The 576,716-nt window shown below is 42.3% G+C and overlaps 16 protein-coding genes across 29 annotated transcripts; 10 read left to right on the top strand and 6 right to left on the bottom strand.

The window, feature by feature from the left end:
* The first annotated feature begins 35,300 nt into the window (after positions 1 to 35,300).
* CTNNA1 (catenin alpha 1) lies at positions 35,301 to 117,552 on the top strand. 2 transcript variants are annotated; one of them, XM_063125257.1, is made up of 18 exons: positions 35,301 to 35,486; positions 50,475 to 50,581; positions 53,405 to 53,600; positions 54,426 to 54,592; positions 55,754 to 55,873; positions 56,950 to 57,216; positions 60,642 to 60,845; positions 81,794 to 81,874; positions 83,303 to 83,455; positions 93,591 to 93,683; positions 94,292 to 94,448; positions 97,218 to 97,418; positions 99,161 to 99,312; positions 105,949 to 106,059; positions 108,008 to 108,189; positions 110,466 to 110,571; positions 113,444 to 113,578; positions 116,140 to 117,552. In XM_063125257.1, exons 2-18 carry the CDS (start codon positions 50,477 to 50,479, stop codon positions 116,425 to 116,427), a joined length of 2,718 nt encoding a protein of 905 aa, XP_062981327.1. In that variant the 5' UTR covers positions 35,301 to 35,486; positions 50,475 to 50,476; the 3' UTR covers positions 116,428 to 117,552. The 2 variants fall into 2 exon arrangements, with proteins under 2 accessions (XP_062981327.1, XP_062981328.1); XM_063125258.1 differs by having other exon boundaries at positions 50,472 to 50,581.
* LRRTM2 (leucine rich repeat transmembrane neuronal 2) lies at positions 74,615 to 76,936 on the bottom strand. Of its 2 annotated transcripts, none has more exons than XM_063125855.1 (2): positions 76,482 to 76,936; positions 74,615 to 76,188 (listed from the first exon to the last, which is right to left on the bottom strand). In XM_063125855.1, exons 1-2 carry the CDS (start codon positions 76,483 to 76,485, stop codon positions 74,642 to 74,644), a joined length of 1,551 nt encoding a protein of 516 aa, XP_062981925.1. In that variant the 5' UTR covers positions 76,486 to 76,936; the 3' UTR covers positions 74,615 to 74,641. The 2 variants fall into 2 exon arrangements, 1 of the variants encoding a protein (XP_062981925.1); XR_010025417.1 differs by having other exon boundaries at positions 74,823 to 74,871.
* A 32,976-nt stretch (positions 117,553 to 150,528) lies between the features above and the next one.
* Positions 150,529 to 215,632, bottom strand: SIL1 (SIL1 nucleotide exchange factor). 3 transcript variants are annotated; one of them, XM_063125266.1, is made up of 12 exons: positions 215,489 to 215,632; positions 212,570 to 212,691; positions 209,981 to 210,147; positions 208,619 to 208,729; positions 208,192 to 208,330; positions 204,476 to 204,596; positions 198,939 to 199,047; positions 188,148 to 188,339; positions 185,952 to 186,073; positions 170,563 to 170,659; positions 159,392 to 159,556; positions 150,529 to 150,957 (listed from the first exon to the last, which is right to left on the bottom strand). In XM_063125266.1, the coding sequence occupies exons 4-12, from the start codon at positions 208,721 to 208,723 to the stop codon at positions 150,610 to 150,612; spliced, it is 1,398 nt and encodes a 465-aa protein (XP_062981336.1). In that variant the 5' UTR covers positions 208,724 to 208,729; positions 209,981 to 210,147; positions 212,570 to 212,691; positions 215,489 to 215,632; the 3' UTR covers positions 150,529 to 150,609. The 3 variants fall into 3 exon arrangements, with proteins under 3 accessions (XP_062981336.1, XP_062981339.1, XP_062981338.1); XM_063125269.1 differs by having other exon boundaries at positions 212,570 to 212,688; XM_063125268.1 differs by lacking the exon at positions 212,570 to 212,691.
* ZC3H13 (zinc finger CCCH-type containing 13) lies at positions 167,625 to 392,657 on the bottom strand. Of its 5 annotated transcripts, none has more exons than XR_010025398.1 (21): positions 392,448 to 392,657; positions 379,843 to 379,968; positions 378,679 to 378,788; positions 371,668 to 371,779; positions 369,579 to 369,687; positions 367,213 to 367,352; positions 365,279 to 365,439; positions 364,339 to 364,539; positions 362,186 to 362,356; positions 360,338 to 360,648; positions 358,621 to 359,079; positions 356,152 to 356,331; positions 353,664 to 354,126; positions 353,272 to 353,375; positions 350,716 to 351,717; positions 348,387 to 348,887; positions 347,337 to 347,486; positions 346,294 to 346,494; positions 342,280 to 342,443; positions 340,664 to 341,345; positions 167,625 to 167,640 (listed from the first exon to the last, which is right to left on the bottom strand). XR_010025398.1 is itself a non-coding variant. In XM_063125254.1 (20 exons), exons 2-20 carry the CDS (start codon positions 379,957 to 379,959, stop codon positions 341,178 to 341,180), a joined length of 4,824 nt encoding a protein of 1,607 aa, XP_062981324.1. In that variant the 5' UTR covers positions 379,960 to 379,968; positions 392,448 to 392,657; the 3' UTR covers positions 340,462 to 341,177. The 5 variants fall into 5 exon arrangements, 3 of the variants coding, with proteins under 3 accessions (XP_062981324.1, XP_062981325.1, XP_062981326.1); XR_010025399.1 differs by lacking the exon at positions 167,625 to 167,640 and adding an exon at positions 311,784 to 311,798 and having other exon boundaries at positions 340,674 to 341,345; XM_063125254.1 differs by lacking the exon at positions 167,625 to 167,640 and having other exon boundaries at positions 340,462 to 341,345.
* On the top strand, positions 216,042 to 247,278 carry MATR3 (matrin 3). 5 transcript variants are annotated; one of them, XM_063125248.1, is made up of 16 exons: positions 216,042 to 216,211; positions 224,263 to 224,362; positions 227,438 to 228,499; positions 234,355 to 234,416; positions 235,310 to 235,351; positions 237,662 to 237,762; positions 238,229 to 238,281; positions 238,900 to 239,025; positions 239,636 to 239,761; positions 239,893 to 240,063; positions 241,499 to 241,630; positions 242,854 to 242,897; positions 242,978 to 243,356; positions 244,468 to 244,834; positions 245,746 to 245,867; positions 246,216 to 247,278. In XM_063125248.1, exons 3-16 carry the CDS (start codon positions 227,600 to 227,602, stop codon positions 246,264 to 246,266), a joined length of 2,676 nt encoding a protein of 891 aa, XP_062981318.1. In that variant the 5' UTR covers positions 216,042 to 216,211; positions 224,263 to 224,362; positions 227,438 to 227,599; the 3' UTR covers positions 246,267 to 247,278. The 5 variants fall into 5 exon arrangements, with proteins under 5 accessions (XP_062981318.1, XP_062981319.1, XP_062981322.1 ...); XM_063125249.1 differs by lacking the exon at positions 224,263 to 224,362; XM_063125252.1 differs by lacking the exon at positions 227,438 to 228,499 and having other exon boundaries at positions 216,045 to 216,211.
* PAIP2 (poly(A) binding protein interacting protein 2) lies at positions 250,210 to 264,784 on the top strand. 2 transcript variants are annotated; one of them, XM_063125277.1, is made up of 4 exons: positions 250,210 to 250,301; positions 257,934 to 258,093; positions 260,594 to 260,773; positions 263,712 to 264,784. In XM_063125277.1, the coding sequence occupies exons 2-4, from the start codon at positions 257,956 to 257,958 to the stop codon at positions 263,766 to 263,768; spliced, it is 375 nt and encodes a 124-aa protein (XP_062981347.1). In that variant the 5' UTR covers positions 250,210 to 250,301; positions 257,934 to 257,955; the 3' UTR covers positions 263,769 to 264,784. The 2 variants fall into 2 exon arrangements, with proteins under 2 accessions (XP_062981347.1, XP_062981346.1); XM_063125276.1 differs by having other exon boundaries at positions 250,241 to 250,355.
* Positions 265,731 to 301,856, bottom strand: SLC23A1 (solute carrier family 23 member 1). Its single transcript, XM_063125263.1, has 14 exons — positions 301,741 to 301,856; positions 293,112 to 293,234; positions 291,763 to 291,920; positions 291,576 to 291,664; positions 288,276 to 288,343; positions 284,874 to 285,055; positions 281,978 to 282,098; positions 279,703 to 279,859; positions 277,997 to 278,144; positions 276,362 to 276,467; positions 274,280 to 274,409; positions 271,448 to 271,591; positions 268,235 to 268,330; positions 265,731 to 266,835 (listed from the first exon to the last, which is right to left on the bottom strand). Exons 1-14 carry the CDS (start codon positions 301,774 to 301,776, stop codon positions 266,588 to 266,590), a joined length of 1,806 nt encoding a protein of 601 aa, XP_062981333.1. The 5' UTR covers positions 301,777 to 301,856; the 3' UTR covers positions 265,731 to 266,587.
* On the top strand, positions 312,536 to 339,730 carry CPB2 (carboxypeptidase B2). Its single transcript, XM_063125247.1, has 11 exons — positions 312,536 to 312,634; positions 315,729 to 315,804; positions 317,377 to 317,501; positions 317,600 to 317,708; positions 323,253 to 323,354; positions 325,730 to 325,834; positions 328,347 to 328,463; positions 330,363 to 330,453; positions 336,542 to 336,744; positions 339,253 to 339,337; positions 339,436 to 339,730. The coding sequence occupies exons 1-11, from the start codon at positions 312,555 to 312,557 to the stop codon at positions 339,618 to 339,620; spliced, it is 1,278 nt and encodes a 425-aa protein (XP_062981317.1). The 5' UTR covers positions 312,536 to 312,554; the 3' UTR covers positions 339,621 to 339,730.
* An 892-nt stretch (positions 392,658 to 393,549) lies between the features above and the next one.
* Positions 393,550 to 415,121, top strand: DNAJC18 (DnaJ heat shock protein family (Hsp40) member C18). Its single transcript, XM_063125246.1, has 8 exons — positions 393,550 to 393,737; positions 395,867 to 396,053; positions 399,916 to 400,061; positions 401,846 to 402,031; positions 403,299 to 403,411; positions 406,597 to 406,703; positions 410,163 to 410,335; positions 412,899 to 415,121. Exons 1-8 carry the CDS (start codon positions 393,701 to 393,703, stop codon positions 413,021 to 413,023), a joined length of 1,074 nt encoding a protein of 357 aa, XP_062981316.1. The 5' UTR covers positions 393,550 to 393,700; the 3' UTR covers positions 413,024 to 415,121.
* Positions 415,122 to 416,447: 1,326 nt separating this feature from the next.
* On the top strand, positions 416,448 to 423,959 carry SPATA24 (spermatogenesis associated 24). Its single transcript, XM_063125245.1, has 6 exons — positions 416,448 to 416,642; positions 419,064 to 419,129; positions 419,493 to 419,623; positions 421,180 to 421,250; positions 422,030 to 422,132; positions 422,602 to 423,959. Exons 1-6 carry the CDS (start codon positions 416,562 to 416,564, stop codon positions 422,687 to 422,689), a joined length of 540 nt encoding a protein of 179 aa, XP_062981315.1. The 5' UTR covers positions 416,448 to 416,561; the 3' UTR covers positions 422,690 to 423,959.
* A 10,656-nt stretch (positions 423,960 to 434,615) lies between these two features.
* Positions 434,616 to 453,905, top strand: PROB1 (proline rich basic protein 1). Its single transcript, XM_063125244.1, has 2 exons — positions 434,616 to 439,559; positions 453,838 to 453,905. The coding sequence occupies exon 1, from the start codon at positions 434,714 to 434,716 to the stop codon at positions 439,193 to 439,195; it is 4,482 nt and encodes a 1,493-aa protein (XP_062981314.1). The 5' UTR covers positions 434,616 to 434,713; the 3' UTR covers positions 439,196 to 439,559; positions 453,838 to 453,905.
* A 5,347-nt stretch (positions 453,906 to 459,252) lies between these two features.
* On the top strand, positions 459,253 to 472,064 carry LRRC63 (leucine rich repeat containing 63). Its single transcript, XM_063125491.1, has 7 exons — positions 459,253 to 459,322; positions 462,975 to 463,132; positions 465,131 to 465,229; positions 466,997 to 467,133; positions 470,205 to 470,288; positions 471,297 to 471,536; positions 471,858 to 472,064. Exons 1-7 carry the CDS (start codon positions 459,253 to 459,255, stop codon positions 472,015 to 472,017), a joined length of 948 nt encoding a protein of 315 aa, XP_062981561.1. The 3' UTR covers positions 472,018 to 472,064.
* Positions 472,065 to 474,026: 1,962 nt separating this feature from the next.
* Positions 474,027 to 489,465, bottom strand: ESD (esterase D). The gene is made up of 9 exons (XM_063125275.1): positions 489,355 to 489,465; positions 485,342 to 485,414; positions 483,699 to 483,787; positions 482,310 to 482,408; positions 481,135 to 481,259; positions 479,659 to 479,778; positions 477,511 to 477,609; positions 474,867 to 475,034; positions 474,027 to 474,250 (listed from the first exon to the last, which is right to left on the bottom strand). Exons 2-9 carry the CDS (start codon positions 485,407 to 485,409, stop codon positions 474,170 to 474,172), a joined length of 849 nt encoding a protein of 282 aa, XP_062981345.1. The 5' UTR covers positions 485,410 to 485,414; positions 489,355 to 489,465; the 3' UTR covers positions 474,027 to 474,169.
* A 189-nt stretch (positions 489,466 to 489,654) lies between these two features.
* On the top strand, positions 489,655 to 503,764 carry NHLRC3 (NHL repeat containing 3). Its single transcript, XM_063125243.1, has 7 exons — positions 489,655 to 489,758; positions 492,399 to 492,551; positions 494,669 to 494,822; positions 497,262 to 497,462; positions 499,836 to 499,927; positions 500,755 to 500,867; positions 502,863 to 503,764. The coding sequence occupies exons 1-7, from the start codon at positions 489,672 to 489,674 to the stop codon at positions 503,089 to 503,091; spliced, it is 1,029 nt and encodes a 342-aa protein (XP_062981313.1). The 5' UTR covers positions 489,655 to 489,671; the 3' UTR covers positions 503,092 to 503,764.
* Positions 503,765 to 507,734: 3,970 nt separating this feature from the next.
* On the bottom strand, positions 507,735 to 534,043 carry LHFPL6 (LHFPL tetraspan subfamily member 6). The gene is made up of 4 exons (XM_063125242.1): positions 533,966 to 534,043; positions 531,794 to 532,409; positions 512,497 to 512,595; positions 507,735 to 510,530 (listed from the first exon to the last, which is right to left on the bottom strand). The coding sequence occupies exons 2-4, from the start codon at positions 532,188 to 532,190 to the stop codon at positions 510,412 to 510,414; spliced, it is 615 nt and encodes a 204-aa protein (XP_062981312.1). The 5' UTR covers positions 532,191 to 532,409; positions 533,966 to 534,043; the 3' UTR covers positions 507,735 to 510,411.
* Positions 534,044 to 541,929: 7,886 nt separating this feature from the next.
* On the top strand, positions 541,930 to 576,469 carry COG6 (component of oligomeric golgi complex 6). The gene is made up of 20 exons (XM_063125241.1): positions 541,930 to 542,078; positions 547,151 to 547,294; positions 549,681 to 549,752; positions 551,114 to 551,172; positions 552,043 to 552,154; positions 554,136 to 554,218; positions 554,432 to 554,502; positions 555,652 to 555,745; positions 557,828 to 557,956; positions 558,051 to 558,142; positions 559,707 to 559,771; positions 560,188 to 560,279; positions 561,604 to 561,721; positions 564,247 to 564,378; positions 565,992 to 566,159; positions 569,024 to 569,131; positions 571,146 to 571,199; positions 572,268 to 572,347; positions 573,628 to 574,547; positions 575,291 to 576,469. The coding sequence occupies exons 2-19, from the start codon at positions 547,154 to 547,156 to the stop codon at positions 573,773 to 573,775; spliced, it is 1,818 nt and encodes a 605-aa protein (XP_062981311.1). The 5' UTR covers positions 541,930 to 542,078; positions 547,151 to 547,153; the 3' UTR covers positions 573,776 to 574,547; positions 575,291 to 576,469.
* Positions 576,470 to 576,716: the final 247 nt, after the last annotated feature.

Here is a 576,716-nt window from a genome sequence, read left to right as displayed (position 1 = left end):
GTTCCACAGGGCTCTATCTTATCCCCTATGCTGTTTAACATATACATGAAGGCGCTGGGGGAGGTTATCTGGAGATGTGGACTGAGGTGTCATCAATATGCTGGATGATACCCAGCTCTACCTTTCCTTTTCATCAAATCCAGGTGAGGCAGTGACTGTTCTGAACCAGTGCCTAGGCACGGTAATGGACTGGATGAGGGCTAACAAACTGAGACTCAGTCCAGACAAGATGGAGGTACTGTTAGCGGGTGGTTCATCTGTCCGGTGAGGTGATGTTTGCCCTGTCCTGGACTGGGTTGCACTCTCCCTAAAGGATAGGGTCCGTAGTTTGGCGGTGCTCTTGGATCCAGAACTGTCACTTGAGGCACAGGTGAACTCAGTGGCAAAGAGCACCTTTTATCAGCTTAGGTTGATATACCAACTACGCCCTTATCTGGACAGAGATAGCCTAGCTACAGTTATCCATGCTCTGATAACCTCTCGTTTGGATTATTGCAACGCGTTATACGTGGGGCTGCCTTTGAAAATGGTCCGGAAGCTTCAGCTGGTACAAAACAGGGCAGCCCGTTTACTAACAGGGACTGGCTGGCGAGATCACATTACGCCAGTCCTTTTACAACTTCATTGGCTGCCAGTCCAGGTCCGGGCCCGATTCAAAGTGTTGGTATTGACATTTAAAGCCCTAAACGGATTGGGGCCAGGTTATTTGAAGGAACGCCTCCTCCCATATGTACCTACCCGGACCTTAAGATCATCTTCAGGTGCCCTTCTCCGTGAGCCCCTGCCAAAGGAAGTGAGGCAGGTGACTACTAGGAGGAGGGCTTTCTCCACTGTGGAACCCCGGTTGTGGAATGAGCTCCCCAGAGAGGTCCGCCTGGCACCTACACTGTACTCCTTTCATTGCCAGCTGAAGACCTTTTTATTCTCCCAGTATTTTAACACTTAATTTTAACTTAAATTTAAATTTTACTGTTTTAACTCTGTATTTTATTTTCATATCAATTTTGCTGCGTGGTTTTTATTCTGGTTGTGGTTTTTATATTGTATTGTGTATTTGTGCTTTTAACCTGTTGATTGTTTTACTATGATTTTAATTTTTGTGAACCGCCCAGAGAGCTTCAGCTATTGGGCGGTATAGAAATGTAATAAATAAATAAAAATAAATAAATAAATAAATAAATAAATAAATTCCCTCTTCATCACAACAGTTAAAGCTGCAGGAGCTATATTAGAGTGACCAGATTTAAAAGAGGGCAGGGCACCTGCAACTTTAACTGTTGTGATGAAGAGGGAATTTCACCAGGTTCCCCATGTATACAAATGACACCTGCTGAAATTTCCTTTTCAATCCAACTGTTAAAGATACAGGAGCCCTGTCCTCCTTTCCATAGGGTCACCCTAAATGACCTACCTCGTTCTACTACATGTGTAGATCCCAGCTAACTCTATGGGTTTCATGGCCTGGCTCCCCAGCAGCATGAGGAAAATGGCAAGATCCTTGACTTTTCCATTTGAAAGGTGGCGGGGAATAGCTGCAGGATATGAACTTTTTAAAGTTGTATATGAAATTGAGAATCTTGCTTTTCTATCTTTATTTCAATATAAGGCTTATCTATAAACACAGTTTAGCTCATTCTGGCAGCATAGTGGTGCTGCATTGTTTATACGATGCAGCTTCCAACTCACAGCCACCACAGGCTTTCCCTCAGAAACTGCGCATTTAAAAAGTGCTGACATACCAGGACTTTTTCCTTTGCTCTGAGGACACCACCTTCTTTCCTCCATCTGTCGGTGGTGTCCTCGCTTTGGGTTGAGGCTGGTGGCATTCCCAGGCTGAGGCAAGTGCGGGAAGGTAGGGCAGGCTCAAGGAGCCGAAGGACTGCTGGCGCTGCAGCTTTTTCATCTGGATAGCCCGCTCTCCCTCCTCCTGCCATCAAGATTTACCATTCCCGCCCTGCAGCTGCGATGCTGCAAGGTTTTGAGGGAACAAGCAGCCAAAGCAGCTTCATAAAGACACCCGCATAAACACATGCAAGTAGGTATGTGGAAAGTGTAGACCTTACAGATCAGATGTACGCAAAAATGAAACCCAAAATGGCGCTGATCTGAATGGCACTAAAGTGTTTTTCATTTTATTTTATCTTGTATACCGCTCTGAAATTTTGAATGGGGAGCGGTATATAAATATTGTAAATAAATAAATAAATAAGAAGGAAGTCCTTTGCTCAGAGACTGCTCTACCCACCTTCGAGCATTTAAAAAAATCAGATACAAATACAAGCTCCATGTGCAACTATAGCCATTCCAGTGCCAAACAGAAAATGCATCTTCTCCCCCACCCATCCACCCACCCATCATCTCCACTCCCTGCTTCACACACACATATTACTCCCCTTCCTTCCTTCCCCCAAAACCGTGGACGTTCTTTGCAATAATAATAGGCGCAACATTTTCGGGGAAATACGTAAAAGGTTTGTGCATGCCTTAAGTTTCCTATTCTCCTTTTAAAAATGGTTTCAATACAGAAAACGATGACTCACAAATAATGCAGCAGGAGGTTGACAGGAAATACATTTCTTATGCTGAGGCTGAATAGAGCTCCCACCACCTTGTAAAAGGAATAAAAAAAAGCTCTAAAGCAAATTACCAGCAAGCTACCTGAAACGGCCAACCCCTTGGAGCAACTTATGCCCAGTTGGTTCCCAGAACGGCTGCGGTCTTTCTATTTTCTAGTCAGCAATAGCTGCCCCGTCGGACTGATGTCTACACTGATATTCATGCCTATGATGCCAAAGGCACTTCGTTCCGTCCCGCTTTGCTGCTGCAGCTGTGGCATTTCCATTCCTCGCTGCGGATGGGCTTGATGTGAAATGGCTGCCTGATCCCACTTTTCTAGCCACAGTGAGGCATTTATAGGAGCGCAAGTTAACATTATTCATTTTGTTTAAGCAGCCCTTCAACAAAGCTATCAAGGTGGGATTCAATCAGGTGGCCACTGACAGAGGACAAAAGAGGATACAGATTTGCATCAAATGTGCATGTGCCCATTTATGTAGAGGCGCACAGTTAGAAATGATTATACTTGAACTAGAAATACAACGCATCTCAACAGGCGACCTACTTAGCATATGCCCAGGTGCCAACGGCTGATGGGCTGTTTCTAGGCCCTGCTTGTTCTCCTTAGCACGTGCTCAGAGGACATTTCATAAGTGGGAGGCCACAATTGGCACGTCTCTCCCTCTCTCCAGTTGCCATCCATCCAACTTCAGATGGCAAAGTGATCTGGAGGACGAAGGTGACAAAGGCTCAGGCAGGCTCCTGTGGTAGAAAGAAAGCAGCCCTTTAATCTTTCAAATAGAGGACTGACCTCTGTAAAGTAGGACATCTAGCCTTTCATACTAGTAGATGACTGTTCCTCTCAAGGAGCCCCTTTCAGTGCTGTCTGAAGGGCCTCTTTCTCAGGGCCAAACTAGATGTGTGTGAGGTAATTGTGGATGGATGGATGGATGGATGGATGGATGGATGGATGGATGGATGGAAAGAGAGACAGACAGACAGACAGACAGACAGACAGACAGACAGACAGACAGACAGAAGATTACCACTACCAATCACTTTGTATGTGAATGGGGCAAGTACATGTTTAAGATACACACAATTGCCCTACACGTCTAATATGGGCATCAGCTTGCTCTCTCTCTCTCTCTCTCTCTCTCTCTCTCTCTGGGCTTCTTCCACATACTCTGTCAGAATTCCCCTCATGTAAATTCTGTGTGATGTCAATTGTGTGAATGTGCATTTTGTTGGGTAGGAAAATAGTAGCCATGCAGAAACCTGAGCAGCCTTGGGACAGGGGCGGCGGCGGCAGGAGTGTTTATTTCCCCGCCATAGAACCAACAAAAATCTCCTCTCTGTTTGCACTTTGAGGGAACTTCTCATTGGTACAAAAAATGTGCTGCTGGCATAGTTAAAACTGCATTTCCGTCTTTCACTCATACAGCACACCAGTAGCAGGAGAGTGGCTTAAAAGCACTAAGTGGCACATATAAAACTGGTCTTAAGATATGTGGTTGCCATTTTTGGTGGCAGCTGTGTGTATTGGTGCAGCATCCAAGTTTGGCCCTAAGAAACTCACACAGACGGGAGTGGTGCATGAGAATAAGGCCTCTTCATCAAGCTTCCTATCATCTCACTAGAGAGATAAGGAACATGAAGGGTGAGGGGAGCAAAGCAGGTAACAGGAGTCTCCCAAGGGTGGCTGCTTCTCCCTCCCACCCAGCCCACCATATGCTAATGTATCTCGGAGACAGGGACAAGATGAATTTATCATGATGTTGTGGCAGCTGCACAGAACAAAACCTTAGAATTCGCTGAAAGAGGTAAAATAAGTGGTGGTAAAATAAGGAAGAGGGAAGTTTAGAATTGGGATTCTTCTGTCTAAGTTATCACCAGGACTAAAGGCAGCCCTGACTCTTGTAAAAATGTCTTTGGAGGGTTCCATTTTTCATTATGTTTCATGGCACTCCATTCACTCGAGTACGGTTTTTGTAGTATCCTGTCTATTTAAAGAGAGAACAATGGTCAATTCAAAGACACTATCTCTTGCCAGTGAACATTTGGGAGGAGACCAGGGAGTATTGGTGTCCTTTTACCATTCCTGGGCTCTCAGGATTTCCAAATGTATTACTGGAGTCTCCAGTGTGGTGTCCATGTACACCAAATGTGCCCACAGACACATCTATTGGCAACCACCAGATTCCCTGACCATCATGATTTTTATTTTAAGATTTTAAAAAAAATTAAACAGAGAGGGTAGCAAAGTAAAGTTCTGCGTTCTGCATTCCAGCAGCATCTTTATTTGAGTTAAAAGAGCAGATTTGTGTTTTAGAGTGACTTTTCATTTCATCTCACCATCTTCTGAGAAATTAGTATTTTGTGACCAGCCATGCACACCATGGTGGCCCTTTTATGAATAAGCACCGCCCCCATGGAAGCCATTTTGTAAGATCATCCATAACACACCCTCAAAATTCCAATGTGCCCATTGATCCCAAAAGTTTGGAAACCCCTGATATTTTTGCATCATTTTCCATTTCCCCCCCACATGTGCTCTCTTTGTTATTTTTCAGTTACTTAATCTGTTAGGTAGGGTGACCATATGAAAAGGAGGACAGGGCTCCTGTATCTTTAGTTGTATTGAAAAGGGAATTTCAGCAGGCGTCATTTGTATATATGGAGAACCTGGTGAAATTTTCTCTTCATCACAACAGTTAAAGCTTCGGGTGAACTGTCCTCAATCTGGTCACTCTAGTATAGCTCCTGCACTTTAACCATTGTGATGAAGAGGGAATTTCACCAGGTTCCCCATATATACAAATGACACCTGCTGAAATTCCCTTTTCTATGGAACCATTAAAGATGCAGGAGCCCTGTCCTCCTTTCATATGGTCACCCTATGTTAGGCTTGCAGCTAACTTAAAAATATGTAACAGTTTCACCCAGGTTCTGCAACCAGGGGCAGAATCTATAATAAATGGACAGTTTTCACAGGCCACTGAAATGGACAGACTTCCAGTTCAGATAGCACACTCTGATTGAAGACCCATGGCAATAAGCTAGTTTGAGAGACAGCACGCTGCTTCTAGGGGTTTGAGAACGGACAGCAGCCGTGATTGCTAACACTGGGAAGGACTGTTGCAGGGAGAGGATCAAGCCCAGTGGCAGATCACCCACTTTGCATGGGTCCCAGGTTCAATCCACAGGATCTCAAGGTAGGGATGGAAAAATCCCTGCCTGAAAACCTGGGAAGCCACTGCCAATCAAAATAAACAGTGCTGGGCTAGATGGACCAATGGTCTGACTCAGGATAAAGCAGCTTCCTATCTTTCTATGCTCTGCTGAATCATCACGGCAGACAATGCAACCTAGTAAAAGTCATTCTGCATGACCTTTTCTAACACATGCACACACACACAACTTACGCACTAACCAGGTGCCCTCCAGATGTGTTGGACTAAGGCTGCTTTATTCTATGGCCCTTTCTACACCTTAGATTTTTCCTGGGGTCATCCCTGGATCGTCCCTGTGTGTCCAAATGGCACACAGGGGGTCCTGGGAGCAGGCAGGGACGACCCCTCCATTTTCCCAGGATCAGCGAGACCTCGGTTATCCCAGTTTTACCCATGGTCCCGGGATGATTCCGAGGACCACGGGTGGTGTGGGCACCCATCCCAGCTTCTTCCCTCCTCCCCATGAGTAGCAGGGGTCAGCTGAGGGAAGGAGCCAGGCCAGGGGGAGTCCAGGGACATTTATTTTCATTTATTTATTTATTTATTTATTTATTTATTTAATTCATTTCTATACCGCCCAATAGCCGAAACTCTCTGGGCGGTTCACAAAAATTAAAACCATAAAGAGCATAATAAAACAACCAACAACTTAAAAACACAAAAACCTCTCCAAATACAAAAATACAGTATAAAAAGCACATTGGGGGTGGGGGTGAGCGGTTTGAGGGCTTTTTTGTTTGGTTGGTTTTTTGACTTACTTTTCGCTGGAGCACAAGTACACTCCAGCTCCTGTTTGGTTGGTTTTTTAAAAATGGCGGGTGCGATGGGCACAATGTCCTGCTTCCCTTCCATTTAGATGCACACGGACAATCCCAGAAGCAGGTAAGTCTGGGATCATCCCCCCTCCCTCCCCGAAGGCCCTTAGAAGTAGAAAGGGCCTATGTGTGAAGGCTGACAAGGCCAAGAACATGGAAGTACTGTGGCTGTGAAAGTTAGGGCTTTCTCTAGGGTCTTGGCTTGGCAAAGAAAAATCACTTTCCGCAGTCACTGCTGTGTCTCATCCCGTGATTCTCGATTCATACAGTTCTGCCTGCGCTCCGGGATTTCTCCTGATAGAAAGCACACTTGAAATGCAAAGCCTTATTCATTAATAAAAGCTGAAGTCGTTCCAGTGTTTGGGGTCAGTGACTCATAGCCGGGAAGGCTTCTACTTCTGCTATACGTTCGCTTGGGGGCATTTTTGTTTTTTATAAAAAAAAATGTTTTCTCCCTAAGGCTATGGTGATTTATTATATAAGAACTGTGCGAACTAGAGGTGAAAGTTAACAGCGTCTATGGTGGCAGAAGTGTTTGTGATTCTCCCCTGGGCCCTTTTAGGATGGCTTTAAAGTTTCTCCTCATTCCTCTTTGTTATACAGTTTATTTCAGGATTAATTGCATGTCAAACTAATGCAGACACCTCATTTGCAGATCACTGCTAAATATTTGGAGAACGGTCTCTTCTTTCAGAAGTCCAGAACAATGGTGATTTTAATTGAAGATGTGCTTAGATCAGAACGTAATCCATAGAATAATAGAGTTGGAAGGGGCCTATAAAGCCATCGAGTCCAACCCCCTGCTCAATGCAGGAATCTACCTTAAAGCATTCCTGACAAGTGGTTGTCCAGCTGCCTCTTGAAGGCTCTAGTGTGGGAGAGCCCATGACTTCCCTAGGTAACTGATTCCATTGTCATGCTGCTCTAACAGTCAGGAAGTTTTTTCTGATGTCCAGCTGGAATCTGGCTTCCTTTAACTTGGGTCCATTATTCTGTGTCCTGCACTCTGGGAGGATCGAGAAGAGATCCTGGCCCTCCTCTGTGTGATAACCTTTCAAGTATTTGAAGAGTGCTATCATGTTTCCCCTCAATCTTCTCTTCCAAGATAATGATTTTGTGATTCTTCACACTATATGAGAGCTAGTGTGTGGCACAGTGGTTAGCAGGGCCGGCGCCAGACTATATTGCGCCCTAGGCAGGCGCGTTCTGAAGCCGCCGCCCCCCCCCGCTCGTTCACTCACTTACCACCCCCCTCACTCGCCTGCCCATCCGCTCGCTCACTCACTCACTGCTCCCCCCGCCCGCTCGCCCGCCCACTCCCTCCCGCTCCCGGCTTTGAAGCCAGGACGCTGGGGTTGGGGAGCGGGGCAGAGGCTTTGAAGCGGCGTGCCTGGGTCGCAGAGCCGGAGTGCGTCGCGGGCGAGAGCCGGGCTGGGACGAGGCGAGGCGTGGCGGTGGCGACGACAACGCAGGGTGGGGATGCCGCCGCCGCAGGCCGGCCCACCGACCCCCTCACAACCACCGCCGCCGCCTCCGGGATGTGTGGAGCCGCCGCCACTGCTGAGGGGCCGCCGAGGCCTCCCCCCGCCCGGCTGCCCCTGCTGCTGCTGCTCCCCCCACCCCTGCGGGCCGGTCAGCTGGTTAAAAAAAGAAAAAAAATGAAGCGGTGCCCCTGGAAGTACTGAAGCCTCTGCCTCCAACCCGAGCATCCTGGCTTTGAAGGAGCCAGGATGCTGGGGTTGGGCGGCGGCTGGGGCGGTGGCTTTGGAACAGCACACCCGGAAGCCACTCTAGGAGAGCAGCTTCCGGGTATGCTGTTCGACGCCCTCTTTTGCTTGGCGCTTTAGGCGGCCGCCTGAGTTGCCTCTATGGCAGCACCGGGCCTGGTGGTTAGAGTGTTAAGCTAGGACTGGGAAGACCTGCATTCAAATCCCCACTCTGTCTTGAATCTCACAGGGTGATGTTAGGCCGGTCACTACCTCTCAGTCTGCCCTACCTCATACAGCCGTTGTGAGGACAAGGGTGGACAGGGAGGCCAGAGCTCCTTGGTAGAAAATGGATCTTAGTGAAAACCACATGTTATGTAACATCCCTATTTGAGATAGAGCCTGGAGGTATTTACTCTGCAGGGCATTTCTCTGAATGGGACCAACTTTGATTTGGGTTTTGTGGGTTGATCTCCTGTAGCCTAGTGGACAGGGAGGCATTGGGCCCGTTCAGAAGACACCTTAAACCATAGCTTTAAACTATGGTGGTTAAGCCAGGCCGTGTTCAGTAGACATCTTAAATCATGGCTTTAACCACGGTGAATAAAGATTTTTGCTTTATTCACCATGGTTAAAGCCGTGGTTTAAGGTCTCTTCTGAACACAGCCCAGCTTTCTGGCTTAACCGCTGTGGTTAAAGCCATGGTGCAAGGTGTCTTCTGAACAGGGCCATTGTCTTCTGACAGGGGGCTTGTCAGATGGCCTTTTGGTCTCTTCTACTAATTCCTTGAATGGGATGGGACATGATGCCTTCAGGCAACACACTAACTCATCCCATCTGAGTTGTTGTTGAACTGTGGGTTATCATGTTGTCTGAATGCAGCGCGTTTTCCATGAAGTTGCTAGTTAACCATGCTGTGTGGCTTGGTAACCGCCCTGAACAACCCAACAACAAGCCATGTATTCTCAAGGTGGCTTGTTTGAGAAAAATAAACCATACTGCATGGTTAACAAGCCACTCTGCGGAAAACACACTGCATTCAGACAACAGATTAACCGATGATGGTTTAGCATGTTTTGTGAACCCAGCCAGTGACTGCTGCCTCGTTTAGGGACACTTCACCCACATTGCATCTTCCCAGAAGCTAAGACATCCTCAGCCAGGGACACTTCACCTCTGCCATGTCCTCCCCAACGGAAGAAACCACAGCCTTGCCTCCAGCTTCACAGATTGTGCATCATCCCCATGGGGGTGGCACACAACTTGTCAACAGACTTGGCTGACACTAGGACCTTCCCAGAGCTGGCTGAGCCCACTGCTGCCTACATCTCTGCTGCTATCTCTGACCCCAGATTGGAGATAACAGGAGGGATTCCTCCAGTGGCAGGGCATGGAGGCTAAGACCAGTCCCTTGAGGAATCCAAGGACGCTCTGCAAGCCAAATGGGGAACCTCTATGGGTTTCCCATCCCTGACTGAGAGGAACAAAAATATCAAATACAAATGAGCTGCACAAACCAACATTGCAGCAGGTAACGGCAAGATAGCCTACAGCAGCCTTCTCCAACTTGGTGCCCTCGAGATGTGTTGGATTGCATCATGTTTTGGAAGGCTGATCTATAGTGTCCATGTGTTTAGGAAGGATCTATAAATCTTGGCTTGGCTTAGTAGCCAACCATTATTTTTGGTTGCCACCAACCTGCCATCTCCGACGTGTTCTCCTACATATGCAGAAAGGAGTAGGATCTTTTCTGTCACTTCATACTAGGCTATGGAGAAGATAAGACACCATCCCCAGCTCCCAGTGTAACCAAAGTGACCATGTTAGGACTCCCTTTGCCACAGACCTATTGGAGCATCACCCAAGGGCATTTGCACTATGACAAAAAGCAGCAGCAAAACTAAACCCTCTTCTATGTCTTGATCTCCTTCTCCCACTTGCTCTTGTATTTGTTCCCAGGCTCAGGACCGCAATACCTGATGAAGCTCCTCTCCCAGCCTGAAACTACCTGGACACTGCGACCAACATCTGAGGTCTTCCTCCAAGGGAGGCTTGGAGGGTAGTAACAAGGGAGAGGACCTTCTCAGTGGTGGTCTCCCCCACTGAGGTCTGCCTAGCACCAGCATTGTCATCTTTTCAGCACCAGATTAAAATCTCTATTACCAGACATTTGATAGCGTGTGATGGAGCATTTATGTCAGTTGTTATATAAGGTCCTGGTATGTTCTTGTAATTGTTTTTAGCTGTTTTAAATTGTTTTTAAATTTTGTATGTTAACAGTTTTATATATTATATTGTCTTTTATTTGTGGGATGTGATTTTTGTGGACTGCCCCCCAAAGCTTTGGCTATTGGATGGTATAGAAATGAAATTAATGAAATTAATTGTGACCCCGTTCAGACAACACGCTAAACCATGCTGCTTAACCACAAAATAGTTAACGGAATGCATTAGTTCCATTAGCCATTTTGTGGTTAAGCAGCATGGTTTAGCGTGTTGTCTGAATGGAGCCATTGTCTAATCAGGATCAGCGGACACCCTCAAAAGAGCTCCACAAACCTTACCTACCGCCAAGCTCCTCCAGTCTGGCGTGCCCTGGTTCTACCTACTCTTCCCTTTGTATGAATGCATTTTTTGAATAACAAAATGATTGTTTCTCTAACTCTACATTTCTGCAACTTTTGACAGGAACATCTCTACACTTGAGTGAATCCAAAGAGGAGGAAACATACCGAATAGCCAAACTGTAAGCCTCACTTCAGTCAGACTTTTCTTTCTTCCTTTCTTTCTTTCTTTCTTTCTTTTGTAAATTGAGCTTTTTATAATCTTGGATTTGTAGTAAAATCCCAGTATGTGACTGAAATTTTAGACAGATCATTGGACGTATTTTCCATCCTAGGTTGCGGGATACAGCAGGTAAAACCTTTCTGCAGATCTCCTTTGGGCATTTTTGATGAGCCCTGTCCTCCAAATGAAAAAACCCAAACAATACTGGAAGCTTAAAATAGTCAAGACCTGCAGAAGGACTCTGCTAGAGGCAAACCCGTACAATCCGCCCCGCACACACAGGTCCTCTGGGAAGAATTTACTCCAGTCAACAAAAACAAGGCTGACAACTATTACCCTCTGCCGCTCCCAGATTTTGGAATGGCCTGCCGGGAGAGATTCGTCAACTTCACAGCCTTCCGGAATTTAAGAAAACCATAAAGACTGATCTCTTCTGGCAGGCCTACCCAGTTGAATTTTAAGATGCCTTTTAATAATGTGCTGCTTTTAATAATGTATTTGTTTTAAACATTTTAATCAATTATATGTATTTTATGGTGTCTGCATTTGTGTTGTACCCCGCCTCGATCCAGAGGGAGAGGTGGGTAATAAATAAATTATTGTTGTTGTTGTTGTTGTTGTTGTTCCGTTACCTGCTGCATGCCACCAGCAATGCACTGGAGTGACCTATATGGGCCTGAGCCAACATCTTGATGGGATGCCTACTGATCAGATAATGTAACCATTGAAATGTTTTGTGGTGGCAAAGAAAAAAGGCAAAAGAAAGACCAAATAGTGTCCCCCCCCCCCCCATCTAACAAAACCTAATGTGCATAATGGAAGTGAAATGTACTGTAAACAGATGAATAATAAAACAAATGTAATTTTAGGGAATAATGAAACCAAGGAGGGTTGGTTGGTTTTAATAATGGAAGGAAACGGAATCGTGGGATGTGTGGCATGAGCCAATAGCTCAGCTCCGGCATGGGCCAGGGTTGCCCAGTCCTTCCATCTGGCAACACACATGATCAGTTCCCCCCCCCCCCCGCACTCAGTTTCCTCGCCCCTCACCTCTACCCCCTGCCCCAGACTCCCAGCTGACTGCCTCAAGCACCATGGCTGCTGAACCCACTCCAAAAGTGTGCCCTCGCCCACTCGCCATACAAGGCATTGGAGTCAGAAGACAGAAGAGGGTCCACTGGCCATAAGCCCTGATAGCATCATGCTTCCTCCCTCCTCCCACGGAGTCCCATCTCGAGGCCAGCTGACGCCAGATCATACGCAAGGGAGGGAAAGAGATTCCTACCTACCACTCTCAAGCAACACAGAATCGACAAGCAATGCTTTAATTGTATAGCATCTGTAGGGTGACCATATGAAAAGGAGGACAGGGCTCCTGTATCTTTCATAGTTGCATAGAAAAGGGGATTTCAGCAGGTGTCATTTGTATATATGGAGAACCTGGTGAAATTCCCTCTTCATCACAGCAGTTAAAGCTGCAGGAGCTATACTAGAGTGACCAGATTTGAAAGAGGGCAGGGCACCTGCAGCTTTAACTGTGGTGATGAAGAGGAAATTTCACCAGGTTCTCCATATGTACAAATGACACCTGAAATTCCCTTTTCAATACAACTGTTAAAGATGCAGGAGCCCTGTCCTCCTTTTCATATGGTCACCCTAAGCATCTGGGATGGAGTAGATCCTGAACGGGAAAGACACACATCCACCCTAGCAGGGCTCCGGTGCCTTGGACAGTGGCTTGACAGACAGCAGGTGCAGTATCCCTAGTGGCTCCACCTCCATAATAAGGTAGGGTGACCAAAAGGAAAGGAGGACAGGGCTCCTCTATTTTTAACAGTTGCATAGAAAAGGGAATTTCAGCAGGTGCCATTTGTATGCATGCAGCACCTGGTGAAATTCCTACTTCATCACAACAGTTAAAGCCCTCTTTTGTATTGGTCAAGAGGGCAGGGCCCCTGCAGCTTTAACTGTTGTGATGAAGAGGGAATTTCACGAGATGAAATAGCGCAAGAACGTACGCACATGAAAGTGACCAGTGCTTACGGTGCTAATGAAACAGATGTAAAAATCATGGGTGCCTATCAGGAAAAAAAGTAGGTGTAATGGAGTTCTGTATCTTTGCTCTTGGCTAGGGTGGGATGTTATGGATCACCAAAAAAGAGGAGATGCATACCAAAAAAAGAAGAAGAAGAAGAAGACGACACAGACTTGCATAAAAATTTGCAGGTGCTAATTCATATGTATAAATGGAAATTTAGAAATAATTATCATCTAAATAGAAATATAGTACATCTCATCATAATGTGGAAGGCTATGTCCAGGCCACCTATGCCTTGCTCAAACTGCTGCCCAGGTGCAGTTGATGGGCAACTTCAAGGCCCCTAAGCTCACTCTCCCTTCTTATGGTTCTTAATCTTTAACCTGGACTTGGCCTTGATAGCCCTTCAAGTAAAAGACACTTTCAAATCGAGGATTGACCTCTGTCAGGACTTCAGATATAAGATTGTCCTCTGGAAAAGAACACAGGGCCACCCTAATTTATATTTTCTCTTTGGTCCTGACCTGGTTTGCTCCTTGAGCCTGCTACCTGGTTTGCCCTGTGGCTTCTGGTTCTTTGCTCACCTCAGACCGCTGCATATCGCCCAGGCCTGACAACCCTAAAGCTCTCGTATCAGTTACGGAAGAATGTTCTAGTCTTTTGAAGACCTTCGTGCTCCAGAGTCAGACCTGGAGAAGTCAGGTCTCAACTGTTTCTTCTCCAGCTTCCCTTCAGCCACCCACAAGTGTGTGTGTGTGTGTGTGTGTGTGTGTGTGTGAGTGAGAGAGAGAGAGAGAGAGAGAGAGAGAGAGAGAGAATCTCCTTTGTACTGCAACTCCACTACTCTGTTTATCCTGACTATGGTAGATCATAGCATGAGAGACGAGATGATTAACAAAACTCTAGAAAACAAAACAGAGTGAAGTTTGGAGCCCTGGGAACAACAGATGCATCAACAACGGATCACGCTAGGCAACACAACGAAGCATGCTGGGCGACTATACATCTATATTTATAGATTACTGGCACATGCTTCAACTCATAACATTGCAGAATTATAGCGTTGGGGAGAGCTTAGTAGTAGGGGTGTGCATGGACCCCCTGATCCTCTTTGCGCCCGATCCACAAATTGCAGATCGGGCCCGCTCCGCCCCACCTCGATCCGCCTAGGGGCCGCTCCGCTCCGCTCCGCTGCGGAGCTCCGGCTCTGAATCGGAGCTCCGCAGTGGCGGGGAGTGGCGCCAGGTAAGGCCCCCTCCCTCCTCCCCCTTACCTGTGTCCGTCCCGGCCCATCCCAGCTTCACTAGAGCCCACGGCTCAACCAGGAACTATAGGCCCCGACTGCGGCCTACACTTCCTGGTTGAGCCACAGACTCTAATGAAGCTGGGATGGGCCAGGACAGACGCAGGTAAGACCCCCCTCCCTCCTCTCCCTTACCTGCATCCATCCACGGTCCCACGGCTGCTTCATCTGAGCCCGAGGACTCCACCAGGAAGACCAGGTCACAGTTGCGGCCTAGTCTTCCTGTTTGAGTCCTCGGGCTCAGTTGAAGCAGCCGCGGGACTGCGGACGGATGCAGGTAAGACCCCCCTCCCCCTTGCCCCCTTACCTGGCTCTGCCACCGTCGCCGCACGGGCGGCAGCGGCAGGGCCAGGTAACCCCCCCCCTCCTCTCCCTTACCTGCATCCATCCGCGGTCCCATGGCTGCTTCAACTTAGCCCAAGGACTCAACCAGGAAGACCAGGCTGCAGTCTTCTTGTTTGAGTCCTCAGGCTCAGTTGAAGCACCCGCAGGACCGGGGACAGATGCAGGTAGGACCCCCCCTCCCCCTTACCTGGCTCTGCCACCGTCGCCGCTTGGGTGGCAGCGACAGCAGCAAGGCCAAGTAAACCCCCCATACCTTTTTTGTGGAGCTCCAGATCGAGGCGAAGGATCCGCCTTCACCTCGATCCGCTCCGCAACGCTCCGCAGCTCCCCCGATCCTCTTCGCCTCTGCCTTAAGGGGAGGCGAAGCCCCCCGATCCGCTCCTGCTTCTCCGGTCCGAGGAGAAGCGGAGCACATCCCTACTTAGTAGGCCATCTAAGCCCAAGCTTCTGCTCCGTGCATGATGGCCCTCTGGATCCCTACTCAATGGTCCTCTCAATTCGGTGCTTATTGCTTGAGACTTTAGGGTGTGCCTAGGCACACCCGGCACATCCCTTACGCATGCCTATGACCATCACACACTCACCGATTGCACACAAACTGCAATATGCTGCCGTATTGGGACAACTGACAGCTGACATTCCTCACTCCCCACAATTAAAAATGGAGACTCTGGTTCCTAGTTTTCCATGTTTTCCACAGTGCTCATTAGGTTTGCAAAGTACACAGGCCATTTAAATGCCTCTCTGCACATGTGCAAACCTTTCTAAAGGGGAGAGGGCACCAGCAAGCTTTGTCCACGTATAGATCTATTCTTTTTTGTGTGATGCAGGTTGACTCCTCAAACTGACTGGGGAAGTCGGGAGAAATGGCTGAAGGGTGTATAAAGTGCTCCTGCAAACACAGGCCTGTGTGTATCATTCTTTCCCCTCCTCCTTTCCTTTGGCAGTGAAGTAATAATTTTATACTGTTTTCTTAATACATATTTATGAACCAATAAGACAGTAAGGTACAGTGCTGCAATATGAAATAAAATAGCAATGGATAAAATCATAATGGGAAAAGAGCACACAGCAGGAATCCTAAGAAGGCATTAATCCAAAGGTGGCATCAAGGCTGTAATTGGAGATGATCCTTCACAATTGTGGCAGCACCAAAAGAACGGCAGAAACACACCATAAAGTCACCTTACCGGTACAGTACTATTGTGACCAAACATATGACCAGAATGTCAAGGAGAACCTGTCCGATGTTACAAGAGGAACCTGCAACAAAATGCTGCAGTGTATCCTCACCTGCTAGCAGGAATGTTCCTCCTTCGGGTTACTATAAGCCATAAGACAGGAGTCCCCAACGTGGTGGCCGCTGGGGCCTCCGGCAGTGCCCTTGAAGTTCCCCACTCCCTGCCCCCTTCAACATTTATTTTTTAATAAAAGCCCGTGCCTGTGTCCCAGCTCCTCACGGTTACTCACGAGGAGCTGGGACAAAACCGCGACAGCAGGCCACACCTCCCGTGGTCTCGGGATCATCCCAAAACTGCGGGAGGAACCGCAATTAAAGGGTAGGGCAATATCCCGGGGAAAGGGAGGGATCATCCCTCCCTGCCCCCAGGATCCCCTGTGCGTCAGGGATGATCCCGGGGCAATCCCCAGGATATCGCCCCATCTAGACATGCCCTGAGTGACCTGGGGAAGGAAGGGACAAGGACAGTATGTATGCATCTTCCCTTCCACATCTGCACCAAGGTAAGAGTCACTCACCTTCCACCCTTATCTCCTCTGTGCAGCTCTGCTCAGACTGGACTTTTGCCCTTGGGAGAGAGCTCTGTAAGTCACTTTGCACGCATCTACCCCCTCACTAGATACAAAGGACTTCAGTTCCTGCTCCATTTCATCTGGTTCCTGTCTTGCTGCACCAGATTAGATGGTCTTTGGCCCCTTCCCAGTTGTGTTTCTATGAATGAGCAACACCAAAGACATTAAAAGTAAGGGTGGCTCATAACTCCAGGGGGATATCTTCACAACGCCAGGTTGGTGCTGCCTCCCTCCCCCACTCCGTGCTTTCCCTCTCCCAGGGCAGTGTCAGGTAATCCCAATGCCAAGCAAGGAGCACAGGATTTCTGGGCAGCCATCCAGGTCCCAGAGCCACCCCTGTCCACTTCCTGGTGGAAGGCGACAATTGACTAGTTGCCTTCCACCAGGCTCTGCCCCTGGGTTGACCCTGGACTGACATTACACGTCGGAAGCGCCACGTTGACATCGCTTCATTTGAAAAAGTCAGGGGAAATCCCTGACTTTTTCAAAACGCAGCATCGCAGGGATGCCCCGCCCCGTGGTAGCTGCGCCTGTGTCGTCTAACTGACACGGCACAGATCCACAGCCACAATGGGGCCTTCCCAGTGTATAGACAGTCCCAGGTCTCCCTAAAAGTCACAAGTTGGAGAACCATGAAGTCTGCAGGAGCAGAGTGTGGGTGTTGCATATGCAGGATGAGGCAATTTCTGGTGTGAAACTAGAACTAGCCACTCTTGGGACATTTCTTAAATACTCATCAGTTTAGGACAGCTTATACTGTCATATGAATGATGACATCTTATACTGACTAAGATACGGCCTTTTTCACAGCCAATTCATTCCTGATTCTGGGGGCTACTTTTCCTTTTTCACTTTTTCTTCCATGGAAGGGAGAGTGGATGAACTCATGTTCCCCATACAGAGGCTCAGCGTTGTACATAGAGGGAGCTGTGGGTTGAGTGTCTATATGTGAACAGCTGGAGAGTACCTACCCCCATGTCAAATCCAAGCAGGGAGCAGTGTGGTGTCCTAGTCAATTCTGAAGGGTAGGCACTCATCATGACAGTCCCCATAATCACACCCCCAAGAGAGTCTGAAAATTGCAGGTAGCTGCATTGATCCGTATCAACAAACCAGTCCCACAGTTTTAGCCCCCACCAGGAGCACCACTTTTGTAAAGTGAATGGATCTTAATTGCCTCTTCAAGACCAAGCCACTGCAAAATAGTTTGCATCACAACAGGGAACAATATATTTTTCTTGGGGAAATCCATCATCCCCACCACCATCACCACCACAACCCAGCCACTGTGAGAAATGAAGATAAGAGGAAGTTTGGAGGGAGGGGGTGACAGTTGATGCCTGCTAATAAAAGAAGTACCAGTGTTGCATCCCCACCAGCCCTGATGCCACTAGACCACTGGGAGGGAGATTGAAGCGGACCTTCAGACTCAGGCAGGGGGCTCTGGACTGGTGGTGGCAGGAACAGCAGTATGATGTGGCGACCTGCTTTTCCTTTTCTTCCTTCTCAAATCCTCATAATAGTGGTTCCTAGGGTTTGGGGAATGTCATTCTGTAGGAACTCATGGCAATTCAGATGATAGAAAGCCTTCACAAGGGCTTTCTTCCATGGTGGAGCACTTGCTTCAGATTCAACCTCAACATCTCCAGGCAGGACTAGGAAAGAATCCTGCTTGAAACTCTGGACTCAGTATAAGGCAGCTTCCTATGTTCTTATATACTGAATATGTAGCCCTCCAATCCTCCGCCCCTTCCATTCAGTCATTGCCTGTGCCTCCCTTGCTTTTCTTCACTCAGTCATACAGGGACAGACTACACATTACACACAAATCTGCGTATTGTCGCCGGGGAAAGTGGGGGGGGGGGCTGTAAATAGATTAAGGATGAGGTGCTTAATGTTTTCACCACCAGCCATTTTTCTGATCAAGATCAACCCCTCCCCAACTTCTTCTCCACCTCTTAGAGAGAAAGACAAGGCTGGTCTTCCAAGTGCAAATGTCTTTTTTTATATATAGTCTCGAGCTCTATGTATGTCAAATTTCAGCTTGCTGTGGGGATTGGAAATACCTTAGCTATTTGACACTCAAGCGAGAAATTCTGATTTTCAGATCGTTGCTGGGATCTGGGTTGCTTCTATCATTGAGAAGTGCTCTTGATGCCCCCATGCGAGTGAGTCAATGAGGCCCAAGCATCAAATAATTACACACACATTCTGGAATTCCAAGTATGCTCACATACAGAAATGAAAACACAGCTGTAATGGTAAATACCTTTTGTGAACGCATGCAAACAGAATTCAGGAGTTTGAGATTTCCTTTATTGGAAAACATTTGTAGACAGACCCACAGGCCTTTAGACCTTTCTTTTCATGGCAATCCACACTCCGCCCATGATTCCAACCCCATATTAATCATTCCAGCGCTGTATCTGAGGTGTTCTGCCAGCATATCTGTCATGGTGATAGTTTACCTGGCATTCTAACCCTGAAGCAAGGTCCTTCCCTAAATCTTAGAGTCCCTCAGATGGCGTAACTAAAGTATAGGATTGCACCCTAAATAATTTAATGAAAACTGTTGAAGTTAAAACTGAGATTTATTGAGAATATGTTACCGATCAAAAATAAGAGTGACTGGATCCCCAAATGCAGCTGACACTGAAGATATTAATGATCGGATGCAAGCTGAATACCCAGAGCCATTAAGATCTGTCATCTCTACACTCCTTTTAAAAATTCTGCTTGCGAACAGACAAATGAACAGTCAATGTAGTCTTAATAACTTGTGTCTTAGCCAAGCATATACATAATGACTTCATTGCTTTTTCTACTCTTGAGTGAAACCAGAGCTAAAACTCCCATTGAGTTGGATGCAATAGGTTCATTTGCAAAGAGAAGTGAGTTTCTAGATAAAGGGAGAGATAAGGAAGAAACATTTGAAGACAGTATGCGAAAGATCTCTCTCTCGATCTCTCTCTCTCTCTTCAGTGCCCCATTTGGTAGGTACACCAGCAGCAGGAAAGACGGGAGGTGGAACTTATGTCTGTGAAATTCCCTATTCTTCTGTCATTCACCAGATATGGCTGTAAACTCCTCAAACTGGATGATAATATATTTGGCCAGAAAATGTTACCTGGAACAAAAATTAAGCTAACTCTAGAAATAACTAGTTTGACTTTAAAGAACAGGCATTTGGAACATACTGGATCTGACCAAGGTCCATCTAGTCCAGCATTCTGTTCACATAGAGGCCAACCAGCTGCCCACAGGAAACCCACAATCAGCACCTTCCTGCCCATGTTCCTCAGCAACTCGTGTACATAGGCGTACTGCTTCTGATAATGGAGGTAGCATATAACCATCAGGACTAGTAGCCATTGCTAGCCTTATCCTCCATGAATTTGTCCAATCCCATTTTAAAGCCATCCAAATTCATGGCCTTCACTACATCTTGTGGAAGTGAATTCCATAGTTTAACTATGGGCTGTTTGAAGAAGCAGTTCCTGCTATCTGTCCAGAATCTCCCACCAGTCAGCTTCATGGGATGACCCTGGGTTTTAGTATCATGGGAGTGGGATAAAAATGTTTCCTTATCCACTTTGATTACACCATTCATAAGTTTGTAGATCTCTGTCATGTTTTCTCTTACTTGCATTTTTCTAAGCTAAACAATTCCAGATGTTGTAGCCTTTCCTCTTACAGGAGTTGCTTCAACCCCTTGATCATGTTAGTTGCCCTTTTCTGCACTTTTTCTAACTCTACAATTTATTTATTTATTTATTTATTTATTTATTTATTACATTTTTATACCGCCCAATAGCCGAAGCTCTCTGGGCGGTTCACAAAAATTAAAACCATAATAAAACAACCAACAGGTTAAAAGCACAAATACAAAATACAGTATAAAAAGCACAACCAGGATAAAAACCACGCAGTAAAATTGATATAAAATTAAAATACAGAGTTAAAACAGTAAATTTAAATTTAAGTTAAAATTAAGTGTTAAAATACTGAGAGAATAAAAAGGTCTTCAGCTGGCGACGAAAGGAGTACAGTGTAGGCGCCAGGCGGACCTCTCTGGGGAGCTCATTCCACAACCGGGGTGCCACAGCGGAGAAAGCCCTCCTCCTAGTAGCCACCTGCCTCACTTCCTTTTTTTAGGTGCCATTACCAGAATTGTACACTGTATTCCCCCTTGGGAATTCCTTGACACTGTTCATTAACCATTCCGGTGGCCTCTTCAACTTGATGCTACCTTTCTTAATCAGTGGTACACATTCTAGCTGAGCTTCTATTATTGAGGTTTTGAGTATCTTCCAACCATTTTGAAGTGATTTAACCTTCTTGACTCCCCTTTTTAATTTCCTTTTTACCAGTTCCCTCATTTTAGAGAAGTTTCCTGTTTTTAAGTCAAATGTGACCGTGTTGAACTTCCTTGGCAATTTCAATTAGTTTAACAACACTCACATCATGGGTGACACTATTTAGGATCAAATCCAGAGTCACCTCCCCTCTGGTTGGTTCCATGATCAACTGTTCTAGGACACAGTCCTTTAGACCATCAAGAAATTTAACCTCTTTGTCATGACTGGAGCATGCGTTTATCCAGTCAATGGGGGGGGGGGTAATTGAAGTCACCCATTATTCACTTCCTCATTTCAAGGCCTCCCTGATTTCATTTTCCATCTCAAGATCACCCTGAGTATTCTGGTGTAGGAGATGATAGCATTTTCCTAGTACTAAATTAGTTTTAGAGCCCAGTATTGCCACCCACAGTGCTTCTCTGGATGGGTCTGCCTTTTTTACGTTTTCTGGTCTGCTTAACACAATGTACTCTTTGCCTCAATCTACACAGATGATTTAGTGTGAAGCGAGAACACATCAGGATCGTTCGTGATGCATGACATTGTTGCCACTCTGGAGAAACCTCGCAGCTTCCCTTTCAAAAAGGCACTTTTTCGCAAAGTCCTTTTAGTGCATCTTCTTTCCTTAAATACAGCTACTGTGTAGTTCCACTGCAGTGTGCCCAACCCCCGAATTAAATCCTGTATACTGAGTGTGCTGAGGGGTGTGGTTGTGACCTGGCTGTGACCTGGTCAAGAGGTGGGGGTCATCCCTTCCCCCCCACATTCTTTTTTTTCCACCATTGGCAGCAGCCTTTTTGGACACAGACTTCTTTCCCCACCTAGCGCTATTACGCAGTAGCATTATTACGCAGTAGCGGTATTTCACTGTTCACCGTTTTAGTTTATTTTTACTTTGCACTATCTCTCGCTTGCACTGTTTCATTTCTATGTAGAAAGGAGGCTTCAACATTGCTGCTTCACTGGGATAGTAACTCATACAGGGAGCAGGGCTTTAACATTGCTGATTCACAGTCTTGTAATCGCCCAATGTTGCATTACCACAATTGTCATACGTGAGTTGTACTGGGGTAATAACTCATTCTCTCCTCTTACAGTGGCCAAGATTGTGGGGAGCGGGTCTTCAAAATTGCTAATTCACAGTCCTGGTGGATGCGATGGGAGAGGCATTGGATAAACTACGGGACGTAATTCACCTCTCCCATTAAAGTTCCCTGAGCAAGGGAGCATTGAAAGGGGTGAGGAGCAAGCCTCTCTTATTTGCTGAGCAGCACCTATGCAGTTGAAGGTGTTCAGCTCTACTTGTTAGACTCTGCTGACACAACCCCAAAGTATGGTGGTTCCATGAGCCATTTGGACCAAAGCAATTTCATAAAAATCCATATATAATTAGGAAATGCTTCTGAAATGGTTTCCATGAAGATTGGGCCTCTGACGTACATCCCAACATCTTCAGTGTGCCCTTCCCTGTCCTTTCTATAGAGTTTATATGCAGAGTTGACCGTATCTCACTGGTTCTCTCCATTTCACCAAGTTTCTGTAATGCCCACTATATGTTCATGGCCTATTTCCTTCCCAGCTCTGTTTGGGCAATCAGAAACATTTTCATCTTCATCCCTTAGGGATGATTCAGTCTGAACCGGATGCTTCCCAGCTCCTGTTGGCTTTCTGCTAGGGTTCAGTTTAAAAGCTCCTCTGCCTCCTTTTTTTTATGTTTAGCGTCAGCCGTCTTTTTCCATTTTGGTTCAAATGGAGCCTGTCCCTCTTGTGCAGGCCCAGCTTGTACAGGATTTGACATCAAGCACTAAACTTTAAGGCACTGGAGTCCAGACCAAGTGTGTGAATGTCTGTGTGTGCATATATACATACATACATACATACACACACTCAATCAGTGGGTTGAGGGATTACTTTTCTAATTAAGATATGGAGTCAATTTTGACTTCTCTTTATTGTACCACATCTCTGCCTCATTAAGACTGATCATGCCCTTGAGAGGTCTTTCCACAATTTAATCTCCACATTGCTGCCTAATGCTTGTTTATTTGTTTGTTTTGCATTGAGATTCCAAATTATGCCGTCTCAATTTCTTGAGGAGCAATACCAGAAAATTCCATTATAACAATCTTTATGTGTCTGCGAAGCTCGGGAAACTGAGAATATATTTGCCATTACAACCTCCATTGTGTAATATTCATAAAACTTTGGGGAGAAATTGAGAAATTGTTATAGGGCCTAGCCAGTTCAGATGATTTAGCAAACGTAAGTTTTATTATCTGTCTAATCAAGAGAAATTTGCCATGTACAGAGAGCTGCAAGATGGGCTATAGTTTCACTGAAATTGCAAATTAAATTCATTGAAATAAAGACATAGCTGACTGTAAAAATGTGCAGATGAATTAATGCTTTGCTTTCTTTTACATTTGGAATAACTTTTTAATGTTCAGATTTTATTTTGGTGGTTGTAACAACTGCTAAAGCTTTATAATGATCATATTAATTAAACAATAAATACGGATGTATATAACAGTGTTTTCTGATTGTCATAACATTAATGAGGTCTTTACTATTTTTCAAGATATTCTCCAACTGCGTGGCCTGAAATGGATTGGGATTTTGGACAAGCCTGTCATTCAGTAAATCTTCTGTGCACCTCTTCATACACCTTCTTTGCCTCAGGTTTTCATGCCATTCCTCTCTTATGAGGCTTGGAATACATTACAAGACTGTTCCCTGATCAGGGGTGGGGAGAGAAAAGTCCCATTATCTTTCTGTTGGCTATGCTAACTAGAGCTCATTGCAATCCAACAATGACTCGTGGGACACACATTTCCCACCAGCATCTTTGATCATCCTCTGTTCAGCACACTACTGGACACCTGATGAAACATATCAAAGGACCTTGGGGCCCCACTGGGAATCCACTAACATCATCTTCCTGAGACACAGTGCTGTCACAAAAAATGGTAGCTCCTTTCCCTAAAATGTTTGTTTCATTTATTTAATTTATATCCCGTCTTTTTTCCTCCAAGGAACCAAGTACATAATCCTCCTCCCGCTCTCCATTTTATCCTCACAACAACAACCCTGCGAGGTAGGATGGGCTGAGAGTCTGTGACCTGCCCAAAGTCACCCAGTGAGTTTCCATGGCCGAGCAGAGACTAGAATTTGGATCTCCTGACCCTCAGTCCAACATTCTAACCACAACACCACACTTACCCATGCCATTAAGAAGTAAATTTCCTTGCCCCCTGGCTTATCCACATGATTATCTGCTGCTGACAGGCAGTAGTGCAGTTAGGGATAGGTTGTCTGAGCTGGGAGTGGGAGGTACTGCGTTGCAGTGGTTCCGCTCCTACTTGGATGGCCGATTCCAGAAGGTGGTGCTGGGGGATTATTGCTCTGTGCCGTGGCTCCTAAGCCATGAGGTTCCACAGGGCTTTATCTTATCCCCTATGCTGTTTAACATATACATGAAGCCGCTGGGGGAGGTTATCCGGAGATGTGGACTGAGGTGTCATCAATATGCAGATGATACCCAGCTCTACCTTTCCTTTTCATCAAACCCAGGTGAGGCAGTGACTGTTCTGAACCAGTGCCTGGACACGGTAATGGACTGGATGAGGGCTAACAAACTGAGACTCAATCCTGACAAGACGGAGGTACTGTTAGCAGGTGGTTCATCTGTCCGGCGAGGTGATGTTTGCCCTGTCCTGGACTGGGTTGCACTCTCCCTAAAGGATCGGGTCCAGAGTTTGAGGGTGCTCTTGGATCCAGAACTGTCACTTGAGGCACAGGTGAACTCAGTGGCAAAGAGCACCTTTAATCAGCTTAGGTTGATATACCAACAACGCCCTTACCTGGACAGAGATAGCCTAGCTACAGTTATCCATGCTCTGATAACCTCTCGTTTGGATTACTGCAATGCGTTATACGTGGGGCTGCCTTTGAAAATGGTCCGGAAGCTTCAGCTGGTACAAAACAGGGCAGCCCGTTTACCAACAGGGACTGGCCGGTGCGTTCACATTAGGCCGGTCCTTTTACAACTTCATTGGCTGCCAGTCCAGGTCCGGGCCCAATTCAAAGTGCTGGTATTGACATTTAAAGCCCTAAACGATTTGGGGACAGGTTATTTGAAGGAACGCCTCCTCCCATATGTACCTGCCCGGACCTTAAGATCATCTACAGGGGCCCTTCTCTGTGAGCCCCTGCCAAAGGAAGTGAGGCAGGTGGCTACTAGGAGGAGGGCTTTCTCCGCTGTGGCACCCCGGTTGTGGAATGAGTTCCCCAGAGAGGTCCGCCTGGCGCCTACACTGTACTCCTTTCATCGCCAACTGAAGACCTTTCTATTCTCTCAGTATTTTAACACTTAATTTTAACTTAAATTTAAATTTTACTGTTCTAACTCTATATTTTAATCTTATATGAATTTTGCTGCGTGGTTTTATCCTGGTTGTGCTTTTTATACTGAATTTTGAAATTGTGCTTTTAACCTGTTGGTTGTTTTATTATGGTTTTAATTTTTGTGAACCGCCCAGAGAGCTTCGGCTATTGGGCGGTATAAAAATGTAATAAAATAAATAAATAAATAAATAAATAGGGAATTTTACACTTTAGATATAATCCCCCCCCCCCTTTAGATGGTAATATGTCTGCCTTCACTTTCTTCGAAATATATTAAGCCAGCCCTGTTGCATTTGGAGGTCCTCATTCTGCAGAGTGGGGCCCTAGACTTCTGCCCCAAGTCCTGCCCTGATGGCACCATTGCTGGCTGGAGTTGAAATGCACATTTTGATGACATCACAACACAGGTAAATACAGTGGAGGCTGGTGGCTCCAAAGCCAGTGGGGTGGTAAATCCACTCCAGGTTTCAGGGAGAACCAGTCAGAACATGAAAGGAGCTACCCAAAGTGCTTCTGCACCTTGGTTCCAATTGAGACCCAGAGTGGATTCACTGCCCCACTTTACCCATTTATCCAGTGGAGCCACCAGCCTCCACTGGGTAAATATAACTATACACCTAATTCTTACAAGGGGGAGGGGGGAGGAACTTGATCCAGGACCAGCATTTTTGGTGGCAGCCCTGTATCAATTCTAATATGTAGTTCCAAGCAAAGCCTCCTTCATGAGAACCTTTATCAACAATAATCCATTTCAGGATAGGGAAATGTTCTGCATTTCTGACAAGGGAATAGACAGAGGTTCAACTAACTAGAAACATATCTAGGTGCTGTTGGGTTTTTTGCATCTTATCACCTATGTATACATATCTACATAATCTACCCCAGAAAATCAGCTCCTGTATTCCTTGCTCGAAAATGACAATGGGCTCCAAGGAGCATTTTGTAACCACACAAAATAGCAACCAGCAGAGGGCAGCTTAGGGCACTGAGACTATTTTCCTCCCTAAAAATTAAAATTAATTGAGGCCCGACGCTAAGACGACTTCTACTAATGTGTGGACTGTTGTGACTGCCACCACTGCCTTTATGGTTGCTCAGATATCATCCTAGGATCATTTTATAAACTTTTGCTCATGTGGTTTCACTGTGTGGCATGTTTATATAATGAATAACTGATTAAATGATGCCCCCCTCCTAGACATGTGACTCACTTGCACACCTTGCAGTCATGTTGTGGAAACAAAATCACATAGACAGAGCTTTTGTGTGTGTGTTTGTTTGCTTTTTAATGTGCTTGGAGTGATGTTGAGTAAAAGATTGCTATTTGATGTGAAGGAGTCCTGTAGGTGCCGAGCAAACATTACTCCTGCCAAGTGAGTACATCCTCTTCACTATATTTATAGAAAAGGGGTTTTGGGAGCAAGCTCTATAGATCAAAGTGATGCCAATCCCATCTGTTGGAAGCTGGAGCTTGTTTTAAGGATAGGAAGTAGCAGCCTGTCCCAATATGTCTTAGGAGAGGAGTGGACAGAAGATCAACCACAGCCAAGTAGTGAACCACTGGCCAATTTCCAGTGGTCCACAGAGTACTTGCAGCTTGCTGAAATTCTTGCTAAAAATACTGGAGTAGATTAACCTCAGACACTCATGCTATTTAAGCAGGAGTGTATACTCAGGACCTCTTAAGAGTTAAGACATAATTAATTATTATTTTACTATTTCAGTTCCTAAGTCATGCTTTTGTACATTTAAAACAGGTTAGTACACTACAAGGGTCCTAGTAAAATAATACATTAAATCACACACGGCTGAAGTAAGCTCACCCTGCCTTAAAGCACTAGTTGCCCAAACGTACAGTCAGCCAGCCCTCAATCAGACAGATGGTGAAATGAAACATAGCATTGCAGCATTATGTGAGTTGCAGCTCTCTTGAAATACATGCACCCACCTCTTCACCGTCTGGAATGACTGTTTATGATACTGGCTGCCTCTTCTGCTTGAGGGAAAGAGAGAGTGGATGTGAATGGAAGTTTGCTTGCTTTTGCATGTTCCGGCTACGTTACACAGGACAACTCACCTGCACCCTTCATTCTGGATTTCCTCAATGGACTGATCCTATCAGACAAACAAAGGACTAAGTATTGGATTTGGGTGATGTGTCTGCAAGTGTTTCAGAATTACGAAACCAAATATTTTTGCTATTTTATTATTTATTATAATTTATATACCATCTTATCTGAATAAAAAAGCCATCAAAGTGGTGTGAATTCATTCAGCCCACTTGCTATTGCAAAGCATTGGTTTTCCTATAAAAATGATTCTATTAAAGGCCATCTTAAAAGCACTGCACACACACACAAGAAATTTGTGTCTACTGAATAAGGGAAGGTCAGTTTCCTACTCAAAGAGCCAGTCTTCCTTCACAAAAAGCATTGCAGAGGGTGATTTCTCTGTTCAAAGATTTCTCAACTCAAGCCTGCTTTGACTGCATTAACTATACATCCTTTTCCCCAAAAAAATGAAATAAAAAAGCAGCATTTCCTTTCTGACTCAGGTTCTCATGCTGTGTTAGTCAATGAGACATTTCCAAGAGCACGCATCATTTTCTGAAGTCTTCCTCATTCGCATTCCCACAGGGTGACAGCTATTTTATATTTTAGAAGACTTCCCCCCCCCCTTCCTCATCGTGTTATTGTCTCCTGCAATTTTATTAAGAAAATCTGTTTGAAGTCAAGACTCTTTCTTTTGTCTTTTAAAAAGAAGAACCTGTCAAAAATGTTAAGGTACAAAACTTACATTCCAAAGAGAGACTCTGAACAGGTGTTTTTGTGACACCTGTTTTAAGAATATGTATCTTAAAATGTTGTGTTTTTTAACCTCAAAAACATTTCTGTCTCTCTCATGCTACATTGGTAGCTTTGTTACTGGTAGGGTATGGGGAGGGTCCACATACCAATCGCTCTTTTAGCATCTCTGGACTATGGCTGGTGTCATGATCCACAACCCACTTGCCAACAGTAGTCCCATTTGCTTCGGTGGAAATACTTCAGTTAGGGTGACCATAAGAAAAGGACAGGGCTCCTGTATCTTTAACAGTTGCATAGAAAAGGGAATTTCAGCAGGTGTCATTTGTATATATGGAGAACCTGGTGAAATTCCCTCTTCGTGGCAACAGTTAAAGCTGCAGGAGCTATACTAGAGTGACCAAATTTAAAAGAGAGCTGGGCACCTGCAGCTTTAACTGTTGTGATGAAGAGGGAATTTCACCAGGTTCCCCATATATAAAAATGACACCTGCTGAAATTTCCTTTTCACTTCAACTGTTAAAGATACAGGAGCCCTGTCCTCCTTTTCATATGGTCACCCTAACTTCAGTATTATTCCACATGTGACCTACAGCAAAATGTTGCAGCATATCTTCACCTCCTAACCAAGGTTCTCCTGTTTAGGATTCCAGCCAGCCATGCCTTCTTCTGGGATACTCCATTCCATTCTCCCCAGTTTTCCATTTTTCTTTTCCAACCAGCACTCAGCGTTTATTTATTTATTTATTTCATTTATATACCCACAGCCGAAGCTCTCTGGGTGGTTTACATGAGTAATGAGTATGCTTGGTTCTCATTGAGCTGTTAGGGTTTTGTTTGATTTTGTTTTAATCTTGTGCAATTCTGCAAACCTCAGGATTCCCCCAAGCATGCTGATACCCCCTTCTTCTTTCGCAATAGCCTCATTTGTGCTGCAATCCTGTTGGCACTCACCACTTCAATCTGCTATTAAAGGGAGCAGTGAACTACAGCTTGAAGCCCAACTCCCTGAAAAAGCCTTGTTCCCAAACCCACATACTTATTAATATTTTGTACTCCAATCCTTCATAAGGCAATACAGGACCAGGACAACATGATGCATCTTTGCTGGTCGCTGGCACTCCATCCACCACATCTGGATTTGGGACTGAAAGACCAAGGAAAAGTGTGGGTGCATGGAGGGTAAGTTATAAGCAAGCACAATTTGACATTGCACAACATCATCACCGATTACAGAGCACATCTGTTAAGGCATCAACCTTAGCTTCTCATTACTGTTTTTTGTTGTTGTTTTTTAATTTGAGCCAATTTGAAGTAGCCTTAACTCTGGTCTTTTAAATTGGCAGTGGTTTTGATAACTAAATTAAGTTTGAAGTACTTTGATTCTAACGGAAGCCATTGTGCTGACATGTTGTGACTTTTTACTGACCTCTAAGCTTGCTGACATGAGAAAAGCAAGGTAGAATATTTTCCCAGCTAAACTCAGGACTACACAGGAGGTCCTACACGACAGGACCTGCACAAGAGAAGCAGGTGACATCCTGTTTGGGGAATTTAAGGAAATGTGCTCAGAAAAGCTGACAAGATATGGAATAATCATAGCTGAGGATTTTTAGGGGGGGGGAATAATACCTTATTGTTATCAGCTAAATCACATAAGCAGGTAAATATTAGAGCCAGAGCACAGGAACTCCAAAACCAAACATCAGTTCTCACAGGATGCAACATCTGTTCTGAGGAAGACAATGGCACTGGTCCTCAGTGACTTCTCTGCTCCGTTTTGCTCCCAGCTCAGAAATATCATTGGGTAAGATGCTTTAAACTTTGTTATTTATTTATTTTTAAAAGAAAAGGCAATGATCCCAGAATGCTTTTGAAATGTGTTATGGCTCTAACAATGATGCATTTTGTATTTATACAATGCTCTTACATCAAATGTGAATCATGTAAAAACAGTTTAAGATTGAAGTTAAAAATGAAAACACAAAAGCGATCTCAGAGTCCTCTATCTAAAAACATTGTGTGTTAATACCAGGAATTTTGTAAACTTACAAATTCCATAGTGACACTTTGTTCCTGGAATATGTTATCAGCTGATCCATGATCAAGCTAAATACAAAAATCCCATCTCATAATATCCTTAGGCAAGGACAAATCTGTCACAGAATACTTTAAACTTATAGATTCTCTTTCTAAAATGAATGCAGAGCCGTGCATGGATGTGTATGGATTCAATCTGAAAAATGAAATGCTCCTTTAAAGCAAATTGACATGGTGTGCAAGCTTTTGACTTGCACAGCTTTTGACTTGCACAGAATCTTGATCAGGCTGGCCATGTCTACAGATTGTTTAAGTCTTAAGATGGGAATGTGGGGAGGGGAGATTTTGCAGGTGTGCAGCCTACTTCTGTGCATATTTACTCAGAAGTAAGTCTCCCTAAAGTCAATTGTACTGAAAAGTGCATAGGAGCGCAGCCTTAATTAGATTATATTAGAGTTTTCCAACGCACTAAAAGTCTCAAGTTACACCAAGACAATCTGCAAAGAAGCAATAGAGGAACTTTCTTTAAAAAAAAAAGTCATAGCAGAAATCTCTATTCTCCATCTTTTATGCTGTTCAACAAACAGCTTCATTACTAGAGGAAGAGTTCTGTGCAACTCAAAAACTTGCACATTGTATTATGAACATTCATTTGTTCCAAACAACAGTATTATTTTACATTATTTTATTGGCCCTCTGAATATTTTTCTAATGGACTAAACTTACTATTCAATATTGTTCCTTGTGGCTTGCCATGATTTGCTATAATGTGCGCCAGGCACATGTCACAGCCTTTTTGAATATTTAACCCCAGATCAGGCTGATTAGGGGTTGCTACATGTCTGAACCTTGACAATCTGGTTAACCTCATCATGCAAGCCAATTGGACTATGCTCATAACCAATTGCATTCCGCAAACATATATGTCTGCTGCTTGCAGGCCATTGCAGGCCTGTAGCTTGGCAGTCCCTAACAATTTTGATACACCTGTATATTAGTGACAGAAGCCATCGATCACCAAGACTGAAGCATCTTTATAATATAATGAATATCTGATCAGTATCAAGTTGTGATCTTAGATAAACATGCATAGTGATCTTAAACATGCGTAGGATTTCACTATCAGGCCACAATCCTGTGCACATTTACCTGGAAGTAAGCCCCATTGTGAACACAATGGGACTTACTTCTGAATAAACATGCACAGGATTTCATTATGAAGTCGAAATCTTAAACACACTTAGCAAAGCATAAGTCTGACTGAAGACAATGGGACATATTTCCAAGTAAACATGTCCCAATAACCTTTTAGAGTTCTTTGAGAGTGCCAGTAAACATGTAGACAGGGGTGAACTGGTGGACATTGTTTACTTGGACTTCCAAAAGGCTTTTGACAAAGTCCCATCATCAAAGATTCCTGAGCAAACTTAGCAGTCATGGAATAAGAGGAGAGGTCCACTTATGGATCAGCAACTGGTTAAAAAACAGAAAGTAGAGAGTAGGAATGGTAAATTCTCCTGAAGGAAGGAAGTAAATAGTAGGTCCCACAGGGATTGGTATTGGGACCAATTCTTTTCAACTTGTTCATAAATATTCTGGAATTAGGAGTGAGCAGGGAAGTGAGCAGTAAATATAGGTATAAACAGTAAAAGACAGATTAAAAAAGCAAACGAAAATTGTTCAATTCAAAAACAAAGGAACCAGAAAAACAGTGGCTAGTCAGTTGAGGAAGGCTTCTTGAAACAATTGTTTTCAGGAGACGCCGGAAGCAGCCTAGCATTGGCACCCTCCGGGGGCAAAGTGTTCCACAGAGAAGGGAACACTACACTAAAGGCTCTTCTCGTAGGTGGATTCCAATCGGGCCATAGCTCCATGTGGAACCACCAGGAGCATGCCCTCCGATGACCTCAGTGATTGGGCAGGTTGGTAAGGGAGAAGGCTCTCTATCAGGTATCCTGGTCCCAAGTTATTTAGGGCCTTGTACACTAGTACCAAAACCTTAAACCTGGCCTGGTAGCCAATAGGTGCCAGGTGAACCGCCAAGAGAGCTTGTGAACCGCCCAGAGCTTTGGCTATTGGGTGGTACAGAAATGTAATAAATAAATAAATGGTATCCAGTGAAATTCCCTTAGCAAAGGAGTTACAGTATATGCTGAAAAGGGGCAGCTCCTGACAACAGCTGAGCTGCTGCGTTCTGCACTCGCTCCAACTTCTGGAGCAGTCTTAAGCGCATTTCAGTAATCCAGTCTTGAGGTTACTAATGCCTGTACCACTGTGGCCAAGCTACCCCTGTCCAGAAGAGGCCATAGCTGGTGAGCCAGCTGAAACTGGTAAAAAGCACTTTGAGCCTCAGTGGCCACTTGGGCCTCCAACAACAATGATGGATCTAGGAATACCCCAAACTATGAACCTGATCTTTCAGAGGGAATACAACCCCATCCAAAACGGGCAATGAACCTATTTCCCAGACTTGGGAACCACTCACCCATGAGGCTTCCATCTTGCCAGGACTCAGCTTCAGTTTATTGGCCCTCATCCAGCCCGTTACTGAGTTTAGGCACTGATCTAGGACTTGCACAGCCTCTCTTGATTCAGATGTCACAGGGAGATAGAGCTGTGTGTCATCAGTTAAACAAAATTGGGGACAAGATGGTACACTGCAGTACCTCATAGCTTGACTGCCAAGGGGCAGAGAAAGGGTGGACACTGGGAAACAGTAGCAGCAGCAACCCTCTCCTGAACCTCCCTTGGCCATTTCCTTCCTAAGCCAGTGACCCGGATGCAATGCTAGCCCGTTACTGCTCTGTCCTAGCTAGCTCTATTGCCTAACGGCCATCTCCCAATGTATCACAGACCACAGACTACTGAGAAAGGCCCCTGTCTGAGTGAGCAGGCACAGAGGCAACCAGGCTATACATGACTCCACTCGGCATCACACTTGCATTACTCAGTTCAAGTGATGCACACAGGTGCAAGTGCAACATTTCTTTAACTGGGCAGCAAGCAGGCACCAGGTGGTGCAGTGAGTGCATGGTGATGAGGTACTGGAGTAAACAGCTCTGTGTGTCATGCAGGCTGCCCTACAACCTTAAGGTATCCTGCTGCCCACCGATGTGGAAGACGATACTGCTGCATCTCCAGTGTTAAAAGAAAGATTCAACTGGCAGTCTGGTCAGCTTTTCTATGTGGAATCGAGGGGGGACACCACCTTACCTTTCACCCCCAACAGCAAAATGTTTTGGGCTGGCCCTCACTGCTGCTATGGTCTTTTTGGATGCAGTGCCTGCTGCTTCTACTTTGTTTCTGAGGTAGTGTGGCACTCAAGAGAGTACCTAACCTGCCCCAACTCAAGCTGACAGGATGGGACTGCCCAACTCCAGTGCCATTTTCACTGATGGAATTGAAGTTAAAAGAATGGTTTCCTCCCATACGACTCCACCCCCACCCCACCCCCAAGAGACAGGCCTGTCATTAGACAAAGTGAGGTAATTGTCTTAGGCAGCAAATGCTGGGGGCAACAGTAGGTGCATCCTAACTGTTCCTCTTGGACCTCCCAGCTGTTCCTTTCTGTTCGAGGACAGAGCTGGATATGCTACACAATCTGACCTGGGCCCTGTAAACTATCAGTCCCAGCCAGCATAGCCAATGGTCAGGGATTATGGGAGTTGTAGTCCAAACATCTCTAAGGCACTGAGTTACCTACTACTGGATTATTATCAGAAGCACTTACCTGTTTCCACCCATTGTCTGGGGCATAGGGGGTGGGCATGAAAGATAAGATTTTTGGGGTTGTCGAGCCACAGTTATGGAATACTCTCCCAAGTGTGGACCACCAAGCCTCATCCTTGCTGGCTTTACACCGAGCACCAAAAAATATGGTTCTTCCATAGAGCATTGGGAGGAGGAGTGTTTATCAGGGAATGTGTTAAAGGGCAAAGTATATATGCCTGAGATCCTAGTGATATAGAAAATAAATAAAGCAGATCAAAATTTATCAGATAGCAATTGAGCTGAGATATTGAATTTTGCTGCTGTGGTGCTGGTTTGCTGATCTGTCTGCTATTATGCTTAGCCTGTGTGCTCAGTTTTATTTTACTGTTGATTCTTGGCCGGATTACATGTGGCTTTGAGGTCATGAGGTGTAAGTACGTTCAATAAATAAATAAATCATTAAAGGATTTCCTCATCTATTGCAGAACCCGTCGCTCACGTCAGTCTTGTCAAGGAGGGCCACGGCAGTCTTCCCCAAGGTGCCTCCTGCCATAATTAGATCATGCCAACGACAGGAAATGAATACACTTTCAACGAACAGAAGACAGCATCCAACCTTATATGGAAAAATGGGGAAGGGCAGGTGAGCAGTAGTTAAAGCACGCACACACCCTTTTTTTTAACCCTTTCGAAAAGAAACCGAATTGCTCATTTCACTTTGGACGTGTAAACGCAATCTCAGTAAACTCTCACCTGAAACTCTCTGCCTGATTCACTCACTTCCCTTCCCTCCGCCCGCCCCGTCACACCCTGCGGCTGTTGCAGCGGCTACTTCTCCTCCCTCGGTTTTCCTTTCCCCACTTCGCCGCCGCCCCGGTGCCGTAGACAGAAGTGAAAATCCACCACAGGCGGGCGGAGGGCGGTGCTGGGAAGAGCCGTCGGTGATCAGAGGGCGGTGCTGGAAAGAACCGTCGGTGAGCCGCGGAAGAGCCTGGGCAAGCGGGCAGAGGGCGGTGCTGGGAAGAGCCGTCGGTGATCAGAGGGTGGTGCTAGGAAGAGCCGTCGGTGATCAGAGGGCGGTGCTACGAAGAGCCGCGGAAGAGCCTGGGCAAGCGGGCGGAGGGCGGTGCTGGGAAGAGCCGTCGGTGATCAGAGGGCGGTGCTGGGAAGAACCGTCGGTGAGCCGCGGAAGAGCCTGGGCAAGCGGGCAGAGGGCGGTGCTGGGAAGAGCCGTCGGTGATCAGAGGGTGGTGCTAGGAAGAGCCGTCGGTGATCAGAGGGCGGTGCTACGAAGAGCCGCGGAAGAGCCTGGGCAAGCGGGCGGAGGGCGGTGCCGGGAAGAGCTGGCAGGGAGCAGGGGGCGGTGCCGGGAAGAGCAAGGCAGGGCCGCAGGGGGAGGTGCCCGGAAGAGCCTGTTTCCTCGTCTTGTTCTCAGACTCTCTGGCTCGGGATAGGGCGCGGCGGCGGCGAGGAGCAAAAAGTGACCGGCCACCGGCAGACAAAGCGGCGGAAACAGCAGGAGCCTGGGTTACTCTGTGGTAATAACCGCCACCACAGCGGAAGAGCAGCAGCAGGTAACTTTCCGCTGGGGAGGTGTGACTTCTGCCCGGCTTGGCCTCCTCAAGCCGATTTACAAACTTTGGAAAGTGGCCACGGGCCGCCTAAGAGTAGTCAGCTGCGTGACGGGAACGGCGGCGGCCTTCGCACTCGTTTGCCCCCCACGCACCCACCCCCGGGACCCCGTCTTTCCCTTCTCCCCCACCCCCCTCTTCCTCCTCCTCCTCCTCCTCCTCCCCCCAGCCCGCTAAGTGGGTCCCGGAACCGCCCTGTGGAGATTATCCTCCTCCTCCTCCTCCTCCTCCTGCTGCTGTTTCCACTCCGCCTCCAGCGCTCGAGGCCTCCATCGCCTCCCCCCCCTCCTCCTCCCCCCCTTTTCCTGCTCTGGGCGGTGTCCTCATTCCAGGGATTTGTGAGTTCCTATCTATGGGAGGGTAGAGCAGAGAAAGAGGATCTGTTTCCCCTTCTCTCCCCAGGAGTTGCTTGGGCCGGTGATTAAAAAAAAAGGCAGGGCTCCTCTTACTCCCCTTCACTCAGTCTCCTTTCTTTACTCCTGTTTTGTTCCCAACCGCTCGAGGTTTTGAAACTGTGACAAGGGGTGTGTGTGTGTGTAGTTTTGTGCGTTTGGGGTGTGGGTTTCATGGCAGAATGCGTAAATGGTCTGCGAGAGAGAGAGAGAGAGAGGAGTAGGTCAGCGCCGCACCTTTTCCCAACAGTCACAAGAAAGCAAACTTTAAATGGCGGGGGAGGGACTTCTGGCGTACTCCGGCCCACAGAGTTAGTATGAACTTCTATAGAAAGTCTTTTTGAGAGCTTGCTCTATCTGGGGGAAGAAAAGTTTGGCGTGACTTCTGAAGGAGACTCACTCGTAAAGCAGCAAAAGCTATTTCCATAACTTACGGTTTTCTAACTCTATGTTTTATTTTTAAAATATAGCCAACAACAACAGCAAACTCCTTCTCAATTTACCACTAGACATTTTTCTAGATAAATCTAATATTGACATGGATTTGCATATCAGGTGGCTATTATAAACTACTAATTGTACATTTTGTGGTATATATGGGGGTAAATGATCAGTATATCATTCTTCATATAATATATTTGCCATCAATCTACCATAAAATTATTTTTATCATCTTGTTTTTAATTCATATTTGTTGTGTTAATTTATCTGTTATCAAAACATCCTATAATTTTATAAATCCAATCTGTCTCTTTTTAATAGCCAGTATGATTTCCATTGTTGAGCTGTAAGCATCTGTGCTGAAAGTAGCATATGTTGTATTAGTTTTCTGTAGGAAGGAACAAATGGCATGTTAACTTATTTACAGGCTAATCGATGTACATTTGCTTGGAGTAAGTCTCACTGCCCATGTCCTGAGAACAAGATGGGAATCATATTTTCTTATCTATAACAATGATTTGAGGTAGGTTAGGTACAAAACCACCTTGCTAAACTTTGTGGTGACTTGAAGCATTCAAAATTTAGGTAGTAGTCATCTTCACCTTTGTTCTGATTCAGATACTAAAAATATTTCCATAACTAATTTAGTTATACTTCATACAGATTAATGTCTAAAAGTGTTAATAGAACTACTACTAAATATGTACAGTTCTGATATTTGTATTGAAAAAATTATCACTTTTCTAAGTGTGTCAGTTGGAATCTAAAGTACTATGCAAAGAGCTTCCATGCATGCCCTGTTGCATCACAGCTCCTCCTGTCACCTGAATGCCAAGGGGGCTGTGATGCAGCAAGACATGCTTGTAGCCAGGAGCGGGGAGTTGTGGAAGGAGGCTTCCACAGTTTTGCTCACTATGCTAAGAAAACCACTTGCTGTCTGGCAGGAATGATGAGGTAAGCCTTCTGCTCTGCCTTGAGCTGCAGAGAGGACCAGCTTCCCAACAGTTGCAAGGAAATTCTCTGCCCCCTTCCACTGAATTGTTGGGAGGATTCTGAAGGCTGGGAGTGGGTTGGGTACTGCATTGCTGAAGTGATCAGAATGCCTTGGTGCCATAGGACCAAACTAGGGAAGAAGAAATCAAAACTTTGCCACCTTTTCTGTGCTGGAGTAAGAAAGGATAATTGAGAGGGTAGGTATCCAGAGCTCCTTCACTGAGTGGCCAAATGGGCAACATCCATGACCCTATTTTGCATGGGAAAGGAAGACTGCTTTCCTTGGGTCCCTTGGCTGCTGTCCTACAAAGACACAACAACTGGCAATGGGTGGGAACTACAATTTTGGGCTTGGCAACTAAGGCCAGGTGAAAGTTGTGGACTTCTGTATAAAAGTCACGTAGAACTGATTCAGTATATAGCTTGGGATACCAGCTGCTATTTGTGCACATTTAATATTTCATCTTCCAAAAGTCTGTCAGATAACTAATGTGGTGGCATTGGAGTACAATTTTATATTATTATTATTATTATTATTATTATTATTAATTACATTTACATTACCAGGTCAAGATTCACAGTTGAATTCCAAGGATGCCTTTTAGTTATGCTTGCAATTAAATTACAAAAAATATTAATTAAAACATATTTTAAGAGCCTCTTATTTTTGTATCTTACTGATGTATTTTTCCTGTGAATCAATATTTTTCCTAGAATGCTAATACATTTTTTAAAAAAGATGTTACTAAACAAGATTTCTTACATACATTTGGTGTGCTGATAGTGAAGAGTATCGTTTATGAATTAACTGTTCGTCATTTGTCATACTTTTGTGGATACAAATACATCCTTGAAGAAGAGTATATCTCAATGTGTACCTGCTTTAAAAGTTTAATTATTTCTTGTATCTGTGGATTGTGTTTCCCATGTTTTGCACCTCTTGATGGACTTGGTCTTGTTTCATTTTGATGCAGTTTGCATGCCACGTTGGCAAATTGTGGGTTATTTAATCCAGGATTTGCCGGGATGCACACTGTGCATGAGACACTTTTGCTTTCAGTAAACAACCTCTGATCATCCCATTCAGAAGTTGTGAGCTTAATGTGCAGTTAATGCATGGTTTGTTGTTGGCTTAACTGTTCTGTTCTTTAGTCCCTAAACAGCCCATCGGTCCAGGTTCTCTTGAAACACTTACAACCTCCAATTGGCCCAATCAGAGGTTATTTACTGAAAGTAGAGGCAGTGTGTGTGGCATGCATCCCAGCAAATTATGGGTTAATTTGCCCATGGTTTGCCACCGTGACACATGAAGTGGATATGTGTTTTGAATCCATGAGTTGGTCAGTGATAGAGGTTTTCTGAGAAATGAACGGGTCTAGTCTAAAACACTAGACAGGGAAGCACTCTCAACATGACAACTAATTTTAGTACTATAATGTTCTGTCCTGGCTTGCATAGCAGGAACAGTAAATGTAATTCTAGATAGTTGGTATAATTGAAATGTAATTATTTTCCTTTTCTGATAGTGAAGAATATTTCTGTGAAGAGTATTATTGTTCCATCAATGTTCATGGCATTTGACAGAGTACAAGGGCCAGGTCTCTCCCCAGAGAATTTATAATCTATAATTCAACACAGGAGAGACAAGAGGTGAAGGGGAAGGAAAGTGGAGGCGGTTGTGAAATGGGGAAATACACAATTTTGTGCAAATTCACTTTTATTGAGCTTCATGGTGTCAATGAAGGGACTACCATGTAACTTTAAGTCTATCTCCGGAGTACCCTGAGTTAGATTCATATAGTACTTGGGGGAATTAATAGAGATCAGTTTTGTGGTGTGGCTGGATCTCTCACTGGTTCAATGAATCCTAAGAGGAGATGCAATGCTTCATCAAGATAATATAGCTAATTTCCATGGTATCATCACTCACACCACGAGAGACTACAAACTTACATGGGAACAAACCGTATTGTGTCTCAACTATAGGGTGCATCATATAGTGTCATAGGATTTCAAAGTACAAGGAAGTAGTGTTAATAATCACATTTTTAAAAAAACCCAAATAATGCTAAATGACCCCTTTTGGGGTCTGTGATACACTTGTAACTTAGACAAAGTGCTGTGGGTACCACCACAAAAATGACTGCTGCGGGGGTATGCCCAGTCACAAAATAAAAAATAGATAATCATGAATGTGTATGATTTCTACATGGGATTCCCCCTCCCCAACACCCATCCAATTAAATCTTAAGCTGGTGCCTATAGAGTGCACAGGAGGGAAAAACACAGACCTAGCACTTGCCAACACAACTATGGCACAACATGGATCGATGGCATAGATCCTCATGAAGGGATTCCCCACCCCCAGCTAGATGTAAAATTTCTGGAAATTTTGAAGCCATGGGGGGGAAATGGTTTTGTTTTGTTTTCAGGAAAAAAATTGGGGTTTTTTTTGGAAAAAATTGAAATAATGCAATATTACCACTTTTTACAGATTGAAAGTCACTTTGTTACTTTAGGAACATAAAATGTAATTATGTCCAAGTTGGTTTGGCCTAAAATTATTACATTTGGTATATTAAAAGTATAGTGTATTTATTTATATTTATTTATTTATTGCATTTATATACCGCCCCATAGCCGAAGCTCTCTGGGCGGTTTACAAAAGTTGTTTGTATTCAAACAATTATTACAAATTGAACTTGCTTTTTTAAATTTTTTACTTTTTTTGATAACAAATGGAGCTACAAACTCCTGAACTGTTAGGAACACCTGAACTGTAAGGAACCTCTTTGGTTTTGCCATTATATGAGGAGCAGGCAAAAAACAATTTTAAAAAACAACCAAAGAAACCATCAACATTAGTAACAAAGAAAATAATTTATTTCTCCACTAGTACTCCACACTGTCAAGCACACATAAAGCACCCATTCCCATAAAAAGAACTGAGAAAAAGTGGGGACCAAGATTCAATGATTATGCATGAAATTTAATCAGGCTCATTTTCTGAACTATAGCTATCACTATCAGTTTCAGTCTCTGCTTCAATGGCAGTGGTGTCCCCTAGAGGCAGAAATGCATCTTGCTCTTGCATTTGAGAATTGTAGTCTCAGTTTGCAACCTAGGACTTGCTTGTCCTTGGTGCACAGAAATTGTAATAATCTGATATTGTACATAGTTTTTAGAAAACATTTGGAGAAGTAAATCTCTGAACACCTTGTCTTAAACATTTTATTCGTTATGCTAAAATAAAACATCCCATAATATTTCCCCCCCAATTTTTCCAAAAAAGGCTTTGGTAAAAAATGGAGGGGGGGGGGAAACACCACAGTTTTTCCCTCCTGATTTTTTTCTGGCTTTTTCCAGGCCTTCACATCTCTACACCCAGCCACCTTCAGATCATAGGTTGCCTTTGTGCCCACAGATGTGTTACGTATTCCATGGTGGTTTTGTTGGTATCCCATGTTAAATTTTATGATCCATACCTTGGATCTATATTTTTGTGCTATGGTGGTGCTGGCTAGTGTGAGATCAGTGGTTTTGTATTTTTATTTTTTTGCTCTGTTGTCTATAAGCTTTAATAGGATGGTGGTCAGCTGGATTTGGAGGTTCCCATGTTGTTCATGTTTGAAATTCTACTGGTTCTGACTTTTACCTAGACCAAAAGGAAAGTAAGTGTGTGTGGTTGCTTCTCTTTGTCTCTGCTTTCTCCCTCATTTCCCCTCCGGATGTTCTTACCAAAGTACGTGGTAATGGTGCTTCTGTGTGGAAGTTGCTCAGCTCCCATTCAAAGTAGGCAGCAGTATCCGTTTTAGACCCCAAAAATGTATTACCAGACATCCTATTAACAGATACTTACTTTTATCTGTTCTGAAACTCCCGTCATTCTACTTCATTGGGTGACTGTGGTTTCTAGTATTATGAGACAAGGAGAAAACATCTCCCTATAGACTTTTTCAACACTATGCAACATTTTATACACTTTCATTTCTTGTTCAAGAAGTCTCTGTCTCTCGCTAATCATTGAAAGTAGAGACACCATTCTTAGTACCTGAGCATAGAATCACTTCCATTTCCTTGTTCTGAATGCTTGTTCCCAGGCTTTGTTCCTGCTGTACCTGGTAAATGAGTTTTTGGAAGCAAAACACCATCAATTCCATCCTACTTAATTTACAGGATACATTGTTCTAAGCCAGGGTGGAATTCTATGGTTCAATTATATTTAGGCAGTAATGAACTCTGCCAAGTATAGGATCCAAATATGAATGTATCAAGATTCTCGTATATGAATGTTACATTTGAGTGTTGGGGAGGCCAGGTAACAGTTTCTAATTATTAAAACATGACGGCACATACTTTCTGTCCCCAACTTCTAAAGCGAGCAGTAAAAATTACTCAGCACAAAGTTAATTGAAATGTTTTAAGTGGTAAGATATTCTATGCCAAGTATAGTAGTACATGGACCATCAATTGAATGTTAGGACTGAAAATATTTCAGATTCCAATGTGCCATTCTCAGATGTGTTGTGTTTTTTAAAAAAATATTGAGGCTTGTGTACCATGTAACCTGCAAACCACCTGTGTTAAACTTTTAGAAACTTGGGATATTTCCAACCCAGGTGATGCCTCATCCTGAGCCTTCTGGATTATGATTCCACATCTCAACTTTATAATGGATTCTGTGCAAGGTTGGCTTATATTTCACAGCCTCTTAAGCTCTCAGTCTTGTGCAGATGCTTCTGGAGGTTTGGTTAAGGATGATAGTAGAAGCCTCACTTTCTCTTTTAATCCCCCCCCCCTTCTTAGGCTTGAAACAGGAGTAACTTTCCAAATTCTGTGAAGTGCCCGTAAGGTTGTGATTCTTGGATGTGAGTTGGGTTTGTACTTTGTCAACCTTTTCTCTAGCCTTCTTTCTATTCTTTCTCTGTCTTAATTCTTCTCTCTAGGGTTTGAAAAACATTTTAAATTACTTGACTCTTGGTCAGCCAGGTGCTCTGGATTTTTCCAATTCTGTCTTTATCCATCCTGTCTTGCTCTCTTTCTTTTGGATATCTAATCCATCAGCTGCTTTCTTGATCTTGCAAAGAGGACTTTTCTTGCATCTATACGTATCCTGTATCATATGAAGGAGTGTGGTATCTTTCCTTTAGGTACAGCCTGATAGATTTGAGAACACCTGCTTTAGAGTCAATGGAAGACTTTCTGGAAGGGCATGGACACAAAAATTAGGATTGTCAGAACGCCCCCTTAGATTAGTCTTTCCAATACTGGTGCTGTTCAGATGTTTAGGACTACAATTCCCAGATTTCCTTATCATTGGCCATGCTTGCTGGAGGACATCAGGGTTGGGAAGCCTGCCTTAGATTACAGCAGCCTTCCCAAGCCTGGTGCCATTCAGATATGTTGTACTAGAACTCCCAGCATTCCACAGTCAGCATGGCTAATAGGGAGGGGAGCTGGAAATTGTAGTCTACACATCTAAAGGGAACCAGTTTGGGGAAGGCTGGATTATAGAGTTGCTTGGTGCAATCGTTCCAGCAGAAAGGTGCTAATGCAAATGGACTCTCTTTTTAACAGCTGCTACTTCTGTTTAGTCTTTGCTTTTGCGGAAGTGTCCAATGAACCACTGCAGTTTCTCCTGACCTCAAGGGTGGGTGGAGGTCTTTTGTCCTGTTTATGTGAGTGGCTCACCCTGATCCTAAGCAACAGATTAACCCGTGAATAAATCCCACTGATTTCACATGAAATTTGTTCCAGTATACATGATAATGATTGCATCCTTAGATGTTAGTATAGCTAACTTAGGTCCTAGCGCAGTTCGCCCACTTGGAGATTCCCTCCCCCAGCACCAGCACCATACATGCACAAAAATGCAGTCTTAAGCTTTCACTCTTCCTGTCAGGGCAAACAAGAGGGATGGGTAACTATAAAGTGCTGTCATAGGTGGATAAAATCACTAGGCAATGTAATTTTAGGGTGTACTTGCATATGTGCGTTGCAGGAATAACTGGTCTTCCCTCTTCTCCCCCCCTCCCATAACCGTTTCAGGGTGGAATCATTCACCATTTATTCCATCAAAGCCCTTGGCTTAATATGTAGTCCTTAAAATAAGCAGTGTTTAACAAAACAAAACAAAAAATTAAAGGAGTGTTGCCATTATTTTTTTGATTATTTGTTGAGGTCTCTGGGTGTGTGTGTGTGTGTGTTGTGTAATCCAAGTTCGTTGAATAGGATGATTACTGTCTGGTATGTAGTCTACCAGACAAGTACAGTACTTCCATTAATGCAGTCGTTTAATTGTCATCTAGGCTTCCTGCCAAAAGTGATGCATTGCTCTGTTCAGTAACGGAGTTTGTTTTTCTGTACTCACTTTGACTGGAATGGAAGTGGCATAGAAGAACAAAAGTTTGAGGCTCTTGAGTGGAATGATGACATCGCTGCATAGCTATTTTTGTGAACCGCCCAGAGAGCTTCGGCTATTGGGCGGTATAAAAATGTAATAAATAAATAAATAAATAAATAAATAAATTCCTGTTAAACATAGTTGCATTTTTTTCTTAGCCTGATACTATAGACATATCTCACTGAGAAATTTGTGAAGCAAATTATTATTATTATTGGTGATGCATTTTCCTCTACTTAAATGTATGCAAATGATGCTTCGTTTACTGCTTGGTCAACTAGGAAAAATCCAGTAAGGAGTCCAGAGACATGGTGGCTGAATGAGAGAGAAAATGCAAGGGGAAGGATTGTTGGAGGAGGCAATGACCAGAAAAGAAGGGCAGAGAAGACAATTGAGGAAAAGAGGGGCCAAAGGAAAAGGGAGGAAAGGTATATCAGGGGCAGGATTGATCGGTGATGTCCTATTTGGAGGAACAAGAGAGTGAGAGAGAGGAGAGGTAAGGGAGTTTTAGGGTGTAAGGATGCAGCCATGATGATGTACATTATTCTAGTGTAAAATTTAACTGACTCAGGTATCTCATGGTATTATTACATGTCTCAAACATGAACTCATCACAGTTTTTACATTATTATTATTATTATTATTATTATTATTATTATTTCTATACCAATCCATGTCCGAAGCTCTCTGGGCAGTTTACATAAGATTAAAACAATTAAAAACAATGACAAAATGTAAAACCACAAAAACATACAACATAACACAGAAACGTACATCTAAAAACAACTATAAGCAACTTTATAAACAACTATATAAACAGGTCCAGAAGTTTTCTTTCCAAGACTGCCTCTCCTCCCTTCTCTCACTCTGTCTAGCTTTGCAAGAGGATCTCTGCACTGTTCATAGTGGAAAGATAGGATTTGCTTGCTCTCATAGATCAAAGATGTGTAGCATAACAAGTATTTAAGTAGTAATACTGCAGTCAGCTTTTTGGGGTTGTTGGGGTTTTGGGTTTTTTTTTGCATCATTTGTTCTGGATTACATAATTTAGTAGGGATGAGGGCTGTAATCTTGGTGCTGTCTATTTTTGTGTGCATATGACTATGCCATGCAATGTAGAACTAGATGGTTAAAAATTGGCCTAAAAGGAGGGCTGGGAATACCCTTCTTAAAGCATTGGAAGTACCACAGATTTCCAGACAGTTTGTGGTTAGAGAACAAAATCCTTGCTTACTTGTAGGTAGCAGGTTTCTCTTGCTATTAAAGATGGGGTTGGAATGTTTGCCACGTAATTTAGCTTATAGTTTTTGTCAAAATGCCTACCTGATTGGCTTATATAGTTCTACCACTTTGCACAACTACACCAGTTTTGTTGTCGAACCCTGCAGTCCTTTTCCAGCATGAGTTTTTTGTCTGAAAGTTCACAGTATTGTAACTGTGTCCATAGCTCCTTGACATTTAACCATTAAAGGCTTTGTTAAAAAGCCATATTTTCTCTTGGCACTGGAATAAAATCAGCATTTAGGATGCTGCTGTTGTGTTTCTATTACTGGAGCACATAAAAAGTTTTGGAAGGGACTTGGTCAAGGTTGTAAAAATCAATGATTGTAAAATTTTAAATCAGTTTTTTTATCAGTTTTTTTTTTAAAAAGAAATCATAAATAAAATACTAAATTTCCCTGGAACATAAAAACATGCTTAAAATTAAATCTCATCATGAATATGCTAAACCTAACACTTGGAGACTTATAAAAATTAAACAAGTTACCTACTAATCAAACATGGACATAATTTTTTTCATCTCAGGAAAATGGTTCTGTCCGGCCTAATAGCTCTTGCTTCTTGAAAGCCCTGGGCTTTCAGTTTTCCTGACTATAGTCGCATGTGCAAAGACACAGGCTAGATAGGACTGTTTGTCTGTGCTTATGTTATGATGGAGCTGGGGCAATCAAAGCAGAGGAGTTAAGACAGAAAGAAAATATAACTGGGTGGATAAAAATCAATTCTAAAAATACTTTTTAAAAATGGTTTTAAAAATGGAAAATTGATTATTTCAGTTCGGTAGCTATCAAACCTTGCTTTAACCCATCATTCATTGACATTTTGTTTTGGTTAGCTACTTTTGTGGGAGAGTGCAAGGCTGGGCCAAGACAGAGACGTGATTCGCACAATTGCGGTTATGGAACATGCCAGGTGGCTTTTGAATATTCAAGCTTCAATGGTGGTTTGTCGTGTCATCTGAACCTGACGGGTGAGCTATGCAAGGGGTGTTTAACCCTTGCATGACCTTAAAGTACACCATAAGTTATGTGAGGGTTGTTTAAGTCATGCACAACCCAACCCAACCCCACCGGGACTGAATGACACAATTAGCCACAGTTGTGGCTTGAATATTCAAAATGGTCACCTGCACATGCTGCAGCCCACTGTGGGTTGTTTGATCGTGTGAACCAACCCACTGTGAAACAGAAAGGAGCAACACCTTAAAGAAAAAAGACAAAATTATCCAGTATATTTTCATAGTAAGGATGCAATCCTATGCTCCCTTACCCCAGAGTAAGCCCCATGGAACCCATTGGAAGTAATTTCTAAGGAGGCATGCATAGGATTGTGCTGTTAACCTCAAACTGCCATGTGTGCTGGGCATAAAGGCCCTATGACCCAGTTTGCATGTAATGGTAACAAATCACGATTAACTAATTTGCCGGGTCATGTGCTGCACATGAGCCACTGCCATTTTGCATAATCAACCTCCCAGTGGAGGTTGTTGCATATTGTGCAAGCCTAGACACTGTGTGTTATTTAAACAACCCCGATTTAACCTGCAGTTCTTAGGTTAACTTGGAGTTGCTTAAACCACAAATGACTCCTAGTGTCTGAGTCCACATGTCACACAACAATCTCCAGTTGGGCTCATTGGCGGTTGATTGTGTAGAGCAGCAACACGCGACCTGGTAAATCGTGTCTTAATTAACCCACAACTTGCCACCATTCCATGAGTACAGGATCAGTATGGGAATATTTTAAAAACATTCTCTCTATAGGTAAAAAATAAAGCATACAAAATACATATAGTGAGATTCTGGGTGTCAGGTGTAGGTACAAGGCCGGCCTTGTACCTAGTGATTAGATTTATTAGGAAATAGTTTGACAATGCCAGATGTTCTCTTGCAAGCTTATCTCTAAGAAGTTCCCATAGAAGTAGCTTGTTCACTCCTTTATCTCAGCCTTGAAGCAGCTAGTTCTCTGGGAACTTCAGAGTGTTTTGGAAAAAGTGGGGGCTGCTCTTCGAAGTGGGTTGTAACATCCCATCCACTTGGCACGCGGGCGTGGTTTACCGGTCAGAGGACCTGTCTGTCAAGTGGCTTTGAATAGGCCACTCAACTCAATGCCTGACCCTCCCTCCTGCTTTGGATTCCATCTCCGCTTGGGACTTTGAAAGCACTCTGCACATGGACGCTTTGCTATTTGGACTTTGAATATCTAAGAACTGTGCCATGAAAAGTAGTAAGGCTTTTCATAGACTTGAACTTGCATATGCTGTGCATTCTGTGTGCGTCCCCAGACGCAGGTGGCAGGTAGTTCCCAGTCCTTAGCAGAAGGATGGGACTCCTGGGCCTGAGGCTTAACCTTTCCTGAAGTCGTGGTATCGGGGTCAGCTCAGTAGTGGTAGGCTGAGATTGACAAGTGTGTGACGGATCTCTCTGCCCAGCTCTGGTGGCTCAGAGCAACCTTTCCTGGGACTTCATTTTAGGAGATTGGCCATGACCCTTTGAGGTGCCAGCGTATGCAGGGTCTGGAGAAGCTCAAAGCTGTTATTGGCATACCCTATTCAACACCACCACTCTGAGTGTTTTGGAAACTCTAACTATTAAGCTTGTCTACTGTGCGATTTCCTCAATAGAAGTCTCACTGATGTGAGCATCCCGTGTCAGCTTGCCAGCATGTGTGAACGCCAGAGGGAACAGTCATGAACATGACAGTGGGCCTGTTTGCATGTAACGAGCAAATTGAGGGTTAATTAATCAATTAACCCACAATTTTTTAAGTTACATGCCATGCTTCTTCCAATTTGGTTATGCATCTTCCAGTCATCTTGATCATAGGTTGCTTCATGACATGAAAACCCAGACACTTTGTTGTTTATGAGTTAAACAACCCAAAGTTAACATACAGTTAGTAGCTAGGTTAACTTCAGTAATATTGTATGTAGTTGTAAATTATGATGGCTTATTAGTCAGAATTGCACCACAACTTAGGAAATATATGAAAGTTTCAATGGGTAGCTTGATTTAAAGCAGTGATTTAAATAGATCTTTTTTTCTTTATGATTTAAATCATTGCCTGAATTTAAATCCATCCATGCTGGACTAGCTGTTGTCTAGACAATTCTGTTCTTCAATAAGGATCGTCTACCAGGGGTGTGCAAAGTGGGTCTTCTCTGCCTTAAAATTCGAGCCAGAGCTCTGTTGAGGCGATTTTCTGCCCCGATTTTGGAGCGCCTCCCCTAACTCTCGCCCGTCAGAGAATCACCTGTTTTTAGATAACTGCTCTAGTCAATGGAAATCAATCAAATGTGTACAGCTGCCTCATTTTTAAAGATAAAGAGATTAAATGTGGCAAAGTGACAGCTCTTAAGGAGGGCTTTAGCCACACTGAGTTTGAATCATATCTGCTCAAGCCTTGATTTTTTAGGAATTTTTTTAAGTTCATGGTTTTAAAATTGTTACTTTTAAAAACTGTTGTCATTTTTAAAGATAAAGATATGAAACTTGGCACGATGATAGCTCTTACGTAGGGCTTTAGATATGCCAAGTTTGGAGCAGATTCATTTATGCCTTGATTTTTTAGGAATTTTTAATTCCCCCCTCAAACCATTATCCCCCTTAAACAAACAAACACACACGTTAATCCACCCCTGCGCATTTATGGAGGGAGCTTTTATTCTTTGCTGATACAGAATTCCGTTGCTGCTGGTGGAGGTTTCTACTCCAGACTTCTCCAACCTGGTGCCCTCCAGATCTATTGGACGGGGGGGGGGGGGGGAGCCCACACAGGAAGCCCAGACAGCCAACAGGAGTAATAGTTTAACTGAAATAAAGAGCCTGCCTTTGCCTGAATCAGGTGTAGAAGCTTTCTCAATCACAATGCCAGCCAGCCCAGCAGCACTTTCACACTGTGGAAATGTGGATGATTGACTTTTATGAGTCCAAGAGGATACGTGTTCCCTCTCAATCCCATGACCAGAATCAGCAGCCAGTTAGTGTTTCCCACTCCCCCGAACACTGTGATTGGAGGAGAACATGGTCACGGACAGCGCTGTGGCATTTCTTAATTGGTTAGCCACAGTGTCAATATCAAAGCTACCCCTCACCCCACTCAGCATTTTCCAAATATGGAGATATTCAATTGAGACACACACACACACAAAGCATTGATGCCTGAAAAACAGTTGGATAATTTCGGAGACTTTAGACGCTCCAATTGGGTATGACTCCGCTCTGATATTAATCAATGGGTTTGGAAGCTGCCAATCTCCGTGGTTACCAGATAATTCCAGGGCAGAGCGCACACCCCTGTTGTCCACCCATTAATTCCCCATAGATAACCTATGCAATCCACTAAGATTTGTCTACTTTATTGCTGCTCCTAGCAGTTACTGAACTCAGTGATCTTCAACTACTGCATTGCACCAGTGATACACATTACCTTCTTTACCTCTCATTTTTTTAGGGGTGTTTAACTTAAGAGAAGAAGAGAGGGAGGAAAGAGAGAAAAAGTAGATCCCATTTTACGGATTAGGACTAAAGGATGAGTACTGAATTAGAAAAAAAAATGAAGCTATTAATCTTAACGCCTTCTTTGATAAATGGGGCAAGCATATTTTTTCTCTATTTTTGTAGAGCAGCTCTAGTAATAGAAGGAATCAGTCCTAGCATCTGAGGCATCTGACCTGTCTTCTATATAAATAAAAGGAATTGTTTCTTTGTATGATCTCAAAAACCATATGTCTAATTGTTATGAAACTTTGAGGATTTGTTCTACATCTATCTGGGATAGTGTTGGGCGTAGTGAAAATTTCAACCGCCATCTTGAACCCAAAAGGTGGCAAATCAAAAAAAATAATAATTAAGGTGTACTGCTTCAATAACATTTGATAGATTTCAACTAAACTTTGCATGATGATTTAGCTCTGCAGTGAGCAGATTTTAGCCATACAACAGTCGTATTTTAGACATGGTTTTTTAAATAAATAAAGCCCCAAATACTGAAAATAAAAACCATGTTAAAGTATGGGAAAAAAGAAAGAACAAGCACAGTTTGAAGCAGGGTAGATTAGTAGGCTGAGTTATAGGCCTGCCCCCTTCTCTCTGCTGTGGGGCAGCTCTAAGTAGACAGACCCCTCTCTCGGTGGGTTGTAGGGGTGCAGGACCATTACAGAGTGTGTGTCTAGGGGTGCCAACAGGCATCCTTTCACTCAGGCAGGGCAGGCACAATGTGTTTAACTCTATCAGCTGTGCAAGTTTGCTTGAAGGCTTCTCTGTATCAACCTAATGGCAATTCCAACCCGTGCGAAGCTGGTCTGTTTGCTTGTTTGGAATAATAGTATGTAGTCAGTCTTCTGGGTAAACAGTCATAGGTTTGTGCTGCATATAGAATTGTGATAAGAGTGAAATTACCACATACTTCTCTCCCCCCCAGAAATGACTGCCATTAATGCAGGAAATGTTAACTTCAAATGGGATCCAAAAAGCCTGGAGATAAGGACACTTGCAGTTGAAAGGCTGCTAGAACCTCTTGTCACACAGGTAAGGAAAGTTATATGTGATAGTCCTTTGTTTTTTATGGTTTTGGCTCCACCATGTTGCATTGGGGAACTAATAGCAATCGCTAGTGAGTTGGGCCTGCATTGGACTTACCAAGAATATAATGAGCCCTATGGCAAATTCAGAATTTGGTTTGAATGCTGTCCACAATTTTCCTTGCTTTTCTATTGTAAAGAAATGTCAAAAAATAACACAACAAAGTTGTAAAAACCACCCATTAAAAAACTGCTAAATATGATTTGATACTATTTTTCATAATGTCTTCTAGAACATTGGGTTTGGATGTAGAAAATGCAGGTTCAACTCCTTGTTCATCAATGAAGTTCAATTGGTGCTATTGTGTAGATAAAATCAGTAACTTTAAAATTTCAACTACAGCGAGTTTTTCTTTAAAAAAAAGTCTCAAGTTTAAAATGAAGCCTGATCCCAATAGAAACTTGATAAATTTAACAAAGTGTACTTATCTCCTAAAACTGAATCAGTGACCATCTATCAAGTATATGAACCAGCCTGAAAGACATTTACCCTTGATCCAAAACGACTTAGTTCTGCTTAAGTTCCATTTGAAGTAATGGAATTTAAGCGGGTTATAGCTAGTCAAAATGATTTCAGTCAGATTTAAGTGCAACTAGTGAAGGCTCAGTCCATAATGCTTTTTGATCTCTTACTTACGTTTGAGAGATCAGGAGCACCATACACACTCATTGGTGCATACATCTCCTCCACTCCCCTGCTCAAATTCTCCCCTTCTTTTCCTCTTTCAACTATGGTTGGTATTAACATCTATATTGAGCTGAATGCTCATATGCTTAGATGCAGGTTTCAGCTAGCTTTAAACCAGAGAGTAAACCTCCTTCTAAGTACAGTTTTAAGTTCTTCTTTAAAGCTAGTTATGGTTAGCATCCAAGGGGAGCATCTGAGCTGGCACAGCTGATCTCCATCCATGGTTAAAAGATTGCAGAATGATATATCTCCACTGAACTTAACTTACAGGTTACAATTCAAAGAACACGTTTCTGTGCAAAGATGAAATGAGAGAAGACACTGAAATCTAGTGTTTCTAAATAGGGCACAACAGGTCATGTAGTGTATTGGCTTAATACTGGGAGTTGGGAACTGGCAAGTTGCCTTCGGTTTTGTGATCAAGCACTATGAGATGCCAACCTGCAATTTACCATGGTAATTCATGAAGGCTTAGAGGACAAAGATGTGCAGTTTACTTGGCTTACAGATTATGCATATGTAACTACAAAACCCGGACACTCTCTTGCACCTTAATTATCCCTTGTTTCTAAAATGTTCTGAGTACTTGTATGTGAGTGAGTAAATCATCTTGCTCAGGGTTCTTGCATGTAACGAGATTAAAAATAAGAACATGTATGTAGTTTCTAATCCCTATCCTAATGCAGCTTTATACAAATACTGTAATTAGCCTAGAGTAAGTTATCAATGGATATGTCAAAATGTTTTCCAAAGTACTAAAACAATTTTAAAAAAATTATTGCATTTTAAAATGTATCCTTTTAGGTAGTACAAAGGTTTCCTTCAGTTGCATACCAACAGATTTTTATATCATACATGAGCCATTGTGCCATACATACAATATTTTTTTTAAATCAGGCATTTCCCTCAGGGTTCTTCCTAAAAAGATTAGGCATTTTCCCCAGGGTTCTTTCTTTGCACAGAAATGCACTCTAACTTTCTTTTGCATTTCTGTTGAGGAAATACTTAAAATATAAATAGAAAACTTTAAATCAGTCCACCCTGCTGGGTGGCCTTAGGCAAGTAACTCTCTCAGCCTAACCTATTTCACAGAATTGTTAGGCTAAAATGGGATAATCCCATGTATGCCACCCTGAGCTCCTTAGAGGAAGGGTGGGAATACAAACATAAGAGGAAAAAAATCCCATGTAGCATTAATCATAATGCGCTGTGTGTACAAAACAGTGGCTTGTTTCCATAATATGGAGAGTAATCATGAGCATTGGAATGCAGCAGCAGGAGAAGAAGAAGAAATTACTTTGGAAAAGCATGATAGAAGACTTGAGCAGTTTTAAAGAGAAGCAATGTGAAAATTAAGTGCTGCAATAAAAAACAGACTGATAAGGAAAGATCAAAGAACATTGGGCTTTAACAAGTAGGTTACAACCTGTACGGCAGGAGATGGGGGACTTGTCGCCCTCCAGATGTTGCTGGGATTGTAAATCCTATTAGTCCTCGCCCTCATAGCTAATAATGAGGGGAGTTGTGGCCCTCCAGATGTTGTTGGACTGCAAGTTGCCACCCCTGCTGTACAGTAAGGGACTAGGAAGAAGCAGAGCAAAAGTTAAGACAGACTAGAAAAAGCAAGAGTGAAGAAACAATGTCAAGAATTGCCTGTAAACTGCAGAACAGAATCCCATGAAAGTCCTCATTTCCTGCACTAGAAAGACTATAATGCTTACTTGCAGTTACAATTTCAGCTATGTTAATACTTGACCTAAAAGATTCCATAGTCATTCTAAAGTGTTTCAGACTTTTATGGACTTGGTTGGTGAATGAAAGTCTCTACCTTTATGAAACTTGAAGTTCTAATCAGGACCAAAGCTAGGATGCATAAAATAAGAAATATGTTAAACATTCCCAATTTTTCATATTGGCTTCTAAAACTAAGCTTTAAGCTGAAACTTAAAAGTGTTGCTTGAACTATGATATTTGTCCTAGCAATTACATAGATTGGAACTATATTAACTGGGAGGTTTTATCATATAAGGTTGTCAGAACGTATCGACTGAAAAATGTGTGTCATATGATGCTTATTTCCAGGTTACAACACTGGTCAATACCAGTAATAAGGGTCCTTCCAACAAAAAAAGAGGTCGGTCTAAAAAGGCACATGTTCTAGCTGCATCAGTTGAACAAGCAACAGAGAATTTCTTGGAGAAAGGGGACAAAATTGCAAAGGAGAGCCAGTTTCTTAAAGAAGAGCTGGTGGCTGCTGTGGAAGATGTTCGTAAACAAGGTATATTGTGTGGCCTTATCATTGGGGCCTTAATTGTTGTGATTGTTGCCTGTCCCCGCAAAAATTATTAGTCTGCAAAAATGTGTAGTCAATCTACCAATACATGTATTTAAAAGCCAGTTTGAGGATAAAAACTCTCTAAGCTCAGCTCTCAGTGCTCTCTAGCATGTTGCTACTTTCTTGGTTATGGAAAAACAAACTTAAAAAATAATTTCACTGATTCTATTTATGTACGTAATGTATTTTAATCCTATCCTTCCTTCATGGAACTCAGGGCAATATATGTAGTTCTCCTAGCCCCAGCTTACCCTCACGATAGTCCTTCCAGGTAGGTTAAGCTGAGAGATAGTGACAGAGCTATGGTCACCCAGTGAGCTTTGTAGAATGCTGCTTTGGTCTTTAGTATCTGAAGTTTACAAAAATAATGCCTCTAAAAGTAATAATACCCATTTGTAAACTGAGATCTTAACTTCATTATGTCTCCTTGATGCTCTCGACCCCTCTAATTTCTGAAGCATTGTACAGAATTGGCTGGTCTCAAACTGTATAAATCTTGTAATTTCTGTCCTGGAAATGTTATATTTCCTCTAATTTCATAACGTCGGATTAATTTTAATAGGGTGCCATTTCTTTTTGACAATATAATATATATTACCTGAGAGACCACTAAAGTGAAATCATGTAGTATTCTTGCCATTTTGTAACATAAGTGCTACGTGGTTAGCCTTACCCTACTTGTTCAAAATGTTGTCTTCAAATGGAAATAGCAAACTTACTGAAAACTGAAGAAATCTAACTACTTCCTTACTAACTTTGTATACATAGGAGACTTGATGAAGAGTGCTTCTGGGGAATTTGCTGATGACCCATGTTCTTCCGTGAAACGAGGGAACATGGTGAGAGCCGCCCGTGCCCTCCTGTCAGCAGTTACCCGGCTACTTATTTTGGCTGATATGGCGGATGTATACAAACTGCTTGTTCAACTTAAAGTTGTAAGTTGTGATTCATCTGTTTTTAATGTTTTTGTGCATACTGTTAGCACTTCGACAGTGTGTGTGTGTGTGTGTGTGCGCGTGTGTGTGTGCTGGGCTCCACTCTGTGTTGTTTCTTGTGATATGTTTATTTATTTATTTATTTATTTATTTATTATACTTATACCCCGCTCCTCAGCCAAAAAAGGCTCTCGGAGCGGCTTACACTTAGCAAAAAACACAGTCCCTGCCCTCAGGCTTACAATCTAATAAAGACATGACACACAAGGAAAAGGAGTCAGGGAGGGAGGGAGGGAGGAGAGAGAAAGAGAGAGAGTGTCCAGCAGGAGCAGGCCCCGATGTTACTTCTGCCTGCTCCTGTCCCCTGGGTCCTTCTTCTTCCCCACAGGGCCAAGATGGCAGTTTGCCCTGTGGGGGGGGGGAAAGAGTCCAGCAGGAGCAGGCCCCGATGTTACTTCTGCCTGCTCCTGTCCCCTCGGTCCTTCTTCTTCCCCACAGGGCCAAGATGGCAGTTTGCCCTGTGGGGGGGGGGGAAGAGTCCAGCAGGAGCAGGCCCCGATGTTACTTCTGCCTGCTCCTGTCCCCTCGGTCCTTCTTCTTCCCCACAGGGCCAAGATGGCAGTTTGCCCTGTGGGGGGGGGGAAGAGTCCAGCAGGAGCAGGCCCCAATGTTACTTCTGCCTGCTCCTGTCCCCTCGGTCCTTCTTCTTCCCCACAGGGCCAAGATGGCAGTTTGCCCTGTGTGGGGGGGGAAGAGTCCAGCAGGAGCAGGCCCCGATGTTACTTCTGCCTGCTCCTGTCCCCACCATTGGTGTGTTTCTTAGCTGATAGATTTATTGCCAGCTGAGCTCTTCTCCCAGAACAATTCTGTTAATCTTTATTTTGGACCTGATGTGTTAATGGTCTTGCTACATAAAGTCATTCTAGAGCTCCATGCCATTAAACAGGCTAATGGGTTATTGAAAGCTGGTATTTCCAATCAGTACTTAGGCACCAAACTAATATGCATGTCTGGTTGTTATTTGTTGGTGAAGCACAACAGCACATTTGTATTCACAGTGCAATGCTCTTAGAAATGAGGGGCACTGCTTCTCCAGGAGCCATATTAAATTGTAAACAGTTGTGTGGTCTGTACAGTTTAATACCTAATTTAATATTCCAGGTAGAAGAAGGAATCCTAAAGCTGAGAAATGCTGGTACTGAACAAGATCTAGGAATACAGTATAAAGCTCTTAAACCGGAGGTGGATAAGCTTAACATAATGGCAGGCAAGAGACAGCAGGTACAGTAACAATATCTATATTTTCAAAGATGTGGCTACCTGTTTATATACAGTTAGAATATTTGACAAAATTATAATACATAAACTATTATCATAGAAATGGTAAAATTGTAATACTGACCACTTTGTACAGAGGATGCATAAAATACGATGTGCATAGGTAACAGGAGTCTTGTACTTCAAAGGAAGCATCAGTTGTCAACTACTTTAAAATGTGGGTGAAGTGCACATTAATAAATGCACCTGTTTAGTGGGAGAATATTAGAAGATGGATAATGAGAGAGAAAATAGCATGATCGGAATAAGCTAGTCTTTTGAGATGAGTACAGCTGGGAGATAAAGGATATCTCTGAAAAATGCAGCAACTCATACAACTGCTCTTCTCATGTGACCAATTTAACATGGGAGAAGGGTATGCATGTAATGTGCAGTTACGACTTGCATAAACAGAAATTTCTATGTTTTCATAGCGTTCTGCTTGCAGAAAGTGCTGCTTATCTGCCATGAGTATTCTCTGCCTACACTACAGTCGGCAGGTGAGCAGCTCAGACAAATTGGGATCTATGCCCTCCACGGACATTTGCATAAGTGTACTTCAAATAATTTTCTCTAGTGGGATTTTGGCAGAATGTTAACCTTCAGTGGGGAGGTGACATGGCCTGTAAGAGACCATTCTAAATCTGTACAAAGCAGAAGAGACAACAGGATTTGAAGCAATACAAAGTGAAGTAAGGGGCTGTTTAAGACACAACTGCCTGTCTACTAGAAGCTTCTGGAACAGTGTGTCATTCTTTTATTCATAATCTTTCTCTCTGCTGTTCAGAGGGTTTGAAAATGTCTAATGTCTCTGTTAATGAAAGTTGAGCATTCAGGACTACGGTTGCAACTTCACTATGTTTTGGAGGCCATGTAGTTTTGTGTACCTCCTAATGAATGCTGCACCATAGTTACTGTTCAAAAGTAGCAACACACAATGCTTTTTTCTTAGTTATGGGAGAGTCTAAATGCTAAACTGCATCATGTATTTTTTTTATCTCTAAGCAAAGCATATTCCTGTTTTAAAACGTTCTCTGCAGGAATTAAAAGATATCGGTCATCGTGATCAGATGGCTGCAGCCAGAGGAATTCTTCAGAAAAACATTCCTATACTTTACACTGCTTCTCAAGCATGTCTCCAGCATCCAGACGTAGCTGCTTACAAAGCCAACAGAGACTTGATCTACAAGCAATTGCAGCAGGCAGTGACAGGAATCTCTAATGCAGCCCAAGCAACTGCTTCTGAGGACTCAGTTCAGCAGCAGGGTGGTGGCGGAGAGTTGGCTTACGCACTCAACAACTTCGATGTAAGTACTGAATTTTGCAAACTGCTGATGGTTAGAAGTCTGGAAAAATTTAGACCTCTTAAAGAGTGAAGGGTAACCATGCACTTGTTGTACACAGGGTTTGCTCAGAGCTGGTTCATAGTAACAAAACCTATGCTGCTGTTGAGAGTCTTGAAATTCCACGAGATCACAAATGATTATATGATTGATTCAAACATCTGGAGACCTGTAGATTGCCATATTCATATTTTGCTTTAGACAAGCCATTTTCTTTATGTCATTATGTTGCATTTGCTTTATTTAGATAACTATTTTGCAATAACATCTAGCACATGGCTTCATAGAAAATAAATGAAAATGGAGAATAAACACACATTTTTTAGTTTTGTGCCATGGTGACCTTACAGGAAAACTGTAGATCTACAAGCAAAGATTTGTCTGGTTTAAGTTAATATGCAAAATGCAGCCTATCCACTCCTTTCCAGCCATTAGCTCTTCTTGTCCCATGTCCTGTGTGAATATTTCTTTACAGTTTTTCTCTTGTCTTCCCAGTCTATGCTCCTTTCATCCAGCTTTCTCATTGGCTGCTTCTTTCATCACCTGTTCGTTTCCTCAGCTTTTTGCATTAAAGATTTTCCTACTAGGATCCTTTTCCTTAATCCACTTTAAAAAGATGTCCATAAATGTACTTGCCTCTTGCAAGGGTGTCAGAGTTCCTGCCTCTCTTCCAGAGACTAGAGAAAGACTGAGGTTCCCAGATACATTCCTGAACTGTGAAGATACTTGGAAGCCATAAGGCTTTTGACTCCTTTCAGAATCATTACGAGGCTTAGTGCAACAGGGTTAAGCTTCCAACCCTTTCCCCAGCTTTGAAGACCAGTGGCTCAGCCACACTCAACAGTTTCATTGAAGTTGAAACTCATGCTTTACATTTAGGTGACTCCAAATAGTCCCTTTCCAGCCTTTGCGGACAGTGTTGTGGCATGCACAGACCTTTTCTGACTTCCAAGGCTAGCAAAAGTTCTGCACACTTACCTACTCTCCATCACAACCTGCCCAGTGCTCCCATCTCTTTCCCCATGTTCCTACAAGTAGCACACAGCTTCTTCTTGATTGTGAACCCTGTAGGAGGCTTCCTCTACAGCACCTCTTTTCCCTTGGTCATTTCCCCCCTTTCCTCCTGTTTCTTCTGTGTTCATTCCTTCAGGCATTTGCCTCATCCACTTTCACTTTCTGAAACAGATGATTGCATAGCCCTGTCAACATGTGTGGTAGTTCAGCAGAAAAAAGATAAGGAAAAAGACAGTTCTAAGGAGCTTACAATCTAAGCTCTTCCTTTTTCAGCCTGCTGTCTTGTCTCCCCCTCCCTCCACATTCATCTTGTCATGGCTCTCTCCGCAACTTTTCCTACCTTTTGGGCCCTCTTCCCAATCCTAATGCTCCTTTCCTACTCAAATTCCTCACTTCTGCATCTCTTTTTTTTACCCTCCACTGAGCTTATTGTGGAATATGTCGGACCCTAATGATGCATTGTTAACAAATCTAAACGTGCTTTAGTGCATTATTAAAGTGTGTAAATTTAGCACACAAAAGTTGTATTGTGTAGAATACTTGTACATCTAAAAGTATATATGCCTTCATATTAATAAAACAATCACAAGTATAGCTAGCATTAGAGATGGAGCTGCAACTTTTTACTTTACTCTATGTCAACTTTTGCAATGTAGGAAATATTAAGGGTTGAAAATGGAGACTTATTAACCTTATAATATGTGTAAGAAAGGAATTATTATATCTGCTTAGAACTGTGAACACTATCCAGTATTGTTGCTCTCTTCATGGAAGGCCCCCTTCAGTGATCAGGCAACAATGGATGCTGCCATGTGCCATTTAGAGATACATGTTTTTAGATATGATAAGCGGTATATAAATGTATTAAATTAAAAAGTATGTAAACCTTAATATTAACATACAGAGGAAGCTCATTTTTAGTTTAAAGGTTTGGAAAATAAGTGTGCCTATAAATATAGTAGTGATAGGTTTTGGATGTTCAGCTTAATATGGAACTCTTAAAGAGTATATCATAATCATATGTGGTCTACCATCATATGCTCCCACATAGGAATAAGCACCATTTAACACAGTAGGATGTACTTCTTATTAAACATCAAGCTACAGTTGTCATAGTAACTATAGATCAAATTAGCTATCTTGAACCCTTATCTATCCCGGTAAATAATATATCTTTGCAAATATGTAACATGACTCAAGTTTATTACTTCGCTCAATGGCTAAATGATCCATAGTTTGTGGTCTGGACTTCCACTTTGAGCATCATGAGCTAGAATTTTTGCATGAGCTGAAGTAAACATCTCAGTTCTATTACTTGATGGTTTGTTCCAGATGTGTACATATCTTCAAACATTCATCCATATTTCAGTTCGTGCAGAAGATGTGAGAAGCTGGGGCAAGTGAGAAGCAAAAATGCAGTTGTAGGCTGATATATGTGAAGGCTTTGGCAGCATGTTACTGCCAGGCTTCCAGATTTGCACCTTTGGACCGAATACTTAATGTGTTTCTATATTCCACAACTCCGGAAGTTATTTTTCCAACATAAAGTCCTGCTAATCTATTCAGTAATCCAGGCAAACACAGTAGGAGTGTTACCACCACAAACATCAGGGCTGGCACTACCATGAAGCAGCCTGTGAAGGTGCCTGATACAAATTTTTACTGCTTTTCTAAAGGAAAGTCAGATACATACAAACTTATTTCAATAATATTTATTCTGCAGGTTTATTATTTCTTAGGCACTTAAAAAAAAACCAATGTACCCCCATAACAAATCTAAAATGTTCTGGAATTGACAAACCACATAACTTTGTCTGAAGTCAGTTTTTAACGTGGTAAAATGGCTTTCTGAAAAGATTGAAGTCACTGAGGCAGCTTTAACTTGGAATAAACTATTCTGGTGTATATTCAGTTTAAGAAGTCTGATGTGCCTGAAGGAATTGAGTATGTAATGTACTATTTTGTTCTCTTGTCTAATTAAGGAAAATAATAAAACAGTGGGCCTGTTCAGACAACATGTTAAGCCATTATTAGGCTGCTAACATTTTGGAGTAAATGGTTAGTGAGCATGTTTAAACCATGGTTATGTAGCCACCATAGTTAGGAATGTGTTTCACACAACACTCTTGGCTCATGTGACATGCTAACCACTATGGCTTAGCATGTTGTCTTAATAGGGTCTATATAGATTAGGATGCTATTGCTATTTTAGACCTCTATAGATTGGAAAGATGAAACTGGTTTGATATAAATATTCCAGTATTGTGCTTGTCAAAGTATGATTTTTACTCCCTAGCAATTCTAAAATACGTTCATCAAATTGATCCAGAGAAGGAGGTCACTTATTAAGAGTTCAAAAACTTATTTTTTAACAGAAACAAATTATTGTGGATCCTTTGAACTTCAGTGAAGAGCGTTTTAGGCCTTCCCTGGAAGAGCGCCTGGAGAGCATCATTAGTGGTGCAGCCCTAATGGCTGACTCATCCTGTACACGTGATGACCGACGGGAACGCATAGTTGCAGAGTGTAATGCAGTGCGACAAGCCTTGCAAGATCTGCTTTCGGAATACATGGGAAATGTGAGTAACCAAAGTGTATATGCGTTTGTGTGTGTTTTTAAAATTGAAGCTTGGAGTGCTAAGAGAAGCAGTGAAATGCTACGGTTTGAATTTAAATAAATTCTCTGTACAAATAATAACTGAAAGTGGAATTAGGCCGTTTGTACCTTATTCTTCCTGTGGTGCTCTTTTGCTGTATCAGCATAACTTTTTACTAACTTCTAAAATAGTCCATGTTCCTTGATTTGGAGGTAGGATGGAGTAGTGGAATTTGAGAGTTATTTAGCCCTAGTCTCTTGGCAGTGGAAGGATTTCTAGTTCTAAATTGATGTTTCATGATCTAGAATTGTGTGATCATGGTTTAGTATGAAAAGAGGTTATGAAATGGCACTCAAACATGGCAAGAGTCTAGCAGTGGAATGTCAACTTGTGAAGTCAGCTCTTGTCTATAAAACATATACTTAAGACAACACAGGTGCTCCTCTCAACTCTTAGTTCTTCCAATAATACAGTATTTTTGTATAGGGTGATTTTCTTCATGGATTATGGGGTATTTAAGTGACAGCCCCCCTTCCCAACTGCCACACAGTGTGCATTGTGGACAAATGCCAATATCTTGTCATTTGTCTAGACAGGTGCAGCTGTATTGTATAATGAGATGCTCTGGAGAATCAAGTGAAGTACCTTATCAAAGCTTGAAATATTCCGCTGGATTGGTTAATGAATTCAGCAGACATTAACTGATACATGCATATGAATGTACAATAATGATAAAAATGGCTGAAAAAAATCACAATATGCACTGTTCACAAATAACTTCAAAATTAAAGGTGCATCTGATATAATTGAAATATTGCTAAAAATGACTTGTATATATCATCAATTCATGAAATTGATTTACAAAAGATAAATTTCTGTTTTTTTTCCTCTTAGTGTAGAGAATTGAAACAAAATTCAGTTTTGATGTCAACACTTTGACCAGGTTCACAAAGCATGCTAACCCACCTTGGGTTATCGGTTATCATGTTGTTTGAATGCAGTGTTATCTGCAGGGTGGTTTGTTAACCATGCAGTGTGGTTTATTTTTCTTGAATGAGCCACCTTGAGAAGCCATGGCTTATTGTTGGGTTGTTCAAGGTGGTTAACAAGCAACCCTGGGGAAAACGTGCTGCGTTCAGACAACACGATAACCCACGGTTAAACAGCAATCCAAACTGGATGGCTTAGCATGTTGTGTGTACCCAGCCTTGATCTCTAGTTTCAATATTTGAATTTAGATTGGAATTGTGACAAAAAAACAAAATTCACTTGTTTAGTTGAATGCATTTGATATAATATACAGAAGTAGAATACCAAATAATTGTATAGCCAGATAATATTTCTGGATATTTCTCATTTTACTGACAAATAAGGGACATGGAAGTTCCTTTCAAGACCTGAGAAAGGATAATAGAGGAATAGCAGGCATGAGAAGTTTGGTTGATTGCAGTGTCAACTATCTGCTGCTTGGGGGAAAGTGTCTTGGGGGTTTCACCTGTTCTTAGATCCACTTCCTTTCTAGAACATCTGTATCTCTTCCCCCTGTCCCCGCACACACTCGGTGGCTGCCTTGCAGTCTGGGCATGACTGGGTTAACCAGCCTCTTTTGTTGACTTCCTTAGGAGGCTGGATATCTGAAATAGTTTATGACAAGTTTACAGTTCTTTTTATAAATTGATCCAGGATGCATGATGTTTTAAATCTGTGGGAATAGTATGTTTGAAATGAACTTTGAGAACTATGGTCCTGATGGGAAGAAGCTTTCTAAGTAGGGGAAGAAGAAGAAAATAAATTGGGAGGAAATGGTCAGATGTTTACTAGACCAAACAAAAGGTCTATAGGTGCAGCTCTGTGTGTGTGCGGCTCCAGAGTATTTTTGATCTTGTTTGTAAAATGGGAGTGGGGGGTTGGAATTAGTAAACTGCTGCTCAAATTGTGTTGCAAGGCATGAGTGCGTAGACAGTTGGCTGAAGCAAAATTATTTTGCTTCAATAACTGGCAGTCTGTGATTAGTCTTCATATCCAGAGTCAGAAGGGATCTGTCCAAACTCAATATGAGTAGGACAAGGCAGGAGAAATCGAAGAAGCCCTGCCCCCTCCTTTTGTCATTAGAGAACTGTTTGTGACTATACTATAGGAGGAGGAAGAAAAGGAATCTAAAAGAAAGGTGGAGAGAACAGGCAAGAAAAGTAGTTATATGCAAGGAAAAAAATATTTTTTTTAAGAAGAAAGAAGAGGAAAGAGAAACATGGAGGAGGAAGGAAAAAGTGGATGGGAGAGACTTGTTAGCAAGCTCCATCGAGTATCTGGTGTGTGAGAAAATGTTATTGCTAGTTATATTGCACTTTTGATGTAATAGTGTAGACAGGAAAACATCTTGCTTCTCCTATTAAACAATCTTTTGTTAGGCCACTTTTACCCTTTTTACAGATGGTGAACAGGAGTTGAAAGAGAGGAATTTAGTGGCAGTGGTAGGGCTTGAGCTCAGGGCAACTCGTTTTTCAAAAGGCAATAATTACCCTTTTTTGTCAAGGGTTGGCAGGTATAGAGAAATGCAGGAGCAACATGTCAAGTGTACCAACAAGGAAGGGGTAGAGCTTAGGGGATATTCCAACCCTAGATCCTAAGGCTTGCAAAAAGTGTTGAACTATTCCTTGCATTCATAAAAGCTTCTCAGTCAAACCTATTGTAACCTGCTTCATTGTCTAACAAGTTGGATGATTCACGTGAATGATTGGAGTGATACTGTTAGCCTTCTAATTGCCTAACTATATAGAGGTATTACCTCTAACTACCATATAGAGGTAATACATTTTAAGTGGATATTCCGGATTAACTGACACATAGTTCTTCTATGATACTTAGAAATGAATAAACATAACGAAGATATTTGGAAATGGGAAAGCAAATCTAAAAATCATTTTCGTCTTCTAGATCCATAACATAAACTACTTTTCCCAACACTTCATACCACTGAGACGGTAGTCATACTATGGCTATACGACCTTGCGCAGTGTACAGTAGCACATTTGAATAGAGTTGATGACGTTTAAAACCACAGTCCTGCATTAGGGTTTCCTAGAAATAACATTTGTTTTTATAAGAGGTACTAGAAGTGAAGCAGCAATTAGAAGAATGTGACTTTAGAAACATCTAATTCATTAACAAATATTATGATTCTTTCTTTTGAATCTCATTTCATGCTGTCTTGACATAGTGGCCTTCTGTGCATACTTTTCATAATTAAGTTCTGAAATTCCTGTATCCTACAAGACACCAGCTTGTACCTGTGTAACATAACAGCTTGAGAAGGATGTTGAAAAACCTTGCACCCCGATATAGAAGAACAAGCCTTATTAAATAAGAACCAACGTGGTTTTTGCAAAGGGAAATCTTAACTTGATAACTTTTCTTTGAGGGTATTCTCAAATATGTATACATTATATATTGAAATAAATACAGTAGATTTTATATATATATATAAACAATCTTTTAATAGAATAACAAAGTTATTCACCCAAGGTTTCTAGGAACGTAACATTTATGGCATAAAACAGCCTTCCCTAACCTGGTTCCCTCCAGATATTTTGAACTATATGTTCATCATCCCGAACGATTGCCCATGCTGGCTGTGGCTAGTGGAAATCAAAGTCCAAATAATCTGCAGGCACCAGGTTGGGGAAGGTTTATGGGTGAGTAACTAGAATAAAAAACAGGAAGTAGATGGTAAGAATAAATACAGTCGTTATAGCAGGAAGTAAGTAGTCAAGTCAACCAAGGATCCATAGTTAGTTTAACATAAGCAAAAAAGAAAGGGCCCTGTCCTGAAAGACCCACCCTTTCAACATGTAGATCCTTAACACTGTAGCAGTGGATAATATTAGTCAACCTCAGGCAATTTGTAATAAAGTAAAATGGATTTTGAATAATGAAAAATCTTAAAATGAAATATATATATATATATATATATATATATATATATAAATCCAGCCAGCAAAATATCCAAAATTGCCAAATATTAAACAAGCCTGAGATATGTATGTTGGACAGCTGATGAATAATGGCATTTGTGTTAAGGCAATATTCATTTTATGCTTCTAAGTGTCATTGGGCATCTGTAATCATTACAGCTGTTTCTATACCGCCTTTCTGCCAATCCACCCAAAGCAGTTTTCAATTTTTAAATATTGAAACAAACAAATGTTACCAAAAAACAAAACAGGAGTCTCTTCAGGAGCAGATGGCATGAGCTCCCCTGCCTGGGCTTCTCTTCTGTGTTCTCTCTAGGCACACGTGTCTTTAGTAGCCCCAGGGAAAATGGAAAGGGTCTGTCCCAAAAGTCCTCTGATCCATTCTCTCTATATATGGGCTGAGTGGTAGCTCAAGGGCCATGCGTGTGTTAATGGCAAATACATCCATCAGTGCATGCTGCTTTCCCCAGCTCAGTCAGGTAGATTGAGAAAGATGCTGTTTGGAAGATTGTTTGGAACATGATTGAGCTGAGAAAGATGCTGTGCAGGGAGAGTGAACCCCACATTTCCTCTTCTCCACCACAGTTACATCACCTCCGCACAGGAGAAGGAATGGGATCGGCGCTTTAGGCTCCTGCAGTGGTGCTACATGTGGCCCATGTGTTGCTCTCCCCTGTTCTATATAGTAAGGGAGGTCAGTTGTTTTAGAAGTGCTAATTTATGAGTTAATGCTTCATTTCATTTCACAGCTTTTGCTTATTTTAGAACTTTTTAATAGTAATTTTTAAATTGAGGCAGAATTGTGTATTAGAAAATTAACTCCTTAACTATTGGTCTTCAGCAGTAGCAAACTCTGGTTTTACTTCAGCTTCATATGCTGTCTTGAAGCACATGTAAAGGCAAACTTTCCAGCACTAATACATTAAATAGGTATTTTCACGCAGGAAATTGGTGCCAAACTAAAGGGACAAAATCCTACAGTTCAACATGCCATAACAAAATAATCATATTCTTTACTCTTGCAAATTATTTTTCTTTCTTCAACATCTATCCCTGTCCAACGTTGCTCAAATTCTATTAGTAGCTTTCCCAAGACCAGTGTCCCTTCCCTAATTACAGAGAATGCAGGAGAGAGGTCTACCGACCCAGTTTGTCTACAGACCCTATATAACAATAAATTCCAGTTAGTTAAAAAGAGAAGAACATGCTTCTAATCTCACAGCTGTGCTGGAGGAGGAAAGTGGACAAGCTGAAGGTTTGTGCATATAATGCTTAACTGTAATTTGGTGCTATATTTGAACCAGACCACTGTCTTTTCTGCTAGTGCATTAGGTTTCTAAAACAGGACCTGGGAGAAATGGGTTCAAATCCCCACTCAGCTATGGAGCTCACTGGGTGAACTTGTGCCTGCCTCTCTCTCTCTCTCTCTCTCTCTCTCTCTCCCTCCCTCTCTCTCTCTCTCTCTCTCTCTTGTTCACGTGCTTCTCTCCCGCCCCCAGCCTAACATTTTCACAGGGTTGTTTTGGGGATAAATATGGGGAGGGGAGCTATATTTGTCATTTTGAGCTCCTTGGAGGAAAGGTAGGACATGAACACAATAAAATAAAATGAAAATAATTACATATGGTAAGAACTACCTCTGAGTGATTAAGTGATCTCTAGCTAGGCTTCTTTTCTCTTTCTGCCAGAGAGCAATATGACTGGATTCCAGCAAAGTCAGCTTTGTCTGCCCAGCCAAGAAATGTATTGAGATTTGCTGGCTGCTTTCTTCTGACCCTAATGCAGTATCATGGACAGTTAAAGCATTTGGGTAGGCACAGAAAGTTTAAATCCAGAGGCATTTTAAGACAGGTGTAGGCATGCTTCAGGCTTGTGGGATCTATTCTCTTTTTTTGCCTAGAATCCTAAGGTCCACCAACAAGATCTGAGTGAAGAATGGTGGCTTAGACAAATGGATACAAGCAAAAGTATTAAGGAAAAGTATTAAGGGTGTCTCTTGAGCAAATGCTCAGCCCAAGAATATGTGATCAGTACCAGAACCAAACTCAATGGTCCGGTCATCCAAAAGTCCACATCTGGTTTCCCCCCAAACATTCTTTTTTAAGCAAGTTTTTTGGAGGAGTGACTTTTAGCAGTTGCTAGACAATTGGAAGTCAGAAAGCCTTTCTTATCTACTTCAAATTACCCAAAGTCCACCAGTAGATCCTAACCTACCTTCTCCCAACTCCTGTTTTAAGTAACAACTGATAATACGCTTGTATTAAGGAAACTGAACCATTTGTAATTCAAATAACACCATTTCAGAATCTACCTAAAAACAAATGTTTGTCTCCTTTTTATCAAAAATGGGCAAGACATGTACATGCTTTACCTAGTTTCAGAGTCCATTTCCAAAACAGATGGCACTAAATGCACATTAAAATAAACAGAGGCATCTTATAGAGATGTGAAGAATTTTTTTTATTAATAGGGCAAGACTGTCCAATTGAGGAAAAGGAGTCACCCTAACCTTGTGACACCAGTAGGGGACATGTGGCCCTCCAGATGATGTTGGACTGCAACTCCCATCTCCCCTAGCCACCATGGCCAATAGTGAGGGATGCTGAGAGTTGCAGTCCAACAACATCTAGAAGGCCATACATTTTCCATCCCTACCCAATGACATAGACCCACCAATTGTGCTTTGTGTGTGGCATATTATAATGGCAACAAGAGGTAAGACTTGTTGCCATAACATGCAAAGCTATTATTAGTGAGGTTTCCCATTGTCCATGCTAGTTCAAATATTTAATGGTTGCAGGAGGATAATTACTTCTTATTTCTCAGTAGTTAATCTGGCTTGGAACTGTGAAATTCCCTTAGAACATCTTGTTTTCAACTGGTGAGTCAGGATCCACTACAGAGTTCTGACCCTACCTATAATAACTACCATACACTCGTATATACGTTGAGATCCCCCATGGACCTGAAATGTATGTTTGGGCTGATGGTGGGTCTCCATTCTGAAAAGACTGAGAAATTACTGACTGAGAGCCTATTCAGAAATTTAAGGGTACTTAAACAAACTATGGGCTGTTGGAGAGAAGCAGGAGAAAGCATGCAGTGTGCCAACCATAGCCGCTTTTACTCAATGACCTATGATCAGCTCATTCATAGGTTGTTGGGATTGATGCACAAACCCACACCAATGGGTTGTTTAGGAGTTCAGCAACCCAGCGGTTAACCCAACAATAAACCATATGGTAACTGCTGGGTTCTGATGTCACACTCAGCAGGAGCTGATTGTGCACTGCTGAGTAGAAGTGATGTGCATGCAGGTGACAGTCTCTTTCTCTCTTTTTCCTGTCTATGCGCAACAATTCATGGGTTTTTGTTTGTGTGAACCAGGTCATAGCCATTAACTAGGCAAGACAGAAAAGAGAAAGAGCTAAATCTTGTGGTGACAAAAAGAGGCACATGACCATTAGGACTGATTATTTTGCTGGCTGGCTTCCAAAATATAAATTTGCATTATAAAAATAGAAGCCAGTAATGTCAAGCTGGCTGGACTCCAGCAATCATGACCAGTTTAAACCAGATTCATGGAAGGCTAATGAAATTGACACATTGGGAATATTTGCTCCAAAAGATCCTCCTAGGGAATAAAGGGACTATAATTAGTATCATCAATAGATGAGTAACACATAGTCCTTTCCCAAATCTTACGTTTTTACAAGTTAGGTTGTTTGGGTACTTAGTGATCTAGTTCGCATGTAATGGCAACAAATTGTGAGTTAATGAGATGCATTCCACAGTTTTTAAAAAATATTCAACGCCTGATCGGGCCATTCAGGGGCTGCTACATGGTGTTCAAACTCAGACACTCTAGGTTAATTGTTGGTTAAGCAACACGCATGTTGGTTAAACAACACACCCATGATTAACTTCTAGTGTCTGGGTTCAGATATCCTGTAGTAACCCCCGATCAGGAGTTAAATATACAAAACGGCTGTGGAACACAGGCAAATGATGTGTTAATTAACCCATGATTTTTCTGCTGTTACGTGCAAACAGCCCCACTATCTTGTTCATAAATCAGTTTGGGCAACCATCCTAAACACGTTTGGCAAACTTGGCCAATTGAATGCTGTGACTTAGGTGTAAACAATTTAGGTGTCCCAGATAAGCACCTTTTATGCATGTCAGGTCTTTAATATCAAAATATTAGCAAAAAACACACACCGTGTTTCCCTTTTAATCCACTGAAATGCAATAATTGTGTCTTATCACTAAATTGCTTTCTCTTGTGATCTTTTGTTTTTGTTTAATTGTTCAGTATTTCTCAGGAATACAAGCAATTGCATATGGCTCTTGATAAAAGACATGCTTAAGTATTGCATATGTGGTATGTTTTGATTATTGGCTGGGGCATCAGAGTGAGAAGAATTTCACTTAATGCAAAATTGTTCTTGGGAGATGCAATTTGAGACTTCACAATCTCCTCTTTTTTTCTGAACTCTTAATAAAATCCTCAGTATATTTTCTTGACCTTTTTCATAAGCGCTAGAATTCACAGAAATACCTGTCACCTCTTACTGGAGCATATTCAGTTTTTTTATGGCTTCAGAGCAGGTTGAGGATTTATTCTTCACCAGATTACTAAGTATGCTGTTGCAGGCACCTTTCTTGGCAGCAAGAATCAGCATGGAAGTGTAACCTTTTCCAGATCTATATGGCCTCAAAATCTACTTGATTCAAATGAAATCTGGGTTTTCTAAGAACTTTACTGCAGACAGTGCATAGAAACTGGGATCGCCGATGGGAGGTGGCTTGTGAATTGCAAGTGACCCACATCAGTTGCTTCCTAGACTGCTCTAGAGAATGTAATTATTTGTACTGGGATAGGCTGTTTATTTGTATTCAAAAGCATCATGTCTCAAATTCTAACCCAATATAATGCATGCTGTTACCTGTATGTTAATTTTAACAAATCATAATGAACAATGAACAGGTAACATTAGTATAAGGACTGATATGATGGAACTATGCAGAATAATGTCTGAATATCCCCTTGTGCCTACTGCATCGCACAGGAAAAAAAAGTGTTTAGATGCAACTTGGTAGGATCCAGCCTGCAAAAATGCTTTGAAATACATAACGGAATACTTGCCATACATTGTGTTATAGTGTTGAAGAGTATTCTTAGCAACTAGAAACAGGAGATTGCTTCCATCTTGATGCCAAATATTGATAAGTAACTCCCTTCCATAACAGAACATGCAGAATAAGAAAATACATCCTAGAATTTGTTCATAAATGTTCTGGTCCTGCACATGTTGGCTCAGATTGTAAGTTAGCATTTTATTTGCTTGGAATTCAATATTTGAGTGCCTACTACAGTTCTTTTTTGTGAAATCCTTAGGAAAACCTGGAGGCCATTGTCATATAGCGATTCTCCACTTGTCTTAAGTAGATCAGCTGTATTGGTCAACTGTACTTTCAATATTGAGAACTTGATAAACAGTAGCTTGTCACTGAAATGTAATGAACGGTACCATACTGATGTGACTGTAGTAAAATTACTTGGTTATTTAAAGGAGATCTTCGTAGGCAACCTGTATTGCAGGAGCACGTTTAATAGAGCTTGTCCTGAAGACTGCTGTTTTGTTGGATCTTGTCACCATAAAGGTCAGACTAACAGGGTTTTTTTTATTTTGAAATGGCACCAAAAAAGAGGCAAGTTCTATTTTTACAGTATACACACTTTTTAATGTTTTTTTGTACACTGCGCTTACTGCATTATGAATTTTTCTCCTCCAACAGAAAATGCATCTTGAAACATTGCTAACACAAGTCATTTGGAACGTCTGTTAATATTCTCAGCATTGTCAAAGAGTTCCAGGGGGGAAAATGTAATAACAAAAATGTTGAACTGGAAACATGGCAGCAACTCTCAAAATTTACATCATGGATATGGCCACCATCTTGTTCTTATTAGGTGGCACAATTTGCGTTATATTGGAAAATGAAGTCTCATTTAAACTGATATACCCCTGTAAAATGATGATTTTATACAGTAACTATTGCAGTATAAAAGTACGAATTCCAAAGTATTCAACATTGCTGCCATTTAGACAAAGATGGTGATGGTGAAGTAAATTCCATTTATTGAGTCTTGGAGTGCAGAGAATTGTGATACTAAACATGGCTAGCCTCATGGTTTTGTTCTTCCCACATGCAACAAACAAATTCTAATTCTGAAACTTGCTTGTAGGAACCTTAGTTTTCTGAAATGTTGATTGATTAGAGATTTGTTGAGCAGTTTCATGAATAAAAAGTGGGTCTGTCTTTTATCCTCTGGGAATTGTGTTAATAGTAACCTTAAAATATCAACTGTGGGAGGTCTTAATGATGGCATCTTGCTGTTAGGAATTACTGAGTAAAAATTTAAAATCTTTTTTCAGCATAGTTAGGAAATATAAACCAGCAAAAACTCTGCTTTGGGGTTGAGAAGTGGGGATAGACTTACAGCTGTATGAGACACTTGAGTTATACCAGTTTGGGGGTTGGTTCATACATGCATACATCACAAGATCTCCCATCATTTGGCTATTCAGCATTTGATGTGTATTAACAGTATTTTAACTGCTTTCAGGTAATACAAATGTCCTGTCTACGATATTTGTCAACTTGAACATGAATATTTGAATTTGTCCCCATAGTGTTCCTTTTGTTAGATAGAATAATACTCTTGGCATCTCTGTTAATCCTGGATTGAATGTGACTTTTATAGCCGTCAGTTTGCCACTCAAGAGAATATCGTCTCTTCTAGAGTCACAAAGGGAAATAAGACTTAGAAATATAGTGAACATAACTAGTGTGTGGGCTTGCTGAGTACAGCTCATAGTTAGTGAAAGACTGAGCTATTTTGGTGGCTGCCAGTGATTTATCATACAGGCCATATGATTCCTCTTGTTGAATTTAATACTCATTATTGGCTTCTGCTTTGAATAATTGGAAGTTCATACTGAGTAGCCTGCAGAACTTTTGGTTAATGCAGCCAAATGTTATGTAGACATTTCAATGGTAATGTAGATATCTGCAAGAGGCTCAAATTTATGTTCTCTAAGCTTGCAGAAGTATGGAAATAACATTGGATTGTCCTTACCTAGGTGTCTGCAGGTACCAGTTCAAAGTGACATGGTAGATTGACATGTTAGAAGGATGAGTTAAGTTATGCTTCCACAGTGAGAACTTTTAAAAGGACAGGTGTAAAGCATGCTGGCTTATATCCAGAGTTGCACAAATTCACTTGCCTGCTTAATCAGGAGTGAGCACCTTTATTCCACACAACTTCCTTTCCTGCTGCTCTTATGCAGGAGGTGGTATTCGTGGGAGTAGCAGAAAAATACTATTGGCACTGCCTGCAAAAGCCCTGCATCAGCAAGAGAAGCTATCTAAAGAAGAAGGGTTGGTGATGATCAAATATTTTGGCTAGCTGGTATGTCCAGCCAGTTGTCACATCTTCCATATAGCATTTAGGTAATAAATTTATGAGATAATGTTGGACTATATTCAAACAGACATCTTACAGGATGCTAACAGGATTTATAGAGTTCATTACTGGTTGTGTGTGGTGCTGAGGAAATATACTGGGTTTAGTGTTTCCATTTTATAGTATTCTACAGAATTTATACACTACTACTCGGTATACTGGGAAAATGTGGACCTCTTTTGTAGCAAAGCCTTTTTGCTACCAGTTAAGCATTTGATGTTTGGTCCACCTCCGTACACAACTGAGTCTTGGCAAAGCCGTGCTGTGATCTGTGTCTGCATATGGAGAGGAAAAGGGGAGTTGAAACATAGGCAGTTCACAAGGGTTTAGAGTGTGAAACATTAATCTCGAATGAAATTGAGATTCTTGGTGGATGCAGTGTTCAAATGCAGAGAGAATTTCCCTTTACCCAGATGCATAGAATATACTGTATATGGCTAAAAAATAATGGCTTACTGCATGAGAGATTTGTCGATATGAATCCATCTGTTTTCACCCTAACAGTAAACAGCCAGTGGCTTAATAGAACTAGAAAAATATATAGGAACCCTCATATTAAGTTGAAGTAGTGCCCAGTATAAAAAGCTGAAGCTTATTGGTACTGGGCTTCGACTCATTGGCTTTAAAGTCTCAGATCTTCAAACTAACAACTTTATGTTAAAGCACTGCGATATTTAGCCAAGTATTTCACTAAGAGATACTACGCATGTAAGAAATGGGTTTTCAAGCTAGTGATTAGCTTGAAAACGTCTCAGCATAGTACAACACACTATTTATATAGAGATATATACTGATTTAACGGAGTCAAGCACCAATGTTTCTTTTCCCTCTCCATATACTTGTAAGTGTTGCTGCTTCTGAACTTGGCATGATATTTTAGATCTACATATATACATTTTCTCCCTAACTTTATAGCTTTGGTTATATGTTCATGGTTTTTGAGTAATTGCATTAAATACACTCCCATCCCAATGGTATTATATTTAAACTATATAAATGCACATTGAATTTAATTCCATAACATAATTCATAACACAATCTAAATATAGAATTTTTATCCAGAAACTGATTCTTTGTTTTTCAGATGCCTCTTAAATATTCTTTGTCAATTCAAATGTTCCAAAAAGTATATTTTTATTAAACTAGTTCTGATATTTTTTTCTTAGTATAAAATGTTCTTACCCTTCCCAGGGTAAATCCTGACCATATTTAATTAGAAGTAAGTCCTGTTGAAATCAGTGGGACTCCTGACTAAATAAGGTTAGGATTGGTACATAAATCATACAGGGTTGGGATTCCATAATGGAAGCTTAGAGCTTGTCTTGCAAAGGCTAGTCTGATCTCTAAAGAAACGAGTAGTTTTCTGGTTTGGATGAACAGTTGGGATGGTGGGCAAGAGGAAGTTGGCTGTGCTTGCTTCAAAAAAACCAACTTCAGTGTTCATTTCTTTATAGTATATATTGGTTCTTAGTCTGAAGTGCATTCCCTTAAAGTCAAGACACTTTTAATAAAAGTTGAGATGTATCTAATACCTTAAAAGACCAGACTGCATGCTACCGAATGTCTGTAAAGTTTGGTATTTCAAAGCAATGAATGTAATCCTGCAAGTGTCAACAGCTATATTCTGAATCTGGAACACAGTTAGATAAGCTGAACTCTCAATATGGAGTTAAGGAAAATAATACTTAATCTTTTTCCATGCTTCAGTACACTGGAAAATCCCTCTTCTGCACCTTACCACTTTAGATCATAAGTCTGAGAATCGTTTGGGTTGGGGGGTTTTAAATGACAACTTTTCTGTTTAAATCTCTACTTCAAAGAAAACGGAGTCTGCTGGAATGTTGGGGATCATAGCTACAATGCATTAATTGGTAAAATGTTTTCCCTTCACTAGGTCCTTTAAATATATACCTAACATATTTTCATCCAGACTATTTTACTAAATCAAATCTGGAGGCTTGAGAGTAAAAATTTTACACATATAATTACATAACATGAAGCAGTTTACATATTTTGGGTTGAGCATATTTAGACTTCCAAACATCAGGAGTGCAAATTTAATACAAACATTGCTGCTTAAACACTGAAAATATTATGGGTTCATTAAAAACCAAAACCAAAAAAAACCACCCTTAAATACTGCATCACTCAAAACAAATAGCCTAGAAAAATCTAGGCTTTCTCAACATCAGTAAAAAAATTAATTAGAATATTGGATCCCTGCAATTTAAAAGAAGTTTATCTGGTTTTGTTTTGTTGATTACCTGTAGATATTACACTTCACATTCTTTATAGGGTAGTTGCTGACACTTGCACTGTCCATAACCATTAATGATGATGAAGGGTCCTTCATGGGTGGGTTCATATTCATTATATGGTCCTTGGTCTGACATGTTTGACATATGTAGCCGTGTTTGAGATCGTAGTTGCCTGTGGCTTTGAATCATTGAGCACTGCCTAATTTTTCTTAATGTGGGAGGGCAGCACTTCCTGGAGATGAACACTACAAAAATGATAAAAAAGAAAGAAAATAATAAAGCCATCGTTCCTGTAATTACCTGCTGGGTAAAGATGGTATTGTTTGGCTCAGGCAACTGCTCTTCTGTGGTAATGGGTATGCCCGTAGTTGTTGAAATTTCTTTGTCTCCCACATGGAAATTTGAGGAGCTTATTCTTTTTGTGTATTCAGTCGTTGGAGCTCTGTAACTTGTAGCAATGGATGTAACAACAGTTGATAAATTCCAGCAAAGCTGAAAACCATAAACTGCATCTAGAATATCCTCTCCCTGGGTGTGGTTTGGGCTATGACAAAGTATGGAGTGCTCCCACCGACCTTGGAAGCCACTGAGCCATGTGGCTAATGCACATATTTTGGGACTGCATTCCCAGGGGTTGCTGGAGAGGCCCACTGTAGTTAGGGTTTTAAGTGAATATAAAACCTTGGACTCCAGGGTGGTTAGCTTGTTGTTATCCATTAGGAGTACTTTAAGATTAGGCATTGTTTCAAAAACTGTCATATCAATGGCTTTGATCTCATTTCCAGACAAATCTAGCTTTTCTAAAGTGCCCCAGGTCCATTCCATCCCGCATGTCAAGTTGCTAATTTTATTCCCCTGCAAGAAGAGCATGTGCAGATTGCTTAGCCGTAGGAAATGAGCAAAGTTAATCTTTGTCAGCTGGTTGTGCTCTAGGTGAAGCTCCCTCAGTTTGATTAATCCTGCAAATCCATTGCGTGCCAAACTTCGCAAGCGATTTGTGCTCAAATCCAAAAAATCCAAACTACGACAGTCTGAAAACAGACGGACTGGAATAGTCCTCAGGGAATTGGAACGTAAACTCAAGGTTTGCAGTTTGCGAAGGCCATAGAACAACTCGGGATGCAAAGCAGATAACTGATTGAAAGAGAGGTCCAAATGTTGCAGGTTAAGCAGTTGGCTAAAAGTTGTGTTTGGCAAATGAGAGATTTTGTTTGAACTTAAAATTAATTCCTTGAGTTTATACAGTCCTTGAAAACCATCTTCTCTTACTGTTTCAATTTGATTATGGTCTAAATGAAGCCAAGTAAGTTGACTGAAGCTGGCAAACTGATCCCCTTCAAGTTCCATAATAAAATTGTGCCTCAATGACAAACCTAGACAGCCCTTGTCAGTGGTGTTTGGCACTGAGTGAAACCCCTGAGAGTCACAGTAAAAGAGCAGCTTCTCACAACGGCATTTTGGAGGACAAGCCGTGCCCAAGGCAGGCAGCATTTTAAAAACAATACTCATTGCATATACTGCTGCCAGCATAGGAGCCCCTAATGGCCACTTGAAATGTAAGCCTGCAGAATATAATTCAGGGAAACAACAAAATAGGATATTCTTATCAGATGTATGCTTACAACAAAAAGGAGAAAAATTGCTGCACATAATGACATGCATTAAAAATGTTTCTGGTCTTTACATTTAAAACAAATCCATGGTATGAAAATCCATCTAAATTATTGAAATTACTGATGAACACGTCCCAGTTGCCTTTTTTAAAAAAGAAAAAAAATGTATCGTTGCCTACATGTGCATTTCTAAAGCAAGATTGATTGCACATAGTTCAACAAATTGAAATGTATAAACTTACCCATTCTTTTGAGTACGTTGGAGGTTGCATTCAGTCGTAGTTTTAGACTCAACACAGTGAGTCTGTAAAAAGCTCTAACGTTGACAACCTTTAAATAATTTACTTTCTTCTACTGTCCTCTGATCCTAGAGTAAAAATGACTTCACATCCCTTTTCTCATATATTCCTTTCTCATATATTCCTTTTGAATTCATTTCCTTGATTTCCAGTGGCAGGTCTGCTAATTCCTGAATCAGTGCTGAATTGAAGTTCTCCGTTTTTATACTATACAGCTGTTTAATTGAAAACGCTTTCCAAAGCTATGGCTTTTTGTCTTAACTTGTTGATGGCAGATGGGTCGCTTATTGCTGAGAGAAGCTTCTGTAGTCGCTTGAATGCATTTGCTGAAAAGCTTTCAGCGATACGGTACAGGAATGCATTTGCTTATGTGCTGCGACCACACAACTGTATATAGGCTGACGTCACTCTGTGACGTTCCTTTTTGTTTGGATTTTCCAGAAGCTTTGCAGTTTAAGGCACTGTGGTGCATACTGTGAATTGTGAGATTAGACTACCACTAAGAGGAAAAACCTAACTAGGAATTCTTCATCCTGCATTCAAGAGAATGGAATGACTTTGCAGGAGTTTCTTGCAGGTTACATGCTAATTAATACAACCTTGAGCTGTATAGCTGAATTTGTGAAGTATAGTTACAGTGATTACTTTTGTGGCATGGAGGTCCTGCTGGTATTCTCCTGCTTAAAAGGTGTAGGGCTATGTGTGTGACAGGATCCTAATTAAGAAAAACCTGTCAAGGAAAGTCACATAGGACTAGCACTTCAAAAGGGATCTGAATTACAGAGTTAAAAAGGACGGAAATATTTATTGCTGGTATTGGGAAAACAAGGTTTTGTTCAACAATAGTTGAGAGAAATTTAACCAAATGCAAAGTCTTTAACCAATCGTTTTTCACTTTAAACCTGCTTTTAAAAATATCTATCGCTGTAGAAATATCCAATTTTCTAAAAAGTACTCCATTAAAATAAGATTTGCAAACAAACATAGGTTCTGTTCCAATAAAACAAACTAATGGGTCACATGGGAATTTGTTAATGAAGAGAACCAGAAGTACAGAAGTGAGACTGGATAAAAATAGTCCTTGAAAACTTGAAATAGAATCAATGAGGATATGTACAAACTTCTTCCTGATCAATTTTTATTTACAGAAAAGTAATCCTTACTCTTTCCCCGCCCCACTTAGCCAAGCTGAAAATTGTGTGAGTCTGTAAATATTTACTTTCTTGGTGTGGATGATGGTAGTGCAGGTCAATCAGCTATTTAAATATTGTGCTTGTTGTCTGTGGCCTTTTTTAGTTTTTAAAGTTGGCCTGAAGAGTAAATCAGAGGAATTTGTATTTAAGCTGCATGCTGAATGATGCCAAGCATTGGGAATGGTTGTAGTTCATGGTTGCAACTGGGAGTAACCTAGTTTGAAAATGTCAGATTCTGTTCAGTTAAGGCAGTATAGAGTTGTGAGACTCATTTCCTCTCCTCATTCTTGCTGTTCCTGCTTGTCCCTGTATGAGAAGTCAAGAATTCAGATCCATTGCTACCTCTGTTTTAGATCTAGGAGGTGTCAAACAGAAATGGGCAACTGCAACATTCAAACACAATTTTCAGTTAAACAAAGTGAATACTGACTGGACGTATCCTAGTAGTATCTAAATATTTTGACGCTTGTTCTATCATTAACGCTACAATTTGAAACATCTAAAATCAATTAACCAGTAACACATTCAGTTGCTTTTTTCAGTTAATTTTTTGTACTGCCTGTTAAAACGATGCTCAGAATATAAGGTCTAAGTGGTGATGTAACCTTTTGAAAGATTTCAGAAACCAGTTCCCCCATGGCTGCATTTCTCCAGAGCATTCCCCCCCCCCTTCTATGTCCCACATCTGCAAAATTCTTGACAAAATACAAACGCCTGCCTAATATAAAACATCAGGAACTTTCTGATATTGTGGGTTTGGAAGTTTAGGTGTGCTAAAGAAAGGCAAAAGGATGTCATTCTGGCTTCAGCTGATGCCTGGCGGTGGGCACCACCCAGAGCAGAAGGTTAAAAAGCCCTTTCCTGTGAGAAAGAGGGGCGGAAGATTGCTAGCTTCAGCAGATGCTGGGCTGTAGTACCCAGAGAGCCACTGCCAAGAAGCAGCTGAAAAGCCTCTCCATTCTTTTCTGCTCTAGATCAGTAAAAAGTGAGTTGTGAAGTTTGCTGCTATGGTCCTGAGTGGCTAAGGCTCTCTGGGTGCCTTGATGATGCAGCTACCAAACCATCCCCAGTATTCCTCCCAACCTAGCCGATGGGGAGGAGTGAGGATCACCCTGTAGCTTCAGGATGATAAAGGAGGCTGTGGCTCTGTATTTAAGCACAGACACACTTCCTCTGTGCCCAGCATCTAACCAAATAGACTACTAGAGGTGGGAACCACCACCTCTGTACTCATCATAAAAGTGCATAAAAAGTGGGCTCCTGCAGGTGTCATTTATTTAGTTACTTAATTTATTTAACGCCTATTTTAAAAAATCCTAGAAGTTTAACAATAATGATAAAATACAAATAAAATCATAATTGAAACTACTATATGAAACTAATAAACATGCCAACACAATGTAAAATACAGTATCATAATGTAGTGATTAGGGATAATAAACCACACTGCAAGGACTAAGATAATAAAGCACAAAAATAGTAGAAGATTTAAAAAAAATACTTCAAAAGACTGAAGCAGGAAACCTTTAGTCTGGTGCCACAAAGGAAGCACCATGAACGCCAGGTAAGCTTCTCTTGCGAGAGCATTCCAGAACCATCCGTACGCTGCTGATCCCCAACAGGCTGGTAACTCTTGTGGTTTTACTTATAACACTGCTGTGAACACTGGAGGGATGTGTAATAAGTACTGTCCGTTGGTGGCAGCTGTGCAGCTCCTATTACTAAGTTCATTTGAGATGTGAGTGAATGGAAATGATGGCTTGGGGCCTCTATACTTGAAGGAGCGCCTCTCCTTATATATATGCCTGCCCGAGACTTGAGATCTGCTGGAGAAGCCCTTCTCTGCATCCCACCAGCACAACACATACGCTATGATGGGACAAGGGAGAGGGCTTTCTCTGTTGTGGCACGCCGACTGTGGAATGCTCTCCCCTTGGAGGCCCGACTGGTGCCAACGCTGCTTTTATTCCAGCGCCAAGTGAAAACATGGCTTTTTAACAAAGCCTTTAATGGTTAAATTCAGTAAGATGGCACATTGTTTTAACTGTTTTAATTGTTTTTACTGCTTTTAAATTATATACTGTTTTAACTCAGTTCATGGTTTAATTTGTTTTTAACTGTATATATTGTTTTATACTGTATGCTTTTATCTGTACGCTGCCCTGAGATCTTAATGATATAGGGCAGGATACAAATGTTTTAAATAAATAAATAAAATATGAATAAAATATGAGCAAGTACTTTCACTTGGGTGTCCATCTTGCCTTTTCTATATGGTCCAGCTGCAACTGTGCCCAGGCTCCAATTTTCTGCTGATTTGGTATTATGCGCCTTCATGATGTTTGTGTGTGAGAGAGAGCAGGGGGCAGGGGTGTTTGAGGGACAGACAGATTTTATTGACTGAAATATTTTCAAACTGCGCTCTAAATGAAGACACCAAATACATCAAGATAAACCAATTTAAATGCCTGGGTTAAAAAAGGGTTTTGAGCTGATGCTGAAACAATTGCAGTGCTGGCCCAACTGCACATCAGTGGGGAGACTATTTCATAGTCAGGGTGGCTCTTTCTCTTGTTGACACGTAACATACCAAAGGTACTTGGAGAAGAGTCTTTGCTGACCATTTGAATATAATCGTGCATAGTATTGCACTGCACATTTACAGCTGGTTCTACAGCTTCGCTTCACCTAAGCTTTACTGCTTCATTATGAAGACTTCCTGCGTTGCCTTTTCCTTTTAAAGCTTAGCTTCTCTGCTGTGCTGTCGCAGTTCACCCTGATTAACTATAGTTTGAGTTAGATTTAAGGTATTCTGGTACAAAATTAACCTCTTTCAAGCACTCTACTGTATGTAAATGCATTTGTTTTTAGGCAAGACTGATGGTGCTATATAAATAAATAATAATAATAATAATCAACACCAGGCATTCTGGGACCACTGCATGGGTCTCAGCATCCTGGCAGAACCTATTGATATCTGCCATGACCACCACCCCCCTGCTGGCTTGGCCCTTTAGCCACCATTTTAGCCACCCCACAAAATGACCCCAATCTAGCAGTATTCCAGGGCATTGTGATAAATTAAAATAGCCATTAGATCCAGCTGCCTGGCAATTATCAGAACCTTACTGGTCCCCAAAACTGCCCACTGCCACCAGGTAAACCTACCAGGGGGCCCAGCAGAGTGCCCTTTGCCAAAAGGCCCTTCAAACCTGGAGTCAGCCCTGGCTCTTCTTGTATTCCTGGCATTGTAAGAATAAGCAAGTACTGAAACTTTTGAAACCCAGTGTAGCTTGCTGATTAAAGAAGCAAAATATCTCATTTGATACAAATGACTATAGAATTCTGATTCCAGACACAAGTGCTGGTAACTTTTAAAGCCCTAAATGCTTTAGGGTCAGATTACCAGAATGATTGTCTCCTCCCATATGTACCTGCCCAGACCTTAAAATAATCTTCAGAGACCTTCCTCTGGGTGCCCCCACCAAATGAGGTGAGGCAGGTAATTACTAAGGAGAGGGCCTTTTTGTTGGTGTTACCCTGGTTGTGGAACACCTTTCCCAGAAAGGCTCTCCCAACACCTGCATTTCCAGCACCAGGCGAAGACCTTTTTATTCTCCCAGGCATTTTAAAAACTGTTTTAGTGCTTTTTAATATTTTGTTCGACCTTTGGTGTTAATTTGGTTTTATGTGCTGAGATTGTTTTCTTCTTTGCTCCTGGTTTTAGCCTGGCTTTATTTGGGGCTGTTTTTATTTATTGTTTTAATGTTTGTATTTTATATTTTAATGAACTTCAGTTATTCGGTGGTTTAAAATACTGTAAATAAAGAAAATACAGTCTGAAATGAAGTCTAGATCAATTGATATAAATATTCAGTCTTACTCAGGGGCTCACTGACTGTGCAAGGGAGCTGAGCTTACACACCAGGTGTTCTCTGCTGACTACAGTTTGCCCAAACACTGAAATCAAGGGAAAAGTCTAAGTGTTTACAGGCTTTGAATCAAAGCCATTACAATGTGTACAATATGTTGATCTGACTTCGTTTGTTCTCCTTGTTTTAGGCTGGACGCAAAGAAAGAAGTGATGCTCTAAACTCTGCAATAGACAAAATGACAAAAAAGACAAGGGATTTGCGTAGACAGGTACAGTATTAAATATGTATAAAATGCTCATGCAGATTGTTACACATTCTATTTATCATTCTGTTTATCAAGTTGGCCTGATTCCAGCAGTCCTACAGTTCTGTCATTGTAATGGAAAACTAAACACTTGGATTCAGTTAGGATGGGCAAGCTGGCCTTGGGAGTGGCAGTATCTTCACAGAATCCTGAGGTGCAGTTGTGTTTAGGCTTAATTGGAGGGTGGGGGGAATGATTGTTCCTCTTTCCTATCCCTCTCCCCAGCAACAAACGCCAACTTGATGAAGCCAATGCCAACAGGGATGGTCTTGTTGGGAAGAGAGAATATCAAGAGGGTATTAGTGAAGGGACTTTTGCTTCTCTGTCCCTTGGTACAAGGAAAGTTCAACGTATCAAGGCAGCAGCTCAAAACTGCTTTTATACCCATCTAATCTCATTAAAAAGATAAGGGATGATGAATTGGTATACTCCCTTTCACAGGTGACCATACCCAGCACCCCACCCAGTATTAATTGAACAAGTGAACTCTGAGATGGCTACAGCATTACATTCCCTTTTCAGAGGTAGCAAATGTGTCACCCAGCTTTTGATAACTTTTCTTTTGCTGAGAAGTGAAACTTGATAGAACTTTCTACTCCCTTGAATTTAAGCTTGTTAGAGCTGCTAAGAGACAGGTAAAATAGTTTTAGAAGTTCAATCCAGCCATCTAAGAGCCCTCAGGTGGCCAACCCTGATCATTGACAGATGTAGAAAAGCTTTCTAAATCTATGCTTATTTCTTGTGGTGGGATGTATTGCTAATTGCAAAGAAAGTTAATTATCAACCAGATTATGTGGGTTGATCTGTATCTGTAGGATTTGATTATGAATATATTATTCTAGAAAGTCTGCCAGGATCGATATTTGAATGTGTTTTCCAAGTGCTAATAGGTAACAAAAGGCATTCAGTGAACCAGTTCCAATAGTGTTACGATAAATTTTGAAGTGCAAGCACTCAGCATGACAGTCCTGGTACCCATACCCCAAGGAGAGTCCATAATTGCAGGCAGCTGTCATTGATACATAGCAATAGGCCAGTTCTAGGAGTTTGCATCGGCAATATCTATTTGTTTTGAAATGAAGGGCTTATTATTATTATTTACATTTGTATACCGCCCCATAGCCGAGGCTCTCTGGGCAGTTTACGTAGGATAAAAACACTTAAAAACAATATACAAAAATTTAAAATCACAAAAACATACAATTTAAAACCACAAAACATACAAAAGCAAACCCAGGATAATTATGTATTGCTAAATGTGTGGGAGTATTTGTGTTTACTTAGAAGGATCACTGGCAAAGTAAATTGATTGACTTTTATTAATACAAAGGTAAAAACAAAAAGCAGTTTACTTTGATGAAAGACTAACATTGTTTTTATCTCTATTCTTAGCTCCGCAAAGCTGTTATGGACCATGTTTCAGATTCCTTTCTGGAAACAAACGTGCCACTTCTAGTTTTGATTGAAGCTGCCAAGAATGGGAATGAGAAAGAAGTTAAGGAATATGCACAGGTTTTCCGTGAACATGCCAACAAGTTGATTGAGGTAGCGTGATAATTACATTTGGGTAGTGTGCTACTATGTGAGAAGCAAGTTATGCCTTGCGTAAAGTATTGTTTATCCTGAGCCTGCTGCGAACTAGTTTCATTGTATGACCCCAGGTTGGTTCATTCATTCTCTCTCCCCCCTTCCCCCATGATCTTATGTTACTGTTCAGAATAGAAAAATAAATTAGAAAAGTCTTTGGGGAAGCAAAGAAGCAAAAAGTAATCTCTTAGTGACACTTTAAAAAAATCTTCCCACTTATACAACATCAATGTCTGGCATGTCTGCAGCAGTTCTCATGTCACTGGTAGTCAAAATAGTTGCCTTATGCATGCAGGAAAAAATAGCAAATGGAAGCATTTGGTTAAAAGCGAAGCTGTAGTATAGAAGCCATTTTGTTGTCGGTGACAAAGCAAGTGTTAAGTATCCAGTGCAGAAGATTACAATGTCACATAGATATTTTCAAGCAACTTATGTTGCTTTTCTTCATCCAAAAGTATATGTTGCTCATGCAATTTGTTCTTCTCTTCTGTGGTTCAATTTCTTGCCCTACGCTTCTAAGGAGACACGAACAAGGTGCAATTGCCTTTTGTTTCACTTTTATTCATCATCTTGGTGCATCTTTCTAATCTTACCTTCTGTTTCCGGAAGCTTGCTTTTCTTTTCTAGGCTGATGATTTCTTAAAATCTGGTTTTACTTCGGGTTGTGTCCTTGGAAAAGCATTAAATGCGTAGAAGCCTTTTCCAGTTGGTTGTGCTGTATATTTTAAATTGTTGTTTTTTAAATTCTTGTTGACAAGTTGTGAAGAGAAGTTTGGAAACATGACAGCATAAGTACTGAACATAAAACCCCTAGTAAGCACCATATAATGGAAAATTCCACAGGTTTGTGTTTGTGGACCAGAACAATTACATTAGAAATGGCTGTAGAATTGTCACTTGATTCATAGCAATGGAAAACATAGAAGCCAGAATATCACAATTTCATTTCTGCATGTTGTTTCCAGTAATGTATGATTTCAGATGGGCTTATCAATGCCACGTGCTGCTTCTAACACAAGTGTAAAAAGGCTTTATACCAGTATGGAATTCTTGCCCAGGGAAGCTATAAGTTTAAAGCTAGAACTTTGTCAGGCTTAAAGACTGCTTAACACATGCATATTTATAACACATTGTAGTATCAAGTGTTGTCTTGCATTTTTAAATGAACTTTCGCCAATCAGTCACCACAGACAAAACTCATCCAACATCAGCTCTCACAATGCTTTTTCAGTGAAGATCATTAACATGTGTGGTTGAGATGTCAATAGTGTAACTGAATAATAGAAACACTATAGAATTCCATCATACAAAAAGCACAGCATATTAGCATGCAGCCTAAAACTTCCTGTAATTGCAGAGTAGAATGTTTAGAGATGTACTAAGTTAACAAGTACCTGTTAACTTCAGAAATTATTGCAAATCTGTTCAAAACAATTTGGGATTCTCAGGGGGGGTGTTTCTTAAATTAATACAGCCTCATGTGTGGGCATACATTTGTTCTACATATCTACCTTGTTTAACTTGTTCCAGATATTTATCTTTAAAGGTGCTAATTATAGAAGCCTAACTCTTGAAAAATAATGTTAGTTAACTTATCTAAAGCTTCTTTTTGATAATCTGCCCTTTCCCCACAGGTTCCTCCCCCCCCCCAATAATATAGACTTGAAATTAACAAAGTAGATTTGTCTTAATTGATCAGCTACCATAGTTTGGCATCTAAAGCATTTTATATAGCGTTAAGTCTTGCAGATCAACACAGTTGGGAGTAATGGCGAAAACTCAGCACTCTTCCACAGTTTATTTTCATGATTCATTGGAAGAAAGGTGACTTAAGCAGTAATCGTGAAGTGCTGAAGATTCGAACAACAAACCCAAAAGCTCACATGCTTGCTCAAAAAACTTAAACCCTATACTTGGTTTCTGCAAGTAAACTTACAGAGTTAAGAATGCCTCACTTGAGATATCAACCTAATTTCTTACTCCAGTGTCATTGTTAATGAATTTCAAAGCAAAATGTAAAGACTTGATCCACATTTGGAATGGACAGCCTTCTAGAAGACTACCCAGCTCTTACATTTCTGTTACCAGCACATTAGCTCAAATTGTGGCAAAGCGTTGTAGGGGAAGTAGTTGTATGCATGCATTTGTTACTATTATATCTGGCAGGATTGTCACTTGAGGGTAAATAGAAACTTGTTCATTCAAATGCTGGCAGCATCAGTAGGCAGCCTGAGGTCATCCCTGCCTCTTAATATGTAATGGACAGATTCCTGGAGATAGGTTACAAAGTTGGCAATAAGAGCATTCTTTTATCTGCATTAAAAATTAATTTGTTCTGTCTCTACTATAAGAAGCATTCCTTCTGAATTAACTAAATTATTATTGAAGGGCATATCAGTCACTTCCATGCATAACAGTCCTTGGTTGCTGTCAGTGTTCCTTCCTACCTGCTGTCAGTGTTCCAACCTATTTCATAGAATTGTATATGGAGTTCATGTTTTGGCTCTTTAGCCAAACTTAAATTGTACAAATTTGGTAATCTTTGTCCCTCGCCAAAAATGTTCAAAGTTTACTGTTCCAAAGCCAAGCAATACATAGCAAGGATAGTCAGCTTCTTGTCGGGAGGCTGGATTTTCTATAAAGTGCTAAGTGACCAGAGGGGCACGAGTGCGCACACACATGGTGTCATCCAGTTCTTCTTCGTGGTCTCTATGCATCACACATATGGGCTTTGTGCCTGTGCAGAGACCGAACCGGAACCTACTATAGCTGAGTGGAACGTTTTTGGCGGGAACCCCTCCCCCACGCTACCGCGCATGTCCATGGGGTTCCCGCCCTTACCTCAGTTCTTCGTCGTCCGCCATTGTGCTTAGACTTGTAGAACCAACCTCTAGTGTTTTTTCTCTAATATTCTCCTTTTCAATACTTTTCAATCTCTCTCTAATATCCTCTCTCTCTCTTGTTATCCTTGTTCTAAAATATATATATATATATATATATATATTTGTTGCTAGTTTTCCTCAGCGACTTTTAGTCGCAGTGGCCCAAACTGCATGGCAGTAAAGGCGCCATTCTGAAAATGCGTTAGGTGTGGGGCTAAACTTCCCCCTACCAACGGACATTCTTTGTGCGTTCTGTGTTTAGGCGAGAGTCACAAGGTGGAAGCCTGCCATCATTGTATGGCCTTCACTAAGCAAACAAGGAAGAACAAGTCAGACCATTTGCGTGCGATCCTCTGGGAAAAAGCTCTCAGAGTCACGGACACGATAATTCCTAAGCCAACTCAGATGGAGAAAACGGCACCGAGTAAGCCCGTTCCAGACCGCAGCACCAAAGAGTGCAATATATCCAGTGCGAACAATAGGGCACAGATACCCCTAACGCCTGGGCGGTCATTGGCGAGTTCCGCGGCCAGAAAGCTCACCAAAAAGGCCCGGACTCCCAAATCTTCTTCGGAAATCGAAAAGAAAAAGAAGAGGAATGGAGAAAAGCACTCAAAAAGGTCTCCCCGACCTGCTAAGCCTGTTCAGGCTCAACCAATTGCTTCTTCGGTACCGCCAACGGCCTCGGTACCGAGGCCTCAGTCGAGGCCAACATCTGAATTGACCTCGGTATCGAGGCGGCTGCAGAGCCTTTCAGAGGGAGAAATCAGGGACTCGGCCTCGGTAGCGTCGCTACGGGATCCACCACAAGCGCTGGAAATAGAGGAACCTATTCCTTGGGTACAGCCATCTCCCAGACCAGCAGCCGTAGAAAGGCCAAGACATGAGTGGGATAGAACGTCCCAATACTCCGAATGTCAGCCCAGACATGAATACTACGATTGGGATTATTATCAACCACAGAGGTACTTCCCACAAGACCGGGATTACCAATACGCGCTGGAGGCTTACTATGCTCAGCCTCCTCCCAATTCGCGGGTCCTTCACATCCCACTAGCACCGCCATCCCACCACCCTTCGCCTGTGCTTACTCACCGTAGCACCTCTACGGTACCGACAGCTACCGCTATGGCACCACCCCATCAAGAGCAATTGGAGGAACAGCAACTGCAAATCGTTACTGTGTCATCTCCCGAAAACGATTATCTGTCAGATACCGACTCTAGAGTGTCGGTTACTCCTTCGGTACCGTCGCCAGAGGATGCCCTGCATCCCCAAGACCCTGCTTCACCCTCTGATGACATGGGGAGATTTTCGGAACATATGCGAAGAATGGCCTAAGCGCTTGGTTTGCAGATACAACAACCCGACGAGCAGGTCGATGACCCTATCTACGATGTTTTCCAAACGAAGAGTACTGCGGCAGTCGCCATTCCTCTTCCCCCTGCCCTAAAGCAGACAGCGCAACTTTCCTGGAAGATTTCAGCATCGACGCAAACCTCATCCAGAAGACTGGAAACTTTGTACCGTATTCAAGAAGAAGATGCTGTCTTCCTCACGCAGCATCCTAAACCTAACTCCATTGTTGTGGAGTCGGCTCAGGGCCAGTCTCAAAAGCCTCATTCCGCCCCGGTAGACAAAGAGGGCAGGAAATTGGACATTGCTGGCAGGAAGATCTATTCTTCTGCATCCCTCGGCATCAGGGCCTCGACATACCAGGCGACCATGGCCCGATACCAACTCTTCCTCTGGGAGAAAGTGGGGTCACTATTTGACTATCTCCCAGAGGACAAGAGAGAGTTGGCTCGGGTCTTCCAAACGGAGGCGTCAGCAATAGCGAAGCAACAGCTATCCACTGCTAGGCACCAGGTCGACTGCCACTCCAAAAATATGATGGGGGCAGTGGCGTTAAGGAGGCACGCCTGGCTAAGATCGGCAAACCTAACTTCTGAAACCAAGGCCAGAATAGAAAACATGCCCTTCGATGGCGAGGGCTTGTTCAACTCAAAAATTGATGAGACACTGGATACTATATACAAAGCCCGTACTACAGCGAAGAACATGGGTTTCGCCCCTCCACCTCCTCAGTATAAACCAAGGCGTTGGTCTAGGCCACCCGCTCTACAGCAACAGCATCAACAGCGTCCACAATACCAGACCCAGGCGAGACAGCAACATCAACTTCAATGAAAGCGGCCTTACCAAAGCCGATTCCAACAGGACACGCGTCAGCCCGACTTCAACAAAAAACAGCGGGTTTGACTCCTCTGTCCCAGATCCACCTCCCTTTGCGAACCGTCTAGCACCATATTACCATCAATGGGAGTCAATAACATCAGACTCCTGGGTGCTCACTATCATCAACTCGGGGTATGCCATTGAGCTCAATGCTCTCCCTCCTTCTTCGGGAGTGAAGGTAACAGCGCCTTCCCCTCCTCTGCTTTTCGAGGTACAGACCCTGCTATCGAAGGGAGCTATCTCTCCCGTACCCGCAGAGGAATTCAACCAGGGGTTTTTCTCCCGCTACTTCACGGTCCCAAAGAAGGATGGAGGTCTTCGACCGATCATGGACTTAAGGCAATTAAACAAATATATTACCCCGAGGAAGTTCCGTATGACTACGGTCACTTCTATCCTGCAGCTCCTGCACAAAGGGGTTTGGTTCGCTGTGGTGGATCTGAAGGACGCGTACTTCCATATCTCCATCAGGAAGTCGCATCAAGCTTACCTACGGTTTTCGATCGGGGCGTCCCAATTCCAATTTACCGTTCTTCCCTTCGGACTTGCCACGGCACCGAGTGTCTTCACAAAGGTGATGGCGGTGGTGTGCGCCCATCTAAGACAGAAAGGGATTTACATATATCCGTACCTAGACGATTGGCTTCTAGTAGCGGACAACTGCTGCACGCTCCAGAAAGACATTTCAACCACCCTCAACCTGTTGGACTCGTTGGGTCTATGGGTCAACGAGGAGAAATCCATCTTGACCCCACATCAGAGACTGGACTTTATAGGGGTAACCCTATCGTCTTGAGACGGGAGAGTGTACTTGCCCTCGACCAGAGCGAACACTCTTCAAGATTTAGCCATCGCTACCGAAAGCTGTCGAAAGGTTTCGGCATGGACGATTCAGAGGCTATTAGGCTTAATGGCAGCGACCACCGCAGTCATCAGGTTTGCGAGACTCAGAATAAGAATATTGCAGGCCTGGTTTCTAAGGACGTTCGATCTTCGACACGATGCCCGACGAACCTACCTGTCGATCCCGAAGCAAGTGAGAGCATCTCTGAAATGGTGGTTTTCGATGGCGACTCTCCTAGAAGGGGTTCCTTTCCAACAAGAAAGCCCTTCGGTAATGGTCACGACGGATGCCTCCCTGACCGGATGGGGAGCACACTGCGACTCCTTCACTGCTCAGGGCCGCTGGCCTCCTTCACAGAGGGAATATCACATCAACCACTTAGAACTTTTAGCGGTGGAGAATGCAATAAAGACCTTCGGACAAATCATCGAAGGCCGAAATGTCCTGATCGCGACGGACAACACCACTGTAGTGGCGTACATCAACAGGCAGGGTGGAACAAGATCACACCCTTTGAACCGATCGGCACTCAGAATTTGGAACTGGTGCATAAAGAGAAAGACTCACCTGACTGCAATCCATGTAGCGGGAAAGGAGAACACCATTGCGGATTGCCTCAGCAGGTCTTTCCATGTCGACCACGAATGGGAGCTCGATACCGAAGTCAGGAACGATCTCTTTCGGTACTGGGGCCGCCCTGCTGTCGATATCTTCGCTACCGAAGAAAACGCAGCTTGTTCCAAGTTCTGCAGCAGAGCAGGACGAGGAAAGCATTCTCTAGGAGACGCTTTCACCAGAACTTGGAAAGGAAATCTTCTTTACATTTTTCCACCATTTCCACTGCTGACGAAGGTACTGGCCAAGATCCAAATGGACAGATCGGATTGCATCCTCATCACACCGTGGTGGCCTCGACAGCCGTGGTTCTCCCACGCCCTTCGACTGTCGAGCGGCAATTACATCAGACTCCTGTCGATACCGACACTTTTGTCTCGACACCAGGGCAGGGTTCGACACGCAAACCTGTCGACCCTCAAGATAACAGCGTGGGGAATAGCACCCACTCCACCTCTCATATAGAAAATTTAACTGTGGATCATATATTGTTGGCATCACTAAAGCCTTTAATGAGAAGGTCTTACGCAGCAAAGTGGCAAAGGTTCCAAAAGTTTGCTTCAGAAAACGATCAAGCACCAGAATCTTGCCAGTTGTCGTTGATCCTCAATTACCTATTGACTCTTTTTCAGCAGGGACTCAAACTCACCTCCATCAGAGTCCACTTGGCTGCTATTACGGCTTATCATTGTGGCATGGATGGGTTCTCACCCTTTACACATCCAACAGCCAGAAAATTCCTAAAGGGACTTAAGAATACGATACCGACAGTGAAGTGTATCGTTCCACCATGGAGTCTGTTAGTTGTATTACAGGCATTAACAAGGAAGCCCTTCGAGCCCATGGCCTCATCTGACTTTAGACTCCTGACATTCAAGACTGTCTTCTTAGTGGCCATCACATCGGCTAGACGTGCAAGTGAGCTTAGAGCTCTCAGGATAGATGCTCCTTACACTATTTTTCATAAGGATAAGGTTGTGTTACGCACAGACCCCGCCTTCTTGCCTAAGGTAGTGTCAACCTTTCATCTGTCCCAACATATCACTCTACCAGCTTTTTTTCCGAATCCTACAACACCTGTTGAGTCTTCATTACATACACTTGATGTAAGGAGAGCTCTTGCCTTTTACAAGGCTAGGACAGAGAATTTTAGGAAAACAAATCAATTGTTTGTTTGCTATGGGGAGCCTTCTAAAGGACTCCCTGTTTCATGCCAGCGACTGTCACGCTGGATTGTAGAGACAATTGAACTTGCCTCCTCTATCTCTAAATTAGACCTTTTAAAGCCTGTGACAGCTCATTCTACTAGAGCCATCTCAACATCTGTTGCTTTCAACAGAGGTGTTCCCTTGACAGATGTCTGTAGAGCCGCAACGTGGTCCACTCCGTCCACGTTTGTAAAGCACTACAGTTTGGACACCCGTGCTGTGTCAGGACAGTGCTGTCAGAGATCCTGAAATGATGGTGGTGAGCCGTCCATGTTGTGTGAACTTGCCCACTCTTTACTTTTCAGTTGTGGCTCTCATTGGCATATCTACATATATTGGGAGGTAACAGTCTCTTGCTTCATTATCCATTTTAAAGTTTTAAATCTACTACAGTCTTCATGGCTGCTTAAGGTTCTGTACTCATTTTGTATATAAACTACATTTGCAATTGAATAGGGAAGAGAAGCAGTGTGCAGGGATCATGAGTCTGGTCTACACTATTGCTAATAGAATTGACCAGGTGTTTCATATAGGTCTATTTTGGCTAAGAAAATAGCCAGTACATTCTTAAACTTGAAAAATGCAAGTAGAGTAAGTTGTGTTTAACATTTGCAATTTATCTCAGTTATTTGGGTTCTCCGATATGGATGTTAAAACTTAATTTTCTCTAGCTTCTTCTTGTTCATCTATTGTGATGTTTTTGTTAAATGCATTATATATTCAACTCTAAAATCAGAATGTCTTTTTTGAATTTGAGTGCTGTAATTCAGCAGGCTAACTCCAAAGGTATGTATGTGACAATACTTTTTTAAAATAATGAATCCAATACACACACACAATACACACACACACACACACATTATCTGCCTTTATAATAAGATGAATCTAACAAAAAGCCAACGTGCTTTTTAAAAATCTTAAAAACTTAGCTTACTGAATCTCTTCTCTGGCTCTAGACCTGGGAGAAAAACCCAGTCTGTCAGTATGGTGCTTATGAAAGCATAGATAAACATGCATGAAGGTATGCATGAGAGTATGGCAGAAGATGCCTTAAAGTAGTGAGAAGTCTTTATAGTTCAAGCCAAGCATAGCTGGAGCAAAAACATCAAACAGAGAAGCAAAGCCCTTTTTAACTTGACTCCCACGACAGTAGAGAATCTCTGGTGCTTGGACAAATACATTAAAATGCTTTTAATTGTTTTTCCCTTAATATGTGCAGGAATGTTTATAGACACGAAAAACCTTTAAGAGATCACCTGTCTTACTGACCAGAGTTTTGACTTCCTTTGGGAGACTCTTGCTAAAAAGGAGGCAAATTTGTGCTGCTCTAAGTGGGATGGAACACAGTGTTCTTGTCTTTTTGTACTAGTTTTACATATTTCTGTGCGCAAATGTAGGCTTTAAATAACAAGCTGTCAGTCACCTGTCAGCTAATACTATAAACCATTTTCGAATCCCTCCTCTGAGAACAAGTTCCAAAATATAGAACATTCTCACTTAAAAATAACATAGCTTTGTGTGACCTTTTCATTACCCTCCCAGAAAGCAAATGGAAGGACGTGTCTCTAGATAGCAGCACAAGGCTCCAAGCAAATCTTAGAAACAAGCAGTTGTCGTCTTTTTCTGCACCAGTTGGCAGCAATGCATTCTGTGCTGTATGTATCTTGGATGCACATAAACTGCTTGCACATGAGTGGAGGATGTTCTTACACCAGATTATGTTTTTTAAGAGGCCAAATGGTTAAGTGAAACTCTAGGCTGAAACTCTTAATACAACTCCAGCTAATGTATATGTTCTGTTCAGAATACCCAATTGAACCAGCTCTGAATCTGGGTTTTTCTCCCAGATTTTCCCAGAAAAATTTCTCCCAGATTCTCCCAGAAAAACAGACTGGGTTTTTCTCCCAGGTCTAGAGCCAGAGAAGAGATTCAGTAATACCTGGTTAATGTTGTGATGATACTGAATAAAGGAGGATTAACAATGTCTTTGTCAGAAGGAGAAGAATTTCTTGTGGGGAAAAAAGATTTTACTGTGTACATTAGTTCAAAGTAATGTATATGTCAGAGAATAAGAAAGCCCTTGACCTGAGGCTACCACTGGTTATAATAAATGTGAGTTTTAAGCAGTGTTCCAATGTCATAATTGATTGCTTTGGGAGTAGTTATCACTAACTGTGAAAGGTATGTGAACTCTAATGATTTCCTTATGAAAAGAGACTAGACACAACAGACTTACAAGGTTGCTTTTGATTCTAGATTATATAAACAAGCTACCTTCCTAAAATGCCTTACCTTTATATCTGCAGGTTGCAAATTTGGCCTGTTCTATCTCAAATAATGAAGAAGGTGTGAAATTAGTTCACATGTCAGCAAGCCAGCTTGAAGCGCTCTGCCCTCAGGTAAATTACAAGCTTGATCCATACATTCTATATTCCAGTTTTGTGGGGAACATTAATATATATATTTAATCCATATGCTATTTTGCCAGCTAAGAAAAATGCTCTGGAATAGATTATTTTTTGGTTAAGTATAGAAACGTCACTGTAATATCTTGATGTAAAACATCAACACATTTACTGGCGATTAGTTCATAAGGCTGGAAACATTACATCTATCAGGCATTTCTTAATAAGTTTAAAAGTTCCAGGCAAATGAAAAATCTCATGCAAATATTGAATATCTTTGTAAAAATGCTATTTTACTGTGTTTTACGTTTTTATCACTTCTAATATTTGAATTGTTTTCATGTATTTTATTGCTGTAAGACTGCTTGGGAGGGCTTCAGCCCTGAAAGGTGCCCCAAAAATATTTTAAATGAATAAAATAAATAAATAATCAACTCTTGAAGGACTAACCAAATCATCTTGGCCTCAGTTCCCACCAACCCCATCCCAGAATGACATTACTGATGAAGTCACTTGTCAGTTTCAGAGAATATAACTAATGTAAAATACAGAAAATCTGTAAATTCACAGATACGGTGTGAGAACTTTGCCTTATGTTGCAGGTAATTAATGCAGCTTTGGCTTTGGCTGCCAAGCCACAAAGCAAGCTAGCTCAAGAAAATATGGAGATGTTTAAAGAACAATGGGAAAAGCAAGTACGTGTCCTGACAGACGCTGTGGATGATATCACTTCCATTGATGACTTCCTGGCAGTATCAGGTAGTGGACTACAGTTTGCTAAGACTGCTGTTATATTTAGCTTTATTGTTTATCACACTTCAGTGGCACTGGGAGTATCTTTTGGAATTCTGTGAATAGCCTTGTTAGTCTGTTGCTACAGGAAAGATAACATTGCAGTAACAGACACAGACAAATGTACTATGCATTGAGCTTTTTGAACACAAGGGTCTGTTTCATTGCATGCATGAAGTAAATACAAATGGACAGTGAAGGTATCAATATCAATATACAGTAGGTATAGATACACTCACATTGATACCACAGGGAGGAAGCTTGTCTTACAAGATGAGATTTAAAAATGAAGGAATGGTTTCTAATATGATCCAGTCAGTTGAAGTCAGTGAACCTGTTGAGGCAAAAACTCCCAGGCAATACTTTCCTGTCAACCATGGCTGTAAAAGAAGCTTTTAATCTGGAATCCATTTAGCCATACAGCCTTCGCACTTTTTTGTCCCTGCTCACAATTAATTCAAATTTAGAGACATCATGCACTATAAGATCAATGGCACTGCCATAAACAAATACATACATCTCCTTGCAGCAACCCTGTAATAGTGCTTCCCTATCAACTGTTCTCAAGCAAGATTTACAACTCTATTTGGAAATTCCTTTTTGTGTTGTATTAGGCCAGCCAACATCTAGAAAGTGCTTAAAAAGCAAACTACTAGCCTTAGCATATAAAAAGCAGGTGCCCATGCTAGATCAATTGTTTAGACGGTGACAAAGAACATGTGCATAGTCAAAAATGTTTTTAAAAAGTGACATTGAAGATTATTTTCAAGGTCACAGGTCAAGTGCTATAAAGGCTTTAGCAATGGAAACACTGGGAATTATGACAAACATTTGGCTTTGGGCTGCTGTACCATTTCAGGTTGTGATCATAAATAGGACATATAACCTTTGATGTAGACAAAAATGATCAAAGAGAAATACAAGTTGTATACAATCAGTCATGTTCAATAACGTGAAGCTACAAGGCTGACTGAATAAGTCTGCATTTGATTATCACTTGCATGAAGAGTATAAGGAAATAGTTGAACAACAGGATTGGAAGAGATGATGTAGTCAGTGTGGTGTAGTGGTTAAAGTGTTGGGCTTGGAGTTGGGAGATCCAGGTTCTAGGCCCCACTCGACCATGGAAACCCACTGGGTGACTTTGGGCCAGTCACAGACTCTCAGTCCAACCTACCTCACAGGGTTGTTGTGAGGATAAAATGGAGAGGAGGAAGAGGATTCTGTACACTGCCTTCGGTTTCTTGGAGGAGAAAAGGCAGGATACAAATGCGATAAATAAATAAAAATAAATAAATGATGGTATTGCAGGCAGCAATTACAAGTAAAAAAAATGACAGTGTAGCTGGCCTACTGTTATGTGCTCACACCACGGTGAGGTGAGGATTATCATGCTTTCTTTTAGTGGTATCCGTTTTAAGCCTATCAAAGTTGTATTTGTTGTACAAATATTTCCCTTGTAGATAGGGAAACCAATCTGTTTGTTTTTTGTTTTGTTTTTTTGATTTTTTGCTGTCATAATTGTTTTGGATAAATTAAAAGAAGATATAGCTTCTGCCATGCTTTAATTCGCATGTTTTTCCTTAAAGACAGTGTTTTGAATCATGTATTTTATCTATTATATACTATAGAAGGCACAGCTCGGCTGCAAGCTATCCCTATTAAAAAGTGTTCAGCTGTTTCATGAACTTTAGAGATAATAATAAGGGTGGTGGAGGACTTGCAGCACATAAAAAGCACCAGTGATAGCGCCTTTTTAATGGTGTGCTTAACTCTAATCCTCTGCTCTGGATTCCGCAGACCTTGGTTGAGTCACCATAGACTTTAGCCAGGGGTGGAGAACCTTTTTTTCTGTCAGGGATCACATGGGTATACGGTTCCGTCTCCCTTTCTCTTTTTCTGCATTCTCCTCTCTCATGACAGATAGATTTTATCAATGGCTATTAGCCGTGACAATTAAATGGAACAGGTTACTGGGCTGTTTAAAAGTGCAATAAATACATAAAACTGAAGCTGTTTCTCTGGGTTTCAGGCTAGTGGTTTATTGCTTATTCCATTGGCAGCAAGACAGGGCAACATGAACTTCCCAGGCCGCAAAACACACCCATGGCCTGCTATTTATGGGTAATGTCAAGAATAGGAACATGTGTGAGAATTTACAATGAGGCGTAAATGACAAAATGGAGAAAGCGTTCTTGTAGTATAAATCTCACTTTTCCATAAAGTGCTAATATTTAATACCTTGAATGCCAAATTGAAGTATCTGAGAAATTGAGTAACCCAAAGCGTGAAATTGTCAGAGTTTCCTGAGGAACATGGACAAAATATTGCCAATGCAAAGTTGAGCATCAGCTTTCTGGGACTTTAAAAGATCTTCAGGTTCTTGAATTAATACCTGCAGCAGTTAATACGTGCAGTTCCATTACTGATACTTTTGAGATACCTTACCCAAGTCTAAAATAAAATAGACTTGATTTAGTTAATGTTTACCTTCATCTTTAGTTGAAAAATTGAAATAAAGGGGATTTTTTATTAATTGGAATGCTTCACTGCTGTGTTTCATGTTTATTGGGTAACAATGAGGAACTTTGGTTTTTGATAGCCTTAACCAATTTCATTCTATTTCAGTTTTATTCATATTTCAAATAAGGTGTGTGTGCAAGTAAGTAACATACTGGGGCTGATTTACACATAATCAGGGCAAAATGTTACTTTCAATTTCTTTTTTACCACCAGAGAATCATATTCTAGAAGATGTAAACAAATGTGTCATTGCTCTCCAAGAAAAAGATGTTGATGGCTTAGATCGCACTGCTGGTGCAATCCGTGGTCGTGCAGCAAGAGTAATTCATGTTGTCACTTCTGAAATGGATAATTATGAACCTGGGGTGTATACAGAAAAGGTTTTGGAAGCAACAAAGCTTCTGTCAAACACAGGTAGAGTAAACTATTTAATAGGCTTTTAATTTGGGATACTTAACATGTTCAGTGCTACTCTGCAAAGGATTTGGGGTGAAGTCAAATTATGTCTGTCCACAGACAGAATAGCATCCACAGTGATGCAGATTCTCCCCACCACCCCTTGCAGCTTCTTGTGCCCTCCAGAATCTGCTCTGAAGGTTGGGACTCTTTCCAGAGCATAATTTGGGGGCACTGTGGGAGGAGGAGAGGATGGGAAAAGTCTATTGCGCAAGCAGATGTAGCCCATGGTGTTGGCAAATACTATGGCATACAAAAACTATATGTGTGTCCTGGAGTGTATTAACTGCCTCAGCACGAACATCCATAATATTTTGCTGGGATATCTGTTTGAGGTGTGGATTTATTATAGCCATAATATACTTTTGTGTGTTTCATTGTAAGTACATCACTAGGAGGTTACTGGTTTACAGTATGAAAAGGCATGTAACTGAATAGTTCTCACTGTCTAAAATACTACGTTCAGTCCTAGAACACTTTAAGTGCATGCTGTATTCATGCTAGTTATGAGCTTGAGCTTAAAACAGCTTGCTGACACATATTTGTGCAGAGCCCCGTATAGTACACGGGATGTCAAAGAACTTAACTGCATTTTTTAAAAAATATGCAGGCTAAATTGTGTTGGCTCTCAAAAGTTGTTGTTTTTTAAGCAGGTTTTAATTAATTAGTATTTAGTTCTATTATCTCTAAGGTACGTTAAGCCAAACTATCTACAAATTGAACTGCCATTCTTCATTTCCACAGGTGAATTGTGTAAGTCCTAAAAGCTGGTGCCAGATCCTATCTTGGTGCCACTTCTGCAGATACTGCTATCACTGGTGCACCTGTGTTTGCCCCACAAAGCATATAAGCAAACAAGGAGGAATTAGGGCTACCTACTGCCACTACTGTGTATTGAACTCTGACTTTCCACCCAGTGCAGCCATGGGAGGGTTTGAGGGCTCTTTGACAAAGCCAGGAATCTCTACCCCATTTACCAAATTTGATTTCACTTGAGCTACAGGAACACATCTAATAGATTTGCCATTGAACTGAATTCATCATTGATTAACCATCATCAAATGACAGGTGGTACTGAAGATGACAGGTGGTACAGAAGGATTTTGATAAAGCAAAATCCTTCTGGTAGACTAATTTCACTCAATTTTGCCAACACCAAGTCCACGTTTCACTCTTCCCTGGAATGCTCTTCTTCTGCATTGATTAACTTGGTAATACATAGCACATTTGGGATTAAGATTTTTCATGCAAATCGGTGTGCTCATCAACGTTTAAAACCTGCCATAATTGAAAAAATCAAAATGCATTGGTTTAAAACTATTTAACTATATATTTGACAACTTAAATTTGGATTTAACTATGGTTGTATTTCCCTATATATTAAGGTTATTGGCAACTTTTTCGTGTGTGCAATTCCGCTCAGTGTGGTAAAAAGCTTGCATTAACACAGCCTCACTTTCAACCTTTATAGGTGTCAGTCGTATGTCTCTTGTTTCCTCTTTGTGGGGATAATTTTAGGGAAACCAAACAAATGTGTTTGCTCATAGCATTGAAATAAGGGAGCACTTAGAGGGAAGATTATGCCAATAGTGTATATGAATTTAAACTGCTTTTCAGTGTAGTGTCACTGCAGAATCCTTGTCTATTGTATTCTAGTTATCAGAAAGTTGTTTCTGTCCCCCCCCCCGCCTGTTCTTCAGTTATGCCACGTTTTACTGAACAAGTAGAAGCAGCAGTAGAAGCATTGAGTTCTGACCCTGCTCAGCCAATGGATGAAAATGAATTTATTGATGCTTCGCGATTGGTATATGATGGAATTCGTGACATCAGAAAAGCAGTGTTGATGATCAGAGTGAGTGACCCTGCATTTTCTTGAAATAGCATTCGCTGTTCTTTTAAAATACTGGTTTATTAACACAAAATGCATTACAGTAACACTATACAATTAAACACGGACATTTACCAAAAACATAACTTGTAACTCAGTAAATCCAGTTCATATTTTTCTGCTGTTGAATATTCCATCTTCATATATTGAATAATTGGACTCTGTTGGGATGCATTCCTCCATATGCTATTTAACTACTTTGATCGATTCCCCGCACTTTTAACCATGATATTAAATGGCATCAAATGCCATTACCGTATTGCAATTGCTAAAGGCATATTGGAGACCAATAATGGAACAAGTTGAAGTTTTTAAAAGTTTCACCTGTCAGCTGAAGGGTTTTAATTCATCCTTGTTTTCATAAATGACTACCACATGTTTAGCTGCCATTGATGTGTGTTCAGAAGCTGCAGGTAGTACAAAATGTGATCACTTGTTCCTTTATATTTCATTCATCATTTATATCCTGCTTTTTAAGAATCCTCCCAAGGCAACATCAGAATACAGTAATCACAATAATACAAATAAAACATAAAAACTCATCAGGATCCTTCTCATCTCTCACATGACAGTTGGTGGGTGGCCCTGTTGTTGCAGGAGCAGGCATCAGGTGATTCTTCTGTCTACATGCGCCTTCCTCTCCCACACCTCACCCCCTCCCACAACCATCTAAAGGAGCAGGGTGGTAGGAGCCTAAGACTTGTTGAGATGCTTTGTCTATTTTAGTAGTCTGGCCCTGGTTTAAGCTCTTGTTTGATACATAAAGATTTTGGTACAGCATATCTTAGAACCACCTTTCTCTTACATAAACCTTCTCAACCCTTGATCAGCAGGCAAGTTTTCTGTTCCCAGGTAGAGATGTAAAATTTACAGAAATTTTGAAGCCATGGGGGGGGAGGGAAAGTGTGTGTTCTTTCTGAGGGTTTTCAGGGGGGAAAACCCAAAAAAATTCAGAAAAATTGAAATAATGCAATATTAGCACTTTTTACAGATTGAAAGTCACTTTGTTACTTTAGGAACATAAAATGTCATTTTGTCCAAGTTGGTTTGGCATAAAATTATTACATTTGGTATATTAAAAGTACAGTGTATTCAAACAATTATTACAAATTTAATTTACTTCTTTAATTTTTTAAACTCTTTTTTTTTCCTTGGTAACAAATGGTGCTATAACTCCTGAACTGTAAGGAACCTCTTTGGTTTTGCCAGTTTATGAGGAGCAGGCAAAAAACAATTTTAAAAAACAACAGAAACCGCCAACATTAGTAAAAAAGAAAATTATTTATGTCTCCGCTAGTCCTCCACAGTGTCAAGCACACATAAAGTACCCATTCCCATAAGAAACTGAGAAAAAGGGGGACCAAGTTTCAATGAATATGCATGAAATTTAACCAGACTCATTTTCTGACCTATAGCTATCGCTATCAGTTACAGTCTTTGCTTCAATGGCAGTGGTGCCCCCTAGAGGCAGAAGTGCATCTTGCTCTTGCATTTGAGAGTTGAAGTCTCAATTTGCAACCTAGGACTTGCTTGTCCTTGGTGCACAGAAATTGTAATAATCTGATACTGTACATAATTTTTAGAAATCATTTGGAGAAATAAATATCTAAACATCTTGTCTTAAACATTTTATTCATCATTCTAAAATAAAACATCCCATAATCAATTTTTTCTTCATTATTTTCCAATTTTTCAGAAAAAAAACAAAAAAGGCTTTGGAAAAAGATGTTCAAATTTTTCTGGTTTTTTTCTGGGCCTTCACATCTCTATTCCCAGGTACCAACCTTCAGATATGCATTTGGTATGTGTATAGAGCAGGCATAGGGAGTATCCAGCCTTAAGGGTGAGATAAATTACTTACGAGTGATACAAATGCCTTTAAGGCTGATAGAACAAAATTGAGTCGTCCAAGTAAGATGACAAAGCAAATTTTAGTAGGTCTTTTGTTAGAAAGCAAAAGGTGTTCCACCCTACTTAAACTGGAAAGCATATCTGAGTATAGAAGGCCCCTTAATGTCCTGGAATTAAATTCAAAAGACAAACAACCTATTTGCATTTGGTGGAGATTAAACAGCATAAATTCAGATGTTAATGAAAGAGTGGACTTTCAAATGCAAGTGTCTTTCATTTTCTTAGGCCTATGTTAAAAGACCTAATTTTGAAAGCTCTGCTTTTCATCTAAAATACAAATGGAGGAATGGTAGAAAGCTTTTGAAGCAAGTATAAGAACAAAGCATCACAAATATCTGAAGTTGTAACTAATACCTTTCAGTGATTAGATCTGAATATGAAGCATTATGCATTTGCTTGTGCACTTTGAATTAAGCCAGTACATAATAAGCATATAAAAGCTAGGCTGAGAAACCTTTATATAGTAAGACTGATTGACTACACAACAATTGATGGCAAATATTTCAGTGCTTTCCCAATGTATTAAACATTGAAATATGGATCTGGATGAAAGGGAGCTATAAGATTAGTCTGACCTGCTGGGACATCACATCAATAACATTTACTTTATAGAACAGAGATTGTCATGCATTCTCAGCTGGGTTGTGAGGATTACTTCATGTAACTTTTTCCTGCATTCTACACACGCACACACACACACACACACACACACATACTGCAAGATGATCCCAGTCAATACAGTTGTCATTCAGATAAAGAATATACTTTTCCTGCTCCTCATGTCAGTATTTGGGGGGCGGGGGATTAGCATGAAGCAAACCTGATAATTAAATATAATTGCTCCAGGACTTAGCAGCAGTAGATTCTTCTACCAATGCCTGTTCCTTACTTATTTACTATAAGTGTTCTCATTTTAAGCCCTGCACACTATTGAAAGCAGTTTATCCAGGTGAGTCAAACTGTGAGAGATTATTTTCCACATCTCTCCTGCTCCCAAACCCTAAAACTGATGTTTTAGAGTATTGCCAAATTCAAATTTGGGAAAGCTCCCAGGGGGCATTTTCCATATTCAAGTACTAGTTTCCAGCAGCACAGTTCCATACTGTCCATTTCTACTCAGAAGTAAGACCTATCGGGAGGCAGAGGCAGCGGTTTCCAGCAGCCCAGCTCAGTACTCTTAAAAACACAAGCTACGGAAAGCTCAGCATGGTTAAAATTCAAGCTGAGGAAACTCATCTCTTCCCCCTCCCTCCTTACAACTGTTTTCAAATATTTCTTTCAAAGAACTGTAATGGTCTTTAAGCATGGCCAAATGGCTGTGAAAATTTCCCCCCTCCCCTTTTTCCTTAGAACTCATCTCCCCATTCCAAGTTCCTTTCCAAATATTTATTTCAAAAACCATTAACAATTTTGAGCTGTTGTTGACCCTTCCCTCCCCCCCTTTTTCCCCCTTCATACAAAACCTTTTCCTTAAAGTACCTTTCCCAAGGTTTAGTTTCTGCTGATTGGGCTGAGAAAAGCTCAGTGATTGCAAACCGAGCAGCAGTGATCAGATGCTCAGAGGACGGATTGCTCTGGAAATACTCAAGGTCACCGGAACACGGTGTGTTTTCCCATGTGATCCGTCCTGCTCCAATGTTACCCAGAAATGCACAAGGCGGGAATAAACTGGAACATGTGGAGGAAGCTCTCATTGCATTCAAGCAAGCAATATAAATATGAAAGGGGGTCGCAGAGGGAGGGAGAAAAAGAGAGACAAATATTTGTGCATCTAAGGAGAAAAATGGGGAGGTGAGTCCCAAAAGTAGGCAAGTGGACATGGCAGTGAGAAGTGGGGTGCCTGACCAGGGAAGCTTCACAGACTAGATTGGGGGTCTCTGCAGGCCAGATTAAGGCTCATGGGCTGGAGGTTCCCCATCCCTGACCTAAGTGCATCTATAGCTAGTGCATGTGCTACCCCAACAGCCAAGGCTAGCACACAAGTGCTAGCCATAGTGAGGGAGAGGATTGGGTGGGAAAAGGAGGTCAGTATCATGTAATCTGTTCCCCTTACCTCCACGTTGAGCCAAGACCCTGTACTGAGGACCCCAGATCCTGGCTCCCAAGCAAAGTAGCAGTGAAGTAAGTTGACTTGTCTGAATGGGGATAGTAGGGAAATCAGAATCTAGAGCAGAGGTAGGAATGGGTGAAGAATTAGCTCTGTCAAGATTTCTTTTACTGATTTGCCAAATTCACACCTCAAAGGAAAATCCACAAAACAGACTGCGTCATTTATAAAACGTGCACAAAAGTATAGAGATTTCTGGGGGTGAAGGGAGTTGTATTGAACCAGGACAAAAAGAGCTTGGCAGTGGAAAACCGAGAACTTTGACAAGATAGAGATTCACAGTTCCACCCATCCCTAAGCAGAGTTGGAGAAATGTCGATGTCTGCGTCACCTCGGTCAAAACCTCTTGGGGACCAGCATTAAAGCAGAGGGCATGGACGTAGCCCAAAGTGGGGCAATGTTGCCAGCCACACCTATCCTCCAGGTAACTATGTAGAAGTGAGCCTCCAGTCACCTCACTTCCTGGTTCTTTTTTCATGGCATTTGTCATTTAGAAGCACTAGCATAGCCATTCGCCCCACTCACAAAACAAGAACTGGGCATGTTTAGCCTGGAGAAGAGAAGATTGAGGGGAGACACGATAGCACTCTTCAAATACTTAAAAGGTTGTCACACAGAGGAGGGCCAAGATCTCTTCTCAATCCTTCCAGAGTGCAGGACACGGAATAACGGGCTCAAGTTAAAGGAAGCCAGATTCCAGCTGGACATCAGGAAAAACTTCCTGACTGTTAGAGCAGTACGACAATGGAAACAGTTGCTTTGGGAGGTTGTGGGCTCTCCCACACTAGAGGCCTTCAAGAGGCAGCTGGATAACCACCTGTCAGGGATGCTTTAGGGTGGATTCTTGCATTGAGCAGGGGGTTGGACTCGATGGCCTTGTACACCCCTTCCAACTCTGCTATTCTATGATGGAACTAAATGAAAACCCTTTCCTTCCAACCTTTTTACACTCCCCGCCCTCCGCTCACTTCTCCCCATGGCCCTTGTGTGTGCTCACCTTTTGTGTTTTTTGAATAAAAAATATTTTATTGGCTAAAAATGTTTGCTCAAGACAATGATAAGGGAAGCAAAGTAGAGTTTGCCAGTGAGAGGGAGCTGTGATTCCAAACGCCTTGAGCTTTTCTTCCGGATGAAATGTGTGTTAAAGTTTTTTCCAAGGCTAGAACTATAATGTAGATAGACACACACACAGCTAGTTGTCATGTTACACTGGCGGAGTTTTGCAGATGTGTACGTCGTTCCTGTCTCTTCATTCACAGAAGCAAGGTAATTTGTGGGCTGGGAATTCATGGATTTCATCCTCTGCAATTTCTTTGATCTACAGCCAGATAATAGAAATTACCATCATTAATCCACAAGGGCTAATTTGCACAAGTATTAATTCTCTGTAGGAAAACAGCTCATAGACCATCATATGTTATAAGTATCCATCTACTCATTACACACATAAGTATTGATAAGATACAGCAAATTGCTTCTTGACAAAGCAGAACTTGTACATGCAGCAGCTCATAACGGTGCTCTTGAGAAGCCATGTCGTCTGCACAGGGCACTGTGACATATGAAAATACCAGCTGTTTTTTACATGAGGTTGTTCCATAGATGGGGGCACCTCCTATGCACACAGAAACTTACCACCTATTGCTTTCCAAGGACAGTTTGTACTTAATGCAAGACAGCACAGAATTATTCTTTTTTTGAATAGAGAGGGAAATTTTGCTGACTTTTCTCATTTGTCATCTGAGATGTAAGTAGGTAACTTGTTACCAAAGTTATTATCCAGTCAAACACTCTTCCATTGCAAACATCTTGATTGTACCTGGAAAACAATTCATATGAAAGAAAATGCATTTTTGTGAACTTACGAATAGTAGTATATCATAGTGGGTTGACTGTTGCTGTAATCAAATCTAGTAACATTCTGTGTTCTTTCAGAGACTGTCTGCAGAAATCACACTAAATTAAGTGGAGGTTCAGCTATAATACCAAGCATAAACACCACTGCATCTTTCTTTAGTCAAATGTTTACAAGTTCTGTCCTGAAGACTCAGGGCAGATGATATCACTGTAAAGAGAAATATGCAGTAGCCAGAATAAAATAATCAAATTACTTAAACTCTTGAGCTTGTTCTCTACAAGTTTATGATATTCTAAATGTGAGTTTTCTCATGTATGCTGTGATCATATTCTAGTTGTCTTTAGCAAAAGAGCCTGAGTAGGCCTATAGGGATCAGTTTAATGAAACAAGTAGGCACAATGGAAGTTTCTGCAACATAATTCACTGTAATATCCTAAACCAAAAGTCCACAGCTTCTTCTTTTTTTTACTATAGTATCTTTATTTTTTCTAAATGCTTATATTCAATGTTTTCATCTAATTATAAGGTGTCTTACAGGAACGTAAGATGTACATTAAGCACACATGGTGTGCCATTTCAAACTGCTTATCTGTAAGCTAGAAAAATATGAAATTTCATGTTTAATTTGAAAGCTTTTAAGTTCAAAGTAAATGACTATAGAGATGTTTGTTCCCTTGGATTGTTCTTGAGTTTGATTTGTGTTTTGTTTTAATTGCTTTCTTAGACTCCTGAAGAATTGGATGATTCAGACTTTGAGACAGAAGACTTTGATGTGAGAAGCAGGACAAGTGTTCAGACGGAAGATGATCAACTTATTGCTGGCCAAAGTGCAAGAGTAAGGAAAACAGTTTTGGTTACTTCCGTTCAAATCCCATAGATTATATCAAGAATACTAGACCATACCAAAACAAGGAGACTAGCATTCCTTTCTCCTTTTACTTTTCAGTAGAAACTTTTAAGGACTACAAGTATATTTGTTGGTTTTGATCATCCCTAATGTAGTTGTTTACACCTAGATTATAGTTTTATGTCTGTCTTCTTCCTATTTGAATGATTGGCTAAGTTGTGCAGAGCAAGAGCCCTGTGCCACTTCAACTATCCAGCTCCGATAAACTCTCACATTCTTTCCTCCTACCCCGTTTTTACTACTTCTCACCTGTGACACATACCCTTTCTCCCTGCCACACCAGTTAATATCCAGGTTTAAGATAATCTGACCCAGAGAAGTCATGGATGCACGGCCTCACTCTTTCAGTGAATTCAAATCCTTAACTTGAAACTCGTTTATGGAATTATTACCAAAATGATAAACAAAATTCATATTCCTTTATTGATGTCCCTCCTGTGTATGAGAATTAAACATAGAAGATTATCTAATCCAGCCTTCCCCAACCGGGTGTGCTCTAGATAGGTTGGACTACAATTCCCAGGATTCCTGGCCACGCTGTCTAGTGCTGATGGGAGTTGTAGTCCAAAATATCTGGAGAACACCAGTGTGCAGAAGGCTGATCAATCCTGATTTCTCTATTAGCAATCCCTTATCTGAAACCTTCCCCAGGATGGCCAGGAAAAGAAGAATACAGCTCTTATCAAGACCAATTCATAATTAGGAAAGTTTTTTTAAAGAAGAAAAATATCTGGTGTGAATATAAAGAGCTGCCACTTGAGACAATTATATTTTGATCTTCCTCATGTGTACACATAAGTAGCTATCTTCTTCTTTGTGAGAGCAGTTTTCTATATTTCCCCTTGCATAATAGGGAACTTTTTCTCTTAACTTTTCACATTCCTTTAACCTTTCCTAAAATGGCATACATTCCAACCCTGTTTCTTCTGAATCTTTTCCGGTTTCTCCTTGGATTCTTTAAAAGATGGGGGCAAAAGCTGAGCATAATTCTCAAACAATACAATTAGTAGAATAATTAGAGGGCAAGATTTATAACAAAAATGCAGGAACTTAATTTAAGTGGCTCTGCTTCTTAAGAAGGCATGCCCAGCAGGCCACTTGAAACTGCAGGTGGGCCGCTTGCTTCCATGCAGGTTTGCTTGTGGATAAGCAAATGCCCTTGAAAGCAAATGCCCCGGACGGCCCTATTTCATAAAGCCCTGAGGTAGTCTTCCTCTGTTGTAATTTGCCTTCGCTTAGTGAAATAGACCTTAAATTTTGTGTGTAGGCAGTATGTGTTTAAACTTTGCAAATTCAACTGCAGGTATGTTAAAGGGTTGAATCAGAAGAACATCATGATCTAATAATTACAGAGTATTCTTGCTTCAGATCTTCGCTTCAGATTCTTTCTACCCTCGATTAATATCTGAGAAATGGTTCACAGCAATAAACATATGTTTTAAATGTCCACTTCGGCTATCTACCTGAAGGGCCACACTTTTAATTTTCAGTGAAGTCTATAATAATTTGAGATGCCCATCCGTCGTTTGTTGTGAAAACTATTATAAAGAAAAGAAAAGAGGGAAAGAAAGTGAATTGTCAAAAAAAAAAGGAGTACTAGCAGTTTTCTCTTAGCAATGCAGTCAGCCATTCACCGCTGGCTTTCTTTCCAAATTGTCTTTCCAAACGTAATGTTAGTAGATAATTCATATAGTCACAAACTTTGGATCAAGATGGGAAGAAATGTTCCTGCTAGCCCTTTGGATATAATTTAACCCTGCCTCTATGAATTAGTTCAGCTAGTGAAAATAATCTGAAATATCTCTATGCCAGTGAATGAAAAGAATTATATATGTCTCTATGCCAATGAATGAAAAGAATTATATATTTGTCCCAGGCTATCATGGCTCAACTCCCTCAAGAGCAAAAAGCAAAAATTGCTGAGCAAGTCGCCAGCTTCCAGGAAGAAAAGAGCAAATTGGATGCTGAAGTGTCCAAATGGGATGACAGTGGCAATGATATTATTGTTCTGGCAAAGCAAATGTGCATGATCATGATGGAAATGACAGACTTCACCAGGTAAGGATACTTTATAGCTGTACCTTCTAAGTAAGTACTGTAAGGGCAACCTTATTTCATAGCCCTTGTTCAAAAAGGCTCTGTTACATGGCAATATTTCCTAAATGCTATTGGTATACTATACTACCCTGACTAGTATACCTCTTAGCCAGTCTGTCTTGTCAGTCGCTACCTATTTCAATCTGGAGTTTAGGACTAAAACTGCTTTCGTCACTACATGGGATCACCTTTGCCAGGGGAGAGAAATAGAGTCCAGCTCTAGTGATTCTCTTCAGTCTCACTGGCTTTCATTACCTTTGTGGGTGGCAGCCTTCTGGAGAGTCTGTCTGAGTTGGGAATGGGTGACAGTGCTCCTCAGCAGTTGCATCCATATCTGGACAGCTGTTTGCAGAAGATAAGTCTTGGGGATTTTTGCTCAACTCTGTGACCTTTATACTTCGGGGTTCTGCAGGGTTCTGTCTTAGCCCCCATGCTACTGAACATGTACGTGAAACTGCTGGGTGAGGTCATGAATGGATTTAAGAGTGTGGTGTCATTGATACATGGATGACACCAAAGTCTGCTTCTCTTTTTCATTTAACCTAAGAGGAGGCAGTGCTGGATCAGGCCCTGGTCATAGTAATAGACTGGATGAAGACCAATACATTGTAGCTCAATCCAAACAAGTTGGATGTACTAATAGTGGATGATTTGTCCACCCAGGTGATGGTGCTCAACCTTTTTTATAGGTGGCTGCACCCCCCCCCCCAAAGGACCAATGTTGTATTTGGGGGGGGGGTCATTGATCCATCTTTGTCACTAGAGGCACAAGTGGTCTCTGGGGCTCAGAGCTCCTTTTACCAAATTAGGCCGGTATGCCAGTTTACAACCCTAGCTGGATACAGATAGCCTGGCTCCAGTAATCCATGACCTGATCATTTCCCATTTGTTTTTGTTTTTGCAAGGGTTTGTGTGTGAGGCTGCATTTGCCAATAATCTGGAAACTGAAGCTGTAGAGACTGAGCTTTATCAAGTCTCTATTTTGTAACCTTCATTTGTTACCAGCTCATTTCCAGGCCCAATTCACAAGTCCTGGATTTGAGCTTTAAAACTCTTGGGGACATGTAAGATTCAACAAGTGACTACATGAAAAAGGGACATTTTCAGTACTGCCCCCCTCAGTTACAGAATGTCCTCCCTACTTAAATAACTACTTAAATAACTCATCAGTGCCAGTCCAATACCTTTTAATTTCCTCAGACCTTTTAAAATTACAATGTGGTTTTATTCTATTTTAACTCACAATGTTTATTTCTCTTTCTTTGCCCTCTGTTTTTAATGGTCTTTAGTGCTATAAAGTATTTTGTTTCTGCTCTATTTTAGTTTTTTTAAATTTTATAATGTTACAGTGACTGTATTTCATGATATTTTTATTGTTTAATTTTAACATTGTTTAATTCTCTTTCCTTTTAAGCTGCCCCGAAAAGTTAGATTATAAGGTGGCATGTAAATTGTATAAATAAATTTCCTAGTGCATGTGTTACTGAATATAAACCTAAATGTTAAATTAATAGATACCCCACCTTTTGAAAAAGATTAAAATACAACTTCCTAAGTTGATTCAGTGCAACTTGCATGCCGCTACCAGGAAATTCTTAAAAAATTGTACACAAGGCCTGAAATTGTGTATTCTCAAATTCTATGCAAAATGAAATCTCATTTTAAAATAGAGTACAACAAAGTGGAGGCACTTAATATTTAAGTAGAGAGGTTTATTTTGCATATTGCAATGTTTAATTGGTCCTATGAAAACATAATTGCCTGACCATTGAAACCAGTTGAATAGCTGGGATCAAACCCGCTACTATAGAAGTGTCCAAAAGCTTTGGCATACCAATGCAATCTCTTCCTTTTTGCTTTGAAAACTCTGTGTGTGTGTTCAAATTCCTTTTCTGGGGGAAACAAACACAAAGGTCTCTTGGACATGCGGAATTAGCACTATTCTTTGGATTCCCATCAATGTCGAGAATCCTACATATTAAGAACACTATTCACAACTTTCTCTCTTTATATCTGACACTATTATGTCAAATAGATTGAGAGGAAATTGTTTTAGGACATTATAGTTGGTGTGTGTGTTTTTTAAAAAATCTCACGAATCTGTCTTTTACAGTGTGTTTGGGTATCCATCTTAATGCCAACGTAGTTGTAATTAGTCCATACAGCAGAAAATAATGGTAAAGCATTTGGTTTGTGGGTTTGGTTCTAGTCGACAAATGCTGTCTTCTTTTTTGCAGAGGTAAAGGACCACTAAAAAATACATCTGATGTGATTAGTGCTGCGAAGAAAATTGCAGAAGCTGGGTCAAGAATGGATAAGCTAGGACGGACTATTGCTGATCATGTAAGTCGTAACAGATTTTTCATACACCTTTAATTAAGCTTTGATCTTGAGCTTTAGGCTCACAAATACAAGGATCCTGGAGCTAATAGCTTGTTTATGATGTCTTCCTGACTGAAATTCCTAATGGCTTCTCCTCCATCTTTTCATTTCTGTTCTTCTTTATGTATCTAGATGTCCAGTCTAATGCAGGATTGAACTTTTGTGAAGCTCTTATTTTCATTTATTTATAATCCACAATTCTGGCAAGAATGATGCGTTAGGCAGTTAACAGTAAAATACAGATTAAAAACAAATTAATTAAAACACAAAAACAGATCCATTAAAATGCAACAATAAAAGAAACAGCACCCAACAGACCAGCTTACGTGCCAAAGGCTTGCCTGAATAAAAGCATTTTTGCCTGCTGTCAAAAGGGGGCCAGTCTAGCCTCTGACTCTGCAGGGAGTTCCAGAGCCTGGGATCAGGCGCTGAGAAAGCAGTGGCCTGGTTCAGACAACACTCTAAACCACACTGCTTAACCACAAAATGGTTAAGGGAATGCATTAAGGTTAATGCGTCCCCTTAACCATTTTGTGGTTAAGCAGCATGATTTAGCGTGTTGTCTGAACCAGGCCACTCTCTTGTCCCCATTAAATGTGCCCCCGATGGCAGATAAACTGAGAGAAGGATATGTGTGTGGTTCTCTTGAAAGTGAGTCCTTTACATATTTTATAGCCAGATTATTGAATTAAGAAACTCTACAACTAGTGAAACTTGAAGCATGCCAGTGCCATGCAAGTTTGAGATGCTCCCCGTATAGATTGAAATGTTGCTATGTGGTGAATTTTTAATGCAGTTCCAGCCTTTCAGTGGGCAATGTTTAATGGTGTCAACTTCTGCAAACTAAAAGTGAACAATATATGAAACAATGACAAGACTTCATTCCTTGCTATTCTCTTCCAACTTTCCATTCTATATTGCAGACTAATTGTTTGAAATTAAATCAAAGAACACTTCTTAATATTAGCTGTATCTGGTGGCAGTAGGTTCCACAGGTGATATTCATGTACGTGGTATTCATAATGTGTGTGAAGAATAAGTCAGTATGATGGTGTGGTTGAAGTCTTGAGCAGGGTAACTGGGGTAATGTGTGGTCTCCACTCAGCCACGAAGCTCCCTGAGTGACCTATGGCCAGCGTAGCCTATTTAACAGGACTGTTCTGAGGATAAAATCAGAAGAACCATGTACAAGTGCCACCTTTAGCTCCATCAAGGAAAGGCAGTATAGAAACATAAAAATATAGCCCTTTTTTGAGTATCTCAACCAGCATATCATATAATATGCCTATATACTAATACTTTTGGTAAATCAGCAAAAGACAATGGGCATCATAATAAGCCATGGTTTATCATGATGGGAACAAGCTGCAGCAAACCTCAGGGTCGTGCACTTTCCCCTCTTTCACCCTCCTTTGGTGAAAGCAGGAAGAATAGATTAAAAGCCTTAGCTTCTGTATTTGATTAAATGCAGCTTGTCATTTCATCCAAACCAAAAAAACTCTGGTTAATCTTAGCTATAGTTTGTTTCAAAAACACAACCTTCATAAGCCATGGCTTGCAATTGATTTACCATAGGTAATCTTACCATAGGTAAGATTAACAACAGTTAGTTGGGTTCAGCTGTGGTCAATTAAAAATGGAAGCAAAAGTTTCTGATCTCACAGCCGTGCCAGAGGAGGACGGTGGAGCTTGTGAGTCTAAGGCTTGCTGCATTTCACTTCCATCACAAACCACTGTAATGAGCCGTGTTGGGGTTTGTTCTTGTAGGGTTAGAGATCTCTTGAAGTATGCATGTTGCGGTAAGGGGTACTCTGAATGAGAGCTGAGGTGGCGGGAATTTCATTGGTTGACAGTTGGGAGAGGGAAGAAGATAGAAGGAATTAGCTGGTGAAAAGCATTGCATTCATCCAACACTTCCATTTATTGTAAACTTAGAATCATAGAATAGCAGAGTTGGAAGGGGCCTACAAGACCATCGAGTCCAACCCCCTGCTCAATGCAGGAATCCACCCTAAAGCATCCCTGACAGATGGTTGTCCAGCTGCCTCTTGAAGGCCTCTAGTGTGGGAGAGGCCACAACCTCACCAGGCAACTGATTTCATTGTTGTACTGCTCTAACAATCAGGAAGTTTTTCCTGATGTCCAGCTGGAATCTGGCTTCCTTTAACTTGAGCCCTTTATTCTGTGTCCTGCACTCTGGGAGGATCAAGAAGAGATCCTGGCCTTCCTCTGTGTGACAGCCTTTTAAGTATTTGAAGAGTGCTATCATGTCTCCCCTCAATCTTCTCTTCTCCAGGCTAAACATGCCCAGTTCTTTCAGTATCTCTTCATAGGGCTTTGTTTCCAGACCCCTGATCACCCTGGTTGCCTTCCTCTGAACACTCTCCAGCTTGTCTGCGTCCTTCTTGAATTGTGGAGCCCAGAACTGGACGCAATACTCTAGATGAGGCCTAACCAAGGCCGAATAGAGAGGAGCCAGTACCTCACGTGATTTGGAAGCTATACTTCTATTAATTGTTTTCATTGTTTTTCAAATAAACACTGTCTTTTAACCCTATCAGTAAAACCCACACTTAAAGGGTTCGAACACTTGCCCTGATTACCTGCAAAGTGCTGTTAGCACAATAAGACATTTAGAGTAACCTTAACAGTAGGGTTTTTGTCGCAATGTGTTGGAAATGTGCCTTAAATAAATATGAGGACTCATTCATAGCCAAGGTATTTAGGCTGGCTTTGTATATAGTTTCAGTGGGAATCTGTAACACACTGGATCTGTGACACACCGATCAATTAATTTCTCAGAACTAAATACCTGTTTTCTTTCTGTCCTCAGTGCCCAGATTCTGCCTGCAAGCAGGACCTGCTTGCCTATCTGCAGCGAATTGCTTTATACTGCCACCAGCTGAACATCTGTAGCAAAGTGAAGGCAGAAGTTCAAAACCTTGGAGGAGAACTTGTGGTGTCTGGGGTACGTACGTTTCTGTTTTGTTTCTTTCCACACTGAACAGTTATACAAGCTTCATTTTTCTTAACTTCTCTTGACTTTTAAACAAACCGTGTTTGTTATTCCTTCTGTTGCTGAAGTCTATGTAATTTTCACTTTAGAAAGGTTCATTGTCAAATCTTCTAATTGGAGTTCCTGAGCAAAAAGAATAACTTTTATCGTGATTTTTCTGTACTTTAGTTAGGTCAGAATGCATATGAGGTACTCACAGTGTTCTGTAACTTTTTGTAGGTGTTCAGTATTTTTTTCATTCAGAGGCTAATTTATTCTAATCCCTGTAATATGCAGGCTAGGACCAGTTCCAAGCTGCGTTTTGGAACTGTCCAAAGCTGACACATTTCACAACTGTACTCTGAAGAATGAATGTGTCTGAGTACACAGCTTTAGTCCTCTCATTTCGGTAATAGTAGCAAGCTTCTAGCACATCTCCCACCAGGAAGACAGTGGATGAGCACTGAGGAAGCACAGCATGTATTGCTGTGGTTCTCTGCAGACCTGTGCACTCTTCAACAAGGTTGTTAGCTTTGGCATAACTGGTAGCTTGACAGCGCAGAAACATGGAGTTTTACTGTGACTTTAACATGCCTGTTGAATTTATGTGGTCTTCTACCATGGATTTTTATTTATCTCCAACCTAGAATCTGTAGCATGTAACTTAATGCACATTTAAAAAGCAAATATGTCACAAATTGTAGTTATTCCTGTCCTCATCAGGTAGTTGAACAACGACATAATTTGCTACAGCAATAACCTTCCTTTTAAGTGAAACTAATGAGAAATTAGAAAGTTAAGAACATGTCAAAAGGTGTCAGGAATTCCATATAACCTTTTTTTGCAGTTCTTTTGGGAGGGGCATAGTTAAATGCACTGAATACAGGAAGGCTTTCTCCATGGTGTGCAGAGTCTGAATAGAAATGGGTTACAGTGGATTCTAGCTCCATCTCTCCTTGTAAAGCAACTAATTTATAATTTGTGGTGCTACAAAATTTGCAGAAAGGATGGCTTTAATGTGTTAATTCCCTGTTTATTTTTAGTCATTAAAAACCCTTAATCAGTCTTGGTTTAAGTTCATATTCTGAAAACTTTTCAAATTTCTCACATCCTCAGCTGTCTAAAAATCTGTGCCAACCTACATATTGCCGCTTTCTGTGAATTTGCATGTCCTTTTGAAAGAGCAGTGACGTAAAACATGTCAGTGCTGGCAGATAGAACAATCTTTGTCTAAGATAAATGCAAGTTCTGCTTAGTGGTCTCATCCACTATTGACACAAATCTATTTGACACCATCGAAACTTGTTAGGAAAATCTTCTGTGCAACTGTGCGCTCTCGAGGTTTTGATTCCCACCTGTTAGTTAATATGGTGACTGGCTAGAGTAGACTCACAAGCCAAGTTGAGGCATGCTGTGTGCAAGAGCTGTGTTGTAGTCTTTCATTGGTATGATCTGGTATTGCTAAAATGTTCTGCAGCTGACTATTATTCTTCAATGGTCTGTTAAGTTGCCCTGGTTTTATGCCTGTGTGGCACTGTGCGTGAGAGGGAGGGAGGGGGCTGGGAACAAAACAACATAGAATTGCAACATTTGCTCCCATTTTGTCCAGAAAACTTGTTTAAATGCAACCTATTAAACACTAAGTACATCTGCCCAAGGATGCTCTCAAGAGAGCTCCTCTAGACTTCTATATGTGTCTTCTCCCTCTTTAGCAGGATTCACACAACATGCTGGACCCGCCCAGTGTGGGTTGTTGTTGAGCCATGGGTTATCGTGTTGTTTGAACACAGAACTTTTTCTGCAGGGTGGGTTATCACATTGTCTGAACACAGTGGTTTTTCCTGAACGTGGCCTATTGCATATTTTCCTCAGGGTTGCTCATTAACCATGCAGTGCAGCTTGTTAATTACCTTGAATAAGCCATGGGTTTCAAGGTGGCTTGTTCAAGAAAAATAAACAACGCTGGATGGTTAACAGGCCACCCTAAAGAAAACACTGCAATGAGACAACATGTTAACCCACCCTGCGAAAAATGTGCTGTGTTCAGACAACATGATAATCCATGGTGGGTTAGCGTGTTATGTGAACCCCCCCCCTTTCACACTCTCACATACACACCCCTCTACTTTGGTTCCTTTTTTCATTGTGAATATATTATGCTATATGCAATGGCTGGGATCCAATGACTGCACTTGGACTTGTGTTCCTTTGGCAGCAGCCCCCTGCCCTGCAAAACCACATAGGAAGCCTCTTTTCAAAGCAAGAGGACATCCCTTGTTGCCATTCTCCGAGCTTCCCTCAGGGTAGGCACCCGGAGGAGGATCTTAGATGTTGAGCGTAGTGTACGTTGAGTGTATGTTCATGTCAGGAGCAGCATTCTGTCAGGTATTGTGGTCCCAAGCCGTGTACTTTGTCACTCTCGGATCTGCTATAAAAGATCATTTGAATTCTCTTCCATTCTTTTACCTAGTAGGATGTATTAGGGACACTTAGTCTGAAACTAATGGGATACTCACTTGCTAATCTGGTTTTAGGTGGATAGTGCTATGTCACTGATTCAAGCTGCAAAGAACTTGATGAATGCTGTGGTACAAACAGTGAAAGCTTCCTATGTGGCATCCACCAAGTACCAGAAATCTCAAGGGATGGCTTCTCTGAACCTTCCAGCAGTGTCTTGGAAAATGAAGGCTCCAGAGAAGAAACCACTAGTCAAGCGAGAGAAACAAGATGAAACGCAGACCAAAATCAAGAGAGCCTCCCAGAAGAAGCATGTCAATCCAGTGCAAGCACTCAGTGAATTCAAGGCAATGGAAAGCATTTGAGCAGAAGGAGTATTCTGGAATTCATTATTACGACTTTCAGAATTTCTTCCAGTATTCTGTGGATTATGTTAAAATTCATTATTAAATAAATTTTGATAAAAAATCATTTAGAGTAAAAGGAGGTAAACAGATTTATTAAGCATAACAGTGCAACCTTAAATCTGTGAACACAGTAATTTAGTATGAAAAATGCTGTTTAGAATTCTCTGGCATTTTTTTTAGCTGACTTTTTAAGTAATAAATCCTGCTTTAAATCTATTCTGTAACCAAAGATGAATTTACAGTAACATTAATAATCCTTCACATAGCTGGATCATGTCATTCCTTTAGAAGAAAAGTGGACCTTCTCAATCTGAAAGTAGAAGGAAATGTGTGGTTTTATTAAAGTATATAATGCTTTGGGTGGTTAGAGAATAAGCTTTGTATGTTGAAATAATTGGTAAAGTGGTAAATGATAGCTGCTGCTTAAAACACTAAGACAACTGTAGAAAATGATTTTGAGGAAGTAATATACGTAGCATTCCCTTCTAATTGAAGCAAGCTTTGCCCTCTTTATTTGAAATGGAACACATTGGTGCATTTGTTCTGAATTGCTGGAATCCAGGTTACTGTTAAAGATGTGTGTATTAGAAGTGCATAGCAGGGAGAGGTGAGTTATGGTCACCCAAGCATTTCCAAAATACTTTCCAGTAGGCCTCTTATGAGAACATCTGTAGGAGCCTGTAGGAACACAACCCTAAAGGAACTTTGTGTACAATGCACAATGCATCGTGAAGAAAACTGAATACTTTTCTTGAGACAGTGAGAATGTTAATGCTTGGTTACAGATTACTGATGTACTTTGCTGTAAGACTCTAATAAAAGTTGTTTGTACCAGCCGGTGCTGTAAATGTTGCATGTTTTCTCTCAGCATTTAGATGCAAATCCATCATTGTGTTCTTCTAATAACTGCTATGCATCCTGCCTTAGGCTTAAAAAGAAGCATAGAAAATGGTGTTTATTCAGACTGCAATTTAGTTTTTATTTGTCATAACGGGAGCTTTGTGGTATAATTATGCTGTTTTCAAATTTTTATGGATGTCTGTTTTTATACTTTTTTCCAATAAAGTCCAGTATAAAAAAAAACATTGTACAGGTCAGACCTTTCTTTTTGCAGTTCATAAAACACTCCTAATTCCAAAATGAACTGACTGTGTGACTAATTAGTGGTAATTTAAAGGGCCAATCATTGGTGACTAACGTATGATTCACTTGATCGGTCTAGTTAAAAAGTAGATAACAGAGGGCCCGCTATGATGACTCATTTTGTGTGTCAGGAGGAAACGGCATTCAGGAGTTAATCAGCTGGGTTCTTGACACATTACTGAAGTATTTGTTCCAAAAGTTAGCTGTTTGGGACTGTTTCTTGTCTGTCCTCAATAAATATTAAAGCCAAATGTCCACACTTGATGAGTAATCTTAATACCATGTTCATCACTGTGGCTGTTTTGTTAGTATGGATAGTTTGGAAGGTGTTAAGATGGCACCAAATTATAACAGAGCCACAATGTTTAACAAGAAATTGAGATGCAAGATCAGTAAAGCAAGATGGCATGAGCTAATCTTTGTGCCAAAGGTAAGGAATAGGTGTCCCTTCAGGGGTTGTTCAATTTCAACTCCCATCAGCCCCAGCTATCATGGCCAGTGGTCAGAAATTATGCAAGCTATAACTCAAAACATTTGAAGGGCAACAAGTTGAAGGATTTGAAAGAGACCTGAAGATCTTTCAAGACTGCTGATTAACCTTCCAATGCTTGGGGAAAGTCATTTCAGTGCTGTGACACTAGCGTCAGATAGAGCCCAGTTAGCTTACAAGTTCAAATAAATCAGTGTATTTTAAATGTGTTGCAGTGTAATGTAAAATTCATTTTTAAAATAGTTATTTTTGTTGTACAGGGGTACAACAATATAGAAAATAGGTACAGGGACAAACGTGTGTGTAGTCCAGAAACAGAGCAGCACAGAAACTATATATTGCAACAAGCATTGTCTACTGGGAGACAGAGGAAACAGTAACTTTGATAAACCCTAGGAGGTAAATTTTATTAGGTAAATTGTGTTGTTTAAATGTATACATTAGTTCATATTTTCTTGGAGATGGTCTTTTGCACTTCCTCAAAGCCCTATGAGGAGAGACTGAAAGAATTGGGCATGTTTAGCCTTGAGAAGAGAAGGCTGAGGGAGACATGATAGCACTGTTCAAATACTTGAAAGGTTGTCACACAGAGGGGGCAGGATCTCTTCTCGATCATCCCAAAGTGCAGGACATGGACTCATGGGCTCAAGTTACAGGAAGCCAGATTCCACTTGGACATCAGGAAAACATTCCTGACTGTAAGAGCAGTACGGAAGTAGTGGGCTCTGCCACACTAGAGGCCTTCAAGAGGCAGCTGGACAGGCATCTGTCAGGTAGGCTTTAATGTGGATTCCTGTGTTGAGCAGGGGGTTGGACTTATAGGCCCCTTCCAACTCTACTGTGATTCTGTGCTCACTTAGGAGCATTACCTTCCTGGCTGTCCTAGAGATTAATTTCTTGGCCTTCATATGCTCTTAGAGGTACAATATTAGAATTGGTTTGACTCCACGCTGGCTGCCTCTGGCGGAGAGAGGTCACAGTGAAGCCCCCCTCAAATGACTCGACAGAAAGTAATTGACATTTGGCTTCTCTGCTCCCAGAACTCTCCTGCCATGATAATTCTACTTTGACATTACATAAGGAAATTAATTCTGGAATTTGTATACCCTCTTCATGCAATACAAATACCATGGTCTCAGTGCTTTAGTGAGTCGGTAGTACGGGTAAAGGGTAAAGGGATGCTTGTCGCTAATGGATACCATTTATTATGGTGTCGATGTTTGTTTCCTAAGGGCATCCATCCAAATGTTTAAAGTATCCATAATACCCTATTTCTTCAATTCTAAGACGCACTTTTTTCCCCATATAAACATCTCTAAAAAATGGGGTGTGTCTTAGAATCGCGGGTGTGTCTTAGGTGTTTGTTTTTTCTGTTGGTGGTACTGAAATTAGTGTGCGTCTTACAATTGATGGTGTCTTACAATCGAAGAAATACGGTACCATAAGACTGGAAATGAGAAGCAGGAGATGGAGTAGTCCACTGATTGATGCAGTATGCTGTCAGAGAGTACTTTATGTACCTGGATCTACTGGAGCAAGTGTCTTTTGATTTGATCACAGTATGCTACATTGTTATGAAAGTATATATACCACTGTAATTTTGTCTTAAACTTCTTTAAACTTAGATATGCCAAATAAAGAATTGGGTCTAGAAAGAATTGTTTGAGCATGTTTCAATTAATCATAAAATCATTTTGCCAAATCCATGCTAAGGGCTGGTTTGACACATTCCTCTGCTTCTTTTGGCTATGCCAGGTTATCGTTCCTCTTAAACAGCATGCCTAAACCAGGGCATTCTTCAAGCCAACTGGAGAGTAAAAGTTATCTCTGGATGATGTGCCTTGGAGCGGCTCCAGGGTCAATGATGTAGTAAAAATCAGAAGAGGGAGAAAAACATAGCTGTGGTTTTGTAAAGGCCTGTAGGATGGCTAAAATTGCCCAGGCTTGCAAGGCAAAGAAGGAAGAGGACAAAAGAGCACAGCACACTTCACAGCCAGGATCCCGGATGAAATGCGGCTGAGTGTTTATGTGAAGAAAAGTGATAGCTAAGAAGAGAGCAGAGGAACAGCAATGTAATGACAGAGAATAGAAAGCTTGAATCTCTACCTGAAGCTTCAATTTTCTGCTCTTCTCCACCCCAGGCCAAAAAAAGCCTTGGGAGGCAGGGTTACCTCCTTTTGCCTAGAGAATGTAGTAGCAGCACTGGTAGTTGTGGAAGGTTCTTGCTTCTCAAGGGCTTGTGGCAAGCTGAGTAATGGAATCACCCCAATTTGCCCTGGTTATCTTAGCATTTACCTACTGTGATTGGCCATACAGGTAGCCAGTCCTGAGATCAAGATAGATTATAGGTCTCAGTGCTCCTGTCTGAAACATTTTATTTCTGATTTGATCAGCAGATTGTCATTCAATGAGTGTTGTAGGCAGCTCTGCCACTCTCATACTTGGGCCTGATAGGCATCCAAAAAATCTTATATAAGAATATGGTAGCGTTAAGTTTATTACTCAAGATCTACCAGACCAATTTTGCTCACTTTTGATTTGAACTGAAGCTTGAGCAATGTAGATATGCAGACGGTTTTGAAAGTTTGGAAAAGTTCAAAGCTCGAGCTTTAATAGCAATTAATTCCCTCCGCACTGAACAGCCAGGCCAGGCCCTGTGCCAGCAGGATGAGGGACAGCCCTGCTTGGGCAATCAGTGTGTCGTGAAGGTGGTCCCTGGAAGCAGATGCCTGGTTAGGCTGTCACTGCCAGCAGGGAGGAGGAAGGGGACAGAGACGGCTAGTCAGGGACTATGCATGAGGCATATTTGCATTATTCATGAGCCCCTCTGTAATGGGGACTGAGGAGCAGGAAAAGAACAGGCCTACGAGCGCCCATGGCAATGTGGGCTTTACACTAGAATTTATAATAACAATAGAATAGGAAGTTGTTCTAGTTATGTGGAAGACTTTAAACAATATTAGAATGTTAATTGCTCAGGTCTCACCTGGAGTATTGTGTTTAGTTTTGGGGGGCATATTTTAATAAGGACATTGACAAACTGGAGAATGTTCAGGCGAGGGTCAGTATAATGCTGAGGGGTCCGGAAACCAGATCCCTATGAGGAATGGTGGGGAGTTGGGTACGTTGTGCCTGGGGAAGAGAAGATTAAGGAGAGACATGATGGCAGTCTCCAAATATCTGAATGGCTGTCGTGCAGGAGGTGTTCTCTGTTGCTCCCAAGGGCAGGACTCTGTCACTTCCAAGGACAACCAATGGATGGAAATTGCAGGGTAGTGTATTTCAGTTTAACTTTCAGAGAAACTTCCTAATGGTAATATCTGCTCAACAGTGGAACAGATTGCCTTGGGAGGTGATGGTCTCTCCTTTCTTGGAGGTGTTTAAGCAGAGTCTGAACCTGTCAGGGGTGTTGCATCCTGTATTGAGCGGGGATTGATCTAGATGACCTCTGAGGTCCCTTCCAACTCTGATTCTATGAGAATCATTCCTTAGGAGAGTAACGTTCACTCATACCAAACTCAAAATTAGGATTGTCACTTCTCCCACAGGCCATTGCTTGTCTGCATATGGTAGTTCACCTCAACAACAACAACAACAACAACAACAATAATAATAATAATCTATGTACACCATTGGGAAGAATGCCGTCCCCTAGCGAGGGGACGACCATGGCATCTCCCAGGTATGTTTGGGAAAGACTGCTGCCAGAAACCTGGTGAGACATTGCCATTTAGTGCAGAGTAGGAATAGGGAACCATGATCAACCCATGAGGGTTCCCCATCCAGCCTGCCAGCTTCTTCCCCAGCCCCGTCTCATCCTCAGCTGTGTCTTCTGTTTCTTCTCCTTTATTATGAATGTTGTCATTGTCATTATCATTATTATATTGTATATTTTCATAAGACAGCCAAGAAATATTATAAATAAATTATTATCATTCCTAAATTTCCAGATTCTGTTGTGACTAGCTGCATTTTCCTTTCCTAGTGCGAATTTCGGAAGTCAGGTTCCTTGTACAGAGGCTAGAAGAAATAAAAGCACAGTGAAGCAATAGGCAGGTGTATATCCAGTAAAGGGGAGTGATGAGTTCCTGTCTTGTGCGGTGGGGGGGGGGAGGGGGAGGGACACAGTTGTCAAGGACTGCGTTCTGGGAGAAAAGACATCCTATTTACAGCTCCCGGAGTGAGTGCTCATTTCTTCAGAGTGTCTTTCAATTTGGAGGCAGGGACAACCCAGGGTTAAAAATGCTTTCACCTTCTTGCGAGTTTCCTGTGAATTGTCCGCTAGCTAGAATAGATACATTTTTAAAGGGGGAAAGTTCATCCCTCTTGTATAATGCAGAGTTACCGTCAGACTCCATCTGTTCTTGTCATCTGACCCCAGATGTGGTATGGCTGCTTTCCTCTCTCTAACTCATCTGTTCTATGTTGCCTTCTAACTTGGGCTTCTGTTTCCCACTGTATTCCTGTAAGCTCTTGCCTCACAATGCTCCCCTAGCAGCTGCTAAATGGATCCGACATAATGGGCTTGGTTGCATCATCCTCTTGTCCTAGTGTGGCCTGTCAGTGAGCTGATTTACTTACTCTTCCTTGGAATATGAATTTTTATGATCCCACAAAGGATTGTATTTTATGCACGATCATTTCAGAATCCAAGTAAAATACTAATGGGCCTGCATTTTGTGGGCCGTGACCTGTTGCTGGCTGCCTGCTCGTGTTCTTGAGAGAGTAAGGTGGCAATCCTGAACAGAAATCACAGGAAGTCAGCAAAGCACACTTCTGGCTGATCACTGTGGAAGAACAACCTGTATACTCCAAATTTTATGTGGTGAGGGAAATTCCAAACAGATCAAAATCCCAAGTGAGTAGAACTCAATGGGCCACGTCTAGAGTCACATAAGTGGAATTCTGCTCACCTTTCCTGTCTTCACCACCACCACCCTGTAGCTTTCCATTTGCCCCTAAAATCTGCTCCAGAGGATACCCCACAGCAGGTTTTAAGGGGTGCATGATGAGGGAGAATCTACTCTGCTGGTGACTGCCATTACCTCAACAGACGGGCACAATTGGATTTCACCCAATGAGTCAGGTGGTCCTCTTGTCCTGCCCATTCCTTCACTATTTAGAATCAACCCACTCTCCACAAAGTGCCTGTATACTCAATACCCCCTACTGAAATCTGTAAGAAACTTCTCCCTTAAACATTTCTGCTGATTTGGCTTCTTCCTTGTGAGGCTCCAAAGTGCTCAGTCCGCCTTGCGTTACTCTCTTGGGGTTCCCTCCCCAATTGACATCTGGGCCAAAGATCCAGCTTCTGAGAGTCCCTCTCAACACTTGGAAGCCAGCGCTGTGCACCTTCTTTGAAGAGGGAGGTCATGAATCTTCATACGATGCGTGTGCGTGCTGCATGCCACAGGAAGTATACGAATTGGGCCTTAGTGGATGAGAACATTTAGAAAACAAAAGGGCACAATGCTCACACCAGAGCTGAACATAAGAGGAGTTCTGCCGGATCAAGCCAAAGGTCCATCCAGACAAATATCAACCAGGAACTCTACAGGAAGGGTGTGAAGGCAATAGTTCCTCTTCGCTATTCACCCACCCACGCACCCACCCACTGACACACCAAATGGTATTCAGAGTCATACTGATTCTAAACCTGGAGGTTTTACTTATCATGTCTAATTGCTGTTGACAGACCTCCATGAATTTGTCTAATCCCCTTTTACAGCCACCCAAGCCAGCGGCTGTTGCTGCATGTTGCAAACATGAATTCCATAAATTAATAGTGAATAAGTACTTTCTTTCATCTCTTCTTAATCTATTGCCAGCCAGTTTCACCTGAAATCCCAGTTTCCAGTATGTATAAATGATACTGGTTTTGCTTGTCAATGGCAGTATCATGTCAATACCTTCCTAAAAACTGTACTGGTTTGATTATTGCTTCAAAAATGTGTCATTCTGTGCAACCGAGCCATTATCTTTAAGGTGCTTTCCCGCAAATCAGAAACCAGGTATCAAATATAAAGCCATTCAAGTTTGTAATCCAGTAGGGCTGCAACCAGTTTAAAGACTTTTTGATTAAATAATAATAATTTATTTCTTACCCGCCTCTCCGATTGGATCGAGGTGGGGAACAACAGCAAGCATAAAATACATAAAATACTGATTATAAACATAGTATACACTGTTTTAAAAAATCCTAAAAACATCCTAAAAACATCCTAAAAGCATCCTAAAATTCCACTGGATAGGCCTGCCGGAAGAGATCAGTCTTGATAACTTTCTTGAATGCTAAAAGACTGTCAAGCTGACGAGTCATATTTGTTTCAATTGATTGATCTATAAAGCTGGTGAAGGTAAACAGGGACATTGCAACAATTTCTGAAGCAAGAAACACACCTTCATGAGTTCTGGGAAACATCCCTCCTCTGGAAGAAGAGAGAATGCCGCTTATTGGTGCTTGACATCTCTAGTGTTCATATGCATTTGCAGTAAACAAATTTCTTTTAAAAATCTGCTCCCTACTTTATCCAGTACACCTTTTTAGTTGATTTGCATGTTTTTTATCAATTAATCTAATCAACTAATTGAGTATTCCAGAAATCAGAGGTCACGCACTGGTTGAATATTTCTACGTCTTTTCTAGATTATGGATATCTGAATCTTTTATAAACTACTACTGATTGTTTTGGAATTCTAATTTTTGTGATCTTTTGAGTGTTGACATGACATAAAAATGAACTTTTATATTTATTTCTATATACATAAATCGTGTGAATGGTTGTCCTGTCAAATCTACTGTGGCCCCTGATATTCTCTTTCCTCCTTTCTTTTCCCCTTCTGGTTCTTTTTGATAAACTATAAACATATAGCTTATTTCTGACTGTCCTCTCCACATTCCAAAAATAATAATCATACATTGCAGAGCAGGCAAAGATATCTGAGTTTTCTCTCAGAAGCATGATTTTTAATATTATTTTGATAGATCATCCAAACTGGTCCTTTGGAATAAATTCCTAGACACATGGAAGAATGCGTCCTCTGCCTTCTCAACTTTTAAGTCCTCCAGGAAAAGGAAGGAAAACCCAGCAGAACTAGTCTTGCTGGCCAGATGCAACTTTCTGAGGTCCACCACCCTGGCATGGAGGAAGTGGCTATGCCACCTTGCCCAACCATTTGGCAAAGTAGGAACACTCCACGGATTCAACTGAGGGCATGTCTACACCAGCCATTTGTCCTGGGATCATCCCGGGATCATCCCTGTGCATCCAAATGACACACAGGGAATCCTGGGAGCAGGCAGGGACGACCCCTCCATTTCACTGGGATAACCCTTAGGTGTAGAAAGGGCCTGAGTCCCTGGAAGGGCAGGCACTGTGATTCCTCCACCTCCTGTGGCCTGATGCCCTACAGGATAGACGGGGAAAGGGGATTTCCTGGCCACAAAATGGATAGGTTTATTATGTGTATCATCCTCTTTGCTGCCCTTCCCAAGTCTCAGGGTTTGGGTTTGTTCCAGGACAATGGGTTTGGCAGTCTCAATTCAGCAAAGCCAGTGTCTGCAGACCAGTGGTCAGAATCAAGTCTGGGATTTTAGGACAATCTGCTCTTGAAAGACAGAAGTTCCACCACTTAGAATGCCTTCTAATCTTTTATATCCACCTTCTCCAACCTGGTGCCCTCTAGATGTTTTGGCCTACAACTCCCATCCTCCCTAGCCCATGGTGAGGGAGGATGGGAGTTGTAGGTCAAAACATCTAGAGGGCCACAAGTTGCCCAGCCCTGCTTTAGAGGAAATTAGTGGCTGGCAACCTGAATCTGACACACAGGTTTGCCACCGTCACATCTAGTTTGACCCTTTTTCAAGCTTAACAGAAGTTGGGATCAGGAGAGCTCTTTGTCGGTGCAGACCCATGGGGATGCCTTAAAGCCACATGACAGCATTTAATGAATGCAGACAGCATGTGCAGTGACCTAGAAATGTAAGGAACTTTTTTAAAAAAAATGTTGAAAAGGGGAAATTCCTGACAATGACAATCTAAGGAATTGCTACCCCCAGAGTGTGCCCTGGGGATAGTGAGTGCGGGTTACAGGGTTATTGGAGTAAAGGGAAGACCGTGCTAGTAGTTCTGCTATTACTGCCTCATTAGCGGCAGGAGCCTCATTTGAAGCAAACGGTCGAAAGGAGCCTAGGGGCCAGCATGCATTCCTCTTGCAAAACAACTTGGATAACCCCAAGCCAATCTACCGAGAGACCCACACAAGAGTCCTGGTCATGACATAGGGAGTCCACAAGCAGCTTCTTTGGGAGAGGGGGTGGGGAACTGACAGGGGAAAGGGGCTACTCCATTTGTCCGCTCAGAACTGTTACTTTGACTGCCCTTGTTTTCAACTGGTGGGGCTCTACTGGATTTGATGGTACATTTCTTAACTCATTTATAGTCACCTTAGGCAGGACCAGCCGTCGGATAAATAGCACCCTGGGTGAAGAGTGTGTTTGATGCACACACACACACACACACACACACACACACACACACACACCTACCTATCTCCCTGTAATCAGTTTTGCAGGGCCACCCAGAGGATTTATGGAGCCTGGTGCAAGTATGATGTCCATCGAGAGCAACATTTCTCAAAACCTTGATCTCTCAGCCACTGTGCTACGGTTTGTACAAGCCAACGTTCAAAAAGCCACGTTCTGAGCAGTAGCAGCGCACCACGCAACACAGCAGATCACAGGTGTTACTTTTCATCCTTTTTATTTAGTAGCACTTCCGTCCTTTTGGTAAGCATTTTCATTTTAAAACAGCCATTATTTCTTATCTTTTAAAATAATAAAGAAAACGTATAAATAAAAAAGGCATGCCGCTTACAGCTTTATTATTTGCATAGCTCTAAGAGTGTTTACAGCATTTGAAGTACTAAGCGCTCGGTAACATTGCCTCAAAGTAAAGCTGTCTTTCCACTGATGTTTACCTCGTGCAAATGACATCAAAGTGGAAATTGAAAAAAAGAAATATACTTTAAAGCTAATTGAAGGAAGATCGCTTTTGTAGTTCATAAGCAAACAACCCAGAGAACCTGGGAGGCGTCTTGATTTGCCGCTCATTCACTGAAAACCCTGCAGACCACAGCTGCGGGGTGGGAGAGGTAAATCTCCACTGAGGGAGGGAGTGTAGGTTTTCTGGCCATTAAGCTGACCAGGCCCACCCCCTGCCCTCTGCCCTGGTCTTCCTGCACATCCCCCCGACGTATCGTGGACCTCAATCTGCCCCCGGAATACACACACACCCAGCCTTGGTGCGAAGCGAAGTCACCACCGACAGACAGTGGGAAGATGGTGACCTCACAGGAAAAGGAAAAGCCACGGTAAGACGGTTACTTTTTTTTACCATGCAGTTTCTCCCAAAAACCTCGTGATGGCTGTGAGTCGGCGACTGTGTCGTATAAACAACGCAGCGTCACTGCTCAGCCACTGCAGAGTTTACCTTGTAAGGAAGATTATAGATACTTACTTTCTGCCTCCCTAGCTCACAGAAGACAGTACATTAATAATAAAAAAACCAGCCACTGAGCTCAGCTTGACTTCCACTTCAGCATGGCACCCTGAGCTCACCCACTCCTAAGGCCTGCCCTGCCCTGCCCTGCCCTGCCCTGCCCTGCTCTGCTCTGCTCTGCCCTCAGGTTTGAAGTAAGGCTGTGCTTGTGCTGGACCCAGACAAGAAACTGGTGGGTTTAAAGGAGGGTGTCCCATGTTCAGAGCATTGAGAGTGGGGGATGATATGGGCAGCAGAGTTCTGGGCAGAGATGAAAGAGCCAGGGCACAACCATTGAAGATAAACAGACTAGTCATTCAATCCCCCATCTGTATGACAACGGGATTACTCCTCCTTAAATATAAACCCAAATTTTCATTGATTCAAATCTAGGTAAAGAGAGTCATACTGCAGCAGCAACAGCAATTTCTTTCCTAATTTTTTTTATATAGTGCAGTTATAAATGTGCACATGCGCATATATGATGATATAATGATATGGAGTAGAGACGATGGAACCTATAAATTTTACATGTGGAGCTCTGCAGATTCATATAACGGACAAACCGGGAGTGGGGGGACGGGACATGAAGGAACGAGGCAGCAGAGGAGGATGCCTGTTTACCCCTCTTTCTTTTAATAAGTTCTCTCAAATCAGAGAATTCAAAATAAAAACAACACGAAGGAACGAGGCAGCCGATAGGTGAGAAATCGGGAAATTGGCCAATCACGTTGTCCAACCCTCAAAGCTCTGCCCACATGCCAAAATGCAATTTAACTCCTCCAAAGACACATAACCAGCATGTGGTGCAAATTCGGACGTGATCCAAAAGTCACGGTAAATCGCAAATGCAAATATGCGCATTCTCGCGTTAAAAACCCAATGCGAATGGACGGCTGCGTCATGTGTCCAGAAGCACGAATTTGCACATTTAGGTCAGGGTAAAGAAGCCATATAGACAAGCTCCAAGATTACGCAACCTTGTACATGTTCATATGTGGCATTTATCAGCCAACGGCGTCTACTTCTTCATCTTGCCATTTTGCCCTGAAGAAACAAGATGGGGCACTGTGCAGCCTACCAGCAGGAGGGCACAATAGGCCTTTTCCTTCTGCTGCTCCATGATCTCAGTATGCTTGTTTTGTTTGCTTAATTAGAGTTTCAGCGTGGCCTTACTCCAAGGACCCAGGACAGCAAACATGATTCTCCCCCTGCCCATGGTGACCGGCAATTCCTGCATTGTTTAACCTAGGAATTGTCAGGGTACAGTGTGATGAGCTTCTGTTTTACATCCACTTTGAGAAACAACCCAGGAATGCCCTGTTCCTGGGTTGTCATGATGTGCAAACCCAGCATTCTGGGTTGTTGAGGGTTAAACAAACAAGGGTTTTAACCCAACAAAAAACCACAGGATATTGTGAAACTCCTAACTCTTGGAAGAAAAGATGGATTTTTCTGCTGTCAATGAAGAGGGAAGCATTTTGGCCCAGTCAAGGCCTTGAAAGAGTAGCTAGCAATTTTCTGCTGAAAAGGAAAGAGACTGGCCATTTCTGGTTTCATATATAGGAATTTCCTGAGTGTGTGTGTGTGACACAACTTGTACAAGTCTAGTCCAGAACCCGTAATCAGGGGTTAGAGGCAGGAGGGAAGCTTAGTGAGGTGAATCAGTTTTGTTGGGCTGGCTCTCAACGTTATTTGGGCTGGCCCTACTATTAGGCAGAGTGAAGCAACTGCCTCAGGCAGACAATTTGTGGGGTCATAATTGTTCATTGTTTATTATTACTGCATTTTACTGCCAGAGAGGGGAAGAGTTTGTGTGACTTTCTGCCTCCAATGCCAAAATAGCTTGAATGGCCTTCAGTGCTATTCCCCTTTGTGTGTGGGGGGGGGGCACTTACTGTTGGGTTATTGCCAGAACTTTTCTCCTTCTGGAACTCTGTTTGTGCTCAGAAACAAACACACATCACACAGGTCTTACACAGCAGAGCTGGTTTATTTCCTTCAGGTTTCTGTGCAGTCCAATTCAGATCAGTTCAGATCGCACACTGAGGCATACACAGAGAGCAGTGATCATAGAGCAGTGATCAGTTCCATTTTACAAAGTGAGAAACTATATACACATCTTACACAATTCTTATCTACATTACATACAGCTGTGATGAGGCTAACTTAGAATCTTGGCAAGGTTCCCAGAACAGCCTCTATCTCAAGGTAATTGCCCACAGATAGTCTTTCTCTGTTTAACCCTGAGATAGCCATACACACACAATTTTAATGACTAAGCAAGTATTTCTTTTCATATACTTAACAGTCCTCCTCTTGCGCATGTTGTTTAAATTGTGTTACAATCTGAGACCCAGCTTTAAAAGCATCTCTTTGTGTTTTACCATTGATACTGGTTTTGTGAATAAATCAGCCAACATCATTTCAGATGGACAATATTCAAGCTTAATCCAGCCCTTCTGAATTATATCTTTCACATGAGAATAACGAACATCCACATGTTTAGTTCTTGGTTTACACTTTTCAGATGTAGCCATACTAATACATGCCTGATTATCCTCAAATATGGTTACTGGTGTCTCAATTTCCAACCTTAGATCAGCAAATAATTGTTTATACCACTCAATCTCATTACAAGCCAGAGATAAACTGATATATTCTGCTTCTGCACTAGAGGTTGCTACACAATTTTGTTTTCTTGTATACCAATCAATCAAAGATTGATTGTAAAAGAATGCTGCTCCACTGGTAGACTTTCTATCAATTGCGTTAGCCCAGTCAGCATCTGCATAAACACAGAAATTTCCATCTTTGTGTGTAGATATTTCCAATTTGTGATTGATTGTACCTTTTAGATATCTCAATACACGTTTTACAGCTGTCCAATCAGTTACAGAAGGTTTTGTCATTTTTCTGCTTAAAAGATTTACAGCAAATGTAATATCTGGTCTACTTAGGTTTGCTAGATAAAGTAAACTTCCAATCACACTCTGATATTTCTGTATGTCTTCCATTTCAGTACTGTCTGTCTGATTTTGAAAATCAGTGACCATAGGAGTGGCAACAATTTTACAATTCTCCATGCTGTGTTCTTCCAGCAATTTTTTAATTTTGCCACTTTGTTCAATCAGAAATGACCCTGTGTTAGAATCTTTTGAAATTTGCATTCCCAAATAACTTTTCACTGAACCAAGGTCTTTTAACTCAAAATGTCTTTGCAGCTGGTTTACAAATGTGTTTTTCTGTTCTTCTTCATTAAAAACCAGTAACAAATCATCTACATAAATCAGCAAATACACTACATTTGAACCATCCTGTTTTGTGTACAAACAATGATCAGCTTTGCTTTGTTTAAAACCCATTTTGATCAATACATTGTCCAGTTTCTTATTCCAACACCTTGCTGCTTGCCTCAAACCATATATGGATTTTTTCAATTTACAAACTAACCCTGGATTTTTAACAAAACCTTTTGGTTGAGTCATGTAAATTTCCTCAGTTAAATCTCCATATAAGAAAGCTGTTTTGATGTCAAAATGAAATACATTCAATTGTTTTTCTGCTGCAATTTTTAACAAAAGTTTTACACTTGAGTATTTTGTTGTAGGTGCATAAACTTCTTCAAAATCTATTAGATATTTTTGAGCAAATCCTCTTGCTACCAATCTTGCTCTGTAACGTTCCACCTGTCCTTTCTCATTTTGTTTTACTTTGAATACCCATTTACAGGTAATGGCTTTACGACCTTCAGGTAAAGGTACTAGCTCCCACGTTTCATTTTTTTCCATTGCTCTGATTTCCTCTGACATTGCTTCATGCCAGCCCTGAGCTTCTGTAGGTTCCATTTCCTGAATTTCCTCAAATGAAGTAGGTTCATAGGCTATTAGTAAAGCTCTATGAGAAACCTGTTTGCTTTGGTATTCATCTGAGTAACGAATTGGAGCTTTGCGTTCCCTTTCTGATCGTCTTGGCATAGTTACAGGCATAGTTTCCTCCTTTACAGTTTCTTCCCCCTCCCTCTCTTGCTGAGATTGTTCAGGAATTTCTTCTGTTTCTACAGCTTTCTGTTCTACAGGCAAACTTACATACTGTTTTGTTTCCTGCATTTGTTCATGAAAAACTACATCTCTGCTCACAATTACACTTTTGTGATATGGAGACCACAAACGATAGCCTTTTGTTTGTGTATCATATCCCAACAGTTTACATTCCAAACCTCTTTGAGCTAGTTTTCCTGGTCTGTTTTCTTTCTGAACATGAGCAAAACATTTACTTCCAAAAACCCGTATATGTGACACTCTAGGTTTTCTTTTGTAAAACATTTCATATGGGGTTTTTTCATGTACAGAGTGGTAAAGCCTGTTTAACAAATAATTTGAAGTGGACAAAGCTTCTGCCCAGAACAGATTAGACAATCCTGACTCTTTCAATAGAGCTCTTAACATGTTCTGCAAGGTTCTGTTTTTCCTTTCTGCAACTCCATTTTGAAATGGTGAATATGGAGCAGTAAGGTCATGTTGTATACCCTCATCACTGAGGAATTTTTTTAATTGGTTGCTGAGAAATTCACCTCCCCGGTCCGTTCTTAGATTAGCTATAGGTTCTTTAAATCTATTTTTACTCCACTTAACAAAGGCTTTAAACTTTCCAAAAGTTTCACTCTTCTGTTTTAACACATACACAAATCCAAATCTACTGTAATCATCAACAATAGACAAGAAAAATCTGTTTCCTCCTTGACTTGTCTCAAAAGGACCTGCAAGATCTGCATGAATTAATTCAAAAATTCTTTTTGTTGTTCTCTCACTATGTTTTGGAATGTTTGACTTATGACACTTGGTTTCACTGCATACATTACATTCTACATAGTTAGAACATGGTTTGATTTTCACCCCTTCACACAATTCTGGAATCTTAGAAATTGTTTTATAGTTAGCATGACCAAACCTTTTATGAGTTAAATGGATACACTCTTGGTGTGGTTTGCAATTGGCTATTGTTTTTGTTGTGACTTTGCTGGCTACAACTTCATTTTCTGTACAAGTATTAATCACATACAAAGATTCTTTCATTTTTCCCTGCACACACACCTTGTTTCCCTGTTTTATAGTACAATTTTCTTCAGTAAAACAAACCTCATACCCCATTTCTGTTAACTGAAACACACTTAGAAGGTTTGTTTCCAATTCTGGTACATATAAAACACTTTGTAGTTCAACTCCCAGACAATCAAAATATACATTACCCACACCACATATCTGGATTTTTGTTCCATTTGCAAGGGTAACACACTTTTGCTCTGAAGTAGAAGTTTCCAAGGTTACAAATGAAAGTTTGTCTTTTGCCATACTTATTGAAGCCCCAGAGTCCAAAAACCAAGGATTCATTGTCTCTTTGACTCTTGCTAGAAGACACTTCTTTGTTGATTCAGCTTCATTCATGTTGTTCTCTTCTCTCCACTTTGCTGTTGACTGCTTTTTCTTCTTCTTGTTGCAATCCCGCCTTAAGTGTTCTGTGGAACCACAATTAAAGCATTTCCTTGCCTTTAATGCAGCCACCACATCAGAAGATTTATGGCTTTGTTGAAATTCAGCCACAGGAAGTTTAAGGCTCTGTTGTTTTGAAGCTTGTCTTCTTTCATAGGTTTCCAGTAGTTTTCCAGCTACATACTCGAGGGTTAAATTTTTCTCCTCTTGACTTTCCATCATGGTGACAACCGCATCGTAAGATGAATCAAGACTTGACAAAATCACATAGACTTGGTGTATAGTTGTAAACTCCATCCCTCGTGCCCTGAGTTGATTGAAGATTTCTCTCATGCTTTTCAAATGGTTTGACATAGACTCCCCTGGTTTCAGCTTCATTCCATACAGCTTCCGGGTTAGAATTATTTTACTGCCCGCTGTTTCTCTTTGATATACAGCTTGTAGCGCATTCCAGCACTCTTTTGATGTATTCAAAAACTGAATGAAGGAAATTTGAGAGTCTTCCACAGCTAATGCAATAACTGCCATTGCTTTTGCATCGTCCTTAAACCATTTAGCATTCTGTGGATCTGCTCTATCTGGTGGATCCTCTGTGACTACATACCACAGTTCAGCCTGAATCAGATACATTTGCATTTTGTAAGACCATAATGCATAGTTAGAGTCATTCAGCTTTTCCAACAATTGATGCAAACCAGACATATTAGCTCCTGCCATTTCCTCTGCTTTAGGAATTGGTATCTCACCGTCCTCCTGCTCAGAGTCCTCCTCAGAGTCAGCCGACTGAGATTCTTCCTCACTTTGCAGCACTGGCTTAAGCTTGATGTCTTCCTTCATCAACAGTTTTCTGTTTTAGCAGACTCCTGGTTCTGATACTGCACCGTTCCCACCAAGTTCTGGTTCTTCTGCCTGGGTTAGGCTGGCGTAGACTTGCCTAGATTGGACTGGGCTAGACTGGGCTGCCTGGACTGGGCCCATAACCTTTGTTGGGTTATTGCCAGAACTTTTCTCCTTCTGGAACTCTGTTTGTGCTCAGAAACAAACACACATCACACAGGTCTTACACAGCAGAGCTGGTTTATTTCCTTCAGGTTTCTGTGCAGTCCAATTCAGATCAGTTCAGATCGCACACTGAGGCATACACAGAGAGCAGTGATCATAGAGCAGTGATCAGTTCCATTTTACAAAGTGAGAAACTATATACACATCTTACACAATTCTTATCTACATTACATACAGCTGTGATGAGGCTAACTTAGAATCTTGGCAAGGTTCCCAGAACAGCCTCTATCTCAAGGTAATTGCCCACAGATAGTCTTTCTCTGTTTAACCCTGAGATAGCCATACACACACAATTTTAATGACTAAGCAAGTATTTCTTTTCATATACTTAACACTTACTGCTCCACCCCAGACAGCAAAATGTATCAGTCAGGGCCTGATTTACAGGTTTTCCAGATCCTGCCAGAATGTAGTTTGATTGGGTTAAACCAGTAAATCAATGGCTACTTGGCAACCATATGGAAAATGAGCCACCACTCTGTAATTCATACATAATTTTCTATTGCTGCTGTTTCCACACAGCGTCCCCAAAGACAATGGCTAGTGTCACAAGGCATTTGTCATAACAATGGGTTCACAAAAACACAAGTTTGTAGCTTGCCTCCTAATGTGTGTGTTTCATATTTCTTAGGAAAGAAACAAGTTAGACATTTATGAAACTTGTTCCTATTTGCCTTTAGATGTGTTCTGCAAGATAACAATATGATTCCTGATTAAGGAACACTCTTAACTAAAATACCTAACATATTGACTCATTGCAATTACTGTTACTAAATTTACCAATGGAACCAATAAAAATAATTAGCTGAGTCAATACCAAAGTTATATTCAGTTCTTTCCAAGAAATGTGTCATGCGAGGTTCTAACAGTATTATTATTATTTATTTATTTATAAAGAGCCATAAATTTTCATGGCGCTGTACAGAATAAAACAAAACAGTATAAGAATTACCTGTATTGCAGAGGGTTCTTGGCTTCAATTGGTTCTCCATAGTCCAGATTATGATACAACCATTACAACAGCTTAATGTTTGTTTCCCCAAGTGTCTAGAGAGTTTTATCTGGAGTGAGAACTATCTATGATCTTTTCATCCCATATCAAAATACCAAGAAAAGAAGAAGGTGCCTATCTAATGTAGAGTGACCATATGGAATGGAGGGCAGGGCTCCTGTATCTTTAACAGTTATACAGAAAAGGGGATTTCAGCAGATGTCATTTGTATGCATGCAGCGCCTGGTGAAATCCCCTCTTCAGTACAACAGTTAACGCTGCAGGAGCCCTGCCCTCTTTTCTATCTGGTCATTATAGTATAGCCAGGGATTGAACTTGGGACCTTGTGCATGCAAAACAGATAATCTGCCACTGAGCTATAGCCTTGGAATTGTTATAAACCACTAAAAAGCAGTAGTGTAGATCCTGCTAAAGTCTTTACAGTTTTATAACTTTTCATAAGCCAGTTTTAATAGATGGCTACTTGGGCTATCTTTCCTTTTCCTCAGATGGGTGGGCATGGTATTATGTGCCCAAGCCAAAGCTGCTGGAGTACCAGGAGGAGGCAGAACTCTTTCTTTTTTTGGAAAAGTGGTTGGCTAAAATTCCAGTTTTGTAACCTGCTGATCAACCCAGCCTCATACCTTGAGCTATCGCTTGACTTTGGAAACATTTCAAGGCAGCATTCACGGAAAGGCCAACTATAGTGCAGTAGATTTTTAACTACAGCACCTATAGTTCTAGAAATCACAAACTTTGATATTTCTTCATGATATTAAAAGTCCTGGCATTAATTGAGCAGATGGTTATCTATTGACCAGTGAAATTTGAGAGGCTTCTTTCCAAAGACCATCACTTTGATTTTTGAATGGTTAAACTTTTCTCTTTATGGCGTCTGAATTTAGATAACATCCTCTTTAAGCCTACATAGTTATAGGATAGTAGGGTCATATCCTAACCATACAAGAGAAAAGAGACCCTGCACTTACACAGCTGATTGAGGGTGGACAATATTCTGAACCAGATGACCCCAGAATCCAGTCTTTAAGGTAGAAACTTGGAAGAAGAATTAAACTAGAAGACACCCTTGTTTCATCCTCTGATGGGTTGCAATAGCATCTGTCATATAATGAGAAATCTTAAACAGTTTTTGGTGTAAGAATAAAAGATGCTTGTTGATAGTAGTATAGGTTAATTATTCCAAGGCTGGTTTCTATTCACTGTTCAAAGCTGCAGCCACGTTACAAAAGTAATGTATAAATGTTTAGTAGGACCCTTAATGCACTGTCGGGCAAAGCAATAAAGGGTTACACTGTGTGATCAATTATACATTAGCCCCTTTAGAAGCCAGGTTGTTTGGGGTGAATGACGTGATTCCCATTCTTGTTCTGTAGATGATGATGATAATGATATAATTAATAATAATAATAATAATAATAATAATAATAATAATAATTCTATACTGCCCCATGACCAAAGTTCTCTGGGCAGTTTACAAAAGATTAAAACATTAAAAATCAATATACAAAATTTAAAAACATAAAAACATAAAGCAGACAGCATACAAAGATAACATACTGCCCCTTTCAGGCAGCTTGGGTCCACTCCTCTTGCAAAGAGACATTAATCACTTCCCTGGCCCAGCCGGCTTTTATTAGCCAAGAGGGGCAAGGATCCAATATGGAGGTGGCTGCACGAACCTGTCCAAGCACCTTGTCAATGTCCTTGAGCTGTACCAACTGAGATATTTACTGTATAACTTGGAAACGACATTCAATAGGCAAATTGGGTGATACTTACATGGATTTTGTTTACTGGCCTTTTAAACACTTCATAACCTAGCTGCCTCAGGTACTGTTTGAGTCAGAAAGGTGGGATATAAATGAAATCTTTAAAAAAAAAAACATTTGAAAGATCATACGCTCTTCCCACCCAGTTGGAAATACATCCTCCTTGCTAGTCTGAGTAAACAGTTTGGCCAGTATCAATGCCCACCAGTCAGGAAAGTTTAAATAATTCCGGAGGCATCCCTGGGTGCCTTGTCAGATGAAAGCAAGAGGGAAAAGGGCCTTTGTCTCACCTATTGTGACCTATTGAAGGAAATTTGTTCTGTCTAAAGAAAAAAATCTGTCCACGTTCCAAAGGATCAGATACAACCAAGCCCTAAAGATTTTACAGTAATGTGTATACCAATCCCTGGCAGCCTGGCTTAGCATGATCTTTTAGAAAATGGCAGGAATGAAAGAAGAATCTTAACAGGAATCCTAGGTGACTCACCTGTGTGTGTTGTATGACTGTGCTTATGCGCCTATTCTATCTGAAAGGAAGCTATTCAAATGTCTTTCGAACAAGCGCAGCTTTTTCAGACCTGATGCTCATCCCCTGAAAGTATGAAGCAGCACGACCAAGAAGAAAAGGAATCTGAAAAATCTAAGCTTTCATGCACCGAGCAAGATAGGAAGCTGCAGTAAAAATAGAGGTCCCCACTTGATGAACCTCAAAAATGACTGTTGTGACCCAGTTTTAGCTGGAACACTTCCCCAGCGAGCAACAAGGGGTTGTGAGCCAAGAACATTAGCGAAGAAATGATGTTATAAACATAACCTTTTCCACTCGGAATACTGTTTGCATAATCAATAAGCCCCAGCTTCCCTGATACGTTCTCATCTAGCTCATGACTCCATCACCGTGATTTTAAAAATGAATTTTTCTGTGGGCTGTAAATATCAATCTATTTAAAAATATCATGCGATCCATATTTGATGAAGCTGCATAAATATGGCACAGGAAGGAGAGAGCTGGCTTTTTAGCTATTTTACAAGCACCTTTTTATTTTTATTTTTGGTTTTAGTGAGTCAAGAAAGACCCTGAACTTAGGGAGACCATAGTGAAAGCTGTACAACTGGGAGAATGGGAGCTGGCTGCTACAGAGAAAACGAAGTATGTATACCTACGAAATCTCTCCTACTGCTAGTACCAGCCAAAATATCCATTGGTTCAGAGTGCTGGTACTGTATCTTTCTAACATGCTCTCCATATTTGACCTGAATGAGGAAAGCAACTAAGAAAAGTCCCTTTTACTATTTTGTTTGGTAGTCCAACGTTAGCAGCTGTTTGACACCACTGCAGAATTCGGACATATTCAGGGACACCATTGATCCAAGGGCTCTTCAAGAATCACGAAAACACGAGTGGAGAAGCAACAGTAGGGAGCGTGTGTCCCCCCCCCCCCCCCCGTTGTGATGGAGCTCTTAGATTCCTGCATTCATTCCTTTTTCTAGGCTCTTCTTCCTGCCCAGTTTCAGACCTTAAGCTGGTTCTGGCTTCCTTGAAATATCTCGTTTGCTCTGTACAATGATGTTCCATTGGTAGTCTCAAAAGGAAATGCCTCTGGGTATGTAATTACTCATAAAATGTTCTCTTTGGTTTCCTGCTGTTTTTCTAAATTGTTTTTCCCCCCAGTCACAGTGCAAACCCCCTATTTATGTTGGTGCAGTGTCTGTGCAGCTGCACTTCTGTGGATCCACATGAGCGTCAGGCATTAGTTCAAAGTAGGTGAAATACAGAAGGAACGGCTATGACCCCCACCACCACACTCAGACCCCTGTCTGTTTTCCAAAGCCTTAAGAGTAACTGATCCCATTCATGTTTTCTATGCAGAGGTCTCTGCTCTGTTCAGCTGTGCGGATTCAGACATGGCCTAATTGTATCCAGATCTGCATTCCAAATACAACCTCCAATTCAGGATGTTTTCCAATGCATATCTGTGCCAGGCTTATCAGAATCAAGCTTATACAGCAGGGATAGGGAACACATGGCCTTCCAGCTGTAATTGGACTACAACTCCCATCAGTACTGCAACATGGCTATGCCAATTAGGGCTGATCTGAGTTACAGTCCAACAATGTCCAGAGGGTCACAAGATGCCCACTCCTGTTATACAGTCACAGAAAACAAGAACTTCCTGGTCAGCTGTAAATGGCCTGCTGGAAAGTTCATTGCCAACCCCACATTCCCCAACCCTTCTTTCATTTCTGGGTATGCAGGGAGTGGAGGCCTCTCAGAGGGACTGTATGGGCCCCAGGGGCTGGTAGTTGTAAACCCTACTACTCAGTGGCAGCTAGTGCCCTTTAGGGCTGGTGGGCAGAAGGCAGTGCAGATTCCCAATACACCACTGAGATTGTTGGGGGAGTTCAGGAGAAGTCCATGTGCAGCACTTGGAGCAAATGTACATGGTTGTGGGGGGATCTCTCTGGCACAAGTGGGTGGGGGACAGGTAGAGGGTCACACCCCTATCTGCCCCAAATAGACAGCCACCTCTGTTATGACTGTATGCCACTTTAGAAGTTCCGCTCTGTTAAACTCGATGAAGTGCCGTTCTCTATAGTTATAGTTTTGCTTGTTCTCTCCTTAAGGAATGCTATACTGTGGAAATGCATACAGGATCCTATTTTGATCATCCAGCCCTAAGATTGTTTCGGCAGTTATTCCTCTGCACGCCATTGCACACAACCCAGTGAGTAAAGCAATCTCATATTTGCAAAAATGAATAGAGTATATCTACAAGGCAGCATCTAAATTTCAGGAGAGAAAATCTGGTTGGTTCTGTATCTTCAGTCGTAACATTATATTGCTGTGACTAATACAGGGCCCACTGTGCTCTGTATTTTTGTATGCCTAATTTGTGATGTGCAAATTAGGATACAAGTATGCACATCACCAACCACGTATGAAATAATGCCTGTCTGTATCATTTTGCAAATCCCACTGTACATATATTTAAACAAAACCCAAATTCCTCAACCGAGTGTACAGATTGTATTTTTTCAGCCTGCCATCAGATGTGAGGCAGATTTCAATTTTCCCCTTCAATCCCATCATAGCTAACAGTTAATAGAGCTCCAGCGCCTGTTTGCACTTGTGCGTTCATCATTGCTTCTCCTCATTGCTGCTCCATCAGGCTACGTTTTACCTGAAGCTGCATGTGCCCTGCTAAGGCAGTTCCCAGGAAAGGCACAGCAGTGGTGCTCTGACACCAAATTTCCCAGAGCTGAGCTTGGCTGTTCCTGGAACAAACTCTCTCTTTATAAGAGACATGAGCAGACGGGGTGGGTGGGGTGGATCCTTCCAGCTGTTTCCCTTCTGCTTCAGCCAAGCCATAAAAGAATGTTCTCATTCCATTCATTTTCATCATTATGGGGGGGGGGGGGGGAGAGAGGCAAGAATCTGAACAGGCAATCCTATTGTTTCTCCACTACTCTCCCAGAAGCCTCCAGCTTTGGCGGATGCCCTTTACCTACTCAGCAGAGAAATCAAGTTAGCCTGGCCCTGGCCCATTGTCATTTGCTTTAAGTCCTTCTCATTCCATTTTTTTTTCTTAACAAGGAAAACTTGACTAAATGGAGCCAGAGCACCTGGTTGTTGCTGTGCAGACAGGTATCCTTCTCAAACTTCTGTTACTAGATTCAGATTGATGATACCTGAACATTCAAAGTTTGCTCTAACCCAGAGGTAGGGAACATTTTCGTTTCTATAAAGAGCCATTAACCCACAGGTAATATCAAGCACAGGGCTACAGCTGGTGATGGGTAAAACCGGAGCCAAAAGTGGGTGGATTCTGCAGCATACTTTCACCCTCTGTTCCCCCTTCTCTACCTCTTGGTCTCTTGTTCATGTAGTTGAGCCTCCCCTGCCCAGATGCCCTCCAGATGTTTTGGACTACATATCCGAGCATTCCTGACCAATAGCCATAGTGATTGGGTCTGATGGGAGTTGAAGGCACCGGGCTGAGGAAGGCTGATGTAATTGCAGCCATTCCAACTCCAAACACCCAGATTTTCAGCAACTCTTCTTGAAGGATCTACCAACAGCTTAATACGTTCTTGAAATCAAAGCACACGCTCTATATACACATCAGCAAATGTGTTTCCCCCCCCCCCATGAGCACCAGTAGTAGGAAGCATGGCAAAACATGTATTCCTTTCAAATTGAATATACATTCATGCCATGTACACATGGAAAAACATATACACTGTGATGGAGTGACTATGTCTGCATAAATAATGTAACAGGTGACGTAGCCCTAATTGCACCTCTAAGTACTTGACTTCTTGAGGCTTCCCTGGCTGTGACTTGCCCTTCTACAGGCACCTGTGGTGTGGTACTCTGGCCGTACACATGGCTGAGGTTAGGTTTGCCAGATTCTAGCCTGGCCATCGAGTGTTTCCCCCTAGGGAAAAATGACCACATTACACCAGTTTTAAAATCTCTTCACTGGCTGCCAATTAGTTTTCGGACAAAGTATAAAGTGTTGGTTATTACCTTTAAAGCCCTACATGGTTTGAGTCCCACAGGCTACCTGTGGGATGGCCTTCTCCCGTACAATCCACCCCGCACACTCAGGTCCTCTGGGAAGAATCTACTTCAGTCAGCAAAGACTAGGCTGACAACTATTACCCAGAGGACCTTCTCTTCTGCTGCTCCCAGACTGTGGAATGGCCTCATCAGTTTGACAGTCTTTTAGCATTCAAGAAAGCTATAGAGACTGTTCTCTTCCGGCAGGCCTATCCAGTGGAATTTTAAGATGTTTTAGAATGTTTTTAGGATGTTTTTAACAATGTATATTATGTTTTAATTCAGTTTTATGTAATTTATATTTACTGCTGCTCCCCGCCTTGATCAGAACGGAGAGGCGGGTAAGAAATAAAATTACTATTATTATTATTATTATTATTATTATTATTATTATTATTATTATTATTAAAAAAGAGCCCCTCACCTTCTGAATGGGGCAGGTTGAAGAAATGAAGAAGTCCAACAGCGTCACAGACACAATTCCCAAATAGCTGAGAAGACACCAGCCTCATCTTTTCAACTTCACAGCACATGCCTGCTAAATACTATGTTCTCCAAAATCCCCTCCAAACTTTAGCCACAGTTGCATTCATTATTATTACAAATCCACTCATTAATTATACCCTGTAGAATCCCTTCATAGCCATAGAGTCCAGCCATCAGATATATGGCGCAAATCCAGCAGAATCCATAGCGATTCTGGCCTCCCTGTGCCCTTGACAATAATATGAAACATGTGGAAGGCTCCAACTCTTTAACTGAGATCTGCAATACAGCGATATTCCCTATTGGGTTATTCCTCTTCTGCGTAGTCCCACTTCCTTAATTTTTCACAAGCATCACTGCATAACTGTCAGGCAGAGAGAATGTCATCACAAAGCTTTGTAATAACTTAATATTGAACTACAAGTAAAAGATGCAAATGCAAGCTGCATCCAAAAAAACGCAACCTCTGCCCCTTTTGTGGGTATTCTCAGGAGCACACGGCTGCACAAATGCCAGCAATTGACATGCGGTTCTAAGGGCTTCTCCACATGGGGTTTTTATCCTGTGACTGAGAACCGTTACTCAAGGAAGATTGTGGGTCCTCTTCAGTACTCCGTCAACCTTCAGTATCTCTCCTGTGTTTTCTGACCATTTCCACGGCTTAATTTGAAACTGAAATAATGAGTTAATAAAAAGATCCAGTTTGAATTTGGCCTTGTAAAGAGGAAGTGGCGCTATTAACAGTACCATCTAGTGGCTATATAAGGAAACATATAGATAAAGGGGGAAGGAAGCACATGTAACGAGCCAATCTTAATCCCACAAAGCATATGAAAGCAGAAGCTCTGATAAAATCACAGGATAAAAAGCCTCTGTGTGGTGAAGCCCTAAGAAAATGGTTCCTGCTTTGCAGTTGCATTTGTGAGTAGTGCAGAGAAAGACAGGTTGCTTGCCTGTAACTGTAGTTCTTCTTCGTGGTCATCTGTGCAGTCACTCATATGGGGGCTCTGCGCCTGCGCGGGGCCAGCTTCGGAAACTTCTATAGCTGAAAATCTTTTAGGCGGGAAGCCCTCCCCCACCGTCCACTGAGCATGCTCAGGGGTTCCCGCCTAACTCCCCAGTTCCTGAAACCGCCTAGACAGTCTCACTGAGGAGAACCACCAGGTGATCAAATATGTTGATGACACCATAGTGGGGACGGTGGGAGGGTTGTGTGACTGCACAGATGACCACTCGAAGAACTACAGTTACAGGTAAGCAACCTGTCTTTCTTCTTCGTGGTCTCTGTGCATCACACATATGGGCGAATAACAAGCTGACTTACCGGAGGTGGGTGGTGTCAGGTGATGGATGAGTCTCACAGAATTGCCGATAAGACGGCACGCCCAAAAGCGCAGTCTCTGCGCGCTCTGACATCCAGACGGTAATGGCTGGCAAAAGTCAGTGGAGTCGACCAGGTAGCCGCTTTACAGAGGTCTGGTAGAGTGATCCCCTTTTCAAAGGCTGTAGAGGTGGCTACTCCTCTCGCGGAGTGAGAACGCACCTTACCCTCCAACGGGAGGCCAGCGAGTTCATAGGCTAGCTTAATAGTCTGAACTACCCAAGCAGATATTCTCTGCGGAGATGCCTGAAGTCCCTTTTGCTTGCCCCCATAACAAACAAAAAGTCTTTGGGATCTCCGGAGGGTGGCAGTTCTGGACTGGTAGAAGGCAAGAGCCCGTCTTACGTCCAGGGTATGTAAAGCAGACTCAATAGGGGACGTCAGCGAAGGGAAAAAATTTGGGAGCGTGATGTCCTGCCCAAGGTGGAAAGAAGAAACGACCTTTGGGAGAAAGGCTGGGTCTGGTCTAAGGACCACCTTGTCAGCATGAAACACCGTGTATGGTGAGTCTATGCGAAGTGCTGCTAGTTCAGAAGCACGCCTAGCAGATGTGACTGCAACAAGGAATGCCACCTTGAAAGTTAGTAGCCGCAAATCAGTCCTTGCTGGAGGCTCAAAAGGCTTGGCAGATAGTGCCTTGAGCACCACAGAGAGGCTCCATTGAGGGACAAAGGAGCGAACTGGTGGGATGGTGTTTTTCATGCCCTTCATGAACCGTTTTGTCAAAGGGTGCGTGAAGACCAAACAGCCCTGAATCCAATGATGTGAGGCAGAGATAGCTGCTAAATAAACTCTAAGTGACGAGAACTTGAGTCCTTTTTTAAATAAAGAAAAAAGAAAGGAAAGCACTGTTGCTATTGGTGCTGAAAACGGGTTCTCGTTTCTACTGAGGGCAAAAGCAGAAAATGCTGTCCATTTTTTTGCGTATGACCTTCTAGTAGCTGATTTCCTAGCTGCTAGAATAAGGTTCCATACGTCAGTAGGCAGCGGTTGGTTGTCTAACGTTGCCTTATCCTCCATTCTGTTAGGTTTAGGGACTGGACATCTGGATGGAAGATGAGTCCCTTCCCCTTGGATATGAGGTTGTGGCATTGAAAAACTCTGTTGAGGACAGTTTGAGTAGCGGAGTGAACCACGGCTGCCTTGGCCACCAAGGCGCTACTAAGATGGTGTTGGCGTTGTCGCTGCGCAGCTTTACAATGACTCTTGAGAGGAGTGGTATGGGGGGGGGGGGAACAGGTACAGGAGCTGTCCTGTCCACGTCCTCTCGAAAGCGTCTCCTAGAGATGCTGCCCCTTGGCCCACCCACGTGCAGTATTGGTTGCAGATGGCGTTCTCTGGTGACGCGAATAAATCTATTACAGGCTGTCCCCATGCCTGGAAGATCATGTCTAGCACAGAGTCTTTCATCCGCCACTCGTGGGTATCCACAAAGGTGCGGCTGAGGTCGTCTGCCAGAATATTGTCCTGGCCTGCGATATGAATGGCAGACAAAGTCATGTCGTGGGCAATTGCCCAATGCCAAATGTCCAGAGTGAGGGAGATCAGGTCCATAGACCGCGTCCCACCTTGCTTGTTTATATGCCAGACAGCAGCCATGTTGTCCGTATGGATCTGGATTACATGACCCGACAAGGTCTGCTGAAAGGCATATAGTGCTTTTTGGATAGCCATCAACTCCAAAACGTTGATGTGTCTTGTCTTGTCGGGGGAACTCCAACGCTCTTGTATGATTAGATCCCCGCAGTGGGCTCCCCAGCCCAATAGGGATGCGTCTGTCATGAGATGTTGAGATGACAGTGGGGGTTTGAAATCTAAGCCCTGTGTGATATTGGGCAGATTCGTCCACCAAAGGAGTGTGTCCTTTATTTTGGTAGGGAGCGACAATTTCACTCGGTGAGCATCCAATGTGTTGTCGTACTCCCGCAGAAGCCATAAATGTAGAGGTCTCATGTGCAGACGTGCCCAAGGGACGACGTAGACAGTAGCTGCCATGAACTCCAATAACCTTTGTACCTAGAAGGCAGAGGTGATTTTAGAGCGGAAGAGCTTAAGTGCAAGCTTAATTAACGTATTGGCTCTGTCCTCCAGCAGGAAAGCCCTGGAGCGAGTTGAGTCCAGAATTGCTCCAAGGAATTTAATGTTTTGGGTTGGTTGAAAATTTGATTGTTTTGGGTTGGTTGAAAATTTGATCAATCTATGAGGTTGATGGTGAGGTGGGTATTACGGGCGGCTTCCTGCTCCGTATTAGCCACTATCAGCCAATTGTCCAAGTAGGGGTAAATTTCTACCCCTCGAGTCCTCAGAAAGGCGCAAACTGGTGCCATACACTTTGTGAAGACTCGGGGAGCAGTAGAAAGACCAAAAGGAAGCACTTTGAATTGGAAGATGTCTTCCCCCACTATGAACCTGAGGAATTGGCGATGGTCAGGATGAATTGATACATGGAAGTATGCATCTTTAAGGTCAATAGAGGTAAACCAGTCCCCTTGGGAGAGGAAGGGTAGGATGCTTGCTAAAGAGTTCATCCGGAATTTTTTAGGGTTGATGAACTTGTTTAGCTCTCTGAGGTCCAAAATAGGTCTCAGCCCCCCATCCCGTTTCGGAACCGTAAAGTAGCGGGAGTAGAACCCGCCTCCTAGTGCGCAAGTTGGTAATCGCTCTATGGCGCCCTTCTCTAAAAGAGACGTAGTCTCTTGCAACAGAGCGTCTGTAGGTGGTGAGAACCTTGCGGTTCCGAGGGGAGGGGGGGTGGAGAACTCTATTTTGTAACCCCGAGAGATGATGTTAAGGACCCATGTATCCGTTGTAATAGTGGTCCAATTGTGGAAAAAAGGGGCAAGGATGTCACCAAACTTCGGTGTTAAGCTGTTTGGTATATGACAGTCAAAGACGCCGTCTTTGATTCGGATCAGGCTTGCTCTTGTTTTGCTTGAAGCGTCCTGGGTACTGCTGTCTCCTGTACTGACCCTGAGGTTGGTACGTAGTGGGACGGTCTTGCAGTTGGAATTGCTGTTGCCTTGGTTGGAACTGCTGCTGCGTTTTCGGCCAGCGCCTCTGGCGGAATGGTCTCTGCAGCTGTTGTTGTTGCTGACCAATCCCCATTTTCTTAGCCGTGTTCTTGGCTTTTTGGATGCTCTCCATAGACTCACCCGTGGAGGAGTGGAAAAGACCTTCCCCGTCAAAAGGGAGGTCCTCTATCCGGGTGCGCGCTTCCTGAGATAGTCCTGCGGACCTAAGCCACGCATGTCGTCTCAATGCAATGGAGGCTACCATTGCTTTAGAAGCGCAGCCAGTGGCGTGTCTCGCTGTATTCAGTTGTTGGCGAGACAGCCTCATGGCCTCCGTGTAAAAGACATTTGCCAGCTCTCTTTGATCATCTGGCAGATATCCAGAGAGGGTTGCCATCTTTTCCCACAAACAGAGAAGTCTCCAAATGCTGTAGACCCTACAGGCGGTTGAAGAGAACTGAGGGGAGTTAGGCGGGAACCCCTGAGCATGCTCAGTGGACGGTGGGGGAGGGGTTCCCGCCTAAAAGATTTTCAGCTAGAGAAGTTTCCGAAGCTGGCCCCGCGCAGGCGCAGAGCCCCCATATGCGTGATGCACAGAGACCACGAAGAAGAACCTACTGGAAGTCTTAGCAAGTACCAGCAATGGTGATCCTCTTGAAACATTGATGGCAGAGAACAATGAATTATCTATTAAGTGTAATTAAAAGTCTGCCAAGGTATGGGGCAGGATTGCTTGTATTCTAAGACATCACAACCCCATGCTCACCTAGACCACCACTTTTCCCCCCATTTCCAGAATTAGCGGGCGGTTGCAATGTAAAATATGAATTCAAACAACGTTCAGCAATAACAGCTGCCCAGTTGTGTGAATTGTTTCCCAACAGCTGAGTAGAGCAGGGCTTGGCAATCTACAGCCCATGGCCTAATTTTAAAAGCTCTCCGCAATCATTTCAGACCTCTGGCAGTTTGCTTTGATCGGGGTGGGGGGGGAGAAGAAGGGGACAAGCAGGGAAGGGGAGAGAGAGAGAAAGGAAGAGAAGGAGGTGCCCCCATCCACTGCTGGTATGCAGCCCACAGCAGAAAGATGTTCCCCGCCCCTAGAGTGAATAGTGCAATGATAATCTTTTCCTTTTTATGGTTTGTATGTTCCTTGCCTTTCAAAGCCAATTACAGGTACAAATTCTCCACGTAACCATTGCTGCAACCTCCATGTGCATATTTTAATACACTGAGTGACAGCTCAATTGGAAATGTGCAACACATGAGTAGCAGTGTTCCTTCCCTCACCTTGCTCTGGAAGAGAAGGCTTTATGTTAATACGCTCGAATAGGAAGGAATCGTTTACAGCAGAGGGAGTGCGGCCTTTTGTTTTAAGCAGCGCCCTGTGCATGCTGCCAAAACTCTGACGTATTCCGAAGCTCTAGTATTTTACTGCTTCTAATAATCACATGCTGTTCTCCAGGGAACATTTCCTGTAAAATCCGTTCATTTCTCCCCCCTCTGATTAAAGATAAACAACCAAAATGCCACAAGAAGGAAAATCAATGTGCATAATTACTTCTGCAACTTAATAGCAAGAAGCAAATCTGTAGAATCTGCAAAAAGTAACAAATATTTCCAAGTCCAGCAAGGAAGGGCTGTTAGCTATTAGCCTTAAAATATCCCAATCGATAGAAAGCCAAGTGCTATCCATTCACTTTTAGAAAGAGGCTGTCCGTTTCATCTCCGTGAGTATAAATTTATTTTGGTCCTGTGGTCTGTACCTTGACTTGGCAGCACAGGTCTTGGAACTAGAACTATAAATGGAGTTTATTCTATTTTTCTAATCATTATCCTGCCCTTCTTCCAAAGACTGGCATACATGGTTTCCCTCACATTCCCACCCCCTGCTCTCACATTGTAGCCTCATAACAACCCTGTAGACCAGGGGTGGACAACAGGTAATCTATGCTTTCTGTGGACCCAACCACTCCCGAAATGGGTGGCAGTATTTTGGGGCTGGGGGAGATTTGACACCGAAAATCAGCAGCAAACTGCTCCAGAATGCTCCAGAGGCGAAGTTTAGCTTGAAATTTGGCCATTGTCGCATGCTGTAGCAGTTTGTCAAATAAATCATCCAGGAACGGAGCATCCCTGGGTTATTTAACTCAGTGGAAATGGGTGGGTGGCCACCCGCCCACTTGCTCGCTCCCATCCACTTCGCTCCCAACAGCCCATGGTTAACAAACTGCAGGTTGTTTTTGACATTCACACTGGGTCGGAGTCTATGAGCTCCATCACACCAGGCTGACAGTGTGCTTTCATGGTGAATTTCATGCAAAAGACTCCCATGACGCCCACCTTTTAGTCTGCTATTGCGGCGAAGAACTCGGATGACATTGACTATGTCCTGCTGTGATCGTGGTTCTTCCCCCCCCCCTCTTGGCGATGTATTTTGCCCCTCGGGAAGTGCGATCCTTCTTGAACTCCGAGTGGCCACTGAGGGCACGGAAGGATGACAAGGAGCAGAGCCCCCTCCCTCACCAGCCCCCAAGTGAGTGCCGCGGAGCCTGGAGAAGGTCCAGCCCTCCCGGGGCGTGCACCGGAGCAGGGCAGAGGCGCAGAGGCTGGTGTGATGGAGCTCAACAACAACAACAGCTTTCATACATTATGGGATAATTCGGGGGAGAACCAGAACAATAGTGTAGGTGGGATGAAGCTTTATAACTGGCACGGCAGTCAAAGCTATCATTCACGCAACAATTCACATAGACCCACCAACTGAGTGCTTAGTAAGTCCCACAAGGTAAGCTGAGGCCACATACAAATAGAGGCCTGGAGCACACCCTTGGAGGAAAGTCACCACAACGTTAATGGGCAGAGCAAAGGAGATGCAAGATAAAACAAAGAACTGTCACCAGCCATGCACATAAGCAAACCAGATCACGGGAGAAAGGAATGTAAGAGCAAAGGAGGCAGACTGTGCTGAGCACCCATTGGGCATGAACAGCCTTCGCCACATTCATGACGGACTGCTCTGTTGCATCACCGTGCCTGGTTGAAAAAGGTGTGCCTGAATGGTGCCGAATGGTTTCAAACGTAGCTATTGTTTAGCACAACCTCCCCAAAACTCCAGATGTATTGGACTACCACTCCCAGGATTCCCGACAATTGGCAATGCTGGCTAGGGAAGACGGGAGTTGAAGTCCAAAACGTTTGGAAGGCACCAGATTGGGAAAGGCTGCTTCAGCATAAGGCTTTCAAATTTTCTGCACTAACTTCTCTGCCGAAGAGTTGCTCTGTGTTACGAGTGGATTCTGCAGAACGTTCAGCAGGCTCACCCTGTTCACGCAGAGCACTGGCCAGACCCGCTGGGCCTCCCCACGTGAACTGAGAGCACATCTTAGGAACCCTCTGACTCTCTCCCACAGCTGCACATGGCAGAGACTATTCAAGAATAGACATGCTGTCTTTCTGGGAAGCTCATTTGCCATTACTCATCTTATTTGGAGGAATCCCAGGGTTCCCAAAAAGCGGTGAGAACCTAGGTTACCATTTCTGGAGCAGTATCTTTCTAAGCAGTATACCGTTCAGTCCCCTTTGCTCCGAGTTCTGGACGGAAGCTGAAAACTAGCATAGATCTGACAAAAATGCTTTTGCGATGGAATGATTGTGTCATCGACGACAACAGCAACAAGAGGGATCAAAAAAGCTGCAAAAATATGCAAGAAAACTTGAAAGTGGTACTGAAAAAGACAGTCTCTTTTATTTTAAGTGAAACTCTTTTTTCGAGGGAAGTTGCCTTTCCGTATAAGGCAGTAGGATATGCTCAATGTCTTAATATCCATGGCTGAAAAATGATTTCTTTTAAAGTAGTTAAGACAAGACAGTAGATTTGCTCAAACCCGCCTTATTTTTACATGCAATTTCTCTTGGGGGGGGAGGGGGAAGGATTTTTTAAAAAAACGAGTTGGGAGTAAGGGATTCTATCTTTTTCTACACAACGCTTGTGGGGGAATAAAAGTTGCAGGAATAAAAACATGCCTCCATTTGCCAATATGAAGGTAGCTGTCACTGCAAAAAGAGCATATGGGGATTACTTACCGCATCAAGTAACTGATCAAAGCTAAGAGGTTTGTTCGATGGTTTTATTAGGTGTAACTCTTTCCAGATTACCAGGAAATCATTTACATCTCTCCAAGGCTACAGCAGCCTTCACTTTAGCTGCTGGGCAATGCTATTTATAGAGCTAAGGAGTTCCTTAAAATAGCCATCTTCGTCCCCTTCCTTTTGCTCTTCTGCTGCCAAGTCTTCATATTCTTGGCGAAGTAGGTTTAGCGTGTGGCCGAGGTCATGATCCCCTGTGTAGCTGTCCCTGCAGGAGGCGAGCAGCACGTGCACTGTCTTCAGAACCTTTTCCCTGGTGTCATGCTCAGGCATCTGCAGGAGGTTTGAAATGATGGTGCACCAGCCCTGTTCAACGATGGCGGGGACCAAGTTCACTTGGCTGTATTGCTGGGTGATCTCACGGGTCTGAGTATCATTGTCATGCGTGAGCAGCAGCTGCAACAAAAGTTCCCTGAAATTATTATTTGTACAAGTACGCCTGCTTTCCTATGACATTATATGAAGACTGAAACATCTATACTTGCTTTCACTGACAGACCAAAGACATCCTGGTTTCAAGTTTTTCATTGTAACACATTGCAGTAATCCAAACGAGAGGTTATCAGAGCATGGATAACTGTAGCTAGGCGATCTCTGTCCAGATAAGGGCGTAGTTGGTATATCAGCCTAAGCTTAAAAGGTTGTCACACAGAGGAGGGCCAGGATCTCTTCTCAACCATCCCAGAGTGCAGGACACGGAATAACGGGCTCAAGTTACAGGAAGTCAGATTCCGGCTGGACATCAGGAAAAACTTCCTGACTGTCAGAGCAGTATGACAATGTAACCAGTTACCTAGGGAGGTTGTGGGCTCTCCCACACTTGAGGCCTTCAAGAGACAGCTGGACACCGGTAATAATGTTAAAGAATTTCCCAGAGGAACTGAAGGGTAGATTAAGCAAAATATTAAAAGAGAAAAATAAATTGAAATTAAAGGATTGGTTAAGAGATATAAACACAAGAGAAGATATGGAAGATTTGTTAAAGGAGAAAAAATTATTTTGGTTAGAGTATGGGCAATTAGAACAATGGAATAAAAAGTGGATTAAAGATAATAGAGTTTGTAGAGAAATGACGAAGTTTGAAGAGTTAATAGTAAATAAGGAAAAAGGGAAAGGAGGAAGTATAGTCTTAAAAGGGTTAATGAGCGAAATATATAAAATACTGTTAGAAAAGGAGTTAAGGGATAGCTCAGGGAAAATGGTATGGGAGACAGATTTGAAGGTACAAATAGGGCGACAGAGCTGGGAGGGACTGTGGAAACAAAGAGTGTTGAGAAGTATGTCAGTGAGAATAAAAGAGAATTACTTCAAAATTTTGTGGAGGTGGTACCTAACCCCGATTAGATTGAATAAGATAAATGATCAGCATTCAGCAAATTGTTGGAGAGGTTGTGGGGAAAAAGGAACGTATTTACATATGTGGTGGGAATGCAAATATGTACAAAGATTATGGAAGATGGTGTTTTTGGAAATTGAAGAAATAGTGGGAATGAAAATAGAACAAACACCAAAGATTGCATTACTGTCACTATTTGAAGATTTAAAATGTGGAAAAGAAATTAAAGAATTGATATCGAGTTTGCTGACTGCAGCACGATTGATGATAGCTAGGAACTGGAAGATTCAGGGGGAATATTCTATTGAAGAGTGGTATAGAGAAGTTTGGGATATAGCTATTAATGATAAATTGACTTGTAATATTAAGTGGAGGAAAGGCATAACTAAAATAAATGAGTTTGAAGGAATCTGGAAACAGTTCCTAATATTTGTGTTTACTAAGGGAAGTGGGAAACCGCCAGCGGAAGAAAGTATGAGATTTTGGAAGCAGGAATAGATCCCGAGGTGGAGGGTGCACTTATATGTTAGGAATGATTATATATGTAATGATAGGATAGGTTATAGTTAATATTTATCTTATATATGTATTCAACATTTATTCAAAATGTATGTAGTATGTTGTGTTGTTGTTTCTTTTCTGTAAGATGTTTATTTTGTGTTTTGAAAATAAAAAATTTAAATAAATAAATAAAAAAGAGGCAGCTGGACAACCATCTGTCAGGGATGCTTTAAGGTGGATTCCTGCATTGAGCAGGGGGTTGGACTCAATGGCCTTAAAGGCCCCTTCCAACTCTGCTATTCTATGATTCTATGAGTATGCAAAAGAGGGTCTCCCTGACTTGTTCCAATGGCCTGTTGGCCTGGAGAAATCATTTTCTGCTGGTGGGTGTGGATATTACAGAATGGAGGAGGACACAGACATTTCCAAACGGATGCCATCGTGGCTAAACCAGCATCATCAAAGAGGTCTTAAAATGGAGGTGTTGAACCTCTTTCCCCCTGAGAGTCAAATTCATTTGGAGAAGCTCTAGAGGCCTGAATTCCAGTGGTAGGCGGGCCCAAAGGCAAAAGGGGCGGAGCCAAATACCAAAACTACCAGCCTATTTTATGGAGCCTTCGAAGAGGCATTTCAACCTTTCAGAAGGTTGCACAAAAGCTAGAAGCCACCCAATGATTGGTGGCTGCAGGGAAAGCCCTGATGGTTGTGACCTATCTCCAGTATTCGAGGCAGTAAGCCTGTGTGTACCAGTTGCTGGGGAACATGTGTGGGAGGGTGCTGTTGCACCATGTCCTGCCTTGTTGGTCCCTGGCCGATGGCTGGTTGGCCACTGTGTGAACAGAGTTCTGGACTAGATGGACCTTTGGTCTGATCCAGCAGGACACTCCTTATGTTCTTATAGACAAGATGGACCCTTGGTCTGATCCAGCATCAGGGCACTTCTTATGTTCTTAAAAGAGGGTGGGCCATGGGAAGATGCGTGGCCATCTGGGGAAAGGCCAGAGTGGGATCCCAAGAGCACCAATCCTGAGTTTCTACATCCCTGCTTTAAAAGGTAACGCTTTATTTAGAACAGATGCCTTGCCCAAATGAATAGGATGCAGGGGGAAATACTGTGAAAACCATATGCAAATTGACAATAGAAACAAGCTGAGAACAGATTGCTCAAGATATAAAAACCAATCACTGAGGAGACAGGGGGGCATCCAGAAGCAAGAAGTCATGCAGAAATAGTATTCGATGAGCAAAGAGTAAAAGAAAGACTGGGGAAAGGCCAAATAGAAGTGATATTAATTAACTGTATTAGCTTTCACTGCTGAAGCTGTTAGTAGACACGCACCTGAACCATCACACTGTTTGCAAGCAGCGTGATGCAGTTAGGTGATTTTACATCCTGGACTTGTTGGTCTTACAGGGCCCTCCTCTTTAGATGGCCATCTGCATTACTTCACTTACTTCAAAATGTGGTAAATCAGCCCTGCTGCACTTGTGGGCCCTCCTGCTCATTCTGCTGAAGAGGTCCTGGACTTCTGCCCCCAAAGCCTCCCCTGATGGTACCACTGAGGGCATCAGAGATATGACAATTAGGGTGCCAAAAGTTGAAAAGTTGTTGAAGAACCGAAGAGTAACAAGTAAGCAGGACTAGATGGCATTCACCCAAGAATTCTTAAAGAATGCAGAATTTATTTATTTATTTATTACTGCATTTATATCCCACCCTTTTTCCTCCAAGGAACCCAAGGCGGCATACATAATCCTCCTCCCCTCCATGTTATCCTCACAACAACAACCCTGTGAGGTAGGTTGGGCTGAGAGTCTGTGACTGGCCCAAAGTCACCCAGCGGGTTTCCATGGCCAAGTGGGGACTAGAACCCAGATCTCCCGACTCTCAGTCCAACACTCTAACCACTACACCACATTGGCTCTCTATGGGAAGTTAATAACCTCCAAACCTCCCACACCCACACCACAAATTGAATACATCAATCATGTATCTGCGTGTCATGGGGGACAACTGTTTTCTGACCCCACCCACAGCCTTTGTACACTAAACATTGTCTGGTTAGGGAGGGAGAGGCCCTCCACCCACCAGTGTTCAGTAAAGCATCATTTGCCAAGTACTGATTCTTGGAATACAAAGGAATGGCAGCATTACTACTCATCCTCCTATCTCAGCCTAAGTGAAGCCTTATGCGTCATCAGTTTGCCTTGTATAGGAATTCCCCAACCAGCAGTCTTCAAGGAGACAGCTTTGAGAGGGCAGTAGGAGTTGGTCTGAGCAATCCCACTGAAAAATCAGAGGAGAGTAACTCTACTTAAGGAATGCCTGGATATTAGTGAAGCAACTAGTAATGCCCAGAGAGAGAGAGAGAGAGAGAGAGAGAATAATGTATGAGTGAGTATGCAGTGTTGACAGGAGCATGAAGTGGCTTCACTATCACAAGCACAATGGAAGAAGGGATTATTCAAAATGCCTTGAGGATTACAGTAATAGCAAAGGTCCTTTTTTTTTTTTTTAACAAAGTACAACCTAAATCTATCCTGCTGTCATTTAATGCCATTGCTTTATTTCCTGACGTTACCAGAAAAGGTTAGAATTGTCCTTCCTCCCCTTTCTGGGAGTTTGCTTAAATATCTGAAAACTGTCAACCACTGAAGTTACTGCAGTTGATTGCTTTGGAATCACCAGTGTAACAGAACTTAGGGAACAGAGATTCTTTTTTAAACAGATTACAGACTCCTGCATTTAATGCTCTTTGGACTCCCTGGGGAGGTAATCAAAATCATGAATGACTAAAGCAAAAGTGATTCCTCTAAAAAAGAAAACACTATGAGTGCACCAGGGGGGATGCAGACGACATTGGGGCGAGGAACACGCGCAACATGCTCAAAGCCCATTTACAACCATTCCTTGCAGAATATCTTGAAAAAGGTTAGTGCAAGGTTAACAACCGATATTTCCCACACACACACCCATAGCTGTAGTTTATAGCCTCTAATTCCATACATACATTATCATATAATCTCTATGAAACACATGCAAATGACGTATAGAAGGAATGAAGAAGGGGTCTCACTGGTATATTTCCCGAAAGATTCAGAAAACATACAAAGGGACTCAAATATTTTATTTATTTATTATTAATATTTGTACACAGCTTAACATTAAAAAAATCTCCGAGTGGTTCACATACAATATTAAAAGTCACATTTCAATTTTAGTTGCTGCATAAAGGCAAGAAAGAAGAAATCAAGTTGAAATTTCTCAAGCCAAAACTGATTTTTTGAAAGGAAAAAGCTTTCCCGGCTGGAATTTCTGTGCAGAATTTCATCCACCCTCAGGTCATTTGCATCTTGTTCCCGTGTTCCCTCAAAAGTAAATAGCTACACATATAGGAACAATCCTATGTATGTCTACTAATAAATAACTCCCATTGTGCTCAGCGGAGCTTACTCACAAGGGAAACTCCACAGGATCTCAGCCCTCCAAACTGGGAACAAAAGGGCTGGTTTTAGATTTTTCTGAGACTTTTCTGTAGAGCTGTCATTGCCCATAGTGAAACAACAACAACAACACGTTTGCTTGGGTGTGTGCATCTGGGAGTGGGGGGTGTTTGCCTGTCTGCTGGTCTTGTGATGGTTTTTATTCAAACTGCTTTTGCACATTTTCACAGTGCTTCGGGTTGTTCCCTGGAAAAGCCAAAACAAACCTCAAAAGTAGCGTGGCTCGCATTGTTGCATGGCTAGCTGTGTGCCTGTCGGTGGAGGCCCAAGTAATTCAACCGGCCCCTCAATGCCCAGAGCACTCCTGGGGACTTAAAAAAATTACACTGAAGGACAGGTGCTTATGCAAATGTGTATTAAATATGGCCCTTTTAAAAAAGGGCAAGTTTCTCTGAGGGCTGGAATTAACTGGACCAGAAGCCGTTTGCAACCCAGGCTCATTGGGTTCATCATTCCATTGTTTCCGTGGGATTGGGGAAGTGGCAGCAATTAGGTGTTAGGGGGAAAAGAGGAAGCAGGCTGTTCCTCCACAGGAAGCCCCCTCCCCCTGCCATTACATTGTACAATTATACACTCCCACCCATTAGACCAGGGCTAGTGCCACAGTCGTCGTGAAGGGGGAATTTGCTCCTCTTGTTCCAGAGAAATAATCATCTGGACACAGCCAAGAAGCTCAGCTCCATCAGCAGAACTCCCACGTGGGCACTGCAAGCCAGCCATCTGGATCAGCTTATGAAGTAAAAGGTTGCTTACAGCACATTGCTGCCAGATACAGAACACAATGGGGGGGCAGTATTCTTTTTTATTTTATTTTTAAAAACCCAAACTCATTCCTTTGCTTTACTTGGCAGCCTCCTGTGTTAATTGCTATATATGTGCTTCATTAATTAGATCCTAATCACAAGAATCTCCTTACGACTATATTATAATTAAGGAAGATCGTTTCTATGGGTTGTGAGGAGCAAAGTCTAGTCAAATCAGCCAAATTATAGTGGGATGTGCACTGCGAACATGCCATGCTCCCTCTGCACCTCCGACAACACTTAATACTTAGCAGAGATGTTATCCGTTAACTTGTTCCTTGAGGAGAAGCAATCCAGAGTTGCCCACGCGGCCATTCTTGGTGAGAGGGAACAACGCACTAGATAATGAACTTGACGCCTAATCCAAAGGATAAGCAGAACCACAAGCCAGCATTCTTCAGAAACAGATGGCTATTCAGACCCAGAAGCTTTGACAGCGGCTCAATGTGTGGCAAAAATACACCCACTCAGAGGCACCCAAAAGCACACCCACTGCAAGACCCAGCAACTCTACCAAGGAGTGAGCAGCCTGTAGCCCTCCAGAGGTTTTGGGATTACAACTCCCATTGTTGTCCCTTAACCAGGGATTTAAAGGCCCGCGAGGCTGGAGAATACACTTAATCCATTTACTTCCGATACTGCAGTATAGGGGTGCTCTCTGGTTGGGAAGTGTATTCTCCAGCCTTGTGTGTTTGATTGGCTATTAATGCACCGGGGAAGTGGGTCTTTAAATCCCTGCTTGAGGGACAACACCATCATCCTCAAACACTGTCAATGCTAGCTAGGGCAGATGGGAGACGGAGGGCCACAGGGTCCTCACCCCTGCACTACGTCTAGGAATCCTTTTCAAAGAAAAGCCGAGTGAAGCAGAGAAATGAGCCAGTGATGTCACCAGAAGTCAGCCATACCCAGGCTCATCCACAGTGAGTTTACACTTTGTAGGGCACAGGCTGACACTGCTGCACCGGAAGATGCTGCCACCCCCTTCGTTCAACTTAACAATGACATGGAACTTCCAGCTGGTGGTTGTCAACAATGCACTGGAATGAATGGATGTGTGTGTATGAAAATGTCACACTAAGCTTAGGAAAAAGTACTCTATAAAAAGAATAATGCATTCTGGGGACAGCCTCTAATTTGTTGACTTGATGCAGGGCAGCATGCCAAATGCAGCCACCCATGACTTTTGTGAAGTGTTCCTTCTTAAGAGAATATGTGGAACAATGAGTCATCACTGCAGGGCTAAATAATTATCTTTACCAGAGCAGACGCAGGAAAAACGTGTGCAAGCAAGTAGGAGCGAGTGTAGCAGTGGCTAAGAGACAAAGTGAGCACTTGAAGTCCATGCTTGGAAACTTTTTGCTAGGGTGACCATATGACAAGGAGGACAGGGCTCCTGTATCTTTAAAGTTGTATAGGAAAGGGAATTTCAGCAGGTGTCATTTGAATGCATGCAGCACCTGGTAAAATTTTGTCTTCATCATAACAGTTAAAGCTGCAGAAGTCCTGCCCTCTTGACCAGATACAAAAGAGAGGAGGGCACCTGCAGATTTAACTATTGCGATGAAGAGGGCATTTCACCAGGTGCTGCATGCATACAAATGACACCGGCTGAAAATCCCTTTTCTACACAACTGTTAAAGATACAAGAGCCCTGTCCTCCTTGTCATATGGTCACCCTAGTCTTTGCTATGAATTAACTAAGTGGCGTTAGGAAAGCCACCCTCTCTCAGCTTCCCATCTGCAACATGGGGATAATGATCCTGACCTGACTTACAAGCTTATTATAAGGATTGTGTGAACGCTTCGAATGTTCTAAATCACTCCCTCTAATAGCAAACTCAGGTGATGAGTGCCAACAGCAAGCGAGCCCATGCTGAGCCACTGAGGAACAAGAGGACGGTATGACCACACTCCAGGGAACCCCAAGGTCTGCACAAGTATGAAACTTATTTAGAAAAACAAACAAACACACACAGATGAGTCAACATAGCAAGTTCAGCCACCCTACGCTGCCCCCTAGAGGGGTACAGAACCTCAGGCCCAGGGGCTAAATCCAGTCCCCCAGTGTTTCCCCAGAAGGCCACATCTCGTTTTCTCCAAACACAGAAAAGGTTGAAATGCCTCTTCTTAGGCTTAACTTCTTTACACTAAAATATGCTGGTATTTTGGCCCCGCCCTGTTTGCCTTTGGCCCCACCCACTACTGGAATACGGGGCCCCAAGAGCTTCTACGAAATGGAATTCGGCCCTTGGGCTGAGCGAGGTTCTGCACTCCTGCTGTAGGGCCTACAGGCTTTGCACTCGGTACAAACCGTCCGATAGTGAAGGCCACTGCCTCGTTTTCTAGTCCTTGCAGATGAAATTCACTTGTGAAAATGACTAACTAATATCTGACAAGATGGATTATATTGTATTTATTAAATTCATTTCATTGTGTTTATTAATTTTGTATACAAATAATTTCAAAAATATAATTAAAAGCTTTGCCTTGGACCGAAGCATCTCATGAGCTGTTGCAAGAAATTAGAACGGCGCCGAGGACACCTCCCTTCCTTTGTTCTGCTAGGGATAAGAACGAGGTCCTCCCCCTGCCAAAAGGAGGGCCTGGATGTCTGAAGTAACCCTGCACCCTTCCTGGGCATTCAGGCCTGTTCTGAGGTTTGTGCAGCAGAAATCCCTCTTACCTTTTCTACTATTAAATCGTAGAGGAGCGTCACAACGCGGATGTGTAATGTCTCCATCCCTTTCTCCGAACAGAGGTTTCTAAGCACCTGAAGGCCTCCGAGCTTGAGGAACCGCTGCTGGGCGTATGGAAAGTGTCGCAACATGGATGACAACGCGAAGAGAGCCTAGAAACGAGCAAAAACACACCTTTTGTTGGTTTTTATCTTTTTGGTCCAGCGGAGTCTTTCTGCACAGCTTCGTCAGAGCATGCTGGATACCCTCACCTACCTCATAAGGCAGGCTCCCACATTTTTACCAAAGTTTTGTTTTGAGGGATTCGTGGTCTGAAAGGTCCAATGGCTAACAATGCTCATCCTTCCACTGAGGGTCAGGGCACCCCATTTCAGGAGAGAGCATTGCTTGTTGCACAGCACATTATTAATAACAAGCCCAAAAATAATTAAATCCTGGCTTGGAACGCCACTCACAGGACACTCCCATTTCCTCCCGCCACAACACAGGCTCTGAACAACAGGCCTGGCCGCGGACACTCCCTGCTCAAGCTAAGCCCCACCACTTGAGGAGCCTGAGGCGAGGGACAACCACCGCCTTTCTCCAAACTATGTGGAGAAAGGGGTTACATTGGAAGGATTTCAGTAATAAATTCAAGTGCTGTGAATCATATGTACTGAGGTGAATTATTGTCAGAGTGGGTGTTAAATGTAAATAACTGCAGATGATAAATGCCAAACAGACACGTGGGATTTTTGTGGTAGTTAAAACAAACTGATTAAAATTTTATTTTAGAAGTTCACAAGCTTTGTTTCATAATAAAACATTTCAAAAAAAAACTTTTTAAAACCTCTCATCCAATCCTTTCACTCTTCTCATACACGTTTTCCTTTCTCTCACACATTCACTTTTGAACTTTCTTTATTATCAGTATGGATTAATATACACCAACTGACTATCAGCACACCACCCTCAAAAGACACCACTCTCTACGCCAGTGGTTCCCAAAGTGGGCGGTATTGCCCCCTTGGGGGCGGTGGGATTGCATAGGGGGGCATTAAGAGGCAAAGGGGCAGCAGGGGGGCGTTAAGAGGCAAAGGGGCGGCAGGGGGGTGCTGGCAGGGGGCGCTAACAGGCAAAGGGGCGGCAGGGGGGCGCTCAAGGTGGTCTCTCCAGAAGGTCCTAAAACCCAGGGACCGAGCAGGAAAGAGCAGCAAATTCAGCTGCTCTCCCCACACCGCTCCTGCTCAGGAAGGACTTTCTCACTCACGCAGCCGCTCTCTCCTCCTATCTCAAGCCCACAGCGGCCCCACCAGAAGTAGGGGGTGGGGGAAGCGCCCACAGGAGGCAGCAGAGCAGGAAACAGCGGCGAATTCAGCTGCTCTGCCCACTCTTCTCCTGCCTAGGAGGGCCCAGGGCTTCTTTCCTGCTGGAGCCACCACCGCCTGCTCTCTCTCTCTCTCTCTCTCTCTCTCTCTCTCTCTCGGCCAGAGCTGCTCCCTCCTACAAGCTGCCCTGCAGACCTCTCGTGATAGTTGCTGCACAAGGCGGAAGCAGCAGCCGTGTGGCGGAGAGGAAGGAGCACATGGAGTACGGCAGGCGGCAGAGCCACTGCCAAGAACAGTGTCCAGCCAGCTGGGTGGGGAGCAGGACCGCTTGTGCTGCTGCAAGGCATCACCAGGCTCCCTTCCCCCATCAGGAGTTGCAGATTGGGGCCATCTCCCTTCTGAGCTGCTGCCCTCCTGTCGTAATCAGCCTGGCAACTATTGTGAGGCTTGGGGGGAGGGGGGTTGGAGAGAGAGAGAGAGAGATGCTGTGTGTCTGTGTGTGTGCTCCCACCCCCCAAAAAATCTGGACTACAACAGGATTGGGAGAGAAAAGAAAAGTGGGAGGGAGAGAGAATTGCAATTCCCCAGGTCCTTCCTGGCTAAAGAAGATTCAGCAGCACTTTTTCCCAGAATGCTTGCTGAAACAATTCCTATCTACCCTTGCTTATTTCAGGGTGTCCAACCCCCTTTTTTCAAGCGTTCTTTTGGTAAACATGGTATGTGTGTATCTTGTGTCACCATGAAAACAGAGCCGCAACACAATCCTAAGTATGTCTACTCAGAAGTAAGCCCCACTGAGATCAATAGAACTTACTCTGAGGTAAATGTGCATAGGATTCAGCCTGAAAACGAAGAGAGGGTGAAGAAAAGACAGGAGAAAATGAATTGTAGAAATAGAATAGCAAGGTAACATATTTAAAGACAATAAGTACAGTAAAATTAGTGCCCCTCTACTTCAGTCCCAACCAAGTTTTCCATAGGAAAACTCTGTACCAGGTGGCAGATAATTATTTTAAAATTTTAATTAAAATATATTATCCTTTCCTGTAACAAAATGCTGCTTACTCCTAAGTAAGTGTGTTCCACTGAAGAAGGAAATCCTATTTGATTCCTGTATTCATGCTAGTGTGACATGATAAGTTAAAGGCACAATTTTATGCATGTTTAGACAGAAAAAAGTCCTTCAACTCCTAGAATCCCCTCTAAACATGAAGCACCCGCCCCAGGCTTGCCGAGGGAGGGAAAAGAGAGTGAACGCCTCTGTTTGCAGCCAGCGTGGTAGGCACACCAATTGGAATTTGAATAAAGTATTCAATTAATTGTTACTGTTTTGAATTTTATTGTTATCTTCCTCGTTGGGTCATTGAAAACCGCTATTCTGAATAATGAATTTTTATAGTGTAGAGTAGGGAGGTGCTGGGCATGAGTTTGTGGAACCAAGGGGGCAGTGACCTGAAAAAGTTTGGGAACCACTGCTCTATGCTGAACCTCAAATTCTCCAGAACCCAAGTACTCTACGCACCAAGAGCTAACATACAGAGAGCTCACAATCTCCCCAGTCCTTCCCTTTTATATCACTCCTCCCCCTCTCAAGACATTCTAACTCCACCCACTCAGGTCAACATTCTAAACACACCAGACTTACAAATGCTAGACAAGCATTAGGGAACTGACTTGTGGGGTGTAACGCCACACCTCCTTCTCCCTGCAGCCCCTGAAAAGCATCTCCCAAGGGCTGAGAGATCCCCCAATGCATTGTGGGAGATGGGGCAGGGAGTTGCAGAGAAAATCAACGAAAATGGCTTCACCTTTCCTCCATTGTGAGCCACTCTAGAATCAACTTCCTAACAATCTCCTATATAAGGTTTCTAATTTGGACTTTTTTCTTCTTTGTGAGCAACTTTGCACTTCACAGGCCAGATAAATTCCCAGCTTTATTTACTTATGTGTCTAAGTCGTGAACGGCGTAACGTTTGTCACTGAAATGCAGGTCTGCTAAACATAAGGTGGATGCATGCCAGGGTGACAGCTGATCACATCTCTGTCTGTGCATTTGCTGCTAGATGCACAGCGGACAGACTGTTAACACAAGCGTGAAGCAGCCCTTAGAGACAGTTCCAATTGAATTCTCAGGGCCCCCCGCCTCCCAAGCAGAGAGAAGCCCTTCCAAGTGATCATTTTCTTCATGGAATAGACTCAGCCTCACCGCCTGTAAGTGAAAAGTATAAACACAGGAAGCAGTATGTGGAACGCTTTTACATGTTTTTTAACCATTATGATAATACAATAATATATAATTAAATAGTTATCTCTGTAGCTTAGGAAAGATCTTATAAAACCCTCTGGACAGATTTTTTTACTAAGATGCCATTTTAGGGCACCATTTTCAGTGGAAATCACACACAAAGGGAGGACTGCAGAACTGTCCGCTGTCGTGCTATATTATCAAAGGTGGCAACGGTGCCCAGAAGTCAGAATTACTGGGTTGTCCTCAAGATTATCTGAACAGATTCCTTAGTTTAGTCCAGTGAAGGTGGGACATCTTTCCTGGGCAGATCCGAGAGCAGAGAGCATTCCCTCCTCTCTTTCCAATTCCCTTTGTGCCTCCATTACATCCTCTCCTGCAATTTAGTAGAGGCGTCCGCTTCTCCTTTATCTAGACTACAGCAAAGGCACGCTGTGCGGCTTCAGCTCCCATTGCGTCGCAAGTGAATGGAAAATAAATCTCCATCGTGTTCTCGCAGTATCAGAATTTTGATAGGTTTAAGTATCTCTCTCCTTGTTAAATGCTAATGCAAAGGGCATTTCAGCAAGTGCAGATCCTTTTACTCAGAGAAGAGCCAGAAAGAAATACTGCAGGAGAGGCGGGCGAGGAGTCCGGGTTCATATCTGTCGGCCCATTCTGCATCCAAACTACTTCCTGATAAAAAGAATGCCTCATCCCAGGTTAGCCACTGATTAGCACTCCCATTTATTTTTATGTTGGTTTTGCTTGGGAATTTATAACCTTAGTGAAGTCCTAAAAATTTTGCCCTGACTAGTCAAACGTCTCTCACTGTTCTCCTTCCCAGCCTATCCCAGCCCCTCTTGCTGCATTCAAGGTGCAACCCTATGCATGTTCAGACAGAAAAATAGAATTGGGCACTGACTGGATTCTTTTTTCCTCCTTTGCCATTTTTAAAGCTGTTTTTGCACAAAGTTGTGCATTAACCACCTCTTGCAAAGCCACTGTGTGCACGTGGGGTGGGTGTGTGCGCGCGCGCACAACCATGGATGATCATGATGTCCCCAGCAATGGTTCTTATCATACTTAATTTTATTTCATTCCCATTTGTCCCTCTTCCTGAAGCCAATCATACTGAGTTGCATGAATATACGTACATCCCACAAAGCAAACAAATCCAATAAAGCTTAGTTGGTGCCATTGTGCCCATGTGTACTTGATGTACTCCGTGTGCCAAAGGTGCGGTTATTATTATTATTATTATTTATTTATATAGCACCATCAATGTACATGGTGCTGTACAGAGTAAAACAGTAAATAGCAAGACCCTGCCGCATAGGCTTACAATCTAATAAAATCATAGTAAAACAATAAGGAGGGGAAGAGAATGCAAACAGGTACAGGGTAGGGTAAGCAGGCACAGGGTAGGGTAAAACTAACAGTAGAAAGTAACAGTAGAAGTCTGCACAACATCAAGTGTTAAAAGCTTTAGGAAAAAGAAAAGTTTTTAGTTGAGCTTTAAAAGCTGCGGTTGAACTTGTAGTTCTCAAATGTTCTGGAAGAGCGTTCCAGGCGTAAGGGGCAGCAGATGAAAATGGACGAAGCCGAGCAAGGGAAGTAGAGGCCCTTGGGCAGGCGAGAAACATGGCATTAGAGGAGCGAAGAGCACGAGCGGGGCAATAGTGTGAGATGAGAGAGGAGAGATAGGAAGGAGCTAGACCGTGAAAAGCTTTGAAGGTTAACAGGAGAAGTTTATATTGGATTCTGAAGTGAATTGGAAGCCAATGAAGAGATTTCAGAAGCGGAGTAACATGGTCGGAGCGGCGAGCCAAGAAGATGATCTTAGCGGCAGAGTGGTGAACAGAAACCAACGGACTGATGTGAGAAGAAGGAAGGCCAGAGAGAAGAAGGTTGCAGTAGTCCAACCGTGAAATAACCAGTGCATGAACAAGCGTCTTGGCAGAAGAGACAGACATAAATGATCGAATCCTGGCAATATTATACAGGAAAAATCGACAAGATTTAGCTACTGCCTCAATATGAGGAATAAAGGAGAGCGTTAGGGAACACTGTGGTGGTTTGGGAACGCCATCCCTATAGCCCTGTCCAGGTCCTGGTGGAAAGAATGAACCACAGTCTACCCTCTTCCCTCCCCACCCCCTTTTCCTTGTGTGTCATGTCTTTTTTAGAATGTAAGCCTGAAGGCAGAGACTGCCTTCTTTACTGATCAATTGTAAGCTGCTCCGAGAGCCTTTTTGGCTGTGGTGCGGGATAAAAATACTCTAAATAAATAAATAAATAAATAAATGTACGTAAGAAGCCGCTTCTACATGGTGCCTATCGGTGCCTTATCGATCCTCCCAACAATGCACAAGCTTCCTGGCCTGCAGTGAATGCTGCTGGAAGCATCAGCATGGAAATTCTCTACAGGATCTGCTTTGTTCCACCCCACCCTTACAGGGGAGCAAGGACAGTCACCACAGAAGTGGCTTGACAGTAGGGTAAGTCAACATGAAGACCTTCCGTCAGGTTAAAGTCCCCCAGTCTCCCCAGTGAGGCCCGCCTGGCACCAACACTGTCATCTTTTCAGGGCCAGGATAACACCTTCCTCTGCTCACAGGCATTTGACATGATATGGGAAGGTTTTTAATTAGCTTGTGGGATTTCTTATTGTTGGTTATTCAAACTGTGTGTGTGTGTGCATGTCTTTATATGTAAATGGTTTTATATTATGTTACAATATTTTTTTTATGGCTTTTGATCTTTGTAAACCACCTAGAGAGCGTTGGCTGCTGGGTAGTATAAAATGTAATACATGAAGTGAAGGGCTGATCCTTCACAGTAGCCTGCCTTCAACGCCAGCAGGAGAGAGAAGTTAGCTACTCCTTATTAACAAACTTTCCTATATAGGAGGTGTGGGGAATCTAGGGCCCATCAGATGAAGTCGAACTCCAACTCCCATAAGATTTAGCTAGCCTGGCAAAAAATCGGGGATGCAGAGAGTTGCAGCCCAACAGCATCTGGAGGGTCAGGAGTTCCCCTTCCCCTGATATACAGATTCTTTATGGAACTACAGAGAAAATGCTTCAACTTGGTAAACTAGCCAGCAGTAAAGCAAGCACTGGGTGAATGGCCAAAGCAATTTGCAGAAAAAGCCCTCCAGGGCCATGCACTGAAGTGCAATCAGTAAAAATCAAAGGGGAGGTAAAAGGAGATTCCTTATATAGCCCCCACCCCAATACTCTCTCTCTCTCTCTCTCTCTCTCTCTCTCTCTCTCTCTCACTCACTCACACACACACACCTCCACCACTGACATTTGGACACTACTAAGCACTTAAGGCAGAGATGAGCATTTTTTAAAAAAAAAGAAAAGAAAAGAAATGTACAATATACTACAAGAATTTAACAGGCAGACTGAAGGAGGCCAATTCTCCCATCCTCCATTCTTCCCTCTAGGACACAGGCAAAACACTTTGTAAGATTAACAGTACACTCAAAGTAGTTTTCAGGAACATGCCGTAAACATTTTCTGCAAGTGCAGCTTTATATAAGGGTCTGCAGCTAGGAAAGGATTCTCCCTTAGGAAGCATTTTACTCTTACATGAACATATCCATCAGTCTTGTTTCTTTTTTCCGCAGCGCACACATCCAGAGAAACTCTGGGGCTTAAATACAGCAAAAGGGACCTATATTTCAAGGCACCCTTGTTAAAATGCTGACAGCACAGTCTTAATTATTACTCCAAAGCATGGTGCATTACGAATTAATACGAGGAGCTACCTATTTACTTGACTAGCGCCAAGGGTCACTGAATCAAATACTGAGGGATTCTGAACATTTGTGGCCAATAACAACAGTGCTAACTCCGCAAGAGAAGCTAAGAGTAACTGGATCTCATGCATCAGGGAGCAAATTGATCACTGAAGAACCAACCCTCCGGCCCAGTCATTCAGTCAGTCCTGAACATTTAACTAGGGGGCATTGATCAAGGCTTTGTCCCTCACGAAAACATCAGATATTGGCCACTGCTGGAGGCAGATTACTGAACTGCATGAAGCAATTATCTCATTCCCTGAATGTCTACTTCTATGTTTGTTAAGACTCCGATATCCAGGCCTGCCAGTGAGATCAGTTCATTTCCTTCCTGGCAATCAGAACGATGCAGGGCAATCTGCCCTGCAGCCCTCCAGACCATGCTAGGCGAGCTCCATTTCCCCTTTTAAAAGGATTGGGTGCTATGAAGCAGTCAGAAAAGGCCAGCCCAGCCAAATGGCAGCGGAACCACAATGAAGGGACGGTGAGCCTGCCATTGCACCCCATTATTATTCCGGGAGAACAGCCATGCTCATCTTCAGCAGCAGGAGAGCAACGGCCCTTTGGCACCAGGCGCTTCTTGCCGTGGCCGTCAAAGCCCTTGACGACCCAGCTGCCCCACCGCCTCTCTGTCCATTCTTGTATCCCGATATTTGCCTGGCCATGATCTTTGCACCTCCAACATCCAAGTCACCTGCTCCTGCTCCTTTCTCCCTGGTTTGGAAGTGCCTCCTGCCTTTCTTACTTCCTTCAGATCCCTCCTCAAAAGCAAGCTTTTCCAAGATGCCTTTGGCACAACCTCACAAGTTCCCACGGCCTGCTGGAGCTCAGCTGTAACGAAGCCTAAGCAAGTGCAACTAAAACAAGGGCATATAGCTTCCCTGTTCACGCCTCCCTCCATTTCCTGCCCCTTCCTCTGTTATTTCCCCCACATGTCAAATGTATGTAGCCTTAAGCTTTTACAGGCCAGAGCCACAGACATGGTATAGCATTGTGGTTAATGGCAAGAGCTGTGGGCCAGCAAGTCTCGAGTTCAAATCCCATCAGATCCCTGGACTCACTGGGGGCATAGGTGCACCATAGTTCCCTTAGCCTCAGCTCTCATCAACAATATGGGATTAATACTGACCTACGTTAGTGGGTTGCTGAAGCAATAGTGGATTTACTTATTTAGACTTTTGTAAGCAACATTCACTGTCATCAATTGGCACTCAAAGGGGTGGCCAAAAACAATCCAGAACAAACCATTATACATGAAGCATCAATAAAACCATAATGAAAGAGGCAGATCAAACTTCAGCAGCTAACTAAAGCAACCAACAAGCAACCACAGTTTAAAATGTATCCAGCCAGCCAGCAGGAAACGGCACCGGAAGACCATCAGCATGTGGGCCAGGAACATCCCACCAGAGAGGACATTGCATAGTGTGGGAGGACCACTACGGAGAAGGCCCAGCTCTGCACAAGTATGTAAGAGAGCACATGCCCTCTAGCATATGCAGGGCCCTAGTCTGTCTGGGTCTTTAAAGATCAAGATCAGCACTTTGAACTGAGCCAGGAAGCAAACAAGCAACACACGCAGAGGAGAAGGCTGTCAGATGCTGTCTACAACTTGTCCTCAAAGGAGGTAAACTGCTGTAGCTAACTGCATGGTATAACTTGTCTTCCAAAGCCAGCCCCATGTAAAGTGAATGCAGAAGTTACTAAAGCATAGATAATGGAGGCCATTTTTTTCTTGGAAGCGACTGAAAATGGCTCATCAACCAAAACTATTCAAAGCAGTCTTGTAGGTATCCAGCAGCAATGCAGGCTCAACCTTATCCCTCAGGGGGAATGGGACCCCACCCAGTACAGGAAGGACAGTGTCACCTTAGTCTAGGTTGGCTCGCCATCATCTCATTTGTCTTATTGGGATTAAATCCTCAATGACCCTGGTCAGACGACATGTTAAGTCACAATGCTTAAGCATTTTGAGCTAAACATTATGGCTTAGTGTGTCGTGGGATCCAGAACTTAGTGTGTCGTGTGAACTATTCCTAACCATGGTGGCTGCATAACCACGGTTTAAACACACTTACTAACCATTTGCTGCCAGAGGGTTAGTGACCCAACCTTGGCTTAGTGTGTTGTCTGAACAAGCCCAATTTGTTAGTCCTCATCTGTAATACAACTGTATCCAGGCATTAATTTGGGCAGAGCCTGCATTTGATGAAAACAAAAAATAAGAGGAGAATCATCACATGGACAATATCCCACTCCAAATTCCTGATCTCTCCCAACAACTGTATATAGATGCTGAAGAGCACCAGGAACAGAAGGACCAGATCTCAGTGGTAGAGCATTTGCTTTGCATGCAGAAGGTCCCAGGTAGAGCTGGGAAAACCTAGAGAGCTGCTGCCAATCAGTACAGTCAATATTAAGCTTATTAGAAGGTCGTGTCCCATGTTCCTAACCTTGTGGCACCACACAGACCATATCCCATGGGGTAGGCAGGAGTCACCGGGTGACTCCAACCCACAAAAAAACAGGAGAGGACCTGCTACAAAGCAGTCCCCATCTCTCAACCATCTCAGGCAATCCAGAAGAATTATTCCAGCCCTGAGATGCACAAATCACTGTTCGTCATTTTGTGGGACTAATAACCTTCTATCCTATTATCATAGAATCATAGAATAGCAGAGTTGGAAGAGGCCTACAAGGCCATAGAGTCCAACCCCTGCTCAAGGCAGGAATCCACCCTAAAGCATCACTGACAGATGGTTGTCCAGCTGCCTCTTGAAGGCCCCTAGTGTGGGAGAGCCCACAACCTCCCTAGATAGGCAGGTTCTGAACTTTGCTGGTCAAATGGGAAATTATATCACAGAAGGAACTATGCAACACCATTAAAACTGCTTTGCTAGAAGAAAAGGATATGCTTGGTCTTGCTTTACACCTGTTCCCAAAGAGAGTCTTAGATTGGAAATAGCACTACAGAGGAAGTAAGCTATACGATCTATATTTTTTATGCGGAATCTGTTTGCTGCTGTGTGCTTGCACGACATGTTTTTTTTAAAAGAACTATTTGCAACCAAATAATATAAGCTCTGCTTAAAATTGTATTCAAGAAGCACCAGATTTGCCTGCCCGTCCTTTCTATCACCACTTGTACATCGCATGTGCAGCAGCTCTAGGTTCGAGCACATCTTTCTCATCATAGGATCTGAAAAGTGCTTATTATGCTTCAGTAAACCCAATTCAATCCGTTACACGCCAAGGCATGTAACAGAGCTCTAGTGCTAGACAGACATTAATATTAAACATCAAAAATAAAAACGCAGCTTTGGAAAAGGGGAATTTAGAGTGGAGAGGCAGTGGATGAAGGGTGGCCCAGACATACATAGAGGCCAAAACCAACCAACACATCTTCTGCCATTCTCTCCCCACCCACCCGCGGCCCCAATTGTTCTTTATCTAATACAGACTCTGAACCACTAAGATAGGCTACCTTTGCCTTTCATTGTTGTGTAATACTGTAGCTATAAAACACTTCAGATAGTGCTGGCTCAAAATGTAAAAGATGGTCACACCTGGAAACGACGAGGAGGCAGACTACCACTTAAGGAGGTGGACTTAGCTGCCCAGTGAAAGGATGTAACTCTTCTTAATTTCAGGATTGACTCTGATCCAGGGCACTGTTTCCATCACTATGTGCATATCCATAAGCGTGGTACAGCCTTAGATCTATGAACACCTACGGAGAGGTCTATCAGCGTTCTAGTACAAAATTCAATTACACAAACTCCACCATTTGGACACACACTGCTGCCCACTTACCTTCTTCTTCACAGCCAGAGGCTGATCTGTCGCCAAAGTGACCAGCAGTTTTTGTAAAGCTCCTCCCTCAATTGCAGCAACTTGAACTCGGGGATTGCTGAGAAGAGAGAAAATAAAAACTCGATAACAACAACAACAACATATTTCTTGCCCATCTCTCCCTCTGGATTGAGGCGGAGAACACCATGAAATACAGTAATATAATATAAACCAAATGCATAAAACTGATTGAAAGAGCGTATAAAACCAATGCAATATTAAAATAACTATCAGAACATCTTAGGTTTAAAATTCATCTGGGTAGGCCCGCTAGAAGAGATTGGTCAAAGATTGTTCAGTGACCTTTAAACTTTGCTGCGGTCTGGATTCTCCAAGAGACAATTGTGAGGCAAGTTATTTTTAATATGTAGCAAGGTTTTAAATGAACACGACTCTGCGCGAATGCACTGCTAAGCAGCGTCCGCATTAATTTCGCCTCAAGAGCTGCCACCTGCTGGCGAAACTTGACAAAGTAAGAAGGTCTCGTTCGTTCCTTAGGAAGCCTTACATGTGCTTTTTTTTGCAAAGACATCAGGGGTGTGTTATTGAATCCTAGCATTAAGGTGCAAGATATTCTCTTTTTTCCCCTCTTGGCCAGAGTGGCAAAAGATCAAAAGGTGCTTCTGGTTTATACCTTTGAGGTCATGCAGGCAGGAGGATGTACCCTATTTCTTCGATTCTAAGACACACTTTTTTCCCCATATAAACATCTCTAAGAATGGGATGTGTCTTAGGATCGCGGGTGTGTCTTAGGGGTTTTTTTTCCCCTGTTGGTGGTACTGAAATTAGTGTGCGTCTTACAATCAATGGCGTCTTACAATTGAAGAAGTACGGTATTATAATTTTTGGGAAGCACCAATCCAGAGGCAAGAGGGAAAGGACTTTGAATATCATAAGGCTTCCTTTCCTCCCTTTTGGTATCGCATTTGTGTGTGTGTGTGTGTTTTTAATTAAAGTAGTACATGAATATAAGGGCGAGTCTGTTTTGAAACTACAAGTCCCAAGGAGCTGAGCTTACAGTGTAACCATTTGGAGCTTTGAGGCAAGTTTGTAGGTTAGTAATACACAACTACGCCCCCGCCCCGGTCACTGGGGCATCAAGACTTCACTGTATTATTTTAAATGGGGCCGATTTTATGTGTTTATTGATTGATTGATTTAAAAAACCCAACATCTCACTTCTATCACAGTTGTTGAGCAGAAGTTACATCACCTGAAAGCCCTATATAGCAAAAGTGCTGTTACTTTGCCAAGCCAGCTCAGTCACATGAACCATTTCAACCACCATCAAGCTGCTCGGTCAACCTGTAGAAACCATCCAGCCTGACTGCAGAAGCCTGGCTTCTCCTTCTGCCACACCAACTGCAAAGTCCACCATCATCGGCAGAACCATTATCTACATCTTAACTCAAGCATGCTGGATCTTTTTCAGCCCAAGGCCTGAATGCAATTTCGGAGGAGTTGGGGCACATTTCAGGGGTGAGCGGGGTCCAAAATACCAGAAATACCAGCCTATTTTAGATTAAAGCTGTTACTGCCAGTAACTAGGCTTTAGGAGAGGTATTACAACCTCTTAGAATTTGGGGGGAAACATGTGCAAAAGCTGGGAAACAACCGAATAAGGAGGGGAAGAAGGGCTTGTGGACATCTGGGGAATGCCAGAGAGCCAGACTGGGACCTGAAGCAGGCCAGATTTGGCCCATGGACCTAAGGTTCAACACCACTGCCCTGGCTACTCTGGAAGCCTTGCCTGTCCTTGGCTCCAGCTTCTCTCTTGGGTTAGTCTACAGTCCAAGTCTTAATCCTCCCCCCTGAGCAGAATCATAGCTTTCTGATGTGGTTACTAGTAAACTGTGGAATTGCTCTATTAAGTTAGCTCTGTATTACAGGAAGCGAAGACGGCAGAATCACAGCTTCTTTTACACTGGTAGCAGGATGATGAGGATGATGATGATGATGATGATGATAATGCCATCAGTGTACACTGTGCTTACAAAGAACTGCTTTGTCAGGTTCCTATCCCAATCTGAACCACAGAAAAACCAAAGAAGGGGGGTGAGGTGGAATGGAGGCAGCGGTGAACAGGAGAAGAGTGCATGGAGGAGGAGCCCTTTTCCGCATCCTACCAGCACAACACATTCGCTATGATGGGACAAGGGAGAGGGCTTTCTCTGTTGTGGCACCCTGACTGTGGAATGCCCTCCCCTTGAAGGCCCAACTGGCGCCAATGCTGATTTCATTCCGGCGCCAAGTGAAAACATGGCTTTTTAACAAAGACTTTAATGGTTAAATTCACGAAGATGGCACATTGTTTTAACTGTTTTAATTGTTTTTACTGCTTTTAAATTATATGTTGTTTTAACTTGGTTTATGGTTTAATTTGTTTTTAGCTGTGTATATTTACTGTTTTATACTGTACGCTTTTATCTGTACACCGCCCTGAGATCTTAATGATATAGGGCAGGAGATAAATGTTTTAAATGATTCAATGACATGCTTAGCTACAACAGGGTTGGCTGCTCCAAAGGTGAGATTTGAGGAGGTTGTATAGATTTAAAGGCGAAGCATCACATGGTCAGAGCAACAAGAGAAGTGGATACTTTGGGCAGCAGAGTGCTGGATGGACGTTAGCGGACCAAGATAAGACAACAGAAGACCAGAGCGGAGAAGATTGCCATAGTTAAGGAATGAGGGCACCGGCCAGTTTTGCTGCGGGGACAGAAAGGGCCATTTTTTTTGTTACATTGTAAAGGGAGAAGTGACACGATTTAGTGACGGACTTATATGGAGGGCAAAGGAGAGAGCAAAGTTAAAGAGGAAAACCGAGGCTTCGTGACTGATCAATGAAGTGGACTGGGATGTTGTCAATGGGTAAGGAGAGTGAGCGAGCAGAGGCGTCCTCTTTTTGAGAAGCTTTGTTTGAAGCCTTTCTGTAAATCGCTAATGCCAACAAAGACAGAACGATATGCGGCAGGGTCTTGCTATTTACTGTTTTACTCTGTACAGCACCATGTACACTGATGGTGCTATATAAATAATAATAATAATAATGAATGCAGCTTTGGATTTGTGGCGAAGTGCAATGGGCATTCTCAATTCTCTGCAAAGTGAAAGGCTTTGGTGAAAAATGGCAGAGGGACGAAAACAAGCCTTTGAATGTAGCTAGCAGAGCCAATTATGACACAAAGTTAATATTGCAGGTCTGTAAGCAATAGACGAATGCTGAAAAACGACTGTGTAATCGGCAACGAAACAGGAAGGGAAATATGCCTAGCAATGGAAATGAGATGCAGAACATAAAGGATACAGGAGGCATTTTGGCTGTCCCTCTTAAGTGTCACAGCATCTTTTATTAATAAAACACCCTTCTTCCTTCTCTACAGGTGCTGCTTTAGCAAGGGAATCTCCCCCAGTGCTTTCTCCCTTGAGTTTCATTTACGCAGATTAATGGAATAATCTGCTTACTTTATGTCACATCTGTTCCTTAATATATATATATATATATATATATATATATATATATATATATATATCAATCAAGCTCATTTTCCACTTCTCTCCAGCTCTTCTGTTTCTATTATCATGACGATCTGTTTAAAATGCTTCTTATCCATGACTGCACAAGATCTCATTCCAGGATCAGTCTTCCGGCTCAAAGAGAACAGCGCTCCCTCCACAAAAGGCAAGGCGTAACAATGCAAATGCAGCTTCCCTCAAGGCTTATAAAACGGACCAACCCCTCTTGGCCTCAGCTGGTGCTGCAAAGCTTATTTATTACGTTACATTTTCAGCCCACCTTTCTTCCACGGAACTAAAAGGCAGCACACATGGGAGGCGCCCAGGCACTCTCCCACCCTGAACTCAGCCCTGCTTGCTTCATCAACGTTGCTGCATCGGACGCTTTCATATGCCATACCGAGCTATCCTTTTTTAAAAAAGATGCAGAACCAAAGCAGTGGCTCTGTTTGGAGTGCAACATTCTATTTCTACAGGTGGGATCCCCAACAAAATGTTGCAGCACAGAGTCCTGCTGTGCAGGAATTCAGCCCCTCCCCTCTCCCATTTTCTGTCGCCCCATAACAGTCAGCGTTGTGCAGCCACTGAGCATGCTCAGATCTCAGCCAGGTTGGTCAAGAAGCTTCTGAAATGGTCTTCTATCACTTCGGTGCTTCAAGAGCTTCACTGGCTGCCGGTGACTGCTAGGGTGTGCTACAAGGTTTTGTTAACTGTGTATAAAGCCCTGCACTGCCTGGGCCCTGGTTACTTGAGCGCTCGCCTCACTCCTGTGACCCACCATTGGCAGACTCGCTCTCAGGAGCAGGGTGCCCTTGTTATACAGATTTCCACTGTTACAGGAAATCAAAGCTACTAACCGATAACACCACCCAGAAAGTCCTCCCAGAGGGAGGTTCCACATACGGGGATGTAAGAATTACACAAACGCACACACGAAGAAGAGATACAAATCAGTACATGGTGTGATGCTTGGGAGGAGTTCCCATGGGCTGAAGACAAAGAAGCGTACGTAAGTGATCAAATAGACCACTAAAGTCTGAGTACTAACCTCGCCAACTTAACCCATAAGCTGCCTTTGCACATGCGTGTTTACTATCTCAATAAATGTTTGATTGCACTAACAAGCACATATCAACATTACTAGCCACATGGTAAATCACATGGACCAATGAATGTAAGCTGATGGTGTTGATAACATAAATGTATAAGAACAACCCCTCCATGTTTGTGGGGTGTGACACTGTTTCTGCGTGAGCGGCAGTGTTCACCCTTAACTGCAGTTCAGTAAAATGAGAGAAACCCAAGAAGCCTCCGTCGTCTTTCTACCGTGTATACAAATCTGAACACTATGTTGCACTTGGTCCAAGCATATTTGTGTAACACCCTGATGGTCCCCCGCTACAATTTGGAATGTGCAGGAGCCAGGGCTTTCTCAGGGGTTGGTCCCCGGCTGTGGAACGACTTGCCACCGGAGATTAGACAGGCTCCTACTGTCAATTGTTTTAAACGCCCCTGTAAGGCGTTTTTACTTTCACAAGAGTTTGGGGGAGGGGAGGTTTAAATTTTAATGTGGGTTGAGGGTTTTTAATGGAAATTGTTTTATGTGTTATTGTAAATCGCCACGATGCCAGAAATGGCAAGGTGGCGCTATAAAAATGTTTTAAAATAAATAATAATAATAATAAAAATCTCACTGGACTGGGTTTTTTGGGTTCCCCACACACACACACACACTTAAGGTTCCCCCCCCAATTCAGCTAATACCACCATTGGTGGTGCCATTTTGGCTATTTCAATGATGGCACTCAAAGCCTGAACGTCAGAAACAGAGGGAATTATATAAATTGTGACAAATGATCTATTATGCAATCACAATAGATCTCAGGCATGCCTGTTCTCCTTCTTTTCCCTGATCACGATGCCTTTACAATCAGATCAAGACACGAGTAAGAGCAGCCGCCCTGCTGACTCAAGACAGCCAAAGCTCACACTCAACTGAGCACACTGGTAGCCTTTTGAAACAAAAGCAACACAATTTTCAGTAGGCATGTTAGCATTTGTCAAACAGCAGGAGATCTACTTTTTATCCAGCCAACCATGGTGCTTCTGGCCTGGACCATAAATGTATTATTTATTGCAAAGAAAAGAGCCTATCCTGCGGTTTCACAGTGGCTCCAGGAGGTAGGATTAGGCTGACAAATTTTGCCATTTTAACAGATGGCATCACGTCCAAAAGAAGCCCTCCTGGAATAAGGTTGCATAAAGACCCATTGTGCAAGAGGTGCAGAATTTGCTCTTCTTCCCGAGTAGAAATGGCAGAATTTGCTCTTTCCATTAATGGCAACTCTCTCTATTCTCCCTGTTATCACACGTCAGGGATTTTACGGAAATCATTTTTGCCTATCAAAGGACTCAATCTATATAAAAACAGTCTAAGGATATTTAGGTATTTTCCACATGATGTTCGACAAAACATGTCCCAATTCAATGCTATCCGTTACAAAATATTCTTGCAACTCTGATCCAGCAGCAACAACATGCTATCCTATTTACAAATAACAGATGGAGGTGCAGGGTGGGGGAAGGTGTTATTTCTCACGAATAGCTGTGTTGCTATTTGCTTTCTTTTTTAAACTGATCAGTTTAATCTGATTTTTAAAAACTGATCCAACAAACGAAAGGGAGAACGCACAATTCTCAAGTATTTATTTAAAGGGGACGGACGGACACACAACTACAGATTCCCAGATTAGTGTTTCAGGGTTCTGCAGGACGAGAACACAATTACTGAAGTACATAATTAAGAAAAATGGACCCTCCCCTTTCCACAGACATACTCACTAGGCAGGGATGGCAATTTTTTTTGGCTCAATCACTAGTAGTGTGTCAAGGAATATCCGATAAATGCCTGTGACTCATGCACAACCGCCTTCTCATATGGCATCCACAATAGCAACAGATGTAGTACCTGATAGAAAACTTGCATTTTTCCAAATGAGGAAGTATGTAATCATTTCCTGGCCCCCATCCATACAACAATGGGATTGCTGCTCATTGAATATAAACCCAAATTTCCGTTGATTCGAATCTAGGCAAAGAGCATCACACTGCAGCAGCAACAGCGATTTATGTCCTGAATTTTTTTGTGCAGTGCAGTTATTAATGTGCACATGTGTGCACATACGATGCTATGGAGTATAGACGAGCGAAGCTATAAATTTTATCTGTGGAGCTCTGGAGGGGGCGGAAAGGAACAAGGCAGCAGAGGAGGAAAAGAGAGGTGGGAAAGCAGCACATGACAAAGGACAACCCTAAAAAAGCAAAAGGTTTCACAAAGGCAGGAGATGCGCAGGGCGCGGGTGGAGAAGCAGTCAGCTCAAGAGAGGGGGACTGAACATGTCTCCTCCCTCTGGCTGCCCGTTCCCCCCTCCACAGGAGGACACCATAGGTGAGAAGGCGGGAAATCGGCCAATCACTTTGTCCTGCCCTGAAAGCTACGCCCACATGTCAAATGCGATTTAACTCCCCCAACGACACATAACTATAATGCGGTGCAAACTCGGACGTTGATCCAAAAGTCGCAGTAAACTGCAGCTACAAATATGCGCACTATCGCGTTAAAAAACCAGCGCTACGGCGAATGGCGGCTGCGTCATGTGTCCTGAAACGCGAACCTGTGTGTTTAGGTCGGGGTAAAGAACCCGTATAGACATCCCCCAGTTCTGTTCTGCTCCGGGTGATGCCATGAGAGCACATCAGGACTTAGCGGTCGCCTCACTCTAACTCCCACTATGGGCCTCCATACCATCCTCATGGCCCCCAAACCCTCTTACCAGTCCCCCTTCACTTTCCCAAGTTACCTGATGACAGCAAGGAAGGCTCACAACTAGCCTTCCATTAGGCCACAGATGCCACTGCAACCTGCTCCAACAGTACCATAGGCCTCGTTTGCACAACCACTGCAGCCCACCATGGTTTATTTAATAATCCATGGGTTATTGGAGGGTTGTTTCCCGCTCCAACAAGCCATGGCACCCAGCTTCAGGTGACAGGGCAAACCATGGCGTGCACACGCACCTCCCACTGGGGGCTGAATATTCAAAATGGCCACTGGAAACAAGCAACTAGGGTACTACACTGCCCATCATCTCAGCCCTCCCTCCACGTTTCAACACGTATATTTTACAACTCTTTCCTAGAAACCCCTGGCCTTTTTATTTTTAATAATTAATATTTTATTAACAATATTATTTTACACAAAAGAATAATCTGGGAAAAACTTGATACAATAGCCATACTTTCTCAGTTCAATACTTTGCTTAATTTTTTCCACTCAGACCCGTATTCTAATCAATTATTATTATTCTGCCAGCTTTTGCATTCATTTTTACTCAAAGACCAACATTTTATAAATGTGTCTTACGGATAAAATAATCAGCGGTGCTTTTCAGCCTGTGAACCATTTTATGAAAGGCAGGAGCCAATGCTTGGCTGAGGAGCCAATGGGGCGAAGCTACCATCTGTGGGCTTATGACTGAACGCCTCTAAGTCAGAATCCCCCCTAAGTCAGAATCTCTGGAACAAGCTCCCCAGAGAGGTCCGCCTGGCGCCTACACTGTACTCCTTTCGTCGCCAGCTGAAGACCTTTTTATTCACTCAGTATTTTAACACTTAATTTTAACTTACATTTAAATTTTACTGTTTTAACTCTGTATTTTAATCCTATATCAACTTTGCTGTGTGGTTTTATCCTGGTTGCGCTTTTTATACTGTATTTCGTAATTGTGTTTTAACCTGTTGGGTGTTTTACTGTGGTTTTAATTTTTGTGAACCGCCCAGAGAGCTTCGGCTATTGGGCGGTATAAAAATGTAATAAATAAATAAATAAATAAATAAAATGAATGGGATAACCACGACTGCATTTGATCAAACCCTTAAAAAGATACCGCGCACGGCGGTGCAGCATGGTTGGGTGACCGCACGGATTCTCTCTCCCCCCTGACCCTCTGGCAAGGTGCGATGCAACTTCTTTGCAAAGTAGTTCCTATTGTTTTCTGCCAAGTATGGCGCTCTTCTGTTATGAAGGCCCGCCTTCAGCAACTGTTGCCATGGTTATTATACTTCAGTGCCTTTATGAAGGGGAGGTTGTGAACACAGGATTGTTCCTAGCAGCTGTAATTTATGTGGCAGCTGTTATGAATAATGGCCAAGAAAGCCAGCAGCCCCTACTATTTTTTGTTTGATCTTATCACCTTCTGGTCTGCGCCAGATTAAAGTGTACCATGGAAACTTGGTAAATATGCATAGAAGAGTAAACGAACCCTAAAGGGAACAAAAGCATTTATCTAAACTGAATATATATTAGAAGTAATCCTTTATGGGGGAAACCACTTTTCAGACAATCAGTCACAGAAGGTCGTAATAGGGCAGAGCGCTAGAGCGGATGAATACCATTACCAGGGGCAGAAAGTAGTTTTATATTGCAGCTGAAGGACAATTTCCATTTCCCCCAAAAAAATATGCTGAGAGAAAGCCTCAAGCCAAGGCTAAAAGAGAGAGAGATGAAACCATGAGTCCAATCCAGCCCCAAAATGGAGGGGGAACGGGAATACTCTGATCACACCGTCATGTATGCATCCCTTCCCTTCCACCACCTTTTGCTCTGAGGAACCTGTCAGGGTGAAAGAGCGGACTCTCTGGAGAGCTGGCCAAGCCCAAATGCCTTGCTCTGAGGAGGTGGCCTCCAGAGTCAGCATGGCCACAATGCCTCACTCTGAGGAAGAACCTCCTCCTCAGAGCAGGGCATTTGGGCCCAGCTGGCTCTGCAGAGAGCCAACCCAAACTCTTACTCTGAGGGAGTCCTCAGAGTGAGACACTGAGCAGGTGGTTGCTCCAGAAAGCCACCCTCTCAATCTCTTGGTCTGAGGACTCCTTTAGAGCAAAAGATCGGGCAGACAGCTGCTCTGGGGAGCCCTGCTGGCGCCAAAGAGGCAGCAGTGACAGTACCTGCATGAGACCCTCGCAGCATGGGTGTGTGTGTTGAGATTTGCCACATCTCCTGATCTGCTACCTGAGGCTGCAGATTTACCCCACCTCATGGGAGGCCTGGCCCTCTGTTCTCGTGTGTAGTGGTTTCTGGGAGCATGGCAAGCATCTAACTTTTTTGGCCTGCAAATACAATTAATTTTAATTGGTAAAAAGCTAAGTGAACTAGATGCTGCATGAAGAAACCAACTTGTACATTTACTATGAGCTGAAGAAAAATTCTAACTCCCACATATGTGAAACAGAGTGATGCTCTTTTATTTTCCTGTAAACACATGCAAGAGCCAGGAAGATGAAGGAAGAAGGAATTCCTCATTATATCTCATTAATGTACATATCCACTCAAATAAGGAATTCAAGCTAAGAGGAAATCATGGGGGGTCGATGGGACTTTAGACTGTGTATATAATTCCTAAGAGAGAAATAGTTCAGCTTGTGCCTGGCAACCAATGAGATAATAAATACATTACTAACCAGACAATCTGGTTTGGCATACGAGCATAGCTGAATGGTAGAACATACGCTTTGCATGCAGAAAGTGCCAAGTTCAATCCTTTCTAGCTTTCCCCAATATGGTGCCCTCCATCTATTTTGGACTACAACTCCCATCAGCACCATCCAGCATGATCAATGGTCAGGGATGACAGGGGGTTGTAGGCCAAATCATCCAGAGGGCGCCAGATTGGGGAAGGCAGCTTTTTTTCCCTTCCAATTAAAGACATCATAGGGAGGAGAGTTGGGAAAGACCCTTCTGCCTGAGGCCCCGGAGAGGCCCTGCCCATCAGAGTAAACACAATGGCAGGCCAGAGAAGGCCAATTCATATCATCATCAACTGATTTGCTTTCAAGGAATGCCATGTTTACACCACAGTTCAAGTTATTTTGCTGCCAGAGGCAAAGGACAAGATGGCCCTGCCACGACACAGGCTCTGAACACCAGACCCGGCCGCGACTTCTCCCTGCTCAAGCCAAGCACCACCGCTTGATACGCCTGAGGCAAGGGATAAAAACCACCTTCCTCCAAACTATGTGGAGAAAGGGGTTTAAATGGAGAAGGATTTCAATATATAAAATAATGCGCTGTGAGTTATATGTGCTGAGGTGAATGATTGTCAGAAAGGGTGCTAAACGTGTAAACTTCAGATGATAAATGCCAAACAGACACGTGGGATTTTGGTGGTAGTTAAAAACAAAATAATTAAAATTTATTTTTAAAAGTTCACAAGCTTTGTTTCAAATAAAACATTTAAAAACCTTTTTGAAACCTTTCATCCAATCCTTTCACTCATTCACATACACACTTTCCTTTTTCTCACACAATCAATCTTGAACTTTCTTTATTATCAGTATTGATTAATATACATCAACTATGTGCACACCACACTCCAAAGACACCACTCTCTACACTGACCCTCAAATTTCCCAGAACTTAAGTACCCTAAACACAGAGAGCACTAAAGACTCTAAGAGGACCTAAAAAGTCCCCCACGATCCCCTCCGTCCTTCCCTTATATATCACTCCTCCCCCTCCCCAGACATTCTAACTCCGCCCACTCAAGCCAACATTCTAAACTCACCACAGACTTACAAACTGCAGACATACATTTGGGAACTGACTTGTGGGGTGTAACGCCACAGGCACCCCCTCTATTCCACCTACAGAAGCCAACTGGACTGGCAGGTGAATCTTACATGGATACTGGTGATTTGAGAGCATCCCCCACTGCACCCAAAGGCAACAGGCTAGCTTAGGGTGGGCAGGGCAGACTGTCTGGAACACAGAGATCTGTCCTCAAACAGGGGGCTGCTTGCTACCGCCCCACCACACCGCCCTCCCGCTGCCATCTGAGGCGACTGCCTCATTCTCTGCCTAACGGTAGGGTGGGCCCTGAGCACAGAGCAAGACTGGGTGTGTTTTTTAAAAAAAAACTTAGTCGAGCATTTTCTTTGTCCTGCCATCATTTTCACCCCCACTGTGATTCCATCAATCACTCCAGGATTCCCTTTAACCACTATTAACATGAACCTAAAAAGAGCCCTGCTGGATCAGACCAAGGGCCCGTGTCATCCAGCTTTCTGTTCCCATAGGGACCAACCAGCTGCATGTGGGAAACTATAGGAGTAGCTGGAGACTTGGGGAAGTGTTGAAAAGGTGGGGAACACTGAGAACTGTCAGTCCAACAATTAAAATCAAGAGGATCGTGTTGGCAAGGGGGGTTATTGTCCCCCACTCCTTTTTGGTGCACTTTGTCTTCCCCTTCCCCCCATTTTCAGTGCATCTGAATTGCCCTACTCAGTCCCTTCTCCCCCAGTCCTTTACAACTGTGCAAGTTGGCCTTCATGCAAGCTGGTCTTGTCAGCTGAAACCAACAAGGAAATTGACCTGGCAAGATTACACATATCAGACAGCTGTAAGAGCGCACTTGCACATCTGCAAAAGACTGACAAAAATAATAATTATAAAATACGACCCCAACTGCGCATTTTTGAGGCGCTAATTTTTTTTGAAAAAAATGCCAGGGAATGAGCGACTGTCATTCATTTTGGCACTTTGGTAGGACAGTCACTAGTGAGACTGAGAAAAGTAAGCATTGAGGGCTATTTAGCAGCTCTTCTGAGCAGCTCTGTAACAAATTGCCACAACCCGTGATAAAATCAGTCTCCTGGTTCAGATGACACAACAACATATTGTGGGTGAAAATAAACCTACAACAAGCTATGGGTTCACTCCCCAGAAAGTGCTCTGAGCTCACACAATACGACAATCAATCATGACTGCCCATGGCAGGTTGTCGTGTCGTGCGAACCCAGTCAATATACGTATTTTGGGACTGATAAATTGAATGGCCAGGTCTTTTATGTTGTTGTTGTTTTGCCTGGAAGCATAGTCACACACCTGCAAAGATGTATGTACCATCCACCACCGTGAAGAGCTAAAATGAATGTTTACAATGCTTTATGAAAACTGGGCAAGTGTCATTCCTGATCTTTTATGCATACTCACTTGAGCATTCAGTAGCATGCTTCTCAGAAAGCAAGATAGCAGAAACCATTAACTAAGGTGGTGTGACTTGATGTAGGATGTCAATAAAAGAACATTATTGAGAGTTATCTTAATATGATGCCAGACAAGTGGAGAAAATGTTAATCCTTTTTTTCTTATAACAGAGACTGAGGAGTTTGACAAAGAGTTATACATCTGCTTAGATTGCTAATACTTGCGAAAAGGTTGCTTCACTATTAATAGTGATGTGCTTCACATGTAGCAACCACCAGTGGTTTAAAAAATCCATGAGTTGTTGTGCACGAGCAGGAGATAGTAAACACATTGCTTCCCATGTCCCTGCCACTTACACTTTTACTCAACAACCTATGATCAGCTCATTCATAGGTTGTTGAGGATGATGTGCTCGGATTGATGGGCTGTACTGGGGCTGAACAACCCAGCGATTAACAAATTGTTTATTGTTGGGTTAATGTTTGAACATCATCCTCAACAGCCTACAGACGAGCCAATTGCAAGGCGTTGATTAAAAGTGGAACTGGCTGACACACTGCAGGCAGTGTGCCGCTCTCTCCTGCTTATCCCCAACAGCCCATGGTTTCTTTAACCCATAGACTGTTATGTGCAAACTGCAGCAGTGTGTGTCAATCTAAAAATTAAGATATGTCCTTTTTAGACACATACATATTGAAGCTTTCTGAGATATTTGCCTCTAAATATTGTCAATTTTAGATTTTGTTACTTGTTAACCTATACCAGCCACAAAGCATTTGAAATATTGCTGAATATGCTTGAGAGAAAAAGTTGGATCTCCAATTCTGCTGTTTTGTTTCTCTGGCTTGTGCAATTTGGCCATTTTCGGTGCAGTTTATTAAATCAATAAGGTTCATGTTTCCTTGCATTGCCCAGTACTCAATTTCCATATTGATTGTTTTTTAAGCATTTAAAATTCTGACAGGTCTGATGGTGGTTTGGCAACACAAAGCACATCAGTAGTATAGATAACTTTCCTCACACCACAAAGCACTTATGATATCCCAAGACAAACGCAGGAGTGAATTCTGAAATAAAATGCTTTGAATACAGTTGTCTTAACTTGACTGTGCTAACGATTTGAAATGGAAGATGCCACAGAAAGTCACACAAGTACTGACAACAAATGACATCAATAAGTTGGAGCCTAGTGATGCTTAGTTGATGCACCCAATACCAAAAGTCCCAAAGGGCAAAGATAGGAAGTCAATAGCACACAAAGTCACATTTAATCACGCCACACATGGCACTAGAGTGTGGAGCTGTGACAAGCAATTCCCACCAATTAGTGGTATTAGTGGACATGCTCCATAGCCCACATCATGCTGCAATAAATGATGGAGTCATGTGACAATTTAAGATCTTTGTGGCACCAAGAATCCTGAAGCTGAAGTTCAAATCAGTGCTTCAACACTTTGAGAAGGTCTGACCTGAAAGGTGCCTGTGAGATGCAACCAGATTTGGCAGCTTTGGGAATTTTATCCAAGCAACGCAAAGCTCCTGCGCTTCTCTCTGGGGGCACGATTGATAATGACAGGCATACATAGGCCCCACAACTGAAAGCCCAAGGGGATCTTCTGAAGTACTTTTCCTTGGCCAGTTCACTCTCTTTTTAAATTGCAAAATACTAACCTTTGCTTAAATAATGGTTATCTTTACTTACTTAAGGGTTACTAAGGATTATTTACCTATCATGTGCCTTTTAGGGGTTAATAAATGGAGATAAAGGCATAAATGGAGATAAAGGCATGCTTTATTTTTATTTATTTTTAATATTCCCAAAGGATAGCTTATATTCTCATGCAGTGCTTTGCTTCCAAAGGCCCTGGAAACCTTTCAGCAAGGCATGTTTTTAAATCTAATTATCATCTAATTACCATAGTGTCATAAATATGTTTTTGCACTCCTGTAGAGTAAAGGTATAACTAAGTACTTCATTTTTTATTTCATGGTGCATTCTATCTACCACTTTGGGGAGTGGCATATAAATCCCTTATTTGGGGAATACTTATGGCAGCCCCCTTTTTTTAAAAAAAAATCTTTTGCTGAGTTCTCAACAGCCTAGGTAGGTCCAAAATAATATTATGTTATTTGAACAGGAAAACAGAGATAAAAAGGATAAAGTCTCTTTGCTTCTATCTAAGGCGCTAACAAATGTTTTTTCGGCATATTTTTAGTGATTGGGCCACTGACGAAGACTAGCAAGTCGAAACGTGTATGGCCAGAGTCCAATGAGCACTGTTTTCATTCCATCAATTTATCTGTTAATGTGTAGGAGTGCTCTACACATTAACTTGTATTAATAATTGTATTAATAATTCAATTTTATATGTATTGAATTTTAATGTATACATATATCCTTAACTTTTTTCCTTTTAATTGCTCGTTTCTAGCTAAGGTTAGCACCTTGCTATCTGTGCCTGTACTCTGAAAACATGTACCTGAACATTTGGATGGGGTGAATTCTTTGCTACTGCAGCCACATTTCAGCACCTGGACAGTTCTAAGGAAGAAAAACAGACTTGTGCAGTTGCCTAGCAACTGCAGGACACCTTTAATCACTACTGGGTTGACTAATTCCGACATTGGGAGCATCAAGCAGTTGACCACACAGCGTGTTGCCAAAATCTGTGCCCACCTTGTCTAATCATGTAGTCTGATACTGCCTTTCTCTTAAGGTTAATCTTTCCTTTCTGCCAAATTCACCGGAACCAACCCCACCCCCACCCTACCCCCACACATTGATGCTTACCTAGACAATGCAGCTCCCAGTACAAATGATGTGTATTCCTTCACCAGTGGTTCAGTGCTGTTTAGCCCATTAATCAAAAGTTGTAGCCCACCAAGGTAAAGCAAATCTTTTGCATTGTCCACCTGTAAAAGATTTTTTCCCACATTTATATAAAAAAATTCTGGCATGAAAGCATTTAAACAAAACTGAAAAAGCAAACCAAAAGAAGGAGAGAAATCGAGATCAAAACGTGTTCCAGATACCAAGAAGATTAACTTAAGGAGGCTTTAAAAACCAAACCAAAAATTCTTGCCTCAAGTCATGCATGCCACATTTCACATTCGAGGAAACAACATTTACTGATGACTGCATGTTGGATCCAGACACTGTCCCTTTTGCGTAAAAAGAACTGAAATCCAGTGCAGCCTCCGGATGGCGGATAGGTAGGAAAGAGGTGGTTTTTCACCAACACTCTCTTCCTCCTGCCATTCCATCATACTACCTTCCCTGTTCTGGAAGGCCCACCAGTGCTCCAGAGCAGCTTTTCAGGGTGGCAGAGAGGGCTGAAGGGGCAAAGACAAATTGCTCAAAATCACTCTCCTCCCACTCCCTGCAGAGAGAGCATCCTGTAAGTAGAGGCCCACAGAGGAATTCCTCAAGCAGCCCTGTGGCTACAATCAAATTCAGAAGGAATCATTGACAATTCATACTGTGTGATTAGATTATTAAAACCTTCTTCAGACAATATACATAACTAGAAAGAGCAACACTATCAAACAAAAAATAAAGCTCTCTTTTGTTTAGAAGACCACCACTGAGGACCAGGGGAGTTGTACATTATACCTATGCAATGTTTTAATTTAACTGACAGGATTAGAGAGTTGGAAATACTTGGGGGACTCTCAATAAGCATTCGTATTATTGACTAGAAACTCATCAGCTAGAACGAATGAGGTGGAAAGAGAACTTGGGATATTGATCGTAAGATGGCTGAGCCAACAATGTGACACGTTAACAAAGAGTGTTAATTTTAGCCTTGACGAATTAGGGGAGGCCTTTCTAATAAGAACAATGATGTAATAGTACTTTTGTTTAAAGCACAGGGAAGGGTGTGGATGCAATGCTGCGTCCAGATTACAGCACTCGTGTTCAGGAAGAGTGAATTCCAGTCCTAACAGATACAAATGAATGAAGCTAAAATGATAGAAAAGAATGGAGAATTGATCATGAGCAGAGAACACGGACAGCTTAGCATATGAAAGGAAAGCAAGGAGGAAATGTAGTATTGGTAGCACTCTATAAACATATTAGAGAAGGGAATACAGAAGAGAAAGATTAGCTCGATAAGTTAAATATGATCAGGGTTCAAGAATCAGTGGCTACAAACTAGACTTAAAACCTGGTTTAGAAATCAGAAGTGTTTTTAACTAAGGAAGTGTGGGACCCTCCTGAGAAATTCTTTTAGCTTCCCTTGAAATTCATCAGGTGCTTTGCCCAAGGAAGAACTTCCAAAATTCACTTTAAGGGAAATTTGAGTGGCAACCCTAGTTGTAACTCTTATGCGTTTACTTGGAAATGAGGCTCATAGATTTCAGTGGAAAGTACTTTTGATTAAGTGTGCTTAGACCTGCAAACCTAGATGAAAACAATTCCATGGACCAACTGGGCCAATAAATAACCCATCACTTAACTTAAAACATGACAGGTGGCAAAACTCAAAGTTGTACAGTGTAACCCAAAAGCCTCTCCTCCAACTACAGGTGAGTACAGGTGAGCCTTGGTTATTCAGTGGCAATGGAAGGAGTACACGTTTATGAAATGCTTACTTCCACATTACGTTGTATGTCCCAAGGGATGAGCTCTGGTACTCAAAACAAATCGTAATACTGAATCTTGACCAGCCCTAGCACAAATTAAAGATCCTTGTTGTGTTCAAAGAAGACTTGATGAACTTACACCACATTCTTTAGTGGACTTCTCATATGAGTGTCATAAAGCATCAAAATATGGTAGCTTCCAAATGTTTATCACCCACTTCCTCAATTTCACACATGACAGTGAATTTTCCCTTACATCTGCACAGGTAAAAATATCACGCGTGAAGGAGCTGAGCACCACAATTCCATACCATCTGGACCCCCAAGAAATCTATTTTTGTGCAATTCCATTCCCAGCACATCATACAACAGCTGCGAATTCTCTTTAGAATCTTCCTACCTGATGAACGTAGTATTCAAGATCGTAAAGTGCTGCTATTTTCTCCTCCAGCGTTGAAGCAGAACTGTTTAATTTGCTGATTAATTTAAACATAATGTCAAAATCTGTTTCTAGCTGCAGATTGAGCTCTCTGAACTCTTCCTTGAGCTTTTCAATGGGACGGAACCTTTTCCTGACGTCTTCCTGATGAGCCTTCAAAACAAGGGAAACAAACCAAAATCACCCACAACAAAGACAAACCCTGTAGAAATCAATCACTTGTTTCCTCAAAGCAAGTGGTATATTTAGGTATAAATGAATAACCTCTACTAACCTAATGAAACACAGTCATGTAAGATGTTCGTAAACTAATGATGCAGTGAAATATTTCATCTAAGGGACGAAACAGATGCCCCATGAGAAGTATGTCATTGGATCTTCTGGGTTTAAAAAACCCTTAAAAGCAGTTCGGGGGATTCTTCTGCCTTCCAAACATTTCCCATCAATCCTACCAAACCTGCAACTGGCCCAACTGGGTGCTATGGCTGGGAGGGGGGATGATTAATCATCCCCTTCCTAGCACCACCGCCTCAATCCAGCTCCACCCTGCCCTCATTGCTGCTTTTAAGATTAAAAAGAAATTGGAGGATCTAATCACAGATTTCCGACATCATGCCTGTTTTTAGCGTAAGGGTGAATCATACATTATATCGCATCTCTTATTTGTGCATCTGAAAGTTTCATATGGGAGACATAATGCAGAACAAGGGAACTTTCAGAATACCACAATCTAACTTCAGCAAACCTTACTCACAGACCTTGAGCTATGGCATTCTGCAAGTCCCCGCCTTATTTATTTATTTATTTATTACATTTATATACCGCTCCCATAGCCAGGGCTCTCTGGGCGGTTTATCTGTTGCACTCCTCATGTGTAGACCACTAACTAGATATTTAATCAGTTCACGTAACAGGTGGCATATAACATATGAATCAGTATTAAGATAGAAAAGAGCCAGAAGAGCAGGGAAATCATTTTCCCAAATTCAAAGTCAAGCTGCTGCAAGAATACAGAAAAACATCAGAAACATGATGTACAAAGACCAAGCAATATACCTCATTATTTACTAATTATGTTTTCTTAAGATTCTATTTACAGCTTTTACAAGATAATTAAAAATGAGACATTAACAAGGAAAGTTAAATCTTCTCTTGAGGTTTTATCTTTCTTTCTCCGATAACTCCTGGAAATCAAACATGGCTAAATATCTGTCCCTACAGAGCCAGAAGGGACTTCCTCAAAAATGATACACACGAGGGCTAGACGCCTTTTTGGATCAGTTTTACTTGACCATTCCCAGATCTAGCATCACCATCTTTACCCCTAACAGCTCAATGAATAACTGGGTTCTAAATGAGTGAGTAGATAAGCCAAGGTGAAAGTACTGCTAGGTCACCAACAAGATGCCTGTGGACACCTTTGTTGGTACATACCGCACTCCCTAATTTTAATTGTATATCTTAAGATTTAAAAATTAATCATTTTTAACTGTGACACTGGGATACTGCAAAGCAAAGTGCTGCCCTCCAGGACCATGTTTATTTGTACAAGAGCAATTTGATGTGGCACAACATCAAAATGTTGTGTTTGGGAGCTCAGACCCCACTGCTGCCTTGTAGCTAGGTTCTTGAGCAAGTGACTCTCCTTTCGGTCTCACCAGGTTACCTTCTGAGAAATGAGTGTTCTGTGACTGGCCAAGTCCACCATGGCAACCATTTTATGAATGGGGAAGCCCCCACCATGGCAACCATTTTATGAGAGCATCCATCTCAAAATGGGCACACTGACCCCAAAAGTTTGGGGACCCCTACGATACTGCATTGTAAACAGCTTCTGAAAATTTGCTAAGATTCAAAAGTCTATTTAAAAAAAAAATGCCAAGAGACTGATTGAAAAAGTGCAGCCCTCCCATGATCCTAGAGCGGCTCTAAAGATCACAGCCAGGTGATCATTGAAAAATGATACAATGATTTTCTAAAGAACCTATTCTTAATTGGTAGACACGGATTACATTTGTAATGCCTTGTAAGAAAGGAACCGAAACTTAACCATTAATTCCTTAGGCTTTTAGCAGGCGTGGGCAACATGCGGCTCTCCAGCTGTTTTGACCTACAACTCCCATGATCTCTCACCACTGTCTATGCTGGCTAGGGCTGATGGGAATTGTAGCCAACATCTGGAGGGCTGCAAGTTTCCCACTCCAACTTTTAGTGACTCTACAAATCTAGTGGACTTAATTGGAGAAAAGGAAACGCCTGCTCCAGTTATGTGGGGCAGGGGGTAACACCTCTTGCTACCTTGAAATGGGAGTGTCCCATCAAGATTGGTGTTTGGTCAGGCAAGGAACAAATTGGGATATTTCACTGAGGGGGAAAACGTCAATATTGTCTCTTCCAAGAACATTAACTTTATTGTCCTTGGGCAATGGATAGATTGAGAACAAAATCACAGTGAAGGTTCAGAGCCTACAAATATGCAAATATTGAAGTTCCAGTTGAAGTTCCACATGATATTTGGCAAGAGGTGGGGAAAACAAGCCTCTAACAAGCCTCTAATCCATTTGTTTCAGCAGACTCCTGACAATCCCTGCTTTTGATTCAGGGCTGTTTCTTTCCCTTTTGCAGGAAGGGGAGGGAAGGAAAGCCCTCTAGCTTTAATGAAAGAGCCCTGTAGATTTATTATTTTTGTTCGTTAGTTTATACTTGCTTTCATGAGGATCTGTGAAAGCTGGCAATTAGGAAAACCTGCACAACTGTAACATACAAATTTATCCATCTGTTATGTGTTGCTTACAGACAGCCTCCATACCTAAACAGCGACTCACCAGAAACAAGAGGTCCCATAACAAAAACACACATAAAGGGACAAGACCCTACAACAAAATGCCCTCATATCTACTCAAACACAAGGAGAGGACCTAAGAGTCGTAACGTGTGAACATATAAATGTGATCAAAAATTGAAAAAACAATATAGTAGGTTGAAATTCACGTTCACACATTACGATTCTTAGGTCCTCTCCTTGTGTTCGTTCTACTTTTGTGAGGGCTCCTCTTTTTCTCTGTTCTCATATCTACTCAGGCAACTCTATTATAGGACCTAATAATGTCAGTCACAACATGATCAAGGGTTCATTCATCTGCTCATCTTCCAGTTCTGAATTTGGAAACCATGTCAAACTCTTAATTATGTCACTGGGAATGCAATGAGATTTCAACACTGCAAACCCCCCAACCACCATGATCCCCCTCACAGACCGTCCAACCAAGTAAGGTTGGACGGAGGCAGTGGTGGAACAGCAAGGGCTCTTCACAGCTCTTTGGCACCTGGGATGCTGCCATGGAAGCTCTCTAGATGCCAGGTTGGGAGGACTCACACTTATTATGGTCAGCTGGTGACCTGAATACCTGCTATGAAATCGCAGAGCCAGAAATTGCTCTTGTACAAAATCCTCCAGAGTAGACAGCTAGAAACACTGAGATTCAACCTGCAAGAGCAGAAAGCTCTTCAGCATGCTGATAGCAGAGAAACCAGAATTTCCTTCCTGCTGCAGTCCCACATGGGCCCTCCTAGCCTGGCAGCGGCTTTTCAGTGAATGGGTGGCAGCTGATGCTCAAAGGGGGAAATAAAACTTGCTCTTGGAAGAGCAGACAAGTCATGCAGCAATTTGGATTCTGCCCAAAGTTCTTCTCCCCACCACCCCATTCCTTTCAGTGGCGCTCTTTCCTTTATAATTTGCACTAATTCGCAGTAGCATTACAATGTTACTGCAAATGCCATTGTTTCAGGCATTCACCACTTCACATATAGGGCAACTGAGATGCTATTTAATTTGCTCTATTTCGCAGTGGTGCTATAGCCCTACTGCGAAATACTGCGGCTTCACACATTCACCATTTCATATAGAGGGCAATTCACGCTATCGGGTCCTGCTCTGTCTTTTTCATGTGCACTATGTCATTTGCTTTTCTCATTGGCCATCTGTGACTGACAGCTAGACAGATCTCAGAAACACAGATCTGCCGCATGGAGCAGGGTGGCAGCAGTGGTTTTGACTGCTCTTGCCTAAGGCATCTGCAGCTGTCGTTAAACTACTCTATAAGCCATTGTGGAGCACCAGATGACACAATAAGCCATGATAATTTAAATAAACCACACTGCAGACCATGGCTTATGATGGTGGGTTATTTTGGCTAAATGAGCCACCATGGATGGGGAAACTGCTCACAGACAACACAATAACCTATGATGGTTTAAACAAACCACACTGCAGACCATGGCTTATCAGGGTGGCTTATTTTGGCTAAATAAGTCACTATGGTAGGGGAAAACCACTTACAGATATCATAAATAGGTTGAAAAATGCAGGTTGCTTACCTGTAACTGTAGTTCTTCGAGTGGTCATCTATGCATTCACACATATGGGCTTTGCGCCTGCGCAGAGACCAGACCGGAACCTTCTATAGCTGAGTGGAACGTTTTTGGCGGGAACCCCTCCCCCACGCTACCGTGCATGTCCATGGGGTTCCCGCCCTTACCTCAGTTTACAGGAGTCCGACATTGTGCCCCCATAAACATGAGTGTAAATAAAATAAAGTACATTCCACATATAACTGTGTCATTTATAAGTCTCACACCACCAAGTGGGGATGGTGGGTGGGTTGTGTGAATGCATAGATGACCACTCGAAGAACTACAGTTACAGGTAAGCAACCTGCATTTCTTCTTCGTGGTCTCTATGCATCACACATATGGGCGAGTAGCAAGCTGACATATATTTGGAGGTGGGTTGGTGCATCATCTGAAGATCTCCGAGAGCACTGTCCTTCAAATGAGCAGTCCTGCCTCGCATGGGTGCCCAAACTGTAGTGCCTAACAAACGTGGATGGAGTGGACCACGTTGCAGCTCTACAAACTTCTGTCAAAGGAACACCTCTGCCGAAAGCCACAGATGTTGCGACGGCTCTGGTAGAATGAGCTGTCACAGGTTTCACCAGCTCTAGTTTAGAGATAGAGTAGGCAAGTTCAATTGTCTCTACAATCCAGCGTGACAGACGCCGGCATGAAACAGGGAGTCCCTTATAAGGCTCCCCATAACAAATAAACAATTGCTTTGTTGTTGTTGTTTTTGTTGTTGTTGTTGTTTTTTGTTTTGTTTTGTTTTGTTTTTTTTTTTAAATTCCCTGTCCTAGCCTTGTAAAAGGCAAGAGTTCTCCTTACATCAAGTGTATGTAAAGCAGACTCTACAGGTGATGTAGGATTCGGAAAGAAAGCTGGTAGAGTGATATATTGGGACAGATGAAAAGTCGACACTACCTTAGGCAAGAAGGCAGGGTCTGTGCGTAACACAACCTTATCTTTGTGAAAGATAGTGTAAGGAGCAACTATCTTGAGAGCTCTAAGCTCACTTGCACGTCTAGCAAAAGTGATGGCTACTACAAAGACAGTATTGAATGTTAGAAGCCTAAGGTCAGATAAGGCCATGGGCTCGAAGGGCTTCTTTGTCAATGCCTGTAACACCACTAATAGGCTCCATGGTGGAACGATACTCTTTACTGTCGGTACCATATTTTTAAGCCCTTTTAAAAATCTCCTCGATGTTGAATGCACAAAAGGTGTAAAACCCAATCATGCCTCGATGAAAGACGTAATAGCTGCTAAGTGAACTCTGATGGAAGTGAGTTCGAGTCCCTGCTGATAAAGTGTCAGTAGGTATTTGAGGATTAACGCTAAAGGGCAAGATTCAGGTGCTTGATCGTTTTCCAAGGCAAAAGTTTGAAATCTTTGCCACTTTGCCGCATAAGATTTTCTTGCTGAAGGCTTTAGTGATGCCAAAAATATATGGTCTACAGATAAATCTTTGATACGAGAGGAGGAGTGGATGATATCCTCCATGCCATCATCTTGAGGGTCGACGGGTTTGCGTGTCGAACCCTGCCCTGGTGTCGAGACAACAGTGTCGGTATCGGCGGGAATCTGATGTAATTCCCGTCCGACAGTCGAAGGGCGTGGAGAACCACGTCTGTCGAGGCCACCACGGTGTGATAAGGATGCAGTCCGACCTGTCCGACTGGATTTTGGCCAGCACCTTCGTCAACAGTGGAAAACAGAGGAAAGATGTAAAGAAGATTTCCTTTCCAGGTTCTGGTGAAAGCATCTCCTAGCGAGTGCTTTCCTCTTCCTGCTCTGCTGCAGAACCTGGAACAAGCTGCGTTTTCTTCGGTAGCGAAGACATCGACAGCAGGGAGGCTCCAGTACCGAAAGAGAACGTCTCTTACTTCGGTATCGAGCTCCCATTCGTGGTCGACGTGGAAAGACCTGCTGAGGGCGTCCGCGATGACGTTTTCATTGCCCGCTACATGGGTCACCGTCAGGTGAGTATTTCTCTTTATGCACCAGTTCCAAATCCTGAGTGCCGATCGATTCAGAGGATGAGACTTTGTCCCACCTTGTCTGTTGATGTACGCCACTACTGTGGTGTTGTCTGTTGCGATCAGGACGATTCAGCCCTCGATCAATTGTGAAAAAGTTCTTATTGCATTCTCCACCGCTAGCAGTTCTAGGTGGTAGATATGATGTTCCCTCTGGGAAAGAGGCCAACGGCCCTAAGTTGTGAGGGAGTCGCAGTGTGCTCCCCATCCGATCAACGATGCATCCGTCGTGATCGTTACCGAAGGAGTGTTTCGAAGATCGAAAGTTCTTAAAACCCAGGCTTGCAATATTCTCATTCTAAGTCTTGCAAACCTGATGACTGCATCAAGCCTAATAGCCTCTGAATTGTCCATGCCGAAACCTTTCGGCGGCTCTCAGTAGCGATGGATAAATCTTGAAGGGTGCTCACTCTAGTCGAGGGCAGGTATGCTCTCCCATCTCGAGACGATAGGGTTACCCCTATAAAGTCGAGCTTCTGATGTGGGGTCAAGATGGATTTCTCCTCGTTGACCCACAAACCCAACAAGTCCAACAGGTTGAGGGTGGTTGAAATGCCGTTCTGGAGCGTGCAACTGCTGTCCGCTACCAGAAGCCAATCGTCCAAGTGTAGGAGCTGCAGGATAAAAGTAACCGTTGTCATACGGAACTTCCTTGGAATGATGAATTTGTTTAACTGCTTTAAGTCCATGATCGGCCGAAGACCTCATATTTCTTCGGGACCGTGAAGTAGCACGAGAAAAAACCCTGGTTGAGTTCCTCTGCGGGTACGGGAGAGATGGCTCTCTTCGATAGCAGAGGTCTGTACCTCCGGAAGAAGAGGAAGGGATGGCGCCGTTACTTTCACCCCCGAAGAAGGAGGAAGGACATCGAGCTCGATGGCATACCCCGAGTTGATGATAGTGAGCACGCAGGAGTCTGATGTTATTGACTGCCATTGATGGTAATGGGGAAAAGGAGGTGGACGTGGGACAAAGAAGTCAAACTCGCTGCTTCTTGGTGAAGTCAGGCTGACGCTTGTCTTGTTGAAATGTAGACTGATATGGCCGCTTACTCTGGAGTTGTTGTTGTTGCTGCCTCTGTTGGCTTTGATAGTAGGGCCGCTGCTGTTGTTGTTGAGCAGGCGGTCTTGTTCACCGTCTCAGCTTGTATTGGGCAGGCTGAGCAGAGAAACTTATTTTCTTGGCTATTGTGCAAGCCTTGTATATAGAGTCCAAGGTCTTGTCCGTCTTGCTATTAAACAAGCCCTCGCCATCGTAAGGCATGTTCTCAATCCTGGCTTTGGTGTCATGAGCCAGATTAGCGGAACGGAGCCAAGCATGTCTCCTCAAGGACACGGGTCCCATCATCGACTTGGAATGGCAGTCAACTTGGTGTCGCGCTGTCGACACTTGCTGCCTGGCTATGGCTGAAGCTTCACTTTGGAAGACTCATGCCCGCTCTTTTTTGTCCTCTGGGAGATGTTCACATAGTGATCCTATTTTCTCCCAGAGGAAGAGCTGATATCGTGCCATGGTAGCCTCGTAGGCTGATGCCCAAAGAAGCAGAGGAGTAAATCCTCCGGCCCGTAAGGTCCAACTTTCTGCCCTCTCTGTCCACGGGTGCAGAATGTGCCTTCTGTGAGCGGCCTTGAGCCGACTCCCTACGATCGAATTAGGTTTGGGATGTTGGACCAGAAACTGTACATTTTCTTCTTAGACTCGATAGAGGGTCTCTAGCCTTTACGATGTGGCTTGAGTCATAGCCGGTGTTTTCCAAAATAATTGAGCCATTTGCTTTAAAGCATGTGGTGCTGGATCACCAGTCCTAATGCCTGAGGCATTCTAAGCATATGGTCAGAAGATCTGACCATATCGTCGGAAGGGGAAGAAGGGTCGTTGTCATGAACCTCATCTTATGGTGAAGGCATCGATGGAGTAGCCGACAACCCCAATTCAGAATCCGATGAATAATTTTCTTCAGGCAAGGATACTGTAACCACCTGGAGGTCTACATGCTCCGTCGGTATCGTGGTAACCGCGGCAGTCGATGCCGATGGCTGTGTACGGTGTCGAGGCGTCGACACCGTGGACATTGGTGGGCGGGCGGTGGAGGCAGCGGTAGATGATGCAACGAAGGGTGCGCATAATACTCTTCTTGAGGGTACTGGTGGTCACCCTGGAAGTGGGCGATATCGATCCCATTCATAGTCGCCACATACTGATTGGGGATAAGAGTATTGAGAAGCTCCTTCCCATTGACGCCTTGGAATGTGCCTTGGTGAAGGCGGTAGAGGGATTAGTCCCTGAACCTCTCACGGCCTGGTAGGCTCTCGGAAAGAGGCCGCTGAAACCGAATCCCGCAACTCACCCTCCGATAGACTGGGAGGGTGTGTCGGTACCGTAGCCATCGGTAGCGGCTGGAATCTCGATACCGAGGGAGGCCTCGGTATCGAAGCGGTCGGTATGGCAGGAGGAGTAGAGTGACTCCTAGCCGGTTCCGCCGCTCCATTTCCGAAGAAAATTTGGGAGTCCGGGCCTTTTTTGGAGATTTTCCTGGCCGCGGAACTCGCTAGTGACCGTCCAGGCGTTAGGGGTATCTGAGCCCTATTAGCCGCTCTGGAATATTCAGGCACCTCAGTGCAACGGTCATCAACGGACTTACTGGCTGCCGTTTTGTCGATCGTCGAAGATTGGGAGTCCGGGCCTTTTTGGAGATTTTCCTGGCCGCGGAACTCACCAGTGACCGTCCAGGCGTTAGGGGTATCTGAGCCCTATTAGCCGCTCTGGAATATTCAGGCACCTCAGTGCAACGGTCATCAACGGACTTACTGGCTGCCGTTTTGTCGATCGTCGAAGATTGGGAGTCCGGGCCTTTTTGGAGATTTTCCTGGCCACGTAACTCACCAGTGACCGTCCAGGCGTTAGGGGTATCTGAGCCCTATTAGCCGCTCTGGAATATTCAGGCACCTCAGTGCAACGGTCATCAACGGACTTACTGGCTGCCGTTTTGTCGATCGTCGAAGATTGGGAGTCCGGGCCTTTTTGGAGATTTTCCTGGCCGCGGAACTCACCAGTGACCGTCCAGGCGTTAGGGGTATCTGAGCCCTATTAGCCGCTCTGGAATTCTCAGGCACCTCAGTGCAACGGTCATCAACGGTCTTACTGGCTGCCGTTTTGTCGGTAACGGACTTACTGACTGCCGTTTTATCCATAGTAGGAGCCTCCGTGGCTCTGAGAGCTTTTTCCCCCCAAGATGGAGGGAAGTCGTCAGCTCTGCTTTTCCTCGTTTGTTTTGTAAACGACATGCAATGATGGCAGGCCTCAACGATATGGCCTTAGCACAAACAAAGGACAAAGAGGGAGTGTCCGTCAATAGGTGGAAGCTTGGCCCCACACTTCACACACTTCGTAAACGGGGCTTCAGCTGCCATACAGGCCTCACGCGACCGAAGTCGCTGAGGAAAAATATCTACAATATTTTTTTATTTTTTTTTTTTTTTTTTTAAATAAGAAAAGTAGTAAGAAGAGTCTTAGAAAAAGATCGAAAAACGAAGAAGATCGTAAAAGAGAAAATAATGTTAATAAGAAAAACGCTAGAGGTTCGGTTAAACAGGTCTGTGCACAATGGCGGACGAAGAAGAACTGAGGTAAGGGCGGGAACCCCATGGACATGCACGGTAGCGTGGGGGAGGGGTTCCCGCCAAAAACGTTCCACTCAGCTATAGAAGGTTCCGGTCTGGTCTCTGCGCAGGCGCAAAGCCCATATGTGTGATGCATAGAGACCACGAAGAAGAACTAGCCTTTTCCAGCAGGCCTACCCAGACCCAGATGAATGTGAAATCAAGTATTTTTAAGATGTGTTGATTCTTGTACTAATGTTGTTCCCCGCCTCAATCCAAAGGGAGAGGCGGGTAATAAATAAATAAAATTATTATTATTATTATAAACCACCATGGCTTATCCTGACATGCAAATCCAATCTTTCCCTCTTCCCATCTCTCCCCAGAATCCCTTTCCTAAAAAAGGGAAAAGAACAGCCCTGAAATGAAAGCCAAGATTCTCAAAGGTCTGCCCAAATAACTGGATTTGGTGTTAGAGACTTGTATTTCCCACTTCTGGCCTGGCAGCATAGTTCTGATAAATCTCTTATGAAAGTCAAACTGGAACCTCCACATTTACAGCAGATTTTTAGACTCTGAATTTTCATAGTGACCTTGTTCTCAGTTCAATGTGTATCACAGGGTAGGTCTCCCTCATCCTATTTTCCCAAATCAGATTTAAGCACATAATTGTGAAGTTTATAGTAGCATGCACACTGACATTTTTCCTGAACTAATGATACCTTTTGTTCCAGTGTATCGTCTGTTTTCATGCTTTCCTTCACTTTAGCCAAAGCCCTTTTCAGTTCTTGCCTTGTAAATGAACTTGGGTCAATATCTATGGGGCCCAGCCTTGAACAAAACAAAAACATACATCACATAAATGAACAATTGATCCACACTGAAACTATGTACAAGAAACATTTGGCTGGCAACAGACATCCTGGCCCTGCTTACTTGATTTAGCACAAGACAATTAAGAAACAGCCCATGCCCCAATGAAGGTTCAATCTTGTGTTCATTTCTGTACAGCTGCTTTAAGCCTTTTTTAAAAATTTCATCATAGAAGTTGGGATTCACGACCTATTTGCATGAATTAATAGAACTACTTTTTATGCATTAACTGTATCTCCTTACAGCTCATCTGGGAATATTTAAAACAGATTAGTTACATCTCCAAGGCAAAGACCAGATGTTCCTTGTCAGTGACATGGAACTCTTAATATTAAAACTTTAACACAAGTGTACTTGCATTCAAAAGTAACAGATCAACAAGTTGAGTGTACCATATAAACCTGCAAAAGAAAAGAAAAAAACAGAAGAGAAGGGACCTCTAGCTTAATTTTGGAATGTATTCTTGGCACGATAAGGATGTAAAACTTATCACTGGCCTCCCCAATTAATTGCTAGCAGGTATTCCAGACTAGTTTGCTGTTATGTGAATCCTTCTGGTGTGCAGGCTCTTTAAAATCAAAACAAAAAACTCACTTGAAACAAAAACACATACAATTTTAGGGAGTGATGAGAATAAAAATCATTCCCTCTAATAGTTAGTTTAAGTGGCTGAGTACCTATCTGTTTGGAAGTGAAATGCGGCCACCTAAAAATAAGGTATGATGTTTCTCCACACTCAGGGGATACCCTAGGTATGTTGAAATAGGTAAGTTTATGAATGGAAAGAAAATGATATTAAAAACAAACAAGCCCATAACTGCTTGATACAAACCTGCATTGAGCAGGGGGTTGGACTCGATGGCCTGTAGGCCCCTTCCAACTCTGCCATTCTATGATTCTATAAGTGATGGCAGTTGAGCCTACTGGGGGGAAAAACAGAGCCAGGGACAGGGGAGGATCTAAAGCAGCCTTTCTCAACCTGGGGCGCTCCAGATGTGTTGGACTACAACTCCCAGAATGCCCCAGCCAGCTGGGGCATTCTGGGAGATGCAGTCCAACACATCTGGAGCGCCCCAGGTTGAGAACCACTGATCTAAAGGAACTGGAAATCAGGCAGACTCTACAAATCAATCAGTCAAGTCTATAGCCCCCTTGATCCATGTGAAAAGGCCCCCAGGAGTTCTGCAAGCATGACTGGAATGCCTGCTAACCATTAACTGGAGGGGCCAATGAAAAGTTACCTTTTCAAAAAAAATCAAAACACAAATGTGTATAGCATCAAAAGGACAACCTACACCTATTTTTCGGACCCTTGGTAGTCGGAATCCCTTCCTTACGGGGCACTATGCCCGCAAATATCCAATTCTGACAAACAGGCAAAAGGTTATAGCCATTTTTGTTTATTTGCCATGATAGCAAATGAGAGGCATAAAGCCTCAGCTCTCCAAAAATCTGTGCTCGGGTTTAATACCCAAGTCCGCAGAATTGCGTCGTTTTCTGAAGTGCCAAGTGGGGTTTGCGTCGAATCCAGGGGTCACTGCACACCTAGCAAAAAGCACGTCTTCCAAACCAAAGCAGAGGAAAAACCTACTTGCCATCCCAAGCAAAACATTTCCTCCTGATAATTATATGAGTAAGACTAAAATAAGGCATGACTACCACCATCTGGCTTGTTTGTAATATCAATATCCCTAAGTTCTTCTGTAAATAAAATTTCCTTCCTCGGGTGAAAGAGAGCGCTCTTTCACCAACCAGCAATATGCCTCTAGTGACACTTAAAAATAACAGGCTTTAAAGGTACGTGTTTAAGCGTTTCAGAGCAAAGGGCTGATAATAACTGCACTACTGAATCACTGATAGTGCACTTCCCCATGTAGTTCTTGAAATATGTTTCTTCGGCCCATTATTATAATATAAATGTAACAATGTCATTTCCTGGAGGCTTATCAGCCCCAAGATATTGGTTTAGCCTCAACCCTTGCCTATTCACTTGTCTGCTCAAGAGGCATAGAGTGGCAATACAATGGAGAATAAAACAACTGGAGTTGTTGAGGAGTTGTTGGGAACAACTGGAGTTTGACAATACTTGAGTGAAAAAACAGAATGGAAAAAATATTTAGTAACACCTCAATTTGTTCAGTTTTCTCATAAATAGTTCTAAATTTCTGATCTACTTGTTTGTCTTGCAAAAAGGTTGTTTTGAGTTCTCACAACTCAAAAATTGTACTTTCTATAACATCAGCTTCCCTCCTCCTGCTTAATCATATGATATTCAGCTTTTATATGAAGTACTTTCACCTTATTTTGAACCTACCTCGCTAAGGTTCTATATACCTAGGAGTGAGTCCCACTGAACTCAACAGAGCTTACTTCTGGCTAGACACATATACGGTTGTGCTATAAACATTTTATTTCCCACAAAACCGTGTCTCTTAAGCACTTCGAAGAAATGGGTGACAAAACATTATCACTACTAAGGTTATTTGGATTGGATTCGTACAGATTTTTTTTCTGTCTGTCCACCTCCATAATGCTCACTTCAATTTAACTTTAAAAGTACTGCAATTAGTAATATCAGACTAAGGTTAAACCACAAGTATAAACACAGACTTGAGCATGTAAATCACAATAAACTCATAATAAACATAAATACCTGGGTAAGACACTTAGGGCGCAATCCTATGCATATTTAGGCAGGAAAAAAATCCTACAATTCCCAGCATGCTCCAGACTGGCTGGAGGGTGCTGGGAGTTGTAGGACATTTTTTTCTCTGCCTAGGAATGTGCCCTTAGTCATTCATATCTCATAAGATGTACTTATTAATCTCTCTCTCTCTCTTGCATACACACAAAAGGTCTCCTCAATAAGACAACCATGCAAGTACAACAATGGAGGCCGGGATTAGAACCACAGAGTTCTTAAAGACCAATAATACAGATGCACAGATTCCTAATCCTAATATACTCAATTTATAACCATTACTAATTCATACAACTACTTGTATTGATCCCACACACTAACAGCCTTCCAGGGATTACCTGTCTGGTCAAATAGACCTTATTTCTTTGACCATATTCGTTCAGCAAGCAGCCAAAGACACATCTGATCTCTGGCTACAGGAGACCCTTTTAAGGAAGTGCAACATATCGTTGGCTGGAGTTCCAGCTGGACTACAGTGGCTGGCAAATCCAAAATGGAAGCAAAGGCAAAGCAAAACATACAGGTCAGTCTCGTTTCAACTTTCTCCCAACTGGCACTATGCAGAAGACTCTATTTTGCCAAGCAAAGTGGAAAAGGGGCAACTGAAGCTGGAACAAAGATAGCAGGGGGGTATTACAACAAGAAACATAAGGAGTAAAAGGGGCAAAAGCAAGTAAACATACACAGACTTCACAGGCCGTTTACTAGCATTATTAAGCTTATATTTATGTCCACTGGGTATTATGAATTCAACAACGAGTTGGGCAACAACACATCAGTATCAATGGAAGAAGTTCATGAACTTTCTCAAAACAACCAATGGTACCTGTTTTGGTGTATTATGCATCCCCAATTAGTCAAGAGGATACATTTTTACCAAAGCCATTCGAGACTCTTAAAAATTTAAATAATCATCTTGAGGCGAGCTTCTAAAGTATTCGGAAAGTAGGGCTTTATGTCATTTCCGATAAACACTTTATGGGTAAACCAGGCTTTAATATAAATTGCAACAGATTTCTGAAAAACAACTTTGCTACCCACACCACCACTTTCCTGATGCAGCATGACTAGCACTAGCAGCTAGCATATCTTTAGGTAACAATAGAAGGGTAGAATCAAAGTTAATACAATACATATCATTTATGGAAGCAAGGTCAAGATTACCATTTAAAAAAAATAAAAGCCAAGCCACCCCTCAGGGCTGGAGCAGGTCTTGTTGCACTCCAAAGAGCTTCAGCAGCCTGGTTTAAATATATATTTTGTGGACAGGATCTCCTCACTACCTCAGATGGTTCACAGCCCTCTCTGTTGTCTCTCCCCTGAGAAAACACTGACTGCAGGACAGAGTAAGTGCTTGAGGAGTGTTAAATCCTCTTCCCTGTCAGTGTTTTCTCAGGGGAGAGACAACAGACAGGGCTGTGAACCATCTGAGCTGGTGAGGAGATCCTGTCCTCAAAATATATATTTAAATCAGGCTGCTGAGGCTCTTTGGAGTGCAACAAGACCTCCTCTAGCACTGACGGGTGGCTTGGCTTTTATTTATTTTTAATGATAATCTTGACCTTGATTCCATAAATGATATGTATTAAGTTTGATTCTACTCTTTTATTGTTACCAAAGTATATGCTATGTTTATTGAGTTGATTGTCCTATTTGAATTTATTTTAGGGTTTGCAATGAATTGTTTTTCCAAATTCAGTACTGTATTTTTATATTTATTTGCTGTTTATTGTAAATTTCTTTGGTCACAGCTGACGATATTCAGCCTTTAAGAGTGCGATCCTATTGATTGCTCCCTCACTGCTCGGAATCCCCCGAACTCATAGGCTTCCACGTTTCCTATGCCTTGCTGGGCTGAAGCTAGCAGGATGGGAAGAACAGCAGAGGCCACATTTGCTTCCCCTTCCTCTATCTTTCCTGAAGGCAATTCGGAGAGGAAGGGAAGAAGGATGGAGGAGGCTCAAGATAACTCATATCGTGGCCTCTCAAGTCTCCTCCCCTCCCCGCCCACCAGAACGCCACCTTTCATCCTCCTCTGAGGTTGCTTTTCCAACATTGGAGAGGGAGCCGGGATGGTTCTCTTCACGCCAGCTGTGAGGGGGAGGGGTCTAGGGCCGCATCTCCAATTCCCTCTTCCGAGGTTGGAGTGCTGCCGTCGACGTTAGAGGTTTTTTCGAGTAATCCTATGGTCCCTGGGATGTTCACCCAGGGACGATAGAATTGCTCCACCACTTGATGTTTGGATGTAGTGGCCACATTTGAGAATTACACTTCTTACGTTACACAAACAATCCTTGTTTTAGTAGCACACCATGAACAAGTACACAATTTCCCCTCAATATATAGCTAGATAAAGTATCTTTTCATGCATGGGAAAGTAAAGGAGCTAGATTTGCTTCCCCCAAACCCCAGGAAAATAGAACAAACCCAAACAAAAATCTATGAAAAGCCAGGCTACAGAGCCAGAAAGCCGGGCTGTGTTCAGAAGACATCTTAAACCATGGCTTTGACCACAGTGAATAAGGATTTTTGCCTTTTTCACTGTGGTTAAAGCCATGGCTTAAGGTGTCTTCTGAACATGGCCTGGGTTTTTGGCTTAACCACCACGGTTAAAGCTGTGGTTTAAAGTGTCTTCTAGAAATGGTTCCAGTTTAGAAATGGGGAAAGTGTTTTAAGCTATTGTACCTTTTACTTTTTGGAGTGTCTTTCACGTCACTTTTTTCATTGTTGTTATCTGGAAGCTTGGCTAATTTTTCTCCTGTCTGAAGATTTAATTGCACATGTAACCCTGCAGGAATAGCCTGGCCTGCAAATAAAAAGTCAGAAATTTTAGAGCACATTTGTTCTTCTGAGGATCTTTTTTTCCCCTGTATATTGAAGACTGACATTTTTATATTAAAGTTGTACAACAAAAGGTAGCTAATCAGAAACTGTTAACCAAAATCAAACATGGGATCTCCTAGAGCAGGGATGAGGAACCTGTGGCCCTTCAGATGTTGTTGGACTACAGCTTCCAGCATTCCTGACCATTGGTTATGCTGGCTAGGTCTTTTGGGAGTTGCAGTCCAACAACATCTGAAGGCCCACAGGTTTCCCATCCTTGACCTAGATCCTAGTTTCATGCCGCAGTCTTGCTGTTTTTACAAGCGATTAAGAGAATAAAGTGTTTCAAATTATTGATATTTTATGCATTTATGTATATTTGCTGCTGGACCTTAGGAACAAGCTACAGATCCTGGTTCAGATGTAACAATCAACAAACCACAGATGGAGGATCCCTGGTTTGTTTAGCTGCTCCCACTGGCAGGAAGAGCTGAGTGGGAAAGATCGAGCAACATGCACCAGCACTTGTTTATTCACAATAAGCCAGAACTCTAAAGAATTCTGCCTTAAAGGAACATAGGGAAGCTGCTTCATACTGAGTCAAACCCTTGGTCCATCTAGCCCAGTATTGTTGACATTGACTGGCAGCAATTTATTATTATTTATTTATTTGAATTATTTTTATCCCGCACCTCAGCCAAAAAGGCTCCCAGAGCGGCTTACAATTGATCAGTAAAGAAGATAGTCCCTGTCCTCAGGCTTACATTCTAAAAAAGACAAGAAAGACAAGGAAAAGGGGATGAGGAGGGAAGAGGGAGCAATGGCTCTCCAGGTTCAGCAATACTACAAGCGAGAAGGATCTTGGAATTGTTGTAGATCACAAGCTGAATATGAGCCAACAATGTGATGTGGCTGCAAGAAAAGCCAATGCTATTTTGGGCTGCATTAATAGAAGTATAGCTTCCAAAGCACATGAGGTACTGGTGCCCCTCTATTCGGCCCTGGTTAGGCCTCATCGTGAGTTTTGCATCCAGTTCTGGGCTCCACAATTCAAGAAGGACGCAGACAAGCTAGAGAGTGTTTAGAGGAGGGCAACGAGGATGATCAGGGGTCTGGAAACAAAGCCCTATGAAGAGAGACTGAAACAACTGGGCATGTTTAGCCTGGAGAAGAGAAGATTAAGGGAAGACATGATAGCACTCTTCAAATACTTGAAAGGTTGTCACACAGAGGAGGGCCAAGATCTCTTCTCGATCCTCCCAGAGTGCAGGACACGGAATAATGGGCTCAAGTTATAGGAAGCCAGATTCCAGCTGGACATCAGGAAAGTCTTCCTGACTGTTAGAGCAGTATGACAATGGAACCAGTTACCCAGGGAGGTTGTAGGCTCTCCCACACTAAAAGGCATTCAAGAGGTAGCTGGACAACCACCTGTCAGGTATGCTTTAAGGTGGATTCCTGCATTGAGCAGGGGGTTGGACTCGATGGCCTTACAGTCCCCTTCCAACTCTACTATTCTATGATTCTAGATTTAAGACAGGAGTTTTTCCAACCCTACGTGCAGGGGATTGAAGCTGGGACCTTCTGCAGGTAAAACATGTGATTTACCACTGAGCCATAGCCTGTTTCTGTTATTATTACGTGACAACTGGGCCAACAGACCACCCAACATGCTAATTATTAATGTTTATATGAGTATCAAGTTAAAGAACCACTCTATTAAGACTCTACCCCAGAAAGAGTTATACAAACATTTCTGGAAGTCACACTTCCATCTCCCATTGTGAATCTTGTTGCGGGACTACCAGATTGCAACTATAACAGGCTATATTGACGGAAGTCTTTGGAGCCCACAGTTTTTTTCATTTGGTGATTGATTATAACTATGGCATTGACAGAAAAGGCAATTAAAACAGATTGTAGATTGTATAATATTGAGAAGTTGTTTAACTGGCCATCTGAAGGCAAACTGTATGTTGACATTACATTTTATATGTTTGAAGTTTAGCTTTTGTGTATAACAGTTTCAAGATCATGATATAAAACTTTGCATTTTCCATTTGTTTACACTTGTATTACTTGGTTTGCCTACATGTTTCTCAAATATGTAAACAGACCAGAAAAAAATGCAGTAAATGAAAATATGCAACAAATTAAAGCTACAGCTTTCATCCAATTAAATTAATTCAATTTAAATACACATTACCATAACCTTAGTGTAGGTGCCTCTTTGAGATATGGACGGAAACACTAAACAACATACAGATTAATGGCTACCACTCATTAGAAAGGCCATCTTTAATATTTTATTTTTCACTATCTTATAAAGCATACACCACCAAGAGCGGAACCAAAATAGCCTCAAAAAACAATAGTGAGCCCTTAAGTTGCATGCTCACCTGACTAATGTCTGCCCTCATTTATTAAAATTGGCCCCTATTAATTAATCAACCAACTTTGGTTGATTAATCTACCAAATACAACTTGAAAGCCTAACTAAAACACAATTACTTTAACCAAATCAGGTGAATAAATTTTGCATAAAATCACCTTTCAACTTGTCTATGGACGCAAGGTAGTGTACAAACCGTTTAGTCACGGCTTTCATCACCCTTGATTATTTGGTTTTCTTTACTTAAAACGAAGACATATGGCAATCCCTTTCCAAATTAAAATGGCAGCAGTAAGCTTTAGACATTTTATCCAAGTAAATTTGATCAAACCCTTCAAAAATGGGGAGGTTGTCATGCCTCTTTTTATGCACATCCTTTTTGACACAACACAAAATTATACATGCTTGTTAACAGAACTCTTCTGAATGCTCACTAAATTATTACATTCTCTAGCTATTTACTTCTGTCACTTGAGTATTTTAAATGAATATATATAAGCAAATGACATTTGCTGTATTATTTCCTTCGCATTCATTCATCTATTTAGTTAGTTAGTTGATTTGCACCCCTCCTTTCTCCCAAGAAAAATGGCACTTAGGGCAACTTAAAATCATAAATACAACTTGATTAAAGTGATAATAAAATAAATGCATTAAACCACAATTAAAACACAACAATAAGAGAATAAAAACAGCATCTAACTCAACAGGCCTGCCTACATGTCAAAAGCCTGCTTAAATAAAAAGGCATTTGCCTGCTGGCAGAAAGATTAAGTTGTTAAATTTTCAGAAACAGATTTCACCACGAATAAGGAGAATCCATAACTGGTTAGGAGACATAAGCAGTTCCTGTCAGAACTGGGATTAAACTGAATGTTACTGGCATTTCCATTACAGCTGTTTTTGTGTAGGGTGACCATATGGAAAGGAGGACAGGGCTCCTGTATCTAACAGTTGTTTAGAAAAGGGAATTTCAGCAGGTGACATTTGTATGCCTGCAGCACCTGAAATTCCCTCCTCATCACAACAGTTAAAGCTGCAGGAGCCCTGCTCTCCTTTCCATATGGTCACTCTATTTTTGAGCTCATAGTGAATTGCAAACTTTATCTTAATTCTGTGCAGTTTCTCTTGAGTAACACAGAATAGGATTTCAAGAGTTCTGTAAAATTAGTTGTATTTAATTTACCAGGCAAGACTGTCTTCCACTGATTTGTTGGGGAAAATACTTCCAGGTCTTCGGAATCTAGATGCTCCTCCTCTTCCACCAATTCTTTTCTGTTCTCTTCATTTAAATCACTCTCTTCTTTTGTCGTCAACGCAAACTCCTTTGAAAGTAAGATACTTTTGTTTTCGAATTATACATAGGTTATTTGCCGTTAAAAAAAATCCACACATTGCAAACTTTTATACTGATTAGAAGGCCTTTTAAATGCCTGATTAAGTATGATTAAATATTTACATTGAAAACACGCTATCTCCCACTGTGCTAAAAAGAGAGAGATTATCCTTTGTAAGAATATATAAGGCTAAACCCCTGCCAGCACCAATGTATTCAGATAATTTAACTTTCCTTGAACAGCCAACTTCAATATTCAACTATTAAGGATACTTACTGCTACTCTGTCATTTATACATGAAGAGAAACTTGTTACAAAAAGCAGCAAGACCACCAAATTCAGCTTCACCGCAATGGACCAGGAACAGATGCCGTGAGACATTGCAACCTGAAATTAGACAGCTGATTAATAAAGATTCCTCACCATTTTCATCATGTCAATGTAACTTTCACAGCATAGAGCAATTTTACTGGCTAGCAATACTCCACAGACTGTAAAACTGCCCCTAAGCAGCAAATACTACCCCTCCAAGTTTACATCCATGCAGCTCTATTCCCAAAGGCGCCGACACATGAGCAAATCTTCTGGAAATACGATGAAAACCTGTATTTAAGCTCGCAGGATGCAATTCAATCAACAGCAAACCCATTAATGATTTTATTCACCCTAGACTATGCCTTTAGGTGAAGCTTATACCATTAATCCATAAATTGATTTAGAGAGTAATCCTATGGGCCCTAGATAGTGCAGGAGTGGGGGGGGGGGCATAGGATTGTTTGGATTCTTGCATCCAAGGTTGGAAGCAGAAGTCTGAGTTCCCCTCCTCTTCACAGCCGGCATGGGGAGACCCAATCTTGGGGGCAAGGTAAATGGGGCGTTCCCATGGGCAGGGAGGGGACTGGTTAAGCTGGCTTACAAGGAATCCTCTGGCCTCCCCAACCTCCTTTCCTCCCCTCTTGCCTAGCTGAAATGCAGAGCGATAAGAGCACGAAGGCGAAGATTGGCTGTGCTGCACCCTCTGCTCTGCACTGGAAGGCCGTAAGCCTCCGAGTTTGGAAGCTTATGGCCATCTCCATAGAACTGCACCCTTAGTCTCTAATATATCATACTGTGTAATGTATATGGCACAATCCATGCTGACCTGATGAGTGGGTTATTTTGTTTTCCTTTGTACGTCTGGGAAGATATAGAATACATGTTTAAGTGGCTTCTGTTCGTAAATATAATTAAGAACACAGATGGCCTCCCACCCCCTGACGTTGGCTGGTGGGACAATGACTGTGCTCGATCACTAGCTGCCATTATTTCTGCTTTCCGCAAACATGGAGACAATAGAAGCAACAGGTTTCAGGCCACGGTGGTGACTTCAGTCATTATCAATGGTAGGTCGTTCTGCAGGACCAGACTGAACAGTAAGCAACCTTGTTATGAAGCCAACACTGTGCAGCGTCAGGTCCGACAATCTCAACCCTTCAGCTCCCTGTAAAACTGGAATAACTTACCTCCTAGGATCGATGCAAGGACAAACACAATAAAGATTGTAAAATATTTCAAAAATTAAAAATGCCTTAGTACTCGCATATCAGCCCTGTTTCAATATCCCCCACAAAATTATATTGCTTGCCACAGCTTCCTCACCTTTACCCTCTTCTTTCCGTTCTGTTGCTTCCTTTATCCTCCTTTTTCTCCCACTTCCAAAGTATCAGCCTTCTTCCTGCTTCCTTTTTGCTCTCTTCTTTCTCCCCAAAATTTTCCTTTCCTTTCCTTCCTCTCTTGTGGCTCCTTCCCACACAGTCACAGGCGATCTGTGCAAATGAAATGGCGCGCACAGCCTCAGTTATCTCCCTCTTTGAGAAAGGAGGAGCTGAATCTCCTAGACTGGGTGGTGACCACACATTTTGAAGGATACATAACAAAAGGTATCTCCAAATTGGTGGTTTCCAACTTGGTACCCGTAGGCATCAATGGACCAGGAAGACACCTCCCTTGGAGCCCACCAAGATCTTTGCTCCTTCTGACTTTTATTTCTTAAGATATATTATAAAGGATTGACAGGGATGCTGGCATGCTGCAGACAAGGTACTGCCCTCCAGTGCCACCTCTATTTAGGTTCAAAAGAGTGGTTCTGTGTTTAGGAACTCAGATGCCACCTCTACTTTGTAGTTCGGTTCTACAGCAAGTTACTTTTCTTTCGGCAATCTTCCCTTCTGAGAAATGAGTGTTTTATAACTAACAAAGTCCACTATAGCAGCTATTTTATGAATGGGTAAGACTGCCTGCCCAATGGTAGCCATTTTGTGAGTGTGTTCATGAAACTCCCTCAAAATTCCAAATGTGCACACCAACCCAAGGAGCACTATTCCAAGCATACATCATCTATTCTAACCTATTCTTCTGGCCAATTTGTATAGAATACTAGGATAGTTTTCTATTTAAGATACATTATAGTCCAAAGGTTATTCATCATGAAATAAGGATTAGTTTTTAATTATGTAGCATGAGGCTGTTTAAATTTTTTGGTAAATGAATTCCATTAATCCATTCACAATGTCATTCTCTTCCAGAGGTTTCTGTAAGATTATTTTTCTCCTTCCAATAAAGTACAGCAGAAAAATTGTCCAAATATGAATGATTAACCTATTAAACTGGAGGTAGTTCACCACGCAATAATTTCATAATTATCTATCTATGATGCGTTTCTAATAGTATAACCGAATCAGTATTTTTTTTTATCTAACTGTAAAACTAATCTGAAAAGTTGCTTTCTAAAAATGAAACCTTCCTCTGGTTGTAAATATTAAGATTATACCAGCAAGAATGAGTCTTTGGTAACTCTGAGTTGTGTAAAATAAAGCGAGGAGGAGTGCACTCTTTTTTTGGGGGGGGGGGAAGTCACATGATTAAATCGAGTCTTTCTGAGTAGTGATTTAAATCATGATTTAAATCAAATCAAATCCACCCTGCTGGGTTTCACTGACATTCCTGTATAGCAGGGATAGGTAACATGGTGCATTCCAGATATTTTGGACTACAATTCCCATTACCCCTGGCCTCTGACTGTGAAGTCTGGAGCTGATGGGAGCTATAGTACAAAACATCTGGGGGTTACACACACACCCATCTCTGGCCATTGGCCATACTAGAAGGGGCTGACTGAAATCTTAATCCAACACATCTGGAAGACACTCGACTGCCTACCTACCCCTGGGATAAAGTGATGCCTGCTTCAAACCCCTGCCTTGTCTTCTGAAAACTAAATCCATGGGGAGGTGTGCCCTGCAGCATGCTGTGCAACGGCAGCTTCCCTCCGGCACAGCTACTTCTACACCCAGACTCAGAGAGCTTTTGCCTGGAATGACAAGCATGTGTGCTACTCGCATTTGCAAGTCCAGAACCTGTGCAATCTGTTCTTATCTCCTCTGGGATCCTACTCAGGGATTCCTCACCAGCCAAGCAATGTAAAAGAGCTTCACTGAGGCTAGGAAAAAGATTTGAAAGGTTTTAGGAGGAACAGAAAACTTGCCTTTGCATATTGCAACATTATCACTGCCCTAGCTTAAATTAGCCTGCGCACACACACGGCTCACACATACGAGAAGCACTGCCTCGCAACTTTGGCTGCCCGTTCCTTCCCAGATGCAGAGAAGACAGATGGAAAGGTCAGGCTAGAACAGCCTTTCTCAACCTGGGGTGCTCCAGATGTGTTGGACTACAACTCCCAGAATGCCCCAGCCAGCTCTGCTGGCTGGGGCATTCTGGGAGATGCAGTCCAACACATCTGGAGTGCCCCAGGTTGAGAACCACTGGGCTAGAACATGAGGGGCGGGATGAATCCTCCTTTCCCTGCTATGCCCCAGAACTAGCTTTGGGAAGCCAATGGCGTTTCAGTGGCAGCTGTATCTCAGAGCTGTCACTGAGGCAGGGAAGTGAGGAGAGCGCAGCATCAGATGAACAAGAGGTAGAATTAGGCAGCAGACTGGACTGCAATTCAAGGGAGCTTCTTAGGTCAACTCAGGCTATGACATATATGCCCTAAGAACCTTAGACACATAGTGCCAAGAGGAGCTGCAGGCCAGAAAATTAAGGAGCTGCACTTTTTGTACCAGCTGGCATCCTGGTGACACCAGGGTTATAATTCCTCACTGCCCAATAACCTGATGGCACCAAGGATGCCCCAACATGGAGACCAGCCCAAAGATTAACTTACAGTGTCAATGAAGTACAAACCTCTGAACTGGGGACCAGAAACGTGATTGCCAGATGGCCAGTGGAAAGGATAAATCTCTTTCTGGTATCTGTCACCTCTTGGATGCCCAGCATAAAATGTCCCATGCATTGGTGCAAACCTGCTGGAGGGGTGGGTGGGTGGGTGTGCGTGAGAGAGAGAAAGAGAGAGAGAGAAAGAAAGAGAACGGCCTGGTTCACACATAAGAACAACCCAGAATATGGGATATGAAGCTGTTTGCATGTAATGGTAGCAAGTTGTGAGTTAATGAACTCATTATTTGCTGCGACACTGTTCCCGCCACCGTTGTTAAATCATGAGTTGTTGTTATGGGTGAACCCTGCATAATGGGATAACTACAGATTGTTAACCACAAACAATTCAAAGTTCACAACCCAAAAGTAAACCATGGGTTCTCTTCCTGGGTTGCTTGTGGTTAACGACCCATAGTTAATCCATACAGCAGGGTTCACATATAACAACAACCCATACTCAACCTGTAACCTCGGTTGTCATTATGTGTGAACCAGGTTGTACTCTAGGTTATTAAATGCAGACCAGGTCACAAAATCTAAGCTTTGCGTTTCCTCACACACACTGAGAAATTGTGCCAGGGGCCACCTGTCACTTTGCGCCAGGCTTTGGAGACCCTCAGACACAGCGCCTAAATATCTTCAAACCCTCGCACAAAGTGAAAGACCAGTGGCAACCACAGCCAAGCAAAATGTGTGAGATCTTTTTCTGACTATGTGATAGAAAAGGAAGGGGCAGGCAAACCTCCCAGCCTGTATGCTTACTTGTGAGGATAATCAATGCCATTATTAATGTTTTAAAAGGGTGATTATTTTTAAATGCTTCCATAACTTCTAGACAGCATCCCAGTCCTTAACTACCTCAAAGAAACACAGCATCATATAAAAAAGAGCTGGGTGCTGAAGTGGAGGAGAGAAGGAGGAAATCTCTCCCACAATATCTTTTTATAGCCCCACAGAAAAACCGTAATACCTTTGGGGATACTACATAGCTTACTAACAACCAAGGGAGGGGGGAATATCAAGAGCTATAAACAAGGAGATGAAAATCAACGAGATGTGGAGAAACACACAAGAAGGAATGTTAACCAAACGATTTTAAAGTAAGCACAACAATAAGCAGAGCAGGAGGCATAAGAGCAACAGGCCGGCATGACGCTATTATTGCTGCCTAATGAACACGATTTACTCAAGATGCGCTCGCGGTTTTGCTGACCCAAATACTCCCCATTTACATTTTCAACACTAAATGACCACACCAGGATATCAAAAGGCCCCTCAGCTTCTCATGCTTCATGATGTAGCGCGGCAATTGCTGCAGTGAAGCGGGAACCCTACCAGACCTTTTTGTGTGTAATTAATAAACTGTTTTAGACCCTACTGTGGTGTGACTGTTATTTCCGGCGCGTCAGCCTCAACCCAGATCAGGAGCGCAGGTGCTGGGCTCCTTGACAAAAGCAGTAGATGGTATGTGTCAATGGCCCCTTACAGTTGTCAGTGCACTTCAAAACCGCTATAAAGCAGTAGTGCGGCTCCTGCCACTTATATACTACTTTCATAGTGCAATATCCTGCTTGGTGTAGATTAGGCCTGGGTTTCAGTCACAACCAGCCAGAACTTTAAATGAGCTATCCAAGTTCCTGAACTCAATATTGGGACAAGTTTTGGGACTTTGGAGAGCTCCTTTAGGGTTCTGCCTGACACGCAGAGTGGATTCACTGACATAGGAACCACCAGCCTCGACTGACGACAGCTATTTTTTTTGTTGTTGCTCTTTGTAATTTGCATAAGTATCAGACCTGTCAAGAATCCTCTTTTTTATGGTTCTCGTAACAGTACTGCTTTGAGCATACTTAACCCAGATTTGATCAGACAAATGTCCAACAACAGCATGGACCGAATCCAATCATGTAGAAAGAAGAGGGCACATATGTGAGGAGAGCAAAACTGTTCCCTGCCTACGGTTTACTTTTCTGCACCTTCTCTCCGAAACCTGAAAGGAACACTCCTCACCCCAACACCGCTTCAGTTGCTGACCTCAGACCCCACACACACCTGTTTTCCTCAGCTAGGCTCTAAGTGAGGTGATCAACTTGGGTCTGGGCTGCACCCCTGCAGACAAGGGGCTCCCTTAACTGAACGCTTTGCCACGCACGCACTGAAGACAATAGAGCCAGTGTGGTGTAGTGGCTAAAGTGTTGGACTGGGAGTTGGGAGATCCAAGTTCTAGTCCCCACTCGGCCATGGAAACCCACTGGGTGACTTTGGGCCAGTCACAGACTCTCAGCCTAACCTACCTCAAAAGGTTGTTGTTGTGAGGATAAAATGAAGAAGAGGATTAGGTACACTGCCTTGGATTCCTTGGAGGAAAAAAGGCGGGATATAAATGTAATAAATAATAATAATAATGAATAGATGCCAGGCGAGGGGCTTTAGCCCCTTTAGACGCCGGTTTTCCAGATGCCGTTATTGGCTCATGGAGGGGCGTTCACCTGCAGTCGGCCCAGACACAACTGACCCCACCCCACCCCTCTCCTCAGTGGCAACTACAAAGCAGCCTCCCCCAGCCTGGTACCTTCCTGATGTTTTGGACTACAACTCCCACATTCCCCTGGCTCATGCTGGCTGGGGCTGATGGGAGTTGTAGTCCAAAACATCTGGAGGGCACCAGGCCGGGGGAGGCTCCTCGACCCTGGCGCAAGGAAAGGAAAGGCACGATCGGAGGACGTGAACCAAGAGCCCAGCCGCTTCATCACGGGGGGGCTGCTGGCAGCAGAGCTTCCTGCTTCATGAAGGAAGGAAGGAAGCAGAGCTCTTAATTTCCTCCGAAGCCGCAGAAGCAAAACAACGGCCCGATGCCCTCCTTTCCTCCTCCGGCCAGCCCCCTACCTCCTTTTGCGTCTTCCTTCCAGTAGGAGCCAAAGCCGATCTGGCCGCCCACTGCGCCAATCCCAAAGAGCCACGTCAGCTACCTCCCGGAGGGTAACGCTCCGCCCACTCAGAAGGAACCGCGTTCTTAACGCGGCTCTCTCGCGGGGGCTGCCATAGAGATAGGCGTATAGACACGCCCGATCGTGTGGAGAGGAAACTTCCTGGTTTCTTCACTCCCTTTTTAAAATTTCCTCCCAACGGACGAAAGTGAGAGCTGCCAATAGATCACGGAGGTATCCAGGGGTAACTCCCAGGGGTAAAGGGAGCCAGCGCGCGCCCCCCTCCGTAGTAGTGTGTTCCGCCTTCAACAAGAGACCGACGTAGGTAAGAGCAAAGACGAACGCAAAACGTGACAAATCCAAACGTTTAGCGTCCGGCAATGGGGGCGGGGCGGAGCGAACGGGGCGGTGCAAGTGGTCTCGCGCGCGAAAGGGCGAGAGAGAGAGAGAGAGAGAGAGGGGGGGCGCATGCGCATAAAACTCGTCATCCGCTAGCCATACTGCGCATGCGCTATAGGTGGATGCGCGGTCTAAGACGAGCGGTGTGGGAGTGAAATCTACGCAGCTTCGTCTCGGGACTGCTCTTTTTTTTTTTAATCCCCCTCCTCCCCTGGTCTCTTTTTTTCAGATTATGTTTGTGGTGGTGACGGCAAATAAGTGAAAGACTCAATTGCTTACTGAGGTAGGAGCGGTATAACTGGGCAGTATTTGTTCCTACCAGGCCGCGAAAGCTTCGTTTTTCTGCGCCATTCGACCAGGACCGTTGGAAACTCGGGGGGGGGGGGAGGGGGAAGAAGCGGCGAACTGAGGGCGTTAGAACCTGAGGCCAGTTCTCGCGCATGCGCGGGGGGGGGGCGGCGGCGGCGGCGGGAAGCTGTGGAGCTGGAGCCTGTGGTGCGGTCGTGCCCGTATTCGCGGGCCGGGAGGTAGGCCGTGGCGCCGGAGCCCGAGGAATGGTCGTGCGCATGCGCGGGTCTCAGACGCCATGGAGGCGTTTTCTACTTTTGGCTCCCTCGGATGTCTCTGGTGCCTTTTGGTTTTCTCCACGGTGGCTGAGTTCGGACGACACGCTAATCAACTGCGGGGTGGGTGCGAGAGAGGGTAATAGGAACAGAATGGGAAACAGCCGTCGATTAGCATGTCCGAACTCAGCCGGTCTTTCATATGTAGACCATCGTTGTCTCTTCCTAATCTAACTAATTCGTCTTGATTCGTAAAAGTGGTGTCTTCAGCTCACGCCATTGGCTACTTCCAATACAGGGGGGGGGGGGTGTTATTTATGTATCTAAAAAAAGGTAAGTAGTGTTCTTTACAGAGTGGATTTACCAACGTCATTCAATCAAGGCCTCGGTATACTTATCCAGAAGCACGTTCCACTGTGTTCAAGAATGTTTATGCCCAGATATCTTCCTAGTGACTGAGGAATATTTGAAGAGCTGCTAGTTCTTAATGCCACTGCTTCTTTGTCCTTGAAGGCTTTGGTGTAATCTGTGATCTTTTCAAATACTGCCTTAGTTTACTGAATCACCACCCTAAGAGCATGCCAATGATTTCTTATTTATTTTATTTATTTATTCTTGTGGTAAAATGTAATTCGTTCTCAGTGAGATGGTCGTCATATGGCTGGAACTACTTCAGAATGCAGGTGTTTGAGAGCTCTTCTATACCCCCCTTTTTTTACTGCACATACAAACTAGCATGTCAGTAAACAGACTAAGCTAGAACCCTTTTCCTGGTCACTTTAGTTCATTTCAAGTGCCCAGATATACATATTGGATGGAGGAACCCTATATGGAACTTGAAGTTGTTGAGCCCTGATACAGATTGACCATCTTATTGAGAGTTGGACCTAAGTTAGTTAGGTTTGAGGCCCTGCTGTATTCTTTTTAAGGTCTAGGGGTGATGGTGTTAAATGTTAACATAATGTACTGTGACAAATCTTATGTGAGACTGACAAATATTCTTATAAGTGAGACTAAAGCCATTCACACATGAAAATCATTACTACATGTTCAAGTACTCAAACATTCTTTAGTAAAGAAGCCCCAGGAGTTGGGGATGGTAACTGTACTATGTTAACTTGGAGCGATTTCAAGGAAGGTAAGCTAGCAGAGTTCTTTCTGTAACAAGAAACACAACAGTGGTAAGTACCATGTCAAATCAGACCAAAGGCCCATCTAGTCCAGCATTCACCCAGTGGTCAATCAGATGCCTGTTGGAAGCTCACAAAAAGAGCATACGTAAGTGCAATAGCACCCTCCTGCACATGTTCCCTAGCAACACATATATTGCGTACTTCCTCTGATACTGTTATAGAATGCATTAAGGTCAATGCATTCTGTTAACCATTTTGTGGTTATGCAGCATGGTTTAGCGTGTTATTTGAACGGGGCCAATGTGTTCTGGTAATAATGGCTAGTCATTATGACCAGAACCCATTGGCCCCTGTTCAGACAACACGCTAAACTGTGCTGCTTAACCACAAAATGGTTAACGGAATGCATTGACCTTAATGCATTCTATTACCCATTTTGTCAGCGTGTTGTCTGAACCAGGCTTATTCTTCATGAATTTGTCTAATCCCCTTTTAAAGCCATCCAAATTGATGGCCATCACTACATCTTGTGGTAGTGAATTCCACAGTTTAACTATGTGCTACATGAAGAAGCACTTTTATAGGTCCTGAATCTCCATTCAGCATGATGGGATAACACCGAGTTCTATCATGAGAGAGGGACAAAAATGTATTCGTATCCACTTCCTCCATGCTTAATTTTACACATCTCCTTCACATCTTTCTTCCCTCACCATATCTCTAAACTAAACAGACATTGTAACCTTTCTTCATAGGGAAGTTGCTCCAGATCCTTAACCATTTTGATCTCCCTTTTCTGCAGCCCTGCAATATCATTTTTGAAGTGTGATGACCAGAACTGTATGCAGTATTCCAAGTGTCGTTGTACCATGAATTTGTATAAAGGCAGTATGACATTGGCAGTTTTATTTTCAGTTCCTTTTCATCAAACTGTACAGTACCACAGATTCCTTCAGAATTCATGTAAAGCTTTTGCCCAAGACGCTTACACTGAAATGCATTTACCATTTTAATGCCCAATAAACAGCAATATATATTGCCGCACTTCAAATTAGGAGTACAACCAGTGATATGAATTTTCTGGAAAAATTTTAATTGGATTTTGTTGTTGTTGCCATAAATGGAGACCTGTCCTACCTGTTTGTTTGACTAACAGGAAGTTGTATTTTAATTTTACATGATTTATAAACATCTGATAATACTTGTTTTAACAGCTGGAAATAGTTGAATTGAAATATTAGGGGAAATACTGTGATGTTGTGGTTTAAATTATTTTTATTGGAATATTTGTAAATATATTGGGGTGTGACAGCTCAATAGCATGCCTTTACTTTAAATTATTTATATTTTTAAAGGAAAAAATGAAAGTGCTGAAAACCTAACAAACTAGTTTTAGCTTGCCTGAAGAGCTGTGTGCATAGATATGTGTTTAAAAGGAAATTAATTTCAATTTCAATTACGATTTTTGATTTAACTAGTATTATACCCAATCCAATTACCCAATCTAACTTGTGTGCATGTTCATTATGTTATTTTAATGGAACAATTTCTAACTTTTCCTAAATTTTCCATCCCATGTCAGTGGCTGCAATGATAAATCATTTAAAACTTGGGAAGCAAAGCTATACTCCCCAGACAGCAATTGGAAGGCATAGGCTATTTCGAGCTCTTAGAAGAGTGAATGGAGACGTGGACGGGGAGGGGAAGAGACTGGGCACGCAGGGATCCAAGCTATCTCCAGCTGTCCTTCCCTCCCAAAAGCCTTCTCTGGATGGGCAAAAACACCTGTCTAGATAAAATGCAGAGTAGACATGGCTAGGCACAACAGATAAGTAACCTGCCTAGAGGGATTCATGGAAAATTAAGATGGTAGCAGCTAGAGGCTCCCACTTCACTTTGAAGCAATCCCAGCTGCCAGTAAAGAAATATAAAACTATTTTTTAAATAAAAATTGGGAGGAATTGGGTATCTCGGTGGGCACCAATGAAGGTGTCCAGGAGCACACTGGTGCCCATGGGCACCATGTTGCATACCCTTATTTATTTATTTATTTAAGGATTTTTATGCCGCCATTCAGCCAAAAAAGGCTCTCATGGCGGCTTACAAAAGTATTTCTTGACAGTCCCTGCCCACAGGCTTACAATCTAAAAGACATGACACAAAAGGAGAGGGGATTGGGAGGGAGGAGGAGGAGGAGGGGGGAAAGGAAAGCAAATTCAGGCACTACAATCTTAGTTGGAAAGTTCAGCAGTTACAGGTGACAGCAGGAGGGAGGGGTGCTCTCAGCTGGAGCTGGACCCAGGCACGGTGGAGAGGTGCCTGGCTGCTGCTTCCTCCCTCACTGGTGGCCTCTGCAGACAGTTGGTGGCAGGAGGGAGGGGGCTCTCAGCGGGAGCTGGACCCAGGACCCAAGCTGCTACCCTTGCCCTATGAAATCTTGCGTTCCTCCCTAGAAGTGATTACAACTGCAACCCTATCCACATTTACTTGGGAGTAAATCCTATTGAACTGGATAGGCTTACTTATGAAATAGCATGCTTAATATTGTGCTGTTTTCTGAGAGAGCTGTTCTCTGTTTACAAACACATGGATTACTTGGTTCTTGGGTTCGTTTCCATCTGAATTACAGATTTTTCTTGTGCCCAGGTTGAAACAAAATGCAAATACTCCATTCAAGCAACACATTAATTTAACATTTGCCCTTGTTTTTATCTGAGAATTTATATTTCTCCATATTCTGTGGAAGATATACAAGAAACAAGAAATATGCAGCAGCTGCATAGCGATACTTACATGCTAAAAATACTTGTACTTTTGAAAATCTATTGCCTTTTTCAAAATTCTCTTTCCTATAGTTTTAGAGCATCTTATTACAATAGAGGTTGACATTTAATTTTGTTTCCTGTCTTAACCAGGATCTAGCAGACTAGAAGGTAGCAGAGAGTAAAAATGAAAGGGATATAGAGCCCCTATTCATATTCAACAATAACCACTGTTCTATCATACTTTGGTGTACTAACATGCTGATGCTCCTTCTGGATACTACGTGAATCCATCGAACAAGGCACTTGCTCCACCTCTTAGTTATTTTTTTAAAAAATAGGAATGGCAGTACAACTTGTTAATTTCGAATGAAGTAGAAAAACTGCTGAATATGCTTAGAAATTACCATCAAGCAAAATAAATTATCCTGTTCCCATCAAAGCATTCTCAGAATTCTAGTTCCCAAATGTTTCAATAGTTGTCAAAACAGCATTTTTACAACTTGGTAATATCTATATTTGACACCAGTGTGAGGTCTATCCTGCACGTGGGTGGGAATCTTTCACTTCTGGCATTCCTTTTCCCTGTGATGTTCTACAGTACTTCTTTCACTTCAGGAGCCCAACTGATACAGCTATTAAAATATTTCTAGTCATATGTTATCCTGGGCTGTTGATGCCCAGTTTCCTCCTTTCTTCCACTTTGCAGTCTGCACTGTCTCATGGTATTTTTCTATGGTTTGGGGGCAGATTTCGGCAACCTGGTTTTTAAATTCAGGCAAGAGATTATAATGATTGGCAAGTTGTGACACAGTAGGACTCATTACCATTAATGAGGTTCAACCTCCCCTCAAGGTCTCAGATGCTTCTGTATCCAGTGTTGCAGCTGGACTTTTAGGAGCAGTTCTCACTAAGTCAGTCTTTCTTTTGTAAAGGTTCTTTCCAACTCAGGCCTAGTTGCTATCATTGGCATCTTTAAAACTCTTAACTTGTGTAATGACTGCTCTTGAAAACTGTAATGCTTAATCTAGCATAAATTGTGCAACCAGCTTCCTGACAGGTTACAGAGTGTTATACCAGTAATACCTCATTATCTGCAGTGATCCACTGAGTGAAAGGACATCTGAACCTGCCTCCTATTAAGTCTATTGGTCCATCTATCCCAGGCTTGTCTACGTTTCACTCTCATGTGTGATGATGGTAGCTGGGTAAGACTTGGCTTGCTGCATGGTTTGTCAGTTGAAATATAAGTGGGACCTGCAACAAATGTGCTCCTGTTCTAGCCATCCATCTTCTCCCCCAAAAGTACTATAAGCTATAAGGGGCTCAAGCAGTCGGCTCACTCCCCCCCCTTCCCAGTTTTTCTTCTCCAGCTGACATTCAGAATCCTGTAGTTGCTGCAGGTCAATCAGCATAATCAGTCCTCATTGGGATTTTTTTGTGTGAGGGTGGGCTTTGGCACTTTTATTGAAAAAAATATTGTTCTTCTGCATACCTCAGGCTTCACTGGAGCATGCTGATTCCTCCTTGTTTCTCAGTAACCCTTTTTGGGCTCTGTTTGTGCCAACACTTGCAACCTGAGCCCCCTATTAAAAGGAGCAATGATTCTGTGAAACAAACAATGCCCTTATGGATGTGGCAGCCTACTTTTAAAAATCTAATAGCAAAGACAGAAGTGGGAAACAGTTGCTTCCCAGCCCCTCCTTGCAGGATTCTGGGGGAATATATACATGCACAATTTAAAAATGGACACCCACCGCCCTGTACAAACAGTCTAACATTCTCTTTACACACACTATATAGATAATGTCTAATCACTATTTTATCAGTTCAACGTGTGTAACTATTTGGGTTCTCCCTGGGATTCCAGGTAAAAGCCAAAAACTGTTCCATTACATTAGGTTATAATTTAAGTTATTCATAATTAACTTAGTTACAATTCTATTAAATTAATGCTTTAATTATTTGACCATCAGCTGAGTAATGAAATAGACCGAGTTGGCCATAGGCTACAAATGAACAGGTTACCTTCTAATAAAAATATGTTGGATATTAAGTGGTAAATATACACTAAATAATCAGCTGGCTTACAAGCTTTAAATATTTATCATAGAATATATGTTCCATGTTCTCACTTTTTCTAAACCTTAAGATAAGGAAGCTGGTTGTTTATACAGCATTATAACTATACATGGATTAGAGCATTGTAACCAAAATAGGTCCCTGCTCCACAGAGAACTTAGAATCTAAAAGCAAGAGTAAGAAAAACAATAGAAAAAGGGGAAAGCTTATAACGGGTGAATGAGTAGGCACAATTGTATGTGTTAAAGCATGGTTACAATTTGAGATTAAGGGGTTAAGACAAAGGCTTTGTAGAAAATAAAGGGATTGAGGTGGGTTTTAGGGGGAAAGAGAGGCTAAGGGCTAAATGTTTTTAGCTATGTTTAATTTATGAATAGTCTCCTGAGGGTGTTTGGAACATGCAAATGTTCAGCTTTTTAGTGTGCTTGTATTAAGTGGGGAGTTTCTGTCAAAACTAAAATAGGATGATTTTCCTGAAGTGTAATACTTGAATTAGTAATGTTTTGATACAGTGCTAAATCAATTTTAGAATAACCACTCTTTAAAATGATTTTAATAATATTTTCATCTTTGCATATACAAACATGTAATCTGTGTATTCTATAACGTACAGAGAATATAACATCAGTAGATTGACATTCTAATTCCCCCAATAAGTAAGGGATACCCAATTCAAACTAAGTTCCTATAAGAGACAAGATTCATAAAGTAAATCAGTTTTGTAATGGCTAGATCAAGCTACATTCTGAGAAATATATTCTGTATTAAAAGGTACCATACATTAATGACTATATCTGGTGTGGCCTACTTTGATACTCTGAGATGTCAGTTTTTCCATAATTCTCCCATACACTTCTAGACCATGCTCCTACTTTGGGCTAGATTGGTCATTTGCAGCCACATCTCTTCTGGCACCTAATAACAAATTGGAGATTAGGTCTTTCAGTAATGTATGTGTTTCTAGAAAAATATCCAGCCATGAGTTCTCCATTCTCAAATATATCTCTAGAAATCACAAATAGTGAGACAAAACCATCTCATGTGAACGGGATCCTTTTTTCCACATTCCCTGCTAGAGGTCAAACAGAAGATCTTCTGAGCCTTAAGTAGCATGAAGTTCCATTGAGACATGGTCTTAAAAGAGTTCTTAAATTCTGGCATGAAACCATTTTGCCTTGAGGAGAATTTGGTCTCCCATTTATGTTTGCCAATTTCTCAGCCTATATCCACTTTGCCAGCATGCTTTGAACTCGGTTGAGTCACCACGACACTTATTTCTGACCATAGACTCTCTAGCAAAATCTTGATCTCTTTCTGTAAGGGGTGTGTGTGTTTCAGTTCTTGCAGTACATCACTAGTCGTATAAAGATTGTCTCAATTCAAAGTACTAGTGGTTACACGATAGTGAAACTGCATTGAGGGAGTGTCTTTTGAATGAGATTCTGAATTTGAAAAGGTGGGAAATGATTTCTTACTGGTATAAGCTTAGCAGCTCTTTTTCCTTCCTTTCCTTAGGTTTTCTACACCGTTTTCAGGACACTAGATCAAATACCATTAACTTAAGAAAATGTTTTAAATTCTGAAAATATCTATTCTAATTTCCTTCTATTTCATATTCTTTTATCATTAGTTAAGTACTATTAGTTGAGAAGTAAAATCGGCCCAGTTTATATGGGATATTGTTGCTATTGTCTTCCTTATTGCTCCCCAACCCAGTTTCTGCCTGTGCACTACACCTTTTTAGCATTCTGTGTCCTTTTTTAGTGTTCTCTGATATCTCCTTTTTCTTTGTAGGTTTACATCGATTTCATAATAAGCCTGGGCAGTCGCAGCTTGTGTGGAAACCAGGCTATGCAGTGAAACCATCTGCTGGGCAGCCCAACTCTGTCAGGAGGTACTCTTCAGATGCTGCTGGGTCTGATTTTATCCAAAGCTTTTGGCAGCTGACTCAAATCGGAGGTGTAGAGTTCTGTTTTTTGTAAGGAATATAACCAGCCTTGCAAACAAGTTGCCCATGTATATGTAGATTTAAAAATTCTTCTCAAAATCCAGATAAATGCTCTTATCTCAGATCCTTGAAAACCACAAGAAGCTGTTCGAGAATTGCAAAAGTAAAAAAATCAAAGGGAAACACATCTTTGGCAGTTTTCCTACCTTGAAGTAACTTCAAAAAGGGTATACATGCACACTCCAGAGAGAGGCAGAGAAAGAAACACATAGGAAAGCCAGCTTGCTAGAACATGTGGAAGAGTTCTTAATGGCTGAAACTGACACCTCTTTACAATAAAAACACAGTTTATACCAAGGCTTTGCAGCTAAAGGTTGACATCCCTATCTTCTCCACCATCAATACTTAATTTGAATTGGCGCTTAATCTGTGTTCACTGCTAAATAAGTAATAAAGAAAGAAATAACACTAGATGGTCTCCATTGCTGCTGCCCCCTTTCCCTGAACTGGCACTAGTTTATGTATATATATTTATCAAAAAGAGACATTGACTTCAGGGCTTTCAAGCTGAATGTAAAAATTCCTCCTATCCACTATATCCAATGGTCAGTGTGAGGCAGGCCTTGCAATTCTCCATCCAAGCAACTGTTTCCAGTGTCAAGACTCTGGCTGAAAAATTCTGCCTAAGAATTATTGCAGTAACAGGGCAACTAAGTATCTGCAAAGAGTCTTTCATTGTCTTTGTATAATTATAGCCATTCCATGTACATCTCCAATGGGAATATCTGGATATACAAAAATCATGGTCCAGTTTCCTCTCATTGATTTTGCACAAACAGCTTCATGTACTAAATTATCAGTTATTTACTAACTTTTGCCAGTGACCGGGTCTTGGGTCAAGCAGGAGTCCAAGAAGTTAAACAAAAGGTAGTAAGCAATAGCAAACATTCCAGTGGACCTCTATGATTACTGATAACTGAGCAGGAAAGACAAGCAGTTGCTTTGCTTCTGCTGGGAAGGTGCTAGCTAGATAATCAACACATGCTCTGAAAGCTGGACTGGTTCCTTACTGATCTTTAAATGGGATAGACTCCTCTTCTGTGGTTCTATGTTGGCACCTGCTAGTCTGGGAGCAATTTACTTGCTGTAGGCAAATAATTGTTTCCAAGCCAGAAAAGAGCTTTGTCTTCTAGTTAACACAAGTTCTTATTTCAAAGCTGTGTGCAGTGTTGTTGCTGGACATGTGATTGCCAGCATCTTACGCAGACCTGTTAGAATACTATTTTGTTTAGAAATTCTGATGTTCAGCCAGTGTCATGAATGGTATGTTTGTCACTTGACATTTGCTCTTTCTTTCTCTTCTACTTCCATTGACATCTGTTCTGCACTTGCAGTGTCTGAACTATTCTTCTAGCTCTACATTTGCATCAGTGCTTTTCAATTTGTCCCTCACCCCCATTTAATTTGATAGAATGTGATTGGATATTATAGTGAAACTTGTCTTTATTATAATAGTGACAGAACTGGCTTATGGGGAATTGGGTAATGGTAAACAGCCACTTAAGGCAACAAAGTTTGAGAGCTGCTTGTTAAAAATAGCCCATGCACTCTCTTTTTCTGTGATATAAGTGTACATATAATAGTATACATCTGCGTGGCATAGCATCTTTTCATTACAGAAATTAACAGTAGCTGAGTTCTTTGGTAAAACTAAAATACTGAGTTCATCACTTTCTCTTACCAATGAAGCATAGTATGCAACTCCAAGAAAATGTACACATGTGAACACTACCCTGCAGGTTCTGTAGTCTTTGCCTGCTAATTGGGAAACTGGTTAAGGAATATACTCCCTCTGAATGATGTAGTTGTCTACCCTGCTTATGTCCCATCCCTAAGCTATTCTTCTGTAGTGGGATGGGTATTAAGAGGCTGCAGTTAGTGGGATTTTCAGAAGTGCCTAAGTAAATTAAGGTCTCTTCTTGGGAATTCACAGAACTTGCACCCTTAGGTATTTTAGAAAAATATAATGAGCTCTTCTTTTAAGACCACTTGGTAGAGGTGAGTGGGCTTTTAATGTTTACTATTAACATAGGAAGAGATAGATAAGCTCTGCAAGAAAAAAATGGCCATTAAAAGAATATTCAAATCAGTGTGTCATGGGAATCTTATTACAACTTGTGGGTGTAGCTTAATGTCAGGATTCATCTGAAAGATAGTAATACATCTCCTTTAACAACTATTTTAATTGGAATAGCGCTATAGAATTTCTCTTCTTTATGCAAAACTGGTCTCAATTCAAGTATTGATAAGGTCTGGTCTTGATTGGCTTGAGATCTTACAGTGTAGAATAATGTGCCATGTTCATGGCGTAGTATTAAAATATATGGATACAGTTCATATGTGGTGCTAACAACATATAAACTGTTACTTGAACAAAAGGTCTTCTGTCCTTCTACCAAATGTTAAATCTGTCTTTCTTCACAAAAGTCTTATATCAGTAATTCAGTTTTACTGAGTAACAATTACTTGTTCCCAATTTAGTAACTCATTCATTAGACACTTGTCCGGATATCAGCTACTTTTAAGTTCCTTCTTTCATTTTCTATAGTGGTATAGGCCTAATTTCAGACAAATGTGAGTTACATTTCTTGGTTCCATGACTAGTGTATTGTGGTCTTTTTCCCCCCCTGGAATCTATATCAGTAACATAAGATGTATGCACCCTGCTATTTAAATATAAAGGCTTGAAATAGACAATTCTAGACATCTAGTACTTGAACACCATTTATCGTCAAATAAAAGTGCATATTTATAGGCAAAAATTGGTACTTACCTGGGGGAACTAGATTTTTATCTGAAGATTATGTATAGTATGGTTCTGGATGCATCTTCAATCTGTTGAAGTTGCATAATGAAAGCCATATGAGATCTTAAATTGTTTTTAGATCAACATGATGCATACATTTTTAAACTGCATCTGCATAAAGGGTTTTATGACTAAAATTGCTTGTTTTTCTACAGACTTGTCTGGTGTTTCTCAGCTTGAAGAAGATCTACAGTCATTACTGATCCCTTTTCTTGGCGTTACCTTTTTGAAGTGAAGTTTACCTAGCTTTCTAGAGTGAGCTTTCTTTTCAGACATCTCTAACGTTTGATCCGTAATAGACAAGCTATAGCTCAGCAATGTCCAAGTCATTCCACCAGTCATCTCTAAGTAGGGATTCACAAGGTCATGGGCGTGACCTCTCTGCAGGAATAGGCCTTCTTGCTGCTGCTACCCAGTCTTTAAATGTGCCAGCATCTCTTGGAAGGATGAACCACCAGGGTACTGCGCGCCTTGCTAGCTTAATGAATCTTGGAATGAGTTCTTCATTGAATCAACAAGGATCTCATAGTGCACTGTCTTCTGCTAGTGCATCTTCCCATGCCTTACAGTCTATATTTAACATTGGAAGTAGAGGCCCACTCTCTCTGTCTTCTCAGCACCGTGGAGATGCAGAGCAGGCCACTAACATTCTGGCCAGCTTTGGTCTGTCTGCTAGAGACTTAGATGAACTGAGTCGTTATCCTGAGGACAAGATCACTCCTGAAAACTTGCCTCAAATACTTCTGCAACTTAAAAGGAGGAGAGCTGAAGAAGGCCCTTCACTGAGTTATACTAGAGATGGCAGATCAGCTGCACGGGAGCCACCATACAGAGTTCCTAGGGATGATTGGGAAGAGAAAAGGCATTTTAGAAGAGATAGCTTTGACGATCGTAGTTCTAGTCTCAACCGAGTGGTTGACTATGATCATGGAAGTCGATCTCAAGAATCTGTTTATTATGACAGAATGGATTATGAAGATGACAGATTAAGAGATGGAGAGAGGTGTAGGGATGACTCTTATTATGGCGAAACTTCGCATAAGTATCGTAAATTTGACAGTGAGTATGAGAGAATTGGTCGTGGCCCTGAGAGATCTCTCTTTGAGAAAAAAAGAGGTGCTCCTCCAGATAGCAATATTGAAGACTTCCATGGACTCTTACCGAAGGGTTATCCCCATCTGTGCTCTATCTGTGATATGCCTGTTCATTCTAATAAGGTGAGTTAAGCACCAGATGCTTATTTTTCTTTACGTTGTAGTCCCTATTGCTTGTTTCTTTGCCTCAGTTTCTGTGTTCTGATTACCTGACACAAAGTTCTTAAAGTTCTCAAAGGAGTTTTAAGTGGTTTATTTTCAGGGCCTCATTAGCAAACACATGAAACCAGGGCTTTACGTTAATGTATTGTTTCACCCACATGGCTTAACTCCAGGTCAATTATCATCTAGATTATATTTTGCATCTGCATAGTCTCTTAACTTAGTTTGGGGTAGTTTGTTTTTTTCCATTTTGTTTTGCAGCTATTCAGAGGGTAGATCCAGCATTCCTTCCCATCTATCTTGATTGCTAATTGATTTGTAGTTAAGATGCGTCCTTGCACAGTTCTGCTTTTTTCCTCTTGTTCATGGCCAGGGAGAGTTTATGCAGCATTCTGGAACAGATTTGCAGGATTGTAGTTTACATTTTTAAATGAGTTCATTCTTGCTTTTTAAAATTCACTTTAAAAACTATTGTCATATTATGGCTGAAACTTCTCATTTTTTCTCCCCTTTCACAACCTTCTTAAACACTTCAGACTCACTTTTTATTATTACACATTGCATCTATCCCTTTTTAGAATCTCAAACATCAGCCTGCTGCTGCTGTGCAATATCACGCTCTTATTGGAATTCTCTACTTAGAGTAGTTCCTTATTAAAAATTTGATCATGCATTACTCTTTATTCATAATTCGGGTCTCAAACAAAACAACAAGTTTCTTTGTATGACTTCATTCAGGTTTTCTAATTGTTTTACACACTGTTCATGTATTTGTCAATTGGATACTAAAGGTGGCTATTGGTGTCATTGTCCTTACACTTTTTTTAAAAGCATGTTGCAAAAAATTCCAGGTAAGAGTGCACACTATATGTGTATAATTATTTCATTGGGTTATCACGAATGCTTTCTTCACAGGAACTGCTGGGAAATGCAGATTCCTGTGTCCCATATTCTTGGTGAAACAACATTTATTTAAAACTAGTGAAAAATTTGAAATGCTGTATTTGCTCATCTGAATTCTCTGCTTGACTCTTGTACATGTGAAACTTTACACTTTTCTTGACAGCCATAATTTAACATCTTTGTGGATTACACAAATTCACAAAAGAGTTTAAATCCAAGGAGATTAAAAGATGCAGTTATTTAAAACACGAGCAGTGGAACAGATCTTAATTATGACAATCAATTATTTTATTTTTTATTTTTTTATTTAAGGATTTTTATGCTGCCATTCAGCCAAAAAAGGCTCTCATGGCAGCTTACAAAAGTATTTCTTGACATATTTCTTATATAATTAAGGTTCCCTTTTTCACTTAAATCCTGTTCTACTGTTCCAGACAAAATATCTATCTCTTCAGCATATTAAAAATACAGTCACCTGGCTGTGTATATTAAGTGACTGACATCAAAGCTTAATGCATTTTCAACTATAAAATCTTTAGTTGAATCATGCCTATAATGTTTTAAAGCTTTGACAACACTGATGAAAATAACAGAGATCTTAAGGGAAACATGTTGATATAAGAAAGAAGAAAGCAATCACTATGGAATAAGGTTTGCACTTGCCACAACTGAAGGAAACTTACCATTATTATAGAATTTGCATGTAATTGAAAGAAAATGCATATTAAAATGCTTTTGAATGGGTAGAATTAAGAGCTCCTACATGCTGTGACTAGGGACGGGGAGGATAGAACACACATTTAAGCAGGGAAATCTTGCATAAGTAGATTTCTTCCTTTTTTCTTTTTTGGGGGTGGGCGGGGAGTTTAACATAAATTTTATAAATGAAACTACTTATGCAAGGAATACTGATAGGAAATATACTAAGAAATGAATGCCTTGAATCAGGTTTCTTCTACCCAAGGTGCAGAAAAAGCAACAAATTCAATTGCAACAGCTAGATAAAAACACCCACGAGTTACTAGAAATGCCTGCTTTGGGGCTATATGACTGTGTGTGTGTGTGTGTGTGTGTGTGAGAGAGAGAGAGAGAGAGAGAGAGAGAGAGAGAGAGAGAGATTTAAGCCTCCACTTCACCCAGCCCATACACTGTTTTCCCGCTGAAATTCCCCCATGCCCTGGTGGGCAGTTTTCATCAGGAAAACAGTGGGGGGATGGGAGACATGATTGCTATTCAGTTCTTTTAAAAGTGGGAAATCCAGTCATGGATCTGTGGCCTCTAGGTGTGTTGTTAAGCAGAGAGCTTCATGTTTATATTTGCTTATCTTGAATGGGGGAAACATCTCATTCTAATTTCACTTATTCTGCTTACAGGAATTTCATACCTTACCAGAAAATGATAATGGTTTCAGAAGTGTTGGAAATCCATTAACCTTTAATTTGTGTGTGTGTGAATAGAAAACTTGTAAACCTTCTGAATTTATTAGCTTATTTTAAATGCTTCAAATGTAAAATTATTCCCATGAAGCTATAATTGATTGAAAATGCCCTAAAATTTTGTGCTTTAAAATTCGCATAAATTAATCCATAGCTTATACAAAGATTTTTGAAGTCTATGGCCTATCTATGCAAATATAGCAGATTATCATATTTTTGTATAATTCTATATTGGGTTAATGGATAGGTAGGGAACTGTGCAAGTTACTTAAACCAAACAGACCCATCATTTCTGAGATTACATCAAGCATTCATTATCCACTCTTTTCCAACTCTAGTCATAAGGGCTAGACATTTGCTTTGAAATTAAAAAGTGCAAAAGCAAGGAAAACCCCGTGGGGGAGTAAAAAATAGCCAAAGGCAAGGGTGGAACCAAGTAATCTTCAACAATAATATTAGCAAAAGTTTTATTAAAGTGCCTTGGCACTTTAATAAAACTTTTGCTAATATTATCCTTGAAATTAAAAAGACAAGAGTTTGAGATTATCAAGATATTGAACCTGCACTAGGAACCAAACTCTGTGCTTGGGGGAGAACACCTATAGATCTGCTTAAAATGACTTTAATTGGATGTTACTTTTTGTAATTATGAGGACAATGGTGAAAACTAAAAAAAAAATTATTCTGTAAAGACAAGGTAGAGGGACAACCAGAGTTTTCATTTTATTTTTTGCTTTCTACAGAGATTGACTCTTGGGGCCAGTGTACATATAATGCAGCCCAATCCTTAACTGTGGATAAGGATTGGGAGAAGGCTGCAGGATCATAAGAACATAAGTGCCATCCTGGACCAGACTGAGGGTCCATTTAGTCCAGCACTCTGTTCACACAATGGCCAACCAGCTGTCAGCCAGGGACCTGCAATGTAGGACGTGGTTCAACAGCACCCTCCCACCCATGTTCCCCAGCAACTGGTTCAGATAGGCTTACTGCCTCTGATACTGGTAGATCTTGTGGTAGTGAATTCCATAGTTTATGCGCTGTGTGAAGAAGTAGTTCCTTTTATTTGTCCTGAATCCCCCACCAATCAGCTTCATGGGATGTTCCTGGGATCTAGTATTATAGGAGAGAGAGAAAAATGTCTCCCTATCCACATTTTCCACACCATGCATAATTTTGTACATCTCTATCATGTCTCCCCTTAGCCTCCTTTTTTCCAAGCTAAACAAACCCCCCTGTTGTAACCTTCCTTCATAGGGGAGATGCTCCAGCCCCTTGATCATTTTAGTTGCCCTGTTCTGCATTTCTTCCCAGCTCTATAATCTTTTTTAGGTGTGGTGACCAGAACTGTACATAGTATTCTAATGTGGTCACACTATAGATTTGTATAATAGCAATATTATACTGACATTTCTATTCTCAATTCCTTTTCTAATAATGCCTACTGCGGGCACACACTGGGTTGACATTTTCATTGATCTGTCCACCACAATCCCAAGATCTCTTTCTTGTTCAGTCACCGTCTGCTCCAATCCCATCAGGTTATACTTGGAAGTTGGTGGTTTTTGCCCCAACATGCGTCTCCTTACACTTGCTTACATTGAACTGCATCTGCTAATTGGATGCCCACTCTCCCAGCTTGGAGAAATTTCTTTGGATCTCCTCACAATCCCTTTTTGTTTTAATCACCTTAAATAATTTGGTGTCATCAGCAAATTTGGCCACTTTACTGCTCACTCCTAATTCCAGATCATTTATGAACAAGTAAAAACTAATTGGTCCCAATACCAATCCCTATGGGACCCACTATTCCTACTATGCTTTTTGTTCTTTAACCAGTTACTGATCCATAAGAGGACCTCTCCTCTTATTCCATGACTGCTAGGTTTGTTCAGGAGTCTTTGGTGAGGGACTTTATCAAAAGCCTTTTGGAAGTTCAAGTAAACAATGCCCACTAGATCACCCCTGTCTACATGTTTGTTGACAGTCTCAAAGAATTTTAGAAGATTAGTGAGACAGGACTTGCCTTTGTGGAAACGGTGTTGATTCTTTTTCAGTAGGACATGTCCTTCTATATGCTTACTAATTTTGTCTTTAATAATGCTTTCAACCAATTTACCTGGAACAGATGGCAAGCTAACTGGCCTGTAAATTCCTGGATCCCCCCTGGGTCCCTTTTTAAACATTGGTGTTACATTGGCCATCTTCCAGTCCTCTGGTACAGAAGCTGAGCTTAGGGACATGTTGCATCTCGTGATCCATTCCCCTCCCCTCTTTTGATAGCCTTAACTATGGTTAAGGGTGTCTCAGTACTGCTGTTAACTATCTTTAAGGTTAAGCACAGGGTTAAAGCTAGTTTAGAAATGGTGTTGGGCACAGTTAAAAGCTAGTGCCAACGTTGTCTTAACTATAGTTCAGGCCAGTAAGAAGATTTTGGCTAAGGGAAGGATTGTGCACTCATTTGGCCTAGCCCTGATCCTTGTGCAATGGCTATGTCTGCACTAAACTACTTAACTAAAGTTAGAAATGGCCTGATATTTAGAGGGCTCCTGCTTTTATTAGAGACTGATGAAAAATGCAGACTTGAGTAGTGGCTACAAAGCAGTACCTACTTCCTCCTTGTCTTCCATGATCTTGAATTTCAAGCTTCTCTTTTGATTGCTAGAGGGACTTCTGTTGTGGGATGTGATACAAAATAAGGCGTGCTAAATGATTAGCACAGATGTATAAATAATGAAGGGGGTGTACCCCCTGTTGCTACTTGTGTTATCTTGCTTTCTTTTGCCACACCAATGTTAATTTGTGTGGAAATCACTGTTTTTACTGACTTTCCATGGCCCTGAAATGTGAACCAACTGTGGTGGATGTGCCCTTTTAGTTTAATCAACCAAAGGCAAGTTTTTGAAGTTTGTCTTAAGTACATTTGCATCATTCCATGTTAAAGATGGGCAGACTGTACTTTCTATCTTCCCTTTAGATCTTTACAGAACTCATACAAGAAACGGGATGTATCCAGTGTACTTTTGTTTGAGTAAGATGGAGCACCTGATTTTAGCCAAACTGCCTACCCACTACAACCCCTCTTGTAGTCGTCCCCCAAAAGCTGTTCTTGAGAGTTGGGGGACTCTCTGGAACAGTATGGGATATTGCATAGAGGGTTGCAGTAGGTAAGAAGGGATCAGTGACAGATCGCTGCTTTGCCTTACATGAGCAGAAGTGTTTTCCACCAGCACAAAGCCACCATAGAATTCCTGGGGGTGGGGATGTAAAAAGAGAATTTAGTTCCAAACAGGTCCTTGTTTGGATGACACTTTTACTACCATTTTGATCATGGTACAGGTCACAAGATAAAGGCATTCACTAGTACTTTTACACTTGCAAGTTTGGTTGACTTGCAAATTATTCTATAGCTCTTTGGAGTGTGCTTTTTTAAAACGTTGTGTTCCTGACCATTTTTGACTTTGTACTTTGCTGCAGGAGTGGAACCAGCATATAAATGGAGCAACACACAGTCGACGTTGTCAACTACTCCTCGAAATGTATGGATTTGAACATTTTAAAATGTTTCTTTTTCATTATAATTGCAATACACCGTTTGAGAAAACACAAATGTTTCCATTTCTGAAGTTTGAAAATAATTAGCTTACGCAAACTGTTGCAATAATGATAACTCAAATCTTCAAGCGGACTCCTTGTATACAACTTTGAAGGCAAAGTAAATCAGTTTTAAACAGTCTTTGAAACTTAGTTCCCCTTTTGTAGGAGATTATAGTGTCATCCATAACAAAGCAATGCAATATATCCACAAAAAGCCACCCAAATTACTTCTGACTTGAGTTTTACACAATCCTCTTTCAGCCTGATGACTAAATTAAATTTTGGAAAAGCTTTCAGGCTGGGGGTGGATTCCAGTGGAGGACAGGGCCAAAATGCCCAAAATAGCATATTTTAGCTTAAAGATATTATTGCCAGTAACTAAGCTGTACTGGAGGCATTTCAACCTTTTAGAAAAAGGAAAAATGTGAGAATCATTTATCTCTACTTTCTCAACACCATTCATATTAGAAATCTCATGCCTCCCTAATATTCTTTCAACTTAAAAATAAATTTGGAGTACAACAAGATGTGCCATGGACATAAACAACACTTTCAGTTCAAATTAATGTAGCATACAGTATTTATAATAATGTATACACTTGGTTTTTTTATTGAACTTTTAAGTAGGTATGCAATGGTTTCTGGAATCTAAAGTAACTAGTATACTTGCCTGTAAGAAAGAAGGATTGCTTTGGTCATGCAATAATCAATTTATTTCTTCTGCTTTATGTATTCAGAATTCTGACACTGAAATAGAAAATATAACTGCATGGTGATTCTCTAGCAATAACATTTGCATTGCAGAGAATGACTTTATTGACTTTTTCCTTTTAAGATATCCTGAATGGAACCCTGAGAGTGATTCTGGACATGGAATGTAAGTAAAAAGTTACTTTGCAAATGGGAAAATGCGGAAAACTAGAGTTTTCCGCGGGGCTTTTGTGTTGTTGTTTTTCAGAAAATATTTTCTTTTAGAATGATGAATAAAATGTTTATGAGAGGGACCTGGTCATAATGCTAACCCATGGTTTGTTGCCCTACCCAGGCTTTGTCTGGCATGTGATGAAATAAACCGTGATTTATTTTCTCAGTCCCTGGGTTGTTTACCTTCTTCTGGTCTCTCCCTGTATTCCAAATGCCTCTGTGGCCCTGTAGTACTGGTGTGCAGAACACCTGGGTGTTTGGGGTAGTTGTTGCGTTTACAACTCTTGCCCATCACCTCTGCAGCCTAATAAAACAACGTAATTCGCACATAATGTCAACCCTTGTTTTAAATAACTCAGAGCTTACAACCCAACAATAAACCATGAGTTCTCTTTCTGATTTGTTAGTACATCTGTGTTCCCGTATCATGACAACCCAGAATTCAACAACCCAAGGGTTAAATAAACCATGTGCAAACCAGGTCATTGTCTTCATATATTGCTACCCATCCTTTACTCCCCAGAAATAATTTCAAAAAACTATAGGAAGAGATGTAAAATGACGGGAAATGTTTAAATAATATGGGGTGGGGGGGTATTGCTTTTTAACTCTCTCTGTAGGATTCCCAGCGTAGTTATTTCTTTCACTCTTTTTAAAATTATTGCTCTAATGTATCTTTTAATGTAAGATGTTTTAATATGTTCCAAGTCTTACTCACTTTCCCAACATGTGAATAGAATCATGATATAATATGCAAAGAAAATATTCATTCTTGACAGTTTGCGTTTTCTATTATAAAGTCCTGTGTTTCTGGGTGTGTTCTGCTTAGCTGCTGTAGTATTAAATAACCCATCCCAGTTCCTGGGATGTTTAACTGAGGAACTGGTGGGAGCGAGCACAGTGCTCACTACTTTGTTTACAATTAACAATCCAGGAACAGGGCATCCGAACCCAGAACTCCAGGTTGTTGGTTTAACTTTGAATTGTTTAACCCATAAAAATCCTACAGTTTCCAGGTTCTCATGTCACAAAAAAGAACCCAAGGACTGGGCATTCCTGGGTTGTTAACTGAAAACAGAAGTGGCAAGTGGCCATGAGACAGCTCACTCGCTACCCCATCCTCACCAGTTTCTTGGTTAAACCACCCAGGAATTGTCCATGACATGCAAAGTGAGTCATTAAATGTAGTTCTAATACTGACGTGGGAAGGATTGTAGGGTTCTGCTGCTGCCCTACATACAACAGAACGTATGGGTTAACCCACCTTAGTTTGTTTTTATATATAAAAAAACTTGGAGGCTTTGTTCTATGGAATTTGCCACAGTTTTTAATAAAGTTCCCAAACTGGGCCTCACTGTTATGGAATGCTGCATCAGCTTAACCACTGCCACCAAAATATACATAAAAGAGTAATCTTGTTTCTATGGTATAGGCATGAGATTAATACCACCATTAGAAACTTTCCAAAATGAACAAAAATTAAGATGTTTATTAAGGGGAGTTAATATGAAAGGGGATAAAATGATAGGTTGAGATAGCAAACAAAGTTATAAGTTCTCAACAGGTTTTTGGGGGCGGGGGGATTTTTTTTCTTTTTTTCCTTGACAAGCAAATATTTTCTGCATCCTGGAGAGTTCCCGAAGTATCTTGTTTGTGGATCGCCCATTTCACTGCCCAACTGAAAGTCACTAGACCACCATTTTGTATTAGAAAAATGATAGAACAGTGCATCTGAGCTTAGTTTCAAAACTGTTCTCAAGTATTTAAAAAATAGAGTTAAAAAAATATAGATTCTGATTATGCACCTCCTTTCCCATAACTTCTGCTCAAGTAATATAAATAATCCTCATGGATCTAGTGCAATTTTTACAATGGCAGTTTAGATATTGTTATTGAGTCAGGATGTTTCCATACAAACTGCATAAATAAAAATATCACTACAGTGTACTTACTACCTGTTCTGCTTCGTGTTCACCTGCCACCATCACCATTTGAGTAACATGTGGAGTAACTCCTTTTGAAGATCACAAGATGGGCTATAAGCTTATCTGAGATCTATGTTTTCACTGTTCAGTCCTGCTTAGCAAATATTACCCACTAATATCTGCACATGAAAACAAACTAATGCAATGGGACTCCTCTTACTTTCATCTATTAGTCTACCATTTATGTGCAAAATGTGACTGGACTTTATGTAAAAGAGTTTGTTTGCTTGTGTGTTTGTTTAAAGATTAATGTGGCTTCATTCTTGTATTACTTCTAGGGGTGATCCATTTATGTTGCAATCAACAAATCCAGCCCCAGGAATTTTGGGACCACCTCCACCTCCATTTCATCTCGGAGGGCCACCAGTTGGGTCAAGAGGTAATAAGATCAAATGTATTTTTAGTGGACTCTAGAACAGCTAGTTCCTGGCCATAGTAGACTTTGCTAATTATAGATAGTTATGCTGTGTGAAGACATGGAAGATGCAGTCCTGAAAAAGAATTTGTGAAAGTTAGATGACGGTGTGACTTGATGCCTTAAACATTCTTGCTCTGTTAAACTTTCTAATGTATTGCGAACAAAGCATTCTCACTTCCTGGGTATTGTACAGTAAAGCTTAATTCATATGCTTTGAGACGTGTAGATTTCATTTAGGGATGATCATAGAAAATGTAAGCCTCCAGAGAGTGTCTTTGGAACTAAGATATAAAGATTTGTTACATTGTAATGAAAATAATATACAAAGTCCAATTTAACTGCTTTCCATATTGTGATGTGTCAACAACCTTAATTATGTAACTGTTTTCCCCTCCCCCGCTTTCTCTCCCAATGTGTTTATATTAAGGGTCTGGAAATGGAAGTATGCAAGGACCAAGACACATGCATAAGGGCAGAGTGGTTAGTATTGAAATAGGAACTGTTCTGTAAAAACATATGTTTACATTGAGTCTCTGGTTGTGTTTGGGTATTCAACACAATTATTACTGTTATTAGAATGAGGTGAGGGTCTACTCACTGAAGTAGTCAGCCTGTCTATGTCATACTACTTCAGGCTGCAGGTTCACGTAATTTAACCTTCAATGCAAAAGAAGGTTTTCACACAAGACTAGCATGTTGGGGAGATGGGTATGGAAGAGCATTTAGACTTGTGAGCTTCCTACCTTCAGCCTGATGTGACAACTGAGAACATGGCATAAATTAGCTGGTTTGGGGTCCTGCTATCTATTCATTATCTAGATGATGGGTGTCCTCAAGACACCATGGCAAAAATGTTGCTTGTAACACACATTTGCAGTCCTTCCTTCTGAGGGTGTATATGCTTTCAAGCGAATTAGCTTCCCCACCCTTTACTTTGCACACCTCAAATTAATCCAGGATGAAGTTGTTTGCATTCGTTGGAATTAACTTGTTCACTACAAAATTAGCTAAAACATCCAAAATGAGTAGGATGACCATTTTAATATTCACGTTGCTTAACATGGTAATTGATTGATCATTACTGCCTGCCTTTAACAGGAAACGAGCAGAGTTGTGCACATCATGGACTTTCAGAGAGGGAAAAACCTGAGATACCAGCTGTTGCAGCTTGTTGAACCATTTGGAATTATCACAAATCACCTAATATTGAACAAAATTAATGAAGTAAGTACTAGTCTTGTCATACCATAACATTTTTCCGTATTGCTTGAAACTCTTAATGAAAATGTTAATCCACTATACTTGGAGAAGCAATCTCTTGAATGGTGCATAACTTAACAAATTATAGCGCTTGGGTGAGAAGCCAAACTTAAACCAGGAGGTGGCAGTGTATGCCCCCCCCCCCAAAAAAAAAATCTTGTACTTTTGCAATCTATCTAGGCTTCGTGATACCAGAAAGTAATTTTCTGGTCTGCAAGGTTGCAGAGAGAAATTTGAATATGCAAGATTAAAACTATTTTAAAGTAACCTTTCAACATCAAATGAATTGTTTGTTCCTGGTTAAAAGATACTTACATTTTCAACATGCAAAACACTTACTATTGCAGATGGATACCAATAGTGTTGCAGATTCAAATTCTGCATTGGATATATATTAAATGCTGTCTCAAATATATTACTTACCCGCAGAAGACTTGCACATAGTCCTTGGCAGATGGCCCCTTGACAATGTTAAAGCTATTCTCTTGTATTTCGTATTTTGATCATATTATACTCATAGACATAGTCCCTCTGGAAGAGGAACACAGAAGTTATTTATCTTATACAATTTCAGGCATTTATTGAAATGGGTACCACTGAAGATGCACAAGCTGCTGTAGAGTATTATTCATCAGCACCAGCCTTAGTGTTTGGTAAACCCGTGAGAGTCCATTTATCACAGAAATATAAAAGAATAAAGGTAAAATCAGTTCCATTAATTTTGCATTTCCGTTCGTAATGTTCCATGCCTTCATTTTGTGCTCCAGTTTCTGACATTAAGGCTTAATAACCAATATAATGGATTAATAAAATTTTCTCTAAACTTTCTAGAAACCAGAAGCGAAGCCTGACCAAAAATTTGAGCCTCCAAAACAAGAACTTGGTCGTGTGATCCATCTCAGTAATTTGCCGCATTCAGGCTATTCTGACAATGCTGTACTTAAACTAGCTGAGCCCTATGGAAAAATAAAGAACTACATACTGATGAGAATGAAAAGTCAGGTAATTCATATGGTGCTTGCATAACCAGAAATAACTGTCATTCTATAAATTGACTATGGCTGAAATCCTATATACACTTACCTGGGAATAAGTCCCATTGAACTCATTAACACTTATGTCTGCACAGAATTGTACAGGATTGCTCTGTTAAATATTAAGCATTTTGATCGGAATGTATAATAAAATAGGTGCTTATGTGTAACATTGAAAATGAAGACTGCACATCTCTTCTATGGGAAGATGGGTATGCACTCCCCACGTGTTGCACATCGTCTGCAGATGATATATGTGCAGCCCTCTGTTTTGGATGTTGCCTAGAAGTGTTAAACCCAGACACAAGCTCAGTCATTTTAACGTGGTCATGGTCATTACAACAAACACATTTTAAAATAACAAACATGTCTTTGAAAAATGTATATAAACATTTGAGAATAAAACAATACACCAAAAAAAATCTTAGCCATTATTGCCTTGGCAGTCAAAACGTCGTTTTTAACCAGTCATGTGTAGATCTTACATAGCAAGCACAAGCTCACTCATATCCTGTTTTCCTATATTTATCAAACAACTGAAGTTTCTCTTTACATACATACATACATACATACATATATATATATATATATATTCCCCGCCCCTCAAGTTTTCTTAAAATGCATCTGAAGCAATTCAGATTTGTCTGCCTGTTTCCTGAGCATACTTCTGGCAGCAACCTTTCTCCCATAACATGCTTCATGAGATATACTAAGCATAAGAAGCAATGAAAACGCTTGTCATGGCTTTCAGAATTCATTGCGTGAATTTGGGGTTCAGGAGAAAGAAAAGGTGCAGAGATTCCAGGGATTGCTGCAGGGTTTTCCCCACTCTTCCACCAAACACACCACACATAATAGAGCAGAACTTTGTGTCCCTGCTTCCCATTCTCCAGGATGTTGGTAAAACAGCAAGGTTAAACAGCTCATTCAAAGGACACTGGTCCCCAAGCCTCCTTTTTCAATGGCATCTGCATGCAAATGTGTACAGAAACATGGTTGATTGGAATATGCCATAGCTGTGTGAACCGAGGAAGACTGGGAGCAGCTTGAGGGCCTTGGGCGAGGCAAGGCAAGGGTGCGAGTTGGAAAGGGAAATTGGGTTGGCACTTTCCCGCTTGTTCCTCAATTACTCGTCTTCATGGCCTCATCTCAGTACATGACACTACCATTTTGTGGGCATCTTTCTAGCTACATTGGACAGTAGAGTAGAAAGTCTTTAGCCCTCCCCTTTCCAGAGCTTTCGGCAAGAAACAAGATCTTATCCGTTTTGTTCTCACAGCAACCCTGTACCAAAGGTGGTGAATGACAGAAACTTTCCTAGCAAAAGTTAGTCATTGACTAGAGGGACCAATAGAATATCGTTAAAACATGATAAACTGAAATCCTTCATTACTGTTCTGTAGGCTTTCATAGAAATGGAGACTAGAGAAGATGCTGAAGCAATGATGGAGCATTGTTCCAACAAAGCCCTTTGGTTCCAAGGGAGATGTGTGAAAGTGGATTTGTCCGAAAAATACAAGAAATTAATATTAAGGGTAGGTACCATGTGTTGCCGGATTCTAACAATTGAGTACTAGTTTAATAGTAATACAAGGTGTTCAGTGTATGTGACTGTTTTCGTACCTAGCACGGTGGCATCTGATTAGCTTAGCTGCCGCTGGCCTTGGGTATCGGGGCAATGGGAAGGATCATGTTGACTTTTGGAAGGACAGGATGAAAGTATAAAACTGTACGAGACGTGGGGAAAAGATGAGCTAATGTGCAGAATCATATTAGGCTGCTGGAGGATCCAGGGCATGTATCACCACCAGCTCTGACTTCAACAACTTGAAAGATTTTCAGTTTTATCATGTGTGTGGATTTGTATAGGTATCTATCTATCTATCTATCTATCTATCTATCATAACAATTATGTCACCTTTCAGGATACAAACCTTACCAAGGCAACTTACAAGTAACATTAATCTCATAAATTCACAATAAACAATATTAACAATTGTGTAAATGAACAGGATTCTTTCCTCAGGGCAGTTGATAGAAGGTGGGCTTGTGGGCCAGGAGAGTCCAGCTGGAACAGGAGCAGGTGTCAGGTGTTATCCTCATCTATCTCCCTCTTTCTCCTGGAATCCTTCCCACAGGGCAGTTGATAATAGATGGCCCTATGGCCGGAGGAGAAAATTCAGCTAGAGCCGGCCCTAAGATCTTCTATTATATACCTTATTGTACTGTACTATATATTGCTTCTACATAATTGTAGTAATCTTTCCCTCCTTCTGTACTTACCATCTAGAGGACTATAATCTACAGGTGCCATGAGCACATGGAAATTTGATTCATTCTTAGGATATTTTTTCTCAGATTGCAATACTCCATCCTTTTCAGCAATCGTACTTAACATTGTTGGTGCTGGTAGTTAGGGCTTGAATTGTGTGCTGTTTAAAGTGAACACAATTTTGCACAGATTCTGCTCATACATAAAGCTAGGTATCATCTTTCATACTTCTGTAGCTTGTGGGGTTTAGCAGGGAGAGGCAGTCCCACTTCCTGGCCATCAACATTATTACTGCTCACTGATGTAAATAAGAAATATCTGGTGTCTTGCTGCAGTTTGCCAAGTATTGCTGCTTGAGTTGTGCTGTGAAATGTCTTGAAGGTTGGAAACCTCTTTTCACTTGAATAGCCATGGAGCATACTCCTAATAACAAAATTCATAAAGGTTACTTTGTACAACTTAATAAAAACTGTGTGTTTGTTTCAGATTCCCAACAAAGGAGTAGATTTGTCAAAGAAAGATAAACCAAGGTAACAATCTTTCAGATGGTTTGTTGTTTAAAAGTACAAAATGAAACAGGGTAAGCAAGATTTATTTTCTCCTTTTATAGAAAGAGAGGTCTTTCTCCAGATAGCAAAGACTCCGGAAGTGAGAAAAAATGTAAGACTGACGATAACGAGAAATTGGAAAGCAATAGTACTGAAGATAAAGAAGAGAAGACTGACGAGGGAGAGGGGTTAGATGCAAAAGACAGTGAGCAGGCAGACCAAGAGGAATCAAATGCACTCCTTGAATCTGAAGATGAGCTGTTAGTCGACGATGAAGAAGCAGCAGCATTACTAGAGAGTGGCAGCTCAGCAGCAGAAGATACTGACGTGGCCAACTTGGGTGATGTGGCAACTGAAGAAAAGGAGGCGGTTGATGATGATTCCACAGCAAAAACTGAAGAGAACAGTTCAGCTACTTCAACAGCCAAAAAACTCAAAAAGGTAAGCAGAAAAGAATATTGCTGGGAAGACTGACCCAGTTCGCACATCACGCTGCAACTCTTGGGTTGTTTAACCCAGGAAGTGCCAAGGATGAGTGTGCTTTCTCCTATACACTCCTCATTTCCACTTTCAATTAACAGCCCAGGAACACCCTATTCCTGGCTACTTCATGAAGTGTAAACCTGGAAACTCTAGGTTGTTTATGGTTAAACAACTCAGTTATTCCAGCAATTGCCCATGGATGGTTGTTGGGTTAACTGGGTTGTTCAACCCATAAGCAGCCCAGAGTTTCTTGGTTTGCTTATCATGAAACAACCCAGGAACAGGGTTGTTAATTAAAACCAATGCATGGATCTCAAAATTACCAATACATGGATCACATTAGTCAAGCTACCCCTTTCCGGGAGCGGGCACGGTTGACGTTAACAGCCAAGGTTTGTAAAAGGCGCTCTGTGTCACAGAAGTTACTTGGGCCTCTAATGACGATGATGAATCTAGGAACACCCCCAAACTGCATACTCGTTCTTTCATGGGGAATACAACCCCATCCAGAACAGGTAAACTTCCTAATTCCCAGATCTGGGAACCACTTATCCACAGTACCTGCATTTTACTAGGATTCAGCTTAAGCTTTATTGGACCTCATCCAGCCCACCACTGTGACTAAGCACTGGTCCAGGTCCTTCATGGTCTCTCATAATTCATATGTAATGGAGAATTAGAGCTGAGTGTCATTAGTGTACTGATGACACTTGGCTTCAGTACTCCTAATGACTATACCCAGTGGCTTCATATATATGTTAAATAGCATTGGAGACAAAATGGTACCTTGAGGCACCCCACAGCATAATTGCCAGAGCTGGGATACAGCCACCCAGTGCTACCCTCTGGACCTCAGCTTGCAGTTAGGAGTGGAATCGCTGTAACACAGTGCCCCCACAGAGCTGATCCTGGAAGATACCATTGCCAATGGTATCAAAAGCTGTTGATAGAATAAGAGTAACAAGGTTGCACTCTCTCTGCGTCATTGAACTTGAGTATACATTTTTTGCAAAATAAAATTAAGAAAAGCCTTGTCTAATTTAGTACGGTGAAATAAATTTCTCAACAGCGACATGTTGGTGGATTTCCAAGAAGCATGGAAGGTTTTGTCACTCTCGATGAAGTTGGTGATGAGGAAGATTCTGAGCACCAGAAACAACGTAAATCTGGCATAGTTAAACCTGCTGTAAAAGCTGAGGACAGTATAACTGAAACTAAGGCTGTAAGAACAGAGGAAATGGAGCAGGAAAATGAGGCTTTGGAAAATGGCGCCAAAACAGAGAACTTGAAATTGGAACCATCTGAAGCGACTGACAGCAGTGCGACCCAAGAAGGAGAGAAAAAGGAAAACACTGATGCGCAAGAAACTGTCCATGAAAAACGTACCACCTCAGATGAACTTAGAATTGGGCCATATCAGCCAAATGTTCCTGTTGGTAAGAATTCTTTCCTCCTCCTCTAAACAACACTTATTTATTTATTTATTTATTACATTTTTTTTAATTTTTTAAAATATTTTATTAAACAATATACAACAAAGACAAAACATCAAATAAAAAAATCACTTGATACATAAACATAAAATTACCTTAATATCATATATTCAAATTTTGCCTATTAAACATATTTGTACTAAACATAACAGTGCTCCCCCCACCTCGGGATCTCATTCCTGTTTCCAAAAACTCATAGTTTCTTCTGTTGGTGGTTTCCCACTTCCTTTAGAGAACACAAACTCCAGGAACTTTTTCCATATACCCTCAAAATCATTCGTTTTTACTATACCATTTTTCATTTTAATATTACATGTCAATTCATCATTTATAGCAATGTCCCACACTTCTTTATACCATTCTTCAATACAATAGTCTCTGCATCTTCCAGTTCCTGGCTACAATCAGCCTCACAGCCGTCAGCAAGTTCGTTATTAGCTCTTTCGTAATATTTATTACATTACGTAATATTTATTACATTTCTATACCACCCAATAGCCGAAGCTCTCATATTGGCTCCTTTCTTGCCTGCCTTCTATAAGGAACTATTAGCTTAGAATCTCGGCCAGTCAGTTCGTGTTTGATTACCACAATCTTAAAATGGGCACAAATGAATATGATGGACTTCAAGTCTTCAGACCTGCTAGACATAATGAGTAATCCTACTATGGTCCTACACTTACGGTCACTTAAAGACAAGGTTGTATGTGTAGACAATTTAAATTTACTAATGTAAATCATGAACATGGACTATTGCCCTATTCAGTGCAAAAGGGAGCTTAGTAACCCTTCTTGCTAGTACTTCAAAAGTTCCGGATCAGATTTGCAGTTCTGTTTGTGTGTTGTCTCTCTAGGTGTGAGCTTTGTGGTGCCCAGAACTGGGTTTTACTGCAAATTGTGTTCCTTATTCTACACTAATGAAGATGCTGCAAAAAAGGTCCACTGCAGCAGCCTTGCACACTATCAAAAGTTGAAGGTAAGGCAAAAATTCCTCTAGGCATCTTTTTTGTATCTCGTGAGAAAAAGCTTAAAAACCTGAGGATAGGTAGCTTATATTTTTAGACGCTGATGAAGAAATAAATTGAAAATATGAAAATTGCTTGCCAATATTCCTGAACTCATTTCATTTGTTACCCCATCTAGTTGAGGGATTGAGTTGATGAGATGGATTGTTCACACTATTCATGCATGCTATACTTAGGCACATCATGAGACAAATCGAGCAAAATCTTCCTAAATCCATGGAGTATTGCTAATCAAAACACACCAAGACCTTGCTTGTCAAAGCTTTGATTCAACCCTCCCCTGTTTTCTTTTATTACAGAAACGCATGGACAAAATGGCTGAAGACCCAAGACAGAAAAAAGAGGCTTAAATGTAGGGGGGAATGACTTGAGGATTTAAGGAAAAATGGTTTTATTTTTAATGTTAATCTCAATACAGTAAAATTGGGGAAACGCTATACTACATAGATTTTAGTGGAATCAAATAGAAGTATAATTCTGTTTGTGTGTTTCATGTTATGGCAATACCTTGCATTGTCAAAGCTTTTATTATTTTTAAAAAAAACCAATTGGGATGAAAACACAGAATTTCTGTGCAGATTGATGCTTGAAGCTACTGAAGAACTGTTACAGCATTTTGAAGACCAGAGATAATTTTATCAGCATTATTCTTTTTCAGGCTTCGAAGAGCATCTCTTTAATGTTGGTTCGGTTCAGTTAAATATAAACAGGTTGTTCTTTTTCTCCTCTGGAACATTCCAGTTCAAGTCCAGCTGATAACTATTTTCAAGGGACTTTTCATGATTTCATTTCACTTTTCAGAATCTCTATTAAAATTTATGTGGTTTTTAAAAACGATTAACACTTTCTTTTAGTATCAGTGTATTAGGTAGTGAATAGGAAAACTGATAGCCAGCTTTAAAAAAAATGAGTGTTTCCCTCAGTCCTCATTTTTCTGTCCTACTCTAGCAGAAAGTAAATTCTTCTGACCAGTATTATTTTTTCTGAACTGTTGCTTGCGACTTGAATTTAGTAATTTTTCATACATCAGTATAAGCAAAAGCAACATTTGAACCATAAATTGTAAATAGTTAACCCTTTTTTATGTTTGTACTTCAACTCTGATCCTAGACCGGGTTACTAAGGTGTCACTGAAATCAGTGGGACTCACTTCAAAGTAACATGTTTAGAATTGGGGCATACATCTTCAAATTGGTTTCATCCTAGGATTGTGATCTTGATGTATCTTCACGTAGCTGATGTGAATGGAAGTTTGCGTGTAAAATCTGTTTTCATGTTTTATTAATCATTTATCAGCTTACATATATGTGGATTCAGGTTATTATAATGTCAAACCAATAAACCAAACCAGTCAAGAGTAAACTTTCTTAGCTTTTTTCCTGTTGACTGAGTATATAAACCTGCCTTTTATAAAATTTCCTGTATATATACAGGAAAGCAGATGAATGGCCACATTTGAGTGGCTGTGGCTATCAATCCAGGTTTCTAGCTAAAAGTCATTCCCTGCCTGCTACCATGAAGTTGGATTAGAAGTGTTTATCATAAGCTTCAGAACATGTTCCCCCTTCATGAAGCTTCCATAATTTATAGCAAAGGATAATTTGTCTGAACAGAATGCACAATAGCAGCTCGTTACTACATTTAGGCTGGGACCTAAAGAGCCCAATGCATATCCCAAATGATCCCTGAAATTTATTTATTTTTGTTTGTAACACTGCTGAATATAATAGAATCTCTCAGCAGCTCACAACATTAAAATACTATATTAAAACACAACATCCCAACCTTGGGTCTTCCACACTGTATTTTTAAAATTCTGTGGGTATGTGCTTCTGAAAAATTGTGCTAATCAGTTGGATTCCTCTCTATAGGTTCAGTTTTAGAACTTGTGTGTTCAGTACAGTAAACCATCCAGTATTTGTCTAGACATTTTCTTTTATAGCCATACTAATTTAAACCATCTAAGCAATAGTTTCCTTGTATGGCATGCCCACATCCCTCTGCAAAAACAATACAGAAAACAGATGTTAAGTACCTCATGATGGCATTACCAGCAATAGGGACTTGGGTATCTGCACAGCTGACATGTGTGTGGACAGTCAACAGTTAACTCCATAATTCAAAACTTACTGGTATGGCAAGAGCCATTCTATACAGTATTTTAATTGGAGAAAGTGTGGGAGTATTATGAAAAATAGATTAATCTCACTCTAAAGTTTTAGGTGGCTATCGTCAAACCAAGATTAAAGATAGGAGAGAACCTTGATTCTCAAGAGAATGCAGTAGCCGCAGTTGTGGGGGCTGAGGTAAAGAGGGATGAAGAAAACGGATGGCCTGGAAGCAGAGTGTTGTGTTTCTCAGAAAACTCCTGCTTTCGATGGGAGGCAAATGACTGAGGCCTGCTAGGTAATCCACAAAGCTTTTATTAAGCAACAAACATCTCTTCTACTTGAAGAGAGTGTAATCTCTTGGAAACTTCCCCCTAGGCAAAACTATGCAAACTTAGCAAGACAATTGTCCACTCAAGAAGAATAGAAAGCCTCTTCCCAAACGCCTGTAATGGTGCGGAGGCAGGTTCTGGCGCAATCCTAGTCAGACCGACTTTCTCACGCCTTCCTTACGCTCCATGCATTTTCGCTTCCGGCAGACCCTAGCATCAGCTAGCTTGTCGGGACGCTCTCCTCCGGAAGAAAGCTCACTTCCCACTGAGTGTGTAGGATTTGGCCTTGAGGAGACAAGCTCTGGAGAGGGCTGACTCCCCTACTGGTACAGGCTGGCTGGTGTCTGGCGCCGCCTCCTTTAGTTCTGAATCTGATTCTTATTGATTACCTGAAACACCTTCTCCCAAAATGGGCAGTGGGGTTAGACATGACACAGAGGCCAAGGAAAAGGAAACTATATCAGGAGTGGAGAGAGGCTGAAGAAAGTTGGTACAGAAAAGAGTGGAGAGGAGGCGGCAGCATTTATTTATTTAAAACATTTATAACCCGCCCTATATCATTAAGATCTCAGAGTGGCGTACAGATAAAAACATATAGTATAAAACAAATATGCACAGTTAAAAACAGATTAAACCATGATCCAAGTTAAAACATATAATTTAAAAGCAGTTAAAACAATGTGCCAGTGAGTTTAACCATCAAAGGCTTTGTTAAAAAGCCATGTTTTTTACTTGGTGTCAAAATGCAATCAAAGTTGGTGCCGATCGGGCCTCCAAGGGGAGGACATTCCACAATCGGGGTGCCACAACCGAGAAAGCCCTCTCCCTTGTCCCATCATAGCATGTATGTTGCGCTGGTGGGATGCGGAGAAGGGCTCCTCCAACAGATCTGAGGTCTCGGACAGGCATATATAAGGAGAGGCACTCTCAAGTATCGAGGTCCCAAGCTGTTTAGGGCTTTAAATGTCATTACGAACACCTTGAGTTCTGACCGGAAGCGTATAGGCAGCCAGTGCAGTTCCTTTAAGACTGGTGTTATGTTGATTTCTCAAACGTTTACAGAGAAGTGGAGTCATCATTTGCACCAATAATAACTAGCAATAACACAATTTCCCTCGCTTTTGCTACAGTCACTTCACACCGATATTGGGAGAGTACACCATAGCCACTGTATGTCTTGTAGGTATCCCTTTAGGCCACAGTAAATGTTATTTATTTATTTAGAGTATTTTTTTTTATTCCGCACCTCAGCCAAAAAGGCTCCCGGAGTGGCTTACAATAAATCAGTAAAGAAGACAATCCCTGATAGTTAGTCCTTAAAGTTGCAATCTTAAGGATATTTAGACAACAACAAAATCCTACAACTCCCAGCATTCCCCGGGCAGCTATGGAGGACATTTCCTGTCTGAATATGCATAGATTGCGGCTTAAAGAAGCAACCCAAAACATGCTTAACTGGGAGTAAATCTCTTGAAATCCAGTGGGTTTTATTTCTGAGTAGTCATGCCTAGGATTACTTTGTAAGGTGAAACAAAACTCGTTTTTGTAGTGGGAGAGAAATCGCATGTCTCGATGAAGCCGTTTAAAACTGGAGTCTCCCTTTGGCGACCACAGAGGGTTTGAATAATAATAATAACAACACTTAGAAAGCTACCTCGGCTCTTGATTCTTTATCGACCCCTAGTATGGTGTGCCGTTCTATCCTTTGGTGGCTCTATGGTCGCTGTCACGTGTGGTGAGTGGAAAAACGGTTCCATCTTTGGCCGGAAGTTAAAATAAAAACGAGGACTCGCGAGGCTACCATAAAAGCACGCGCAGAAACGGCGGAAGTGATTTCATATCCGGCCTAGGGTGGTTGTTGTGTTTCCGAAGGAAGGGGGCGGCGAAGGAGAAGGAAGGAAAGAAGAGAAGGAGGAGGAGGAGGAGGGGACCCAAATAAAGAAGGGTGAGGAGCGACGGCCAGCTCGGAGCCTCTGCGCCTGCCCTGCTTCTACACGAGGTGCGCCCCGCTAGACGGAAGCCTAGAAAGGGGAGGGGGCCGAGCACTTCTGAGGCGCAGTTACTTGGTTCTTCTCCCCTCACACACACGCGCGCGCGCGCACCCACCCACCCACTCCGGGGCTGCCTGAAGGGACAGCGTTGGGCCGCTCTCAGGTGATGGAGGACGACGACGACGAAGAAGAAGCTGGCGGTGGGCTGGCTGGCGACTCTCGCCAAGCCCAATGGCGTCACCTTCTGCCGGGGCTCGGGCTCTCCGCATGGCTCTCTCTCTCGCCTTCTTTTTCTGCCTTCCATCCGGGTACCCGGGGAAGCGCACTACCTGTCTGTTAGGGGCGTGGTGCATGATGGGATAGCGCCGCTTCTTCACCGTATCTATCCCTCCCCATCTCTCGGCGGGGGGCGGGGCCTCCGCGGGCCTTAGGAGGCGAACAAAGCGTGGGCGGGGCTTAAGCGGAGGCGCCCCTGGGGCTCCTGTCAGGCCTAGACCTGCTGAGGCGGGAGGGCGTCGCTCGCGGCCTTGGCTTCCCTTGCCTGTTTTCGCCTCACGCCCCTTCCCTGCCAGGGAGAACTTCAGTGTTGGGTTTCGCGCAGGCAGAAAGGCAACTGAGGGTGTGGGGCTCGACGCCACACGATAACACTATGACCGTGTGGAGAGCTAGTCGTCGTTGCACCATGGCTTGAGTTCACCCCGCGAAATTTTACAGCCCACAAATTCAGGAGAAGTTGAAAAACGTGCTCCTTCAGACGCAGCCGACGATTAATCCCGCCTGAGCAGGGCTTGGGCTGAGGGTGCGTGATGAGGCCATCTTGCTGGAGCCCAAGGAGGTGTGGTTTGGGCCACCTGGAAATGGACTTGCCTGGATTTACTCCTGTTTGTTAATATCCTGCCTTTTGTCCAAGGAGCTAAAGGTGGGGTGTATATATATATGTTTATCACAGCAACAGGTAGATGAGAGTAGCAGATGAATCCTATTCAGGCCCGAGGAAGGTGTGTTCAGTAAACACGTGAGGAAGGGGGCTGTGCCAGCCCTACCCCTGTCCCTCGCTCTCTACATGTGGAGGCTTGACGGTCTGAAGCAGAGAACCTCTTGTCCATGGAGGTTCTCCAAGCGATTTTGAACGCCGATCTAATATTGTCCAAAATCGCATGGAGAACCTTCACAGATGCAGGAGGCTTTCCCCTTCAGACAATCGCCCTCCACTTGTACAGGTGCCAGAGTGGTGCGGGGCTTGTGCGCTTTCCTTCGTTACGTGTTTGCAGAACACAGAATTGGCAATGCTGGAGATCGATCTTAGGTCACACGGCTGAGTGGAGGTTTGAACCTGTGTGTCTTAACTCCTGCGTAATGGATTTGCCTATCCTATTGACTGTGGCTGCTAAAAGGAGCCTCCACACGCAGAGAAAGTGAATCTGTGGGTTTCAGTTGCTGGAGAAAAAACAGTGGGGGGGGAGAACAACGACTGTTATTCCTGTCATGCTTGTGGGATTGCTGGACATGTTTACCTGCTCTAACAGTTCTTTGTGAATTATTTATTCAGACAATACAGTAAGATAATGGAGGATTTTCTTGCCCCAGAGGAAGATTTTTAAGTCAAAACACATTGAGCATACTGTATGCGACAGTAGCACTAGATTGTGGTGCAGCCACTGTTGGAAAAGGGATAAACTTTTCTTGTTATAATTGTGGGGGCTGCTTTCTACAATTTAAAATAGTGTTCTGCAGCTGAGTTTTTGTGGAAACGCACCCAAGTGATAACCTTTTATACTCAAAATATGTTTGAATGTTTTCTCCCTTGCCAATCTAGCTCTTAATTTAGGGATGTAGAGTGAAGAACAGAAATTGATGTATATATTTATTGGTATCTTTGAGATTGACTACTAGTAAATTAGTCAAATAACTCTACATGCAACCAATAAGCTCACTCCAGTGTAGTTGCAAGTGGTTAGTCGGGCATAGCTGTCATCCTCAGATAAAGATCTGTATCCCCATCTGCATCAGAAGATTTATTCAACCAGTTCAGTGGGATTAGTTTGAGCATTGTGGTGGGATTAGGTATGCACATCCAGATACAATTCTGTCTTGCCTAAACAAGCAGAAGTCTGCTTGTATATGTGAATTTCTCTTACTGGATTGGTGCAACTATATTTTTAGTGGTGTCTAAAATCCAAAGTCTTCCTTTTGGGAATGGAAGGATTCTTATTCAGCAGACCATTTCTGCTGGCGTAATGGGGGAGGAGGGGATCTTCCTTGATTGCCTTACCCCCCTGTACTCCCCTATCCCTCTTGAAAATCTCTGGAGGATTGGGGATTCTCCAGAACAGTAGATGAATTGACACTGGAAGTTGCAGAGGGAGGAGGAATCGACAAAGATCTTTTCCCGCTTTGCTGCCGATGGAAGCATTCTGAGCAAAACACCTTTTGCCAGTGCAAAAGAAGCTGGATCCAGCCCAGTGACAACCAGAGTCAAATGTGGTTGAAAGCTTTTATGGTTTATATTTGGGTCATTGAAAGACTATAAAAATCTTTACAGCTTTTTAGGAATATCAAGTGAATATCAAGTACTGAGCTACAAAGTGTGATTAATGGCTTTTCCTAAGTTTCCAAGTTACTCTTCATAAGTGTTATACAGTTTAGTGTTTGAGAGGCTTCAAATCACTTTACATACATTATGTCAGTAGTCCTCATATCAGCCCTTTCAGGTAGGGCTGGTATTGCATATAGGCAACTGAGACATGGCAACCTAGTGAATTTAGGGCTAAGGTGAAATTTAAATTAAGACCTTCCCAGGTTATGATACAAAAAATTAATCATTATTCTATACCAGAATTGTTTGACATTTCTGAAATTATGATACCCAGGTAGCGAAAGCTGAGACTGAAGATGCGAAAAATCTATTTCTGCCCAAAAGTAGATTGCTGATTCAGAAGTTACCCTCAATAAGGGTCACAGGCATTTTACTGCCCCGCCCCCTCCATCTTTGGAACACTGTGTGTGGTGGTTTCTGTTTCAAAGTCTTTCCGGCAAAGATATATGACTTGATGCTAATGATGATTCCTATTGTGCAATATATTTGGTTTCTTTACTATGGGGTAATTCTAAAGTCTTGTAACTTGGTAATGTTTGCAAAGCTGAGGTGACACTGTTGCTGTTAAGACATTTTAGAGCGTAGACACTGCCACTCCATCCTTGGTTTAAGAGAACTCTTTAAGGTTTAACTCAGCAAAGAGCACCTCCTGCTAACTCATAAGATCTGCCAAACCATGTGTTATGTGGGATATCATGGCTCTGCCATATAGAATGTGCTGTTTTCCTGAGCAGAAATTTAGATCTGCTTTGAATAGTTAAAACTAATAAAACTATTGATAGTTTAAAAAGTTGTCCTAAAATTATTTTCAGTTGTGTGCTTTAGCTGGAAGAAATTGACAAAGCCTAGAATATTTTGTGTTGTGCTAAGCACCATCTCTAAGGGTTTTTTTTAGCAGTGACTGGTTTTGAGGCAAAATTTGTACATTTAATAGGGTTTGTCTGGCTAAATACCATTGGGCATACTGAGAGAAACAAGAATCCAGAAGGGTACAATTAAATTAATAATGCATGCTATATAACAATTTATTGGTGGGAAAGAGTAAAGGGCAGGTGCAAGCATATTTCTTGTCTTCATATATACCTCTAGTTAGAAAGTGAGAAGTAACTGGGAGGAAAGGAAGGAGCCAACAATCCATCCCTTGATTTTTTGAGGTTGCTGACAGAGCTTTGAGTTTCATTGTTTCTGGCCAATGCCTTTTTTAAATAGGATACTGTATGCTGGTTCTGTATATGAGATTTCTAAAGGGAGTAGATATAGTATGTGTACCATCCAGGCTTGCGAAACAGTTCACTGGTATTCATTTGCGCTTAAAGGTACAATAGTCATTTACTAATTCTCTCCCATTCTGTGCAGAATAATAGCTGTTGAGGAGGCATCTAATTTGGCATGTTCATCAATGTCTTGCATGTTTTCTATACTTCCCACATCACCTGAGGAACTCCTCCATGTCTGCTATGGAATCCCAACACATTGCGGAAGGTTCTGGGCATGAATATGGGTGCTCACTAAGCTCATGCAGGACACACAGGGTGTGTCTGTTTCCCTACATTAAGTAAGGACATGCCCTGGAACATATCCAATATTCCTCTGCATCTGTGTATTGAAGGAGAATATTGGTGAATGATGAACAAGCTTGTTTTACAGTGAAGCTTGTTCAACACCACTGATCTTCTCATTAAGGAACTCCCGGATAAGCTTCTGAGAAGACTTGGGGGTTCTTTGGAAGACAGATTGAAAACCACTGAGAAAAGACTTCCAGATACAAATGAAGACAAGTTCCTATATGAACAAGAAAAACTTTGGGCAGATGTTAGGAAAAGCTGCACCTACTGAAAGTTCCTTTTCTGTGTATTAAAAGAAGAGCAGATCAGGCCCTCAGCATTGTCTGGGAACCATATATAAGCTGTTCTAAGCTGTTCAGAGGAAGAACAGGATAAAAATATAATAAAGATGAAAGATGCAAGAACCTTCTCCTGTTTTGCATTTGAACGACTCTTATCCAGAAATCAAATTGTAGACTAAAACCAGTAATATATAATATTGCAGGGTTGATGGAAAACCTGTTCTTTTAGAGCAAAGCTACACAAGTATTTGGTATTTGCTCACATTTTACATCATCCCTCTCAGGTGAGGTTTGTGAGGTCACAATCTCATTTGACATCAGGATCCTATGAATTACTAAATAGCAGGATCCAGTAGGGAAAGAGAGAGAGCTGCCAGAGGGAAGTCTGTACCTAAACACAGCTCCCCTTGATTGTTGCAAATGGAGAGAGGAACATGATGAAATTTCTAAGGTGACTAGCAGTCTTGATTCCCAAGCTAAATCTATTTTTAAATGCATACAGATGGTATGAAATAGACATTTGTTTGAATGTGATGATCATAGATGTTTTGATCCGAGTATATTCATTTTGCAAAATCTGAGTCTGTGGCAAGAACAGAATGCTACCTCATTACAAAAGAGTTGTGTTTACATAATTCACTTACATGGGAGTTATTGTAAATACAGATTTCTAAAAGTAATAAAAATAAATAAATTGCAAATTACAATAAAATGGCTTTTGTGCTCCTGCTCTCAGAGAGGCTGTGTCAGGATTCTCTTCTTCAGGACTTGTCAGTTAATATATAATATTGCAGGGTTTTGTTATGATGTTCAATCAAAACAAATGTTTTGATTCTAAACATTGCAAGGCAAATGTTGAATCCTGACCTCTGTTCTTAAAAAGACAATCTAACAAGTATTTCCAGTGTTTGTATTACTTAGGACTTAAGTAACATTCTCTATTAAATATGGGCTTATTTTTAAATGCAAAATTTGTCCCTTCAGCAAGTGGGTTTTTCCTATTGAGGTGGCAGTACAATATGTGGATATTTCCAACAAGGCTTTAAACATGGTTTTCCATATTCCTTATGGGTTAGATCTAGAGCGTTGCTTCCACGCAAGGGAGGGTTTCTTCCATTCATGAAAAAGGCCGAGATCCAGCAGAGGCTCCTACTGGAAGAAGGGGAAGTGGTCTTTGCTAGTTCTTCCTACCCCCAGTACCATTTCCCATGCTGTTCCAGAGGGTAGCGGGGGAAACCACAATTTCCCTCTGCCTGCCCCTTACTGTACAAGCTTAGTAAATGTGGTGCAGTCAAGAAGTTGCTCTTCTTGATAAAATCCCAGTGCAGGCACTGGTGGTGTCGTATAATTTTTCATGCCTAAAAATACATTATTTCAACTGAATTGGTAACATAATAGATACTACACTTCTTAAATTGAGTCGCTTCAAAGGTCACAAGCATAACTAGGGAAGAGGATGAAGTACGTTGTCCATAGACTCACTGTAGGTAGAAACATTATTTAGTGAAAAAGAATGTGCCTCAAACAGCTTAAGCGCTTTTACAGACGTTAAACCTAAGTGGTTCCCTCACTGAAACTGAAACTCTGTTGTAGTGGACAGCACTGACGTATCATTTGCACAGCTCTTTGGGCATGCTAAAATTAGTACGCTGATCTTTTTTCAGCAATGAGCAGGGGAGAAACTGTTCTCAGAAGTGACAATGTTTATTAAAGCCTCATGCATTTATGAAAACAAAATTTCATTTCTCAGAGGCAATCAACCACTTGCAAGGGCAAACTAGGAGTTTACTCTTGCAGGTTGCCGATAGCTCCTGGAAAAGGAAATTTTGTTTTCTGACAAGAGAACTGAGGGATTTGCTGTTGCAGGTTCCTCGTTGCTCCAAGAAAGGAAATTCTGTTTTCTGAAATGCATAATAAAATTTGGTACTTCTGAGAACTGCTTGTTCACTGCGTTCAATGCCCTCTCCCTGTTGGTTTCTTATAAATTTGTAAGTGCCTTCAGCTGCTACATGCTGAAGGTCTTTGTAGGGCCCCCTGCTTGATACCTGCCTGTAATACTGGAACTATGTCTCTGGTTGAGAAAAGGAATGTTGCTGAGCAGGAACAGTCCCCAAACACAATTTACAGACATTGGATGAGTCCCTGAACTTGTGCCCACCCTCCCCGCTTCCTCTTACTCCCCACAGCAAAAATCTCACCTTGTAGTTTAACATGGGAACTATATAGAAATAGCTTACAAAGGTGTTTATATAATGGAGAGAGAAGTTAATTTAGAGCTGCAATCTTAAACATGCTATACTTCAATGAAGGTAAGTTGGACATTTGTGTAAATATGGTCATACATTCAGCAGAAAGTCTTGGGGAGGGGCCTTATCTCGGTGGTAGAGCACTTGCTTTGCATGTAGAAGGTTCCAGGTTCAGTCCTTGGCATCTCCAGGTAGGGCTAAGAAAGACTCCTGCCTGAAGCCCCGGCGAGCCATTGCTGCCAGTCAGGGTTGTCAGTACTGGATAGCTGGACAAGTGGTTTTGGTCAGAAAAGGGCAACTAAAATGATCAAAGGACTGAAGCATTTCTCCTAAGAGGGAAAATTACAACACCTGGGATTGTTCAGCTTGGAAAAAAGGCTAAGGGGAGACATGATAGAGGTGTACAAAATTATGCATGGTGTGGAGAATGTGGATAGGGAGATATTTTCTCCGGTTCTCAAAATACTAGAACCCAGGGTCAAACCATGAAGCTGATTGGTGGGAGATTCAGTACAGATAAAAGGAAGTACATTTTCACACAGCGCATAGTTAAACTATAGAATTTAGTACTGCAAGATGTGATGGCCACCAATTTGGATGGCCTTAAAAGGGGGTTGGATAAATTCATGGAGGAGAAGGCTATCAATGGCTACTAGGCCTGATGGCTATGTGCTACCTCCAGCATAAGTGGCAGTAAGCCTGTATACACCAATTGCTGGGGAACATGGGTGGGAGGGTGCTGTTGCACTGTGTCCTGCTTCTTGGTCCCTGGTCGACAATTGATTAGCCACTGTGGGAACAGAGTGCTGGACTAGATGGACCATTAGTCTGATCCAGCATGGCTCTTCTTATGTTCTTACATTGCTATATTTCTTAACTATCATGACTTTTCTTTTAGGCTTAAGTTCAAAGGCACAACCATGAAAGACCCAAGTCGCAGGAGTACTAGTCCAAGCATTATCAATGAAGATGTGATCATGAATGGTCACTCTCACGAAGATGATAATCCATTTGCTGAGTACATGTGGATGGAAAATGAAGAGGAGTTCAACAGACAGGTGTGTTAGGAGCTATCTTTACAGAAGAGATGTGGAGATGCCACCACATCTCTACGGAAGGATATTATTATTATTATCATCATCATCATCATCTATTTCTCAGTCATGGTGGTTTTTCTAGATGGACATGACGGGCTTTGCCAAGTCAAGCTGTCTTTTACAGATACAAGAATTTCCTAACAATTGAGCATGTTTTAATTATGACTGCTTTCTGGATGTAGGTGTGGATGTATTTTGGTAGACCCAGGCCCTTTCTACACTTAAGGGTTATCCCAGGAAAATGGAGGGATCGTCCCTGCCTGCTCCTGGGATCCCCTGTGTGGCATTTGGATGCACAGGAACAATCCTGGGATATAGGGCTGGTGTAGACATGCCCCGAGTTTCTGATGGTTCTCTGTATAGTTTTTGATGTGATGCTGGTGACTGATGTGACTAACAGAATAATTGTGTCCTTTTCCTGTTGCCATAGTTCTTTGACTTCCATGGCCAGTGGTGTATATGTTTCTCTTTTCCTCTTCCTTTCAACAACATTTTTGTCATTTGGTATTGCTATGTTGTTGATGATGATGAAACATCGAGAGGAACCATGCCTGTTTTCTGTAAATCTAGTCCTCTTGCAAGACTTGCTGTTGGTATTCTCTGGCAGTTGTCCCCTTTATAGACTTCTAAATGTCCCTTAACTTCCAAGTTCAGTTAGGTACTTTGGTTGTAGATCTACTCCCTGCTTGAATTGGATATTTAACTATCATTCAGAGTGGAATGCTACATAAATTAGCATAGCCATGCAAGGTTGAAGAATTTCCAGGGGGGTGATAGGCAATACCCTAGTCTGCATTTGCACCCTTGCCTTGTGCCACATAGAATCATAGAATAGCAGAGTTGGAAGGAGCCTACAAGGCCATCGAGTCCAACCCCCTACTCAATGCAGGAATCCACCCTAAAGCATCCCTGACAGATGGTTGTCCAGCTGCCTCTTGAAGGCCTCTAGTGTGGGAGAGCCCACAACCTCCCTAGGTAACTAGTCTAGCATTCTGTTCTCAACCAGCTGCCTCTGAGAATCCCACACAAGTAGAGGTTGTGGAGGGCTCAGAGCACCTGCTTTCAATGCAGAAGATCCCAGGTTAAACCCACAGCATCTCCAGGGAGAGCTGGAAAAACTACTACCTAAAACCCTGGAGAGCCACAGTTGCCAGTCAGTGTCAACAATAGTAGATGGACCAAGAGTCCACCAATGCCACTCATTCTGTTGCACCAGCAGGGTCCTACTGCTAGTACTTCTTAAAGCAATCCCAGGAAAAAGCCAAAACACTCATTTTTGGAATGGGACAAATCAGCAGAGCTCCCTTCTGGTTGCATTTCGACCTGCTCGTGTCTTGGGCTACCAGTGGGTGCCACTGCTGCACAGGCAGCACTGAATACTGCCTTCTGTTAGGAAACAAGTGCGGTGTGTGCTCACAGTTTCTAGGACTCCCCCACCCCCTGGATTTTCATCTAGTGTCCTGTAGACTTGGATGCTCTTGAAAGATGCCTTCAAAGTTAGCCCATACCACCTTACATAGGATTTGTTGTAAGCTAAGGGAAATAACGTATTGTGCGACTAAATCATCAGATGATCATAAGGCACCCAGAAGAAGACTTGTATTAGTGGGCAGTGTATAAATTAGGGGTGTGCACGGACCCCCCGCTCCGTCCCGCGGGCCGATCCGAAAATTTCGGGTCGGCCCGCTCCGCGCCGCTCCGCCCATACTCCTCTCCTCTTCGCCGCGGAGCTCCGGCTCTGAATCGGAGCTCCGCAGTGGAGGGGAGTGGCGCCAGGTAAGGCCGGGAGAGGAGGGCGGGAGGTTTACCGGGCCCTGCCGCCATCACCGCCCGTGCGGCGACGGCGGCAGAGCCTGGTAAGGGACCGGGGGGGGGGGGCCTTGCCTGCCTCCGTCTGCGGTCCGTCGGCATCTTCAATTGAGCCTGCGGTTCAACCAGGAAGTCTGGGCCGCAAGGCAGGTAAGGGAGAGGAGGGCGGGGGGGTTACCGGGCCCTGCCGCTGTCGCCGCATGGGCGACAGCGGCAGGGCCCGGTAAACCCCACTTACCTTTCCGGCGGAGCTCCGGATCGAGGCGAAGGATCCGCCTTCACCTCGATCCTCTTTGCCACGCTCCGCCGGCCCCCCCAATCCTCTTCGCCTCCGCCTTAAGGGCAGGCGAAGCCCCCCGCTCCGCTTCTAATTTGCCGGTCCGATTAGAAGCGGAGCACATCCCTAGTATAAATGTCATAAAGAAATATACACTAAAGTAGAAAAATTAAGATTACTTATGGGAAGGGGTTTGTTATGATTCTCTTGCTAGAACCGTCTGGATGGCAGGGAATGTGACATTTTCCAAGGTGAAAGTATTGTGTAGTAGGAGGCTGAGCCCTATGTAACGAGCATTTTCTGTGCTTGCTGTTTGTGAAGATTCCGTAAGGGTGGTGGTGATTATAACATTTCTCTCCTTTGTTCCAATTGCAGATTGAGGAGGAGTTGTGGGAAGAAGAATTTATAGAACGTTGCTTCCAAGAAATGCTGGAAGAGGAAGAAGAACATGAATGGTTTATTCCAGCCAGAGATCTCCCGCAAACAATGGATCAAATTCAGGACCAGTTTAACGATCTTGTTATCAGTGACAGTTCGTCACTGGAAGATCTGGTGGTAAGTGCCTTGTTTTCAAAGTTGAGCTGATTTTAACCAAAAACCTTTCTTCAGAGGCTTCCAACGTACCTTCCTAGGTATTTCATAGAGGAGCAATCCAAGCATGGCCTCCCTCACGTTGTTCCTGGTATAGGTTAGGTCACTATGGATCCATAACAGAATCTCCTCTTCAGTCTTGTTCTGTTTCTCTCTTCCTATGCAGTCCAACCTGCAAGGATCCCTCTTTAATGTGTACATATGCGTTGGAACAATTAGAGAGGAGAGTGTGGAAACATTTGGGAGTGTTATGAGTCTTGGGGATATAGATTAGGTCTAGGTGATTAGGAAAGGGAATGTATTCCTGCAAACCTCTGCAGCTGCTCTAATTTTGGCTCTTGCAGTCAGGGGCATTGCTGTTGGATGTCTCTGGTGATTGAGATAGGAGGTAACCTGTTTACTAACACTTGTCGTTTGATCAAGCCTGGCGCATAAGACCTAATATACTTCCTAAATACCTGATAGCTTAGGCCAGGGGTGCAGAACCTCTTTCAGCCCAAGGGCGAAGCTTTTGGGGGCCACATTCCAGTGGTGGACAGGGCTGAAAGGGAAATGGGTGGGGGCAAAAAATGTATCAGGTTATTTTAGCTTTAAAGCTCTTACTCCCAGTAACTAAGCCTTAGGAGAGGCATTTCAGCCTTTCAGATTTGGGGGGGGGGGCTGCAGAAAAGCTGGGAACCACCCAGTTATTGATGGTTGAGGGGAAAGGGGTACGGCCATCTGGGAGTGAGACCACAGGAAAGCCAGATATGCCCCCCCCCCCCAGCCTGAGATTCTGCACCACTGGCTGAGGCAGTATGATTTTCTGAATTTTAAAAAATGAAATATCTCTGTTTCACCACACTTTCTAAACCTGTTTCAGAGCACTGACACTTGCAACCTGATCTCCTTCATAATAACGTTGATGTTAAAGGTGATCACTGACTAAAATAAAACCATTTGCTGAATACTGTATTTTTAGCTCATGTGTCATACTCGCACATTTACCCGGAGTCATAAGTCTTATTAAATTAGGCTGTCTTCTGCTCAAAGAAACCTGTTCAATCACATTAGTTGGGATTGATTAATTTTATCTACATCAGTTTGGTTATGAATAAAGCAGTAGTTCCAAAGGGGAGAAAGCATTTTTTTAAAACAATGGTATCACCACGTTGGGGGAGGTGCTCCGCTTCTAAGGCAGCATCTACCATCCTTGTCTTTTTATAAGTACTTAAAAATGTTCCCGGTAGGACATGGGTGCATTTTTAATCATTCCAACTGAATGCTTATAGTTAGTATTGAGTAAATTCCATTGATCTCAGTGGGGCTTACTTCTGAGTAAGTAAGCTTAAGGTTGAATTGGATAACTAATTAAAAGCTTACTTATTAGGCTTTACATGCCTTTGAGAGATGTCAGTAGTTTAACTATAATTTCAATCTATTAAATATTGGGAGAAGTATTGTGCAACTCACTGAAACATTTTTTAAATCGTGTACATTATAAAGCTGGTTTTAGTACACAGAGATTGGAATACTGGGCCATTTCTTTTTGGAGCTTCCATGATGCTTTGAACTTTCCTTCCTGTGTACGCAAGGTCACCAGCTGTCTCTTGATTTTCTGCCCTGGCTATGTTTTCTGCAAATCAGCCTTCTCTGAAGGTAATTCTGTTGTCTCTACACTAGATATGTTGGAATGATACAGTTACTCTCAATGCAAAGGCACAAGAGAAATGCTTGCCTTCATAGGAAGCTGATTGGAAGGAGGAAGAGCTCTTGGGAGTCTGTACTTAATACAACACTTGAGGTTCTTTCATCTGATGGCCTGGCGTAAAATCCAGGGAATTTCTGTGCCAGTATATATTCTGAGGTTCTTTCATCTGATGGCCTGGCGTAAAGTCCAGGGAATTTCTGTGCCAGTATATATTCTGTACATAAGCATTTTCTGTCAAGTTTCTGCAGCAGTTATCAAGTTATGTAACTGCAGAATCCACAGGTTACTGCTGTTAACAGCAGCAATATCAAAACAAGAAAACAGTATGTGGGTCTATGAAGGGAAAACTTGTGTGTGAATCTTAACAACTATGTCATAATGAAGCTTCACATGCAAAAATGAACAAGAATGAGGTATTGAGGTGCTCTGGCATGTTAAGTAGAACAGGCCTTGGGAAATCACAATGGAACAAAATTAAAATTGTAAGTTTAATGCTTTTACCAATTTTATGACAGTGAATTTGCTTATGAATTCTTTGTCAAGTTCAGAACCAGGAACAGAAGATAAAACATCTAGGTTATTCCATATTAAACTGCTACTTAAATTATGTATGATATATCCCTGTGCCTGTGAGTTAAACTCTTCCACTCTTATTATGCCAGGACTGTGAATTGTAGGCATGGCTTTGGGATACAAGCTAACAGGCTTATATCACACACATCAGATATTGTTTCTAAGGGTGGAACTTGCTGAATACACTCGTAGGTAATACAAAACACCCACGCTCTTAGTACATCTTCATGAATGGGGACATCCAAGGATCCTCCAAACCTTACATTCAAGAGCCAGGGAACTGTGTCATTGTAAAATACCCTGTGCAGTGGCATTTCACTATTGTTTTGACAAATGGTACTGCAGATTATATACTTTTGATGTTTAAGACAGGGGGTGTAGCTCAGTGGTATTTCCAGCTAAAAATATGAGGTGGCAATTATGGGAAGATTGACTGAGCCTCTGCCAGTCAGAGCAGGCACAACCGGGTTATGTGATCATATAGTCTGACCTAGAAGGCAGCTTTTTATGCTTCTGTGATAAGACTGTCTTGTTTCGTAGAATGTTCCATGGCTACAGCTTGCTGCTTAAACTTTATGCAAATATGTAGAAGACACCTCTTGCTCCATAATCTAAGTCTGATATTTATCTGTCTTCCAGGTCAAGAGTAATCTGAATCCAAACGCAAAGGAGTTTGTTCCTGGGGTGAAGTACTAAATATATGAGTAGACTGGGCCCTCTTTTGGTGGATGTAGCACAATTTCCACACTGTGAAGCCAGTATTAGAAGATTTAATTGTTAAAACGCGCTCTCTTCTTGTCACTGTGTTACACTTACGCATTGCCAAAGTTTTGTTAGTCTTGCATGCTTAATAAAAGTGCTGAGACTGTTATTAAGTCAACTGCTGTCAGAGGTTAAATGAAATGGAAAGAACACAATTGGACCCAGGCTTTTTGTGAAGGAGACGGTGAGGTAGGAAGCACCAGTCAAGTTGAGAAAAGTACCAAGTTTCTTGCAATTCTATTTTTAGAAGGATTCAGACTTTGACAAAGAGTGGTCTGTTTTAACTAAAACATAAGAGTTGGTGTTGATATGCACCTGATAATGCCTTAATGTGAAAATAAAAGCAAGGTTTATCTGATTATGCAGATTAGCTGAATTTCAGTACTGCTACTAACTCTTCCCATTATCAAGAAAAAACTACTTCATGCTCTTCTTTTTTGAGAAAAGCGTGAATTATGTACTATATCTGAATCGCTTTTACAGACCTGTACAGAGTCCTTTATCTTGACTACGAATCTGATGGAGAAAAAAGAGACTGGCAGATGAGATTGTATTTACAACAAGTTATCATGTTGGAATGTTTGTCCCATTTCTGAATTTATATTTAAAGTGATGTGAGGTTGTGCATCACAATTTCTTCCAGGAATCCAGAAACATGGCACTGCCTGTGTAAAATTCTACAACCTTAAGAGTTGGGTTTACCTGTAAAATTTTAGCATTAGTGATTTGAGTGGTGCTTTTCCCTTGCTTTGTTTAATCATCACTACACAATAGTCTACAGCACAACTTTTTTTTTAATACAACTAGAACAGTTTTGGCTTCTTAAACTTCATATTTGGGTAGCTTAAGCTGCCATACGTGTTCAGTGTGAATAGTGTTTAAGTTGAAAATATTGTAAAAAAATATATTTTTTCAAAAATATTTAAAAAAATAAATAATAGTAGAAATGACTTCTTGATTATCTCCTGATTGTTCATCTTTTTCAAAACTTGTGACATGCTTTCATGAGAAAAGGGTGGTGGGCTTGACCTAATGGAAAGGATATAAGCGCTACTGCTATAAACTGAAGCAAACTATGGGAGAAGTTGGCTCGAGTTAATTTTGCCTTTTTTAAGCATCATCTCGATTTGTCATTACACTAAATGCCAACAACTTGTAGCTAGCGTATGTGAAACTGTCTTGTCTTTAGACCTTAGTTACTGAAAGCGGCTGCAGATTTATGCCCAATTACATGCAAATAAAACTTATTTAAGTCATAACTAGATGCAGAATAGCAGGAATTTTTGCTGTAAAAGATAAGTTATATTGGTTATTTCTGAAGTTCTGGGTTACAATTGGTAAATGTTTAACTTTAATTATATTCACTTGTATCTTGGTTTGGATCCAACATTGGATCCAGAAGAGATTTGGAGGAAGGCAGGGCTGCAGTGGGGGCGGGGGTGTGGGGGGAGAAGATGCAGAATTCGCATTCTGCAAGTGGTAGCGTTTGTGGTATACACCTTGTATTGATGAGCACTACTCACTTGAATTTTTTAAAAGCTATTTAAAGATGCTAACATTTAATGCTGCCAAAAAGAAATAAAGGCAGAGTAGCTGGTTTATCAAAACCTGGCCCCTTCTCTCAGGAGCTACAGATTGTACCGCAGTATTATAAAACTTGCATTTCTCAACACTGTTCTTTCATCATCCAACAACAGTTGATCCCATTCATTAGTCAAACAAGCCTTGCATAGTAAGTTTCTATTTCAGTGTACTACAGAATGCAGCTTAATTTCTGAAGCACAAAAAGCTGCTTAATGAGGAAAATCTGAAACATCAATTAGCACCAGTGAAGCTGTTGTGTTTTAGCTATAAGCCCTTAGTATTGCTAGTCTAGCAAGATGTACAGCTGTATTACCAAGGAGCGAAATATATACTCTATAGCAAGTTAGAATGTATTGGGGCATCCAGGAAAATACTTTTAACACTTAATTTCTCAGTTAAGCTTTTGTAGCAATGTGATTTAGGGTTGGGGTCTTGGTTAGCTTGCATTTACGAGCAATAAAGTCCTGCTAGTCACTGTATAGTATTTTTGAGTGTGCACAGCACTTTATATGTACGTGTGTGAAGCAGAATTTGATGCCCTGAGGGATTTCAACTTGACTTTTTTTTTTTAAAAAAAAAAGATCAATTCATATTTGAGAAGAAAAGCTTGAAAGTGCAGTTGAAGACCACCCTCCATCTGTTGCATAAATACTTCCTGGAAAAGGTCCCTTAACTTAACTTAAGTTACTTAATTCACATTTAAGTAACTTAAATGTGAATTGCAAAATTACATAAAATGAAAGCAAATGCAAGGTCATTAGACTTGACTCCATAATCTTAACTGAGATTTTTTTTTAAAAAAAATGGAGAATATACATAGGTTTGTTAATGGTCTCCGTACATTAAATCATAGCCCAAGTACACCTTTTTCTTGTAAGCCCATACTATAGCCATAAAATTCAAAATGAGGAAAAATACTGTCTGTAAATAAGTGAATCTTGATATTGCTCAGATTACAGGAGAGCTCTGCCTGCACCTTTAAGTACTTTATTTTAATGGAGAAAAATGTGAAGAAGAAGTTTTGACACATCCCCTCCCATGTAATTCTGTCTTTGATCCTACTTTACTTGAGATATCTCCACTGGGACGTAAATACACTGAAACTTCATGCAGTCTCTTTCAACCGAAGGTGGTTCTCCAACCTCCTATGATGCTTTATGGGAATCTCTTCAAACCTTCGTGCTTATGACTGTGATACCTGCTGCGTTTGGTGTGTGTTCTGATGTACTGGGGTCCTTCTTTGTTCTGAAGTTAAAACCCATGAAAACTGGGCACACCGGCACATACTTCAACCACTGGATCCTTCTAATCATACCCATCCCAAATGGAAAATCGTAACTCTTAAGTTTTTCTGATGTGGCACTGTTAGCATGTGCTCCGGCTTTCCACTGTACTAGACCACGTTCCTCTTGAGTCCCTGGGAGGGAGTACAGATTATTAGAAATTAGATGAACCATATCATCCTTTAACAAAAAATGTTTGCCATTAATTTATTACAAAGCACAGACTTAAGACATGCGATTAAGCTATCTAAAAGTTGAGCTGAAAACAGTAGTAGTCTTTGCTATGCTGAGACAGTCAGAAGCAAAAGAAGTGAGGCCTCTACGGCTAATCCTATAAATTCATCAATTAGACTATGTTTTGCAAATGGTTAATTAAAATCATGATAGAAAGTATACCCATTTCTTCTCAAAGCCAAAATTATGGATTGGTAACACAACTAAGTATTGCCCAACAAGAGAGTACTGCCACAAATTCAGTAAGTGATCAGTGTGTGAACAGAGTTTTATTAAAGTAATATTTCGAGAAAGGTAGTTATGTTAATTTGTTGTAGCAAAAATGAGTTGTGGGACCATCAAGACTAATAAATTTACTGTGGCAGAAACTTTCATGGACTTGAATCCTGGGCTACAAATATTTATGCTGCAATAAATTTGCTAGGCTTTAAGGTATCTCAAGACGTAGCTTATTAAAAGACGATTCCTGATGCTTTTCAAGTATATGCTTTTGAGAGAAAGGCCGGGTTTTCACCATCACAGAGTGGGAAATAAGACACAATGGTTTATTTCCCACTCACACCCATCCCATGCATGCCAGCTGCATGCTGGGGGGATTTGCATACTTACAAACAGCAGAGCTGTTTGTTGTACAAACCCAGCCAGCCTGGCTTATTGCCTTGGGTAACAAACCACTCAGAACCCATGGGCTGTTGAAGAGTTTTGGGTGGCTTGTTACCCATGGCAGCATGTTACTCTGTCCAGGTTCGCACAGCATGACAAATCACGCTGCTGAGGGTAATTATGAAAATCCTTCCGGCATGCAACCAGCATGCATGCAGGGAGAGAGGGAAATAAGCCACCGTGGTTTATTCCCCCTCCATGATCATGCAAACCAGACCAAAATGTTAGTGGGACTAGATATTGCAGGAAACTCTAAACACTTCTCACTGCTTTTTTCATATTAGCCAAAGTTTCTTTGAAGTGCTGTTTAATACAGCAGAGTTTTTGCAAAACAGGATATTGGAAGGTTACTGATGATGGGCTATAAATACTGCACCTGTATCTACTAATTTCATATGTTCTGCAACAACATCAATATATGAGCCACTTTCTAGTATGGTGGAAACACTGATGTCAATGGCAGCAGAAAAAACACAAATGACTAAGTTGCTGGTTCCTGTTCTACATCTAGGTAGTTTTTCTGTGGGTTACATGAGTGCAGGCATGTGGACTAGGTTGTTCTGGATCCACTTTGGGTTCCTATTCTGTGCACTGAAGATACATATAAGCAGCTCCAAAATAATGTAATAGCTGTACCTGGAATAGTGTTGTCCAATATGAATGCAATGCTGCCTCCTACAAACATTTCTGTGGTTAACAGCACTTTTAATATTTGGTCCACCTCAGCGATGCCTACAAGCAATTGAGAGCGTGCAAATATAAAATTAAATTACAATTTAGATATAAACATTTCCAGTGCCAAATTGATATGCATATAATTTTCACCAAAAAATCATATTTGCAGTTCCAGGGAGTTCTGAATCCTATTTTCTAATACTAAATTCCTTTCCTGGAAAGGAAGGTGGCAGACAGACTTGATGAATCTTTGTTTAAGCCCTACTTGGGCATTCCCCTCCTTGCAATCACATTGAGGAGAGCAAGCTACGACCACACCACACTACATGTTTGGGGGGGAGTGTTTCTGTAAAGGGCAGCCTGCTATATGTGTGCAGGGTCTCCTTGTGACTGGTAACCCTGACCTCACATACAGCTGACTTCCTTTTAGAATTAGAATTGGAAGGACATCACGCACAACCCCTTGCTCAAGACAAGATCAGTTATTACACTAGCCCTGACAGATGATCATCCAACCTCTGCTTAAACATCTCAGGTAAAGCAAAGCCTACAACCTCCCAAGACTGTCTGTTCTACAGGAGGACACAGGCAAATGAATTGCAATTGGTAAACGCTCTTAAAACAATTACTATCAATCGGATTTTTTTTTAAAAAAAAAAAAAACCACCTCTTATCTCCAAACCAACAATCTCATTTGAGTGGGATTAATTAATTAATTAATTAATTAATTAATTACATTTTTATACCGCCCAATAGCTGAAGCTCTCTGGGTGGTTCACAAAAATGAAAACCATGAGGAACATAATAAAACATCCAACAAGCTAAAAACCCAAATACAAAATACCATATAAAAAGCACAACCAGGATAAAACCACATTCCAAACATATGATACCCAATTGAACCAACTCATCTTCCAAATTAAATGTTCTACAGTAGAGGAGCCCTTTGGCAACCTGCCAAATCCTGAACTGTATGCCAATGTTTCTTTATAATATGTCTGATATTATAATGATTGAATTCCCGAGACCATAATCTATGTGATTTGGTACTAGACCATGGTATAAACGATGAATGCTCTAACCTCCAAAACTACTGGTTTAGGGAAAGCTGTGTTTTATAGTTCTTTAGAAAATTGATTAACATGGAATTTATACATGGTATCCAAATGTGCAGTTTTTTCCTTTTTAAATGCAAAAATAGTCCATAAGAAAGGTTGTTCTTGACATGTTTAGGGTGATTACTAGAATAATATAAAAAAGAATTTCTGCTTGTAGGTTTAGTATAACCTAATAAATGTATAATATTATCTGAATGTAGATCATAATATCCAGAAACAAAATACTCATACTGCATGATCCATATGGCAGGTCTATTTTGTTATCAATAATGGAGTTGATACAAGTAACAACAACAACAACCTTAGATGTCTTAGAAAACAGGACAAAAATGTCATCTATATTCCATAACATTTGAAATATTTATTGAAAGGATTATTGCAAGAATTTAGAATGATGGTATTCTCAAGCTCAGCATGCAGAGGTTGGCAATAGTGGGTGATGCTGGGATGCTAATGACTACTCTTTTAATTTGAAAGAAAAATGGTGTGTCAAATCGCAAAAAATATTTTCCAAAATCAACCAAGGGACAAGAATTCAAGACAGATTCTATAATGGACCTTGTCCCCTCATACAGTATGGACAAATACATGAGTTCAGAGGAGGGCAACCAGGATGATCAGGGGTCTGGAAACAAAGCCCTATGAAGAGAGACTGAAAGAACTGGGCATGTTTAGCCTGGAGAAGAGAAGATTGAGGGGAGACATGATAGCACTCTTCAAACACTTAAAAGGTTGTCACACAGAGGAAAGCCAGGATCTCTTCTCGATCCTCCCAGAGTGCAGGACACGGAATAACGGGCAGAAGTTACAGGAAGCCAGATTCCAGCTGGATATCAGGAAAAACTTCCTGACTGTTAGAGCAGTACGACAATGGAATCAGTTGCCTGGTGAGGCTGTGGGCTCTCCCACACTAGAGGCCTTCAAGAGGCAGCTGGACAAGCATCTGTCGGGGATGCTTTAGGGTGGATTCCTGCATTGAGCAGGGGGTTGGACTCGATGGCCTTGTAGGCCTCTTCCAACTCTGCTATTCTATGATTCTATATAAAGAAGTGACATCCACTATAATAAGATGTGTGATCAGTCAATGATTGGTCTCTCTACCTGTTCAAAAAAGTATTAATGTTTCTAATATAAAAAGTGTCTTGTATAATAAATGGAAACAAGAATCCAAAAACTGAGCTAAAAGTTCTAGTACTAAACCAGAACCAGGCACAAATGGTCTCTTAGGAGGAGGAAAACCCTCCTTGTGAATTTTAGGTAGAACGTAAAAAACGAGTTCTGGGGAAATCTTTAATAAGAAATGTGCCTGTATCCGAAACAATGAATCCCAAAGCAATAGCTCCACATACCATTGCCTTGATGAAAAACTCAATATCTTTTGTAGCATCTCAATTGGTTGGTTGATTTTTAGAAGTCTCATCCAATTTATACTACATTTCCTGACAATCTTAATTCAATAGTTGTTGAACAGACCGCATCCTCCACCACACCTGAGGGCAGCAGGCTAGCTTAGGGTGGTTGGCCAAGCCGCATAGCACACACAGCTTCTTGTCCCTTGGTTGATTTTGGAAAAGAATGATTTGCGATTTGACATACATTTTTTCTTTTAAATACTTCACTGCCTAGCATCTGCTTGCTGCCCACTCAAATGTGCCAGTGTGCCTGACATGAGCATAGCCATGATGCTATGACATGATGCCTGCTAGGGTGTGTGAGCTCGGCTATCTCTCTGCCTACTTGCTCTGTCAGAGGCCTTTCACAATGGCATTGTCTGCGATCTGTTGTAAGAAGGCAGCTTGGTGAGCCAGCCAGCTCAGCCCACTAACAAGCAAGCATAGCCACTGCCACGACACCAACTCAGGAGGATGGGAATGGCCAAGAGAGGCTCAGGCAGAAAGCCCAAGGAAGCTACCACTGTCACCTTTCAAAGCCCCTAGCACCTTTCTAAGGCAACTGCCTAACTCTGCCCAATGATAGAGCCCTTGCTGTTACCACAAGAATCCAGCAGGAGTCTCCTATCTCTGGTGAGGCAAAGGCCACCATGGTTTTTCTGTACCTGTGTTGATAGCATTTGGATGTGAATCTAAGTAGTTTGGAACGGTGAGTCCAAAAAACATTGCAAAGCCCAGGACGAAAAGGTTGCGGGAGGAGTTCATGTCAACAAACTGCAGATTGGAGAGCCCCACTGCTGTGATCATACCTGCAAAAAAGAAAAAAAAGGAGGCTTCAGCTTTTTAAAATAAATGCATGGCAGACATGTGGGAAGGGGGTGGTGCGGCTGAAACTAAATATCACGCTGCAGCAGAGGATTCTAAGTGCTATCCCAGGGGACTGAATTTCCTGATGATGCTTCAGTAGAAATATCCCTGGGAAGAAATCGGGGCTTAATTTGAAGGCAAGATTTGGTCCTGTTAAATGCAAAATATAGAGCCCCTGATCAAGTGTGTGGGGTAACTATGGAGCTAAGAGCATATTCCATGGAACAGTGCTCTGGTGTTGTTCCTTAACCACTTTAATTTTACAGCGGGAAAGCAGAAGAGGTGGTTAATCTTTTCCTACTCCAGATCACCTCTCCCAAGTAGACTTTCTCCCCAAGGGATTCAACTCACATGTTTGTTTATAAGGGTAAGCCATACATTTCAAACCCCACCAGAAGGCGAGGAAGCTGCCCCCACTCAAAATGTTCTCCTCCCAAAGTACTATTTTTTTAATGGGAGATTGAGCAGTACTACACAAGTTATTTACCAGGTTATGTGTAGTTAGCAGGCCCCCTCATCCGTCAAGGTTTATGGGCAGAGGGCAAATCCCAAGAGCAAATTTCTCCGCTTCTAAATCGGCTTAGGCAAATTTGAACCTTGGAGTTTAACAGTGGATCAGGAGTAAAAACTGAAGCTTGTATTATAATCAGCAGCCATGTCCACATGAACAGGCTGTTCTGTTTATCTTTTTGTCTTTATAGAAAACAGAGCCAAAGAATAGCCTGGTATTCAGAATTACATGTTTCCTGCAATCAGACTACAATCATCCTGTTTTTCCCTGAAGAGAAATTTTCAGTATTGCTTCTCTTGGTCACTAACAGGTCACAGAAACAATTAAATGATCACAAAATCATAAATATTCAATTAAAACAGCCATGTTAAAAAAGGTTAGAGAAAAGCATAAAACCACACCAACAGAATAAAACCTAGACCAGCCTTTCCCAATCTGGTGCCCTCCAAATGTTTTTGGACTACACCTCCCAGCATTCCTGAATATTGGCCATATTGGCTGGGGCTGATTGGAATTGAAGTCTAAAACATCTGGAGGGTACCAGGTTGCTGAAGCTGACGTGGTTGATCAACCACAGTTTAATTGCCTAGGGAAATAAATAAAAAAGAACTTCACTTGGCACTGAAAAGACAAGAATAGATACCAGGAGAGTCTGAGGTAGGCCTTCCAAATGTGGGACATCACCACTGAGAAGACCCTCTCCCCCTTTCACCACTCTTCACAGTACATTCCTACACATGTCCACTCAGAAGTAATTCCCATTGAGTCCAATGGGACTTCCAAGTAAGAGAGTATTGGATTGCAGCCTTAAAAATAAACACTATCATAAATGTTTTACAGTTATGGGAGTCCACAAGATGTTTTATAAACTGCTAAAAGTTTGCCTTTTGTCATAACTTTGTGAACTACATTTCACTCTTTCATTTAGTTAAATTATCTTAATGTGGTCATCTCTAAAATGTTCGTTCATATCACGTCTATTCTGAAAAAAAAAATAACATCTAAATTACTACCAGAGAATCAAATCATTACAGTTTTTACTTTGATTCTGGTTAAGGTTCAGCTACATCTGAAGTTGCTGTAGTCTGGCTCTGCTTCAGTCCAGTAAAGCCTCAATAATTGTTTTGGCATCCCCGAACTAATTTTATTATTGCCAGCTCAGCGACCTGACATTCCTCACCTATCCATAGGAAAGCACCTGGCATTTCACACTACCCTTCATTTACTGTTAGCCCATACAGAGATAAAATCCTGCCAGTTTCAGTGCTGTTTACTTTTCCCCACAATCATGAGGGCTAGAAATCCTTTTTCCATCAAGTTTCTAAAACGGCCATCCTAGGCTACTAGAAACTCTGATACTAAACTTAATGTCCTAATCATGACTGAACATTTCAAGACACCTCCATGCTAGTGTATTAGTAAATAACTATGCTAGTATTATTTACTTTTCCTTGCACGCCGGTGGTGCATTATAAAGAAGAAATAATCTCCCCTGACTATATTTTGCACAGCAATAAAAAGAATTTTTAAAAATCATGCTTTATTAATTTTCCATTTTACGGTTTCTGCATATTATTATAGAAATAACAGGGTAACAACAATAAACAAGTTGATATTGTAGTAACTTAAAAATGCTTTTTATGAAGGTAGTTTTCAAATCATTGATAAGAAGAAATCAATTTATGTGTGGTTCCCACCCACCCCTCTCCCCAGCTGATTACATCCTACCAAAAAGAATTATGAATTGCTGGCAGGCATTGCCGTGTTGATCCCAAATTCTTATATGATATAAAAGGAAACCAAACTACCAAAAATAAATCTCATTTTGCATGTAATTATTTTATTGTTTCAAACATCATAGACATACATACCACAAAATCATTATATAAAATACAAACAGAAATACAAACATCAAATACGCATGGAAATACAATTAAAAAACACACATCTAATGTTAAGGTATACTTTCGGCTTTCTTCATATCAGCAATGCGAACTATCTTTTCTCATTCCATAATTACATTTGACACAATAATCAAGTTAATTTCTTCTATCTCTTGCAAACCCACCCCTCATCAGTTTGCTTTGATGTGTCATTGATGTTGTTTAAGATAACTTACCAAACAAGGTGCAGAACATCCCTCCGAGGATGGGGTCAGGGAGGGAGGCAAAGAGAGCGGTAAACTTGCCAATGGTACCTAAGATAAGCATGATCCCAGCACCATACTGTACCACTTTCCTGCTGCCCACCTGTATAGGAAAAACAGCCACACAGGGAACAGTCAGTTAGTCATATGTCAGTCCTTCACAATATTATTATTAATCCTCTCTCTACATTTTTGATGCCCGTATGTTATTTCTTCTGTTGCATCTACTTATTGGCTGTTGTACTATAGCAGGGGGGGAAAGTCCTACAACTCCTCGCATTCCCGAGCCAGCCATGCTGGCTATTAAATGCTGGAAGTTTTAGGGCTTTTTCCCTCTCTTTTTCTTTATCTAAACATGCATAGGATTGTGCGACGTCACAGACCCTTTCACTAGGCCCGACACATAAACCCTTCTCAGGCCAAGCTCCCCCACCTGAAAACCTGAAGGAGGGTTAATTAAAACCTTCCCCCACCCCCACCCCCAGCTATGAGGAAAACAGGTTTAATTCAGGATCTGCTCTACATATACTGTGGGAATATTCTGGTGTGGGTGTTTAATAACTGTAAAGCAGGTAAATAATGCCAAGCTGACACATGGTATATGGTAGCTTAACAAAATAATACGTTTATTGTTATTTAAAAGCTTTAAATCAAAATATAATACTTTCAATCCTGCCTGATCTAAACTCTCCACACACCAACCACCTCTCTCTTCACACCAGTCCTAAGTCCCTAGAATCCAAACTCTTTTTACTCTCCTCACACGCACTCAAACTCACACACATCCCTCACAAACTCCCAACATTCTCCTTATATACTCCTTTTCCACCCCTATTACATCATAAACCAGGTCATCCGAGGGCCTGTTCCTGGTGGTTCCACCTAGATCCATCCTCCGATTGGAATCCACCAGGGGAAGAGCCTTCAGCGTGGTGGCGCCCCTCCTGTGGAATTCCCGGCCTCTGGAGGTCAGGCAGGGGCCAACCTTGTACTCCTTTCGGCGCCTCCTGAAAACATCTTTATTCCAAGAAGCCTTTTCTTAATATGCCACCTTGAATCTCTGCTTTTGCTTCTTTTAAATTTTGTTTTAACTGTTTTATTCTGTTTTTATTTTCATTTTATCTTGTACACCACTCCGAAATTTTTCAATGGGGAGCGGTATATAAATAGTCTAATTAAATAAATAAATAATAAATAAATAAACCACACCCACTCAGTTCTAACATTCCATACTTACCAGACATACTAATGTAGACACATACGAGATACTCAATTGTGGGGTAACGCCACAGATTGCACCCTCAGGATAGGAGGAGATTTTCTCTCTCTCTCTTTCTCCCTCTCTCTCCATACACACATACACTTTTTATGGTACCTGTCACTTATAGACTTTAACCTTTCAGTAGGGTTTCTAACTGTTACAGAGATAACGAGTCACATGCAAATAGGACTTGGGAGTGCAATCCTATTCAAGTGTACTGTGTGTTAAGACCCACTAAGTTCAATAGAGCTTACTCCCAGGAAACTAGAGAGATTTGCCTGGCACCTACATCATACTTTTCCAGTGCCAGCGTTTTAGCATGCTAGTCATTTAACTCTGCTATTTTAAATCTATATTTTAAATCTGTAAAATCTCTGTGTTGCTGCTCGGTTTTATTGCGGTTTTAGATTGTGATTTAAGTTTCCATATTTTATACTTCAAGTTGTACTCTATGGTTTTAATTTTTGTGAACTGCCCAGAGAATTTTGGCTATTGGACGGCATAGAAATGAAATGAAATGAAATGAAATGAATGAATGAATGAAGAGACCAACAGATGATTCCCATGGTAAATGGTCACGTGGATTAAATCAAAGTTACCAGAAACCCAAACTAGGACGTGGCTCGTGATCTCGCACAGGTGCCATAAACTGGAAGGAGAGGAGCAGGCAGCTGTGTTCAGCTCCAGCAGATGTTCCTGAGTCTCCTCCCAGCATGGCCCCATGGCCTGTGGTTGGCAGGAGTCCAGCAAGAGCCTAGAAAGAGAAGATGCTGTGAAACATGGCAGTGTGGTACCTTGGTGATGCCCAAGACTCCAATGTTAGGACTCGAGGAAGTAGAACCATTGCCAGTGCCCAGCAATCCAGCAATGACACAAGAGATCCCCTCTGTAAAAATGCCCCTGAGAGGGAAGAGAGAGAAGAAGAAGAAGAAGAAGAAACCAACTATTGTATTAGGTTTTCCATGTCTTCCTTCCATTTCTGTAGGAAATTGTAGCAACCATTTCTGTAGGAAACAACTACAAAAAATTCACTTTGTTTTTATATTTATGCGTTTTAGCTGACAAATGCTCAGCCTTCAAAGCCTTGTTGTGAGTTACAGCATTAAAACGTCATAAAACAATTACAAATAATACTTCAAAAAGTAAATTCAGCAACTTTTAAAAAGTAGATCAGAGACACGAGCCATACAAGAAAGGTGACTACTTTGGGTCCAGAGACAGACCGTGCTGTGTGCACTGCTAGATTACAAGACCTGAAGGCTACTGTGTCGTGCGCCCCATGCTCCAGGTGGTGTCATATAGCAGCACAGAAGGAATTGCACTAAGGAGCAGGAACAACTGCCCCAAAACTTCATATCTATGGCCATTCTTCATGCCTAGTCACCACTCCTTTATCATGCGAGATGAGAGCAACTGCCAGTCCTGAATGGTTGGAAATGTTAAACTTCTTTACTGTAGAACAACAAAGAGTCTTGTGGCGTCTTAAAAACTAACCATTTTATTATGGCATAATTGTTGTGGATTCAGCATTATCCTGGATTATGTGTGTGTGTGCATGCGTGTGTGCGAGAGAGAGAGACTTGTAACTCAAGATAACACTGCATACATCTGGTGAAATGGACTGTAGTCCATGAATGCTTATGCCATAATACATTTGTTAGTCTTTAAGGTGCCACAAGACGCTTGATTGTTTTTGCTGCAACAGACCATCATGGCTATCTCTCTTAGGGTGACCATATGAAAAGGAGGACAGGGCTCCTGTATCTTTAACAGTTGCATAGAAAAGGGAATTTCAGCAGCTGTCATTTGTATATATGGAGAACCTGGTGAAATTCCCTCTTCATCACAACAGTTAAAGGTACAGGAGCTATACTAGAGTGACCAGATTTAAAAGAGGGCAGGGCACTGCAGCTTTAACTGTTGTGATGAAGAGGAAATTCCCCCAGGTTCTCCATATATACAAATGACACCTGCTGAAATTCCCTTTTCAATACAATGGTTAGAGATACAGGAGCCCTGTCCTCCTTTTCATATGGTCACCCTAATCTCTCTGTTGTCCTTGTTTTAGTCCACTCTGTCTTACGCCAAATGCATTAGGGGTGGCGATCATTCTGATTTCTTGCTTCAAAAATGGAGAGCGTCAAAAGCAAATGCTATAGTCTCTTGGACAGGCTCCTTGACTGTGTGAACAAATCAGAGATTGAAGTGTGTCAAGGGTTTATTGTCCCAGTGCAACGTATTGTATAAAATGCTCTCTTCCCCACCCCTGTGACCTGGGAGAATATTTCTGGCATCACCAAATGCGAAACTGGAGCCAAGTTCTTCTAGGCACCTAATGCCATGCCCGCTCTGAATGAACATTCTCCACAAGCTTTTCAGAACGGTGTGCCAAATATCCAAGCAAGGCAAGGAAGCGGAGTGTCTCTTACCTGTTGATTGCGTGCACAGGTGGAGGTGGAGCACCTGCAAGCCTAGCGCAGGCATAGTAATCCCCGATGGACTCAATGATCCCAGACAAAGTGGCACTGAACATTCCCAGCACAGCAGCAGCTGTCACTGTGGGCATTCCCCACTGGCCTGGAATAAGAAAAGGCAAGCAAGTGTTAGCTGGAGGATAAGGCACACTGCATGCATCACAAGCTAATGACACAGAGTAGAGTTTAAATTTAAACGCTGAAAATCATGTGGCCCAGACCCCAGACCTAAGAGTGATTTCTTCTTTTGTTCTGGGAGTCAGATGATATCATAGATGCAGGATCCCATCCCCACACCTGACGTCATTTATTTTTATTGCATTTATACCTCACCTGTTTCCTCCAAGAAACCCAAGGCAATGTACATTATCCTCCTTTCCATTTTTATCCTCACAACAACCCTGTCAGGTAGGTTGGGCTGAGAGTCTTTGACTGGCCCAAAGTCACCCAGTGGGTTTCCATGGCCGAGTGGGGACTAGAACCCGGATCTCCCAACTCCCAGTCCAGCACCTTAGCCACTACACCACACTGGCTCATACATCCCTAACCCACTCCTTTTTCCTTTCTCTGTGCAGAGAGTGGTACAGAGTTCCATGTCTGCCTCCCTCTCTGCACAGAGAAAGGGATTCAGCTGGCACTTCTCCAAGTATGAGCTGAGTCTGGTGCTGCCTTCATGCTGCTCACCAATCCATTCAGGGCCATGTGCAAAGGGACTTTGCCAATGTTTGGAAGAGCTGGTCTCGCACTGGCCGAGGAGGGCACCTCCTTCATGCACCACTCACCATCCCAATTGTATTCAACCTTGGCACAACTAAAGCTCTTCTTTAGAGCTATCACTCTACCAAGTTTGATCTCTTTATCTGTAAAAACTATGCAGATGTATGCATTTTTGTTAATTTCCATTCTAATAATTCCCTAAAATCAAGGCATGAACAGATCTGATTGAAACTTGGTGTGGCTAAAGCCCTCCTTAAGACCTGTCACCATACCAAGTTTGATCTCTTTATCCTTAAAAATTATGCAGAAGTAATTTACAAAAAACATTATATATAATTATTCGTTCCCGGCCTATACTTCCCGTGCCAGTAGCTTTGCAAGGAAGTAGCTTTGCCAGCTTCCCCTGCTGGCAAGAAAAGCTGCTGGCAGAAGCTTTTGGCAAGAAAAGTGCTTGAAAGGTGAAACTGCTTCACTGGCTTGACCTGCCAGTAGCTTCAACAGCTTCACCTCCCAGTACTTCCACCGCCAGTAGCTTCAATGGCTTCACCTGCCAGTACTTGACCTGCCAGTGGCTTCAACAGCTTCACCTGTTAGTACTTGACCCGCCAGTAGCTTCAATGGCTTCACCTCCCAGTACTTCCACCGCCAGTAGCTTCAATGGCTTTACCTGTTAGTACTTGACCCACCAGTAGCTTCAATGGCTTCACCTGCCAGTACTTGACCTGTTTTGCCTTTGGCTAGTTTCTGTTGGTACATCAGTTTTTCTGTCATGGTTATTTCCCACTTTCCTACAGGTTCATGTACCAAGATGAGAAATCTCAGCCTTGGAGCTCAATGAGTAACCTTGGGCCGCTCACTAATAATGCAGCCTTACCTACCTCACAGGGTTGTTGTAAAAATAAAATGCAGAGTGGGAGAGCCATACAGGACTACCAACTACTTACAAGGATAGGGAAGACGGAACCACGGTGCAATTGACATGATTTCTCCTCTAGCATCCGTTCTTGCCTTGTATCCATAGGCATTCGCATCACGAGGAAATACATCTGTCACTGTCAGAATGTAACATAGCAGCCAGACCACCAAAATGGCCAGTATGATCTGAAGAGGAGACACAAAGAGATATGAATATCACCACTGCCTTCCAAATACACTTACCTATATAGTCTGAAAAAGTGGATCAACTGCAGAAAGGGCAAATAAATGCCTCTGAAATATCATCCAAATCACATATTGTGCACTTCCTATTTTTCACACTCATCGCTTTGAGCTTCTGTTGGCCCACTTATAGCTCAATCCTGTGAGTGTTTACTCAGAAGTAAGTCCTGCTGAATTCAAGGAGAATTACTCCCAGGAAACGGTGCATGGGATTGCAGCCTGAATATTTCAAAGGAGAAGCAGGAGCAGCATCTTTCTGCCCTACTATTAATCTCAATATGTCTTGGCTCTCTTTCCATTTTGAAATAATTTCTGGCATCATATATCGTTCCATGATACCAACCCAAATGGTGATTCCATCAATATGTTTCAGAATCCGTCTACATGATCCCCCCCTCTGTATAAATATGTATACTTCTTCTCCCACCCTCATCCATAGCATACCATTTCAAGAAGCAAACAATATGTTTTGAAAACTCCTTCTGCTTGTCACACTTAGCACCATTTTAACCACTTCCCAATCCTTCCCTGTGTCACAACTTTGCTGGTTCCTTCGCTCCTTGCGGTATGTACTCTCCTGCACCTCAGTCCTGGGAGAGGTGAACTTGCAGGGGCTTCAACGCTCACTTGGAGTGCAGTTTCCTAGAAGGAGGGCACTGGGCACTTCTGGTGTTTGTTTCATGAAGGTTTATTTACACTGTGTTCAGGCCTACAACAACCTAACTCCAAGCAAACCCTGCATTCTCTCTTCTGCCCAGCAGATAAAAGCCAGCCTTTCCCCCCACAGGCATTTCCTCCTACCCCCTCAGGCCTTGTAGAACAAAAAGGTTGCCCGTTTAGGAATTACAGTATTGGCGGGTGGGAAGTTCCTCAATCATATTTACTCAGAGACACTGAGTTATAAGTAGGATGAGCATATGGAAAGGAGGACAGGGCTCCTGTAACTTTAACAGTTGTATTGAAAAGGGGGGATTTCAGCAGGTGTCATTTTGTATTCATGCAGCACCTGGTGAAATTCCCTCTTCATCATAACACTGAAAGCTGCAGGGACCCTGCCCTCTTTTGTATTTGGTCACTTTAACTGTTGTGATGAAGAGGGGATTTCAGCAGGTGCTGCATGCATACAAATGGCACCTGCTGAAGTTCCCTTTTCTATACAACTGTTAAAGATACAGGAGCCCTGTCCTCCTTTCCATGTGGTCACCCTATTATAAGAGCCACCTGGAGGTAATTTAGATTGACCCCAAACACGTAAAAAATCACTTTCTGGATGGCTTCTAAGGCAAAGTGTCCTCTGTCAGATCATGGTTTATTTATTTATTTCATTTATAACCCACCTTTTTTCCTTCTAGGAACCCAAGGTGGTGTACATAATCCTTCTCTCCATTTTATCCTCACAATAACCCTGTGAGGTAGATTGGGCTGAGAGCCTGTGACTGGCCCAAAGTCACCCAGTGGGTTTCCGTGGCCATGTGGAGACTAGAACCCGGTTCTCCTGACTCCCAGTCCATCACCTTAGCTACTACACCACACTGGGTGTTATGGCAGTGGTGGGCAACATGAGACCCTCCAGATGCTGGCTAGGGCTAATGAGAGTTGTAGGCTTAAACACCTGGAGGACCAGAAGTTTCTCACCCCTGCACAGACTGGGGAGACCCATGTTCAACCCCCCACTCAGCCCTGAAGCTCAACGGCTGCCCTCAGACTCAGTCAGCTTAACCTATCCCAATCCCATAAGGTGAGAATACAATGGTGTTGGCCGGGAGCCATCTGTACCAGGGGTGGGCAGAAGACAGATTTCCAGATGATTGGGACTTCAACTCGCAGAAGCCCCTGCCAGCATGGCCAATGGTCAGCAATGCAATGCAAAGACTTGGAAATCTACCATCCCTGATCTATATGACCCCCAACATCATTGGATGACAGGTAGAATAAAAAAGAAATAAATACAATAAGCCTTCTTTGATAATAGAGTCAAATCAACTGAACCTGAGCAAATTGTGACTGGGCAAATTTGTTCTATCAGCTAGTGCATAAAGGGAAACCCCACCGTCTCCTTACTGGAAACATCTTGAAGATCTGTATACGGATCACGGTGCACCCTTTTCCCCATTTGTAGCCAGGGAGGAGTAAAGACACGTTTCGTAGGTACTGAGCAAACAGAACGATTAAAAATATCGACCTGTTCAAAAAGAGAAAAGTGACATTGTGAAAAGTACAGATCAAGGGCAATCTTGCGTGCAGAAACGTGAGGCCCAATTCACATGACTTCAAATGAGATTCCTTTTGCTACTGTTGAGGATTAATCCGCCAAGAACCTCATGTCATCTAGGCGAGGTGATGTTTGCCCTGTCCTGGACGGGGTTGCACTCTCCCTAAAGGACTGGGTCCATAGTTTGGGGGTGCTCTTGGATCCAGAACTGTCACTTGGGGCACAGGTGAACTCAGTGGCAAAGAGCACCTTTTATCAGCTTAGGCTGATATACCAGCTGCGCCCTTATCTGGACAGAGATAGCCTAGCTACAGTTATCCATGCTATGATAACCTCTCGTTTGGATTACTGCAATGTGTTATAAGTGGGGCTGCCTTTGAAAACGGTCCGGAAACTTCAACTGGTGCAAAACAGGGCAGCACGGTTACTAACAGGGACTGGCCGACGAGACCACATCACGCCAGTCCTTTTCCAGCTTCATTGGCTGCCAGTCCAGGTCCAGGCCCGATTCAAAGTACTGGTATTAACATTTAAAGCCCTAAACAGCTTAGGGCCAGGCTATCTGAAGAAACGCCTCCTCCCGTATGTACCTGCCCAGACCCTAAGGTCATCTTCCGGAGTCCTTCTCTGCAAGCCCCTGCCAAAGAAAGTGAGGCAGGTGGCTACCAGGAGGAGGGCCTTCTCTGCTGTGGCACCCCGGCTGTGGAATGAGCTCCCTAAGGAGGTTCGCTTGGCTCCTACATTATATGCTTTTAGACGCCAGGTGAAGACCTTTTTATTCTCCCAGCATTTTATCAATCTATAAATAAATTTTAACTCAGTGTTTTAAATTTGTAATTTTGCATTGCTGCTGTTTTTATCTGGTTGAGCTTTTATATTGTATTTTATATTATAGTTTTATACTGTTGTTTTATACTTTGAATGTTTTTAATTTTTGTGAACCGCCGAGAGAGCTCCAGCTGTTGGGCAGTATAGAAATGTAATAAATAAATAAATAAATAAATAAATAAATAGGCAATTTTGCCTTCTTTTACATGTTTCAAGACAAAAATTGGCATCAGCAGCATGTCACATGATGAACAGGTCCCAAGTCCGTTCTGACTAGGCTGGAGAGAGAAATTTAACTACTTCAGAGAGGAGTTGGTCGAATTTTCTGCAGTGAATCGTGCTTAGTCATTCCAACTGCACAACTGAGTGTTCCATCCTTTTAAAAATGTGCTTCCTCCCCCACTCCCCATATGTCGGGATTTGATTCAGATCCATGCCCAGGGTCAGCACTTGGAATCAATGCCACAGCAGGGGTACCAGCATTTATTTGTGCCCCAGGCCCTCCATATCATATCAGACAGTTTGAACTAAAAAACCCTCCATTTTCATTTTCCACCACTACCCTGGAGTGACACTATGTTGGGCACTTCAGGACATTGTGGGGAAATTCAAATGCCAGCTCCCAGCCACCCCTTGAAATGATGCTGCCAGATAAGCCTCAGGGGACCCTTCAGAACTGGAACTGTCACTGTTCATATGGGATGTGATACAGTGGTGTAGTGGAGCCAGGATTCCCAGGGATGCAGTGCCAGTACTTCTTGCTCAGCAGGGACTATGATGTCATCTGCCACCGCCCTCAGAATTCCCTGTAGAGTATTTTGGGGTGGCTTGGTCTTGCAAGGGCAGTTAATGACCCAGTAGTTTACAAAAGATCTGCTCCCAGCAGATGAAAACTCCTTGATATGGATGAATGTGCCTGCCGGCAATTTTGGACTCTCCTTGGGGGCATGAATATGGGGACTGTCATAATGAGCACCTGCATTTCAAACTGTTGTGATGTGGTCAGAGCTGACACATTAGCTACAGACACACACACTTTGGGACTTGAACCCTATTGAAATCATTGTCAAAGCAAAGACGAAGGAAGTTCAATATTATTCTTCCTTAATGTAAGAATATAAGAGCCGTGTTGGATCGGATCGAGTGCAGCATTCTGTTCACACAGTGTCCAACCTTCTGTCAATGGGAAACTAAGCTGGTGAGCATTTCATATGAAATTGAAGATCCAATGGGAAAGGCTCCTAAATTAGATTTATAAAGCTAACTTTGCCACATCCAATGGGAATCACACAAAAATGAATGTGGCAGCTGAATGGCCTGTAACTCCCAGTTTAAAAGCTATGTATTTACACACACGCACACAAATGTATGTAAGTGTAAGTAATCACAGCCTTTAAGCTGTGTTACAGGCAGTTCAGCCACTGAACTCACATGTGCATCATTCCCAGTGAAATGGGAGCATTAGGCATACTTTTGTATAAACACAAATCTTTATGCAGATGTACACCAGAACCACAGAGCTACAAACCTCATGGGAATGAAGATTGAAACAGTGTTTTCACCAGGCCACTGACCTGTTCAGTTTATCTCCAATGCAACCTCTCTACTATCTTTAACTCGAATAGCCACCAGCGCCCAATATTAATTTGTCCTTCCTGGTTTTATCTACACATACACACACACGCATACTTTCCAAAGATGTGACCAGTTGAAGAACAACCTTCACTCACTGCTTCACTTGGGTTGGTCTGACAGTAGAGTGAGATGATGTGGGAGAATTGGGGTGACCAGTCGGTTTGTATCTCTGCAGTTCATTCCTTTGAGATTCTGCAGTAGTTCTGTAACTCTATGTGCATGTTTTTCCCTATTCTTGCATCAGTCTGAAATTCTGCAATATAGAGAAAGTAGACAGCTCACAGTGCTGCAATGCCCCAGTGCGATCCAGCTCTGTCCCCTGCTGCTTGGAACACGGAGAGACCTATTAAGGAGACTGTGGGCGTGACGGTGAGAGGGCCAATGTAGCTGAGCAAGGCCCCAGGGAGGCCCATCAACCCAATTGCCACTTCCACCAAGCTGGAAACAATGATTGCTCCTTGGATCTATGGTAGAAATGGGGAAAAGATTACGTTAAATTGACAGAGTAGCAACATGGGCAGTTAAACAAGGACAGTAAGGTCAATGGTGGCCTATGTCCTACGTTACAGAGGGCATTTGAAGGGCTGTCAGACAGTCCTCTATTTGAAGGCATCCTCCATTTGAAGGGCCATCCATTCCAAGTCCAGTTTAAAGATAGTGAACCCTACGAAAAGAGAGCAAGCAGGGGCCTTGAAGCTGCCCCATCAGCACTTAGCACCTGGGCCGGATCTACACTAGTCTTATAACATTGCTAGGGTCCCTTTCTAATATGGTTCTCTGTATCGGTTCTCTGTATCAAGGGACACACTAGTGTGACTTTACGTTTCGCTGCAACGGAACTTCAGGGCACATTGTTCCATCCTTCCGTTGTTCTCCCTCTTCTGTGATTGCTGCTGGGTTTGCTCCGCCAACTGCCTGCCTCATTCCTAGCCAGCAGAGCAGAGCAGAGCAGGGCAGGGCAGGGCAGGGCAATGGTCTTAAGCACACACAAACCTCCTCCCAAAATATTTTAACACAAGTCCCAGTGAATTGCCTGAATGCATAGGAGCCAGCCACTTTGCTGAAGCTAAGCAGGGCTGGGTCTGGTCAGAGTTTGGATGGGAGACCAAATTGAAAAGTTTTAGCAGCAGCCCCATTTAAGCCCCGCTGGTCATGAGTTTTAGACTTTGGACCCTTGTTAACTTTCCTGCACGGAGCTACAGCGATCCTTTGAGCGCTCCTCAGCTCCTTTGCAAAGAGAGGGGAAATGTTAAAAAAAAATCATAAAAAATCAACCGATGACCCAATTTAATTCAAATTTGGTATTTGAATTACTGTGCCAATTTTGGTGTCTTCATCTATAAAGCTTATGCAGATGTAAGCATTTGTTTAAAATCCTGCTCCTGTGCCCACAGCAGCGGCTCGGGCGAATCTTTTGCAAAAGGAGCACAATTAAGGCCGGATGCATGGGAGTACTTCACAATCAAAGCAGATTCTAAGGTGGAAAACCTCTGAGCCCTTTGCACGCAATTGTCAGTGATTGCACAACGCTGGTGTGATTTATCTGCTGTAGCAGATAAGATAGCAAACGGGGCGAAGGAAGGAGAACAGGAAGTGGGCGGAGCAAACCCAGCAGCTCTGAGAAAGGGAGAGGAGAATTACCGGTAGGACAAGGCACATGAATCTGTAGCCACGCTGGAACTAAGAAATAGAACCTGTAAGTACAACTCATTTGCAACGTTGGAGACCCAGGGTCACGTGACGCTCTGCGTCACAGTAACCCATTCAAAACGTTAGAATAACATCAGTGTAGATTCCCACCTGGACAGCTGATTGAGCAAGCACACAGGTCACAATGCTGAGAGGTGTTGTTTTTCTATCTATTTAAATTACAGTAATTGTTTCCAAATTTGGAGCTATACATTTAAATTAGCACGTGGAAATTTATGCAGGTCTTTATCTTTTGTTTTCTCTTTTAGTGATGCAGAAGTGGCCACCCTAATTTGTAGCAAGAAATCCCCAATTCTGTGATACATTGCGCATATTGGTAATATCTGCATGGATTTACTTGTAGGCCGCATTTGGGTTGCGTGATTTAAATTTTGTTCAGCTTTCTTCCTTGTCTGAGGTCGGTCAGGCTGTAACCTTAAAAACACTTGCTGGGAGTAAACTCCACCAAACACAGCAGTTACTTCTGTGTAAATATGCAAAGGAGTGCAATCTAAACCTGCAATCCTATGCACAATTACCTAGGAGCAAGCCTCACTGAACACAGTTGGAATTACTTCATGCACAGGATTACATTGTTAGTTTCTGATCTATAAATCTTGACATGAAGGAGCACCTAGATTTAGGGCCTTGCTAGACCTACCGGATAATCCGTCTGGGAGGAGGGGCGACGGTGCGCTACAGCTAGCGCGCGCCATCGCCCTTTTCCAGACGTCAACACGCGACGGGGCAAGGGAAAGACCTGTCGCATGCTCCGCGTTTTCCTCCCTTAAAGGGCCATGTGCGCAGGAGTGCACCGCCGAAACAGGTAAGTCTTTTTTTTAAAAAAATTAAAGGGTTTCCCCTGCCCCTGATTTCCCCCCCACAATGTCTGATGCCTGCTCGCCCGTCCTCCCCGCTTGCCATGCCTTGTCCCCCATCCCCATTCTTCTCCCCACCCCCTCCGCCATGCCTTGTCCCCCGTCCCCATTCTTCTCCCCCGTCCCCGCTTGCCATGCCTTGTCCCCTGCCCGCTCGCCCGTGCCCGCTCGCCGTGCCCATCCCCTGCCCGCTCGCCCGTGCCCTGGCTCCGCTCTCCCCCCCCATCTCTCCTGCCGGGTCGGCTCTTTCCCCCGGCCCCCATCTCCCCCCCCCCCGGCCCGATGGGCACAGCACTCCTATGGAATGCTGTGCCCAGTCCGTGGCTTCTCCTGGCTACTCGCAAGTAAGCGAGCAGCCAGGAAAAGCCACGGACCCTGCTAGACCTTCCGCAGCCCCGGCCTCAGGCCGAAAAAGCCGGACCATAAGTGAATCCGCTTATCCCGGGTTAAGGGAGGTCTTAGCCCGGCCTGACCCCAGAATCCCCTGTGCGTCATCTGGATGCACAGGAGGGAGACCGGGCCTCACACCGCGCTAACGCCTCGTCTAGCAACGGCCTTAGTCTCCATAATCCAAACAAAGTATACTTGATTTAATTACAGTTTGGAAATATTTGTAAAAATAGTACACTTTCTAAATGTTTTATATTGTTCAAAGTCCCATCTAGTTGATTGAGAAGACAAGGAGAAAAATAAGATTAGAGATACAATTCTATACATACTTACCAGGAAGTAAGCCCCATTGAACTCAATAAGGCTTGCTTCTGAGTAGACACATATATGATTGCACTGTGAAATAGTTCTTTCTTGATTCTTTCACATGAAGACATTTTTACTAAGAAATCTCTGGGGATCTTTGAGTGGTTTTCAGAATTCCTGCCAGCTTCCGTTCACAGAGCTTTCTGGCAAAATTGATGGGAATTCTCCATTTTAGTTTAACGTATTTCCACATATATAGTCCCACAGGATTACTCCCAAAGCACTTCTCTGATAGAAAAACATTATACTGGAACTGCAGGGTGTGTATTCACTTAGGGAGAAGATTCGTTCCTGACCAGTGTTGCTGTATTGGATATGATTAATTCCTACCCAGGCAGGCTGGAGACTTCATTCAACATACTTCTCTTATCCTTGGCTGCCATACGTGAGCAGTGTTCAGTGGTAATGTCCAGTTTCCATAGATCTCCTCTGCATTATTAAGCAAGAAAGGTACATAGACATGAGAACAGAAACAAAGGATCTACAAAACTAAATAACTGGCTTAATAGAGGCAAATGAAGCTTGTTTACCAGAGTGTTTCTTAACAGACTGGAGATGAATCTGCACTCAAACCCAGCGCACACTTATTGCTTGTTACTGAAGCCCTCTGAGCAAATGATCCACACATTAGCACAACGAATGCACAGCTGTTAGTTGTTTGCCTCACGCAGTCCAGACATTTCCCCTCCAAGTTGTGCTTCTGCTGCAGGGATATTGTCATTTCCCAACATGAGGGATGCATAATATTTTGTATGTGGCGGATGCAATTCTTCTCCACCCAACATCCTGACCCCTTCCCATATCTCAATGAATACCATCTGGACTGGCTCTGTTTATTGCTTCTCGCTTGGCATTGGGAAAGGGCAGGGGGGAGACTGGCTTAAAGCCAGGATATCCCTGGAGACTCACAAGGACTCCAGAAGAGGGCACTGGGAGCTAGAGGCCCCCTAAGATTGTCTGGGTGGGCAGAGTCCCCTCCCTGTGATGGTCATTCAAAAAACAAACAAACCCACCTACGCTTATAAATAAAACTAACAGAAGGAGGAGGAGGAGGACCCCCATTTTCTAGGATCCAGGAAGTGGCTGGCCTGTCTTGGGGGCAGAGCTTTCTTGGGGAGGAAAGAATTGAACTTAGGTAATATGTGGAGTGGGGGAGAGCTGAGGTTGATTTTGGATACGCCAAGCCTTCTACCATGCTGTAACATTCATGACCTGTATCTTTTCAGGGCAGCTGGGAGTCCCTTTTCCATTTAATTTTTAATTCAATATTGGACTGGGTTGAGCTCCCTCTCCCATAGGCACCTGGCTGGGCATCTTGGAGAGATGGGCCTTGGGACTTCTCTGCTCCGTCAGTGCCCTGTCACATGCTTTTTCAGTTTGGGGTAATTGTCCCTGTCATTCATTTCCATGGACAGAAAGTTCTTGTCTGTATTCTTGTCTATAATGAACAATGGCTTGACAAGAATCAGAATGGAAGGGTGGGGGCGGGGAATTCCCATTGCCTAATGTGCTGCCAACTATGACGCCATTCCGGGTTTTAGTCAAAACACCCAGAACTCTAAAGGAGCTATTTAAGTTTCTGAACCTATAGGGCTGGTTCTGACTAAAACCCAGAACGAAATGGGAGTCACCAGTCTCCACTGCCTGACTGTGATGCTTGATCTGTTTTCATCCAACTGGCATTTCTAATCTCTAAGGTACTACAGTAGAATTTGAATCTTCAGTCAGAATGAGAGAACACAAGTAACCATTCATTCATTCACAAGTTTTATATCCCATCTTTCCATTGTTTAGATCTTCAATGCATCTTATGAACATAATTTAAAAGAGGTTTATTATTTATGATTAGTAATATACTGCTCAATATAATACAATCTCTAATTTAAAACTATATAAAATTGTAAATAAAACAAAACAAATAACACCACTTACAAAACAAACAAACGCCCAGAGAGCTTCGGCTATTGGGTGGTATAAAAATGTCATAAACAAATAAATAAACCAATAAGTAGACAGGAGCTAAGAGCAGATATGCAAGATATGCAGTTATGTTTTAGGTGTCACTCAAGATGAAATGGACTGACTTAGCCTGGGGATCAAACCTGCACACAAAGCATGTGTTCTGTCACACTGAGCTATGGCCCTTATGACACAAAAGGGTTTTTTTTATAGATGAGGCATTTATCATGTGCTCGTACATTCCCTATTCACGATTGCTTAAACGGTTCTGTGTCTACTTTTGGCAAAAACTTAAAGCAGGAATAATGCAGTCTTTAATTGTGGAAGTGAAAGAAATTGTGATTTCCTCTTGTGTTTTTGTGCTATTCCACTATACCACAGTGCCACCTGGAGGTTATGTAGTGGGAAAGCAGGAAAGGAAACCTTCCTCATGTAGTGCTCTGATTTCAATTCTGTGATGAAATCAGAAGTAGATACAGCGGATTAACAGTCTCATGTAGAAAAGCCCAGGATTGCAGCCTTACATATATTTAGATTAGGTGCAGATGTATGTCAAAATTCTCCTCACTATAAGGCAGGTTGTTGCAGAGGATAAGCCTTCCATGCAGTTACATATAAGATCATAAGGAGAGCCATGCTGGATCAGGCCAAGGGTCCATCTAGTCCAGCATTCTGTTCACACAGTGGCCAATCAGCTGTCTGTGGGAGACCCACAAGAAGGACGTGAGTGCAATAGCATCCTCCCACCCATGTTCCCCAGCAACTGGTGTACATAAGTATACTGCCTGTGATACTGGAAGTAGCATATAACTATCAGAACTAGTAGCCATTGATAGCCTTATCCTCATTAATTGTCCAATCGCCTTTTAAAGCCATCCAAACTGGTGGCCATCACTACATCATCGGGAAGTGAATTCCATATAATATGGTACATTGCCATTTGGAAAGTGGTTGACTTTATTCACTCAAAATTAGATTACTGCAATGCCCTCTACATGGGGCAGCCTTTGAAGACGGTTCGGAAGCTGCAGCTTGTACAAAATGCAGCGGCCAGATTGATAGCTGGAACAGGGAGGTTTGAGCATATAACACCGATTCTGGCCTGCTTGCATTGGCACCTATACGTTTCCAAGCCCAATTCAAGGTGCTGGTTTTAACCTATAAAGCCCTACATGGCTTGGGACCGCAATACCTGATGGAACGCCTCTCCCGACATGAACCTACCCGTACACTGCGCTCAACATCTAAGGTCCTCCTCCGAGTGCCTACTCCGAGGGAAGCTCGGAGGATGGCAACAAGGGAGAGGGCCTTCTCGGTGGTGGCCCCCGACTGCAGAATGATCTCCCCGATGAGGCTCACCTGGTACCAACATTGTTATCTTTTCGGCGCCAGGTCAAGACTTTTCTCTTCTCCCAGGCATTTTAACAGCATTTAACAACGTTAAGTTTGTTTTTAATGGACCCCAGAATTGTTGTTTTTAAATGGATACTGTTGTTTTTATGTTTCTGATGGTTTTTACATTTTGTATACTTTTTAATGTTTACCATTTTTAACTGTTGTAAACTGCCCAGAAAGCTTCGGCTATGGGGCGGTAGATAAATGTAATAAATTAAATAAATAAATAAACAAATAAATAAAATATAAACGAGAGGCCCTGAAGAGATTTATTTCACAACCTGCAGGCTATGCACATTTGAATTACCTTCTGGAGGACATTTCCATTTATCCAGGGCCAAGATGGATTTGGCAGGAACCAGGAATGCCAGTGCGCTGGCTTGAAAGAGAGGAAGTCTGGATTGTCAAAAAGAAAGGGCATGATTGGCTACCAGCTGACTGCTACACCTTGCTCCTTTTACGTCCGCCGAAGGGGCAAGCTGGGCAAAACGTACCTAATCCCCACAGTGCTTTGGATGAGGGTGGTGATTCCCACGCAACTGAAGATGGTGCCTATGAGCTGACTGATGGTATACTGGTCTTTCCCTACACACAGGGATTCAGCAAGGAGGAAGGGAACAGCGATGGTACCACTGAAACAGGTCAAATAATGCTGGAGGGAAAATTTGAAGGAAGGGTGGGTCAAAACAGCACGTCATTAGACACATTCCCCAAACCGAAACCACTATAAGGTTCCACTTACATTCCTAACTAAAAGAAGCCCTCTGCTCTACGGTACACAGACAGTATGTGTTATAGATCCACTTCAGGGTTCATCTACATGTGTGTGTGTGTGTTTGTGTGTGTGTGTTATGAATCTCTGTACCTAGCAGATAGTATTTTCTCCTCTATTGTGCTTTTCTATTGGACCTAGCAGATTTTTTGTGATATATATTATTTTCCTTGCAAAATACTACACAAAGAAATGCCCTTAGAGTTCTACTCTAATCGTAGAATTACTCCTTCTAATAGTAAACTCAGGTAGTGAGTGCTGACAGAATTGTAGCCAAAATGGGACCACTGATAAACAAAAAGGAGGTATCAGTATGCTTGAAGAAACCTTGCGGTTCATAGAAGAAGAAAAGACTTTTTTTAACCTAAGGAGATAAGGAAAAAAACAAATGTCCAAATGCTTTTCTTACAGCCCTTCAACAGCACATGTAATTGTTTGCGTATATGATTAAAATCTGGGTAAGCACTCAGTTTAGTGCTGAACAAGTAACTGGGGATACAGGACACTATTTGGGATTGATGAGATTTTAAAATATGCATTTGACATAAATGAATGAAAATGCAAAGGAAACATCCAAAAGTGTAAGGCAAACAGTTCTACAGACATTGAGCAGGGGGTTGGACTCGATGGCCTTATAGGCCCCTTCCTTCCAACTCTACTATTCTATGATTCTATGTTAACACTGCGGATCAACAAATCAGATTTTTTCATCACTGTAAGCAACAATAGAAGGAATGCTGTAAGCACCATATTCACCCTCAAAGTAAAGGTACGGTACTTTTTAAACAATGGTACTATTGATAAGGACATGTCAGTTGATATTAATAGTGAGTTTGATACAGTGGCTGAGTTCGGATGACACGCAAATCAACTGGGGGTGGGTAATAGGAACAGAATGGGAAACAACTGTGGATTAGTGTGTCGTCCGAACTCAGCCAGTGATTTGAGAAACAATCACCACGAGAATGATTTAGACTGAACATGCAGAAAAGCCATCCGGAGCAGCTGAGTTTCTTTGGCCCCAGTCCCAAGAGAGCCAAGTTACAGGTGGAGTGTGATCAGCATTTTTACCTGAAATCCCAACAGGATGCAGAGGTACCATGGAGGTGCATCTTCAATTGTATAGAGCATATCAAAGCCTTTCTGTTCATGGGACAGGGGTGAGCTTGCATGATCCCCTTCTCCTGCCTTTTGCTGAAAAAGAAGGGGGAGGTCTGGAGCATTAGAAGCGGGATGCTAGAAAGGCTTACGTTCGACCTTAAAACAGGTGCTGTGGTCATACCTGTGTCTGCCACAATGAGAAGGATGTGCTAGCTGTGAGAGAGGCAGATGGAGACCCAATACTAGTCACATTTCAAGTGTACTCAATAGTACCTGTCTTCAAATAGCCCTTTTTCTTGGGGCTGGGTTTGGGCGATTATTAACCATTTCATTTCTTTAGATTTATAAATTTGATAATTTAAAAACATGTTCAGCAGTATATAAATCCAATAAATAAGTAAAATACATTTATATCCCGCCTTTCCTCCAAGGTGCCCAAGGTGGTAGACATGACCCTTGTCTTCTCCATTTTTATCCTCACAACAATCCTGTGAGGTAGTTTAGGATAGGTGTCAGTGACTGGCCCAGATTTGTGGCTGAATGGGGACTAGAACCCAGATCTCCTGAGTCTCAGTCTAACATTCTAACTACTGCACCACACTGGCTCCACTTTGTTTCTCTTAGAACTAACCCTGATCTCATTTATAGCAGAAATTAAAATATTCATGTGAGGACATGTTGCCAGGGGAAACTTATAACTGGATAAAAGCTTTATATCAAGGATGCATGGCCTTTTTGTCCCCAAGGGCTGAATCTGGTGTCCCAGTTCCCTGTGAAGAGTTTGCTGCTTCTCTGAACCTTCTCTGAACTTCTGAATAGATCTTGTATAGTCTATTTTGCAGTGGAGCCCCTATGGAATCCAATGGGACTTACTCCCAGGGAAGAGTGCATATAGGATTGCAACCCCTTCCAACTCTACTCTACTATTCTATGATTCTATAGGTATGCTTTAGGGTGGATTCCTGCATTGAGCAGGGGGTTGGACTTGATGGCCTTATAGGACCCTTCCAACTCTACTATTCTATGATTCTATGAACCTTTCTACATGAGGCATTTATTGTACGCTTATGAATCCTCACTTACTGTAGTTTGTGGGTCCTTTACATGACATCCCCAACTTCCAGGGCCAGTCTTGTGTTTTGCAACCATTTTAGTGGGGGGGGGGGGGGGAGATTTCCTAACTAGAAATTCTGGTAATATTGGTGCATAAAGCCTAAAGCCTAGTGTAATTGTGTAATTCTGCAACACCACAGTGCCACCTAGTGCTTGTGTAATGGAACATAAGGAAAAGAAGAGGAAGAGAACCACTGGGGACGGGGAAACACACATGTAAAGGAACTGACCTTAATGCTGCAAAGAGTCAGAAACAGAAGCCTCGGTAAAGTGGCAAGTTAAAAGTCTTTAGTGTAGTTATGCCCACTGTCACTAACAGCAATGGGAAACAGCCATCTCAGAGGAGGAGTTTATATACTGAGTAAACAGGACTAATAGCATTAGTAACATTAACATACTAACTATTGCTACCACCTATTGGAAGCCTATGAAAATTTATAAATATTCAAATATCCTAAAAGATTGGAGAGCGATAGAATGAAGACTAAAGTGTTTGACTGCTGAGGTGCCCATTGAGTCCATGAAATAAGTGCATCTGAGTGGACTTTTGAGTACAAACGTCTCCTCCAAAGGAATCTCGGAGGATGGCAAAAAAAAGGAGAGGGCCTTTTCAGTGGTTTCCCCCACAACACACACACACACACACACACACACTTTGGAATGTTCTCCCTACCAAGACCGACCTGGTTCAACATTGTTCTCTTTTTTGTGCCAAGTTAAGATTTTCCTCTACCGCCAGGCATCCGATGTCATATGATGGGCTCTAATACATCAGTTGAATTGTTTTGGTCATCACTGATGTTTTAGTTGTTTTACGGGGAGGTGGTATTTTAGTGGATAATTGTTTTGAACTGTTTTAAATTTTGCATGTTTTAATTTTGTGGTAAGATGCCTTGAGTATGAGTTTTCTCTATGCCCCACCAAAACACTGTAAAAGTGATTGGGCAGGCTTCCACTTTTAAAGACATGATGAACAGTTGACAGTAACAAGCAGAAGGCAAAGCAGGAAAAACAGGTTTAGAACGTGCTGTATTCACTATTATATTCTGTATTAAACACCATGGGATCTTGGTGTTTATTGAATATTGCCATGCTTTGCTCTGCTGAAGTTGAGGTGAAATTGAAATCCAGTTGTTACATTTTGTGAAGCCCCCCACTGATTATTAATTTTTTTCCAACTTCCTTTCTTTTATGTATGAGCTTCCTCCACAAAATCCACTTATTTCCTGCCCACAAACTCAAGAGGAAAGGGGGGAGGAGGGGGAGGAGGAAAAAATGTTGCAAACCAAGTTCCACAGCTTTAAAGCCATTCCCACCAGCAAGAGTTATAATACCAGTTGATTGGAACACACATGACTTGGAGGTGTCTTGATGGCGTCGCTTTACCACTCATTCCTTCAAAAGTCCGCAGCATTGTAGCTACAGGATGGGAGCGGCAAATCTCCATGGCAGAAGGAAGCATGGGCTTTCTGGGCAGCGTAGGCCACCCTTTTTCCTCTGCCCGGAAAGCCCACGCATCCCCCACAACCTACCATGGGCCTCGATCTGCCCCCGGAATGCCCCCAGCCTCAATGCGAAGCAAGTTCACTACCGACATACAGAGCAAAGAAGGTGGTAACCTTGGACTAAGTGAAAAAGTCATGGAAAGTTAGCAACTTTTTAAGTGTGCAGTTTTGGGTCGGGGGGAAGCCCATGATTGGTGCGAGCTGGCGGCTGCGTCATATAAACTATGCAGTAACACTGTGCAGCCACCACAGGGTATACAGGGCATATAAACAGAAACCACAAACACCAGAAAAAAGTTGCCCTAAAAGTATTTTTTTTTGGAGGGGGAAATAGAATATTGAGAGAGAAATCACATCAGGGCAACAGACTGGGCAGTGTGTTGTATGCAGCACATATGAGCCAGATGTTACACTTCCAGGATAAAACACTAGTGTATATTGACCCCCTGATGGGTGGAATATAAAATGGAGTAAAGCTTCTTTCCAGAATAACATGTATTCAACAGCCATGGAGAAAAGCAGAAAACGAAGGAAGGGCAGATGGAGAACATTTATATGTTCTCCTTATATGTTCACCTTTTATGTTGAACCTTATTCTCCTTATATGTTCACATGTATATGTTCACCTGTTGAAGGTACTTGTGCTTTAGGACTTGAGATCCCAGTGATATAGGGGGGGGATACAAATGTTTTAATAAATAAAATAAATATTATCCACTAGGAAACTTAATCCCAGTGTTGCAAATGGGGCTGCAAGGATAAGCTATCCCATAGCAGCTGAGTAGGAGAGGGGAAGTCCACACTTCAAAGTACAGATTCCCAATTATTTTTCATCCTGCCCTCTGTACCCCCGGAAAAGAGATGGCTGAACAGTCCCACCCCATGAAACACAGAGAGACTGTGCTGGTTAAACGTCCCCCTTACTCAGCAAGTACTAGCAGTGTCTCCTACAAAAGGGACACAAGATATGTATGCACTTGAATCAAGGGTGTACCTGTTGCCAACATAGCCTAGGTAACCTAGCTAAGTTCCCACCATGCAAAAAGGAACCCAGCCACCTTTGCTGGTGAACACCACACACTCCACTTCATCTACTGGAACTGCTGGCCAATTAACGCTCACCCACTCTTCCCTTGGAAGATCACAGCCAAGGCAGGTCAAACTGAAGCAACAATACCCGGGGACAGAGTGCCATTGCAACACCCCCCAATTGGATGGGTGAGTATCTTCCTGCCAACATTAGACATCAGAGGTACTACCAGGTAAGTACTCCTTCAAGGAGACAGCTGGGAGCTTTACCTCATAAAAGAGAAAAGCATCATATAGTATGACCCAACTGGCTCAATACAGGATGAGTATACAGAGGCGAAAGACCATACACAGAATGCTCCACACACATGTGGAAAAACTCTTTGCCTGTAAAATGCTGGCATGCCAAGGAGACGGGCCCCATTCTAACTTTCCCCCTCTCATGCTAGCTTTATGCGGAGTGGAGAGGGGAGAGAAATACCCAGGAATAACTTCAGTCAGAGTTGGCAACCCCATAATTTGCACTGTGGTCTTGTGAGGGTTGCATTATCTTTCTATTGTGGCCTGACACAGCCGCAGTCTGGAGGCTGTTCATTGTACAGCACTCATACTGAGAGGCTTTGAGCATGAGCACAGTGTGCAGCAGAAATGGGTCTGTATGCTGTATTGGTTTTGCAAGAGAGATTTCATCTTTGCGAAATATGGAAATTGGTATTCAATACGAAGAATAAAAATAGTATTTATGCAATGCTCCGAATACTTCACTAGTGTAATTTTTTTTACCATGAACAAAGTAGTGTAGTAGTAGTAGTATCTCGCCTTTTGCCCAATACTGGGCCTCAAGGCGGTCTTACAAAGTTTAAAACATAAATTTTAAAACATAGGAAAAGAAATGTAAAAATAAAATTAAAAAATTAAATAAAAAATACTTTAAAAAAGTTTAAAATACACAACAAAATTATGTAATTAACATAGATGGAGAACCAAATTACTCTCCAAAGGCCTGCTGGAACAAACAAGTTTTAGCCTGCTTCCAGTGTAACATCAGTTAGTTGGGGAAATGAGTAAAGTATTAAGTTGGCTATGTAAATTCAGGCAGACTCTGAAGCTTTGAAGCTTTTATGTAAGGGGACACCTCGTCTTCATCTCTTTCTGGGATTTGACAATCCCAAAGGTTTGTTATAGGCTGGCCTTGGGGTGCCTAACATTATGTACAAAATGTAACTACACAAGAGATAAGTATCAGGTCTTGTGTGATAAAAAAGCAAGAAGTGACTGTATCAGGTTCTCTTCCTGGAGGAGCAGCAGAGTAAAGCTTCTGAAAAATACATTACAGAGGAAAGTGTTACTGAAGGGCTTTTGTTCGGCATACAGTGTTTATCCAAAAGTGTGCATGCGCACAAAAACCTGTACATGTGTGTTGTACACGTGCCAACTACATCTACTATAGAGATGCACGTTATGCACAAACAAAAGAAAGACATCAGCTCCACAAACTCCAGACCTCACCAGCTGCCACTGGTTGAGCAATCTGGGGTGGGGGCAGTCCTGAGTTACATGTGTGGGTTTGGGAGGGCGGAGGCCAGAAATGGCAGAGTGTGATAAGCCAGGCTCCAGGAAGACTACAAAGGTTCCTCAGTGAGTACAGTATCTGCCTGCTGTCACTAGATCAATCTGAGAATAAGCCAATAATCTGGAGACCCTAAAAGGTGGGGTATTAAATCTATTTTAAAAAATTTGGATGATTTTAAGTTTTGTTTATAACTATTTTATTTGCTGGTATTATTAAGTTTTCTATCATGTTATAATGGCTGTATTTTTGGGATTGTATCCACTTAAGTCCCATTCATTAAGCCCCCTACTCTAAGTGCATCATCACATGGAGGGAAATCATGTTTCCTTACCGTTGCTTCTCCACCTGTGCTTTTGTCCCTCATCACTTCCTCTTTCGAAAGAGGAAGTAAACAACGTACACGTGGCCCATTAAGTGGGCCATTTTGATCATGCTGCTTCTCCTGCACAGAGCAGGAGATAGCAGCAAGTTCCATCTCAAAAGTAATTTGGATTTACTGGTGTCTTTTTTTGTCACGCAAAGAAAGCTAGAAGGGTCGGGAGGTGCGCGGGACGCAGACGACATCATAAATAGGACTCGAGAAAATCCGTGAGTGCCCAGTAATAAGCATGCAATAAAACACTCATCTAACGTTGGATACAACCCCTTGTATTTGATTGTTTTGGTATTTTAGGGCACAGTCCTATGGGTTGCGCCCTTGCAAGACAGAAACCTCCGAACTCAGTGGCTTCCATGTATCCAATGCCTGGCCAGCCCAAAGTTGGCAGGGCGAGAGGAGCAGCAGAGGTGATCTTCCCCTCCCTGGCATCCAATCCTTCTGTTTTTCGCTAGATGGGCTTTTTTGTCCATCTAACAATGGCACTTCACAGGGAGAGGGAAGGAGGCTGGAAGAAGCTCAGGGGAGTTCATATCCTGGTCTCTCCAGTCTCTTCCTTCCCTCATTTCCCCCCTCTCCAAGGTCAAGTTTCTTACCTCGTAGACCAGCAGGTGCAGTTCTTTCTGCACTGGCTGTGAGGGGGCAGGGCAGGGGCGTGGTCTCCCCCCTCAGAAGTGGGAATCCCCAGTATCCAATGGCCCCTCAGGCAATGTCTAGGGGCCATAGGATTGATCCTTTAATTCAGTGGTTCCCAAAGTGGGCGGTATTGCCCCCTTGGGGGGGGTGGGATTGCATAGGGGGGCGTTAAGAGGCAAAGGGACAGCAGGGGGGTGCTGGCAGGGGGTGCTAACAGGCAAAGGGGCGGCAGGGGGGCGCTCAAGGTGGTCTCTCCAGAAGGTCCTAAAACCCAGGGACCGAGCAGGAAAGAGCGGCAAATTCAGCTGCTCTCCGCACACCGCTCCTGCTCAGGAAGGACTTTCTCACTCACGCAGCCGCTCTCTCCTCCTATCTCAAGCCCACAGCGGCCCCACCAGAAGTAGGGGGTGGGGGAAGCGCCCACAGGAGGCAGCAGAGCAGGAAACAGCGGCAAATTCAGCTGCTCTGCCCACTCTTCTCCTGCCTAGGAGGGCCCAGGGCTTCTTTCCTGCTGGAGCCACCGCCGCCTGCTCGCTCGCACATTCCCTTGGCCAGAGCTGCTTCCTCCTACAAGCTGCCCCGGCAGACCTATCGCGATAGTTGCTGCACAAGGAGGAAGCAGCAGCCATGTGGCTGAGAGGAAGGAGCATGTGGAGGACGGTGGGCGGCAGAGCAGCTGCCAAGAACAGCAGTCAGCCAGCAGGCTGGGTGGGGAGCAGAACTGCTTATGCTGCTGCAAGGTATCACCAGGCTCCCTTCCCCTGTCAGGAGTTGCAGATTGGGGCCATCTCCCTTCTGAGCTGCTGCCCTCCTGTCGTAATCAGCCCAGCAGCTATTGTGAGGCTTGGGGGGAGGGGGGGGTTGGAGTGAGAGAGAGAGATGCTGTGTGTCTGTGTGTGTGCTCCCACCCCACCCCAAAAAATCTGGACTACAACAGGATTGGGAGAAAAAAGAAAAGGGGGAGGGAGAGAGAATTGCAATTCCCCAGGTCCTTCCTAAAGAAGATTCAGCAGCAGCTTTTCCCAGAATGCTTGCTGAAACCATTCCTATCTGCCCTTGCTTATTTCAGGGTGTCCAACACCTTTTTTTCAAGCGTTCTTTTGGTAAACATGGTATGTGTGTATCTTGTGTCACCATGAAAACAGAGCTGCAGCACAATCCTAAGTATGTCTACTCAGAAGTAAGCCCCACTGAGATCAATAGAACTTACTCTGAGGTAAATGTGCATAGGATTCAGCCTGAAAACGAAGAGAGGGTGAAGAAAAGACAGGAGAAAATGAATTGTAGAAATAGAATAGCAAGGTAGCATATTGAAAGACAATAAGTACAGTAAAATTAGTGCCCCTCTACTTCAGTCCCAGCCAGATTTTCCATATGAAAACTCTGTACCAGGTGGCAGATAATTATTTTAAAATTTTAATTAAAATACATTATACTTTCCTTTAACAAAATGGTGCTTACTCCTAAGTAAGTGTGTTCCACTGAAGAAGGAAATCCTATTTGATTCCTGTATTCATGCTAGTGTGACATGATAAGTTAAAGGCACAATTTTATGCATGTTTAGACAGAAAAAAGTCCTTCAACTCCTAGAATCCCCTCTAAATGGGAAGCACCCGCCCCAGGCTTGCCGAGGGAGGGAGGGAAAAGAGAGTGAACGCCTCTGTTTGCAGCCAGCATGGCAGGGCACACCAATTGGATTTTGAATAAAGTATTCAATTAATTGTTACTGTTTTGAATTTTATTGTAATTATCTTCCTTGGTGAGTCATTGAAAACCACTATTCTGAATAATGATTTTTATAGTGTAAGTTAGGGGGGCGCTGGGCATGAGTTTGTGGAACCAAGGGGACGGTGACCTGAAAAAGTTTGGGAACCACTGCTTTAATTGGTTTGTAAGCCATCCTCTGAGGGTAGACACTCTAGGGCAGGAGTGTTAAATGCATTACATTAACATTGATTAAAACAAAATAAGTATGTTTTAAATGACACAAAATAGCAAGCTGGGTCTTGATGACAAGTTGCCCACCTGTACCCTGGCGCAACAGGATAGCCCCTTAAATTGTTGAGTCACGGAGATTTATTTGAATCACTGTAACGCCAGATTGCCCAATATACCTTGTTTGACGAGATTCCCTTTATTTTAAAGGGGAAACCCCTTGTTCAATGAAGCTGTCATGTTCTGGAAGACTGTGCATGTTTCTCAAAACTCAGTGCAAGTCAAAAGCAAGTGTCATACTCCGGTTTCGTTCTCTAGTCTATTTCTTTCTTTCTTCAAATAGTCAGGGGGGGGAAACCATATCCTACCTTAACTTTTGCCTTAAACCATACTTAAAATGTGTAAGCAAGAAAGTAGTAGCAGTAAATTTACCTTGAAGTGAGCAGGACCTTCTGAACGGCTTCCCATTTCCTATGCAAAGCAGGGCCAGGCTATTCTAAAGGGAGAGAGAACTTGACAACAAGCATACTTATAATCTTGGGAAGGACTTTAGCCAACACAGCAAAGATTGTTTGTCAATCTATAACTGGAGCCACTGGCTGCTGATTGTGAAATAAATAGTATGGCTTTGAAAGTTCACACATTAATCCCTATTCATTAGGACGTTGTGCGGGTAAAACCCCACCTTCCCCACTTCCCGCAGTGACAACTTTTCACAGCTCTGTTGGATAAACATTATAAGAATAGAGTTATTGAATAACTGACTGGCTGGCTGATAGTTTACTCAAAAAACCAACCTGAGATCAAACATGTGTCAGTCTTTTGGAATCCTCACTAAGGAAAACATCTGAGTGAACACAGTTATAATAGATGAATAGATGGCAAAACCCCAAGTCATAAGTACATAAGATGTGCCATGCTGGATCAGACCGAGGGTCCATCTAGTCCAGCACTCTGTTCACACAGTGACCAACCAGCCATCGGCCAGACATGAACAAGCAGGACATGGTGCAACAGCACCCTCCCACCCATGTTCCCCAGCAACTGGTGCACACAGGCTTATTGCCTCGAATACTGGAGATAGCATACAACCATCAGGGCTAGTAGCCATGGATAGCCTTTGCCTCCAGGAATTTATCCAACCCCCTTTTGAAGCCATTCAGATTGGTGGCCATCACTACATCTTGTGGTAGTGAGTTCCATAATTTAACAATGCGCTGTGGGAAGAAGTCCTTCCTTTTGTTTGTCCTGGATCTCCCACCAATTAGTTTCATGGAAGAGGGAGGGAAGTCAACCCACACTGTTTTCCTTCATATTCTGCTCTAGCTCTCCTTCCCACATAATACTACCTTCCCCCACATACGGCTACCCTTCCCCAAATTTTACCAATCATTCACTTATCCTTCCCCCTATAACCCCATCACACTTTCCCAAATCGTCATAACTTCCTACAACTCCACAGACTAATTTCAATCTGTACTGAGCCATTAAGAGTATGACTGAGACCAGACTTCTTTGAACTTCATCAATGATATTTTTGTCTTGGTTAATATATATACACACACACACACACACACACACACACACACACACACACACATTAGTTGCTTTTGCTGCAAGACATGATAGGCAGGGAAGGGTATATTTTATCAGAATTGCCTGTTGTTTCATATTTGAAGGTTTTTGGAATGTAGATTTTATCAGGCATAAAAGAGTATGTGTTCACACACACACACACACACACACACACACACGTACACTGCTGTTTGTCACACATTGCTTTGGCTTTGTCCCTTGCTAGCCTCTCTTAAGTAAATATGCTGCTTTTCATGTACATCACCATTGTAAAGGTACTTCTTCCTTCCAGTGCAAAGGTGCTTCCTCTTTTCTGGATTGTGACTCATAGGGCTCCTCTGAAGGAGCAAACTTCCACAAGTGGCCAATCACGAGTGTGCAATCGTTTTTGGGTCAATTACATGATGTGGTCAATGACCAGGATGTCTCCCATGGCATCCTTTGGAAATTCTGCCATGAAAAGAAACACTTTTAAAGTGGTAATAGCTGAGAAACAGCAGGATCTTCCACCACCAGATGGCGCTGTCTCAATGGACTGAAATGAGGGGTATTATTATTATTATTATTATTATTATTATTCTTATTATTATTATTATTATCCCACCTTTTGCCCAATACTGGGCGTCAAGGCGGCCATTCAAGTATTCCATTCAAAGGCTGTGGTCACCCCTCTCCTGTGCAATGCAGCCCATAACAATCATGCCAAAGAACCAGGAAGCACAATAACCCCATGTAAACAATGTGATTTCCCTGAACGTAGATGCCTCAGTGCACTTTTGCTCCAGACAGGTGGTTTGTATGCAGCTTAGTCAATACTGATCATAGAATCATAGAATCATAGAATAGCAGAGTTGGAAGGGGCCTACAAGGCCATCTAGTCCAACCCCCTGCTCAATGCAGGAATCCACCCTAAACCATCCCTGACAGATGGTTGTCCAGTTGCCTCTTGAATGCCTCTAGTGTGGGAGAGCCCACAACCTCCCTAGGTAACTGATTCCACCGTCGCACTGCTCTAACAGTCAGGACGTTTTTCCTGATGTCCAGCCGGAATCTGGCTTCCTTTAACTTGAGCCCGTTATTCCGTGTCCTGCACTCTGGGAGGATCGAGAAGAGATCCTGGCCCTCCTCTGTGTGACAACCTTTCAAGTATTTGAAGAGTGCTATCATGTCTCCCCTCAATCTTCTCTTCTCCAGGCTAAACATGCCCAGTTCTTTCAGTCTCTCTTCATAGGGCTTTGTTTCCAGACCCCTGATCATCCTGGTTGATGATCCGCATCTACAATCTACGCTGCCTAGCTACAGCTCAGAGCTGGATGGCCATGTGTCCTGCTGTACAGAGGGTTTCCTCTATTTGAAGGCTTGTCAGAGGACAGTGCTCTGTTTGCTTTCCTGTCCAAGAGAAAGCTCCCTAAGAAAGGAGACCTGGGCCAGGGGCCTCAAAATTGCCTATCAACACCACCTGGACACAGACTGAGCAGATGTACAAGTTCTATGGTCACAGTGTTCCTTAGATGTATTACATTTTTATTTCAGTTATTATATTTTTATTATTATATTTATTTGTATCCCGCCTTTTGCCCAATACTGGACCTCAAGGTAGCCTTACAAAATTTAAAACATACACTTTTAAAAACCTATGAAAAGAAATATACAAACGGTGTTTTTTTTTAAAAAAATATATATAATAATATTAAAACATTAAACATTTAAAATACAGAACAATTCTACAAGTCCTTAACATAGATGGAGGGCCAGATTATTCTCCAAAGGCCTGTTGGTACAAACAAGTTTTAGCTTGCTTCTGAAAGCCCATCAAGGAGGGAGCCAGTCTAGCTTCCCCGGGAAGAGAGTTCCAGAGCACCAGAGCAGCCACCGAGAAGGCCCTCTCCCATGCTCCCACCAGGCGCGCCTGTGAAGGTGGTGGGACTGAAAGAAGGGCTTCCCCAGAAGATCTCAAACCACAATTAGAGTAATTATTTCTAAATATGCATCTCTCAATATAAATTAGCATGTACACATTTTATGCAAATGTGTGTCCTGGTTTGCCCTCTGTTTTGGTGACATAGTTCTTTCTTGGCCATGACTGTAGTCCAGCTCTATTGCTGGACTGCAAGTTACGTTCACCGCCATGATATAATGACATGGGGTGTTCCTACACATTCCAGGGGAGAGGGAGAACCCAACATAGCAAAGGCCATATTTAGCTCCATCCCTGTATTGCATGTGACATGCAATTCCTCCCTAAGAAGTGCACAGAAGATGGGTTTGCTGGAGATATGAGGTTTGCACCTTAAGTGTAATCTAGCTTTGAGTAGCTAGATTGAGGCTGCTGTCAGATGGCTGGACAACAGGTGACAAATGCATCTGGAATCACCAGGGACTGGGTCCTTTGTGTATGTTTTCCCAATTGCAAACTGCCTAGTTGTAAGTACAGTCCTAGTAATTTCTCACAGTCAGCCCCAACAACCATGACTTAAATAGCCCATGGATTGTCATTAAACGCAAACCAGATTTATAAGTCATTGAACTGGGTCACAAGTACAATCAATATACTTCTTTTGGAAACGTATTATAGCTCTCTCTAATCTATATGTTTACTCTCTAATCCATAAGTAAATTCTAGGGAAATGACACTTTATTTCACCCCTTTGTCTCATTCCAGACATTGACAATGTATTGATATAGACAAGCCTAAACTTGCTCCACTGTTCAAGAAAACCATTTCTAAATCAGGAAATTTCTGATTTAGAAATTTCTAAATTTCTTTTGGTTAATTTCTTTTGGTTAATTTCACAGCCAAGTTTCCTATAAATATAAAGCCAAGTTTCTTTTGAGTGGGGTCTGTGTGTGTCCTCAGGTTGGAGTTACCAAAAACTATGCTCGATGGATTTCATGCTAAATCTTTCACCAAGAAGGCAGAGAGAGACTTTAACTTCTGTCTCAAAATTACTGCCACTTGCTATGGATCTTCTGAAGCTATATAAGATAATCTACCTGATGAAACAGGTGTCCCAGCCTAGGCTCTTTGGAGGAAGGTGTGGAGAAGTACTTCTTCACACAGCGCATATTTAAATTCTGCAATTCACTACCACAAGATGTAGTGATGGCCACCAATTTGGATGGCTTTATATAAGGGGGCTGGATACATTCCTGGAGGAGAAGGCTATCAATGCCTACTAGCCCTGTTGGCAGTAAGCCTGTTTGCACCAGTTGCTGGGGGACATGGATGGGGGGCTGCTGTTGCACCCTGTCCTGCATCTGGTCTGGAGGGAATCCTAACAAATCTTGTCTCACACTATGCAAACACCTTTACTCTTTGGGACAAGTTAATGAGAAAGAGTATGCTCACCCTTCAAGGGGGTAGGGTGAGTTAGAGATTGGAAACTGGCAGAGTTTCACTTGGTATCTCCAGGGGGATCTACACTACTGCTTTTAAAGAGCTTTAAAGCACTTTGAAAACATTTTGAAACCTGTATATGCAGTGTGTCCTGGGCCTAAACAGTTGTCAAAACTGTTATAAGGCGCTTTAAAGCGGTAGTGTAGATCCGCCCCCCAGTTAGATCTATGAACTGTTTCTAACCCAAGGCTAGGACCAAGGAGACCCAGGTCCAAATTTCCACTCAACCATGAAGCTCGCTGAGTGATTTTTGGCCAGCCACTATCACTCAGCCTAACCTACCTTACAGGGTTGTTGAGAGGATAAAATGAGGCAGGAAGATGCATGGATACTACCTTGAACGGAAAGAGGAAGATATAAATGTAATAAATAGGTGTCAACAGTTACCAATTGGGTATGTGTAGTGTATGCTTAATTTAGGGTAGATTTATTCTCAGTGGTTAAATTGGAATAGCTAGATGCGTATCTAATCCAGAGTAAGGACTCTGCAAAAGTCCTGAAGGATGTCAGAGGCTCTGCTTATACATCCAGTGTAGTAGCATTACTGTTCCCAAGAATGTTCCCAAAAATGTTAATCTAACTGTCTCCAAGAATGTTAATATGTTCTGCTGCCTATATGGTTAGGATAGTTCCATATCCTGTTGGCGATCCCCCAAATGGAAAAGGCGTTGCTATTTTGGTAACCACCCAATCCACTCTAATGCTATGCACAGAATATGTAGATGTCCTAAAAATGCACCAGAAGAGCTTCTACCATGAGAATATCACCTACCTATACATGAACTGCACTTAATATCCCCCCTTGCACAAGTGGAAGGCACCATAAGTACCAGTGGAGCCCAACCTGATAAAGTGACAATGCATTGAGGTATATAGTTAAGCAGACAGGTGAGTTAAGCACCTGTGTAAGATAAGTTCTATGCATTTAAATTAAATAAAGAGAAAAGAGGTGAGTAGCAAGTGAAGAGGGGGGTGAATGTTATACTTGTCACTTTGAGAGGCCTTTAGATGAGGGTGGAGTCAGAAGGGTGATTACCATTCTCCCCCTATATTTATTTATTTATTTATTAAATTTATGTACCACCCATAGCCGAAGCTCTCTGGGCAGTTTACAAAAGTTAAAAACAGCGAACATTAAAAAAAAAAGTATACAAAATTTAAAACCATCAAAAATATAAAAACAATTTTATATTTAACAGCAACAGTTCTGGGGTCCATTAAAAAAACAAAAAAACAAACTTAGCATATGTTGTTAAATGCAGTTAAACGCCTGGGAGAAGAGAAAAGCCTTGACGTGGTGCCGAAAAGATAACAACGTTGGCGCCAGGCTAACGATGCCCCCTAGGAGGTATCTTATGAGTGAGGTTATAAAAGATATGAGCAATGTGCAGCAGGGTCAAACATTAAAAAAAAAAATAACATGGAGAGGCAGAATGCTACATTAGCAGGAGACTGGGAGGCAGTTGATTTTTCCACCATACAGTCAGATTGAATGCGGCGGGGGGGGGGGGGGGGGCGGGTTTGTCCACTTTCAGCCAGAAAATATTTAGACTCAGGGACTTGGAAGGAAGGCTTTGGCACACATGCATGCAGGTCAAAGTCCATCTCAGCATTTCTTTAACTAGTAGTCTATTAATTATAAAGGTTGCAATGAAATGAAGAATTAACTACTTTGCTAGGCTTCAAAGAATATTTGCCTCTGTGTTGTTGAGGAGCCAATATTTCCAGTTTGATAACTGGTGTCTGCAGCACAAATACACAGAAGGCATGAATAATCAAAGCCCCTTCCAAGGTCTTCAGCCAGATGGGACAGGTGGACAGGAGCTCTAATGAAAAGCATGCACACAGGCAAACCACAAAGTTGGCATAAATGATGAGGAAGAAACTACCTGGACATTTCCCCTTATAACACTGAAATAATAAGAGCGTCATCACACAGGAAAATCGTGATTGCTTACTGTCGTTTCTTCGCCCACACGTTTGCCCCTCATTAGAATCATAGAATAGCAGAGTTGGAAGGGGCCTACAAGGCCATCGAGACCAACCCCCTGCTCAAAGAGGAAGTAAACAACTTGCACCATGGGCTGTTTTGATCGCGTTGCCTCTCCTGCACACAGAAGCTTCTGTTTTTATTTTAAGTTGGACTTACTGGGGTGGGGTTTTGTGGCACAAAAATGGCAAGAAGGTGCAGCAGGCAGGCAACGTCATGAAAGGGACCCGCAAAAATCTGTGAGTGCCCAGTAACAAACATACAATAGAACACTCAACTGATGGAACTCTAAAAGTAATAGGCTTTTTGGGTGGGGAGGAGATAAAACTGAGTTTTGAGGCCAGGCAATTAGCTTTTCAATTATTTATCTCTTTTAAAAGTTAGGGGGGAGGGGTTGGCTGCTTTTAAAATAATACTTTCCAATGGGTTTCATTCTTGTTTTTATCATTGGTTTTATTGTTTTTGCTTTTATGATGTACATTTGCTATAGGGTTTCATAAACTGAACAAATCAATGAATAAAAAAAATAGGTGGCATAATTAGAATCCAGGCAATAACCAAACAGCGGGGGCAGTAGTATTGTAGCCCCCTTGGTGTCTGAGAAGTACGGACAGTCCATCCATGGGAGACATATGGACAGTTTGCTGTAGAGGCTTGGCGGTTTGTGCTCTAAGCTCCTCTAAAGCAGGCTATGGAAATGTTCAAGGGGGGATCCCATGGCCATGGCAAGAGGGCTGGTTCCTGGTGGTGGTTGGTGCTCCTTAGCTCTTGCCATGCTCGGACCCAGCGCCTCAGAGTGAGGAGACAAGACAGGAAGGGATCAGCCATTCTTTCCCATTGTGCTAGCTGGTACTGCCACTGTAAGGCACTGAGGAGGAGAAGCTCAAGGGTGCAGCCACACTGAGTTTCCTGTGGTTGATTGCAGAACTGAGGTAAAAATAGAAAGGAGGGAAATGTTCTGTCACCAAAACAGGCAAAGATTCAAGGGTAGTCGAGTGCTCAAGGGTTGGCTGTAGGTAAAAAGGCCAGGAATATATGATCTATTGAAAATGTAGGTGTACAAGTAGACACTTTGAGCTTTTCTAGATGAGTCTGTTTAATCCTCTGTTTGTATTTCCAGTTTTGTTACAGAATTAAGAGTTCTACATGGATTATTTTGCTTGCTTTCCTTTTCGTACTTTCCACTACATAGCCTTTAGGTGGCACTGTGGTATAGCAGAATAACACAACTACACCAGTGGGACTATTGCTTTATTTTGCTTTCACAAATAATGTTGGGTTTTTCTCACGCCAACCTGCTCCGCACCCCCATAAAATTACTTTTAAAACCTGGAAGTGAAACAAGACGGTGATGACATCATCTAAAGCACCTGTAAACAAACATGACTGGGAAATGATGAGTGCACAAAAAAGACCTATCTAGAAAAGCTCTTTATGCTAGCTAGACATTGTGAGCCTCAAAACAATTTGGGAGTCATGGTGCTGATTTAAAAGAAAGACCTTCTAGTTTCTTTTGCATGGTAGCTAGGCATGGCTACTCAATGGTGAGAGGAAATCACTGTGTACATGCTGAAATGCGCCTAAAAACCCACTTTCTGCATTGTAACAAAACATTTGCACAAATATTGTTTCTAAGATCCTTTCTAAGATTTGCCTGTCCACTCATCTTAACGTATATCATGTTTCTAACTTCTTTTTAAATCATCTATTGTTTGTGCTATACTTAGATAATCCTAAACCCCTTATTCTGAATGTAGCGAATAACTGGGTTCTTTCCAGTATTGTGTTTGTCTTTGACTAAAATGCTGCTGAGGCTTTCCCTTGGTGTCAGAACTTTTCTGGCAAAAATGTGTTGTGAGAAATTTTGGCTCGGCTCTAGTTGCCGTTCCTCAGGATTCAGCACCTTTCCCAGGAACCTCCAAACGTTGAATTTCTGAGGGGTGATTGTAGATTCATCTTGTTGCTTATAATACCACTACTTCTCTGGAAGATCTGTAGCCATTGGGGGCAGTGGAGCTAGCTCTGTGCCAAAATCTGTCTTTCTATTTCCTGTAAGTTTTCTTTCCCCATAAAAAAAGGTTTTCATTTTCCTTCCTCATTCTCAGGACATTTTATGATTTATTTTTTAATTTCTTTCGGTGGTGTTTTTGAGCTTACCTAATCACTCCAAGGTGACTAAGGATGTTGCGTGTTGTTGTTTTTCTGTCTGTTAAACATTTCTCCACTGTTCTGCAGCCTCTCTGGCTTGCCTGCACTTCATGATCTGAAAAAGCCCTATGGGAGGAATTACCTCGCGATGTCTTCCCCTGAGCTTTAATTGAAGTGTGGGAAGCCAAGGAGGCTACAGCTGCCAGAGAGATGATTGTACAATGAAAGAGAGGACACTCATGCACATTCCCTGACCACCTCATAATAAGCAAGATAAGCACAAGAACTCCGGACCCAACCCATGAGAATTTCTCCAAAATTTTCTTCTCCTTTGAATTTCTTTTCAAAAGCTATGTCTTGAGCCACGTATTTAGGGTGAGTTTATGAAAAGGGCTCCTGTATCTTTAACAGTGGAATAGAAATGGGAATTTCAGCAGGTGTCTGAAATACACATACAGCACCTAGTGAAATTTCATCTTCATCACAACAGTTGCAAACCCTGCCCTTTTCTATACAACTGTTCAAGGTACAGAAGCCTTGTCCTCCTTTTCATATGGTCACCCTAAAAGACTTATTGAATGTATCCATTTCTCCAGGTGCCTTAGGTTGCAACCCTCTACAGAGACCTGAGCTCTCCAACCCGGGTGGCTCTTTCGCCAGCAGCAGGAGGAGGCCGGCGGGGAGTTGGGCTCGGCGGCAAGGACTCACCAGAGAAGCCGCCGAGCCCTGGGAACTTTTCGCCGCCGCCGCCGCCTCTTCCTCCGTCTCTTCTGACCAGGTAGCTACACTAGGAGTTTCGGGGCGCCCTGAAGCGCCTTCAGGGTGCCCCGAAGACTGTGTGTAGACAGGGCCAGATTTAAAAGAGGGCAGGGCACCTGCAGCTTTAACTGGTGTGATGAAGAGGAAATTTCACCAGGTTCCCCATATATATAAATGACACCTGCTGAAATTTCTTTTTCAATACAACAGGAGCCCTGTCCTCCTTTTCATATGGTCACCCTAGCGTTATCAGATGTGGGGGGGAGGGAACCATCACTTTGCGTCCTGCTGCTGTCCCACAATTGGGATAAACAACTTCCTTTTTCTTCACAGGGGGAAGAAAGAGGAAGCAAGCAATGACTACATGACCCATTCAGTGGGTGTTTTCATCCCGCTGCTTCACTTGCACGCAGCAGGAAATGGCAGAAAGTTACGTTACAGCAAAACAATATACCAGATTTTCTGGGTCTTTTTTTGTGACGGAAAAATGAGCAGAAGGAGCAGGAGATGTGCAGGAGGCAGATGGCATTGTGAAAACTGTGAGAGGCCAGTAATGCTCATCTGATGAGCCCCTTAAAGCCCCATCACATCTAGTCAAATGTGAGGCTCCTGTCACTTCTTCTGTCACTGCTCCCATGTCAGTTCCTGAAAACAGGAAGTAATTAGCCCCATTCAGTCCGGTAGGAGAGAGCAGCAACCAGACTTAATTAGGGTTTTTTTTTGCAGTGCAATAATGGCCAGAAGGGGCGGAAGACGCACGAGAGGCAGACGATGTCATGTGAGTAACTCACAAGTGCCCAGTAACGAACGTGCAGTAAAACGCTGGTCGAATGGAGCTTTTAGTCTGTTTCAGCAAAACCAAGAAAGAGTCTTGTGGCCCCTTAAGGACTGAGAAAAGTATCATGGAACAAGCCTCAGATGCCATAAGAAATTTACAATGCATTAAGGGGCTACAATCCTTTGGGTTGTTTTTGCCTTTCGAAAAGACTCCATTACCATGTGTTACATTTGAGCTTATTGTCAGCCTACTTTGAGGCCTGATGTCAAAGAGAAAGGTGACATATAAATATTTTAAATAAATAAGAAAAAGGGTTACTTTGCTTCCTGGCCATGAATGTGGAGAGGGGGTGTCAGGGAGGAATTTGTGTTCCCCGCCATGGCAACTTGTCAGACCAGTTATGTGTTAAGCATTCTTCACATTTTGAGGATTATTACTATAAAAGAATTAAGTCCCTCTGACTCGGTCACGGGAATGGGACTCAAGGGTGGGGGTGTTACAGAGAGAATATTAAATTTTAACCACTCTTTCAACAGAGACTTTAGAAAATCAACAATGTAGGTCCTCAACCTTCACTGTCTCTCTTGGATCCATTGCAAATGGCTGCTATGAAGTTTTTCCTTTTAATCTGTATAGTATCTGTTGTCAGTCAAAAGAAGTATGTCTCTGCTCTCCAAAGGTAAGTATTTCTTTTCTAGTGAGAGAGATGGGAAATAATTGCACAGAATAAAAGCATACTCCCAAATGGTTGAAAGTGAAACCAACGTGAGGCAGATAGCCAAGTATGCTTATAGATTTTGAAACAGGCTGTACAGATCAGTATAATAGACAGCCGGATATAAATCTTTGATTGTTACTCATGATGGGGAGTATTTGGAATGGTCAAATTACAAATCCGTTTGGTCCAATACTGATATGTGGCACATTAAGACTAGCAGCTCAATCCTATACGGGTCTACTCAGAAGTAAGTCCCCTAGAGTTCAGTGGTGCTTTTGCCCAAGAATTGCAGCCCCAAAAGAAGTTTTTTCTTTATATTGTGATCTTAAAACAATAACTCCCATGTTGAAACAGAAAACAACATTATGTGGAACGGTCTGTTTTTATTTCTTTTTCTTATTACAATATACTGGTATAAAAGTAAAGTGTTTTCTTTTTCAGAAGGAAAGACAGGTTTATTAATTTGATGCATCTTCTTGAGTCCAAAAACACATGAGAAAATCATAATGAACATATGCCAGGGGCTGAACAGCCCATGTCTTCAGCGCTTCCTGACAGTCAGGCTCAAAATTATTATTATTATTATTATTTATTTATATAGCACCATCAATGTACATGGTACATTGGTATAAGATACTCATAAATATGGACAAACCTAGACTTAGGACAAATGAGCAACTTCCTCAAGATTATATAGACTATGAAGGATATTATTATTATTATTATTATTATTATTATTATTATTATTATTATTATTTCCCCAAAACCAGGACTCAAGGCGGCTTTACAGATTAAAACATATAATGCATAGATTCTAAAATCACAGTCTCATAAATTTACAGTATGTTTACTTGAAGGAGGTCACTTCTAGGTAGTTGTGCATAGATTAGCATTGAGTCCAGCAGGTCTTTCTGCCTAGGAAGTATGCTTAAGACTGAAGTCTTAATCTTGTACTTTAGGCCTATTTGGCCTGTGTAAGATTGTGTTTTGCAATGATTGCCTGTGAATGGGGTTGGCATGGTTACTCACTGAGAGATAAAGAGGGACACAAATGATTAGACTTTAGTATAAATATTATATATTATACACACACAAACACACACACACTGTGTGCCCACCCAGAACATACATATATATTATATATATGTTCATATATATGAACAAAAACTGCTGGTAGAATGGATTTCCCCTCCTGCTGCAGCTCCCTGAGCCCTACGTCCCCAAATCTGGTCCAGAGGGATCCTGCACTGAGGAGGAGGGACTTAGGTGAGGAGGAAAAGAAAGGGAAACCCACTTGTATGCCTTTAGGTTTCTGGTAGCAGTTCTAGACTGAAGTTCCTTGCACTGGCTCACTGAAGAATGTTCATCACTTCATGACTAGAGCATCAAAGGACACTTTGATTTGTGAATAGCTCATTCACACATACAGTACACAGCAGACAGAATTTTCCATCACCTCTGAAACAATGTTCTTCGCTGGACTCACTTCACACATTCAGCTATGAGTTATAAGGGCAGAATACTAATAATGCATATATGTGAGGGTGTGCTTAAAAATTTGTTGTTTGACCCATAGCCTTTTCCTTTGTTTCCAGAGTGACAAGGTAATTAACTATCTTTTTGGATAAACCTTCAAACCACTGAATAGGCTGGTTTTTTGCTCTTAATATACATACAATTCCAGGGGGAAATAGAGACACGTTTCTCCAGATATTGGACTGAAACCAACTTTAAGCAAATGGACTTTGGCTCATGCAATGGGAGTTTCCCTTCCACTCTTCCCCCCACCCCCTGCAGCCCACCCCCACACACCCCAAAACTGCTCTGGAGGATCCCCACACTTTCCAGAGCAGATCTGAAGGGCTTGTGGGAGGCTGCATGGGGGAGGGGTAATTCAATCTGCTAGCAGTATCTGTTCTATGGACATCATTGGCTACAACCCATGATATTGCTTTCCCCCAACACAAAACTCTGTGCTTGGGGAAATATAATGACAAAACTGAGGTGTTTTAGCACCTGTTGTCGACTGGGGGGGGGGAAATAACATTTCGTATTGGCGGACCCCTTCTTTACACGGGTTTCCCAAAAAACAATTGTAGACAGGCTGCCATCAGTCATGATGAACCTCCTGACTACCCAAGTCTGTCCAGCTGCTTGCCAAGGTCCTCTCCCTTCAGCCCAGCCTAGGAAAAAATAAAAAAGTGCTTTGGAATCCCTTGCTCAAAGCCCAAAAACACAGGACTCAACAAAAATCTAAAAAGCATGAATGGTAGTTCTGTGACTGATTTGTTTTTTTATTTATTATTTATTTATTTCATTTATATCCCATCTTTTTTCCTCCAAGGAACCCTAGGTGGCATACATAATCCTCCTCCTCTCCATTTTATCCTCACAACTACAACCCTGTGAGGTAGGTTGGGCTGAGAGTCTGTGACTGGCCCAAAGTCATCCAGTGGGTTTCCATGGCCGAGTGGGGACTAGAACTCGGATCTCCCAACTCCCAGTCCAACACCTTAGCCACTACACCACACTGGCTCTCGATGTCCAGTGATGTGATAGCCTCCATTGCTGATGTCACTGGTCTAGCCAGCAAATCGGAAAATTACTCAGTGGCTTCCTAACAACTAATGTACATCTCAAAACTGGCTGGAACCAGTTAACCTATTCAAAAAAAGACCTTATGGGTTTTGATGCATATTGCGAAAAAGAGAAATGAGATAAGCCCATTCAGGCATCCTAGCATGGTGCCAATTTACACATGCTGAGAACATAACATATGAAGGAGCCATGTGAGTTTGGGTGAGAATCCAGACATTATTGTGCACTATTCCTTATCCTTGCCTGATACCCACTCTTGGACACACCATTCTGATAGCCATGAAAAATCTAAGAGGAGTGTGGCGGTTCTCTAAAACGTGCTGGCTGGTTCAGAGCTCCTAAAACATACCCTTTTGAGTTCAACTCATGTTAGGAATCCCTCTGCCATTTAGAATGATAATTTCTGGTTGTTTCTTTCCTCACTGCTTTCATACCCATTTTTCTCCCTCTCTCACAGTGACCAGGTTTTATGGGCTCTTCCACGATCAGACAGTCAAGCTGAATTCCTTCAGAATTTGACTGCTACTTTTGAGGTAACAGCTTTTTGGCAAACCATAGGCATTGCAATTAATGCAACCTCCCCCAAATATATGCAAGAAAAGTAAAGAATCACACTCTCTCACACACACACCTTAATCACATCATGCCAATTCTTGTATCTACCAAGGAACAGGGGCAATGAGGGGCCTTCCTAACATGCCATGTTGGAGTTGCACAAGATTCTTTTCCTTCATGATGAGTCTAGATGACCACTCCACCCCACGCTCTTGAGAGATGCGTTTACCAGTGATTCACATGCTGATTCCATTGTCTTTCCACATCCCTCATGCTTCAGGGCTGCCTGCGTAAACCAGGGCTGCAGAACACCTTTTGGCCAAATGGCCAAATTCCATTTTGGAGAAGCTCTCATTCCAGTGGTGGGTGGGTCTGAATGCCTTTATTAGGTCGTCACAATGGGTACCATCCAATGATCGCTCTATATAGAGAAGACCCATTAAAATGAATAGGACTTACCTTAGTTGCAACTAACTTAAGTCTGATTCATTTCAATGGGTCTCCTCTATGTAGGACTAATATTAGATACTACCGAAAGTGCTGTAGAAGCTTTCCAGTTCTCCAGAACTCCTCAGCGGGCAAGATGTTAAACAAAGCAAAAAATAGTTGCTTGTTTGTTTCTTCTTCCCAACAGACTTTGGGAGGGTCACAGGTGTAATCTCAAACCAGCTCTGTACCCAGTGGAGCCAAATTTGAATGGCTGCAACTTCCCCCCATTTTTTGGCTTGGTTTACTCAAAACTCTGCACAGTATTTTGTGACATTTCAGCTGACAAGATAAAGGGATTGCAATGACATGGAATTTGGACATCTTCTTTTGGGATTTTTCTTTTGCTAACATGACTACTATCTTTCTTTGTATGTCACTTAAAAAAAGTATGCATGTATGTTAATATAAAAACACAATCAAGTTTTTTAAAATTGCAAAACTGCTCCAGGGAAAGTGGGAGGGGAAAGTTTGTGATGTCGAACAGCGCTGTGCACATAGCTGGCTTTTGGAACTTTTCTACACAAGGTATTTATTGTGCAGTCATGATGTAAACAACACACAGTTGTTTACAGGATTTTTAGATGACATCATGATCCTCCAGTTTTGCTTTGTTTTTTTAAGAGCACTTTCCTGGGTTTTTTAGAGCGGGGAAAATGGGGTATTATTTCTGATGGAGAAAAAACCAGTATTTTCCTACTTGTGTATTTGTGCTATTCTGCTGCAGCACAGCACCACCTAGAGGTGATGTAGCAGAAAAGCAGGAAAGAAAAAGCTCCTTGTATAGAGCTTGGAACTCAATTTTGTGACAAAATCAAAAGTTGATTTAGCAATTAATAGTGTATAAAAGCTCTTGCTACAACCTTGCAGAACCAGTTTCTACTGAGCATAACTCTGGAGAAGAAGGCAGGGTAAACCCCTGCTCAGAAAAGTTTTGTCTGTACAATGCAGCCTGAAAACTTGCTGTAGAAATAGAACTGTTTTCATATATAACTACCTGCAATTATTTGCCATTGTCATTCACTTACTTCAAATTTGTTTAAATGTTTTTGGAAATGTAATAGATTGTGCTTTGGCAACCTGATTCACCCAAGAACATAATGAAGAACAAAGAAGTACATTTCTACGTCAACATATCTGATATAAATGAAGTGAAAGCTGCACTTAGCCAATCTTCCATTTTATACAAGTACGATTCTCTTTCCTCCTATGCATGCCTGAAACTAAAAACGTGTCAGTCCATTTTAACTGGGCTCTTTAACTTTATGCTCTTTATTTTTTGTTTAGAGTTTCGCTGGAAGATGTTCAGAAAATGATTGAGACGCAGATTGCCAATGACACAGTCACCCCCCGTAGCTCTGCATCATTTTATGAACAATATCATTCTCTAAAAGTAGTAAGGCATTGCTATTCCATTGCTTGTTTTAATATTCTGCCCTGTCCTGAAAGCTGTGGTGCAGTCACAGTGCAATATTATGCATATCTATCTATCTATCTATCTATCTATCTATCTATCTATCTATCTATCAAAAATCCAATTGAATTCAATAGGACTTATTCCCAGGGTACAGGATTGAAGCTTCGGACACTCACTTAAAACAAAAATATAACTAGGCCTCAAGAACAAGCAAGTTGATCACCAAACACAAGGGGCTGCTACAGCAGACATCAAAACTTACTATGAGCGATTGGGTTGGAGGACTTCTTGCACTTCTAACTGGAAGGCATTGCGCAGCTATTTGGCCGTTTTCTCCATAATGGGTTTTCTATGGCAAGAGAAAAGATGGAAGAAGTGTTTGGGAAACGGGGTGGTGGTTACGAATGGAAGATAATGACCTATGGACCCTCCGTGAATGAGGCAGTAGAGTGATAAATCCTTGTCTGGACATGCCCATGATTTCTAAGCCATCACCACTATTCATTCTTGAGCTGGCCTTTCTCAAGCCTGCTGTAAATTAGATTTTTGGATTGCTGCGGCACATTTTTTTTGTAGAAATCCCCACCCACCCAGCAATAATTAGGTTAAATTTTTAACAGAAATGTTTTGTAGGTGACTTGGAAATAAGAGCGCTCAGTCCTTGTCATCAGTGTCAACTCCCTGAAGTTGATGCTCCAACTATTCAGGTAAATGGATGAATTGTATCTTCAGGTGCAAGGCCTCTTCTCCTGCTGAAGTGCCATCCAGTGCCGTCCCCTCTCTCCCCATCCACCCAGTGCACTTACCGGTAGCAATGGTAGCACTGTGGCAAGGAGCATTGCGAGCACCATCTGCGAGCATTTGCAAGACACCTGCCATTTTGACATGCCCCACAATGCCCCAATGTAGCATCACTACAGAGCATTGTAGGGCATGTGATAAATTTGCTAGGCACTTCAAGGAGAAAGTTGCTCATACTTGTTCGGAACGTGATGCCACAGTTATCGCAGAGTCTGGGGAGGTGTACAGTGCCCCATCTAATCATCTTTCTTGGGATCAGTTTCAGTTGTTGCAGCCTGATGATGTGGACAAGACGCTTGAATCGGTCCGTCCCACCACATGTAAGCTTGACCCTTGCCCATCCTGGCTAATTCGATCTAGCAGAGGTGGCTTGGTTGCGTGGGTCCAGGGGGTGGTAAATGCCTCCCTCTGTCAGGGAGTGGTGCCTGCTGCCTTGAAAGAGGCTGTGGTGCACCCTCTCCTGAAGAGTCCCTCCCTGGACCCAGAGGTATGCGAGAACTAGTGCCCCATCGCTAATATCCCCTTTTTGGGCAAGGTGCTTGAGCGTGTGGTGGCCGGACAACTTCAGACGTTCTTGGAAGAAACGGATCATCTGGACCCATTTCAGTCTGGTTTCAGGCCAGGGCACGGCACTGAAACAGCCTTGGTGGCTCTGACTGATGACCTACTCCGAGTGATAGACAGGGGGAATGCCACCCTGTTGATCTTCCTGGATCTCTCGGCGGCTTTTGATACCATTGATCTTATTGGACTGGCTCTGTGAGATGGGAGTAGGAGGCACTGTGTTACAGCGGTTCCGCTCCTACTTGCGGGACCGATCCCAGAGAGTGGTCTTGGGGGATTCCTGTTCCACCCCATGGCAATTAAGCTGTGGGGTGCCACAGGGTTCTATTCTGTCCCCCATGCTGTTCAACATTTATATGATGCCGTTGGGTGAGGTTTTTAGGGGTTTGGGGGTTGGGTGCCATCAGTATGCTGGTGATACTCTGCTCTACTTCTCCTTGTTGTCGGAGTCAGCTGGGGCTGTGAAGGTGCTGGGCCAGGGCCTGGAGGCTGTAATGGGCTGGATGAGGGCCAATAAACTGAAGCTGAATCCTGATAAGATGGAAGCTCTGTGGATTGGTGGTTCCCGAGTCCGGGAATTGGGTAGGCGGCCTGTTCTGGATGAGGTGGCACTTCCTCTGAAGGAGCAGGTGCGTAGTTTGGGAGTACTCCTAGATCCATCATTGTCACTGGAGGCCCAGGTGGACTCTGTGGCACGGAGTACTTGGGGTCAGCTTCGGCTGATCCGCCAGCTACGGCCTTTCCTGGACAGGGACAACCTAGCCACAGTAGTGCATGCACTGGTAACTTCCCGATTAGACTACTGCAATGCACTCTATGTGGGGCTGCCCTTGAAGACGACTTGGAAGTTGTAGCTAGTGCAAAATGCAGCATCTAGACTGCTGGCGGGTACATCTTACAGGGACCACATAACACTGGTCTTAAAGGAACTGCACTGGCTGCCTATATGCTTCCGGTCAGAATGCAAGGTGCTGGTAATGACGTTTAAAGCCCCTAAACGGCTTGGGACCTCGATACTTGAGAGCGCGCCTCTCCTTATATATGCCTGCCCCAGACCTCAGATCTGTTGGAGGAGCCCTTCTCCGCATCCCACCAATGCAACATATACGTTATGATGGGACAAGGGAGAGGGCTTTCTCTGTGGTTGCACCCCGACTGTGGAATGCCCTCCCCTTGGAGGCCCGATTGGCGCCAACATTGATTGCATTTCGACGCCAAGTAAAAACATGGCTTTTGAACAAAGCCTTTGATGGTTAAACTCACTGGGACATTGTTGTAACTGTTTTAACTGCATCTATTGCTTTTAAATTATATATTGTTTTAACTTGGATTATGGTTTAATTTGCTTTTAACTGTGTATATTTATTGTTTTATACTGTATGTTTTTATCTGTACGCTGCCCTGAGATCTTAGTGATATAGGGGGGGATATAAATATTTTAAATAAATAAATAAATAAATAATGTAACAATGACATGTTACTGGGGGGAGCTAGAGGGTTGTGCTTCTCTGTATTTTGAAGAGGGAATTTATACTTGTGCCATTTATACTTGTGCGTACTCTTCACAATTGATGGGGCGCCCTTGATGTTTTGTAGCTGGGTCCAAAGCATCAAGTGAAAAGCTACGCTTAAATCTGCAATCCTCTGCTCACTTACTAGAGAGCGATCCCCATTGAATGCAGTACTCTGAGTAAACATGTTTAGCATCTCATGACCCTGTTCAGTTTATTCTACAACAGGTAGGAACAATGAAGATTCCAAATTAGGAAGCAGCATTATTCTCCACGCCCCCCCCATGTAAACTTTTATTCATGAGGTTATTATGAGCGTTGTTATATATGGTTTAAAACTCATTCCCTTGTATAGAACATACTGCCACTATGGGGACGTTCTCACTTAATGACAATCAGTTTGAAAACCAATGGGTTGTTTGGGGGGAGGGGACAGGCATGCTGCCTCCCCCACACACCTCCTCTGTTTTAGTGCACAACCTATGATCAGCCCATTTATAGGTTGTTGAGCATGACGTGTAAACCCAAAGCGCTGGATTGTTGAGGAGCTAATTTCGTTTAGGGGGTGTTTTTTCTTTCTGTTTCCACTTCCATTAAATTGCAATATAATAGGAGGCAGCGGTTGAAATAACGCAAGACAATAAGGGTGCTAAGGCACTCAACCACGAAAACAACGCAGAAAGTATGATGTATAAACAGTTAGTTTATAAGACTATAAAAGATTTTTCTATATTATCATTTATTTATTTATTTATTTATTTAAGTATTTTTATGCCGCCATTCAGCCAAAAAAGGCTCTCATGGCGGCTTACAAAAGTATTTCTTAAGACAGTCCCTGCCCACAGGCTTACAATCTAAAAGACATGACACAAAAGGAAAGGGGATTGGGAGGGAGGAGGAGGAGGGGGGAAAGGAAAGCAAATTCAGGTACTACAATCTTAGTTGGAAAGTTCAGCAGTTACAGGAGACAGCAGGAGGGAGGGGGCTCTCAGCTGGAGCTGGACCCAGGCACGGTGGAGAGGTGCCTGGCTGCTGCTTCCTCCCTCACTGGTGGCCTCTGCAGTGACAGTTGGTAGCAGGAGGGAGGGGGCTCTCAGCTGGAGCTGGACCCAGGCACGGTGGAGAGGTGCCTGGCTGCTGCTTGCTCCCTCACTGGTGGCCTCTCCAGAGACAGTAGTAGCAGGAGGGAGGGGGCTCTCAGCTGGAGCTGGACCCAGGCACGGTGGAGAGGTACCTGGCTGCTGCTTCCTCCCTCACTGGTGGCCTCATGAATACACATGCATTAGTAAGATTCCTTATTTTGTACAATGAAGAAAATTACAACATATAGTACACAAAATGAAGAAAGACACAAAGTATAATTACATATACATTTAACCAAAAAACTGGGAATATATAACCACATAGGTTTTTCAAAATAATAAACACAACAATGTTAATGCATGTCTACTCAGTAGTAAGTTATGGGATATATATTTATTAAATGAAGAGAAAATATATACCACTTTTAAAAAGTATATGCTATCAAAATGCTAAAATGTCTTCTTAGAGTGCATGCATATTCAGAATTTAGTCACACACTGTCTAATCAGGCTTACTCTTAGATAAGTGTGCATAGCGCTGCCACCTTAAAAGCAAACACACAATGCTGTGCTTAAAATCAAAAAAAGGAAGAGATAGTCTCTAGTGTTAAAAAGTAGAAAAGTTTTAATCTCTTTGTACAGATGTCTCAAACGTTTAAAAATGTATTGTTGTTATAAGACTTTTTGAATAAAAGCTCGACGTTTCGGATCTGCCGATCCTTCTTCAGGAGCTGATATAACAGAATAACATGAACTACCAAAAAGTCCAAATGAAGGCAAAAAGAACAGGCAAAAAGAATGCAAGGAAGTCTTTTGACAGCTTCATTTGGACTTTTTGGTAGTTCTTGTTGTTCTGTTATATCAGCTCCTGAAGAAGAATCAGCAGATCCGAAACATCGAGTTTTTATTCAAAAAGTCTTGTAACAACAACACATTTTTAAACGTTTGAGACATCTGTACAAAGAGAAACTTCTCTACTTTTTAACACTAGAGACTATCTCTTCCTTTTTTTGGTTTCACGTAGTGTTTTTCCCCTCATTATTTTGACGTGTGCTTAAAATCAAGCAGCCATTTGCATGATGAGTTAGAATATCTGGGGGGGGTTATTGTTTGTTTTAGTGTTTCATATAGTGCCTTATGAAACCCCTTTCATGCATTCTCTTGGTAATCTTTACAGCAACCATGTTAGCTAAAGTGATATTGGTATCGCCATATTGCCGGGGCACAACCAAATTATACCAACTCAATATTTTTAGGATTGCTCTTCTCATTGTTGGTAAATGATATCATGAACTGCCCAAATGTTTATTACTTTCAAAAGTACTTATCACTACATGACATTCTAGTTTTGGGGTCCCAGGGCATGATCTGAGGCACAAGATGTAGCCACCTTGTTGAAGGTAAGCAGGAGCGGGTCTAGTTAGTGCCCCCTTGGTACCCCATTTATTTATTCCATTTATTCCATGATGGAATAAAGGTGCGATATTAATATTTGAAATAAACATAAATAAAAGTACCCCTCCACTGAAGTTGTTGATGTTAACAAAATCATTTTTTTATTTCAGATATACTTTTGGATGGAAGAAATGGCTGCGAAACATGCTGATATCATCCAAAAAATACGCATTGGGGTTTCCTATGAGAAACGACCACTTTATATTTTGAAGGTACAGTTCATCAAGGACTCCCCATTCATACCTGATGCCTTTTGTAGCTTCCTATGCAAAATCCCATCTGCATAGGATAACCGTTTGGAGCAACCTTCTCCAACCTGGTAACCTCCCGATATATTGGTTTACAAGTCCCACTATCCTCAGGCAGCATGGACAGTGCCCATGCTGGCTGTGGATTATAGAAGTTGTAGTCCAACACATCTAGAGATTACCAGGTTGGAAAAGGTGGATGTAAAGAATTAGAAGAAGCTCCAGAGTGGTGGAAGTTCTTTCCTTCAACATCAGATGGGCCAAACACAACATAGATTAACCAGGGCAAGAGCTGGCCACACCTTTGTCTGCTTTTCAGAAGAGAGACAGGATGTCCTACACATAAATCATGTCAAGCAGCTGCTGGCCTAGCATTTGAAAATATCTTGAGAGAGATGTGCTGCTGGTAAATCAGGTGGCACCTGACCATATGACTACCAAAAACCTCATTGTGAACCGCCCAGAGAGCTTCGGCTACTGGGCGGTATAAAAATGTAATAAATAAATAAATAAATAAATAAAATAAGTAGCAATGTAGGTATGGAATACAACAGATCCTGACATTTGGCCCTGGAGTTGTCATGCTGTTGTGTTGACAGCTAGGAACGTAGACAGCCAGACCCTCGGTCCATCTAACCTAATATTGTCAACACTGACTGGCAGCAATGGATTTCAGGCAGGATCTAGGGTTTCAGGCGTGATCCTTTCCTCCCCCTACCTGGGGCCTTCTGTACACCCGACTGCAAGTGAACTGGCATCTAGTAAGGACAGAAAACACACTGGCCGTTTCACTCAGCAGAGTCAAAATGGTCCTAGTTTTTGCCCTCGTACCCATGGAAACTGCATTTTCAGTGGTGATAACTTCCGTGCCCAGAGTTAATGATCTTTGTGCTCTAAAACATGACCAATCAATTATTAGGCTTGGAAAAGATACTCAGCATTAGGTACTTTTATAGGCATGTATCCCCAATGGTGTCTTTTCACTGGCATAACGGAGACTGTTGGTGAACTGAGATCTGGTTTGGCAGAGTGTGTGTTTGGGCTGCAGAAGGGAAACTCCCATTGTAGGAGTCCATTTAATAATGTCAGTTTTAGCCCACAGAGCTGAATTTTGTACCCTTCATATAAAAGTTTATATCTGCATTTTAATATGGATTTATAGAGCTAATTGACACCGTCTCCCCCCCCTCCCCAAGGCCGATTGTCAGTGAAGTCATGTTTGCATGAATGTTTCCTCCACAATTCTTTGCATGCTCTCGGGAGCTACAATCCATCTGCACTCTGACTATTGTGCAATCAATATGTTATCAAATGCTATATGGATTTACTTTCTACAGGAGGAAGGAGAGTCTTTCCCCTCTGTGGTGGAGAGAAGCACTTTGACAAGAAGTGAAGCTATAGCTATGCTATAGTAACATACATACAGGGATGTACAACTCTTTTCACTCATCAAACTCTGGGGCTGCAATGACTTACCTGGGAATAGGTCATATTGAGCCCAGTGGGGCTTAATTCTGAGTAGACACATATAGGATTGCACTGTTAATGTACTTTAGCTCAATAATAATAATAATAATAATAATAATAATAATAATAATAATAATAATAATAATTTCTTACCCGCCTCTCTGTTTGGATCGAGGCACGGAACAACAATAAGTATGAAATACGTAAATGAATTTAAAACATAGTATACATTATTAAAACATCCTAAAAACATCCTAAAATTCCACTGGATAGGCCTGCCGGAATAGAAATAATAATATTTATTTAACTGAGTGGACTTTAACTGAGAAAGGAGTTTGAGTGAAGAAGCTGTAGCAAATGTCATTGTCATGATCACAAATAAAGCTGGAAATGCTTCAATGAGATGAGAGGGAAGAATTTATAAATAAATATGTTAATGATTGGATGCCACAGTGTATTTGCTACGTAACTGAACAAGAATCTAGAGCACAATCTTATGCATGTTTTAGACAGAAAAAAAGCCCTACAACTTCCAGCACTGCTGTCCGGAGAATGCTGGGAGTTGTAGGACTTTTTTTCTGTCTAAACATGCATAGGATGGCATCCTCAGTGTATCTCTTAAAAAATAATTTTGTCCACCAAATCAGGAAATTAAAAAGCCTTCACAGTGCAGATTTCCCCATTCTTATAAACCATATTTTGTTTTGGTTTTTATGTGATGTTGACTCTAATCATTTCTGGTTATTGTGAGACCACAATTAGAGGATGGCGTATTATTCTGGATAACGTTTTACAGGGATTTATTTAGTGGGGAAGGAGGGAGTATGACCAAGTATCTACAACTAAACTTTGTGTTTGCATTCTTTTATTAGCTTTCAGATGGACAAAGAACACCCAAAAATGCCATTTGGATAGATTGTGGTATCCATGCCAGGGAATGGATTTCTCCTGCTTTTTGTCTCTGGTTCGTAGGATATGTAAGTAGATGGCATATTTCCCTTCACAATTAATTTATATGTACATATAGCACAATCAGGGTTCATGGAGGTACATTACAGAATTCCATAGGAAGAAAATAGTCAAGTCCCTGCTCCCAAGGAGCTTACAGTGCAACATAAACAGAAGGAAAACAACAGAAGGAGGGAGGGTGAGTTGAGGGGGCAGGAAGGGAAGTTTCACATATTTAAAGCTTGGTGACACTTGAGAATGAAGATTAAGAGTTTAAACCAAGGGTGGGGAAATTTTGGCCCTCATGTTTCAGCCTACAACTCCCATGATCCTTTACCATTGGCTATGCTGGCTAGGGCTGATGGAAGGGGCAGGCCAAAGCATTTGGAGTTGCCCACCCCTGGTTTAAACCAAACATTGAATCTAGGACATTTTGCATACAAATCATGCATTCTACCGTTCATTTTAGCCAAAAGTTCTGAATGGTCCAGGGAGATGGACTTGATGACCTTACAGGCCCCTTCCAGCTCTACTATTCTATGATTCTATGAGACAGTTGGGTTTTGAAGAGCAATTTGCATGAATAGAGTTGGCATCATAGAGCATAGAGCATTGAGCATAGAGATGCTCAAAAAGGGAGTCTCGTGCATGGGAGGGCAGTAAGAGACAATGGGTGGGGTCATGATCCAGGTCAAGGTACGAGAGGATGGGAGAGTTACAAAGAATTAGAACCATTATTATTATTATTATTATTATTATTATTATTATTATTACTATTATATTTATTTATATCCCACCTTTTTCCCAGTATTGGGACTCAAGGCGGTTTACAAAATTAAAACATGTACAATTAAAACATATAAATATAAATTTACAAAAGTTAAAATAGAATTAAACCTACAGTAAAATTAAAAACATGTTAAAAAATGTAAAAACAGTAACAGATCAAAAAGGGAGAGGGAATTACCCAAATATCAATTATATAAAAGTCCTGAGTGGTCCCAAATAGCCAGGTTGGGCATTGATCCATTGTTGGATGCACTTTCCCAAGTACACTGGCTGTAAACCTATTTTTTATCCCACCGTCCAGCAACCTTATTGGAAAGACAAGAAAGCCCCCTCCCTGCACTCACCTCCCACCTTTTACAGCTCCTTTGTCTCTCACATAGAAGAGCTCTCAACCATCATACTTTCTCTCCTACTTAAGCCTGTAAGCTTTAACAACCAAATCCACCACTCTTAAGTCCTTTTCTTGTCCCTTATCTTTAGACAAAACAATTAAACAGCAAAAAGTAGACAGCTTGTCCCAGGATAGGCAACCCAACGCTCACCAGATATTTTGGACTACAACTTCCATAATGCCTGACCATTGGCCATGCTGCATGGGACTGATGGGAATCGTAGTCTAGATCTTCTGGAGGGCTCAAGGTTGCCTGTCCCTGGCATATAACATTTGTGCAATTTCCCCACCCGACCCGCACACGTTCTTGTCAAGTGATGGATTCTTACTACCCACCCCTTCAGGCTATTGCTGTGGGCAGAGTAAAGAGGTAGTGCAATGCCTGCTTCTCCTGATACTTTCCAGAATGGAGAAGGAGAAGCCATGGTGGTTAATGGGATAAGGCCAGACACTGGGGTGCAAAGTAAAAGTGAAGAAAACATCAAGGAGTAGAGGTATGAAGTGGGGAGATGGCTAGGGTGGCCATGTGTCCTACTTTACAGAGGACCATTCTCGGTTTGAAGGGCTGTCCAGTCCAAGTATGATTTGAAGAGAAAGAAACCTAAGAAAGGAGAACAGGAGCTTGAAGTTGCCCACCACCACTGGGCACCAGACTGAGCAGACGCATAGGTCACAGTCCACCTGACTATGGTTAGATTTACTATATTTCTATGTAAATTAGAGTAATTATTTCTAAATTTGCATCTATCAATCAACATGTGTAAATGTTATGCAAACGTCTGTCCTCTTTTTTGGCAATGCAGAGGTGGCTACCCAACTGAATAAAGAGAAATGTTAGGAGCACACAGGCTCCAGGTTTGAGGGGTCCCTAGGCAAAGTGCCCTCTTGGGGTTCCTCTTGTCCATCACGGGGTCCTTGTGAACTTGCCTGGCAGTTGCAGCAGTAGGCTGAGAAGCAAAAAGCAGTTGGCTCGAGCCACTCTTTTAATTTCCGATCACACCACTGATGTTGCATCACCCCAAGGTACTATGGGAAAATTAATTGGGTGGCGGCTAAACTCAGCCACCCAGCACTGCTTGGATCCCTGGGCCAGAGAAGGTGTTTTTTTTAAGGGTAGGCTGAAAGCAGGTGTCAGCAGTGGGTCCTGCCAGAGTGCTGGGTGCTTGTAATGGGAGGGGGATAAGCTGTAATCTACCACCACCACCACCAAATAAGCCTACCGGTCCAGCCTGTGGAATAATGCATACATTCATTTTCTAAAAGGGCTGGCCGAAACATGCACCATAACTTGGAAAGAGGTGGTGAAGATTTTGCTTTCATTAGACACTGCCCATTAAATCTCATTCTTGTGTTCTATGTAGGCGGCTCACTCCCTACAGACAAACAGAGATGCAGGAATGGTAAGACTACTACAGCAGCTTGATGTCTATGTCATGCCGGTAATGAATGTGGATGGCTATGACTACACATGGACTACGGTAAGTGCAGATTTACTAGAAGTAGCATAATGGAACTTGGTCCAGAAGCTTAGGAAGCCCTCTCCTCCCTCCTCCGTCATCCAAGATCAGGCAAATTATCAAAGTCACATGTAAACTCTGAACCTAGCAAGGGAAATATATATATTAAAACATATGACAGAAAGAGAGGGGGAAAGAGACTGCAATGCTATAAGATGCTTTGGGTTCTTTCCTTGGGGCTCACATCAGTATAGTCTCCCATCTTTTGAGAGCAAGCAAATTCCAGGGCCTCCAGATGAAGTGTTCAGCTTCATCCACTATAGAAGAGACTGAGGTCAGAGTGCACCTCCACAGGTCATAAGATCTTACTTCACTGCACATAGCTTGACATTCACTTGTAGATTTAGATGAATGGGGAGAGGCACCTTCTTGGACCGCAGAATGTCTTGGGATGGCCCTGTGTATTGGGAGTTACATACACACAGGGCTTGAACTGCAAATTCTTTCAAAGCTTTTCTTGGGAGTGGAAGGTGCTCACCCCTTCTTTCAACTGTAGACATTTTCCTTCCAGTCTTCCTTCCATGACCACACTGAGGGGAGAGGGGGGAAGCCAGTTTTGTCTTTAGCATCACAGTGTAAACATCTCCTCAGCCTCTCTCTACAGAATTCAGGAGCATGTTCCTTCTTAATGGAACCTTTTCTTGTCTGTGGCTTTTCTTCTTTTCTCATCATCAGCAGACATTGGCCTATTTCCTTCTTATCTCCCTCTGCTTATATAACGGGCTTTTTATAGTTACTTACAATGCAGAAAAGTCATTGCTAATGTCACAGAGCTCTTTCTAAGAAGTGTTGTCAGATTAGAGGCAAGATTGTAACCCTGGGTACGATGTCCAAAGCTCACTCTTGGCCACTTCCACAAACAAAGCCTCAGGCAGAAAGGTGGATATACCCTCCCCTGACAGTCTGTTTCACAGTTGTAAGAGAATTTATAATGGTATGTTACTCTTCGGGAAACTAAATCTAAGAGGATCAAGCCAAACAGTAAAAGCAAGCTCAAAGTATACTAAGAACACATACTGGGTTAATACAGAATTGGATCCACATTCCTTCTACAGGTATACTTTGCGCCATTTTCAGAAGTTGAGAAGCCATTGTTATACACTCATTAGACATCAAGAAGTGTTTGGTCTTCCACATAGACTTGTTCCAAATCTCTTTGTTTAAAGGAGACTTACTGGTGGCAAGCCTCCTGCCTCAATATAAACCCGATAAAGCACAGCCGATTAACATTTCTTGCAGACTGGCCCAACCAGTCTCAAATGGGTGTGAAGGCTTACTGCACCAAGGCTCAGGCAGCACCCATACCTATACTCAATGGTGTTCAATGGTATACTCTATTGAACACCATTGGTATTCAATGGTGTTCAATGGTATACTCCAATGGTATACTCAATGGTATACTCCACTCTTGGAATCGTGAAGTGCTTACTCTATAGAGCTCATGCCCATAGCGAGTCATTTTGCTAAGCTCTCACTATAGGACTACACTGAGACCACAAAGAAACAAACTAAACTGCTGTTCTCTGGATGACTGTCTCTCTCTTTTTAATATTCTCCCAAGATTTCCTGATTGGCTTCCACTATCATTTTTAGAAAATCAAATGAGCTTGTTTGCTTTCATGCATCATCAGAAGTATTTACAATACAGTTGTTCTCTGCTCATAGCACACTGATTTGGATTCCATGTAGGTTGTATAATGGTGATGGTGGTGAGTTCTTTGAATAGCCCTGAACTGGATGGGGTTTCCAGATGTGCAATTCATATATATATATATATATATATATATATATATATATATATTAACAATATCAATCTTAAAAGCATTTATGAAACATTTTTGGGGATGGGTTTATCTACAGAACCGGATGTGGAGAAAAAGCCGTTCCCTGCATGACAACAACGTGTGCATTGGTACAGACTTAAATAGAAATTTTGATGCAGGCTGGTGTGGTAAGAGGAATATTTGTATATATGCTTTTTTAAAAATATACGTGTACTTATTTTAAATGTGTTTTACTATTAAGGCTGCAAAGCTCGTAGAATCATAGAATAGTACACACTCACACTCACACTTCTTTATTGCGATCCATAGATCCATGAAAAAGAACAAAGAACAAGAATCAAACATGAAATCATACAGTTAGAGATATTATCAACTTACATCTAATACATAGAGAGCTCTAATCCTGGCCGCCACTGTAAGAAATTTAGCAACAGCCAAAGTTATTCTTGAGGACTTATCTTCCAACAGACACTTAACATAAAATTTGTCTGAACTTTTGGACAGTTCACTCAACAATGGGGTGATCATAAGATGGCGGGCCTGATTATAAAAGCTACAGGACAGAAGGATATGCTCCATCGTCTCCACTTCCATGTTCCTACAGGGGCACCGTCGTTCCTGATAAGGGACACCAGCATATCTGCCCTGAAGTAATTCAATAGAATAAACATTGCATCTGGCCTTGGAGAAAGCAATACGATATTTAGCCACTGACAGGTTCTTTAGATAGTCAGCCAGCTGAAGAGGCCCAACGTAATGAACATGCAATGCACTGAGAGAGCAGGAAACATAAGAGCGAGCGCGTAAGTCGCAGAAGGCTATATCCCACAGTCTTTGTTTAACAGATTTCAAAGCAAAAATCAAGCCCAAATTAAGGAGGAGGGAAGAGGAGAGACTGATTGAAGCTGCCTTCCTGGCAAGAAGCTTGGACCAACTGTTCACATAGTTGTCCTGAGCCAGACATGGAAGCCTGAGCCCCTCCCAAAAAGACTAACTTCCATCCAAAATTTTAAGGCAGACCACCAAGCCCTTAGTGAAAGAGAGCTTTCTCTGGTTTCCAACAAAAGTACCGAATTAGGGACACACTTTGGGAGTTGAAGAAGGGTCCTCAAAAACCTTGTCTGTAGCCTATCTATCTCAGATGTTAATCCCCCTATCCAGATGTTGGAGGCATATAAAAGCTGGGCTACAGACTTGGCATTAAACACTTTGATGGCAGATGGTATAAACATTCCTCCTTTAGTAAAGAAAAAGCGTGTTATTGCGGCTGAACTGACTGAAGCTTTGTTAAGGGTGGCCGATCTATGGGCACTCCAGGACAGGGTATGATGGAATAACAGCCCCAGGTAAGATAAATTTTTCACCTGTTCCAGGATATGCCCATCAAGGGACCACCGACGTTGAGAAAATCTATTTTCAAATAGATTTAGATTTCTCAAAATTAATTTTCAGATCATTGGTCAAACAAAAGTTGGAAAATTTCATTAAAAGATGTTTCAAACCAGGTCTAGAGCGGGAGAGAATAGCAGCATCGTCTGCGTAAAGTAAAATAGGAATTTTCCTTGCGCCAAGTTTGGGCAAGTGTCCTTCGTGGTCAAACAGGGCCTCCTCAATATCGTTTATGTATAAGTTAAATAGTGTAGGTGCAAGGATACAGCCCTGTCTTACTCCTCTAGACATAAGAATTTCATCTGAAAGCTGTCCCTGTGTGCCACATCTAACTCGCATCCTGCTGTCGCATTATAAGATTAAGAAGTCTTTTGTCCACCAGGATCTTATCTAATTTCTCCCATAGTTTAGTTCTATGTTTAGTTCATAGTTTAGTTTAGACAAACAGTTTGCTACGTAGAAATTTAAGATGTTTCTCCGCTAAGTGAAAAAGAATCAGACCATGATCAGAGGTGGAGTGATTCTTTCTAAAGGCAGCTTGGGCCTCCGTGACAACATTATTGGCCTCGAGGATGTCAGTTAATCTATTAGATAGAAATCGAGCATAGAGCTTGCCTATTATTGAGAGCAGGCTAATAGGTCTAAAATTCCCAGGGTCCCTTGGGTGTCCCTTTTTGTATATCGGAACCACAATTGCGTGTCTCCAACTGTCAGGGATTTTGCCAGATTGATTTATAATGGTAAAAAGGGAGGCTAACAAAGGGGCCCACCAATCCTGATTGATTTTAATAAATTCAGCAGGGATAAAATCTATGCCGGGTGCCTTACCCCCTTTAAGTTGTTGGATTAATTCAATCACTTTCTCCTTAGAGACCGAATTCCAGGGGGGGAGGGAGGAGAAAGTGACATCCTGCATATCAGCCTGAGCTGATTGTATAGTGTCTGGGTCGGTAAAAATGGCTCTGAAATGATCCTCCCAGACCTGAGCTGGAATTGTGCAACTAGGTGCTTGGCAGTTGGATCGTAAGGCGCCCGACACAATCTGCCAAAACATTTTTGAATCAGTATTCAAGGAGGCATTTAACAGCAAGGACCAGGAGTTTCGTTCAGCTTGGTGTCTTTTTTGGGCTATGAGGGACTTGTATTGCTTTTTTAGCTGAAAATAGGTCGAAGGGAGATAATTGTAGCCCGATTTTCTGTAGGTTATATAAGACTCCCTTATCTCATTTTTCTTCAGGTAACATTCTCTGTCAAACCAAATAGGACCCTTATAGATCGTAGGGACAGTATTATCTGGCCCTGACCTGCCTGCATGAGTTAAAGCATCTTGGAAAGAGCCGATTAGATCATCATAAGCTTTTATAGAGGATGCAGCTGATTCCTTTGACAAAATTGCTGATCTTAATCGAATTACCGAATCGGAGTTTAATCTTTCCTCTAGAAGACTGCTTAATTTATCAGACCATTTTACCCTTATTCTGTGTTGGCACTCGAGCAGGACATCAGTTAAGTGGGTATGGGGTAGTCGTAGATTAGAAGTTGGGGCACATAAAGTAAGGTTAGGGGCTGGTGATCGCTACAGATTCTTGTACCTATATAAAAATGGTATACTAACTGGAAGGCATTTCTAGATGCCAGCCCATAGTCTATTGTGCTCGAGCCAAATAAATTTGAGAAGGTAAATTCACCTGAGCCTTCCCAAAGGTCCACCCCATTTAAAATAATTAAATCCAGACTGAGCTGAAATTGAGCCAGGCAAAAACCGGCATAATTCAGAGACTGACCTTTTGAGTTTCTGTGTGGAAAATTTCGATTTTCCCTAAGTTCACTCAAGATAGGGTACCTTGCTTCTAGATCGTTGTTATTGGAGCCAATCCTGGCATTAAAGTCACCCAGAATATATAAATATGCATCAGGGAACCTAATAATTTGAGTGGATAAATAGCTCTCTACTTTATGCCAGAATTTCTTGATCTGCTCATTGGATTTAGCAGGAGGGATATAAACAGTCACAAAAATAAAATGACTAGCATTAATTTACAAACAAATTCCAAATGCCAGTTGTTCACAATTTTCTAATTCAGTTACCTTAGCTATCAGTGAAGAGCTAAGATGGCAAGGCCACCCCTTGAGCGACCTTTCTTATTTGCCCGGTGAGCATTCAAAGAGTAGGAGGCAAATCCGTTAACAACAACAGTGTCCATGGCCCAAGTTTCCTGAAGCAGGATCACATCAAAGGAAGAGATATATTGACAAAAGCAGCTATCCCAACGTTTGTTCGCCCAGCCCGCAATATTCCAGGATATGATCCTGAGATAGGAATCACCCTGGGGCCACTGGCATCAATCCAGTGGCGTAATCCCGACCAATGATCCATCCATGTCCCTCTGAATGCAGCCATTCCCCTTTGCTGTCATGTGGGTTGGAATCGATGATACTGGGCGATATTAACTCTGATGTCGGCCCTACTTGATTAGCATAGGGCGACCCTCCAGATGGCTGTGGCAGTTGGCAGGAGGGGCATAGAATAGTAGAGTTGGAAGGGGCCTATAAGGCCATCGAGTCCAAGAATAAATCCCACTGAACTCAATGGGACTTAATTGTTTGTAGATGTATATCAGATTGTTCAATAAAGTTGCAATCGATGTATGCTTAGCCCCCAAAAAAATCTGGCTGGAGAATGCTGGGTGTTGCAGGGCCCAACCCATCTAATCATGCATAGGGTTGCACCCTGGGTATGTTTAACCACCGAATTGTATGTGGGTACTATTTTGATGATGCAGCTCCAAAGATTATAGTTCCAAGTGTGGCAAAGATAATAATGTATGTAAATTAATGTGCACAAACTAGATCTTATTAAGGAGGATACGAACCACTATTCACACTTTTAAACACAGCAAAGTCGATACTCATGTGTCACTCACAAGCTGTCTTTGGCAGATGTGTTCTCCATCCAGATAGTTCTCGATCGATTGTGACCATTATGGACCAGTTGTCCACTCAACTACTGTTGGACATCCCATTACAGTAGAAGTGGGCTACTTGTAAGCCAAAACATCTGGAGAGCCTCAAGTTGCTCACCCATGCATGATAGGCTGCCCTACTAATCAGAGTATGAAAACATCTATAAAGTACGGTACAGGACACCCTACTCTTTCCGGGGGGCACATATCTACACAGCGGCACCATGCTTGCTACCAATTCGCCTCAAAAACCACAGCATCACTGCTGCAAAGTAGCAACAATAGCGTTACATGGCAGGAGGGAGCCCAAGCTACACAGCCAGGAAAAGTCACAGCCCATTGATACATGACAGTAATGTGCAGCAAATATCAAGTGACTGAAAACCTCCAGAAGCATTGGGGGGGGGGTGTTCTGTGCACCATTGTAGCTTTGAAAGCCTGCAGCTGTGCATCTGCAGCTCATTGAAATTTTGAGTTATACAGTTTGGGCTGCATTAATAGAAGTATAGCTTCCAAATCGTATGAGGTACTGGTTCCCCTCTATTCGGCCCTGGTTAGGCCTTATCTTGAGTATTGTGTCCAGTTCTGGGCTCCACAATTCAAGAAGGACGCAGACAAGCTGGAGCGTGTTCAGAGGAGGGCAACCAGGATGATCAGGGGTCTGGAAACAAAGCCCTATGAAGAGAGACTGAAAGAACTGGGCATGATTAGCCTGGAGAAGAGAAGATTGAGGGGAGACATGATAGCACTCTTCAAATACTTGAAAGGTTGTCACACAGAGGAGGGCCAGGATCTCTTCTCGATCATCCCAAAGTACAGGACATGGAATAATGGGCTCAAGTTACAGGAAGCCAGATTCTGGGTGGACATTAGGAAAAACTTCCTGACTGTTAGAGCAGTACGACAATGTAACCAGTTACCTAGGGAGGTCGTGGGCTCTCCCACACTAGAGGCATTCAAGAGGCAGCTGGACAACCATCTGTCAGGTATGCTTTAAGGTGGATTCCTGCATTGAGCAGGGGGTTGGACTCAATGGCTTTATAGGCCCCTCCCAACTCTACTATTCTATAATAACTGTCCTTACTTTCATTCTAGAATACGAGTTTAATATCACCATGGCGGCCATGAGTAAACACTCACCGGGGCCCCCCGCCCCCTGCTCTGTATTCTCAGGCCTACCCTTCACTAGGATCGACCCCCTAACCACGCACACTCTCTTAATCCAAACTGAAGCCACCACTGACACACACACACACCTGTGGTGACATTGGAGCAAAGTATAAACCCGCAGTAAAATGTCACATCAAAAATGTGCAGCTACACAACTATAACATGATGTGGCTTTGAACTAGCTGCTGCATCAGCGTCATATAAGCAACATACAACTATGCAGCCTCAACGAAGTATATACAGTGTGTAGACAAGGCCTTGGTTTCTTAATTTGTGAGAAAGGAAGTCCTTCCTTTCTATTACATTAATTTGTGGTCCTAACTAAAAGCAGGAGCAGGGCACAACCCATTGCAGGCTGCTCTACTCACAAAAAGAATTCCTGCTTAAGCCGAATTTTCCCTTTTCTTACATTGTGCTTACCTGTATGAAACAGCCACACTTCAGGCAGAGAAATCAGATCCAGATGCAAAGACAAATACCTTTTCATAAAAAGTCACATATAGAATTAAGAGGTACTCCACAGACAGTTGATAGAATATGGTCATATTTCTCAGGACTGTTCAAATAAGTGCAAATAATAATGCTCCTACAATATCTGAATATTTACTTCAGTTTTAAACATTTACCATAAACACAGAATAAGATGCTCCTTATTTTGTTGCCCACCAGCTCCAACAGTTTTAATAGAAAACAAAGTTCAATAAACAATTTCTATTTTCTTTTTTAAATAAAGGCAAAGGTGCATCTGATGATGCGTGTGAACAGACATACTGTGGACCTTACCCGGAGTCTGAACCAGAAGTAAAAGCTGTCGTTAATTTTCTCAAAAAGCACAAGGAACATGTTAAGGGATATATAACAATGCACTCTTATTCCCAGATGGTTCTGTTTCCATATTCCTATACTAAAAATAGAAGTAAAGATCATGATGAACTGGTAAGAATCTTAGTATTTAAGTTTTATACAGCCCTAAAGATCTGTCATGTTTCAGCTTTGGGATTTGGATTTTTTTTTTTCTGGGAACTGCACAGAAATTACTTCCTTTGTAAATGAATCGCTAGTGTTGGGCACATTTGTTCAGTACTTACTTCCAGCACAGGCTCAATTCAGATGTAATGACAAACCACTGAGTAAAGTTATGAGAATGAACAGATGTGGGTGAGCTCTGGGCTTGCATGCATGCTCCCATTTCTGGTTTGCTCTATCATTCAAATGCAGCAAACCAAAGCAATGGGTTTAGACCCTGGTTTAAGAGAACGTTATATAGTTTCCATAAACTATACTTTTCTACATTCAGATGAAATGAGAAATCAGTTTGGTAAAAATTAAAAGCAGAAGCTTCTCATGTCTTCCCTTGGATGTGGAGAGAAGGCAACACGCACTGCTTATTTTCATGAGCTGTGATTTGTCGCTGCATCTGAATTGAGCTACTGAATGGACAAAATTGCACTATGGTTGGTGCTGACTAAGGGAATCGAGATATTCTGATCACCATGCTGTGCATTTGTTACATTTAAAATTCAGAAGCATGTTACAAATTTAAACAGAGCACAAAATATTCAGGGTAAGCAGTATCTGGAAAACCTTAATTCAAGGAAGATAACATTCACTAGATCTCCAAACATTTTAATGTTTGGTACTATTCCCATAAGTGTTAGTATATTTATGACAAATAAGCAGCTAGACCATGTTGCACCATAGCATAGATGGGATGCATTGGTTAAAATCCAACGTCACGCAAGCAAACTTCCATTCGTGCAGCAAGACTTTTCCGCTGCCTCTCCCAAACACAATTTAAAGGGGGGGCGGCTGCAGGGGGATCACCACTCCCCATTCTGCTGAGGGAAGCCATTCTTTCATCATGAGGAGTTAATTGGATGTAACCCAAGGTCTAGCACAGAGGTGGGCAACTTTGGCTGCCCTCCATTTGGCTCCAGGAGCCCCACCCACATTCCCCCAGGTAAGTCTTGCTTCCCAGCTGCTAACAGCAGGCTTTAACCTAGAAGGGTTCTGCAACTACCAATGCAGCACTTTGCCCCCAAAGAACAAACTTCATCAGGATTGCTTGGGTGTGGTGGTGGCGAGGGCTAACCTCAGCCCCTCTGTAAGCGTTCCCTGTCTATCGGTGAGATCATTGTTTTCCTGTTGCTGATAACAGTGGGGAAACTGATCTTGAGCAGGAGCAAAGGCTTTAACCTCAAACGGCTTAGCAGCTACTAATATGGCTCTTCTCCCCAAAAGGGCTGCCCAGCTGTGGTCTGGTATACCATTGCCCTGCATTCATTAAAGTGGAATAAATTATATGCAACTCTATATGAAAAATTGTTCTTGGTATACCAAAGTGGAGGCTGAGGGCTCTGATTTCTGTGGGGCTGTGAATTCATTCTGGGTCTCAGCCAGAACTCTAAAGGAACTATCTAAGGTGCTGAACCTATTTTGGGGATAGGATTCAGAACCTTGGACAGCCCCTTTAGAGATCTGGCTGGTTCTGACTGAAACCCAGAATGGATTCACATCTTCATCAAAATTGGAACTACCAACCTCCATAGTGATACACTCTATTGGAGTAATATGGATTGCAAAACAGGTATAGTAGGTAGGAAAGTCTGGGAAATCAGGAAGACTGGTTTTGGGAGCCATTGAAAATTGAAGGAACCAAATAAAAAGTTCTTGTTGATGGTTCAACCAGCTTCAAACCTGGACACTCACAGGAATTATGTGAGGAACTTGATATTATACCACTGTTACAGAAACCTTACAGGTGTACTTTGTCTCCTGATCAGTTCCTGCAACAATTTAGAGAGAGTTTTATCACCAGAATCTAAATCTATATGCTTAGCCAAAATGCTTTTGCTGACAAAAGAAGATAGTTCAGATTGCTTTTGCTTATTTCATGCTCAAAAGTGTTTCACTGTCTAGTCAAAGAAACGCCATTTTGAGTATTTTTACAAGTTTTCTGATACTTCATTCAGTGTTCGCTTCGTACCTAGTAGCACTGCACAGTACTCAGTTTGGATTTACAGTCAGTTAAAACAAAGTGAAGATAACTTGCTTCTCCCCACCCCGCTGCCCAAACAATCCAAAGTGGGTGCTATTTCAGACAATGGATATACCCTCAAAATAAATAAGTACAGAAACTCTTGTGAGAAGAAAACACATTTTAAAAAGTGAAAATAAAATTAGATCTAGGTCTTCTAGGGCTCGAATCAATATTCTCTTTGGTTCACTTCCATCTCCTGCTTTACTTTAAATGTTTTCAAATTATTCTCAATAAAGATCCACCTCTTTGCTAGAACCGTGTGAAGACTTCAAAATCCTTGGATCTATTCAAACCTGTTTGTGCAATTGTATAACTGAGACTAGAGCCTAAATTCACACCAAACAGTTGTCAAGATACATATATATTATATTTTACAGACTTATTAACGTTTCTTTTCTTTTCAGCAAAGTGTGGCATTCAAAGTAGCTAATACTATGAAAGTTAAATACCAAAACCGCTATCAGGCAGGTGCTGGTGCGCAAACAATCTGTAAGTATATACATGCTACAGTAAGAGCTACAATACATGTATTTGTGAATATGCTGAGCTGGGTTTGAATAATGAGCATTTCTGACTTCTTCCCACAGATTTAGCTCCAGGAGGTTCAGATGATTGGGCTTATGACCTTGGGATAAAGTATTCTTTCACTTTTGAACTTCAAGACACAGGAAGATATGGATTCTTGCTTCCTCAGAATCTCATTAAACCCACTTGCCATGAAGCGCTCGCTGGAATCAGAACTATAGCTTCACATGTCATTAACAATATGTGAAATACAGTATTCTATTTAGCTTTGCACAGTATTGCATCAGTTGACATATTTCACAAAATGTGAAATACTGATTCAAGTTATTTGTTATTTTAATTTCAATAAAAACTGATTTTTTTCTTTGTATTTATCTTCCCTTTAATGCAAGAATAACAGGGCTCATCTTCTAAAATTTTCTGTATTGCTTTATAAAACAACGTGAAATGCACATTGTCAGAAATGTTGACCGACTCTTACTAGCTAAAAGCAAGGGCTCTAACTTTGGTCGGAGATGTGCTTGCAGTTATGAAGATAGAAGCATTGTTACAAAATCAACGCATTCATGCTGCACCTATAAAAAGAGCCACTGCATACAACATGGCACGATTAACAGATAATCTGACAGATAATTTTCACTGGTATCAGCAGGACATTTTTCAAATGAGTATGCCAACCAAAAACTAACTTAAAAATACAGCATGAGATCCATATCTTACTCCTTTGCAGAGGGAACTAGGACAGACTTTCCACTGGAGGGAGGTGGTGGGGTTGGCGATTTTCTCAAGATTCCCCTCCCCCTCAGCCCCCAACACCATGGGGGCAGAGACAGCTGGAAAAAGCCATTGCCCCATCAACTCCCTCTAGCCCCAGTGGAACTCCACTGAGCTCAAGTCTGGATCCAATGATCTCACATCAAGAAAACTTGATCGCATGTCGTTACCAAGCATTGTATTTTTCATCGGAATATTTTTGGATGAGGTACTGGCATAACTTAGCATTAAATATAAAATCTTATTGACAAACATATTTTACAGAAGAAACTTTATGCAGAAGTTTAAAGGCAGCTGAAAAAAACCCAAAACTGTTTTCTTCTTAAAAATTTAATGGCAGGTGATAAAACAGGTCTCCAAAAATGGGCATTTTCAAACTCTTACATACAAGTGAGTTATTAAATAAGATCTGTGGTTAGAATTCAATGTTATAAAACATGCAGTGAACTAGACAGAATGGTATCTGGATTTTTTACACCAAATTACTTTCCTTGTTGGAGTTGTAAGCCCTCCAACTCCACATAACACTCTCAATGGGCTGGTTCAGACATTATAAGCCTGAATTCTGGCTTATCAGGAACTTGCACGTGGCTGGGGCACCCTCTCCCACCTCGCTCCTCCAGCCAGCGGGATTGGCTCTTCCTAACCTCTGTTTGTGCTTTTTCATGTTATGTCCAAACTGGGATGTTGCTCTTCTAACAAACCAGAATAATAAGCCAAGAATAAACGTCAGCCTATGATTCCAGCTTTATAGGAGAGCAACAAGCCACGGCTCCCAGTATAGACATAAGCACTAAACAAACCACCGACCGAGGTTTCCCACAGGCAGGAAGTGCCAAGTGGAGTGTTCAGGCAATGTCCGCTAGCGCACTTGTTCGTTCCCGCTTCTTGTTGGATCCAAACTGGCCCAATCTGTAAACACGAGTATTTTCATCTTCCAGCAAAGTCATACTTAAAGGGAACAAAGATGGAAACATCAAGATTTTCAAACAGCGAAAAGACCAAAGCTTGTGGCCAAGGAGACACTGGCTCAGGACATGCATATTTCTGGAATATATGGTTGTGAAAGTTTAGCGCCCTCTGTCTTTTCTTGTCCAGGACCTTGGCGCATCGTCTTGCGTTTAAACAACCGTAGGCTCAACCGCAGCAACTCATTGTCCACCACAGGAGGATTTGTGTAGGTTTGTTTTGTTGTGCCCTGTTCGAATTGAGAACAATTGCAAGTTAGTCATGGCTGCATTCAGAAGATAGCACTCTACAAACCTAAGGATGTTATACAGCACTAGCATTTGAAGCAGCCTCTATTCTCCTTTCGAACCATATATACACCACCCAATTTACTGGAAACCAAAGCATCAAACGCTCTTGTGCTTAATGGAAATTTAGCAACGTATTTGAAATGGAAAAAGCTGTATTTGTGCAAAGCAACACAAGAGCACAATGATATCAGAAGAGTATTTAACAGAACTTCTGGAAATGATAACTTTCACAGTCATTTTAAACTCAAGAGAATTATTTTACGAGAATGGAGGTTTTAAAAAAGGCATTAAGGTGAGATGTCACCACGATAACCCCAGATTTTTACAATCTCTACTAACGGTTAATTTATTAACTTCCCACTGCTTTGTTAAAAGATAAAAGGTTTAAAAACTAAATGGGCAAAACCTACTGCAGAGGAAGTTTGATTAAATGGTTTATGAAATACATTCTACCTGTATAATTGGAGGATTCAAGAGAAACCTATCTCTAAGTAAAAGCCAAGTCACTCTGGATTTACTGAGTGTCAAACACACATGTTGCAGTGGCCTGTCACTGTCAAGTTTCCCAGTCCCTCAGGCAAGCACACGTTCTGGCAAAGCGACAGGGGAGACTTCTTTATTGCAGGAAATCCCACGGCAAAGCTTCACGGTTACACACTTCAGAAATCATATAGCTGATGGTCAGTAGCTATAGGCTCCAAGAAATTCTAGAACACTCAAAAGCTAATCACGACTACCCTGACAACATCCCCATCAATGTGGTTTACCCATTGCCATCTCCCCGGTTCTGAACACAAGGGAAGGTCAATCTATACATGAGTTCCAATCCGGACAAGGAAGGGGGATGATTCCTTGACAGTCATATGCACTTGCCTTTTCATTTTTCACTAGCTGCTTGCGGATTGCAGAATCTCTCCGAAAGCATAGGGCCTTACAACAAGGACCAAGATTACACAGCAGACCAGCTCGCTCTTCCTTTCGCAGTAGGGCAGCCATGTTCAGGGCCCCAAATTCATGTTCAAATAGGTTCTCTGCATCTACAAAGAAGTAGCATAAAGATAAAGTTCTTTTAGAATGGTAAGACAATATTATAAATCAATGCTGATATACATGGCACTTTATTCGGTAACGAAAGTAATGAGTATTTGCCTCCTAAGGTGTTCAGGGTTCATTGAGGACAGCAAGCGAGATAGAATGAGATAGGGAGAAGTTCGCAGAGGTAACAGCTCTCTCGGTGAGAGAGCAACAGGAGGCAGTAATGGGTGAGAAGATTATGGGAAAGCAGGCAGATGTCCACCATGTTGCTAGAAATAAATAGAAGGAGGAAAGGGTACAGTGAGGAAAATAAAGGAGCATAGAAGAAAGAATATCAGACTCTCACTTCACCCTAGCGTTATTTCAAATATTCAGTTAAAAAATGTTATCAAAACTGCCCAAAGAAAACCACTACACCTTATCTACTAAGTGCAAAGACTAATTGGGAGTGTAATAAATAATACAAATGTTGCAGTTCAGCAGTGGAACACACAGGCTGGCCTCACAGCTCCTGGCCCCACATAAGAACTCCTCCCCACTTCTGCCAACAGGATCCCTGCACTGGATCAAAAGCCTTTCAAATGTATAGAAGGAGCCCCTCTATTTGCAGAAGGGTAAGTTTGGACCCACCCCATGGTTTTTGGAGGAAATACCAACAGCATGTACAATATTTCTAGAAAAATAAAGTATTTCTCGTATGATACTATTCAAAATAGACTAAGTATAACAAGTAACTGACAGACACAATATGTATTATAATGGAATTACACAGATCACATATATATTAGTAGTTTTGAAACTTTTTGCCTTCAGGAAACCCTTTCTCATATAAATATGTATGCCGAGGAACCCTTGGACATCTGCCGCAGACACCCAGAGCATTCTGGGGTGTGTTCTAGGGTAGTCACAGTCAGCCCAGAGTTCTATCATGGTCTACTGATCATCTCTGTTGCCCCAGTTGAATTGGGAGGTCATCATAGAACATCCAATCCACTCACCCCTTTGCAGGGGAGGCTGGACTGCAAGTGGTGGTAAAAGGTGGCTTTCTGGGAAACACATTCACTATTGCTGATTTCCCCACTGGAGGAATTCTTGCTAAGCCTCAATGGAACCCCAAGCAGTTGACACCCACACATGTACACAAAGGAATTTCCTGTCTCCTCCTCACCCCTGCAATCCATCCCCAACTTGCCAGAGCAGATTTGGATGAGCAGGGGGGGGGGGTTGCAGGGGGACAGGTGGAACCTGTACCACTGGCAAACACAATTGAGTTTCACAGTGTTCCAAAATAAACAGTTGGAATCATCATTCTGTGCCATGCACCTGCTGGGAACAGAAGGTGCAAGGCAGTGCATCATTATCTTGGAAGAAATTGTAGAGAGCATTTGTTTTTCTCTCCAAGGAATAGGTCCAAATGTCTGCCAAGGCAGCCCACCTCTGTCTAGAAAGCAACAAAGCTCTTTCAACGATGAAAGAGAGAAAGCAACTTCAAGCCAGGCTTTGTTGACAGCTTTATCCCTTGAGCATTTCTTCAAGGGAGCCAGAGGATAGAGAGGAAAGAAGAAGAAGAAGAAAGTGGGCAAAGGAAGCATGGTTTGTTGTTTTTGAGAAAGAAAATAAGGCTCTGAGGGAGAAGAGAAGAAATTAAAACAAGCAAGGATGGAAGTGAAGTTGCAAAGGTAGAAAAGTGGTTCTCTAAAAGGAGAGAAGTAAACGCACATATTCATGAGCTCAGGCAAGAAAATAACTGGGAAAAAGACTAACTCTGGAAGGGAAAGTGATGAGGAAGATACAAAGAATTGATCAAATATCTTTCTTGCCTTATTTTGCTAACGAGGTGGAGTTAAGCTCAATTTCTCTACCGCTGAATTTGTATACAGAAAGCAACAAAGCCAAAACGATGAAAAATAAATTTCAAATGAGCTATGATGAAGTCCTGCAGGCTCATGTTTCTCTAAGAAAAGGTTTCTTTCTGCAGGCAACAGTCCCAATGGTGCAGAAGAGTAATTGGAAACACCTGAATACAGCCTGAATTGGAGAGTTTATTTTACCAGTTGCAACTGTTTTCTGTTTCTAGAAGATCCAAAATATAAAAATCTGTAGGCTATTAAAAGGTTTTGTTGACTTTCTTCCATCTCATCCAGATGGAAGACACAGAGGTCATCTCAAGTGATGACTCCTGAAGTGCTTTATACAGAACATGAGCATTGTTCAATAGTGCTAAGACAAGATTTCCTTGTTCAGGCTAGCTTTTACTGATCCGAGTTAATCAAGCAAAGGCAGACTTTACTCTATGATGTAGTGCAATACTGTTAAAGCAAAATAGAACTTTACTTTTCTCTATAGGAGTGGGGTCACTACTGGAGTGGATGCCAAACGTAAGCCCCCTGCTCTTTTTGACCCCAGTAATTAAGAATCAAGCTTTGTGCTTTCCGTAGTATTGTGCCTTTTCATCCCCCCATATTCTTGTTTCCATGTCTTGGTCACACTGGTGTTAAAATGTAAATATACGGCAAGTGCCAGTAGAGCAGAAGCCCAATTTAGTGCTGTAAATTGGGCTTCCATTCTTTTGCCCTTGGATACACATGGGATGTTTTGTAGAGAACTGGTTTACGTAACAGCTGTCCAGAAATTCTGTATACCTAAGTCAGGCTTTATGATCAGGTTCTTCCCCACCCACTCCTCCAGGTGACATGTGCAGAATAACATGCGACATGGCGCACATACAGACACCCAATTCCTGCAACACTTCCCGCTCAACAATTGGGGTGCAGGGGGAGATCATGCCCTGGGTCATACATGAACCTCCCAGAGAGCTTCAGCTATTGGGCGGTATAAAAATGTAACAAATAAATAAAAATAAAAATAAAAAATTAAGTCATCCAACAGATGGTGGTGGGGAGCAGGCTGCACACAGATGCACATATAGACATGAAATAGCAAATATTACAACTACCATTAAGAACCTTATTTTGTTTCTGTGCATTTGTTGTAGTTTTTTGTTTGCTTTAACTTTTGCCTTTAGGGATCAATTGTTTCCATTAGTCTTGAAATAACCTCCGCAAAGATCTTATTACTCCAATTCTTTTTTTTAAAAAAAAAACCAGGGAGATCTGAAGCATTTCATTTAAAATACCTATTATCAGATCGGAACCCAGATTACACACAATGTAGCAAGATTCTGTGCAATTGATATCACCTACAGAAAAATCATGATCAATCAAGGATAGCAAGACTTTATAGAGGCACCATTCATTACTATTGCGTTTATGACATCTTGTGTTTCAGATACATGACTCTTGCTCCCCCGTCTTTAACTGGATTGCTTTCATAATAGTTGTAAGTGTAGTTATTTTAACCTGTCGGTTAGTGACTCTTGTCTCCCTGTTCTTAATTTGGCTTGCTTTTATAATTACTGTATCTTGCTTTTATAATTACTGTATTTCTAGCTATTTTTAATCTGCTGGTCTATGACCGTAATACATTTATTTGATTGAGTCTTGAAATAGAAAACAGATGAGTTTATTTCCTAGTCCATTCTGTGCGTGTGTTCTGCATTAGGGGTATTTTTCTAATTCCTGCCTTTAATCCCTGCCATTAGGTGGCCATGTTCAAGAAACCTAGAGGGGTCAAGACGCAGTGTTTCACTAGATTCCTATGACCCTTTCTTACACTCATAAACACACACACACAGCACTCACCATTCTGAGGGACATGTTGCTACCAGAACTATGAATGGATGTGTCAGACAGTTGATTTTGACGCAGCCCTCTAAAGCGTGGCTGCATGCTTAGACACAAAACAAAGATCAATGCAATGCTGAAAAGGCATGCTAGTTCATGAGTGAACTACCTTTCGGTTTCTCCAACGTTCTCTGACACGTTTCTTTAATTTTGCTGAAGAGTGGAGGGCCAGCCAATTGTTTAGAAATGCCAACTCTCAACATAACAGCACCTGGAGTGAATTTTAAAAGAGCAGCCCCGGGCTCTCGTGGCTCTTTCGGCTGCTTCGGCATAAGACTTGACCAGTCCACATCGATTACATCCACAGGATCTGCACACACATATAAACAAGAAATCACTTGGCTCAGCGGCATGAGCAAGCAGAGCAAAACCCAACAGGTGCTCCTTCAAGCAATTAACATACAATGAATATCTATCACAATCATTTAAATGGATTAGGAATTTGGAGCCTTGATTATTTCCATTCAGTCTATTTCTGAATGCACTAAGAGCAATTGCTGGCTATACGTCTAGCACAAGAGGAGGGAAGAGAAGAGCACAGTCTTTTAAGTCTCTTCCTTGATGAAAATATATGAACATACAGAGGCATTCCATATGCATACATTGAAATTGATAAATTGAAATTTATGCAGCTACAATTTTTTCCTTTTCCGTTTTGTATGGTTGGAGTTTCACAATAAAAAAATACTTCAAAGGAGTTTCTTCCTTCATGAGAAGCAAGGAGAGTTTCCTTTATGCAGGTTCCCTCTTTGTCCCCTCTGCTCATGGCTCTAGTTTTGGTGGAAACATCTCGGTTTCTTAAAACACAGTTTCCCATGATTTCCAAACTAAGAAGCCTTGGTTTAAGTACTGCTTACAAACCAGGATCTGATTTTCATACTGTTCTTAGGGTGAACTGTGGAAGTTTTCCAGGGGTCAGGATGCAAAACAGCAGCATCCAACAAAGTGTCTTCCCCATTCTCAGGATTAGCAGGTGCAGAATTAAGCAAAATTACCAAATCAGTGTAGGTATCAGCCGTTTAGTATGTGTAATCTATGGAGTGTAGAATTTACGTTTTCTTGGCACAGAATGTGTAATTGTGGAACAGAAGTCTGACTTTCTTTTAGCCCCCCTCCCCCCCCCACGACAAAAAGGGATCTTGTCATGCTTACCTGGCATCTTCTCCTCATCCTGCTGATCCTCCCTCTTTTCAGCATCACCTGCCAAAATTTCATCCAGTTCATCGTCACTGATTGGCTCATATTCTCCTGCACCAGATCCCATGGATTGCATATCATCTATTTTGGCTTCATCACCTCCACCTACAGAAAGAGAGAAAAGTGGGGAAAAGACATGCCTGTTTAAACCCTCTTGAGCTCCCCAATTTGAACGAGAATGAAATGCAGACTTTTCAAGGCATGAGCTTGGATCCTAACTTCTGGGAGGAGAGCTCCACTTACAGAGCTTTCCCACGACAATCTCCTGTGCCCTCCCCAAAAAAGTGCTCCAGTGATTTGACGGACTGTCTAGAATGGCAGTGGTGGTGGTGGTGGTGGGGGGCTGCAGAAGGAAGGCAGAATTGACAAAAATCAAGGACCATCCCCCCTCATCTAAAGAGATAGCACCTTTGGATTCAAACCATAGAGCCATGTGAGGTGGATAACATTTATTTGGGGAGGTCTTTCAAAAACGATTAAGTGTTTGACCGGAAACTTTCCACTTCCCAAAGTTCAAATGCACTTTTGCTACAGTATTAACAGTGAAACTAGACATGATGCAATTAGATCTTTTGAGTTTTTGTTAGCTGCCCAATGGGGGTTGCTTTGAAGACAAGGAAAGAATGCTGAGAAACAGCTTTCATCATTGCCTCCTAAGTCCTTCCCCTGATGAAAACCCCCTAAACCAAACTGCGCTTAGGTTCAGATGCTGCTCGTGTCTCTCTTGCCAACCCACTCCAGAGTTAACAGCTTTGGGGAGATACAATTTACACTGGGGGTATTCATGGAAGAAGAAGACCAAACACACTATATCCTAGAGGCCCCCACAACTTTGGGGATCCTGGCAACAGCAACATTGTTAGGATTAGGTGTGAAATGGGGCCAAGGTTAGAATGGCTGAATATGGAAAAGATGAAACACTTAGTTCTCAGTTGTCCACCAAGAAAACCTGTTCAGATATGTGGTGTTTAAAGGAGAGCAAAAATAAACCAACAACATGTTCACCTTCTAAGTTTTCCACTTTCTCAGCTTCGATCCCGTCGTCAAAGCTTTGCAAAGATCCCAAGTCTTTATCCAGCCTTTCCTTCTCTAGGGAGGTAGAGTCCAGGCAGATTACTTCAAACTCCTGATGCTCTTTGCCTGGTTTTGCTTCATTGTGCTTGGATAACTCTGCTTGAGAGGAAGTATTGAGGCCTCTGTCTCTTTCAGGGTTCTCGGGAACTGGCCTCTCTTTTTCACGGTCTATATCTCTTCGTTTTTCCCGCTGTCTGTCTCGTTCCCGAATTCTGTCCCGGTCTCTGCTTCTCAACCAGTCTTTAGCAGTATCTCGGTCCCAATCTCTCTGCCTCCCCTCTCGTCTATCCCGGTCCCGTTCACGATCATGATCGTGTCTGTCTCTGTCTTGCGCTCTTTCCCGGCTATCGAAGGACCCAGATCTGGAATGGCCTTGGCGATCTGACTCAGGAGAACTTCGCCTCGAACTGTGGCTTCTAGAATCTTGTCGATCTGAATCAAGTAGTAAGAGGCTGTATAACTATGCTGCACATGGAACACATGATTAAATCTATCAAACCAGACTGATATCCTTTAATTAAAAGGAACAGGTTAGAACGTAAGAAAAAGGCTTACCCATGGAGATAACTTCCTATGTCACAGTTCTGGACTGAGGAACTGTGGTTTGTTGGCCCAAGAACGAAAGCAAAAGCAGGGGGAGAAAAGCATCCAATGAAGTGAAAAGAAGGGAGAAACTAATTTTTGGGATGCTGAACTTTTTATTGTAGGTTGTAAAGCCCAACGCGTTTCGGCCTGTACCTTTTCAAGGCCTTCTTCAGGGGGTTGTAGGACGATGTCTGCAAAGATCTTATCAACAGACTGTCTTTCTCTAATTGTTAATAGCGCTATTAACCATCAGAGAAAGAGATTCTGTTGATAAGAAGGTCTTTGCAGACATCGTCCCACAACCCCCTGAAGAAGGCCTTGAAACAACCCAAGAACGAGCCATGTGCCTGCGTGCTCCTTTTCGTGTCCTTTCTTATTCCCTTGTGTGCTTGGCTTGGACACTGATATCTTGGCTTGTGGAGCTAGTTCCTGAGGGCAGCTGAATTGAGAAAGTATGACAGAAGTGCAGCTTTACTAACCAGGATACGATATGTTGAGTCCTAGAACCCACTAGGCTACTGTGGCAGATGGGAGGATTCCCTTGGCAGATTAGTCAACCTGAAAACGGTTCCCTGAGTATAGAAGGTTTGGAAACAACTGATCCAGCTACGCATTTACTACATCTTCCCACACTTTGCCATAGGGAGGTACTTGTCCCTCACCAGCAAGAGCAGAATATGGTAGGTTTGTAACAACATTCCCTTGGAATACAGGGGAAGGTTAAGGTTCCATAAGGATCCAAATAGCTGCAATGAGACATAGACCCTAATGCATGGGTGAAGAGCTTTATCACCCCAAAGGCCATGTCCCTTCAGGGAAAATCAGTGAGGGGTCACATGCTAATGGTGGCTGGTCAGAACCATCCCCTCCTCTCTCTCTCTCTCTCTCTCTCTCTCTCTCTCTCTCACACACACACACACACACACACACACTCACACCCATCCATCCATTCTCCTCTCCTCACACTCACTCCCCCCACTCCTCATTTTCTCCCCCGTTCTCTTCTCACTCTTTTTCTCTTCCCCCCCCCTCCTTCCCCAGCTGCCTCCCCTCCTTGCCCTATCCATGGCACCAATAAAAGCATTTTTAAAGCCTTAAACTTGTGCAGAGGTGTTGGTGTTGGGGGGGGTCACAGCCTGCATGGAGAGAGGTAACTCTTCCCCCTCCAGCTTTAACAGCCCCCACAGCAATGAAGTTTCTTAAAAAGCCTCCATTACATCAATGGAAGCTTTTTAATAAACCTAATTGTGGTGCAGGGGGGTGGGGTTGAGGAAGAGATGCTGCAGGCATGGAAATGGAGGCCCTGTGAGCAGAGGTTCGCCATACCTGCTCTAATGATATGCTCCCTGATTAGAAAATGTGTTAACAGTTTATTTTAATGTTTAATGTGCCATTCTTTTGGTAGCTGCCGTGACGATTCTTCCAATCTGTTACCAATGGGGACAGTAACTACGAAGGGACAAACTTTAGTACGCTATAGACTATGGATTGTATTACACCATGGCACAAAAGGCCACAAGCGTCCTGGCTGGGGAAGCCAAATGAGGGTTTGGGAGACTCTCGAGAAAGCCCTTGGGGTATGACGTGCGTGTCTAGGGGTGGGAGTGGGAGAAGGGAACCTGAGAAAAGCAGGCAGAGGCAGCTTGCATGAACAGAACAATGAAACCAGAACTACCGGAGGAAGTGCTGCGGCTGGGAACCCCCCGTTTTAACTGATCGATTCTTGATTTCCGCTCTCCGGAGATTTCTAGACACCTTCTCTCTCTGTCGCTAGAGCTGCTGTGCAGGATCTTTTTCAAACCCGTCTGGTCGTCTCCGCTCCGGTGTGCAGAATCATTGGAGGGTGACCGGAGTCTACTTGAGGTCTGGCTTCGATTGCTACAAAGGCTACTGCTGCGCTTCTGTTCAATAGGTTTGATGGGCGGGGGCTCTTCGACAACGTGGACAGTTTCCACAGGTTCCGTCCTTGTGCGGCGGCTATTTCTATGGGATTCCTCAGAGCCTCTTTCCAGAATAGTTTCTCTGTGTTCTGGGACGTCTTCATCTGACCAATCACTAAACGTTGTGTCCTCCCTTTTGGGGGCAACCTCTACTAAAACAGGTTTCTCGGGCACAGCTTCCACCAATTCCTCCCTTGTGGTTACAGGGGGAGTCCTTGGGCCTTTTTTCTTTTTCTGGTGCGGGCCGCCGTCTTCATCAGAAGCCTCGGAATCTCCTTTCGATCTCTTGCGCTTCTTATCGGTGTTTTTCTTTTTCTGCACTTTCTTCGGAGAGAAGACCTGGGCCTTCTCCGGGGCGGGCTCACTGACGTAGCGCTCTAACCCAACGTCATCGTCTTTCTTTTTCTTTGCCGTCTTCTTCTGCACTTTCACTTTTTTCTTATCTTCGTGCGTGTGGTCAGCTGCCTCCCGTTCTTCAGACGCCCGAGTACTTACAGTCTCTTGGGCCCTGCTGCTCCTGGAGCTCTCATTGCCCTCTCGCTGCTCTCGCGGCTTGTCCCCAGAGGAACCCCGCTCTTTGAAGTCGCTTTCCTCGCAATGTCTGGAGCTGTCCTTTCTCTCCGGCTTTCGGTCGCTCTCTTTCCATCGGCTCTGCTTGTCTTCTGAAAGGTGCGTAGGACTAAGTGAGCGCGATTCTTGAGGTCGGACAACCTGACTGAGTAATCTGCGTTTTTCGTCTATGAAAGATGAAAAACATGCCGTCACGCTTTATTTCTGGACAAGTCCTTACACCTGGCTATATTACTTAGGCCTCAGCAAAGTCGCTTGTATATATCGAGTATTTAGAGAGAATCCCTTATCAGTTACCCCCCCACAGAAGCAACAACTTACATTTATTGGGCAGTATCCAACGCTGTCCGTGGGCTAGCAGGAAGAGCTGCTAGAGCAAATGGGTAGCTAATATTTCATGGCTCGAACACTGGAAACGAGCCGGAATTAGTGCTTCCAGAAGGGCACATGCTAACAGAAATCTTGGAAGAAAGCTCCACTCATGTGTCTCATTCCGGAAGTGCGAATTTGGGCTTATTTCCAGGGTTGTGCTATTAAGCGCAAGCAGTTGTTCCCACTAGCACCATGTGATTGGTGCCAACAGACTGCCAGCCTTGAATACTGCCCTTAAACTCTTATACTAAAAACAAACCAACTCAAAGAACAGTCTGGCATGGCTGCTAGGCACATACGCGCTTTCCCTTATTCTATAATTGCCCTCCCAAAAGGCAAATGAGTTTTAAATGGAGCTGTTAATATCACAGCTGCTAAGCATTGTTGGAATTCCATGGGGGAAGGGGGAGGAGGAGAAGATGAGAGGGAATTTCTCCCCAAAGTCTAACACACACCCCACACACCCCCAATGAGGTGCAAGCCTCTGGATTACACCTTGACTTACTCGACATCTACAATTCCAGAGAATTATTCACACATCCAGAAAATAAAGCAGACGATTCTAGGATAGCTTTAGACAGACCATGCATTTGAAATGCTAAAAGGTAGCTTTCAGTATACATCTCTTCATTAAGTTACATTCTGCATTGAACATCTATTTATAGTCTGTATTTACTGCTTGATTCATGGAGAGCTTTCTGTAAACTGCTTTCTCTTCCCCTCCTTATTGTTTTACTATGATTTTATTAGATTGTAAGCCTATGCGGCAGGGTCTTGCTATTTACTGTTTTACTCTGTACAGCACCATGTACATTGATGGTGCTATATAAATAAATAATAATAATAATAATAATGAATCCTTACGGATATGGCCTTCTCCTAATGTGTCTGCACTGGCTTTTTTGGGAGGCTGGGGCGTTATGGAACGACATGGGGAAATGATGGAATTATGTAGCATGGCATATCTTGGCAATTCTGTCTTATCAGCTTCTGTAATCTCATAGCCAATCGACAGGGAGGACCCTGCGTATTGACAGGTTAACAGCCAGTGTTAAATTAACATAGGTTTCATGTGTTAATTAACTCAGATTTCATCATTTTTCCAAATTCATGTGATTTATTTCTTTGGAGGGAGGAGGAGGGGGTGCAGACAATGAAATATAATGGAAGACAAATGCCATATCTAAGAAATCAATACCCAGCCAAAAAAATAAATAAATAGCCATGCAAGAAAAAAAAGCAGAGATCTCTTTTTTTTTTCAATTCTCCTTTTCTATTTCAGCTAGCAAAAAGGCAGTAATTATTTCTAACCTATTTGCTGGAAGTGGAGACTACATGCTTTTACTTACTTTGATCATCTCCACTGTTGTAAGCATCACTATCAGGCGAATGCTCACGGCGACGCTTGGGCGACTTACGAGGGCTGGGGCTACTTTCATTTCTGTGCCGTTTCCTATATTAGACAAAATAAAATGCAGCCGAGCCTTTACGTACTTTTAGTCTTAAAAAACTTCACATTTTTCTTCAACTATAAATACAAACGAAAATAAACTGAATTTCATTATACAAATCAACGTAGTACCAATAAATCCCTCCCACTTTCCTAAAAACATTTACTGAATGACATATAAATGCATCTCATTAATTCAGATTCTATAGGAATGCCTACAGAGACATCTAAAGCTTCTTTAACTAGTCATTCTGAATATTTAGTTTATTTCCCCTTTTCAAACAAACTTACTTTGACTTCCTCTCATCACGGCTCTCCCTCGTGGCCCTTTCTTCCCGGACGTCGTCTCTCTTGTCTCTGCGTTCTTCTCTCCCTCTCTCTTTGTCATCCCACTCTCTCTGGCGCTCCCTTTCTTTCTCTCTTTCTCTCCCTCGCTCCCGTTCCCGCTCTCGTTCTCTTTCCCGTTCCCTTTCCCGTTCTCTCTCCCTCTCTCTTTCTCTTTCTCGTTCCCTCTCTCTGTCATGGTCCCGTTCTCGTTCCCTATCCTTATCCCTCTCTCTCTCCCGTTCTCGCTCACGGGCACGATCGCGTTCGGCTTCTCTTTCTCTTTCCCGCTCCCGCTCCCTCTCCCGCTCCCTGGGTCTTTCATCCCTTCTGTCTTCACCCCTATCTACCCTTCGTTCGTCTAATCTTTCATCTCTTTCAAGGTCATCGTTTCTTCCTTGGTGTCGTATTGGTGAGCTTGGTCTCTGATCTGTAATGACAAACAGGTTTCATTTCCATGAAGAATTGGGAAGATGGCTTTTGTCATCCAATTCATTGCCCAGTGTTTGCATTCACTTGTGATTTCAAGTCACTGCAGTGAGTTTCCCAGAACCAACTGTGACAATTATCAGCTCTGGGTTCAATAGCCTACAGATTAAGAAGACACTGACTTTTGTTCCGGCCCATCCATGATTATACAGATCTCAGAATCCACAGAAGTATTGGGGGGTGAGTGACTATAGCTCAGTGGTAGAGCACAAAAGGTCCCGGGTTCAATGCCCACCATCTCCATCAAAGGGATTTCAGTTGAAGGGGAAGATTCTCTGCCAGGGAACCCAGAGTTGCTGCCAGTCAGAGCAAACAATCTTGAGCTAGATGGGCAAATAGTCTCACCAGGTATAAGGCAGTGTTCTATATATGTGTGATTCACCAGCTTAGGGAGGAAGGCCCTGGTGTCCAGATTACCAAAGGGATCTCACATAGTCTGGCCTGAGGAATCACTGGAAGCCAGATTCTGGCTGGGCATCAGGAAAAGGTTCTTGACTGTTAGAGCAGTACAGCAATGGAACCAGTTACCTAGGGAGGTCGTGGGCTCTCACACTAGAGGCGTTCAAGAGGCATCTGGACAGCCATCTGTCAGGGATGCTTTAAGGTGGATTCCTGCATGGAGCAGGGGGTTGGACTCGATGGCCTTATAGGCCCCTTCCAACTCTACTATTCTATGACCCTTAGTAAATGTTAGCAGTCTGCAGTGAGGGTGAAGCCATCTCCTAGAATCATGTCTCTCCCACAATAGGGGATGGTACTTGAAAGAATCTCAAGTTTGGACTTTGCTGATTTGAAGAGGAGACATAAACTAGGCCATGATCAGAATACATTGTAAAATTATAGCCAAAGCCATGCATGGCTCATTTTTTTTATAAAGTGGTAGGACCACAGTCAGTCCATTTACTTCTTCATGGTGTTTGTAGACGTCATCGTTTGCCCACGTTATGCTCCTCAAAAAATTGATCTGCTTTCGTTACACTGTTTTTATAAAGAGAAAAAAAACTAACCCCCTCCTACACCGCAAGGCTATCGACCACAAACTGCGTCCTAGGAAGGAATCCAGGAGAGGGAGGGTGGGTCTAAGGAAAGAAGAGCTACGGGCAGGGGCAGGAGGCAGGCAAAGGTAACATCAAAGGTTTGATCCTCCTTTAGTAAGTGTAAGGGGGTATAAAGGAGTAAGTCAGCTCCCACGCAAACGGAACCTTTCTTACTTTCCCATGGGTATAATAGTGGTGGCCTTTTGCTCATCTATGGTGAAAGTAAGTGCTGTGCTTGGGGAAAAGGTTGCAGGATGGGGGGCACCCACCTGTCACCTGCGGACCATGGTTTTGGGCTCCTCCAACAGGGACCCCCACAGAAAAGCATAGGTCACCAAAGCAAATTATTGTTTCATGCCAAGATTACTGTTCATACTGGGGAGCTTTATTCCGCCAGCCAAATAAAAGCTATACGTACTTTGTTAAAAAAGAGAAAAGGAAAAAAAAAAGTGAAACATAAAATGAATGTAATCCGAGTTCAAAGAAAGAATACAGTGCACACCATAAACCCTTGAGAGCCTATTATTTTATTAGCAAAATGCCCACCATTACGGCAAGATGGCTCTGTGTGGAGGGAGAGCTGGAATCCATCAAGGACCCCCGGGGGATGAGAGCCCTTGCCGGAATCCTCTCAGAAAAGGTGGGTTTTGCCCTCACAGCAACGAGGTCCCTAAATGCAACTCTATTTCCCCCCATAAGTGTGTATATGCCAACCATTCCTCCTACGGCCATTAAGAATCAAATCTGCTTCCTTCTGCACAGAGCCATCCTGTGTCTTATTCCCTTGGTTATGCTAGAGTGGGATGGATAGAAAGTGGCTTCTACAGATCTATTAGTTTTGAGATATGCAACAGACTCACCCTCCCACCAGCGGACCAGTATTTGATTGTGATGAGCTAGCGATGGAGAAAACCCGAAACAGTACCTACCCCTCTCTCGGTTGTCTCTCTTCTCCCTTTCCCCGTGTCTTCTTTCGAAGGAAGAATCCCTCGCGTGTTCTCGGTTCTCATAGCGATCCCTGTCAGGGTAATTGCTCCGCGATTCCCAGCTGTCATGGTAGCTATTGCTAGCATGGCTCTCAACCTGAGAGCCCCTTGTACCTCGACTACCTAATGAAAATATACATACAGAAAACATGGAAGGGGTTATAGAATTACTAAAAGAACTGTGTAACCTAAAATATTTCCAATTATTTTTAGATTTTATTTATTTATTTTATTACATTTATATACCGCTGTGCCACGACACAGGCTCTTTACAACTGGCCTGTCCGCGGACACTCCCTGCTCAAGCTAAGTACCACCACTTTATGAGCCTGAGGTGAGGGACAAACACCACCTTTCTACGAACTAGGTGGAGAAAGGGATTAAACAGGAATCATTTCAGGAATAAAATAATGTGCTGTGAATTATATGTGCTGATGGTGAATTAATATCACAACGGGTGTTATATGTATACAACTGCAGATGATAAATGCCAAAGAGACACATGGGATTTTTGTGGTAGCAAAACAAACTGAATAAAAAGTTTATTTCAATGTTCACAAACTTTGTTTCATAATGAACCTTTTCAGACCCCTGTTAAAACCTCTTATCCAATCCTTTCTCTCTTCTCATACACACTTTCCTTTCTCTCACACCTTCACTCTTGAACTTTCTTTATTATCAGGATTGTTTAATATACACCAACTGACTATCTGCACACTACACTCAAAAGACAACCCTCATTACCCAGATCCTCTAATTCTCCCTTAAACCAAAGTACTTTTTTAAAAAACTTCCTCCTGTCACCTCAGTCATTCCCTTAAATATCCTCCTCCCCCTCTCCTAAGATAGCCAACCTTAAGATTGGATTACTGCAATGCGCTCTATGTGGGGCTGCCCTTGAAGCTGCTCCGGAAGCTGGAGCTAGTGCAGAATGCTGCAGCTCGGCTGTTGTCTGGAGCTGCCCCTTTCCAGCATGGAACTCCTCTGCTGAGGGAACTGCACTGGCTGCCTATTCGCTACTGGGCCAGGTTTAAGGTTCTTGTACTTGTGTACAAAGCCCTAAACAACTTGGGACCAACCTGCCCGGTCACTGACGTCATCCGAGGGCCTGCTCCTGGTGGTTCCACCTAGATCCATCCTCCGATTGGAATCCACCAGGGGAAGAGCCTTCAGCGTGGTGGCGCCCCTCCTGCAGAATTCCCGGCCTCTGGAGGTCAGGCAGGCGCCAACCTTGTACTCCTTTCGGCGCCTCCAGAAAACATCTTTATTCCAAGAAGCCTTTCTTTAACATGCAGCCTTGGATTTCTGTGTTGTTTTTTGCTTCTTTTTAAATTTTGTTTTAACTGTTTTATTGTTTTTATTTTCATTTTTACCTTGTACACCGCTCTGAAATTTTTCAATGGGGAGCGGTATATAAATATTCTAAATAAATAAATAATAAATAAAATATTTAATCTCCACCCACGCAGGTCAACATTCTAAACACAATAGACTTACAAATCCTAGACATACATTAGGGAACTGACTTGTGGGGTGTAACGCCACAACCGCCCCATAGCCGAAGCTCTCTGGGCGGTTTAGATAGATCAAAGAGTACTGCTATTGTCCCAATAGGCAGTACTCGTTTGAACCTGGCCTTCGTTTAACTCTGGGGAGGTAAAATTATGTTCCTAAATAAGCTCCAGCTTTGGGGCAATATAGAAATACAATAAATAAACTTGGTCACTTGCTCGCAGAGCCATAAACCTGCCTTTAAAGGGATAATGAACAGAGCTGGAAAGGGCTATAAATTTCCCTAATCCAATCTCTGATCAAAAGCACACACACACACCCTGCAAAGTATCAGCCTTTGGCAGATTAGCACAAAATCCAAAGTACAGAATATTACATGCAGAGACCTGTAGCAACATAGTACTATAAACCTGCAGAGCCATTAGTCCAGCTATGATGTGACCCGGTGAGTGAGGCAAAAGCTATCCACAGATTCCTCAAATTAATGGTTTTTTTAAAATTATTTTTTTGGAAAGACAAGTTATGTAAAGGTTTTTCCAGCTGCATCACTGAAGGACAATAAATCAATACACCTGACAATTAGTGGTGACGTAGAAAAATGGTCAAACATTAATTCTCATAACACATGAGACATCATTTATTAAAAAGGTGGAAATTGACTTAATTCTTATCTTCTAATTGCTCATCGGCTCCTTACTATTTCATAGCTGCTTGGAATACCTACAGGTTGCAGATGCGTTAAGCAGAATGGTGACTAAATTTGGTGCAGTCTTGGGGGGTGGGAAGGATTTTCAATGACAGAAAACAATTCTATTTTAATGAAATTTCTACCTTATTGATTTAGCAGATCTTTAGGAACTAAATTATGCAGTAACAAATTCAGTATTTTGTTTGCTATACCTTTGTCTGATAATTCAGGACCTCTGCCTCTACTTCTTCCAGACGTTCTGGACTCGTTCCTGGCTTCGCTTCTTGAATCTGTCCTGGTTTCCGCACGAGAACTCTCTTCTCTGCCATGGGTCCTTCCATAGCTACGTGTTTCCTCCAAATATTGCTCTTCCTTTTTATGGGTGTCCCGGCACTCTCTGTCTCTGTAGTCATGGGTGTCTCGAGCAGAACGCAGGTCCCTCTGGTCACGACTGTCTTTATTGTCTCTGCTACAGCCCCTGGTGTCCCGTGAGTCGCGAGTGTCCCGAGATTCCCTTAGGTCCCTGCGTTCTCTGTTGTCTCTGGTTTCCCTTCGATCCCGCCCATCCCGAGATTCTCGATCATCCCTGTGATCTCTGGGGGTATTCTGTTCTTGGTCATAGTCACGGTCCTCTCTGGTGTCTCTCTCTCTCCCCCTTTTCCCTCTAGTCTCTGAAAGTGAATTCAATGCATTTGCAATTAAATATTCCATTACAATTAAAATTACAAAGAAATCTATTAAAACTACGGGGGGGGGGGGAGAATGCAAATGGAACAACATTTTTAAAGGGACTTTAGAGCCCATCCATAGATATATGAATTTGTTCTCAAACAGATATATAATTCCTTACTACATTCAATGCTGGTGTTAAGACATTTATGTCTTGAACTGAAAAATCACAAGGACACATCCTCCTCCATTTTGGGGGACTGGAGCACATTTTGTTTTATGCCCCAGACACAGACTGGAGGCAGGAAATGGTTTCCAAATCAAATGCTCTGTGATGGGGCCAGCCTTGATTAGATCTAATGCAATCAGCTTGAAGCTTTTTCAGAAAACAGCATACCAGATGTCTTTAAAAAGCAAAACTGAAAAGACTACATACCACAAATAATGATATATATTTTTATCCTACAGCAACACAATCGATTAGATCCAATGAGCAGGGAAAGGGAATCGCTCATTCCCTGTTCTGCAAATAGAACGGCTTCCACCAGAAATATTGCAGCATTAGATCCCACCCAATGAGCGGTCTCTGTTCAGAGCAAGCTTTACAATAGAGTATCCAAGATCTCTTTCCTGAGGACTGCTAATTTAGACCAAGGTGCCCATCGTTTTGAACTTTTGCTACATCCCTTCTGCCACTCTACTGCTGATTCTGGAGATGCTCTCCACATGCTGTTCAGGATTTCACCACCCTGTATAATTTAATTCCATCAGCTTCCTATCTTTAACCAGTTACCAACCCATAAATGCTTCTTTTATTCCATGCCTGCGGAGTTTCCTGAGGAGCCTTTGGAGAAAGCGATATCAAGTGTTGTTGTTTTTTACAAAAGATAGAAAGATGTTAACATTTAGTGATCACGTGCTTGTTGACACCCTCAAAGAATTCTAAAAGGGTCGTGAAGAATAAACTCTCCTTTGCAACCACACGTTGCTTCTCTGTCAGAAAGCTCTTTACTCTACAAGCTTTAATAATGACTTCCACCTGGGACAGAAGATAAATCAGCAACTCTATCCACCTTTTACTACTTTTCATAAGGAGACTCCTGGCTTTAGTAGTGCTCCCTCTTTTACTTAATACTACAGACAGCAATTCCAGATTTGTGTTTAAGAACTCTTGGGAGAAAGAGGACCCGGCCTTTCGTAAGGGAGACCTTGTGGGCTGCAAATGCAAAGACTGCCCCATACTCTGAAGTTTATTCATACCATCCCTCCTTTCCTGACGTCGATCGTGTGACTGTGAAATCCGCTCCCGATCATGCCGGCTTCTCTCCCTGACCGGTGAACGATGTCGCGACGGGGTCTGTTTTTGTTGAGGGGAAGGGGAAGCTCGGTGAGGGTAAGGAGAGGAGGAACGGCCTACGGGTGGGGAAGCTGTCCGTTTGTAAGAGGGAGAAGGCGTCCTTTTGTGGCGGGGCGAAGGAGAGCGTCTCTGAATAGAAGAACCTGACTGAGACGAAGAGGAGTGATGCCTTGAAGATACAGGAGAATGATGCTGAGTTGGTGGCGAAGCAGACCTGCAGACACAGACATTTTAGTATTTTTTGTATCATTTTGGAGCCTGATCAAATCTTTTCAACTGATGACTTGCTAAAATTATGTGTTTGATGCATCCAGATATATTCCATTCTGTACACACAGACATACAATCCTGGCTGCTACTAGAAATCTCTCCAAGGCCAATTCAAATGTGTCAAAGGGGGCAACAGAACTTCCATAGCGCAGCGTGCACACACACACACACACACCCATGTGCAACTTTGTTTGCCATGAATCTCTAAACCGCCCAGCTTCGGCTATGGGGCAGTATATAAATGTAATAAAATAAATAAATAAATAAATTAGGTTGCCGAATGGCATGTACCAGGTTTGGGCTGTTAACCTGAAACATTGATTTTCAATATTTACATACCATAACAAAAAATATCTGGGCAGCGTCTAGCAATTAGGTTACATGTGTATCAAATTTCAGCCTCCTACCTAGAGTGGAAGCAATGTTACACTTTTGGGATATATTTCATGTTCCCTACTTAGTGGGTGAGACAATGTCCCATTTTCTGTCTTTTCTAGAAGTTCAGGTGCCTCGGAGGGTTACACGTATTCTCTGGCTCTTCCCCACAAAGGCTCAGAGCAACTCATGGATGTTCCCAAACACCATTCCCTTCTAGGCACCTTATAGGGCCAGAACTTGCTCACATTCAAGCAACAGGTCTTCAGATCACTTTGGGGGGAAATGTGTATACCAAAACACCGTAGTCCTGTAGAAAGCAGCCCATCCAGGGTTTCTTCCCACATGCCATTTTTGTGCATAACATATATAGATATACTGTTTCCAGCTATACCACAAATTGGGATGCCTTGGACAAGAAGTACACCAAATGTCTTTTTTGCTAAGTGTAAGCCGCTCCGAAAGCCTTTTTTGGCTGAGGAGAGGGGTATAAGTATGATAAAAAAAAAAAATGTCAGCCGTCCAGTTAATTAAAAGTAATTAAACAATTTTGTGGAGCACAATGTCCCCTATATTAAGGAAAATAATGTGTGTGTCTGACTACCTCCAATCAGGATTACATGCCCACATTTCACGTTTCCTAAGTTCCTAGATCTGGTTGAAGTCATTATTTTGATATTTTATTAAAGTAATAATAAATAAATAATTTTGTTATCTGCATGAACGAGTGCATCTTAATTATCTTTATATGCTAGAATATAAAGCTACAATTCTGCAAGCAGGAATTTATTTCCCAAGCTGCTTACAAGTCCCACCCACTCTCAGTCCAAACCTGATCAAACATGCAATGAGATTCTCCACAGCCCACGATTCCATCTTACTCAACTCGTGACCTGGCTCAACTTGTCAAGTGCTAAACATGTCCCAGGCTTTCAGTCGGTGTAAAAACGAATAACCAGAGTGCCCCAGGGTACATGTGAAACACATTTCAGCTTACTGGATGCGGTGAAAGTATTCTAATCTTTCTGATACCCTCGTTAATAAATGAGACCTAAAATAAAACAAACACATCAATGCGTAAAATGGTGTATATGTCATTATTCTACCTGCAAGATGGTGAAAAAGAATGCTTATGGCTGCTGGATTTTGCTGGAGCCCACGCTGGCTGCCTTCTTCTTGTGCTAGGAGAATATTCTCTTGAAGGAGAAGAATTACTTCCAGAATGTTCTTCTGGACTAGGCGAACGTCTCTGTCTATGGGAACCTTCTGAGGGATCTCTGAGGAATATACAAATAGCAGTAGGTTATGTGGTATTGTGGAGACAGGGCTTATGGCTTTGGTGAGTGTGTCTTCTTCACCTAGAGATATACTTTCAGTTCTTTCTGCAGTCTTTGGATGATGCACTGGTGAAAGCCGCTAGGCCTGGCATGTATGTAATGATGGCAATAAGTAACTGCTTGTCATCTCCTGCATATGTTTGCCCTGTAGGGTCCTCCAGGTCCCAAATTGCCTGTCCTCCCATTTTAACTAGTATGGGCAGGCAGGGGAGACCAGTCAAGGTTTAGTGTCAACAGTACAATGATATCCAAGTCAGTGAGCAGATCAAGTTCTGGCAGTTTTGGTGCCTTCTCAAGATGATGATGATGATGATGATGATGATGATTATTAATTTATTTATTTATATAGCACCATCAATGCACATGATCCAATTAGCCCATCTCACTAAGAACTGAATTGCCTTGTCTATTTCCTTGTAAATTATCTGCTCCATATCAGCATTATCCTTTGACGACTTTAGGAGGTAATTTACAAGGAAAAGGCGACTATACTATTGCAGATTGTACATGTTGGACACATGTGGCACCCCAGCTGTGGAATGAGCTCCCTAAGGAGGTTCGCTTGACACCTACATTATATTCTTTTAGACACCAGGTGAAGACCTTTTTATTCTCCCAATATTTTAACAGTCTATAAATTAATTTTAACTTTGCTGTTTTAAATTTGTATTTTAAATACAAGTTCAACCGCAGCTTTTAAAGCTCAACTAAAAACTTTTTTTTTCCTAAAGCTTTTAAAACTTGATGTTGTGCAGACTTCTACTGTTACTTTCTACTGTTAGTTTTACCCTACCCTGTGCCTGCTTACCCTACCCTGTGCCTGTTTGCATTCTCTTCCCCTCCTTATTGTTTTACTATGATTTTATTAGATTGTAAGCCTATGCGGCAGGGTCTTGCTATTTACTGTTTTACTCTGTACAGCACCATGTACACTGATGGTGCTATATAAATAATAATAATAATAATAATAATAATAATAATAATAATAATAAATTTGTATTTTTGCACTGCTGCTGTTTTTATCTTGGCTGTGCTTTTATATTGTATTTTATATTATGGTTTTATACTATTGTTTTGTTTTGAATTGTCTTAAATCTGAAAAACTGCCCAGAGAGCTTCAGCTATTGGGTGGTATAGAAATGCAACAAATAAATAAATAAATCTGTGCACTTACTAAGGACCAGGGAGAAAAAAAAATTATGAACCCATTTGTGCAACTGAGAAGTACTCGGGGTGGGCGGATGAACCCGTTTGTGCACTTGGAAGCAGCAAAAAAGAAGAAAAAAAGCTTGCAAATGTATTCGGGGCACTCTCAAGTGTCATTTCTGTATCAGTGGAGGGGCAGACATCACTGACAAGGGGGGCTGGAGGACAAGTGAGATTGCCAGGAGCAGCCAGGCTTTTCACCACTCTTGTCAGGGGGCTCTGTAGCCCATGCCGAGAAGCTGCTGAGAGGCCATGCTGCCAGGTTCACAAGCCAGGACAAGCCGCCCTCAACAACCCAACAACAAGCCATGGGTTCTCAGGGTGGCTTATGCATGATTCACAAACTGTGCTGAATCATCCACAGATGTCACAACAAGCCACGCTGACACAAACAAGCCCCACAACAAACCATGGCTTAGTGTGTCGTACGAACCAGGTAACTGTTTACAGGATTTCATGGGGGGAGGGGGGACACATGCACTAAATAAGTTCGATGAGTTGTAGTGTGTTTATATGATTAATGCAAGCTGGATGCAAGTAAATCTTTAAGAGAATTTAATAGAGCTTCGGCTATTGGGCTATTGGGCGGTATAAAAATGTAATAAATAAATAAATAAATAAATAAATAAATAAATATTATTATATGGATTACAGGTGTAGCAGAATTAGGAAAACCAAACAACTATCCACAAACATTAGATTGCAAAAGCAATTACCTCTGCTTTTCCTTTTTCTCCTTATTATGTCTTTCAAAGTCACGGCCTCTCTCTTTGACTTCCCTTGGCTTCTCTTCTAACCGCTCTTTGACTTTATGTTTTTCCTTATGTTTTTTCCCTTGTGCAGTCTCTTCTTGCATTGGTGGGGGTGGACTAGGCGTACGAGGACCTTTCTTTTTATTGTGGTTGCTTTTTGAACTCCTACAAATGCAATAAGCAAACAAAGATTTAAAGGGTGAATCCAGTTGTATTTAATTACACAATACAAACTTATCTGCTGAATCAGCACATACAAAACCCTTGTCTAAAGCCATCAACAGGCTGCATAGTGGTCTGGAATTGCAGCGCCCCGTACCCACCACCCGAACCAGCACCCTAAACCCCAGAAATTGCTGCTATCTCTATGCTTGACTGGAAACTGAGGCAGGCACAAAGATGACCCATGCAGCTTGTGTTACGAATGCCTTGCAACTCTTTTATAGTGCCTTGCCTGAATCAGCTCATCTGTATGCTTCCATGGTGAATCACAGGCTTCGAGGCGAGGCCTAGCTTCAACTCTGTGATTAGCGGATACAGTGCCTCCCAAGAACTCGCCGGTAGCCTGCACCCCAGGAAGGCAACAGAGCTAAACCAACCAGCAAACAGTATAAATTTCAAAATGCTGAAAACGAAAGATTTCTGAAAAACTTGGATGGGGAATGGCTATATTGGAAGTAGCCATTCTTACTACCATTCAAGATATTTAATACTACAAATGTTATTTGAAGCACCCACAAATTTCAAATACTGAACATAAAAAGCAACAACAACGTACCTAAAGGAATTCATTGTTGAGCTTAATAATGAATACCAATTATCTCCTTAAATAAGCGTTATACCACACAAAACCAAACAAGGCAAAACACAATATTCTATTTACAAAACGTGACTCTATACTAACCTCTGTTGCTCCAAGAGGGGTGAAGAAACTGCAGAAGTCTTCTTTTCCCTCTTATTGGTAGAAGAGGAAGATTTGGGGCTTGCTCTTAGTTTTGGAGATTTACTAGATTTTCTGGGTGAGGGTGAGGATGATAACTTCGATCCAACCATCTCTGGAGAAATCTTACCAAAAGTGAAACAGACAAAATTCTTATATTTCAAAAATAAATAAATAATGTTTACATTGGTATGTGCATCCCAAAGACATATATACAAGTATCACTTAAGGCGGAGACCATGGTTATCGTTCAAAAGGCACCTTTTATCAACCCACTTTCTCTACAAAATAATTCTCATTCACACACATAATAAAACAAAACTGCAAACTTTTGACATACAGAAGAATGAGAAAGCCTTAATTCTCTACTTGCTGTCCTGATTATTTAGCCCGCAATGAAAGTAGAGGCAAGAAAATCAAGGGATATCTGCATTTATTCAGATATTTCTACTTATAGGCTGGGTTCAGACAACACGCTAACCCATTCAGTGTGGGTTGTTGTTGAACCGGGGGTTATCATGTTGTCTGAATGCAGTGCTTTGTCCGCAGAGTGGGTGATTGTGCTTTTTCAATGGTTTTCCTCATTAACCATACAGTGTGGCTTGATAACCACCCTGAACCCAGCAACAACCCATGGATTCTCAAGGTAACTTGTTCAAGAAAAAGAAACTACACTGAATGATTAACAAGCCACCCTGTGGAAAACACGCTGAGTTCAGGCAACGCAATAAGCTATGGTAGGTTAGCGTGTTGTGTGAACCTGGCCAATCTCTAAAGTACTAAAATGTTTCATACTGCCACTGTTTAAAGATGAACAGTTGGAGTGGGCGGACCTTATGCCAATCTGCTTGTAAATGCTAATCCAGGAATTACCGGTTTTCCTTGCTGGCAGGAACCACCTAACATTTCAGATTTAGAACTGCTTATCTTACAACTTTGAAAGGACCAGAGATAATGAAAGGTACCCTGCTTTCATCTGACAGCTCATGTTCATAACCCTTAGTTTAATGCCAAGCTCTTTTGCAAATTGGTTTTGCTCTGATCTAGCAAAGCTCAAGACAGTTCAATTTAACTGCTAACAATAAAGATGAAATAGAGTCCAACAAAGACAATATTTGGAGGTTGGATTTCAAAGCAGGACAGAGGAAGGGAGAAAGACTTTAGCTCTTGGGAAACTCTGTCTCAACAATGGGAGGGGACCAGGTCTGACAAAAACCATTCACAAATGAGGTGATTTAAATAGGAAACTGTCTGCTCAGATCTAAAGGCTTGGATTTTAACTACTGAGAGCAGAGCTCTGCTCATGGAATGGATTTTTTCTGCTGTTAGCTTCATGTTGCAGTCTCTGTGCTCCAGAAAAGCTGCTGCTCTCTTTCGAATGGCATAGGATGTAGTATCGGAGCAAGGGGGGGAAGGCAGCTAAAAGAGGGGAAGGGAAGGAAGCAGAAATCAGAGACACTCCCTCTCCGGTACGTATGGAAGTGCCATCTGTAGACATTAGAGATCTGATGGATCCTAATCAATAACTTCAAAGATTAGTCTGTAAGTGAAGCCTGTCATGGATCAAATTCTGTGCCCTTCTCGCCCCAAATTGTTTTTGCTAATGATAGGCCATTCAGCAATCCTAAATTGCAGTGAAGAGGCTGAATCAACAGGCCCTTTCCAAGCTATTTGAAATACACCACTGAAATCCAACGCCATTGGAGAACATATCTAAATATAAGATGTGAATTGACAAGAAAAAAGGAGAAGGACTAATTGTGATTCCACATTTGCTTCCAGAAGAAAAAGGGAGCCCAAGCAGAGCACGCCATTACTGGAAACAGATATATTACTAGTATCCTGAAGGTCTGTTCAGTTATCAATTTAAACTTGGTGTTTATTTTCGAGATACAAACCTCCTTTTTGATTACTATTTCTTCTCTTTTCTCCATGTTTTCTTCTTCAAGCTTCATTAACTCTCTCTGGATCTTCTGGCGCTTCATTTCCAAAGAAAGTTCATGATCATAATCATAGTTAACATCACCGTTATCAGAATCTTAATTTATAAAAAGAAAAGGGAAAAATATTAGGGTTCGGGCTGATTAATTTAACACCGATTCAAATCAGGAAGAGAATGTGATTTGTAAGAACTAAAATTATTCAGAGTTGGCAGCGACTCAAATTTGCATCACAAATAAATTTATTTGAACTTATTTCATTTCTCCAAGGGGCTCAAGGACAGCACAGATGATTCTTCTCACCACTTCTGTCCTTGTAACAACCTGCCCTAGCTTGACACTCTAGCCACTATACCATACTAATTCTAGCATAAGCATACATTAAAAACTCGACAGAGAGAAAAGCCACTGGAGGGCAGGGGTAGGTGGGGAGAGAAACAAAGAGATGTAGAACTGGGGGGAAAGTAGACAGAAAAAGGAGGAAGTGCCCTCGCCATTGCTTCGCTGCCTGTGAGCCCACCAGCTGAAGAAGCGTTTTCTCTGCTAAAGCAGCTAATGGCCTAGATGTTATTTGGCCCCTGCAACACAGACTCCCTAATCTCGTCACTGTTACCCACCCTTTCCATCTCTCTCTCCAGTCCATAGTACTCACCCTGCTCCCAAGAATGGATGCCACAGTACCGCTTAGGTCTGTGCCCACCTGTAACCAATTCTCCTGTTTCCCCATCGACAGACCTACTCTACCACCATTCGTTTCTCCATCCCACAAATCTCTTCATACCATAAATCAACGCCCCTTTCCATCCTTCCAACTCCTTTTGCGCTGCTTCTGCCCTCCCCCAACTCTACTCTTCCTTTGCTGAGTTCGGCAGCACTAGGTAAGCAAGGCTCCCACTCTTCCAGAGGTTCACACGCAAGTGACATCACAGACACAGGCAGCCCATGGAGGGTGGCTGGACGGCTTCATGGGCTCCCACCAATCCCAGCATTAGGATAAAGGCCTGTACGCCAGTGGTCTGCATGCATGCAGTCCTCAGATCAGTCCCCAGCACCACCAGTTAAACGGGCCATGGCGAGCACAGTTGGGAACGGCCTTTGCCCAAGACCATGGAGTGTTGTAGCCAGCCAGCCAGGGCAACACTGGGCTTACAACACAATCCTGTGTGTTTTTACTCAAACGTTAAGCCCCGTGTTCAATGGGGTTTACATCCTGGAAAGTGTGTTTAGGACAGCAGCCCAAATGGACGAACAATCTGATTCAGTATGTCTGGTTTGTATAAGTTGTAGCCAAACACCTACAAATCCAAAGAGAGGAGCAACGCAGAAGCAACAGTGCACGTTCCCTCCCATGCCCACTTTTCATGGGCAGGCCTGAGACGATCCCATAAAGAGAAGAAAAAACAGTGCAAAGAATGGGCATTTGGACTCCCCTCAGGGAGCTTTAAATAGCCTGGGAAGGGGCTACTGTGAGCCATGTGTTGGACACGCATACCATACACCCAGGGTGAGCAACACTGAACTCACAGGCCACATACAGCACCCCAGAAGGACTTTGGCAGTCACCACTGGGTCCCCTGCCTCCATGGCGCAGCTCCGACCAGAATTGTGCCATTGGACCCTGAGCCATTCTGCTGGGAAACAAGGCATGTGCTACCTCAGTGCCCTGCTTCTGAGTAGAACCACTGGTTCATCAGTAGAGGAACAGGGCAGATGAAAATCGTGCCCATTTCTCTGCAGAATCACGCTCCCAGCACACAGCTGGGAATGCAGCCACAGGGCCACCTCCAGCTGCGGTGATGGTGGGGTGCAGTCCCCGGAGGGTTCTGGGGAGCCTAATGTGGGGCCCCAAACCTCCAAAAATTGCCCAAGCCTGCCACTGACCATAGATTTTAAAGGATATTAATTACAGATTAATTAGATAAAGCACTATATTTGATAATAAAAGACTATGACTGAATTCTTTGGGGAAATTCATTGATCATTTCTTTAAGCAACAGTATTATTCATCAGAATCTGAGGCACTACGTGGGCACTGGATTTTTGCAAACTAGAACAGATGCAATCCAGTCAGCCACACAACTAAAAGAGAACAGCTGAAGAACATTTTCAATTTTTTAAGATATATTTTGAAACCCAACAATATAATGGAGTTTTCTTGGGTATCACGTACCTGACCCTGTTTAGACTACTTCCTTACTTCTGGATTCAAAATATAGAAGCAATGTACTAAATCCATGTTTCCTTCTGTAGAGCAGCATATTCGGAATACATGTTCACTCGGTTCCATTTTTTGCACTTTGAATCCAATAGAATATTCTCCCTACCTTCTCTATTTGTTTCCCAGTCGGGATTTTCTTCTTCACTTTCTGGAGTCCGCTCCTTGGTAATTTTAATATCTTCCTTCCCCCTATGCCTCCCTCTGGAGGACTCTTTCTATAGAGGGGGAAAAAGACCAGCCAAAGTTAGTTAGGTAGTTACTTTTAAAAAACAGAAGTTGGAAGCAGGCATCTTTAGCAGTTTTACTTCCAGAGTTTAATTGGGTTCTTAGTCGAAACACTGGTAGTTTTTCTTAGATCAGTTTCAGATTTTCAAAAAGAACAGAGATACAAAGTCAAATGCTGATAAAACATATCCTTTCAGCATATATTGTGTGTTAAGAAATACCTACCAAGAGTACACAAGGAAGAAGAGGGCCTGGTTTAGATCTAATGCTAAACCATAGTTTAAATTGATAGCACACACACCCCTCCTCCTACGTGCATTAGGGAAGAAGATTTAAAGCTTCCGATCACAGTTTTGAATAAACCAGTTTTCCATTTCGTCCAAATACAAGAAACTTTGGACCATGCCTTTATAATACAGGATATGTACAAGCTCCATGCACTTGATCACAGCCCCTTTGCTGCTGCTGCTGAACTCCCTTTGTGTGAGCAGTGAAGCCAACCAGGAAGAAGCAAGTAACCATAGCTTCCTGTTATGTGTGAATCAGGAATTCTGGTTAAAGCCAGAACTCTGAAGCCAACTTCAAGGCATGGTTTAAAGCCATTAACCATCACTCCCAGTTCATAACTTACGGGAAGCTATGATTAAATGCAGCTTTGTGTCTTCTTTGCTCACATGAAGGGAGGAACAAAGCAGCAGCTAAGGGGCAGCATGTGCATGCCCAAAGTTCAATCATCTGAACCAGGACTGTGCTTTATTCAAGATGCTGAACTATGGTTTGACTGAACTACCTATGGCTGTTCAAGTTCTTCCCCTTGTGCACAAAGAGGGGGAAAGGATACAAGAAGCAGGCAACCTAGATCTTTGTTTACAAGCAGCTAGTATCTGAACTATTTGAAGTATTGAAGCTACCAAAAAAGAGAATGATTTACAACCAGGAATAGCTCTTCCATAACTCAGAGGCCTCCAGTAAATGGGAGGCCTCTGAGAATGCTTCTCAGCTTTAGTCAGTAACTCTGATGAAACTCCCCAGAACTTTTTCTCAGGGTAAAAGGACTAGAGGCCAATAAGGCCTGAGAGGGCACCCAGTCCAGCTCACATCTGTACAGTGATGTTACCAGCAGCCAGGCCCCTCCTTCCACCAGACATAGGGATGCAAGTTACTGAACCAGCAGTATGAAGAGCTGCACTTCCAGGAAGGCTTCCCCTTAGGTCAAAACCATTGAAAAGGTTAGCCAGAACAGGACCTGGCCAGACCACATGAAACATCTATGAGCTTCTCATGACTTTCAAGAAGGAGGAGCAGAGTGAAAAACAGCAGCCACTGGATAGGGGTGGAAGTTAGATAACAAGGGAGGGCTGAACCTCTGGGTGGGCCCTGCACTGAGGGAGCTGGAGGCAAAGGAGCTCTTACTTCCATCCCATTAACCCTTCATGGAAATAGAGCAGCAGCAGCTTAGGAAAACTCCTCTCACTTTCAAATGGGGCATGGGCAGTGAAGGATGGTGCTCTGGTTGCGGTTTGAGAAACACAAGCTCCAAGCCCAATTGGGCACACAACTACTTCTGAGGTTCAATGGATCCTGGTGAACGTGTTCTACTCATGTTTTAGGAAACTGGTGTTCAAGAACAACACTTGGTAGAATCCAAATGTGTGCCCAGCTGAGGCCCATTTCACGTGTTGTTGTTTTTTGCAGATTCCCCCTTTTCTCTGCAGCCCCTAAAACTCTGTTCAGGAAGTGTGGGAAGTGGCACTGTGGGCGGCAGGGGGAAGACAGAATTGGTGGATCTCTCTCCCTTAAACAGGAAGCCTCCGCTGGATTTCAGTTCCCACCACAAATTGAAGGCCCTTTCTGTTCCCAAAGGGGCAAGTCTGGATCCAACCCACCACGCCCAGTTGTTTCACAGGAGTCGTGTCTCCATTTCAATTGTACTGAAGCAAACCTGATAAATATATGAACACTACCCTTACCCTAACAGGAGAAGACTGTTCTTCTGTATTATGTTTCTGTGGTTCAGTTTCAATATCTTGACGCTTATTCTTCATTCTTTCACGAAGATCCCCTGTAGGCCTTTCTGGTGACCTGTACAATGTAGACAGAAAATATTGCTGCTTCTACAGAATTTATTTACTTTGTAAAAATACAGTTTATAGCTTCAAAGTCCTGCAGTTTTACAGATATGTTCACTGACCTTTCACTATCCTATCTGTTTAACTCAGCTCCTGTCATGTAATACAAATGATGTAGAACATTACTAAATCGTAGTTGAGCCTGCCGAGACTGAAGGGATTTGTCTAACCATTATAAGCAACTTTAAGTATTGCTGAGGATAATCCAAGTAAGATCTACAAAAAGTACTGTCCATACTGTTAAAGTCACCTCATTAACGCTCCAAAAGAAAAGAAAATTTGTAGGTATTAACTATATTCCTTCATGCCTTCCACTAACTATCCAGTAATATCATACAGAATACCTGACTGAGCTCAGATGCGGAATTAAACCCTACCACAAATTGATGTATCAACATTTTAAGCTCTTTAGTAGCTTCATTTCCCACCCAGAAAATACGTATCTACAGGAATTCCCCAGCATTCTCTTTCCCTGCCTCTGAACAGCCTGACCAGTGCAACACAAAATACAGAGGTTTACAGAATACCAGAGCTTATCTAATTACAAGAAAAATCACTGCATAGTAACCTAACAGATCTTACTCAGAGGCTTAGGGTTGGATCCAGACATAGTCAAACTTAGGAGCAGACTCATCGAAATCAATGGGTCCTATGTTAGTCACGACTAACAATTGATATCAGTCGGTATGCTCTAAGTATGACTACATCGGGATACAACCTGTAGTAAATGAAGAAAAGGTGTCCTGCTTAAAAACACACCACGCCACTACCGCTGGGCTTGTATGAGTCCTTTCTTGCTCCAAGCTCAAAAGTTATTGTTTCCATGACTAGGTTATGCTCTAACATCCAAAAGAACCATCTTCTAATTATTTGTTATAATGAATTTGGGAGTCATTTAGGAGATGATTTAGGCTCCTTGTAGGATGCATATAATGCCTTAGATTCCAACAATACAGAGGCACATAAAACTGGGCACCTTACTATTTTACTTATTTCATCAAAAATTATTTTCCAGAAATCTGAAGTTATAGGGTGCTGTGCCTAACACAGAGAAAACATTTTCAACATTCAGTTTGGGGTGTTTGTATGCGTGTCTGACATTCAAAGACGAAAAGTTAAAAAATCCACTAGACTAGTGGAACCATTGGGCACGCTTGGATAGCTCTTTGAATACCACTGATACCAATATCTTTATCTTTCTTTTCTACGTTTTCCAAAGCTGAACAACTCTCTCTGGTTCAAACTTGAGGTAATACATGGGTCACTCTTTCTTCACCCTGAGTTAGTTACCCAAACCAGCCCTATTTACTTTAAGTACATACCCAAATTGAAATATATATATACACACACACACACACACACACACACACACACACAGCTATGCAACAAAACTGGGTAAGTTATCAAGACAAGCCAAAAGCCACCCTCTCCTCCAAAAGTCATCTGTATGCAATTACTCTTACTATAACTCCTTAGCTAATGTTTATAATCAAGGATTATCATTCGAAAGCAGGAGTTGTTGGGTTTTTTTGGAAGGAGGGGAGAACACATCATATTTTAAAACAAATTAATTCTTCCTGAGCTTAACTATTCACAATGTATTTAGACAGCCTAGCTGTAAGTGAATTAGGAACAGTTTTCAAGGTTTCTCGCTCCTTTATCACTAAGGACTCTCCACGTATTAATCTTTTAGGAGGGTGCTTTAAGTGCATACCTAAAAACGTGTATGTGAAAAATGGGAGTGTGAAAACATGCACTGCATACAGGCACACTCGTCAGAGATCAGGGATTGTCTGTTGAATAAATATTCCATAGCAAACCCTGGGCTATTACTGTGTGATATTCAAAATATTAGTTCCCATCCTTTAAGGTGTATCAGAACCTACTTCTTTTTTTAAAAAAAACTTAGCTAACTAAACAAATAAAACTGCAGAAAACAGAGTCCCTTGGTTCAAATCTTACTTTAGTTATTAATGCACCATGTGGTTTTAGCAAGCACAAGCCCAAGACATTTTGCTGACTGAGGTGAAGGGAAAGATTGCGCCCTGCATGCCACATGCAGAAGCTGACCAGACTGGCAGTTAAACTTATTTCAACACTGGTGATGTGGCATCCTGCTTCTGAGGGTGGCACGCTAGTTTAGATCATGCCCTCTAATACCTTGCCACTGACCCCACCCCGGCATTTGCCGATTCAGGGCAGCTGCCTCCCTCTGCCTAACGGTAGGGCTAGCCTGGATTTAGGCAAGCCACTAGTCTCTCAGCCCTCCCTCTCCTCCAAAACCTGATTTCCTTACAGTAAGGATTTCTGAGACTATGTACAAGAAGCACTTTGAATACTTGAAATATGTTCTATAAATGTTAATTATTTTGATATAATTCACATTTAACTCAGCTTAAAACACTTAAAGAGCTGCACAAAGTCTTAAATGTGAAGAGAATAAGGATTACATTCAGCAGAAAATTCAAGATGTTCAGAAGTACCAAGAATATTTATGGAAGCAAGCCCCATTTCCAGCTCACAAAAGAAACGTGCCTTTCAGCCATTAAGTAACATGTGCTGTCTAATGCTACTATTATAGATAAGTATTCACTTTGTGGCTTAAGAAATGAAATAAGGGATTAAATGTGCAATCCTATAGCTGTTCAGACAGAAAGAAGTCCTACAACTCCCTCAGTTGGCTGGGGGATGCTGAAGTTATAGGCTTCTTTTCTTTCTGAACAGTGATAGGATTATGCCCTAAATCACAATGGGAATGTATCCAAAAAATCTCCCTATTTTCTATATTCAAAAATGTTTTAACAACTCAAAGTTAGAATTAAAGACCATCAGGAACTGAGCTACAAGGGAAGCCAAGTTAGAGCATCAGTGCTTATGACTGACAAATCAATTATTTCTTTCCTTTTTTAAAAAATTAACTAATGCCAATTTTTCAAAATATCTAACATTTTAGGAGTGATTGAATATATTGGTCGTGTGACTGAATATATTGCTGCGTAAACTGGAAGTAATTAAAGAGGCCAGATTTTGCAGTCTCCCACAATAGTAGAAGCATCCTTCTTCATTCCAAGTAATTAATAGAAACCTTATACAACTGGCTCAGAGCATATATGAAACCTATGGTTTGGGTTGGGGGATCAAAATGAGGATTGTACAAACACAAATAATGAACACAAGCAACCCACAGTGGCTTAATACAAGAAGAAATATCCCAACCGGCTCAATGCTCACTGCGGTGAATTTTCTGTGTTTCTGATACACCTCCGAGGTGTACTATTTTACCCATTAGTCAAACAGCATTTTATATTTAGAAAATATTTTCTTCAGATTTCTAAACCCAAATTAATTGCCCAACGCCTATTCTGCAGTGACTGAAGTTTTAAAACGCCCTGTGCTCCTGCACAGGAATCCTTCAGTTCGTTGTTTCCAAAAAGAAAAAGAAAAAGAAATCGGGGCATGAAGCAATCCTTTGGAAACTTAAATACAGCCCTTAGTATACTCTCCTGTTGAGGAACTGTGTGAGTAGAGCCATTTTAAACATCACATTTTTATAAAGGATACATAGAGACTAATGCCACCCAAAATAATAATCTAGAACTACCAAGTAGGTCTTAAGGTAATATGCATTCAGTTTTCAAAACAGTATTGAATGGTTTCTTTAATGGTTTGTTCCAGTTGTTCACACTGGCTTTGACCATGATTCTAAGCAAGAACATTTATTTTACTTTGACTTGGAAGCAGGTTTTCTTGAAAACTGTAGAATTTCCTTCCAAGTAAATGGGTGTATTATTTGAGAGATAGTAAAACACATATAATTTGTGCCTCAACTGTTTAAAGTTTAAAGGATGGAATTTTTCCTTATTGATGGACATGATCCTCTACACTTCAAGGGTGGGAATCTGTGGCCTTCTAGGTGTTGTTGGACTACAACTCCCATTATCCCTGATCACTGGCCATACTGCCTGGATCTCATGGGAACTGGGAGTCCACCAACATCTGGAAGTTGCCCACCTCTGCTCGACTTGTACTTCCCTTCCCTTTTGTGTCTGCAAAGAACAAGCTCACAGAAATTTCAATTCTGTACGTTCCTCCTCTAATTTGACAATAATGTATTTTAGCTCATTATGCTCCCAAGTCTATATGGCAAACAAGAGGAAGGAATGGGGTTATTGTTGTTGTTGTGTGTGTTGTCTGTGTGCATGTGGTGTTGGTGTTGGTGGTGGGGAGAATTCATGCCGAAGACGGTAAGGGAGCATGAAAGCTTGCTCCCAATCTCCTAAACACTCTTAAGAGATCAGCAATGTTATTTTGTATTATTCTGCATAGGAATATGGGTCCTTTCATGTCTAGGGAGAGAACAAAATAGAAATCCACTGATTTCAAAAGGCCCTCCCTCCTTCCCGGTTTAGTATGCATTCTTGAATATGAAATGTATGACTCATAGTATGGAAAAGCTAACTTTACAGTGCAGTCTTTTGCATGTCCACTCAGAACTAAGTCACGATGAGTTATTATGGGATGTACTTTCATCCTTAATAAAATATTTAAATTTCTTTCCTTACTGAGTTAAATTGATTTCAATCATTGACCTGGATTGGTTTGCTCTAAAAATCAATTCAATCTGACCAGAACAAATGTAGCTGCTGTTGCAGATTTTCTGAGAACTAGACTGAAGATACCTTACTTCTACAATAGCTATTTAACATAAAATTATGCAGTAAGAAAGGAACTGCTTAAGTAAAGAATATGCTTTAACATCTGTGCTCATGAGCCACCAATAGGAAACTATAAATTAAAGCCTCTCTGTTGAATCGGAGGATTCAACACTTTATGATGTATGCCATTTTCTACCTCCACAGAGCTCTTATTGAAAAAAAACCCACTTGCATAACTTGTGCAAAATACAGGTGGCGAGTTCAGACTACATGTAAAAGTAGTGCCAGCTTTATGTAAATACTGGTGGGACCCACCACAAAATGTTGCTTGGATTAATGAAGGATTTGAGCGGCCCACACATTTTGCCTCTGACTTTCGCCTCTCTTCCTCCACTTGTCACTTCATTTCTGGATGCCAGCTGTCACCATTCATTCCCCCCACCACCACTTCTTCTCTGCTTTGGGGGTGGTTCTTCTCTCTCCCCACCCCTAACAGCCTCTGCTCCTGCTCGCTCCGTCTCTCACTTGCTCATTCATCTACCACACTGCTGTTGCCCGTTTCCACTTCCAGCATCTCCACTCAGCCGCCTCCTCCTCCTTGCTGTCTCCACTGACATCTCTCCTTTGCCCAGGCACCAGCCCCCGCTGCTCTAAACATCTCTCCTGCTTCCTCCACTTAGCTGCCTGTGCTCTCTCGCCCCCTGCAGCCCTTGTTGGTTCATTCAGCTCTTTCCCAATCCTCATCTGTCCTTCTCTTTCCACTACCCTTCCTGCTTTCATTTCAGTGTAAAGGCATCTAGAGACTCATTTAAGTGCCTCACTGGACTGTTACGTACATTCACTGCTCCTTGCTTCTTCTCTCGCTCCTTTCCTTCATATGACTGAACACATACTCTTCCTATTTTCAAGGGGGGTTGCCTCCTTTTTTAAAAAAAAAAATGAATCTAAATACTTCTGCAAATCTTGGGATTCACCTAATGTTGTAGGCACCTTCCTCTTTTTGTTCAGTGGCCCTATTTGGCCACATAGTTGTCGGCATGGTCGGACAGCATTCAGTATTAAAAGGAGAGATGTCACTGATATACAGTCATGTGTAATCTGAAACTAGTAAGTTAATTTATATGAAGATATTTATTACAGAACAAGGAAAGATTCTTTATCTGCTTCTGAGTTTCACGTTCCTTTAATTCCTGAACCCCTGAATCTAGCCATGCGCTAGATGAACAAATGACCTGATAGCTTTGGATGTTTGCTGGTTGCAAACATGTTATACTCCAGCATCAATAACAGCATACTCATAAAGCAGAAGCAGACCATAATTGCAACTTCATGTCCATGTGCCAGAAATGCAATCATAACCTCATGCTTTACATTATAGCTGACCTATACCTCTTTTAAAGTAATAAATACCAGTTTCCTGAAAGTTTCATGAGCCATATCTAGCATTTCCCAGCACCGGTTGACAGTGCAACCCTATATATGTCTACTCAGAAGCAAGTCCAATTGAGTTCAATGGGACTTAATCCCAGGTAATTGTGTATAGGATTGCAGCCTAAGTCTCTTGGGAACAATCTTGAATTGCACAGAATTCAACCTGAATTGTAAATGAAATGCATACGCTAGGTATTCAATCTCTTTTAGCTATAGGAAATGCTACATCCAGTGACGATACACGAGGCTGCATAGCTCTTTATGAGTTACAAACCAAAATAATGTTCTCACTTAAATCAGTATTTTAAATCTTGCTTTATGATAGACAGTTATGAAAGCACAGTTTTGGCACAAAGGTATGCTACTTTGTGAAAGTACAGTAAGTCATTTTATTGACAAGCTAATCACACTGCTAGAGGCGACGTCATAAGGATATAGGCTGAGATTTTTTTTTTAGTGTTGTATTTAAGTAGCTGCAAGACGGAATTTGAGCCAAACAGAAGCAGCAGTAACATTATGGAACAATCCATTTATTAAGTTTTCATTTCCCATTTGACATCAGGTAAAATTGTTCAAGCAGAAATTAATATGCAACAAGAACACTTTATTACTCTGAAGTTACACTCAAATGGCAGGGCATACCCACACTTCAAAATTATTCACGTTCTTTATAAGCCACATCACTGCATTTTAAGTTTTTTTAAAAAAAACTACAAGAAAACAGCTTTTGCAAGCATGTGAGAATAAAGCTGAGTTCTTCATTTACCTTCTGTAACTGCTGCTAAAGCCTTTACCTCGTGGTGAAGGGCCATGTACGAATCTACATGTGTTCCCATAGAGGCAGTTGCCAGTCTTCAGCCAGTTACGGCACTGAGTCTAAGAGACAGACATCACCGGGTGAATTTCAAACTAATTTTGGAAGTACTGTTTGTGTGAAAAGTCACAGAACAAATAATTCCACATATTATTCCCACCCAACAGTAATTTAATGAAAATCAATTGTCTTAGATCTGACAGTGCTCCTTTGCCAGAAGTTTAGATTATACAAGACATTTCAAAATGTATTTTCATGAACTACACTGTCACTTCACCTGTCAACACCAACTAAGAGCCAAGTTGCACTTTACCTTGATACACAATGCATGTACACTGCCTCAGATGTGAAGTGTGCATGTAAGTGTTTTTGGGTGCGTGTCCCTTCTTTTTGTGACCATATATTTTAAATTTAAAGGAGGATGTACTGAACAATACATCCATGCACAACTCACATCCCACAAAGTATGGGTGCATTTTGTTTAAGAAAAGAAAAACTGGTCCCAAATATTTATAGCACTCAACCGACTAGAGAATCAGAGCTGAAAAATAACAGAAGGGTGTCTGTCATGTTCCAAGGAAGGAGCATTCACACATTCTCCCAAAAGATTAGTTCACATAATCCAGACCAGTCTGTGCTACAGTTAAAGAACAAAAATTAACAAGGTGCTCTACATCACGGGTACCTGCAGAAAAGGAACGTCTAGATGGCTCCAGCCATTAAGCCAAGCCACACAACATAGGGCAAGACAACAAAAACACTACCGCACAGAGTCAATAGTCAAACTGACCTGGGGGAAATTCCTTTTCTATCCCAAATATAACATATCATGAATACGGAAGTTATGTACAGACTCTCCCCAAGGAAAAGTGGGCCAGTTTCGAAGTAGCATCAGGCCCACATACTCCCCCTCCCATGACATGGAACCCTTCCAGATTACAGTAGTCCACAATGTACCAGACTGAGATAACAAAACTCATAAATTTACTGAACTCCCATAAAACTAAGGAGGCTCTTTATTCCCAGAGTTGAGGGAAGCGAAAAATGTTTCCACATCATGTCTGTATGACGAGAGGAAATGCTACTTTTAAGAACAAAGAATACTTTTCAACTCACCTCTGCAGTACTTCCAGTGCTGGGTCCAAGTCTTTCAAAAACACTGGGTCTTCTGGATGTGCTATCAGATATGGTCTTGGTATTTTCCACTGTGACCTTCCTTCTAATTTTTGACATTTTGTACTACTTCAACCAAAAAAAAAAGCAACACTGTAAAATTCTCAAGTTGACCTATTGCAACTGAACTCACAGAAAAAATAAGTTACGGTATTCATCTTCAGGAGTTTTTGCAGAAATTAATTGTAACAAATACAGAATTGTGTTTAAAAGGGGTGCTGTTAATTTATTCCATGCTACTAAAAACACCAAGACCAGGGTTCATGTCCTGGTTCGGCTTCCTTATCTATCCTTGGCAACTATCTCAAGTAATGTCAAACCTACGAGGGACCTAAAGCAAAACCTAAAACACTTCCTCTTGCTCCAGAAGAGTGAGCATGTTTGTCTGTAGCAGCAACTAAAAGCACTGGTGTGGCATTTTAGACCGATTTGCCTATAAATGATTATGCCAAACAAATCAGGGTTGTATTCAATGGTTGGACAAATGAAAGGCAGCTCACAGAAGTGATAGGCAGCTCATGTGACCTGCAATTCTCTTCCTTCCCTTGCAACTCCATTTACCCCCCTGAAAACCATCTCCAGAGGATAGGAGGGCCCTCCTGTGACCTACAAGGCTGCCATGAGAGGGGGGAATTCCCAGTAGAGCTCCAGCTGGCATGAGATCCCTCTACCCAATTTCAGGTGATTTCCCTCCTCTGCTGTAGCCCTGAATGACACAATCCCCAGAGTTCAGGAGCCCTGTATTATCATTGGATACAACCCTTTATTTTTTAGTCTAATGTTGCAGTAGCTACTCTGAATCTGACAATAATAGTATAAATCAACACCCGTATTGGCAATAAAAACCACTGTGCTTCATTTCTAGAAATAAATTAGGATGCTTCTTTAGGCTAACCTTTGAGTTATGTGATCCATTGTCAGCAACATTTCAGGAGGTAAGCATGAAGACAGAGCCAGATCCCAGCCAAAAACACAAATGTGAACCCTATTCACCAGTGAATTTCTGCTCAGTTATATCCCATGAGCACTATGGACCAGATGATGTGTTTTGAACTGTGGACTCATGCAAAGTAAACATTTTCTGAGTAAGTTGTACTTTTGATTTCTGTAATTAAAGCTGAGTGGCTTTTTCCATTTTCCGACTATGAGTATTATCAATTCTTATATCAAGCCCCTGTTAAACACAAAGAAAGTTTGTGCATTTTCTCATAATTTAAGATGTTCCTAGAATTACTGCCAGTTTTCACTGAGAGATCTCATTGTGCTTGTTAGTTTATATGACTGTAAATTTCCACAGAAACGGTGTTTCTTTTATAACCTTAATAGTGAAAATGCAAATGAGCATACAACCAACAGGTTTTGTCCCATCTATGGGAAATTACAGCCCAGGGATGAAGATGACAGACACAAATTTCAAAATAAGAACTCTGTAACTCAGGAATGGGGAATGTGTGGCCTTCCAGATGTTGTTGGGCTGTAACTCCAATCATCCCTCACTATTGGTTATGCTGGCTAGAGTTTATGAGAGCCAACCCCATCTGGAGGACCACATGCTCCTCATGCCTGCTTTAATTTGATAGTATAACCAACATATTGCAAAGGTAGTTTATGCAAACAATCCCTTTCTCAGGAGGAAACGGGGCAAGACATAACATTCCAGGCTCAACATGGTACCTGCAAGGTAATGTTTTTCTGACTGGGGGAAGGGACATAAGAACATAAGAAGTGCCCTGATGCTGGATGAGACCAAGGGTCCATCTAATCCAGGCGCTCTGTTCACACAGTGGCCAACCAGCCATTGGTCAGGGATGAACAAGCAGGACATGGTACAACAGCACCCTCCCACCCATCTGCTGTAAATGTAGTTTTCGCTTCTCTTCTATATTTTCTAAGTTGAAAAAAAGTTGTCCCATCACATCATGGCAGCAGTGGATAAAATTATTATGTATTACCTATTTGGTTAATTTAGTGCAGGGGTAGGTAACCTTTTGGGCCCATGGGCACATATGGAAAGTTGAGCAACTGTCCTGGGCACAGCCATAAGATGGCTGTCATGGGTGGACATGGCTGGTCACTAAGAACAAGTAACCTGTCCAAGGAAATTAAGATGGCAGCTGCTAAAGGCTCCCAATTTGTTTTGAAGCAATCCCAGCTGTCAGTAGGTAAATATAAGCAGATTTTAGAATAAAAATTGGGAGAAGCTGGGTGCCTTGGTGAGCACCATGTTACCACCCCTCATTTAGTAGGTACAGAACAATAGGCCTGGAAGATACCTGAAGCTCTAACCTTTTGTCCTCAAGTGGGACCCTCTACACCAGTAGTGGGGAACCCCAGGCCTGGAGACCAAATCTGGCTCTCCTGGGGACCCAAGTCAGGCCTACGGGGTATCCCGATTGGCCCTGCCTTTTTCTCCAGGCCCCACCTCATTCCCACCAACCATTGGGGGTTTTTTCTCCTTGACTTTGGCATCATTTTTTCCTTCATTCTAGATGGTTTAAAAGCATCTCCTAAGGCATAGTCACTGCCAGTATATTTAAGCTAAAATTTGCTGGTGTTTTGGCCCCATACTTTTGCCTTTGACCTCACCCATCACAGGAATGCAGCCCATGAGAGCTTCTTTGAAATTGAATTCAGTCCAAAAAGAGGTTCCCCATCCCCACTCTACCTATTAAATAACCTTCTATAAATGAGCTTAAATAATTGCCTGCAAAACTGCAGATTCTATCACAGGATATAATAAATCAGCCTTCCCCAACCCGGTGCCCCCTCCAGGCCTGTTGAACTATAACCCCCATCATGACCAGTAAGCATGGCCACTGGTCATGTATTGTAGTTCAACACATCTTGAGAGCACTATGTTGGGAAGACCTTTTTATTCTCCCAGTATTTTAACTGTCTATAAATAAATTTTAACTTGGTGTTTTAAATTTGTAATTTTGCACTGCTGCTGTTTTTATCTGGTTGAGCTTTTATATTGTATTTTATATTATGGTTTTATACTGTTGTTTTATACTTTGAATGTTTTTAATTTTTGTGAACCGCCCAGAGAGCTCCGGCTATTGGGCGGTATAGAAATGTAATAAATAAATAAATAAATAAAATAAAATACCACCATAAAGTTACAAACTAAACATTTATTTAGCTGTTGTAGCTCAATATAAGGCAAAAAGTTATCAGCAAGAGACTTTAAGGGAAGTGTAAGGTTTTCATAGGAGATGGGCCCCTAATGATATGGAAACTGCAAGAGTAGACAGCAGTTATGTGTCCCAGAACAGAAGAGAATACATTCTCAGGTGCCCGAAGAAACATTTTATTATGCCCAATGCATTTCAGAATGGGCATTCCTTCCTCAGGGGCCACTTATCTTTCTCCAGGTATGTCGCAGAAAATCTTTCCAATGCATCCTCTGTTTTAAAATACTCAAACGTTTTAAAACAGAGGAAGCATTGAAAAGTTTTTCTGTGACACATTTGGAGAAAGATAAATGGTCCCTGAGGAAGAACAGTCCTGTCCAAAACGTGTTGGGCCTAATAAGAACTTTTTATCGTGCACCTGAGAATATCTTCTCTTCTGTTTTGTGACCTCCAATGATACAGCCACCATCACCCAAAGTATCATTATGCCTAAAGTCCCTTCAGCTATGTTTGAGAATAATGCTTTGGAGCAGAGAAGATAAAAGTGGGGGTGGAGTGCTCTTCAACCTGTTAAAAAAATACAAGTGAGGCCTAGTCTACAAGGTGATAGGGAGGAAACAAGTTAAAAAACTTTATTATTGTAAACTGCTATGAGGACTGGATAGTCGAAAAACACAGTACAAGCCAAATAAATAAAACCATACCACCGCAACTGTATTAACACAACAGGCTGAGGTTGCACATCTGCACAGTTACCTGCACAATTACTATTAAGCCATAACATCCAGTTTTTCAAGAGAAACACAACACTGATGTTTGAATCAATTCCTGTATAAAAAGGATAACTGGTAGACAATTCAGACATCGTCCGAACAAGATTTTCTACATTCCCTATATTACAGTACTTCATGCTGCTTTAAGCAGAGCTTTCTAAAGTAAGAGCGGTATCAAATGAAATTCCTCACTCCTTGTCCCCCATGCAGTACTCTGTGTCCCCAAAACCCTCTCCTTATGGTCAGGGAATTTTCTGAACCTCAGATGAGGATTCTGGATGCATAGAGGCTGCAGTGGGGAGGAATGGGCAGGAAATTCCACCCACATGAGTGCTACAACGACCGGGTTTGGACAAACTATGGGCTGTTCTAGGGTTATCCAAGGGTTGTTTTAACCTTCAAATAACTCACAATGCCTGGGTTCACAATGCGACAAGCCATGGCAAACCTGTACTGTGACTCACATATTCAAAATTAACCCACAGTAGCTTATCATGACATGTGAAGGTGGCCCAATGGATCTTTACTGCTTTGGTTCATCTACTGTGAGATCTGCTCCCCTGCCACCAACAGCTTGCAAGAGATTCTTCTCCACAACAAACATTCAGCTTGCAAAGTCATTCTAGAAATAAGGGAACGTTTTCAGCACATTGTCCAAAACATGCAACTGCCCCTGGGCTCCATACAACCAGAGTGGAATTCCCTAATGGGAAGCGGAACACATTATCCCTGAACAAGCAAACAGAGTTAAAAAGCAAAGGACAACAAACACACTGTTCTCTTCTTCTTCCCTCAAATATATAAGTTCCTAAATAGTATCCCACTAAACAAGGTTTGTATACTGGGGAAGGGGGGGGGGGGTGATAAACCAAAACCAAGGAACATCTCTAGAAGAAAAAAAGGGTAAAACAAACACAGCCCATAGGCTGGATCCAGCCTGCATGGAGGAAAGAACAAAACTGGATGTTGGTGCTGACATTTCTCCACCCACCCACCCAGACAATTTGCAAAGACAGAAGTGAACACATATAGAAGATTACTATGCATGGATATGTTTTTCTTTCCTCCCCCACTTCCCCCCTCTTTTTTCCTTTGTTGCTGCTGCTGCTGCTGGTATACATGTACTTCCAAATAAATAAAAGCTTTAAAATATCAGATAGCTACTTCCATTACAGGGATCGCTGCTGCTTGAAAGAGAAGGCAAATTAAATTAAAAACCGAACACTTTCCTAAGAGTTAATTGAGCAAATAAGATGTCAACTAAACAGGAAAGATCTAGCCAATTTGTGAAATGTACTAATTCAGGAGCAGATAACATGTAATATACTAAAATGCACCTCAAGAACACCAAGGTCCTTTTCAACATACAGTGGCTTCAGAATTAAGCTGGTCAGGATTAGCAATGATTAGGTCACATTTCTGAAGGCCAGTAAAATATTGGCCCTCGATCTAGATCTGTCCACAATCCCACCTGAGCTTTTCTCCAAAGCCAAACTCCAATATTGGACAGAGGCTCAGCTGGGAGAAAAACTATTTGGGAGATGGACTGAAGTAGTAATAATAAATAATAATAATACATTTATTTCTTACCACCTCTCCATTTGGATCGAGGCGGGGAACAACAGTAAGTATAAAATACATAAAATACTGATTAAAAACATAGTAAACATTGTTAAAACATCCTAAAAGCATTCTAAAATCCCACTGGATAGGCCTGCCGGAATAGATCAGTCTTTATAACTTTCTTAAATGCGAAAATACTGTTTAGTTGATGAATCTCCTCTGGTTGGGAGAATGGGAATACAAGAATAGATCCACTTCTGAAGTAAGGCCTGTCAAACGCTGTGTGCATACATTTAAAATTCCTTTGCATCAGCTCACTGATTTCTTATGAGATGGTTCTCACTAAAGTATATATTTAATTTTTTTTTACCCTCCTGTGCTGGAGTAAAAGTTGCATGCTGAAACGTTACTGTGGGATGGTTTCAGCCAAGTTGTGCTTATGAATACAAGGGTGAAGAACCCATACCCATGCTATCTAGTGAAAGCTATTTCAGAGAAGCTGGGAACCTCTCTTTCAGCCCCTGTAATGTGATGCAATACAGCCAGCCTTTGATCCTCCATTTCCTGGAAGATCTAGAAACCATCAGTTTTCTGCACTGGAAATACCTAAATCAAGCCAACATCAGAATCCTGGCATCATCCATCCAAGTCTCAGAAATACATACTATGTTAGTGGCTTCTTCCAAGATTTGCCATCAACACTGTAACAACACTGCCTTGGGCCTTTAAATAGAGCCACTGTTGATTTCCCTCTTCAAGACTTTTTCTTGGCCCATCAATAGGCTGTTTATTTATTTTGCCCTGCCCTTCAATGAATTATCAAGGCAGCTTACATGGTTAAGAAATGCGAAAAAAGTTGAGATATATAAAATCAAAACACATTAACAAAATAAACTGTTGTTACATGGAGCATAAAGTCACATGGAAATAAAAATTAGATTTGAAGCTAAAACAAAAGGCCTGGGAAAATAAGTTCTTCAACTGTCGCCAAAATGACATTAAGGCAGTACTAGGCACTCTCTGGGGAGGAAACAGAACTGTCAGGACATGTTCTGACACACCACCACTACTTACTGATTTGCTCATCTCCTCACACAATCCTATATACTCAGCAAGGAAATTAGGAAGTCGTTATCTTTAATGATGTTTTTATTATGTTTTTACTCTTTTATCCCATTTGTTCACCGCTATGAACTCTTCGGATAGGGAGCAGTATATAAATATTGTAAATAAATAAATATCTGAATGTATCATTTTTATGTAAGTTAATTTCGCCACCATTTTCCAGCAGTCTGTAGTATTAATATTATTGTTCTATAAAAGACCACTTGGGTATCACAGACAATTATCACAATGACTAGAAGATTTAACTGATGTACCGGAAATTAGATATCAGCCAGAACATGCATTTACACTTAGAGAATAAAACCTGTTACAAAGATTAATACTTAAGATATAACTCATTGAAATTGTTATAGTCCCACTCCCACATGAACTACAGACCTGAAATTTGGTATGTATGTAGTCAAAGATGTCTTGAAACTTCAGAGATCTGTATATTTCTCTCAAAATATGTAATATGAAGTGTACCCCAAAATGCTAATATAGGAGATGAAGGGTACCCCAAAATGTTTAACATATTTCCACACTAGTGAGAAAAAATGGTTTTGGGATACACGTGGCACAAGTTATTCAAGGTGTATGTGAATGTACGGTATGTATCTGTTCCTCAGACCAGGGGGTGGGGTGGCATGAAATATATCTCCAGAAGTTTAATATATTTCTAAATCATCTATACAGTTTCAATTTGATGTATCCAGGTTCTGGTTGTAGTTGTTTCCCACCCACCATAGGCATGAAGCTCACTGGATGACTTAGGCCTCTCAACCTAAGCTACTTCACAGGGTGGTTGTGAGAATAAAATGGCGGGATGTTAAGTTTTCCCCATTGGCCACCTTGGAGGGAAGGTGGTATATAAATGAAATAAATAACCAACAATGCTGACATATCCAGCATGCAGTTTTTACTGGCCCAGAAGATACTAGTTTTTCTTCACATGAGAAATATTCCAATACATGTCATACTGCTATGAATTAGATAGTTCAGTTTTAATACATATTCAAATTGTGATTGTGTAAAGATTCACAGATTAATCTTGAGATTACTCAATAAAATAAAACTAGCAGAACACACAGACACACAAAATGACCTAGTTCACATGTCAAGGCACTAATCCCTGGAATTGCTGGTGATGAACAAAACAGTAAGTGTGCTGCCTCCAACGCACTTGTAATTTCCACTCTTGTTGACTATGGGTTTTAATTGTTCAGTGATCTCGGGGTTGTTTAGCCCATAAACAACCCAGGACTTCCAGGTTCACATGTCACAAAACAACCCAGGAACAGGGTGTTCTTGAGCTGTTAATTAGAAACAGAAATGACGAGCACATGGTTTTCATGCTTTCCACATCCCCACAATTCCTGGATTAAACAACCGAGAAATTGCTATCATGACATGTGAGCTGGGTCATATATAGCTCAAACACTGAATAATTAACATGAGTCTGTCTCTATTTTTTTTAAAAAAAAATAGGCAGCGAATTACTATCTATTCTTTCCTCTGTATTTTGCAAAATTTATTATATGCCTTACCCTCCCACTCACTCTCCTTTGCCATATAGACATCTAAGGACTGTTTCTTTCACAATTATAAATATTAGAATGCTGATATCCATCTGATCATATCCATGTAGGGCACCCAGAAGAACTGCCACTTTCCAATTTAAAATGGTAAGAGATTCACCACAACCTGGCCTTTCTATGCATAATGCTCCTACCAAATGAAATGAGTAGAGCTGCATTTTAAAATTCTGCTTTTATAGGCACTCCCCACCTAGAATATATGTATTTTAGAAGCAGCTTTCCACTCTGCAGATCTGCAAGAACCTCCTTCAAAGGAAAAAAAAAGATATAAACAAACAAAGAATTCCTATTGTATCTGACCACCATGTTTATGGGGAAAAATAGCACTCCAGGCAAGTGGCAATTACAAGTGATCTAATGCCAGCATAACAATCAAGAACTGTGCAATTGAGCACTTGCCCAATATTTGTTTTTATGGCTGTTTTAGGACCTGTTTGTCAGAGGTAATATGGACAAAAATTGGATTGCATTCATATCCAAATATCTCACCACACTACAGACTTAAATTAATGTAATAGTCATTCCCTTTTGCCAGTGAACCCTCATGTTGATCCAGCGAATAACATCTTCAGTGTAAACAGGTTTTCACACATCAGTTTCTTATCAGGAAGAAACTGCATTTGTTTGCAGGAGCCATCCATTTTTACTGCATTGCTTTTCTATAGGATGCAGAAAATTACATGTCTCTGTCCAAATACTGGCACAATGAATTGCACTTTTTTTTTAAAAAAAAAAAGAAGTATAACTAAAGTTGGATCAGAGTGCCAGTTTTCTGACAGAATGGTATTTAGGACTAACAATTGTTAACACCCTCCATGAAACTACAACTGCCAGAATTCTTTGGGGAAGCCATGAGAGTTAAACATCATAATTATTATTCTGGTTTATATACTACTTTCCACAAAGTTTCAAAGCGGTGAAAATACAGTATTGCAACATCAAAATAATAAAATATAACAATAAAATGATACAACAACAATACTGATCATGAATAAAACTACACACTGCTATGTACTACAGAACACATTTGTGACCCCTAAGCAGCACTTCCTATAATGATCACAAAGATCAGGAAAGGACATAAGCAGTGAGGCAATCCTTTAGATAACCTAGTCCCAAGTTATTTAGGTTTGTACTGTTAATATGCCTGGAAAGAACCCTTCCTTTGGGAGCAGCTTGCAGAATCTGAGGTTGTAGGTTCGAAAATAATTTCAAATCCTTGGTATCAGTATAACATTTCTCAGAATTCAGGCAACCAAGTATGCACATTTTTCTACTTCCTTCACTACTTGGAGCCACTGTTACATTTATTTCCTCTAGTATAAAAGTTGCAACTGCCTCGCATTCGCTGTCTTAGAGCAGAGGTGGGCAACATTTTCAGTCAGGAGCTGGTGTTGAGTGGGCAGCAGCAGGGAAACATCCATCTGAGCTCTACCACCCAACTGACCATCACAGACCCCCCCCCCCACAAGCTTCACAGAGAGTGTCCATATGTGCCCTAGAAGACAGCGTTTTCAAACCTCATACCCTAATGGGATACTCAGTAATTTATCTGCAAGAAAAATTCCGGAGAATGTTCTAGGGTGCATTTTCAATTCACATGAATCACAATCAGAATGTCCCAATATATGTGCTGCCAAGCTAGTATAGTGGTTAGAGTGTTGGGCTGGGAGACCGGGTTCTAGTCCCCACTTTGCCATGAAGCTCATTGGGTGACTTCTGGCAAGTTGCTGGCCCTATTCAGAAGACACCTTAAACCATGGCTTTAACCATGGTATTCACCGTGGTGAAAGGCATGGCTTAAGGTATCTTCTGAACAGGCCCACTCACAGCCTACCCTACCTCACTGGGTTGTTGTGAGGATAAAATGGAGAGGAGGATCACGTTCCCCCACCTTGGGCTTCTTGGATATAAAGATAAGAAGTAATGACATAAATCTAACCAATAAATAAATGGGTAATGTTGGATCATTTGAATTTCAATTCACGTACTCTCATCAAGGAACTACCAGGATTCCTAGGAACACAGTTCAGAAATCTGCATTCCCAGGAAGCCTTCCATGAAAAGATCCCACTCACTGATGGCAGAGACACAAGATCAATCCCACAAATTTTGCATTAATTAAACTAAAGCAATCACCCCAAGCTCTGTACTTAAAAAGAAGTGGGCAACCTGTCGGCCTCCAGATGTTTTGGCCTACAACTGCCATCAGCTCTAGCCAGCATAGACAATTTTAAAAAATCTAGCTTCAAAACCAACGTTCACTAGCACTGAGGTTCACTAGCACAATTTCTTTCAGTCAAATTGAATGGCAGAATGGGAGCCACCTTAATGGAGGAAAGTCAGAAATAAGCAACTCAATATGCCCACAATACATTCCATGAATAGAGTCAATTACTTGGAAGCAAGTTCCATTGAACTAAGTGGGTCTTACTTCTGAGTCAACCCAGAACAGCACTATATGCCTATGGTTTCCTGCACACTTACCTGGATATAAGCCTCACTGAACACAGTGAAACTTGCTTCCAGGTGAACATGGATAAGCTTGCCTTTGTTTTGTTGTTGTTTATTCGTTCAGTCGCTTCCGACTCTTCGTGACTTCATGGACCAGCCCACGCCAGAGCTTTCTGTCGGCCGTTGCCACCCCTAGCTCCCCCAGGGTCAAGTCTGTCCCCTCCAGAATATCATCCATCCATCTTGCCCTTGGTCGGCCCCTCTTCCTTTTGCCTTCCACTTTCCCTAGCATCAGCCTCTTCTCCAGGGTATCCTGTCTTCTCATTATGTGGCCAAAGTACTTCAGTTTTGCCTTTAATACCATTCCCTCAAGTGAGCAGTCTGGCTTTATTTCCTGGAGTATGGACTGGTTTGATCTTCTTGCAGTCCAAGGCACTCTCAGAATTTTCCTCCAACACCACAGTTCAAAAGCATCTATCTTCCTTCGCTCAGCTTTCCTTATGGTCCAGCTCTCGCAGCCATAGGTTACTACGGGGAATACCATTGCTTTAACTATGCGGACCTTTGTTGTCAGTGTGGTGTCTCTGCTCTTAACTATTTTATCGAAATTTGTCATTGCTCTCCTCCCAAGAAGTAAACGTCTTCTGATTTCCTGTCTGCAGTAATCCTAAATCTCCCAAAATGTCCCTTTTTGTATAACTAAAAGATCCCTACTGTCCTCCTTTGCATTTGAACACCCTAACATAGGAAAGTCATGGAGAGTATGAGTAAACATATGTGTCCTGCTTTTATTTATCACTTAGAGAAGGAGAGAGATCCCATACACGTAATAGCAAATAGCTTTTTGTAAACCACCCAGAGAGCTTCAGCAAATAAATAAATAAAATAAATAGCTGCAGATGGGTTTTGTCATAAGAACAGCATCACCTGTTTTCCTAAACATGCACACTTGGAAATAAATCCCATTGAAAACAATGGGGTTTCCTTTCAAGTTCACTTGGTTAGGATCAGACTCCAAGCTTTCAGCACCCTCCTAATATACTGAAATTAATCTCTAATAAATTCAATACACTAGTGATTTGTGGAGTTCTCAATGTTCTATGTTATACCATAAATCTATGAAAACAGATTTCAGAGTATACATTTATACAATGGAGACTGTGTGGGTCATGCCCTGTTTATGACCTTCCCAGAGGCATTTGGCTGGCAACTGAGGGAGGGAGATACTACAGCCTAATCCAGCAGGCTTCTTCTGTTCTGTCACAAGAATATATCAAAAGCCCCCCAAAATTACTGTAGTATAGAAGCCTACCACTTGCCCAGAATTTTCCTGGCCCAAACAGAATTTTACCCTGCTGTCTATCACCAGATTCATACGATACAAAATCAGAGTAAATCCCATCCAAGATTTGTTAAAGCACAAACAAAGGCCTCAGCAAGTATCGTGAGCTGTAAGATACCAGATTCCAGGACACAACCAGCCTCCCGCATCCTCTTTTTTAAAAACAAAAAACAAAAGCAGGACAAAAAAACGCCTTACAGTAAATAATTATTGTGTATTTCCGGACGTGCTCAAAAATACACAACCCAAAAATACGAGGATTAAAAATGAAACAAAAGGCTACGCTCATATTGATGGGTGAGTGGGGGGGGGGAGCATTTGCTTGTCTTAGGAATTTATACTTTAGGGATTTATACTCCACCCTCCAACGATTTCATCGCGGTGGGGGGGGGGGGTGAAAGTCACACAGGGATTCCCTAGGCTCCATCCAGACTCCTCCTGCTCCTCGACCCCTGATGATGTGGAGATGCGGGCCTAGCAACGTCTGGCAGCCATAGTGGGAGCAACCCCCCCCCCGTGATAAATCCACACCGCTTCTTCCCACGCCCCGCCCCGCCCCGCCCCGGGCCAAGCGACTCACCTGTTCCCTCCTCACCCGACCTGCTCCTCCTCCTCCCCGCCGCCGCCTCCGCCGCCGCCCAGGGCGGAGAGGGGGGGAGAGGGCGAGGGGGGAGTCCGTCCTCCCGGGCCTAAGAGCCGCGCCGCACGGGGAGGAAAGCGGGGAGCGCGGCTCGCTCCCACCGCAACGCCAGCCGCGGCCTCCGCAGCGCGACCGCGACGCCCTCCCGCCTTCGTCGTCGTCGTCGTCGTCGTCGTCCTCGACGCTTTCGCCGCGCAAAAACGTCGGGGAAGATGGGGGAGGGTAAGAGAACAGAGCCAGGCGCCGCTGCCCCCTCCCTCCCTCCCTCCCTCTCTCCCTCTCTCTCTCTCTCTCTCTCTCTAAACCCGGGCTCCCGCCGACTGCGCCTGCGCGACTCACAGCGGCTCCTCCCACCACCACCGCCGCCGCGCCTGGGCCTGCTCCACTTCCGCCAGCGGGGAAGGCGGAACCGGAACCCATAGCAATTCCTAGGAGGGAAACTCCAACGTAGACTCAAAAAAAGCCAAGAAAACGCTATTTATGACGAGGCGGGATAGACCCATAGAGATAAATTCTCTCCCTTTTCCTATAGATATGCCCTAATCTCACACATTGCGAGTTCTGGTTGGCGCTTCCGCTCTAAAAGTGAGCCGGTTTTCCCCTCACTCTTCTTTTTCTAAGGCGAACAGAAATGCAGGGAGCGGCCCGTAAAGAAGACGACTTCCATTTGAACATACATTGGAATTACTGTGTGTATCTACGCCTTCACGTCTGAGAGAAAAACACTAAGAGTCACATCCAAGCCATCGTCTTTCCACGGGGGTGAGGGGAAGCCACACAGAGCGCAAGGTCTTGGACGTTTTCTCTCTCACTATGCGCCTCACAGCTTGGACTTCCGGTATTTAATTGGGCGTCGCTCTAGACCGCGATTCTCTATGGACGCTGAAGGAGGCTTTCGCTCTAGGCCTCGGCACCTCTATAGCGAAAGCTCTGCACTGGGAAATGTGGAAGGGGAGAAACCAGCGACAGGAGCGGGGGTCCGCTTGAAGAGGGTCGTATTAAAAATACATATATTTTCCTCTCTCTCTCTTTCTACAGCGTGAACTCCTCGCCTGTCCAAAAATGCGGGTCGCTCTGAGCGGCTGCTAATATGCGGGGACTACAACACCCAGGTTACCCTGTGGTCGGGATCCCGCATCACGTGAACTCGCCTCGTCCCCGCTCGTCGTTCCTCCCTCTCCCCCAGATGGAAAATGGCAGTGCTGAGCCCTGGGGAGCGATGGGCTGAAGGTAACTTCTTGCTTCTGCTGCTGCCGGAGCTTAGGTGCACTGAGGCGGAGTCGGGAGTGGTCCTTCATAGGGGAGCTGGTGGGGTGTGGGGTCTCGAGTCCTCACAACAAAGAGCCTGGTGGCCCCTTGAAGGCTTGGCAAATGCGTTGTGGCAGAAGCTTTCGTCAGAGGCGTTTGCCAATTTTTTTTATTTCATTTGTTATTTAAGTGGCTTCTATACTGCTTGACATCGCAGGATTTCGAAGAAACGGACGTCGCCTTCAGTCGGCCCAGACTTACACATGGGTACAGAGAGAAGAATATTGCATTGGGTCTGGCAAGTTCCTCAGTTGCAGAAAATAAGAAGCTGGTGTTGGACTGGGAGTCAGGAGATCCGGGTTCTAGTCCCCACTCGGCCGTGGAAACCCACTGGGTGACTTTGGGCCAGTCGCAGACTCTCAGCCCAACCCACCTCACAGGGTTGTCGTTGTGAGGCTAAAATGGAGAGTGGGAGGAGGATTATGTACGCCACCTTGGGTTCCTTGGAGGAAAAAAGGCGGGATATAAATGCAATAAAAAATAAATACATAAAAAATAAATGGTACAGATCTAATGCCGTCCCTTGTTTTCATTGCCTTTTGGCTTTACTATTTGCAATATTCTTCTCTACCCGTGTGTGTGTGTGTGTGTGTGTGCGCAGATATCTGCAACCTAAGGACATTAATTCATGCATCTGGGCTGCAACAGTGAAAATACTATGAAAATACCAGTTTTGGGGGTACCTCAAACTCCTTCTTTTTGTTCTTACAATAGGTAAACTAGAACAGCTACTCCTCTGGTATTTCTAAGATTATGGAGGGGGGCAGGACTGAATAGGGTGATAGTGCAGCAGGATAAAGAGTTGTATGAGAAAAGTTGCAAGGATGGGTTTGAGAATGGAAGTTACCCTGTTTCTTCGATTCTAAGACGCACTTTTTTCCCCATATAAACATCTCTAAAAATGGGGTGTGTCTTAGGGTTTTTCTTTCTGTTGGTGGTACTGAAATTAGTGTGTGTCTTACAATCGATGTCGTCTTACAATCGAAGACATACGGTATCTTCAGTTCTAGAGAAACATGAGTAGAAATGGTAAAATGCAAGAGAAAGGGTTTTGGAGTACTATTCGAATCAGCCCCTATCAGGCACCATGCGGGGAAAAGCTTAATTAGATGAATGAATTCTGGATTTTAGTAACAGGCTCTTCTATTTACCATTTTATGTCAACATGGGTCAAACACCATGGACAGAACTTATACAAGTAACTTGTCACTTGATGATGGAGTTATCAAGCACTGAACATGAATATAGCAATTAGTCTTCATTATTTAAAGACAGTACTTCTATATTGCTTCAAGACAATTGAGTTCACAATTTAAACTGATAGTCAGCAAGCACTGAGAAATCAAGTGGTGTGCTTACATGTGCGAACTGGCCTGAAGTCTGGTGTGATTATAACCTTGGAAACACTTATTTTATTTCTCTTGCAATTCTTTCAGATATTCATGTCTTCCATCTGCTGTAGCAAGTTTCTGTTTAAGATGTTCATTGTTACAGTGAGGTAGCAAAACATAATATGGAGTGATGGGTATAAGCTGTGGTTTTGTTGGTTTTTTAAAATTCTTTTTCCGGGTACGAAGCACTGGGATCAAGCTAAAAATAATACAGTGTAAGTCATCAAAATAAGCAAATGCAGATTCCCAAAAACATCACTAGTGTAAACGAACGTGTTCTATTCTTTGTTTGTTTGTTCTCCTTTTGAACCCAAGGCCACAGCTCTATTGGTGATAGCTAACTGGAACTTCCCAGTTCAAAGATAATATTCCTCTGAATACCAGTTGCAGAAGGAGGGGTGGCAAATAGCAGACAAGAAGAACAAGGCTAGAGTAATCCTCACACTCTAGTGCTGGCTTCGAAGGAAGCATGTGGATGGAGACTACTGGACTAGAAGGATCCTTGCAGGGCTCTTCTTATGCAGTACTATATAGTTCACAGCTGACAGTAATAAGACCTTTCTCCCCTCCCCATTTGATAGAGGGTTGTGTTTGTAAAGCATGATGTTACGTGTTCCCTTCTGGGAATTATACAAAGAACTGACCAGTCTTTCTTTGCAGCATTAATTGATGAGCTCAGAAGAAATCCGTGCCCATCCGAGGAAGCGAGAGACAACTTTGACTGCTGTGGCTGTAGCGATTGTATGAGGATGAAAAAAGAGCATGTGTGTGACAGTGGAAGGAACCCATCCATCTCTGGGGAAAGTAGCATGACCTATACAAAGGAACAGCTGCTTGGGGTGCAAAGGTAAATAGGAAACCTTACTGAGTAGAATGCAACCTGGTAATGCTTTATTTGTTTGTTCATTTATTCAAAACATTTCTATCCCACTCGTCAGTCAAAAGACTCCCAGAGCGTCTCACAAGAATCAATGATTAGGTCGTCCCTCCTCTCAGGTTTACAAAAGATGCCAGTCCCAAGGAAAGGGATTGGGAGGAAGAAGGGATGGGTGGGAAGTAGGGTGACCATATGGAGAGGAGGACAGGGCTTCTGTATCTTTAACAGTTATATTGAAAAGGGAATTTCAGCAGGTGTTGTTTGTTAGCATTCAGTACCTAGTGAAATTCCCTCTTCATCACAACAATTAAAGCTGCAGGAGCTACACTAGAGTGACCAGATACAAAAGAGGGGCAGGGCTCCTGCAGCTTTAACTGTTGTGATGAAGAGGGAATTTCACCAGGTGCTGCATGCCTACAAATGACACCTGCTGAAATTCCCTTTTCTACACAACTGTTAAAGATACAGGAGCCCGGTCCTCCTTTCCGTATGGTCACCCTATGGAAAGCAGTTCAACCGCAGCTTTTAAAGCTCAACTAAAAACTTTTCTTTTTCCTAAAGCTTTTAAAACTTGATGTTGTGCAGACTTCTACTGTTACTTTCTACTGTTAGTTTTACCCTACCCTGTGCCTGCTTACCCTACCCTGTACCTGTTTGCATTCTCTTCCCCCCTTATTGTTTTACTATGATTTTATTAGATTGTAAGCCTATGCGGCAGAGTCTTGCTATTTACTGTTTTACTCTGTACAGCACCATGTACACTGATGGTGCTATATAAATAAATAAATAATAATAATAATAATAATAATAATAATTTTGGTTCATTTGCCCTGATGAATGGGAATGCATGAATGAAACTCAGGTTTGCATTGCATCTCTTGCCAATCTGGCTGGCCTGTTGTTCTTTTCTTTCACCTCTTCTGCAGTTTCTCTTCTCCTTTTGAGTTCAAGACTGATCTGTTTCTTCTCCCATCCCCTCAGGGCAAGATGTTTCCTCAGATGCTGTTTTGGTGACAGATGGGGAAGGGAGTTGGTGAGCCACCACCATCTTGCACCACGGGGAGCAAGATGGCGGCTGCTCACCAAGATTGTGTCTGCTTCTTCTCCTGTCCCCTCAGGGCAAGATGTTCCTCAGAAAACTTTAACGTTCGCTGATCATTTGAAGCCAGTTTTAATTCGTAAGGCTGCTAATTAAGGACACTTTTTAAAGGTCTTCTTTAATTCTAGGGAGTGAAAAATATTTGATGATTTTTTCTAACAATGAGGAGTAGCTTTTGTTTATTAAATGCTGTCTTTCTTTTATGCTATTTTCAAATGTCAAAGCAAAATGAAGTGTATTTGTTTAAATATAATCAACCAGAAGACCAGTGATCTGAAAGTTCTTTAATAATAATAATAATAATAATAATAATAATAATAATATATTTCGTACCCGCCTCTCCAATTGGCTCGAGGTGGGGAACAACAAGAAGCATAAAATACACAAAATACTGATTAAAAATATAGCATACATGGTTAAAAACATCCTAAAAACACATTAAAAGCATATTTAACAGATTGGTAGCCTTAAAAATGCACTTGGAAATAGCTGCCACCAGATTATCTATGATGCACAGAGAGATTTGGGGGAGTGTGATCTCTTCCTTATACTTCGGCATAAATTTGACTGCTACGAAGATGTAGAATGAAATATTTCTTGGGGAGAAGTTCACACCCTATCAATGTGTATTCAGTCTAGAAAACAGCACTGTTCTGGATTTCCCCCGCTCAAAGTCATAAACTGGGTTTATTTACACTTTATAGGATCAGAATATTTTGGGTGAGCAAGGACTATGAAAACAAGACAGTATAAAAACAGCAGCTTAAGTTACTCATGTGGTCAAAATAAAATCAAAACTATAGCTTCCGTTTCCCCAGAACCTTTTATCACTCTTGTCCATTCTTCCTCAACTATCCACTTTAACTGACCACCTGCACCCTTATCTGGACAGAGATAGCCTAGCTGCAGTTATCCATGCTCTGATAACCTCTCGTCTAGATTACTGCAATACGTTATATGTGGGGCTGCCTTGGAAAACAGTCCTGAAAATTCAGCTGGTACAAAACAGGGCAGCAGGTTTACTAACGGACTGGCCAACAAGACCACATCACACCAGTCCTTTTCCAACTTCATTGGCTGCCAGTCCAGGTCCAGGCCCAATTCAAAGTGCTGGTATTAACATTCAAAGCCCTAAACAGCTTGGGGCCAGGTTATCTGAAGTAACGCCTCCTCCCATATGTATCTGCTCAGACCCTAAGATCATCCTCAGGGGTCCTTCTCCGTGAGCCGCTGCCAAAGGAAGTGAGGCAGGTGTCTACCAGGAGGAGGGCCTTCTCTGCTGTGGCACCCTGGCTGTGGAATGAGCTCCCTAAAGAGGTTTACCTGCCATCTACACTATATTCTTTTAGACGCCCAGTGAAGGCCTTTTTATTTTATCAGCATTTTAACAGTCTATCAAATTAATTTTAACTTTGCTGTTTAAATTTGTATTTTAAATCGGTATTAATTTCTGCATTGCTGCTTGATTTTATCCTGGCTGTGTTTTTATATTGTATTTTATATTCTGCTTTTATACTGTTTGTTTTATATTTTGAATGGTTTCTATGGTTTCAATTTTTGTAACCTGCCCAGAGAACTTCGGCTATTGGGCGGTATAAAAATGCAATAAATAAATGTCAGGGATTCTGAGTAGTGAGGCAACAGAGACTTGCTGTGCAGTCCACAAACTCTTTCATTCAGTTAATAGTACCTCTTCACACCTGAAGCAACTACAGCGGGTGAGAGCAGGCCTCTAGGCCTAATTAGCTAAATAGGGCTTTGTTAAGAGCGCTTTGGCTATTGGGTAGTATAAAAATGCAATAAATAAATAAATATTAAGAGAACAACTGAAAGCAGGGCAGTTGTCTTCCAACTAATGGACAGGTTTCCTGCCGTACTTAGCAGGCTTTTTCTGGACTTCTCTCTTCAGGGATGATCTTCCTGGCCCAGGTTCTGATGGGCAGCCAGTCTGGCGGGATGCCTCCCACCTCCTCTCAGCTCCACCTGCTTAACTCGGCAACAGGCTCTGGCATCTGTAACTCTGATGCTTCCTCCCCCTCTGAAAGAGGCTGGGTTCCCACGGGGACAGGGGAAGACAGTCTCTGAACCTTGCCCTCTTCCTTGCTAAGTCCCTGGGGAAGTTCTTTGCTGACTCCTGAAGGGTCTTGGGGAATTTCCTCCCCTGCTTCTTGTCTCAACTGAGTTTCTTCTAGCTCCATCTCCAAATCAGAGTCAGAAACCAAACCAAGAAGCCTGGGCCTAGTCCTGACACTAACTCCCCCTTCCATACATCCTCGCCTGTGTGCATCCCACTCACTCCTAACTGGCCACTCCCACCTAAGGTTCGCTACAAAGACATTTCAAGAGAGATCTGCTAAAGGAATTTGTGGGACCTTTTCCCCATTGTCAAGCTTACCTTTGGCTGTTTCAGAAACCCAAGAAAGGCTAATGTGCGTGCCCTCAGTGAAGTCGACCCACAACCAAGTCTAAAGGGAGAGGCTTGCATCTACTGCCAATTTTTCCTTCCTGTATTTGAAAGTGCACTTCAGGGATTTAGTAAGAAACTTTCTGTAAATGCTCTTTGGGAAAAGATATTATTATTATTATTATTATTATTATTATTATTATTATTATTATATTTATTTTTATCCCGCCTTTTGCCCAATACTGGGCCTCAAGGTGGCCTTACAAAGTTTAAAACATACATTGTAAAACCTAGGATGTAATTAAAGAATTGTGCTGCCTATTTTGTAGGATAAAGAACAGTAAGAATTACTATGAGATTCTAGGTGTTGGGAAAAATGCGAAAGATGAAGAACTGAAGAAGGCTTACCGAAAACTTGCCCTTAAATTTCACCCAGACAAGAACTGCGCTCCAGGAGCAACAGATGCATTTAAAGGTATGTGAATGAGTCTGGATGGGGCAGTCACAAAATATAAAAATGGTGTTGCGCTCTGTCGATCACTGAAAGGGAAATTTAAGAGAAATTTTTGTACATTGGTTCCAATTCTTGCAAAGAGAAATGCTAAGAAAGACCTTAGAGGTGCTGGCTCGAGGGAAACAATTGCTTTTGGGAGTCTTGTTCATGCACACTCTGATGTGGGTACGGTCTTATGTCAATAATTTATATCATTCTGGTCTGAGCCCTTTACCCAGGATGTGTGGTAGCTTGGAGTAGGGATTTTATTAAACTGATTTGTGTTGGAATCAGATATGAAAGGCTGGCCTGGTGAATTGTCTTAATGCACATTTAAAGGAACAATGATAAAAGCTCCTTTAATGTCAGTATTTTGCTCCCAATACAATATGTCATGTTTTATGGCAACTGGAACCGGTAACTACTGGAAATGGGGACATGATCCCACATGTGGTGGAATTGTCCAAAGATTTCACATATTGAGGATAATGTTTTGGTTAAGACTAGTTGGTCTAAGTATCCCGAACTGTATTTGCAAATGTATTTACTAGATCAAGATGATTCAAGCAAACAAGAAGGATTGGCGTGTAATGCCCCCAGGGTGTTCTACCAATATATTGAAATAATTCCAACTTTCCTCTCCTCTCCCTGCCCATCTGCACGCCCCCTTTCCCAGCCTCTGCAGTGACTTCGGAAAGAGGAGCCACCATGGAGCTCTTTGCAGCAGCTGGGGGCAGGTGGGGCAGGAGCGGAGCAAGCTCCATCATAGGCTCTCCTCCTCTGCTCTCATAGCTCTGTCTGCAGGAGTGGAAGAGGAGATCTGCAGCATCCGATGACACCCGAGATGCAGGGCTCATCGACACCAAGCAGGATATTCCGCTATGAAAGCGGTATATAAAAGGCAGGAGCCACACTACTGCTTTATAGCGGTCTTGAAGTGCACTGCAGGATCTACACGACTGCTTTATAGTGGTACTGAAGTGCACTGACGACTGTTGGGGCCCGTGACACATCTACACCAAGCAGGATATAGCACTATGAAAGCGGCATATGGTATGTGTCAATGGGCCCTAACAGTTGTCAGTGCACTTCAGTACCACTATAAAGCAGTCGTGTGGCTCCTGCCTTTTATATGCTGCTTTCATACCACTTTCATAGTGGAATATCTGCTTGGTGCAGATGAGCCCCCAGTAGGCCATAGGATTGCTCTGTAAGGCACGTAGCCCATTGCAGCTCACTGTTAGCTGGGCATTGGATTAGATCGCAGTCAGGAAGATGAGTGACAAGGATACAATCTTCTTCTTTTTTTCTTTTTTTTTTAAGTGCACACCCCCCCCCCCAGGATCTTATTCCTGTTTCCAAAATCTCATTGTTTCTTCTGGAGGTGCTTTACCACTCCCCTTAGATAAGACAAATTCTAGGAACTGTTTCCATATTCCCTCAAAATAATTTGTTTTTATCATTCCTCGTCTAACTTATAGTACATGTTAATTTGTCATTTATAGCAATATCCCATATTTCTTTATACCAATCTTCTATAAGATAATCCCCTTGAACCTTCCAATTCCTAGATATCATTAACCTTGCTGCAGTTAACAAATTCGTTATCAATTCTTTTGTCTCTTTGCTACAATTTAATTCTCCATATAATGATAACAATGCCACTATAGGCGTCTCTTCAATCTCCATTCCTAAAATTTCTTTTATCTCATTAAATACCATTTTTCTACAATCTTCTTTTTTCCCATGACTCTTCCGACCCGCAGCAATAGGCACGGCTTTTGCCGTTTTGAGCAACCCCGAGAAGAGATTGCAGTACGATCAATTTGGAGATGAAGAAGAAACGTTTTATACCAACCTACCCAAGCATTATAACTATTATCGAGAATTCGAAGCAGACATTACGCCAGAAGAAATATTTAATATGTTTTTTGGAGGAAACTTCCCTACAGGTGAGTGTTCCTTTTCAAGCTTTGCTTTGAAGTGCAACCAAAGCTGCTGTTAAAGTGACTCCAGTTATTCCCTGCCTGTGAGGAAGCCCTGTAATAAAAGTTTAAGTCCAGGATTTGCAGTCATAGAAACACAGGAAGCTGCCTTAATCTGAGTTAGAATGCCTGAAACTGAATTATTAATTTTACCCGCGAGGCTGGGATGCGGCAAAGTGACGTGACGTGCTGTGCTGCCACCTAGCTCCATCTTTATTTGGATTCCAAAGAGTGGTTTTGTGTTTTGGAATTCACGCCTGACTTCTGCCTTGCAATTAGATACTTGGACAAGTTACTCTTCTTTAGTCTTAGCAGTTCGCCTTCTGGGAAATGAGTGTTTTGTGACAGAACGCACCCACTACTCTAGCCATTTATGAATGGTCAACCCCACCTCCCCAATATGGCAGCCATTTTGTTAGAACAGCCACGACACCCTCCCCAAATGCCAAACGGATCCACCGATCTGAAAAGGTTGGGGAGCCCTGTTCCAGGGAATTGGAAACCCACCCAAACAGAGTGAGATGAGCCAGGGTGCTGCAGGGAAAGGGGGAACTGGCAAAGATCCCCAGAGCTTCTGCTGCATTGGGATCCCTTCTGTTTGTGGAAGGGCAAGTCCGGATCCAAAATATACTAAGAACCTAAGAAGTGCCCTGATGCTGGATCAGACCAAGGGTCCCTCTAGTCCAGCACTCTGTTCACACAGTGGCCAACCAGCCATCGGCCAGGGATGAACAAGCAGGATACAGGTGCAACAACACCCTCCCACCCATGTTCCCCAGCAACTGGTGCACACAGCCTTACTGCTTTGAATACTGGAGATAGCACACAACCACCAGGGCTAGTAGCCATGGATAGCTTTCGCCTCCAGGAATTTATCCAACCCCCTTTTAAAGCCATCCAAATTGGTGGCCATCACTACATCTTGTGGTAGTGAGTTCCATAATTTAACTATGTGCTGTGTGAAGAAGTGCTTCCTTTTATTTGTCCTGGATCTCCCACCAATCAGCTTCATGGATGACCCCAGGTTGTAGTAGTTTGAGAGAGGGAGAAAAATGTCTCCCTATCCACATTCTCTACACCGTGCAACCAATAAAGACTAGAATTTTACTTTTAAAAATGAAAACTAAGATGATGGGAGCCTGAAGCCATTCCCCTCTCCCATAGGGATGGGACACATGCACTGCTATAACATTAAAATTTTAATTTCCTCTCATGGTTATTGTTTTAAACCCAGGAAATATACACATGTTTTCAAATTCATCAATGGACCCCCCATGTTATCAGCAGCGAAACAGGCATGAGAGGACTTGGACGCAGGAGGAAGAGGAGGAAGAAACTAGACCACAGGTACTTGGGACAGGTTATGAATACTCACAAAGAGCTCCTGTGTGTCGCTTATCTTTAGGAAAGAATCTGGTGCTATAATTTGCTAATATTTGAACCACTTTAAAAGCAAGTGGTATTTATCTTTCTTAGAGCTCTTAATTGTATGTTGTTCTTCCAATGCATTTACTACGCAGGATTTATTTTATTTTTATCATAGGGAGTAGTGTTTGCCAGGAACAGTGGGAGAAGCTAAGCCCTGTGCATATGAGCACAAATCCCATTCAGCTCTATGGGGCTTGCTTCACAGAAAGCATACATGGGTGCAAGCTGAAAGTTAACTTTCTCTAGTGACATTTGTGCATCGTTGAAGAGCGCACCGTTTTGTATTGTTCCTACATGTTTGTCAAATTTATATATCCAGCATCCATGAACTAACTCCATTTTATGTTGCAACAAGCCTGTGAACTTCCAAGGCAATGGCTGGCTCAGGGTCACCTGTGAGCTTCATCCTCAAGTGAGGAATTGGAGCCCAGATCTCTGTTGTCAAAGTCCGACACTGTATCTTCTGCACTAGCTTTCCCCAGCAAGGTGCCCTTCAGATGGTTTGGACGACAGCTCCAGCCAGTATGGCCAGTGGTCAGAGTTGATGGGACTTGTAGTCCAAAATGTTTAGAGGGTACCAGGCTGGGAAAGGCTGCTCTACACTCCACATTGGCAAACATTCTCCTCCAGTGACAATGCATAGATTATAATGAGAAACAAATCTAATATTTATGCTGTATCTCCCATTTCCTTATGGAATGGGATCCCCAAAGATGTTGTGTAAACTTTGCAATGGAAGATATTGGTGCTCTTCTGGGCTTTGTTATCAATACCTAAAATGGAATGCTTTCCCCATCAAGAGTGGTTTTAGAACATTGTAGGGTGCAATCCTGTCCAGATACCTGTCAGTCTGTGAACTTGGAGGCTGACTGGCATCCCAGGTAGAACAGGAGGACATGGTGGAGGCGATCTTCACTTCCGCACTTCTCCCACTCTGCATTTTTGCTAGACAGGTGTTTTTGCCCATTTATCTAGGGCTGTGCGGAGTGGGGTGGGGGAAGGAGGCTGAAGAGGGCTTGGGATAGCTCGTATCCCTGCCCCCCTCTCTGCATTCACTTTTGCAAGCTCGGAGAGGCAGCTGGTGCAGTTCTCTCTGTGCCAGCTGCGAGGGGGAAGGGGGCGGAAAACTCACACTCCTGGGACCGAGGTCGGAGCCCTGTCTCCACCCTCGGATCTAAGAATCTGAACTATCCTATCTCCCCCCCCCTCCTGCACCCCGATGCTGTCTAGGAGGCATAGGATTGTTCTCTTAAACATTTTTAATTTAAAAGTACAACACTGTTCCTTCCATCTCAGCAGTGAAGAACATCTGCCACTGAAGAACGTATTTTTTTCAGTAAAAAATAACTAGCTCCCCCAACAATAGGTTGGAACATAAGAACATAGGAGGCTGCCATCTACTGAGTCAGGCCCATGGCCCCATCTAGCACACTATTGTTGACACTGACAGGCAGCAACTCTTCAGGGTTTCAGGCAGGAGTTTTTCCAAGGATTGAAGCCAGGACATTCTGCATGCCAAGCAGATGCTCTGCCAATGAGCTGTGGCCCCTCCCTGCTGGGCTACTGAATGCTGCCGATCCAGCAGAGGCTTCTGTGAACGGGAAGGGGAGGGGAGTGTTTGGTGCAAGTTCTGCAAATTCTGGCTCAAGATCCCTGCCCGTGATTTGGGGCAATTCCTCTCTACCACTGCAGCCCTACACCACACAGTCCCCATTGTTCTCCGGTGAAGAATTTGAGGTGCACACAGAGGGCCAGGTGGAAATCAAAAGAACTGTTACACAAGCTTGCCTTTTGCTCGCATAACCCATTGACTCTCGAGGTAGGACCTATTTGTAGGAAGGAAGGAAGGCATTTCCCCCAAGGAAAGGAAAGGAAAGGAACCTCTCGTGCAAGCACTGAGTCATTACTGACTCTTGGAGGGACGCCAGCTTTTGCTGACGTTTTCTTGGCAGGCCTTATAGCGGGGTGGTTTGCCGTTGCCTTCCCTGACCCTTATTACCTTTCCCCCAGCTAACTGGGTACTCATTTTACTGACCACGGGAGGATGGAAGGCTGAGTCGACCCGAGCCGGCTGCCTGAAACCAGCTTCCGCTGGGATCGAACTCAGGCCATGGGGAGAGTTTCAGCTGCAGAATCTGCTGTTTTACCGCTCTGCGCCACACGAGGCTCATTTCCCCCAAGCCAATACCTTAAAGTTAAGAGTTGCCCTCCATAAAAAAAGATGTAACTCCTTTAGGAAACCCCTTACAACTAGGGACGGGGAAACTCTTTCCGTCCAAGGGAACTTTCGGAGAAGTTCTCGGGTGCCACATTCAAGTAGTGGGCAGGGCCAAAGACGAAGGAAGCAGGGCCCAAAATACCAGCTGGTTTTAGCTTAAAGCTCTTACTGTGAATAGCAAAACCTTAGGATGGACATTTCAGCCTTTGAGAGTGGTGGCAAAAACGGCACGAAAGCTGAAAAACCAACCATCAATGGCTGCAGGAAAGGGAGTAGCACCAGGGGAAGAAACATGGCTATCTGAATTGGGACCCTGGGGGCCGGGGCAGGTTTGGCCCCTGGGCCTGAGGTTCCCCACCCCTGCATTTCACCAAGTTGCATATTTGATTGAAAAAAAAGAGAATGTCTTAATGTCTTTACTTAATGTCTTCGGCATTAAGTAAAGTGAAGCATTTATTTTTACATAATAGAAGGCAGGAGTGATGGTGGTGGTGATAGTAGTGAGCCATTCAAGGCAACAGTATGTATATAAAAGAAATGAGCAGGCATCCCTCCCTAATGCCTTGCAAAGCAGCATGAAAACTACCTTGTTCTTGCCATATAATTCATATTACAATAAAAAGACTTGAGAGTTGTCAATATTTTTTTGTGCAGATTTTAGCCACCACCAGTCCTGTTTAAAAGACGAATAGCTACCTAATATCTCCTATCTGGGGGGGATGTCGATTGTATCCAATGTTAGTCTCACTTAAATACCATTCATTTCAATGGGGTCTACTCCAAGTAGGACTAAAATTGGATACAACCCTATATTTTTACCTTCATGATATCGATTTTCTTCCGTCTCTAGCTTATACACTTGACTAACCATTGTTTTCATTTGCAGAATACCTACTCAGCATTTATCCAGTTACTGCCAGTCTTTATTATAGTAGCTGTGTCGATAATAACTCAGCTAATGGCTTCTAATCCACCCTACAGCCTCTTCAAATCGTAAGTCCAGATACTTTCCTTTGCTGTTCGGGATTCCTAAGGGCTTTTTCACACTAATCTTTCCAGTGTGGGGCTAGAGAAAGCCTGTAGTTTGAAGGGCAGTTAAAGTGGGACGCAGGGGAAGAGGCTCTCTCTTAGCCATGCATTCGAAGCATTGAATTTTCCAGCAGGGAGATTAATTTCCATGTAGAAAATAGTCTGAAAGGGTGTTTGTTGTAGCTGTAGCATAAGAACTACATGTTTCTTCATAGCACTCTGCAGAAAGTAATTACTCTTTTTGTTAAACAAGGATATGGGGTGATCTTTTGGGGGGTGTTGAATAGTCATATCAGGCTGTATACAATGTTAGTCTAACTTAAGCACCATTCATTTCTGTGGGTCAACTCTAAGAAGGATTAACATTGGATAGAAACCTAAAGTCTGAATACACTACTGGCCCTGTTCAGACAACATGCTAAACCATGCTGCTTAACTAGGGTGACCGTATGAAAAGGAGGACTGGGCTCCTGTATCTTTAACAGTTGCGTAGAAAAGGGAATTTCAGCAGGTGTCATTTGTATATATGGAGAACCTGGTGAAATTCCCTCTTCATCACAACAGTTAAAGCTGCAGGAGCTATACTAGAGTGACCAGATTTAAAAGAGGGCAGGGCACCTGCAGCTTTAACTGTTGTGATGAAGAGGGAATTTCACCAGGTTCCCCATATATAAAAATGACACCTGCTGAAATTCCCTTTTCAATACAACTGTTAAAAATACAGGAGCCCTATCCTCCTTTTCATATGGTCACCCTAGCTTAACCACAAAATGATTAATGGAATGCTTTAAGGTTAATGCATTCCGTTAACCATTTTGTGGTTAAGCAGCATGGTTTAGCGTGTTGTCTGAACGGGGCCACTGAGATGCACACTGCCAGGCACTACTCGGATAGAAAAGCTCATTTGTAAATTAGAACTGCTGGACTGCAGTTTGAAAAATGTTAATAATGGGTTGATTTGTCCATTGTTTTTACGCTAGTTACATCTAAATAAAAACTAGCCAAAGCCTCCAGCCCTATTTGCGGAGTAGCTACTTTAAACAGGGTAGTTACTTTATTTGCTGAGTAACTACTTAAAAACTACAACACCATATACAAGGAATGTATATTTGACTCTTTCAAAATGGGGGGAGGCTTATTTGCTTCATTTAGGAAAAAAATAGGAGCAGTAAAGGGCAGATGGAATTTAGCAAAGTTTGTATTAACATCATTATAAATAGTGGAAAGCTTCATTTTAAGTTAACATCAGTTTAATGCTCCTTAACGGCATGTCCTCTGCTAGTTGGCTTTATTTTCCAGATTCTGCAACTTCTATGCATTTAAGAAATGGCATATCGTCTTAGTCTGACCAGTAGAAAGTGCTCTAATCCTTTTAGGTTGTGTTTGCAACTATTTAGGTGGATCTTGTAGCATTGTAATTGGCTCTGTGTGGGGCTTCCCTTGGGCTTGGCCTGGAAGCCGCAGCTGGTGCAGCATGCTAACTGGAGCCTCTTTCCAACAGCAAGTTACACCTGTGCTAAAAGAACAGCACTGGCTGCCCATAACCTACCAGGCCAAGTTTAAGGTGTTGTTGTTAACCTGTTCCAAAGTCATTTAGGGCTTCATATGTTAACTTAGGGATCATCTCACATGATATTTGCAACCATCTGAGGAAGCACTCCTGAGGGCACCAGTGTTTCTGAGGTTTGCCCCCAGGAGCACTTGCAGTAGAATATTAAATGTTACAGTACCCACCACCTTCTGGAATGCCCTGCCAGCTGCCCCCACAGTTCTGATGTTTAGACGTCTCCTCAAGACACATATTTTCACCCAGACTTTCCCTTCCATCCAGGGCTGTGGAGTCGGCACATAGAACCTCCAACTCCGACTCCTTTATTCATGGCACCTCCGACTCCAACTCCTTTAATTATATATCGATATAGGAAATAAATTTCCTATATATTTCCTACATCGACTGCAAGCACGCAACTTGTTAGAACCCTAACCTGTTAAAGCCCAGGTCTAAAGGCTATAGCTAAGACATTCTGGTTTTTTATTTTATTTATTAAAGAAGCCCAAAAATGAAAACAATGAGGTTATATTTTCATTTATTTAATTGCATTTATATCGCCCCATAGCCGAAGTTCTCTGGGCGGTTTATCAAAAGACTATAGAGTATAAATTAATAGGATATAAAACTATAAAAGAAAATCAGGAACAACTTTCTCTACTAGTTCAAAAATCTAAAGTATATACTTTGATATCTAAGTCAAAACTACAAAAAAGTTAAAAACAACTGAACACCTAAAACAACTTAACAAATGACCATTTTAAAAGAAATGAACTCAGGTACATAAGTAACATAAACCTTTTTCGAGATTAAAGTATCATTTGAATATAAAATTCAAGTGAATATACATTTAATGAGATAAACATTATATTGTAGAAGATTGAAGACTAACATATTGCTCTTAGAAACAGAATTGCTTCTGCCAAATCCTCCCTCATAGAAGCCCTTAAATCTGATTTGACTATTTACAGTGCCGAAAACAGTCTTTCAACACTGACTTGGGTGGGTGGCATTTCTGTTACAGTTCTAGCTGCATCACTAGTAACCGCTGGATAAACTAGGATGGCTTCTTCTATAGTCAGTTTTGAATTGGCTGGAATCCAGGACAATCCTGGTTTTCGGGGACATAAAGCAACTCTATATACAATTTAAATTTATTAGGAGTCGGAGTCGGTACATTTTCACCGACTCTACGACTCCGACTCCACAGCCCTGCTTCCATGTGACCCAGCGAGTCGTGCTCTGCAGTGCACAGCAGAGCATGCAGTTTTGTGAGTGATTCATATTTTTATTACTATGCAGTTTATTGTTATATTTTACTGCTGTTTTGATGGTACAATGCTGTATCCCCGCCATGTTGAAACTTTGGGGAAAGCAGTATATAAATCCAATCAATGAATAATAATAAATCTTGCAATAATTGGATAGAGTCAATGTGGTTTAGTGGCTAGAGTGCTGGACTGGGAATCGGGAGATCCACTTGGCCAGGGAAGCTCACTGGCTGACTTTTGGCCAGTCACAGACTCTCTCAGCCCAACCTACCTCACAGGGTTGTTGTTGTGAGAATAAAAATGGAGAGGAGGAGGATTATGTACCCCGCCTTGGGTTCCTTGGAGGAAAAAAGGTGGGATATAAATGCAATAATAATTCAATAAAAATAGAATTCTGGCCATTACAGGACCATGTAGATGGAAGGATGTGGAACATTTTAGAACAAAGGGGAAATATATAATCTGCATGGATCATTTCTCTTTTCTTTTTTTTAGAAGGCAGACTGAAAAACAGAACAGAAATATTAATACGGCAAAACGTATCCAGATTTTTTGTTTCGAAGGGGGTTTAAAACACTATTCTTTACTTGTTTACACTTACAGGACTCTAGGGCACACTATTGTTAGAGAAACACAGAACCTGCAGGTGCCTTACTATGTTGATAAAAACTTTGAAAATAACTATAATGGCGAAGAACTTGAAGAGCTTGAAAAACACATTGAAAAAGATTATATTGACTACATCCAGACTAGCTGCAGGAAAGAAAAACAACAAAGTAAGTTTTCTTTTACTCATTCTTAGGCGTCCTTCATGTGCTTAAAAATCTAGACAAAAAAACCTCTTAGATCTTAAAGAGCACTCGTAATATAGCAAAGTTAATTAAATGCACAAAAGTAATTAATGTCCATAAATAATATGAAGCAGAGAAGTAGATATCAGTCCACTCCAGTTTAGCAGACTCTGACAATGTGAAATAAGTGTACTACTTTTTTATTTAAAAACTAGCTGTACCCTGCCACGCGTTGCTGTGGCTCAGTCTGGTTAAATTGAAAAGAAAAAAAAGACAAAGCGGATGTTTCTAATATGTTTAATTTCACAATGCTTGTGGATATACAATATTTTAGGTTGTTCCATTGTCTGTGTAGATATAGAGATTGTCTGGTTTGCCGACTCTAGAACACGCAACATATAATTGTCCATGTGAGAAGCAATCTGTGTCTAGATCTAAACCACACAATTCTAAAGATTGGCCCTGAGCTTTGTTGATGGTGATTGCAAAAGCCAATCGAATTGGGAATTGCAATCTCTTAAATTGAAATGGCATATCTGTTGGAATCATAGGAATGCGAGGAATGAGGACATCTTCACCTTTGAAAGGTCCTGTCAAGATTGATCTCCGACTATAACAATTGCCACTTCGTCTATAGTTGGAGCATTGAATCTTCGCACATGTTCTCCAGCAGGCGTTTTGTCAGCATGAATAACAATCTTGTGTGTATCAGATGGCATCATGTCAATTGCTGTTTTGAACAAATGTACTAAATTGTTTTTTTCGTGAAGTAGCTGTTGCAGTTTTGAAACGATGGACCTTTTTATGCCGGTATAAATTCCGCAGCGTGCATTCAATTCATCATTGCCATCACCAATGAAATACATTTGTAGGAATTTATGTTGACTATCTTGAAACGGAAGGAAGCAGCCGGCTTTATGATAAATTTGTCCTTTGACTTTGAAAGTTGGCATAAATGGAGCTGTGATGATTTCTGCGCCGAACGACGTCATTTGGAAGCAAGAGTTGTATTTCCTGATGTTAGATAGGAAATGCTTTGATTCTGCGGTATATCTGGCAAGCAAAGTTTGTAATGGCTCTGGTGGTTCTCCAAGTTGAGGCAGTTTAATTTTTCCAGCAGCGCAACACATTCCTTTTGTTTCTCCATTAAATTTAAGAGCCTTGCAATAAGGACACACTTCAGTCATAGTGCCGATGAGAACATGCCACCTCAAACTATAATCATCAGCTGGGTTGTAATCGTGTGATTGTCTACCATGGAGTCGTGTTTGACGCTGATGTGCTGTTTGTCGTTGACGTCTTTCAGCCACTCTCAGCCTGTCGTGTTCATTCTGTTGAGAACAAAGCAAATCTGAAGCTGTAGAATGCGATTGCTGTGCTCGCAACCGTGCATCCTCAAGTCTGGCTGAACGTTGCTTGGCTGGTTCCTTGGCACGTATTTGAGGCATTCTTTTTCTTTTTTTCTCGTTTGCTGATGCCCGTTCTTCCTCAGTCTGATTTGCAATTTCTCGTCGCAGTGCTTCCGCTCTGCGAGTACGACAACCTAAGTGTGATCTTCTGCGAGGCATTATTTGGATGAAGTAAAGCAGATTGTTTGGTTTTTAAAAAAGGATGTTTTTACGGTGAGGAGGTTAGTGGAAACTCCTGGCAGTTGCCTTTCTTCAGAACGTGTAACTGTCACAGGTGTGACATCTATATTCACTCAGCCAATTGTGAGAGAATATGCAAATAGGAGAGGAGGCAGAGGCAGTGGATTGGCCTACTGGTTGGCGATATCACAATGACTTATAAGAGCAAATAGGAGAGAACATGCAAATAGGAGAGAAGGCAGAGGCAGTGGATTGGCCTACTGGTTGGCGATGTCACAATGACCTATAAGAGCAAATAGGAGAGAACATGCAAATAGGAGAGGAGGCAGAGGCAGTGGATTGGCCTACTGGTTGGTGATGTCACAATGATCAGCAGGACTGGTTTTGAGGAGGCCTATTTCTTTGATTTTAAGACAAACCTTTGACCCCATAGAGAACATAGTTACATAACAACGCTCGCGTATTCGAACGCAACGCTGTGTCAAAATTTCAAAGCAATCGGTGAAGAACTTTCGGAGATATAAAAGCATGTTTTTACGGTGAGGAGGTTACTGGAAACTCCTGGCAGTTACCTTTCTTCTGAACGTGTAACTCACAGGTGTGACATCTATATTCACTCAGCCAATTGCGAGAGTACATGCAAATAGGAGAGGAGGCAGAGGCAGCGGATTGGCCTACTGGTTGGTGATGTCACAATGATCAGCAGAACTGGTTTTGAGGAGGCCTATTTCTTCGATTTTAAGACAAACCTTTGACCCCATAGAGAACATAGTTACATAACAACGCTCGCGTATTCGAATGCAACGCTGTGTCAAAATTTCAATGCAATCGGTGAAGAACTTTTGGAGATATAACGACAGTAACGAACGGTCTTTTTCATTTTTATTTATATAGATAATCCAGGTTTAAATAAAGACCAAAATAAAATGTAACTACCAAGTATATCTTTTGTTTTTCAGAATCAGAGTTATCTAATTTGGCGAAGCTATACAGAGATGAGCGCCTGAAACAGAAAGCCGAATCCGTAAAACTTGAGAACTGTGAAAAGCTCTCCAGTCTCATAGGAATACAAAGGAGTCGCTAATCGGCTGAGGCATAAGGGGAGAAGTGAGCAGTACTGACAAACCATATATGCTATTGGTAGGAATTTCAACTTGGCTCTGCTTTCCTTTTATAACCAAGAGGAAAAACGTAATCTAGAGACTTAGAACGGTATCCTTATCGTGTATACAGAGCTATATGAACTGAGCCATAGAGGCAACTTTTGCTGTAATATATATACAGTACATTTGATTCCAAGGCCCAGTAGTATTTAAATGTTAGTGATTCCTTGGAGGTTTTATTGCATTTGGCAACAGTCTTCATTTGATACTTTGCTGTCGTTCAGGTGCTAAGCACGGGCTTCCCAGGAATCTAGCCCTCATGCTCACTGTTCTTGCCATGAGCATGGAGCATGGAGCCCATTCACTGTTCTTGACATGAGCATGGAGCCCATTCAATGTCAGATCAGTAAATCATCAGCATCTTACCTTGTCATTCCCATATTTATCTGAAGCTGCTGTCTACCTGACTTGCAACAAAAGCTTAGGCGGAAGGAAAAAAAGATTTGCTCTGCTATCGGTTTTTATACGGTATGTCTCACTGTTCTGTTTCAGTAGACGTTGCAAAAAAGAGGCTTCAAGGATTTTTATTTATTTATTTATTTTGTTGTTATTGATGATGGTGTTATAAAACATGTAAAAGTTTCTAAGCATTGTACAGAGATTAAAAGGTAGGACAGTCCAGGCTCACACTCCCAAAGGCACGATACAATAGGGAAGAGGAAGAGGAAAGCCAGCATTTGAGCACTAGCTCCTTCTCTAGCCAATGGACGGGAACAGATTGGTTTTACCCTAGCCCAGAGATGTAGCCCTGGATTTTCAGTGTATCCTTCTAGTTAATGAACCAAGGCTCAACGTTTGGCCATCTGGACCATGTGGGAGAATAAATGCTCACTGTAATTTTTGGCAAGATCTGGGTCCCAACAGCTAGAAAATAGATAATCGTATCCGCCAATGGTCACTTCTCTGTTCTACCTTATCCTGAATCCAGTTTCCAGAGGAAATTCAGGGTAGCATTTTAATGATATGTTTATAACAGTGTGCACCTTAAATGCCTCTAAATTTCTCTAGGATAGCAGATTATTGAAGATGTGTTTAAAGTCTATAATTTTGGCCTGTGTGGTTTATTCCTTGTCATTTTGTCTGTAATTCATTTGATGCCCCCAATATTTCATTCTAGCTTGTACTTGCAGATTCAAGTTAAATCAAATATTCCTAGATAGTATGTGCCTGGGAATATTCTTAGAGCACAATTCTATGCATGTTTAGACAGAAAAGACGTCCTACAAATGCATAGAATTGTGTTCTTAAGCTACATTTCAGAGCTAATGGTTCTTTTAGGTAGTATCTGACTAGACGTCACCCAAAGTGACAAAGTTAATGACATTTTACAAAGTACTATTGCAGGAAAACATCCTGAACTTTTATATATAAAATTAACTGTGCATTTTGTTTGTTTGTCCCAGTTAGGTTATAGAGAAATCTATAGCAGATTGTAGCATAAATTAAAGACCTGGTTTACCTTTTGTGGGATAGCTTATTTTAAAATGTACTTCAAGTGTGCATGAGTTCTGAAAATGGCCTTTGGTTTTTATTTATTTCACATCAAGCACCAGCTTAACATTCTTATTTATTTGTTTATTTAAGTTGCTTGGTGAGACTTATTTTTCTGAATGTAAATATACATTGGCAATATGGTAATTATATCATTGCTCTGAATCTTGATTGTACAGTTCATTTTTCAGAAACTATTTAGGTGTGTATTGTTACACCAGAAGACTAGTAATTAAGGTATGCTTTCCTTATCTAGAGTAAAAAAAAATCTGGAAATATTTTGTCTTAGAGCAATTAGTGGATTTGAAGTAAACAATTCTCTGTTACTTTGGCCTCAACTCTTTGGCAATTTCAACAGGTCAACTGCAATGTGTGAAAATTACACCCATTGATTGGGAAACAATGTTTCGTGTGTATGTGTTTCTTTTTTAAACCATTAAATTAAATGTAATGCATTCTTTAGCTTTGAAAATGACAATTGTAGCTGTGTTGTGTGGAAATAAATGAAATAAAAATATCAATATCAAAGCTTGCTTACATTCAGATTACTTTTGTTTCAAGCGCCATCATTACAGGCAAAAATCCCTATGACAGAATTTTTTTAAAAAAGCATTAAGGGCACAATCCTATGCATGTTTAGACAGAAAAATGTTCTTACAACTACCAGCGTTTCTCCAATAAATCAAAGTGAATTTATGCCATGGGCATAATGATACATTCACTGTTCTGTCAGTGTTAGGGTGACCATATGAAAAGGAGGACAGGGCTCCTGTATCTTTAACAGTTGTATTGAAAAGGGAATTTCAGCAGGTGTCATTTGTATATATGGAGAACCTGGTGAAATTTCCTCTTCATCACACCAGTTAAAGTTGCAGGAGCCCTGCCCTCTTTTAAATCTGGTCACTCTAGTATAGCTCCTGCACTTTAACTGTTGTGATGATGAGGGAATTTCACCAGGTTCTCCATATATACAAATGACACCTGCTGAAATTCCCTTTTCTATGCAACTGTTAAAGATACAGGAGCCCTGTCCTCCTTTTCATCCGGTCATCCTAGTCAGTGTAAATGGGATCACACGTGTCTTTCTCAATGTATTTATTTTATTTATTTATTTATTACATTTTTATACCGCCCAATAGCTGAAGCTCTCTGGGCGCTTCACAAAAGTTAAAACCATAATAAAACAACCAACAGGTTAAAAGCACAAATACAAAATAACAGTATAAAAAGCACAATCAGGATAAAACCACGCAGCAAAATTGATATAAGTTTAAAATACAGAGTTAGAACAGTAAAATTTAAATTTAAGTTAAAATTAAGTGTTAAAATACTGAGAATAAAAAGGTCTTTGGCTGGCGACGAAAGCAGAACAGTGTAGGCGTCAGGCGAACCTCTCTGGGGAGCTCATTCCACAGCCTGGGTACCACAGCAGAGAAAGCCCTCCTCCTAGTAGCCACCTGCCTCACTTCCTTTGGCAGGGGCTCACGGAGAAGGGCCCCTGTAGATGATCTTAAGGTCCGGGCAGGTACATAGGGGAGGAGGCGTTCCTTCAAATAACCTGGCCCCAAACCGTTGCAGCTGGAAAAGGACTGGCGTAATGTGGTCTCGCCGGCCAGTCCCTGTTAGTAAATGGGCTGCCCTGTTTTGTACCAGCTGAAGCTTCCTTTCCATGGGATGCTAGAGAGGGGGAGGAACGTTCTATTTTAGAACGGAGAAGAGCCAATACGGGACTTCGTTGAGGAGCTGCCGCGTGCACAGGCCCAGCCAATAGCCGCTTTCTATTTCACATACTGGAAAAGCAGCCAGCGCGACTCTCGCTTTCCTTCCCTCGGGAGCGGCGGGTGTGTAGGAAGTTCTCGCGCGAGCAGCTGAAGATCCCGTTCGGCGCTCTTCTGTGATTGGTCGGGAGCAGGAAGCGCGGCCACTTCCAATCAGCGCGGGCTGGAAACTCGGGAGAGGGGGAACAAAATGGCGTCGTCCGTGGCCTTTCAACAGCTGCGAGACCTCATCGAGGCCCAGGAGGCTTTGCTGGATAGGCTGAGGCGGCAGGTGGGAGAGAAGGCAGCCCGTTTCAGGGGGCGAGGGCTCTCCCCCCGCCCCGTGCAATGAATTACCGTGGGGCGGGCAGGATTCCGCCGTTGTCAGGGCTGTTCTCAACATAAGAGGTGACCAGGAGGAGCAGCAGCAGCTCCAGGGTCGCCTTGTTACCGCCCAAGAAGCTGACAGCAGTTGTGCCGGAGATCTCTTGCCTGTGTCCTACCTTCACAAATGCTATCTTTCTTTCTTTTTAAAATGCTCCCTGAGGGTTAGGAGGACGCTGTCTAGAAACTTTTCGCCCTCTCCTATGTGTCCAACGTGTTAATTAACTTTCTTTAAGGAGCTCAAAGCAGCATACGTGATTCTCCCCCCACCCCGCTCACGTTTTATCGTCGCAGGAGGCCTGTTAGGTGAGACCAGCCTTCCCCTACCTGGAGCCCTCCAGATGCATTTGACTGCAAGCTCCATAATAGCTGGCTGGGGATTCTGGGTCTTGTAGCCAAACACTTCTAGAGGGCCCCACGTTGGGGAATGCTGAGTTAGACCAAAAGATAATTACTGGTACAAATAAGGTCATCCAGTGGGGATTTCAACTTGAGCTTCCATGATCCTGGACTGCACTAACCATTACACCTCTCTCCCTTCTACTATAAACTGGGCTCCATAGCCTCTCCTCGCCTGTCGCAAGCTTGGGTTTTTAGAGCCCTGCCAATGTACATTATACAGCCCTGTTGAATAAACCTGTAATGTTGTCCACACATATGTGAAGCCTGTGTGGCTCCTGAAGTCACCTGTGTGGCCCACCAATGTTTGCAGAAGTAAAAAAATAATTTTAGGGCGGAGAAACCGCCCCCCCCCAAATGTTTGTATGTTTAATGGGCATGGAGTGCTGACTTGGGATGTGGGGAGGGGAGAGAGAATAGAATGCAGTATCCTGGAGCAGGGCGCTGAATAGAAACAAAATGGAGCATGTTCAGAGGAGGGCAACCAGGAAGATCAGGGGTCTGGAAACAGCCCTATGAAGAGAGACTGAAACAACTGGGCATGTTTAGCTTGGAGAAGAGAAGATTGAGGGGATACATGAAAGCACTCTTCAAATACTTGAAAGGTTGTCACACAGAGGAGGGTCAGGATCTCTTCTCGATCCTCCCAGAGTGCAGGACATGGAATAATGGGCTCAAGTTACAGGAAGCCAGATTCCGGCTGGACATTAGAAAAAAAATCCTGACTGTTAGAGCAGTATGACAATGGAACCAGTTACCTAGGGTGGTTGTGGCCTTCACTAGAGGCCTTCAAGAGGCAGCTGGACAACCACCTGCCAGGTATGCTTTAAGGTGGATTCCTGCATTGAGCAGGGCAGGGGGTTGGACTCGATGGCCTTGTAGGCCCCTTCCAACTACTATTCTATGATTCCACGCTGCAACAGTTTGTAATGGACTATATAAACCATGATAGCTAAATAAGACATTTGTGTTCAGAGGTAATATGCTGCTGAATGCCAGTTTCTAGGAACACAAATAATAAAAGAGGACTTTCTTCATTTCGTCCTGGTGGCCTTCCTGAAAGTTTCTGGCTGGCCACTGTTGGAAATGAGATTCTGGGCTAGGTGGAGCTTTGTTTGATGCAGTAGGGCAAGTTCTAGTACTTATATACATAATGTCAATCTGCAGTATTATCCAGGTGGAACCCCCAAGTTCAGAGGCAGTGCGCTTCTGAATACCAGTTGCCAGAGGACAGCAATGACAGATGGCAATTGCTGTTTTCATTTTCAGCTTCCTAGAAGCATCTCGTTAGCTGCTGTTGGAAACTGGACCTTTGAATAGATGGACCTTTGGTCTGATCCTGCGAAGCTCTTCTTATATTGTTCATTATTCCCTTTGTACACTCATAGCCGTGAAATGAAACTAACTCTCTCTAAGAAAGACTGAGATTTTATATTTGGTTTCATTTAAGGCAATAACCATGTCAGCAGGGATTCTTCAAAAGATGCAGCAGCTGAAATAAGGCATTGGCCAGATGTGGTTATGGTAATATAAAATGGGTAGATACTGTTACATAATGTGATTGACTACACCTCCCATCATCTGCACTTGGGAATTAAGGAAGTTATAGTGTTAACACATCTGGAGGGCACTAGGTTGAGGAAGGCTACTTTAAATAGACTGAGCCTAGGCAGATTTACATGTGTCTAAACCCAATGAAATCAGTGGTCTCTGGTGGAACTAACTAAATAGGGCCAGACTGTAAAAATAACTAATTACATGTAGGGTGCAATCCTATGCATGTTTAGACAGAAAAAAGTCGTACAACTCCCATCTGAGAGATGTAGGACGTTTTTCTGTCTAAACATGCTTAGGATTGCATTCTTTGTGATCTTACGTAATAAGAAATCTCTTTTATGCAAACAACCAATTTATAACATTCTTTTTATAGATAGCAATACAAGAGGAAAACTCAGTAAGCAAAAAGGAATATGAGGCTATTGTGAAGAAGCTAGAGGTGTGTACTTTTCAGTTATTCATTTAATTCTGATATTTTAACCCTCCTTTCCATAAAAACAATCAAGGGAATGATAGAGAGTGCACATTCTCAGAGTTTTGCCCAGTGACTAGAACAGTTGTGTCCAAGTTATGATGTAAACCTTAAATATATCATTATTGTATTGAAAATTGTGTTGTAAGTACGTTATGCTTTCAAAGCTGGGGAAGTGGCATCAGAATACTTGAGATAGAAAGAGAACATAGCAGAATTCTATAATATTTTCTTGTACTGATGTAGTTGGATGCTATTTCTGTTAAAATGTTGCTCAGTGAAATTGCTTAGGCAATATAATAAATTTTTCAACTGTACTTTAATTTACAGAATGAAGAGCAAGAACATGCAAAGACAAAGAGTAATCTAGCTGTGACATCTGAACAGCTGGAATTTGCCCTTGGGGAGATTGATATTCTGTCAAAGCAACTTGAGAGGGAGAAGCAAGCATTTGATAACGCGTAGGCTTGTAAATGGATGGCAAGGAGGTCTCTGTGAAGGGAGCTGGCTTATAGTTTGGCTGCATAAAGAGGAAGGTGGACATCACATTAGTTACAGTCCTCGAGTAGGCCGTTAGCTAACCAATTCCTTGGGACCAACAGCTGCCTCTCTCCCGGTCTGCTCTCTTATTGGATGTTCAGAGGTTGGAAGGAGGGAGGAATCCGTTAGGTCCTAGTACCTCTCGAACAACTCCCTTGCTGCCCATGAGTGTTTACTATTTGTCATAGAGAGGCGAGAGGTTTCCAGTAGGCTCCACTTTATTTTGTGGGACTTATTCTTAAGTAAACATGCATAGGATTTGCAGCCTTGGGACAAAGTGGGACCTACTTTGGAATAAACATGCATAGGATTGGGATATTAGCTTCTTACTTGACAGAGAAAACCTGTTTTCTTGAAAGGATCCTTATTAATTAACCCCAAATCTGAAATGCTATATGAATGATCAGGGTCACCATTCATCAAGGACAGTTTTGTTTCAGACCAAACACCTATATTTCTGTTGGATCAGGGATAAAGCTATCAGTGGCTATTAGTCCTGATGGCTGTGTATTATCTCCAGGATCAGAGGCAGTATGGCTCTGTATACCAGTTGCTGTGGAACGCAAGTGGGATGGGGCTATTGCACTGATGTCCTATTTCTGGGCTTCCCATAGGCATCTGGCTGGCCACTCTATAGATTCTGTATGAACACAATGCTGGATAGATCTTTGGTCTGATCCAATATGGCTTTTCTTATGTTCTCAAAAAAATACTCTTAAAATGCACCTTTTTTGGTTTTTTCTTCAGCTTCTTTTCATCACATTGTGTATGTTGCATAGAACACTTTCGACGTTTAAAACCTTTTAGAGGGCCCAGGGACTGGTTTAAAAATAAAAGGGGGATCATAGAAATCTGAGGCTTGCCTGCTCCTGACATTCAAGACTCAAATGAGAACCACAAATGTTAAACTGGATGTGCTAAATTCTAATTGGAAACTATTTTTCTTCCTTTTGTAAACAGTTAAATACCTTAATGTATTTATGAACTAAGAGATTAATCATCAGCTTCACAATTTTCAGTTCAACAAGGCACTTCATTGTGCAGTTACCATTAAGCACATGCCACAATCTTATGGAATGTTTGCTGAATTATTGCTAGTATCCAACAATACTACCGTATTTCTTCGATTGTAAGACGCCATCGATTGTAAGACACACACTGATTTCAGTACCACCAACAGAGAAAAAACCCTAAGACACGCCTGTGATTCTAAGACACACCCCGTTTTTAAAGACGTTTATATGGGGGGGAAAGTGTGTCTTAGAATTGAAGAAATACGGTAAAATGAGCCCTCGGTGCTAGGAATTCAGGAAGATATTTAATTTAAATGAGGTTTTTTTTATGGCAATCAGATTCATGGTCCATCCTATCCCTTGCTCACAAGACAGTTTTTTTAATATTCCTAATAACCTTGAGATGTATTTCATTATTATCATTGTGAACTGTTAACAATTTTTCCCTGTTACTTCTGTTGTAGACTTTCTCGTGTAAACAACAAAGTGCTAAAGCAGTCAATCCAAAAAGACAAACTGATCAACAAATGCACTGGTAAGTTCACTAGATTATTTTATTGTCTTAAAATAAAGGGCACTTCACACATTGCATTTTTTAGATATGTACCTTTAGGGCATTTCTAAACATGAATCTTGCAGCCATGATTGATTGCAGCTTCCTGTTGACATACACTCAGTGCCAGATCTGTGTTTGCCTCTGTGTATTGTATGAAATACCTCTCTCTCTCTTTCTTTCCATTTTCTCTATAGCACATACAGTATATGTTTATAAACCTGAGTTTTGGGTATCCTATTTGTCATCAGTTTTTTCTAAATTAAAAAACCTCAGATGCTTTATATATTCCTCATAGGAAAGGTGTTCCAACCCTCTAATAAGTTTGTACATTGTAATTTCCCTAATTTCATCAGTCCACTGGTGTTTATAACTTTGCTTGGGAGACTTGCAGTCACATTCTATATACACTGCTGTATACTATTAGATATGAAGGTCCTTATCCAGGGTTAGTAGATTCAAAATTATGAAGGAGCATAGCTTTAGAAGTTACCTATAGTCAGATATGGAGAAATTCCTGGCAGTATTCAGCAACCATTTCCCAGAACACACACAAACACGCACCACAGTTGATGTTTTTGAACTTAATGTAGAGTTATGTCCATCAGCATAATATTTATTCTTTGCACAGAATTTGGAATTCTAGAGTGTAGAAGGCCTATATTTGGTGTTATTATGCCAGGGTAATGCAGCTAAACATTTTTGATAGGAGTTTTTGAGAATTAGGAGATAAATTAGTGATTCCCAAATTCCTCTGACAGAAATAGAGACCCATATTCAGAAACAGGAAGATGTTCTAAACTACAAAGAGAATGAGATCAAGGAGCTGCAGCACTTCATCAACAAGCAAAAGCAAAGCTTAAAGTAAGTATTTTAAACTGGAACCTCTCTCTTCCACTGGCATTTATCATTAACTTCAATAGGATTCAGACAGGTTTTCTTGTATTTACGACAGCTGTAGTAGATTCACTGAAAATTCACAAATTGCACACTTTGACATAGAATGCAAAGCTGAAACTTACTGCAGCGTGTTCCCAACACGATTAACCATGGTTTATCATGATGTCTGAACCAGCTCAATTAATGGCTGGAGAGATAATCCTTATATATGGCTTTCCTTTTTGGTCGGAATTGTAATAATGTATTTTTATCAGTTTTTTGCATACTTGGAAGGATTCTTCAGGGGCCTTCACACACACATGGGTATCCTTTCCTGATGTTTCAGATGTTCAGTAAGGACTAATTTATTTCCACACAGAAAGTTATGTAGTTAATGTTCTTGCAATCTGCTATCACAATTTGTGTGTATGTGGTTTGTTTTTGTTTTTTGCAGAAAACAAGCATCTGAGTTTAAGATACAGAAACAACAGGAAAGTTACATAACAAAAGTGCTTGGAAAAAAGAAGACTGATTTTAAGTAACCATTGAAGCATTTTCTTAAGTCATTTCAGAAAATCTTACCCCTACCTCAATAAAAGTGGAAGATGAACTTTTCAGTTTTCCCACCAAGAAATTATTCTGTCCGTAAACGAAAGTGACCATTGGGAAGTGTCAGTTTTCCATGCCACTTGCTGTCCAGTGGAGTTAGTCTTGGACATGTATTTCTGTACAAGTTTAGGTGGACAAAAGTTGCAGAATTAAGCCCCCAGTGTTTAGGCACAAGGCACTAGTTTTTCAAGTTCAGGTGGCATGAATGTAAAAGTCAATATTCTAATGTTCTGTAAACTGTACAGTATGAAGTTACTCTTCATAGTATAGTAGTCCAGTCTCTGGATCTTTCTGGGAACTGTTTTACAAATCATTCCTGAGGTGGGCAAGACTATAAGATTAACAGCACAATCCTCTGTCTACTCAGAAGTAAGTCACTTTGTGCAGAAAAGGGCTAATAGCCATGTAAGTGGGTATAGGTTTTAGCCTTTCTGGGAGCTCTTTTCTAGTCTAAGGTATACCTTTCAAGACTGGCTGTCATTCTTTCTCTTCATCAGTCTTTAGAAAATAAATGGATTCAAAGGCATACACCAAAGCTTCAGGCATTAAATGGAATAGATATTCTGAGAAATATACAAATAAATAGTTCCAAATTAATTGCCTCTGAATCTATTGACCTCTGTCTTAAAGTAATATTTATAATAGCTAAGGCTTTCAGGCACTCCATATATTCTGAAAGCAACAGAAATGGGGAAGCTCAGGGATCCTAAACTACTGAAATATTTTCTGCTTGCTCAGTGAAATAACTGGCAGTTCTCTTGTACTCCATTTATATGTGTAGAAGATCATGGATGGATAACTGCGGAAGATAGATAACAACATATAACAGGCACTGTATTATATTATATTAATAAATCCTTAATCCTTTTAACATGTGCTCATAATATGCTTCAAGATGACCTTAGAGATTTGTAGGGATTGGAGACCCATGTCTACAATACATGACCCTCTCATGTAATGCTAAGCCCAGTGTATCCAGATGCCACTCACTCCAATTTCAGAGGAATAATTGACTTCCAAGCTATCAATACTTGTACACAGTTAGCAGCAGTCTTAAAAGAAATAGACATCATTGTAGCCTAGTAATACGTTTCTTAAGTAGGAACACAGGCATTTTTTTAACCTTCACTTTAAATTTGTTTTCTAATTCTTTGGAAAGACATAATGAATGGCAGTGTTGTGTAAAACAGCAAAGCTACTTTATCATAATTCATTACATGTACATTGGATATGTGATTGAACTGGGTCAAGTATTGAGAATATTGTGTAAAGGAGATCACGTGACTGGAGTACATTTATCTATATAAAGAAAGCCTTAGAAGCTCCGCTGGGCTTTGTTTGCGGGGGTGGGGAACCAGGAGGCTAAGATCCCAGATGCAAAGATCAGGAATATTAGCCTATTTTTACTTATGAGAGAGCAGTTTTTAATTTTCTGTGTCCAGGGAAAGGGATTCTTGATGTTTGCCCCTTGCCCTGACTACAGCTTCTGGATAGACTCCCTATTTTCAGGGCTGTCTTGATAAGGAGAGGACTACATTTCATTTGGGGCTGTCCAATCATTCTCAACCCATAACTCAACCCAGTTATGGCCACATACTTGTGAGAAAATAGAATGTCAGAGATGCTCCAGAACGATGGTAAAGCCCGGACAGGAATGAGCCCCGCCTGCTTGCATTCAGACCGTCTGCTGGCTCATCCCCCAGTGAATGTCTGTCATCTGGCATTTACTCAATGTGGGATACACACACACACACACACACACACTAACTAATGGTGAATTGGCTCTCTCAACTCTCTTGAGTCTTATACCCCTGGCCTATATGGATTACTGAGATTCTTGTGGACATTTCGAGTATCTTAGCATAGGTCTTGGTTATACACCTAAAACAATAATGGCCACAAACAGTCTCCTCCCAAACAAAAAATAGCTCACATTTTGTTTTTTGACTTTAAAGGGTTAATTGCTATGCCATTTATTTATTTGTGTGTGTGTGTGTGTTTAATTCCCAAGACTTTATATTTAGCTCCATTGGTGAACCGATCTGACCTAGGGTATCCAATAGCTTATGATCCTGGCATCCCTCCAGTGGATTAGCACCTGCTGCTGTTACTTTGCTGATCTTTTTAAAAATAAATAAATAAAATCCTTTACTATAGCTTCCAACAATAAACTATTGGCCTCCTTGAAGCCCAGTATTGGGCAAAAGGCGGGATACTACTACTACTACTAATAATAATAATAATAGTAATACATTGCATCTCATTATATAAGCTGTAAATCGAGCTACATCTGCAATAATTTTGTTTGATCTCCCATGTGTGGAATGATTTGCTTTGAACAGAAAAAAAGGAGAGAGAAACTTGGGTTCATTTAACGTTTTCTCATTTTGTAGAGGTTGAAACAGAGGGTGTTGTTGTTTTTTAAAGCTCTAAAGGCACCTCATAGCTAGAACTGAAACAGTTTTCACACGCTCTTTGGGAACAGACAGATTGGATCCTTCCACTGTGAACCAGCCAGCTAAAGCCAGTGTCAGATATACTTCAGCTATCTTGGCTACGTGTCAGTATTGAGATGATATTTGGGGACTTGGATCAATAAAAACCATCTGACATTTAGACACTGAAATATTCACAAGAACTCACGTTGCGCTAGTAGTCCAAGTGTTTCCAGTGGTAATTTTAACCTTCTTAACTTAACCACTATTTGTCAACAAGAGTTTTTGTTGCAATAAATTTATTTATTTATTATATTTTTATACCACCCAATAGCCCCAAACTTGGAACATTGAGGAGTAAATGCAGTTGGCACTGAAATATAAGTGTTCTATCTATGTACCATGAGCTGAGCTAATCAAACTAGATGCGAGGCAGTGGGAAAAGAGAAACCATAAAGGAAATAGGTTTGTTTCATGCAGCTTATCTGAACAACTGGGACTCGGGCAAAATAAGTTTTAAAAAATCCAAAGGGGACTGCTGTGAGCAAATTTCCCAGATGTATATTCATATGTTATTACAGAATTTAGTGCAAGGTAACATTTTATTTTATTTTATTTAAAAAAGTACTTTAAGAAGTGTACAAAAACCATCAGTCCATACTGTATGGATTAATGCATATACAGTATTTCCAAGATAAAATACCATATGAATTCATCTATGTCTTGCACTAACAGTGGGACAACTTGGGATGTGTAATTTAAATTGTGCTTGGGTTTATTTAGAGCAGTGGTTCCTAACCTTTTTTGAGTCACGGACCCCTTTGAAAAATGCACATAAGCACATAAACACAACTTTGCATGCAATGAATATACTTTATTTTATTGAAAATTGATTCTCATAGGAATCCCTCTCCTAGCACAGGGTCCTTAAACAGGAATCTCCTCCACCTCCTCTGTCCGTCTGTTCCTCCCTCCCTTGCTGCCGCCCCTCAATCCTAGCCCATGAGGGATTACTCAATGGAGTAAGACATGGAGACATTGCCCTCAATGGTACTTACTTCTGAGTAGACACACAGAGAGAGCCAGCCAGGAAGCAGAGAAGGAATTTGCGCTCTCTCTCGCCCTCCAAGGCTCCAGACATGCTGGGCAGGAGGGAACAGGGAAAGCAGGAGAGAGCACATGGAGGGGAGCTAAGTTCAAAATGTATCTTTTAAAGATACAGTGTTTTAAATTTTAAAAATCAACTCCAGTGATTCCCTTAATATAATGAATATAATCTTTTATTTGACTTTCACGGACCCCCTGAAGCCCACCCATGGACTCCAGGTTTAGAACCCCTGATTTAGAGGTTTACAAGGACTTAAAAAGTAAAGAAAACATATCAGTGTTTATAATTTAATTGACTTTAATTGAGGCCTTTCCCTCTGCCCCACCTTTGTCAGGGACGTGAGGAAAGGCCTTCCCGATGGTTGCTCTCAGGCCCTGGAACTCCCTGAGAGCTCCATCAATGTTGTCCTTCCACCAGAATGCTTTGGCTATTGGGTGGTATAGAAATGCAATCAATCAATGCCAATTGCAACGTCATTTTTATTCAGAGAGGCTATAGGCTTTTATGCAGGCCTGTTTACTAAAACATTTTATCTGGTGGGTTCTGTTTATTTCTTTTTATTAATAGGGTTTTTTTAAAAAAATTGATTATAATTTTGAGATCTGTATTTTATTATTGTTCGCCATCTATTAGGTAATTCTTACGATTACAAATTCACAAATGAATCAGAATAAATACCCCATATTCAGACAATAGAATAAATTCAGAAATAAAGCAAAATAAGCAATAAAAAGTGATAATTCAGGCCCTGAAGTATTTTATTGGCTGTAGTACTACAGACCTGTTGTAATAAATAGACAACATAAGAATAAGAATAATACTACGCATAAGAATAATACTATGTGGTACCCTATTTCTTCGATTCTAAGACACACTTTTTTCCCCATATAAACATCTCTAAAAATGGGGTGCGTCTTAGAATCGCGGGTATGTCTTAGGGTTGTTTTTTCTGTTGGTGGTAGTGAAATTAGTGTGCGTCTTACAATCGATGGGGTCTTACAATCGAAGAAATACGATACTTGGTGAAAATGGCATCAAGAGAGGTATGCATGTCAATTTTGTTGTCGTTTGAGAAAGAACAAGAAGCAGTGTCTCTCACTTTCTTTACAGCAGAGGTGGGGGACTAACAGCCCATGGGCCTCATGGCATTTCTGGATGCTCTGCCCCTTCATTTGCAAGCCATTCCTGCTTTCAAAGGGTGTCCCAGGGAGGGCAGGAAAGAGAGGAGCACTTTGAAAGCAAAGATCTATCTTTCCAAATGCACCTTTTTCCACATGGGGAGGTAGCAGTCCCTTCCCTACTTGGGGCAGAGAGAACTGAGTACTTTGAAAGTGTGGATTCATGCTATCAAAAGGCATCGCTTTTGCAGGGTCAGTTTATGAGAGACAGTGAGGAAAAAGGTGTGAGATGTCGATGATCAACCCGCACTCTCTTCCTCTTAACATCATCATGCCCCACACTCTCTCTTAGGGCATGTCTGGACCATGCCTTATCCCAGGGATTGCCCCGGGATCATCCCTGTGCATCCACATGACGCACAGGGCATCCCGGGGGCAGGGAGGGAAGACCCCTCCATTTCCTCAGGATAACTGGGACAGCTTTTAGCCCGATTTTTCCCGTGGTCTCGGGACATCCGAAGACTGCGGGAGGTGTGGGTGGCCGTCCCAGTTTCGTCCTGGCTCCTCACAAGTAAATGCGAGGAGTTGGGAACCGGGCACAGAGCTCTTCAGGTGCTCTGTGCCCATTGGGGTGTGTGTGGGATTTTTGGTTTTTTTAAAAACTGACCTTTTCATTGGAGTGCTCGTGCGTTCATCTTCAGTAAAAAACAAAAATGGTGGGCGCAACGTCCTCCTTCCTCCCTGGACATCACGCGCCACGTGTTGACAAAGGGGAGGATCTCGCGATCTGCATTTCACAAGATCCTTCTCCTTTCCCTCTCCAATGTAGACATGCCCTTAAATTCATGAGAGAGGAAAAACTGGAGTGGTGATGATTTTAAGAGAGAAAGAGTCGTGTGGCTCTGACTTAGGGTTTCTAGGGTTTTTAGAAACCCTAAAAGTTTCTTCACTCGTGCTTTATAGAGTACCCTAGATGAAGAGGCCCATGACATGTCAGTTCTCAACAAATGAGTCATAAGAAGAAAAAGTGATGGAAACTTCTAGGCCTCTAGCCATCTGGGGATGATTGTCTTGGGAACCCATAGTTGTTATTTATGTTTCCGAGCCCAATTCAAGGTGCTGGTTTTGACCTATAAAGCCTTACACGGCTTGGGACCACAATACCTGACGGAATGCCTCTCCCGACGTGAATATACCCGGTCACTACGTTCAACATCTAAGGTCTTCCTCCGGGTGCCTATTCCGAGAGAGGCTCGGAGTGTGGCAACGAGAGATAGGGCCTTTTCGGTGGTGGCCCCCAGACTGTGGAATGATCTCCCTGATGAGGCTTTCCTGGCACCAACGCTGCTATCTTTCCGGCACCAGGTTAAGACTTTCCTCTTTGCCCAGGCATATGGCGGCACATCCTATTTACCCACATGTTTAGTTTTTAATTGGTTTTTAATGCTTTATGTGTGTATGTTCTGTGTTTTAGAGTTTTAAATTTTGTATACTTGTTTTTACCTCAATTTTAGAATTTCTGTAAACTGCCCAGAGAGCCCTGGCTATGGGGAGCGGTATATAAGTGTAATAAATAATAAAATAAATAAAATATTAATCTGATTTATATACCACTTTCCACAAAGTTTCAAAGTAATGAACATACAGTGTCATACTATCAAAACAACAATAAAATATAACAAACCCACACAATAATAAACATTGCTAATCTCCAATAAAACTCCATGCTCTGCTGTGCGCTACAACATGGCTGTCTGAGTTGTATCAGGGAATGCCTGTGTGAAGAGATGGGTCATGAGGAGTCATCTAAACATCAGAACCATGGGGTCTGTTTGACAATTGGTAATGCGTTCCAGAAAGTGGGTAATGAAACACGAAATGCTCTACCACAAATTAAACCTTTAGATCCGTCTCACAATACACATTTTTAACTATGTCTGAATGTTTTGGCTGCTGTGCAGTTTGACCCCATCTTTGCCTAGTGTGTGTTAGGCTATTTAATGTGAGACAGACCAGGATGAAAAGGAGAATAGGAATTTTCTGTGGGGCAAAAGGTTGAGTTCAGTTTCAATACTGCAACAGTTCCTCTGCTGTCCTTGTGAGCTATACAAAGCTTACTCTCTGGGGACAGGCTATTCAGCTCAGATATCTACCAGCTGATATAGTGGCAGTCAGCTGGACTGCCATATAGACGAAAGGTGGGGGGGGGGGGAAGAAAAAATGTTTTTTAAAAAATAGGAAGGCAAGAAAGCTGAACTCATCAATGTAGGCCTTGAAAGAAGAGACGTAAAGAGCTATCTAGTGTGCAGCCAAAGCACCTGGCCTCAGAAATAGACATGTCTACGTTCCCAGATACTAAGAAGGCTTGAAGCCCATTTGTCTGTACCTGACTTACAGGCAATGTTTACTCAAAATATCCATTGATTTCAATACACCTTGTTTCCAAGAACTTACGTTTAGGATTGCAATCTCTGCATTAAAAAAACCCAAGTGTGCTCCAAAAGTGTACATCCACAGAGCAGCAGAACTGCCTGTGAGAAAGAAGTCCAGTCAGCTTTGTGAACTGACCTGCTGGTTGTGCCTTGAAATGGACTTAGGGATCTACTGTAGTTCTACTGGCTGCAGAGGGGATCTGTTTCAAATGGCAGATAAAGAGTGTCACCATGGATCTACTCATGATCAAGAAATCCTGAACAGATCTGCTAGCAGGGAGTCCAACCCATGCAGTAGAACAGTTATTTCTATAATATTGGTTTTATATGAAGGTCACAATAATATCCTGAGAAAGTGAGAACCACTTTTCTGTGACCAAACCCACAAGTAAAACACTAAGGGTCCTTTACATGGTATTTGTTTTTTTGTTTTTCCCTTATGAAATAAGGGAAGCTTATTTCATAAGGACACAACAAGGCCCCTGCTGACATCTTCTCCAGAGCTTTCAGGGAAGTAGCATTAAAGACAAGGGATTCCTTTACACAAGGCTTTTTTAATGCATTCATGGTGGGTCACTCACAGAAGTTTATGGGTTCTTTTCACGATGCCATCAACCTCTGGTGCCTCTCCCTGATTTTTCCTGCCATTTTTTAAGTTGCCGCAAAGGCTGCAATATATATAAACTGCCATCAAAGAGGTGATGTATTTCTGAAATTCCACAATGTTGCACAATATTACAGAGCCATCTACTGCCTGTTTAAATAAATCAGATGGCCCTTGCCCACACAGGAAACTGCTCGCCAAAACAAACAAAAAAGGGAGAAGTGTGTGTATTTCACCGAATGCTATCCCATGAAGACTCCGGAAGACGAAGCCCGAGTAATGGTGTGGGATTTTTACTTCATCTAAAGAAGCTCAAGATGTATCCACAATCCTTCAGACATTTAACATTTCGAAGACCCTGAAAATAGTGCTGAATCCTGAAGGATGACCACTGGAGCTGAGCCAACATTTGTCAGAAGACCTTTTTCTGAGGCTTTTCTTTTCTTACCTTCCTAGAAATAAAATGCCACTTTGCAGAATTTCCTCCAAACTTTTGTGGTGGTTCCTTCCCCCTACTTACCCACACATGGTGCTTGGTATGGGGCATTGTAGAGGCTGCCAACAGAAACTCTGAGAAACTGTTGGAGAATTTCCCCTCCTCTTGGAGAAAATCAGTGAAATGGTCCCAAACACAGACACATGTTTCTCTGCCACGAAATAGAATGGAGAATTTTATTATTATTTATTTATTTATTTATTTATTTATTTATTTATTTATATAGCACCATCAATGTACATGGTGCTGTACAGAGACACCTTATGCACACCGCTAAGTTCTATATCTACATGAAATGACTAACAGAGAAATTCTAGATGTTTGAACCATTCTGGCAACAGCTAAGATGCTGCTTACTCAACAGACATCCCCAGTTTTTTGTGTTGAGCTACTAAAAGGCCAGGGAGATCCCTACTGCTTAAAGTCACAAAAATACACTATTGCCCACATATTGCTTGACTACATTTTTATTCCATCCTTCCTCCAAAGAGCTCAGGGTGGTGCACGTGGTTTCTCCCCCCCCCTTTTTTTTTTTTTTATTCTCACAATCCTGTGAGGAAGGTTGGGCTGCAACAAATTTACCCAGTGAGCGTTATAGTAGAAGTTTGACCTTGGTCTCCCACGTTCTAGCCTTCTAATCACTATATCACTGTGGCATTCATGTAAGACTTGGGAACTTTAGTCTGCAGTATGTGAAGGACCACTGAATCAAATGAAGTCTCTGGATGATGCTGAAATAAACATTATGCTGGGTAAAATATAAGATCACTTGGGTGTTCCAACCTTGCTTGTTCTATACATAGTTCAGGTTTTTGGTGGGCTTCTGCTATCCTTTCAGATAGCGTTTTGTAGCAGGAAGAACTAGGATGCCAGGTGCCCATTTTAACCAAAGGGCTTTTCTCCATGAGGCATTTATCGTGTGCTTCTCATTCCCTACTCATGATTATTTGAAGGTACTTCATGACCTTCCAGTTTTGCTTCTGTGTCTAACCTGCACTTCCGGTGAGTTCTTTTTAGAGCAAGGAAAATGTGGCATTTAATTGTGAATGTGAAAGAAGGTGTGACTTCTTCTTGTGCATTTGTGCTATTCTGCTATACCACAGTGCCTCCTAGAGGTTATGTTGCAGAAAAGCAGGAAAGGAAATGCTTCTCAGGTTGTCCTCCAATCTCAATTCAGTGAAGAAACCAAAAGTAGACACAGCAGATTAACAGCCTTGAGTAGAAAAGCATTTTATTAGTATCAGTCTATATCTGGATGCCACACCATTTCCTTTCTTGTTTTGGTCACCTCATCTTACAAGGGTATTCAGAAAGAATGATAAATAACCAAAGAAGGCTGCTCCTGCTGCAGGTACAGAGGGCAGGATGGTGTGTGTGGATTCAAACACTTTTGCCTGGGGGTGTCTTGAATCCATGGGGCTGGGTTTCTTTATTTCGATATGATTACGGTCCCAGTGGAGTGTTGAGCTATAACTCCAGCTGGTGAGTTTGATCTTTGCTCTGCCAGAACTCTCATGGTGCAGTGGATAATGCTGCCACCCCCCACACTATTTGCATACAAGCCTTCTGCTAGAGGAAGAGGCAAATGCCAGGCTGAGTTTTCTCTCTCCTTGACACCAGGAACCTTTCCAAGTACATAGCTAAGTGGCCATTGGTTACTATTCCTGTTGTTTTGCACTGCATGGCATGCAGGGATTAGGGTTGCTATTAGTGATTAGGGTTGCTATTAGTCATTATTTCGGTGGTTCACACTACAAAAATATGTAGATAACCAGATTTATTTATTTATTTATTTCAATATTTATATACCACTCCCTATCCAAAGATTTCGGAGTGGTAAACAAATAGGAAAAAAGCATCAAAACAGAATATAACATCATTAAAAATTACATTTTAAGAAACAAGATTCAGATAAAAACACCACCGGTCATTTGGGGAATTCTTGGAACAATCATGTTTTCAGGAGGTGCCAAAAACAATGCAATGTTGGCGCCTGCCTGACCTCCAAAGGCAGGGAATTCCATAGGAAGGTGGCCACCACACTGAAGGCTCTTCTGGTGGACTCCAATCAGACAGCAGGTCCATGTGGAACCACCAGGAACATGACCTCAGCGACTGGGCACAGGGTGATAGGGGAGAAGGCACTCTCTCAGGTATCCTGGTCCCAAGTTGTTTAGGGCTTTAAACCTGGCCTGATAGTGAATAAGCAACCAGTGCAACTCCCTCAGCAAAGGAGTTGCATGCTGAAAAGGAGCAGCTCCTGCCAACAGCTAAGCTGCTGCATTCTGCACTAGCTCATTTCCAGAGCAGCTTTAAGGGCAGCCCCACATAGAGTGCATTACAGTAACCCAGCCTTGAGATTACTAATGCATGTACCACTGTGACCAAGCTATCTCTGTCCAGGAGAGGCTGTAGCTGGAGAACCATGCAAAGCCGGTAAAAGGCACTCAGAGCTAGGCCGGCCAGCCACATGGGCCTGCAGTGACAGTGATGGATCTAGGAGTACCCCCAAAACACAGACCTGATCTTCCAGAGGGAGTGCAACCCCATCCAGAACAGGCAATGAGTCTATCTCCTGGACTCGGGAACCACTCAACCACAGGTTTTGCCAGGATTTAGTTTCAGTTTATTGACCCTCATCTAGCCCATTAATAACTCTAGGCACTGGTCCAGGACTTGCCCATCTGACCTGATTCAGATGTTACAGAGAGATAGAGCTTTAGAGGCTGAAAAGCCAGTATGTTGCAGAGATATTTTGCTGTTAACCCCAGTACTGAATCGATCAGTTGTATCACACTAGTTTTGCTCATGACGTGTCAAATTTCTCCCTGGTTCCACCAATTAGGCCTGTATTTCTGAAATTAAAAATTGTGGTCTTGTTAAAGATGCAGGAGCAGCTTGAAATAAGGGTCTTTTGTGACCCTACTAATAGGCACTGTGTTGTCACCCCATGATCATTCCAGGGTTTAGCTTTAACACTGAAAAGAGATCCCAGGATTGAACTGTCAGGTTTCAGGTCTGAATGTTGGGTCTGATTAAACTCTAATAAGAAAGGGAAAGGGAAATAGCAAGAGGCTATGACATGTTCTTGCTTACATAAGGGGTAAAGCCTCTTCTAAGATGGCCCTGGGGGGGGCGGGGTGTACCACCTAAGACATAGAAAATATGCTTTTTTCCCTCCTTCAAAAGTATTATTTTATTCCTATACAACTTTATGCAGATTTAATTCTTTTCTTAATTGGTTAATATGCTAAAACCCAAGTTATTAAACTAACAAAAATTATTTAATTGAAGGACAGCCCTAACAATAATGCCTATACTTTTAGTTGCTGTTGTTGTCATTTTAATTTAGTTTATTGATAGAGGTGTTCGGGGGGGGGGGCATTCTTTCCCCCCAAATCATAGTGCATTTTGAAACTAGCTAATTTATATCTGAATTTCTGATTGAGGCACTCTGGAGAGAAACAAAACAAATATAGCCTTGATATTTAGTTTTATGTTTACTGATGCTTGTGTTTTTATAGCACACTGTAAGTGTGTGTGTTTCTATTTTCCTCGGCATGGCTCTAGCAGGCACATGACACAACCAGGGCTTTTGCTTTTTATCATGACTGGATTAAACAGGGAGAGGATGGAATATGAGCTTCATCCAGAAGATCAAGTTCTCAAGGTTGAGTGGGAACAGCTCCAGCTGCACCAAGGATAAAAGAGGATCCAGTCTCCCATTGTTCCAGCTTAGACTCCCATGGTCTACACAGGGTAAAATGTTCTCCTCTGTGACAAGAAATAGCCAGCTTTCTTCTGGGCCTCACGGATTGAATGGGGAAGAAAAAAACAGCAACTACCAATGCCGATTCCATTCTCCTCCTGAGAAAGTCTGCCACATTTCTAGCAATTCCAAAGGAGACCGCACCTCTGACACTTCCAGTTCCACTTACTCTACACCACTGGGCTCAGAGGAAGCGGAGAGTTTTAAGGACTGTGTCGAGTACTTTGAAGAAGCTGGAGATTGTATCAAGCAGTGCACTTACTGTGACTCAGAATATGCGCAAGGAGGCATATCAGCAACATCGATCCTCTCTGCAGCTCAGTTGAGCCCTGATCATCGAAGCAGGATTTCCAAGGCTACAGCCAGCCAGCTCTGTGGGACTTTGAATAGTTGCAGCAATGTCCTACAAGAAAACCCATGCAGTATGAACAGCAAAGAAAAAGGTAATTCTTATGCCATTACATCTGGAGGAGTTCAAGCTCATTTTTCTCCAACCAGGGGCGAGACTTTGGGAGTCTCATTGCCAGCCCAAGAGGCGAGAGCACAGAGCCTGCAGGCGGGCTGCAACAGTACTATAAAAGATCAAACCTGCAGAGACAAACTCCGTTCCAGTAGTAAGCAAAGCCAACAGGTTCAGATGTCAATCAAAGCCAAGAATAGCTCAGACCCAGTGTGCAGTGGCAGAATGGGTCTAGTCACACGAAGGCTGCAGCCAGGAGACAGCGGATCTAAATATTTGGATCATCCTACACAATTCAGTTCTGATAAATCCAAGGAAATGTTACCTAATGCTCGCAAGCTAAAGAAAAGCAGCCTTGGCAGTCGAGCTCACGGCCCTGTAAGTAGCAAACCAGCATGCCCCAAATATTTTGTTGAAAATTCAAGTGTTTTGAGTGACTCTGACGAGGCTGATAATGAAGTAGAGAAGCTCACTGCTCTGTCTTTCCAGAGCCTCTCATGTCCCCAAGGCAGTTACCTAGACATGTACAGTTCCAGTAACAGGACATCCTCCAGCTTGTCCAATTCCTTGCCAGAAGATTGCAATGGAATGAGCAGGTGGCCGGCATGCAGCGATCCCAGGAAAACAGCAGTGGTCGAGCACTCTAAAGGAAGCTGGCAATTCCCACCAGCCAGCAAAGCCCCAGAAGCAGAACTGCTCAGCGGTGTACTGGGGAAAGAGCACTTTGAGTGCGTCGATGTCACCCTGGAGAATGCGGAGGGCAAAAAGAGCTTCTCTAAAAAGAGAATGGTGCCCAAGCGCCAGATCCAGTTGAGACGGAAGGAGAAAAAGGAGATAGGGTTTTGTGCTGCTGGTGACTGCGCTGCACTCCAGCCATTCACACAACCAAGGAAAGAGTCATCTGTGAAGGGGAGGAACATCAGTGATGAGTTTAGGATAAATTATAAGCAATTTCTGAAAGCAGCCTCTTTGAACAATACTTACAATAAATCCAGGATGGCTTCAAGTTTGGTGAGAAATGTTTTGGCTAAAAAAATGCAATATGAGCAAAGGATTAAAGTGGAACAAGCATCCGTCCGGGGCAGCTCAACGTCTTCTGTTCCTTCCTCCATAAGTACTGACCTCCCCGGGGACAGTTTAGAAGGCAAGTCAAGTTCTCTTTCCAAGTCAGACTGCAGTTTTTCGACTGAAGATGTGCAAAGCCATTCCACCACCAGCGAGAGGTCCGAGTCCCTTGCAGTGAGTAAAGAGAGCATGGATGCCTTGAAGCCAACAAAGGGAGTTGTTGTCAATGCGCAACTAAGGGAGAATGTCTACAAACTGAAAACTACATTTAATGAGCTGAATGAAAGAATGAAGTATCAAGAAGCTACTCAACTGAAGCGACTCCCCATCTTGGCAGAGGGTGGCATGAATACCATCGACACAACCAACATCAGAAAGCAGGCCAGCGGGGAAAGAAAAGAGTACAGGAGAGCCCGAGCTGTGTTTGAGTCTCTGCAGCCCGATGCAAAAAGCTCAGCCGCAGCTCCAAAATTTGCAAAGCCTCAAAAGCCGTGGCCCAACCTAAAGCAGCGAGCTATTCGGCCGAACAAGCACACACAGTCAAAAGACGAAATGTTTCCACATAAATCTAAAAGCCTTGGGGTGCCTAATGATACTTCCAGAAACATCTTCACATCCAAAACCAAAGAAATGAAACTCATCCCTCAGATCAAAAATGAGCAAAATGTTGCGAACGCCTTTAGGCGCACACCTTTGGGCAGAGTTTCCAGTGATAGGAGGTTGCCTATATTTCAGACCATGAAACTTTCATCTGTCAGTTTTCCAGCTTCTGGCAAATCACACAGTGGTGAAAAATCTAATCAGCCAAAAACACTTCGCACAGAGGAGACTGCTCAAATGGAAAGTAAAGGGAAGATAAGAACACCTCAGCTCAGAGATGTCAGGAAATTAGTGAAGGACTCCTTTAAATCATCAGACAGCTCCAGTGCAGACCAGGCTTCCTATTCAGACAGCAAAAATGAGAACAGTTTGACTGTGTTGCCAAAGGAGTCCACAGCCATCTCGCCTCTGTTTATACGTTGCACCTCAATATGTCGGAAAGATGAAACTCCAACAGTAAACCATGTAGAGGAAAAAAAGCAAGACCAAACTGGGGGCATAGATATGTCAACCCTTTCTCTGCATGATGACCACACAAACAACAGGGAATCCACTGACTATTATCGTCCCATGGTACAGACACATGGAAACGTACCTGTGTGTAATCCAGAAAGCAAATGTTCTGCAGTGGGTGAATCTCCAGTGCACATCACTACAATTCGGTCCAAGAAGTATGTTGTGGAGAATAAAGAATTTCAGTCACAAGTTGAAAATAAACCAGTGCCTTGTGAGCGGAGTGAATTAAATGTCAGACCTTCTTCTGCGGCCACCAAGAAAGAGTCGCAGCTTAATATTACAGTCAACAGCTCTCTCTCCAAGCAGTCACACAAAACAGAGACTGACTATTTCCCAGCTTTCAGTTATTCCACATTGGATGAAAGGACCATGAAAGAAGCTTTGCCACTGTCAAATCATAGCTTGTTAAAAGAGAACCAAGCTGCTGCTTCATCAGAGACTGTTGTAATTCCACCTTCTACGTATCTTCAGGACATCACAAGGAGAGATCATGGTTATGAGACCACAAGCCATATTCAGGAGGCCTGCAAAGCCCAGGAAGCTGAACTGACCCATCAGAAGCATTTATCCAGTGAGACCTTCTCAGTGGCTCCCACAGACAATAAATGTTCTTCTAGCCTTTTGAAAGAAGAACATATCTTATCTGGGTGTGGATCAACCTGTGAGAGCTGTAAGCACCCACAAGCCAACAGACATCCAATGACAAGCACCCAAAATATTCAGACACAGACTCCAGCAAATCACTTCAATGACAGTGCATCTGAAACTAAAGTGCCCTTGGACAACCACAACAGAATGCATTCAGAATGTGTAATTTCAGACAATCCAGTAACAGCAAGAGAGTATACCGAAGGAATCAAGCTAATATCAAACTCATCTTTTACACCATCAACTTCTTATGGAAAGCTCCATGACCTGGGATGTGATTCTTTTAATAAACACCAGCCACCAAATGAACAGTATTTTTCAGCCATCCAGGCTGACAACACAAATTACTTAACGATTCCTGTGAAAGCCCATCAATCCGAGGCAGCTGCTAAGCACTCAGTGCCTACATACATGGATAACACTTCATTCACCTCCAACGTCTCTTTCCAGCCCAGCGGGGAAGCATCAGGAAGTAAAATAAGCAATGAGCTTTTCCCACCAAAACAAGTGGAGAAGAAGGCACCCACTGATAATTTGTTATACAATAACCCAAGCCATGGGCAACTCCCCCTAAGACTTGAAGAATCCCCCAGTTTCTCAAGAAGAAATGAAAGAATTTCGCCAGCTGGCAAGACTGCCCCAAGCCCAACTAGGCACTTTGCTGCTCCTTTGCAAGCACATAGGAAAATGTTAGTTGATCCAGAGAGTGGGAAATGCTACTATGTGGAATCACCAAGGCAGCCTCAACTGAAGATGCTTTATGACCCAGAGACAGGGCAGTATTTTGAAGTGTTGATACCACCAGTCCCATTGGTATCACACAGTGGGCTTTACCAGTCTCCCTTCTCATCGGTGGTCATGAATCCAGGGGGTTATGGACCACCATACATGCCCTATTCTGGCTTTGCCGGCTTCCCACCTCCCCCTCCATCTGTGGCACCTGTCCATGTTGATCTTGAAGACCAACAACCCGTTCAGGAGAGCACAAACTTCAATGAGAGTTTCAACCATTTTTCAAAGAATGAAGTTCCTCCAGCTACCCAAACTGCTGATGGAAACTACATGGAAAGTTTATATTATATTCCCACTGGGATGAATTCAAGTCCTAATCCTAATCAAGCGTTATATTCCCCATCTACAAATCCTGGCCCTTCTTTGCCTGAAAAGGGATCCTTCCTTAGGATGTGACATTCGATGCAACAAGGGCATCTAGGGGAAACAGCTGCTTTTGTATTTCAGATCATTCTTCTTTTTCTTTTTTTAAAGGCCAAGCCAAACCTCGTTCCCTGGAATCTGGGGGAAAGGGATGACAGGAAGGGGGTTGCTTGGTTGCCTTTGGTTGTTTATTCTGCCACTTGGGTTTTGAAGGACTCAAGAGGAAATAGGATACCAGGAGTTTACAGCACACATCACTGGCTTGATAAATCTGATTTTAATGTAAATGCCCCTGGCAACAATGGGCCACATTCTGGTGCTAACTGAAGCCAATGGGAGTTTTGGTATTGATATCAAAGGGACCAGGATTCAAGCTATAAAGTTGTCATTTGCAACTGTAAGTTTGTTTCTTGAGGCATGCTATATAAATAGAATAATAATCTAATGCTAAGCCTACACCTGAGGAGCTCGATATTCACAGTTCTTGACTCTTCTGTAGAAATTAAATGTTCATCCAAACATTTTTGAGATTTCATACGTTGGTATGTTATGCACAAACCAGCAATGCCACCAGGCACCATTGATTTCTAATGGTACCTTACTTCACTTTTGCCGTCAGAGCCCTGTTTAATCTAGTAGGGTTCTATCAGAGTAAATACTTTGATCACTGAACCCATACAGGCTGGGCAGCCTGAGAGTGGGAGGCTTGGCTGCTTCCCTGAACTTCACATTTTACCAGAACTTTGCACTGAGGAGACAGAACTCCTAATTTCAGCTTTGGCTTGGTAAGTAGCAAAACAGAGGTAATACAGATGCCAACAGGGATACTCAGAAAGCAAAGTTGGGCTTGTGAATCGATAGATGAGAAATGTTAGTGGAAGAGTGTTTCACAGTTGACAGTGATGAACAAAGCAAAGTTTGAAAAGTGTGTGTAAAGGAAGAAATCTGTGTACTTGCCATCAAAGGGACTGTTCAGTGCCTGCGTAGAAGATGTGCTCTGAATAGGGTGGCAAAAGAGGAGAGGCCTCCTGCACCTTTAATAGTTGTGCAGAAGAAGGAATTTCAGCAGCTGCAGCTTGTATGAGACCTGCTGAAATTCCTTCTTCTGCATTACTATTAAAGATGCAGGAGCGTTTTCCTCTTCTGCATCTGACCACACTGAGCTGGGAACTCTTTGAGTTCCAACATGGGGGAAAAAAGGTGGAATATCAATGTAATATATTCTAGTCTTTAAAAGTAGTATATTCTGCCTGTGTAACTCCTAGTTAATACTCTTTGGGGGAGCAAGTTGTTGGTGTTTATTCAGTAACTAGTATTATATCGCAAGTCAAATCGACTATTTTTCACAAGCTTTTAAAACAAAGGAACAATAGAAGAAAGGCGTTTTTTGTATTTGTTTTCTGTTTTAAAGGGGTTGGAATGAATACTGTCATTCTTAATTTACGCCATGGAAAGGATGGCTCTGAGGGGGTATGTGTGTAACTAGAAGTTCAGACTACCATTTTGGTCTGTCTCTGGAGTGCTGTTGCCCAGAACAAACAGTGAGGTGAGAAATCTTCCTCCCTCTGTCAGTTTCCCTCAGCAGCAGCAGAACACAAAACTGAAATTATGCTACTGGTGAAGGGTAGAAATCAAACTAAGCTCTGCTGTTCCTGCCCATTGTGCTGGTCTCTCCTGCCCAGGACAGGAAGGCAGCCAAGCTGGAGGTTAGCTGGGCCAGGATTTCCCTTGGTTTCCTGACTATGGCCCCATTCAGAAGACACCTTAAACCATGGTTTTAACCATGGTGGTTATGAATGCCAGAAAGCCAGGCTGTGTTCAGAAGACACCTTGAACCACAGCTTTAACCATAGTGAACAAAGTAAAAAAAAAAGCCTTATTCACTGTGGTTGAAGCCATGGTTTAAGGTGTCTTCTGAACACAGCCCGGCTTTCTGGCTTAACCACCATGGTTAAGGATGTGGTTTAAGGTGTCTTCTGAACAGGGCCTATGTGGTAGATTTGGCTGGCTAATTTGTGAAATCAATCCCACTCCCTTCCATGCTGCCTCTGTCCCTAGGGTTTTGAGGTCCCAAACTTGAGAGCACCCTTGCATCTGTTTGAGTAACACAGAAGCAAAAATGTCACCAAAAGTGGCTTTGATGCTAACATTGTAATGATGGGAGAAACAGTACTAAGACGAATTTCCCCCATTATGTGTCTCCCTCTCTTTCTGGGCCTGGCCTCCACGGTCCTCTAAACTCCCTTGCCTATACAGTTGCCATCTTACGTTCTAGTCCTGCTCTTTTTGCCTTTTCCTGCTGTTGACTCAAAGGAATTCACTTATTTGTGTGTTAAGGGGCAGAAGCAGAGGGGTGTGTGGAGTGGCAACCCTACTTGATCACCCACAGCTCAGCCTGTCTTCCTGGCACGGGTGTATGGCTTTAAATGCTGCATGATGGGCAGGAATGTAGCAGCTGCAGCTCTTCCCAGCATAGTGATAGAAATGATGGGGGCGGGAAATGGCACCTGTTACATTTCTGCCAGTCATGACGAAGCGTTGAAACAGTGGAGGCTGGTGGCTCTGAGGTCAGTGGGGCTGTGAGTTTGATCTGGGTTTCAGCCAGAACGCTGCAGGAAATGAGGAATGGCAGCCAGCTCCACCCCGACCTACATATGTTCATGATGGGCCCTGCGCACATGCAGGTATGCGCACGGAGAGCTTTGTCCACAAGGTCAGGAACACTGCCTCTGTGGGATTCCCAAGTTTATTATGTAGAAAGCCCTGTGGGTATGCAGCAGTATGTGCAGAGTCCGTCTAGAGAGATGTAGGTCAGGGCTGTATCCATGGTTACTGAAGGACTGAAAGGGACCAACGCCTGCCGGTTTCTGTATATCAAGCAGCTGAGAGAGGCACAAGAGCAGGCCAGGCTGGGTCTTGTTTTTTATTATTATTACTTTGCCCGGCCTGTTGGCAGCCCTAGGTAGGAGGCACAGGCTGTGCCCTTGCTTTGGTATTTAAAGCGGCCACCAGCAGGATCTCTGGGAACTCTATGTTCTGCATCGTAATGCACAGCCTTTCCCAACCTTGGGTCCCTTGACGTTGGAGTGCAACTACCATCATGCCTGACCAATGGCCACGTGGAGGCTTTTTACCAGAAAATAGGGATAGCAAGCTGTCTTATGGTTCATCTAGCCCAGTATTGTCAACACTGACTGGCAGCAATGGCTCTCCAGGATTCTCTCTTAGCCCTACCTGGAGATGTCCGGGACTGAACCAGGGATCTTCTGCATGGAAAGCAGGTGCTCCACCGCTGAGCCATGGCCCTACCTTCAAACCTACCTATTTGTGCTTTAGGGAAAGGGTAGGATAAGGATAATGTTAAGAAGCATGCAGGTTCATACAGTAGAAAGTGGTCCTTTATCAAGGTTAACCCAGGATTAGAAGGTCTGATTGTGGAACTTTGGACAACGTTGAAATACTCCATCGTTCCAGTTATGGAGTGACTGACTCTGAAATTCTACTTGTTCTCCATGCAGAGACAGACAGTAAAAGTTGAGGGGTCTCAATGTTGTAGATGAAATATGGTATACGGTGGAGGTGTTTAGATTTGTTAGACATTGGGGAATGTTTTAAAACAAGCCGGCCCTGTACAAAAGGCAAAGGCTCCACGTGAACCAAAATGGAACCAAACTGCTGGTGTGTAATATCAAAAAGATGGGAGAGCGGCTTTTAAACAGGTTCTTGCGGGGGGGGGGAGGAGCCGACAGGAGCTGATGAGCATCTGATTTAGAAAGAACCATCCCGAGGGGGTGAGGATAAAAATGTTTTTGATTGCCCAAAGAGGATGAGGTAAAACAGGTCACAAAATGCAAATGCCAGAGACCTTTGCAGAGGGACACTGCGTATAGGTGTTTCTGATCTAATGCTTGAGACGTCTGAGATAAGATGGGGGGAGTTAGGGTGCTTGGTTTTAAAAGAGAAAAATGGGCATAACAAGAACCTGGTGGAGTGGAGTGAACTAGGAAGATTAGGGTGGCCATATGTCTTCTTTTACAGAGGACAGTCCTCTGTCTGAAGGGCTGCCAGAGGACTGTCCTCTATTTAAAGGCATTCTCTATTTGGAGGGCTATCCTGACCCATTCCAGTTTAAAGATGAAGAGCCATACAAACTGTTAGCACCTGAACAGAGGGGCTATGGGCCATAGCTAGACCTAAGGTTTATCCCTGAATCGTCCAGGGGTCAAACCTGTTCATCTAGGTGACACACAGGGGATCCAGTGCTCAGGCAGGGGCGAACCCTGGATGATCCCAGGATAAACCTTAGGTCTAGCTGTGGCCTGAACAAGCAGGTATTAAATAACTTTCTTCCATCTTTTTTATTTCCACAAAAGAAAAAACTGTTAAGAAGGAAAAGGTGGAATGGCTGCACAATGGCTTTTAATTGGTAGCATTAAGGACTTTCTGTGGGTGCAGCCGGTTGAGATTTTTATTGTGCCATCACCCAACTTTATTCACAGAGTTTATTGGGGGTCCAGACATTGTCATCTTACACCTGTAACCCTCCTGTGTTTTCCCAAAACTTCTTTTTCTCTTTCCACAAAAAAAATAATCTGCTAAGGAGGAAAAGATGAAATTGGCGCTCAATTTCATTTGTTCGGTAGTATTAGGAGCTGTCCATCTGAAAGTATTCTGTATGTGAACGAAAGCAAAGGCTACGTTTGGCTCAGGGAGCCTGGAAAAGTGGAGCAGAGGAGACGAGATCTCCTTCCTCCCGCGCCCCGCTGAGGTAAAAAAGATTGCTGTTGTAGTCAAGGCTAATTGATTAGGAAGAGAATGAGGTGCAGTCCATTTCTAGGACACAGCAACTGAGTACTCTGTCTTCTTGCAATGCCTTCTGATTATAGTTGAGAATGAGATCCATTTTGAATTTAATTTTAATTCAACATTGGACTTATAGCATCTGTTACAACATCTGGGAGCTGATGGGGGATTCAGGACAGATAACAGGAAGTACATCTTCACACGGTACATAGTTAAATTATGGAACTCACTTCCACAAGATGTAGCGGTGGCTACTAATTTGGATGGCTTTAAAAGGGGATTGGACAAATTCATGGAGGATAGGACTACCAATGGCACTAGTCCTGATAGTTATACACAGCCTTCAGTATGCCTATGTACACCAGCTGCTGGGGAACATGGTTGGGACTGTGATGTTTCACTCATGTCCTACTTGTGAGTTTCCTGTGGACAGTTGTTGGCAACTGTATGAACAGAATGCTGGATGAGATGGACCCTTGTGTGATCCAGTGTGGCTCTGCGTATGTCCTCATGACTCCTTCAGCCCCCACTTCTGCTTTAAAAACATTTCTGAGGTCGCTCGTTTGTCTTAATATTTAATAGCACTTTACCAATTTCACAGACATCACAGACTGTATCTCTTGCACTTCATGGCCTTTTAGCCTACTGTTTACAATTTTTCTCTGTATCATGTATATGCCGTCACATACTCACATAACTGCCAAACGAGGATATATTTTATGCATAATTGGGCTCTAGTCCACAGAATCTTATATAATAATACATCTGTTTGTTAGTTTTCAATGTGCCAGTCGATTCTTCTTTGTACTTTTCCATTTGTAAGTAATATATTTGAATATATTTGTTAATCTTTGGCTTGTAGTGCAAAAATCTTCTTTTTGAAACGGTTAAAGTATATTGCAGTTTTCTTACTGATTTTGAATAGGGTCACATATTTGGGGGGAGTGGACCTAGGGAACTGCTCTGACAACAGAAAATGCCAGAAAACATTACATATCTGGTAATATTTAAATATTTGGCCCTTTGGGATTTTAGTGATACCATCTAGTGGGAAATTGTTCACCTTAAAAAAGAAGTAGTACATGTTTGAACAGTAGTAGGTTGTTTTGCAATGTTAGGATATAATGGAACAAACTCAGTCCTGGGGGGAATGTCAGAACTGTGATATGCAAAAGGACTAGCTGAAGTGTCTATTTCCCATCATTTCTTATGTTTTTACACATCATGTTATCTGTTTTATTCACCCTTAAAAGTCAGAAGACCCAAAATGCATCAGCTATTTTACATAAACAGAACATTTTAAAGCTTGAATGAACATTGTAGTTTTGACAATAAAGACTTCATAGTTTTTTTTAGGATACCATAGGTGTTTTCTAGGGACAATATATATCACCATATCAGTGGACTCTGTCCAAATAAAGTTGTATCAGATGTCCATCACTTTTGGTTCTCAGGACAAAATAAGTGCTTTGGGGGCAGATCCTAAATTATTTTCCCTAATACATTAGCAGTGCCTTGGGCTACAATTCCTGTCACCTCCCCCTCCCCCCTTCAGCATGGTCAATGGCCAGGCTGGCTAGGAATGACTGGAGTTGGAGTCCAGCACATCCAGAGGCCACCAAATTGGGGGAGGTTAAGGCCTCAGTCCTATGGGCTATCTTGTGCTAGATGAGCTTTTTTGTCTATCTACCTGGGGTTCTTCGGAGAGGAAGGAAACAAGGTTGGAGAGGCCTTAGGATAGTTCATATCCTGGCCTCTCCAGTCTTCTCCCCTCCCAGCCCACTGAAACGCCTCCTTCCCCTCTCCCTCTGAGGTTGATTTTCCAACCTCAGAGGCCAGCCAGCATGGTTCCTTCTGCGCTGGCTGTGTGGAGGAAAGGGTGGGTCGGATCTCCAGTTCCCCTCCCTGAGGTCAGAACACTGTCTCCCAACTCAGATCAGGAAATCCAAAATATCTTATAACGCCTGTCGTGGATTTTCTTGTCACTGGCCAAACACCAAGATGACCCAGGCAACATTCACAAGCAAAAGCACTTTTATTGCAAGTCAGAGTCACCATCGCGACGGAGCTCCCAACCGTTCAGGGAAGGGAACTGACCCCTGCTTCAAAAAACCCTGCCTTTATGCAGTTACACGAACAACTAGCTATCTTCTTTTCAGCACACACACCCCTTTAACTTAGCAGGAAGTTTTCTCTAACCTAGGTACTGTCTTATCAGGAAGTCCAGACCAATTCAACCAATTTGTTAGCAACAGACACTATATAAAACAGATTAAAATCTATTAAACATATTAAAATCCATCACACCCCTCAGATGCTGTTCTATAGGCTGATAGGATTGTTCTCTCTCAGGGTGTATTTCAGCCAAAATAACATGTTCTCACCGATGAGTCCATCTTGGTATACATTTTTAGCACTGACATAATATTCAGGGTGCTTTCAGACAGAGAGCACCAACAATCAGACGGCACTGTGCAGCTCTTCCATCATTTAAAAATACATCAGACTTAATGAGGGGTTTTTTGGTCACTCAAGGAAGGTCAGAAGGGGCAGGAGGCGCGCAGGAGGCAGACGTCATGTGAGAGACCTGAGTTTGCTCATTAACGAGCGTCGAATAAAACGCTCGTCTGATCGAGCTTTTAGTCTAGTATAAAATTACCTAACAGCCCCACTTCTGTTCACTTTCCTGCATCCAAAATGAATTCCATTCTATAAGATCTAAAAATAGTTTTACTGTTTTTAATGGGTTTTTTTTATTGCGTTACAGTTTTGTTGATTTAAATTGTTGTATACTGCCTTGATGGCTTGTTAGCAAATAAGATGATATATAAATGATAATCGTAATGATGATGACGACAACAACAGCTTTTCCATCTCTACCCTGCTCCATTTCCCCTCAGTCACTTAAGCCTTTGTTTTCCTACCCCCTTCCAGGCTTCCCCACTCCCAAAACTTTTTCCCCAGCCCCCCCCTTTCACTTTATTTTCCTTGCTTTGATGTTTCTCCCTTCTCCATAGGATTGCCAACTCTTGTTTTTAAAAATTTCAGTCACAGAGTCTGAGTGTTTTAGTGCAGAGCCAATGCCTTTTCTGATGGCACATAGTGCCTCTGATCACATGCAGAGTGCAATGTTCTCTCTGGAGAGCCGTTTATAACAACCATAATTCTAATAGCAGAGTGCCGCTGAGAATCTGAAGAGTACTATCTTCAGTTGCTTTTTTAAAACATTTGTATAGTAGCGAAATAAACAAACATAGGTAAAACACAAAGGAAGATTTCTGGCTTCAAATCCTCCTGTTCTGGCAACTGGCCAATTAGCACCCCAACATCCCCCCTTATCAAACCCATTCTAGCCAAATTTGTCCTTAGGATTTTCTTTAAAAGGGAAGTGCTGGAGATGCAACCTTTCTGAAAAGAACTGTTCTTTGATGTTGAATTAAAAACAACAACAACCCTGAAATGTGTTCTTGAATGCCCAGAGGCAGATTATTTTCTTCATCCCATATTGTGTGGCTAAATGGCCATGATCAAAGAAAAAGAGGTCAGGCTGTAGCAGTAATACCACCAGCACCTACAACTGAACGTTTTCTAATTACACCACTCACTGCTTAGAATTGTTTTAAATTATCCTTCACCTCTAACATTGATGCTGTTTGATTTAACTCTTGTAAATCAAATGGAGTTCCATTCCTCAAATGCACAGCGTGGTAGCGCGCCTTTTGACTTCATTAACGTATATAGAATTAATTTGATTTAAAACATTTTCAGCTGTAAGTAAGGATCTGAGTTTGGGTTTGTCAACAACACGTCACATCTTTTCCAAAGGCCTAACTTGAATGGTGCTGTTTTGCTGTTTTGCAATTCCTAGCATTCCAAATGCTGTTTTGCTTTGTATTTCTAGTATTGCCTTTTTGGGAAATTTTGTCAGAGGCTGCCACATGATGGGTGGGGTGTGCGTGGATACATGGCCAAGCTATGCCATGTTGTGCCGGATTATGCTTCCCACTACCATGATGCATTGCTCCTGGGAGTTGTCTCCTGGCTGCTGCTGGTGGCTTCACGTGTGTTTGTATATGTACCACCACACACCATGCCCTCTTCTCGTATCGCAGGTCATCAGTTGAACAGCTGTTCGAAGAGCAGCCTGCTTCCCCCCATCACCTCCCTTGACTGCTGGTTAATCAGAATCCTGGCATCTCTTACATGTGGTGACAGACAATCAGCCGAGTGAGATGGCTCCTTTAGCGATCCCTGCAATCCCTCCACTAGTAGTTCTTTGTAGAATGGAATGGTCATTCACTCCTCTAGCCAATCACAAGAAAGCTTCCATCAAGTTGTTATCACTCGTCTCCAAGGATGCCAAGTGACTGCTTGGCCCTTGATCAAAGTGCTGCGGAGCGAAAGGTTCTGCATTTATGTCTGGAAGGTAAGGCTTGCTAGCTTGACACAAAGCACGGCTGCCTTCAGGAGATAGCTCCCATCTCCTGAAGGCAGCTGGGAGCTATCGCATGCATTTGGGTTGAGACACTTGGGGGAAGACTTAAGAGGGTGGGTGGGGGGCTTTTCCACCCTTCAGTTTTAAGTTCAGCATAGGAAGCTGCCTCACTATAAGGAAGCTGCCTTATAGTGAGTCAGATCATTGGTCCATCTAGCCCATTGTTGTTGACATTGACTGGCAGTGGTTCCCCAAGGTTTCAGGCAGGGTTTTTTCCTGCCCTACCTGGAGATGCTAGGGGTTGAACCTGGGACCTTCTGCATGCAAAACAGATGCTCTAAATATGTACATATGTAGTGTACCCCCTGCTCAAAGTTTGGGCCACAATCTATCCAAAAGTCAAGGATTGTTGACCCATTGATTTCCACTGAAGAGACTTAAGAAAATGGTTGGCCCTCTTTTTGAAATCAGTGGGACATAAGGCTCTTTTGGCTGGATTGTACCCCAAGTAAGTATCTAACTAAGGCCTCATCAACACCATGTAGGATATTGCTCTATGAAAATGTTATATAAAAGGCAGGAGCCACACCAAGCAGGATATAGAGGTATGAAAATGGTATATGATATTTGTCAGTGGGCCCCAACAGTTGTCAGTGCACTTCAATACCACTACAAAGCAGTATTGTGGCTCCTGCCTCTCATATACCACTTTCATACCTCTTTCATAGTAAGATATCCTGCTTGGTGTAGATGAGGCCCTAAGCACCTTAGCAGACAGGCTTCTTTTCCAGTTCCAAATATCTTGCCATTCCACTTAATTTCATTTCCCCAAATCGGCTTTGAGGACACATATGCAAACCACTGAGCCACAGGGCCAGCCCAAGATATTTTGCTGCCTGAGGTGGAAGACATATATACATAAGGCTTTGACACATAACAAACATTTATACTGACACTTTTAGAAATACATCGTGTAGGGCTCTATCACACCAGCATTTTATCGCACTTTCGTCATGGCTGGTTTGTGGTTTTGCAGCATGGCACTCAGATGACGTTGTGCCTGTCCTGCAGAAACCCCGCCTCTTCCCCTCCCTTTTTTGTGTTTTCCTAGAGTGGGGAAAGTCTGCATTATTTCCCCCAAATGGAATTAAAGCACCCTTCAGCCCCCATATAGTGCCATCGTCTCGCTATTTCCTTTGTTGGGGGGTGTGCTTTGAAGCGAGAGCTTGCTAACAAAAGAGGAGGGTGGGGCAGTTCTCCTCCAGCACTGAGTTGAACAAACGAGCTTGTGCTGAGCTGCTCCAACCCCACCCACCTTGCCTGCACCTCCCACATTTTTAAAGATAAAGAGATGAAACTTGGAACTGTGAGAGCTCTTAAGTGGGGCTTTTGGCATGCCAAGTTTGGATCAGATCAGTTCATTGCTTGATTTTTTAGGAATTTTTAATCCCACCATCAAATCATTCCTTCCAATTAACACACACACACACCTCCGATTCTGTGCAGGAGTGGATTAAGGCAGAGTCGGAGAGGTGTGAGATAGTTGACAAGCATTCCAGACTTACGTTTATACACATATAGACATACACTTAAATACTAGGGCCTCCCAATCAGGGAGCAAATTATCAAGATCCTATGTAAACAATGATCTAAAAAAATACAGAGAAAGAATCTAATACAAACAGCTTTAAAAAGAAGTCTAAAACAGAAAACTGGAAAGAAGTGCTCTGCAACCCTATGTTTATTTCTGAGAGACCACACTATTAAAATCCAGTTCTTTATGTGTTTACTCAGAAGTAAGTATGTCTCGCTGTTCAATGGGGTTTACTCAAAGGTAAGCATGCATCAAATTTTGGTATGACTTGGATGTAAATGCAGTTGAAACCAATGCAATTCACTCTTGAATAAGGGAATCAACCCCTGACGAGCTCCATTGAACACACCCCTCCAATTTTGCCTTATCCACCCTTGCGCAGAATTGGAGGGGTGTGTGGGTGGGTGTTAATGGGAAGGAATGATTTGAGGGGGGGATTAAAAATTCCTTTAAAAAAAAATCAAGGGATGAACTGATCTGATCCAAATATGGCATATCTAAAGCCCTACTTAAGAGCTCTCACAGTCCCAAGTTTCATCTCTTTATATTTAAAAATGAGGGAATCGTATGCATTTTTGTTAATTCCCATAGGAGCTCCAATGAGCGAGAGGGGAAGGCTGCCACGTCGATCACAATGTCCATCAACGTCAAGAGCCAATGAACTAGAGGGGGAAGTAGAAGGGGAAGAGCGGACACAATAGTGGCAGGAGAGCAAACAAGTGAAAAGAGTGTATAGGAACTATCGTGAAAGGGATGAGTGCTTGCTGCAGTAATGAAACGGAGGTCAAAATTGTGGGTGCATACCACGAAAAGAAAGTAGCTATGATGGAGCCCATAGCTCCTGCCCTTCCCATTGTTGCCAGACAGAAAAAAGGCCTGCTTTTTCCTATCTAAATATGCATAAGATTATACCCTTGGAGAGCAATCCCAGTCTTAAACCCACCCACCCACCCCAAGGGCTGGCTGAGTGGAGCTAGGATGGGGCAAAGGAGCCCCTCTGGAGAGGAGCCCCAACCTCAAAGCAAGTACTTCTGCCTTGAAATCTCTCAGTACACCGCAGGAACCTTTGTGGGTGTAGGAGTGCCGCCACTGGTTTTGCCACAAGTGGTCGGGGGTGTCAGGGGCACTGTTAGGCGTGGCCTTGGATTGTCACTTAACATACCGTGTTTGTTGCTATTGTCCTCCCTGTTCCCCAACCAAGACAAAAAGACAGCTGCACCTTTCCCAATTTGGTGGTTCTTTTAAATAGGCCACAATCAGACCACGTAACTCAAATTATCTCCGACTAACTCTGTCATGTTCTTGCTGAGCAAAATATAATCAAAATTCTTGAATGTGATGGGACAAGTGGAGTGTGTAGCATTTTGCAGTGGGATTTAATTCTCTTCATGAATCAAGCAAATTTGCCTCCTTGCTACATCCCAACAACATTTTTGTCTGCTTTTATGCCATGTGCTTTTCCTCTTTAGCTGATCTGTCCCAACAGGGAGTCATTACTGCATTATTATCTCTTTTTAAAACTGCATCTCCCTCTTTAAAGAAGCATTATTGTGCTGATTTTGGAGTATATATTCACCACAATGTAATTAAACAATTTAATATAATAAACAATTTATTGTTTAATTTTCTTTGGGTCAGAATATACTTACCCTCTTTGTATTTGATCTATCGCAAAATTAATAGGAGCCACCATTAAAATCACCACTCTTGTTTGATTTCCCAGGGAAATTAGACTGTTCACTGAACCATGCATTTTTTCATCATTTCGATAGATTTCATAGAGAAAAAACAATACCTTCTCTTTTAAAACAAGTTGCTACTACTCTTTGATGTTAATTCCTCCTACATCACAAGAGGCAATTACTCATGGTAGCTTTCAAGATGAAAAATGCTCTTTCCTTATATTCAAGGCGCACTCCATTGCTATTTAATGCTTTTTAAGCTTACAGAAATGTTGGTTGGTATCTCTTTCTCTAACTTCACTGAACTGTAATAAAATCATAACCAAGAAAATAGTTCACCCATGGCACCCTCTAGGGCCATACCAGCCACTGAAGTTGGAAAAATTAAACACAGAATAAATCAAGAACTCCCCATTTACCTTGACAGTTAAACAGCATATATGGGCTGTTCACCCTCTCTCTAATTTCAGCTCTTTAGGACCTGCTTACTCCACCAAGAACATAACTTTTCAGCTGTACCTTATTTCTGATGACTTTTCCAGAGTCGTCCACAAAGATAATTATTGTCTATTTGTTCCCTTTATTCAGTTCCTTTCTTGAACATTACTTACTTGGCTTGTGGGGCCAAGTGATCCCTGGGCCTCAAACCTGTGCATATAATGGTCCTCATCATATTCCTTCTTCTCCATTTTCTTCAATCTTAGGGTTATTAGCAACTTCTTTCCTTCATCAAGGGTAGCTGGAGTTGGAGTCTTTCCATCACAATGCACCATGAGTTTAAATAGGAACCTCCATTTGGTTATGCTTGGGACAGCCTTCCTCAACCTGGGGCGCTCCAGATGTGTTGGACTACAACTCCCAGGCTGGGGCATTCTGGGAGATGCAGTCCAACACATCTGGAGCGCCCCAGGTTGAGGAAGGCTAGCTTGGGAGCACACAAGTACAGAACTATCTATCTTTTAGGTTCCCTTCCATCACTTTGGGAGTCTTGCTGGTACCCCTACTAGTTGCTAGCAGGATGGAAAGGATGCTCAATAATCCCAGGACATGTTTTGAAAGTACATGATGTAGTGACCTTGTTGAAGGTGAGCACATCTGGATTTGGTTGAGGCCTAGTTGTGAGAACACTTACAAACCCTATATATGTAGGTGCCTTGGAGGTAAATTTGATCTATGTTGATTTGTGTGTATGTATGTACATGTATGTTTACACACATAGGACGGGTTTGCATGATCATTTTCATATTTAAGCCACTGTGGTTTCCAGCATGTGCCAGGCACCTACCGGTGCCCGTTTTGTAACCCAGCTCCCAGGTTATCCCGAAATACTCTGCATTCCAGCAGGGATAGCTCACAACAATATATTCATTTCCCCACAGCTACTGTGAGGATTGCAGCTAAGCTCAGAGGGAACAAGGAGCTCTGAGGTGAGGGGTTGGCAGGTGATGTCATGGTCCCTGCTAACCAAAATGTTGTGGTGCTTTGTCCCTGTAATCTCTGGCTCCCACTACATCACTGTATGTATTTCAACTTGCGTTTCATGGAAGAAAGCGATGGGATATAAATAAAATGTACAAAAACTACACGCTCAAATGAGCTGAAACTGAAATGGAATGTGGGGGGAACCTTCACTTCTCTCCTCTGATGGACAGCCAAAAGCTGCACCTTTTGAAAGCTCTTATCATCTTAAGATGTATTCTAGTGACAGGATTCAACAAGGTATTAAGAAGTTTCACGCGCCTGTGGTAACATCAGTGGGTGATTGGAGTCAGGCAAGGGGTGCGTCTGATGGTGGGTGGGAAGCGTGGGAAATCAATCCTGCTAAAACAATCTGCAAATCAAAACAATCAACCCACAGACTCTTATCCACTGTGAAGGACAGATGCAGCCAATGCAAGGATCTTCATATACTCAGCAGAGAGTTGGTGCTGGGTGGAGGTGTATATGGGGAGAGTGCCCTAGAAGGAAGAAGATAGGTAGAGGTGGTGAGTCTTGAGACCAAAACATTTTAGAAAACTTACCTATTGTGCCTTGCTATGTCGTTTTTGTTCAACTAGCTATTGGATCAGACTGAACATTTTTATCTCCCCCCTACCCCACATTTTTTCTTTGCAGTTAAATAGTTTGATTCCCCCCCCCAAACTTCCCAGTTTTAATGCAGGATTAAAAACTAAGGACCATGTTTGAACTTAAGCTGCTTCGGAGACCTTTGCCTCCAAAGGTGAAAACTAAACCACTCCCAAGGAGGAAACACCATAAAGGTAATGTGGCACTGTGCAAGATTGCTCATGTAATGAATTACAGTCATATTTTTTCTGTTTCTCCAAAAGCTGATGTGTAAACCAGGAGGAGGGGACAATATTGACCATGGGCTAGATCATGGTAGACTGGGGATAGTTAATGATCTGAACACCAGGCAGCCTAATTCTAAGCATGTTTATGCACTTGTAATTCCCACCATGATCAACAGGGATTACTCCCTAGAAAGTATGTTTAGGATTGTAGCCTCAGACATAAATTCAGCTCTCAAGCCAAATATGGTATCCCACCACCATCCCAAACCCACTGGAAGTCCCCACCCTCACAAGACTCTTGTTGTTTAGGCCATTCTGCACAGAAATTTGAAGCAGGTGAGTGTTAGCAGTGGGTGATGTTCTGGACCAGCTTATAGTGATGGTAGCCCCCAAGCAGTGTATCTGACTTGCTGGCAGTCTTATGGCAGAAGTCCTGCCCAAGAACAAAGCAGTGTCAGCAAAGTACAACACAAAAGCCCATGTTCCTGGCTGCCTCTTTTTACCCCCATCTCATCTACTACCACGTGCCTATTTTTCTCTCCAAAATTACAACATGCCTTTTTTCACGGATGCCTCTCCCACTCCACATTTTTATATGTCTTAACTTTCCTTACACTTCTTACACCTCACACCAGGCATAGGCAGCAAGATCCCATCCAGATGTTTGGAAGTAGAAGTCTTCCAACCCCTGATAGTTGACCGTTCCAAAATCTGGAGGGCACTAGGTCCTTTACGCCTGCCGTACACCTTCTGCTGACTGCTTTAATAGAAATGGCAAACAACTGTTTTTTGTTGTTTTGTGATTCATTGCACATACTCTGTGTGTATCTTTGTGATTAGCAAGCAAACTCACTCTTCCACAATCAAGGTCAAGTTGATTCTTTTGTATTATCTACAAAGTATATAAATATTTAGAAAACATTCATTGCAATAATGGCCTAACTCTGCTCTCTTTTTTCTCTCTTTTTCTTTTGGTGTGTGTGTGTGTGTTGTGCCTGTGTCTACCACATTTCACCCTACAAAACAGGTGCAAAAGAGGGTGTTACAGAATCCAAAGAAATGCTTAGAGCCGATGAGGTGCAGCCTTCTACATCTGAGAAGACCCAACCAATTTATTTATGTTTTCCAAGCTATGCTTCTGGAGCCCAAGTTCTGACCCCGGTTAAAAGGAACTTCATTATTCCTTCACAGGCTACTGGTCCTCCTAGTTTCCCAATACAAAAACGTCATATTCCTATTTGGTTGCGGATTCCTGCAATGAGAGGGTACCCATTGTATTTACAACCAGATTTTATACTTCAAGGCCTGACTATAATTGTCTCTCTTGGCTGTCATCCTGTGAAATCTTTACCTACAAAGCCAATTATTTCTCGTTGGAACTATGAAGTACTCACTAGCCTGCTGGCTGCTGAAGAGAACAGAGGTCCAACGGAAGTCAGTACCATACTGTTATCATCAAATGACTTTTTGCCTGATGTTGTACTAAGAAAACCTGACAGACAAATGCAAATAGGTACTGTATACTACCTCTTTGTAAATATTTATGGTGACCGTACGGAAAGGAAGACAGGGCTTCTGTATCTTTAACAGTTGTATTGAAAAAGGAATTTCATTTGTATGCATGCAGCACCTGGTGAAATTCCCTCTTCATCACAACAGTTAAAGCTGCAAGAGCCCTGTCCTCTTTTGTATCTGATCACACTAGTCAGGGCTCCTGCAGCTTTAACTGTTGTGATGAAAAGGGAATTTCACCAGGTGCTGCAGACATACAAATGACACCTGCTGAAATTCCTTTTTCAATACAACTGTTAAAGATACAGGAACCCTGTCCTCCTTTTCATATAGTCACCCCAAGTCCTGGTTTGTTTTATGCACTGTATTTATTTAAATGCTTCTTCCGTTTATTTTAATAGTTTTATTTCAATTAATATCCTTCTCAAAAGCCTGCTCATGTTTTTTAAGCCCGGGCAGCTGAGAATTTTGATGGTGGCACTGAATTTGATTCCAAGAGAATGTCAGAATTGATTTTTATTGTTGCTTGACCAGAGTACAGAGTCATACTAATCTGGGATTTGTTCAGCGCTTTCAGGGCTGGTAAATCTCCAAATTATTGCCTTCCATAGATGTTTTCCTTGTTTAAACCTTTTCCACACAAACTCTATTTTAACACAATAATGCAAGTCCTGAAGTTGACTGTTTAGGACTTAAACATTAGGTGTAAGACATCTCTTTCGTGTAGGTATAATCCTGTATGTGGTTACTCAGAAGCATGTCCCAAGGAGTTAATCACAATGAGACTTACTTCTGAGTAGATGTGTACTGTATAGGATTGCAGTGTCAACTTCCCAAAGTTGTGGTCTGCATCAACCAGAGAAAGAGTAAGGCTGTGTTCACATCATTCTTCCTTGTCATTAATACAATACAATAGTTCCTCATCTCACTTTGATCTTAGGCTGTTCTTCCTGCATTTCCAGCAAGATCTTTGTACATAGGTATGTAATATGAATACAAAAGCTAGAATGAAGGCCAGATAATGGACTGAGACACATTGCTTCAAGCTGCTGCAGGCTTGGTGTTACTTACTCCCAAGCAGATGTATTCATTACAATTGTATCTTGTTGGGCTTTCCCCCACCCCAAGGAACTCCCAGTGGTCCCTGTCACAACCCCTTGAGAAAGGTTACACTGGGGGGGGGATGAGAGAGAGAGGGGGAGAGAGAGAGGAGGGGGAGGGAGAGGGGGAGGGAGAGAGGGAGAGGGAGAGGGAGAGGGAGAGGGAGAGAGGGAGAGGGAGAGGGAGAGAGAGAGATTGCTCATGGCCACCAAGTAAGTTTCATCTCTGGATGGGCATTTGAACCTGGGCCTTCCATATCCAGTTTTTTCTAGCCGTTGTATCATTCTGGTAGCCTGGAGCACTGACTGCCATGATACTTGTGGGTGGTTACTCCAGTTTGCCATTTCAAGAGGTGGCAACATATAACAACATGGGTAGAAAGACAGTGAGGTACTGACTTTCCTAGCACAAAACGCAGAAGTCAAGCCCTAATCGGAATCACCACTGAGGAGCAGTTTGAGTCTGCACCAGTAGCTGCCAGTAGTCAGGTCCCACCATCCAGGCAGGTTCATATGGGGCCAAGAATCTATGGATGAAACGCTTGAGATACACTGGGCCTAGGGTGGATTCCTGCACTGAGCAGGGGGTTGGACTCGGTGGCCTTATAGGCCCCTTCCAACTCTACTATTCTATGGTTCTATATGCAATATATTGTGAGGTGGCAATATCTTGCCCCAACAGTGCTACACCACCTGTCAAGAGTGCTACTCTTCTTCTACTCTCAGCTAATAGGAGCCCTGAGCAGGAGCACTCCTGTTAGGGGCTGGGGATGCATTGCAATGTTTTGTTATGAGTCTCTAATTGTAAAATATGTGTGTGTTTTGAGTATGTAATTGACATTCTAATGGGATCTATCAAATAAGTATTTAATGTATCACTTCCTAAAATGGTAAAGAGCCTTCTCTGTAGAGGCCCCTCGTGTACAGTATGTACTTTCCCAGGGAGACCTACCTGGCCTCTTCACTATAAACTTTTAGATGCCAGGTTAAGATCTTCCTCTTTAAGAAGGCATTTAACCTTTAATCAGCTGTTTTATAAATTTTAGTGCTGGCTCCTCAATGTTTTTAAAAATGCTTTTAATGATTATTATTGTATTTTCATAATTCTATTACTGTACTACTAGTTTTATTTATGTATTTTGGTTATTTTGTTGTTTTGTTTTATGATTGTAAACCACCCTGAGAGCATTTGCCAGCTGGGCAGTATTCAAATCTAATAAAATTATTATTATTATTATTATTATTATTATTATTATTATTATTATTATTATTATTATTATTAAAAATAATTAAAGTGTATCCTGATCCTTCTAGGTTGTATATGATTTATATAGTTACAAATCAACATTTGTAATAACTTTAAGTAAATGATTAGTATGCATCCCCTTAAAGAAATATCTAAAGTGCCCATGGTGAACTGTATTTGAAATTATTTAAATCAGTCTTCTTTCTTGGTGATTGAAATTAACCTAGCCACCAGCATAAGAATAAAGGCTGATAAATTGCATGTTTGAATTTTGGGAACACTAATAGCTCGATCACACCAGCGTTTTATCGTACCTTCATCTTGCCTTGTTTATCGTTTTGCCTTGCATGTCTGCACGCACATGGCATTGTCCCTGTCCTGCAGTCATCTCGCCTCTTCCCCTCCATTTTCCATGTTTTTCTAGAGTGGGCAAAGTCTGGTTCTTCCATCTACGTGTATTGCTGTCCTCACACTATGTAAGAATGACCTGCTTTTGTGGAGGTGTGTTCATTGAAGGGCAGTCTTGCTGATGAAAGAGGAGGACGTGATGAGTTGCTTGAACGAGCGGGCTTGTGCTGAGTCACTCAAATGGACTTCCGCTGCTCCAACCCCACTGTCATTGCTCTCTCATTGCTATTTCTACCCCTTGAAAGGCAGAAACAGTGCCTAATCGATCAAATGCTAAATTGTTAAAAGAGTAGACAACAAAAACAGAGTGGGGTGGGGAGTGGGGGTGGGGGAAGGCACCCATCAGAATGTCCATCAACCACAAGAATCAGTGAACTGGAGGGGGACGAAAAAGGGGCAGGGGGGAGGCGAGTGCAGTGGCGATACCAGGAAGCACCAGCTAGCCCAGGTCAAAAGGTAAACAAGGCTAAATAACGCAACAATGCATGCACATGAAAGTGACCAGCCCTTGACACACTAATGAAATGGAGGTGGAAGTCACGGATGCATACCAGGGGGGAAAAGTAGGTGTAATGGAGCTCAAAGAGCTAAACCATGGTGTGTTAACCCCCTGAGGGTTAATATTTTGCATACTTAAGCCTCAACCTTGGCTTGTTATATTGTACAAACCTGGCAAGGGTGGATTGTTGGCATAGTTAACAAACTGTCCAGAACCCATGATCTGTTTTAGGGTTGTGGATCATTTGTTAACCATGCTGATAACTTACCCTCACCAGATTCACACAGCAAAAAGCCATGGTCATGGTTTGAATATGCAAAAGTCCTATCAAATAAGCCACAGTAGGCTGTGGTGATTGTGCGATGTGGGTCAAAGTAGCCACTTTTAAAAGCCCAAATGAAGACACAATGAACACTCATTCCAAGGAATGTGGTTGTTTTGCAAGAAGGATCTAAAAAATATTTACCGTCCACATGAACAAATCCACTAACTTTATTCACAATATTTTTCAGAAAAGATGTTGGAGGATAGCATCCTGGCTGAGGAACGTAAAGAGAAGAAGAAGAAGAAGAAAGTGACCTATGCTGGTAAAAAACATTTATATGCAATAAGGACATGTGTGTGTTTGTGTTTCCATTTGTGCGTGTGTATAAAGCTCTATTATTGTTATTCAGCCAAAGCTTTGACACAGTGTACATACACATAAAATAACGGTGTAATAACAACAGGCTAACTTGCTGCAAGCAGTAGATAATAGCAATGAACCACAAGCTTTCCTAATCCACTTTTAAACACGTTGACCATTCATTAGTTCAGAATCCACAAGAATTTTATTAAATATTGTGGCAGCTACTGCAAAAAAAAAAAAAAAAAAAAACCAGCCTTATACATTACATTTATTCTCCCTTCAAGCAAATACGGTAAGCTAAATTTCAAGGCTCGGTTCAGACAACACCTTAGTCAATGCAGTGTGAAAACTCCACTCAACGGTTGAGTTTTTAGGAGGTACTCCGCACACAACATTATCTAACTCCACCGTTGTGTGACTGTGGACTACCGTGGAGTTGAGTAAAATTCATTGTGATATTTGATTGACAGTTCCTCTGCCCTCTCTCCTCCCCTGGTCCTCACGATGGTGTCCCATTAGCCATTGCTGCAAAAAAAATCCCGGCAGCTCTCCTAGAGCAACACTTGCTGCTTTTGCCACTCTTGCCAGGGAACTCTGTAGCCAGTGGGAAAAGACAACTCAACACAACGGAAAACTCCATGGAGCCCACTACACAACACGCAACACAATGGTTGTGTGGGAACCATTGTGGATATTCAGTGTGGAGTGTTTTCCAAAAAACCCTCCATTGCAAGGTGGAGTTTTCCCACCAGACATCACATTTCTCAACAGTGGTGTAAAAACTCCTACTGTCTATTGGTAGATTCCTACATAATGCGAGATAGAAATTGTGATGGAACCGCTTGGCTTGATTCAGTGATTCCCCGGCCAGAAAAAAGGGGGGGGTCTGACTTGGCCAGCCCAGACACACGCCCCTTCACTGCTACTTTTAACCCTTTGGGAGTCTAGGTTCTCAAGGAACAACACCACACAGGAGATAGGGACCAAACACTTTTATTCTTTACACAAACACACCTCCATAAGAGTCCACACATTAAGGTAAACACGTAAGAGGTTTGGGGGGAAAACATGGACAAAGGAATGACACACAGCAGGGACTAATACCTCCCCCTCCCCCTTTTACACACTCAGACCAATTGGATTCGCACTCACTCCCCACTAACCACCCATCAGCCGTAACTCCGGCAAGGTCCCTTGCCCACTTGTACCCAAACCTATTCTAAAACAAAACAAACACTGCGACTCAACCTCTGTTGCTCACTTCGACTCAGCTTCACACCACTTGAACTAGCCTCCTTTCCTCAGTGGCCACATGGAGCTTTCGCCATCCAGCTGGACCGGTCTGGATGCTCCTTGCTCACACACGCACACACCGGACTCCGACACCCACAGGAAAGAGACCAGACCCTTGGTGCCCAAGCTTTTTATCTCTTTCTGGGACCCCCTTGTCACCAGACCCACCCTGACCAATTGAAACCCCTTAGCAACCCACACCTCACCTGAAGGGAGGGGGGAATGCTCCCAGACATTGCACAGCTGCAACTTGTTACTCTTCCCTCGGTACCAGCCCAGGGAGGCATTATCAGATGCCAGGCGTTTCTCACACAGCGTGGCCTTGGCATTTTACTTGCTACTCCCTTTTCGGACACAAAGAAACCCCTCTCCCGGGATGAAGCAAAGATGTTCTCTTAAAGGGACCATGGGCCCAGCCCATGACAGAAATGTTTGCCATGGTGAGGAACATGCTGAGCAATCCAGCATGTAGTGAAACAAATCCTCAGTCACAAACTCTCCACAAATACATAATTTGGAAGGATTGTGGGTCATTGAGTAGAGGACCTACTTTGCATGCAGAACGTCTCAGGTCCAATCCCCAGTGTCTTCAAGGAGGGCTGGAAAAATTCCTGCCTGAAACTCTGGAGCGTCAGTCAGTGTCAACAGTACTGGGGTGGATGGACCAATAGTCTGACTCCATATAAGGCAACTTCCTATAATACTTTGGGGGTATTGGAAACTCAAGGGAAATTCAAATGAACCCCCTTCATGCATGTACAATGAGTGTAGGGTTCGTAGGGCCCCATGAACTAGTAATGCTCTGCTTGGTCCTGTCACTAATGCATCTTTAATGTATTTCCAAACTCAGATACAGATTTGGATTTGGAGCTTAGAATATAATTAAGGGATTGCTGAATAGCCAAATCTTTAAGGTTCTGTTATGATAAGGGATTTCACCATTTTTTCCCCAATCAAAATCCCACAGAAGAGGCTCACCTCCTCCCCTCTATGGTGGGTTTTTGTTTTTGTTTTTTGCTGCTGTATGAAAAAAAAAGTCTTATTTAGATTCTCAGTTTTTCATTTTCTCTTGCAATTTTCTCTTGCAAATGTTTTCATATTCTTTCATTAATATTTTATCTGCTCTTTTGCTATGTTTCAACCCCACGTTGTTTATTGATGATTACTTTTTATTCTTGAGTTTGATAGTTTTTGTTGCTATTTTTCGTCATTTCATTGTTTTACTGAGATTTTTGTACTTCCACATAATTCGTGGAAAGTTGGGACGTAAACATGTCAAAAGGAAAAATAAATAAATGACCCGAAGTGTTTTTGAAATGAATAGGCTTTTGATCCCATGTGCATTACTTCATTAAACCTGGCTTGAAATAACACAGTTTGGGCAGCTTCCTGGAATTCATAGATTACAGAGTGCTTCCAGATGGAGATCTCTTCGTGCAGCTATCAGAAGACACTGTGCAACTGTTCAATCTCTTTCTCCTTAATGGAATTTCTGCATTAAGGGAAAAAGACAGGAGAAGCAGTATGAAATACACAGGAACGTCCCAAGTAGATGACAGCATTGTCTGCATACCCCACAAATTTCAATGAAAAAGGGAATCCGATGCCATCGTAAAAGCCTCATTTGGAAGTGCCCACAGTTTCAGTCAGTTGTTATGGGCAAGTTTCTGAAGCAACAAACTTTGGGGCAGAATAAGCATTTCGAAATCTCGATGAATGGATGTTAGCTAAGTGCAACCTTCCTCAGCTTGATGCCTTCCAAATGTGTTGGACTGCAAGTCCTATCATTCCCAGCCAGCATGACCCATGCTGGCTGCAAATGATAGGAGTTACAGTCCAATCAATCTGGAGGTGGTCACCATATTGGGAAGGCTTACTTAGTACATCATGTGTGAAGTAGCTGATTATCACTAAATGTTAACCTTTTGATAATATAAAAGACATTTATCAGCACTGTTAGCTAAAGGGACATCACTTAGGCTGATGCAGACATTGCTAAACTCTGTGTGGAACTATTGGGATAATTATTAGCCTGTTAACAGGGGAGACTCTACAAAATGCTAGATGTGTGGGAGCAAAGGAGTGGCAAATGCCATTATTAGTAAAGCAAGGATTCAATCCACACTATGATCTTAATGTACTATGACAGAATGAGGTCGTGGGTAATATTTGGGGAGAGCACCTGCTATTCTTCGCTATCCCTTGTTTACCCTCCCTGTTATGTTGCACTTTTTTTTTCCTTTTTAACTGTTCTTGTCAATGCTGGTACTTTGAAGAGATGCTACAACCCTCTTTGCTTTATGCTATGCTTGTTTCAGAACCAGAAAGAGACATGGATGTTGGTATATCACTTGTGTCCGGTGCTGGGTGCAAGCCTCAATTAAGTCAAGAGGAGATGGAGAGTGATTTGATGACAAATGCTGAAAAGGAAGTTCTGTTTTGCCTAGTGCATAAAAAAACTGGACTTAGTCTTAAGGTACTTCCCCTAAAAGTGGAGGTGTGTTGCCCTTGACAATCTACTCTCACACCTGTGAACCACCCAGACAGCTTTGGCTATTGGGTGGTATAAAAATGAAATAAATAAATAAGAACTCAGATTCTAATGGCCCATTTTCCCCTATCACATTTTCTTCACCCTTCTTTGAAGGCACTCATGGTGGCCTACAATGAGTGCCTTCAAATTTCCATTTTATCCACACAACAACCCTCCAAGATAAATTAGGTTGCAAAACTTGCTGGGACCATCATAGTAGAGTAGGGATTTGAACTGAGGTCTCTCTGATCAAAACCCAACACTACCCAGTATACCACAATGGCTCTCTTATGGGCTTACTTAGAGCTACAAATATATTTTTTAAGCTGCTTCTCTAAGTTACTGTCAGTGAGTGACAAAATAGAAGTCTTATTTACACAAAATTCCAAGGGTATAGAGCATCTTTCCATGCTGGCTAGGTATGATGGGAGTTGTAGTCTAACACATCTGGAGGGCACTAGGTTGGGGAAGGCTAGTGTAGAGATTGCATGTGGAGATATGTGTGTACGTGCAAAATGATATATGCTTGTCCTGTCTCTGAAGCCTCCTCAAGTCAATGTGTTAGATGCCATAGTAGAATGGGTCTTATGTAAGTAATCCCAAATTTGACAAGCATGGATTGCATAGATCATTCTAGCATTACATCCAAGCATAGATGCAAGCTGCTCCTACTGGGCATGTACAGTCCCCTGATCTATCACTGCATGTTGACACTACACCTTTCGTTTGTACAGCTATTTTTATTTTTACATTCAATTGAATCACAAAACCTCTTTTCTATTACCAGAGCACTATGCAAATTGGACACACTGTTTAATGCATATGCTTTGCTCTGGTTACTTAGGGGGCCCCTCCCCTTGCAATATTTTGTCAAGGAACAGTGAAAGAGCATTTGAAACTAAAAAGTATTGGAGAACAGTCAGTGCATTGACAGAAGAACAGCGTGGGCTACAGTAGAAACATGTATCAATGCAATGCTGTCTTTGCTTCCCTTGTCCTCTGAGGGTAGCCCACAGGGTGAAACTAGACAGAACTGGGAGATTAGGTTGCCAAGTGATTTATTTATCTATTGCTGGCAGTCCCATGGAGCTGCTTTGAAGACTGGAGAAATGATACTACAGGAAAGTTTCTTTCCTCTTATGCCCTCTTTCTGATATAAATGTCCCTGACTGTTAGAGCAGTACGACAATGGAACCGGGGCAGGATCTACACTACTGCTTTAAAGCGCTTTATAACAGTTATAAAGCGCTTTAACTGCTTTAAAATGCTATAAAACTGTTATAAAGCGCTTTAAAGCAGTAGTGTAGATCCGGCCCAGTTACCTAGGGAGGTGGTGAGCTCTCCCACACTAGAGGCATTCAAGAGGCAGCTGGACAACCATCTGTCAGGGATGTTTTAAGGTGAATTCCTGCATTGAGCAGGGGGTTGGACTCGATGGCCTTATAGGCCCCTTCCAACTCTACTATTCTATGATTCCACCTCTTCCCATCCCAGCTACTATTAGCAATTTGGGGGATTATTTAGAGGTGAGGGGAAAGGATTAAACACCCTCTCTCAGACCACAATTTCCCCATCTTCAAAAGCAGTCCCAGGGAGCTGTTGATCAGTAAAACAAAAACTGTGTGGGATGCAAACCAAGGATCTTCCACATGTCTAGTTTGGGCCTTAGCTATAAGTGATAAAATGGGATGCATCTTGCTTCGAAAAGGAAGAAGAGACGGAAATGGGGTGAGGGAAGTCAGGTGTTTACATCGTTACAGATTTAAAGAGCAGATTCTGGTGATGCATCTTTGCACACAGACATTTGTATCCTGAAGCCTGGTTCGCAGAAAATCTTTTTCTTTTATTGGAAATATGGATCAAATCATTAGATCCATATTCCCCATAAATGAGCTGCTATATTAGGCTCTAATGTATGTTTGTTTGCTTGTTTTCCTGTAGGCATATTTTCTGACTCGACTTCCGTACCTTTTACCTCTGGCTGACTTTTTGGTGTACCTTAACCTGTCATTTAATTGCTTGTACTTCTTTCCTAAAGAGGTGAGTGTGAATGTGTGTGTGTGTGTGTGTGTGTGTGCACATTCACATACATCTAAAAAAAAGATTCTTACAACCACATTTTAAAAAAAACACTTTAATACAACTATGGCTATAAACAAGCATGCATAACATATTATTGCTAATTAATTTTCTAGATGTTTAGGAATTATGAGCCAATTGAGTCAATAACTGATAAACAAATGTGTCTCTGGGGTCATCACCACCCACTGGTTTGAATTGTTTGTGTGTTAATGCAAGTAGTAGGGAAGACATAGCTTCATGTATTGATTGCTGGTTTGAGTGGGGAGGACTGCTGTGGGTTCTAATCTCTCTCATACCATGCCAAGCAAAACCAGGGACCAGAACCTCTAGAGACCTTTTGTCACCTGCTATGAGGCAGTAGTTTTGTCTCATTCTGTCCTTTCACCTTTCTGGTTATGGGTATGTTTGGGTTAAAATCCCATCTTTCCTCATGCTGTGTGCTAGCAGGAGCTATTAAAATATTTCAGGCTCAGGAAAGAATAACCCTGAAAGACTCTCTGATAGCTCCATAAATTTGAGAATTCTAGTCATAATACTGCACTTGGTGGGAACAGCAACATCTGACAGAACTACCTCTCTTGTGCAGTCTCAAAGTTACAGATGTCTCTCATGTTGCTGGGAATGCTGGGCGTTTTCTGACCTTTTTTTCTGTCTGAAAGTTCATAAGATTGCATCCAAGGAGAGTAAGCCCCATTGGACTCAATAGCATTTACTTCTGAGTAGATATGTATAAGATTGCACTGTCAATAACAAATTTGCTGCTCTTTCATGAAACCCAAAGTCAACTCTTCGAGGTGGCTGCTTCACTGTACCTAATGGTCCGCTATGTTTTGGTGCAGGCTCTTCCATTTGAACGCTACAACCTTCTTATACACCCCCTCTAAAGCTTCTATTAGCTTCATGAGGGGAGATTATAGGTATAGCTCTTCTCACCCATACAACCATTTTGACGTTAAAATAAGACCCACCCCAATTTTATATAAGAATTGCAGACTCATGAACAACAAACATGGCTATTGTCATCTAGTTTGGCCTTTGGTTCAGAGAAACAAAAATGGAGGTATCTAGTTGGCGCCTCCCCTGATTCAAAGAGTTGTATTGGCTGGCCTGCTGCTTGACATGGAATGTGGAGCTGAGCTTTAGCACACCCTGGTTCAAATTGCACCCCGTGTAATTACTATTAACAAATGTACTGCCTGCCCTGGGATGGATTGTGTTTACTTTCTTATTTAAGAAGGCGGGTGGCTTCCGTTCACTTCTGTGGGAGATAGTAAAGAAGCTGTAGTCAGTAACACCACAGAGATGAAGGTAAAAATCTGCCTCAACTAAAGATGGTGGATGAGGAAAATGGCAACTCTGGCCTGCACTATCCCTCACATCCCTCCTTCAGGAACTACGGAGTACATTTTTTCACTGTAGTCCACTAATTGGTAATATATTATTATTATTATTATTAATTATTTATTTATTTATTTATATAGCACCATCAATGTACATGGTGCTGTACAGAGTAAAACAGTAAATAGCAAGACTCTGCCGCATAGGCTTACAATCTAATAAAATCATAGTAAAACAATAAGGAGGGGAAGAGAATGCAAACAGGCACAGGGTAGGGTAAGCAGGCACAGGGTAGGGTAAAACTAACAGTAAAGACGTAGATGCATTTGCTATAACAAGCATCACACCTATTTTATTTCATCTCCCCCTATGTTGTTTCTCCCACAGGTCTTTGATCTTAAACACTTAGAAATACTAAAGCTCCGAAACAACCCTATCAGGTTCATCCCAGAAGATATCAACCAAATGAAGAATCTTAAATACTTGCTTATGTCCTTCAATTTGCTGACTAGTCTTCCATCAGGGTACTTAGTTTTTTACGTAGGTTAGATATATGAGACAGACAGTGTGTGTGTGTGAGAGAGAGAGAGAGAGAGTTGAGGAGAAGATAAGAACTGCTTCAGCACACAGTTGCCTTGAGAAAAAGCCTGCCTATGTTGACTCCATAGTACAACTGCCAGCTAACCAGGCTGGGGACAGCAGTGCCTGACCAAGGCCCAATCTACATGGGGCATTTACTCTGGTTCTACTGTGCCCCCAGATCATTATGACATATATGGCCCTCTCTGTAGCAAGCACAGGTTTTTATTTTATAAAACCAGATTTTTGGCAAACTCGTTTTCTGACAGATTTTCCCATCACAGTGGCTTCAGCACAGTTTGGGAGTCTGACCTCAACTGCCTTCTATGCAGGCTGGGGGTAGCAGTGCAGGAAAAAGTGGGCGCAAGGAGAGGAAAGGGCTAAACATATCTACTAGGCAGTAACTCATTGCCTTCAATTGCATGAGTGGAGAAGGGGGGTCAGGAGAATCCCTTTGCCTGCTCTTTTTTACTCCAGACCAGCATAGGAGTGCCTATGTTTAATGAGTTTAAAGTGCAATCACCCCCCAAGGGACTCTTACTCCTGCCAAGAAAGAGTGGACACGAAGAAGCCGTGCTGGCTAAACATGTCTATTTGGAAGTAACTCATTCTCCTCCATTTCACTTTATTGAACATGTGAGCGGGGAGAAAGCCTGTTGTTTCAAACCTCCGCTCTTACAGAAAAGTGAAGGTATGAAGGACTGTAACAATTTTAAAAGCTGATCACCCCCAAGTGTCCATCACTCCCGCCGAAAAAGGGTAGGCAGGAGGAGAGGAGTGGGCTATGTCTACTCAGAAGTAACTCAATGCCTTCAATTGCACTTTGCCGAGCACAAGCAAAGAGGTGGGGAATTCCTTTGCCTTCTCTTTTTTTTAAATCTCCAAATCAGTGTAGTTGTGCATACGTGTAATTAGTTTAAAAGTTGATTGCTCCCATGTTCCCCTCATTCCTGCTGAGAAAGGGTGTAAGTAACTCATTCTCCTCCATTGAACTACTGAACATGAGAGCAAACAGAGAGGTGGGAAGCAAGCCTCCACTCATTGGCTGCCCCACACCTACTCAGTTGATGAGGTTCAGTTTTACTCTTGGGACTCTGCCCACTAAAACCCCAAACTAATGTGGTTTCAGGTACTGTTTGCCCTGTGAAAGCACGTTGTTGTTGTTTGAACGTATATACTGCTTTACTGGCTACGGTTGCCCCAAGTGAAGCAAACCAGAATTCATGAAAATCCAGATTTAAATGGAATCACCTCAGAAACTGTCTTTGTCTTGATGGGCCCCAAGACATTTTGCTGCTTGAAGCAGAATCCAAATACCACCCTGTCCTCTTGTGGCATCTTGTTTAAGTTATACCTTGCTTTTTTGCCAAATGATACTCCAAGCAGTTTACAACAACGCTACATAAAAAGTACCAAAATCATATTGAATTTTGCAGAAAGAATTTAGAAAGGATAAAGTGGGCCCTCCAGGAAGGAGACTCACAGTTCCACCTCCATCTGCAATCAGTGCCTTGAATGGAAGAGGAATTGGTTTCACAACACCCCCGCCGTGCTGCTATTGCAAAGCAGAAGGCTGTTCTTTTTCTGTGGTGCAAGGAGAAAGAGGAGCCCCCACAAAAGTAGAACAAGCAAAAGGAGAGGACCTAAAAATGTGACGTGTGAACTATGTACATGCATTCAGGCAATTAAGGAAGAAACAGTCAATGCGAGTTGAACAAAATATAAGTTATTTAGCAATAGGCGAAATTAACTATCATAAATGGACAAGAATATATGTATACATGTCTATATAACAATCAGTGTATATGACAATCAATCTATCTTTGGTCAGTATGAGCTTGACAATAAGCAAATGAACCTCTGTGGCATGAAGCAATCCTCTGATTCCACACACCCCTCCCCTGCCAAAGGGTAGCTGTTAGTCTGTTGTGGCAAAAAACAACAACAGCAAGGAGTCTCAAGACAAACAAATGTATTTATGGCCTACGCTTCTTGTCCACAAAGGTTTATGCCATAACAAATTGATCAAGGTGTTTCCAGATGAGGCTTTTATGATGCCATTGCTCTGCCTCATTCACAGAATTTTATGTGGGTGTTGTTGTTGATGATATCACCCAGTTATAGCCCTCCTGTGTTTCCCTACCACTTTTTCGGTCTTTTTCCTTACTTCAGAAAAGCCTTTAAGGGAAAAAATATGGAATTGCTGCACAATGCCTTCCAATTGGTAGTGCTAGAAGCCCTGTGTCTAGAAGCACTCTTAAAGCTCTATCCGATGAGCGTTTTATTGCATGCTCATTACTGGGCACTCACGGAGTTTGCTCAGGTCCCTCACATGCTGTCATCTGCCTCCCACACCCCTTCCGGCCTTCTTTGCGTGACATAAAAAACCCTCAAGTCCGATTTTTTTAAAACTCGGAATTGCTGCTCTCTCCTGCTTTGTGCAGGAGAAGCAGCGCCATTAGAACAGCGGACTCAATGGGCCTCGTACTCCTTCTGTACTTCCTCTTTTGAAAGAGGAAGTAACTGAGTAATGAAAACATGGGCAGAGAAGCAAAGGTAGGGAGCGTGTTAACCCCCAGTGTGTTGGAGCTTTTAGTCTTTAAGATGCCACAATACTTTTTACTCTATTGTGGTGTGTGTGTGTGTGTGTGTGTCATCCTTTTGCTTCTCTTAGAATCTATGACTTAGACCTATTCCCAGGGATCTGAAGAATGCTGTGCGAACCTATGTAGGTTTAAGTAGAACCTTCTCTTTTTTAATTTCATGTAGACCTGCTTGTTCCAAGCAACTATAATGCTTATTACTTTTGTGTGCAAAACAATCCATCTTTTTGACAATTACAAATTAGGGAGCTCAAAGCAGTATTGTCTTGATTTAGTGGCTTTCTTCCCCAGGGCAATTTGAAGCCTGCTAAATTATATAGCTATGCACACATACAGTGCACATTAGCAGTTGAATATGTGTGCAATGTGCTAATATGCTTTATATATGGTGTGTTTGCTTTCTCTTTCTATAGGCTGTTTAAAATGCAAAGTCTTCAGGGCCTTGATGTTTCCTATAATGAAATTGAATTTATCTCTAGTGATATTGGAAATCTCAGGTACTGTACTGATTTTCCCCTATGTTGTATCAACTCTTTATTCCATTGTGCCTATGAGTATTCTCTCTCTCTCTCTTCACAACCCCTCAGGCCATCGGGGATTTCCCAGATTGTAATACCTCTTTTGAAATACCTCTTTTGCTTAGTTACTGGCAATAAGAACTTTCTTTTATTTATTATTACATTTATATCCTGCCCTTTTTCCTTCTTAAGGAACTCAAAGTGGCATGCATAATCCTCCTCCACCACCACCTCTCCATTTTATCCTCACAACAACAACCCTGCGAGGTAGGATGGGCTGAGAGTCTGTGACTGGCCCAAAGTCACCCAGTGAGCTTCCATGGCTGAGTGGGGACTAGAACCCGGATGTCCTGACTCCCAGTCCAACACTCTAACCACTTCACCACACTGGTTGTGTTGGTATTTTTGGCAATGTTGGCCTTGCCCCCTTTTGCCTTTGGCCGAACCCCCCACTACAATGGCAGTCCCCAAATGCTTCTCCAAAATGCAATCCAGCCCTTGGGCTGAAAGAGGTTCTGCACCCCTGCTTTACAAGATGTGTGGCTTTCCTGGAACTGCTGTAGGACATGGGTGTGCATTGAACAACGATCCATCAACATTTCGCACCTGATCAGCAGGCTTAGCAGTTATACAGCTCACCTAGACACAGTCTTCCCCACTGTAGTCAGGTGTATTGCTTTTCTTTTTAAATACAGTAATTCTTTCTAAATTTCCATCTATCCATATAAATTAGCATGTGCATTTTATGACCTGTTTTTGAGGAATGTGTAACTGGCCACCCTACCCATTGCTCAGTTGAATAGTGGTGGGGAATTAGATAGCAGACGCTTGATGAAATGGAAGGCCTCTATAGCCGCTCATGTGAGCCATAAAATAACCTTTATAGGGACCATATTATCTCCTGCACACATAGAACGCCAACGGCTTTTGATGTTAAAGATATATACAAACGACCTGTGGAATGTCTTTTGGTCTGTAAATTTTCAGAAGCCTTACATATCTGAATGTAGAAGGCAATCTACTGTATGTGTTGCCCTGTGGGATTTTGAAGCTTCAGCTGAGCCGCCTCAAAGTGGAAAACAATTTCTTACATGCCTACTTCTGGAGCGAAATCCCCCAGCTTCAGCCACAACGGCTCACCGACATGGCTGCCCTTTGCTTTGCCAAACACAAGCTGTGGGGAAAATATCGTGAGATCTCAGTGAACGTTCAAGTGATATTGTACAAGTAAGTAAGACGGAGACCTCCATCACTGCCACAGATTGCCAGAGAAATGTTAGGTTTGATCAAAGTTTCCCCAATGATGTTTCCCTCTGCTTCAGCTCACCATCTGCAGTATGAGGATGTGACACCGACTTATCTTAGAGAGTTGTTATAACTGGTGTAATATGTGAAGTGCTTTGGGCATTCAATAGCACTAACTAAAATCTAGACATTAACAAAAACAGAATCCACCAACGCTTTCAAATACAATCTTCACTCTTTGTTCCTACTTAGTGGGTTAAGCGCAAGGAACATGTAACTTTTCTGACTTTCTCCTCATTTTAGTGTTTCCATCTGCGATTGCTGCATGGGACCCTTGTATGGAAAAGGCCTTCGCTTCATCCGCATCTATAAGAGCATCTATGGACTTAGGCTCCCTTATCTCTTTTGTGCCTGCTCACCAACCTGCTATACGAACTATGTGACTTTAGCGGGCTCAGTCTGATGAATGTCACTGTTTTAATTGAGGCTGCAGCTTAGCTGGTAACGTGCTGAATAAAGAGCTACGCATTGCATTACATTGAGTTCTGAATCCTAGTCTATTGATTCGAATGATATTACTCAGTGCAAAAATCAGTTGGATTAGCCTTGATGCCGAGACACCTCTAGCAGATGCAGGACTGCAGTAGGCAGGGTTTATTATGCTCTGTATTGCAATTTGATTCACAATCCTTATTTATTACACTGGATGCACAATGCACTATGCTTTACTTTAAAAGCTCGCATTTCTTATACTGACACTCTGTATATGTGGGAATTAAACAACAAATGAAAGTAACAGTTTATAATCTAAACCTTAAAACAATTCATACCTAGAAGTTTAATCAGAAACCCCATTTCTTGGCAACAATTTATTTTTCATTATGCTGACTGTAAATACAGTGGGGTAGTTAAAGGAAATTTATATGTGTAATACTGCATTTACTGCTATATCTTATATCTCTGCAAAACATAATAAAATGGAGTACCGTTTACTAACATGTTGTTTGATGAGATCATTTTACTGTTACTTTAGAGAAAACTATAGCAAGCCAGGAGCTCTCCCAGAGATACATATTTGTATGTGGATATGTACATACACATATGCAGTAACTCTACATTAACTGCATAATCCAAAAGAGAGGTATACAGGTAAATATAACCACAGCCCTACCACGATCTACGCTGCTACTTCAGTGTCTTCTGTGTTCCCTTATTAGAAATCAGTAAAACATTCTCACTGCCAAATATGAAAGGTGGCTTTTAATGCAGTCAACATTCCTTTTAACAATATAATGCAGCCTTTCCTAAAGCAGCCATGCTGGCTGGTTATGAGAGAGATATAGCTCCATCACACCTGAACGTTTGCCGTTGTATTATCCCCTCTCTATTTACTTAGCGTTTGAAAGCCTTACATTTCATTCATCTTCATAACTCTCCTCGGAATCACTGTTTCCCCCCACCCCACAAATCTCATTTGTACCTCCCCTTACAATCTATTGGTTGTTCGCAGGGACACCTCGCCCTGGCATGCCCCTTCCCTTTCATCAGCAATGCCGCCCGCCCTCAGAACATCGGATTGAGTACAATGGGATAAAAATACACATAGAGGGTTGAGTGTATTGCTGGAAAAACCGTTCTTTCCTTGCACTTGGAAAACTCGCAAAGAGGGGGGAAGAGGAGATAAGGGCAGGACATGGAGGGCATCATCTGAGTCCTTTGTATGCAACTCACCATGACAGCGGGCTATAACGCAGGTGTGATGGAGCTCATAGTCCAACACATCTGGAGGGCACCAGCTTGATATAATTTATCAGGAAAGAACATAAAGAACCCCTCCTGTGGGAATAAAGGAATACAAGATAATAGCACTACAAATGGTAGGTGTGCAGGTGCCAGCTGAAACTGTTGACGTCTCTCTGCTTATTTCTTTTCCTTTCCCTCAATAGGATGCTTTGCAGCAGCTTGCATAATCCCCTTTATCGTGGAACTGCAGAACCCTGCCTTCTGTTTGTAATTCAACTCCTTTATGACAACCACCATAAGCACCCACTCTGTCAGCTTCTTTGGGTTGAATGTCAGGCAGTTTGAGGCTGTGGCTGGCATTATATTCACACTATATAATTTGCAATGCTTGGGCTTCACTTTGTAAAAACTGTTTCTCTCCCTGCCTTCCTTTCTCATTTTCTGTACTCAGGCTACATATACAATGTAATATTCTCAGAACTGCCTAATACCTGGAGACAATTTGCAAACAGTGTTTTATAGAGCTTCCCTCATCCCTCTTACAGGCAGGCTCACAGTGGCACACAACCAGCGGCAAGCCCTAGGCAGAGAGGAAGATGTCCGGGAATCACTGTTTGCTTGAAGCAGGATAACTATAATATGATAACTAGAACTGCCAGTCCTGCTTGCAACTCAGCAGTGAGAGCAATATTTCCAGGAGAGGTTACAGTCATTCAAAGATTAAGCAAGCATATTCAAAATATTTATTCAGAGACATAAAATCAGTGCTGCGTTGCAATAGGCGCTAATTGTTCACACAACTCTTGTTATTCATTTCCACTGGTATCTTCAATTGTTTTGTACTGTCAGGAGGCGCCCAAAGCGAGTACTCATCAAGCATTGAGATACTTTGCATGGTGCCTGATGTGGTCATTAATGAATGTTGCTACAAAGTAGTAACTGTGATCATAGCCCTGGAGAGAAGAAAAGACCAATCAGTTTCAGAAGCCAAGCTGGTTATTTACAATAATGGGTCTGTGTCCTGCAGATGTGTTGGACTGCAATTCCCATTATTCCCAACCACGGCCATGCTGACTGGGTATTATGGGAGTTGCAATCCAACACATCTGGAGGGCATCAAGTTGGAGAAGGCTGTTTTACAGCAAAAATACAGAAGGAACTTTCTTGGCCCTTGGTCTCAGATCAAATATACACAAAACATTCATTGTAAGAGATTATCAGAGAAAGAGACGGAGCGGTTCTTTCCGCACTGACTGCAAGGGAGAGAGGGCAGAGGGCAGATCTTGGATTCCAAAATCTGAAGTATCGTATGCCCACCACCCCAGATGCTGTCTAGGGGCCATAGGATCGCTCCCTAAGTGTTTCAGATTGTTTAACTGATTTATGTTGAACTTTTTAAAAAAGAAATGTCTGTGGACTTGTGATTTTGTTTTGTTAAAGGGCATTAATACAGATATACATGAAACAATTAAGATGTTGCCTATACTTTCCCTCAGAAGAGGGAGGGGAAAGCCACCATTACCTACTGAGATTTAAGTATCACACACACACACACGTTTCGGCCATTACCTGCTGCAATCTGAAGACCACTGGGATTTTACGCTCTGTGCAGGCAGCAATGAAATTATCAGGCAGCAACTGCCCTACTGAAAGAAACTGATCGTCTTTGCCTTGATCAATTAGAATATCCAAAGGGGAGCCTTGGTAAGACTTCACAACGTGTGTGGCATCGTATGCCTGCAACAGATAAAGGTACATTCACTGCTAAAAATAGCAGCAGGCTGTTACGGTTTGAAATGATCAGGAAAAGAATGACCCACAGAAAGGGCCAAGCACTTATGCAATTTACAATTGAAACACAATCTGGAATTGGAACATAATACAGACCAGGCTCAAAATATAACATGGGAGCCTAATAGCTACTATAAAGATTCTCTTTCTGCTGAAGGAACACAAGTATTTTCAGTTCCCTTCGGCCTGTTTAGGAAGACCCAAGAACAGAGCAGGCTCCTTCCCACTATTTTATTTATTTATTTATTTTATAAATAAATATTTATATTTTATTTATTTATTACATTTTTATACCGCCCAATAGCCGAAGCTCTCTGGGCGGTTCACAAAAATTAAAATCATCATAAAACAACCAACAAGTTAAAAATACAAATACAAAATACAATATAAAAAGCACAACCAGGATAAAACCACGCAGCAAAATTGATATAAGGTTAAAATACAGAGTTAAAACAGTATAATTTAAATTTAAGTTAAAATTAAGTGTTAAAATACTGAGTGAATAAAAAGGTCTTCAGCTGGCGACGAAAGGAGTACAGTGTAGGCGCCAGGCGGACCTCTCTGGGGAGCTCATTCCACAACCGGGGTGCCACAGCGGAGAAAGCCCTCCTCTTAGTAGCCACCTGCCTCACTTCCTTTGGCAGGGGCTCACGGAGAAGGGCCCCTGTAGATGATCTTAAGGTCCGGGTAGGTACATATGGGAGGAGGCGTTCACTACCAGCCAGGACCAGCAGAAATAGTAAAAGCTGCTTTCAAATTGGCCTACCACTGGGGCTCTCGCTGTGTTCCTAGACAGAAGGATAAAGCATTTACCACCACATACTAACTGGGCATTGGTGGACCTGTAGCGCCCAAGTGTTTCAAGAAAGTGTAAGACCCCATTCAGAAGACACCTTAAACCAGTCTGCCTCAACCTGGGGCGCTCCAGATGTGTTGGACTGCATCTCCCAGAATGCCCCAGCCAGTTGTAGTCCAACACATCTGGAGCGCCCCAGGTTGAGGAAGGCTGCCTTAAACCATGGCTTTAACCACGGTGATTAAGCCAGAAAGCCAGGCTGTGTTCAGGAGACACTTTAAACCATGTTTGGGTTTGGGTTTTTAGATTGTTGGATGTTTTATTATGTTTTTAATGGTTTTAATTTTTGTGAACCGCCCAGAGAGCTTTGGCTATTGGGCGGTATAAAAAAATGTAATAAATAAATAATAATAAAAAAACCATGGCTTTAACCATGGTGTATAAAGCAAAAAGCCTTATTCACCATGGTTAAAGCCGTGGTTTAAGGTGTCTTCTGAATGTGGCATGGCTTTCTGGCTTAACCACCATGGTTAGAGCCATGGTTTAAGGTGTCTTCTGAACACGGCCTGGCTTTCTGGCTTAACCACCATGGTTAGAGCCATGGTTTAAGTTGTCTTCTGAACGTGGCCTGGCTTTCTGGCTTAACCACCATGGTTAGAGCCATGGTTTAAGGTGTCTTCGGAACGTGGCCTGGCTTTCTGGCTTAACCACCATGGTTAGAGCCATGGTTTAAGGTGTCTTCGGAACGTGGCCTGGCTTTTTGGCTTAACCACCATGGTTAGAGCCATGGTTTAAGGTGTCTTCTGAACGCGGCCTGGCTTTCTGGCTTAACCGCCATGGTTTAAGGTGCCTTCGGAACGTGGCCTGGCTTTCTGGCTTAACCACCATGGTTAGAGCCATGGTTTAAGGTGTCTTCGGAACATGGCCTGGCTTTTTGGCTTAACCACCATGGTTAGAGCCATGGTTTAAGGTGTCTTCTGAACGTGGCCTGGCTTTCTGGCTTAACCGCCATGGTTTAAGGTGTCTTCGGAATGCGGCCTGTCTTTCTGGCTTAACCACCATGGTTAGAGCCATGGTTTAAGGTGTCTTCTGAACACGGCCTGGCTTTCTGGCTTAACCACCATGGTTAGAGCCATGGTTTAAGGTGTCTTTTGAACACGGCCTGGCTTTCTGGCTTAACCGCCATGGTTTAAGGTGTCTTCTGAACACGGCCTGGCTTTCTGGCTTAACCACCATGGTTAGAGCCATGGTTTAAGGTGTCTTTTGAACATGGCCTGGCTTTCTGGCTTAACCACCATGGTTAGAGCCATGGTTTAAGGTGTCTTCTGAACGTGGCCTGGCTTTCTGGCTTAACCGCCATGGTTTAAGGTGTCTTCGGAACGCGGCCTGTCTTTCTGGCTTAACCACCATGGTTAGAGCCAAGGTTTAAGGTGTCTTCTGAATGGGCCCTAACTCACTTTCTCTGGCGGCAGCAGCAGCTCTCCCCTTACTATTTAGCCATTCAAAATGTTCAGTTCTCACCTGTATATCTTTAAAATGGTAAAAGCAGTTTGGTGGCCATGCTTGTGGTTAAAACTATAAAACTTCTCTATTATGTCACACTGCACTGACATTTCCAATACATACCTCCCAGTCCGTTACATTCGATCCTAGGTATCCACTAAAAGCCTTTTTCCCCCATGGGCACTGAACTGGGTTGCAGATTGGCGCAAAGGCTGAAACAGACTATTTAGAAATGTTAAGATTAGCGACACAAAGTTCCTCTGCTAAAATCTACATTCAGATTTCCCTCAAAAACACTTAATTGTAAAGCTGCCATTTGTAAAGTTGTAAAAAACAGTTGCTTATTCCACGCCCCCCCTCCACTTTTCTCAGGTATAAGAAAAGAAGAACAGTATAAGCCTTGCTTGTCCTATGCATGAAAGTTCACCTGTTCATGAACATTGTGCACACTTAAATCTATCCGTTGCAAAACTATGTGTACCAATTCTGATTGTACTAAAAACATGTTTATCATAGAATAGGATTCATGAAGGAAGGAAGGAAACTTTTAGTCTCCTACATTAGGATTAAAAAATCTATATATTTCTTACTTTGGCAAATTGCCAGAAGTCACAATCCAGCATAGGATGAACTGCAGAAGCCTATTGAAACCTATGGATTTAAGCATCCCTAACTCTGAGATATATTTTGGACAGAAAGTAATGTAGGTAACATAGATTACCCATTTTCATATTTATAACAACACTGAAATCTCCATCTAAAATAAGTATTACCTTCTTGCAAGAGTCTAATCAAATGGTTAGCAAAGATTTTGGGTCATAAACATAATCTATATCAATAAACAAAAAACCTACGGTTTATAAAACAACGTTAAGGACGTACACTTTTCCACCAAGCACCAAAAAGCGGGGAAATTGGGAGTTAAGGCTCACCAGCCTTAACACCACATCCTCCCTAAGGAGGCAGAAAGTACCAGTGAAATTCTCATTCTGCCAAAGCAGATAAACCATGAGGACAGGATGGAGAATAGGATATGCAGAGGTGACTGTGGGGTTGTGGAAAACTGATGACGAACAACTTAGAGCCACCTACTTATTTTTTTGTTTAGAGCAGCCCTTCCCCAACCTGGTGCCCTCCAAAGGTGTTGGACTGCGATGACGGAGCAGGTAAGAAAAAAAAAACCTCCTGCCAGGTAAGCCCCAACCCACTTACGTGCCTGCTGCCGACAGACCAGGTAAGTCTCCCCCCACCCCACCCCGGTTTCACCTTGTCTGTTGGCGGCAGGCCCGGGTTTCAATTGAGCGCCCGGCTCCACCCGAAAGCAAGGCCGCAATTGCGGCCTTGCTTCTAGGTGAAGCCAGGGGCTCAATTGAAACCGTCGGCAGCAGGCCCGGGTTTCAATTTCAACCCATCCAGCCCTCAATATTGCAGCAATCTCCCTGAAACGCGCAGGGAATGTAAAGCCAGCATTTCTTTCTGGCAGTACTGGGTTTCAGAAAGATTGCTGAAATATTTTTCATTTTAGGCTGCTAGGTTGACCCTCCCCCCAGTAACTCCATTTAACGCTTTTACTGACCGTCCTTAACTACACTGCGCACAACTGGGCGCAGTGTAAATCAACTTATTTGTTCTTGTCCTGGTCTATCAATATATCTTCACTTGCCAAGGTTGCGTCATATTTTGGTGCAGGGTTAGGCAACTGGTGGCCCTTGGGCTCAATCCTGCACTTGCCCATTTCCAAGAAACTCGTGACAATATTTAGGTCCAATACTTAATCTATCCACTACATTACACAGGCTCTTTTAATATTTGTGATGACCTCTTTGTAATCAACACCAATGCAACGTCAACTTTTCCCGGCACAGTATATAGAATTGGATTTTATTAATTCTGATTTTTGTTAACATACTCATAAAATGTCAGCCTTTTATCACAGTCTTATCGACATATCTCTAGAATAATTACCCACTTTAAAAAATAATTTGGAAATATTTAAAATGCGGACTAAATACTGACCGACCATTAATTGTAAAGATTCAGAACACTATTCTTGATTAAGGAGACTACCAGCACAATCATATGCATGTTTACTCAGATGTACGTCCCACTGAATTAAATAAGTCTTACTCCTAAGTAAGAGCGCATAGAATTTGCAGTTATCCATCTCTTACTTTTTCAGGAGCATTTCTCATACCAATGTTATTATTTCTCCTAGCTTCATTATCTAATTCCTTTATATTATTTGACATACTTTAAACTTCAGAATCTTACTTTATAATTTCCAGGATTCTTCAGAGCAAGGATTAGAGCACCATGGCCTCCCATTGAATGGCCTGAAATAGACATCCTTCCAGAGTCGACTGGAAAATTGGCATTTATCAATTTAGGCAACTGAAAGACATCAGTGGGAAGGAAAGATATATGAGCATATTCATATGTTGACCTGCATAGGGTGAAAACAGCTAAATTATCCTAATCTCTATAGATTGCTTTGTTGGGCACTATAACTAAAAGGAGCTGACATACTGCTCACCTAGTTATCTTTGTTTGGTATTGGGTACAAATGGAGAAAGAATGAATAATTTCCTCCTTTGCTTGGGGATGTTTCTCCTTTGCGTGGGGACTTTGCTAATATATGAAGGTAGACAGTTTGAGGAGCAAGACTACAGCCTGCACCCTTCAAGGCGACACTTTATTTCATTTATTGAATACATTGATACACCACCTTTCCTCCATCATGGAACTCAAGACAGGATACCATGAGGGGCTCCCAGAAGATCTCCCTTTCAGGGCCTGACCAGATGTAGTCCTGCTTACTTTCAGCAAGGCGGCTGCATCATCTACCCTCAGGCCATTTGGCTTCCTCTGGAAGCAAAAATTTAAGTAAAATGGTAAGAGATCATAAGGAATTATATTATGGGGTACCACAGGGGTGGGGAAGGAAGTTTAGGAGGTCCAGGGACCATTTTCACACAATTCCCGAATCACCTCCTTTTGTGGGCTGCATCTTCTGAAAAATGAATTTAAATAATATTTTTTTAAAATGGCAAGCAGAGCACTACTGAGCACCAAAAAGGTCAAATCTCGCTATTTTGAAGCTATATTTGACTTTATTAGTTGTTGTTGTTATTTTATTATTACATTTATATACCGCCCCATAGCTGAAGCTCTCTGGGAGGTTTTAGGGCTGAGTAGCACCAATGGGGTCCTAAAAGAGTCAAATGTAGTTTGCACACAAGCTACATGTGACCTTTTCTGTGCTCCATGGTGTTTTAGACACCACTTGGTCACCTTTTTTCAGGGTGGGCAGTAGTTGGGGAGGGGCCACACTGGGGGTGGAGGGAACTGCATGCAGCCCACAGGCCGCACGTTGCCCATCCCTAGAGTACCGAGTGAAGAAGATGAGGACAGAAAAGGGGAGGGACAGACCAAGACAAATGTACAGAAGCCTTGTTCTTTTGGAGATGAAATGTGGAAACCAAAACAGAGTCTTCCTTCATGGGCATGGTGGTGGAATGTCAGAATTTTTATTCTCTGTCCAGAAAAAACACTCACACGTGTCTGACCATCAGACACAGAAGGATAAGGAACACAGACAGACAGATAGACAGACACACACACACACGCACACACACAGAGCAAGAGAGCTGAAGAATCCCCATATTATATTACACGCTATAGTTAGATTAAGACAACTATACACATCCAATTGAGAATTTTAATTACATTAACCTAGCTGAAATTCACCTCATCCTTTATGTAAGAATACATGCGATAGTTTGTTTTCCACGGTTCTTCAGTGGCGTCTACATAAAAGCCAGCTCCGGTACCAAAATCCCAGCTCTCGTCTTCTCCTTTAATATTGCATCCACCTATCACAGAAAGAAATCCTACATTGATCATCGCCATTCAGGGCTGTGCTCCTTTCTGTGCTCTCAATGGGGATTTTTTAAACATGGGTTCTCTCGGCTGGGCATAACGTTTTCCCAGCAATCAGGAATATATTTTTCCAACCAGCTGCCAAGCAGAAAACCCTTGCACACTCAGAAGGGCTTTACCAAAAGAATAGCACAATGAGGGTGCAACTGAAAGTGTTGTTGTCTGGCTTCATGTGGTCCAAGAAAATGCTGACATTCAGTGCATATGTATTTTCCCAGTAAGGAGATGCATTCATGGGGAAACGTACACATAGCTCTTGGATCTTTCCCACTCAAGCAACTGCTGGGGCCAACAACTGGGAAAACATCTAACCTGGGAATACAGGGAACATAAAAAGAGCTATGCTGGATCAGACCAAGGGTCCATCTAGTTCAGTACTCTGTTCAGAGTGGCCAACAAGCAGGACATGGTGCACCCATGTTCCTCAGCAAGTGGTGTATATAGGCTTACTGCCTCTAATACTGGAGGTTGCACTTAGCCATCAGGACTAGCCTTCTCCTCCATGAATTTATCCAACCCTGTTTTAAAGCCATCCAAATGGTGGCCATCACATCTTGTGGTAGTGAATTCCATAGTTTAACTATGCACTGTGTGAAGAAGTACTTCCTTTTATCTGTCCTGAATCTCCCCTCAATCGGCTTAATGGGATGACCCCAGGTTCTAGTATTATGGGAGAGGGGAAAAAATGTCTCCCACATTCTCAACACCAGGCATAGTTTTGTACACTGGAATGTGAGCCAGTGAGATTTACAGTACATTCCCATCTTTGATTGGCCCCTTCTCCAATAGGACTGCTCCTAAGACCAATTTTACTGGTAAAACCCAAATATATGCTGTTTAGCACCATTGAAATGAATGGGACTTAAGTTAGTTATGACTTAAATTTCAATGGGTCTTAATCTAAGTAAGACTAACATTGGTTTAATTTAATAGCGATATGAGCAGCTACATAAAAACAATGACAAACACAATTCATCACTTACGAGGACTGGTATCTGGAGCAACAACCACAAGGCCATGTTCAGCTGCAGCTTGATGAAAGCCTGCTTTGCTTATGAAGTTTTGTTCCGTGCATGTTAACCCTGAAAAGACAGCAGAATATTGCAATAGTAGTAACAATGCCAATCATGTCCTAGATAGTTACACCATGCCAATGAACTTAGTTTCACCCCAAAATTAAAAGGATTTTTAGTCCCAAATTAAGGATTAAATTTTCCTCATGTAGGAAAAAATGCATTAATACCTCATTACCAAAGACTCTGAAAATCTGCATGGCCAGATTGGGATGGAGCATCTAATGCAGGATCAGGAGAATATCAGCATTCCATCAAGCAAGTTTCTAGAGTAGTCTTCTCCAATGTAGTGCCCTTCATATCTTTTAGACTACAACTCCTAGCACTGCTCACCATTGACCATATTAGCTGGGATCGATGGTAGTTGAAATCCAGAACATCTGGAGGGCACCATGTTGCAGGGACAAGAGAAGCATATTGTTTCTGCTTTTAATCAACAACCCAGTAACCATGGCTAATTATCGGGTTAACTCTGGGTTACTTAACCTATAAACAACCCAGAGTTTCCAGGTTCCAGAGTTGTTCATTAACAGCAGAAACAAGTATGCAGTGTGTCCCCACAAATCCTGGATTAAACAACCCTGGAATTGCTGCTGTGATATGTAAATTGTACCTTTGCAGAGTTGCACTTCTGCACTAAGAAACACATACAACTTTCCATATTTTAAAATGAAATTGAAGTCACTGTCAAAAATATATCTCAGACAGACTAAACTAGTGAAGTACTTTTTTTCAAATAGCAGGATTAAAAATGTATGTTTTTGCTATGCATATTATAGAGGCAGGGAACAGCCGTACAAATCAACAATAACTGTGTGTCAAAGTTAGCATAGAATGATAGAAAGTTGCAAAAGAGGAATATTCAGTAGTGCTGGGCAGAGAAGCCATATCTCCTGAACCGTGGAGCCTTTTAAAGACATTGTCTGTATTTAAATATCCTGCTTTCATAACCAAAAGGACTAAAACCTGGCTTATTGAAAAAGCTGTACCTCTTCAGATGTCAAATTCTGTCATGCCTAACAACATTCTGCATGGATGGATGTGCCTCAAACTACCAGACCTGCTTATACACGAACTATCAAGGCTCAGCTGACAACATATAAGCAAAACAATCTTCTTCATTAAAGATTTCCACATTTGTCTAGATGACAAGCAAAAAAAAAAAAAGCACTTTTAATCCAAGCCACATTTTGCAGAATATTAAAAGGCCTATTTAGACCAGACTAAAAAAATACCCTAAATTAATTCTAGCCACCTTTGGTGACATCCTTTTCAAAGGTAACTTTGACAATTACCTACCTGAGAGCCAGTACAATATGGGACATTTCTCAGTTTCTGCCTTTGGTGGCAAATAAACTCCAAACTTCATTTTGCATTTCAGCTCAACACTGTAAACAACAAAATGCAATTAACACAGAGCAATATAAGAAACTCAAACCAGTGTTCCCAAAGACCAATGCTTGAGCCAGGCGCTTTAGATGATTTGTTCCTTCAAGGAAATCTGTGAAACTAATTCAACAATAAATGGCTTTGATGAAAAGGACTCATGCAGTGGCAGCCAACGATTGGAGCTAGGAATTGCCAGAGGTTGAGAGAGGATGGAGATTATGAGAGAGGGTTGAACTGGGCATCTGAGTATGGGGCAAAGGACACATGCGGGGTGGAGCATAGAGCCTGAATGGACAGTATAAGGGCTAAGATGGCGCCACGTAAGTCAACAGGGATTTGGAACAACAAAATGTGCACTACAGAAGTCAGTCAGCGAAGTTAAAGAACAGAAAAAATGCTCTCTCAGCAACCTCCTCTGGAACCACACCAAGGCCTGAACACCTTCAGAAAACGCTGCAAGCATTTGATGGTCTTTGTATGAATTCTTTTCATACATTCTTGAGGGTTGCATCCAATGATATCCCTCGGTTGACGGAAGGCCCTTTGATTCTGTGGAGGCTTCTGTGAGTGGGAGTGGGGGAGGTGGTTTTTCTCGCATTCCCCCCTTCTTCTGACCCCCTCAAATCTGCTCCAGAGGGTTGGAGGACCATTTGGAATGGTGTGCATGGCGGCATGAGGGACTGTAGAAGGGGGAGTTTGCAAAAATCACCTCTCCCCATCATTCATATTTCCACTTACAAAAGCCTCCACTCGATCAAAGAGCCTTCTTTCAGGGAATGGACACAATGCTTAATGTGGAGTATTGCCATCGCAGGAAAGAGTAAACTCATTAGTTCTTCAGTTTGTTTTAAATGTATGTTCTTCCGTTTTTCAATCTTTCCCAGCTGCTAGGTTTTACTCAGTTTTAAACTTTTAAAGGTTTCATATTGGGCCCATTCAGAAGACACCTTAAACTATGGCTTTAAGCACAGTGGTTAAGCCAGAAAACTTATTCAGAAGACACCTTAAACCACAGCTTTAACCATGGTGAATAAGGCTTTTTGATTTATTCACCATGGTTAAAGGTGTCTTCTGAACGGGGCCATTATGTTTTATCATGTTGTATTTCAGAGTTTTAGTTTTTGTGAACTGCCCAGATAGCTTTGGCTATTTGGACAACATAGAAATGTAATGGATAAATACATAAATTATGGAAAACAATGGTCATGACTAAACGAAGCCCTACTGATTTCAGTGGAAACCAAATGTGTAACTAAGTCTGGGTTCAATCCATATATTTACTCTTCCTCACATGTGGATTTTCCTTCCTAGGGAGACTTTCCCTGCTGCTTGCATTGTCCTTTTGAACCCTGCCCCCACCTAATACTTCTTTTATTCTCTCAGAGTCTTAAAAGTTTTGGAGTCCAATTGTTTTAGGTGTTGCTTCTACTGTTGTATTGTCTGAATTCTATTGTATTGTATTGTGTTATATCACGATTATATTGTCAGGCAAATCACCCTGAAAACAGGGTTGAAGAGCAATATAAAACCCTTTAAACAAATAACATATTTACCTGTCATGCTCAAACACCTTCTGAAACCCATCAAAGCATTTATTGCTAGAAATTTCCTTCAAGGCCATGATCTCTGCCAAAAGCAAACAGAAGCATTGAGCTCATAAGTTAATTGAGGGGAAAAAGAAAGAAAACATACAGCATGTACAATGGCAGCCCATGAACGGCAGAGTAATGCAGGGTTTTATGATCATTGGTTCTCCTGTGTGTCAAAGTTCTTTTGCGTCACTGTCTGGGAGGGGCTTTGTGGCACTGTCCTCCACAGGTTTACTCCGAAGGATTGACAAAACAAGCCGAAGGCAGGGACGGAACCAAGGCTAATGTTGCAAAATATTATTTGTATAAAAAAGGGTTTAATGAAGGTGCCCATGCATTTCAGACAAAAAACGTCCTTCCTCAGGGCTTATTCAACTAGGTTTTTGCAGTTGTCTGCTCCATGAAATCGTAGCCTTTGATTTCATTGAGCAAAAAACCTTGTTGAATAAGCCCTGGGGAAGGACGTTTTCAGCTTGTTTTTTCACTCCCTCACAGGGTTTCCCTTCTCTTCCTGCACTCCGAAGGATGAGAGTCCACTATCTTCAATGAGGGCTCGCTTTCTCCAATGTGTGTGTGTGTGTGTGTGTGTGTGTGTGTCTGTAGGCTGCAGTTTCAACCTATAACAGTAGGAATGATCCTTCCCCTGCCCCTGACCTTCCCTGGTCACTTTTTGCTGGGGGCTACTTTAGCTTTTGATGGGAATCCCACCCACTGTTTCTGCCTCATATTGTAGCAAAAATTGGAAACAGTCCAGCAGGTCCCCTCCCATCCAGCTTAGTGCATCAGCTGCATCTCCTCCTTCTCAAACACCGCTTGGACTGGTCCTTGCAAGTCACAGGTAATTCAGGGCTATGTGCGGACTCTACATCTTCATAGCTCTGGAAGAGCAGCCACCCAATCTAGGAGTGGGATGACATGACCCAGCCTGCCATTCTGCCTTGTGATGGGTGCAGATATTTAAAAAACACTGCAGGCACTCCTGGCTTCCAGTTTTGAGTTGGGATCTACATCTAACATGGGGTGGGGATGAGCCCTGTTGGCAGACAACCTGAAACATCACAGCCCACTCTTTGGGTTATATTCAATGTTTAAGTCCCACTCATTTCAATGGGACTGCTCTAAGAAGGACAGACATGGAATATAATCCATTGAGGAACACAGTTTTCCATTCCCTATCCTAAAAGAGAGAAGTGCACATACAGTTATTGCATGCCATGACAACCCATGGTCAGAGATTGAACATGCAAAATGCTGGCCAGTATGTACCAGCATACGCCACAGCTTACCATGGCTTAAGCAACCCGCAGTAGGCTGTTGATTGTGCGAACTGACCCAATGTGATATAAAGTAAGAGGCTATAGGTTCACAAGTATATAAAAGGTAGAGAGAGAAAAATATGGAAGGTATGAAGGTGAATAACGGCAAATAGGTAGTTGGCACTGTGACTGCCTGGATCTTCCCTGTCTCATTTCAAAACATTGTCCATCTTCTTGATCCCTTGCATCAGTTCCTCTTTTGTTCCTCTGATCTCCTCCTTCATTCCTTTGAGTTGCTTCTCTATCTTGGCTCCTATCTCATCCATCTTCTTACTCAGAAGATCAATAATTTTCTGTGATTGATCAGGTGGAGTCATCTTTCCTGTGTCTTTCTTATGTTCTACTGGGCTTTTTTTGTCTCCTATGGCAGGTAAATCAATAGAAGTTCTCCTGCTCCCAGTTCCTGGAGTCACAATCTCATACTTCTCCATAATTCTTCGGCCAAATCAGCACATGTTGCTTATTCTCCCAAGGGTCCCAGGAAGTTCATGCCTGCGCCAGCAAGGGCGTCCAACTATCAGTTGTTGTTGTTGTTGTTAAGTTTAGTGCCTTTTTCCTCTTCAAAGAGCACAAGAGAAGATACACAATCCTCCTACTCTTCTCCATTTTATCCTCACAGCAACAACCCTGTGAGGTTAGGCTGAGTCAGTGACCGGCCCAAGGTCACCCAGTGAATTTCAAGGCCAAGTGGAGACTAGAATATGGATCTCCCAAGTCCCAGTCCAACAATTTAGTAACCACACTGGCTACTAAGACCTGCCCAGGTCCCTTTGCTGGTTAGAGCTACTGACACTTTTTGTTCTGCTCACACGCTTTCAAATAGCAGCCAAGTCTCATTTCCGTAAGTCAGGTTGTTGTTAAAAGTACAGAAGCAATCCTTCCAGAAAATGTGGCAACCCTCGTCGACCACTTTCTCTCACCTCTATTGGGCCACTAATGGCAGTGTTATGCCATGTTTCCCACAAGTGAGCACAACAAAAGTAGTGTGGTGTAGTGAGCAGAGTGCTGGATTTGTACCATGCTCGCTGGAGACTAGATAAGCCTGCACTCATGCAAGTGCTTTCATCCTATTTGTATCCTTGTTGACAGTAGATAGGACTTCAATAAGAAGTTCATCAAGTGCACCTTAATTTTTTTCATTAAAAATCTACGTTAAAGATACTGACTGAAGAGCCCTTAACTAGCAGAGTAACGGCATACCTCAAAGACCCCTTCTCCCTTTGTAACCCCCACACCAGGTCTTATTTATTTATTTAAAATATTTATATCCCGCCCTACATCACTAAGATCTCAGGGCGGCGTACAGATAAAAACATACAGTATAAAACAATAAATATACACAGTTAAAAACAAATTAAACCATAATCCAAGTTAAAACAATATATAATTTAAAAGCAATAGATGCAGGTCTTCTAGCACAGCTCTCAGGGTGCCATCTTCTAGCACAACTTTCTCTGACATGGTGCCCTTCCAAATGTTCTGGACTACAACTCCAATCGTCCCCAACCACTGACCCTTTGGAGGGCACCACATCAGGGTGAAACAGAGCCTTTCCTGAGGATTTCTCAATACACCTCTCTACTGAAATTAAGGAAGCTCTTTTAAGTTTCGTGTGATTAGGCAGGTGCTCAACAGACCAATATTTTGTTCATATGCTTCTTAGGAAGGCTTTAGCTGCTAATTTTGGCATAGCAGAATTATGATAGTGGCCTTATGACCAAGGTCTGTCCATTGTCTTCAAGCATTGAATTAATTGTTTTGGTTTAATTGTTTTGATAGCTATTTATTAGCTTTTAAAACAGGTAGCAACCTGTCACAAACTTTGGAACAGGCTAGTTAGATTTAATAATACTCTGCTTTTAAGATAGAAAGGAGGGTGGGGCTCCTGTATCTTTAACAGTTGCATAGAAAAGGGAATTTCAGCAGGTGTCATTTGTATACATGCAGCACCTGGTGAAATTCCCTCTTCATCACAACAGTTAAAGCTGCAGGAGCCCTGTCTCTTTTGTATCTGGTCAAGAATGGTGCAATTTTTAAATAAGTTTGTTGCCACTTATTGACTCCCCCACCTTCTTTCCACCCACCAAATAGCTCACTCTGTTTTGCATACATAAATACAGGCTTTATTCTTCAGTTAAGACAAGCCACGTGTAACTAAATTAACTCCTCTTATCCCCAGTCATCTCTCCCTCGGCATTTTCTCTATATTATATTGTAAACTCCCTGGGAGCAAGGATCTATTTATTTATTTATTTATTTACTTTTGCATATGCAACTTTATAAGAAAACAACACGGCTAGCGCTATACAATTAAGGCGAGAACCTATGCATGTTTCTGGTTTATTTGTTTTTTTTAAAAAAGTCCTACAACTTCTCTCATTCCCCAGCTAGCCACGCTTTTTTCTGTCTAAACATGCATAGGATTGCGCTCTTAAACTACAATACCAGGGAGTAAGGCCGATTGAATCTAATGGGCTTTACTTATGAGTAGACATGCATAAGACTGCACTGTTAATCAGCTAAACCCAGCAAGCAAAACCTCATAAAAGCTCAAATAAATTGGCGATCCATTGCTAATAACAATGATCAATCCTTATGCAACCAGAGTGGGAGAGAGGAGCCGAGAACAGACACAGCGAACCAACACTTCGCCCTACCTACCTTCCACTTCTAACCCTGGCTTTGTCTTGGCTTGTCCCGGGAAGGATTAAGGAAACCTCCGAAGTTGGTCAAGAGCAGAAGCCACCGGGCCCTGCTCACAGTCGGCCTCCCGATACTAAACCTGGACCTCTTTGGCACGACACGACTCTGTGGGAGTTGTAGTCCTTGAGCCCACGCTGTGGCTTGCTCTGGAGGAAAGAGAGAACTCGATCTCCCAGGAAGCCTTGCTCTAACCTTGCGTTCCTGCGGGATGAGCATGCGCACGCCGAGAGGTGTGTCGTGCCCATCCCAAGAGCGGGTCGCTGCGGTGCTTCTCGATGGGGATCGGTCGACGTCTCCGACTGCGGTGGCTTGCGGGCCTCGGAGGGGCTGGTTCGCTTTTGCTGCTGCTAGCTCTTTACAGGGTAGGGTCGGCAGCCGGAGCAACAATTGGCGTTTGTTTGCTTGCTTGCTTGCTTGAAGTGGCGCTTTCGAATGTTCAAAGGGCTTCGCGTACGCTTTTGCAACAATGCTACCTTGTTCCACTTTGGGTCCGTTCTTCCTGCAAAGAGCTGAAGGCGGCACGCGCACACACACACACACACACCTATTATAGTCACAACAGCCCTGTGAGGTAGGCGAGGCTTAGAGACACGGACTGGCTAATGGTCACCTGTAGGGTGACAATATGAAAAGGAGGACAGGGCTCCTGTATCTTTAACAGTTGTATTGAAAAAGGAAATTTCAGCAAGTGTCATTTGTATATATGGGGAGGGAACCTGGTGAAATTCCCTCTTCATTACAGCAGTTAAAGCTGCAGGTGCCCTGCCCTCTTTTAAATCTGGAGGAGGGCTTTCTCCGCTGTGGCACCCCGGTTGTGGAATGAGCTCCCCAGAGAGGTCCGCCTGGCACCTACACTGTACTCCTTTCATCGCCAGCTGAAGACCTTTTTATTCTCTCAGTATTTTAACACTTCATTTTAACTTAAATTTAAGTTTTACTGTTTTAACTCTGTATTTTAATTTTATATCAATTTTGCTGCGTGGTTTTTATTTTGGTTGTGCTTTTTATATTGTATTGTGTATTTGTGCTTTTAACCTGTTGGTTGTCTTACTATGGTTTTAATTTTTGTGAACCGCCCAGAGAGCTTCGGCTATTGGGCAGTATAGAAATGTAATAAATAAATAAATAAATAAATAAATCTGGTCACTCTAGTATAGCTCCTGCAGCTTTAACTGCTGTAATGAAGAGGGAATTTCACCAGGTTCCCCATATATACAAATGACAGCTGCTGAAATTCCCTTTTCAATACAACTGTTAAAGATACAGGAGCCCTGTCCTCTTTTTCATATGGTCACCCTAGTCACCTGACTATGGCCAGGCAGTTTGTATGAGTGAATCTGTCATTGAGATGTGGAATTCTGGAATGTCAGTACAAAAGACAAAAAGAAAGAAAGATAGAAGGCAGGGAAAGAGATGAAATTCTCCTACCCAAGCCCCGGACTGATCTTGCATTGAGCAGAGAGTTGGACTAGATGACCTCCAATGTACCTTCCAACTCTCTGAAGTACCTTGGAATGGCAGGGGGCAGGAATCAAGGCTGGGGAAGAGTTGTGTTGAGAAAAGTGCCCCACACTGTACTATAGAGGGAGGGAAAAGGGACAATTTTTCCCTTTCCCACTCTGAGAAAAACTTCACCCTGTCCGCTTCCTCCACACTGTGCATAATTTTAGCCATGTTGCCACCTTACTAAACTAGAAAGCCCCAAACATTGTATCTTTTCTTCATGGCGAGTTGCTCCTTCTCTTTGATCATTCTGATTTCCAGCTCTACAGTACATTTTTTTGAGATACAGTATTTGGAGATGTATGCAGTATGCCAAGTATAGTCATACTGTAGATTTGTGTTAATGCATCATGATGTTGGTAGTTTTATTTTTGGTCCCTTTCCAAATGATCCCTAGGATGGAATTTGCATTCCCCGCCCGCCCGCCCCCCCCCCCAAAGCTGGGTTGACGCTTACATCGATCTGTCCACCGTAACCCCAAGATTGTTTTCCTGATTAGTTACTGTCAATTCAGTCCCTATCAGATTATATGTGGACAGGAGTTTTTTCCCCAGTGTGTGTCGTTTTACACTTACTTAAATCGAACTGCATTTGTCCTTTCCTTGTGTAGTCATCCATTTTTAAGGTATCTTTTTGGAGCTCTTCATAATCCTTTTTGTTGACCTCCACACTGCTCGTCTCTAGATAATTTATGAAGATGTTAAAAAGCACCAATCTCAATACGGATCTTTGGGGTGCTGCACCTCCCTCATTGTAAGAGCTGTCTATTTATTCCTCCACTTTCCTTCTTGCTCTTCAACCCATTTTGCTTAAAGTAACACATTGCATTGGGGTTGCTTTTGAAAACTGTTGGGAGGCTTCAGTTGATGCAAAAAACTACAGCTAGTGTAATGTCGGGTTGTTACGAGGCATTTGTGGAGCAGAGTCCAAAGCAATCGAGGCTCCTGCATGGCAAACAAACAATGTTTATTTCAGACAAACAGCAGCATGCTCTGAATGCAAGGAAGTGATTAATCCCCAAACCTTGATTACTTAAATACAGTTCAGCTGTGCTGAGACATACTTTATCTTAAAAGAACACTACACCATATCTCCTTTTCATAATAAAAACATATATATATATATATATATATATATATATATATATATATACACAATACAAACACATAAACTGCATATTACAAATTATTAACAAAAGATTAAAAACAAGTACTATAGTGGGGCTAGAGGTCACCAGTTGAGAATGGTCTTTACCACCACCCTTTGTCAAGGAACATATCTATAGGTGAGGTGGGAAGTGGCCAGAGACAGGGCCTTCTCAGTGGTGGTGTCATTGCCCATGCTGGCTGGGGATGGTGGGAGTTGTATCATAGAAGGCTCCAGGTTGGGGAAGACTGCCTTAGAGGAAGGATGACATAAAAATGTAACAGTTACATAATAAATGCTTCTCTCTAGCAATGGCCCATTTAGCAGTATTACTTTCACAATTTATTTTTAAGGTGATGAACCAATTGACTTTTTATGCTGTCTGGAGGATAGAGAAGCCACTCTACAAGCTTGATGTAAATTGGCCTAAATTTCCAGAAGGAATAACTGGTCAAACATTTTGTGTGGCTGTTGATGAAATCAATGGATTAGTTTATGTGGGACAGGTAAGAAAAGACAACATTCTTCTGTCCTGACTAGTAGAGGGATCAAATCTGTAACTCTGGTTGTCAGCAGATTCCATTTTTTACAGCTACTAATCTGGCAAAACTTGCACAGAATACCAGTGGAAGCTCACACTTCTAAATCGAGCATGTGTAAGGAGAGAGAGAGATATGTGTTCCTGTGTTGAAAAGAGCTTCTTTGTGGGAAGCAGACATTTGCATGGCTTCCTTCCAGTGTGGGTGCATGTTCTTGACTGATGAATAACCTACTATTTAAAGGGAAATGTAGCATGGGGATTCTTGAAAACAATGAAAATTTTTGTAGAGTGCCAAGAGCTACCCAGAAAGGACGCAGCCATTGTTCCAGTTAGATAGACAAGGCCCCCGTCTTGATGGCCTCAGGTATGTATCCTGAGGCCCTGGGCTCCTGAATTGGCACTCCTTCCCAGCATCTGCATGGGAAGGAGCGGCAATTTGGAGTTGCCACTGGCAGAACCAAGGAGAGGGGAGGAACAGGGCAGTTGGCTCTCCTCCCTCTGAGCTTGTCTGGCTGCCCCGTTCCTTCCCCCCGCCATTTTTAAAAAATTAATCTGTAGATGCGAAGGTTCGCATCTACAGATTAAAAATTAAAAAGGGGGAGGAACTGGGCAACCAGAGCAAGTTCAGAGGGAGGAGGGCCGGCTGTCCTGTTCCTCTCCTCCCACCCACCCCATATCTTTAAAATGTATTTATTTACTGTGTGGAGCCTGGAGCTCCCTGTCCACCCCCTTCCAACACCCCTTTTAATCCTCCCCCCTTAAAAAGGCTCTGCAGAGGCGTGGAGCCTGGCTCCAACCTTTAAAAGTCGGGTTAAGTACCTGTCTTTTTTAGCGCAGAGCTTTGGGGCTTTGCCCCTGGATCCCTTCGGAGTGGCGGCTGCATCATGTAGATCATCTGCCGCCACTCCAAAGCTACTCCGGGGTAAATCCCCTATGTAGACGAGCCCAAGATTAGATAGATAATAGATAATGTTAGATAGACAATGGCTCAGTTCAGACAACACGTTTCTTAACCGTGATTTTAGAACTCCACAGTGGAGTTTTTATACCACTGTTAAGAAATGTGTTGTCTGGCAGGAAAACTCCACACAATGGTGGAGGGTTTTTTTGGGAAAACACTCCATGCAGAATATCCACGCTGTGGAGAGGAGAGTTCCTGCGCAGCCATTGTGTTGCGTGGCAGGCTCCGCGGAGTTTTCCATTATGTTGAGTTGATGTTTCCCACTGACTACAGAGTTCTCTAGCAAGAGCGGCAAAAGGAGGGAGAGCCGCCAGGATTGTTTTTTTTCGCAGCAATGGTTCATGGGATATCATCCGGAGGATCGGGGGAAGAGAGAGAGGGGAGGAACTGTTAATCAAACATCATGATGTATTTTACTCAACTCCATGGTAGCCCACAGTCACACAATGGTGGAGTAGAACATGATGTGTGGGGAGTTCCCTCTAAAAACTCAACCGTTGAGTGGAATTTTCACACTGCATTGACTAATGTGTTGTCTGAACTGAGCCAATGTTAGATAATGATAAGATTACTGTTAATGAACATAATTCTCATCCCTTCACACAGTTGGGTAAAATTAATCAGAAATGGGGTCTTTATATAGCCTGAATCTGGGATCTTGGTTTATTGCTCCCAAGTAAGCCAGAATCATAAACTAGCTTTCTTGTGGGTTTTTGAGAGGTGTCTGTTAATCTCTGTCAACATGATTCTAGCAAGGCAGTTCTGTTCTTAAGCATAACAAAAACTAGGACTGATATCTATTATATTGATAGCTTGATAACTCAGATACTATTTATTTTTATTCTGGTTTACTGCCAAGATTGGCTTTCAAGTGTCTCCTTGGTTTTACTAGCCTTTTTGCTTATTACATATCTGCATAACGCAGTAATCAGAGGTTTCTCTCCATGGTAGCTAGACACTTTGCCTCTCTCCTTCTTCTCTATGGATTGGAAATAATAGTACTTGGTCAAGCTCATAGGAGTTGTTATGAACATCTATTGTGGATGCTATAAGGATCTGTAGTGAAAAATGCTGAGGATTTCCCTCACTGGTTTTCTTCTGTTATGTTTGTGTCCCTTCAGAGAGGTGATGATAAAGTGCCCAAGGTCATAGTGTATTCTGAGGATGGCTATTTCTTACAAGCATGGAACATTACTACCATTGAAATGCCCCATGGTATCTTTGCATTGAATACACCCAACATGAGTTCAGTGTGGATCACAGATGTTGGAACTGGTATGTAGCCCTAGCCAACATAGCTAATGGTGAGGGATGATGGGAGTTGTAGGCCAAAACATCTGGAGGGTTGCAAACTGCCTACCCCCGATTTAGATGCTGCCTTTCCACTAGGGAAATTGTGTTCAATATACACAATATACAACATAAAAATGCATCGCTAACATCCATTTGAAGATACCAATATTTCAACAATTCAAGATTTTTAATCAACCAACCGAAAAGTCTGTATTGCTATTAAGATCTCAACATAGAAAAAGCACCATCAACAATCAGTTGAGTAATGTGAGTCTTCAAAAACCCAACAAATTGGTTTGGCAACTTGTCTCTTGTTGCCAACTTGGTTTGGCAATGAATTGGTTTGGCAATCTAAGTTCTCACAGCAGGGATATTCATAGACCTGGTTTGCAGGATCACCACAGCCCACCATGGTGACACCCATGGGAGCCAGGTTGGCAGTCCAAACCACCATGGCTTCTCATTATGTGTGAACTTGGTAAGAATGGATTGCTGGGGTGTTTGACAAGCCGCTCAAAACCCACGGGCTGTTTTAGGGTTGTGGGTGGTTTGTCAACCACACCAACAACCCACCATCACCAGGTTTACATGTAATGAGAATCTACATCACCCCCCAAATGCGCCTGAATATTCAGAATGGCCACCATTGCCACAACGAGAGGCCTGCGGAGAAATTCCCCCATGGTAGGTTCTCATTATGTGTGAACTGGGCCACAGAGTCCTAACCAATTCTCCTTCCTTTCCCAGGACTCAATGAGATAGCATCCTTATTCTCTGAGTGATAGCAACCATTCCTCTTGAAGGTTCCTGTGGTGATATCCATTTGATTGTTTCAAGGTGCAATCCTATGAATGTTTAGACAGACAAAGCACCTGCTGCATTCATATTTTTAAAAAAATGATTTTAGGCTTAGAGGTTTTCCGACTTGCTCTGCAGACCATTACAACTAACAAAGCTACCACCTGGTCCTTTTAGACTTGGAAATTAATTCTTGTTGAAATGTTGTTAAATGCCTCATTAATCAGAATTCAGTACTCCGGATCATGCAGCTTGCATGGTGCTCTTGAATGGAAACTGACCTGGTTTCTGTTGGCCACTATGGGGGGCTTTTTCTTCAGGATTGCCACCACCTATAGGAAAACTGCTTCTTCACTGGGTTATCCCACTGGGTTAACTACTTCTTCACTAGGTTATCTTATTCTTAGCAAATACTTATATTTCAGGGCCTAAGGAACATTTTGCCACTATAACCCAGAGTTCCACAAGCTGATCCTTTTCAGCTGTCACCAATTATCTTACAATACTTTAAAACTTCCTAGTATAAGAGATACACAAGAGATAGGCACCATCACAAAAGTCAGGATGAACTATTAAGTTGTTTGTTAAAGGGATATTTACTTTGGGATTTTCAAAAGATTGCTTACTGTCAGTTAAGGACTGAAGAGACACTGTTGCTACTACTCTTAATGACTTCTTTTATGTCAGCCCAAATCCCCTAAACCTCCACCCTAGCCAAATGTACTCACAACCAGGTCCAGTTCTGGGTATAGTCTTCCTCTGACTCCCGAAGCTGCTCCTGTTGTATTTATAACTGCTTGGACAATTTATCTGGGATTTTACTACCTGCTCCTGTAACTTTCTTCTGGCAAGATCATAGCCTCCTGGCATAACACAGCCACCTGCTCCATAGACCTGAACTTCACCAGCCATGTATGGTTATCTCACAGAGAAGGAAGCTTAAAATTCAGACCTTGGCTATTCACTTTCTCCTCAGCTTTCTCCTAGTCCTTCTATAACACAACCCACCAACGGGCAGACCTTCTCCCTGACTAACTACTGATAGATTCTCTTAGTCCCTAAATGTCCACTCCTTAACTATCATTTCCCAACTGCTCTTTTCCATCTAGCTAGAATCCCCGGACAATCAAAATTGAATTCACCTGATCTAGGCCCCATCTATAAATACTCAAATACTCTCACTCCTCATTTGGAATATCACCAAGCAGCTACTACTAAAACAGGCCTTCAGCACAACAACACTAAGCCCCAGACCTACACAGATACATTGTAGTCTTGCAGAGCATTTACAGAACAACAACAGTTATATACATGACATTTCTTCACAGTCACCATCAGTCCATCCCAAAGGCTACAGTTCTGTACCTGTGCAAATCTTGTAGTTTGTACAAATTTAGGTGATTTTAGAAGGAAGAGAGATGCTTGTTGAGAGGGCAGGGGGCAGTCGGATGAGGAACAGGAGCAAAAATTGAGTGCCATGGAAAGCATTTAGGAGCTGTAAATCTTGTAAATGCCCCCTCCAGTTTCTGCCCAGTTCTACACAATCTCACTCTTATTTAAATAGCAGCCTTCACAGAGAAAATGTGGTCTTATCGAGAAGTCTCTGCCTCTTCTTTAATATAGGCAAGTATGGACACACAGTTAAACAATACAGTCCTGCAGGCCAACTTCTTCAGATCATAGGTACTCCAGGTAAAGCAGGTTCCAGTACAAACCCCCTGCAGTTTGACCAGCCAGCAGACATTTATGTTGAACAAACAGGAGACATCTACATTGTGGACGGTGATGGAGGGATGAACAACCGCCTACTCAAATTGACGCCAGGTAAGCAACATAAAAGGCCTATAGACAACACTTTCAAACTGGCTTTGATTTTTAATTCTCTAGTGGCTTTCTCTGTGATATACAGCCCATTGGCACGAGTCATGTGGCTTCTATTACATCTCACTTATTTGTCTAGCATTTCTTCAGGTCTTTTCTCTCGTCCATTTTGTTTTACCCTTCAAACATGCATATAAGAAGACTTCTGTTATGTGCAGCATTTCAAACCACTGCAGAATTTCACAATTCAGGTCTTTATAGAGGACAAGATATTTAAAAAGAGGTGGGGGAATTGCACTATTCATATTGTTCAGGTTCTCATTGATCATGAGTCAATTGGCATTCTTGTTTCTAATTCTATTGCAGTTTATTGCTTGGCCTATTAGATATTTTTGGGTGCTAATTAATTGTGTTTTAAACTGTTGGGTGTTTTACTGTGGTTTTAATTTTTGTGAACCGCCCAGAGAGCTTCGGCTATTAGGCGGTATAAAAATGTAATAAATAAATAAATAAATGAATAAAATTACCAAATCTATAACTCCATTAAGTCGGGCTAGTTGGATTTAAACACAAAAAGGCCCTGTTTATGTGTACATAAATCCAAGCATTCTCACAGGCTTGTAGATGTGTCCTTAGACCATCTAAATCAAATTCCATAAAGCATGCAACTGCACGGCATGAGAATTGAAGCGTGTGTATTAAACAATTAGTGTGCTACATAGCAAAACAGAAAAAAGGGGCAAACAAACCAAAATGGTATATTATGCTATAAACTGCAATGATAACAATTCAGGGGTAAGAGATACTTGTTGCAACAAGGTGAACCACACATTGAACATTGGAAAATAAATAGGAGACTATGAAGTAACAGTTAGAAAAATGCATGTATCATAACAAAGTTGAAAATGGGAAATAGCAATGTTTGGGGACAGAAAAATGTCTTGAAAGATTTGTCTTGTCTTCATTCCCATGGCATATGCTCACGTAGTGGTAGTGAGTTTGTGGAAATTGTTGAAGTTGTTATTTACATTGCCCCTATTTTCAAATGTTTGATGTATATATTGGAACTGTGTGACCTCAATTGGGGATTTATATCATATTACTGTATTTCTTTGATTCTAAGACACGCTTTTCCCCCCATATAAACATCTCTAAAAATGGGGTGCATCTTAGAATCGCGGGTGTGTTTATTATTTCTTAGAATCAAAGCTTTTTTTTTCTGTTGGTGGTACTGAAATTAGTGTGTGTCTTACAATCGATGCCATCTTAGAATTGAAGAAATACAGTATGTTAAGTTTTCCAGTCTACAAAATCGTATATATGAAGTAGTGTTTTTCTGAAGAAGCTGTCTTAGGGCAAAACAAGAGTAAAACCGGATTCCTGTAATTCACCATTGTTTGTAACTTGCTACTTTCCATTTTCAACTTTCTTATGATACATACAGTTTTAACAGTTCATTCATAGACTCCTACTTTAATTTCCAATGTTCAATGTGTGATCCACCTTGTTGCAACCTGTATCTATAACTCCTGAATTATTATCAGTGCAGTTTATAGCATAACATACTGTGTTGATTTGTTTACCCTGTTTTTCCTGATGTTTTTGGTATGTAGCACCCTAGTGGTTTAATACACATGCTTCAACTCTCATGCTGTGCAGTTGCATGATTGTAGCATTTGATTTAGTTGTTCCATATCAAATGCTACCTTTGTTTGAGGTTTTGTCCTTCTACCGTCTGCCACCCCTTCTTTTGTCCTCAGGCATAATCTTCTAAATATGACTATATTGATGCAGAATTATCAACAGGTTAGCTGTTTATACTATACTTTATAGAATTCAATTAATGTCTTCTTTATGGCACCATAAACTTCCACAACTTGAAGAAGATTAGTCTGAAGCATTAAAATGTATCTTTCAATAAAGGTCAGAATTCTGACTAAACTTCTAGTGTGACAGTTATGCCACTATACTGCAAGGAAGAGTACTCAACAGAAAGCTAGATTATGTTATGTGGGTCAATGCTTGTAGGTGAAATATTACTTGGTGTGTTTTTTTAATAGCACAGAAATGCATTATTATTTTTTCCTAATGTTAGGCCATCTTCACAGTTTTGTCCAGGAGCATTATGTTATGATCTAGTAGCTAACCTACAATAAAATGAATATGATGTACACCATATCAACCTCGTTTGAATTGCAGGCTAGACATGATAGATGTCCTACAGATCTCGAGAAGAACAATGCTGATGTTAAACTTACACCACTTTTGGAATTGCTATAAATATTATGTCAATAGAGTTACCTAGTTTTAATTCTGATGTTTTATTACAAACACATAGCAGTGTAAAATGTTTGACCTACTACTTTCTACTCACAGATTTAAAGACTTTATGGCTGTATGGGGAAAATGGTTCTGGTCCTACACAGTTCAAGATTCCACACAGTGTAACAGTGGATTCTGTCGGAAGGGTAAAGTAGCAGCAATAGTTTTGTTGTCATTTCATATAATCTCTTAATACCCTGATCCTGAAATATGTCTTTGAAATTAAAGTTGTATTCCATCCTTCCCCAGCCTGGCACCCTCTAGATGTGTTCGGCTGCAATTCCCCTCATTCTCAGCCAGCTTTTTTTTTTTTTTAATGTTGGGTGCTGGGGGGCCGGGAGTGGAGGGACGTTTTTGATCACCACGTTTTTGAACCTATTGAGTTTAACAAGGTACAAGTGTCATAAATGCAGATGGAAATGCAAGACTGAGCAGGGAAGAGGTATGGATGGATGTCATCTATATTTATATGCCACCCGTCACTTTCTAAATCCAAGGGTGGTTCACAGCAAGATAAAAATACAGCAATACCATACAATCAGCAGGAAAACAACCAAGGAGATAAAACAAGTAAAAACAGTCCTAATATCCTAATGGCCCATTGCTCCAAGTTGTTCTTGGATGTATGTTGCCTGTTGTGTGTTTTTATGTTTTTAATTTTTTAATATCATTTTTAATGTTTTAATATTTTGTAAACCGGCCATGGGTGGTACAGAAATGTAATAAATCATCATTATTATCTCACTGAGCAAATTGAGAATGCCTCAGTAAATGAAAATGCTGTGTGTTCTTGATTGATAAAAAGGCAGAATTGATTCTTGCCAGGAATGGAGTATGGTGATGAGCTAAATATGTCATACCAACCTGTTCAGGTTGAGAACATTTTGCTCCTCATTTGATATTAAGTATTCTGGTATATATGCAGAGCTGGTTTTTATGAATGGTCTTAGAACAGTTTCTTTGTGTGCAATAGGTATGGGTTGCTGATAGAGCCAATGCGAGAATCCAGGCTTTTGACAGAATCACAGGAGAATGGTTGGGCTCTTGGGGTAGCTGCTTCATGGATGATGGGCCTTCTTCTGTCAGGTACATGTCCTGTATGCTTACATGCAAATGTGTGTGGTGGGTGGAAAGGGAGATTTTTCAATTGACCAGGACCCACATGGATTGAACTCTAAGGTGGTGGATGGGAAAGCTCTAACTCCAAGGGTACAACTTGTTTACTTTTTTGGTGGCATTGTGGGTACAGCAGTGTTCGATCCAGCGTGTTTGCTAGAGATGCAAAGCCCCCTAACAATGAAGTGCACATGCTAGAGAGCTGTATGTGTGCCATAACCTATTGACATGTGGCACTACGTAAAGCAGGGGTAATCAGCTTGTGGTCCTCCAGATGTTCTGGCCTGTGACTCCCGTCAGCAAAGCCAATAGTGAGGGAGGATGGGAATTAATGCTGGCTCCTAGTTTTGGAGGTCCCTTGGGCAAGACACCCTCCATGGGCTCCCTCCCTCAGTGAGCCTGCTTTCTTACTGCCATTGTCACCAGTTGCTGTTGCTCCTCATCCCCTAATGCTTGCTTGAGAGGCAGCAAGCAAGGAGGCAGGGGCATCTCCTGCTGCTCCTTCTCATCACCACCACCTTTGTCTGGGCCAGAACCAGAGGCAGGTGAAGAAGATTGCAATGGGGAAGACCAGGGTGCAGCTTCAGGGAGCTCTTGTCAGTGGGCCCCTGCTGGGACCATGGGCCACTCAGGCAGTGCCTGGCTGTGCCTACTCTTGACGACAGCCCTGATGGGAGTTCAAGGCCAAAACATCTGGAGGGGGACACAAGTTGCCCAATTGGCTTTTCTACCCTCTTTGTCAGAAGCAGTTCCATATTGAACTCCAAAGAGGTGACTCATCTCATGCATCCACCAAAATCTTTTGCCTACATCTGTATTTAAAACTAATAAACTTTATCAATATGAGCTGTGAATGTGTTGCTTTTCCTGTCATACTCTTGTTTTCAAAACAGTTATTTGTATGTGAAAAGCTTGGTTCAGTTCCCTGAACTATTAATTTCGACTTTTTAATTGATGCCTGATTTTTGAACGGTGTTTGGGTTGGACCCAAGGATCCTGTGAGTGGAATGCTGCTCATGGAAAGTGCAGTCCCATTACCTCAAAATGGAAGGGTGGGAGGTAATTTTTGTTATCCCCCCACAACCCCTAGAAATATGGGGCTCCACTACAGCGTGGGATCTGGCCTGGTGGGTCTACGGGGAAGATAGGGACTTGGTGCCTGTGCTGAATTAATGGCTCTTCTACAAACAGATGGACTCCTGTGAAAGGAAGGGCACTTATTGGGGCTGAAGTTAAAAGGACCACATTTGAGTTATGGCTGTTTTATACTTTGAATGGTTTTAATTTTTGTGAACTGCCCAGAGAGCTTCGTCTATTGGGTGGTATAAAAATGTAATAAATAAATAAATAAATAAATAAATAGATAAATATAGTTCCACCTGCAGTGGCATGGGAGCCCCTTCCCTATGGTATAATTCCACATTGCCCTGGATATGTATGAATGAAGCTGTCACATAGGGGTGGTCTTTCCCTTTCATTTATCAGGACACTAATGAATGCATTCTGATTTAGGATGGAGGGTTGTACTCATTTAGTGATTTGGCCACAAATGTTAATCCAGTTGGCCGGGTCAAACATTTTGTGTTGTTTAAAACAAACAAAACAACAACACCCCAAAAAAGACAGTTGGGAATGTCAAGATGAAGGTTTGGGTCCAAAGAACCTGCAGCACGAGTAGAAGGCACTGCCATTCCCATGGGGAGAAGGAAAACTGGCTCTAGATCCCTACTGAAAACTAGCTCTAGATCCCATCATTAGGATCAACGGGGGTTTCTCAGGAGTCCTTCCAGAGTAGCTTTTCCCATGGCATGGGAATTTGCAAATGGATGGAAGGTGACACTCCAATATGATCAGAAGTGCATTCTGTCCGTATAGTACAACCTTTGGATCCAAAAAGAATTCTACATACCTTTTCTTTAAATAGCCTCTCTTTTTTTTTCTTTTTTCCTTTTCTTCCCCTGGTAGATTAACTCCTGATGAGAGGTATATGATCGTAGCCCAAATATATATTAACAGGGTGTTGATCTTAGCTGCCCCACCAATAGGATCAATTGGCGATTGTACTGTGGTGGACACAATTCAACTTGCAGATGAAGTCAAGCCCCATCTTCTGGATGTCAGCATGAAAACTGGAGCAATTTATGTGGCAGAACTGGGCGCCCAGCAAGTACAGAAGTTTGTGCCTTTAGACTAACATCATCTTTCAGACTGTACAAATTGTGGAATCTCCTTATTGATTGTGAACTTGAAATGCACATTTGTTTCATTTTCTGTGCCTATCTCAGGGACTTAATTGTTGTCACTTAAAAAAACCTGTATTTTAACTGTATTTAATTATATTGGCATTGCTTATTGTGACGTGGTTTTCCATCCAGAAGACTCCCTTCCTCCCAAGGAATATTTTTTAATATAACTGGAAGAGTCATTTTATGTTGCTACTTCACACAATCAGAATTTTCTGTTTATTTGTAGCTGTTTTATGTCTAGCTGAGTTGCCTTACTGATTCACTCCTGTGAATGGGAGAAAACAGACCAGTCTGGTCTGTATGTAAAGGCAGCAGGAACAACTGAGCTGCAAAACCTCCTGAGACCTGATTATCTCTGGGAACAACTCTGGTATGATCACTTAAGATCTTCAGGCATGGCCCCACTCCAGGGGGACTAGCTTATTTCCACAAAGAGCAAGGCCTTCTCAGTGGCAGCCTCAATTCTCTGAAACTCCCTTTCGAGGTACATGCAGCCCCTCCCCCTGCTGTCCTTCTGAATCTCCATTTTTCTGTTAATGATCTGATATTTTCTATTATGTCTGTGTTTTGTACTTTTATATACTGCTGTGAAATGCATATGAATAACAGTGTCATCTTTAAATATATCTGGAGCACCCCAGGTTGAGGAAGGCTGCTTTAGAGAATGGCCAAGAAATTCAGGTTCATGTGCCACCAAAACCAACCTCATATACTGCAACTACGACAAATTTGTGATAGGGATGTTGTTTACATGTTGACTTTTGTATGTTTTATTGTGGTGGTGCTCAAGTCTTGCACCATCTTAAATGTTTTTTTCTCCTGCTTTCCGTGATATTTTATAGTATTTCTGCAGCATCAGATAGAAATTGGTGCTGCACAAATCTGAAGAGAAAAGCCCTATTTGAAAAGCTAATAGTCTTGAGAGTTGCTTCATATACTAGGTTCAGATGAAACCCATGGGTGAAATCCAGTGAAAACATCTGCAAAGCCAGCAAGAAGGTGCACCCCATTCTCTGCTGTGCATGCTTAGAATCTACCCTTCAGAGCTGAGAGACCCTGCAACTAGGGCCGTCGCATAAACCCTTCTTGGGCCAAGCACCACCACTTGAAAACCTGAGGGGAGGGTTCAATAAAACCTTTCCCCTAGCTATGAGGGAAACAGGTTTAATATTGAATCTCTCTGAATATACTGTGGGAATACACAGTTATTAAGTGTTTAATAACTGTAAGGCAGGTAAATAATAACTGTAATAATAACTGTAAGGCTTGTAAATAATACCAAGCTGACACGTGGTATTTGGTAGCTAACAAAATAATAAGTTCATTGTTATTTAAAAGCTTTAAATAAAAGTATAATACTTTTAACCCTGCCTAATCTAAACTCTCCACACATCAACCACCTCACTGTCTTCACACCAATCCTAAGTCCCTAGAATCCAAACACCTCGATAAACAACTCTCACTCCTCAAACTCACAAACTCCCAACACTCTCCTTATATACTCCTTTCCCCCCATCTATTACATCATAAACCACAACCACTCAGTTCTAACATTCCATAGTTACCAGACATACTAAGTCCAGACATATACAAGATACTAAATTGTGGAGTAACGCCACAGACCCTTCCAGATGAGATTCGCAGAGCGTTGCAGGAGGGAGAAAGTCTGGTCTTGCAAGCGGAAGTCCAAGTCACATGACAAGGGATTCCACCCCTAATACTTTGAAAAGCTACATCTTAAAATGTCACATGAGTGCAACAAACACATCTATCAAATGCGCACAGAGAAGCACAAGGCTGACTGCAATTCCTCATGTACACCTTTGGTAGCAAATCCAGGTTTTCTGTCATATAATGTTCGTAATGGCCCTAACAAAGATGAGAAAAGAAAGGAACAAAAGCAGCAGGTGGGTGATGTTGTTTCAGGTAGAGGACTCAACCTTGTAACCTACTGGATCTCTTTGAAAAGCTATGCTTCTCTGAAATAAGCAATCAGATGCTGGATTCTCATTGCTCGTTTGATAGAGATATTAGGTTGGGGACATGGTTGTCCTGACTATCGTAAGTCCCATTGATCTAAAGCATGACTAACTTACTCTGGCTCTAACTCACTGAGATAGCAGTTTCTAAGGAGAAAGCCAGTGGGTGCGTGGAAAGTTGAAGATAGATATGAAAGAGTCACTGTGATGGAAAGGAGATCTTGGAATATTCCAGTGATGGGGTACGCCAGTAGATGTGCACAGGCAAGGAAGCAGGACGGAGGCATTTCATTCTATCTGGAAACCTTCCTCCCGCTCTAAATCCCAGCAGAGGTTGCTCACGTATATTCACTCGTCTCTTTTCTCACAGCCAAACAGGCGACAAATGTTGCACTTTCTGTTTTGTGTTAGAGGACACAGAGTCTTGGATTATCTCTTCTCTTACAGTTATGCAGATCTTAAAATATGCTTTCACACCATTTCCAGTTGCTGCTTGTTATATTTGCTCTAGGGAGTTGATTGTGCTTGTGTCTGCAGTGGGTCAGGAAGCTTGAGTTACACACACACACACACACACGCACAGAGAGAGTGTCATGAAATGAACTCTTTAGGAATGTGAATCTGGTCTTTAATGTCCCCAAACAGTGGTATTGACTACATAGCCCATGTGCTGTGTACTACTGTTTCAGCACAAAGCAGACCTCTGTTTCCACAGGACTTTGTTATGAACTCAATCTTACCTTGACCTACATTCAGATAAAAATAGTGTAGAGATATTGGGTTACATCAAGCATTGCACAAGCAGATGTCCACTCATGCAATGGACCTTTGTTTGAAATTGATTGGAAATGGAGGAGAGGTTTTGTAGCCTCACAGGGGTGATGAAGTCTGTCCAAGCAGATGAGTTGATGGGTCCTTGCAGTGTCTCCTGTTGATAGCGGCAGGGTGGTATTAAAGCAGCAGTAGTAGTCTTGAGACTACTGGTTCATGCTTCATATGAGCCTTTAGTAAAAGCTATGTGGTGTGCCCTTGTTATCCATGGCAAAGATAGGAGACATCCTTTTTGGTCCTGAGGGCTACATTCAGTGCTGGGTGGTGGATTGTATATGCATTCTCTCTCAAACACACACACTCTTCATGCTGCCCATCTTTTAACATTGCTTTATGCAAATAGGATAAAATAGGATAGGGAACCTGGTGGCCTTCAGGTGTTTTGGAGTACAGCTCCCATAGTCCTTGACCATTTACCATGCTGGTTGGGGCTTATGGGAGTTGTGGTCCAAAATGTGTGGAGGGCAATATGTTGCTTACCCTCTCTCCAAAGCCGAATGCTTCCAGTTCCCATCATGAAGCCCTAACTTGCACAAGAAATCTAATGATTTTTCCTGCTGGAACAGTCTAGGGCTATAAACATGGGTGCTCTTATTCTCAACATGCAAAAAAACATGCATTGAAACAACCAGATGAAATAAGGCTTAAATTTATTATCAATATATGTATACTATGTATATAGTGTTTTATAGCTGTTTAACTGAAAGGCCTGTTCACACAGTCACCTGGCTGGAGATTTATATCTGCTTTGTATATATGTATGCGATACAATTTGATGCAGGCACTACGCATGTACAATGCTGTACTCTTAAGCCTGATTCATGCAATTTTCCTCCCTTTTCTGAGGTGTACAAGGACCATGCAAACCAAGGCCACATGCATACATATTTGTGTGGAGTCCATACTGCTGTTTCTATGTAGAGGGCACACTCACCCCACAGATCTTCATCTGGGAGATGGGTGTTTTGTTCTGGTATGGATTCATCTCCGTGTTTAAAGGCACACTACAGGCATAGATGCCATGGCAGCAGCGAAGGGGTTTCTTGGCTGCTTCGATCACCTCTTCACATAGCCCTCTTTAAAAACTGTGCTGCTTTTGTCAGAAGGCATGTGCAACTCTTGTCCATGGTATCTGGTGGGGGACCTTCTGCCATCAGCTAGGGGACCGAGGGCCATTGGGAAGCTGTAACCGCTGCTTCCCAGAAATAACATTATGCAAGAGAATGACCAACTGAGCTCATCTATCGGCCAGAGAAGGAGCAGCTTCAGGGAACTTGTTTCCCCTCTCCCTGACAGAAGCACTGGACCTACAGAAGTATGGGGAAAGAAAGCTTTGGCCCCAGCCATTGGCTTAAAGAGCAAGAGCCTCATTCTAGCAAGAGCGCCAGTAAGGAAAGGAAATGCCTTTGAATGCCTGATAATAGCTCACCACCTAGTTCTGGCTTTGAAAAACCCATCTTTCTCTTCCTTTCCCCTCTACTCCCATTCCCTTGTGTGTGTGTTTTTTTTAGTTCAGAAGCCTGATGGCAGGGCCCCTCTCTTTTTTATTGACGTGAGCTGCTTTGGGAGACTGAAAAGTGGGATGAACATACAATAAATAAGCAAATAATAAACTCATTCAAAGGCTGCAGGCCTGTTGTGCTCTTTCCTTTCCATTTGCCTGACTCCATCTTGGCAGCCTCTTGGCAGCCTGTAGACACCTACTTTGAAGATAGATAGATAAAGATGGGCAATGCATTCCTTTTAGGGAAAGGATAAAGCCACGGGCATTAAAGGAGAAACACAAGATTAACAATATAATTGAAGTATCATAGATAAGACATTTATTTACACAGGTTCTAAAGTACAAACAAAATAGTACATTTTATATTACATTACAAAGATGAATATTAAAATAAACAATACAGCACAATACAACAATAATTACTTAACAGCATTAGTAACAAAACTTGGAAGATGTTTGTCATTGCTCTTGCATAAGTAGTAATATTCTACTGTGCCCCACACACACACACAATTCTCATTGGACAGAACTGTCCTTTGACTGCCCTTCATAGGAATACTCTATCTAAAAGGCTACATATGCTGAATAAAGTATTGCATTTGTGTAATAATCTTGAAAACATTGAGGTTAATATAAAATTATATAGGTCTGAAAAGGCCGTTAATAAAACTTGAGAACACGTGTACATGGATTATATAAAATACTGGAAAAAATGGCCCATAAGTCCATTATGTTTTTAGTTTAAAATGTGGTATAATACTGAAATTAAAATAATCTAGCAAAAAAAAAAAAAAGAATTGCACAGTATTCATTGCAACTATTCTGCTCCACATACTTTTGTGTGAGTGGCTATCACCTGAAGCAGTAGTAGAAAAAGCAGTTGTTGTAGTGGTCTCAAATGACTGAGTAAGTAGAAATGACATGTCCTCTGTTGCCATTTCTTGGTCTTGTGTGATGATCAGATGCGCACTCTGACCATGCAAAGAAGAGGGTGTATCTTATGGTGGGTAATATACATATCTCCCCTTCATGGAAGAGCTAAGAGTGGCCGAGGAAGGGAGTCACTTACAATTCCTCGGTTTGCTGCTTTGGGTGAAATATTCAAAGCCACCCTGTGAAGGAAAGAAATGTGAAGCAAGACAAATATTTGTCTCTGCTTCTCTCTAGAGCATGGGTGAGGAGTGTTTCCAGCCCGAGCGTCAATTTCAATTTCAGAGAAGCTGTCCGAGGCTGTATTTCCGGGGTGGGGAGGACAGGCTGAAGGGCAAAGGGGCAGGACCAACATTACAAAAAAGTACTACCATATTTTAGCTTAAAGCTCTTTTAGCTAGTAACAGCCTTAGGAAATGTGTTTTAGAACCGGGGTGGGGGTACTGCACAAAAGCTAGGTTATTGGGGGAAAGAGTGGGCCCAGGAGAAGGGTGTGTGGCCATCGGGGAAAACCTAGAGGGCCAGACCGGAACCAAAGGAAGGCTGGATTTGGGCCCTAGGCCTGAAGTTCCTCACTCCTGCTCTGGAGTCAGTGGGAAGAGGGGAGCTTGAATTGGTGGAGGAGGGAAGAGAAAGAAAAGCCAAACATGTCTGAAGCGGTATGGATACAAAAGGGAGATGGGGATATAAATATGTGTGCTGTGCTGTGCTGTGCTGGAAGTAGGTGTTGGAAAGGGGGGATTGCTTGTATACATGGGAAGAAAGATGTACATGTATTTTCATCTGTGAATGATATTGCACATGAAGAAAGTGTACGGCAGGCCCGATGTACACATTGCACAAAATGCATATAATGGTAGCTGCACACCCTTTTTCCACATGAAAATGTGCTTCAGCAGGGGCTACTTGGGAGTGGAGAGGTGAGGTGGCATGGGACTCTTTTCACACCTATCCGGTTGCTCATACAAAAGTAGCTTTTCATGCCCGCCATCACTAAAAAACCCACCACCCCCCTCGACTTGTTGGGTTTCCATTACACAGATGTTTTCAACATGTAACTTGATCCCATCTATAGTTTATGTGTCAAATAAAAGAGTGTGTTGGTGTGTGCATTTGTGAAGAGAGTTAAAAACTGACATGGATTTCTGTGCTTTATAGATGAAGGTGAAAAGACTACGCCAACCTTGGCTGTTTGCCTGAGTAACAATGCCTTCCATGGCAAACTCCTCCTCACGCTACTCTGTGGCACACAGAAAGGCAGTCCTTTTGAACTGTTTGGAGGCTGGTACATTTTAAAAACAGCAACTTTGAGGCTACCATTCGTAGCACAAATGTATGAAGGAAATGTGTCTGTGCAAAGCTAGGCAGCTGTGCTTTCAGGAGTCTTGCGACAAAAACCCTTTGCATCTTTCATGCCAGGTTCACTAAATTAAACTCCAAATGGTTGGGGAGCCCCTAAAGGCTAATACTTTTAAGGCCTGAAAATAGGTGCTCTGAACACACAAACACACACACACACACACACACACACACACACACACACGGGGGAAGCCGCTCCAGCTGCGAGCTGATGTGGGCTGAACACTTCAGGAAAATCAGCGACGACTCTCATCCAAGTGAGTAACCAAATGGTGAAGAAAGGCCCTCTACATCCATGTGAAAAAATCCATTCTGGATTTTTTTTTTCACCCTTTCAATTGATGGTTGCTATACGTCAATCATTGCTTCCCCCTCCCAGATAGGGCATACTTCCTGTAGTTCTACTATTCCACAATAGGCTAGGAATAATGTAGTAAGCGCCTAAGCCCCATGGGATTCTTGGTTTATACCCCTAAGATAACGAGAACCCCACTATTCACAGCATCACATATCAATTCCAACTTCATTGACTTGTTTGTATTGACCTGGCTACAAGGAGGAGCTAAGGTACCTTTCCAAGAAAGGTTTACATACTCATTTCTTTTATTTTTCTTCTTTTGTTTAACCCCCTAAACTGGTTCATTTTGTTCTGGGTCTTTCTGGCCTCAGTAAGGATACTGTTTTTGTTTCTTGCCAGAGAAACAGGCCAGCCAAGTGCAGATCAACATAGCTGCAGCAGCGCCTCCTCCGGTACAGTAGTAAGCCCAGCCAATTTCACAGGTGCCTACAGGTGAACAGAATCAACACACAAAAGGACAACATTATCAGAGATGGTTTCCTGTTACCATCTTTTTTTTCAATGGGAAAAATCGTTTTATTTTGTTTGTTTTTTAAAATGCCATCTCTCATAATTTAGATTTAGTGAAGAACAATGCAAGAAGTGCACTTTTGCAATGGGCTATATTTGTTCAGACCTGACCTGCAAGTCAAGGGATCATTCTGGATGTGCCAGGCATGAACAGTAGCAAGATAGATTTTATTTTGAACAACTGGCAAGATCAGTTAAATTCCAATAACTTTAAAAAGGGGAAACATACCGGTAGGACATGGTTTAGGAGGTTAGGGAGCTCTGCTATCTGCACATACTGCGTATAGGGCACCCCACCCCACCCCAAACCTAGAATTCTGGGTTGCTTACTCACCTGGGCAGACTTCAGCCTCATGTGCTGCTTCCTGAAACTTGGGAGAGCAACAGCTGCCTTACAATGAGTCAAACCATAGGTCCATCCAGCCCAGTATTGTTGACATTTCAGGCAGTTCGGGATGGTATTTGCAGCAGTTTTCCCAACCCTACCTGGAGATGTCGGGGATTGAACCAGAGACCTTCTGTATGCAAAGCAGGTGCTCTACCACTGAGCTACAGCCACTGCTATGAACACAGGAAGAGCCCAAATGATTCTAACTCCTGTGCTTGGGAGAGTGAGCAACACAACCTGCCACTCTTAAGTAGGAAGAAGTGCAAGTTACCTGAACACAGTGCACCCAGGCAGCAAACCAGCCCCCTGCTTCCTTCTTCAGCACTTTGCACATGCCCCTCCTTGGCCAGTGAATGTGATTCTCTCATACCCTCCTTCTCTACTGCTCCTTGATGCTAGTAGTGTGTGATGGGAAATATGATTGTCCAAGGCGTTTAAAAAGCACAGCTATAATTTCACCAGTGGCCACAGAGGGACCACAGGTAGGCTTTTCACAATCAAGGGAGTAGGAGGCACCTACTTCCTGAGATCTTAGTAACTCAGTACTACAAAATAACTATAAGCATTAGGCCCTTAGGGCAGCAATCCTATGCATGTTTGGATGGAAAACTATCCTACAATTCCCAGAATTTTCCAACCAGCCATGCTAGCCCCAGAAAGCTACATGCTGGCTGGGGAATGCTGGAAGTTGTAGGACAGTTTTTCCACTGGCAGCACAAAGGACTTAACCAGCTTCTTGCCTCAAAGTAACCTGGTGTTAGTTTAGAGTGCCTCTTCAGATGATCTGGACATGTTACTCAGCATGCTTATTTTGAGGGTGGAGAGCCTGTGTGGTGTAATGGTTAGAGTGTTGGACTGGGAGTCAGGAGATCCAGGTTCTAGTCCCTGCTTGGCCATGGAAGCTCCCTGGGCCAGTCACAGACTCTCAGCCCAACCTACCTCACAGGGTTGTTGTTATGAGGATAAAATGGAAAGGAGGAGGATTATGTATGCTGCCTTCGGTTCCTTGGAGGAAAAAAAGGCAGAATATAAATGCAATATATTAATAGATGGATAGCTAAATACGTAAAATTAATTCCCTCATTTAAGCTGCTTTTAATAAGGAACCAGAACCAGCTTCAGCCTTGCAGAGGGAGCATTTGTTCTCTGCTTGAGCTGGGGCAACTTGACCCTCCTGGCTTTCTAGTGGGATTAGCATCCTCACAGATGGTTGAATGACCATCAACTTTCTGCTATGGCTGAAGTATGCCATTTAAAGGGCTTTAAGCACTGGTGTTATAAGAGCTTTATATGAAACTAGTGCAATGGGCAGAAGGCAGGTAAAACTATATAGAAACCAAGGTCTCTTTATGCAGGCACAATGAGTTGCGGTGTTCGGCTGGGTAGTTGCTGCATCTCCAGTGTAGTTTTTTTTAAGAATCTTAGAATTCTGCATAACATTTATAAACCAATGCGATTGTATTTGAAGGTCATCTTCCACTGGTAGTCACTTACCCAGTTCAAACTGATTGGAAAGGTTACCACAGGTCTGCCTGACTTCTTCACTGTCCCAGCCCAGAGGATAAAGCGCACAACCAGAACCAATTAACAGACCTGTAGACACACATAAAAAGGGAGGGAAAACAATAATAGGTCTTCAAACAATTGCCTTTGATTCTCCTAAGTAAAGCGAAATACTGTATATAGGGTTATATCCAATAGTGGCTTTACTTTAGTAGAAACTGCTTCAACTCATGTGTTGAGAGACCTGATTTTGGCTGATCCTGCCTACCCATTTAAGTCCCAAAGCTAGTCCTGAGGATTGGGGGACCCTCCAGAACAGAATGGAGTATGTGGGCTACAGTAGCTAGGGAGGATTGGCAAAAATCAGAAGTACCAACTTGAAAGAGTGGAAGCACTTTCCTCTGAAGTATAGCCACCACTGAAGACACAGTGGGTCATACATAATGACAACCCTGAGTATGGCTTGTCATTGAATAGTGTGTTATCATTGAATATTAGTTGTGGTTACATGCAAACACTGCACTATGGTTTAACTATGGGTTATTAACCATGAACAACCCAAGAAGAGAATCCATGGCTTGTCATGGGGTTGTGAATTCTGAGTTGGTTGTGATTAACAATCTATACATAAACCATAGTGCAGTGTTTGCATGTAACCACAACCAATATTCAACCCATATTTACACATATTTAAGCTTAAATGTAATTGTCCATGCTGTTCTTTTGGTTGCATTTTGTTTCCATGTGGCCTTACTGTTTACACTGTTTTTCTTCTGCACCCATATGAGTATATTTGCCAAACAAAGGATAACGCTCCATTCACTGTAAGAAATGGGCTGACCCATGCAAGTTTATGCCATCCTTCTCCCACCCTGGTATCCCTCAAAAGTATCTGACTTACTCCCAAGTAAGGGAGACCCTTCATTATGCTAGATTAGAGTTGCACTTGAGGTTCTTTCTGTTTTTCTTCTTCTTTCCATTAGTTTGTGCTAGTAGTTCCCCATGTGTCTACTCCGAAATAAGTCCCATTGTGTTCAATGGGGCTTACTCCTAAGTAGGTATGCAGAGGTTCTTTTGTACAAATGCCAGGGAGGGAGGCGCTCCCTCGAAACATGTCTGCTGTTTAGAGGAGAACAGCCAGATCTACCCCCTTGTTGCCCCTCTCCTCCCATGTAATGCAGCCCATATCAATCACACCAAAGAACCACAACAGCCCCGGGTAAACAACACAATTTCGCTTAATGTACAGAGATGCACTGAGTTTTGTTGCAACTAGAGATGAAAAGTCCTGGGGTAAAAATGGAAAAATTCGGGGCGGTGGGGGAAATTTTTCCCCAAAGCCGTTTTTGATTTGTTTTTTCAGAAAAATTGAAAAAAAATGAAGAAAAAATGGATTATGGAAAGTTTTATTTAACATGATGAAAAAAATGTTTAAGATATAAATAATTTTCTTTGTTACTAATGTTGATGGTTTCTTCTGGGTTTTTTTAATTGTTTTTTGCCTGCTCCTCATAAACGGGCAAAACCAAAGAGGTTCCTTACAGTTCAGGAGCTCCATTTCTTACAAAAAACCTAAAAAAGTAACTTTAATTTGTAATAATTGTTTGAATACACTGTACTTTTAATATACCAAATGTGATAAATTTATGCCAAACCAACTTGTACATAATTACATTTTATGGTCCTAAAGTAACAAAGTGACTTTCAATCTGTAAAAAGTGTTAATATTGCAGTTTTTTCCAGGAAAAAACATCCCCCCCCCCCAAATGGCTTCAAAATTTCTGGAAATTCTACATGTCTACTTGCAACACACTAAAACGGCTACCTTTTCAGAAATGGATCAGGAGGATTTCCATCATTCAAATGTGTATGATTCACAAGGTGCTTTTTTAATATATATATTTTCAGACCATTCCATTCCAATCCCGGATTTACAATGGAAAAAAATGGCAGATGCTATTATAAAAAGCTGTCTCAAGTGGTAAGAGACCAAGAATGTTTATAAAAGCTCTGTTCCAAAGTAAGCAATGGGGTGATTCATGGTGTCCTAATATGAAAAATCAGTGTTAATGGAATGAATGAGGCAGGATGAATAATAAAGCTGTACTTCTGCAAAAAGGAATTAACATTCCGTTGAAGAATCTGCTATGGGGGGGAAATGTAAAAAAGAAATTAATAGTTCCAAAAAATATGTAGCTCTTAAATTTGTGTAAATTGGTTTGGAATGTGTATCCTCAAACATCTGCTTGTTATACTTTGGAATGCCCCCCCCCTCACTTACAGCTATTGGGAACAATAAAAATTGAAGAGAAGTAGTTACAGAGATCGAACTGAATTTGATATGTGAAGATTCAAACAAAGGCATGCTGTCGAAATTATACAAAGTACTGAATGAGATAAACTACAAAGAGAAAACCAGTTATTGTATTAAATGGAATAAATATATTGGGCTCAGATATTCCAGATGGTGAATGGCAGTATTTGTGGTTTATGGGAATTAAGCTGTCGCTTATAGGAATTAAGCGTTAATAGAATGGACAAAAAAGGATGAAGAATAATGATGAGGAATTAAACTGTTGCCCAGTAGCAACTTGTTTGAGATATGTATTAGGGATGTACATTGGATTTGGTCAAATACTGAGCCAAATTGGCCCTCTTCAGACCACTTTGCTTACCAAAGCAAGGTGGGCTTCCCTCCAAAGCAACCCATACTGAAGTGGGATCTGCATAACGCTTTGTGGAATAATTCAGGCTTCAGAAACGCAGAAAGTGTCTTTAGTTTTTGTTTCCATAAATGCCAATGACCGAGGTGGGGGCGGATTTAGGAGGGAGTGGAGTTGAGTAACTGAAGGGTCCACCTTCCAATCCTAGAGCACATTTTACCATGGGCTTTGTTTACCTCAGGACAGAACTCAAGGGTGGTCTTTGATCTTATAAGCCCTGAGACCACAGGACTCCTCAAACCATTCATATATGAAATGTAACATTGATAGCATTGCTAGGTTGGTATATCAGTATGTTAGAGATTTCATACTAGACAATCACTAGGCCATATTTTGCCAAAACAGTGGAGTAGTGGTGTGTTTTTTTACGCTGTACAAGCCTTGAGTAGTATCCTATTTGACACTAGTGCTAACATAAATTATGTTGCACTAGTATAGGTAACCTCTAGCGCAACACCAATAGCATTTGCAAGCGTGACGGGATTCCACAGAATACCCATGGTGCTAGCAAACACTATTGGAGTTGTGCTAGAGATCGGTTATACGAGTGCAGTGTAATTTATGTCAGCACTAGTGTTGAACAGAATATTGCTCCTTGCAAATAAGTTCCCCAAAGGTATCAACCAGACCAACATGTAGGGTATCTTTTCATTAAGGAAAAACCCAGGACCCTTACTGTCTTTCTTCTTCCAGAGTCTTTCTGCATTTACGAAGGGCTCCTTTAGACCACAACCACATGATTTGGAGTTGAAAACTTCCCCTCTCGGTAATGCTCTGTTAAGTTCATTGATATAGCACCATCTAGTGGCAGAATTATAGCACACCACTGGCATTACACTGTCGATTTCACGCCATTAAGGTTTATTCCAGCTAATCTCCAATCTTTTTCAAAGCAGAATAGCGCAGGAGATGTCCTGGAGTTTGATAACATCATGTAAAGGACCTACAAACTTCTGAGTGGCCAATCATGAGCATGCAATAAATCACTCATGTAGAAATGCTCATAGATTCTTTCCTGACCCTGTGGGCATAACTGTGATGTGGCTTGTCCTCTAGGGCATAGGGCAGCTATGGCTTGGAAAGAACATGCTTCCAGACATGATAGCAGGATTCCTGACTCTCTGGCTGCACAATTAGGAATAATGTGTTTAGCAGGCTGGCCTTCCTTGTCAGTTCAATTATTTACAAGCTGCTAGATATTTGCTTGTGAAAGGCTCATAAATCACACAGCAATGGAATGGAAAACACGACTCACATTTTGCTGGGAATCCAAAAAGAATAACACAAAGATCCCTGAGGGAGTTCATGAAATGCATTTGATGCTTTGGAAAAAAGTGTTGCTGGGATTTCATTTTTTCTTCCTGCAACGTCTTGAATTTATAGGCACCCATTTAGAATTCAGTGAGCAAAAACTAAGCAGGTTTACTTTATACCAAGCCCCACTGTTTTCAATGGGGCTTATTCCCAAGTAAATGGGCACAGGATTTCAGTCTTAGACAGAAGTGATTAACTCTGCGCTCTGCCTTTGTTAGGCAGAACTGGAAAAGCAAAACACTGGGTCATTATTGAGGAGCCAAGGAATTCAGCCAGTGTAATGAGTTTTCAAGATGGAAGCTAAAAATGTGTATAGTTCATTCAGCTGTTTATTTAATTTCTCTTTTGCCCAATAGCCGAAGCTCTCTGGGCATTTTTACAAAAATGAAACATATCTCACTTCATTTAGAAATCCACCAACAATTTCTCACAAGAAATTATTGTACATGGGGACTGAGCTTTCAAAATCTAGCAATCCTAGGAGCGCCCCGCTCTGTAATCAAATGGTGAAATTTCTTGCTTAAACCAGCCGTGCTATTTTAGCTCTTACAGTCAAAACCTGATCCATCAGCATTAGGACCTAAACACCCCAAGATGTAGTGATGGCCACCAATTTGGATGGCTTCAAAACGGGGTTGGATAAATTCCTATAGGCAAAGGCTATCAATGGCTATCAATTACAATGTATGTTTTAAACTTTGTAAGACCGCCTTGAGGCCCAGTATTGGGCAAAAAGCGGGATACAAATAATAATAATAATAATAATAATAATAATAATAATAATAATAATAATAGCCCTGATGTTTGTGTGCTATCTCCAGTATTCGAGGCAACAAGCCTGTGTGTACCAGTTGCTGGGGAACCTGGGTGGGAGGGTGCTGTTGCACCATGTCCTGCTTGCTCATCCCTGGCCGATGGCTGGTTGGCCACTGTGTGAACAGAGTGCTGGACTAGAGGGACCCTTGGTCTGATCCAGCATCAGGGCACATCTTATGTTCTTATGCATTTTCCAGCACCAGGCCAAAAATCAGCCCCAAACACTCTTTTTTTTTATGACTTGCTCATTTGTGATGTCTTTCTTCACTGCTCTTGCTAAATGCTATTTTTATTTCTGTATTGCAAGCTTGTGAAACAGCACTGTTTTGATTAGGCAAATTGCCCGAAGTCTCATGAAAAATTTAGCTACCTCTAGATAGGAAAGCGCCTAGTACTATATTGGTACTGCACACTATATATCTGGCAGGAATCCACTGCCTAGGGAGAGAAGTGACCTAGCTATTATCTGATCTGCTGCTTAGCTGCAGCTGTATGTATCAGATCATAATTCTTTATTATTGAAACAATTATTTCTGAACAGCAGGGGCCCTAGAAAGTAGGAATTAATTTAGTAATACACATTCATGAATTGTGAAGAACATAAGCAACTCCATTTGAGGATAAAGGCTGTGCCAGTAATTGCTGAATTGATTTTTTTTTAAAGCCCCACTGGCACCAAAGATCCTATTAAATTGAGCTGTACTTTCTGCAAAATGGATGCTAGGACTCTATAAAGACCTTTGCTTGTTGGCTATCAAAGTGGTGATTAAAGATTCCGCAAAAACTAATAATGGCTTCCCAAGTGACCATTGTTCATAAAGATGTCTTATAATAAAGTATTCACTGCAGACTATTCAACTCACTAAATTCATAATAAAGGTTGCATTTAATGCCCTGCTCTTCTCCAATTACATTCAAAGCAGCTAATTAAAGCATCTCCAATACAGTAAGAAAAAGTACAAAAAGACAATGCTAAGTAGCTCAAATTGATAATGCAATAAAGCATTCACAGCAGACGTTTTTCTGCTTTATTAAAAGTATTTCAAAAGGTTCGGAAAGGAAGGTTTTAGCATATTTTAAACCAGCCTTGGTCTCTGGATATTGTAGGACTACAATTTCCATGATCCCCACCCAGCATGGCCAATGGTCAAGGATGATGGGAGCCACAGTCCAACAATACCTGGAGATCCACGCTTGGAGAAGATTGCAAATGGAAAAGGTTACAAAATCCTGAAATGCTGGGTTCCTTTGGGAGGAAATTCCACAAGACTATAGCCACTAAAAAGATGGCGCTATTTCATACCCTAGTGCATATAGACAACTCTTCCTTAAACTGGTGGCCTCCTGGTGTTTTGTACTTCAGTTTCCATTTGCCCCAGTAGCATGGCCAACGATCAGAGTTGCTAGAAGTTAAAGTCCAAAACACCTGGAGGGCAGCAGATTGGGAGAAGCCTGAAGGCTGTCTTCACAGCGCCAGGTTGGTGCCGCCTCCCTCCTCAACCCTGTGCTTTCCCTCTTCTGAGGCGGCGTTGGGTAGTCTCGACACCGAGGAGGAAGTGCAGGGTTTCTGGGCCACCATCTGGGTCCTGGAGCTGCCCCCACACTTCCACCAGGCTCTGCCTCCAGGTTTGCCCTAGACTGCCCACAAACACCGTCACACAGTGGAAGCGCCATGTTGATGTCACTCCCTTTGAAAAAGTAAGGGGAAGGTTTTTCAAAGCGCAGATCGTGGGGAAGCCCCGTGATGGCTGCAAACCTGTGTCTACGTCGTCTAACCGACAGGGTGCAAATCCACAGCCACCGTGGGCCTTCCCCCGTGTTTAGATATCTCCCTGGTCTAGATAGAACTTGAAGCACGGCCTCATGGAATTTTTTAAGATGGAGAAGCACACTCCCAGAGATCTGCAGGTCCTGAGTTACTTTGGCCATGACAGATCAATTGCAGCTGCTTGGATTGTGCCTGGAAGCTGGATAGCAAGCCAGTGTAGTTGCTACATAACAGGTCTTACTTGTTCCTGCCAATTCTCTTTCATCAGGACATGGGCCACGGCATCCTGTGCTAGCTGAAGCTTCAGACAGTGCCCCAGGGCAGCTTCACGAAGAGTTGATTGCATACATTCATCATGCTCAGCAGACAGATTCAATCCAGTCCCAGTCATGTGCAACACAAACAGGAAAAATTCAATTTTCCCTACTCCTGGACAGTGGGCTTCCATGGAGAATACAATTTCCAATTCACATTCAGTTCATTCAGTTTTATCCCTTGTCTGCTTTAAAAATGCTACATGGTTTTGGAGATGCATGTGGCACTCATAGTCTGTCTTAAGACAGCATGAGCCATCTTTCTTACACATCTCTGTTCCATTCACAGTTTACAATGCGCTACGGGCTTCTTGAGGGTGTTCCTCTCTCGTGTGGTGCTATTCATACCACAAGAATAAAGATGGCTTAGTGCAAAAGGGTATGCATGTACGTATGTATTTAATTCTAAAATATCCTGAGATGGTGTACACAACATTACAAACAAAACAAACACATGCAATATTTTAAAAAAACACCCATACAATTACACACATTAAAACAGTAAATCTTCAGCTAGGAAGTCAAACAAAAACACATCAGTCAATTCAGATTAAAAATAAATAAAATTGTAAAAACTACTTGGGCAAAGAGAAATGTTTTAATTTGGCACTAAAAAGAAAACAAAGTTGACACTAATCATATCTCCTTTCGGAGGGCATCCAGAAGTCAGAGCAGCACCACAGAGAAGGCTGTCTTCTTTGTAAATGCATAGTGTATGATCTGGTTTACACATAACAACTCAGGCAGGATCTACACTACTGCTTTATAATGGTTTATAGCAGTAGTGACAACTGTTGAGGCCCAGAACACATGCCAGATACAGTTTTCAAATTGTTTTCAAAGTGTTATATTCTGCTTGGTGTAGATCTGGCCTCAGAGTACAAGCTGAGTATGGGTTGTCATTGAAACATGGGTTGTTTTTGAATGATTGTCATTATGTGTGAACCCTGCACTACGGTTTAACTTTGGGTTGTTAACCACAAGTGACCTAGAGTTCACAACCCAACAACGAATCATGAGTTCTCTTCCTTGGTTGTTCAATGATCCTATCCAAATTAGCCTATTTTGCACTGGAAAATTTTCCAATTCAAAACTTTCCAGAAAATCTACCCCAATGCATTTAGGGGTTTAAAGGTGATAACCAGCTCCTTGAATTGGGCTCAGCAAAGAATAGAGAGCCAATGTAAATCCTTCAAAATTGATGTAATATGGCTTCATTGAGATGAACCAGTCAAAATTCAAAATAGCTGCTTAACTGCTAGAGGTCTCCTTGCTTTACAGGTAGCAGTATAGTGGTAAATTTCCATGTGCAGGCACCCATCGTGACAGTCCTCATAGCCACGCCCCCCAGGACAGTCCAAAAATGCAGGCAGCTGGGCTGATCAATATCTAGCAGTTTTAGCTCCATTAGGAGTTTTATTTTGTAAAGGTAATAGGTCTTATTTGCTCACTCAAGACCCAGGCCTTAGCTAGACCTAAGGTTATCCTGGGATCATCCCTGTTCATGTATATGACACACAGGATATCTCGGGAGCAGGCAGGAACAATCCTGGGACGATCCTGGGATAAACCTTAGGTCTAGCTAAGGCCCAAGCTAACCCAAAATACAGGAAATAATACATTCATTTCACCCCATAGAAGAGTAGCTAAAGTCCAAGCTTGAGCACCTTTCAGGAGCATTTGTATGAATTAGCTTGTGGGATTCAGGATTAAGCCAGCAAAGAAAGAGGAAAATGTCAATGCCAAAGGAATGTTATGGATTTCTAGTCTCATTTGTTGGGCTGATCTGTTTTTGTTTTGTATTGTTGTTTTTTGTGGTGGTGGAGGCTCACTTTTCAGGTTTGAGCAGGCTAGAAATTAAATAATTTGAAGAAATCAAGGAGTCGGAATGCACTAAGAGGCCATCTAGTCTTACTCATGGTTCAAAATGCAGAATCTCACTGATTGATCCACACCAGCACAGAGTAAGTGCAGTTCTGAAGGGTGCAGAACAACTAGCTGCAGTTAATTCAAGCAAGCCCAACACACACAACCAGAAGAGAAAAATATTCTTTGCTCAGCAGGTATTGCAACCTGGAAAAATAATCCCCAAATAAATATCGTGATCCATCAACCCAGAGCAAAATCCACCCCAGCCTCCTAACATGTCATCTCTAGTTGTGGCTCTAGAGGAAGGGGGAGGGGGGGAAAAGACAATCCTGTGTGGACCACAATGAAAGAGGGCGCACCAGAGTGGAAAAATCTCCAGAGATCCATTGTACGGATACCCAATGACATTTCTGTGTAATGTCAGAGAAAAAAATTACTACCCAATGCATTTTCACTGTTGTGCAATGCTCATACAAGTGACTTTCCAGGGACAGCCAGCTCCTTGCTTTCCTTCAGCCACAACCACCCCCAGCCCTGGGCAGCTGAGGGCTTGCATCTGAGCCCAGTTCTGACGCCAGGAATATCCCCCAGCACCACAAAGGCAGAATGCATGCCTGGCACTTGCCAGAGGCTGACTTGAGTGGCGGGGGGGGGGGGGGAGGGATGGGGAGGGATGGGGAGGGGAGGGATTATTCTGATCCCCCGGCTATTTTTCTGCAAGGATAGCAATCTCTACTGTAGGCAGTTAGACACAGTGATTGACAGCATGCAGACATAGGAAGGGCTATTACAGAGAGTGATGTATCACCTACCATTTCCTAGGGCATTCAAACATCCTGTTAAATCTTTCATAGCCTCCCACATTGCACAGGGGACTCCTTGCATACTTGTAGTAGCCCCATTCTCCTGTGGATCATCACTGCCCAAGGACTTTTCTCCCCCCCCCCCCATTATACACTTTTGAAGGCCGGCTGTATTCATGTACTCTGAACAGTCTGCCTGCACCAACTTAAAAGCAAAAAATGGTATTCTTTAGATAAAGAAAAAACATAAATTGCCCCATAAGATAGGTTATTGGTCTTTAAAAATATATATGAACAAGCTGCAAAGCATGAAGTGTCAGAATTTGCACTATGTGGTGCCTTATTGTTCAAGTTCATTCATTCACATGCATGGGCACTAGAGACAAAATTCATTTGGCCCTGCGCAGAGGTTTCACTTCTAGGGATCCCACAGAAGGTGAATGAAAATTGAAGGATGCTAAACCCTAGCAACTCACAGTAATGGGGTTTTAAATATTAAAACCATTTATATTAAGAACTTACATAGGTAGTTAAAGTGTACGCTCCTAGGTAATCCATGCAATGGTTGGCTTGCTAATGATATATCTGAAGTATAGATTTGAAACTTGATTTAAGCCAAGTCAACCCACTGCCATGGAAAGAGGAAGCACATCTTTCATGTACCATGCAGAACAATCAGCCAGAGGCACAGGATTTCAGAAAGAAGAAGAAAAAACTGTCTTCCTCTCACACACTCATGTGTTTCCATTGTCCCTTGACCTGGTTCACACCTAACAACAACCTGGAGTATGAGTTGTGAATCATGGGTTGTCGTTACATGCTAACTCTGCTCTATAATTAAACTATGGGTTGATAACCACAAACAGCCTAGAGTCTACAACCCAACAACAAAACAGTTTTCATTTATTTATTATTTATTTATTACATTTTTATACCGCCCAATAGCCGAAGCTCTCTGGGCAGTTCACAAAAATTAAAATCATGACGAGCATAAAAACAACCAACAATCTAAAAACACAAATACAAAATACAACATAGGTTCTCTTCCTGGATTGTTCATGGTTAACAACTCATAGTGCAGGGTTTGCATGTAACGACAACCCATGTTTCAACAACTCATTCTCAACCCATACTTTTGGGTGTTGTTACGTGCAAGCAAGTCCTGGCCCAGTCCTGGCTGATCACATTCAAATTAGATACTAGTCCCAATAGAGGCTGTGTCCGATCCCAAAGCAATCTGGACTGAATCTCTGATGCAGGGCAATAACAACCTCATTCTGCATCAGAGCAATGCCCTCGAGATACTTCCGGAAGGAACTAGGCTATGGGAAGCCTAGTCTACAGTAATTGGTGGGGGCTCTCGATGGTTTCAGACAGGAGTCTGCCCTAGCTGGAGATGCCAGGGATTGAACGTGACACCTTTTGTATGCAAAGCATGTGCTGTACTGCAAAGCTACACCCCTTCTCCGACACACCTCTTTGTTCTGGCATTGACTAACTGATCTCCCTTTTCTTCCTTTGCCCTCCATCTTCCTTACTATATGTGCCTTGCCTTTTAATTTGTAAGCCCAACTGCAGGGACCGGGTCTTATTTTCATTTAAGTACAGTGCCTGGGGGTTGAATTTTAATTGCTGCAAGGAACTTGGAGAATTTTTGTGTGAAAAGCAGAATTTAAAAAATCCAATGAAAATAGGCAGAAAGATAGATAGCTCACAAGCTCACAACAGAGGTATTTATCACTCTGGCACAGAGCAAGCAAAATCACACATGGAACAAAACGTTGAGCTGTGGGATTTCCATTGCCCTTCACGCACAATAATGAGCCTCCGGGGAATTTTCAGTACATGCATCTATGCTTCCAGAAACAATGTTGAATTTACTGCTAGTATATAAAGATGATCAGGGCATGACTGACTGGCTCACTCGTTTTTTCAAATTGCTAGGGAACCTCCTGATAAACCAGATCCCTGAAATTTGGTATACAAATAGTCTAAAATGCACTGATCATTAAAGAAATCTAGAAACTGGGTATTTTTACACCTGGGACTCAAAATTTGGGGGATGCCATGTACCTCATAACAGAGGTCAGCAAGCAAGCATATCTGGGCAGAAGGTTGGAATGTACAAGTTTTGTTACCTCTTCAGACAGAGGGGCTGTCTATATGCCCTGTTTACCCCATGGTAGCTATATAGTGAGACCAATGCAGCCACCATGGACTTTTCCTTTGAAACTACGCAGTTAAAAAGTTGCTGACATACCACAATTTTTGCATTTACTCCGGGTTATCCAAGGGCATTGCGAAAAAGTTTCAATCCAGGGGGGGGGCATGTCTTCACCACTCTTGATCCCGGGGATTGCCCCAGGATCACCCCTGTGTGTCCACGTGACACACAGGTGATCCTAGGGGCAGGGAGGGATGATCCCTCCATTTCCTTGGGAGAACTGGGATGGCTTTAATCCTGACTTTTCCCACAGTCTTGGGATTGTCCCGGGACTGCGGGAGGTGTAGGCAGCCATCCCGGTTTCGTCTCGGCTCCTCACAAGTAAATGCGAGGAGCCAGGAACCGGGCATGGGGCACAGAGCTTCTCAGGCGCTCCGTCCCCTTTGGGGCTGTGGTGGGGGAAGTGTTTTTTAAAAAATAAAATAAAATAATCTTTTCATTGGAGCGCTTGTGCGCTCATCTTCAATAATAATTACAAAATGGCGGCTGCAACATCCTCCTTCCTCCCGGGACGTCACGTGCCACGTGTGGACTGAGGGGGAGGATCTCACAAGCAGAATACTGTGAGATCCTCCCCCCTCCCTCCCGCAACGCTGGGCGGTCTAGACATGCCCAGAGGCTATCTTTTGTTGAGATGGGAAAGCGCGGGAATGCAGTGCAGGGTGCAGGTTTTTCTGGCCGGATAGCCCACACCCCCTCCTGCCCTGTCTAACTTTATTGGTTCAGCCTCGCAGCAGCAATACTGTGAGCTTTTAATCTGATGCCTTTCCGAGGCGGTGGCGTATAGACATCCCCATTTGGAGTTGCAGGTGGGAGCAGATCTATTTTATTTCTTACATATCTATATCGCCCAACAGCTTAAGCTCTTTGGGTGGTTCACAAAATTTAAAACTTTAAAACACACACAATGAAACATAGTAACAATCCACCCCTAGTAGTAGCTAGAACCACCATTGCCCCACTCCCATTCACACTCTATCTCAAACACACACAGCTTACATTCTTCCAAGACACTTGAGCCTCAGTCGCTGGTGTGCATATTTACATTATTAGGTCTATCTGGAGCTCCCCATGAGCTAGATAGCTGAAATGTGTTTCAGAGGAAGACCAAGTTACTCATTCCTGCTGTCAAGCAGGCTTGAGGTGAGAGATTTATTTGGGGGACGGAATGACAGTTCACACTAGGGGGAAAGGAGTTGGGAGACAGGAAGAATTTGGGGAAAGGGACAGACAGGGAGGAACATTTGGAGGAAGCAGCCTCCATAGGCATAAGGAATAAGGAACCGGGAAGGATTGGTTTATATGAGAAGAAAGGGAGGGAGAGATGGGAAAGCCTTTCTAGAGAGTGAGGAAACAGAAATGGAAAAGCTTGTTGGGGAATAAAACCAAAGAAACAACTTTTAACATTTTCAGTGCATGGTCTAGAAAGATCCAGGTAATATTAATACCGAAAACAGCAAAAGATGGTTACTGCTTGTCAGCTTTCCAAACTCTGCAATGCATCCGTCTGCGCAGAAAATGGCACTTACATTGCTTTCTCTCTCCAGTTCCATCCTGGTCTCAATGTCAATCCAGAGAGCTTGTGTGCAGTGAGCTGCCTGTGCCCAAACTAGGCAGGGTGAAGAAAACAATGCCGCTGTAGTCTTGGTTGCCACGGGAGCAAACCACCACGCGGTTTCCCCCCACGTAGGCAGCACGCTGCCACCCCTGCACATGTGTGAGGATTAAGAATGGCAATACAGCCAAGCATGCCTTTGAAATGCTGGCTTTACAAAATGGAAGCACAGGAACTGGCACCATTTTCTTTTTAATTGGAAGAGAGCACCGTCAGTGCTTTGCTTTCACAATGCACAAGGTTTTATCTGCACTGTATCCATTCTGTGAATCCTGGTTCCAGTGTGTATCCCATGAAGAATGTTCTTGCCTGTGAAACCTCACGGTACAATTTCTTATTTATTTACTTACAATATTTCTAGGCTGCCTTCAAAGACAAAGGCGCTCTCAAGTTGGTTTACAGGATATAATCCTATAAAAATAAAATCCTATAGCAATAAAGATGTTGTTTGTGCTGCAGGACTCTTGGGTGTGAGTGTGGAACTTTGTTTTTTGGCTAAAATTAAGTAACATTGCTACTCTTCTAGAAACTCGCTGGCAGTTCGGAAGTTATTAATAAGGATTAAGCTAAATCCAGTCTAAATCGAAAACCCCTGACTTAAATACAAAAAAGGAGCTTACAATAATGACTGTTGCAAAACTATTTAAAGCATGCATTATATTTGAACATCTGTGGAACTGAAATAGAGAAGAAACCCATTCTCTGATTTTAATGTCTTTGTCTCTTCTTCTATGTGGGTGTCAGGCTTTTCATTACAAACATAATTCCTCTTCTGTAGCTTTAGACCTCCCTAAGGCCTTGCTTTCCCTTCTATTTTAGATGTCATGTAGCTTATGTATAATTGCACTTCTATACAGTTTGTATTTTGATATGAATTCGAATGTTTCCCTTCCTTTGTTTTGAAGCTACATGGGAGACACAGAATTTAAACTCATATCTCACCATATAATTTCCCCCCACTGAGCCACACGTTGGGGGCTGAGAACATCAAGGAGGGAAGAACTTTTGTTCCCTATACCCCGGCCTTTCTTTCCTAATGGGCAGGGGAGAAAGTAAGCATCATCAGCATAGGTTAATGACCTCACAACGCTGCCTATTGATTGGTGCCTTTCATTCTATGGTTGCTAGGGGTGTTGTCTGTGGCCAATGCTGTGACTGGAGGGGATGGTCTGTGTGGCTAGCAGTCAAAGTTGCTGCATTTGTTATTCTTGTAACATTGTTAGTCCACTGATCAGGGAGTCTAGTATACTGGCTAATTTGCAACTTCCACCTTTGCAGTGGCCATCTTAACTTGGCAGTAGAGTAGCGTTGCCCATCTACTTACTTACTAAGTTGAGGGGGGGAGTACCCAATGTACAGGACCCTATAAACAAGGTAAAATATGTAAGGTATGTCTCCCAAATTCAGATAGAATTCAGCATTTTAACTAAACAGGATTGCAGATTTTTCAATGCTAATGACACAAAACAAAGTACACTTTAGCGACAAGAATTTCTCAGCAGCACATACAGAACACCCAATCTGATAGCTTTCTTTGAATTTCAAGTGCCTTAGAGCTTCTCTACATCAGCAATTTATTGCCTGGACATGATTGGCCTCTCATGAAAGTTTGTGGGTCATTTACATAACTCTGTCAACCTCCAGGACATCTCTCGCTCTTTTCCTCAGTAATCTTGCTTTTTTAAAAATAGAAATAATGCAGTGTTTAAAATAATCTTGGAATTAATTCTGCCACTAGATGGCGCTGTTTCATTCAACTTTATGGAGCATTGCCCAGAGGGGAAGTTTCCAATTGCAAATCACATGGTTACCCTTGGATGTCATCTAAACGAGCCCGTAGTGAATATGGAAAGATGAGAGAGAATCCTGGTAAGGCTATGGTTTTTTCCCCTTAATGTAGAGATGCCCTACAGGTTGCCCAAAACACCCTTCAAACTGCTAAACTGGCACTATATATTATACACATGCATGCATACACTACATACAGATACGTTAGGTTACAGTGTGTTACTCTCCTAAAATAGCTTGACTATACCAACATTCTAACTGTAGTAAAGGTAACTATGCCAGCTACCTCTCCACACTTGGAAAATGGAACACAGAGATAGGGAAAAGTGGGTGCTCTTGGGATAGGAGAAAGCTGGGCTGGCTGTAATATGCCTCTTCCTATGGCCACCCCAGCCTCTTCCCTTCCCCTCTGAGGCATCACTGCTAGACTGTGTCCCAATTGCGGCTGGGACACAGAAGTGAAGATTCCCACCACTGCCCTCTTGCCCTGCATTGGATACTCAGCCGCTATCTACATAGTATTGTGCCCTTTATGAAAAACTTGAAATATGGCGCACCCATAGTCAAAGTCAACCTGGAAAAAATAGTCTGGAAATGACACTCTTTTACAACTTTTACACAGTTCAAACTCAGGACAGGAATCCTGTCTTGTAACTGAGGACAATACTCAAGCACAGAGCAAGTAAAACCACCAATAAAACAGACACTGGACTGTGGATGTGCGACTGACTCTTCACCAGTGAAGTGGGTTTTCTGGAAAATTTGGGATCATAAAGTTTTCCAGAGCCCTACATCGATTGAGGACTGATTTAACTTGTTTATTGGACTGATTTAACTTGTTTAAGTGATCAGGCAAAGCTAAAAAATATACATTAATTTTAGCTAGTGAATAAATATCTGAAAAGTTTTTTTTCCAATAGCCAATGTAGTTGAAATAAAATATTTTGGTTTTGGGAGAAAGTGCAACCCAGTGCACTCAGTGTGGTTTAAATATTACTTTCAAATGAATTCAAAGCTTGACTCGGGACATTTTTATTGGAATACTTGTAAATATTTTAAGACATGATGACAAATAGCATACACTTTCTCTACAAAAGAGGTGGGTAACCTTTATTCTGTCAAGGGCCACATCTCTTCATGGGTAATCTGCCAGATGCTGCACGTTGGCAGTGGTGCCAAAACCATAATGTGGGTGGATGAAGTCTTTTCTCTTTCTGCCACCTCTTTTTCTCTTTCTTTCTGCCCAGCAGACTGCTAGGGAAAGAATACAGATTGCTTTTGCCAGAGGTCTGAACTGATTCCAGGCAAAGGGCTTTTAAAATTAAGCAGAAGGCTGTATAATTTACTTACATTATTGAGATTTTACAAAAAATAATGGGCAGTAACTAATGTTACTCGCACACCAGGGGGACCCACCACGACCACAACGGAAAGCTAGCAGTTCCTAAAGCAACCAGAAACAAGCTGAAACGGTCGTTTCTGGAACAGGTCAAGTCAGTGGGCTTCCGTTCTGGAAATGAATATTTTGGGCCATTGCGGGGTTGCTTTAGGAAGCACTAGCTTTCTCTTGTGCTCACTGTGGATCCCGCAGGCACAACAGAATGAGCGAAAGTGCAGCAACAGTATTGGATATTGCCTCATCAGGGCACTACTCATTTTAGATAGGAGCGGCTGAAATCAGCAAGCACTCGCTGTTGTGTTTCTCAAAACCTCCTGCCTTCTTGGGAGACAATAACGTTGCCTGATAAAGTAATCCACAAAGCTTTATTCAAGCAATAAAATCTCTTCCTACCTGAAGAGAGTCTAATCTCTAAGAACTTTCCTTTAGGCAAAACTATGCAAACTAAGCGAGACAATTGTCCTTTCAAGAAGAATGGAAAGCCCTTTCCCGAGACAGGTTAACTTCAGAGAGACTAGTTCTGATGCAGCTGGGCCGCCTTCCTTTTGCTCCGCCCATTTTAGTCGGCGGCGTACTCTAGGATCGGCTAACCTGTCCATGCTCTCTGCTTTGGAAGAATGTTGGCTTCCCACTGACTGTGCATTATTTGCCCTTGACGAGATAAGCTCTGGAGAGAGTTCACTCCCAGCTGGTGAAGAGCCCATGACTTTCTACCCCACTGGTACAGGCTGGCCTGTTTCTTGAGCCAACTTCTCTACTTCAGAGTCTGATTCTGATTGATCACCTGAACCACCTTCTTCCAACCCAGGGGGAGCAGGAAGCATGACACCCGCTCCCGCAGCCCGGCCCCCACGAACCATACCCCATGAGCCCCACTGAGCGCTCGCAAGACTTGGCAGCCACTCACCCTGGCTTCTGGCCCTTAGCGTGGAAGAGGGAAATGTGCAGTTTCCAGAGCCTCCGGAAATCCTCCCCCTAACCCCTGTGCCTTAAGGACCCTATTAACGCAAGGGTAAACCTTTACCCTTGTGTTAATAGTGGTTTTATGGGCCCCATTGGCACAAAGGGGTTTACCCTTGCGTTAATACGTCCTTTAAGGCCCTCATTGGCACAGGGGTGGGGTGCGGTGGGGAGACACACACACACACTTTCTGGAGGCTGCTGTGTTAATGCTGGCTGCCATTAATGAAGTGGGGGAAACGGCCAGAAGCCTGGGGTGGGCTGCAGGTCTGCACTTGTGCCTGAGCACATCCAACTGGGTCCACGAGGGCCCTCATAGACCCAGTCGGACACTCCCGCCATCCCTAATTTTAGCATGCCTGAAGAGCTGTGTGCATAAATATATGTGCTTCCTAGAGACATTCAACTGAAAAAGTTGGGGGTGGGACGAATGCCACTAGCAGCTAGGAACATAGCCATCAGGGCTAGTAGCCATTGAGAGCCTTCTCCTCCCGGAATTTATCTAACCCCCTTTTAAAGCCATCCAAATTGATGGTCATCACTTCATCTTGTGGTAGTGAATCCCATAATTTCACTATGCGCTGTGTGAAGAAGTACTTCCTTTTATCTGTCCTGAGTCTCCCACCAATCAGCTTCGTGGGATGGCCCCAGGCTCTAGTATTATGAGAAAGGGATAAAAATGTCTCCCTATCCACATTCTCCACACCATACATAATTGTGTACACCTCTAGCATGTCTCCCCTTACTCTCCTTTTTACTCCAAACTCTCATCACAAGACTACCTCATAAGAACAGAGATGTGAGTTTTCACTTAGTCCTTGTTTTCCTTTCCTCAATAGCAGCTGCAGAGGTTGGAATTAGAAACAGTTGTGGGGGAAAAAGAACACAAAGGAGAATGGAGAGCTGCCACAAAAATGAAAAAGCTAAAATTAAAACCATATGGTCAGAAACAGTAAAAGACCGTAGGATCCAAAGGACTTAAAATCCAGACTTTTGCAGCACTTTAAGGTTGGGGGACAATTCATGCAGGATTACCTCACAAAATATGATATGGGCTCCAATCTAAAACATATTTGCTAGTATGTAAGACTTCAGTCCTATACACAGTTACCTGGGAGTAAATCCTAATGAATACAGTGGGTCTTATTCCCTAGTAAACATGGATAGAATTGTGCTGTTTGTCTCACTATAATCTATAGTGTTGACTTCCAACTTATAAACATTAGGGCTGGGTGGCTAATCAGATACCATTTCCCTCTGTGTAATGGGGAAATATTTGTCAAGGATCTTAGATTAGGAATCTCCCCACCCCCCACCCCGTTGGCAACCAAACAAAAATTCAAAATTCTCTAACGGGAATTAGAAAGTTTGAAAGTTCAGAAATCAAGCCATATCGAGTTATTTTTCCTCATGAATATATCAGCCTTCCCCAGTCTGGTACTCTCTAGATGTTTTGGACTACAACTCCCAGAATTTCTGGCCTCTAACTATGTTGGTTGAGGCTGATGGGAGCTGAAGTCCAAAACATCTGGAGGGCACCAGGGTGGGGAAGGCTGCTTAATAATGCACAAAATGTAATGTAAGAATGCATTTGATCCACAAGAATAATTCATTCCGAGTAGTGAGAACAACACAGGCACTGTATCCGTAGTGGCGGGTGGTTGGTTATAAGGTCAAAGATTTGCTGTTACTCACCACCCAAGAACTGGAGGCCTCCAGCCACCCTGCCCACAGTCCTGGAGATAAGCTCAGACACGCAGCATCCCATGAGTGCAGTCAGGGCCACCAGAAGGAGAAGACCGCAGCCCAGCCCTGTCACCACAGTGCAGATCCTCCACTCCACGCTTGGAATGGCCTGGAATGATGCATAGCGTCCGCACTGCTCCACCATCACGGTGATCTGGCGGCTCTCATCCAGCACTGGATAGGAACATCTCCGGAAAGTGCCAAAGGACACCGATTTCTCCAGCTGAGACCCCAGCAGCCAGTAAGGCATGAAGAACCCCACACAGGAGACCCCAGCACAGAGGAAGGAAAAAAATGCCCATATCACTCCCGTACAAGTAAGGCTAGATGCCATTTTCCTAGTCATAGCTCCTATTTGTGACAAAAACGGAGGCTGGGGCACAATGCCATGCAGGTTAGGAGAGGAATTGTGGGTAATCCAAAGGCCTTTAGTCCCAATAACAGTGCAGTCCAACAAAACCTTCCGTAAGAGCCATCGTATTTGATTCTTGTACCATTGAGAGTAAAGTTCCTGGCGTAGTGGAGAGTTTTTTCACTCTTATTGATCCTTTCTCTCCAATGGAAGCTGTAGTTGTTGTAATGAGTAGTCAGGGTGGGGGAAGTAGGGGAAAAAAAGAAAAATGTAATTAGTACATAAAATCAACTTGCTCTTTCAACAACCCAGATGCAGAAGGGGGTCGAAGGAAGCATACAGGGATGGGAGTGGGATTTTCCAGCGTGCAGACTGGCTGGAGAGGAAGGCAAGAGAAAAGAGGGTGAGGATTGGGATAGGACTGCCAGATTCAGGTTTCGATAATGCATAGCAGTGGGACACGGAGACATGAATCAGGTAAAAATACCTCTCAGTCTGTTCTGAAGCCTTTCATTCACCCAGGGCTTCCAACCAACCAGGCAAAAAAAAATCCTGTCTCACTCTTGTGCCTTTAAACAGCCACTGGATGTGCAGAAATCAGCAGGTGAAAATAAACATCATCACCTGAACATTCTTGCACATCTAGTGGCTTTTAAAGACAGAGTTACAGAGACCAGTTGAAAGTTGACAAACCTATGTCTGTCCCTCGCTCCAGCTGTCTCCTGCTGTGAGAAGGTTGTGGGCTGAAAACCAGTGTTGTATTGCATGTTAACAAACGAAAAGCAAAGTGATGTTATATGTCAGAGACAAATACCAAAGAGATATTATAAATCAGAGAATAACCAGCATTATTCAACAATAGGTATGGTAAGGAAGGTAAAGCAAAAGCCAGGTCTTTATGCTGCTCTGCTGCTCCTGGTAGAGCAGCGGAACGGATTGAACAGGCGCAGGGGACACAATTATCCTTGCCTTTCTTCTCAAAGTTAGGGAGATCAAACTGGTTTCCCATGGAGAACAAACATGATGTTGACTGTTGTTGGAAGCAGTGGGAAAGTGCAGGGGGGCAGTCAATGGGCTTGATGGCATTTGGCGAAGCAGTGTGAAGAAAACTTCCAAGCGGGAAGCCAGCCAGCCTCGCCCCTTCCCCAAAAGTGAAACCACAAGGCCCACAGAGGAGGGCTTCTTTACGCACTCCCAGATCCACGGATGCTCAGGGCAAGGCGCCCTCGGGTTTGGTCTGTGCTTTCCGACTGAGTGCTTCCAAAGAGGCTGTCATGGGCACGACGAACAAAACCCTCCGAAGAATTGCAGGGGAAGAAGGAGGGAGGCAGGGAGGGAGCGAGGCAGGCGCAAGAGCGAGCGAAGCCCCTGGCAAAGTCTCCCCCGCGCGCTGTCAATCGAGGCAGGGGGCGCGCGGGTGGGGGGCGCCCCAAAAGTAGGAGGAATCAGGGCCTCTCTCCAGAGCCCACAGGGTGTCCCGCCGGACTTGCGGGAAGTTTGATCTCGCGCTGTTCTCTTCGAAAGAGAGCGGATCTAGGGCTGGGCAGGGGAGAGGGGTGGGGGAGATCTGAGCCCACCCTCCCCTGCTCAGAACTGGGGCAAGCGGCGCGGCCCCTCCCCGCTTTGCACAGCCGAGCCTCGCCGCCTGCCTGCCTGCCTGCCTGCCTGGGCTTGGGCCGGGCTCTGGGGCGTCTTGGCAGCAAGCCCGAGGCGTCGGCGGCCAGGATGGGGGTCCCGCCCCCCGCCATCTCAGTGGCGCCGCTACCAACCTGCCGTCGCCGATCTGGCCCCGGCACGCATGGAAGCTGCAAAGCGCCGCCTTTCTCCAGCTGTTGGGCACGCGGCGGCGGCGGCGGCGGCGGCTCGGCCCGGGCACGCAGCACCAGCTCCCCTCCCCGGCCCTGCCCTGCCGCCGCGCTCGCCTCGAAGGGGGAAGGGCCAGGCGGGGCCCCGAAATCCCCGCGTGGGGAGCTCCGCCCCCTGCCATCCGGAGGGGGAGAAAGCGGGGCGGGGGCCTGGCGCGCAGGCAGCCCTTGTAAGGCGAGGGAGGCTGGCGAGCCGGAGCAGCGCGCTCGTGGCCGCCGCCGGCCGGGGGCGCAGGAGGCCAGAGCGCATCCCCGGCATCCTGGCAAGGTCGGAGGACCACGCAGAGATCGCGGGGGCGCCGGGGGTGGGCGTCGTGGAGGCCCCGGAGCGTCCCCCTGAGAAGGGGCTGAAAGCGGCGGGGAGGGCCGGCGGGAGATCGGTGGCCTCTCCGCGGGGAGGCCGGGTGGGGAAACGGCGTCCCCGCTTCTAAAAAATCACATCGTTCCGTAAAATTACTTAGGGGCTCCGTGAAGGACTGCGATGAAAGTCAAGCCGGGCAACTGGGAAGAAGGCTTTTCTCCCCCCCCCCCTCCTTAACTTTCTAGGCCGCCTTTCAGGGCGAGAGCCCTCCCAAGGCGGCTTAGGGCGCAGTCCTACGCATGTTTAAACAGAAAGAAGTCCTACAACTCCTAGCATCAAAGGAGTGGGGGAGTTGTAGGACCTCTTTTGTCTAAACATGCATAGGATTGCACCCTTACACAATAAAGTCCCATATAGTAAAAACTCATACAGTGATGAAACGAGATAAATCAACAAACACCAGCAATAAGACCAGTTTGTACTTGAAACACAACATTTCCTGAATGTGCATGACAACATTGGTTCTGGCATCTCTTCTCCCCCCCCCCCCCCCTTGAATATGCGTGCAATGGTCATGCTGGTATTTGAACTGGGTAGGAAATTGAAAAATACAATGAAATGAGATATTTCCCTTGAACCCCGAGAAATCAGAATGGAAATGGGTGAACACATTTAAAACACTATTCTACATTTCATGTAGGAGTCCTGTCTCAGACATCAAATCTTTTTGGGGCTGGGAGGAGGCTAAATAGACTGTACCTTTAGCCCCTGAAGCAAAGCATCCTGGACACTGTTTTACTATCATGGGGAGAACAATACACCAGGTAACATGGAGCACTATCCATTGGGCAGTTGTCCCACACAAACCCTACTGAAATGTTTTTGTGCCAGTTAAAGTGTATCCCCATGAGTCAGATACGTCCATCTCCCAACCACTGTACTACCATACATGGTGCTCAGAATCTGTCATCTAAGTTGGGAATTTAATCTTGCCTTCCAGTAGAGCCATCTCTGGCTTGGGATATGGCCCTGGGAGGGGAACATGGGGCGACTGTGGAGGTTTTCAAAGTGCTGTGAGTGATCTGGAAGATGGGAGGGGGGGCAGGGAGGGGGATCATTCATGGGAGCTGCTTTGCTGTCTCTGCCTCTGTCTTTTATTCTTTGTGTGTGTCTGTGCAAGTAGCAACTGGAGAAAGAAGCTACTCAGAGTCTGAATTTCCAGAGTGGCCAGATGGGTCTTTTTGTTAGGAAGGAGATGAGAGGGAATATACCTGCTAAAACCTTCAATATCACTTTGAGCTTTTCTCCACCAGGCTGCTAATCTGTTGTTAATCCACTGTATCTTCTTTCAGTTTTGTCAGAGAAAGTGAAATTCGAACACAATACAAAAATGTTTCCTTTCCTTCTTTTCTGCTAAATAACCTCTAGGTGGCAGTGTGATATAGCAGAAATACACAAGTAAAAAAAGCAGTTCCTTTCGCTTTGACAATTAAAAAAAACCTGGGAAAGTGGCCTGAAAAAAAACAGAAGTGAAACTGGAGAATCAGGACATTGTCTAAAGAACACGTAAACAAATAAAAGAAAGAAAAAGAACCTGTAAACAATTGTGAGTAGGGAGTGATGAGTGCAAGATAAATGCCTCATCTAGAAAAGCCCTTTTCTCCAATTCACAGATTCTTGTGCACAGCAACAGGATACACACTGTTGTGTCTGCAGAGATCTCAAACATTCACCAGCCACATACATGGACTGCTTATTTTAATGTATATATTGAAATAAAAGCATTGAATCTTTTTTTTTATTTTCTTAATGACATTGTGAATGATTACTACGAATGAATATGGTTTTATGTCATTTTTTTCTCTCCCCATCGCTCTTTCATTGCAGTTTTACCCATTTTTCCCTTTTAAATAATTGCAATATATGTTTCCATTTTTTTTAAAAAAAAATCTCCAGCCATACAGATGGGTGGTGCTCAAGTGTGTATGATGATCCCAGAAAGTGGAGTAAGTTTAGAAGTAAACCAAAGGTATGAGAAACACTCTACTGTTATGAGAGTGATAAAGCATTAGGATTTGCATGGGTGTTGCTACCTACCCCATGGAATCCCACACTCAGTGGTCTGACCCCATCACAAATGGGTCACCTTCATGCCCTGGATAAGCTCATGGATGCTTCTCCCAGCACTAACAATCAGAAGACATGGTGAAACTATTTATGATTTCCTCCTTAACAGATTTGCTGTGGAAAGAAAAAAGATGGAAGAAGCAGTGGGACAACTTGGGAGGTTTACAAGTAGAAGACTACATTGTCTAGAAACAGAGACACAGACACATAAAAGTATGTGAGTGAGGCAGGGCAAATGCACAATAAAAACCTCTTTGTAAGACAGAAGCCTAATTTTCTGCATGATAATATTCACAATGTGAATTGCAGGATCTAATAATTAATCTCATAATTTTAAGATCATTTTTCTAGGTACCATCGCCATTGCAGGAAAGATACTACCAAAGAGAAGGCTTTTGCTAAATCCTTTGGTTATTTCCACACCACAGCACTGCTGAGGCATTGCTTTTCTGTGCTTAGATGTTGATCTGGTTGCCAGAGAGGAACACTACAATTACAGTTGTTGGTGTGACTTTACTCACAAGAATAACCAGATCATTACAACTTACAAGACTGATTATAGTTCTGTACACATCAGGCCACACAAGAAAGCCGTTTGAGCATGTATGTGAAAGGAACATTACTGAAGGTTGGAAGTTACCCTCTGTTAATGGAGGCTGAAGGTTGAACAGATGACTAAACAAATTATATTAGCTGTTAGTGCAAGCACACTTCCTGGAATTCTATAACCCATGGTATAAGATTGATAAATTAAAAGACAAGTTGAAAAAGCAGTTTGGTCAGAGAATCAAGTTTGGGGAACCAAATGATAGAAGTGGCCTGCTGTGTTCTGATCTGATCGGGTGCCTGTTAGACAAGCTGTAATAGCAGCAGCATTATTGGGTAGTTTCGCAGCTTTTGTGCAGTTTTCCCCATTCTAAAAGGTTGAAGAGCAGTAAGAGCTTTAAGATAAAATGTGTTGTTTGGGGGTTGGTTGGCCCCACCCACCACTGGAATATGCCCCCTAAGAGCTTCTCTGAAATGGAATTTGGTCTGGAGTGGAAATAAGTTCTGCACCCCCGTTGAAGATATTTACAGAGATTCAGGGTGCTTCCAGATGGAGGGCTTCTTGTGCTACTTATTAGAAGGCATTGGGCAGCAATTCCATCTTTTTTCCCTTAACAGATTTTCTATGGAAAGGAAAAATATGGAAGAAGTAGCAGGGATAAAAGTGGAAGAAGACGACGACATCTGGACCCTCCATAAAATTCAGTAAACGAGGCAGAGTGATGGTGCCATAGTAGCCTTGTTTAGAAGGATTCCCACTGTGTGAAACTGCCATGCTCAGCACCCGCTATCATTGTTATGCCTGACAGCATTGAATGCCAGATTGACTGCTGATGCAGTTTCTGTCATACATGTGTGAAGAAACAGATAAAGCTGAGGACAACGTTTAACTTATTTTATTTCAGTCACTGAGGAACTGAATGGGTTAACAGTAAAAATGTTTTCGTTTTGTTTTACTCAGGGCTTGTGCCTAAGGAAAGTTGCATTGGTGGCCAAGCAGGATAAAACACTTTGAAAACATTTTGAAAACTATATGGAATGTGCCCTGGGCCCCAACAGTTGTCAAAACTGTTATAAACCATTTTAAAGCAGTAGTGTAGATCCTGTCACTGTTACCACTCAGATGATCATTTTATTGCACACTCATTACTGCCCTCTCATGGTTTTTCGCACGTCTTTTGACAACGATGTCTGCTTCCTGTGTATCTCCCTCCTCTTCTGGTCTTTTTTCCACAACAAAATAGACCCCGGTAAATCCAACTTAGGGCATCATCAGATAAGTGTTTTATCGCACGCTCATTAATGCCCACTCACGGTTTTTCATGCATCCTTTTGATGATGACGTCCACCTCCCGCACGTCTTTAGCCCCTTCTGGTCTTTTTTATGCAACAATAGACCCCGGTAAATTGAAAAAAAATTTTTAAGTGAAACTTGCTGCCATTTCCTGCTGTGTGCAGGAAAAGCAGTGCAATAAAAATACCCACTGAATGGGCCACATGGTCGTTGCTGCTGCTGCTTCCTTCCCCTATGTGAAGAAATCACTATCGTGGGACCGCAGCAGGAGGCCATAGCGACGTTAGGGAAATGTGATTTTCCGCCTGTCTGATGACGTTCTAAGAGGTGAAAATGAAGCCAGGTTTCTGTCCTTATATATGGGAAGGTAGGATAGAAATTAGTACCATCTGATTGGAGAATAACTGAACGTTCTAAGGATGGCCACTGGAGACAGATCCAGGTGACCGCTGGATGTTATTTTCAAAAATAGTAAATCAATCATTGTGTGATACTTTATCCCATCATCCCTAGGTGTGACGTGAAAACTTTATAGCATCTAGGCAAGCCAGCCTGCCTGTACTCCATTTTAGTTGTGAGTGACCAATGCAGACATAAGGCTTCAAAACTACGCCAGATTTGCTTTTCTTTCCCCCTCCCCTCCCCTGCTTTGCTTTTCAACTTGATGAAAACATTATGGTGGATCCTAATAAAGATATTGCCATATTGTGGGTTTGGGGATTTTTTCTTATGGATCAATATGACCTTTGCATTTTGAGACATTCTAGCTATTTGTGCATGTACATGTACTTTTAATGAATGCTTGGGTGATGGGCACCACCAACATGTCACATGGAGGAGTGTGATGGCTTTGAGTTGTAAAAACAAGTGTGTATACACAATGGCCCCACATGGCACTCCAATATGTGGTCATTATAGATAACACATCAGCTTGACACATTTTGCATGGTGTTTTCAATATGTGTGTCTCCAGGTGGCTATGAAGCCATGATCCTGGTTGTACTCCTCTCAATCACAAGATTGTTTGCCATCTCCCACAAACCACCTTTCAGGCAGAACAACATCTTGGGCCACTGCTACCCTAGGCAAGCAGCCATGCCTAGGAAGTTTCCAGACAGGCAAGGAAGATTTATTTTCACAAAGGATGGAGTACTTTTGGTGAGGTTTTTTTTTAGAACATGAATTGCTTTTCCACAAGCTTTTCATCACAAATCTCTAGGTAGTGCTGTGCTATAACAGAATAGCATAAATACACAAGTAGAAACAGTGCTTTCAAAAATAATACCTCATTTTCCCCACTCTAAAAAAACTGGGAAAGTGATCTGAAAAATACAGAAGTGAAACTGGAGGATCATGATGTAATCTAAAGAACCCAAAAACAACCACGAATAAGAATCATGAGCGCAAAATAAATGCCTCATGTAGAAAAGCTCTAAATGAGGTTGTTAATCCACTGAATCTACTTTTGGTTTCATTGCAGAATTGAGATCCCAGCACTACACAAAGAGTGTTTCCTTTCCTGCTACATAACATCTATGTGGCACTATGGTATAGTAGAATAGCTCAAATACACAATTAAAAAAGGGGCATTCTTTCAATTATACTATTAAATACTGCACATTCCAAACTTTTCTACATACAGCATTATTGTTTACAGGTTCTTTCGATGACATTGTGACCCTTCAATTTTGTTTCTGTTTGTAAGCAGCACTTTCTGCAAATATTCTTTAAAGCAGTTATGTAGAAAAGTCCCTAGTTCCAGTCTTACAGATGGAGGTCAGAGTTTACATCCATTGTCCCTGCAGATTAACTATTCCAAATCCCCATTCTATGCTGCTTTTAGTTTCATTCAAAATGTAGACTGAATACTCCTTTAGACAGGTGCATTAATGATGCTTTATAATTTATAAATTTACTACTAATAATAATCACCATAATCAGATCATTGCAAAGGGCTGGGATGAAACTGGAAATCATAGGGAGGTTTACCTGTAATTGGGAGCTCTCTGAAAGTGCAGTGACCAACATCTGCTCTATAAATAGAATCAAAACATGCCTTATCTGGCAGTACAGGTGCAGTGACCAGGTGTAGTCAAAAGATTGATCAGTTGAACTGTGCCTCTGGCATGAACTAATTAGATATTTATCAGGTCTTGGCATTTTAATGGTTTTTAGATGTTTTTAATTGTTTTAACCCTTTATATGTTTTAATTTCTGTTGGAAAATGCCTTCAGTCTTTTTTAGAGAAAGGCTTCTAATAGATTTAATAAATAGGCAAAGGCCCCTGTGTGCCCCTCCCCACCCCCCCATACACTGGCAAAATAGTGAAAGGGACTTTTGAAGATTTCTGTATGGATTACAATAAGATTATATGTGAAGTGTTTTGAACATGCTAAATAAATTCTAACTGTTCTATTTCTAATCATCGTTATCCTCCAGAGGGGTTCTACTGTTAGTTTTACCCTACCCTGTGCCTGCTTACCCTACCCTGTACCTGTTTGCATTCTCTTCCCCTCCTTATTGTTTTACTATGATTTTATTAGATTGTAAGCCTATGCGGCAGGGTCTTGCTATTTACTGTTTTACTCTGTACAGCACCATGTACATTGATGGTGCTATATAAATAAATAAATAATAATAATAATAATAATAATAATAATAATTGTGGCACTTTAAAAACTGGCACGCTTATTGCCACCTACTCTTTTGTGAGCAAGAGCCCACTTTGCCAAATATGCCACAGGACTCTTAATTTTTTAGATTGATTTTTTTAAAGAAATAATCCACGTACAACATTCCAGAAGAGAAAAAAAAATGGTATTGAAAAAGAGAAAAATCCAATTGTTAATAAAACACTCACTTGCACGAAAATTAGCTCAAAGTTAAATACTCATGATTACAAGACTCATCATTATCATTATTATTTATGATGATAATTCTTATATCCTTTTGCGGAGCAGGAGCCGGTATTCTGTGGTTCACAAAACGAGCAAAGTCTCCTACTTGCTTCCAGCAAATGTCTAATTACTTCATCTCATTTATTACATTTCTATGCCACTGTTAGGGGTAAAAAACCCAACCGCTCTTTGGGGGGGTTTAGAAAGTTTAAAACCTTAAAAATAATAATCAAGGCGATGCAATGGATTCTGGTGGCTCAAATTTCGGTGGGGCTGTGATTCCATTCTGGGTCAGAACCAGCCAGAACTCCAAGGTGACGAACCTATTTTGAGAATGGGGTTCAGCACTTTGGACAGCTCCTTTAGGGTTCTGGCTGGTTCTGCCCGAAACCCAGAATGGAATCACAGCCCCACCGAAATCCGAGCCACCAGCTTTCACGGGGCTGATGGATGTTGCCTGTACGGTGTTCTCATGGGGCTAGATTGAGGTTTTGAATTGTCTTAATTTTGTAAACCGCCCAGAGAGCTTCGGCTATTGGACGGTATAGAAATGCAATCAATCAATCTAGATAACGGGCGGAACGACGTTTCTCCGACCAAGGGGGTGGTAGGAAGAGGTGCAGCAACACTCCAGGTCCGGGCCACGGCGCCGCCTCCGCCACGGCAGCCTCGTTGGAAGGAGAGAAAATGGCGGCGGCGGCGGCGCCCGAAGAGCAGCAGCGCCCGCTGCAGCCCGTTGTGGCTGGGTTGGCTGCTCCTTCCTCGTCTCAGGGCTTGGCTGGAGGCTCTGGGGCGAACCCGCTCTCGCGCAAACTCCGCAAAGTGCTGGAGACGCGGCTGGAGGCAGACAAGGTGAGCGAGGCAGGATGGCTGTCTGGCTGCCTTTTCTCCCTGCCAGGCGTACCGGGGGAGCTTTTGCGCCTCGCCCGTCTCCTTCGATGATTGGGGCCGAGGAATCCGGTCGAGCCATTTCCCTCTCTTCACGCAGCACCCCTTCCTTCCTCGGCAGGGAACGCTCCGATGCGACCGCCCGCAAGTTGGGAGGGCTGAGCATCTCCTACAACGTTTTCCCAAAGGGAAAGGTTCTCAAGTGGACGCTTTTGCATTACTTCTTCTACTGCTGTCGCATTTAGTTAGGGTGACCATATGAAAAAGAGGACAGGGCTCCTGTATCTTTAACAGTTGCATAGAAAAGGGAAATTCAGCGGGTGTCATTTGTATGCATAGAGCACCTGGTGAAATTTCCTCTTCATCACCACAGTTAAAGCTGCAGGAGCTATACTGAAGCTATACTGTGACCAGATTAAAAGAGGGCAGGGCACCTGCAGCTTTAACTGTTGTGATGAAGAGGGAATTTCACCAGGTTCTCCATATATACAAATGACACCTGCTGAAATTCCCTTTTCAATACAACTGTTAAAGATACAGGAGCCCTGTCCTCCTTTCCATGTGGTCAGCCTAATTTAGTACCCAAGGATCAGTGCCTGAACGCCTAACAGCCTGCTCTGCGCTGGCATCTAAACTGACCAGAGTTGCTTCCCTGAAATGTTTGTTAGGGAACGTTTAATTCCACAGAGGGCTGAAACTCAACCATATTCCGTAGTATTTATAGTGCCAGGGTGGTGGTGGGAATTTTGTGCACATGATCCAAACATAAATTAAGACATCACAAAAGTCTCTTTCAGAGACAAAATGGGGACGCTGATTTCAGAGGACGTTTCTGCTAAAATAGGAATGTAGTATATGTGCTGGACCTTTCTCACCATGGTTGGTTCTGCTTTACACTTGTTTACTGTTCTGATGAATGGTAGCGAATTGGCTCCATTGAGAAGCATTGCTTTTGAAGTGATGTCTGACTGGTGTTATAGCTGTGATGGTCATTCCTACATTCATGTCATTACTTGATGTTGCAGTCGTCCAGTGATAAACCTTCATGTGTGGACTATTCCAGAGCTTATGTGGTTTTTTTAAAAAAATATTAAAGAGCTAAGCCTTCTATTATATAGTGTAAGCAGGACCAGTACTCATATGAAAACAATAAGTTTAATTACCTGATTATTTGAATGAAAGGACTGTTGGCTTACTGTGTAACTGTAGCTAATGTATTCTTAAAAGTGGATGCAGACTATGCGTTGGATCTTGGTTATGTGCTATGGCAACAGTGAATGCTGGATCCATGCTTTTAATCATGCAGAAATAAATTAGATAGTTGGAGATGCTCAAATCCACCATCCAGACATAGCTAAAACTTCTTTGTACGATCTTTACCTCTGCAATCCCCGTCCTCCCACATTGCATTTCAGCAGGACGTGGTGCTCCATCACACCTACTTCCCCCCCTGCTTTGAGTCCGCGATTTCCCCCTCCATTTTCTTAGTGAGTCGAGCGCTGGGCAGTTTCACATCTGTGCATTGTTGTGCTACCCTATTTCTTCAATTCTAAGACTCACTTTTTTCCCCATATAAACATCTCTAAAAATGGGGTGCGTCTTAGAATCGCGGGTGTGTCTTAGGTTTTTTTTTTCTGTTTGTGGTACTGAAATTAGTGTGTGTCTTACAATCGAAGAATTACGGTATTTCAGCTCATTATCTTTTCACCTTTATTGCTACTATACCGGCAAAATCTCCCACCTTGCCCCCTACGTTCTCCTCCCCCCTGCAGTTAATTTTTAAATATGTTTTTTAAATATATTTAAACTCAGCCTGAAAACAGCACAATTACGGTAAAACAACACACTATGCTTCCCCCTAAGATCATATTAAACAATTAAAGTGAAGAGAAAGTATTGCAATTAGTTTTTGGAGAAGTTCATGGTCAATATTGGTAAGGCGAAGGGAAGCCAGCATTGTTCTGGTTAGGAAACCTAGATGCGCCTACTCGGGAGTAAGAACCATAGAGTTGAATGGGACCAAGTCCCAGGCATGGATGGCGGCACCCTTGCTCGCCTTCCCCGCGGGGTGTTTGGGTGCTCTCTGTCCTGCCCCCTTCACGGTTGAGCAGCTGAGTGGAGAACCACCCTCTCTCCTCTTTTGTCAGCGAGACCGCCCTTCAACACACACGGTGCCAACAAAAAACGGGATGGTCCAATATAGCACAAGGACAGCAATACACGGGAGGGAGGAGCGGATTTATTGTGCACAGAGGGGGAAAAGTCAGACTTTCCCTGCTCCAGAATAAGATGGGAAAAGGAGGGGAAGAGGCGAGGCGAGCACAGGACAAGGACAATGTCATGTGAGTACTGTGCTGCAAAAACACATACCAGGCATGGCAAGAGTGCGATAAATCACTGGTGTGATGGAGCTCAGGTGTTTTTGCCCATCTAGTTGAAGTGTTGGGGAGAAGTAAGGATGGAGGCTGGGGATAGCTCATATCCCTGCTTCCCCATTCCCTTCTTTCCCCTTCCTGCATGGGAATACCTTCTTTCTGTCTTCTCCAAGGTTTCCTTTACAACCTTGGAGAGGCAGTTGTCACGGTTCTCTCTGCGTTGACTATAAGGAGGAGGGGATGGAGAGTTCAAACTTCTGGGTCCAATGTCAGAGCGCTGACTTGGATCCAAGAATCCAAAGTACCTGTAACCCCTCCCCCCAGTTGCTATCTAGGGGCCATAGGATTGCTCTCCCTGACACCTTTCTCAGATAAAGAGTCAAGGCGACTTACAGTAAAATTAAAACATACAAAATTTAAAACAACTACAACAATTATCCGTTAAAATACAACCGCTCTCTAAAACAATTAAAACATCAGTGATTACCCTAAACTATTCAACTGATGAATTAAACAACTCATCAAATGCCTGGGAACAGAAAAAAGTCTTCATATGATGATGAAAATCTTTATATATTGCCTTTTTTCTTTTATATTTTTTTTAATGAAAAAGCCATTAAGGTGTTGATAAATACTAGATCATAGATCTACTATTTTATGGCACCACAGTGATGGATCCAAGGCACAGATCTTCTCTTGGAACCTCATTGCTTTTATATAGTACAAAAAGTTGCATTTGGTGTCTCAAATGCACCATCAGACCACAGCTTATATCTATAACCAATAGTGGACAGAAGATAGAATGGGATAGATTTGTAGATCTCATTGGAGTAGTCTGTAAGGATTTCTTACTGAATTATTTAACAGTGGACCATACTACTATCAATGGACTACACTATAAAAAAAATAACTGAACCAGTGTTTTACGCTGGAAAATGTGGGTCTAAGGCACAAAGATTACTGCAGACGCTGACTGCAGCCAGAAAATCAGAAGACGTTTACTTCTTGGGAGGAGATCAGTGACAAATCTTGATAAAATAGTTAAGAGCAGAGACACCACACTGACAACAAAGGTCTGCATAGTCTATGGCTGCGAGAGCTGGACCATAAGGAAAGCTGAGCGAAGGAAGATAGATGCTTTTGAACTGTGGTGTTGGAGGAAAATTCTGAGAGTGCCTTGGACTGCAAGAAGATCAAACCAGTCCATACTCCAGGAAATAAAGCCAGACTGTTCATTTGAGGGAATGATACTAAAGGCAAAGCTAAAGTACTTTGGCCAAATAATGAGAAGACAGGACACTCTGGAGAAGATGCTGATGCTAGGGAAAGTGGAAGGCGAAAGGAAGAGGGGCCGACCAAGGGCAAGGTGGATGGATGATATTCTGGAGGTGACAGACTTGACCTTGGGGGAGCTAGGGGTGGCGATGGCCGACAGAAAGCTCTGGCGTGGGCTGGTCCATGAAGTCACAAAGAGTCGGAAGTGACTGAACGAATAAACAACAACAACAAAAAGGCACAAATTCTTATGGATACTCATAGTTTTACATAGACACACCTCATATCCATCATCAAATCGCAGCCCACAGCCATGGCTCAATGTGAAAAGTTTCATGATGGTTCTGCAGCACAAAAAGTGTGCATCTGAGGCACAGTTCCTCATTATTTATACACATGGGCTGCAAAATTCCAATGACTAATCACAAGATCCTTCCATATGCACATACTGCATCAAGAATGATGGATCCTGTTCTTGATAATTCTGCAGGGATGCAAAAATGTGGATCTGAGTCATGGATCTTCATGGAGTCTTTTACAGGCATGTTATAAATTTTACAGGCATGTTATAAAATCCACTTGCATCCAACATGTAGACTGCACCATACAACTCAGATCCAGAGCTTTAAGACCTTGCCGCCATGTTACAAAAAGATGCATCTGTGGCACGGCTCCTCATGACTGATCTGTGCAGGCCACAAAAATCCATTGTCTTTCTACTCAGAAGTCACATTTATGCTCATGGACTGTACTGTAAAAATCAGAGATGTAGCACTTAGCGGTGGTGCAAAACTGTAGGTTTGAAGCATGAACACATTGCTTTTACAGACAGACCACAAAAAACCACCATCTAATTGTAGCTTACATCTGTGTGATAAAGTGCACTGTACAAATCATGGATCTAGTTCTTGACCTGTTGATTTTTACAGTGGGCACAGAGCTATGATTAGACAGTGAATTTGAGATGCCGCCAAGTAAAACCTCATGGCTCCATAGTATTGTTGTGAAATGCTGGTTCCATGTCTTATGGTGTAGTGTAGTCTGTAGTCTTTAAGGAATGGATGTGATTTGATGGTGAAGTACTGTGTCTTGTATGTAAAGATCGCAAGGGATGATGGGAGTTTACGTCAAAACATCTGGAGAATGCCAGGATGGGGAAGGTTAGTTTAGGCTGTACTTAAAAGTAATTAGATGACTGCGTTCACTAAGGCATAATTCTTTTGAGTATATACACTGAATATTCAATCTATATTTTTGCTATGGTTTAGTCCCATTAAATGTGAATGTATCTGAAGATGTGTGCTTTTTTAAAACACACATTTTGTGTGTGAACTATCAACATGGTCTCTGTATTAATTTTTATTGTATTTTATTATATTTTTATAGGAAATGTTAGAAGCACTCAAGGCTCTTTCAGCCTTTTTTGTAGAAAATAGTTTGCGTACCAGAAGAAATTTGCGGGGGGATATTGAACATCGCAGTTTATCCATAAATGAAGAATTTGTCTACATCTTCAAGCAAGTGAAAGAGGTATGGTATTTTAACTAATTAACTCTAAATATCAACCTTGAAGTTGATAATAAAACAATAGTTCTCAAGTTAAATCTACCCTATGCTGGCTATAATTCATACGTTTGTACAATCTGTTATTTTTATTATTTAGTAGGTATGCTAATTATATATATTGTTTTTCGAAATATATTGTTGGGGAAGTTGATACTTTCATGACCTTAGTTAATGGAATTAACATCTATTATATTTTTAATGAAATCATACAGAACTTGGTAGACACACTAATGCGTATAATAAAAAAGACAAAATAATAAAGAGCTGTTTTTAAAAAATGTATAGAAATGAGAATTTCACCTCTGCTTTTACATTACAATTTCTACCAGAGATGGTAGAAAGAAGTTTAGAAATACCAGCAGAAATATTAAAATACTACTACTAATACTGTTAATACACAGGCACAATCTGCCAACAGCGAGAAATCATGTTTACTCAGAAGCAAGTCATTATGTTCAGTGGGGGTTACTCCCTGGTAAGTGTGTTTAGAACTGTGGTGAGAATTATTTTACGCTTCAGATGTATGCATTTGAACGAATGTTTACTTGGAAGTTATTGATTTTTGTGAGACAAGCAGTATAATTCTATCCATGTTCACTAGATAGTAAGCCCCCATTGAGTTCAGTGATATTTACTCCCAGTGTAGGGATTGTAGCCCTAAAGTTCATACAGCACATAGTTAAATTATGGAAGTCACTACCACAAGATGTAGTGATGGCCACCTATTTGGTTGGCTTTAAAAGGGGGTTGGATAAATTCCTGGAGGAGAAGGCCAGCAATGACTACTAGGCCTGATGGTTATGCCAGTAATAAAGGCAGCAAGCCTATATGCACCACTTGCTGGGGAACATGGGTAGGAGGGTGCTGTTGCACCATGTCCTGCTTTGTTGGTCCCTGGTCGACAGCTGGTTGGCCACAGTGTGAACAGAGTGCTGGACTAGATGGACCCTTGGTCTGATCAACATCGCATTTCTTATGTTCTTATGATTTCAACAGAAATAGTGAAGTTTGTACTTAAATTTCTTGTGAAATAAATTGATTTAAAAATGCTTAACTTTGCCTTGATGTTGCCCTTAGAATTTACATAGTTCTTTTCCTCCTCAAATGTTTCCCTGAGTAATTCTTACCCCATAACGTAAAGTAGGCCAGAAGAATTCTTATCTCAGTGTATATTGCAGGTGAGGATAGGTGGGTAGCTGAGAAACAGTGTAAGTCTTGCCTAAGGCTACGCAGTGAATTCGTGGCCGAGCTAAAGATTTGAACTGGTGAATTTCCAACTCAGCGCTTAGCATTTATAACTGATGCACTACACCAGCTTTGCAAATTATACACCTTTAAAAATGCACACTTGAGATTAAAACTCAACCCACTGTGATCCCAGGTTGTGATAGAAAGCCATGGACTGTTATGTATGAGCCAGTTATAATTTGCAATGCAAACTTTCTGGGCTGCTGCTCTGTGAACTGACCTACATGCCTCTAAGGCAAATGATTGGATGACAACTTCCTTGCTTATAGAATCATAGAATAGTAGAGTTGGAAGGTGCCTATAAGGCCATCGAGTCCAACCCCCTGCTGAATGCAGCAATCCACCTTAAAGCATACCTAACAGATGGTTGTCCAGCTGCCTCTTAAAGGCCTCTAGTGTGGGAGAGTCCGCAACCTCCCTAGGTAACTGGTAGAGCTGCCTTCTGCTCTACTTCTCAAATATGGAGAGAGGAGGAAGATGCTCCGGAAATTGATTTGGGGAATTGGATTGGACTTCGTTGTGGTTAATATGTCCATATTCTAAAACCGGAATACAACCCATGCTGGCAACTTTAGGATCTAGAAGGCTGCATGGAAAAAGAAAAGAAAAGAATTGCCACATATCCTCCTCCTATCCAGAGGTACCTCCCTCAGTGCCAACTCTTTACCCATTCATCACCCTCACTGAATGGCCTTGCGAAATCTCTATGAAATGCTCTAGGTCTCCATTTGTAACCACAGGTTCCCTAAGCCTGCGCTGTTCGTACATCAAGTTGTTGAAGGGCCGCTGCATCAAGATAAATGTGTGAAGGAAAGTGGTTATTTCAGTTCCACATCTGAATTTCTCCAGCGCTTGTTGCAGGGAAAAAAGGATGCTGGATGTCATGCCTCCTTCTACTTCCTTCAAGGCTGGAAAAGCCAAATGTGGAGCTTCAAGGAGATAAACCTTTGGATATTTTTGGAAATAAGTGTACTATATAAGTGGCAAATATATGGGTAGTTCTAGTGTTTCAGAAGATAGGAGAAATGTGGAAAAACCAACGCTTATATGTGTGCTAGTATTTCACGCTACTTATTCTAGTGTCTGTTTCTGTGTGTTTCAGGAACTTGAAAACATAAACGAAGATGTGCAGTTTATGAGTAATTGCTGCCAGGACATGACTAATCACTTGAAGGTACTGAAAAAGGTGTCTGTTGGGGTGGGATGTTTGCACCTTGGAAATTATATTTTTCTAACACAACCCCTCCTCCCCCCAATACATTACAACTTCATTGGCTGCCAGTCCAGGTCCGGTCCCAATTCATAGTGCTGGTATTGACATTCAAAGCCCTAAACGGTTTAGGGCCAGGTTATTTGAAGGAACTCCTCCTCCCATATGTGCCTGCCTGGACCTTAAGATCATCCTCAGGGGTCCTTCTCCGTGAGCCCCTGCCAAAGGAAGTGAGGCAGGTGGCTACTAGGAGGAGGGCTTTCTCTGCTGTGGCACCCCGGTTGTGGAATGAGCTCCCCAGAGAGGTTCGCTTGGCGCCTTCATTGTTTTCTTTCCGTCGCCAGCTGAAGATCTTTTTATTTTCTCAGTATTTTAACATCTAATTTAACTTAAATTTAAACTTTGCTGTTTTAATCTCATATTTTAACCTATATCAATTTTTGCTGTGTGGTTTTATCCTGGTTGTGCTTTTTATATTGTATTTTGTATTTGTATTTTAAATTGTTGGTTGTTTTTATGCTCTTCATGGTTTTAATTTTTGTGAACTGCCCAGAGAGCTTCGGCTATTGGGCAGTATAAAAATGTAATAAATAAATAAATAAATAAAATTACTTTAAAGAGGACCTCTGATGCTAGCCTGAAGACTGTTTATAGGCACTGGAATTCTAATGCGCTAAAAGATTTCTCCTGCATGGAAGGAGCACCCCATTAATTTATATGGAGGAAGCAGATCTATGTTTGCATACCTTTAGTGTCCAGAGAGTTGAAATTAATAGGGCATTCCATATATACAAGAGTTGCTTGTGCTCATCAGAGTACATGTGTGGCTCTGAGTTGGGGTATCTGTCTACAAATCATCCCGGTAATTGAAAAATGTTTTTAAAGCTAATTACTTTAATGAATCATTATGGCCGGTTTGATGGAATGGTTATATTTTATATTTTTATCCTGGCCTTCCTTTAAGGAGCTCAGGATGGTGTACGTGGGTTCCCCTGCCCCCCTTTTATTCTCACGCCATCCCTGTGAGATAGGTTAGGTAGGAGTTGGTGGTTGACCTTAGGTCACATAGTGAGCTTCATAATTGAGTGGGGATTTGAACCTGATCATATATAAGCAGTATATAAATGTAGTAAGTCAACACACTGGATCCTGCATTTCTGCCTGGCAGTGGAAAAGGCCATGTAGAATTGTTTATTTCTGTAACAGAACAGCCTTCCTGCCTATCCTCTACTATGTTTAAGTAACTGGGTTGAAATGAAAACAGTAAAAATATACCTTGAGTCCTTAATGGTGTTTAGTTTTCATTATTCTGGTCTGTATTCCAGGCAACCAAGGAGCAAACCCAGGATTTAATTGTAAAGACAACTAAGCTTCAAGCAGAGAAGTATGTATTTTCTTTTTTGTTTGTTTCATACTGAGCCCATTTGCACATAACTGTTGAGTCCTGCATGCGAACCACCTCTGCTTTGCATAATCAACCTCCGATCAGCCTGATTATGGGTAGTTGTGCGGTGAGAGGACCCTGGTACTATGGCCCTATTCAGAAGACACCTTAACCTATGGTGGTTAAGGCTTTTTTGTTAACAAAAAAGTCTTAACCACCTTGGTTTAAGATTTCTTCTGAACAGGGCCTATGAGTTGTTCATGGGTTAAACAACCTAAAGTTAACCAAAGAACTAATTGTAGTTAACTCTTGATTTGCCACCATTACATGTGAACTGAATCTATATCTCAAATGAGATCGCCTTTGTAGATTCTGTACTTTTACACTGAATAATAAATATCACTGTCGAGCTGCTTCATATGGCCATTTTTTATGAAGGTGTTCCTTGGATAATAATTACCGTGGGATATGCAACACCAATCTTTGCTGCTGCTTTCCCTCACTGGCTTGTGCAGCCTTGCCTGCTCTTCCCCACTGCCTTATCTCAAACAATGCTGCTGCCTCCTCCTCCTCTTGGTTCACAGACATTTCTCTGGGCTGAGGAAGAAAGAGTATTGAACGTGGGGCTGCCAAATCTCACCCGATTGACTTCCACATGAGGCCATAACAACTGAACCCCCTGTAATCTGACGCAAATGCCAAACATTATTTTTTTTGCTCCCAAAATGAGCTGAGTGGAATCGTAATAGGGCACTATGTAAGTTAAATATGACAGGGCACATTGTGCATTTTGAACAGAGTGTAAACTGCAAAACCTGTGAAATAAATTAGAGTTACCATAAAATGACACCAAACTTTTTTTTATTGCAGCCAGAGGTTAGAACTGAAAGCACAAATAGCAGATGCTTTTATAGCAGAATTCCAGCTTTCTCCAGAAGAGATGGATGTTCTTCGCAGCACAAGAGATGGGCCTGTTACAGAGGTGAGTGTCCCGCGCATGCACAGAATAACTTTCTAGCGTATTTGATAGAGCCTTTCTTTTCTGACTGTCACTATCCTTTCATACGGTATGTTTCCTATAGCAAGGCTTCCCAAAGTGGGTACATATTGATGGATTTTCTGGCACCTGGCCATTTGCACAGCATCTGTCTGGAAGTGCATGGATAAGGGAGGACTCAAGGATCTTCAGATGGGAGACAAGAGAGAGGAGGAGGCCCTGATTCCATTCTACACATTCCCGAGTTTCCAGCAAGTCCTTTTAAGGGAGTTCTAGCCTCTCCCCTCTTTTGCAGCTTCCATTCGCAGTAACTGGGCCTGCGACAAGTGTGGAAGGAGCTTACATCTCTCTTAAAAGGATTTGCTAGAGACTCAGAGAAATGAGGAATGGAAGCAGGGCACCCTCAAGTGTCAGTCAAACACTAAAACCCTGGGAATCACTTTGCTAAGGGGCTGGTCTGCCCTTTCCCCCCAACCTATCAATGGCTGTCAAATCAGCCTATGTGCAGTTCCATCCTGTCAATTACCTTGTATGTTTCATACTGCAGTTTGTTCCCTTTGATAGCTGAAACATAGAAGGCAATATGGAAGGCAAGGCTATATATATGTATGTTTGACATGATGGTGATGATGACAACATTTGTGCAAATTCCCCCAAAATGAAAATTTTAAAAAGTCAGGGAATTATAACAAGGTCGTGATCGGAGCAGGGAGGAGGACGGGATGGGCAGACAAGACGGGTTCTGCTATGGTCCTTTGGGTTCTGTCAGCTGGAGGACCAAAGGGGAAGGAGCGGGAGAATAACCCGCAGTAAGCCTGATCGTCTGTCGGACTCACCGTGGCTTGTTCCACAAACAACCACACTGGGTAGCTTGTTCGCCAGGGTGATTTGTCGTGTCCTGTGAGTTCGCCCATTGTTGCCAAGGGTATTGCTAGAAAGAGTTTGGGCCAGTTCACATGTTACAATAAGCAACCCTGAAATTAAGCTATGGTAGGTTGGTTGTTTGCTTGTTAAACCATGTTATTCCTGACAGACGATCAGGCACTCTGTGACTTGCCGTGGCTTGGTTCCCCCTTACTCTTCCCACCCACTTCCAGCACATATCCCATGGGCCATTTCAGCACCACCTCAGTAGAGGGTATTTTGTAGTTGTTGTCTTTTACCTTAGGGGCGATTCGCGCAAATTTAACTTTATTTAATTTTTTAAAACATTGGAGGGTTTTTTTTTTGCGCAAACCTGCTAAAGTGCAGTAACTACTCCTGTTTAATTTAGCAAGTAAATCGGGCTAGTTACTGCACTTTAGTGAATTTGCGCAAATCTCCCTGACTTTTTTTTTTAAAGTTAAATTTGCACAAATCTCGCCCAAGGTGAAAAACGAAAGTTAAACTTGCAGAAATGTCCCGAAAAGTAGAAAAAATGACATTAAATTTGCCCAAATCTCCCTGAAGGGGAGTGTGTGTGTCACGTGGTGGTGGGGTTTATTGAAACATTTGCACAAATATTCTCAAAGGTGTGGGGGGAAGTGTCGCTGTCTAGGGAGGCAATGAAGTGGAGGAGAAAATTGACTAGTGCCTTTTCAGATGTAATAGAGAGGGGATATTGTTATCTAGATCACCAGGGGGCGGCTGCCAGGGTTTTCCACTCCCTTGCTGTTTTAAACAGCCCACACTGAAGCAAATCTGCTGGGTTTGGATGTCATGACAAGCCCCCCTTAGAACAAGCCACCCTAAACAACCATACTACAAGCCAGGAGTTTTCAGGATGCCTTGTTTGTGAAAAACAACCCATGACAGAAAAGCCACGTCTGATTCAGACGTCATGCTAAGCCACCGTGGCTTAGCGTGACGTGTGAACCAGGTCTCTGGGGTCCATGCTGCAGTATAATTATCTGAGTTTATTTCTGCGAGGAGAGTTTGTTTTAATAAAATACCAGTGCTTTTAATCTTGTATTTCCATTTATTAAAGGCCTTTTTTAAAGTACTGGGAAGAGTAAAGCAAATTCATAATGATGTCAAGATCCTTCTGCGCACAAACCAGCAGAAGTCAGGGTGAGTTCACATGGAACAGCTAACAAAGCAAGTGTCATGAAAATATGCTTCATATTTTCATGCTTCATTGATTCACCTAAACTACATAAAGTTAGCTATTGATTTATTGAGACTTACAGTGAAAAAAACCTCATATGTCGATGTATGTTTTAAAGATTTTTTTGATTACGTAAAGCACTTTTTGTTAAAGGGTTTAACTGTTTAAATCTGCAGCCTAGAAATTATGGAACAGATGGCTCTGCTCCAAGAGACTTCTTACGAGCAGCTTTATCGATGGGCTCAAGGTACCCTTCGTTCATAAATGATTCTGACTTATGGGCATAAGCAGTTATTATTATTATTATTATTATTATTATTATTATTATTATTATTATTATTTGTTTTGTTCTGTTTTTTAATGTGTGAGCATATGCAGTACTCTTTGGTGGGCTGTCTTGGTTGAACACAACTCCCAAACCATTATGTTATAAAGAAATGTTTGCTGTCTGCCAAGTCACTTCTAGGAAAACCAGCGACATCACGGTTAGTTACTCTGTTTCCCATCTAAACTAGTTCTGAATCATATTTTGGGGGCATCAGAAACTACTTTTCTAGGTCTATCAGTCTACTTGGGAAGGGGACCGCATGGTCCTGACCATGCAACAGAAAGACAGAACTTTTGATTGTTTAGAATCATAGAATCGTAGAGTTGGAAGGGGCCTATAAGGTGATCAAGTCCAAACTCCCGCTCAATGTAGAAATCCACCCTAAAGCATACCTGACAGATGGTTGTCCAGCTGCCTCTTGAAGGCCTCTAGTGTGGGAGAGCCCACAACCTCCCTAGGGAACTGGTTCCATTGTTGTACTGCTCTAACAGTCAGGAAGTTTTTCCTAATTTTCAGACGGAATCTGGCTTCCTGTCACTTGAGCCCATTATTCCGTGTCCTGCACTCTGGGATGATTGAGAAGACATCCTGGCCCTCCTCTGTGTGGCAACTTTTTAAGTATTTGAAGAGTGCTATTTATCATGTCTCCCCATAATCCCCTCAATCTTTAATGTAGGATTGCAGAACCTTTTGGGCTCCATCCCTTGAGCTGACTGGAGTTGATGTTTTCCAAGAAAGAACTTCTCCACCCTTGTTTTTTCTTGTTATAAGCCACCATCAAGTTTGTCACAACTCTGCTGTTGTTAGGCCAATGGTTCCCCTAGTTCGCACCTAAATCATGAGGGGCAGATCCATGTTACTAAACACACAGTAGACATCTACCAGAGTGGCAGAAGACCAAGTCCAATTGAATCCTCACTATAGCTTATAAAATGAAGATAGCCAAACTGTAAAGTTTTCCCTAGGAGTTCAACACAGTACAGTGAAAAGAGGAGATTTTTTTTTAAACGGTTGAATGCTGCCAGCATGCTTCTGAATACTGACTTGATCTCTTTTGCTCTTTTATAGGTGAATGCAGGGCTTTAACCCAAGAATCCTGTGACATTTCTCCAGTTCTAGCTCAAGCAATGGAAGCTTTGCAAGGCAGGCCTGTTCTCTATAAGTATGTTTCATGTTTTAGTTACAGCGCACAACAGCATTGATTTTGACCATGAAACCATACAATAGGGCCATGTCCAGAGAGTTTTGGCTATGGGGCGGTATATAAATTTAAGAAATGATAATAAATAATATTTTTGTGAGGAAAAATGTAGATCATACTTGATATTAACCACAAGGTGGCAATATTGGGATGTCCACTAAATGTCATACTCATTACATCAACTTTCTATCTTTTATTTTGCTTGCCTCACTGTATCTGCACTTTTCTGGCTTCATGGCACAATATCTCTTAACAATCTTGAAAGCAAGCATGAATCGTCCACAGTTTCAGACCTCCTGTACTGTTTACCAACTAATTGCACTCCCCAGCAAAAATCTGTCTAATCTTTCACACAGGAAAATGCTGTCGTTTATGAAAAAAAATAGTGGTTAAAACTTGCTCCGGTGCAAGCTCTTGAATAAGTTCACTCTTCCACATCTCCAGCTTATAAATTGCCTTTACCATGACCTGGTGCTTTCTTTCTTTAGAACACACACACGCACGTACACATAACAGCTGCATGCATGCCTGTATTTTCTAGTTCATGTAATTTCCTGGAAAGGAAAGGAACCTCTCATGCAAGCACTGAGTCATTACTGACTCCTGGAGGGGCGCCAGCTTTCGCTGACGTTTTCTTGGCAGGCCTTATAGCGGGGTGGTTTGCCGTTGCCTTCCCCGGCCATTATTACCTTTCCCCCAGCTAACTGGGTACTCATTCTACCGACCTCGGGAGGATGGAAAGCTGAGTCGACCCGAGCCGGCTGCCTGAAACCAGCTTCCGCTGGGATCGAACTCAGGCCATGGGGAGAGTTTCAGCTGCAGAAACTGCTGCTTTACTGCTCTGCGCCACATGAGCCTCATGTAATTTCCTATTTGGTACTAAATCATAACATGATTCTTTGCTGGGAGGCTGGGGCATAATACCAAGTGGTTTCACACGCTAATTACCTATCGTTAAAAATATTGGGCGGGGGTCAATGGTAAATTACCGAGCCAATTTAATTCTATGCATAGAATTTTTCTATCCCCACAAAACAAGGCCACCTTGATTATTGTGGTGGCAATGTTTATTTATTTATTTAAAACCTTTGTATTCCGCCCTATATCATTAAGATCTCAGGGCGGCGTACAGATAAAAGCATACAGTATAAAACAATAAATATACACAGCTAAAAACAAATTTAACCACGAACCAAGTTAAAACCATCTTTACCATCTTCGGTTGGTTCGCCAACTTCGGCCTCTCCTGGACAGGGATAGCTTGACCACGGTGGTACAGGCATTGGTAACCTCAAGATTGGATTACTGCAATGCGCTCTATGTGGGGCTGCCCTTGAAGCTGCTCCGGAAGCTGGAGCTAGTGCAGAATGCTGCAGCTCGGCTGTTGTCTGGAGCTGCCCCTTTCCAGCATGTAACTCCTCTGCTGAGGGAACTGCACTGGCTGCCTATTCGCTACCGGGCCAGGTTTAAGGTTCTTGTACTTGTGTACAAAGCCCTAAACAACTTGGGACCAGGTTACCTGAGAGAGCGCCTTCTCCCTTACCAACCTGCCCAGTCACTGAGGTCATCCGAGGGCCTGCTCCTGGTGGTTCCACCTAGATCCATCCTCCGATTGGAATCCACCAGGGGCAGAGCCTTCAGCGTGGTGGCCCCCCTCCTGTGGAATTCCCTGCCTCTGGAGGTCAGACAGGCTCCAACCTTGTACTCCTTTCGGCGCCTCCTGAAAACATCTTTATTCCAAGAAGCCTTTCTTTAACATGCAGCCTTGGATTTCTGTGTTGTTGTTTTTTTTGCTTCTTTTTAAATTTTGCTTTAACTGTTTTATTCTGTTTTTATTTTCATTTTACCTTGTACACCGCTCCGAAATTTTTCAATGGGGAGCGGTATATAAATATTCTAAATAAATAAAATAAATAAATAATAAAATAAAAACAATATATAATTTAAAAGCAGTAAAAACAATTAAAGCAGTTAAAACAATGTGCCATCTTAGTGCAATATAAAATATGTGCTTTTTAATAAGTGATTATTTTTCTTCTGTAGATACACCCTGGATGAGTTTGGAACAGCCAGAAGAAGTGCCGTGGTCCGGGGCTTTATAGATGCTCTGACAAGAGGAGGTCCAGGGGGAACACCCCGGCCTATTGAAATGCATTCCCATGACCCTTTGAGGTGCAATACTCGCGGAATGTACATTGCGTAGCATTTTTATTGCTAGAGTAATCCATTCTTAATGCAAGCAGGGTGTTTGGTTTTTTTATTTTAGATATGTAGGAGACATGTTGGCATGGCTGCATCAAGCCACTGCTTCTGAAAAAGAGCATCTGGAGGCCCTGTTAAAACACACAACTGCTGAAGGTATTACTCAGTTTTAAGAAATACCAATTTATTTATTTTATTTTATTTGTTAAAACATTTGTATCCCGCCCTATATCACTGGGATCTCAAGGTGGCATACAGATAAAATCAGAACAACGTAAACGTAAATAATATACACAGCTAAAAATGCATTAAATCGTTAACAAATTAAAACCAGTAGATTTTTTTTAAAAAAGTAATAAAAACAATTAAAACTATGTGTAACCATGGAGAATGTAGCCCTCAAAGGCTTTGATAAAGAGCCATATTTTAACTTGGCTCTGAAATGAAGCCAGTGCCACCGCCAGCTAGGCCTCCAAGGGGAGAGTATTCCACAAGTGGGGTGCCAGAACAGAGAAAGCCCTCTCCAATGCCCCTCCATAATGTATGTCTTGTGTTTGTGGGATGTGGAGGAGGGCTTTTCCCACAGATCTCAAGTTTCAGGCAGGCGTATATAGGGAGAGGTGCTCCCGCAACTATCGAGGTCCCAAGCCGTTTAGGGCTTTAAATGTCATTACCAACACCTTGAATTCCGACCGGAAGTGAATAGGCAGCCAATGCAGTTCTGACTGGTGTTAGAATTTAGAATCTTCATTTTATTTTATTTATTTATTCATTACATTTCTATACCGCCCAATAGCCAGAGCTCTCTGGGCAGTTCACAAAAATTAAAAACATTCAAAGTATAAAGCAACAGTATAAAACCATAAGATAAAATACAATATAAAAGCTCAACCAGATAAAAACAGCAGTAATGCAAAATTTGTATGTATATGCCAGTGTATTCCACAAGTATTTTCTTCTATGGGCATGTCTACGCCATGCCTTATAGATGCTCTTACAAGAGGAGGTCCAGGTGGAACACCCCGGCCTATTGAAATGCATTCCCATGACCCTTTGATAGTCCTGGGATCATCCCTGTGCATCCACATGACGCACAGGGGATCCAGGGGGCAGGGAGGGGGCAGCTTTTAGCTGGGACGGCTTTTAGCCCGATTTTTTCCATGGTTTTGGGATCATCCCGAGACCGTGGGAAGTGTGGGTGGGTGGCTGTCCTGGTTTTGTCCTGGCTTCTCGTGAGTAAACGCGAGGAGGCGGGAACCGGGCACGGGACATGGAGCTCTTCAGACACTCCATGGGTGGGGGGGGAGCGAGTTTTTTCTTCTTCTTACCTTTGGTGGAGGAGCGCACATGCGCTCCACTCCTCGGTGTGTGTTTTTTAAAAAATGGCGACCGCAATCTCCTGCCAGGATGTCACGTGGCTGTCTGGACACTCAGGGAGGATTGTGGAAGCCAGTAAGTCCACGATCCTCCCCCTACACCCTTGTGGTATAGTCATGCCCTATGTGTAATCTGAGTATATGGGTGGGGGTTGATTGTAAATGCTTTTAAGCTGAAAGTTCGGAGAAAGCAATGTGGAGAATAAAGCATGTGGAATTTTGGCAATTTCAGTAAAAATATATTTCTCCCAGAATCTATAAGGTGATTGATTGCCTTAAGAGAGTGTATATTTCTGAATTATGGACTGTGAAAAGCCAGTGAATAACGTTGTGTTTACTTTCAGGGTTAGAAGAAAATATGCAAGAAGTAGTTGGACACATCACAGAAGGGGTTTGCCGGCCTCTAAAGGTGAAGTATTTTGGTTTGTGTGAATCTTTGGGATAAGAGTTCATTTATTAACACCCTTTTCTCTATATGCCTATGAACAAAGATCAAAAAGGCTAATAACAGAGTATTGCATGTCCATAATTTGTATATGTAGGAAACTTGCTGAATATTAATAATATTAGCTTCTTATTCCCCCAATAATTCCATTATGTTGAGTTCTCCAAAATTATTTGAAGCAAAACTATCTGGCAAATGTGCAAAACAAAGAGCACTTCGCTCCTCAGGTTTCTGGTCATAGAGGAATAATCTCGAAATCCAGTATTGCTATATTTTCTTGAAACTGGTTTGTACATAGAGGTTTGACTTTATAGGACATTTAAAAACCTTGCGTAACTAAACATGTATTTGTGTGTGTCTGTGTTAATCTATTTCTTCAGGTTAGAATTGAACAGGTGATCGTAGCTGAACCAGGAGCAGTCCTACTTTATAAAATTTCTAATCTTCTCAAATTCTACCACCACACCATCAGGTAAAGACAAAACAAATTTAAGGAAACAAATAACTTGCTTTATGTTTGGATTACAGTGACTGGATTTTTTTGAGTTTGGAGAGTTGGTTGTGCTTGGGGAATGGGCTAGGGAATAATATAACCCTTACCTCAAATACTATATTTAGTAAAAACAAATATCTGTATTTTTTTTAAAAAAAGATGATCACTCTATTATTGATACTTGAATGTATTTCATTGTAATATTCTAATATTATTGCACAAAGTCCTTTAGCAGAGCAGTCCTTTGGTCCCTGGGAGAGTGTCCCAAGGGCAATAGGATATGGCAGATGACCTCTCCCAAGGCCCTGGACCCTGCTATGACCTGTGGAGGGAGGATTTGAGGCGGGACCATTCCCCCACCCCCTTGCCCAGGCAGCCACCACAGAAAGCACCACAGCAACTTCACTTCTGAGGTTATAGCACCGGCCTCAGAAGCGTTTGGGGGAAGGAAAAGGGTAAGGGTGGTAAGTGAAGGGAGGGGAGAGGCCAGGATCCACAGGATCCTAAAGCCTCTCCGTTGCCCATCCCACCCACAAAAAGGTAGGTCATTTAGATGAGCCAAGAGACTCATCTAGCTGTATATGGAAAGAAAAAGGAGCGCCGGAGCCATTTTCATTTACGTCCTTCTCCTGCTCTGCCTGGTTCCTTCTGACAGGGCAGAGGGCAGGCAAAGGGCTCCAAGATCAGAGCCCTCTGTTTGCTGAGAGGCCATCCCTTAGGATTGCCCTCCAGGTGTGTTTTTACGTGAGCTTCTCATTTAAAGCTCCCTCTCTGGGCTCCCGCCTGTGTCATTGTCAGTTCCTGCTATAATCAGTGGCAGCAAGGATTGTACCATTATCGGTTATTCAGGAACTTCTGAAAAGGAACTTCTGTTGCTTACCTAGTGAATTTCTGTTCTTGAAGACAGCCACGCCCACCCTCTGCAGGAATGAGATTGCTTCCATATTTGTGGGCCTTTCAGTGTCCCGCCATTTCCTAATTCAGTTCCAATTTTTCTGTTCAGAACTGAACAGTTTTCCTTTTTCTCGGGAGTGTGGGGAGGCACAGCTTTGTGAATGCCTTTCAGTCGTCTTTTTCAAACCTTCAGCAATTGCTGGGCCTCTTGATGGGGTTTCCTGTCTTACATGTGGGGAACATAGAAATGCATCCGGTGAGAAATAGAATTTCTTCATTTTAGTTATCAGGTACTCCTTAAAAACAAACAAACAAACAAACAAAAAACCTTACCAGCTGGATCTGATTTGTCTTCCTTTGGTATAATTAAAAATCTCTCACTTACTTACATTTTTTTCCCAATTTTCAGTAATATTGTGGGAAACAGTGCAGCCATGTTGCTAACTACAATAGAAGAGATGCATTTCTTGAGTAAAAAGATATTCTTCAACAGTTTGAGCCTTCATGCAAGTAAACTGATGGATAAGGTCTGTCTCCGTTGTTCCCCGTGTTCCTTCTGTGGTAACATATGTAGCACTCTCGTTGGCAAGGATCAGCCTTGATCCCCTCATTGCATCTGTGCAGGGATTGGGAAGTCCAGGCCTGTGCACTATCCGGAAGTGACCTCCTTGCTGTTTCATTGCGTATCTACGCTCTGTTGCCCCTTCAGCCAGACTTCTTGGCCCATCAACAACACCCTTCAGCCCCTGAGCCCTGGCTGCCCAGCCCAGCACCCTTCTCTGCCTCCTCATGCCTCACACAGAGGAGGGCCAGGATCTCTTCTCAACTATCCCAGAGTGCAGGACATGGAATAATGGGAAGTTATAGGAAGCCAGATTCCAGCTGGACATCAGGAAAAGCTTCCTGACTGTTAGAGCAGTACGACAATGAAACCAGTTACCTAGGGAGGTCGTGGGCTCTCCCACACTAGAGGCATTCAAGAGGCAGCTTTAAGGGATGCTTTAAGGTGAATTCCTGCATTGAGTAGGGGGTTGGACTCGATGACCTTATAGGCCCCTTCCAACTCTACTGTTCTATGATGCTTTCTAAATTGGTACACAATAGTTGGTGTTTATAGTCTTTGGTCTGAAATGAAGTAAAACAATGGTCAAACAGAACTGGGCATATACTTTGCAGTAGTGAGGGATGTCTACTTGAAATGTGTAGTCCTGAAATGAGGGTTAAATTTTTTTGAACTTGCATCACCGGCAATTGTGATGGAGCACTAGAGAGAGAGGGGTGCTAATTATTTCTCTTATTGCTGTTCCTGATCTACAGATTCCTTTTTTTATTTTTTATTTTTCAATACTTGTATCAATACAATTAAAAGAAAAACAACATAATACATAAATGTTGAATAACGTTAATATCATATATTCTCGCTTATTTGACATAATCATACTTAACATAAAAGTGCACCCCCCACCTCGGGATCTTATTCCTGTTTCCAGAATCTCATAGTTTCTTCTGGAGGTGGTTTCCCACTCCCCTTAGATAAAACACATTCTAGGAACTGTTTCCATATTCCCTCAAAATCATTCGTTTTTATCATTCCTCGTCTAACTTTTATATTACATGTTAATTTGTCATTAATAGCAATATCCCATGTTTCTTTATACCAATCTTCTAAATCAGCCTTCCTCAACCTGGGGCGCTCCAGATGTGTTGGACTACAACTCCCAGAATGCCCCAGCCTGGCTGGGGCATTCTGGGAGATGCAGTCCAACACATCTGGAGCGCCCCAGGTTGAGGAAGGCTGTTCTAAATGATAATCCCTTTGAACCTTCCAGTTCCTAGATATCATTAACGATCTACACATTCCTAAGAGCTCATTTACTCTTTGGTGTCATCGGTCATTGCTAGTTATGGAAGCACTCAGATCATATTTATTATCGCCATTGCTGTCCAGCAGTAGTAACTGTGAAAAGGCGACAGGAATGATACGGTGTGCAGGGGGAAATATTCAAGGCTTCCCTCAGCAGAAGCGGACATTTCTTAGACTTCTCCTGCTGGCACCAGCAAGTAGGAGAGATATAGCAGTGCATTCTTAGCACATTTCGCGTTCTTTAGCTTTTTCATTCTGATAGATAGAAGGAAGTTGAGACAATGTGTTTTTCTTGCTCCTAGTCTCCAAACCCACCCACCCGCATACAACTCCCCTCCCCACCTCCCACAAACACTTTACATTGCAGACTAAAGTTCTGCTCAATTGTTAGTATTCCTTTCCTCAAACTGGCAATTATTTGTATGCAAAAAATTATTGGTAACTTTTCGTAGAATCATAGAAAGGTAGAGTTGGAAGGGTCCTATAAGGCCATCAAGTCCAACCCCCTGCTCCTTGCAGGAATCATACCTACAGTTGTTCTATGGGGAAGTCATAGCCAATTTAAAAATAGTTTCAAGTTTGTTGTGTAGTTGTGTAACTTGCAATTAGAGGCGGGTAACAAATAAATATATTATTATTATTAACCCAAGGTTATTGTCCCGTTAAAACATGGATCCAGAGTGGCTCTTAAGCAGTTCCAAGTGCATGAACACAGACACAGATACAGGCTTCATTGGCAAACTGTCGAAGATAATAGAGCAGTTCTTGTTTGTACGGTGGGCAGACAACTGCAGTATTACCTCTCCCAGCATCTGAGAGTTGGTATTGCAGGTGGCCGCCCTGCATGTCAGAATGACCCTTTCCTCTCCTGTAAAAGGTAGAGCTAGTAATGCAGAGTGCAAAGGGATCAGGGTCGAGTCAGAGTGATAGATAGAGAAGGTCAGATTGTGGCTTTTGACCACTTTAAGGTTTAATCGGCGTGCATCTTGTAAGGTGCATGCCACCTTGGAATGGACAGTGTGTTCATATATTATTTTGACTTTTGGTATAGAGTACAGTATAGTAGAGCCGTCTCTTTTGGTCTACCATATGCTGGCAGTATATAGGCAGTATATAGGGCAGTATATATAGAGGATAATGTATCAGTTACATTGAGCAGAATTTGATTACTCTCTTTTGTTTTGTAAGGTGGAACTGCCACCTGCAGATCTTGGCCCAAGCTCAGCGCTGAATCAAACGCTTGCTCTCTTGCGCGAGGTTCTCACATCCCACGACTCGTGTGTTATTCCTTTGGATACTCGACAAGCTGACTTTGTGCAGGTAATGTAATCGCAGTTGCACAATGCCACCAGGCCAGAGCAGCACCTTAATGGCTAACACATTTATTAGGGCGCATGCCTTTGTAGACTAGAGTCCGTTTCGTAAGAAGCATCAAGTATTATCCTCAGTTGGCAGATCTACACACATGGGCACAGAGCAAAATTATCACTAGTGTGCTCAGTGGTCATGGAATATAAAAAAGCACAATCTGTGTCAATTCAATTAAAGCTTAAATGTATACAAAATAAGTGGAGTGATTAGTGCACAATGATTTTATAGTGTCTTTTATTTTATGTCCATATTCATTTCTTTACTTAAACCATGCATGGGGTGTTTTTTCCATAAATTCAAATTGAATCCCAGGCTCTTAAGATATCATTTAAGACAACATAATACATATTCATATGAAAACATTCCCTCAAAGTAACGGCCTCCATTAAACATCCAGTTCACCTAATTCTGCATCCCATGTCTGCTGGGCTGCTGCAGGCTAGTATGTATTTTTTTTGCAGGGTAGTAAGTTCTGTGGGCTTGTTTTGCATTACTGTACAGGTACTCTAGGCCAGGGGTGTGAAGAAGGTAGATCTGCAGATGTTTGGAACACCAGTTTCTAGAAGCCCCTGCCACCACGGCCAGTGGTAAGAAATGCTGGAAGTTGAAATCCCAAACATCTCGAGATCTACCTTCTTCCCACACCTATTCTGGACATGGTTTCCAAATGATGATCATGCATTATTGCTATCTAAGTGTCTCCGAAACTGCTCACACTATTTCTTAGGTTTCATCTAGCATTATCCTGTTGTACATTTCAGGCACTGTAACTGTGACCACTGCAGCCTCTGATCATGAGTCTCATTAAAGGCATAGATCTCTGGAAATACGGCTTCGGGAGGAACACAGTGAAGCCCTCCAGGGCTTGGATGCCCTCTACTTCAGGCAGCCTTCCGCAACCCGTGCCCTTCAGATGTTTTGGACTACAACTCCTATCATCCCCAGCCAGCCTGGATGGGGATGCTAGGACTTGTAGGTCAGCACACATCTGGAGCGCATGAGGTTGTGGAAGGCTGACCTAAAGCATCCGAGATGGAGGCTTGTTGAAAATCTTCAGAGAAGGAGATTCACAACCTTGCCAGTCAGCGTATTCTATTGCTGCGCTGATGGAACGGGAAGCAGTGTTGAACATTTAAGCTACATCTGTATCCTTGTAATTTGAACCTGTCTGTCCCCCCCCCCCCCCCCCCCGTTCCCCCAAACCAGTTTTGGACATTGCAAACCAAAGCCTCATCAACTGCTTATGGAGTAGTTCTTACGCTAACGCTTCTGCTTTGGGCTGGCATTGCCTCCCGTTACGCAATAGCCGTTTAAGACATTGACAAAGAAGCATCACCAGCTAAGGGTGGAATAGATTGCGTCAGTAGCTGGCAATGCCTATTTGTAACATCGGAAATTGCTCTCAAAGGCGAGCATAGTTTTTCCCCTGCCTTCCTTTTCTGCATTCGTCCTCTGCGTTGAAGGTTTAACAGAATGGGGAATACAACAGTGTAACCAACAGATGCAATATTTATTTTATGTGTGCCTCCCCTTGTGCCCCTGCCTTGCTATTTTCTCTTTAGGTTATATCTTGTGTGCTGGACCCACTGTTGCAGATGTGTACTGTGTCTGCCAGTAACTTAGGGTCTGCTGACATGGCCACCTTCATGGTGAATTCACTTCATATGATGAAGACAACGCTTGCTCTGTTTGAATTCACAGATAAACGGCTAGAAATGTTACAGTACCAGGTAAATGTCCAAAGTCAACCTCCTGATGTTTTCTTTGCCATTAAACATTAACAGGGAATAAATATAACACAATCCTCTTAAGTGTGTGTATCCTCACAGCTTTTATATATAAAGTAAACACACAGATGCTTACAACCACAAAAACGTCATTAATGGGGAGTTAAGATAAAAGAAACCCCTATGCGGTGAAGCAGGGAAACATAAAACTCAGCCATACCTGCAGCACGAGCTATTTTTAAAAGAATGACAGCACACAGAAGCTGCCGGCATTATCCAGTGTTCAATTTACGGGATATATTATTATTATTATTTATTTATATAGCACCATCAGTGTACATGGTCTTCATCTTTATTTTATATAGTCCCTCTTAAAATTAAGGTTAGCTGAATTTTGAATTTACTAGATATTTCTAATAGAGTCCTGCTGAACCAGGGTTCCCATTCACCTCAAAAGCATGATGTACAAGTGCAATGAATTAGCAAGTGTTGGCAAGTGATGGTTGAATTGCAGAAATCACCACCTTGTGCCTGCCCTCCGTTTGCCTTCGATGAATCCATATTTGCTGAGACATGAATGAGCCCTTTGCCAGCAAACATGGCCCCTTTTCTCATCCCTTCAGGAGGTATCTAACCATAGTTTCCCAGTTCAGATGAAACAGGAAACTATGGTTAATTAGAGACTTCCTGGTTGGATTGCTGTGTGTTGCGGAGGGGCTGCGTGCTCAGAAAAAAAGGGTAATTTGTATTTTGTTTTAATAAGCTTAGAAATGCACATATAAATGCAGCCTTATTGTGGCATAAGGAAGGCAAGTGGATTACCTTGGTACAGAGCCCAGATGCTCATCCCTGACCCCAGTCTTTTTGGAGAGAGAACATTCAGTTCCAAAATCTGAGTACAAGATGAAATTGTGTTTGGGTGGGAATTATATCTATATAAGAAAAATGTGTGTAGCAGGTTGTAGTTCATTACAGAATAGTACTGCAGTTGCCTCTGTTAAGGTGAGTCACCTGCATTAGGGGAGGTTCAAGCAGTTTTACTTAACTCAACGAAGCCTGATGCTTAAAGGATTGAAAAAATGTCACCTCTATATTTACATTAATAGTACATGCTTTTATGTTAATTTCATTTAACCATAGTTTATGTAACTTCCTCAAGCAATTTCACTTGATAGTGGGAAGAGTTTATTTGGAGGATTTATTCATTTTATTTCATACAGCACTTTTTGATTTTGAGACGAAATTTCCAAGTCGATGAACCATAAATGTTATAATCAGTTAATTAGAGGGAAAAAATAATTGCAGAAATCAGTGGAAGTGAAATCATAGAACAGCAGGTCATATGACTAAAAGAATAAAAGCTGCATCAGCAATAAACATGCACACACCATTAGATAAGACTGCAATTGAAACTGTCAGTGCTAAGAGTTCCCAGCAGGTCCCAATTTGCTAAAAGCTTGGGCAGATCAATCGGCCTCGATCCGATGCCTAAAGAAGGCACCAGGCAGGCCTCTCTGGTGAGCATGTTACATAAATGGAGCACTGTGGCGTTACACCCCACAAGTCAATTCCAAATGTATGTCTGCAGTTTGTAAGTCTGTGGTTTGTAGAATGTTGGCCTGAGTGGGTGGAATTAGAATGTCTGGGGAGTGGGAGGAGTGATATATAAGGGAAGGACGGAGGGGATTAAGAGTTCTTGTTCTTTTCAGGAAAGCTTTCCAGGGAGACTTGTTAGGGACTCTTAGAGTCTGTAGTGCTCTCTGTGTTTATGGTACTTAAGTTCTGGGAAATTTGAGAGTCAGTGTAGTGAGTGGTGTCTTTAGAGTGTGGTGTGCACGTAGTGGAAGTATATTAATCAATACTGAGAATAAAGTTCAAGAGTGATTGTGTGAGAAAAAGGAAAGCGCAAATGTGAATGAGTGACCGGATTGTATGAAAGGTTTCAAAAAGGTTTTTAAATGTTGTTATTTGAAACAAAGCTTATGAACTTTTAAAAATAAATTTTAATTGTTTTGTTTTTAAAACTACCACAAAAGTCCCACGTGTCTGTTTGGCATTTATCATCTTAAGTTTACACATATAACACCCACTCTGACAATCATTCACCTAAGCAGATATAACTCACAGCGCATTATTATATATATTAAAATCCTTCTCCATTTTAAACCCCTTTCTCCACATAGTTTGGAGGAAGGTGGGCTTTATCCCTTGCCTCAGACATACCAAGTGGTGGTGCTTGGCTTGAGCAGGGAGTAGCCTCGGCCGGGTCTGGTGTTCAGAGCCTGTGTCGCCCCATAATAAGTGGTGGCAGACGTGAGGTCTGGTGTTCAGAGCCTGTGTCGTGGCAAGCACCACCACCGAAAAGGCCCTCTTTCAAGTTACAGCCAGCCTCACCTCCGAAGGTGAAGGAACTCAGGCCCCCAACTAAGATCTTAATTCTTATGCAGTTCAGTGTGGGAGGAGAAATGTTACTATTTCACGATGCGATGTTTGAGAAAATGAGTAGTAGTCAAAAATCTTAAAAAGGCCACAACTTGGAGATTTCCTTAAGTCTGTAGACTGTTTGGCAAGTAATTTGCACAAAATCATTGCCAGGTAGATACGTGGTTATTAAAAATTGGTATCAAGTTATTAAAACATATTAAAACCAAATTCTTTTACTTAACGAAACCTTTTAAAAGTCCACTCCGCTTATTGAAATATGTTTTTGCCTAGGGGGTGAGATTTGAAAGTGTTTATTTTTTGAACACAGCCAAAATGCTTTTGTTGCTTTTTGCTAATTTTCTAACACTAATTTTCTTTCACTAACAAACTATCACTTTGAATACACGCCCATTAAATAAAAATGTCTTTCTTCTGTGTTTTAGATTGAAGCACATTTGGATACCCTTATAAATGAACAAGCTTCTTATGTATTAACTAGAGTGGGTTTAAGTGCCATATATAATGTTGTACAGCAACACAAGCCAGAGCAGGTAAGCAATAATTGGGGAAACCATGAATGCCATTCAGTTTTGCATTAAAGTGGGGATTTGGTAGCAGTTGTAGTGTAATTATGCTGTCAAATAATTGCAGATAAATTGCTTGATTTTATCTTTTATAATTGGTTTGCATGCACGAACACAGACTCAGTCATATTCTGGTGTGAGCTTAAATTGATGTGCAGATGCAGCCAATGTGTAAGTATGAAACGGAGCTTCAAGAACAACCTTGGCTTGGTTTCAACAGTACTGCTCAATGGGGCCCTCTGATCTATGCTGTCAGGACACAAATTCAGTAACACCTCAAAAATAATAGATTGAATTACCATGACATGAGTATTCTTGCTTCCAGTTTTGTTCATCACATATGGCTGTGGCATTGTTGTTTCGTTCAGATTTTTTTGTTGGTTTGTTTAAGATTTTTGCCCTCACATTTGTGAAGATAAACAGTGGTTCCCAGTGTCCTTAACTGCGGATAAGATAATGATATTATTTCAGTCTTAAGGCACCAAGAAAAAGAAGGCTGCTTTATAGCTCATGAGTGTGTAAATCAGGCTTAAAAATATCATGGATGTTTTGTAGCATTGCTGGCAAGACGTAGGGCTCTACACCAAGCAGGATATTCCACTGTGAAAGCAGTATGAAAGCAGTATATAAAAGACAGGAGCCCCACTACTGCTTTATAGCGGTCTTGAAGTGCACTGCAGGATCTACACTACTGCTTTATAGTGGTACGGAAGTACACTGACAACTGTTAGGGCCCGTGACACATCTACACCAAGCAGGATATAGCACTATGAAAGCGGTATATGTTATGTGTCAATGGGCCCCAACAGTTGTCAGTGCACTTCAGTGCCACTATAAAGCAGTAGTGTGGCTCCTGCCTTTTATATACCGCTTTCATAGTGGGATATCCTGCTTGGTGTAGATGAGCCCTTAGTAACTCTTCATTCCATAAGTAGTACCGATATTGTTCTGTTTTCTCTCTTTTCAGTGCCCTTTTAATGTTAAAATTCCCTTTAACTCTTCCTTCCTGGCCAAGTCTCACCTATCTTTGCAATTCTGACACTCTAGCAGCTTTGTTACCTCTGCAGCTTCATAGCATTGCATCTTCTTCTCTCCCACCCCATCAGAAACAATTTCCTGCTCGTGGGACCATTCCTCTGTATAATCCAGAGAGCCACAGAAATGTTTTGCGTGTTAGTCTATTATGGGCATGTCTACACCTCCCGGCGGTGAGGGGAGGATCTCGTGATAAACTGATCACGAGATCCTCCCCCTGTGTTCACACACGGTGTGCATCATCCCGGGAGGAAGGAAGACGTTGCTCCCACCTGCGCAAAAAGTTAGATGTTTGTTGTTGTTGTTTTTAAAAAAAGCCCAGACCCTGCTCCCCTCCCCACTGATGGGCACAGAGTGTTTGAAGAGCTCCGTGCCCTGTGCCTGGTTCCTCACATTTACTTGCGAGGAGCCGGGACAAAACTGGGATGGTCGTCCACATCTCCCACAGTCTCGGGACGATCCCGAGACCACGGGAAAAACCAGGGTAAAAGCTGTCCTGGTTATCCCGGGGAAATGGAGGGAACATCCCTCCCTGTCCCTGGAATCCCCTGTGCGCACAGGTGTAGACATGCCCCCAGTATGAATTTTTTTCAACCTTCCCAATCTCTTTTCCTTTCCCATTTCACCTTTTAGATTGTAAGCCTAACGCAGGGAGTGTCTTATGACTGATCTTTGTAAGCTGCTCTGGAAGCCATTTTTGGCTGTAAAGCTGGGTAAATGCTTTTTAAATAAACACAACTCCCGAGTCTGATCTAGAGGCCTGTGGCACATGGGCTGGCAAGGAAGCAGTCAAGTTAATAATCACACACGGTTCCATGGATGTCCCAGGCACACCACAGCTTTGGAAGATGCTACCATTTGCAGTAATAGACATTCTAGTTCGATCTTAGCAGTGATTTCCATGTATTTATTTATTCATGCTTACTTAGCTTTACTGTATTTTTAGGGTCCCTTGGCAAACGTACCCAGTATGGATTCTATGTCACTAAAAGCTGCAATGGTAAGATACTGAAACTTGTGTGTAACTGTTTTGTGCTCTTTTCAGGGGAATATACTGTGAAATAATAATAATAATAATAATAATAATAATAATAATAATAATAATAATAATAATAATAATAAATAAATAAATAATAGCAGCTATCAGTGTGCATGGCGCATTACAGAGTATTACAGAGTATAAGAGAACAGGTCCCTGCCCCGAGGACATTACTACCTACAGGAGGAACATCAGAGTAAGGTGAGGAAAGCAGAGGTAGGAATAAGTAGGGACACAATATAGGGGTTTTTTTTCTCTTCAGTTATATTTCTTTAGGCTTAGTAGGACATGGGAACAAGGATGTGTTTTTTTAATATATTATTTCATAGTATTTTAAGGAATGTTAGGATTTAATTACTGTTTAGTGACTCTTACCTCCCTTCTGGCTGATTCACTGCAGAGCGATAAAAGAGATAAAAACAAATCCACCACAGTATTAAGTAAGACATGTCACCAAGTGCAGATAGCTTAAAATTGACAGCCTTCATTTGGTTTTGTGCACACAGAGACATTAAGCATTAGAGTTCAGGGGAGGAATTAATCTTTCTCTACAGAGGGTTGAGGGCCATGTGATGCTTCATGGTGGAGGACAGAGGCTAGGGGCACCTGGCACACTGGGTAAAGACGGGTTAGGCTGGGCCAACCTCCTTCCCACCCAATAGAATTCTTTGGAGTCACGTTCAGATCGGACTTCCACATTGTCCTCCAAAGACACTCACTTACTATCACAATCCGGTATAACCACAAGGTTAAGGAGAAGCATCTCTGTGTGTCTGTAGCTGCCCTTTGCTGATACATTCTTGGGACCAGCAAACCTCTTGCTTCTGTAGGTCCTTCCCCTGGACCTTTATAACACATTCTGGAGACAATGCAGTTCTAGGTCGTGCTTTTTCTTTTGCATTGCTTGTTTCCTGACCTGGAATTACTGCAAATACTGCCAGCTGAATCTCATGTATGAGAGCAAAGCTATATGTTGGAGGAAATTTGGGTGACGCATACATTGGTTAATGTCTGTTCTTCTTCTGCCAGGTCCAGTTTGATCGTTATTTGTCTGCTCCTGACGGTCTGCTAATGCCGCAAATAAACTTTCTTCTAAGCACTGCTGTTAGGTAAGCATTTCGGCTTTGGGTTTCTTTCTTTGATCATAGATAATTATCCATATTAGAATTCCTAGTTGTCCTTTCTGTCTCCACGAGCCGCAATGTGCAATAATGAGGGAGGTTTTGAGTCAGCAGGCCTGAGTCCCCAACCTCTTGGCTGGCAAGCATGCCAGAGAATGACAGCACGCCTATCCACAACTCTTTCTGAAACTGCAACAGAGGTAGCAAGAGATTTTTTTGAAGAGTTTGCCTCAAGGTTCTTGGCCAAAAAACTTCCTTCTCCCATTAGTGTTTTCAGTATCATTTTTTAGTAAGATGATTGCACCTAGCTTTTATGTGGTTTGAGTACCCTACCCCCCTTTTGCATCTGATCAGTTGTTTGGGTGGAAAAGGGTCTGTGCCCGCAGTGGGCTTGTACCCTCTTGGCTGGCAGATCTGTACTGCACCAATGTGATGGTGATGGTGGTTATAGGGAGTGAATGATTTCATCCCACCAGCTCACTGCTGAAAGGTGGTAGCACTATTTCCATCATTTGTGGTCCATTCAGTGGCAAGGGAGCAGTAGTACGTTGCTACTGGAATAAGTGGAGGAGGGGCCTGGGCTTGGAGGATACGCATCAGAGTTTGTACGTCTTCCCAATGTCCCCTGAAAATGATTTCCTACCCTAGCAGGTGAAGGTAGTAGCACCTGCCCTCTGCTGCCAAGGCCATTCCCAGCACCATGAGAGGAGTCCACAAACACAATGTTCACCCTCGGCAGTTTCTTTTGAAGGCAAGATAAAATGCTCTTCCATTGGCCGACTGCGTGGGTCAGCACAAGGGGGTTCCTAAGAAGGATAGAGTATGCAGTTGCAATTCTGTATCAATTGAAGATACTATTCATGTACTGCTAGAATGCTCTGTGTATAATGATCTCAGAACCAAATACATTCATCCGTTGTTAAGATCGTTCAAGGGATGGCCATCCCTTCTTAAGGCTTGTTTCCTATTGTCTGATGCTGAGAAGTATATATCTTTTAGAACCTCCAAATTCCTTGTCAATGCTCTACAAATACGTGCCACAAAGTCTAAAAGCTGTATAGAAAACTATTCAACTCTTAATGGTTTGTTGGTGGAGTTTTAAATTGTATAGTGTTTTATTCTGTTTGTGTATAATGGCAATATGCTAAGACACAATGAAGAACTCTCTCTCTCTTTTGAGGGGGATGGCAGCAGGGCATTATTCAGACTTACTGTTTATTGCCATCTACTGTGTATTTACGTGGCTGTTTTTGGTGTGTGTTTTTTAGACAACAGATCATAAAACTGTCCACGGAACTAGTCTGCAGAGCCTACAGTGAAGTATATTCAGCTGTGATGAATCCAGGCAATGAATATAAAGATCCAGAAACCATATTACACCGATCTCCTCATCAAGTTCAGGCGCTTCTCTCCTAATCCCATCGTCCAAAACATTCCGTTTGACATTCCCATTGTAAGGTCGCAATGTGGTCATGCAAGTTCGTGACAGGCAATGTGGTTTTGTGATCTTGCTGGCAGTCTAGTAATCATGGCACACTTGGGCTCCAGTTGTGCACGAAGTCAGTTGGCGGAAATCCCATTGCCTCCCATTGTGCAGGACTACAACCTTGTTGGTATATGGAGGTAAAAACAATCTTTAGATTTAAAATTATTTTTACATTGTTCTAAACCTTCAGTTTCTTTGAGCGAGGAAAATCACAGTAATTATTATTATGGCGATGATAAAATGATTTGTGTATAACCAAAGCGCTTCCTTGTTCTGGTGTCTTGGCCAGTATTGGCACTATCCTGCCATTCTTCCTGTGACAATTCAGAGGAGATACCACCCTCGTGTAAAAAACAAGACGTTGGTTTGGTTAAAGGGCCAACACGTGGATGCATCTCTTTCTGCCACTGGTACGCAGAGCAAAAATAAAAACCTAACGTTAGCTTTCGGAAAATCTTAGCGAAGTAATTCATCCAATTTGACCTTGAATATTGATTTTGCAAGCAAGAAGCTAGAAGTTTGGAGTGGGGTGGAACCTGCTGTGGGGAGATTGCTTTGGGAAGAAGAGAAGCAGAATGTCAGACAACTTGTTGCCCTCGTAATTTCAGTTAATTAGTATAACTTTCCAGAAATGGTTTTCTCATGCACGTTTATATGCTACATCTGGAAAACAAGTTCTAAAAACTGCTGAGCGCCTCTGAGGTTCTGCGTAAAGGAGCGCCTGGACCTTCTTGGGGCCAATAGAGGGAGGAAAACAGTCCAGAGCTGACACCCGATTGTTCACATAATAGTTGAACAAAAAAGGAGCAAGTAGACAGCCCTGCCTGACTCCTCTTCTGATGATAATTTTGTCCCAGAGGGTCCCAGATGGGCCAATCCTCACTCTTGAGTCCGTTTGTGAGTGCAGTTTTTGCAGCAAAAACAGGAGTCGTCTGTCTATGCTTGACCGTGAAAGTTTGTCCCCGAGGCGATCTCTATCAACAAGGTCAAAGGCGGAAGTGAAGTCCACAAAGGCCACGTACAGGCTTCCTCCAGGTTGACTCCGATATTTGTGGGTCAAGTGATTGAGCACAAAGCATTGGTCAATAGTGCTTCTCCCTTGGCGGAAACCGGCCTGTTTCTCCGCCAGGATGTCATTTTCATTCGCCCACGCTTGAAGTTTATCCAATAAGAATCTGCCATATACTTTCGAAACAATATCCAATAAACTTATGGGCCTGTTGCTTTTGGGGTCCTTTTTTTCACCTTTTTTATATAAAGGGACTATAATACTTGACTGCCATCCGGCAGGGATATTTCCTGTCTGGTTGATATTTGAAAAGAGATTTGCCAGGATTGGGGCCCACCAGTTGATATTATATTTAAAAAGTTCCAAGGGAAGCATATCTTCTCCTGGTGCTTTATCTACTGCCAGCTTGCCCAATATACGGCTGACCACCTCTGAGGTTCTATAGAACCTCGCACAGAGCGTGCAGGATGTGCTTTGCCAGTTCTAGATGGACACCAGCCCTATTCATGCACTCCTGGCCATTGCTTAACATTCCCGTAGCTTGAGGAAGATGGTAGGTCTGCTCTTGGTAGCCTCACCTTCTCTTCCCTGTCTCCATTGCCCTCCGCATGTTGGAGGTCTGAACCCCTGCAGCAGGGAAGCTACTGTACTCGCACCATATTCCACGTGATTGTGCCGGGTTCTAAATGGTGCAGGGAGCTCTCATGAGGACACCAGACTCCCAGCTGCAGACATTCAGCCCACGCGCACCCATGTATGGAGGGAGGTGGCAGGGATACAATAGGGGGGGTGGTCTCACTGCTGGGGTGTCTCACTTCGTCCTCCCCTCTTGTGATTGCAATGGTGAGAGGGGCAATGCGGATAGCACTACGGTTAAGCTGATGTCTCATTGGGTTCCTCGCTAGATGTAGATAAGGAGAACCCCACCCCAGCCAAATCCACTTCTCTAAACATTATTTAATATGGCTTCAGGTCATCCTGTAGCACGCACCAAGGGACAGCAGGAAAGCTACCATATAGGTCTGGCAAAAGGAATGCTGAATCTTCTCCAGGCTGGTTAAATATCATACTGGGAGATATCTCACTGACTATGGACGGTGGAAAATACTCTTGACCTTTTGCGCTAGAACCCTATACTTACCTGGGATTAAGTATAGGATTTTATACTTGTCCATTGAACTCAGTGGGGCCTGCTGCCGAGTCAATATGTATAGAATTGCATTGTTAATATCAGTTATGGTGTGTGGGGGTTAATCACAGAAGATATTAAAAAACACGCAGAGGGTTGGATCCCTAAAGGCACAATCCTATACATATATAGATGGGGGGAAAGTACTACAACTCCCAGCATCCCCCAGCCATGGCTGGCTGGGGCATGCTGGGAGTTGCAGGACTTTTTCCCCATCTATACATGCATAGGATTGCACCCTAAGTTAGTTCCAATTGAAATCAATGGCTATTCTGTCTGATTTCAGTGGAACCTAACGTAGTCTAAAACCAGAGAAATGTATTTTAATTCATGCATTGGGGATTTCTCAGTGTCTGTACATGTGATTAAATGACTAATGAATGTTTTGTGCATCCGATCAATGATTAAAGTAAATAAAACACTAAATCACTAGTCTAATACGTCTGTAAAAAGATTGTAAATGTAACTTTTTAAAGTGCTAATTTAAATTGCATAGCTACTGAAAAGATCTAATTTGTCACAAAATTCGCTTTCATAGTAATTCTGCATAACAGTAATAATAAAGCAGTTTGTTTTCCAATGTGTAGTATTTGTAGGACCTTTAAATACGCTTGAAGACGAAAACTTTGATGCATATTCTCCGTGGCAGCTCCTAGACCAGTGGAACTCCCTG

The sequence above is a fragment of the Elgaria multicarinata genome, chromosome 4 (genome assembly GCF_023053635.1).
Source record: "Elgaria multicarinata webbii isolate HBS135686 ecotype San Diego chromosome 4, rElgMul1.1.pri, whole genome shotgun sequence".
Lineage (NCBI taxonomy): Eukaryota > Metazoa > Chordata > Lepidosauria > Squamata > Anguidae > Elgaria > Elgaria multicarinata.
The sequence above is the reverse complement of the archived record's forward strand: the minus strand, read 5'-3'. Positions and strand labels throughout refer to the sequence as shown.

Excerpts from the sequence above, each read along its gene's own strand:
- CTNNA1 (XM_063125257.1), top strand. The coding sequence starts at position 50,477 with ATGACTGCCATTAATGCAGGAAATGTTAACTTCAAATGGGATCCAAAA. Across the intron at positions 55,874-56,949 it reads TGGCAGGCAAGAGACAGCAG|GAATTAAAAGATATCGGTCA; the intron begins GTACAGTAACAA and ends CGTTCTCTGCAG. Across the intron at positions 94,449-97,217 it reads TGACTTCCTGGCAGTATCAG|AGAATCATATTCTAGAAGAT; the intron begins GTAGTGGACTAC and ends TTTTACCACCAG.
- SIL1 (XM_063125266.1), bottom strand. The coding sequence starts at position 208,723 with ATGTCTCACGGCATCTGTTCCTGGTCCATTGCGGTGAAGCTGAATTTG. Across the intron at positions 188,340-198,938 it reads ACGATACACTGGAACAAAAG|GCTCATCAGGAAGACGTCAG; the intron begins GTATCATTAGTT and ends CTTGTTTTGAAG. Across the intron at positions 150,958-159,391 it reads ACGATTTAATAGTAGAAAAG|CTGCTGCTCACGCATGACAA; the intron begins GTAAGAGGGATT and ends CTTTTGTTGCAG.
- MATR3 (XM_063125249.1), top strand. The coding sequence starts at position 227,600 with ATGTCCAAGTCATTCCACCAGTCATCTCTAAGTAGGGATTCACAAGGT. Across the intron at positions 237,763-238,228 it reads GCCACCAGTTGGGTCAAGAG|GGTCTGGAAATGGAAGTATG; the intron begins GTAATAAGATCA and ends GTTTATATTAAG. Across the intron at positions 242,898-242,977 it reads TCAAAGAAAGATAAACCAAG|AAAGAGAGGTCTTTCTCCAG; the intron begins GTAACAATCTTT and ends CTCCTTTTATAG.
- PAIP2 (XM_063125277.1), top strand. The coding sequence starts at position 257,956 with ATGAAAGACCCAAGTCGCAGGAGTACTAGTCCAAGCATTATCAATGAA. Across the intron at positions 258,094-260,593 it reads AAGAGGAGTTCAACAGACAG|ATTGAGGAGGAGTTGTGGGA; the intron begins GTGTGTTAGGAG and ends TTCCAATTGCAG. Across the intron at positions 260,774-263,711 it reads CGTCACTGGAAGATCTGGTG|GTCAAGAGTAATCTGAATCC; the intron begins GTAAGTGCCTTG and ends TCTGTCTTCCAG.
- SLC23A1 (XM_063125263.1), bottom strand. The coding sequence starts at position 301,776 with ATGGGAAGCCGTTCAGAAGGTCCTGCTCACTTCAAG. Across the intron at positions 293,235-301,740 it reads AAGGTCCTGCTCACTTCAAG|CAAAAGGCAGGAGAAGGGGA; the intron begins GTAAATTTACTG and ends CTTCTTTTTCAG. Across the intron at positions 276,468-277,996 it reads CCTGTGCACGCAATCAACAG|GGGCATTTTTACAGAGGGGA; the intron begins GTAAGAGACACT and ends CTTCCCTCTCAG.
- CPB2 (XM_063125247.1), top strand. The coding sequence starts at position 312,555 with ATGGCTGCTATGAAGTTTTTCCTTTTAATCTGTATAGTATCTGTTGTC. Across the intron at positions 323,355-325,729 it reads GACCACTTTATATTTTGAAG|CTTTCAGATGGACAAAGAAC; the intron begins GTACAGTTCATC and ends TTCTTTTATTAG. Across the intron at positions 330,454-336,541 it reads TTTTGATGCAGGCTGGTGTG|GCAAAGGTGCATCTGATGAT; the intron begins GTAAGAGGAATA and ends TTTTAAATAAAG.
- ZC3H13 (XM_063125254.1), bottom strand. The coding sequence starts at position 379,959 with ATGTCAAAAATTAGAAGGAAGGTCACAGTGGAAAATACCAAGACCATA. Across the intron at positions 364,540-365,278 it reads CCCCTCTTGGAGCAACAGAG|GAGTTCAAAAAGCAACCACA; the intron begins GTTAGTATAGAG and ends TTGCATTTGTAG. Across the intron at positions 353,376-353,663 it reads CGTGATGAGAGGAAGTCAAA|GAAACGGCACAGAAATGAAA; the intron begins GTAAGTTTGTTT and ends TGTCTAATATAG.
- DNAJC18 (XM_063125246.1), top strand. The coding sequence starts at position 393,701 with ATGGCAGTGCTGAGCCCTGGGGAGCGATGGGCTGAAG. Across the intron at positions 400,062-401,845 it reads AGCAACAGATGCATTTAAAG|CAATAGGCACGGCTTTTGCC; the intron begins GTATGTGAATGA and ends TCCGACCCGCAG. Across the intron at positions 402,032-403,298 it reads TGGAGGAAACTTCCCTACAG|GAAATATACACATGTTTTCA; the intron begins GTGAGTGTTCCT and ends TTTTAAACCCAG.
- SPATA24 (XM_063125245.1), top strand. The coding sequence starts at position 416,562 with ATGGCGTCGTCCGTGGCCTTTCAACAGCTGCGAGACCTCATCGAGGCC. Across the intron at positions 419,624-421,179 it reads AAGCAAGCATTTGATAACGC|ACTTTCTCGTGTAAACAACA; the intron begins GTAGGCTTGTAA and ends CTTCTGTTGTAG. Across the intron at positions 422,133-422,601 it reads AAGCAAAAGCAAAGCTTAAA|AAAACAAGCATCTGAGTTTA; the intron begins GTAAGTATTTTA and ends TGTTTTTTGCAG.
- PROB1 (XM_063125244.1), top strand. The coding sequence starts at position 434,714 with ATGTTCTCCTCTGTGACAAGAAATAGCCAGCTTTCTTCTGGGCCTCAC.
- LRRC63 (XM_063125491.1), top strand. The coding sequence starts at position 459,253 with ATGTTGGAGGATAGCATCCTGGCTGAGGAACGTAAAGAGAAGAAGAAG. Across the intron at positions 463,133-465,130 it reads AAACTGGACTTAGTCTTAAG|GCATATTTTCTGACTCGACT; the intron begins GTACTTCCCCTA and ends GTTTTCCTGTAG. Across the intron at positions 471,537-471,857 it reads GTTCAAGTGATATTGTACAA|TGTTTCCATCTGCGATTGCT; the intron begins GTAAGTAAGACG and ends TCCTCATTTTAG.
- ESD (XM_063125275.1), bottom strand. The coding sequence starts at position 485,409 with ATGGCCTTGAAGGAAATTTCTAGCAATAAATGCTTTGATGGGTTTCAG. Across the intron at positions 482,409-483,698 it reads CATATTGTACTGGCTCTCAG|GGTTAACATGCACGGAACAA; the intron begins GTAGGTAATTGT and ends CTGTCTTTTCAG. Across the intron at positions 474,251-474,866 it reads TGGTCTTCAGATTGCAGCAG|GGCTATGATCACAGTTACTA; the intron begins GTAATGGCCGAA and ends TCTTCTCTCCAG.
- NHLRC3 (XM_063125243.1), top strand. The coding sequence starts at position 489,672 with ATGGGGATCGGTCGACGTCTCCGACTGCGGTGGCTTGCGGGCCTCGGA. Across the intron at positions 489,759-492,398 it reads TGCTGCTAGCTCTTTACAGG|GTGATGAACCAATTGACTTT; the intron begins GTAGGGTCGGCA and ends TTTATTTTTAAG. Across the intron at positions 500,868-502,862 it reads GATGGGCCTTCTTCTGTCAG|ATTAACTCCTGATGAGAGGT; the intron begins GTACATGTCCTG and ends TTCCCCTGGTAG.
- LHFPL6 (XM_063125242.1), bottom strand. The coding sequence starts at position 532,190 with ATGACTAGGAAAATGGCATCTAGCCTTACTTGTACGGGAGTGATATGG. Across the intron at positions 512,596-531,793 it reads AGGCCTCCAGTTCTTGGGTG|GTCTGTTAATTGGTTCTGGT; the intron begins GTGAGTAACAGC and ends GTGTGTCTACAG. Across the intron at positions 510,531-512,496 it reads TTCCAATCAGTTTGAACTGG|GCACCTGTGAAATTGGCTGG; the intron begins GTAAGTGACTAC and ends GTTCACCTGTAG.
- COG6 (XM_063125241.1), top strand. The coding sequence starts at position 547,154 with ATGTTAGAAGCACTCAAGGCTCTTTCAGCCTTTTTTGTAGAAAATAGT. Across the intron at positions 552,155-554,135 it reads GAGATGGGCCTGTTACAGAG|GCCTTTTTTAAAGTACTGGG; the intron begins GTGAGTGTCCCG and ends CATTTATTAAAG. Across the intron at positions 555,746-557,827 it reads GGCAGGCCTGTTCTCTATAA|ATACACCCTGGATGAGTTTG; the intron begins GTATGTTTCATG and ends TTTCTTCTGTAG.